Here is a 576,716-nt window from a genome sequence, read left to right on the forward strand (position 1 = left end):
TAGTACATTCATACATGTTTCTATCATCTTGAGATTTTTTATATATACAGTATATGATCTGTTTTTATAAATGTACAGCTCGAAAAAAGAGATCCTTCTTGTAATAGGTACAGCATTAAACACAAAAACCAACATGGGCCAGCCACATTCCAACTGAAGACCCAGAGAAAGCCTGGCCGGCAGCCCAGCCTCAGCCCCTGCAGCCCAGCAACGTGTAAACCAGCACCCACTGCACCTGCGGGCTCAGCGGGCCCTTGACATTTGCACGGGAAGTGCCTGCTCACGCCAAGCCCCACCTGCAGAGAGTGGGTCTTCCCTGAGGGAAGGTGGCCGAGGAATGTGTACATCAGGTAATGAAAAGAGGGATGAAAGAAATGTGCTCTTCAACTAAAGGCACTTGTCAGTGGCTGCGTACAGCCATTCCCTGGGCCTGGTGAGTGAGCAGGTGCTATTTTGTTATAACAAGAGTCAGCAAGGTCTGAGTGGACCTCACCTGTCCTCTCACCAGGTTTAAATAGAATAAATAAATCTGAGTGGGTGCTTGGTTTGCCCTCTGGGGTTCCTGTGAATAGGCTACCTTTTAGGATCATTTATGGAGTGACACTCCCTGTCCCCAGCCCAGCTTTTGGAAGTCCTCCATGGGCAAGATGCCAGAATAGCTCCAGGCCTTGCAGAAGCAATTGCTCGCTATGGATCAGAAGGAGAGCCCCCAAATGTCCCCTCCCCTGTCTGTGCCTGAAGTTCCTTCATCCTGTGCATCAGAGTCTGTGCGCCTCAGATCTTGGTCACGTAGTTGTTGGGGAACAGGCCCTGCTTGCCTCGTAGCCGCCCGGTCCACCAGCCAGAAGGATCTGCAGGGACACAGATGGTGGAGGTGACAGTGAGCAAGGCTTTCTGCCCAGGCCAGATGCACTCTGCTCGTGTGGGTGCATCCCACGGGCAAAGGGGATGTTCTTTCCCTTCTTAATTTTAATGAAAATTAGACATGCAGATGTGCCACTCAGGCCCCGTTCCAGAAGAACCCGCTGCCCAGATGTGAGGTTTTGCTGCCAGTCTCCAGCTCTCGGCCCTGTGGGATCTGCCCTGCCTTTGAGACATTGCTTCTCTCGGGGCCTAAGCCTTCCAGCCTCCCCTGCGAGCAGTCCCAGCTCTGGAGCAGCTGCTGGCCCAGCAGACTGTGAGGTCACCTTGTGGTAAGATGGCTCTAACCCTGCTTCCCCCCTTTTCTTTCACAGTGGCTATTCCCCCACTGCATCTTTCACACTCCTCACTCCACCTCACAGCCTTTCTGGGAGAAGTGATCTGCAACACTTCACCGTAATTACTTCCCAGCTTAATCCCAGTCCCTTCAGCAGTAATTTGGTATGTATTTTTCTGTGATTATAAACACACACATTCATTTTAAACAGGCCATTCTATACCTTACTATTCTGCATCTTGCTTTTCAGTACTCAGTAATCTTTCCATGACTCATTTTTTAAACAGCTGCACTGCATACCAAATTTTATATAACATTCCCTTATTGATGGACATTTGTTCCCCAATTTTTCATTGTTCATGCAAAAAATGTCTTTATGCCCACATGCAAGTAGTTCTATAGGATAGACTCTTGGATCAAAGAATATGCACCTTCTAGTATCCTTTGTAAGAAAATCTAATTTATTTTTTGTAATAGGTAATACTTTCATGTGTACTTGCAAAAGTACAAAAGGATGAACAGTGAAAACAGCTACCCAGATCCCTTCTTTGAGGGCAAGCAGTATTACCTATTTCTTGCACTTTCTTCCAGAGATATTTCATGTCTATAAAGGCATTTATTCAAACAAACAAAAAAACCTCTTTTGTATACAAGTGATAGCATCCTACATGTTCTGTACTTTTTAAACCTTAATAATACATACTACAGATCATTTCATATCTGTATATAAAGAGCTTCTGTATTCTATAGCTGCTTATATGCCACTGTTCATACCATTTGCCTATTTTTCTATTGGTTGCTGGTCTCTTATCTTGTTGAGTAGGAGTTCTTTATATACTAGTGAATCTGTCACATGAGTTACAAATACCCCTCTTCCAATTTTAATTAAATTTTTATGACGTTTTAATATTTGAGCAGTTGAATCAGATGATGATTTTACAGCTTCTTAGTTTTCTATCACTTTTAGAAATCCTTTCCCACACCGACAGTATTAAAAAAGAAAACTCTTCTATACTTACTTCTAGGACTTTTATGTTTCTTTTATGCATGTAAGTATTAATTTATTTGGGACTTATCTTGGGGGAAGGGGTTAATATATAAATCCAAAGTAATCATTTTGATATGGGAATTTTACAATTTTGATAAATACTGTTAAATTTCCTTCCCCAAAGTCTATTCCAGCAGTAGTGAAAGGAGGTACCTATTTCCCTGACTAACCAAAGATATTACACTCTACACTTTATTTGCAATGACAAAATCCAGAAAGTTCTGAAAATTAAGTTTTCTGTAACTCATTTCATGGGAAAACTTGACCTGAACTGACATGGGCTTGTTTATGATGTCTCTTTCCACTGCATGCTTAGGTTCCACAGCAGAAATACTGAGGCTGATCTAAGCTGTTCCCCTGGGACCCGCAAGGGGTGTTACATACTATAAAAAAGCTCCCATCTCTGATTTCTGAAACTCAGTTAGCTCGAAGGATTTGGATTAGGGAATGTGAACTCTCACTTTTTTTTTTTTTTTTTTTTTGGCCTCATCTTGCAGCTTGCAGGATCTTAGTTCCCAGACCAGGGATTGAACCTGGGGCCCGGGCAGTGAAAGCGCTGACTCCTAACCACTGGACCGCCAGGGAAGTCCCTCTCATATTTTAATCTTTGCTGATATCACAGGTGAAATGCTTTGCTTTGCACTTCCCTGATGGTTAAGGAGGCTCTGCTGTGCACTGATTGCCTCAATAGCCTTTGTCCACTTTTGGGCTGGATTATTTGTATTATTTACATAGAAGAGCTATTTATATATGTAAAACATTTTTGCCTAGTCTGTTTTCCATAATTTAACTTTGCTCCCAGTGCTATTCACCATATAGGTTTTAATTTAGCCTTTTTTTTTTTTTTTGCGGTACGTGGGCCTCTCGCTGTTGTGGTCTCTCCCATTGCGGAGCACAGGCTCCGGACGCGCAGGCTCAGCGGCCATGGCTCACGGGCCCAGCCGCTCCACGGCATGTGGGATCTTCCCGGACCGGGGCATGAACCTGTGTCCCCTGCATCGGCAGGTGGACTCTCAACCACTGCGCCACCAGGGAAGCCCAAATTAGCCTTTTTATGAGGTTAAATCCCGTATGGTTTTTGAGTTTGACATCTTCCATAGGAAGATTTTTCTCACCCAAAGATTAATATTCTACGTTTCCTTCTAAGACTTTTGTAATTTAATTATATAGTTTTAGATCTTTAATTTATCTGATATTTATTTTGTTTATGAGGCAGAGATCAAACTTTATTTTCCTTTCAAAATGGAAAGTAATTGTCTATCCTTTCCCCTGATTTCAAATGCCACATTTATCATCTATTAAATACCTATGCAAACAAGGGTCTGCTTCTGAATGCTATTCTATCCTTTGTATCTATGTCAATTCCTGCACTCACACCACACTGTTTAAATTACAGCAATAATTTATAGCATGTTTTGATAACTTTTAGGACTCTACATTTTACACAAATATATGTTTTAATTATATCCAGTACGTTATTTCTAGAAAATTTTGAAAATATTGAGAAGTGAAAAGAAAGTAATACTTAAAGTTCAACACTTAAGGAGACCACTTTAACATTTTCTATTTTTAAAAATGTCTTTTTAGAAAACATTTTTCTATTCCATGTGTTTTATATTTTTACAAAAATGAGACTAGTCCACAGTCGCTAACCTAACTTTTTCCTTTTCTCCATGAACATTTTTCCATTTCAATAATGTATATACTTTTGCATCATTATCTTTAACATAAAAATTTTTGCATCAAAGTTCACTGAAGGGATATAGCAAAGCTTATTAAACTAATCCCCATCACTGGATATTAGGTCACTTCCCATATTTTTGCTGAACAAAGCTGGTGATAAAAATCCTGTTTGTATTACTAAGAGTTTATTTCAATACTTTTTTTATTCCAACTTTTGAAGGATACTAAATGACTTAAAATATTAACACCTGTAGAAAACCAGATGGCTAAAGGAGATAAAAAGAGCACCCAGAGAACATTTAGAAGGAGGTTGGTCTGGGGACCTGGAATTCTCCTGGGAGTGAGCCCAGGTGATTCCTAGAACTGCCCTTGGCTACCTCTTCCCGAAAGCTAGCCCTGCCATGGACCACTGTCCACTCAGGTTGTCTTTGCTCTGCTCATACACCTTGGATGGCTCTACTCTCTCCTGACAACTTGTCTTGAGCCTGACACCCAGGGCCTCTAGGACCAGGCCACTCTGGCTTCATCTCATCCCCCATGACATCTCCTCAGGGGTTCTGCACCTGGGTTGAGTGTCGGCTCATTTTCCTAAAAGGACCCACTCTTTCTGGCCTCCATGGCTCCTCTCTCCGTCAGTCTTCCCATCCCTCACCGCAAACGCCATGTCATTCATGGGGCTTTTTCTAACATCCTAAATTAAGAGTCATCTTTGTTTTTTAATGCTTCCATAAGGAATAATGTTTGCTTATATGTATATTATATTCTAACTTATCTTTACCAAATTAATAAAGTATTCAGCCAAGCCCACAGACCACTTTTATAATAGATGTTACAAGTTGTCTCCCTAGCTTCCATTCCATCTACCTTCATTAGGAGGAAGCCATGAAATCTGGGTGGGAGAGGCCTAACTCCCGTTACCTCGGGCAGTCCCTGCCAGGTCTAACCCACTTGGGGTACAGCCTTTGCCTTGCTACAGAGATTGATTCAGGGATGGGCACATGACCAGTTTGGTCCAATCTGAGGGATAGCTGGGACTTTTGTCCAATGGCTAAGAGAAGTTTCAGAGGTAAAGCGGATTTCAGAGATGGTTTGATCTGTTGGCCTGGAACTGATGCAGCCTTTTTGCTACCATGAGGAAAAACAGCCTGAGGAGGGAACAGATACAAAGAAGAGGGCAGAGCTGAAAGAAGTGTTTTTTAAAAATGAAGCTGGAGTCTTGATCAGCCTGAAACCTGACCTACCTCTGCAAGTTTCAGTGAGAGGAGCCCATAAATTCCTTTCACATTTATACTAGATTTTATAGAAATATAACCATATGCTTTTTGGAGGCTGTCCCAGCCAGCCATGCACTTACCTTCTTTGATAATATCGATAATGTCATTGGCATTGAAGCTGAGTTCGTCTGTGTCCTGAGCATCATAGGCATACAGAGCCTTGCACTGTGGCACCTGAGGCTTGGGCTTGGGCTGGGGCTTGGGTCTGCCCCCTGCTGGGGGAGGCCGGCTGGTTGTTTGTCTCCGGACCCTGTGGAAAGAGTGGAGGCAGGTGAGAAGGGACCCAACAGGAGGCAGCAGCACCACATGGTAGTTTGGAGCATGGGGCCAGCACTGGCCAGCTCAAGTTCAAGTCCAGCCCTATCCTTAGATGGACATGTCACTTCCTAAACTTTCCCGGAGAGTAAAGCACCCTCCCTGACAAGGTCATTGCAAAAGCATGTAGCTAGCTCTTCATAAACATTAGCCTCTGTTGCTGTGTCCCCAGCATAGAAGGAAGTGTGAAAAAGACACATATTCCTACCAAAGTTTATAAAACATATTTATACATCTAAATGATAATAAATAGTCATGTACCTATCCCCCTCCCTCAACTGTGGAAACAGAACTTTACCATAGAAGCCTGCAGGTGCCTCTCCTCAACTGAAATCCCTCCCAGATTGCATTTTGTATTAATAATTCTGCTTTGCTTTGTAGTTTTACCACGCACATAAGTATCCCTAAACGATACTTCTAGTTTGTCTGTTTTTTAACTATATGAAATGAATCACATGCTACTATCACTTGCTCCATTTTTTTTTTCCAGCCGCACTGCGTGGCTCTTGGGATCTTAGTTCCCTGACTAGGGATTGAACCCGGGCCACGACACTGAAAGCACTGAGTCCTAACCACTGGACTGCCAGGGAATCCCCTCACTCACTCCATTTTTGAGATGAACACTGTTGATGCATGTAGTTTGATTCATTCATTCTCATTGCTTTACGCTTACTATTCCATTGCATGAATAGGTCACAATTTACTTATCCATTCCATTGTTGATGACCATTTGGGATGATTCCAATTTCATTACACAAAAATGCTGCTATGAATGTTCTTGTGCAAAAGTTTATCCAAAGTAATTTCTCAACATCAGCACTATGGACACTTTGGGCGGATAGATAATCCTTTGCTGCGGAGGCTGTCCTGTGCACTGTAGGGTGTTAAGCAACATCCCTCGCCTTTACCCCTGGGATGCCAGTAGCACCTCCTCTCCCTGGTCATGATCATCAAAAATATCTCCAACTTGAGACCCTAATCCAGGTCTTCTAGCTTTAAATGTATTCTTTCTACAACCTGTGTAACCTCCAGTCACCATTCATACATACATTGTCTCAAAGGCATGTAACTCTAGGTTGGTCCTAGTTACTGAGATCTTTAAACATATCTGGAACAACCATTTATTAAATATGTTCATGAAAAGCATTTAGAGAATGCATTTAGGAAATAGAAATATAGCAAACAGTCCCCCTCCCCCTTAGCTTAAGGACTAACCAAAGTGAAGCCTACATTCATTCGCTTACGAAAGAAACTTAAGATTTCTTCTAAGAGGGCCTGGGCTGAGCTCAACGTTGTGGGGCTGGCTGTTAGGTCTGGCTGGGCCTGTTAACACCTGTGGGAGGAGGGAGGAAAAGGGAGGGTATTTCCTGGGGCTTGAGTTCTGGAAGGAAAAAACACACCCAGTTTTGAGCTGTGCTCTGAAGAGGCCAGAGCCTCACTGTCCTTGCTGAGCTCCTGTGACAGCAGATGCTGCTGATGAGCAAGTCGGATCACGAGGGGGTTGGCTGGGGGTGAGGGGTTACTGGCTGTTAGCTGTCCCCAGCAGGGGTGGGGGGTTCCCTGAGTAGGAGGGAGCAAACCCCAAGGTAACTCAGGCTCCACTCTTCTCAGATCAACCCCGCCCCCACCTTCCCACCCCCACCAGATGCTTTCTTTCATCGAAGAGGAAAGGCATTGTATAGTTCATTAGCATGACATCATTTCCTTCCTAGTCTATTGGAAATCCCCATTCCCTGCTTGGGAAGTGCTTGCTTCTCTGAAAGCTGGCTGGACAAGCAGGTTTTTAATTAAGCAACCTATATATTAGGGATGTGTCAGCATTTGGTTAGTAAGAGCCATTAGCCTGGATACCAGAAGTCATCTATTTCCCAGTAACAAGGAATGGAGGAGGGGCTGGGGCTGGGGCTGTGGCGTGTGCATTAGAACACCCTGGGAGGGAGGAAGCCTCCACTCTGGCAGTTCCAGGGAACAGGGTTGGGAGGGTACGTGCACATATGCACACGTGTGTGTGCAGGCTTACGTGTGTGCACACACATACACTCACCAAATATTCACAGATGAAGAGTTGGCCTCTCTTATGTCCAGGGGAGAATACAGGTTGATGGGGTGTCTGGAGCCCAAGAGTGTTGGGACTTAGGTGCATTCTTCGGGCAGGGGGGCCTCTTAGCATGGAGGCAAAGCTGGATGACCCTCTGAAAACAAGGGCCATCCTGCCTGCAGCCTTCCCGGGAGTCTCCCCGCTCGCTCCTCTGCCCATCTGCCTCCATCTTTGATGGAGGTCACCCAGTTCCTCCCCCTTCATGTCTTTCCTGCCTTCCTTTCGAGGAAAGGAAGCAACGAAAGGAAGCAACGAAAGCAACTAAAGTTGCTTCCTTTCGAGGCTCCCTGAACATCACCCCAGCTCAGCATTTATTAGTTTACCTCACCCTCCACTGAAAATCCTTCTAACAGCTTCTCTCTGCTCTTGGCCTACAAAGTCCCTGTCAGGTGTGGCAGTGCTGGCTCCCAGCCTCCCATCCTGCTGCAGGCCACACTGGCATCTTCCTACCTGTCTTCATGGAAGTCTGACCCCTGGTTGGGGTTAGGACCCCGTCCACATACTCCTAGCCTACATCATATTTGCTGGTGACAAACATACTTTCCCCCTAAGATCAGGAACAAAACACAGGTGTTAGCTCACCACTTCTGTTCAATACCCACTGGAAGCTCTAGCCAGAGCCATTAGTCAAGGAAAATAAAAGTCATACAGATTAGAAGTAAAAATACCTCTATTTGCAGATGAGATGATCTTGCACATAGAAAATCCTAAGGAATACACTTTAAAAAAAAACTATTAGAATAAAAAGATTCAGCAAGATTACAGAACACAAGATCAATATATAAAAATTATCTGGCGACTTCCCTGGTGGCACGGTGGTTAAGAATCCTCCTGCCAATGCAGGGTACACGGGTTCAATCCCTGGTCCGAGAAGATCCCACATGCTGAGGAGAAACTAAGCCTGTGCGCCACAACTACTGAGCCCACACGCCACAACTACTGAAGTCCACGTGCTCTAGGGCCTGCATGCCACAACTACTGAGCCTGTGTGCTGCAACTACTGAAGCCTGCGCGCCTAGAGCCCATGCTCCGCAACAAGGAGAAGCCAGTGCAATGAGAAGCCCGCGCACCACAACCAAGAGTAGCCTCCACTCGCTCCAACTAGAGAAAGCCCATGTGCAGCAACGAAGACCCAACACAGCCAAAATATAAATGATAAAAAAAAACAGCTCTATTTCTAATGCACTAGCAATGAACAATTCAGCAATGCAATTGAGAAAACAATTTCATTTACGATACACAAAGAATATAATACTTAGGAGTAAAGTTAACAAAAGAAGGATGATCCTATTTATATGAAATGTCCAGAAAAGGCTTATCTATACTGACAGAAAGTAGATTAGTGGTTGCCTAGGGCTGGGGGATGGGGGAATGACTGCTAAGGGGAAGAAGGGTTCTTTTTGGGATAACGAAAATCTTCCTAAGTTAGATTATGATGATGGTTGCACAACTCTGTGACTATACTAAAAGCTGTCGAATTGTACTTTTTTTTGGCCGTGCCACCAGGCACGTGGGATCTTAGTTCCCCAACACGAGATCGAACTCGTGCCCCCTGCAGTGGAAGTGCAGGGCCTTAACCACTGGACCGCGAGGGAAGTCCCTGTTGAACCGTATTGTAATTTGAATGGGTTGATTTTATGGTATGTAAATTATATCTCAAAAAAGCTGCTTTAAAAAAAAGAAAGTAAATCGCATGGGCCTCTTTGGGCTCTGAAGTGCACTCCTGATACCCAGAGTGAGCTCAGCCAGCTTGTACGCAAGCAGCTGCTGAGTGTCCCACCCAGGATACGGGACATAGTGGAGGAGAGGATGGAGGTGAGGGGACCATTTAAACACCTGTGTGAACACAGCCGCTTCACGGTCTTTGATCCTAAGGCATCAGAGCCTACTTCCTCAGTAAAACCAATCAAAGTAAAACCTCAGGGATTACTGGGGGATTTGGGTTCCCATGTACAGTAAACTCTTGGCAACAGCTGGCTTGATTGTCCCTGGACAACTGCTACCATGCAGTGTAAAGTCATCTGGTCATTTATCCCTTGGCTGAATGGGGCTCAGAGCACTCCACAGTTGGGAGAGGGGAGATTCCAGGTAGCTTCGAGATGGGGCGTTGTTTGCTGGGGAGCAGAGTGTGGACTGGGGGACTGTGTTTGATGGGGAACGGACGTGGAGGTGGAGAACAGCTCTGCATTTTGCATCAGGAAAGGGGCTGCTTAGGCAATCCCGAGGTAACCACTGTCTGGCTTTTTCCTTTTTAAATGTCCTCTGTAACCAGGAAAGGGTACAACTGCTCCAGTAGGGCAGCACCTTCGCAAAGTGAGCCAGTTACAGCAAAGCCCTCCTTCTCACTGGTCACTCCTGCCTCATTCTCACATCCAAGCATGTCCTCTCTTCTTGTGAGTGTTGACAGAGGGGGCGTGGTCTGGGAACCCCTGCCTGGAGCTCTGCGCAAGGTACCGTGCTGGGCATTTTCAGATGTTGCCTCATTTAATCTCACAACAATTCCCGTGAAATGACTGACCTAGGTTCCTGGAATTTCTTGCTGGCTTCATCAGGGGATGGCACGATGCATACGCAGCAGGCTCCCAGAGCTCCAGCCACACTGACCTTTCTGGCCCCATGGTCCGGCCATGCTCCCCACCCCCTGACCACCGCTGCTAACTCCTGCTCAGCCTTTGGGTCTTGTTTCACCCCGGGCAGCATCCTCTGGTAGCCTGCACCTGCTAAGAGCAGGGGATCAATGCAGTGGGACAGGGGCCTGTACCAGCTGACTCCCTGGCAGGGCAGTAGATTCCATGCGGGCGGCTGTTCTCACCACTGTAGACCCTGGACCTGGCGCCAGGCCCAGGAAGACTGTGTGGCCTCAATCTGCATGTTCTGAGGGAGTAGCAGAAGGGACAGTGGCTTAAGAGTCAGAGTCAGTGCACTGGGTTTGAGGCCTAGTTCTGACACCGGCTGGCATGTGACTTGGGGCCATCACTTCACCTGTTTAGGGATCAGTGTCTTCACGGGGTAAAAAGAGGGAATTCCGGCAACGGCCCAGGCCCTTCTTCTAATTCTAAGAAGGCTTTACAGAGTGCTCTCAACAAGATCCCTACGGTCAGGTGTACCATGGGACACAGGAAGCCTGCCCCGATGGGGCGATCACTCTCTCCATTCACCATACTGTGGATCTGGAAAGCACCACAGGAATCGGTCTGCGAGAACAGCCATTTTCCCAGCTCTGTTCGACAGACTCAGCCTTCCTTCAACCCAGACAATCCCCTTCCACCACTAGGTGGCGATCCTGTGCAGTCAATAATGAGGAGAGAGGATGGCTTTCTACCAGCTGCCAGAAATTATCAAGGTCGTTTAGGTGCTGGTTGACTCCACTCAAAGCCATGAAAAAGGGATTGAGATTTTCTTACACAGCAAACAAGATCCCCGTGCCCAGGGAGCAGGAATTGGCTCAGCCCAGCCTGTGAGAGAGGGTTGTTAACGCTTTCAGGAGTTTTGTGGTCAGTTGTTAAACAGTCATTATTAAAGATGAAATTGAACGCATTTAACTGAATAAATTATATTAAAAGCAAAGGCAACAAATACTCATAATCTGACCCTACCTAATTATCTTACCACATTTTACATCTCTCCATGCTCTTGAAGTTATTAACATCTGCTGCCTACCTGTGGTGGGAACACAGGACAGTGGGAGACTGTACATCTCCCCCCAGCTCTGGGACCAGGGGTAGTCACCCTGGTAGCTTGAAATCGGCCACAGTGAGCAGAAACAGACAAATGTTACAGCTCCCGCCTTTTCATCCCCAGAGAGCTAGCCGTTCACAGCACACCACTTGCTGTCCCTCCACCACCTTCAGGATAACTCACTTTCACTCATCTAAAAGTGCTTTGCCTAGATTTATTTTGTAATGGATATGCAGGATTTAGATAATTTTGGTGGTGCTTACATTTTATGATATTTGTATTCCAAATAAACCTCACAAGATTGAAAACTGTTATAAAAACAACTATTTCATTGGGATAATGGGGGCAGGAGTAAGAATTTCAGACTCACAACGACAAAGTTATTTTTCCTACTGCCACTGGTATACAGTTATAAAACTCTGCATCACAGAGCAAATCCAGCTGTTTCATTATATGTAACTCTGGCACAGTGTAATTTAGTTTTCCTGTTACTATGTGACCCGTCGTTTTCAGGGTAATCTGTACAGTTGGCCCTTCACATCCATGGGTTCTGCATCCCAGATACAGATTTAACCAACTGAGATTGGAAAATATTCAGAAAAAGAATTCCAGAAAGCTCCAAAAAGCAAAAGTAGAATTTGCTGGGCAGGGCAACTGTTTACCTAACATTTACATTGTATTCAGTATTATAAGTAACCTAGAGATGATTTATAGTACACAGGAGGATGTGCATAGGTTATATGCAAATACTATGCCATATTATATAAGGGACTTGAGCATGAACGGATTTTTCTATCTGGCGTGTGTGTGTGTGTGTGTGAACCAATCCCCCGTGGATACCAAGGGACTGTACACATTTACCACTTTATTGTGTCTATTCTTCATTAAGAAGAGAAACGCATGAAGAAGCTCGGCTACAGCACCTTGCTTTTACAGCAGGTCTTTTTCTGAGTAGGGAATTAAACATCTAATGGCAGTCACATTATAACCCACACCACAAAGTTTCCTGAGTAATCAAGCACATTATACCCAGTTTGCTTTGTGAAAACCTGCACTGCTAGAAAAGCCCCGTTTTAGTGCCTGGGAAGACCAAGTGGTGCCTTCGCCCTGAGACATCGGGATGCCGACCGACCTCTGAGCCCTCGTGGACAGCTGCCTAGTCTCTCAAGAGGCCAGAAGCCCACAAGAACACAAAACGCCAAGTGACATCAATGACAACAAAGCGCTGTAAAGTCAGGTATTGTTCATTCGCTCTGTTCCTGGGATGTAGGTTGTTATAGTGATTGGAGCAAACGAGGTTTAACTAGAAAAAGACTGTGGAATAGTAAAGCAGGAGAAGGAGTTTTGGACTTTATTTAGTTATTGAAATGCAGCTAGTGTCTGTTGCAATATTACCTCTCAGCTCTCTGTTCTGCTGTTGCTCTGAGCCCACAGAGAGCAGGCATGGCTATTAGATGTGTGTGTGTCAGGGAAGCGGGACGGGGAGAGGGTGTCTCCCTGACTCGTCCCCTTGTCTTGGCTTCGCTAGGCTGCCCATTCCCCCCCGCCCCCCCATTAAAGCCAGCAATGCCTGAAGCTTAGCCCCTCATGGCGTCTAGAGCTCTATGCAGGCCAGAGGTTTGAGCTCTTGAGGGTAAAGCCACTGGGCCAGGGGACACCCACTTCTCAATCCTGGTAGAATATTAATATTTCCCTGCAAGACCAAACCACATGAATAACAGTCATAAAATAAATATAAATAAACTTTCAAGTTGCATTGTGCTTCATAGTTTACAAAGCCCTTATTTAACCTTCCTGACACCCCGATTGGGTTTTACATTTCTGATTATTAGCTCTATTATACAGTATAGGTGAGGAAACCAAGGTGTAGGAGGATTAAGTGACGTACACGAGGGTGTCAGCTGGTAATTAGTGAAACAATCCATGTGGCCGGCACGTGGCACACAGCAGGCACATGGTTCAGTAAATATTCAATGCATGAATCAATGAAGGAAGGAACAAATGACCCGGGACTCATACCCAGTCCTTGCAAGTGTGAATCTGTGCTCTCTGCACATGGCCAGGCCACCTTCTCCACCTTCTGTGAACTTCTCTGCAGTCTCCACACCTCTGGGACACCCGGGTATGCCTCATCTATGACAGGGTGAGCTGGGATTAAGCTTTCAAATATCATGTCTGTCTTTGTTCTGCAGATGTGAAATTTATGTCTTGAAATTCCAAGAAGGAAAATAATGGCATTTTATTTCACTGGCTCTTTAAAATGTGCTGTGTTCCAAAAGGTTGAATCTATAAACATGACTGGAAATTTGGGAACGGATGCCAGGAATTCCTAAGCTTCGTGTCTGCCTGGGCCAGGGTATGGCTGCTGCTCCTGCAGATTATGGGTTAAGAAATATTGCTGTTGGACACTTGTTGGAAATTTTAAGCTCCTTGAAAAATATGGCTCCATTAGGAGAATCCTGTCAAGAGACACACAGGCAGCATTTAAATTTTTCTATCGATCCTTCTTTTGTGGCATGGCCAGAAGCCCTACCGCTGAGCACTTTCAATATTTTTCTGTTTCTCCAACTTCTAGTTGGATTAATCTCTGGAGTACCTTGAAATTTCCTGAAGTTGTCCTCCCATGAAATGGACCACAGGATTAAAAAGGCCAACAGAAAAAAACATTTCCAGTCTGGGTTTTAATGCCTCCAGTAATGAACTGGAGGTAGATTACGTACATCTCAGTCATAGGAGGGAAAATATAAAGCACACTTGATTGGCAAATCAAGTGTTGCTGTGAAGCCAGAGCAAAGGCTGATGAGTGAACTATTTATACGGATTCTTGCTTTACCTGTTCTCTTTCCCTGAGACTCAGGAAGATCGTGAACCTGAATCAGACTGTTCAAAAGGTATGTTAAGGGACTACAAGATTATGATTCCTTCTACGTCTTAGTTTTCCTGGTCAATGGTAATAATGATGATGACAACAAACATGGCATGGCAAGGGTAAAGAATCCAGCTGGGGTGGTAATTAATTTAGTGAAGGCTTCATGTTCTCTCCAAAAGCAAACACAAAAAACCCAAAAAGCATAAAACCCAAACCGACTGAACCCGAAATAAACTGACAAAGACGTTCCTGAATTAACTTGAGGTGCTAATTACACCATTTGATTTTATCCACATTGCACGATCCAAAAGAGATGACTGCTTATGCTAAATATGTCTGTAAAGAAAAGTGCACTGAGGGTGGGAGAGGGAAAGATGAACCCAGGAGTTGAAAGTCCAAGGAGACTTGGTGGTAATCTCCCTTTTATAGGTTGGTAAATTCAAGGGCACTGTTTGGGACTGTAATGTAAACAGGAACTTCCGTCTCTGTGGAAAGGTACAAGCTCGGGACCCCAAAGGTCCCTGTTTGCTCCAGCAACGTCCCACGGAATAAATGCAATTCATGTTTTCTTGGCAAAGAAGAACCGTTGAATGTAGGTAACCACGAGGCCCCTGAAATGCTCGTCTAAAGTCTCTGGCCACATTAGAAATTATTTTAACTTTGACTTTATGTGTTTTAGAAAATAAATACAAAGAAAAAGCTCAGCCTTTTGATCAGAGTATGACTTCTTAAGGAATATCTGCATCACAGCAGATTTAAGTGTACAAAGAGGAGGCTGGCTGGGATTCTTGTAGCTACAGGACTCAGTGTGCCTCATACGAGTTTTACACACAAGTTTTACATACAGGAAGATCATACTGCCTAGTAGACGGTTGTGAAGGTTCCCTCTCCTTCCAGCCCCACAGCCACTGCCAAAATAGCACCACGTATGCCTGATCTTTAGGCCTAAAGGTGGCAAAGGGTGTGATAAGACTTAAATAGGGAACAGCGCAGCTGAGGGCTGGAAGGGAGCAGCCTCGGGTAAGACACAATGTTCCTAAATTGCCTGCCTTTTGGCTGACAGATGCTCCCAGCTGGCTGGTGTGCAAGTCTGTAACTTGCAAAGCAGGCTGGAAAGATGGTTTTGCTTGCCAAAACCAAAGCAAGTAGGAAGCTAGCAGACAGAGCTAAGAGATTTGGTGCATTTTGCTGACTGGTTTTAATCCCCTGCCTAGTTCGGGAAATCAGACTGGGCCCAGGAAGTCTTGTCTGATTATTTTAGTTTCTTCCGTCCATTTGAATAGTATAGGCCTGGGTTAGGGAGTAAGGCTCCAGTTGCCTCAACAGCACCCTTCCAATTCACCTTCATACAAAACTTCCCTGGTTTCATCAAAATGACTTGACAAGTGGTTTTCAAAATGTGCTCCCCGGGTCAGCAGCACCACCATCCTTTCAGAACTTGGTAGAAATGTAAATTCTTGGCCCCTACCCTGGTCCTACCGAATCAGAAATACTGGAAGTGGGCCAGGAGGTTCTCCAGGTGAGTCTGGTGTACATTAAAGTAGGAGAACTTCCTCTTTAGACCAAGCCAATCAGGTAAACCATGATCATTAAAACTGGTGGGACAGAGCTACTTATGCAAGAGTTGGGGGAGCACAGAGGGGATCTAATAGAAAGTGGCAGCCACTCTACTGATGCCATTTGTATAAAACCAAGGTGCTTTCCTCTCTGTAGCCCAAAGGAGGTAAGACTTGCTAGGGGAAAAGGAACACCAGGAAAGAACCTGGTGACGTCCGGAAAAGTTGCTAAGAGCTCTGCGGTCTTTGAGAAGGCCTGGAGGTGAGTGGGTGGCTGCCCACCCAGAGGAAGGAGCTGTTGCCTCTCACCCGGCACTGCCCTATTTTGTACACAAGTCTCCTGATCACCCTTGAAAGTTCTTTATTCTATAGATACGGTGAGAATAGAAAACGGAGGTGGGCAGGAGGGAGGGGAAGAGTGGGCTGCAGTAACCCCACGATCGGGTTAGGCAGAGAGAACTACTGAGAATCATGCAGAGTCGGAAGATTCCTCAAAAGTCACGAGCTCATCCACCACGAGATAACAATTGCTTCATCACCACCATCATCGTCATCGAGCTACAGCTGACTGAGTAGCCTCCTACATGCCTGGAACCATGGTAGGTGTCTTATGCAGATTTTCTCTAGTCGTCCCCCCACCCCCAGCAACCCTGCAAGCTTGGTGGCATTACCTCAGTGTACAGATAAACAAAATGAAACTCAAAGAGGGTTAGGAGCAGGTCCAATATTAGACAGGTAACAGGGGCTGAAACAGGATTCTCATCCTTATCTGGTATGTGACACCATCGCTCTATAATACTCCAGCCTGGTGATTTCCATCCAGCCTGTCCCTGAATACTTCCAGGGACAAGGTGCTCCTTACATCCTAGGGTAGTTCATCTTTGGGCTACTGGAATGTTCTTTTGTTTACTGGTGCCAAAATCTACCCCCCAGCAGAGTTCACTCACTTGTCTTGCAGTTGGCCCTAGTGATATGCCTGGTGACTCCACAGGACCCAGCAAACCCACTTCCTACACTGATAACTCTGAATATCTACACAGAGTTCCAGGAATCTTTACTTCCTTCAACTAAAAAGCCTTGGTTTCTTTTCTTCCCCTCTTCATTTTCTGTTATAGAAAGGCAGAGAGGGTCTCATTTTAAAGCCCTGAAGATTTGTCCTCATAACCAAACATCTGCCATCTATAGAATGCTGGGATGGTATTCTTTATGTATCTAATGACTCTTTGAGCTGTTGTGTTTACGCAACTTCAGGCACAGATATAAATCGAAACCCCCATTATTCCTCAACCATCCCAGAGAGCAAAAAAGGTCACAGAGCGATCAGATCTCAGGGTGGAAGGGGACCCCTCTTGTGATGTTTCCGAGATAAGGCCTCTCTGGGGAATGAAGTGTGTGGGATCAACTTGCCTGTACTTTTAGAAAATGGCAACCGAGGGCTTCACAGCCTTGGGGCTGGATGACAACACACGTGGGTGGAAAACCAACCTTGAGAATCATGCGTGGATGGCCCTCCAAATCCTTGAGCCTTGGTGTGGCTGGTGGAGATGGAGGTCGTGAGTTTCACCCATGGGAGGTGGGGCTCTTACCCTGCAGCACCCTGGTCTGGGACCTTGAGGAAATCCAAGCTCTCCGGCGTCTGTGACACTCGGTCTGAGCCAACGGACTGTTGTCGCGGTAAGGGTGGGCGAGCCATAGAAGGGCACAGGCTCCTCTGAGTGGACCTCTGGTTTCCAGCAGCGTGGGGATGCAGCACAAACTGGTTTTTAATGACTCCATTCTGATGGTAGCCTAGAAAGTGGGAAAGAGGAGAAAACAAAGCAGAAAATTTCTGATCCTATGCTAAAGGCTCTCCAAATTGTTTTCCACCCGTTAGCCAAGAGTGAGTTACTTAGCTTTGCCAGGCCTCAGTTTCCCCTTCTGAAATAAGGGAGGGCATGACTTCTCATATTTTGCGAGGCATAGAGCCCAAGACATTGTACACTGCCCGGCCAGTGCCTGCAACATAGCAGACGCTCATGCGTGCTTGTTGATCCTGACTTTAGAACCACCAAAAATGTTCCGGGGTTTCGAAGCCAACGGTCAAAGAAAGGTAAGCCTGCAGCTAGTTGGGAGGCACATTCTTGGGTCTAAAAAAAATGATGACGTTGTGATTCAGGAGGGCTGGCAGCCAGCTGTTTAAACAGCTGGACATCCATTTTCAAGGGGTCAGTCTGGGGTGTCCTCTGCAGGAGCTGTGGGAGGTGAAGGGAGCACCCCACACAGGCAGGGGAGATGTGGCCGTTGGTTGGATTAATCTGGAGAGAGCAAGCTGTCTTAGCCAAACTGTTCCTGGTCAAGATCGCATTATCTGGTAAATAACAGACTGGTGCTGGGCTCCAAACCGTGCGCCCTGGCTGAAAGCGGCACTGTCATTCCCAGCTATGTATGAAGAAGCCCTTATCTCTTCTCTCACTGACAGATTTGGGGAAGAGTGAAGGGGAACAAGGCTCCCCAAGGCACGCTTTTGGTAAAGCCACCGTAAAGCAAACCTCTTCCATGCGAATTAAGAGAAGAACTCTTTGGTACCAGTGGGATGACCCTTAGTTTATAAGGCAACTCGGGGTTCAGGTTTGGCTCTGCCTCTGATAGCTGTGTTGACCTTGAGCGAGATACTTGACCTTTCAGAGTGTCAATTTCTTCATGAAAGAGACAAGGAGCTTGCGGAGACCCCACATGCTGCCAAGGTTGCCAAGGACAGCAGAAGGGCATCCAGAGTGGGACGTGTTCCAGGGCCATGATACTCAAAAGGGGTCCCATAGATGGACTGCTCCGTGCCACTCGTGACCCACCCACCATCAATAAGCTCAGAAATTAAGAGCAAGCATTTAGAAACGTTCACAGCAGTTTCACAGACATATCTCATGTCTGTTGAATCTAGTAAGAAATTTTGGCTTACATTTTGAATGCTTTTAAAATTCCACTCTTCTAGTAACTTTTATTATATCTTACAAAAGAATAGTTCGTGATGGATTAAAAATTAAGTTAAAAACCCCCCAAAAACCCAAAACAAAACAAAACGAAACCCCAAGCCCTTGATCCTTCATCATAGATAGTATGAGAAGTACTGATGTAAGGGATTGGGGTCCAATCGCCTCCTTTTATTGGTGAAGGAACTGTCACACACAGAGGTTGGGAGCTGTGCTCAAGGTCAGGTATTTGGTCTGAGCCGACTGTGGCCAACACAGCTGAGGCAAATGAGCTTTCCAGGTGGTCTGGCCAGGATTTTGCACGGGCGGCTGGCGCATAAGTAGTAACAAAACACTACACTGGTTCTCTTAGGTTCTTTTGTGCTTGGATTTTCTTCAAGGATAAAGGCAGAGGGGAGGAAAGACAGCTGGGCCAGGCAGGATGGGGACTCCAAAAGAGATGAGAATTAGTTTCTCACTGATAGGCATGGTTGTCCATACTTCAGCACGCCAACTGTGAGACTCCAGAGCAGGAGACAAAAGAAATGCTTTTTACTGCTTATTTTGGACACTGCTACAAATTAGTTTCCTTGTCTGGGAGGATCTGAGTCAAGTGTGGTCCCAAGATGACCCTTTTCAGACCTACAATCCTAAACTTATTAACATCAAACACTCTGGGGACAGTTCCTCATGAACTGAATCGTGAGTGTTGGAAAAACATTTTGTGAGTTTTGAGAGTACTCTTCCAATACTAAACAGATTCTTTGAAGGGCAAAACCTCTTACATGTATTTGGGTTTGGATTTTGACTTGCATGCTCTATTTTTATCATTTAAAAAAATGAGAAAAATGAAACATACGATCTAAACATTTTTCTGAATCCATTTTGTATTCTCCCAGATATTACTTTATTTCTTGGAGCAGTTCTCGTAGATTCTATCTGATTAAGAATAGACTTTCTATTTATTCACTCAGCTGTTAACTAGTTGCAAAGTATTGTCATGGTATTGGGCTGGAGGTGAGTAGTGGTGGGGTTAGACCTTGCAAACTCCAATTTCCATAGAGGCAGTGTCCTACACCTTAAAAGCTGACGACATTCTGGTCGTCATGGACAAGGAGCTCCATTTCCTCTTACTGATGTACAAAGCCTTTCCTAAGGGAGGTAACACTGCCAGGTAAGGAAATGCAAACCGCTGACTCAGCCACCGTGCACTCTCAGGAGCTCATCCATGCCTCCCCTGGATTTTGGGGTCACAGGTAGGGCCACTGTGTTGGGAGGAGTACCTCTGGCAATGAAATGGCTCACGGCTGGCTAATATGTGGGCACTTACTGGCTAATGCGTTTCTTCCTCAAGGTATTTTACACATCTGGGTCTAGTCTATGGCCCATGCTTGGCTTACCTGGTGGCGGAGGGGCAGCTCTCATTGGGTAGTTGGCATTGTGAGTCCCGCTGGAATAACCTCTGCTTTGAACGGTGTTCCTTCGGGTAGGACCTGAAATAAACCAGCAAGACAAAGTTAAGATCGGCGGCTACTGGCTGGTTTTATGGCTCCCGATGGTCTTCTGCTTATGGAGAACTTTTGAGAAGTTTGGAACGCAGGTCTCCGTCGGATCTGCAGGAGGCTGGTTGCAGTGGAGACAGCTGTTTGAGGGAAGAATTGTCCTCGCAGCTATTGGATGGGAGGGGCTGGAGGACATGTGATGGAGGGAGGGATTTGAAATGTCAGAGCCAGTAGCTTTACAAAGAGGTGTTATTAATAAGCTTACAAAGGGGTTTCTATTGTTGTAGACTTTGCAAAGGGACAGAGGAGACGTCTGAATGTTCACACTCATGCTCTGACCACAGCACCGCAGAAGCCGAGGCTGTCTGCTGCACATCGTGGTCACTGACGTGAAGGACACCGCAGCTCCAGCACCTCTGCTTTAGTCCAGAGCCTTTCTCGCCAGAGTTTGCGTTCTACAGTCTTCTAAGTAAACACAGAGACCCTGAAGGGTAGAAGCAGACTGATACCCTGGACACAGACGTGCAAGTGTTAGAAAACAAGCAGGGCCAAATGGAGCTTCATGTGGGCCGGAATTAGGGCTGGGGCGGCCGGGCCACTGGGGGCCAGACGAGATCTCTGCAGAGACTATGTGTTGGAAAGGAACACAGTAAACAAGGTCTCGAGTGGGACATGAAGGAGCTTCAGGACATGAAGCTGATTAAACCAGCGGGAAGAGGGGTGCAGAGGGAATTCCTAGTAAAGAGAAGAGCAGGAAGTGATAAGGCATGACAGCATAACGCAGAGGAGCTGGGTCTCAGGTCCTGGGACAAGGGGAGGAGGCCAGGTTAGGGTGTCCCCCTTCCTGCCCCCTTTTCCCCATGAAGATATAATAAAACACCGTATTAGACAACGTTTCACTTTGAGGCCTGCTGAGAGCGTTGCTCATACACATCTTGCTGGTGTAGCTCTCCTTTGCCGTGCTCTCCTTTGCCGTGCTCTGTGCCCTGGGTTCTGAGCCCAATGGAGTGCTAGGCCTCTGCATTCCAGTTGGGTTTGGTCAGTGGGAGGCACCGGCAGGAGACTGGGGTGCCAGAGGAGAGAGCGGCTGGCGTATCTCTTCCTTTTTTTCCCCAGATTGAAGTATAGTTGATTTATGGTTTCTGGTGTACAGCAAAGTGACTCTGATATACATACATTCTTTTTCAGATTCTTTTCTGGGGTCTCCTCTACCTACATCCTTAGAGTAACAGTGGGATCCTGCTGTTCTCTGCCCGAGTCCCAACTTTGTTCCCTTAGCCCTGCCAACACCCCTGCAAAGAGTCCTTTTATGTAAAAGTCTCTTAAAAAAATCCCACCTAAATGTGCTGTCTTCTGCAAATACCAACTGATACACAGATATATACCAACCTTTTCTGAGTGGCTATTTCTCTGTACTGTATTAGTGAGTTACATAGTACGTGCCAATGTGCGCCTTGTAGACAGATGTCATAAAGGCCTATTTTATACCTGTCATACTCTTTTTTTTTTTTTTGGCCGTGTGGCTTGCGGGATCTTACTTCCCCAACCAGGGATCAAACCCAGGCCCCGGCAGTGAAAGCACCAAGTCCTAACCACTGGACCACCAGGGAATTCCCGACCTGGCATACTCTTCATCGACCGTACACATGGGCTGCATTCTGTAAAGATATCTACATTATATGAGTACATAGCATATGTAATTACTCTAAATTATAAATATAAATTATATATAATTTATATAAATTATATTTATATTTTAATATAAATATATTTTACTCTGCCTTATAAATATAATTTTATAAATATCATAAATAGAAAAAGAATCAAAGGCCAGTAAAGAAGTCAGACTGTGCTGTGAGTTACTGCATGTATGTCTTCTACTGAAGCAATTGACAGCGAAGGAGGGCGGTATTAAATGTGATGCACAGTAACAGAGCAAAACCGTGTAGGGAGCTGGTAAATATGGTCAGTTTCTTTCAAATTGACAGAAAAGGGCTTCCCTGGTGGTGCAGAGGTTAAGAATCTGCCTGCCAATGCAGGGGACACGGGTTCGAGCCCTGGTCTGGGAAGATCCCACATGCCACGGAGCAAGTAAGCCTGTGCGCCACAACTACTGAGCCCGCATGCCACAACTACTGAAGCCCACGCGCCTAGACCCTGTGCTCCGCAACAAGAGAAGCCACCACAATGAGAAGCCGGCGCACCGCAACAAAGAGTAGCCCCCACTCGCCGCAATTAGAGAAAAACCCTGCGTGCAGCAACGAAGACCCAATGCAGCCAAAAATAAATAAATAAATTTATTTAAAAAATAAATAAAATTGACAGAAAGGATGAGGTTTGTATTGTCGACAAGATCGGACTGGAAATGGCTGGGAAATGTAAAGCCAGCAAACTGATTTGTTTTAAACGCAATTCATGCTGTAATGCCAGGAATACTACATATAACTACAAAATCATTCAGAAAGGTTTAACCTGCCCATTTGCCTTGATGTTGGTTTAGTCTGAAATGTTTCAATCTGAAGCAAACCCCAGCCACAGGAAGCAGTCAAAGTACTGGTTCTTTGCCCTGCAGATCTGGGCAGTGTTACGAGCATTTGGTAGGAAAAGAGTTTGGCTCAGGGAAAGATGAGGGAGGGCCAGGCGGGAAGCCCAGAAGCCTAGCAGTGGTCCCGCCTGTGGGGCCCATGAACACTTACGGGAGTTCCTGGGCAGCCCGGGTCCGATGCTGACCTGCAGCACTTTGTTGCTGGGCTTGAGGATGGCCAGGTCACCGAAGCCTTGGTGGAATTGCACTTGCCGGGAGCCCCCTGCACTCCAGGGACCCCAGTTCTCCTTTTTCAACTTGATTTCAAGCCTGCGACAAGCATATTTGTTGGAATTAACAAGTCGGGATGGAGCAGTGAGAAAGTGCGGCTCATAGACCCCAGCATGGCGTTGTGCTGCTGGGCAAACGTGCTATAGAAACAAGGCAAGCCTGGATCATCGGAACAGGCACCGGGCCCGGCGGCCAGGCATGACAGTCCGTGGGTTTCCTCGACAGAGGCAGAGCATTCAGGGTCCAGCCCCTGGGAGACACCAGTTGGTGAGGGAGGTACCCCAGTACAGGCGCTTTGTCACTCTGTCAAGTGGATACAGGTGGGACTGCCCCAGGAACAGAAAGAAAGGCCAGTCACCAGGCCACACCCGCTGCGGTATGTCACTGTGTTTCTCTCTGATTGCCCAGGTCTGTGTTTGTGGAGGACCGAGAGATGCCAGACACAGAGAGCTCACATCTTTGCACAGAATGTGGCTGCTAGTTAAGTTCTATTCCTCCACCCTCACCCCTATCCCAGGGAGGAAAACGACAACATTTCCCTTCCCAAATAAAAGGGAAATTGACTCACAACTGCAGAACTCCTCAGCCAGTTTTCATTTTCCACATTGCCTATATGCCTACATAATGCAATTTCATAGTTTGCTTTTTTTTTACCTTATATTTTTTCATGTTGTAAGACAGAAAGATCATAATTGCAAGTAGCCGACTATTCTATCGAGTGGCTTGGCTATATTCTTCCTTTTTTTGAGTTATTCCCTTATCACAAATTCCCAGACAAAAATAATTGCCCCCCGTACTCATGGCCAAATTGTTCTTTGGAAAAGCTGTAATGAATTCATTCTGTTTCCAGTATCTGTTTCACTGTAACCACAGCAGCATGAGTTATGGAAAGGTCCCCTCCTTACGGGATTAAGGCTTTACTTTGGCCTCTTCCTTGTGAGTAGGAAGACTGGAGGATATCCCCATTTTATAGATGGGGAAATTATGAAGGAAGAAAAAGCCAAATAACTCACTCAGCAAACGTGAGATTAGAAGTTCAACACTCCGCCAGTGTCTGGTCCACGAGACAATATTATTAAAGCAAATGAAGGTGAGAGCCCAGACACAAGACACCAGCCATCCACAGCCCCCGAGTCTCCAAATGCCCCAGCAACACGCTGTATTACGCATTGATCTTGGGAACTTAAGTTCCACTCCAATCACTTTCTTCTGCTTCAGCCTTACACTACTTCTGCCTGCTCTGCTAAATAAAATATTCTTTTATTGGTGATATATAAAATCTGCCTTTTCCTGGCCTCACGTTGGTGACCTTTGTTCAGAGGATAAGATACACCATGCAATGAAGTCCTTATCTCACAGAAATGCAAAAGTGACGTTTTCAAAGCCTGTGGCAACCATCCAGACTGTCTTCTGCAGGCCCTAAGTGTCCACGGGGGAAGCCAAGACACCCAGGGCTCCTCAGAGGCACCCAAGCCAGTCAGACCCCATCCCCCCACCCCGTAGGCCTCCCCTCCTCTCAGCCTGGACCTCAACAGTGAGATCAAGGCCCCAGATCCCAACTTACGTGTTGCTAAATTTCAGAGGTAGTTGCTTCTGGGTTTTTTCCTCATAACGCTTTGCTAAGAGGCTCAAGAACTCAGTTTTAAAGACGGATTCAAGCAAACTGTCATATTCTTGCTCATGAAGAATAAAAAGGTCATCCTGCATAGTACTGCAAAGAGATTGGAAAGACTTAATGAAAGTTGTAGTTTTGTTTATTCCATGAATTTTTCCACTCCTTTTTTTTTTTTTTTTTTTTTGCGGTACGCGGGCCTCTCACTGTTGTGGCCTCTCCCGTGCGGAGCACAGGCTCCGGACGCGCAGGCTCAGCGGCCATGGCTCATGGGCCCAGCCGCTCCACGGCACGCGGGATCTTCCCGGACCGGGGCAGGAACCCGTGTCCCCTGCATCGGCAGGCGGACTCTCAACCACTGCGCCACCAGGGAAGCCCCTCCACTCCTTTTTTAATCCTGTAGAATAGCACTAAATTTCCACTGTCTTTCTCTCTGTAATAACTGAAAATCTTTAAAACAGAATGACGTGCAAAAATAAAGTCACTAAAATCTGCTTTTAAAAGAAGTTTATAGCCCACCAAAAGCATAAGTGAAATATTCTCTCACATGACTTTTAAAATCAGGAATTTAAGGACAATTTGTCTGTATATGTAAAAAAAAAGTTTGTTTTCAAACATCCCTACATCACAACCATGCTACCTGCACTAGGATTTGTCGTGATGAAGATCCTGACAACCAGTGGTTTAATCTCTGTCACTCAAGAGCATGTGTAAAAGCAATTCAGGGCCAACATGACAGTTCTACAGTGCCTGGGAGCCAGGCGTCTACTCCTCCTCTTTACAGGTACGACCAGGAAGTTGTACAAGTCATTTCTGCTCACACCCCATTGGCCAGCACTGTGTCACTTGGTTACACCTAGGTGAAGGGAGCCTGGGAAATGTAGTCTCTGGGTGGGCTGCCAGCTATTCACATGGAAAGGAGAGAATGGGCATTACAGGACAGCTCACAATCTCCACTATACCTCCTTGTTCACAAACTTTTCCAAACTTGGAATTGGAATCTTTTCTTAAAAGTGTGAGAATAATATACCTCAGAAGGTGTGGCCACAAAGCTCCTATCATCTGCCTGTTTCTAGGCAGATGAAAAGTCTGGAATTGTCTTAATCACTTCAGTGACAGCAATTCAAAACTCCAAAAGGCACTTCTGTAAAAGTTGCTCACAACAGCTCTGCCAAGTCATTTGAAATTAAAGAAATAAAGTCCCAGCATCTAAGAAGGTCTAGACCTTCTAAGCATCTAAGAAGGTTTAGACCATCTAAAGCAGAGGTCTAAGAAGACCTCTGCTTTAGGAAGGAGGGTGTACAACGGGGAAGAGGCAGAAAAGCAGCACCACTTTTTGGTGTGTGCGGTGGAGTGAAACTCCCATTTCAGCTGCCTGACTCATGTCTGGGCATGTCTGTTTGCCTGGCTGTACTTTAGGCGGTAGAGTGATTATTCAACAGGGTTATTAAATGAGTCCAACACAGGAAACCTTGAGTAGTTTAATGTGCTCAGATGTATTAGAAGTTTCATGATCATAAAGAAATAAAGCAAGCAGGGCAAAACATCAAGGTCAATTATCAGTGTGAGTCTGGAAATGAGAAGAGGCTGTTTGGATACTTTGACTTCAACCATCAGATTCAAAAACCCCTCCCTTTGGTGACCCGAGTCAGAGAGTTAGGAAATCATCTTTGCCCAGGCCAGAGTTTCAACTCATTCCCCTCTCCTCAGCCCAGGTTCCCAGATCTGAAAACAAAGCTTTTACATTTGTTTTTTTTCCTAAAAACTCAGACTTATGTTTGGACTTCACCCCCGTCTTATTCATATGCTCAACCTGCAATTCCTTACAGACGACTGGCATAGTAGGCCTTGTTGAAAGATGCTTTCCTAGTCCCTGGTTTGGCTGACTACTCCTTCTTTCTCCTCTCGCCTTTGTGGCTCACTGTTGTACTGCTGACAACACGAGAAAATCTTATTTCACTCCCTTAACCAAGATCTTCTTCACAAAAACATTAGTTACAAAACGCTGGGTAAACTCTTTTTTTTTTTTAAAGCTGAAAAGGCAGTTTCAGGTAGGACAGCCCCTGCCTTTATTTCAGCCTTTTAAAAAAATGTTTCCTGCTTATGAAATAGATGCTCCTTTTAGTAAACTGAAAACTACAAAGGTTAAAAAAAAAGAAGAAAATAAACCTTATCCGGAATTCTACCATCCAGAGACACCAGTGGCACCAGCCGGGGATCCTACATTAATCTCTCTGAGGAAGTGCAGATATACGTGGTGTCAGGCCTCCTGGGAGAAGCTTCACCCAACCCCAGGGGAAAGGCTCACTGCCATCTTTTGTGTCCCAGGAGTATCCCGGATAACAGTCTCTCAACACTTGTAAGCTGTGTGCCCCGTGTTTACTCAGGGCCCTGCTCCTCCTTCCAGGACGGGATGGAGCTCCTTAAGGCAGGGACTGTGTCTCGTTCACCTTCCGATCCAGAGCTGAACACAAGGTAGGTGATCAGTCCAAAAACAGAGAAATTCCAGGTTTCCAAAAGCTCAAAAGCCACAGCAAGGCAAGATTTCAGGAATGCGTCAGGTCAGCTGAACAAGAAGTGAAGCAGCCTGTTCTTCTCGCCAGAGGTTTAGGGCAATCAGGCGATGAAACAGTCTAGGTAAGAATGTCGTGCCCAGGGCAGCTGAAGCCTCTGTCTAAAGCCCCCTCTTCCAGGCTGATTTCCCCAGTATGTACAAGTACTGGAAAATCTACCGAACCAGACAGGCAGCCCCACAGCTCTCGGTCTTAGGTCTCTGGGGGTCAGCTGTCAGGACGAGGCGGATTAGAGGCTTCAGAGAGAACCCCACATAGGAGATTTTATAATTCCAATCTCATCACGTACAACGGGAAGGCAAAGAACATGGGCTATTGAAGTTTGTGGCCACCCTGCCAGCAAATTGAGTTTTTCAAGTAAGAGCAAGGCCAGGTCAGTATACGGTTCTTGGATAAGAAGCAGCTCTTGAAGGATCCTTCAAAAATGCATTCTGGGCCTTCTGTCAGCAGAATCCCCAAAGCCTTGGAAATCCGATGTCTCACCTGCATATCAGTGGGTCACCTCCTGATCGTCTCAACACGTCTTCAACCGAGGCAGAAATGCAGGTGTCAGTGTTTTGGTCTAACTTTTGTTTAGATAAGGATTTTCCTGGCCCTTTGAGTAACTGGAGTCTTTGTAGCTCTCTGAGCCATTGGGTCTAATCTATTTTTTTTCTTGTAAGTTAAAAAAACATTTTTCTTAAAATTTCAATTATAATTCAACTAGATATATTACCATTTATAAGAAGATAAAGACTTCTTGGGCTTTCCTGGTGGCACACTGGTTGGGAGTCCGCCTGCCAATGCACGGGACGAGGGTGCAAGCCCTGGTCCAGGAAGATCCCACATGCCGCGGAGCAACCAAACCTGTGCGCCACAACTACTGAGCCCGTGCGCCTAGAGCCTACGCTCCGCAACGAGAAGCCACTGCAATGAAAAGCCCACACACCGCAACAAAGAGTAGCCCCTGCTCTCCTCAACTACAGAAAGTCTGCATGCAGCAATGAAGGCCCAATGCAGCCAAAAAAAAAAAAAAAAAACACCAAAAAATCAAAAAGGTAAAGACTTCTAAAACTATGATGTCTATTGAAGGATTAGGAAAAACTTTTTATTATGAAAAATTTCAAATATCTAAAAAAGCAGAATGAACTTCCACATGTCAGGTTTCAACAATGATCAAGCCACAGACAATCAAATCTATCTACAGTCTCATTCCCCCCACTTCCACACACCAGCTAGGTTACTGTAGAGCAGAGTATAAATATTATTTTATCCTTAAATATTTCAGTCTGTATCTCTAAAAGATAAAGCTTCCTTAAATAAAAATAACCACAATACCATTATCACACATAAAGAAATGAACAATAAATCCTTCATATCAAATAGTTAGATATGTTCACAGTTCCCCAAATTGTCCTGTAAGTTTTTTTGTATGGTTGGTTTGTTTGAATAGGGAGCTGTGAGCCAATTTGGCTTTCCCAGTAGTTGTAAGAGTTAGGGACGGGCTGAAAGATGAAGCTTGTAGGACACTTTGATAGTCTGAACTAGAAGAATCCATTAGGTGGTCATTCCAGCCAACAGTCAAGAAGTAAGCCTCCTAAAGTGTTCAAAACACATTACAACTTTCTTCCCGAAGAGATAGACAACTGTTAAAATTTTTCTCTATGCCAATACTGAAATACATTGAGAACACACACACACACACACACACACACACACACACACACACACACACACACACACACACACACACACGTTCTCCTGGTACCACAATCCATTTCTACTCTGGATTCCATTTCACTACTCAATCCATTTCACACTCCACAACCCCATGTGGTTGCATTCCTAACTTGGTTTAGATGACTAGCCTAACCCAACGGCTGAAGGAAATGGGGGAACGGTATTAATCTTCGCAAGCTGGGGCTTAGTAACTATAACATGCAGATATAACAAGTTTAAATGACACAGGCTCTTTTTTTCGCCTAGATTCAGAACAAATTTCAGGCTAAGTACCTCATTTTATTCCATCCTCTAACAAGGAAAGGCCACAAGGAAGCAAATGTCCAGGATACTAAAGAGAAATGCAGAAATACTAAAGAAATAATAGTATTTCTCTTTAGAAATACTAAAGAAGCAGAAAAAGAATCTGATTTTACTATGAGACACTGTATCCCCAGAGGCTAAGAGAGGAGGAAAAAAAAAAAAAAAAAAAAGACAGAAGGAACAAACTTGAGTGTGAATAACCCAAACCTTGATAAGCCTCAAAGACTTGATCAATAAGATATTAAGTGTCAAAGTGCTCGATACAAATGTAGGCCTATGATGATCAGGCACTCCTTGATGGTATGAAGGCTGCAGACAGACGTGGGCAATAATAATACGAAGAACAACGATCATTCTCAGAGTAATCAGCACATGTGCCCCAAAGCTGTGACTCCTGGGCTTATAGCCACGGCTACTGCCAAGTGTGCACAGCACGTTTCAGCTCACCCAGCTTAGCCCAGGTATAGCTGGTCCCCATGCAAGAAAAAAAGAGAAGCTTCCAGTTGGGTTCCTTGGACCAGCAAAGGCAGCCTCAGGGCCCAGCTAGCCAGGAGACTGTGGCCAGCAGGTCGTGGCCCATGAGCTGAATTCTCAGAAAGACCCTCACCTGAGGGACACAGACAAGATTCTCAGAAAAACCCGACAGTGCCTAGGGTGTTTCCGTGAAATCCATGGCACTGAGACCCACCTGAGGTGGGGCTGCAAAAGGCTGCTGATGGACTCACCTGCTTAGTTCTACCACATTCTGAACTGAAGGGTTTACTCTTAACCTCACTGCACTGCCTGGCCCTTTATCAGGAAAATTGGGAACAGATAGAATCAGAAACCACAGTGACACAGGCCAGAATGGACACAACTTAAAATCTGCTTTGGATTATCACACTGGAGCCAGGATTTCTCACCTGGTAAATCAGACGCCTGAGCACACAAAACCCCTGCTTTTTCCTAAGAGCAGCAGTTCTGTCTTCTGTGTGGGATAAGTGTTCCAAATTCCAGGAAGACATGTTTGCAAGTAACCAGAACACCTCTGCTTTGAATGCAATGGCAGCCCGGGGCTTGCCCTGAGAGAGGCAGTGGTATCCTCAGGAGGGCCAGGGACGTGACTCAAGGAGGAAGCTACTGGGCTCAAAGGGGCCTTTCTTTCTCTTTTCTTAGCCTTCTGTGGACGGAGAGGATTTCCTCTCATCAGAGGGAACTTAGTCTGGGAGTTAGCAGGGGACTTAGGGACGTCTCAGCATGCATAGAAGCCCCTCTGCCAAAAGAAAGCCACAGTGCTGACAGGAAGAGCAAGGGCCCCTACCTGTGAACCTGGAGTTAAAGGGAGCATTTGGCAATGACTCCAGGGCTACAGATTATGGAGACCAATTTGTACCCCCCACCCCGGGTATTAATAGGCATAAAGGGCTCCAAGGAGTCCAAAGAAACTTCCCACCTAGGACAGTCAGAGGTCACAGCAAACTAAAACGCAGTACTGATGACCTAAGGCCCACCTGGCTTGGGCCTCTCCTGGTGAAACGGGTTAGGTCTTCAACAGGGGCGAGGTGGGCTTGGGGGCAGGGCTCGGAACACTGGCCCTACTTCGATAACAGCAGTTGTGCTGGTTGTTTCCCATACTACATTTATTTCTCAAATTTTATGGGAACAAAGGATCTGGGTATCCCTTGATCAGAGGAGCAGATCAGAAGGCAAATTTTCTCGTCATCTTGGGACTCCCTGAGAGCCATGAAGATGAGCTCTTCTTTGGGAAGAAGAGGAAACTGGGTTCGCTTCATCATGATTTTTACAACTGGGGAGCCTGACTGGGCCTTTCTCTAGGCTGTGTTTGGAACAGCGGTTGGTGATGTTGAGGAGGGACAGGGCTCCCCTGCCCCCAGTGCTGGCCACTCACCTGAGGGACACAGACAAGATCCTCTCCATCTCGATTCTCCGCTTCAGCACCTCCTTCACAAGGCCTTTGTCTGGACCCTGCTTGACCTTTTCTCGTCCAATTAAGTACAAGCATTTTGGAGTAAGAAGCAAGTCTCGCTTTACGCTCTGTAAGGAGAGGTGTTTGAAAAAGTGTCAGAGTGACAATAGTCCACACAAAGGGCATTTGTGACCAGGTGAAGGGACGCTGCTTTAGGTAGTGAACTTTCACTACCATCGGATGGCCATTCCATTTATCATCTAAGTCCCTCGAGAGCAAGAGGGGACACTGTTCACGATTCTTAGGTTGACATATGTAAAACTGCTGATACCTGACTCTCTTTGACTTACAAAAATGGCAGACCATCAGGTAACACCTAAGGTATCAGGGCTAACAAACACATAGGACCACCCTACCAATGATCTGCTACAGAATGTTTCTCTCTCAGGGATCCGTGCATATATAAATTTTGTGAGCCCATGAAATGTTTACTTTTTAAAATTGATAAATTTTCATTTCAATGACAATCCTTAAAAATCTAATATAAACATACTGTATTATACTCAAACACTACTTAGAGACGTAAGCACTCATGTTTGCATTCACATCTGCCACCAGAGCAGCTGGTACCATACTTGGGTTGTAAGGAATGATTGGGTTTTGGCAAAACAACATCATCCTTCTTGTGAAATTAATATTGTTGTTTTTTTTTTTTCCCTGACCAAAAAAACAAACAAGAACCAACACACATAACAAGCTCTTAAGGGGCCCATAAGCTATTGTGGCTTCATATTTCACTATTAGGGTCAAGATTTTATCAGGCAAAAGAAAATGTCTATGGAAAGAGGTAAAAAAAAAAAAAAAAAAAAAAATCAGCTGGCCCCCAGTGGCTCTGTGAAAGCCCTGCATAGTCATTTGCTCAGGGAAAATGGGAAAGAACACTTCACTTTATATTCTGAATCTTTGGATCCAATGAGCCTACTCCTATCAATTTATTCTAAAAGCATCAGAAGACAAATGCACAAAGACATGTGAAAGGATGCTCACTGCATCCTTTTATTTACCATGGTTTAAAAAAAAAAAAAGCCCACTGAGAACAGATTAATGAGAAACTGGTTAAAAATATAGTGAAGTGGGCTTCCCTGGTGGCACAGTGGTTGAGAGTCCGCCTGCTGATGCAGGGGACATGGGTTCGTGCCCCGGTCCGGGAAGATCCCACATGCCGCGGAGCGCGCTGGGCCCGTGAGCCACGGCCGCTGAGCCTGCGCGTCTGCAGCCTGTGCTCCGCAACGGGAGAGGCCACAACAGTGAGAGGCCCGCGTACCGCAAAACAACAACAACAACAACAACAAAAAATAGTGAAGCAACTGTTGAATGGGATACTACGCAGCTTAACAAAATAATTTATATTGACACATCTGTTAATATGGAAAGTTCTCCGTGGCATATTTTAAGAGCAAAACAACCTAGGACATAAACCAGCATGTAAGGTAGATCTCATTTTTGTAAAACTAAATATACAAATGTATGCCTGCAAAAAAAGTTCTAACGGATACACACAAAATGTTAACAGTGATTGTTTCTGGGTACAGGTGGCTACTTTTCTTTTGGCTTATCTGCATTTTCTAAATTTGTCTACGACGAGCATGTTGTTTTGGTAATCAGAAAAGCAAAATTACGAGTTATTTTTAAAACTAAGGAATCTGTTTGGTGACTCTCAGAGGTGGGCAGTCAGTGTGTACCTTGAACCTCCTGTCATACTTGGTCACCGTGTCTGCAAAATCAATCTTCTCTCTCTTGCCCACAAACTGCTGGAGTTCCGGGTGCTCTTCCATCCCTATGTAGTCCCCGATGAAGTTCCTGTTAATACTGTTTCTCCTCCTCTCCTTCTTGTTCAACAGGAGGTCAGAGGCTGCAATTCCCAAAAGGGCAGAGAAGGGGGAAGGATCAGTCCCCGAGAAGGAGGAAAATGCTCAGTGTGGAAAGACACAGAGGAACTCGAAACGAATGCAAGGTTTTAACACACGACATTATATGCAAAGTAAAATGAACTTGTAATTCGTCTAAGTTCAAAAGTATTCTTAGATTTGGTAAATTCATGAAACAAAATGACTACAGTACCCTCTTCTCTCATTTGGACATATTTCTTCCGGGCCACAAATTTCCTCCACGATTTCTGTATCACTCGAGCATACCCATCGTACTTTCGCTCTCTCATTTCTTCTAGAAGAAAGAGCTGTGAATATAGAGAAGACCGATGTGAGCCAATTCACAGGACCTGAACATCACTTTTTTGGGTATTTCAGGGACACTCCGTTTGGCCGAGGACATAATGGGGAGCAACTTCTCAGACTCATAAACAAAGGTGAAAAAATGTGTTTATGATCATTATAGCTTTTATATATACATAGTGTTTTAATATAATATATATTATAATACTATAATATATTCTCTTAACAAAAAACATAGTGGAAAATAGCTGGATCTGAGTGTATTCACTTGCACCTTAATGACGGTGTCTGCCCTGCCTTGTTCATAACCTCTGTGAGACTCAAATGAGTGATTCAGCACTTGTCTACTTATTTCCCACCTCGATCCAAAGAGGATATTAAGTGGCTTGATCAAATGAGTTCGTGGAGGCAGTTGTCTAGTGCTGCCTATAGCCTCTTACTAGAATTTTCCAGCTTTTGCAAGAGCAGAGGCTGTGCTGCAGTGGAAAGAGGGCTGCCCTCCTCTTGGGTCCACGGAAGTATAGACTTCCTGCCTCACAGAAATCTCCAACGAGTCACTGGGGCAGGGATAGCAACTAGTGACTGGAGCTGGACTTAAGATGTGTTAGCTAGGACTTAGATTCACCAAGAGGGGCTGGAGACTGTTTCAGTGAAGGGCTCATATCAGACACTGGCAGGTGTTGAGACTCAGGCCACCTTAACGATGAATACTGATTTCCGCACCCCACTCAACAAAGCTCTGGAATAATGAAGATGACAGCAAGCAGCTGTAATGAACCGAGTGCCCACTACAGGTCAGGAATCATTCTAGATGCTTTACACACATTCTTTCATTCAACCACTCAACAACTACATGAAACACATATTTGTGTTATCTCCATTTTACAGATGAGAACACTGGAACTAAGATTGGGTGGGGCTGGAAAGTGAACCAAGGTCTCTGGACGTACAAGTCTTTCTCTGTAAACCTGCATCTAATCAACTCGTAAAATGGTGGGAAACTCTCATTCACCTAGAAAGTGGTTTACATGACTCTCTAGGAACAAAAATAAAACGGACCAATAAAAACCCAAAGTAATGATGATGAATGTCATTGTTAAAATGTTCCAGAAATAAACAAGTGAACTTGGTTTGAAGGCAGCTGGGCTTGATTTATTGTCTCTTGTTTGTCTGGGTCTGTACCCTGGAGCCACATCGATCTCCCCCTGACATTCAGCTTCTCCTTCTCACATCCCCAGCTGTGTCAAAACCACATCTCAAACTCCAAATACCAAGAGAGGGGCACTTCATTCCACAGCCATCAGTGCCATATACAATATGCACAAGGAACATAGTTACAAAACAAAAGACTTTTAACAACTGGACAGAATGTTTAAAATCTGAGCCCCGCCGTCGGTCGCCTGGAAGATTATCTGTTGGTGTTTCTTATCTTGTGTGTTGGGTTGCTGGGTAAGTCTTGTTTTCTTCTTCTTTCCCAGAACTATTTTGGGAGTGTCATAGAAAATACACTTGTGACTCAGAAAGGATGAAGACGCAACCAGTTCCCAGCTTCCTATAGACTAGTTCAAAGATTATCTGGTTTTTAGGTTCTTTCCGAAAGCCATACGGGTTAGAAATCAGGGAGGTTCAAGAAGAAAAAGAGAGAGAGGGAGAGACAGAGAGGAAAAAAAAAAAGCAAAAATCATGGACACATGTAACAAATAAACTAAACCAAACCAAACCCTCTGGTGCCCGATGTCTAATGTGGGTTCTTAAAAGCAAATGGGTTACTTTGTAAATTCAGCACATTTACTATAAAAATCAAGGCGAGATCACAGGGTAGATTTTTTTTTTTTTTTTTTTTTTTTGGGGTATGTGGGCCTCTCACTGTTGTGGCCTCCCCCATCGCGGAGCACAGGCTCCGGACGCGCAGGCTCAGCGGCCATGGCTCACGGGCCCAGCCGCTCCGCGGCATGTGGGATCTTCCCGGACCGGGGCACGAACCCATGCCCCCTGCATCGGCAGGCAGACTCTCAACCACTGCGCCACCACGGAAGCCCCACAGGGTAGATTTTTAAAAACCATTTTTCTGTTTTTGGCCTCACCATGCAGCAGGCAGGATCTCAGTTCCCCAACTAGGGATCGAACCCGTGCCCCCTGCAGTGGAAGTGTGGAGTCTTCACCATTGGACCGCCAGGGAAGTCCCTAAAAACCAATTTTTGTAAAAGTATTTGCAATGTCAGGGCTAGATGTGGATGGATGAGTGATGGCGGTGGGGAGAGAGTAGTGATGATGGGATTTGTGTGCGTGTGTAAAAAGATGGGGGAGAGGACAGGCAAGCGATGGTAAAAAGCAATTGGGAGGAAGACACGGAGAAGAAAAACCAAAAATAAATCTTGATTTCTGAAGTAAAATCTCAAAGCTCAACTGAATCAGAAAAAAAAGTGTGAAAAATATTGAGGCTGTTTTTGTGAAAATTTAGCAAGTCAAAAAAGTAAAAGTGGGTATAAAACAACAGAAGAGTTCTCCATTGTACCAGTAAATCACTCCATCCTGTTTTAGAAAGAACAGGAACTGTTCTGTGGGTTGCTTAATGGTGTATGACACAACATTTTCATTTTATAATTGGAAATGAAATTACTGTGAAGCTACAAATAACTCAGAGTGGAAAATGCTACCACAAACTTTTCATAAATGGGTTCTATCGATGTGTGCCACTTATTTATTTAACACCCTTTCCGGTTCATAAAGCCATTCAGTCACAACCATTAGCATTTTTGATCTAGGGCTGATCCTGTGAGGCAGGCAGAACATCAATCAGCCATGGGGCCCGCTGTAAAGGAGAAAACTCGCTGCGAGACCAGAATTTGCCTAGAGTCAAGTGTTTCCATTATGACCAACGCTGCAAGTTCTCATGGTATTTCCCCTTGATATGGTGACTAATTTCGCCAAATTCACCAAAGACTCCTGAAATGGAGTCTTGTGATTATTACAGGAACCTCAAGAAATGGTGATGCCCAGCCTCGGTTAGTTCCAGCAGTTTATCCAACTTAAAAAGGAGTATCTGGGCTTCCCTGGTGGCGCAGCGGTTGACAGTCCGCCCGCCGATGCAGGGGACACAGGTTCGTGCCCCGGTCCGGGAGGATCCCACATGCCGCGGAGCGGCTGGGCCCGTGAGCCATGGCCGCTGAGCCTGCGCGTCCGGAGCCTGTGCTCCGCAACGGGAGAGGCCACAGCAGTGAGAGGTCCGCGTACCGAAAAGCATCTTGATTAGTTGCTAATAAAACTCTTTAAAAAAAAAAGGAGTATCTCTGGGACTTCCCTGGTGGTCCACTGGTGAGGACTCCATGCTTCCACCGCAGGGGGCACGGGTTTCACCCCTGGTCGGGGAACTAATAACCCGCATGCCACCCAATGCAGCCCCCCCAAAAAAAGTGTCTTCATTCCACAGCCCCAGAGCTATGGGGCAGAAGAACTGAGGGGCTGGGTTGGGTTCCTGTTCAAACTGAGGACTTCCTGTGGACGGACACTCATCAGGCTCAGAGTGACCACACCCTCATCAGGAAGATTAAGAAGTTCCACTAAATTAATCTGTGGAGGTCTGGTAAGTTTGCAAATTGTTAAACTTGTAGGTTTGAATTCCTTACTGGTAAATATCCCTGTCCTTTAAGCCCAGAGATTTCTCCTTCTACCTATTGGTCCCCTGAAAGTCCTTTCCTGGCTTCCTCATGGTCTTCAAAATACAGTTCTGGGAATTGTCCCTCCCAGGCTCTTCCCCCTTTAAGGAGGAAGCCTGGGCCTGTGTGACACAACCTGCTTGGTGTCACCCAGGTGAGGACGTAGGTTCACCCAAGCCTCCTTTGTGGGCAAAGAAGGACCTATTAGCTTAGGCACTACTGGACACTAAAAAGAACTACTGGGCTCTTCCTATGAGCCGCTTTCCTCATAAGGCTCTGACTGCACAAAAGCACACAAAACACTCCCTGACCTTAAGGTGATGACGTCTAGAGTGGGAGAGAGACTTTAAGTAAGAAAAGAAAACAGCTTTGTAACCATGCTGAGGGCTCTGGGGTGTGGAGAGTGGCCTATGCTTAGACTGGGAGCAGTGGAAAGCCTTCTCTGAAGAGCCCACATTTAAGGCATGAACAGCAGGATGAGGAAAAGAAGCCAGCCACGCCACGGGGAGGGGGCCGACAGGGGCTGCGGGGAGAGGGGTGGCCCTGAGGAAACTCACAGACTCGGGGGCTTTGACGAACACTTTGCTCTTCCCGAGCTGGAACTGGTCACTGTCCATGTTGACGGACTGCAGCAAGTGGAGGACACCTTGTTTCTCGTCCCCTCTCCACGAAGGCCAGGTGGCTTTGGTCAGAATGGCGTACCTGTAAGGACGATGAGGGAGAGGAAGATCAGACTCAGCCTGGACCACCCCCCAAAGGCACTCGGTGCTGCTAGGGTCCTGGCCATCCCCTCACCTCCCTTCCAGGGCTCAGGGATGGACCTCGACAACTGCAAAAATCCACTGGGTCCGGATTGCCCATTTCAGAGCTGCCTCCTAACTCCTTTCTTGTCTGACCATTTCCACGCCAAGGCCCTGGAGAAAATCTGCTTTTCCTTTCTACCACTGTCTAAAAATAGCATTCCTGAAGGTCACCAATGACACTTTTCCAGCGAAATCAAACAGTCTTTTCTCGATACCAATTTCCCCTGATTTCTCAGGAGTACTTAACAGTCAATGTGAAGAGTTTTACAAAGCTTCCCGTAAGCAGCTGTTATGATTACGGTGATCAACTTTCATCTTTGGAGCTCTCCGCATCTCGAGTCAGGAGGCCCTGGTGACCGGGTCCTTGGCTATTCTCCAATCTCATCTCCCTACCGTCCTCTGGCTCACCACATTCCTGGGAGGATGGCCTCTCCTTCATGCACATTCAACACTTTCCCTCCTCAGAGCCTTCACCCAGGCGGTTCCCTCTACCAGGTGTGCTGTTCTCCAAACTCCTCAGGTGGCCGGCTCCCACTCAGGGGGTGCTCCCCTTCAGTGACACTTCAAGAGAGGCCTTTGGGGTAGACCCAGGCGAAAATTGTCCCCCTGCTATTCTCTCTCATCGAAAATAATATTTTTCCTTAAGAGCAGGTATCATAATTCATAATGACAGTCATGTTTGCACCTATTTGGTTAATTTATGCCACCCCCATGGGGACAAGAGCTCTGTAAATGGGTGCTCACCCTGCACATCTGGCACCTCACACCATGCCAGGAACACGGCAGTAAGAACTAACATGAAGGGCTCCAACGCTATAGGGCGCGTTCTGCATCAGGTGCTCTTCTTGGTGTGTTAGATCCTTGATCTCATTCTATTCCTACAGCAACCTCATCCAGTTGGTCTTTCCATTTTGCAAAGCAGGAAACACAGGCAACTAGAGACCCACTCAAGGCTACTTAGCTAGTAGGTGTCACAGCTGGGATGTGAACCCCAAGCTGTTTCTTTCATGACGGCACTACATACAAGGCATGGATTGGTATACAGGGAAATATTCCCTTTGAAGATGATACAGTCTACTACCCATGTCTATGTTAGAAACATCATAATTACGTAAGAAGCTAATCTAATGGAGGAGACAGAAGCACATTACAAAATGTCAAATACGGAAGGTACCAAAGACTTGAGGTGGAAGGAAGGGAAAGAAGGATGGAGGGAGGGAGGGAGGAAGAAGGGGAAATCAGAGGAGAGTGTGGGTGAGAAATTGGAGGGCGTGGCCTATGGGCAGACACATCTCGAACACAGGCAATGAATGGGCCCCAGGCCTCTGAAGAAGCCAGCATCCTCCTTTGTTCCCAGAAGCTACTAAGAGCTCCTAGACTGATTTATGGCATCCAAGGGAGAAGGGAGGCGTGACAAGAAGAGTGGCTCTGCCTTCAGGGTCCAGGGCTCCCTAAGAGGACAGAGTCAGTGCTCATCACACCCTTAGGTCTAGCTGGCTGGGACTAAGGTGATTCTAGGGACCCTCTCTGGTCCTCCGAAATATCCACATCTTGCCTGATAACACAAATTTCCTGGAGAAGCAAATCCTCTTATTCACTAATTAGCGATGAAAAGCTTAAAAATGAAAATGCCTGGCTGAAGCCACACATTAGCAGGAATACATTACACATGTGGCATAATGAAGTCAGTTATACAAATTGAGTCACATAAAAATGACCGATAGCAGGGTTGCCATTGGGGGGGACGTGGTGAAGAGGTAGGAATGTACTGGCAATATAAATGGATGAGGGAGAAAGTTCATGCAGGGTATGGGTGAGAAAGAAAAGACCAGACTCCCAAGGTGACAAGTTTCTAAGAGTATGAGTTTGCCTGGCTTGATCTAATCAAATCAAAATTATAAACCAAAAGTATGCTTATTGTGCAACCTCAAATAGGTAGCTCTTTGCAATTCACATTTTCCCCCCTATTAAAATAATGCTGTATTCCTCAGTTGTTTTTTTGGGTTTTTTTCTTTTTTCTTTTTTTAATAGTAAGGAACTTGTTTTGAAGAGACTTTTTCTTCTTCCTTTTCCTGACAAGGCCGCTGAGAGTTTGGGTCTGGGTAAGACATGGGAATTGCCTGGCATTTCCAGAGCGCTTTGACAATGGACCACTTGTGGTAGTCCCCCTGGCTTTCAGGAAGCTTGATGGTATCCTCCTTACTTCCTATTGTACTTCACTGGAGAGACCAGGGCATAATTCTAGTACAATGTTCTCCCACTACGTAAGTACACCCAGTTCACTCGTCTTTCTCCAGGATATACTGGTGGGAATGGGTTGCACGAGGCAATGGTGCACTGCCTAATAGGTTGCCTGTGGTAATTCTGGAGAGATGAGGATAATAGCTTATACTCCCTTCATCAAGTATTTTCAGTTTAAGACCAAAATTTCATCTCAAGACCTTTGCACTGGCTGTTCTCTCTGCCTAGAACTCCCTTTCCTGCCCCTAGCCTGGAAGGCTCCTTGTAAGCCTTCTTACAGATGACCAATCCAATGGTTCCTTCTCAGACAAAACGCAGCCCAGCAGACCTCTAGCTGCCGGCACTTGGATTTAAGGATGTTTCTGACCCCCAAGGACACTAAAATCCTGGCAGCCAGCAGGACACTCGCTACACTCCATACCTGAGATAATAAAGGTATAAGATGTTTTAATTACTCACAGGGGATCACAGGATGAGACAGTGACTGGTAGATTCTGGACAAATCCTGTTACATCCCCAGACTCATACACCTTATGGAAAACAGCACTGTCTCTGGAAAAATATTCCTTGCCCATTGACAGATATATGGCCTTGTAGCCATTTTTGAGTGGGAGGCTAAACGTGTACTTTTTATCGAGAAACAAATTTTCCTTCCAAACTTCATTTTTATTATCCTCCCACAGTACTCTCAAATCAAAAGAAATAAGACAACATCAAAAGAGCCTCCTTTTTATAAGACAGGGCTGCCTGTTTGTCTCTTCTGAAGGGAAAAGCCCACAGCAGGAGAGCTAAGAAGGGAGGCATCCAAGGACAAAATCATTTCAGTGAAAGTCTCTCAACACAAAGGGCATAACAGATATGCAATAAGTGCTTACTCTGTGTAAGACACAGAAGAAAGTACCACCCGTGGAGCCATGCAGCTAGCCTGGCACTTGAGAGAGGTCCATATATTATAACCAGGTCATTTCACAGCTCATTTAAGGAGCTGCAGCAAACAAGTAACACAGCCCGCTCAGGGCACCCTGACATTCCTGCCGGGAGAGGAAAGCGTGGACTTCCCGCTCCCCCCAGTGCAGTAGAGCTCACAGTAATGCTTAAGGAAGTCAGGTTTGTCGGTTTGTTTTTCAATAATATGGAAGGAAGGAGGTCTTTCAGAACTGGTTTCTCAAAAACAAACAAAACAAGGTCAGATTAAAAAAAAATCTGATGAGTTTTCAATAGTAATGCCAATTAGAGAGAATCTGCAAATATCGCATAAAGAATTTTTAAGTACAGAAAAAATACTGAAGGAGGATAAAACTATAAACATTTTGGACTTGTTGAGGGCAGGCCTTTCTAAATTAGGGCGAGATGGAGGAAATACTTTTATTTCACTATTTTCTGAATTTAATTTTTTTTCCTCTTAATTAAAAAGGGGTATTTTCAAAGAAATGTAGTTTTACAAAAATTTTAATGATTATCTAAGCCATGGTTCTCAACTAGCTTTGCCCCCCGGGGGACATTAGGCAATGTCTGGATACAGTTTTGGGTGTCACAACTCGGGGAAGATGGGGATGGGGGTGGGATAAGGGGTTGGCACTACTGGCATCTAGCAGGTAGAGGCCAAGGAGGTTGCTAAACATCCTGCAGGGTACAGGACGGCTGTCACGATGAGGACTCATTCGGCCCAAAATATCAATAGCTGAGGTTGAGAAATCCTGTTCTAAACTAGTGTCACCCATCTGCTTAAAGAAGAGCAGAGTCTTTGATAATTAACATTTCAGTTGTTTGTCGGCAAATGGATGCGAGCGTTCCAAATTTACTTTCTCACTTTCCTAAAGACATCTTTTCCTATTGCTCTGCTTACGCTAGAGGTGTAGTGGGCCCTTTAATTCAGAGAGCTGTGTCAGTGAATTTTATTCCTAGTCTAATCAGCCTCCAAAATTATCAGCAATCTTGAATGTGTGAGGACAGAATCAGTGAAGCTTTATTGTATGGAAGGACCCACGCTTTTGCTAAGCCTCTTCTGACCTTCCACACGTGATGACCCACACTGATGAGCAGCAGGTCAGCCATCCCAATCGCATGGCAGAAGAAACAACATGCCCAAAGGGAAAGCTACTTCATTAGAAGTACTGGATTTCAAAGACAGCAATTAAGCTCTTCTCCATCCTACAGCCTCTTTGTTACATACAATTTGAATTAAATAAAAATTTCTTACATCCTGGTCCTGTACCATATACCAGGAAGACATAATTATTTTCTGATGAAAATACTAAATATGGCTTCCTTCTTTCATAAAGGAAATTAAATAGATGTAGAAAATCAGTGTAACTTCACTAATTTAGAGTCATTAGAGAAGTTCGAATCCTAATATTTTAAGGACATTAAATTTTATCCTTTTTAAAAGCAATGCAAAATAACAATTTAGTACAGATCCCGCCAAATGCACTTTAATGGAAATATAAAAATCAGTTTAACTTTATATTTGGACTGTACAAAAAATCTGAGGTTAAATACTTTAAGCTTGTAAACATTTTCCTAAAATTGTCTTCATACTATTAATTTGCTCAGTCAACTTAAATCTCAGTCCATCCCCATGTCACAATTACCATGAACTTCTGAACTGATCTGTCACTCTAAACAGACAGAATACTTGTGGCTACTGATTTACTTACAATAAATAATGCTAAAAAGAACTGTATTACAACTTAACACTAAAAAGACAAATAATTTAAAAATGACCAAAGGGGATGTAAAATGGTACAGCCACTCTGTAAAACAATCTAGCAGTCCGTCAAAAAGGTTAAGCATAGTTACCATTTGACCCAGCAATTCCATTTTTAGTTATGCCCCGAAGAGAAATAAAAACAAATGTCCACATAAAAACATGTACGTGAACACTGGTAGCAGCATTATTCGTCATTCAAGACAGTCAAAAGGTGATGTCCATCAGCTGATGGATGAATTAAGAAGAATGTGGTATATTGGAACATTGGCGCAAGGGAAAATTATTTGGCAACGAGGAGGAATGAAGTGCAGGTACATGCTACAGGATGATCCTTGAAAACATTATGTGAAGTAAAAGAAGCCAGAAACAAAAGACACATATTACATGATTCTATTTATAAGTCATGCTCAGAATAGGCAGAGAAAGAAGGGTCTGCTTAGGGCCAGGGGTGAGGGCCGAAGAGGGGGCTGATGACTCGGGAAGGGAGATTTTTCTTTTTGAAAATGTTCTGAAATTAATCGTGGTGATGAATGCACAACTCTGTAAATATATTAAAAGCCAATGAATTGTATACTTTAAATGGGTGAATTGTATGCTATGTGAATTATAGCTCAATAAACTTGTTTAAAACAAAAAAAGGGTCCAGAGTCACCCGTTCATTACCTCTGTAGGAATTTCTGGAAGACGCGCCGATAGGCATAGCCAGCTCTCCTCACTCGAATGTTCTCTTTTAGGCCCAGATACTCTACTTGATGCTTTACCCTGTAAAGGAGAGAATGGAGCCAGGACATTACTGGATAATCTTTTCACTCTGTTCTCCCACCCACCGTTCCCCCCAAACTCCCAATTCCACACTGCAGGGAAGCATATTAAAAAAAGATTATAATTTATAGTGTTCAGAGTCTAAGCTGGCCCTCAGGGTGTGTAATATTAATACGTATCTGGTTAACTGAAAGGGTAGAAATCTGATTCAAGAAAATAATTTTCCTTTCTCCCATCCTCCAAATCCCAAACTCACCACCAGCCTTTTCTCTACTAAGGAAAATATACATGAGGTTGCCAGTTAGAGATATCTGCTCATTTTAAGTATTTTTCACAAATACTGGCTTCACCCCAAGCTTTGAGGCAGGGAATGCATCACCCATTGATTCCTTTCCCGTGAATCACATGGAAAACAATGTGCCTCATGTGAAAACATTGTTTCATTCATTATAACTTCCATCACTAGGAAACCTTCTTATACAAATTTTTGTCAACAAGACAACTAGTTCAACATATTCTGTTATGTTGAAAATGTCATGCTTGGGACTTCCCTCGTGGTGCAATGGTTAAGAATCCGCCTGCCAATGCAGGGGACACGGGTTCGAGCCCTGGTCCGGGAGGATCCCACATGCTGCGGAGCAACTAAGCCCATGTGCCACAATTACTGAAGCCCTTGCGCCTAGAGCCTGTGCTCCGCAATAAGAGAAGCCACCACAGTGAGAAGCCCATGCACCGCAACGAAGAGTAGCTCCCACTCACTGCAACTAGAGAAAGCCTGTGCACAGCAACGAAGATCCAATGCAGCCAAGAATAAACAAACAAATAAATAAATGTCCTGCTTTTTGCATATTCTTGGAGTGCTGTCAACTCCTCAGTAAACATCAACCAGGCTGGAAATGCCCGCTGTTTCCCTGGGTATACCATCTCCTTCCCTCAGAAGGAGCCCTCTTTCAAGACTGTCCTCAGAAGGTCATGGCCTGAGAACTCTACTAGGACAGTTATTTAGAATCCAGGGCAGGCAACTTTGCCAAAGCCAAACAAAGACACATTTTCAACAGGAAAAGAAAAATAAACTACACGCCATAAACTTGTGGAATGAGTAACCCTGTCCACCAAGAACTTCAATTGACCCTGTGATCCCTGACAACGAAGCACACTGCCCTTTCATGGACCCCGACATTCCACGCTCACGGATGAAGTGAGACCATCTGTCACACAGTAAACCTGAACCGAGATGAGGGGGCAGATCCCAGGAAGCCATCCTACTAGAAATACAAATCAACACTTGACCAAGGAATACCTTAGACTTTGTAAAACCAGTTTACATGAGCTTATTTTAGGAAGTTCCTCACTGCAATTCAAATAAGGGGTGTAATTTAAAAAAAAAAAAAAAGGGAAAACACTCTGGGGGAAATTCTATGAAAATTTACTGAATAAAATGTAGCACTTTCTTCATTTCTCCAGCTTCTGATACTCCAGTGAATCAGTTTGGATTTTATGAGAAGGTAGCATCAGGGCTGAGGAACTTCCAACCAGTAGCTACTGCAAGATTTCCACATTAGAGTGACAATCAACAGAGCTGGATGCGTGGAGCAGGGGAGAGTGTGCCAGGGAGGTTTTGCATTTGGAGGCAAGCGAGATGTTTTCATTCACAATTATGTTTGCTGGGATGGGAAGCTGGAGAGAGTTTGAAGTAGGGGGAAGGGAAGCGGGAAAAAGTTTGAAGTAGGGGGAAGGGTGGGCTAAAGCACCCCTTAGCAATACCTCTGCTTCCTAGACTCTTGTAATTTATTATTATTTTTTTAATAAATTTATTTATTTATTTTTGGCTGCACTGGGTCTTCGTTGCTGCATGCGGGCTTTCTCTAGTTGCAGTGAGCGGGGGCTACTCTTCATTGTGGTGCACGGGCTTCTCATTGCGGTGGCTTCTCTTGCTGTGGAGCATGGGCTCTAGGCGTGCAGGCTCAGTAGTTGTGGCGCACGGGCTTAGTTGCTCCGCGGCATGTGGGATCTTCCCGGACCAGGGCTCGAACCCGTGTCCCCTCCATTAGCAGGCGGATTCTTAACCACTGTGCCACCAGGGAAGCCCTCGTAATTTATTTCTGACGTTGCCTGTGACACCACCCTTCCACTCTGTGTGTAAAACGAAAAAGAGTCCAGAGTCACCATGCACGAGATGTGAGTGTGGCGTGTGAGGGGGTGAGTGTAGGAGTGACGTAGAGACAGCCGGAGGCAACAGATGTGGGAGAGTTCATTCTGTCAGACTGAAGGAGTCCCACTCTGGATTGACCCTCTAATTTAAAGAGGAAGGAACTGAGGACTCAGGAGATTAAGCGTTTCACTCAAACTAGTTAGTGATAGGCCAGCATCAAGATACAGTTCTTCCAAATCCTAGTCTAGCCCTTTGCTCTAGATCAGCTGTTCTCCAACTATGGGGCCCAGACCATCATCACCAGCATCACTTGGAGGCCCAGAAACTGACTCAGGAACTCTGGGAATGGGACCCAGCGATAAGCCTTCCAGGGGATACTCTGACATTCAAGTTTGAGAACTAGTGTTGTAAGGTAAGAAGCCCCAGACATTTTCTGTCTGTTATCCTCTTGATATCAAAAGAGAAAGTGAGTGACACAGTTCAAAAAAGCAGAGGGCAATTTAAGCACATCCAGGGGAATGACCATGAAGGGGAAGTGTCGGATTCCACATCCAGCTCCTTCAGAGGGAATGGCTGGAGGAGCTGAGCGATGAGCCTGCCGAAGAGAAGATCCCAGGGAAACATGGTGACTGCCTTGAACTAGGAGAAAAGCGGTCACACGGGAAAGTCCCAAGAATGATTCTTATGGCCGATTAGAGGTGACAGTAAAACCGATTTAGAGAAGGACTGGAGAGCTTGCTAATGGCAAGAGGCAACCCAGTGTGAACTGGTGACTTAGGAGTGGGTTGATCAGAGTTTGAACATTATCAATGGATAATACTGTAAGAGGAATCTCAGACTCCCTTAAATGGAAACATTTGAGCAGTTCAATAGACAAGATGCCTTAGAAACACACATCTACTGATGAGACTAGTCAGAATATTGTGGAATGACCAAATGGAAGGCTGCTGCATCCCAACAGCACCTTAACCTGAGAAAAAAAGACTCAGGCTGCACCATAAGGTGTGAAGATGCAAAGAAGGACGTGCAGACAGCAAATGCTTGAGCTTGGGCATTTTCCTTCCTGTTTGTCTTTTCCTCCCCGTAAAGGATCAAGCATTGTCTGCCTGCCGTGGGTGAGAAAGGATCTTGCTGGTAGAATGGGAAGTGGACCCATCCATGTCTCTCAGAAGAGGTAATGGGCAGTTAGGAATTTTTTTAAAAAACAAATTTATTTATTTTTCTAGTCATTTATTTTTGGCTGTGTTGGGTCTTCCCTGCTGCACGCGGGCTTTCTCTAGTTGCAGCGAGCGGGGGCTACTCTTTGTTGCGGTGCGCGGGCTTCTCTTGTTGCTGAGCACGGCTCTAGGCACACTGGCTTCAGTAGTTGTGGCACGTGGGCTCATCAGTTGTGTCTTGCGGGCTCTAGAGCACACGCTCAGTAGTTGTGGCGCACAGGCTTAGTTGCTCCACAGCTTCACGGACCAGGATCTTCATGGACCAGGGATCGAACCCGTGTCCCCTGCATTGGCAGGTGGATTCTTTTTTTTTTTTTTTTTTTTGTGGTACGCGGGCCTCTCACTGTTGTGGCCTCTCCCGTTGCGGAGCACAGGCTCCGGACGCACAGGCTCAGCGGCCATGGCTTACGGGCCTAGCCACTCCGCGGCACGTGGGATCTTCCCAGACCGGGGCACGGACCCGTGTCCCCTGCACCAGCAGGTGGACTCTCAACCACTGCGCCACCAGGGAAGCCCCCGACAGATTGTTTTTAACCAGCTCTTTGGAACTTCACTTCAACCCTGAGCTAAGCATTCCAGGCCACATCCTGCGTGTGCTGATGAGCTGAGTGCATTAAAAATGTCTACACAGAGCCTCAAACTAATCTGAAAACCATCCTGACTCTGCTGTATTAAGGTTTGCTTTCTTTTTTCCATCTGTCCCCAGACTAGCCAAGATCAACATAAATCGCTAATTCTGAACTGAAGGGCACTGCTAACATTTCAGGAAAAAACAAGGAGGGGAAAAATATATCTACATAGGCTTCTTCCTGAAAAAGTTAAGACACAGAACACATTGGAAGGCAATTGAAACTGCTCCTGCCTCGGGCATAGGAGGGCCCAGCTTGAGCAGAGGGGAAAACGGGGTGGGACCATGCAGGTTGGCCTTGACCTCCTGTCTATGTCTTCACCATACCTGCTTTCCTCCCAGTCCTTGGGCTTCTTGGTTTCATTGGGTTTGATGCAGCGAATGTAGTGAGGTGTACATTTCATCAGGGTGCTCACAAGGTCATTGGCTTGTTTCTAGAAAGGAAGAGTAACATCATTTAGAAACATGGAACTTGCCCTAAAGCAGACCAACTTTCAAAGGAGACCTGTGTGCAGATGTACAGCTAGAAATTCATCCTCATGACAGTTTGTTCACTAGGCTTAACTCGGGCCTACTACACTTTCTTAAAGCTCTACTCACTGTTATGGTGATTTGAACACTCTCAAGTGGGTTTGAAATTAGATTTTTGAAAACGATGAGGTATTTTTAGTATAGTTAATAAAATAAGACAAAAAAACCCCACCCCCAAACCCAGTAAATCCTCCCATATAATTCTTTTTAGGAGAAACAGGGAAGCATGCCAACTGTTAACAAATTTAGTTAATTTTATATTGACTGACGGCCTTTGCAAATACATTTTTCTCATAAACTCTGAGGGGAAGGGAGGTGCACAAACGTATTTGCAAGGATAGATCATCAAAATCCCCTGTACTCTTTTCAGGCAATCTAACCAATGAAGAATCACCTTATTAACATGATGGAAATTCACAATTAAAAAGTGGGAGATACATAAAAATCTCAGAATTCATAAATCTTTTATAGGGCATTTCATTCACCTTCTTCCTCAGCATGTCCTTTTCCAAACCTGCTGACTCACAGCCCTTTCAGTGTGGCAGGAAACGTACTCTTTCACGAACTAAAATATTCAATGTAAAATCAGCTCTTACTACCTGTGCATCGGGTACCCACGATGGAACTGGGTTCAAGAAGAAAAAGCCACATAAATAAAGCTGAACTTGCTTATGAGGTATTTCAAATCATGAGTGCCACAAATGTTGTTTGAAGAAACAGGAGCAGAGCCCACATCAGCACTCCCAGCACCACACAGCTGAGCATACCCTATGGATCCAATCATGGGGCACACATGCAACCTCTCATTCTAAGCAAATCAGCACAAAGAGAGAAAACCTCTAAAAGAAAATAGAGGAAAGGGATCTCCAAAGCCAGAAAACCATTACAAAGTCAGCAGAAGGGATCTGCCTGCAGTAGTCAACCCTCTCTCAATTAGGACTTTTCTGTTTTCATGGGTTTGGGAAATCTGAAACCCTTGAGAAAAACTCTTGGGTATATTCAAAGCAAAAGTTCTCTGTTTAGATGTGCAGAATATGGCATTCTTTGCAATGCTTGGAAGTCAGGGCAAAGCTGCCGAGGCTGTATGATCAAAGCAAAGCTCTACGATAAAAATGTAAATTGACCCTCGTCTTCCTTGTTGATGAGAGAGAGATTGTACTTGAGAACAAATTTAATGATCTTTGCAACACGTAAGATGAAGCTGGGGAGGGACTGGTTATAATAAAGCTTTACTTTTTAAGTTCCCAAACTCTTAATTTTTATTTTTAATTTTTACGTATAACTTAGCAGACTCTTTAGTCCTAAGCATTTAGGAGCATACCTTTTCAACTTAGCATAAGAAAACACAGGGGGCAAGTTCGACTTAAGTTTATATGACACTTGACATACTTCTTTCTATTGAGCTATTCAATAGCTCAAAATAGTAACGGCTAACAAGTACTGAATATGCTTCATGGGCTAGACACATGGATTTTCTTATTTATGCCTCAGAATTTTAAGAGGTAGCTTCTTACAATTATCATTCCCATTTTTTAGATGAGAAAACAGGGCCTTAAACAAATAAAGTATTACTCAAGATGATATAACTAGTAAGCAGAAGTAAGGCTAGAACCCAAGTCTGTGAGCTACCAAGTTTTTTTCTTAACCACAATGCCATCCTCCTCCTTAAGGAAGATATGGGATAATTTAGTGTGATAACAAAAGGAATTAACTGGGTGAGTTAGGATTAGAGAGAAGCCTTTAGGTTTTGGAATAATCATTTTGAGCAAACAGGAATATATCTCAAAATGATCCTGTATTTAGCTATGGGTCAACTTTAAATGCCCCCTGAAGTGGTTGGGAAGCAGCAGGTTGGATTTACTCTGGCTCCAGACAAGAAGAGGCCATGAGTTAGAACAGAAAGCTACCAAAGGCACTTGCCCTACAAGGGCAGAGGCTTGCCTACAGAGGCTTGTCTACTTGCCTACAGTAGCAGGCATTAAAATATGCAGACAGGGGCTTCCCTGGTGGCGCAGTGGTTGAGAGTCCGCCTGCCGATGCAGGGGACACGGGCTTGTGCCCCGGTCCGGGAAGATCCCGTGTGCCACGGAGCGGCTGGGCCCATGAGCCATGGCCGCTGAGCCTGCGCATCCGGAGCCTGTGCTCCGCAACGGGAGAGGACACAACAGTGAGAGGCCCGCGTACCGCAAAAAAAAAAAAAAAGAAAAAAAAAAAAGTGCAGACAGGACAGTGAGAAAGGCTTAGGGTGACAGCTCCCCATTCTACCCTCCACATAGATTGTTAGCAAGCCTGAATTGGGATCCTGGCTCTGCTCTTTGCGAGCTATGTTGCAAATCACTAACTTTCTTTGGGCCCCAGTTTCCCCATCTGTAAACTAAGTAGGTTGAACTAGAAGACCTCTAATTTAATCTGAAGGGTGGAATAGATGTTCAATGTCTACGAGTCCAGTTACCTCACGGCACTCGCGTCTCTCATCATATCTGCTCCTGTAGAGGCCCAGTCTCACTTAGATACAGCTGTAGCCCCGTCCACTTTGCCAGCTCTGAGCTCCATTCCCTCAATCGTTGGCTCTAATTTCAAAACCGGTCCCTTTTAGCCACAACAATGTAGAATTTAGGAAAGCCTCAAAAATGACATGTTATTAAGGAAAGAATACTCTTATTTAAAAACAAAGATAGTGGGAGTTCTCACCAAGCAAATATTCTATTAATTAAATCCTACAGAACAGTTTTAAATTTTAAGGAATTAGAATACAATAAGATTCCCAACACTAAAACTACCTTGAACATAAATTTAATTTTTCTTCCAAGGAACTCAGGATCCCTTTAAACGTTTAACCTCAGGGATATCATTAAGATGATACTTAGTTACTATATATAAAATAACCAACAAGGTCCTACTGTATAGCACAGGAAACTATACTCAATATCTTGTAATCACCTATAATGGAAAAGAACTTAAAAAAGAATACATACATATATATGTATAACTGAATCATTTTGTTGGACACCTGAAACACATTGTAAGTCAACCATACTTCAATAAAAATTAAAAAAGAAAAAGATGATACTTAGCATCTGCAAAACATTGTAGACATGAAAGGTGTAAGAGATTGGGCCACGGCTATACATCTCTAAGAGGTGACTCGGGAGACATAAAACAGGGAGAATCTCATTCCTACATGGAGGCAGAGTGTCAGACAGGCAGAGGTCACACAGCTCACCAAGAGGATACCACTGGTGAGAATATGCACAGTACGGTCTCCCTAGATGAGCTGGCTGACTTCAGGCTGACCTCCCCAGACCATAGCAGTCCTGAACATTTTGAGTACACCCGGAAGGTGGCTATTTTGAGCATAATACTAGACGAGAATATGAAGGGGTCAAGTCTTCCAAGGAGGAGAAAAATGCTCCTAACACCACCCTGCTTTTTATAGGGAATAAGTTGGACTGAGAATCCAGACCACTTGAACGTGAGTCACTGCAGCCTTGAGGATCTGGGCCCCTTGGATCTGAATGTGACAGTCTTGTGACTAGATTTTCCAGCCTGGAGCTAATCCTGATCCAGGACCTAGAAGTTAAAGCTTGAGTCAGAGCTCCGTGCAGATGTCAATTATCTGGGGCCTCGTGAGAACTGCATCTCCTCCCTGCCGTCAACTCTCTGCCCCAGTGAACTCAATCCAGACACTGTCCCAGGACTACTGTAGGTCTCAAGTTCCTTGAACATGACAGTCCTTAACCCCAGAGGACTCTACCCTCCAACTCAAAACCCTACCCTCTAGCGTGCGCCTGACTTCCTGCACAAAACCTGAAGCTCCTCCGGATGGAAGCGTCTCGTGGCTGTGATGTTCCCTTTATTTCACGCAGGGCTTATGCCCTCAGAGGCTGGGAAGACAGGCTTCCATAGGTGCAGCACTCGGAGAAGAAAACGCTCGTGAACAAAACAGGCAGCAGCAACTGTGGTGTTCACGGGGCCGGGGTTATCGGAGGGCACTGTGAGAAGGACATGTAGGATCTGGACACACAGAGCCACACAGGGGGATGGACAGTCAGAACAAGCACATCAAGTGTCCACTGAGAATTAGGCAGAGATGAAGAAGCGTGGCAGAGAGGGAGGGGACAGACGGAGTAGTATGGAACAGGAAAGCATACACGGTTTGGGCTTATTATGTTTCAGGCAGTGTGTGCCTTAGAGGGACGATGGAAATTAATCACCACAGTACCCCCCTGAGATAGGTACTGAAATCTCTAAGGCAAAAGAGGCACTGAGAGTTTAGGTAACTTGCTGGCGATCACATGGTGAGGGATTTGAACACAGGTGACGAGCCCCAGAGCCCTACCTACTCTTAATCACTCAATGATTCCATTGATTATAAAGACAGGGTGGTATTTAATTGGTATGATTCTTTAAAAAACTGTATTTAATATACACTCTACTATATATAAAATAGATAATCAACAAGGACCTCCTGTATAGCACAGGGAACTCTACTCAGTACTCTGTAATAACCTACACAGGAAAAGAAACTGAAAAAGAATGGATATGTGTATATGTATAACTGAATCACTTTGCTGTACACCTGAAACGAACTCAACATTATAAATCAACTATAATATAAAATAAAAATTAAAAAAATATAATAAAAATATAAAATAAGAAACTGTTTTTAACTGGTATAATTAAATAAGAAAACGTTTAGTGACTGTTTTTCAAAAAATTACACGATGGAGTGTGTTTGACACAACCTCTAAATTCAGAGAGTAATCAGGGACAACCGATTTCACCACACCGTGCCTCCGATAATTCAATGCACTCTCCATGAGAGGCTCTCAAGAAACACTAAGAATTCCTCTGACTTTGAGACACTGTGAAGCCCAGATGCCTGTAATTCACAGAAAGGAGGGCCCACAAGACCCAGGGCGGAAGGTGCATGAATTCCCCATATAAGGCCCAGTAGAATTTCAGGTTCGTAAAGTTCCGTAATTGGCAAGTTCTGGGGTCTGGTCTGGAAAAGCATCATCAAAATCCAAAATGTGGCTCTTGATCATAAAATCTCTCTGACAGTTTAATGTGAATTCTCCTAGATTCAGTATAAAGCCACTTCCTCTTAGAAAGTAACTGATTATCATCTGCTGACTATTAAGCTATGAGGTACTTTAATACCCATTTGGGGTTTCAGTACAGCCAAGTCCAATTCACCTGCATCCTGTAACCCGTTCTCAAGCAGCAACGTTACTTCTGGCCATCGTCTGTAACGAATCTGTGACATCTCCCTGACCGCATCCCGGCCCGGGGGTGTAGTTCCTGACGCCTAGAAAACCCTACCTCTTAATAGGCATCCATAAATTTCCCTATTAAAATAGAACAAACCTTTATTTTGCTTCCAGCAGTAGTTGGGCGTCCTTTCTTGTCAGCCTGCAGATTTTCCGGAAATAAAGACTTTATAAAAGGTCTGGAAAAGGAGAAAGAGAATGCATTAGCAATCAGTAAGTACCTTGGGGGCTGGAAAGCCTGCTTCCATAGAGAATGGAGACAGTCGTCCAGAAGCACAGAACCTTGGATACAGAATGGCCATCTGACTCAAGCCATCAAGCTGTGACCCGGGAGAAAAAAAGCAGTGGACACAAGAAACGCAGAGAGAGAATTCTAAGACAGAAGCATCTTGGAGTCTAGACCTGAAAACTAAAATTTTAAACTCTGCCTTTCAAATTTCCCCACCCACTAGAACTGAGATACACCTTGGCAACAGGACACAACAGAGGGGGGTCAGTGTGGGTTTTCTGAGTTAAGTAAGATAGACCAGAATGCAGGGATTTCTATGAATTGTCCAGATCCAATGCAGATTCTGCTTTGCTCCAAAGCAGGGTTTCTCAGTCTCGGTGCTACTGATATTTGGGATTGGATAATTCTGTGCTGGGGCCTGGGGCTGCTTTACACACTCTAGGATGTTTCACAGATCAGTGGCCTCTGCCCACAAGATGTCAATAGGGCACTGTATCCACCCTCCCTTCCCTCAAGCAAAAAACCTAGACAAAATGTGTTTTGAGTATGAACAATTTTAAGTGCAGCTAATCCACTAATGCTTTGCCTGCTGAATATGCAACTTCATTAGTAGTTGTAACTGAGCTACAGCTGTTGACAGGCCTGCCTCAAAAGGCACAGGGCAGGGACAATGTCTTAGTCACCTTAGTGTCCCTGGTGTCTGGAACAGAGCCTAGTACACCGTAGGTGCTCAATAAATATTTGCGGATTGAATGAATGAATGAATGATGTGATCCATGTAAATTAGGAATCTGCCACTCAAAGGAAATTCCCCCTAAATGACTTATTGGGCATCACGGATTTTCTAGGAAGTCTCCACAGCATTCTACTTTCATAACCTCACCAGACACAATTATAGATTTTTTACAGCACATGTGTTTACCAAACAACAGACCATGTCTACATGACAGGAGTTTTACATGGAAGTGTCAATAGCTCTTGAATTTTGCAGTAATTTTAATAATTAAAAAAACCTCTGAAAGCATGCCCGCACCTGATTTTCATAAACTCCAAAAGCCAGGACTTGTGGCTTACCTGACTTTTTAAGAGCAAATAGATTTTACGTTTTGAGAGAAGAATCTCCGAAGTGAGGGGTGTGAGTGCCACGAAAGTGCAGGCCTGGGGAGATGAGGGCCAGGGAGGAGTGGAGGCTGGAGGGAGGGGAAGAGGGTTAAATGGAGCAGAACTTCGAACCACGGACCAAAAAGGAAACTCAGTTTTGCCTTCATTGAAGTCAGGCCTTTTCTAGAAAATTATCAGGCTTGCAGCTGTTGATCAAAGAAGTTAACCTTGATATTATGATAGTTGAAGTAACAGAGACTAAAATGGCAACTATTACTTGGAGACAGCTCTAAAACTTGTAAAATCTGGAAGACTGTGCAATGTTGTACTTGCCAGGCATGGACAGGCCTGATCATGTAAATGACATCTCACATCACTACCCAGGACCACGGGGGACCTTTGCACGGAAGAGGCAAGGAAAGGACATGGCGAAGCTGGCCCTGGGAGCTCCAGCAGCTTGCAAGGCGGATGCCCCCACCGCGCTATGCTTTTAGCTTAGTCAGGGTCTTGGGGGTTAAAATGGATCTCTGAGTGCCCCTCCCTGAGTTCTTGAGCCATTTCCCAAGGGCTTCAGCAATTCAGGTTAACTTCGGTTTAGCTAAGCTATTAGCATTTTCAAAAACAGAGGGAGAATTCTTGGGATGATGTCCCGAGGGCAAAGTGTCACAAAGCCAGACTGTCTCACTCTTAGACAGTCAGGCACAGCCATCCCAACCCAACTCCAGAATGGGCACTTCTCCCTGATAAAACCATTGAAAATGATGAAACTGGGGGCCCTGAAGGGCATGCAGATAGCACTTAGCATGTGGGGTGGGAAGTATCAGGGGTACAAGGGAGAGACTAAGACCGGGGGGGAAAGCTGTTTGGAGAAGCTGAATTGTCTAATGATAACCCAGACCCAACAGCACAAGGAAACATAACGCCGACCATTCGAATGTCACACGTTTGTTCTAATATTGAAAATCTGGTCAAACCTCTATCCCGTGTCGGATAAGGCAAACACACTTACAGCTCACTGCTCTGCATAAGCTCGATCAGATCCATAAACAGCACGTCACGGTTCCGCTCACAAAAGCCGTCCATGTCATAGGATACCTGGCCAAGAATGGAAAGATATCGAATTTTACCCTTTAAGTATTTCATTGAACAAAACGTCCAAGCTGGCATGGCTGTCCTCCAGAGAGTGTGTGTATTTCCAGATATAACAATTGGGCTTTCATCCCGATCTGTCACATTAAGGCTGTGCGTGTTTTAACTTGTTAGATGACTTCAGCTGGTGATGGCCTGGAGATGCTGACGGATGGTCTCTGGCTGCTTACACGATCCAAACGATACATGACCAGGACCCCAGCTCTCATGATTACATAGCCCTTCTTCGATGGGTCTATAGGGGTATGTAAATAATACACTTAATTCTTCCTCTAAATTTTAGGTAAGATGGAGTAATATAAAACTCTCTGTGCTCACTAACGGACTGCAGTGGGCCATGTCATCTGAGGCTTTGCGATCTCTCCTACAAATGGTGTCAGAGTTAGATCAGTTTAGTTGAAGTCTCATGCTCAAGGACCCTGCTTAGTTAATAAGAGACTTATTGGGATGAAGGGTGAGACCAATGAATTTCCACAGTACTAGGAAGTCCCCAGATATCATGACATCAATTTACTTATCTGTGTATCACCAGTACCCACACAAAGCTTGGTACCCAGTAGCACCCAGTAATCACGCATTTTATGAGAACCCCAAAGGGAGCCTCTGGTCCTTATGTATACTCCCAGGGAGGATGGGCAAGTAAAAAATGCAAGCTTGTGATTGCATGAGAGGTGAGAAAAAATCTCATTCCTTCAGCAGTTAATATGTAGGTTGGGGCTTCCCTGGTGGCGCAGTGGTTGAGAGTCCGCCTGCTAATGCAGGGGACACGGGTTCGAGCCCTGGTCTGGGAGAATCCCGCATGCCGCAGAGCAACTAAGCCCGTGAGTCATAACTACTGAGCCTGCGCTCTGCAACAAGACAGGCCGCAATAGTGAGAGGCCCGCGCACCGCGATGAAGAGTGGCCCCCGCTTGCCACAACTAGAGAAAGTCCTCGCACAGAAACGAAGACCCAACACAGCAAAAATAAATAAATTAATAAACTCCTACCCCCAACATCTTTTAAAAAAAAAATATATATACACACATATATATATATATAGGTTGATTCATGCTTATGTTATATTAAGGGTGATTCATGCTAAAAAATAACACAGTGGTGTATACGCACTATCTTTTGTTTGTCTCTCCAAATATTTCATGGGTCCCATGTTGTTGAATGAATGAATGATGGATGAATAAAACACACTGAGGCACATAAAACTCTATGGACATTGCTTTCAGTCGCCTCGTGAGAAAATAGATTACAGACCCAAAGGCTTAATACAGATAGACATTGAAAAGGATGGCTTCCCCTTTCCTGCTGAAGCCCTGCTCCCTGGCCATACCTTCCCAGCGTAATGGTGAATAATGAAGCCTTGGTTCCAGCTGTTGAAGTGCTCATGGTTCCCAATCTGCATCTGAAGTTTCTGGAGCAGCGTCTGATCCGCTCCCTCACCCACCGCGTGCATCGTGGCACATACATCATCCAGGATGCTCATGATCCCAGGGGGGTTCTGATGGGACCAAGAGAGCAAAGTCCCAACTCAGTGACTGTTTTAAAATATATACTGTTTATCAGGTCTTTCCTTAAGCAAGGAAACCGCTCCCTAGATTTAAGATACCATCTTGAAAGTCAATCTTTCCCTTTGAGGGAGAATGCTATTAATACTCCCAAATGGGAGTCACCACTTAGATCTAACGATGGGGGAAAGTCCATTTTCAAAAAAAAAAGAGAATAGTTTAACTCCCTGAAGTTTTATTCAAAGCCATAAACAGAAAGATCATTATCTGCTCACTCCTATTTGTACTAGGTTGATTTTTTAAACCCGAAAGATAAAAACATTTTCCTTGGACCCTAATTCATTTCTTAATGTTCGCTTTCAGCCTGTTACCCATATAGACATGGTTAATACAGCTACACACTGGACACATTCTATCATGTATTACTTTTTCTGCATAGCACTAGTTTATAAATAATCCTGCTGTTTTACACAGTCTTTATACTTATTATTTTGATGGCTATATTTCCCTACTCTTCTATGCTATCGTTTATTTAAGGACTGAGTTCTCTATGGATGTTTTCACTGTTTCCAGTTGGGACTTTTATAAAAAAAACAGAACACAACAGTACTGTACAGATCTCTCTCTATACCCTTTTATTTCCTTTTGAATCATTTCTAGGGCTAAAGTCCTAGAAGTTGTATAAATGGTCTAGGAGGCAGGGTCAAGTTTATATCTCTTCATATGCTATGCCATCAACATAAGTCATAACCGTCTTCTCTTAAGATTCAGTAACAACCTCCGTTCGTAAATTGGCAATGTACTCATACACATGTGCATATTAACTACAAGAGTAAAACTCTATTTTCACACATATACCCATAAGCAAAATAAATGTAATCGCTACAACTCTCTGCAAATCAGAGCCGTCACTTTGCTTATTCTAATACAATGACAGAGAGAACAAAAACTCACGTAGTGTAAACCTGTAAGCCGTGAAGAGACACACCAGACCGATACTTACAACTTTGTTCTCGATGAGGTCACACACGATTTTGTTATTAAAGTAATCGATGGGTGTCCATCTGATGCCTTCTTGAACATATTCTTCCTGTAGAACAGAAAGTGGGAATTCACAGTATTACCCAGTGGAGACCAGCTGGAGCTCTGCACATGATGGATACCACAGGCACAGGAATCATGAGGAAAGAAAAACCTGAATGCCCTTCAATAAAAACTTGCAATCTTAATTTTTTCTAAGAGGAAGAGGAAAGGGGCATTTCATTGCTTGGTCATTTTTATGTTTGGTTGGAACCATATGGAATTGATCCCATACAATTGTTTTTGACTTTGAAATGGCTTAACCTGTAGGTCCAGTTATAGAACAATCTTTTTGAACTCAACATGGAACAGAAGCACAGATTAGCATCTAGGTACTTAAAGGGAAGGCCCCTCATTGGCCCCTCATTCAGGTCTCATTACACTTGATGAACACCATCACACTCTCCTGGTTTTCCTCCTTCCTCAGCAGTCTGGCTTTGTTAGCTTCCTTTGCTGGCTCTTTCTTTTTATCCAGATCCTTATACTGATGGAGACTTTCAGGGCTCAATCTCCCAGCCTTGTTTCCTCCACTCTCGTTCTCTAGGTAATTCCAATCAACTCCCTGGCTTAAAATAACACCTATAGCCTAATGACACCTGAATTCATTTCTCTAGTCTAGACTTCCCCACTGAGTTCCAGATTCATATATTGATGTATTTCATATACTGGAATTTCCACCCAGAGGTATAACAGGCCTCTCAAACCTACCAGGTTCTGGCCCTCCATCCCTCCACTGTCTCCAACCAACTGCTCTCATCTTACCCTTCAGTAAACAGTCTCCCCATTGGCCCTGTTATTCAAGCTACAGAGGTAGGAATCATCCCTGACTCCTTTTCCCTTTGGTAATTATACTGAGCGACTCAGGCTGACTCACTCTCCAAAACATATGCCAGCTCTGACCACGTCACCACGGAACCACCTCTACTGCTGCCATCACTGTCTACTCACCCCCTTTCTTGCCCAGTCTCAGGCAGGAGGCTCCTAACCGGTTTTGAAACTTCCACTCCTGTTTGCCCTCCCCCTGCCCCACCCTACCTGTAGGTCTATAGAGCCAGAGCCACCTGGTCAAAAACAAACACAAATCAGCTCGCGTCACTCTCTAGTCAAAATTCTCCAATGGCTTCCCATCGTACTACTCTAAAATCTGCCACCCCCTACAAAGTTCCTCTGTGATCTAGCCTCCGCCTTCTTCTCCCACCTCAGTCCCTACCATGTCCTCCCTTAGGGTTTTGCTCTAGCTACACTGATGGGCTGGAAGAATCCCAGGGCAGAGGTTTCTGTGAAAACCATTGGTCACCGGGGTTCCTAAGCAGAGGCACGAACACGTCCACGAATAAACATTCCTCAAACAGCCCTTGATATGTGTAATGGGTTGAATGTGTCCCCCAAGATTTTGTGTCCACCTAGAACCTCAAAATGTGAGGAAATAGGATGTCTGTAGGTATAATTAGCTAGGAATCTCGTAAATAAAATTATCGTAGATTTAGGGTGATCCCTAAATCCAATGACTGGCGCCTTTATAAGAGAAAAGAATGAGATTTGGATGCAGACAGAAGGTCATGTGAAGACACAGGCAGAGATTGAAGTTATGCTGCCCCAAGACAAGGAATGCCAGGAGCCACCACAAGCTAGAAAAGGCAAGGAAGGATTTTCTCCTAGAGCCCTTGGAACGAGTGTTACCCTAGTGACAGTCTGATTTTGAATTCTGGCCTCCTGACCTGGGAGAGAAAAAAATTTTATTGTTTTAAGCAATCCAGTTTGTGGTACCTTATTACAGCGACCCAAGAAATCGACCAACAGTAGGTACCAGGATAAAAGGGAACCTGCCCTGGACTTTCAGAAGGTAGTATAAGCAACACAAGTTACCTCAAGTCCAAATTTAAATACCAGCTTTGTTAAAGACACATTTATTTTTATGTTAGGTTGGGAGCAGAGCAAATCTGAGAAAACCAAGTTTTCCTTTGGAACACAGTATATGCCACAGACAGCTGGGGTTGGAATAGGCTTCCATTTCTACTTGGTCAATGAGTCAGAGAGTAGTAAAAACAGCCAGTCCTAAGTCCAACTTCACAGCATCATTTACTTAAAGAAGAAAGAAAAGGTAGCAGATGGTGTTTATACTTCAGACTAAAATGTCACAGTGGCATATGGTATTTCTGCCTGACTCTATTAAGTACATTTCCTAATACAAGACTAAAATCTGAATCTATTACCAAAAGAGAGAAATCTATACCCTTTAAAACAAAACAAATTAGAAATAGAACAAGATGAAGGAAGGGGGACTGCTCACCTGTTCTGCCTTTAATGTGAGTTCAATAAAAATCTGCTGTAATTTTTCATTAACAAAATTGATACAAAACTGTTCAAAGCCATTTTTCTGGGGAAAAAAAAGGAAAATGTTACTTTCATGTAATTGTTTCTGCAAAATCATTTTAAAGTCATTTGTTGAGTGATTTAGTGAAAAGGCTTAACAGAAATGTTGGCGGCATCAGTAGAAAGCAGCGTAGTTTATATTTAGGAGAAACTAATTTGGTAAAAGTACATGAAGAACTCAGAGGCAAAAATGAGCCATGATGGTTTTTCTTCCATGGCCTAGAATTATTTCTTTCAAGCCAGGTAAAAAGTATCTCCCTTCGTAGTCTCCAACTACTCAAACTGGTCTTACCTGAAATATTTCAAAGCCATAGATGTCTAGGACACCAATGTTGTATTCCTCGTGGTCCTTCTCCATCGCTTTGTTGATGGACTAGAAGAAAGTAACCAGCATGGTAAGTAATTCCTTTTACATTCATATTAGAAATGGGCATGCATGGGGGGAAGGGAAGTAGCTACTCCCGGTTACTAGAAATAGAGGACGACAAAAAGACAGGTGAATTGCCCCTTAAAAAAAGGTCTCAGTGCAATGTCAAGTACTTTGGGAAACCACCAGAATCTAATAAAAACTAGTCTGGTAGGAAAAAAAAGTTTGCTTAATGATGAAAACCACTCATTTCTGGCAGAGCTAGTTTCTCTCAAGAAGTCTTAAGATTTAGAAGAAAATATCATCTTGGGTGATTGAAGTCAAACCTATTTCACAAAAAGAACCAATATTGCAAGATTTGTAAATATTATTTCCATTGACCCCATTCAGTACAGGCATACTTCAGAGATACTGCAGGTTTGCCTCCAGACCACTGCAATAAAGCAAATGTCACAAAAAAGTGAGTCACAGCATATCCCTGGGTTTCCCAGTGCATATAAAAATTATGTTTACACTATACTGCAGTCTATTAAGTGTGCAATAGCATTACATCTAAAAAAAAGTACATACTTTCATCGAAAAGTACTTTATTGCTAAAAAATGCTATCTTCTGAGCCTTTAGCAAGTCACAGTAGTAACATCAAAGATCACAGAACACCATCACAAATATAATAATGAAAAAGTTTGAAATATTGCGAGAGTTACCAAACCGTGACACAGAGACACGAAATGTTGTAGGAAAAATGGTACCGGCAGACTTGTTCAACAGAGTTGCCACAAACCTTCAATTTGTAAAAAAACACAGTATCTGCAAAGCGCAATAAAATGAGGGATGCCCTGCAGTCAATTAATGATCACCTAGCATAATACGGCAGGAATGTCAAGAAGACAGTCTCTATTCTCAGAGGCAACTATGGACAGTAATACCATAAATTAGTATTAAAGGGAAGGTAATAAAAGCAGCTTACACATATTCAACAATCACCTGTGCCAGGCTTCGCCAAGGGCTTCTCAAGTGCTGTTTCATTTAATTCTCACTACAATTCTCTTAACAACAGTGATAACATCATAAAGCATAAGATCACACTGGACAAGAGGAAGGGTCTGGAATTAAATTTAAGTAGTATGATGACTATATCTGTGTTCTTGACCACTGTGAGGAGAGACGTGTAATCAATGGAACAGACAATGATAGGAGGGTAGGTGGAGGTGAGAGGGGGTTGGTGAGGACTGCAGGGGAGGGAGGAATGTAGGAGGAAAATTCCTGGGGGTGGTGAACAACCGGATGAATTTTTAAGTACCAGAGGTGTTTTCCAGGTGAAGAAGAGGACACTCATCTTTTATGAGTCAATGGGTAATGATACACAGCACTTAGCTCAGTGCCTGGCAAACAGCCAGGGCTTAGTAAATGTCAGCTCCAATTAGTATCGCTTATCTATCTCATTATACCACACAAAAAATCAAGGGAGGACAGAAAGGAAATAAGGTGGGAAGGCCAGCACCGGAAGGTGCACTGAACAGAGACAAGAGCTGTGGGTTCTAATCCCAGTTCGGCACTACCCTCTTGCTGAATGGCCTTGGGTGAAACCACCAACACTCAGGGCTAAGATTCCCTTCTCAGTAAAAATGAGGGGCCTGGACAAGGTAAAAGAATGACTAATGTTTCGTTATGACCCTGACCTTCCCAAGCAATCTTACCCTTAAAATAACCACAAGTAGTACACAGAATAATTACCCTATCCTGCCCCGACTTACTCAAACCTAAACACACCAACCATACTTTAAGCCTTATAGATGTTGCTGCCTGGACTCAAACACAGACTTTTTGGATCTAATGGCCAGGCTGCTGTCCCTTGACTAGGGTCCCCCTGGGGTCCTTTCTGGCTTGAATATATAAAAGGCAGAGGAATGAAATAGCTGGAGCACTGCCGAATTACCTGGGCTCAATTCCTAGGTTTATCACTTAATAGTGGTGTGCCCTTGGGGAAGTTCCTTAACCTCTCTGTGCCTGTTAGCTTATCCGTAAGATAGAGAGAATAATACCTAAGTCACAGGGTTGTTGTAAAAAGTAAGTTATTTTTTTCTAAACTACTTAGAACAGGATCTGCCACATACTAAGTGCTATATAAGTGCTTGCTATTATTATTCTACCATTTAGAAGCTACAGTGATTAACAGACTGCCACTGGCAGTTCCACACTGCTGAGAGACTAATTTTCACAATCTATAAGTGGTACACATGTATAAATATGTATTTATATGAATATGTATAGATAATATCTATACGGTCATGCCATCATTTAAAAAATATATGGCAGTTTAAAAAATATATCCAAAAAGTCTCTGATACTCTTCCCCCCCCCCAAAAGTGGACCCTAATTCCCCTCTCCTTAACTGTGGACTGTACTTAGTCACTTGCTTCTAATGAACAGAAGATGGCACAGTGGCAATATCTGAGGACATTCAAAGCTTCGTGGCTTCCTCCTTGCTCTCTCTTAGACTATTCACTCTGGGGGAAACCAACTATCATGTTGGGAGGATACTCTAGCAGCCCAGAAAAGAGGCTCACGTAGCAAGGAACTGAGGCATCTTGCCCACAGCCATATGAGTGCACCATCTTGCAACCAGGTTCTCCACCCTTAGTCAAGCCTTGTAGTTTTTTCTTTTTATGGCTGCATTGGGTCTTCGTTGCTGTGCATGGGCTTTCTCTAGTTGCGGCGAACAGAAGCTACTCTTCACCGCGGTGTGCGGGCTTCTCATTGTGGTGGCTTCTCTTCTCTAGAGCACGGGTTCTAGGCAAGTGGGCTTCAGTAGTGGCTTGCGGGCTCTAGAGCGCAGGCTCAGTAGTTGTGGCGAATGGGCTTAGTGGCTCTGTGGCATATGGGATCTTCCCGGACCAGGAATCAAACCCGTGTCCCCTGCATCGGCAGGCGGACTCTCAACCACTGCGCCACCAGGGAAGTCCAAGCCTTGTAGTTCTAATCAGCATCTTGACTGCACTCTCATCCTTGAATCAGAACCACCAAACTAAGTCACTTCCAAATACCTGACCCACAGAAACTATGAAAGAATACATGCTTACTGTTTTAAGCCCCTAAGTTTGGGGTGAATTTGTAACATAGCAGTAGATGACAAGTACAACATTCTAAACCTTTAGACTCAAGGATTCATGACCATGGGTCTCCTCTTTTTCTGGCCTGTAGTCCTGGCTTTACTAAATATTTTGTCCACAAGAGGCTGTTACCATATTAGAGTCTTGCTGGACCATGCTAGAAGTAAAAGTGGAAAAGTAAAAAATGATCCCAGGGTGAGGATAAAAAGTGGAGGAGCAAAGTAACGGTTATAAGGAATGAGACGAAACACGGAAACAAAGCTCTGAGAAGTTTCACTCTTTACGTGATGCTAAAATACGAAGCATCAACAATGCCGAGCTGTGTTTACTTACATCTACCAAGAAATCAAAGACCCTGGAGTGCAGGGCCTTGGCGAGCGCGTCCCTGGTGTAACACGCCTGCTCCACATTGAGGGTCACGTGGATTGACTCCGACTTGCCTCCCCACTTGCTGTCCATCTGCCGGCTCGTTAGCTTTTCTTTCAACCGGTCCTGGTTGATCCCCAGGAGATAGGCAGGAAAAGCCAAAACTATACAAAACAAAATAAAACATGACTGTCTTTCAGAATTTTAACAAGTCATCTCACAAATACATGGAGACACGTGTGTGTGTGCACACACAGAAGACATCGTCGTTGGCCCCCAAGAACTTTCACTTAATGAACACTGCTTATCAGCATTCCCACACACATCCATCCACTTCGTTTTTCCCAATTGTTCTATTACATGAGTCAATTCCTATGATGACTGAGACTTCCAATAATACAAATCAGGATCCAAGAAGGGTGGCAAACCAATCCCCCCTATTGAGATCACTGCCACATGCCTAAAATGGACATCTTTCCAAGCTTGCAGCAAGACAGCCCGGAAGGAACTAAATCAAGAAACATTTCCTTGGCTCCATAAAATTGTTTTGCTTCCTTTTTGGTGCAGTGTTTTCATAGCATCATCATTCCCAAACAGCTTGAAGCACCTGACACCATCAAGCTCAGAAAGATAGCAAATCACATGGTTATTGAGTGCTCACCATGTGTAGGGTTACTAAAGAGAGAGGACAGGATATAAAGTATTTAAGAAATCTTAAAGACAATCTAGATGAGGCAAAGGTAGTTTAGCAAATAAAGAAGCCTACAGAAAGCTGAGTATGTGGCACAGACAGACAATAAAGTCCTGGAGGAATTTAGAACAGGAAGATATTACTGTTTGCCGGGATGGTCAAGGAAGATGTGGGATTTGGGGGGTGGCGGCTCAAAGGATGAACAGGACTTGTACAGATGCAGAGGAAGAAAGAAGAGGGAGACAGGGGAGTGGAATGTGCAAAGGCAAGGAGGCAAGAATGTGGGAGACACAGCTGAGGTGTGTAGCACTAGCTGGAGATGAAAGTCAAGGGAGGTGATTAAAAGATTAGGATGGGGCTTCCCTGGTGGCGCAATGGTTGAGAGTCCGCCTGCCGATGCAGGGAACACGGGTTCGTGTCCCGGTCCGGGAGGATCCCACATGCCGCGGAGCGGCTGGGCCCGTGAGCCATGGCCGCTGAGCCTGCACGTCCGGAGCCTGTGCTCCGCAACGGGAGAGGCCACAACAGTGAGAGGCCCGTGTACCGCAAAAAAAAAAAAAAAAAAAAAGATTAGGATGAATTCCAATGGTGGAGGGCCTGAATGGTAGGGGATATTTGGGTAGGAGTCAAAGGAGGCCTGGATGACTTCTAGAGAGGGGTGTTACCTGATTTCCCTGGGGTGGTGTACAGAGTGATGGAGGGGATCGGTGTTATTCATATCTCAGAACACCCATCCAATCCTAAGGACATGTAGTTGGCATAGTTTGCGGTCAGTTCGAATTGAAAAGGTGAGGTTCTCATGGGTCAGCAAATTGTTTCAGGTCAAGAAACTCACCAAGAGGGGGGCTAGTAATATAAACAGATTTTTCTTGACTTTTGGTCAAAATACTCTAATGTGAATAAATGACAAGAATGACATTCCTGCACATGAAAGAATGCTCAGATTTTTTTCCCAGTATGAATGGAAGATGTTCATGGACACAAATCAAAATTTTGAACTTGGATATGAGTTTTCTTTTTCTGCATAAAGCTGTACCAAAATTCTCTGATAAAGGGATTTTATTTATGAAAGACCTTATGATAATGCTCAAAAATCATAAGGCTCCCAATAAAGGATAATCTGTTTGAATTTCACAGACGGTGTTTGAATGTAACAGGCTGACATTTCTCAGTATATACCTTCCAATGAGATTACGTCAGTGAATGCATTCTGAAAAAGTGTAATGCCAGAACAAGGTATTTATTAACTATAGGACTCTTCCACAGAAACACTATGACAAGTAGAGGACTTCCTTTTTCAAAGGGCCTGTGAACAAAGTTAAATGCACTCATTTGCCAATGGCCATTTTTTTCACTTTAGTTTTACTGTTGACACATATGTTTAGGAATCTGGATGTGTCCTCTAACGAAAGAAAATCACCTTGCACAGAACGAGGACAGAAGACGCCCATAAATCACACTGGACATACGCAGCTCTGCAGCGAAACTCAAGAGACATTGATCAAAGTGTCTGACATCGAGGAGGCCTTCATTAAGGGGAAACTATAATGTTGGTTATTATCACTCTCACCAGGCAGATAGCACGTAGATTAAATATGGGCTTCTCCCAAGCCCCCAATCATGCTAAAGTAGGCATATGGTTAAAACGGTTGGTAGAAAAGTTTATGCTATTACCTTTATGACCACAGCTAAAGAAATAAAGCAATACAGACTAAGTTCTTGGGTCCTTGAGACAAAACAGACAGGGCTAACAAGGAAACATGATATTCCTTCCATGCCTCCTACCTCTTCTACAGAAAAGAAGACGGCACAAGTGAAGGATCACAGGCACTTGAAAAACAAGGCATGGAGTCTGGCCAAGAATCAGAGCCACAGGCTTAGAGAAACAGCTAAGAAGTCTAGAGAGGAAATCTAGTACCTGCTTTCCAAAAAATCCATGCCATGTCTTTCAGGTACTAGCTTTTATGTCCTCTTGTCTTCTTCAGTGACTGCCCTGGTGCTGAAATTATAGGGCTACTCATATTGACTTCCTTCGGGCTGTGAATTTCCACAAGAGTGTGTGCTAGGGTGGCTGGATAGGAGCGGCAGTATGGAAGGTCGGAGGCTGGGGGAGTGGCGTCAGGAGGAGGGCAAGGAGAAGGCGCTGATTAATTAAAAACGCTGATGTAACTCTGGTAGAGTTAAAGAGTTAAGCAGAACATAAAAGAACCTGCTAGAAAGTAATGTTTTAGCACATTTTGATAATGAGGATAGATTTCTATTACTGCACTCAAGTGTAAAGCAAAGTTGGATTTAATTTTTCCATTTAAGTATAGGGACGTATAGGGAAGATAGAGAAACCGAAAAGATGTAGCAAAGCAAAAGTCCCTGTTACAAATATAAAAGAAACGGCAAGGGGCTTCCCTGGTGGCGCAGTGGTTGAGAGTCCGCCTGCCGATGCAGAGGACACGGGTTCGTGCCCCGGTCCGGTAAGATCCTACATGCCACAGAGCAGCTGGGCCCGTGAGCCATGGCCGCTGAGCCTGCGCGCCCGGAGCCTGTGCTCCGCAACGGGAGAGGCCACAACAGTGAGAGGCCCGCGCACCACAAAGAAAAAAAAAAAAAAGAAACAGCAAGGTAAATGTGGTGTATCAGTCTTGGGTGTTGAGGTTCTGTGCTTTCTAACCCGTTAATAACGGGTCAATTTATTTATAGCACTGTCAATTTATTCCCGTGGTTATTTAAGTAGTATTTTTATTTCCTTCAACCAAGTTCTTAGGTTAATTTGTATTTAATATCTTGCTTCAGTAGGCCAGCTGTGATGGGAGTCTTAGCAATTTTTTCTACCATACAAGAGCTAAGGAAAGTCTGCTTTCTTCCTTTATAAAAACATAGGCTAGCCCTTCCCTCTATAAATCTATTCCGTATATAAACTCGAATATGAGAAAGACGACACAAACCAGGTTATTCATTTTAAGTAATTAGAAGTGCAAAAGATGTGAAACCATCTTTATGTCAATCGACAGATGATTGGTTCAATACATTGCAGTATAGCCCAGCAACAGAATGCTAATGCAGCTATAAGAAGGATGACGCTTCTTAATGAATTGATACAGAATAAGCTCCAAGATATAATGTGAAGTGAAAAAGCAACTGTAGAACGTGTTATACGCTCCCATTAACATACAAGAGTGGGGAAAAAAGAACAGACATGAGTAGTTTCTCAGGAACACAATATTCCCTTGAAAGGAGTACAAGAGATTGGAAACAGTGTTTCTCTCGGGGGAGGGAACTAAGTCGACTAGCAAAGGGGTAGATGTGATAACTCTGATCGTGTACCCCCGAACCGTGTTAAGGTATTACCAACTGAAAGAAAACAAAATGATTGGGAGGAGGCCACTTTTCTTTGTTAGACCTCTTTGGCTTCAAGCATAGTCTTTTCTGATCTCCGTCCCTGCACCACTTCCTATCAGGGGATTTCATAGTCAGTTGCCAATCCTGGGCTTTACCCAGTTGGCTGAGGAGGCTACTTCCTCTGGACACTCATGTGCAACGAACCACTTCGTGGCTCAAGCACCCAGGGAAATGCTTGCTGTGTCAGAGTCATGACATTTTTCTCCAGCCTACAGAGGCAGTAAAGGATGGCACGAACCAAGAAGGCAAGAGAATTCCAGTCTATGTCCACAGAAAACTACCCAGAAATTGGAGAGATCCATGTTGAAAGGCAAGTGTTCATCACCCTCCTGGACACATACATGCATTTGTTAAATGGGAAGGATAAGGTACATGAAGTCTAGAAACACAGTTATTATTATTATTAGGTTGTGTTTCTAGACCCTATGGACACCCTGTGTATTTATTGTTTTCCACCCCACTCCCTCCCCTGGTAAACATAATTCACGTTTCTCTTTATCAGACAGACATCAAAAGTTGGCAGAACTTCCCTCTTTTTTCACCAAAGAAAACAAAAATATAAAAAAGAACCTTATTTGGAATGGAAAGAGCCTTACTGCACTGTCAGCAATGAGTAGGATACTATTTATTACCAGGCATCTAAATTTACCATCTTTGAAGAATGCTGAGAAAGGAAGAAACGTCTCCCTGGGTGGTTAAAGGATGTGTGGGTTCTGAGAGCAGCCTGGAAAGCCAACTGATGCCTACGAGGCTAAAGTCACATGCCACGGCGGCTGTGGCACAGCGAAGCACACAGAACGAGTAACGTGCCTCTTTTGCACCTCATTTCTTCTCAAAGAGTAAAAGTGATCATTCAGGTCTTCAGGCTCTGACTGCTACAGAGAGGACATTAAAGGCCGTCACCAGCAATACCAACACAACAGTCAGGGTCCATTTTTTTTTTTTCTGTTTTCAGAAGCCCGGTCTAATGCAACCCATGGGGCAACTTATACACATGAGTTTTTCTTATTTATATATAGCCTGTGATGCTCTTTAGAACCTTTAGGTGAATATCAACCCTAAAGAGCAGTTACAGAAAAGATTTTTAGTAGGAGACAAATCTTACTAATCTTCATTGAAGTATCACTTTATTTTTAAACCTATATGTGAAGTTCTGCCAGACTTCCCCAAAGTTAATCATAAACTGAAACAATCTCATCAATGGTCCATAGTGTGAGTGTACAGAAGAGGCACAGACTCCCGTGAGGCCGTTAAGCTCTGCCACAGCAGGACACCTAAGGGTTCTCAGCCTCTCTCACCAAAAAACCCAGAGCAAAGGAAAGTGGTGTGTAACTTCTGATCGGAACTAAGCAACTGCGTCCCCTCATTTGGCAACTGGGTGCCCACACCACTCACACTCTTCACTCTCCACGGCCGCGTAGTTGCCAACTTCCTTGAAGCTGATGTTTCCCAGGTGGAGAATTCCCGCCACTATCTGCAGCACCAGCGTCTGCTCCTCCGCGAAGATCCCAATCACGTTCATCGCGTGCTGGAAAAGAAGAGAGAAGCGATCCAGACAAGTGTATCCCCAGCTATAGAAGCACATCAGAAAGACGCCAAACTGCGTGTGCAGTTACACTTGGCTTAGTCTGCGATGGCAGCAGGAAGCCCCTGACATTTTCACTGACCAACTCCCCCTCACACATTCAAGTCTCAACATGGTGCTGGAAAGGCAGTTTCGTCTTTACACAGAGAACGTGTAATCCTCCAGGAATAAGGGCGAGAGAGCTCTGGAGGAAACACACTCAGATGGAGCGGCAGCTGCACGGTCAACAAGTCTGTTTTCGTCCCTTAGTTTTCTCCTTGTTGCCACTCCTCTCCCTCCAAGGGCACCAGTGCCCCTTTTCCAGCCACTCTCAATACTCATAGATCTTCCTCTTCACTGGCAGGGCTGAGAATAAATTGTACTTGCAAAAGGATCGTGATGAAAAAATCTCCAGGAAGATCAAATAAAAGCATCATTAGAAAAGCCTTGTTTCTGAGGTCCATTAAATTCAATAAAAGGAGCTGAGATGCCTGAGTCTTAGATACCAATATCCTAAGAGAACTGTACTCTAGGACCAATGCAGGCCTATTTGCATTTTTTTCTCCCAGCTCCTCTGAGACCATGTGGCCCCTTGATGCCATCTTCCTCCCTGGCACCCGGGACACACGAGCACAAAGGTCAGCTTCCCCTCAACTGTACCTCCAACTGCCAGTTCTCCCACTTGGTTCTGGATCTGGGCTGAGGGATGAGGCAGGCTGGTACCCGACTCAAAGGGCAGTGGTGATGCAGTTCTTTGAGGCTAAATGGGTCAACAGCCCACCTTCAGAAAGTTCTAGATTGACTTAGTAAGTCGTTTCCCCAAGGATGTGAACCCTCAATAATCTACCTGGATTTATACCTTACACCATAAAACACATAAATTGTGAAAAGAATGGAGTAGAGGCTCTCCTTCTGACCTATAAATACAGAGGGGAAGAGAAAGCGGGTGGAGAAGAGACTGAAGGTGTTCTAAGATTTCTAAACCTGATTAAGGTCATAAGAGCAGTTTTTGCTTTGCCTTTGTAAGAAAACAGTTCAACAACTGTATAAGCTGTTGGCAAACAGGTATGGTAAATGCATTACCCACAATAGTTTTTATCTGTTAATCAGAGCACCTGCAGCAGGTAATGATGAATTTTTTTTTTTTTTTACCCATTTAAAACCATTAAGTAGTCCTCCAGCAACTGGGCACATGGCTATTTAAGGGTGTTTACAAGTGTGTTTCAGAAAATAGAGTGCTTCCAGCAGCATGAGGTGGGAATATCGGGCTGTTCTTTGCTTTGCTAACCTCCCCTGCCCTTTCTGCCATAGGCAATGCCCGGTCTGAAGAGCTGCCCCGCGCCAGCACTTACCAGAGTTTCCTGAAACTCCTTCCTGTCGTCAATGCCATCCACCGTGAAGGACCCCGAGAGGCTCAGGTAGTAATAATAATCCATGGTGGTGATGCCCAGGCCGTGCTTCTGCTCTGCGGAGGCGCCCTCGATGAGCTGGAGCAAGAGAAAGTGGCGTGTGCGTGGAGTGGCCCAGAAAGCAACCGAATGTACCGCACGGTTCCTGTCACCACCAGCCCCGGAGCCCAGGCGATGAGACTTTCTATCCCTGCTTCCCAAACGGATGGGTGGTCCGGTCGCAAAAATGTGGAGGGGCTTCAGCATATCTGCTCTCTGTGTAGTAGCCCCAAATCATCTTTGCAAATTCTAATTCTTAACTCTGATTAGACCTGCAAGAGCTGAGAATTTTCCCTTGTCCGATAACGGGAACTGCACGGTCACACTGGTGAGATCCCTTGGAAAAGTGGAAAGCAAGCCAGATTACAATGACTTTGTTCCTGCTCAACTTGCACATGGCTTTTTAAAGTGCAGCTGGACCCTCCCTGCTTCTCACTGCAGGGTGCATATTCAAGAACAGCCTCAGGTCCCCCATGCTGGTGCCCTGTCCCTTGGCTTTCTGGTCTATCTCTGGTATTTGCCTTAGCTGTGAGCAAGACCCTTTTAGGTGTGCTGGAAAATGTTCAACTACCCATTCTTGAGCTGGGGGTGGGGACTAGAGCTGTAGTTTGCTGACTTTCATGGTGTGAATCCTCCTACCATGACCAAACTACCAACAAATGTCCCTGAAGGGAGAGATGCGAACAGCCCATGCAAGCCAGTGCCAGCCACCACTGGCTCCCAGGTGGCAGGAGTTAGCCCCCATCCACACTCCTCCATCCTGGTCAAGTTCCTCATGTCATCCCGGCTCCACACCCTTAAAATAGGGAACCTCATCTCCATGACCGAGAAGCTCTAGGTCATTTGACGACATCAGGTTCCCTGAGCTTTTTCCCCTAAATCCTCAAAATCTTTTTGCACCACTCTCTTCCTTTCTTCCTTCTGGCTGTTTTTTTCTTTTTTGGGGGGGTGGGGGTGGGGGTGGGCGGGGTGTCTAAGGAAGAACTTCCCCCACCTCTTTCTCAGTCTCCTCCCCATAGTATGTAGCTCCCTGAATCTTCAAACACCCCTTTCTTTAATTCTCTGCCATCTACAAACACATGCTGCGCTTTGCCTCCTCTAGAAGCTTTTCCTTGCCCCTCTCCCTGAGCTCCTTCAAGCTACAGAACCTACCTCCTCATCTGGCTTCTTTCTTGCCATCGCCATTCTGATGAAATAACCCTCATGGCTACTTTCCAGTGGCTGAGGCCACCAGGCCTTTCTTGATTCCCAGGCCCTTGCCCCATCCTTCCCCGCAAAGCTCTGAACATGGGATCCTGGCCCACACTCCCCTCCACCGAGCTCCCTCTGGCTTTGGTGACACTGCACAATCTTGGCTTTCATCCTCTGACTACTTCCCTGGTTCCTCAATGCCTCCTCATCCTCTAGGTGGTCCCCAGGTCCCCAAGTCCTATATGGGCATGGTTTTCTCTCCACACTCACTCCCACAGGAGTCTCCCCTATTTCACAGCTTCGACTTTTACTTCTATGTCAGAATCTGGAACTCTGTCTTCCCCTGATCTCATCACATCCCCAGTCACTAACCGGGGGATTTCCAACCTGTAGGAAGAGGAATCTGGAGGGGCGTGGGGCTGCCATTTATTAAAAGGTGTCTGGGAAATAATTATGAACTTCTGTCTGGTGCTCAATAAATAATACAGTATGTGTGTAACGCATGAAATTACTTTTCAAACATCTGTACATGTTGCTTTGACTGATTTAATTAAAAACATTACTGAATTAACAGAAGCATTTGGTCATTTATGTACGCTTTCAACCAACAGATGCCAACCAGAAGAATTATTTGCCATCACCTAACATGTCTATGTAATTGAAAAGACTGAATGTGAGCTACCAACACAGCTTAACTGCCTTCCAATCCAATGAGCTTCGAATTATAACAAAAAATAAATTAAAAAACCACTGCAGGCCAACTCTTCAAAGAAAATCTAATGTGGATCCCGATATATGAAGTATTAATACATAAATCCATACATTAAAAAATTGTGTATGGGGGGGCTTCCCTGGTGGCGCAGTGGTTGAGAGTCCACCTGCCGATGCAGGGGACACAGGTTCGTGCCTCGGTCTGGGAAGATCCCACATGCTGCGGAGTGGCTGGGCCCGTGAGCCATGGCCACTGAGCCTGCGCGTCCGGAGCCTGTGCTCCGCAACGGGAGAGGCCACAGCAGTGAGAGGCCCGTGTACCGCAAAAAAAAAAAAAAAAAAAAAAAATTGTGTATGGTATCATTAAATTTTTTAAATACTTAAAAACATTTTAAAAATAGTCAAGGCAAATGACTGCTGAAGCCTGGAACACAAGTTCAAAGCAGCCGGCGTACTGTTCTAGCACCAAATTCTCCATGGCTTCTGAGAGTCTCAGCCAAAACTTTTTGACCTGGCATGAAAGAGCCCAAGTCTATTTCAAGCCTTTTGTCCAACAGTTCACCTTTTGGAGACCTCTGCCCTTGCAGACCAGCTGGGGCCTGATTCATACATTAGCCTACTCCTCCCCCGTCCCCCCTCTCCCTCCCACCCCTGCTTTGTTCAGGCCACCTGACTTGCCTGAGTCAATGTCCCCTTGATGCTATCCTGTGCCTCCTTAACGGCTCTCCTTACCATCCCAGCCAAGTCTCCCCTTGTGAATTCCTATTTGGCAAAGAATAAAACATTCCTACTTTTGTTCTGAAGTGTGCCGACACTTTCCTGATTATTTCACTCTAGGGAAATTTTTGTCTTCTCATCCCAACTAGAACTTATTGTCCTTGCAGGTAAGGGCATTCTCACAATTCTTTTGCACACGGACATACACAACCTACGGCAATAAAGACTCCTGGGCCTGCCAGACTAGACTGTCTAAACCTGAGGACTGAGAGAAGAAAATTTTAAATGTGGAGAAGGAATAAGGAAGTAGGCAAGAAATAATATAAAGGAAAACCTGGTAAAATATGTGAAAATTCCGCTCTCCGGGGTTCCTCATCACCACCCTAGATTTTTCCAGAAGGAAGTTGGAGATCTTTCCACCATCTGGTTCCCCACCGGGACTGAACTGGATTTCAAAGTATTTTCCCTGCAAGAAAATTAGGGATTTCCTTCAATGGTTGGTGAACAAAAACATGATGTTCCAAACAGGCTTTGGATATAGCATATAATTCAAGGAAATTCATTAATGAAAGATATGTGCTGAATTACTCCCAGTTCTGATCTAGACTTCCTCACCATTTCCTATCAGACAATACCCCATGCCTTTGTCCAATCACACAATCCTGTATTGAGAGAGAGAATCTATCATTCTAACCTGACTAAATAAGGATACGCTCACTATACCCCTTCCCATTTTCCCCCAGTAGGTGCTTGCCTGCTAAACCGGAAGCTGTGAAGAATAGGACAGAAAGTCACATGGTCCCCTTGATCTAACAAGAGTGAACTCTATCTGCCTCTTTCAGAGGAAGCAAATTTTCCCTTGGGCAGACTTACTTTAACGGCTTTGAGCAAAAGCAATCCCCTTTTACCTCTGGAGCATCTAATATGCTTACGTAAAATAAAAACACTTGGTTATAAGTCCTTTCCAGCTAGTTATGGGTGTGGGGCTTTTTGCTACTGTTGTTAATACCTCCTTTTAAATTACTGCTAATAGGGAACAAAAGAGAAAGAACCCTGGAGAGTAGCTGAAAAAGGTGTCCAGATTGTTAAGTAAATGATTTTTTTTCCCCCACTACAATCTAGTTTCTCTCCAGTCCTCAGAAAGGTCCAAGAGGGCAAGTATAAATGAAGAAAAAGATGAAAATGTGGGTTTTAGGGAGTGGTGTGGCCTAGGGTCAGACTGGAGAGCATGCCCAGCCTAACTGCATTCACATTTAATATTTTTAAAACGTGTATGCTGATGAAACCCCCCCATCTCAGGGCTGAAGCCTGCCAAGCAGCAAGTCTCCACCTAGAACCATAAACTCACTAAGGAGAAGAAAAGCCTGCTGCGTGTTTTTCCTGCTGCCGACAGCACCTAGTACCTGCTGTGTTCCTGCTAAGGTATTCGCCAATTCCAGGTATCAAAAAGGCTACAAAGGAAAGCCACCATCTAACTGTCTATCTGTTTTACTCTGCTGACTCCTTCCTCTCCCAAAAATAAACCCCAAAATAAACATCCAGAAGCACCACAAACCGCAGCTATCCCGAATTACGGTGGTTCACGAGAAAAGTCTGCTAACAAGACCCCTCTGCTTCCTACCGTGGCCGTCCTTCGCCATCTTTCCCTTTGGCCATGCTCTGAAGGGAATAATTCAGTGCCCATCTGTGTACAACCCTACCACCCCACTGTCATTCCCCGTCAACCTGGGGATGGAAATGAAACAAAACAGGACATCAAATCCAGGAAGGGCAGATGTGGTAAACGGCAAACTCTCAAGTCCTTCTGGAAATGGTTCACAACCTTGGCTACATGTTAGAAAGACCTGCGGAGCCTTTAAGAAATGCTGCCCTAGGGGAACTTCCCTGGTGGCGCAGCGGATAAGACTCTGCACTCCCAAAGCAGGGGGCCCGGGTCCGATCCTTGGTCAGGGAACTAGATCCCACATGCATGCCACAACTAAGAGTTCACATGCTGCAACTACGAGTTCGCATGCTACAACTAAGGAGCCCACGTACTGCAACTAAGGAGCCAGCAAGCCATGACTAAGGAGCCTGCCTGCCGCAACTAAGACCCAGCGCAACCAAATAAATAAATATTAAAATTAACTTAAATTTTAAAAAAGAAAGAAAGAAGTGCTTCCTGATGCCACCCCAGACAAGTAAGTCAGTCGCTAGGGACTGGCACCCAGACAGGAGTAGCTGTAAAAAGCCTGGGTGTTTTTTATATGTGGCCAAGTTTGAGAATCACTGTTCTAATGTAACAGAAATGCTTATACACAACTCAAAATTGTAATATAAAAGGCAAAATCCCTTAGGAGAGAGCAAAAAGTTTAGTTTTGTTGTAAAGCAGCCTGGGGGAAAGAGGAAACTGTATAAAGAAGGATATGATATTTCCATTACTAAATGAAAAGAAACCTCAACTCTTGGTAATGTTCTATTTCTTAAGTTAGGTACTGGGTACCCCAATGTTCATTGTATTATTTTAAAATAGTATTTGAAATATTTCATAATGTAGTTCTTAAAACTTGGAAAGATTTATAAGTGGAAATAGATGAATTTTTATAATTCACACTACATATCCATTTTAAGTGAAATTACCCATAATCCCACCCCGATGCCACTGCTACCTCCTACTAATCACTGCAATAGGATAGTCAAACGTGGATTTGCAGACACCTTAATTATGCTTTATATAAATGTGCATCTTAAAATAAATAGGACCATATTATAGATATTGTTTTGTAACCTTTTAAAAAAGATTTAACATTATGGATGTCTTTTAAAATAAATCATTATTAACAGGAAACGTGGATATTATACCCTAAAAGTATTGTTGGGTCAAAGACAATGAGTCTTTTAAACTTTGATAAGAATTGCCAAATCGCTCTCCTGGGAGGTGTCAGTCTTCAACCAATAGCGTCTTTTCTCCTTAATGTTTCATGATCTGAGAGACAGAAAATGATATATGGTTTTAATTTACATTTCTCTTATGATTAATGAGAACATCTTTTGATGCCCCACCAGACTCCACTACGTGTGTGCACGTGTGTACTTTCCGTACAGTTCTCCCATCTTTCCATCAGGGTTGTACGAAATTCTGTAATCAGGAAAATAATAAATGCTGGGTATTTTTGTTTCGCTTTACAAAAACTGACTGCTGTAGCCTCCTTGTCCAAGGATAAAAAATAATTTATATTGGAAATATCAAGGAAAATATTGATACGGTTATCTTCCTGCTCTCTAAGGAAGGCAAAAGAAGGGGGATGGGTAGCTAGAGAGTTCAATTTGGTCAAGTCCATCTTTCCAAGGCAGATTGAGATGGACAACTGGCATTGAGCAGAAACATGAGAGATGAACAGATGAGTAGTTTGCAAAATATTAAACAGCGAGGAAAGCGAGGATAATTCTGACAGATAAAACTCACCAGGGAGCTCAACAATTACTGCATGAGAACTGAGCAAGAATTCTCTTGGAAAGGGAAGCTTCCTTCCAAAACAGAAGGGTAAAAAAGAAACCGTTTTTCTCCAAAATTCTCACTTATTTATTTTAAAATGGTCCAGAATCCACCTCACAGATGGCTCCCTAAATGCTTTACTGCCAGACATAATCTATGGTTGAGATAAGATACAAAATCTACATAAATCAGAGCTACCGAGCACACATTCATTTCTTTGTAAATGTGGCTTTTTGTCAAGGGGCGTATATTCACGTTCGTCCTTGCCAGCCTTCTAATTTACCCTCTCGGGAGACACTCAGAAAAACGTCTCAATAGGCATGCAGGCATTCGCCTGATATTTTCATTCCCTTGGGTAAGTGGGCCCGTTAGGAGGAATCTGTAGGCTAAGTCCAGTCACTTTTAGATGTCATTATGTCCCATGAACATGCAAAAAACGCACACACAAAGCCAAGAGGGGTGGGGGAAGCGGTCGGCTCCCTTTGGCTGACAGGGAGGAGGAAGTTTCTTTCCAGGGTGCCGGATCAAAGTGCTTCCTTCAGGGTCCACAGACCAAGTTCTATGAAGCAAAGCAAGGCGACAAGACCTGGGATCTAGTCTCCTCAGTTCTTTGTCAGGGAAAGAAGGCTTTTTCTCCAGGGCCCAAAGCAATCTCCTCCAAGACCAAAGCGGACACTTCCATTTTCCTTAGGAAGGCACCTCAAATTGAGAACTGGTTTCAAAAATTATCCATCCCCAAGGCCCCAAAATAACTTGAGTCAAAGGGCAAATTGAAGCCTGGCAGCTCGCCGCTAGAGAAAATGAGGAAAAGATTGAAAAGGCGGCCTCCTGATGATCTGTGAAAACCCCCTATTTCCTCGGGACCACAGGACTTAAATCAGGAATGTCAACATCATCAATCAGGTGACATTCTCTATCACAGGAAAGAAACTCACAAATCGGCTGGAGTTGTTGTTCCGGACCGTCTTGGCATTCCCGAAGGCCTCCAGCAGCGGGTTGGACTGTAGGATGATGTCCTTGACGTGCTGTCACAGCAAAAAGACCACAGGTTAGGAAGATGCGAACACCTACTCCACGATGTAAAGCCAGACTTTCCGAAGGACCTGGTTTCTGAATGTGGTGAAGGTGAGAGGCCTCGAATCCAGGTCCCTGGGATTTCTGGAGGATTTACTCTTTCCTCTTGACAGAACTAACCCTGTTTTTGTGGTCATGCCTTCCAGCTCCCTTGTCTTGACGCAGGATTCTGTGGGGCCAGGGTGCCACCGTAAATCAGGATCTGCAAACGTTCCCAGACTGGGTTTCCAGATCGGATGCTGCACCTTCATCCCGTGCTCCCTGTGTACGGGGCACCAAGGCAGGACGGGGCATCTCCTTCGGTTCTGACTGGAGGCTTTACTGTCATTACTCCTGTTCTACTCAACTTCTCTCCCCACCTACTGCATCCCGCACTCCCTCTCTTCACTGCAAGTGAGAGGCACCTTGAGGGAAATGAAACAGTTTCTCCTCCCCAAACAAAGCTGCGGACACAGTCTTAAGCTTCCCGAACTTTCATGTGTGTGAATCACCTGGGAATCTCATTACAATGCAGATGCCGATTCAGTAGGTCTGAGGTGGGGCCCGAGAGTCTGCATTTCGAACCAGCTCCCCGGTGCTGCGGGTTTTGCCAGTTCTTTCCCACTTGAGCAACAAGGGCCGACACTGGATTGTGTGGAACAATTCCTGGCCTACTGGAGGGGAAGAATTTGGTTTTCATACACCCCAATTTGATGTCAGACTGAAAAGTACAGAACACCCCATGGGCAAAGACAGCTCAACAGATAGGAGTTGATGTTGGAGAGGATTTTGAACAAGTGAGTCATTCCTTGTACTTCTAATTATTCACATGCTATGGTTAAACATGTTCCAGAAATAACAAGTCTCTGGCTTGTGCTCTTTAGCTACTGACTAATTTCAAGCCAAGAGCTCTGTATCCTTGTCCTCATAGGAAAACAGGAAGAGAAAAATCAACATGAAACGTCTGCAGTCTGGCCACTAGGTCGTCGCCTGCAGCAAACAGGACTAGATGAAGGCACTAACTACTAACTATGTAACAGCCAAAGTGCTCCTCTGCCACCGCCTGGACATTGAGAAGAGGACTGAGAACTAGAATTCCATCAACCAGGCACACGTCGTTAGCAATGGAAGGAAGAGTAAATCATGGATGGTCCCACCATGAAGTTGGTTTCAAAGCTTAGAAAGATACTTCTAAGCATCCTTCTCCTTTAAAAACTCATGGATTTATACAAAATTTGCTTTTCTTTGAAAAATTAATTTTGACTTTGTGGGTCTTCATTAATCTTTCATACTTGTTGTCTGATGGCCAGGCCTGCCTACACCATTTATCAACACTCAACTTCTTGTAGGGACAGAACAAAAGAAAGACCCTTCCTTATCTCTTTCCTTCTTTACTTATTGTCTTTGTAACTGGGAATCTTTATGCATGTATCCATCCATCCCTCCATCAACTATCAAGATGTCCAACAGAATTCTGTGGCATGTGGTAAGCATATAGGGGGAAAAGAGAAAGAGTGAATTAAAGGAGCAGCCCATACACAAAAGAGCATCCTGGATTCCTGGCTCCATGTCCATCTTCTACGGATAGGGTATGGACTTCTACGGATAGGTGGACTGTACCATATCAACCTAAGTCCTAGGGCTGTACCCACTGTCCAACATGGAAGCTGCTGAGCCCATGCAACATGGCCAGTCCCAACCGAGATGTGCTGTAAGTGTAGAACACACACTGGATTCCAAAGATTTAGGACACAAAGGAATGTAAGATAGCTCATTAATTGATTAGTAATTAGATGCTGAAATAATATGGGGATATATTGGGTTAAATAAAATATATTTTAAAAGTGAATTTCATATGCTTTTACTTTTTTTTTTACTGTAACTATTCAATTTTAAATTATGCATGTGACATGCACCATCTTTCTACTGGATGGTGCTGCTCTAGCTCTTCCTTTCATTTGGTAGAGGAGGCCACTCTAAGGCCCTTTTACTCTGTGTAAGGAATACTGGCCTCCGCCTTAAGCTTTCTGATCCCCCAGGACAGGATGGAGCACTATTGATTTAGCAGACAGAGCCATAATAAACAATTTCGATGTGTCTTTTTTTTTTTTTTTTTTGCGGTACGCGGGCCTCCCACCGCCGCGGCCTCTCCCGCTGCGGAGCACAGGCTCCAGACGCGCAGGCTCCGCGGCACGTGGGATCCCCCCGGACCGGGGCACGAACCCATGTCCCCCGCATCGGCAGGCGGACTCCCAACCACTGCGCCAGCAGGGAAGCCCTCGATGTGTCTTTTTAAAGTCTACAGCTGACTATGGCAATAACATCACATTAAATGATTCTAACTAAAAACTTAATCTTTTGGGTGAACTCTACCTTGCATCATGATTTCTAATAATAATAATAATAAAAGTTCCCAGCAGTCTGTGCCAGTGATGAGCACTGGGAGTTTGGGCAGCCCCCTGTGGACCTTAGCCCCCATAGCCATCCTCCACTACTCTCTGGGGGTGGGGGTGGGGGGCTTCACCAGTCCTGCTGATGCTGATTCCTCTACCACAACGAGTAAAACTCAAGACAGAAAAGGCTGCATCTACTGCTTTCTTCATGCTGTCCTCTTGAACCTGCCCCTTCTCTGCCCATACTATAATCCCCCCCTTTTCTTTCTCCCTCTCCCGTGTCCTCGTTCTCTGGGTTTCCCCCCTTTCCTAATGTTTCCTGCTAATGCTCTAATCCTTCCTCCTTCCTTTCCTTTCTCCATTTTAAAATCTTTGTAAATTTTTTGAATTGGAGATTTATTCACATCGTTCAGAAAATGAAAGGTTCGCAGCCACTCTCACTTTCTAAGACAGACCGCATTCTGCCTATGGAATGTGTTCTCTCTCTAAATAAATCCATCTCTTACCTATCAAAAAATAAAGTAACATAAAAAATAAAAGGTTTGCGAGGTTCTACATGGACAGATGCCCCTCCCCCAGTCTCCCAGTTTCCTCCCCGGAGAAATCATTATTATCAATTTCTTATGTATCGCTCTAGAGCTATGCTATACACATGCAAACAAATGTAAATATTATAAATATATGTTCTCCTTTTTCTCAAATGGTAGTACATTATAGGCAATGTTCTGAACTTTGCTTTTTGCAATTCATGATATAGCTTGAAGATCAGTCCCCATCAGTACCTGAAGCTTCATTTTTTTATGGCTGTCTAATATTCTAGTCTATTATGAACCATAAATTATTTCCCCATAAATTATATCACCAACTGATGAGCATCTGCCTCCAGGCTTCTCCATCATCAAAAAATGTCACATCAAAGATCTTTACACATGTTATCATTTTGTATACATTTCAGGACACCTAAAGGTTAAATTCTCCCAAGCAGAATTGATGAGTCAAAGGGTGTATGCTTATAGATTTGAAAAATATTGCCGAAATGCCCTCCACAGCAGTGTACTAGTTCATGTTCCTACCGGTAATGTGTTAGAGAGTCTACGCCCCTATGTTTTTACCAGCAGTGTTTAAAATACTACAAAATTGTTGCCATTTTGACAGTTAAGAAATAGTTTTTCAATGTAATTTTAATTTGCATTTCTCTTATTATCACGGGGGTGTGCATATGTTCATGTTTTAAGAGTCATTTATATTTCCTTTTCTATGAGATGGCTCTCGTGCCCTTTGTCTGTTTTACTTCTGGATTTGTGACCTTTTCATCGATTGTATATAATACTCATTACATATTAGGCATCTCCAGCCCATAACATGCTGTTTCTCTGCATATTTCAAGTTTCTTGGTTATAAAACCAACGTCTTCCCTGTGGAAGAAAAATTCTTTTTTAAACAGCAAATGGAGCCTCTTACTTTCACACAGCGCAAAGTCTCACAATGGGCCCTAGCACCAGCTCACCTGGACTTTGGGGCCTCCTCCAGACACCCTGGAGATGTAGCTCATGATGTATTTGGCAGCCACGGTCTTTCCAGCACCACTTTCACCACTAAGGAAAGAAAGACAAAAATACCCACCTGTGAAGTGGCTCATGACCAGCTCCCTTTCCTCTGAAAAGACCCCCTCAAAACAAAACCCAAAACAAAAGGAAACAGGCAGAAAGGAATTCAGTAAAAAATGCACAATACTGGTTGAGAAAGTTAAATCACAGCAGGATCAGGTTACCTCCCTGACTTGTATGATCACTATTAACATGGTGTGTGGGCCAGTGTTCTGATAACCATCACTGTGTACGGGACAGACAATTCAGCATTCTAAATGCCCAATAATAGGAGGAAGCATGAACAGGAACATTACGGAACATCAGAAGGACAGACTAGACAGATTACAACTGACAGGAAGATTGTAAACACTGCGGGAGAAAAGCACACGAAGTAGTGTTATGTGAAATAGATCAGATTCAGATTATATGTAAAACAGGGTTAAAAAACTGTAAAGAAAAAAAAGCACATAAGAAAAATATTAGCAGAGGTTTTGGTAAAGGAAAAGATACTGTGGGAGACTTCTTTCCGTTCATTATTTTCCAAACTTTTAGTAATCACATGTCTCTTCTCTAATTAAAAAAAAGAAAAAGTAGGCACTCTCTGGTTTCAAACCAGCCTTGAACTGATGCAAGCAACTTTATTTTAGAAGTTCTAAAATTAAATGATGAGGTAATATTAATCACATCCTGCATAACAAAGACTACTTCCGTTTGGTGGCCTTACTGCATAGGGAAAGCCTTTTGTTAAAATACCGTATAGTCAGATCTTCAAAATTCCCGTTTCTTCCCCCAAAATCCCCTTGAACTGATGGCGACCTCAATTCAAAACATGCTTAAGTCAGTCAGATTTCTCATCTCTCTATTGGTAGCCTTTGTACTTCCATGATAGAATTAGATGAAAGGAATCCATTATCATGAAAAATCATGGTGAAATTTAACATGAAAAATTCAGGCTGCTGTGAGTTCCTAAGACACTATTTTTGTTTGCTATCGGTGATCAAGAATTTTGGGGTACAGAGCAAATATTCTGTGAACACCCAACCTAATGAACTGTTACCAATTGCTTAGGTACTCAAGAAAAGAGCAAACACTTGCTTAGGGTCCAACCAAGCCAGGTGGCCCCCATCCCCAAAAGGAAACTGAAATAAATTTGGAAATAATTTGCTCTTTCGAAACAAAACAAAACGAGGATTAGAGTCACCACCATAGCAAAAGTCAGAACTCTGTTGAATTTCTTTGAACTAATATGTTATATGCTTAATTAGAGAGATTATAGGGAAGAATGAGGGAACCATCCTCTGTGAGGACTTCTAAAGGTCTGACTCCATCTGTGCAACTCATTCAGCATCCTAGTACTCAGCTCCTGACTTCCAGGTCACACGAATACAGAAACCAAACTGGTATTTCATAAGATATGGCGGAAAGTAGAAAACTAATGAGCCTGGGATGACGTGTCACACTGATTACAGAGCCATGCTTTCTCACACGCACAAGTAGGTATAATAAATATTTCAGCTCCATGAGGAAGTTATCTGTTCAAATGGTCCATGTAATCAGAAGATTTATACCCTAGATCCAAGGTCAAAACATGCACTCTCACTCATTTGAAGCATAGGTTTGTTAACAATGAAACTCCATTTTATAATGTTGTAAATCACGTGAACATTCAAGAATACTGGAAAGTCCAAGAGTACAATGGTACAACCAGCCTATATAATATTACACAGACATTTAAAATAATTAGAAAACTATGTGGCAACATAAAAACAATGCAATTAAGGCTAAGTGGCAACATAAGCAGAAGACACTGTACCTATAACGTGATTACAACTATGTAAAAATAATGTATGGACAAGAACAGAAATGCAACAAGGAAAAAGAAACAGTTCTGACTTGTTGGGGGGCTGATATCTGGACGATTCTTGTTTCTTTTGATGTGATTTCTCTTAAGGTTTAAAGTTTTGAGAGAGACAATTACCCATATAGTTCATATTTTTAAAAAATATGGGACTTCCCTGGTGGTCCAGTGGTTAAGACTCTGTGCTTCCACGGCAGGGGGCATGTGTTCGATCCCTGGTTGGGGTAGTTCCACATGCTGTGCAGTGTGGCCAAGGAAAAAAATAAAAAAAGAGGAACAGAAAAAAAACAGAAAACAAAAAAGCCCCCAGCATTTCCAGAAAAAGTGGAATCGCACATCATAATGATAATCAACAGGATTAATTTCTTTAGATTATTACTATGTCATGAGTAAACAACTTTCGTATTTAGAATTCCTTAGAGAAAGCTGTGTGTAAAAGAGAAAAGGAAAAAAAACAATAAATCCTATTAGAATTACTAAATGAAAGTATAATAATGTCCCCACTGTGTCTTTGGTTAGTAGTATGATTAGACATAAAATATTTTGTGTCTTTTGTTGAAAGAAAAAAAAAGGAAGAATAATGGAAAGTAACTCATTTCATATATTAAAATAAGTATGCCAGGTACATTAATAGGACATCTACATTCTCAGTAACACTGATATTTTTCAGAAGATTTAAAATAATTAGCTATGGCTGAACTTTGATCGGAATTTTCATTTCTTGGATTCAATTTACAGATGCTTAAAAAGAAATTTTATCGATCAGAGGCCGGTAATTTGCTCAGAATACGGTACAAGAATGGAGTGCTCCGTAATTACTTGAAGCTTACAGTATACATAACCATAATTACATTGGCCCTTTCAGGGAAAAAACTGTTTCTTCCCCTGGACTAAAACCCATGTTAAAAGAATGTGAAGGTATCAGACAGATTATACAGCATATGTGAAATTATTTGCTTTGCATCTCACAGCAATTAGAGCAATTTGCTTTGTTTATGGTTATAAGGTCTTTCTTAAGTGCCTTCACTTGACTACTAAAGTGGACCAAAAAATACTCTAGAAATGTATGTGCCTTAAAATTAGAAAAATGTCCCAGTGGTCCCTAAGTCCAGCAGCCTATCAGAATCCTCAAAGTACTTAAAAAATGCCCATGTCTGGGCCTGTCTTCAGACCTGCTGAATCCTGGTCTCCAAGGACAGGGCCTAGAAATAAGGATTTCTAACAAACTCCCTAGTTCTCATATAGCTGGCTGGGAACCAGCTAAACGAATGTAAAACGCAGTCAAGACAGATTTCATAGGAAACGTCAATTCAAATAGGAAATAATGTAATGTTTCTGACTGCATTCACTATACAAATGGAAACATATGCTACAATTTCAAAGAAATGGAAAGAATGTTGGGGGGTGGGGTGGGGGTGGAGCTATTTACAATGATACATTAATAATTGGATTCAAAGACTATAATTGTTTTTCTTAGTCTGAAGGTTATTCCACACTTAAAAATCAATAGTGTTTTCAATTCAGTTCAACTGATTCTAGCAAATGTAAAAATATCTTAGTCGTATTTGGGGGTGGGTATCCCAGAGAATAGGTAGAATCGACCATTCCTCCTATCTCCCCCTTGCTAGTCTCAAAATCTCTCTGCTGGTTCTGACCACACTAGCTGTTGTTCCCTTGTAACTGTTCAAGTTAATGTAATTGAAATGCTGCTCTGCCTACTTTACATTTATTTGCACTTTAGAAAGGATAAAAATTTAAAACAAAAATTGTATGTGCATTTGCTTACCCAGCATGCACTGTCTAAGTGCCTCCTCGTGCCAAGGGCGAGGCTGGGATGAAATGTGTCTCCTGCCCTGGAGGGCATGTGCACCAACACTGTGATAACACCTTGGAGATATGGGTACAGTTTTAGGGATTCCTGAATTTGTATTAGGAAAAGATTCCTAAAGAAATGCACAAGCTAAGTCAAGTCACACTACTTACATTTCAACGAGACAGATAAAGTTAGCCAGGTAGGGGAATGAGGGTGTGTGCGTGTGTATGTGTGTGTGCGTGTGTACATGCACACGCACAGGCAAGCATCAGAGGGCGGCATTCCTGCCCAGAGTGAATGATTGATAAGACAATGAAGTTATGAAAATTCCCACTGGGTCCTACTCTCTTAGACCTGACTTTTTTCTTTTCTTATATAGGGACATATTCGTATTAAACTTGACTCTTATTTCAGAAGGTATAACCCAAGGGTAAAAAACACAGAGATTGTTTAAAAACTTTTTTCTAATTCTACAGTTATAAAAGATAAACATATTGGTGACTGAAAAAGAGTCCAGATGAGAAATAACATCAATTCCAAAGGAGATTTGAAAGCAAACTAAAATTTTGCAGATGTATTGACTGTAGCATGTGTCCGCTGGGTGGGTAAGGCATGTCAAGGACTGCTCTAAGGGCTTCAATCATGTGATCTGGATAATAGCCCTGTGAGGTAGGGACTATTCTTATTCCCATTATTTGATGAAAAAGGCTAAGCAGCTTGCTCAGGGACACAGAGCTAGTGAATGGCATCACGAGGAAAGGACCTGAGATAGTTTAAATCAGAAGCCTGAGCTATACTGCTTCAGATGAAGGTCTATATTTAGATAGTCAATTAAAATCAACAAAGTGTCCTAAAGAACTCCATGAATAGCACAGTTCATAGTATAATCAAACTTGTAGTTACTGAGTTTTTACTGATGCCCACCCCTTGAAGCAAGGCTTCTGCCAAAACACTTATTATCTCACACACAGTCGGAGCTAACAAGTAATAATAGCCTGCATCACTGTGCTCACAAGACAAGATGTAACCGGGAAGGAGAAACACATCAAACAAGATTCTGGACAGACTTCTCCAAAGACTCAATTCGCACACACCCTTCCTGGCAGCCCTACTGGATCTGGGAAAGAAATAAGTCTGAAGTGAAGCATCTCTGTTGCCCATCCGAAGGGTTCCAGGGCTGAGAGAAAGGGGTGATCTGTCAGAGCTTGTGATGACACTGAAAAGTAGAGCCTCAAGTACATGCAACGGCTGGAAAATACAAAATCAGACAGACATGCCAGCACCACTGAGTAAATGATAAAAATTCATTAACATAATGAGGAAAGTGAGATAAGACAACTGTTACTTCTTCCAAATCAATTAGTATTGTCAGGCAGACACAATTATCACCTATGGTCTGCCAAGAAAGTGGCCCCGGGGCAATGCTCACGTTGGCCCAGCCTGATGCAATAGGAAAAACCCAATGTTTAGTCTGAACACCAAGTTTCAGCCCCAGCTCAGCTACTTATTAGCTCTGCAATTCCTTTTACTGTTACTACCAGGTATTTTACATCACTCCTTAACAGTTAAAAACAATTTTTTATATGTATTTCCTCATTCAATAGCTTTCCTTTAAGGTATTAATCCCCATTTTGCAGATGAAGTGACCGAGGTTTGCAGAAGTCGCACACTTTCGACAGAACAGAATAACAAGTCTACCCCGTGACTCAACCCCAGAGATCTTTCCACTGTACCCCATGACCATGGGCAGTAACAGGTTACTAACCAGACAACCTGACACCTGCTGGCTCAAAGCAGCAGAGAAAAGTGGAGAGAGTGTACTAGGGGAGCCAGGCAGCCCTGGCTTGAGGCATGGCTTTGCCACATTTCAAATGTGAGACGTTTAACATGTTTCATTACCTCTCTGAGACTCGGTTCTCTGATCTGCAAAAAGGGGGGTTGTAATACCTAGTTTACTAGGTTGTAAATGATATAAGTAAAAGATGCTGAGATGCAAAGCAAATACTTAAAAAGGGGTTATTATTATGATTATAGATAATATATTAATTAGCTAATGAGTCAGGCTTCCTGAATAACACTCTTTGACGAAGCCTGGTCAGGGAACTTGGGGTAGAAGGGCACATTTGAGCCCCCAGCTCTTCAAATCCACAGCCAGAGGGCAGGCCTCATGCAGACCCCACCGTCAGGGGTGTGAGCTAACTGGGCCTCCCAAAGCCAGGCCAGAGGGACAGGGAGCCTCAAAGGATGCTGGTGCTGGGATAAACAAGAAATTGGGTGGACCGAAAGAAACAGAAAAGAGTTCCAATGCTAATAATAAAAGGCTCCTGAAATACATCAAAGACAGGAAGTCAGCTTGAGAATCCATGAGACACTTGACAGTGCTGAGGCAGAGAGCAGAGATAAGACATAAGCCAAATATTAGAAGTGATCTGATTTTTAACATTATTTAAATCTTTAATCTTTACTCCTGCAAATCTTAGGGATCCCAAACCCAAAATGTCTCTTGAAGAAGATAGTTCAGAAATCTTAGATCCAATAGTGACAACTATCTCCTTTTCCTCTATGAAAATTCTCATATTCACTCAGTCACCAAATCTTCTGATGCGCCTTCAAAAGATCTCTCACGTCTTTATCTCTAAAAAAAATATTTATTTGGCACATATTCAGGATACAACCTACCAAGACTTTGCAAATGTTGTATACACTAAGAACAGAACACCCTACTTTTCAGAAAAGCAACTGCTTAAGAATATTTCAAGCAAAAAAGATCAGAAACTGGATCAAATGTGATGCTCTCAAATCAACATCACGTTTTTTTAAACGCGCTAGGACAGCAAGAACGGATGCAGGCCAAAAGTGGAATTCACTTTTGATGGCAGCAATAAAACTGCCACATAAATGTTCTCTAAGACCCTGTAAGTCTTTCCAGAGGTCAGCTGGCAAGGGCTGCAGAAATGCCTCTGGCCACAGCGCCATGGTCCGGTCTGCTGATACAGAGATGGTAGAGAATATGAGAAAAACTTGCCGTTTCTCCTTCCCCTCTTACCACACCATGATTATTTTATTCAGTAAATTTACATAGATGTCTCTGATAGGTCCAAAGGTACCACATATGCAATTCTAAAACACAAATCCAAATTCTGGATTCTGGAGCACAGAAAACTATTGAGTTAAGCAGATCTGGGTTGCTCATTTACTGGGCTCATGGGTGGATACCTGTGTCTTCAGGTGCTCATCATTGTCAATGATACTAATGTAGCTACAACTGTTGTGTCTTTCTCTTGGCACTGCCTGGAGTCCACATTCACTTCTTATTCCTTTAATTCCTTCAGAGGCTTATGGAATGTCACACATCAGTTTCCTCTTTGCCTTTCCAACTCCGGTCAGGCCCTCAAAACCTCACTACATATCTGATTTGCTCAAGATCCCATCACTTTTCTACCCCTAGACTCGTCTTTGTGAACCAGCCTTCCGTGGTATCGTGTCTCTGCTCAGAGACCTGCAAGACATCACCAAGGCCTGAAGGTTTATCTGCAGATCACCCAGCCTGGGAATGAGGATTTCAGGAGGCTTAGTCTTGGTGCTCAACTAGAACAAATTGGGGGGCTTGAAAAAAGATATTGGATGCCCTGGGTCCACCATAAATCAGTTGAAAGAGAATTTTGAGAAGGGTAGCCTAGATGTCTTTATAGGCTCTGAGCGAACAGCGCAATTCAGGAATGGGAGATATTTATCCCTGGAAAGTTAAATTAGTGAACGCAAGGCACAGTGGATGAAATCGGCATCAACGGCAGCCACTCTCCCTGACCTGTCTGCCAGTGAGCTCTTGGGGAAGACTTGGGAAACATTAAGGCAAATCCTGGCTGTTTATTCCTGATAGAACTTAACTTACTGCATGGTAGGGGCTGACAGGACAAAGGGTAGGTTAATACAAAGGGGTTGGCCTACACGGAGTCAGGACAGGAAAAATCAACAGCAGACACGATGGGTTTTCCCCAAGTAAACAGACTACTGAGGGGCAGCCTACTGTCTCCAGATAAAAGTGGGGGCCATGACGTAACGACATTAGCCACTGTGATCATCCCTCGGCTCGGAATCCAACCCTCTAATGGTAATCCAGCAACCCTCACGGACTGTGTTCCAGGGAAATAATCAACAGAGCAGTCCACCACAAGCAGAATTCTCCTTATAAAATCATGAACTGGGGTCTAATTCACACTCACTTGTGAGTCTGGTTGGCCAGTCAGTCAACCTGAGGCTGCTCAACTCCAGCTATTTTGACAAATCAAGTCTGTACATGTTTGCAAAACTCAGGACCAACAACTGATCAACAACAAAGGAGGCAAGAATATACAATGGAGAAAGGACAGCCTCTTCAATAAGTGGTGCTGGGAAAACTGGACAGCTACATGTAAAAGGATGAAACTAGAACACTCCCTAACACCACACACAAAAATAAACTCAAAATGGATTAAAGACCTAAACTTAAGACCAGATACTATAAAACTCCCAGAGGAAAACATAGGCAGAACACTCTCTGACATAAATCGCAGCAATATTTTTTGGATCCGTCTCCTAAAGCAAAGGAAAGAAAAGCAAAAATAAACAAATGGGATCTAATTAAGCTTAAGAGCTTTTGCACAGCAAAGGAAACCGCTGACAAAATGAAAAGACAACCTACTGAATGGGAGAAAATATTTGCAAATGAAATGACCAATAAGGGGTTAATATCCAACATATATAAACAGCTCATAGAATTCAACATCAAAGAAATAAACAACCTGATAAAAAATGGGCAGAAGAACTGAACATTTTTCCAAAGAGGAAATGCAGATGGCCAACAGGCACATGAAAAGATGCTCAACATCACTAATTACCAGAGAAATGCAAATCAAAACCACAATGAGATATCCCCTCACACATGTCAGAATGGCCATCACCGAAAAGAACACAACTAACAAATGTTGGCGAGGATGTAGAGAAAAGGGAACCCTCATACACTGCTGGTGGGAATATAGATTGGTGCAACCACTGTGGAAAAAAGTATGGAAGTTTTTCAAAACACTAAAAATAGAACTACTCTAATAGAATGACCCAGCAATTTCACTCTTGGGTATATATCTGAAAAAAATAAAAACACCAATTGGAAAAGACACATGTACTCCAATGTTCATTGCAGCATTACTTACAATTGCCAAGACACGGAAGCAACCTAAGTGTCCATCAACAGATGAATGGATAAAGAAGATGTAGTATATATACACAATGCAATATTCTTCAGCCATAAAAAAGAAATTTTGCCTTTGCAGCAGCATGGATGGACTTGGAGGGCATTATGCTAAGTGACACAAGTCAGACAGAGAAATACAAATACAAATGACATCACTTATATGTGGAATCTAATAAATACAACAAACTAGTGAATGTAACATAAAAGAAACAGACTCACAGAGAGAACAAACTAGTGGTTATCAGTGGGAGGTGGGGAGGGGCAAGATAGTGGTGGGAGATTAAGGAGTACAAACTAATATGTATAAAGTAAGCTACAAGGATATATGGGACAACACAGGGAATATAGCCAATATTTTATAGTAACTATAAAGGGAGTATATACTTTAAAAATTGTGAATCATTATATTATACACCTGTGCATATTACCGTACATCAGCTATACTTCAATTAAAAAAACAAACTCAGGGCCAAGGCTTGGATGGAGGTCTGCACTTGAGAAAGCAGCTTGTCTTCCTCCTTGATTTCTTTCTTTTTAAATTCAATTTGTTACACTGATTTCTATCCAGAAATAATCAGCTGCCAGTCCATCCTGTCACTGTATCCACCTCTTCAGAAAACGTAAGATTGGGATGGAACTGATAAGATTGCTTCTATGTGCTGCATTATCCCATCTAAGCGTGCACATTTCATGGTCATCACTTCGTAATGTACAGCTATATCGAATCACTATGTTGTACATCTAGATCTAACATAGTCCTGTAGGTCAACCAAACTTCAATTTTAAAAAAACCATAAAATTTTTTTCTTATATTAATATAATTTTCTTTTTAAAAACTTCTTTAAATGTATTTGACCTTCATTTCAGTTTCTTCTATAGCATGATTTAAAATGCATAAAATATGTATTATCCTGGAAATCCCAAATATATTTCTCTCTAAAGCTAAATGCTTTAAACAAAAAATATTTATATACATTATTAATAAAATGTTTAACAAACCAGATACAAAAATTTAATAATTAATTTTAAAATTAAAAATAGATAAATAAAAGATAAACCATATGCATTTCATCATGTAGATGAGGTCATATACCAGGGAAAACAGAAAGTGAAAGTCTAGAAGAACACCAGAGGATTAGATCATCATTAATTTTTAATTTCCTAATTAAAGGATACTAAAAATTCCTAGTCTCTCCAGCTACGGCAGAAGCCCTTTGCACAAGGAGCAGACTTTTCTTCCAGCCCCCAGGAAAATTGGTATTGTTTGTTTTCTGTTCACAAGTGCATTCAGGTAGGCAGCACTGGACTCAGCCCTAGCTGAATGAGCACCCAGCTCTCCCATGTCAGTAGCTGCAAACTTGGGCTTCTCTACCCAGAACAGCATTTCCCTGCCTTCCCTTCCCTCAAGCACTATTTGGAAGAGTTCCAAAACCCCCAAAGCAGGCGAGACCTCAGAGGTCATCTGGTCAATCAGTTCACTCCTAAGTGAAGACACGAGGCCCAGATGAGTGTTAGGTTTGCTGCCCAGGATCACAGAGCTGGTGAGAGTGAACCACAGCACAGCAGAGATAGCAAATCTACTTTCTCAAAGCAGATGAAGCACAGCTCTTGGGTAGTAAAGAAATTTGTCTGGGGTCTTTGGGAACTGGCCAGTAATTTATGATTAAGAGCTTTGGAAAGCCGTGTCTAAGTTCTGACCCAGGGAGAAAATGGAGGCTACAGATATTGGACCAAATCTTCAGGACGGCTGGAGACTACTGGTCAGTCATGCAGGAAGTTTGTGATTGAGCCCAAATAAAATCTCTGGACAGCAAAGGCTTGGGTGAACTTCCTAGTTGGCAATACTGTCAACTCCCACACCACGAATGGAAGGAGGAAACACCATCCATGACTCCACGGGGAGAGGATGCCCAGAAGCATCACACGTGGACCTCTCCCAGACCTTGCCCTTGTGTCTCTACTCTTTTCTGGTCCTGCTTTGTATCCTTTTGCTCTAATAAAATGGTAACCATAGGGTACAGTGCTTTCATGAGGTTTGTGAGCCATTCTAGTAAATTACTGAAATTGAGGGGTTGGTGGGAACCCCGGAACTTGCAGCTGGTGTCTTGTGGAGGACTGTGCCTTTCACGTGTGAAGTCTGGCTTGACTTAGGGTGGTTAGTGTCAGAAGTCAAAGCAGCTCCCTGTTCCACCATCTCCTGTATTAAAGCACAGACACTGCAATAGAAATCCCTGGAGCGGGGCCTTCAAGTCTTTGCCGCCTGAACACTGGAAAAAAAGATTCTACAAGTGGGCATGTGTCCTGCTTCAGGGCAAGTGTACTGCTTCAGGGCAAGTGTACCCTGCACGACAGACTGAGGGGATCCAAGAGAGGGAAAGGGTTGGGCTACGAAATAAAGAAGTAGCTCCAAACGGGAGAAGCTCATGCAACAAGACCATTCCCTTCCTCCTCATCTCACTAGGGGCCCAGGAGGAAGGAAAAAGGGCAAGGGAATATGATAGAAAACTCATCCTATCCTCTCTCATTTAATTCAAGTCAAGAAAACACCTCCCACCTCTCTATTGGCCAGTGACCTCCACTTGGGGTCAAACAGAAGCATTTCCGATTCAGCAACCAAACTCAACACCCAATGTTCCTTCCAGAGGGCTTCACCTGCAGCTAATTAAATATTTAGATCTAACTTCCAATTTACAGAAAATTGAAGGCATTAGAGTAACGAGACCATGAGGAAGCAACTGGACCAATCTAAAAGGTGTCTATAGGAAAAGTGGGTTGGCCTCTTGAACCAAGTCAACGGAAAAAAAAAATAATGGGAGAGGGGAACTGTGGTAGGATTAAAAAGATGACTCATAACCAAATGCAGCCAGTGTTCCTTGATCTACATAAACTGGCAAGAAAGGACATGTGTGCCACAATCACAGAAATTTACATAGAGACTGCTTATCTTTAGATGATATTAAGTTAGTATTAATTATTTAGTTGTGATAATGGTATTGGGGCTAAGTTAGAAAACGTTATTTTCTACACATGCATAGAGAAACATTTAGAGGTAAGATGTCATGAAGTCTGTATCTCGAAATGCTTCAATGTTTTTGTTTTATAGTTTTGACATTGGAGCCCTGTAATGAGTTACACAATTATATAACAAAATTAAAATTTACAAAATTTAAACTCCTAAAACCCAAAATGAATCTAACTGTAGTTCAAGTTGGCATGTTAATGACACAGAAAAGAATTAATTTAAGGGACTTTTAAAACCCAATATTTTGACTGTACATCCTAAGGACCAGAAAGAACAAAAAAATTTTAAGTGAATTCAGTATTGCTACGAATAATGTTGGTATTGTCATCTTCAAGCATTAACAGAATTACTTTATTTGCTTTATCCCATTATTTACTATGTAATATATATTATTTATGTATAAGTATACGTATATATACTTATTTATAGTTTTATGCACCTACACATTATAGAGCAAGTAACTGTAATAATGTCATCAGAAATCGAGGTTTTCAACGTAAGAAAAATGCCGATACAAATATAAAAACCAAAGAAGTAAAAACCCTATCATCTTAAAAATGAACTGGGGGATTTCCCTGGCAGTCCAGTGGTTAAGACTCTGCAATTCCACTGCAGGGGGGAACAGGTTCGATCCCTGGTCTGGGAAACAAGATATCACATGCTGTGGGGCGAAAAAATTACAAAAAAAAAAAAAAAGAACTGGACATTATCAGTACGAACTCATGTTTCATTTTTTTCTTAAAAAGTTCATATTCCTTGCCTTTGTTCTCTGAAAAGAAGAAGCACTGTTAACAGAGCAGTGAGCACTCTTAGTGACTAGACTGATGGGCTCTAAATACTATTTCCCATTAAAATGAACCAGGGCTTTTTGATGAAATGGCTGGTTCCAAGGCTTGGCAGAAAAGGTACAAGATGAGCCTGGAACATCTTTTTTTTTAATTTTTTTATCATCTTTATTGCAGTATAATTGCTTTACAGTGGTCTGTTAGTTTCTGCTATATAACAAACAGAGTGAGCTATACATATATACGTATATGTAGAGTGAGTCAGCTATATGTATACATATATCCCCATTCGCCCTCGACTCGTGTCTCCCTCCCACCCCTCTAGGTGGCCACAAAGCACCGATCTGATCGTGCTGTGCTATGCGGCTGCTTCCCACTAGCTATCTATTTTACATTTCATAGTGTATATATGTCCATGCCAATCTCTCACTTCGTCCCAGCCACTCTCTCACTTCGTCCCAGCTTACCCTTCCCCCATCCCGTGTCCTCAAGTCCATTCTCTACGTGTGCCTTTATTCCTGTCCTGCCCCTAGGATCTTCAGAATCATTTTATTTTTTTAGACTCCATATATATGTGTTAACATACAGTATTTGTTTTTCCCTTTCTGACTTACTTCACTCTGTATGACAGTCTCTAGGTCCATCCACTTCACTACAAATAACTCAATTACGTTTCTTTTTATGGCTGAGTAATATTCCATTATATACATGTGCCACGTCTTCTTTATCCATTCATCTGTCGATGGGCACTTAAGTTGCTTCCATGTCCTGGCTATTGTAAACAGAGCTGCAATGAACATTGTGCTACGTGATACTTTTTGAATTATGGTTTTCTCAGGGTATATGCCCAGGAGTGGGATTGCTGGGTCATGTGGTAGTTCTCCTTTTAGTCTTTTAAGGAACCTCCATACTGTTCTCCATAGTGGCTGTATCAATTACATTCCCCCCAACAGTACAAGAGGGTTTCCTTTTCTCCACACCCTCTCCAGCATTTATTGTTTGTAGATTTTTTGAAGATGTCCATTCTGACTGCTGTGAGGTGATACTTCATTGTAGTTTTGATTTGCATTTCTCTAATGGTTAGTGATGTTGAGCATCCTTTCATGTGTTTGTTGGCAATCTGTATATCTTCTTTGGAGAAACGTCTATTTAGGTCTTCCGCCCATTGTTGGATTGGGTTGTTTGATTCACACTGAGCTGCTTGCACATTTTGGAGATTCATCCTTCGTCACTTGCTTTGTTTGCAAATATTTTCCCCAATTCTGAGAGTTGTCTTTTCGTCTTGCTTATGCTTTCTTTTGCTGTGTAAAGCTTTTAAGTTTCACTAAGTCCCATTTGTTTATTTTTGTTTTTACTTCGATTTCTCTAGGAGTTGGGTCAAAAAAGACCTTGCTTTGATTTATGTCAGAGTGTTCTTCCTATGTTTTCCTCTAAGAGATTTATAGTGTCTGGCCTTACATTTGGGTCTTTAATCCATTTTGAGTTTATTTTTGTGTATGGTGTTAGGGAGTGTTCTAATTTCATTATTTTACATGTAGCTGCCCAGTTTTCCCAGCACCATTTAATTGAAAAGGCTGTCTTTCCTCCACTGTATATTCTTGCCTACTTTATTAAACATAAGGTGACCATACGTGCGTAGATTTATCTCTGGGCTTTCTATCCTGTTCTATTGATCTATATTTCTGTTTTTGTGCCAGTACCATACTGTCTTTTTTTTTTTTTTTTTTGCAGTACGTGGGCCTCTCACTTTTGTGGCCTCTCCTGCCGCGGAGCACAGGCCCCAGATGCGCAGGCCCAACGGCCATGGCTCATGGGCCCAGTCGCTCCGCGGCACAAACCCATGTCCCCTGAATCGGCAGGTGGACTCTCAACCACTGGGCCACCAGGAAAGCCCCATACTGTCTTGATTACTGTAGCTTTGTAGTACAGTCTGAACTCAGGGAGCCTGATTCCTCCAGCTCTGTTTTTTTTTTTTCTCAACATTGCTTTGACTATTTGGGTGTCTTTTGTGAAAGATTGTGAAATTTTTTGTTCTAGTTCTGTGAAAAATACCATTGGTGGTTTGATAGGGATTGTATTGAATCTGTAGATTGCTTTGGGTAGTATAGTCATTTTCACAATGTTGATTCTTCCAATCCAAGAACATGGTATATCTCTCCATCTGTCTGTATCGTCTTTAATTTCTTTCATCAGTGTCTTATAGTTTTCTGCATACAGGTCTTTTGTCTCCTTAGGTAGGTTTATTCCTAGGTATTTTATTCTTTTTGTTGCAATGGTAAATGGGAGTGTTTCCTTAATTTCTCTTTCAGATTTTTCATCATTAGTGTATAGGAATGCAAGAAATTGCTGTGCGTTAATTTTGTATCCTGCTACTTTACCAAATTCACTAATTAGCTCTAGCAGTTTTCTGGTAGCATCTTTAGGATTCTCTATGTATAGTATCATGTCATCTGCAAACAGTGACAGCTTTACTTCTTCTTTTCCGATATGGATTCCTTTTATTTCTTTTTCTTCTCTGACTGCTGTAGCTAAAACTTCCAAAACATGTTGAATAAGAGTGGTGAGAGTGGGCAACCTTGTCTTGCTCCTGATCTTTGTGGAAATGTTTTCCGTTTTTCACCATTGAGAATGATGTTTGCTGTGGGTCTGTCACATATGTCCTTTACTATGTTGAGGTAAGTCCCCTCTATGCCTACATTCTGAAGGGTTATCATAAATGGGTGTTGAATTTTGTTGAAAGCTTCTTCTGCATCTATTGAGATGATCAAATGGTTTTTATCCTTCAATTTCTTAATATGGTATATCACATTGATTGATTTGCATATATTGAAGAATTCTTGCATTCCTGGGATAAACCCCACTTGATCACGGTTTGTGATCCTTTTAATGTGCTGTTGGATTCTGTTTGCCAGTATTCTGTTGAGGATTTTTGCATCTATGTTTATCAGTGACATCAGCCTGTAGTTTTCTTTTTGGGGGACATCTTTGTCTGGTTTTGGCATCAGGGTGATGGTGGCCTCATAGAATGAGTTTGGGAGTGTTCCTCCCTCTGCTATATTTTGGAAGAGTTTGAGAAGGGTAGGTGTTAGCCCCTCTCTAAATGTTAGAATTCACCTGTGAAACCATCTGGTCCTGGGCTTTTGCTTGTTGGAAGATTTTTAATCACAGTTTCAATTTCATTACTTGTGATTGGTCTGTTTATAGTTTCTATTTCTTCCTGGTTCAGGCTCGGAAGGTTGTGCTTTTCTAAGAACTTATCCATTTCTTCCAGGTTGTCCATTTTATTGTCATATAGTTGCTTGTAAGTAATCCCTCATGATCCTTTGTATTTCTGTAATGTCAGTTGTTACTTCTCCTTTTTCATTTTTAATTCTATTGAGTCTTCTCCCTTTTTTCCTTGATGAGTCTGGCTAATGGTTTATCAATTTTGTTTATCTTCTCAAAGAACCAGCTTTTAGTTTTATTGATCTTTGCTATTGATTCCTTCATTTCTTTTTCATTTATTTCTGATCTGATCTTTATGATTTCTTTCCTTCTGCTAACTTTGGGGTTCTTTTGCTCTTATTTCTCTAATTGCTTTAGGTGTAAGGTCAGGTTGTTTATTTGAGATGCTTCTTGTTTCTTGAGGTAGGAATTTATTGCTATAAACTTCCCTCTTAGAACTGCTTTTGCTGCATCCCATAGGCTTTGGGTTGTCGTGTTTTCATTGTCATTTATTTCTAGGTATTTTTTGATTTCCTCAGTGATCCCTTGGTTATTTAGTAGTGTATTGTTTAGCTTCCATGTGTATTTTTTACAGTTTTTTCCCCAGTAATTGATATCTAGTCTCATAGCATTGTAGTAGGAAAAGATACTTGACACAATTTCAATTTTCTTAAACTTACGAAGGCTTGATTTGTGACCCAAGATATGATCTATCCTGGTGAATGTTCCATGAGCACCTGAGATGAAAGTGTATTCTGTTGTTTTTGGATGGAATGACCTACAAATATTAATGAAGTCCCTCTTGTTTAATGTCATTTAAAGCTTGTGTTTCCCTATTTTTACTTTGGATGATCTGTCCATTGGTGAAAGTGGGGTGTTCAAGTCCCCTACTATGATTGTGTTACTGTCAATTTCCCCTTTTATGGCTGTTAGAATTTGCCTTATGTACTGAGGTGCTCCTATGTTGGGTGCATAAATATTTACAACTGTTATACCTTCTTCTTGGATTGATCCCTTGATCATTATGTAGTATCCTTCCTTGTCTCTTGTAATAGTCTTTATTTAAAAGTCTATTTTATCTGATATGAGAATTGCTACTTCAGCTTTCCTTTGATCTCCATTTGCATGGAATATCTTTTTCCATCCCCTCACTTTCAATCTGTACGTGTCCCTAGGTCTGAAGTGGGTCTCTTGTAGACAGCATATATACGGGTCTTGTTTTTGTATCCATTCAGCCAGTCTATGTCTTTCGGTTGGAGCATTTAATCCATTTACATTTAAGGTAGTTATCAATATGTATGTTCCTATTACCATTTTCTTAACTGTTTTGGGTTTGTTATTGTAGGTCTTTTCCTTCTCTTGTGTTTCCTGCCTAGAGAAGTTCCTTTAGCATTTGTTGTAAAGCTGGTTTAGTGGTGCTGAATTCTCTTAGCTTTTGCTTGTCTGTAAAGGGTTTAATTTTTCCGTCGAATCTGAATGAGATCCTTGCTGGGTAGAGTAATCTTGGTTGGAGGTTTTTCCCTTTCATAACTTTAAATATGTCCTGCCACTCCCTTCTGGCTTGCAGAGTTTCTGCTGAGAAATCAGCTGTTAACCATATGGGGATTCCCTTGTATGTTATTTGTTGCTTCTCCCTTGCTACTTTTAATATTTTTCATTGTATTTAATTTTTGATAGTTTGATTATTATGTGTCTTGGCTTGTTTCTCCTTCGATTTATCCTGTATGGGACTCTCTGCACTTCCTGGACTTGATTGACTATTTCCTTTCCCATATTAGGGAAGTTTCAACTATAATCTCTTCAAATATTTTCTCAGTCCCTTTTTTTTTTTTTTTTTTTTTTGGCGGTATGCAGGCTTCTCACTGTTGTGGCCTCTCCTGTTGCAGAGCACAGGCTCTGGACACGCAGGCCCGGTGGCCAAGGCTCACAGGTCCAACCGCTCCGCGGCATGTGGGATCTTCCCAGACCGGGGCACGAACCCATGTCCCCTGCATCGGCAGGTGGACTCTCAACCACTGTGCCACCAGGGAAGCCCTCAGTCCCTTTCTTTTACTTGTCTTCTTCTGGGACCCCTATAATTAGAATGTTGGTGCATTTAATGTTGTCCCAGAGGTCTCTGAGACTGTCCTTAATTCTTTTCATTCTTTTTTCTTTATTCTTCTCTGTGGTAGTTATTTCCACTTTTTTATCTTCCAGGTCACTTATCTGTTCTTCTGCCTCAGTTATTCTGCTATTAATTCCTTCTAGAGAATTTTTCATTTTATTTATTGTGTTGTTCATCGTTGTTTGTTTGCTCTTTAGTTCTTCTAGGTCCTTGTTAAATGTTTCTTGTGTTTTCTCCATTCTATTTCCGAGATTTTGGATCATTGTTACTATCATTACTCTGAATTCTTTTTCAGGTACACTGCCTATTTCCTCTTCATTTGTTTGGTCTGGTGGGGTTTTACCTTGCTCCTTTATCTGCTGTGTGTTTCTCTGTCTTCTCATTTTGCTTAACTTACTGTGTTTGGGGTCTCCTTTTCACAGGCTGCAGGTTCGTAGTTCCCTTTGTTTTTGGTGTCTTCTCCCAGTGCGTAATGTTGATTTAGTGGGTTGTGTAGGCTTCCTGGTGGAGGGGACTGGTGTCTGTGTTCTGGTGGATGAGGCTGGATCTTGTCTTTCTGGTGGACAGGACCACAACCGGTGGTGTATTTTGGGGTGTCTGTGAAGTTATTATGATTTTAGGCAGCCTCTCTGCTAATGGGTGGGGTTGTACTCCTGTCTTGCTAGTTGTTTGGCATGGGGTGTCCAGCACTGAAGCTTGCTGGTTGTTGGGTGGAGCTGAGTCTTAGCATTGAGAAGAAGATCTCTGGGAGAGCTCTCGCCAACTGATATTACGAGGGGCCAGGAGGTCTCTGGAGGAGTGATGTCCTAAACTCGGCTCTCCCACCTCAGAGGCTCAGGCCTGACACCCAGCAGGAGCACCAAGACCCTGTTAGCCACACGGCTTTTGGGAAGTCTGAGGTCTTCTGCCAGCGTTCAGTAGGTATTCTATAGGAGTTGTTCCACATGTAGATGTACTTCTGATGTATCTGTGGGGAGGAAGGTGATCTCCACATCTTATTCCTGTGCCATCTTGAAGGTCCTCCTGTTGCTCTACTTTTTATACTGTATTATTCACCTTTTATTTAGTCTTTTTATTTTTGAACAAATTTTGAACTGGATATTTTTAGATAATTTAAAAGTCATTAACATATCTGCATTGCCCATTATTCCTATCACAATCACATACAGGTACCATCTGTACCTATAAATGGAGTTATGTGTTTTTTAGCCTGATTTCCTTATCCCTACTTTATAGGAACATATTTCTTTATAAATCTTGTATATTCCAGATATAAGATATGAAAGGGTTTAACAAGGCTTCTTTGTAGATTTATTTCTTCAATTCCTTATCTAAAGCTTCATTTATTTACTTTTCTCTGGGCACATTTCCCAATGGCAAACGTCCTTTGAACAACACACTTCATCAATGCCCTGAGACAGCTTTAGCAGGTCCAGTCTCAGTCCTGTAGACGTTTCTGAATCCCAGGGTAATAGTCACTTGCAGCGTTCAGGTAGGGATCCTTGCCACGGCAGCCAGGAAAAGGCCCTGACCTTTGACCCGGCCTCCATTCAGGCTCTCTTACTCCCTCCTGGCTGCCCTGCCCCACTCCTCGGCTGGAGCCTGGAACATCTTAAATAAGGAAACTATCACAGACTACTGGAGTCATGTCAAAGGGACAAAGAAGCCAATACAAAGGGCCTTCACTGGCCAAAGGTAGGACTATTTGAGCCTAAATGAAAACTGCAGTGTTGTTCAACAGGTATTTAAAATCTACCAGTGTAGAATGATATTGAAAACAAAAACATTTTACTTTGCTGCTAGGGTATCAACTCATTGCTTGAAAAATTAGTAAATAAAGACAACAAATCAAGCTTTTTAATCTAATGTTCCCGTATAGATTGTATTTTATGGTAAACAAATAAAAATTCCAACTAATAAATTAATGTAGAAGGGATCATAGAATTAGAAAATGATTCGTTTTCAACCATCAAGTAAATGATGATTGTGAAATGAGAATTTATAATGGATTGACCCACTGGAAATCCGAACATCACACAAAGACAGACCAACAGGCATAACGTGCACAGCATCAATAATGGAGCATTTTTTTGCCAAATAATTGAACCTGAACCTGATCAAGCTGTTAGATCTGTCAATTTACAGGAATAGAGAGGACAGTGCAAAGTCACGGTATACAATTAGCTAACACCAGACTACAGAAAATTCTGCAGGACGAACCTTTTTCTTTAACAAATAAATACTAAGAAAATAAAAAGAACAAGAGAGAAGTGTTAACGACAGACTTGAGAGACACACAACCAGGACAAAGTGTGAGCGTTTGGAACCTAAATAAAAATGAATCAACTGTAGAAAAGAATTTATAAGACAGTCATGGAACTGGAACACTGATAATATTAGACGACATTGAAAGAATTATTCTTTTTTTTCAGGTGATAAGAATGATATTTTCGAGGTACACGCTAAATTATTGACAAATGAAATGATTTTCTCCCTAGGATTTGCTTTAAATAATCAAGTGGGCCAGGGTGGGAGGACTAGGTGAAACAGGATTGGCCACTATATTATTATATTGTACACTATTAATAGTTGTACAAGCTGGATGACAGATACACAGGTGCTTATTATAATTCTCTTTCTAATTTCGTGTTTGTAAATATCCATAAAACCTTTTTTTTTCATTTTTGAAAAATGAAGGACTAAAAAATTAAGTAACTAAAGAAGATGAACGCAAATATGACAAAATGTCAAAAACTGTCAAGTTCTAAGTGATGGAAATACAGACGCTTACGTTTTCTGTATGTTTGAAAATGTTCGTAATGGTAAACAAAATCGTAAAAGCACTTCAATCCAGCAAAGACTCAGCGCTAGGTCAGGTTACAAGGATTGCGAAGTGTAGTTACAGACACCCAATGCTGGCATTGACCAGTAATGCCCTCAGAAAATTAAAAGCAAATGATAAAAAACCAAAAATGTTCAAACTCGAACTATTGGACTGGCCAAAAAGTTCGTTCAGGATTTTCTGTGTTATGGAAAAACCCAAATGAACTTTCTGACCAAACCAATATTAAATTATTAAGGAAAAAGAAGGACCTAGAGGAAAATACTCCAGCTGACGAAACAGTGACACATGCTTACTATACTTGCAACGTAAAGGATCCCCAATTCAGAGTAAAGCCACAATACAATCAAATGGGAGAGGAGGTGTCTTATGATTTTATTTCAAGGCCTGATGACAATCAGAGAAAGATCCAGCTAGAACCATGTGCCCTAAGGCCTTAATACCTTAAGTGACAGGGGTATAAAAAGCAACCTCACAGAAGCTCAAACCTTTTATGAACTGTAGTTATAAAACAAACCAAGGCAAAGCTAACAGGCTGCTAGCTACTCGGATACATTAACCAGTCTCCGGAATGAGCAACTACGGCAAAAGCATTGCTCCGTGACAGAATCCTAAGTACAGCATGGTCTCATGTTCCCTGGACCTAAGAAGGCTCTTTTCCATACCTGATGATGACACACTGGTTCTCTCTGTCAATGATCATGTTTCTGTACATATTATCTGCAAGAGCATAGATATGTGGTGGGTTTTCATACTGTGCCTGGAAAAGAAGAAAAAAAAAAACCAAAAAAACCATGGTCAGTTAGAGCAACACATTACATTTCTTTTCTTGGCCTTGGAAATGAATACACCACTGTATAGTTCCAGCCTTAAAGGTTGCATAATACAAGAATCATAAACTTGCTAAGGTCATGAGGAGGTACACCTAAAGCAATGAAGATGGAATTTGGAAGGACTCTTCTGTAGGCCTATGTATGATTCAGCCTTCAGACATAACCATTGTCTTCAGAGACTCCGATACCACACCCTTCCACCCAGCACACCTCTGTAGACCACATTCCATTTCTAAGTGTTTCTGAAGACATTTGGGCAACAGGTCTTAAGAGGGCCTTACTAAAAACCTGGATCTGACTGGTATTAATTCAGAAATTCTAGTTTTTTTTTCTTCTAAGAGGTAAGTTGAAGATCCTGGGACCCCACAGGAAATTAAGTGAGACTATATGAAAATAAGGAAAAAACTTAAAAACTTTCCATTAGAAGAAGGCAGGAGGTGTGGTTCTTTAAAGAGATAAACAGATTTGACCAGTTTGTCCCATCTCAGTATGGAAAAACAAAAAATCCTACCACACCAAGATAGCGGGTTTGTGCTTTTATCTCATGGGATATCTTAGCTATGCATAAATATAAATCCACCAATAAATTCACTGCGTCAGGACGACTGCAGCCCTGCTTCCTTCAGTTTCTTGGCACCACTTCCACCACTTCCTCAAAAATCACTAAAAAGAATAATACTTCATATGGTGGAAAGCTGGAGGAAGAACACGCCTTAAATTTAAGACTATCTACCATAAAAGAGTGAAAAGAAAGCCAAGTCCAGAGGGAGAAGACATTCAGGCTCTGTCTTGCCCTTCTCTGGTTCGCATCTCTAGAGTGGGGATAATAACGTCCATGGTACACATCTCACAAGGTAACTGAGATGAAGGATGGGAAAGTAATTAGAAAACGTAAGTAAAATGCAGCGGTAAAGCAAAATCTACTTAATCCAGCTTTGAGCCTTGTTACACAACGAGTTACTACAGTGTAAGGGGCCTGGCCCAGAAATTGCCACTCACTGCAAGCCGTGGTGGATCAGAGTGGAGCGACAAGAGGTGAGAGACTGCTCGACGCCTGCACAAATGGTAAGCACGGGTGTTTCCAGTGCCCACGGCTCCCCACATGTGAGCGGGGGGCTCAGAAAGGAAACTGCTCATGAGGGTCTAGATTATTCCTGGGACTGATGGACTGAATAATTCTATACAGGGACAAAAATAATGTCATTCCTGCCTTCACCTCACAGTGAGAAGGGATGCGTAGACGGCACTGCAGGATCAGAGTCTTAAATTGTCTTCTTCCAGCCCAGACTGCTCAAATTATTATCTTTAATACCTCTTTGAAAACAGGGAAACAGGAAAAGAAAAGAGGATGAGGCACTTCTCTGGTGGTCCAGTGGTTAAGACTCCCAGCTTCCACTGCACTGGGCACGGGTTCAATCCCTGGTTGGGGAACTAAGATCCTTCATGCTGTGCTGCGTGGCCAGGAAAAAAAAAAAAAAAAAAGGATGGAAAATAGAAGGAAATGGAGTAGAGAGAAAGCTGTGAGCAGTGGAGGAAAAGGAGTGGGCAAGCCATTGCCCAATAAGGCTTCAAAGTCACTTAGCTAGTTATACTTGACCTCTGCACGTCACTTTTTAGTTTTCAAATTGGTTTCCCATCTATGGACTCATGGTACTTCTCAGCTACTGATGAGAATTATAGGGTAAGCATTTCCTCTACCTGATCTTCCCTTACGCTTGAAATAAAGTCACTGAGACCTGACTTCAACTCCCAGCTTCAACACTCAATATATTCAAGTACTTTACCTCTCTGAGCGCCAGTTTCCTCATCTGTGAAATGGGGATGAAGAGTAATCCGTAGTCAGCATACAGGGCTGATTTATTATGGTTGCAAGTGTAACACAGTACCTGGCACTAAGTAAATACCAATTTTACAACACTAGCAGTTAAAAATAAATATATATTAAAAACTCCTAGGGCATATCTTTAAAGAGAACTCTTCAAAAAGATGAATGGTCTGAAAGGGACTCACGTAGCAAGGCTTCACAGAGAAATGGGAAGAAACAACACGAATACACAGCACTTCCACCCACCCCGCTTTGGCTGTCATTGAGGACGCCAAGCCGGCTCCGTGCCTGCTGCCCCGGGGCCCTGCTGATCAGGGCGCCAGGGCAGGGCCCAGCCTCTACTGACAGTGTTTCCCTTGTGCTGGGCTTCCATAAAGGCAGCATTATCAAAGGTCTTTCGCGTGGCAGCCTCCTTCGGCTCCAGCTACCAGCACCATTCATCTGGCAACAACGGGGTGGGCTCTTGCTCTGGGTAAATTGCCTTCCACTTCAACTGATGAATTTGTGTGGGCTCCCTTTTGTTTGTTTTCCAGGGGTCAGGATTAATGAACGCTCTTGTGCTTCTGCTGGAAAGGAAAGAGGGAAGGAAAAAGATGCAGAGATGGGGAGGCCTGGGGAAGTGATGAGCCCTGGGATGAAATATATTAATTAGGATTATGGATTCTATTTTGATCACACAACTGAAATGGCTATGGAGCTCGGTCTGAATAGAGATCAGGGTCACATTAATAAATGAAGTAATAAAAGATTCATTTTTCATGTTCCACTCATAGCCACAGCTTAAGTGATTTGCAGAGAAAAGTTCCCGTTGTCCTATTTATTTTTTTTTTACCGAGTAGTGTTTTTTTTTAGTCCTTAGAATTTTGTGACATATGTGGAAGGAGGAAGATGCCTGAAGCTGTAAGTCTTACATCCTGTTTAACTAATTTTGTATATAATGTTCCAATAATAATACTCCTATGCTTTTTTGAGCTGTACTCTGAAGAGCAGCACATTATTAAAAATCAAACAATGTCACCTACTTGCGTTTCCCCAATAAATAATTCATAATAAGAAAATGCAAATGTATTGCAAACTTCAATTGCCCATGCATCATAAAAGCCCCCAAACACTACAGTAATTTAAGTGGCATGTAACTTACCGCTCCTTGGTACATTTCAATTTCCTTTTCCCCAAAATATGGCATCTGCTTGAAAGGGTTGACTGAGATTAATACAGATCCTATATATGTCTGAGTTTAAATCCAGTTAAGGTCTATCATTAATCTTCATAGCTACACATTTTTTGAATTAAGCAACCAGATGTTATCAAGAATTCATAATGATTGTCCCAAGGAAAAGCTCACGTTTGTCTTCTAAAAGATTACAAATAAAGACAAAAGCAATTACCAACTAGCTCGGGTTTTGTTCTCCAGGAAGAGTAATTAACTTAATTACCGAAGTGTTACTAAAAGAAATCGCTATTTTAAGTGAATTGAAGCACATTCTTTCAAGACTGATGACATGCACAGCTAGGAAAAAACGAAACAAGTGACCAAGGAGTAAAAAGAGCAAATATTTTTTCCTTGGAAATTTCATGTCTCTTAGGTACACTAAAAACATAGTCATTTACCTGTTTAACAAGTAGAGGGATATAAGATGAACTGAACAGTCCTGCTCTTTTTTTTTTTTTTTTAATTTATTTTTGGCTGCGTTGGGTCTTTGTTGCTACACACGGGCTTTCTCTAGTTGCGGCGAATGGGGGCTACTCTTCGTTGCAGTGCGTGGGCTTATTGCGGTGGCTTCTCTTGCTGCAGAGCATGGGCTCTAGGCACGCGGGCTTCAGTAGTTGTGGCACGTGGGCTCAGTAGCTGTGGCTCGCGGGCTCTAGAGCGCAGGCTCAGTAGTTGTGGTGCACGGGCTTCACTGCTCCGGGGCATGTGGGATCTTCCCGGACCAGGGAGTGAACCCATGTCCGCTGCATTGGCAGGCGGATTCTTAACCACTGCGCCACCAGGGAAGCCCCAGTCCTGCTCTTTCGAATCTCTGGAGAACTGAGTTGTTTCCATAAGTGGTATTCAGAGCAGAAAATTACAAACCCACATAGATCAGGTTTAGGGAAGAAGGTTTTATTTCTGTGTGGGAAATCCCAGAAGGCCCCGCAGAAGACAATGTGTTACATATGCCCCCAAAATGAAGTGTTATCATAACATACAAAATATTTCCATTTATCATTCAACAATCAACTAGTTTGAACTGGATGTCTACAACATGCCAGGCATTGTTACAGATGCAGAGATACAGCAGTGAACAAAATGGACAGAAGAGATAAAACTCCCTGCCTAGAGCCCGTGCTCCGCAACAAGAGAAGCCACCGCAATGAGAAGCACGTGCACTGCAACAAAGGGTGGCCCCCACTCGCCGCAACTAGAGAAAACCCATGCGCAGCAATGAAGACCCAATGCAGTGCAAAATAAATAAATTTAAAAAAAAAAGAAAGAATGTAAAGCTATGAGATTTCCTCCTCCAAGGGTACATTTATATATTCACATATTAGGACCTGAGTGTCAAATAGAGCAGCACAGGGAATCTGGTCAGATTGCCTAGCTCCCCACACCCAGTTCTATTCTACTCTGACCTTGAGTCACATCTCTAAGCGGTGGTTATTGGACGATGGGGTAAATAGGACCTACTTGATAGGCTTGTTATGAGAATTAAATGAAACAGTGTAAAATGCTCAGCACAATGTTTGATATGTAGTAGAGGCAATGTCCTTAATTCATACACTTCAGGATGCTCATTCTGTCACGTTAACATCTCTGGGATGCAGTGCTGGTATTATTATTGAACACAAATGAGCCAAGTGTGGAACGGATCATATAATATTTAAAAATTAATACTTATACATGAAAGTGAGAAGAGGGTATGACTGGGTTGCAATTTTGCTTGCTTTCTCACTGAACAGAAAGATCTTCAGAATTGAAAGGGCTGAACATGAAACAGTAGTAGACAAGATGGGGTCCATTTTCACTGCACATCCAGATACACCCAGCACTGCTCTGGGGTCAGGCCATGGCACTAAGAGAAAATGCAGATGAGACAGTGAATCATAACCGAAAATCACTACAGAGTCACAGACGAAGGGCCAAGAGCAAACGTATTTCCAAGTGCCAACGTCAGAGGAGGCCAACCACACGTCAGTGGGCTATTTTTTTTGAGGTAAAACTTAGAACAGATAAATTTACTGTTAGAATTATTAAGCAGGTCAGAAGTGTTCATAGTGTTACAGCCAAGACTAAGTGTTGATGATAAAAACACTGATCGAACACATACATGTATACATGGCACTAATCTAAGCTCCTAATGACAATCCTGTTACTATTTTTTTCTTTTTTTTTGCGGTACGCGGGCCTCTCACTGTTGTGGCCTCTCCCGTTGCGGAGCACAGGCTCCGGACGCGCAGGCTCAGCGGCCATGGCTCACGGGCCCGGCCGCTCCGCGGCATGTGGGATCTTCCCGGACCGGGGCACGAACCCGTGTCCCCTGCATCGGCAGGCGGACCCTCAACTGCTGTGCCACCAGGGAAGTCCCCTGTTACTATTTTAATCCTATTTTACTAGGAGGAAACTGAGGCATAGAGAAATCTTCAACATTCAAGAAGTACAGCACTGCTACGACTATATTCATTTCAGAAGTAGATGTCTATGCCTACATACATCCCCAAATAGGATCTTTCCATGGAGGATGGTGCTCCTTCCTTAGTTGTAAAGGGGCTGCTGTGAATGTCACCTGTCCTAGATAAACCAATCCCTGCAATCAGAGAATAAAGAGCTGCCAGAGGTCCCAAGCCAAAGGAATCACCAACCCAACCTTGTTCCCCAATAAATAAATCTAGATTGGGTTGCGTAAGAGCTCCTATAGGAACCAACATTTAAAAATATTTCTTTATTTATTTTCGGCTGTGTTGGGTCTTCGTTGCTGCACGTGGGTTTTCTCTAGTTGCAGCGAGCAGGGGCTTCTCTTGTTGCAGAGCATGGGCTCTAGGTGCACAGGCTTCAGTAGTTGTGGCTCACGGGCTCTAGAGCACAGGCTCAGTAGTTGTGGCGCACGGGCTTAGTTGCTCCGTGGCATGTGGGATCTTCCTGGACCAGGGCTCGAACCCGTGTCCCCTGCAATAGCAGGTGATTCTTAACCACTCTGCCACCTGGGATGGTCAGGAACCAACATTTTTTTTACTGTTAATAGTCTGCTATGTGAAAAGACATCTTGTAAAGTCTTGATTTTCAATAAGTAGTCTACATAAACTCTGGCAAGGAGACATTCAAAGAAAAAAACCTCTTTTGGAATATTCTAGGCCAATCCTGAATCCATGACTCAGATTGGAAGAGGGATCCAGTAAGGCTCTCGCGGGCGGTATTATTTGGGAGGACTCCTGAAAAATAAAGTTTGGTTTGAAATGAATAACGCTGTTCCTATCTAGCTACAAATTTACTTAAATCAGAATGGAGACAAGAGAATTTGATTTGGAAGTTAAAGGAAACAAATATGTTTTTCCCACCTGCTTGGGTCTGCAGAGACCTCAGCTACCTCCCTGACAGCACAGGTCATCTACTGGGTTGGGCCACTTCTCCAGGTAACTCTAATACTCACTCCCGCTCCCTGCTGCATAATTCAGGTGTGCCTTTGGAAACATCTGTTCCGTCATTGTCTCTACCCACACGACCTTTAGCTGGAAAGGTGTGGCCCAAGGTTAATTCTCAAATTGTATGCAGATACACAAGGTTATGATTAAAAATTAAAAAAAACCGGAAATAAGATAAATGCCATCTTATTTAACAGCATATGCAAGACAGAAGGCAGCTAATAGATCTTTCATTGATTGTTTCCCAATTACTACTCTGTGGATCCTTGTACTTTCATCAATCTGCAGCAAGAATGACAAAAAGAGAAACAGTGCCCTGAATTTTTTATAAAGCCCAATGTATTCAGTATAAAGGACCATCCTTTATTCTTACACTATTTCCTTTCTACTTTTTGGGTGTTAAAATAGTCTTTCTTTTATGAAATGTGATGGTAGTGCAGCTCCTGTAAATTTGTTTTTAATGGTCTTATAAGGCAAGGTTAAGAGTTTAATGTTTTTTTAAAAAAAAAAAAAAAATTTAAATAGCCAGTGAATTCCCCCAAACTGCCCACACTGATGTAGTCGACCTGCCCGGACTCATCACTGAGGTGGTGCAGGGAGGTGAGGTGATTTGCGTGAAGTCACATATGTGGAGACGACAGAGCTGGAACTTGAGCCCCTGGCTCCGGACACCAGACTCACGTTCATCTCACTGCAGTGGCTGCCCCCCAACATGAACTGATGGCCAAGGGTCAAACCTCATTCAAATCAATGGCGCTGCCCTGAGCTCCGGTTGCTCTGGCGCAAGTGTCTTAACTCCTAATTCAAGGGCTGAAAATGCCAAGCACACTTGAGCATGTGGTCTTTGAGGAAAAACAAGTTTGGAGAAAGTTGGACCAAATGAGCATGGAGTGCTTTGTACAGGAACTATTTTTGTCAGCCAAGTGGCTATAAATGATATCTCACCAAGCAGAGGGAAAATACTGCAAGGTTTCCCTCCTATATTTTAGAATGTAATTGTAAGAAGTGTGGAAACACTCAAGAAAAATAGATAGTAAATGAAACCTCCCTGGTCTTAGGATAAATAGCTGAAAAAAATGGGGTTTTGTTGGTTAACAGTGTTCGCATTTTCCAAGTAGATTTTTTTTCTAATGTGGAACAAAGAAATGTTCAGTCAGCCTGAATGCATTAACAATTGATTGTTCCAAATGCTGACCTTCAGTACGAAACAATGTGCTGCTATTAGATGTAGAATAGGTAAAATGACCATTTTTATAACTTAACCTAAAGGCGAATCTCTTCTCGTCTTAACTATTAAGCTTAGGAGAGAGAGGGGGAAAAACTCATTCAAAATAATGCTACTCTATCATAACATTCCCTTGGCATTGAACTTATAAAGGAGGCTTCTATCACTTATCAGAGGAAAAGATTCACAGTTAGACCCTTGGTATTATTTCGTAAACATCCAACAGAGCCATCAAGCTTCCTCAAAGCTGAAAGCTGCTCTGTGCTATTGCCGGAAAGCATGCTGATGCCGAGTTTCTCATATACTGAGTGGGCAGAGGTTTCTACAACACGAAGTCTATTAGTGGTCAACTAACTCATTTCCTTGGAAGAACACACGATTAGTCAGTCATTGATTCAAAGACATTAATTCAAAGGCTGGGAATCAGCCCCCTCTGTGTGAGTCACTTTAAAATTCTGCTGTCTGAATATAAAAAGCGAGTCATCATAGTCAACAAACTTTCAATGAACATCTACTATAATGCACCATTCCAAGAATTATGCAGGAAACTAAGAAATAAACAAGGCAGGATGATGCCACTTTTTGGCTAAAATTAACAAGAAAGCACATGTATGTATAGGTATGTTTATATGTGAGTAAACTGAAAAATATACAACAGGTTAATAGGAACAAACCTTATATGGTGGGATAGCAGGGGATTTTAATGTTCTCCTTTCTAGTTAACTGCATTTTGTAAATCGTGTTAAATGAACACATATTGCTTTAAAGTGCTTTTTAAACTTTGCTTTTTAAAAGGTATAGAAGACATAGTCCCTGTTCTTAGGAGTTTCTAGTGTTTTAGGGGTAAACGCGATCTGTACGGAGAAAAGTGAGTCTGTCTAGGTTGATGATGGGCTGGCTGCTGATAACCACTGACATATTTTTCTTTTCTTACCCAGATGATCAAAAACCATGCCTATAGGGCTTCCCTAGTGGTGCAGTAGTTAAGAATCTGCCTGCCAACGCAGGGGACACGAGTTCAAGCCCTGGGCCGGGAAGATCCCACATACTGTGGAGCAACTAAGCCCGTGCGCCACAACTACTGAGCCTGCGCTGTAGAGCCTGCGAGCCACAGCTACTGAGCCCGTGTGCCACAACTACTGAAGCCCGTGCACCTAGAGCCCGTGCTCCGCAGCAAGAGAAGCCACCGCGATGAGAAGCCCGTACACCGCAACGAAGAGTAGCTCCCGCTCGCTGCAACCAGAGAAAGCCCGCGTGTAGCAACGAAGATTCAACGCAGCCAAAATTAAATAAAATATAATTTTTTAAAAGAACAAACCATGCCTATGTAAATAATGTAATAAACTGAGTCCACGTTCTAAGAACATTCCAATGAATAATGAGTTCAACTACATCCACCGGAAATGAGTCTTCTATGGGCTTGTCAATAAACCAATCCTCCATTGAAAAGCTTCTATGGGGCTTCCCTGGTGGCGCAGTGGCTAAGAATCCGCCTGCCAATGCAGTGGACACGGGTTTGAGCCCTGGTCCGGGAAATTCCTACATGCCACAGAGCAGCTAAGCCCGTGCACCACAACTAATGAGCCTGTACTCTAGAGCTCTCGAGCCACAACTACTGAGCCTGAGTGCCACAACTACTGAAGCCCGTGCGCCTAGAGCCCGTGCTCCACAACAAGAGAAGCCACCACTGTGAGAAACCTGCGCACCGCAACGAAGAGTAGCCCCCACTCGCGGCAACTAGAGAAAAGCCTGTGTGCGGCAACGAAGACCCAACGCATCCAAAAATAAAATAAATAAAATAAAATTAATTAAAAATTAAGAAAAAATAAAATAAACAAATAAAAGCTTCTATGGTAAAATGCATTTGAATGTCCAATAAGCAACTTTATCATTGAAGTTTTGGAACATAATTCAGAAATACGGGAGGGGGTTTCCCTGGTGGCGCAGTGGTTGAGAGTCCGCCTGCCGATGCAGGGGACACGTGTTTGTGCCCCAGTCCGGGAAGATCCCACATGCCGCGGAGCGGCTGGGCCCGTGAGCCATGGCTGCTGAGCCTGCACGTCCGGAGCCTGTGCTCCGCAACAGGAGAGGCCACAACAGTGAGAGGCCCGTGTACTGCAAAAAAGAAAAGAAATATGGGAGGAACTTATACACTTGCCTTAGTGTACGATAATAATAACTAATGCTTACTTTGTACTCACTGCATTCATTATTTCATTTTACCCTACAACAGCCTCATGTGGGAGGTTTTATCATCACTCCCATTTTACAGGTGAGGAAATCAAGGAACACAGATCACAAAACTTGTGTAAGGTCACCAAGCTCACGCAGATTAAAGCTTGAAGCCAGTCTGTCCAGATTCATCCCAACTCTTCCTGATCCGTCATCGGCCAGTTTCCGTGTGCCTTAGGTCTTGCACATAAAAGTGATTAAAATCTTTTAATAGATGATAAGCCCAGATAAAGTGAGCATATTTCAATTTTTTGACCAAATAAAATGAGAACTTACAACCGAATAAAACTGCTTTCATACAATTAAAGGAAGCTCTGTGCAGGTATCTAGGAGTCAACAAATGTTTTCTGCAAAGGATGAGAGAATAGTCTAGGCTTTGCGCATCATAGGGTCTGTTGCAAATACTCAATTCTGCCACAGTAGCATAAAAGCAGCCACAGACGGTAAGTAACCCAACAAGCATGGCTACGTTCCAATAAAATCCTGTGGTGGGTGGGATTCTGTGTTTAGGCAGTGGGCTTCCACACCTGATCAAGATGCTATTATAACGTGGCTAATGAATCCAAATCTATCTATTAATGCTTAAAAGCAGAGGTTTAGGGATTTAACTACCCAGATATTTGGAAAAACTTCCTGTGGTAAACAAGAAACAGCACAGTATTGGTTAGAACCCTCCAAGTGCCTTGGAATAATGTCTATTAGTATTAACCCCTGGTGAGTTGAACTCCCTCCTCACCAATGATAGAATAGGCAGTCCCTGCAGAAGTACTGCTGCATTGCTATGGGTGCTTTTACCTAAGAGTCAAAGGAGTGGTGTAAATAATAAACAGAAGCTACGAATGGGAAAACTTTACCTTCCCAAGGTTTGGGGGTTAAAATCTAAAATGTATGTTATGATAGTTGCAAAGACTCCACGTTGAATGATCATCCAGAACGCCATACCTTCAGAAGCCACCAAGAGCATCACGGTTAAACTTTCTGGTACTACTACATAGATTTTCACAGACCCTTGCTTATCTATAACCAACTCCACAATAATTCTATTAAAAGAACTTTACATAGTTGCACCAAACAGAACTCCTGAATCCTGTAGGAACTTAAGCAACTATCACAGTTCTCTGTTTATAATGAAGTCAACACACATTTGAATCAAATTTCCATTCTGAATTTTTTAAAGTCCTACCAAAAAAAATGGTATCTGGCAAGCTAAAACTGAAACATAAAGAACTCAAGAATATCAGACATTTTCAACAGTTCATCTTCACTTCTCTCTCATGTTTCTTTTCATGAACATAAGAATGCAGAAAAACTGGCAAAATGGCATATTTTTTTGCATGAGGCAATCTTTTTTAAACCTTTTAAGTCCGGACTTAACTGTCTCTGCTTTGCAATCAGGGAGCGCTATCGACAGAATTCTGCAGACCAGGACATTCTCTAGGAAGAGCACAGGTTTTAGACACCACGTGCGTGGCTAGAGCACTTCAAAGGTACAGTGCCATTGACTGAAATAGAGGAATACTGGCTGCATCTTTTTTTTTTCTGGCCACACGGCGCGGCATGTGGGATCTTAGTTCCCTGACCAGGAATGGAACCCGTGCCCCCTGCAGTGGAAGCACGGAGTCTTAACCGCCAGGGAAGTCCCTGGCTCCATCCTGCTTTTGTGAAATGCCAGGGGAAAACTTTGGCACCATCTCTGCCCTTCCTACAGCCTGAACCAAGGGACAGAAAGTACAAAACCACATTCTGCAATGGTGAAAATGACTTGAGCATATAGTGTCAGTTCAGAATTTCAGATGGATCTCTTATACTAGGATGGACATGTCATCTCACTTAGAAATGTCCAAAGAAACCAATAAAGGATACAAAAATGTAGTCGTCCATGTATCTCTTCTTTAGATTCTCCACGATGGCATTCTCTGTGATCTTGGAGAGCAACACCATGTCATCCACGCCACTGTGCTTGACATTGTGGCTCTGCCAGTGGTACCGGTAGGCACCTTTGCTTCCCTGCAAACAGAGAACACACAATTATGAGGATGGTTTCTTTTCTCCTGGAGGAAAAAAAAAGTGTCACTGAGTTCCCAAATAGTCCTTATATCAAATGAGAATGAGCAAAGCAAACAAAGATCTTGCTATCAACAGATCTGGATTCAGATTTCCGCTTTGCCACCTAAGCGAAGTGGGGAAAAGTGATCTTAGCTTTTGTGTCACTTAGGCTTTTGTCTCTGTAAAGATGGGAGAAATAAGACCCAGTTCATAGAGTTGCGGTAAGGATTAAATAAAACGACATGTAAAGCACCAAGCGGTATCCAGAGTACAGCACAGTAAATGATCAACGGGCTTGGATAATTCCTTCAACCTTATTGTTTTGTAGAATTGACTGGTAAAATAAGCAATGAAACAGAAACGTTCTAGACTTGGCTTGCAAATTATATGACGGAACTCAGAAGTGGAAAGAATATGTATCCCACAATGGCTAGGTCCCACTGTCATTATTTCTCAAGCCATCTGAACTGCTTTCCATCCATGAACTTCCCACTGTCGATGTAATACTGGCCTTCCACATTCAAAAGATAAGCTACATTTTTTACCCTGATCACTGCTATATTAACAAGGAAATGGACAGGACGGCCTCAACACGCTCACAGAACACGCTACGCACAGAAGAACCTCGTCTGATCTCACAGCTTCCTTGGACAGGTAGAACCCTTGTCTGCTTACTGGATTTACAACTTAACACCACGGGTGGCCTCTGAGCATCCTGTGGCCCGCAGGGCTTCCTATCACTTGGCATTTCTGCAGTGGGATCCCCCATGGGTTGGACTACGTGCCAAGTTCTGGAGCTAAGGGCAGATGGGAGCCCCATTGTGGCTGCATTTGGGGAGCTCATGGTCTCCTGAAGGACGTGAGAGATAGCCACCAAATGATTCATCATTTGTGCGTCAGCAACAGTCAACACGTAAACGCAGGTAAAATGGGTGTTCCAGCAGTGGGTGGAGACTCCTTTGTCCCAGGAGAGACAGAAGTCACTTCCTGGAGAAGGTGCCATGTGAAGTGGACGTAAAATATTTTGAATTTGCCAGACAAGACTAGACAAGGAAGGATATTCATTATAATTTACACTCACGGTGCAAAAAAAAAAAAAAAGCCAATACACATGAAATAATGACAAATAATACATGGCAAGATATTAGAAGACTCTCCCTTCCCTTCAAGCTCTCCATGCATCCTACTGGACATGTCACACACTGGACAAGCATGGTGGGCATTGAATCAAGCAAGACTGGCTCCTCTCCCTCCTCAGGAGTTTACTTTTTTTTTTTTGCGGTACGCGGGCCTCTCACTGTTGTGGCCTCTCCCGTTGCGGAGCACAGGCTCCGGACGCGCAGGCTCAGCGGCCATGGCTCACGGGCCCAGCCACTCCGCGGCATGTGGGATCTTCCCAGACCGGGGCACGAACCCGTGTCCCCTGCATCGGCAGGCGGACTCTCAACCACTGTGCCACCAGGGAAGCCCAGGAGTTTACTTTTGAGAGGAGTTTGGATAAAGGAGAAAAAATTTCTGAATTAGGGTATCTAGAAAGGCCACCTGCTCAAACGTCAAAACTAGGATGAGAAAAGGCAATAGGCTCTTTGAGAGAAGGGGAAGGTGGAAGGAAACAAGATAAATAACATTTTAAATTTCACTTTAAAAAACTGTTTAATGCTTTCCCTGCAGGAGACACGTGCCCTTTGAAATGGCAAAATCTAAGAAGCTCTGGGAAAGCAATTATTAAAAAACCAGCCAAGGAAGGGGCCACCATTGGAAAAGCATAGTGCGATGGGTTCAACCTCCAGAAAGGAGCCACCCTTTCTGGAAAGCTTGCCACCCAGGCTGCCTTACAGAGGGAAACGGTTTATATGATAAATTGGACTTTCTCAGAACCACACGCAGCATCAGTTCCTCAATCAGTTCCAAAATTACCTCAAACCTCACCACTCCCTATTCTTGAGGCAAAGCAGAAAGCACTGGCCACAGCATGACTCACTGGATCTCAATGGAAGAGTTGGGAGATCTCAATCTCCACCTTCTATTTCCAACCAGATAAAGATTCCTGGAGACTCCTCCCCTCCTCCACCCTCCCTGCTTTCCCAGCTTGAATACTCTTTCTGGGCACCTGCAAAAATTACTCTGCATAGAAAACTAGGGTCCTGGAGTAACTAGCCAGTAGGTGTGTGCGTTTGTTTCTTTTTTACCCCAATAAATATCTACCTACTTAAAAGAGGGCAAAAATATTATTTTCTCTTTAAAAATGTAAGCAGTTGAACAAAACAGAAGGGCTACTAATAAGCTGTTATTTAACATGTGCAAAGGACAAGAAATGTAGGGGCTCCGTGTCATAGTGTATGTGTTTGTACTGATCCACAGAAATGCCTTCTCAAGGTAACCCAAGTCCATCTTGGTGCCCAATCCAACTGTCTTTTCTCTCTCTCACTGCAGTGTGATACATTACTGTCTGTCCCATCTCAAAGGTAGTGTCTTCTTCCTAACAGCAGTTACTCCCCAGTGCAACAGGGCTCCTCGTGGAGTGCATTGATTCTCATCGTCTCAAATATCCCTCTGCACAAAAAAGTCCCCGGCTGGGTCTCCAGACTTCTATCTACAAGAGGGTAAGGAACCAATAGGATACCTGACAGTTACTATAAGCAAGGCAATGAGCCATTTGATTTGAGGCAATTGCTTTTTTGCTCTTCCAAACAACCCTATGAGAGAGGGGTTAACATTCCCATGCTACATGCAAGGAAACAGACGCCCCAAGCAGTAAGTAGCAAAGGCAAGATGCGAACCAAAGTCTCTATGATTATGAACTCATTCAAACATCACGGGTTCTTCACACTTTCTCCCTAGTGACTTACTGGATATTTCCACATGTTATGTTTAAATGGCAACAGAATGCCATTTATCTGAATTCATCACTAAAAAGACAAACAGTTGGAGGGTCCTCCGTATCCACGGGTTCTGCATCCGCGGATTCCCAACCGTACATCGCAGATAAGAAGGGCTGACTGTATTGATGCCATTTTATATAAGGGACTTGAGCATCCAGGGATTTTGGTATCCACAGCGGTCCTGGAACCAATCCCCTGTGGATACAAAGGGAAGACTATACAATTTTTGTTAATGGCCACCTTCTCTTAGCATCAAAGACTAAAACACTGGAGCTATTTTTCACCTGACATATTTCCTATAACCAATTTGGTCACAAATCTCTCTCTCTCCCCCACTTCCTCCCAGGCTATTATAGTTATATATGGGAACTCATTCAATCTTCACAATCATCTCCTATACTATGTATTATCTCTATGTTACTGATTTAAAAAAAAAAAAAAGTAAATCGCCCAAGGTCTTCTAATTGCAGTTCTTGTCTTTAGTGACCCCCACCCTTACTATGCTTTTCTCCTCCCCCTTCTCCATCCCCCCTGCCCCGCCCCCCGAAATTCAAATGCAGTAAAGGGAAGGAGGGAAAATAGCTAGGGATGCTGGGAGCACCTTAGAGCCTTTCAGGGAAGGCTGACCCGTCCTTGGCAATCCACAGAACCCACCCATAGGCAGATGAAAGCTGGGACAGGGCTGGGCTGGGCAGTTCTAGCGGAGGGTGAGAACCGGATCCGGGAAGCTGGAAATGAAACAAGGATGCATAGGCTTTCATCCCAACCCACGGAAGCTTCGAAGTTCCCCACAGTGAAAAAGAACAACTGTTTAATGTTTTTCTATAGGGGACCACAGTGTTTGATCATAGTGTGACTTTCCCAGAAGCCTTCCTTGGAACATAGCCACTGACAGAGAATAAGTGGGGAACACAGTGGGAAACGGTTATCACCTTACAACCCTAGACCAGGGTCCCCAACCCCCGGGGGGGCAGCAGACCAGTAAGGGGTCGCACAGCAGGAGGTGAGCAGCAGGTGACCGAGCGAAGCTTCATATGCTGCTCCCCATGCTTGCATTACCACCTGACCCATCTCCCCCAGCATCCCCCTCCCCAGCATCCCCCACCCCTCCCCATCCCCTCCCCCATCTCCATCCCCCTCCCCGTCCCCTCCATCCCCACCCCCCCCACCCCTACCCTTCCCCATCCTCCCCCCCCCCTTGGAAAAATTGTCTTGCACGGAAACCGGTCCCTGGTGCCAAAAAGGTTGGGGACCGCTGCCCTAGACAATGTCCTCAGAAGCTGAAAGTTGCCTTCAGACCACAAACTACTGTCCTAGAATTGTGTGGACAAGAATGGTGTTCCTGGGGCAAATAACCTGGAATTCTTTGCTTCTTCCTCCTGCCCCTGACTGGGAGGGTAGGGGCAGGATGGGCTGCCACGCCTGCTGGGAAGACGACCCGAGGGACAGAGACTTCCCCATCTGTGTGAGGAGGTACATTTTCCTCAGATGACAGAAGTCCAGTTTACCAGGCTAGCACCTCAGTGAGACTCCACTTCCTTCTTTTCTGTGGGCTTTTTGGATGGGGTAACTCATTTTAGTTTCCCCACCAAAAAATGGTAACATTTTAAACAAGTAGGGGCACTCAGCGAGGTATTTCATTTCCCAACAGTTCTTGGTAAGTGAAGCGACGCCGTACAAAGGACGGAAAATGGCTGCTAATGTGCCAGCTAAGAAATGATAATAATAATAATAACAATGATAATGATGATGATGATAAAAAGTTACTCTTAGCCCTGACAATGATTACAAATTACGAAAGAGATACTTCTCACTAGGTAAACATTGAGTGCAGACTTTCTCTGGTCCACAGTTACCTCCTAATGATGAAACAGTTGATTAAAAAGCATGGATTCACGTGCAAGTTCTAAAACGTCGGGTATGCGCACATCCACTTAACGGCCCCGGTGTACCCCTCACAATGAAGGGGTGGCACCAAGACACAGGAGTACCTCACGCTGGGGAAGAACCCGGTCACTGATTTTATTTTATTTATTTATTTATTTATTTGCGACACGCGGGCCTCTCACTGTTGTGGCCTCTCCCGTGGCGGAGCACAGGCTCCGGACGCGCAGGCTCAGCGGCCATGGCTCACGGGCCCAGCCGCTCCGCGGCATGTGGGATCTTCCCGGACTGGGGCACGAACCCGTGTCCCCTGCATCGGCAGGCAGACTCTCAACCACTGCGCCACCAGGGAAGCCCCCGGTCACTGATTTTAAAAGCAGAAGCGTCATGAACTGGTGTGTGTTTAGCAGGGTGGGGACTAGGGTGAGCAAAGGGGAGTCAGCGCACGAAAGCAGGCACTGTTGTCTCCTGAAAGCCAACCTCCACTCCCACGGAGAGGGCCCCAGGGCAGTCCTGCCCACAGCCAGGGCTCTGCACATACTCTCACTAGTGTCTCTGAGCATTTTCCTTCCTTGGTTCATCCCGGAGAGAGGAGACGACCATATACTGGGTAACTACACTTCTTCATACGTCCTTCAGACGCCCAGGAAAGGGAGGCCATCAAATGTGCTGGGTAAACACAACAGGCTCAGTGTTGGGCAGGGCCTGGGGAAGGAGTGGCCATAAACGCCCTTACCCTCTTGTAGAAAGAATACACAGCACAGTATCTTTAGAGAGTCATGTGGAAATAGGGATCAAAACTTCAGTCACCAGGGCTTCCCTGGTGGCACAGTGGTTGAGAGTCCGCCTGCCGATGCAGGGGACACGGGTTTGTGCCCCGGTCCGGGGAGATCGCACATGCCGCGGAGCGGCTGGACCCATGAGCCATGGCCACTGAGCCTGCGCATCCGGAGCCTGTGCTCCGCAACGGGAGAGGCCACAAGTGAGAGGCCCGTGTACCGCAAAAAAAAAAAAAACAAAACACACTTCAGTCACAGGACTTCCCTGGTGGTCCAGTGGTTAAGACTCCGAGCTCCCAAGGCAGGGGGCCCAGGTTTGATTCCTGTTCAGGGAACTAGATCCCACATGCTGCAACTACGACCCTGCACAGCCAAATAAATAAATAAATAAATATTAAAAAAAAAAAAAAAAGAACTTCAGTCACACAGACCAATATGTAAACTGTTAACTAAACTAAATAAAAATAAAATGCATACCCTCCTTGATCCAGCCATTTTATTTTTAGGAATTTACCTCAAGATCTACCAAGGATGCCAAGATGTATGTAGAAGGTTGCTCACTGTAACAAAGTCTGTAATGAGGAAAACTGGACATATGGATTAGAGACCGATTAGAACATGGCACTCCCTGCAGGTGTTCCACACGGTCATTGAAAGCAATCTGCCTGTGCTGACTTGGAAGATCTTCAAGATCCCCAGTTTCATGAAAATAGCAGTCAATACGTGGATTTAGTATTCAAGGACTGCTCTTGCCTAAACTTTTTAAAACATATGTGCTGGGACTTCCCTGGCGGTCCAGTGGTTAAGACTTTGCCTTCCAATGCAGGGGGTGCGGGTTCGATCCCTGGTTGGGGAGCTAAGATCCCACATGCCTCGCGGCCAAAAAACCAAAACATAAAACAGAAGCAATATTGTAATAAATTCAATAAAAGACTTTAAAAAAAAAAAGGACATCAAAAAAAATCTTTAGGGCTTCCCTGGTGGCACAGTGGTTGAGAATCTGCCTGCCAATGCAGGGGACACGGGTTTGAGCCCTGGTCCAGGAAGATCCCACGTGCCGTGGAGCAACTAAGCCTGCGCACCACAACTACTGAGCCTGTGCTCTAGAGCCCGCGAGCCGCAACTACTGAGCCCACATGCCACAACTACTGAAGCCCGCCCGCCTAGAGCTCACGCTCCGCAGCAAGAGAAGCCACCGTAGTGAGAAGCCCAAGCACCGCAATAGAGAGTAGGCCCCGCTCGCCACAACTAGAGAAAGCAACGAAGACCCAAAGCAGCCAAAAATAAATAAATAAATTTTATTAAAAAAAAAAAAACTTTAAAAAAATTTAAAAAATAAAAGACGTGTTATAATTGTTTTCTTGAAAGATACACAAGGTTCCATTGGGGAGAAGGCCTGGGGTTTGGGGAGAAAGGTGACTTTTACTCTCCATTTTAAACTTTGCTGCACAGTTTACTTTTTTATTGCTGTTTTAAACCATATGAATGTGTTAGAAAAATTTAAAAATAAACAGAAATGTTGAATATGATGCCAATACTATCAAGCATTTTCTGGGGGTGATGATTTCCGGAAAACCTGGGACTCAAATGTCCTCAATGTTGTAAGCGTATCACCGCAAAAGGCAGATAGACCATATTCTTATTGTCAACAATGGACAATGGGCAATGCTCTGGCCTGACGAGCTGAGCTTGTTTTTTAATGGGATTTTCTGTCCCAGTGAGTCATAACAGGAAAGGCTTGGAACTATCTGTTAGACGTTCATCTTTTAATCGACAGTCTGGGTATTCTACCTTTCGCAGTTCTGCTGTTTGCCTGGAATGAAACACTTCCATTGCAAACGATGGGGAAAAAAAAAAAAAATCAACCATAAATATTTGTTTGTCTATGTGCCAGGCATAGTAAGCCAGCATTGGGCTTGCAATGTGTTTCAACTTTATGGAACTTAGACCCCCCGCTATTTTGGTGGTATGAAGATGGATGCCTGAAGCAAGCATTTGTGGGTGCTGAACTGCAGTGAACAGAGTGCAAGGAAGGGGTGTTTCTGGAAGAGGTGGAGGGTAGGAGTGGGAGTGGGCAGTCAGGAGCCCACAAACACCCCTATTCCCCTCAACCTTTAAGGTAAATGGAACTGACTTTTACTGAAACCATAAATATACACCGAAGCTTTACATCTCATTGAATTCTCACAACACCTGCAAGACATGAATATTACAATTGCAGTGTCACTATTTTACAAACGGGTAAAGTGAGGCCTGGGATTATACTGTACCAAGTTGCCTCTGCTCGGAGGGGCTGGGGATGGAAAAGTACATGGGGGGCTGGCACACGAAGTAGGAGCACAGGAGGCTCAGTGAATGTAGAGGATGCGTTTATTGGTCTCAGTCACGTAGGTACATATGACCTGATCAAAAGTTGAATATTTGTGTAGCATTTCCATATACATGGCCTCAGTTAATCCCTGGGACAAAGGGCCAGCGCCGAGACTTGTCATCAGGACTTCTGGCTTTCTTTTCTTTGCTCTTTCTGCTACAGCACAGCTCACTTCCAATACCATTATCAAGGCCAAGTGTAGACACTGGCTCCAGGATCACTAGATCCAGTGGTTTCTAAGCCAGGGTTGGCTAGAGTCACCCTTCCTGGAAGTGACTAGAGCAAACCTAATTTATCATCTAAACAGAGACACTCTGTGTGCAGAAGGGGATGTTGTGAATAATAAAGCTGGAACAAGAGGCATCAACTGGGACTGTCTCAGGCCACATGGTTGTATCTGTGACCAGCTTGATCCCAGAAAAGTTATGGGCAGCTCTCAAAGACCAGCCCTCCCAGCAAGATCCTCAGGGTCTCCCACAAATCACTCAGCTTCTCTGAGGCTCTCGGGGCTTCTCAGCAGCCTGCTCAGGAGAAGGAGGTTCCTGACATTACATTGCCCCCAGGGGACAATCATACCAACCCCCAATCCCTCTAGGGGTAGAGTTGGTTTTACATGATGACATGATGACATGATCTGGGGGCAAAGTGTGGATGGTACACACCAGGCTGGCAACACTGGCTGGACTAATTGACTGGGGGAAGGAAAAAAGGTTTGGGGGAAAAAAAAAAAAAAAACCAAGAGATGGTCAGGAGCCCAAATTTGGTTTTAATTGCATATGTGATATTATTTATATAAAACGATATCTCTATGTGACAATACAGTTGTTAAAATGATGCAGTTATTTATCTAAGTGTACTTTCTGTATGGTTTTATTTCTCTGCTGAGTAAATATTTATAAAATGCGCACACACATATACAGTTCTTTTCAGTGAAAAAGAAATTAGATCAAATACTTTGTACAATGAAATATATGTATAAATGACATTTTTCCCATATTCTCTTGTTATTCCATGTCAGCTTTGTTCACCCCAGTTTGCAGCTATAGTAAACTCTTCTTTAAATAACAAAGGGCCCCTAGCAGGAAAAGAAACTCCCTTTCTTTCACTTACTCTGACTGAAATGTGGCTCCCAAAAGGGTGGCTTTTTTATATCAATGAACAGTTCGAAGCTAAGATGTTATAAATGAACAGTTAACATACTCCATCAATTCTAAGATGCATTTTTTTCATACTTCTAACAATGTGAAACTAGGACATGTCTCACAACCAATGTTGTGTCACAGCTTAACTCATAACCAGTAGCATCTTAGGCTTGATAAATTGTGGCATGAAACACTTCCAAAGAGCCAGGCCCCCCTTCCACGCACTTTACAAATGTGAAGTCACTGGTTTAATATCATCAAAGATATTATAAAGCTTCAGTTATTCTGGAAGCATTGCACCATGTATTAATGTCACTTCACGAACTGTACAGTGGTTTTACTGGTGAGGTTGATGATTGCCCAGTTCTGGAGGCTTTGCTGTGATCATTTTTGTAGCTGTTGCTTCCACGCCCCCGTCCCAAACAGGATGAGGGTGAGTGTCCTGGCTGACAAGCAGCTCCCATCAAGCTGCCCACACCAGACCACAAGTTTGCAAAGCAAGGTAATCTCCTCTTCGATCTGTAAAGGCATGTTCCATTTGGACGTCTTTCAATCTAAAAATTCCTTCAGTATTAAGACCATTGAAGCAGGAGACCCCCTTCCCTCACTGCTGCCGCACAGGTGATACGTCCTCCCCAGTGGATTACACTGAGCTCTGGCCTTCATTTGCATACACTATACTCCCATGTTTCCTAAACCTCATTTTCAACAACTTTTACAACTCTTCTATATCCAAGTTGCACCATCCCTATGCGTCACATTTTTATATAAACTGTCCTTTTTAATTTGGCTAAAGCCTAAACAACTATCTCCATAAAATCACCAGTTTTATTTCTTCAGTGTGTTAAATAATGAAGATAGGGCTTCCCTGGTGGCGCAGTGGTTAAGAATCTGCCTGCCAATGCAGGAGACGTGGGTTTGAGCCCTGTTCCGGTAAGATCCCACGTGCCACGGAGCAATTAGGCCCATGCGCCACAACTACTGAGCCTGAGCTCTAGAGCCCACGAGCCACAACTACTGAAGCCCATACACCTAGAGCCTGTGCTCCGCAACAAGAGAAGCCACCGCAGTGAGAGGTCCGCGCACCGCAATGAAGAGTAGCCCCCCGCTCGCTGCAACTAGAGAAAGCCCGAGCACAGCAACAAAGACCCAAAGCAGCCAAAAATAAAATGAATAAATAAATTTATTTAAAAAAAAATAATAATGAAGATAAACGATTTAAAGTACACGACATGGTGTCAGACACACTGACCTTACCGTGCACCTTGCTGCCATATCCCACACGTGGGGACCCGCTACCCCTCTCTACTGGGCCCATTTCCACCAATTTCAAGTCTAGTCGTAGAGAATTTAAATGACTTCTATTTCCCAGACGTATTTTTCTCTGCCGTGGAAAAAACTCACCTGGCAAGACTAGATCCCCCTTTCGGTAGCAGATGAGAGGCTAGGTTTCGTTTTCACAAGTAGAAAGTACTCTGAATTCATGTCCCAAATCCCCTGCACTTTCCATCAGGGGTCCCCAGGGCCCTCCCTCTAGTCCTCTTGCCTCAGAAAACAGCCACACGTGGGACATTTTATCGGTCCCCTGGGTGAGGGCTTGTCCTGAGGCTGACGAGGAAACTCTCTCTTGGGCACCTGCAATTTATTCTTTCTCTCTAGGGAAGCACTTTCTGCAAGTATTATCAGCCCTGTTCTATCGTTCTTCCTCTCAATCTTTAGGAAATCTAGGGTAGTGGCTCTCTCCCCAGGGGAGAATATTCTTCTTGTACAACAGCTAATTCTCATTACATACCAGCAGTGTTTGCAACAGTTTTTTTTTTTTTTTTTTTTGCGGTGCGCGGGCCTCTCACTGCTGTGGCCTCTCCCATTGAGGAGCACAGGCTCCGGACGCGCAGGCTCAGCGGCCATGGCTCACGGGTCCGCGGCATGTGGGATCTCCCCGGACCGGGGCACAAACCCGTGTCCCCTGCATCGGCAGGCGGACTCTCAACCACTGCGCCACCAGGGAAGCCCTGTTCGCAACATTTTATACATGAAAATTTGTTTAATCCTCACAACCTTACCAGGCAGGAAAAATGAAGCACAGAGAAGTTAACTAACTTGCCCAACCCCAGAAGCTGGGCTTCAAATTGAGGCCGATTGGCTCTCAAATCTTTGCACTTAATCATTATACCCATTGCGTCTTGTGATAAGCAAGTGGATGTGGGAAACAGCAATAATGCTAGAGATAATAGTAATTGCTTTATTGCATGTTTAGTAATTGCCACGTATCAACTTTTTTTATCCGCACAACAGCGTGAAGCAGATACTTTTATTATTGGTACATAGGGTACCGTGTGCAAAGCCCAGCATCTAGGAGCCCACAGAGCAAGCAGTCTGGCCCTACATGGCCTTGGGAGCACATCTACTCCCTGCCGAGTCCCCAGCCTGCAGGGCAGTGTCTGGCCCACGGTCGTGGCTCAATCAGTACTGGTTGGGCCGATGAATTCCCAGTGGCTTTGGCTCATCTCAGAACCAGGTGTATGTCACTGTGACAGCTGTCAGTGGGGTAAATGGGGGTCCTGGGCCCAGAGTCTGCCCCAAGGAAAAAAAGAAGTTTCTAAAGCTTTCCTAATGCCCCCAGCCCAGAAGATCAAACGGAAGAGATGTTGCCCTGAAAGACAATTCTCCTTCTCTTCACTGTCCACTGTCAGACAGGTAAGGAAAACAGGCTAATTTTGACCACAGGGTGAGGACATTTCAAGCTACAAGATAAAATGAATCAAATGGTTGAAATCCCATTATATGACAAATGCTCATTTTACTTCTGCCTCTATTTATATTTTAATCAAACAAATGACGAAGAGTCACACTAACGTCAGCCTCTGTCTTTTCAGCTGCAGCTCTGCTAGTTTGACAACATGTCAAGCATTTATCAGTCCCTTCAGGGACCTCCCTGTCGTCACTCCTGTTTTCAAGTACAAAGGTTGGGGAACACCATTCTTCTTGCTAATCCAGCAGTTTATTACAATCAACAGACTTGGGTTCAAGTATAAGCTCTGTGACCTTGGCAAGGTCAGTTTCATGGAATTTAATTCTTCACAATTCAGGTAGTCTATTAAATTTATATGTAAATGTGATTTAGTTTTTTGCACCTCTACTGACAGGACTTTCATGAATAGATTCATAAACCAAGAAAACAAAATCCTATCAGACTATGTGTCATAATTTTTGGTTTGAAAAGTATAGTCCCTGAAGCAATGGTAGCTGTTCAGTAAATTTTTTTAATTGAATTAAGAAGCCAAAGTAATGATGCAGACCAGCTGGAAACACCGGGACTGATGGTTCTTATTCATGTTATTAACTGAAATGGAAAGAGAAACAGGGAGATAATAGAGCAATTCCTTGCCACTTAAAATGAACTATTCCTCTGTACTATGGAAGAAATTCTAATTTAAACACCGTTCTGTGGAAAAGAAAAATATGTAAAGACTTAGCAGACTGCAGCAGAATTGATATCAACCTAATTAAAAAGTCTTCCAGGACTATCATTCACAGCATCTTCCTGCACTGATTACAAAACGTGTATTATTTATGTCACGCAAAATGTTGGAGGTATGACAACACAAGAGAATCAACTCATTTGATGTTTTTTTAAGTTTAATTTTACTTTTTCTGAAAAATGAACTGTTTGGGCATATCTGAAGGAGAAAACTCAGGATGTGTGCTTCAGAATGTGATAGGTGGGGATAAGGGAGTGTGATCAGGGGTCTGATCAGGGGTGTCTTGGGGGAACGGGCAGCCTTTGTCGTGGATTAGCCATGGGGGATACTAAGTCCAGGATAGAAGCCGAGTGCAGGGGCGAGGGGCGTCCCCCAAGCACCACAGTCACTAGCCAACGACGAACAAAGAAATACAGAACTGAGAAATGCCTTCAGCACCTTCCCCTGGTTTGGGCATGGGCACAGCTAGACTCTTTGCTTGCTTGATCTGGCCTGAGCTGCAGCACAGTGACGCCACGTTCCTCTAGGGGCAAAATGCAGCCATAAGGCGTTTGTCCAGGAGCTTTTAGGGTACAAACCAGACATGTTCACCAGATCCAGAGAGATCTGGGGCCACAGAGAGGCTGGCTGTCAGGGAGGCAGAGAGGAGGGTTCTGTGGGCACATCTCAGGGGGAGAAGCCACCAGAGCACCCCTAAGTGGCACTGAGGGTCGGTGTCCCCAAGAGTCCTGCAGGCTCAGGACAGCTCCACGTGCGAAGATAAACACTGGGTCCAACCTCTCACCCCTTTTATCACCTGGTGGAGGACACAGGACCCACCGAGCCATTTCTTCTCATGACCCAAACCTTCACACTTCAGCAAGTATGTCTCCTGTTATCAGCTTCTCTCTCAGAAACCACAGCTGAACTGCGGAAGGCCAGTACCAACTAAAAAGGAAGCCTGAGGCTTCCCTGGTGGTGCAGTGGTTGAGAGTCCGCCTGCCGATGCAGGGGACGCGGGTTCATGCCCCGGTCCGGGAAGATCCCACGTGCCGCGGAGCGGCTTGGCCCGTGAGCCATGGCCGCTGAGCCTGCGTGTCTGGAGCCTGTGCGTCCGGAGCCTGTGCTCCACAACGGGAGAGCCCAGAGCAGTGAGAGGTCCGCGTATTGTAAGTAAGTAAGTAAAGTAAGTAAGTAAGTAAGTAAGTAAGTAAGTAAATAAATAAATAAATAAATAAATAAAATAAAAAGGAAGCCTGTCATGAACTACAGTAAGGACCACTTGAGTCACGGACTGATGCCTTACAGGCAAAAAAGGGAAGGGGTTGAAACAAACTACAAAGGAAGAGGGGTAAGGAAGGGGCATAATACTTCTACGTTTACATTCTGAATCCGAACATGTTATAGCTGGAAGGGGCCTTGCCTATTCATCAACCAGTCCAAAGCTCTTACTGTACAGATGCGGAGTCTGAGGCCCAGAGAAGCTGTACGTGTCCATGGTGCAAGCTACTTGGCAGCAGAACCAGGACTAGAACTCGAGTTTTCCAGCTCCCAGTCCAGCCCTGGGTGGCCCTCTACCGCCAGCCCCTCCCCAGCAAGCCTGTATGTAGCAAAGGTTTTGATCACCCACAAAAGTTCTGGGAAAAACAATCAAATGAGTCTAGGCATTTAAATATTTTAAATTATTCAAATAAACATTATCATTTGTGAACCACGACCTTCTGGCAATCAGACTGCATAAAGGCACTGGTGTCCATCCAAATAGTAAATATTTGAAGAGCTTAATTTCTCCCTAGGTTTTAATAGTAAGATAAATGTAGGGCTTCCCTGGCGGCGCAGTGGTTGAGAATCTGCCTGCCAATGCAGGGGACACGGGTTCGAGCCCTGGTCTGGGAAGATCCCACATGCCGCAGAGCAACTAGGCCCGTGAGCTACAACTACTGAGCCTGCGTGTCTGGAGCCTGTGCTCCGCAACAAGGGAGGCCGTGACAGTGAGAGGCTCGCGCACCGCGATGAAGAGTGGCCCCCGCTCGCCGCAACTAGAGAAAGCCCTCGCACAGAAACTAAGACCCAACACAGATAAAAATAAATAAATAAATAAATAAATTACATTAAAAAAAAAAGATAAATGTAAATAGAAGTTTTAATATCTGCTTTCTAGTGGGTTATCTTGTATGCAAAGGTGCATGGAGTCGGCACTTTGGGGACCACTTTCCTAATACCCCTTGCCTTCTACCCAAGATACAGGCCTCTGTTTAAGGAGGAAAGAAAAGTCAAAGCATTGGCTTAAAAATCGGAAACAAGTGGGTAAAGGAGAAAGGCAATCTCCAGAAAACGTGGGGAAATGCCTACAGAAATTGGAAAGCTGTAATCTAACTAGAGATCTCTGTAGAATTCCATGTGCTCCTTCCAGTAGTAACTTTCGTCTGCCAGAATCACTAAAATTGAAAACAAAACACAAGTTAACCATATCTGATGTGATTATGAGGCCAGGGTGGGTCACACCAGCTTAAAGTTCACAACTCCATAGAAAATCCAAGAAAAGTTTCTGTGATTGTTACCCACTGCTCATTGTGTTCTGTGAAATATAGTACAGCATCAAAAAGGCAACCCACGTCACCTAGAGGTGTGGCCCACAGTGGTCAGGGAACAAGGAACGAGCACTGCTTCTCCTGACACCTACTATGTGCCAAGCACTCTGTTAGGTGCTTTGTTTCATTTGTTTTAAAAGGAATTGTAGAATTGGGGAGGTACCATGATCCCCGTGTAACAGATGAAAAACTTGGCCAAAGAGAGTCATGGAGTCCAGATCTGTACTGGTGGGTTTGGAAACCCACAGCACCTTCCGTGAAGGCCATGGAAGACAAACAAAATGGACTCCCCACTCTGTGAAAGTGGGTCAAGGGAGCCGTTCTCTGATAGCAAGGTTCCAAATGCAGTGCCTGGAACTGCCTTTCAGGTCCCAGGTGGCAAGATGGATGAAGTATTAACCTCGGCTCGGCAACAGAGATTGCTGCTCTCAACAGGGGCGGTTTAGGCACAGGTAGGATTGACTCCTGCGAAGATAATGGGTGTCGTGAGAGGCCTCAGTGAAGTGGAGAGGCCAAAGGGTTGGAGCCACCCTGTGACACTGGGCCTCTGCCTTCAAAGGACTCAACGGCCAATTTCAAGGCCAGAGCCCCACACCCTGGTCTTCAGTAAGGGCAGGCTTCTCATTCAAAATTCTTTTGGGACCAGATAGATGATGGTTTTCCTTTGTGGCAAAGGTGCCTCTCAACACAATAAAGACACTCAGGTTAAAAATAACCTCACAGGGCTTCCCTGGTGGCGCAGTGGTTGAGAGTCTGCCTGCCGATGCAGGGGACATGGGTTCATGCCCCGGTCAGGGAGGATCCCACATGCCGCGGAGCGGGCTCGCTGAGCCTATGCTCTGCGATGGGAGAGGCCACAACAGTGAGAGGCCCACGTACTGCAAAAAAAATAATAATAACCTCACAGAAATTCTCGCTCAGCCAAAATGATCCCAGCTAGGGATCCGCTGGAGGAACCTGTTACAGAGCTTCCAAAGCCAAACCACAGCCGCTCCCAGCCCTGCAAAGAGCGGGTAACAAACTCTGGTCTTCCTTGTACTAGGGACGGGAATGAGCGTCAAGAGGGCTGGAATTGACACACAAATGATCCCAAAGCAGTAATAACAGAAATCACTTTATGCAAGAACCGAGACAAACCGAGGCTGCTCTCAGTGTTAGGTAGAGAAGAGTGTGCCCACCCAGTTAGATAGAAAACAGCGTGCTCACTTTGGGGCAGGACAGTGAATAGAAAATCAATGTCAACATCACTGCCTCACAAAGAGGGCTGTGCTCAAAACCTGCCAGCAAGACCACAAGTGGATTTGCAAAAACATTTGCATGGCTTCTGGTTGCAGAAATGCTGCAAGGATTCGTGCTACAGTCTGCTCCCAAGTGCACAGAAGTTCCTTTCTACCCGAACCCTGAGACCCAAAATATGAGGAAACGTAGCGCCAGCAGTTCTAATGTTCTCCCTGGCTGTGACCCCTTCTCTTCCTGGGAGTTGGGCCAAAAGCACAGTATTACTTACTGATCAAATAACCAACACCCAAAGATACCTGGGAGTGACCACGCATCAATTAAGGTTCACTGGAATCAAAAGCAAAATGGAGTCACCATTTGCTTGATGGAGGTTGGCTGGGTTTAAGGTACAGAAGTATCTTAGCTTTGCACTTAGAAGAAAAGCTCATTTCAATTTCTTTTTTTTTAAAATTGGGTGCAGCAAGAAGAGTACAAGGTTAGAAAAGAGACAAAGAGCTTGAGATCCTGAGAAAGATAAAAGGCAAATGATTTAAATTAAACATAGGGAAACATTAAAGAAGGGAAGGGCATGAAACAACCCTAGAGATATAAACATACAACAAAGAAAAGTTGTTTGATCATGGGGTAAGCCGTGTGAATAAATAAAATACCGTAAATGCACTAAAGGAAAAAAAAAATTAAAGAAGAAAAAAGTTTCTTTCCAACCTCCATTCTAAGGAAACCACAGTTCTTTTGCTTGGTACAACTACTGCTCACATGCTTAACAGCTAAATTCAGCTTTGAAAACCCTCTGTAACATTCTCTAGTTTTTTTTTTAAAAAATGTAAGTGAACCAGTCATTTACTATCAGAGGATAAATTCTGTTTAGTGGGTGGGTTTGTTTGAGTAGCTGTGAATAAGGGCAAGGGTGATTTTATTTTTTTTTCCTGTCATTTAAATTTTCTCCCTTAAAAAAAAAAAAAACAACTGTGGCTGTCTTACAGGCAAATCGATCGAAGAGTGGTTTGAATATTTTTGAACAAACCCCGTCTGTGTTTCCCTTGTCTCTAAATCAAAAGCCCATACCACCTTTTCTCAAAGGTATTTCTGTAGCACTTTCTGGCTGAGTTTGTACACCCCTATAGAATTGTTACTATTATTTAAACTTCCATGAAATACACTTCAACTGGCAGGCCTGTGCGTCGTGAAATTAAAAGTGTGTTACGGGAGAAACAAACCTTAAGTTGGGCACAAGGATGAACAACGATGTGCAATGCTACAGATGGCGGCGGGAGCCTGAAACAATGTATAGTTCCCTTCTATTCTGTTTTGCCCCATTGTGTTCTGAATAGACCAAATCACTGCCCAGCTTCGGGGCCCCACCACTGAAAGGCCCCATTGTAAGTGATATGCTTTCCAGAGCAGAGTGAAGGTTGCTGTAGTAACCTTCCCCATGAATTTCCTGACCAGGGTGATGAAAATCGCAACTGAATTGTGACAGGACTACAGTTACAGACAAGACGGCACATGAACAGGGGCCTCCCCATTTAGGGGGTCTTTTTTTAATCTGAACATAACCCACTACCTGCTGCTTAAATCATCCACATAGCCAAAGAAGGGACTGAATTTCTAGAAGCCAGAGCTTGAGGAGTGAACCTGTACAGTATCTTCCCCTAGACTGGGGGGGGGGGGGGGGGGTGGGTGGGAAAATGGGAGTTTGCAGACCAAGGGGAGTTTGGGGTCCCACAGTTCATGACTTGTTTCAGCCACCATGTTTGCTGAGTTGAGAATGCACTTTTCTAGAGTTGAGCAGGGGCTGCACGGGCACCCATGGTCCAAATAGCACAAGCAAAGAATAAACCCGCACACCGTTGGGAGAAAACAGTTCAGGATTCGGCATATAAAGAGTGCCCCTTTTATATGAAGAAAAGGCAGTCACCCCAATTTCCTAGATGGAACATTAAACCAGAATGAAAATCCCTGTCCAGTGAGCTCTACTGAGGGCTCACTATGTACCAAGCAACATTCTAAGGTCTTTACATGTATTAAATCATTTAATGGTGTCAGCAAACCTATAAGGCCAGCATTATTGTTAATCCCCATTTTAAGGACGAGGAAGCCCTGGCAGAAAGAAGTTACATCCTTTGCCCCAGATCAACACCAGTGAACAAATATTCTTGCTTCCAGAATCTACACTCGTAATCCCTTCTTTTTTGTACTTGTTGTTTGTTTTTGTTTTTTGTGGTACACGGGCCTCTCACTGTTGTGGCCTCTCCCGTTGCGGAGCACAGGCTCCGGACGCGCAGGCTCAGCGGCCACGGCTCAGGGGCCCAGTCGCTCCGCGGCATGTGGGATCTTCCCGGACCGGGGCACAAACCCGTGTCCCCTGCATCGGCAGGCGGACTCTCAGCCACCGCGCCACCAGGGAAGCCCCGTAATCCCTTCTTCATTGAGCTTTTTCCACATAGGCACTGGGCATTTGGATCTGGAGTTCTGGAGCTTAGCAGCAAGAAATGGGCCAGGAGTCCACCATTGGCTACTACAAGTTCTCATCACGGGCACGAGCAGGATTGTGCAGAACAGGGAGCCAACGGTAGGTAAGAAAACTGAGGATGGGAAGCATTTCATCTGTTTGTTCATTCATTCATTCATTCCAATAGTTATGTGCCTACCAGGAGTCAAGCGCTATTCTAAGCACTGGGGTATAATGCCTGCAGACCATACAGACAAGACTTTGGCTCTCATCAAGCTTACTTTCTCATTGGTGAGGCAGAAAACCAACAGATGGAACAGAGAGACAGGAAAAAGAGAGGCGGCCACAGGAAAGCCAGAAGGGCAAGCTGAGCACTTGGGACAAGAAACAGACAGCCAAGATGGACTGCCCATCAGAGGGCGCAGCCCAGGTCACACAGAAAAACTGTCCTTCTTCCAAAGGGCACGGGCCCAAACTACTTTAGTCAGATCCTCATCCAGTAAGAGAACCAACACCACCTCTTATTTGTATATTGCTTCCAGTGTCTCGCTACTTCGCCATTCATCATCCCATGTGAGCCCTAAAGCGACTCAGCAAGGCAGGCAGTGAGCAGGAATAATTATCTCCATTTTACAGTGTGGACAGGCTGCCAGAACTTCCCTGATACTTTAGAGGACCCCAAAGGAATGGTGGAGATGCGGGGAGGACTGAAAAGCTAATTTGTGGTTGCGCTCACAGCTTTGGGGAATGTCCCTCTGTTTATCTGTCTAGTATGATAATGGCTATGTCATTTATTGCTGGGTTATTATTAAGCCAGGCTGTGAGTCGCTCTGTGCGCTGGATCTCGCCTACTTAGAAAGAAAGAGGGGGCAGGAGGAGGGAACCAGAAGCAGAGGCAGAGCCAGGCTGCTTTTAACCGGGAGACAGCGGGGGTAGGGACAAACAGCTCTTTAAAAACACAATTTCTAAGCATACTTAAAGGTAGAAATTCCAGCCTAAGAGCCTCTTTGCTTGGTAACGCACCACCCTTAAGAAAGGGCAAAATTATCAAGACGTAGTAGAGCAGGAGACGTCAGGCTGCGGATGAAGGCCTACTCCGTGCCAACTTCTAAGTAAGACGAGGAATTACAGTAATTCAGCCCACAGCCACTTCCCATTTTAACTGATGTTTCCTGTTTTCTATGCTAGGCATCATAAGAATATTCAGAACCAGACCCAGAGTTCACAGGCCGTCTCTTCACTGGGGTACATTCTTTTCTGTTCACTCATCGCATTATGTGCGACTTTACAACCCAAAACAGATCTGTTTTCCTACTGACCTCAATTTGCGGCCACCATTACTGTTGCTGAGAGAATTCTTGGCTCTCTGGGGCTGAGATGCGGAGAAGAACAATCTCACCTAGCAGTTCCCTGGGCCTGTTGCCCTTGAAATAAGAGTCTGGATCTGTTGGTCGGTGTCTCTGCAGGAATCACCCACATCCGGCCATTTGACTTAGGAGTAAGGGTGAGGGGGCAGGAGGCGGCCAGAGGTCTCTTTCCAGCCCTTTCAGCTCATTGCTGACCCATCCCAGGGTAGATGAAACAACGGGGCATTTTGTTCAATTTGTTTTTGACGGTAGGATAATGAAAGGATGGTTTTAAAAAACCTTTTATTTTGAAATAATCTCAACATTTCAGAAAAGTTTTAAAAAATTCTTATACTCTACCAATTTGTAACATTTTGTCACATTCGCTTCCCCTCTGTCCCTCTCTCTGTCTCTGTGTCTGTGTGTGTATATATAGGTTTTTTTAAACCATTTAAACCATTTAAACCAACTACTGCTCACATGCTTAACAGCTAAATTCAGCTTTGAAAACCCTCTGTAACATTCTCTAGTTTTTTTTTTAAAAAATGTAAGTGAACCAGTCATTTACTATCAGAGGATAAATTCTGTTTAGTGGGTGGGTTTGTTTTGAGTAGCTGTGAATAAGGGCAAGGGTGATTTTATTTTTTTTTCCTGTCATTTAAATTTTCTCCCTTAAAAAAAAAAAAACAACTGTGGCTGTCTTACAGGCAAATCGATCGAACCATTTAAAATAGGTTGTATACATCATGCCCTTTTATTCCTTAATACTTCAGTATGTATTTCCTAAAAAGGGAATTTTCTTATATAACCAGAGTAAACAACTTCAGGAAATGTCACATTAATACTTTTTATCCAAGTCAATATTCCAATTTCATCAATTATCCCAATAACGTCCTTTGACAAGATTTTTTTTTTTCCTGGTGCAAGATCACATATTGCATTTAGTTTTTGTATTTGTTTAGTTTCCTTTAATTTCTAACAGCTTTTTAGCTTTCCTTTGTCTTTTACGATGTTGGCATTTTAAAGAATTCGGGCCAGTTATTTTATAGAATCTCTCTCAGTTTGGGTTTGTGTGAGGTTTCCTCATAATAGATTCAGCTTTTGCATGTTGGGCTAGAACTCGAGTCAAGTGATTTTGTGTCCTTCTCAGGGTATCACGTCTGGAGGTACATCATGTTTGTGGGTGGTATTCATTTTTATCATTTCATTAAGTACTGTCCCATTTCTCCACTACATAATTTCTGTTTTTTTATTCCTATTGTAACTGCTAAGCAATTTGTGGGGAGATAAAAATTTGAGACTATGTACCTATTCTGCACCTCATCAAACTCTGACAACCAGCTGTGACAGAATTAAAATTTTAAGCCCAGTTATTTGGCACTCAGGGAGAATGCATTATTCTCAGGAGCTGTGTGTTTCAGACAGACAAGGGCTTTGGAGCATCTCTGTGGGCTTCTCAGAGATGTGGTAGCTGGTTTCCTCACACCTGCTGGGTTCCAGATAGGCTGAGGGGGTAGGGGGCTGCCTTCCTCATCTGTGACACCAAGTTCCACCTCCACAGGGTGTGAAATAATGCACTCCTAGAAGTTGAACTGAAAACCAGAAGTATGAGTCAGGGTGATTCTTTTTTTTTCAGGGTGATTCTTAATGGCCCAGACAGCCCCGTAGAAAGATGCATACACGGAAATCAGGTCTGTCCGTATGCAAAGCTGTTATGTGTGGGACGTTTGTCTCTGGTTCCCTCCATCAAGGTGCCTGTGAGCCTCATTCCCCACGCCAATCTCGTCCCTCCTCTCTACTTTAGCTGCAGTGCTGCTGAATGAGTATCTATTTAAAAGGTGGACATGAAGTCGGTCCTTTTGGACCAGAGAGCTTAAAGCCAGGTGGGGACAAGTGGATCAAGGGCAAAGAACAACGTGGTGAAAAGGATGAAATCCAACTGAGCAGCTCAAAGAGGCTGCCCACAATTGTTCTTGAGCCACAAAGAGGGAAGACCTTCTTTATGCCCTACCTTCCATTCCAGCCATTCTCGTTCCCATGAGGGAGTCTGTCACCACCTGAGATCGCCAACATTTTCTTTTGGCTAAAAATGATTGTGTAAAAATATTACCTCATAGGACTTTATTATACAAGAGCTACCAGTAGATGGCCACTTCCACAACCAGAGTGGCTGGGACAGAACCTTAGAAAGAAGCCCGAACTGTCTCTACAGCAAATTAGCACAGAAAGGAAGACCAGGGAGCTTATTCGGCAACCGAAGATTCTCTTGCCCTGTCAATATTACACAAGCCTGGAGCCCCTTCCTGAAATATATTTGTAGGCTAGTGATTTTTTTTTTTTTTTTTTTTTTTTTTTGCGATACGCGGGCCTCTCACTGTTGTGGCTTCTCCCATTGCAGAGCACAGGCTCCAGACGCACAGGCTCAGTGAGCCCGCTCCGCGGCACGTGGGATCCTCCCGGACCGGGGCACGAACACGTGTCCCCTGCATCGGCAGGCGGACTCTCAACCACTGCGCCACCAGGGAAGCCCCTAGGCTAGTGATTTTTAATAACGACTGCTGAAACACCATTAGAAAAATTAAAGTTTTTAGGTAAAAAGTTTACATTTAAGAATTTTCTGGTAATTGGTAAACAGAAAGGTTTACCAATTAATTACCTAAATATGCAGTGGTAGTTCCAGTGTGAAGAATGAATTTTGTTGCCATAATGTTCAATTCTTTCATTACGTAAAAATACTGAATGCGCTGGTGACTACTAAAAAAAAGAATGCAAATGCACTTCACACCTAGTTGTGATATATTACCCCTGCCTGCCAGGTAAGCTGAGAAGACAGAAATCATTGATCTTCGCAGACAACTGAATTCTAACCTGATGACCCCATTTCCAGAACTCTGTAGTTAATTTCGTTTTAGAAACACCAGCCCAAACTCTGTCAGACAACAATCAGCTATAATCATCATTTATGCCATTTAAATGAAGTTGACTACATTTTCTCTAAAAATTGTTCTCTTCCACCTTAAACACTGCTTATAAAAAAATCTTAATGCCCAGCGGTAAGACTCAGCAATTTGGTGTGAGGTATACGATACTATCTCCCACCTGGCATAAGGTTTTAAATATCCTAACTGGAATCTCTAAATCTTTAATGTAAGAGCTTTGCCACATATACTTTGTTGCCACTGAGAAGCTGAAAAGGCATTTGAGCAACTGTTTCCTACAGATCAATTAGCTACAATATGATTTATCATCAAGTAAAGCCCAGGCATTAAATGCCTGGGCTTTGGGTCCCCTTGAATCTCTCCTAGATAATCTAGGGCAGCTCTTCCCAACCAGTAGGTCTGGACAAGGGTCCCCTTGAATCTCTCCTAGATAATCTAGGGCAGCTCTTCCCAACCAGTAGGTCTGACAAGACCAGTCCTTGGAGGAAGGCTGAGGGTGGACTGGGCTTTCCTGTTCTCAGGGCTCTGTCCGCCCTGCCCACACCGAAGGCCATCCTCTTTCCTAACTCTTTATGGGCAAAAGACACCACCAAAAGTTTAAACCATTTAACAGTCTCCACCACCACTCTCACTCACCCATCCTTCCCACCCACCCCTCTCTCTGACTTAATCACAGGAGGAAGTGAATCTATCTCTGATGCTGTCACAGTTTTTAAAATCTGGAAGTGGGTCACATGATGTAAAAGGAAGTTGACGCTGGTTGAAGACAATAAGGTAGCTGGCAGATCTAGAAACCCGTGATGGCTTACTAGCTATAAGCCTTCCAAGGTTCTAATTTAAAAAGAAATTCCAAAAATGCCCACCTTGGGTTGGAGGTATGGTTATGAAGAATGTGGGTAGGCTGTTTTGAAGGGCTCATAGACTAACTCTAAGGGAACATTCAAATGATAAAATCACAATCATAACAAGAGTAACAGAAATAACAAACTCTTTGAGAGGGCTTATTTTATACTTTTTTTTTCTCTTTACATTTTAGCAATGACGGCATATAAATCCTCAGAATTTGTTTAAAATGTCTCCTTGGGACTTCCCTGGAGGTCCAGTGCTTAAGACTCTGCACTTCCAATGCAGGGGGCGCAGGTTTGATCCCTGGTCGGGGAACTAAGAGATTCTACATGCCATGGACAGCGCGGCCAAATATATATATATATATACACACACACACATATATATGTATATATACACATATATATATACACATATATGTGTGTGTGTATATATGCATATATATATATATATATCCTCAATTAAGGACCTACATTAGTTAATGTACACAACAGCCCAGGAAGCATTCTCTTTGGAGGAGAATGTGGGCTCCAAATTACTATGTATATGGACATTTGAGCACTTAAAAATAAGTTCCCCATTTATATTATGACAACTTGGCAGTCACTAGAGTTTACCTTCTCTTTCCTCTGAAATGTCCTCGTTCCTAGGAAATCTTATCCCCCTCGGCTGCAATCTTGAAGGCTACCCTTCATTTGTGATGCACTCATGCCCCTCAGAGATTTAACAGGAGCCTGGAAATTGGGTGAAAGCACTTGGGACCCTCAGCGGTGTCTTCAGGGCTAATGCTGGAGGCTATCATTTATAACTGAGAAGATGCTCTTGGATGCTGGAAGGAATAAAGCGAGTAACGACCACTCTCAGCACTGGGGCCAACTGTATTATCACTGAGTCCATATTCTGCCGTGACTTGGCAGAGGGCAAAAGCCAGGACTGGGAGCTGGAAGAACGGACTCACATTTCCTCTTCGGCCACTTACTGGCTGGGTGGCCTGGGGGATTTACTTAAACTCCCTTGTTCCCACCCTCTCAGGGTTGTTAGTGAGGGATCAGTGAGATAAGAGAGAATCAGGGGTACCATTTAATCGATTAACTTCTCCCGAATTTACACCCTCACACTAATTATGAATACTTTGCAAAATGTACCTTCCCCCCATCCTCAAACCTGTTTCTAAAATAGTGCAAAGAACACCTAAAAAAAAAGGGTAATGCTTCCACTGGAGGGAATGAGGATGGGATGTGGCTCAAACCTCAGGCAGGTCCCGGGCAGGATGAGCATCGACGTGGGGAAAGGTGAAGCAGAAAAAGGTTAGAAACAGTACACCTTGAAGTGAACAGAAACCATCGGCCAATGAGGAGATCAGTTAGCTAGTGAAGTTAGATTTAGGAGGTATCCAGATAGCTAAGGTGCTTTGCTAAATGTCTGCAGAGAGCGGTCAACCCCAAATATAGCTTCTATATGATTAACAGAGACAGGCATCTGTCACCTTGATATGTCAGCATGCTACGAAAGCGCGCTGACAAGGCAAGAGCAGCGGGGTAGTGTGTAGGGGTAGAAAAGGCCAGTGCTTACAGGTCGGACCACTTGAGCTGGGCGACCACAGAAGCCACTTGGTCTCACTTTCCTCATCCACGAAAAGAGCGTCACAAGCAAACTCAAAGGACCATTAAGAGAAACGTGCTAAACCTGGGACCCATCTCGAGGGCTGGGTTTGACATGCTGTCTTGACATTAATTAGATGTAAATACAACTGATTCTCTGACTTGACTGTGAGTGCCATGTGGACGGGGAAATCTGTCCCCTTTTCTCTGCATCCCCAGAGTCCACCTAGCACAGTGCTTGGCACCCCTCAGGGCTTGGGCTTGACTGATCTTATTAAATTTATAATAGAACAATGAGATGTAAAGTGCATTATAAACTGCACATACAAGGTCTGTACATATGTAAAGATAAGGTATTGAAGGCAAATAAGACTTTTGGCAATTCAAATATAAAAATGGTGTGGGAAGGTAAGGACCGGTCAAGGTATCTCCACTTCTGCCCAAGAGAAAATGACACTGTGGCCAGGGCACCTATGACTTTAGTCTGCTACCCTAGAGCATCTCTAGGGTGGAGAAAGGAAATGCTCTCAGCAGTTGTCTGGTGAGACTAGCCCTTAGCATCACTCCAAGCTACCTACCATATTAACTGATTCGCACATAAAAGAAAATGTGACACCCTGGTTGGTTTTTCTAGAAACCAGCTTAACAGGTAAGCTCCGTGCTGCACAGAAAGCCTTCAATTTCAGATTCCAATCAAGTCTAAATCTGACTGGTAGAAGCAGCTGCCACCTTGATGAAATCCATTGTCCGAAACACAAAAGCGAGAGGCTACGGTGCCTTCTAGATTTCCCCTTGGAGTAAGCAGTGTAACCCACAGCTGGGTTATGTCTCCAAGTACTGACACCGAGGCACAAACGTCTCCTTTAATTTGGCCCTCTACAGACCTTGCAAGAGTGGTGGCACCATTTATCATACACGCAACTGGCACGAAGTCAGCACTCTAATGCAGCCTGTTATACGAAAGCAGCCCTGCAGGCTCTCTCCCAATAAAATACGACCACCAGGAATATAATGGTTCCCTTCCTGAATATATGGCACTGCGCAGCTAAGAGTTTTCACATACATTATCCTATTGGAGTGATGGCTGAAGTCCAGTCAGTCCTCCACATCCGCAGATTCCACATCCACAGATTCAACCAGCTGCAGACCAAAAATACTGGGGAAAAAAAATTCCAGAAAGTCCCAAAAAGCAAACTTGAATTTGCCACATGCTGGCCTCTATTTACATAGCATTTGCACTGTACTAGGTATTATAAGTAATCTAAAGATGATTTAAAGTACAGGGAGGATGTACTAGATTATATGCAAATACTGTGCTATTTTAAATAAAGGAACTTGAGCATCAGAGGATATTGGTATCTGCAGAGGTCCTGGAACCAGTCCCCCAAGAGACAACTGCAGTTGTAAGGCAAGCATCTCTATTTCCATTTTCTAAATGAGGAAAGTAATGGTCAGGTACTTGTCCAAGGTCACATATAAAGCAAAAGGCAGAGTGGATTCTTACTCCACTGCTTCAGGTAGCCTCTTTTCATCTCTTCACAAAACTGGGGTGACAGTGACCCTGAGAAATAGTGAGCTGAAATATTTCTTAGTTCTAGAGTTTTCCTTTAGACTTCTGAAGCCCAGTGAAAATTTTACAAGGGCTGTTAAGAGAAAGGGCTGGGACTTCCCTGGTGGCGCAGTGGTTAAGAATCCGCCTGCTAATGCAGGCGGATTTGAGCCCTGGTCCGGGAAGATCCCACATGCCGCGGAGCAACTAAGGCTGTGCGCCACAACTACTGAGCCTGCGAGCCACAACTACTGAGCCCACAGGCCACAACTACTGAAGCCTGCACACTTAGAGCCCGTGCTCCGCAACAAGAGAAGCCACCGCGATGAGAAGCCCGCACACTGCGACGAAGAGTAGCCCCCGCTCACCGCAACTAGAGAAAGCCCGCGCACGGCAGCGAAGACCCAACGCAGCCAAAAATAAATAATAAATTTTTTTAAAAAAGGGGCTCTCTTCTAACTACTCAGGTATGACACAAAATAAATCATAATGTGACTTTTGCCTTTTTCTTTTTCTCTACTCAAATGACAGTTGTTATCTTCTTTTCAGAAAAGATTTCCTCTCAAGAGGGCTCTGTTGAAACTGCCCTGGTTTGGGTAGAAATGGCCAGGGATCCAGCTCCCAGTCCGTAAGTACAGATAAGTGGCGACTATGAATGCAAAATTACTTACTCATGTAAATTAAGTTATAAACTGAGCTAATCACTGACCTTGGCTCAAATCGAATTTTAGAAAAATAGAATTCGTCATTAAATGCCTTCCTTAGATTTGTAATGTGCTCTGTAATTTTACAAAGCACCTTCACAGCCTTGTGAAGTTGATATTACTATCCTCAGTTTATAGATCAGGAAACTGAAGCTTTCAGAGGTTAAGAAACTGGCCCCAGGTTGCGGTCAAGTCTCCTTTAAACGAACACAGATTTTCCAAATGTACAGGACAGTATCACCCCTTCCACAGAACCTATTCCAGGATCCTCTTTGGTTGGGTGGTTTTTAGGGAGGTCTAAGGAAACAAGGGTTTGCTCTAGATTGGACGCTGTCAGAAAGCGTGGCAATTCTATGATTGAGTGTCTCAATAAATGTTATCTACAGGGAGCGCTGACTGGAGGACAGAGAGGACCATAAAATGGTAAAGAAGCAGCGGCTACTCCTACTAGCATGGGAGAAGATGTCTGGTGGGTATCGTGGGTTGTACGGGAACTGTTTTAGTCTGTGCTTAGACGAAATTCCGCTGCGGCCTTGCTTGGCCTCACTTGACCATGGTTTCAGAAGGAGCCTTGTTTGGGGCCAGGGGTGTGAGCACCAGGCCGGCTCCAACAGCACCGAGGTCTAGTTGTGTCAGGACAGAGGAGGTCAGCACTTGCTTCTTCATTCTCAAACAGCTGCCTCTGAGCAGCCTTCACATCGAACAGAAAGTCAAAAAGGTCATTCAATAATAATTTAATTCAAACGAAACCTTTTCTTAGTGAAACCAAAAATATCATCAGCACTAAACTGCCCCAGGAACTCCCTGACAGATTGGATAAGCCTTGAGTCACAATCTTCTTGCACTAACTTGTCTCTCTTCCTCCCTTACCATCAGCTCCTGGGCAGACAGGAAGCTGAACGGTGGGAGCACCTGCGCATTGCTCCCCAGCGTCTGTGCTTCCCTTCCTTGAGTGACACAATCTCTGGCTTTTAGTTGGGCACATAGCTACTCACAATAAAGAATTCATTCCCAGATTCTTGTGCGTCTAGGTGTGGCCGGGTGACGGAAGTGGAAGGGGTGTGTGCAAGTCTTAGGATGCGTCATAAAGAAGGGAGGGGGCGTGACCCCCTTACCCGCCTTGCTCCAAATTGGCAGGTGGTGGCCATAGCCCAGAAGGACCAGTGCCACACCCTGGGGGTGGCAGAGCAGAAATGGAAGGGAGCCTGCAACCCAGACAACTGCAGGGCTCCACACCAACCCTGCACTGTCTACATCCAGAATGTTAAATGGGAGAGAAATAAACACTCACACCTGTAACAAACAACAAAGCCCACTTGTAACTGCATCTGCATAGTCTCGGGTGGGACTGTTTTCCCCCCATTTAAATGTAATAAAATTAAACTTAATTCCAGAAGTTCTTCTAGAGCGCCAGGCTACAGAATCTGTTTATAATAATGGTGTATATTGGTATGCGTTTTTTGTTGTTGCTATGCTTACTAATTATTTTATCAGTGTATTTATGGCTTACCTAATTACACAGTATATTTCTTATTTTTACCTTTTTGTCTCACTCCCAATAAACCAGAGCCCTTTGATAGGGGCATAAAAGATACTGCACAAACATCTGGGGTTTTTTGTTTTGTTTTGTTTTGTTTTTGCGGTATGCGGGCCTCTCACTGTTGTGGCCTCTCCCGTTGCGGAGCACAGGCTCCGGACGCGCAGGCTCAGCGGCCATGGCTCACGGGCCCAGCCGCTCCGCGGCATGTGGGATCCTCCCGGACCTGGGCACGAACCCGTGTCCCCCGCATCGGCAGGCGGACTCTCAACCACTGCGCCACCAGGGAAGCCCCAAATATCTGTTCTAATGAATCTTTAAAGACTCTGTCACGTAATCTTATTTTAACTTCTACTACTTCATCTATTCACTTCTCATCCTCCTGGGAGATATTCACATTTATGGAGGGACGAAAATACATACACCTCAGTGAAACTGCAAACTGCTATGCAACTGCTCCCCAGGTTGGCAAAACCTCAAATATTAAATTTGTGAGTGGCAAGATTTTAAAGATATAAAAATGCCTTTGTTTGTAAAAGGCCTCAAAGGACTGTTTTCACTGTTGATTCATCATATCCCTCACATTTGTAAGACCATTTGCAATTTAGAAAGTGATTTCATACTCATCATCTCACAGTCCTCATAGGCAGGCTGGATATTAGTAATTTACATGTAACAAACAAGGAGCTAGAAGTTCTAAGAGGGTGAGTTACTTGCTGAAGAAACCATCCATCCAAAAATCCCTGTGGATGGCCCTTTGGGTGGCAGTAAGCTTTCTGGTACCTGTTATCTATGCACCTTGAGCTAACACCTCTGTGGGAGGGATTCTGACACGGAACCTCTGATCAGGGATTTGGGGATGGGATGTGAGCAAGTAGAAGGGCACTGGGGAAGCAATGCTGTCAGGGAAACACAGGAGAGCACAGAGACAGAAGGCTGAAGGGGCAGGCCTGACTAGATCAACGTTCCCAGTTTTATGTAGCTGGAAATGTAGGCCACTGCTTTCTAACTGCAGAGTGAAACTAAGTCCAAGTGGACGTTGCCCAGGGGCGCTGCCGGGATGACCTGGGTGGTGGCAGCGCTCCAGCACCCTGGGTAGCACTTGAGCCTGGTTAGCCAACCAGATCCGCCAGCAACTGCATTAATACCTTGGGTGCCAGAAGGATGAGGCTCTGCGGAGTTGTTTTCTATTGGAAGAACAAGCAGGTAACAGCAGCTGGGACTGACCACAGTGGGAAAGGGACAGAGATAGCAGCAGACTCTGTCTCTCAAATTCGATCTACGTTCATCCCGATTATAATTCTGACATTTCCTTCTCGCCTTCACCCTCAGGGTTTGCTTCGATTACTCCCAAACCCCTAATCTAGCCCTTCGGATGACAATGCAATTTATCGTTGATTCCAGTGAGTTTAAACAAACCCTCTACATGAATTTGTTTATAATTTCTCTATTTTTTAATTTATTTACGTTTTATTTCCAGTGGGATAGAATGGCAAAGAGCTCTGGCCCCAAGAGTCAGAAAACCTGGAAGAAGAAAAAGAAAGGAGATGGAAAAGGAGGGGAAAGGGAATGAATATGTATTGTGCACCAGCTGAGCCAGGCACTGTACACACATTGTCTGATGTTCATCCTCACAATGATCCTACAAGAACGGGGTTGTTGGTTCACTGCTGATGAGAAAACGGAGCTTTGAGAAATTGAGCGTCTTGTGCAAACGCTAACCCCCACTCCCAGAAAAAAATCCAAAAGGACTGAAATTCAGTTCTTCTGCCCTGTCACGGGATTTTCCATTGTTCCAAGGTTGTGAAAACCAGATCAGGTAAGAGATGCAAAAGCCAGCTACTAAAGGGTTAAGAGGACATTATGAGGATGATGCCAGGACCTGGCAGCTTATGTTCACAAAGAACATGTGAGTCTCCCTCGAGGTCAGCCAGTGGCCCAGTCTCAGCCTGGGGGCGGGGCGGGGCCTGGAATGGACCTGAATGAAGGGCCTGGAGGGCTGTGTCAGAAGTCCACTTAGGGCTTCCCTGATGGCGCAGTGGTTAAGAATCCGCCTGCCAACGCAGGAGACACAGGTTCGAGCCCTGGTCTGGCAGGATCCCACATGCCACGGAGCGACTAAGCCCGCGTGCCACAACTACCGAGCCTGCGCTCTAGAGCCCGCGAGCCAAAACTATTGAGCCCGCGTGCCACAACTACTGAAGCCCACACACCTAGAGCCCATGCTCAGCAACAAGAGAAGCCACTGCTATGAGAAGCCCGCACACCACAACAAAGAGTAGCCCCTGCTCAGCACAACTGGAGAAAGCCCGCGCGCAGCAACAAAGACCCAATGCAGCCAAAAATAAAAATAAATAAATTAAAAAAAAAAAAAAAAGAAGTCCACTTAGGTGAGTGGATGCCATGCCCTGAGACAACTACACACCGTTTAGAGGAAACTTCTCAGAAGGCTGTGGGCCAAAATTTTCTTTTTTCCTCATTTTTCCTTAAAAAATCTTTAATCCCCATGGATTTCCAAGGTTGCTCTTCACTTTCTTCCATATCATTTCCAGTTTATTATTCTCCTTTCCAGCACAATCAAGCATCTTTTGACTTAACTGATGAGAGACAAAGAAAGAAAAACTTGTCTCTAAGGCCTTGTTTATCCTACCCCCCAAAATAACACATACATATGTAATACACAGATAGATATTACATCCCTGTACACACACACTGACTCTCACATCTTCCAACAGGCTGGTAACAAGCCTTGAGTCCCTCCTCCCCCGACATCCAATCCTACTGGTTCTACCTCAGACCCGTTCCTCCACTCTGCCCACTGCTGTCTATTCTCACAGCCACAACTTACTCGAGGTCTCACTATTTCTCACCTGCAAGAGCACCCTAACTGCTCTTTTCGGTCAGTTCCCCACCTGCTGCTGCTTGGTCCTGTGCACCCACCCTGCATGATCACTTAAGTGAGCTGTTGGTATAACAGCAGTTTCCTAACCCTCCCCGAGAGCACATTACACAGGTGAGTTAACTAGTGGACCCATTCCAGCAGCAAGTCCACTGCTTCCTTGAGCCCTAAAGCAATAAGGTGCAGCAAATAAGTGTCTGCTGTGGGTTGAACTGTGTCCTCCTCCGAAAACAGCGTACGTTCAAGTCCTAAAACCCCCAGTACTTGTAATGTGACCTGACTTGGAAAAAGGGGTTTTGTAGATGTAATCAAGTTAAAAGGAGGTCACTAGGGGGGACTTAATCCAGTATGACTGATGTCCTTATAAGAAGAGGAGAAGAGACAGAGACACGGCGAGAAGGCCATGTGACGACAGAGGCAGAGATTGGAGTGATGGAACAGATCCTCCCCTAGAGCCTTCAGGAAGAGCGTGATCTGACCAAATTTGGATTCTCGCCCCCGAAAGTGGGAGAGTAAGCTTCTGTTGTCTTAGGCCACCCAGTTTTTGATAATCTGTTACAGCAGCCCTAGGAAACTAAAACAGTATCTAAAGAAAGGTGGGAAGAGTTGACCATCAAGAAAGAAGCCTTCAAATCAGAACAACTCTACTTCGCAAGTTTGCCCCTGCTAGTTTCTTACCTTCTCCATAAGAAGCCAGGGGCCCCCACATTATGGTTACAAAGAACAAACCTGATTACCTCATTCCCTTTCTTGTTAAAACACCCCTCCATTTTCTATATGACAAACTCCAAGCCCCTAATAGCCATGTAAAGGCTTCAGAATCTGGTCCCAACCCATTTCTCCAGCACATCACCAACATCCCCTCCTGTCGACAATCCTCCTAGCACGCTGACCTCCAGCCATCACACTGCCCTGGAGTCCAGGGACTGATTCTCATGCACACTTGACAACAGGCACAGTGATGACAACCGTCCTGGGTGCCCACCGGCCGGAACCAGCCCATAACATCCTTTCTCTGAAGACCGAAGTTCACGCAGTGCTGAATCAGGCAGAAGGATCTGTGGCTCTGAGGACAGAAATCACAGGGGTTACCATATCAGAAGCAAAATGTGGTGGGTTTATCAGGCAGTATCAGTTGGCCGTATATGCAGCATTCTATTTCCTCTGAATTCACGTTGAGCGTTCACCAATCAGTAAGTTACTGAGTCATCTACAATGTGCTTAGCCCTGTGCAAGTGCAAGGACACACTGAAGAGTATATGAGGCATAGTCGCATTCACTCATCAAATGTGTTCGGTCTCGATGGGGAAAGGACTACCGTGCAACATGCTCGTGATGCAGGCAGCAGAGTCGATTCTATGGCTTATTCCAGAAACTGGAAGAGTTCAGAGAAGGGAAGTGACAAGTGTGAAGCGAGTAGTCAGGAAAGAGTAGGTGAAGGAATGGGAACTTAGGCTGGGCCCGGCAGATGCACAGGACTTGGTTGGCCAATCGGAGGAAGGGGGCTTTCCAGGGACAGCACAAATAAGGTACGGAAGCAGAAGAAGCAAGTCATCACTACTGCTAGGGACAGCTAGTGCTCAAAGCACCATTCTTTTTTTTTTTTTAAGATACATTTTACCTTTGGAATTATTAATTGATCTGTAGGATGCTACTGTGATGCTTTTAATTTTTTTATTTATGTATTTTTTTGGCTGTACTGCGATGCTTGCGGGATCTTAGTTCCCTAACCAGGGATCGAACCCAGGCCCTCGGCAGTGAAAGGGCCAAGTTCCAACCACTGGACCACCAAGGAATTCCCCAAAGCACCATTCTTCCTCCCACTGGCTGTCAAGTAACCCTTTATTATTTTTCTTTGCAGTTCTTAACTAGCTGGGCATTCCACTGCACCACTGTTGATGTCATCTATGATGTCGTGAGGGTGGCGGCCATGGACACTGCAGCCCACAGACTGGGTGGTCCCCAGCATCTCTTTAATGGTGAGAGTTCTCTAGCTAAAGATCGATGCCGCATCTGTCAGGCAATGTTGATAATCTCATCAAAAGTGATGTTTCCACTGTGTTTAATGTTTTTCTGCTTCTTTTTGTCTCCTGACGGTTCCTTGAGGGCTTTGATGATCAGGGCAGAGGCAGAAGATACCACCCTCAATCTGGGCCTGTCTGTTCTGAATTGTCAGTTTCACTGTAATCCTCATACCCTTCCAATCACCAGTTGCCTTGGCGATGTCATCACCAATGTTGTTTGGAGACAGACCCAGGGGGCCGATCTTGGGGGCCAGGGTAGACGTGGCACCAACTTCCCCACCAGTGCACCTCAGCTACACGACTTTGATCTCATTGGGGTCAAACTTAGGTGGCACGGTAGAGACAGCTGGTGTCGGATGAACCCGGATTCGGGACGACCAAAGAAAGTCAAAGCACCATTCTTGATTAGTTTAGTTCACAGAAAGAGCCTCCAGACAGCAACATCGGCAACACCTGGAAACTTATTAGACATCAAAGTCCTGGCGCCACCCCAGACCTACTGAATGAGATGCTCTGGGGGTGAGAGTGGGACCGGCAATTGGTGTTTTTATGAATTCTCCAAGTGATGCTGATGCAGGCTAAAGTTTTTGAGAACCACTGCTCTAAGGAGAAGACATGTTACAAATAAGCTTATAATATCTGTTCCTACAGAAGAAACTTCCAAATCATCTCTAACTGGAATTCATTTCATTCTTGATATAAGCTCAATGGTGGTCCAGCAACACGTACCCAGCACCAAGGCAGAGACAGTGTGTGCACACGTGAGTGTGTGTGTACACACAGACCAAATCAGTTGTCCGTCGGGAAGTTACTGTTAATATAACATCTGAGAAAGATCTAAAAAAATTAATTATTTAAGGAAGCAACACAGGACTGACGTGACAGTCCTATGGGACAGGAAATTCTATATACTGAAGATAAAGAAAGTGATTTGACCGTGGTTACTTAGAACTCAGAAATAATAATAGGAATATACTAGATACAACTGCTTCCCTCGTCATCCCACCATCCTTCTGTGATCATCTGGTGATCAGTTCTCTTATTTCTGTACACTGGAGGTGAGATCTGCACACTCTTTTGTGTTTTAACCTTCTGTACTTCAGGGCCGCTGTCAATTCCCTATTTTCACCACTCCTGCCAAATGGAGATTGGGTTTGTTTTGATTTGTGTTGGGTCTACAGCTCCTCGTTAAGTAAACTAGGACTCCGTGTCTGGGCAATGCACTCAAGAAGAGAAAAATAGAAGGAATCAAAGTGAATTGTAGGGAGGGAAGGAGGGGGAAGTTCCCTGGAAGTCTAAAAGTAGGAAGCAAGGATGGTATTTTTGGCTTGGAACTTTCTGTACCACATGAAATTATGAGAATGACTTAATTGTTCCTGTGCATTTGAAACCGGAGAGACCATAATGGCTGGGTTACACCCAGACGGACTGGAACAGGACTTAGACAGGATGGCCTCCTGCCAACGAAACCTGCTCTGCAGACATGAGTGACTGAGTCGTTCATGTTTTCAGGGTTGAGCTGTCTGCTGACCGCTGGCTTTGCTCTTCTCCCTTAATCTCCCCGGAGTAGACAGGGTGCTGTGTTACAGAGGGCTGCTATTTCAGGGGTAACCGGAGGGGCAGTGGGCTCCAGAAAGCCTGGGTTCTATCTAGTGGCTTTGTGCACTGAGGCAACTACATTTACTTCTCTCTGTTTCCTCATTTGCTGAATTAGAAGGGCAAACTATGTGCCTTGGCTCTTTCATAGAACGCTGGAGGAGAGAATAAAATGAGGGAATAGGTACAAAGAACATCCTTTGGAAAGTTAAGATTGTTATGCTATTGAGAGTTACTCCTGGACTCTCTCTTTTTTTTTTTTACTTTTTTTAAAAAAAATCTTTATTGGGGTACAATTGCTTTACAATGGTGTGTCAGTCTCTGCTCTATAACAAAGTGAATCAGTTACACATATACATATGTTCCCATATCTCCTCCCTCTTGCGTCTGTCTCCCTCCCTCCCACCCTCCCTATCCCACCCCTCCAGGTGGTCACAAAGCACCGAGCTGATATCCCTGTGCTATGCGGCTGCTTCTCACTAGCTATCTACCTTACGTTTGATAGTGTATATATGCCTGGACTCTCTTGTTTTCACGTAGCATCTTTTGCAACCCTCTTCTTACGATGGACACCTATTGGGTTGCCTGTCCTGCTCCCTTTTCTGCAGGAGGTGGCAGTCATGATGGTCAATGCCACCTTGCCACCTGACCACAGGAAGAGACCCCTGAGCCAAGTGAGACCAATCAGATTCTCATGCCCAGAAATTGATAACAGAGACGCTTAGGGGTGGAGCTGCCATTGGCTCAGGCTCATTACACAAACCCAGTAGCTCTCATGAGGCCATTTCACTCCCCAGCGGGCACTGGGCAACCTCTGGATTCGTTTTTGCTTGTCACACTGAGGAAGGGATACTATTACCATGTAGTGGATGGAGCCCGGGGATGCTGCTAAACATTCCCCAACATGCAGGACAGCCCCTCACAACAAAGAATTATCTGGTCCAAAATATCAGCAGTATCAAGGACGAGAAACCCTGCACCAGAGGGGTGACTGCAAGGCAAATGCCTACAGGGTCCAGGCAGATAATAAAGGGCTGATGCAGGCAGTGCGGAAGCTGAGCTGACTGGAGCGTCTGAAGAAGAGGACAGCCCCTATGCCGCTCCAGCCAAATGTCACCCCAGGAAATGAGGACTCAAGGTTGCCAGATCCGATGTATCTAGTGAAGCTGGAAATTCAGATTTTCATGTGAAATCTGATTTTTAAACTCTGGTGTAATTTTTTTCTTTTTTTTTAATGTATGGGCCAAATAAACACATCTTCAGGTCCCATGGAGGCTAGGGGGTCAGCAGTTTGTAACCTCTGATCTGAAGGAAGATCCAAAGTCTCCCTCACAACTCCCTGAAGCTATACAGCTCCTCCCCTTACTTCCTTGGATGTTGTAAGGAAGGCCAGGATGTTACACGTATCCCCCCAAAGCTTTAACTAGTACACACCCCTGCACCTCTCTCTCCCTCCCTCACTTCTGCTACATTTTTGACCTGATGTGCCATTTCCACCCAGAGAAGAATTTACATCTCTCAGGGTTGAAAGGAACCTTAGGAAAAAATCTAGTCCTGACCTGCCAAGAAGAATATCTGGCCAGTTACTTAACCTCTTCATGCCTCAGTTTCCTCATCTGTCAAAGGCAGATGATAATGAAACTTCATTGGCTGTTAGGAAGATTGAATGACTTCATATATCGCCTCAGCCTCCTTGAATCCTTTGCCTGTGGAAATAATGCTCCAATGCTACTGCTGCTGTTAATAAAAGTAATAAAACTAGCACACCTTAGGTCAAGATTACATTTGTCTGAAGCTTAGCATAAAAACTCACACAGGGTGGAACTTGAGCATGAAATCAGACTTCCCCAGGACAAATAAGCCATGTCTCATCAGTTACTGAGACATTCTTGGAACACTGTGTGGACCCTAAAGAATATGTTTTATGTTGATGCATGGAGGGCCAACAAGTCCTAGGGTGATTTGGCTCATGGTGATTCTGAGAAGCGGCAAGAACACAAGAGGGAAAGTGAGCAAAGAGAGGGCAGCAACCTATCTAACCTGCACTAGCAAAAAAAGGAAAAACAAAAGTGTACAAGAAATTCTTGGGCTAGAGTGCAACAATCTCTCACTATCTGAAGAATTTAGTGAACGCAGGTTTATGGCAAATCTAACCTGTCACAGGGCTGTGGCATTCTTTGCAGCAGCCAAGTCATTGCGGCCTGAATGCTTTCCAAGGCTACTTGACCCTCATAAAAATCCCTGACAGTGGAGTGGGTACCATTTTTTCCCTCTGCCTGTGAAAAACTTCCTTGACAGCACCCATTACAAAGAGAACAGGGTCTGCTCTCCAGACTGGAGGCCAAAATGTTAATTAACTTATACCTGAGTCTGCCAAAAAAAAAAAAAAAAATGTGGGTAGTACTCTCTCTTTCCAGCAGTATTAGAGAAAGAAAGAAAGAAATGGAATGGAAGTGAATAAACTCCACAAAGAATTCTGATGTTAAAACCAAATGATTACATATGCTTTTTCACACTTGTCCGTCCTACTTTATTTCTGATCACTTTCTACCAAATAAACTGGTCTTTCAATGACGAAGTTCATTTCATCATGTGTAGATCGGATACCGGTTCTATTGCCTTCCATTGCACATTTCACAAAGGATTTATGAGTTTTTCTGGGTTCCTTATTTCTATGAAAGCACTGTGCTATGTAAGTAAGGTATCATACAAAGCAAATAATGCACATTAAAAATTGAAACTATGGGCTTCCCTGGTGGCGCAGCGGTTGGGCGTCTGCCTGCCGATGCAGGGGACACGGGTTCGTGCCCCGGTCCGGGAGGATCCCACATGCCGCGGAGCGGCTGGGCCCGTGAGCCATAGCCGCTGAGCCTGTGCGTCCGGAGCCTGTGCTCCGCAGGGGGGAGAGGCCACAACATTGAGAGGCCCGCGTACTGAAAAAAAAAAAAAAATTGAAACTATACTAGGAAAATAAATCTGGATTCAGTTCAAGCACTTGTGAAAGTTGATATTAAGAGATCACTCATATATGCTAATAACTAACTTCCCATGACTTTGTCAATAGCAAAACCCCCCAGATAACCTCAGTAGCCCGAGAGTATTCTACAGCATTGAGTTGCGTTCTTGCTAGGAGTGGTTTCCTCCACAGGCAGAGAAGAAAGTGCATCTGATATTTGCAATTTGGAAACGTCAAAAGGGGCATTATAGTTTCCAATCTTGCTCGCCATCCATCTATTCGATAAATATTTATTGAGTTCCTATTATGTGCCAGACACTTTGCTATGAGTTGGGAGATGGAGATGGACACGACAGGTACTTTTCTCTTCCTCTTGGGACTTACAGTCCAATGAGGCATAAAGACAGACTAACAAGCACTTCTAATAGTTTCATGAGAGTCATGTATGGTAAGACATATTCTTCTCATCTTCCTCCCTAAAGAAACCTGGAAGAAGGGGGATGAGAGAATTTAATCTGATATGAATCATGTAAACAGTCCAGGTTCTTGGGGCGAACTCTCAACTCGCCATCTCCAAGGTAAACCAACAGAGGAAATAATTTGTGAAGAGAGCAGCCACACAGACCTTCAAGAGAAGGGGAGACGGAAGTGAGGGACAGCTTTGGGAAAACAAATTGTCTGGCTTGTAAGGAGTCCAGGAGTGCAAAAGAAGAGTCATGAGAGAAGTACCAGGAAAGAAAGCTGGCGGGACACCAGGGAAGGCCTGGGACAAGTGGCGTCAGGGACCTTTCCAAGTCCTGTACGTGGGTAACTAACGCAATCTTTATGATAACCCTATGAGGTAGGTAACGTTATCATCACTCCCATTCTACAAATGAAGCAACTCGGAGGCAGAGGTCGCGAAATTTGCCCAAGGTTGTTAGTAAGTCCTGGAGCCAGGATTGAAGCACACCCAGCCTGGCCCGAGAACCTCTGTTCCATGTTCCATGTGTGCTGAAGACTTTAGACATGCCTTAGTAGGAACTGGGAAGTCACAGAGGGTTCTTAAGCAAGGTACTATGTGACTAAAGCACTGATTCAGGAATTCATGTAGTCACTGAACACGGAATGAACTGGGGGGGGGGGGGGGTGGGGGAGGGTAACTGGCATTTAATGAATGCCTCAGGTGTACCCAGACCTCCTCAGACTTATAATATTATCGAATTACCCAACCATCACTCTGGAAGAGACAGATGCCCATTTCACGGATACTGGACCTAAGTCTCAAAATGCCCATTCACTCCAATAGTGGTGGAATCAGATTTTGAACTCAAGTGAGGCTACCATGAAAGTCCCTGCGGTTACAACCACACTGTCCTACAAAGCTGAGGCAAGGAAACCAGGTGGTAGATTTTTATAATTGTCAAAATGAGTGGTCGTGAGAATTAGAGGAAGGGGTGGGTAGAAGACTTAATAACTAATTAGACACTGAAATCAAGGGAAAGACTGAAGAAAAAAAAAAAAGGAAATGACATCAGTATTTCAGGATTCTGAGACTGGAACACTTGTGGTACCATTCACAGAAATGAAGGAATTCAAAGTAGTAAGATGTTTCCGCTTTACTCCAGTTTGGGAGGTAGGGGATAGAAGAAGGAGCTGACCAGAAGAGTGACTGAGAATACTAACACTTATTGAGCACTTACTAATTACCAGGCACTGTACAACGGGAGTTACACGCACCAACTAATTTCTCACAAAACTCTGAGATAAAGTGCTGTGAGAAGTAAATTAGTTTATTATCCCCATTTTAAAGACGAGAAAAATTAACAAGCTACCCAAGATCACGCAGTAAACTGTAGAGCTGAACTTGCAACTGAACTTGAAATAAACCCATAAATTAACTTCATGTCTGACAGGAACTGGATACTTCCTATAAACCTCAGAGGAGCTAGAAGACATTATAATGGGTTAGAAAGACTTTCATGGCTGGGTAAATCTAGAGAAGCAGAACCAGTATGAATGGATAAATGTCACACACAAAAAATAAATTTTAGCTTGAACATCAAGTTTCTGTGGTAACCTGTATTTATTCTCATTTCAAAAGAAAATAAATGGATTATGTAAAATTCCTTTAAAAGAGAAAAACAAAAGAAACACAATTGCCCTGACATTTCTAATAAGTTTAGCTGTTGAGAAATAAGCAGGCTCCCTTCTGAGACATCATATATTCAAGAACACAGTCAGAAATTGTCAGAAGGATTTCTGGACAAGGGAAAGCTGGGACATAAGAGCACCAAGATAGATCTCTCTTAACGTCCTGCCTTTTTTCCTTCACTGGTCACTTCTCAATGTTACCCTTCTCCCTGGATGACGCTACTGGACTCCTCTGAGAAAAGGTGGCCTTAATGCCAGCTTTATAGCTTAAGAAACTGTCACAGTGAAGCTGTATTTCTTTAAATCTTTTCTTAAAAAATATTTATTTATTTATTCTGGCTGTGCTGGGTCTTAGTTGCGGCACACTGGATCTTCGTTGGGGCATGTGGGCTCTCAGTTGCAGCATGTGGGCTTTCAGTTGCGGCACGCATGTGGGATCTAGTTCCCCGATCGGGGATCGAACCCAGGCCCCCTGCATTGGGAGTGTGGTGTCTTACTCACTGGACCACCAGGGAAGTCCCAGTGAAGCTGTATCGATACCTACAAATGGTTTTGACAATTGTGACCTTACGAGCTATTTTTTAGTTTTGAAAAGTGAAATTAAAAGAAAAAAGAAACCCACAGCACTTTTAGACATAAAAGCCCAAGCCTTTTGTGGTTAAACAATCCCGACCATTTGAGAGAACAGTCAAATGTTTTTCAAGTTCAAAGTGCTTACCTAGCATGGTTTATAAGGAAGCCAAGAGAGTCGGTGATGGGCTGAAAGGAAAGTGTCCTGCTTACCTGGCTATTTTAACAACCTAAGTAGCTCTGTCAGAACGAAAGTGAAATCTAATCAAGTCCTGACCCAGATTTTATTGATTCTAAGAAGCACATTGGTGGGGAGGGGGGAGCAGGGGAAGCACAATGTTTTGTTTTTGTATTTTAACACAGCTGAAATCAGACTGTATCTTACAACTGATGACATGTCTCTTTTTACTTAACAGCATTTTTCTTTCCTAGATATACATTTTAAATGGTGCGTCTTAAAAATCAATGACAACAGGGGCTTCCCTGGTGGCGCAGTGGTTAAGAATCCGCCTGCCAATGCAGGGGACACGGGTTCGAGCCCTGGTCCGGGAAGATCCCACATGCCACGAAGCAACTAAGCCCGTGTGCCACAACTACTGAGCCTGCGCTCTAGAGCCCGTGAGCCACAACTACTGAACCCGCGTTTCAAGAGCCCGTGCTCCGCATCAAGAGAAGCCACCGCAATGAGAAGCCCGCGCGCCACAACGAAGACCCAACACGGCTAAAAAATAAATAAATAAATAGTTGTTTAAAAAAAAGAAAAAATATCAACGGCAACAGAAAATGGAAATAAGGTTGACAGAAAAGAAACATCAGTTTTTTAAAAAAATAAACAGATGGAGACTTAGTTTTGATGAAATGTGCTCATTTCTGAACACGATACATAAACAGTTTCAATTTGAGAATTTAAATTCCTACTGAAGAATTAAGGGTGAAAAAAGAAAAAAAAAAAGAATTAATGGTGATATGACGCAGGGCTGTGTGCACTGCAGCAGCACTGGTGTGGGCTGTGGGCCCTAGGTGGGGAGGGGGCCTTGAGGTTAAGGGAAAGTAGCAGACTTGGGGTCTGGCTGGCCCACAAGAGCATCTGGGGGTTGTCACCTTCTATTATTACTAAAGTTTTCAGGGCTCTGCTGTTCCGAGTTCGGAGCTACAAAGAGCCTTCTGTGTGCTCACGGAGACTTCTCTGACCCCAGGACCCCCTCCTTGCTGCCTGGAGACAGAGGAAACTTCCAAAAGCAGGATGAAAACAGAATCCTAGAGACATCTGAGGTTCAAGACCTAAAGGGGAGGAGGAGGGAATCTCCCCTTGTCTCACCTGTACATTTGCATGAAGTGGGGCATCCTTCCACGTGGCCTCGGTCCTAGAGGGCAGGACCCACTTTGGCCACAAATTATAAATAGAAGAAGGCTTAGATGGGAGATGGTGAGGTAACTAGATTTTCTGAGGTCAAAGAACATGGCACAAAGTCAGACAAGTACATATATCTATGGGGACAACGAGGCAGAGTATCTAACATCGAACTACTAGAAAACCCAGTCTTTACTAAGCAGTGTCCCTAGTCTGTGGACACACAAAAGGCAAGTGTTGGTCAAATCAGTTAAATCCTGAGTCGTATAAGACAGAATAGTTTGTTTTAGAAAATCAGGCTGTCTTGTTTGGGGAATTGGGCAGATTTGGGGGGGCGGTCAGGAGAGTTGGAGAATCTGGGTTGGTTCAAGGTGAGAAAAGTGGGGGAAGGAGCATCTCAGAGATGCTGATACACAGAGCTCCCCAAGTTCAAGGTGAATGTTCTTCTCCCTGAATCCCAGGTAGGAGAGAGCTGTGTCCTGTTTATTCCTATCTGAGTACCTCACACAGAGCAGAGCCTCAGAATTACTGGTTGAATGAATGCCTAAGTGCTACACCTACTTTGGTCAGACTGTTGAGTAAACTTTTGGAATAAGGAGTCTTACGTCCTAAAGATGTTAAAAGACTCCTAAGGGCCTTACTTCTATCAGGGAGTAAAGAAGGCCTTGAGGAGAATCTCAACTGCAAGTTACAAATTTAAAATAATAGTTGAATTTGTTTTTAGTTTTAGCATTCTAAGGCTTTTTGCAAAGATATGACCTTAACCTGGGGAACTATCTTCCCTTCAGCAGGGTTTCACAATCTAAACTAATTCAATTTTTCTTTTCTATTAGGGGAGAAAAAAAATCTCCAAATTACATAACCAGGGATTTTGTGGAAATGATCGAAGCTTGACAGAAGGCCTTAAATTCCTGTAGTGAGTCCCAGTCAGCAGGGTGTGAGATCAGCTGACCAGCACACAGCTCCGAGATAAATTGTTAGTGGAGATGATTTACCATTTCAACTCAGGATTTCCTAGAGTATGATAGTGCGATCTAATAATACATCCTTTAGAAAGTAAGAACTGGGATCTCCCTGGCGGTCCAGTGGTTAAGACTCTGCACTTCCAATGCAGGGGACGCGGGTTCGAACCCTGGTCAGGGAACTAAGATCCCACATGCCATGTGGCACAGGCAAAAAAACCAAAACAAAACAAAGCACTAAAATGTACATGTCCAAACACTTTGTAAGCTTTTTAAAATGAAAGCATATTAATAGTCATTTTTAAAAGTAATGTAGAATTTCCTCCTTATTTTTTGGTAAGTTAATTCAATTAGTTAAAATTAAACAAGTATTTGCTTCTTAAACAGATCAAGGCTGGGAAAAAGCTGCTGAGTGTGGAAGCTTGGTGCCTGTTTTCACTGCATCTGTCGTGACCCTATATTAGCTTAGGCAGGTCTTTGGACTCTGAGTATCTGGCCTTGATCTTCTCGTCTGTCAAATGGGGGACATGGATTGACCCTCACAGCCCTTTCCAGCTCTGACCTCTGTGACCAGGGCTGTCCAGCGAATCAGAATGTGGAGGCATCAAGAACCTTCTCAAAGCACAACAATCAGAACTTTCAAAGTAATGGGAAGAAAAGAGTCATCACACATTCTAAATGGTTTTGGATACTTTAAAGACCAAACTCTAATCAAACTCAAAGGTTTGGTTCCTCTTCTACTGGGTACATTTTTTTCATTATCAAGTGCTTATATGGAAAAAAGAAAAACCCAGACAGCTATGTATTTCTCTCAATACACAAATAATTCTCACTTCCTCTGGAAAATTGCACAGTAGGATTAGTTGGGTGGTCAGCCTGAACCCACCTTCCAATTTAAAATCACAAGATGTTTTTCAATGTCACATCAACTGGTGATATCTGTTGGTTTTTAAATAATACTCTGACTCCTACACAATGGGTTTACATTTTTATGGTTTTATCTTTCTGCTTTTGTCTATGGACCTTGCTTTTGTGTTAAAATATGCACTGCTGGGAATTCCCTAGTGGTCCAGTGGTTAGGACTCGGCTCTTTCACTGCCGAGGACTTGGGTTCAATCCCTGGTCAGGGAACTAAGATCCTGCAAGCCACATGGCGTGGCCAAGAAAAAAACAAACGAAAAAACTGATCAATAATAAGAAAAATATGCATTGCTACTTGCAATCTTTATAGCTATGCTTTAATTAAAGATGTGATCGCTACATAAACTCCTCCCTTTGTCAATAAAGTAGAAAGGACACTGGAAAATGACTCAAAAGCATCCAGTTCAGAGTCCAACTCTTACTGGCTGAGTGGCCCAGATCCCATCCACCACCCAGAGAAGTAAAAACGGTTTGTAAAACCGGAACTACCATGGCCATGATGGTGTCGTCTCCCTTTTGGGGGGAAGCTATTTTCCCACTTGACTCTTATCATGGAGCACACCGCTCTAAGCAGGAATCCCCATTCTGGTCCTCCACCTTGTAGGGGACAAGGCTCTGCCACTTGTCCCCAGGCACCCAATACAAGTGCAGTCCCAGGTCACCACTCGGCACTGCTAAACTCAATGCCTGTTTACCTATGCCATTTTGTACATTTTTTTAAGGAAAGCTAGTCTAAATACTACTTTATATATTGGCACATTGCAAGCATTATATAAATACTTGCATTTATCTACCTTAAAAACAGTACAGGGCTTCCCTGGTGGCGCAGTGGTTAAGAATCCGCCTGCCAATGCAGAGGACATGGGTTCGAGCCCTGGTCCGGGAAGATCCCACATGCCGCGGAGCAACTAAGCCCGTGCGCCACAACTACTGAGCCTGTGCTCTAGAGCCCGCGAGCCACAACTACACAGCCCGTGTGCCACAACTACTGAAGCCCGCACGCCTAGAGCCCGTGCTCCACAACAAGAGAAGCCACTGCAATGAGAAGAAGCCCGCGCACCACAATGAAGAGTAGCCCCCCGTCGCTGCAGCTAGAGAAAGCCCACGTGCAGCAACAAAGACCCAACTCAGCCAAAAATAAATAAATAAATTTATTAAAACCCCCCAAAGAACAGTACACTCTGTGGAGAGTTCAGGAGGGCAAGTATGGAGGCAGAGAGACCAATTAGGAATATTCTATACCATTCTAGGTGAGAAATGGTGGTCTATGAATTAGGGTGGCAGCTATGGAGTGATACAGAGCTGTCAGATTTGCTGTCTCTTTATAAGTAGAAGATGTGTTGATGGCTGGATGTCGGGGGTGAGGGAAAGAGTGAAGTCAGGGAAAAGCTGGGTTGGGCTTCCATTTCCAGATACATCCTGGGCCAGTGAGCAAAGGAATATTAGCCGCAGGGACAGCCCCTTCCCCGTCCCTCCCCAGCACTATGGGAGCTGTCTCGACAGAGAAGGAGGGGGGCCCAAGAGTACGGGTAGGAGTGCGGGAGCTCACCCCTTGCTGAAAGGAGACAGAGGAGAAGGCAAAGCCTCCCGGAGGTTCCTACCTCTGAAGGAGATGGAGAGGGGTGGTGGGGCTCAGGTGCTGGTGGGCTGGTACCAGCAGGAGCAGCTGCGATGATGACAGTTCTAATTCTAACGCACTACACCCAGCGGGCACAGGGCCAGGTGACAGAGGTAGCAACAGACAGGGTGAGAGAAAGTTCACCCATGGGTGTTAACCAGACACTAAAAGGCCTTGTGGAATTCGGCCTTTGCTCAAACCAAAGATAAGAAGTAGGAGCAGAGCGGTGCATTTTCTTGCATTGGGGAAGTGGCTTCAACTTGGATCGTGGCTACTTCCCGGAGTGTGGCGTGGAAGAGAGATTCTGTGGGAGGCAAGAGAACTTGATCCCATTCCCAGACTCAAACCGTCAAGACTTTAAGCTCTGGAACGCACCTGCACTGGGTTGGCGACTGACCAGACACTGAACCAAAGGAGTGTCGGGAAGGGTGTCAGAAACTTCATTTTACAACCTCTGTGAACCCCCAGATGTGGTGCTGTTTTTGGTATCTCTCCAATCCACAGAACATGAAGTAACATTACGGTTAGTATCTTATGAAGACAGATCATGGGAACTGAAAGGACACACACACGTTTCAGCTGTCCAGAGATCAGCCTGATCAAAACACAGATGTTTTGAACCATGTGGAGAGGAAATCTGACCACTTGACAAACCTTCTCAACATGGCGGTTCCCTGGCGAAAGGACTTCGCTAGACCTCCATACATTGGGCAATCCACAATGGACTCCAGCATGGAGTTTACAGCGCCTACAGGGTTAAGCAGTTAGGGTATGTGAATATCCAAGAAATGGGGAAAGGAGTAGATACCGGGGTTGCTTATGACTGTCTATTCTCAAAACAAAGGCAGAGCTATAGTACCCACTTAAATTCTGTAAGAGGGCACTATTATTACAGATGAAGAAACTAGCTCAGAGAGATTAAGCAACTTTGCACATAATTAACCAGGGCAGATCAGGATCTGAACCCAGCACTCTGCTGACACCACAGCTGCTTCATAAAGGTTCCTGTCATCAGCAGATGGTAAGGAGGGACTCAAAATGAAACGTTGAGTCTGAGGCTAACGTAAGTAATAATAAGTATGAGAATACTATCAATAATGACTGTCATAACTAACATTTACTGAGTGCTCAGTATTAATTTATTTATCAAATATTTATTGAGCTCCTACTGTGTGCCACGCACTGCTATGGGCACTGGAATACAGCTTCCCCAAGGAGCTTCCTCCACATTCTAGTGGAGGAAACCTCATGCCAGGTCCCACAAGTTATTCCTTTTCATCCTCAAGCAACACTGTGATGTACATACTGTCATAACCTCCATTCACAATGAGGGAACCAGAGAGGTTAAGTGACTTACCCACTGTTCCAAAGCTAGAAAGTGATGTGGAGCCAGGGGCAGAACTCCCTAGAATCTTAGGACCAACCCAGTTCATTAGATGTCCCAACAGCAAACCTAAACGTGCACTATTGGAAGAAAATGGACCAAAGAATATAAATATCTGGGGTAGCTCCAAACCAAAAGAGATTTTGACATCTGTTCAAAAGAGCTGCAGAAACACTTTGAAGGACATTCTAGGATGTCTGCAAATCAGAGGGAGGAGGAAGCCCACCCAAACTTTCCCACAATTTCGTGTTCCTTCCAAGTTCATGGCCTCACATGACTCAATATGGAAACTGCCAGCTATCAAACACTAGGCAGGCCTCCTTCCTTATAACCCAGGCTTTTTGATTCTCTCTTAAGGTCTTTAAAAGAGCAAACCACGGCCATTCCCACTTCCCAGAACGCTCTACTGATTACAGCGCGAGATCAAATCCAGCACAGACAGGGAGGACGGGCATTTCAAACATGTAACACTGGAACGCAGATTAATAATTTACTAATGACTCTAAACAAATATTGTTCATGGTGGGGAAAAACCCTCCCATTTAAACGGGAACTTGGTCAGAATACCTCAGTACTTTTAAAAAGAAAACTGTAAAATAACCGTCTTAGAATTCAATATTTATTAATGCTGATGGTTCGTTTTTGAAGAATTAATCATTCCCAGCTTCAATGTTCTGCTTCAGCAGAAAGTTCACTTTATTCTGCATGCGGATTCCTGTACTCTCTGCCCAAATAAATTAATACATATGCCAGAGTCTGGGGCTGCGATCAATGAAAAACCACAGTAAATTCCTAAGCAGTAACAGATATTCCACATGGCTTGAAATGGTTGAAGGAGAATTTTTTTTTAAGGTTAAGAATCAAAGTACTGTAATTGAAGATCTTACAAATTAAGCAGCGGTGGCTTCTTTCTCAAGGTATCTGATGTTGACTCCAAGGATCCTTTAAAGTGAACCTCCCCTCTTGCAGCCCTTCCTTGCTCTCCCTTTTACAAGTTTCTCACTGAACAGCATATAGTTGGCATTAGGTCCATGGCATTAATTTAAAATGACAATGCACTGTGAAATCTGCTAGACTAAGCGTGTAGAAAAGCAAATACTTGAGAAAGTATCTGAGAAAAAGTAAATGCTTGAAAAAAGTAAATATTCCTAAAGTCTGTGGCCAGGCCTTAGACATTTCAATCTACAGTGGACCCCTGAACAACTCGGGGGTTAGGGGTGCTGACCCCTGCACAGTCGAGATTCCACATATAACTTCTGACTCCCCCAAAACTTAACTGGGAATAGCCTACTGTTGAGTGGAAGCCTTACCTGTAATATAAATGGACTAACATTGGCTACAAAACTATTACAGTAGTGCAGCTTGTTCTACATTTAATTTTGTGCAGTTATGATTGAATAAGGCGCCTTTACCTTTCTCTCAAGGGCAAATGGCACAATGTATGGTCTGTAAGTGTCTGTGTGCATAAGTTTTGATAAATTTTAACTTTTTATAATAGATTTGTGTATATTTTACTGAAATAAATGATAAAATAGACTAGTATTTACATATATTTTATGCCTTCGTGACATACCTTTTTCTTAATTTTTTCAATATTTGTGGGCTGTGTGGCTAATCTGCAAATTTTTTCAAAATGTCAAAAATCTCCAAAAAATTTGCCAGTATATGTATTGAAACTATATGTATTTCACGTATAAGTGAAACCATGCAGTTCAAACCTGTGTTGTTCAAGGGTCAAATATACAGTGTGAAGAACTAAATATTGTGATAACACAGTCTTTTGTAGGTAAATTCCTAAACGAACTTTGAAAAATCTATCTTTGGGCTTCCCCGGTGGCGCAGTGGTTGAGAGTCCGCCTGCCGATGCAGGGGACACGGGTTCGTGTACCGGTCCGGGAAGATCCCACATGCCGCGGAGCGGCTGGGCCCGTGAGCCATGGCCGCTGAGCCTGCGCGTCCGGAGCCTGTGATCCGCAACGGGAGAGGCCACAACGGTGAGAGGCCCACGTACCGCAAAAAAAAAAATCTATCTTCAAGTTTAGGGTATTTACAAATTAATACCCCAAATTAATAAATGCGTTCATTTAATACTATAAGTGCATCTGTCCTATCTTTATGGGAATGATGTAGAACAGGGGTCAGCAAACTACAGCCTGTGGGTCAAATGGCCCACTGCTTGTTTTTGTAAATAAAGTTTTATTAGAACACAGCCACACACATTCATGTATGTATTCTCTATGGCTGATTTCATTACAATGGCAGAGCTGAGAAGCTGTGACAGAGGCCGTATGGTCCACTAAGATATTTACTAGCTGGCTCTTTACAGAAGTTTGTTGACTGATGTAGAAGGACGAACTGAAGAAAATGCCAAAAGGTATGAGTGCATCCTTGCATAGTCCACCGTTGTGTTCACTATATTGGAGAAGCGCTGTGAGGAGACTGAAATATCTGGAGAAGTGGCAAGCCTTTTACATCACAACCACCTTTCTTTTCATACTCCAATCTACAACTAATAGAAGCACATTCCTGAGCTAAAGGAAGAACACTGATATGCGTAATTAGAGGTCAGCAACATGTCAGAACGTTTTAGAACCCAGTAATCGCCCCATGTTTTAGGAAGAGATGGAGGAGGTGGTACAATATACACAAATGGCAAGAAAAAGATGGAACAGACTTCCTCTTCGTTGGATCGCAATCAATTTGATTGTCAATGTCAGCACCAAGTTGTTTCTTAATGGGAAACTGTAGAGACGCATCATTCCCCTATCCCCTAAACACTGAACTGAAAAGAAATTTGAGTCCCGAATTATCAACACGTCATATTTTTCACAATTTGAAATTCAGATTGTCAATAGCACATCCCTAAAAAATTTAAATAATCCCGTTAGAGCTATACCTGGTGGTCATTTTCATCTTGATGAGTTATTTTAATCCAAATGCTTTCCTCTTTACATGTAGCTAGTTCCAGATTTACAACTCTAATTTTACAGCCTGATTTCACTAGTTGCAGCTCCATTTTATTACTGAAGGATAGGGGTGATGCTCAAAAGAGGTGGAAGGAAACACAAAGGCTAATTTTAAAGTAAGGATAAAACAGGGCTAATTCACATGGAACGAAGCTAAAAGCTCTCTTTCTTAGCCTAGAATCTAAGCCCTTGATAAAAAACTGACTTATGAATACAAATTAATTTAAAATTAAAAAGTGCCCAGCAATTTTGCAGTACTTAAGCTTTTACCTCCTTTACCATTTTGAGCCCTCAAACAACCCTGTGACTGGAAGGAGACATTATTTCCATTTTGCAGATGAGGAACTGTGTTCTCAGACAGGTTAAATCAACTGCCTCAAAGTCACGGGTAAAGAATTCAAAGTCTCCTAATTGCTTCTACTTCTGCTGTGAGACAGAGTGTGTGATAGGATTACAATGTCCAAGAATGCAGCTAATTTAGTGGAAAGGAATTCTGGGCTTTTCTATAGCTCTTACAAACACATTTACCTTCTCAAAATTATAAGTAAACTCAAGGGGTTTCCCTGGTGGCGCAGTGGTTAAGACTCCGCGCTCCCAATACAGGGGGCCCGGGTTCGATCCCCGGTCAGGGAACTAGATCCCACACTCATGCCGCAACTAAGAGTTCACATGCCACAACTAAGGAGCCCACAAGCCACAACTAAGGAGCCCCCCTGCTGCAACTAAGATCCAGCACAACCAAATAAATAAATTTGGGGGGGGGGGGGGAAGTAAACTCAATCTTCCCATTATGACTCACAGTTAGACCCGAGTGAGTGAGCACATTGATCCAGGACTGCCATTATTTGGTCATCACTGGGGAGGTGATGTTCATCCTCATTAGGATACAGATGGACCTGAACGGCACCAGTAGTCTAGTTACAGGTATTTCTAGTTGTAGTAGTCCCTGTCCTGTAAATCCACAGCAGAACTGTCATTATCCTGTCTAATGATAAAGCCACATAAACTAAACTTCCCCATCACTTATGTTTTACCACAGAATGGAAGAGATTTCAGGAATTGACTTTGTCGGCATTCTACGGAATGCAGCCAATTTGATTGTCAAGAATAGCTCCATATTAATTTTTAATCCGGTATTTCCCATTATGTAGACAAACCTAACCATATCTCTCTACCCACCTCAGTTATACCCTAAAAAGGAGCTAAGCTGGGCAGAGATATGAGTCCCCATTTCTTCCTCCCTTTCCATGATGACTTGGTGGTCTTCTTTATCTGGACTGGCCATACATACTAACCTCAACAACCTAAGTACAAATCTACAAAGAAATGTCACATTTCTTTCAAATTCCGAAATCCTCTTTTCCTATTCCACCTTGCCTTACAAGTTTCTGCTTTAACGATCCAGTTGCATCACTATCTCCTTTCTAATATAGAGCATCCGTGTACCAATTTTCTACACTAAGACTTCCTGCTACCACCTCCACCCCACCACACACATTAGACCAACTGCCCATTGGTGGCGTGTCCTTCTTCCTCTGAGCAATCTGGTCTCCCACTTCCTTCTAGAGGTACTCTCTTCTTGTCTTAATGTCAGCCTCTAGTTTTCTTACTTTTTTTTTTCTTTATTCCTATAATGTTAGTAGCTGAAAGCTGAACCGCAAGAATGAGTTCAGTAAATACCTTTTGAGCTTCCACTGTGTATCTAAGTAAACACTTTGGAACCAGTATATCCTCATAGGAAAGGGTTACTTTTTCTTCCTCCAAAAGCCCCTGGATATATGCCTAAGGTAATGGGGAAAAGTATAAAAGGTAAGAGACTTCCTGACTCAAGAGATCAATTCTGTATAGTGGAAAATATAAAATATAAGGACTCTCTTGTCCTCAAAATTTTTGTGAGCTTACGAGCAGTTACTTTTTAGTTACTTGTAATTATCCTCCAATAAGTCCAAAATGTTACCTTATTTTCATAACTCTGTACTAGTTTATGCCCATGGTGAGCATGTAAGTTGGCAAAACCTTTCTAGAAGTCAATTATGGAGCTTCTAAAAAAAGTGTCATAGGCATGACTCAAAAAGTGTCAAATCCTGCCTCATAGAATCTATTTGACAGGAATACTAGCAGAAGTGTTTAACAAAAATGGAAATTATCCTAATGTCCACCAATACTGGGTACCTCTGAGGAGCAGAGAACAGCATCAACAAGGGGACAAAGTGGTGGCTGACGGTGACATCCAAGACACAACACAAGAGGTGCTAGGGTGGAGAAAGGATGCCCTCAGTCCATCCACATCATAAGTAAATGACAACCATGTAATAACTGGAGTCCGGTGAGATTTTCCCTATACTTTTCGGCCTTTGAAAACCAACGAATCAGAAAAAACTACACGAAATGCAATTGACTGTGTGAATTGCTTATTCTTGCAGCTGCTCCCAGAATGTCTTTCCTATGTGGTTTCCCCATTTATGCCATTCATTCATTTATTCAGTCAACAAACTCAGCTCCTACTCTACACCAGGCGCTGCACTAAGTTCTGGAGAAAAAAGCAGTAAACAAGACAGACCCTCTGCCTCCCTCGGGCCCATAGTGTGGCAGGACCGTAAGACCCAAATGGACGCCGGGGGCAAGGGGACCTCGACACACCCTCACACTGCTCCCTTCTGTTAGTTCCTCTTGCCCATTCTCCTGATGGACAATATCATTTCAAATTAGAATAAGTAATCAATGTCTCGGAGCCAAACCAACATCAATAGAATGCTTTGTTCTTCAAAGTATGACGTTTCAGATGATTTCTGAGATGCAACAGGAAACTGCTACCAACTGTCAACATTCTCCATTACGGTAACGGCATTTTTTTTCCATTGGTCACCAAGTGGCAAAGCTGCTTCAGGCCCAAAGCAGAATCAGATGGTAGCAATAAAACCGCCACCAACTTCATCCAAATATTCTCCAAAGCCCGTCGCATCTCTGTGAGTTGACTACACAGAAATCACTTCGCAGAGGCAGCAGCCCTTCTCACACTGCCAGGTCTTTCGGCCCAGTTGGCAGGGTCAAAAACAGTAGGGCATCTGAGAGAAACTTGCCAACTCTTTGACTTATCAGGTTGGCACAAATATCTCCATCACTTTGCTCCATCCACCCATACATATCATCTACAGGTGACACTTTCAGAAACCTGGAAGGAAATTACTAAGTGGACAAAGGAAGGTTATTTGCAAAAAAAAAAAACAAAAAAAAAACCCACAAAAAACACACACACATCCACCAACACTTCCTTGCTGTGAATATTGCTGCTGAGGATGTCTTAACACATTTATTAGTATAAAGACTTAACCATTTTTCATATCTCTTATAAGAAAAATGTAATACAGTCAAAGAGAATATTCACACCCAAACGGGTCAAAATATGAAAGGAAAAAAACAAAGGCATTCACGTGGGACACAAGCCTACCCAGAATAATCTTTATTCATTCCTTGCATGGCTCATGGCTTTATACTTCTGTTAATAAACAAAGTACAAATTTGATATTAAAATTAAAAAAGAAAGAAGAAGATGGGGCACAACTTGGTGGTTGTTTGTACTCTTCTCAATACGTACTAAGGGGGAAGACTGTCAAAGAGTCTGTTGAAATTATGGATACTTGAAACCATTTTCAGACACCTCACTGGCCAGCACAGGCTGCTGCAGGTTGAGATGAGATCTGCCCAAATACCACCAGAATACAAGATTTTAGGAATTGTGAAAGAAGCAAGTGATGATTCCATGGCCACATCAGGAGAGCATGTTTTTTGCATCAACAGATCTGCATTGCATATGAATAATTAAAAACCCACTTGGTTCTGCAAGTGGGCTGCTTTTCTACGGCAGTCCCATGCACATGCCACATGATGATAAGGGCTGGAAAAGTAGACGACACCTGGCCAGGATTGCTTCCGAATCTCTTTGAAGTCCAGCACCTGTTTTTCCTGGCTACTTAGAGGCTAGGATGGACTTGCACTTAAAACTGTATTACACTCCATGCCCCAGGGAACAACCACTGCTCAACAACCTGAGTATTTATTTACTCATAAACTTTGGCAGGTACGACGGGGGAAAAAACTAATAAATTTGAATAACTCCCCTTGAGAATGGTGGGAGAAAACTTTCATCATTTGAAACTGGGCGTGTCCTTAATTTATGTGGAGGAATGTTACAAGGGCCATTCAGAATATATGCAGTGCTGTCTGCTCGCATGCTTCCAATGTCTTCTCAGGTGATAATCTCCTAGTTCTGTGGTGTGTAAATCTCTCTGCGGACACAAAAGGATCAGTCTTGCAGTGACTCCTATTTACTACTCCTCTTCCCAACTACACCTAGCAAATACCAAAAGCAAAAGAAAATCTTGAAGCTTTTCCTGGATTAAAAAAAAAACAAAAAAACAATGTTTACTTAGGTCCTTTTTTAAAAATTTTATTTATTTTTGGCTGTGTTGGGTCTTCGTTGCTGCACGCGGACTTTCTCTAGTTGTGGCGAGCGGAGGCTACTCTCCGTTACGGTGCACGGGCTTCTCATTGCAGTGGCTTCTCTTGTTGCGGAGCACGGACTCTAGGCACACGGACTTCAGTAGTTGTGGCTCGCAGGCTTCCGTAGTTGTGGCGCATGGGCTCAGTAGTTGCGGCATATGGGCTTAGTTGCTCCGCGGCATGTGGGATCTTCCCAGACCAGGGATCAAACCCATGTCCCCCGCACTGGCAGGCACCAGGGAAGTCCCTACTTATGTCCTTTTAAATCTAGATGTAGGAATGTCATGACAAGTGCCTTTTATTATTAAAATATGTGTCTTTACTAGGACTTGAATTTTGGACACAAGTTTGGACCCTCTGGAAAATTCTCTGGTACCTCCAGTAATTAATATAGCATATTCCTAAGAACACTATTGTTTTAAAGCAAATCCATGCTTATAAAATCCTTACAATTATTAAATTTTTTACAGCTTATGATATACTTCCAGACACTTTGATTTGATTGTTATAACTCTAGGAAATGATTATTATGAATATTATGAACATTTCCACTTTACAGATGTGAAAACTGAGGAAATTCCTCTAAAATTACAAGAGCCAGGGTCCATACTACAAATTTCCACTGAATAGTTTTGAAGTGTAACCAAATCGAGTTTACTAGAGATATGAAAATAAAACAAAGGCAAGCAGTTATGATGAAACCAACTTCATTTGGCAAAGGGTTGTGTCACCCATACCTACAAATGGTGAGCTTGATTTTTCTAAACATGAACATCCATCAGATACAATTTTTATAATATAACGCACATGGTTTTATTCTGCTCTACTATTTCACATTTGGCAGAAAACAGAGCTTCAGCCTGCAGTACCAGACTTAAAAGAACATCAAACTACCATAATCTAAAATATCTTCCTCATAAAATTCTTAGAGAACAAGGTAAAACCTAAGCTTAGAAACATCTTCACTTAAGTAATGAGGCAAATAAATCACTTACAACACACTCCTTCCATTTCCCCATCCGTGATGTTTGTAATGTGGTTAGATTACGCTAGTTTTTTCCCTCCTACTCAACAGAGAAATGTCACCCAAGAGTGTAAATTAATCAAACAAAATCCTTCTGAAGGAAGTACAGCTTTGCGGTACTTGCAGATTCAGCTACTAGGTGTAGCTAAGGCGGCCTCATAGCAACAATTGCATTGTGAGACAAAGCAAATGGAATGAAGTTTGAAAAAACAAATTAATAGATGATTTAGGAGTTTGGTAGCCTCTTCTATTTACATCCGAATTTCTGTTTTCACTAACAGGGATACTTAACAGCAGCCACGTAAACTAGGTCAGTGTGGAAACTTTCCTTTTTCTTCAAAGAGGAGTTGAAACGTACTCGGCACACAGTACATTCCTGACTCCCAGATCTGGGCCAAGCAAACTTTTCCAACCTGTCCATCAGCGAGAGGACTGTATCATCAATCCATGAAGGCACACTGTCTGCTGAATTATGAAGTGGGAACTGGGAAACAGAAAATTGTTTCCTCTGTGTTTTCACAACGCCTCCCCCTAAGCTCATTCCATAAGACAGTGAGTCAACTCTGCTCCCCAAGTTGTGCTCAGCTCCCACCTGGCCTGCTGACCGGGGAAAGACAGTAGGGGAGTTTCAACCCCCTCTAACCTGTAATTACTTCCCACTGGTAGGAGGGGCAAGGTCCCCCCCAAAACCCTGTGGCTACAAATTTAGGATGCCAGGGGAAAAACCATGCATAGAGGACCAAAGCCAGGAGTGAAGCTATGAAAATCTCATCAACATTTTTTTTCCAGTTATCCTATTATTCAGCACTGTGCGGTTCTCCTTTATACTGTCTCTCTGTTGAAACTGTCACTATGTTCATCCGTTCTCCTCTGTGGGGTGATCATCTTTTATGATCGGTACCTTGAACTCTTTTTTTTTTTTTTTTTTTTTTGCGGTACGCGGGCCTCTCACTGCTGTGGCCTCTCCCGTTGCGGAGCACAGGCTCCAGAAGCGCAGGCTCAGCGGCCATGGCTCACGGGCCCAGCCGCTCCGCGGCATGTGGGATCCTCCCAGACTGGGGCACGAACCTGTGTCCCCTGCATCGGCAGGCGGACTCCCAACCACTGCGCCACCAGGGAAGCCCACCTTGAACTCTTAATTGGGTAGATAGATTGCTTATCTCCACTTCTGTCCAGTTCCTTTTCTGAGGTGTCATCTTGTCTCCTTGTCTGAAACATATTGCTGTCTCATTTTGCCCAGTTCTCGGTATTATTTCTCTGTGGTAGGTCAGTCAGCTGTGTTTCCTCATCTTGGAGAAGTGGCCTTATGTAGGAGACCTCCTCTGGGGCCCAGCAGCACACTCTCCTCTGGTCACCAGAGCCATATGCACTTGCAGTGCTCCCTGCTTGGACTGTGTGGGTCCTTCTGTTGTAGCAGAGCAACTACTGTGGGTGCACTGTTGGCAGGGCTGGCCCCTGGCCAGCTGGCTGCAAGGCCCTGGGATATGATTGGCCGGGGCGGGGTGGGGGGGGGGGGCGGCGGTCCTCAGGGCAACAACCACATTTTAAAATAGACACTTAAATAATAAAGACAGCACCCTACTTTTAAAATGCCAATGACATTATATACATCTTGAAGTAGCAATAATGAGTATTACACTCAACTTCCATTTTATCGCTTCTTGCTAGACTGAAATCTTTCAAGGTCTTCCTCCAGTGGGCCTAATGATTGGTTGTGAATTAACTGTGCTCCAAAGTAGATTTTATGTGTAATAAGAGACATTTGTTCCCCTGTGACTGATTCTCTAACCAAATGTTCAATTGACTTTCTGGTTCCCAAGTGGAGCCAGAGACAGAAAGTAACTTGGTTACTTGCGGTGGAAAATCTTTGACAAGACCCATTCTGTGCTGTGGATATTTCTCAAGTTGTCCAGCCTTCCTTTGACCTCCAGGCCAACGCCTCTCCCAGCAGACACTGAAGGGTGGGTCTAGGGACTTTAGGCTCCCTTCCCAGGCGTTCCTTATTTTGATTCATCTATTTTTCTCTTCGGCTCTCCAGGCAACTTCCTGGTCAATGTCCAGAGGTTTTTTTCCCCCCTAAATATGTTCACCTGGACAAAGCTGCAATTTGAATGTAGAGCAACCCAAATCAAAATATGCATAATGGAATTCAGTGTATGGAACTTACATTAGTTGAGTGGGAATAAATGTTTGGACTTGCAAAGTATCTTTCTTCAAAGGAAAAAGAGGTCATTGCTGTATTCTTTGGAATGAGGAGAGCTCCAAACTCAGCGCCAAGGATACACAGAGGTGAGCACAAAAGCCTGAGGTGCAAGGCGGAAGTACAGGGGTAGATGGACAGGGCAAAGCTGAAAGGTGAAAAAGGAGGCTTTCCCTGCCTTCACACCTCACTCATCAAAGGCTTTCTCTATTAAGAATTTTAAAAAATCTAGCCTAACATTGAAATTAAGGAAAGCAAATCTATCACATGAAACCTGTTTCAGTGAGGTGTTCCCTGAAATGCTATGTTCTTATTACATTTTCTCTAGATAGTTTAATTTCTGTGGACCTTTGGAGGGAAGAGGAAAATTGCCAAGATGGGAAAAGGTCAGGCTTGGGGTGGGTCTCTATGACCTCAACTCAATGCCTTTTTACTGTGTTGCATCAAATGACAGAGTGAATATCATATTTACAATCATCTTTGCAAATAACTGTCCTTTTCCTACTTCTTCTTCTAATTTACTTGGATATTTTAAATTAAAATTAAAACTAACTTTATGATGTTTAATTTTTATTTGGGGATAAAAATCAAGGTGGTATTTCAGAAAAGTCTTAAAAGAACATATTTAGATTCACTAAATACAAGCAGCCCTGAGAGTAGCCAGTTAATAGGCAAGAAGAATCAATGGACACTAAAGGACCAAGAACACAAACTAGAATGTCACTTCTATCAATTCATTTATTTTCATATTGAAGAGCTATGACCACAGCTTACAAAATAATTTGAAGCAATTTATTTGGGAGGAAAAAAGAAATTTCTAAAATGCCTAACTTTTTGTGACGAAAAGAAGGAAAATCAAGAAAACAGAGGCCTGACTGTACTACCACGGCAATCTACAGATTCAATGCAATTCCTATCAAAATACTACTGGCATTTTTCACAGAGCTAGAACAAATAATCTTAAACTTTGTATGGAAACCCAAAAGATTCTGAATAGCCAAAGCAATCTTGAGACAGAAGAGCAGAGTTGGGGGTATCATGCTCCCTGACTTCAGACTATATTACAAAGCTACAGTAATCAAGACAGTACAGTACTGGCACAAAAACAGAAACACAGATCAATGGAACAGGATAGAAAGCCCAGAGATAAACCCACACACATATGGTCACCTTATCTTTGATAAAGGAGGCAAGAATATACAATGGAAAAAAGACAGCCTCTTCAATAAGTGGTGCTGGGAAAACTGGACAGCAACATGTAAGAGTATAAAATTAGAACATTTTCTCACACCATATACAAACATAAACTCAAAATTGATTAAAGGCTTAAATGTAAGAACAGAAAATATAAAACTCCTAGAAGAAATTACAGGCAGAACACTCTGACATAAATCATAGAAAATTTTTTTTGGATCTGTTTCCTAAGGCAAAGGAAAAAGCAAAAATAAACAAATGGACTTGAGGACATGGGAAAAGGGAAGGGTAAGCTGGGACGAAGTGAGAGAGTAAGTAGCATGGACATATATACACTACCAAATGTAAAATAGATAGCTAGTGGGAAGCAGCTGCATAGCACAGGGAGATCAGCTCAGTGCTTTGTGTCCTCCTAGAGGGGTGGGATAGGGAGGGTGGGAGGGAGACACAAGAGGGAGGAGATATGGGGATATATGTATATGTATAGCTGAGTCACTTTGTTATACAGCAGAAATTAACACACCATCTTAAAGCAACTATACTCCAATAAAGATGTTAAAAAAAGACTAAAAAAATAAACAAATGGGCCCTAATTAAACTTAAAAGCTTTTGCACAGCAAAAAAAAAACTGTCAACAAAATGCAAAGACATCTTACTGAAAAGGAGGAAAAAATATTGGGTTGGCCAAAAAGTTCTTTCGGGTTTTTCTGTAAGATGTTACGGAAAAACCCGAAAGAACTTTTTGGCCAACCCAATATTTGCAAATGATATGACCAATAAGCGGTTAATATCCAAAATATAAACAGCTCATACAACTCAATACCGAAAGAGCAAGCAACGCGATTAAAAAATGGGAAGACGTGAATAGACATTTTTCCAAAGAAGATATACAGATGTCCAACAGGCACATGAAAAGATGCTCAACATTGCTAATTATCAGAGAAATGCAAATTAAAATCACAATGAGCTATCACCACACACCTGTCAGAATTGGCTATCACCAAAAAGACCACAAATAACAAATGTTAGAGAGGATGTGGAGAAAAAGGAACCCTAGTACACTGTTGGTGGGAATGTAAATTGGTGCAGCCACTATGGAAAACAGTACAGAGGGTCCTCAAAAAACAAAAAATAGTATGGAGGGTCCTCAAAAAAACAGAACTACCACATGATCCAGTAATTCTACTCCTGGGTATTTATCCCAAGAAAATGAACACATTAATTCAAAAAGATATATGCACCCCGATGTTCAGACAGCATTATTTACAATAGCCAAGATATGGAAGCAACCTAAGTGTCCATCAACAAATAAATAGGGACTTCCCTGGTGGCTCAGTGGTTAAGAATCCACCTGCCAATGCAGGGGACATGGGTTCGAGCCCTGGTCCAGGAAGATCCCACATGCCACAGAGCAACTAAGCCCGTGTGCCACAACTACTGAGCCTGCACTCTAGAGCCCACGCACCACAACTACTGAGCCCACATGCCACAACTACTGAAGCCTGTGCACCTGGAGCCCGTGCTCCACAACAAGAGAAGACACTGCAATGAGAAGCCTGGCGCACTGCAACAAAGAGTAGCCCCCACTCGCCGCAACTAGAGAAAGCCTGCACGCAGCAACGAAGACCCAACGCAGCCAAAAATAAACAAATAAAATAAATTTGGAAAAAAAAAGACAAAGAAGATGTGGTATATACATGGAATACTGCTCAGCCATAAAAAAAAAAAAAAAAAAGAATAAAATTTGTTCATTTGCAACAACATAGATGGACCTGGAGGGTATCATCCTTAGTCAGATAAATCAGAGAAAGACAAATACTGTATGTTATCACTTATATGTGGAATCTAAAAAATAAAAGAAATGAATGAATATAACAAAACAGACTCACAGACACAGAGAACAAACTAGTGGTTACCAGAGGAGAGAGGGAAGGGGGAGGGGCAAGTTAGGGGTAGGGGTCCAAGAGATACAAATTAACTATGTATAAAATAAGCAAGCTACCAGGATACATTGTACAGACAGGGAATATAGCCAATACTTTATAGTAACTTCAAATGGAGTATGATCTATAAAAATTTTGAATCACTATTTTTGTACACCTGAAACTAATATTATATTGTAAATCAACTATACCTCAATTAATTTTTTTTAATTCAAAAATTAAAAATAAATTTTTTTTAAAAGGCTTAATTAATCAAGTGGACAGAAGAGTCACTTCTCCCCCACGGAGAGGGGAGTTTAGAAGCCACAGTGTATTATTAAATGTGTTTTAGCCTATTGGAAGCGCTGTCCCTAAAGCAGTCAGGGAGTGGTGCACGGAATCATTGATCAAAAGTGCAGTATTTATTTGGACTTGAAAAAAAACCTAAGCAAAGCATAGAACTTTGCAAAAGAAAAGTAACATAAAAAAGCAAAAGTAAACAGAACGAGATTTGACCCTCAGCACACACTATGTAGTCTCCCTGGGCCCCAGCTTTCTCTTCTGAACAACCGAAACAATAGAATCTCCTTCAGATGACAGATGTGAGGGTTTGCTTTTTTTTTAATTTTACAGGACTATAGTTGATTAACAATGTTGTGTTAGTTTCAGGCGTACAGCAAAGTGATTCAATTATACATATATTCATTCTTTTTCAGATTCTTTTCTCACATAAAATGTGAAGTTAAAGAAGATAATCCACACAGAACCCCTGGTGGGCACAGGCACTCCCTCACCTACTGCTAATTCCCACCCTTCCTGAGAGGGGCACAATTCTGACTTCGCAGAGTCAAGAACAACCTTTCTTACAGGTGCACCAAACTGTGCCCTTAAATACGTAAAGCATCAGGCCACTCTTACCTGTTTTCTCACCTAAAAGATGGTAGGCCTGATCTAGATGTCTCCAAAGTCTCTTCCACCTCAAAAATTCTAAAGTGGATGGCATTTATATTCATGAGCAAAATGTCTCTAGTTTTCTTTAGTGCCATCCTTGTCCAGCGTTTTTAATTGAGATGTATTAACCCCACAGAAGAAAATTCAGAATCGTTTTCTCTGCTCTGAAACTTTCTTGGAAAAACTGTGTATCCCTTAAAATTGTTACAGAACTCACCAGTAAAACCATCTTGACACCTAAATTCACTTCAGTATAGACCCACAGTATAGAAATATACTCAAGGATAGAACCAAAGATCCTAAATAAAATATAAGTTCCAGGAATTCCTAGCCATTTCTATTTTAGGAAGTCTCTAATTGTTATTTTCTCCTCCCATTCATTTTCCCAGTAATAACAAACAGGTTGTCTGTTTCATGGACCAAATTTTATTTTTAATACATACATAGTTTTTGTAATGATTTCCTAACCTTTCCTTTTCTATTTTTAAATTCCTGAAATATATCCCAGCATTTAATCAATGATGTTTAAAATATATTTTCTATCCCTTACAATATTATAATATTATATTATATTAGCTTCAGGTGCACAACATAGTGATTCAGTATTTTTATAGATTATATTCTCCTAATCTTTTCTTTAAAAAGAAAATCAACATTCAAAAAAATCTCACATCTACTTATTTCATGGCAGCAGAATATAACGTAAAAATACGAAGATTAAAAAAGTAATTTTTTAGGTACACAGAATACTTATTCCATGTACATGAAACTCTTGATCCCACCAGTTGTTAGAATGCAATTGTTTAAGCATAAATCTTTAGCTTTTATTCTTAATATCAGAAAACAGGATTGCCGTTAACTACTTTTTATACCCCCTGCGATACAAGATATCGAGGAAAAACAGGGAACGGCAAAGAGAGAGGTACCAGGAATGGGACATTATTAATTATTAATAATGGGACGCTATTTTCCCATGCCCTCACTTGGGGAATGGAGGGGTATTTAGCCTGTGGATGCTAAGAACAGATAGCGCCATTCACCAAGTACCAGAATCCCAAGGCTTTCTATGTGTTATTCATGGTTCAGACAAATATCTGGATTAAACAGTGATCTTACAGCTTCCTCTTCTCTCACATAAAACTTCCTTTAAGGCCAAGACAACAATCTTGGGTTAGAAGGACCAGGTTTTTTCCAACAATGGCACTGTTTATTTTCTGGAAGTCTCTCAAATGTAGCTAAAACACATGGAGTTAGTACCTCCTAACACATCTGAGTATCACTTTATAGTTTGCAAAACATTTTTATATAGTTAGTTCTTAGAATTATTTGATTCCTGGAGTCACTCTTTTTTCCTACTGAGATTCTTAGCAAAAGCCTGGCTCCCACCTCTGAATCCCTCATTCTGCTAAGCAGAGTTACAACACTTCTCTCCTCTTTTCACTTTTAACTGTGCCTTCTAGACCTTTAAGAAGAGAAGGTGCATCACTGAACATCTGGCCACTCTCAGGGATCTATTGAGAAGTACACTGCACGGTGTGTCCTGCTACCAATACATCTGGTCCGGCTTCTTCTGCCCCTTCTGCACCCGTGGGCCACACATCTGCCATGAGTCTTCAGAATGATAACCTCAGGGTCCAAGTCACTCTATTCATGAAGAAACGAAACTAGGAAAAGAGTATACTAGGACATTGGTGGGCGGTATTTTCACTTTTTTTTAACCAAGAAAATGTACATTTATTAAAAAATGGAATAAACCAAATGCCACAATCCCTACATACTCAAGTAAATGAGATTCTTATTTTAATTCTGTGGGTTGTGACATGATAGCCATTAAATTATAAGAAAAAATATGAAAAAAATGATTAATATTTTCAAAAAACAAGGTTATAGAAAAGATACTATTCAAATTAGGAGCAAAAGTTACAAAATACCAGTAATATGCTTAATAAAAAATGTGAAAGAACCATGTATGAAAAAACGCAGGATTTATTGAAGGTCCTAAAAGAAGAACTGATGGAGATGGTCACTATGTAGATAAAAAGACATGGCTGTGGGCTTCCCTGGTGGCGCAGTGGTTGAGAGTCCGCCTGCCGATGCAGGGGACACGGGTTCGTGCCCCGGTCCAGGAAGATCCCACATGCCGCGGAGCGGCTGGGCCCGTGAGCCATGGCCGCTGAGCCTGTGCTCCGCAACTGGAGAGGCCACAACAGTGAGAGGCCCGCGTACCGCAAAAAAAAAAAAAAAAAGACATAGCTGTAAAAATGTTCACCTTCCCAAATTGCTCCATAGAGCCTATAAAACTGCTATCTAAGTTCTAAAGAGATTCTCTTTTGGAAATGTGACGTGTTGATCCTAAATTTTATCTGAAAGAGTAACTGAAGATGAATTGCCAAGAACTCATTTAAGAAGGAATATAATTAGGGAAGTCTTGCCCAAACAAATATAAAAACATACTCTAAAACTAGAGTAATTACACAGTCTAGTATTGGTAACTGGTTCAAGAATAGAGAAAAGCATCAAAGGAACGGAAGATGCCAGAAACAAAACACGCATGTGAATTTAACATAGGATAGAGGTGGCACTGTGGAACAGAGCGTGAAGATCGCATTACATAACAAATTTTTAGAACCATTAAATACCCATTTGGAAAAAGTTAGACTGGTGTCATCCCTCACACCAGAGAAATAAATTTCAGACGATAAAAGGAGCTCAACTTTGAAAATATAGAAACATTCTAGAGAAAATATGCACATGATTATATAATTTGGGGGTAAGAAAGACAATCTAGTAAAGAACTCCCCCCTCCCCACAAAAAAGACCCAGTGCTTATGATACCAGACCCCCAGCATTTTTCACAGAGCTGTAGATCAGCCACTGGGAAAGCGTGATCACCTGGAACCCCTGTGAAAACTAGATTCCTAACCCTCATCCCAAACCTGCTGAATTATCTCCCCAGGTGGATGGGATACCCCCCCCCTCCATGTGTCTGAGACCTCTGGTCTAGAGTACAACACCAAAGCAGGGAGGGGGCAGGAGGCCTCAGGTTACAAGGCATTCACCAGGCTGCCACAGCCTCACCATCCCTGAAGGCCCCCAGGTGCTGTGCACACAGCCATTCCTCTTTTGTAAAGTCCCCTGGGGGCTAGTTTTTTTTTTTTGTTTTTTTTTTTGACAGAAGTCAGCTGTATTAAACAAATACATCCCTCCCCCTTTCCCCACCGGAAAAAAAAAAAAAAAAACCAAATCTCGTAAGTTCAGTCGTTTGCTGCAAAAATACATCCTGGTCAGTTTGCTTTAGATGTTGCACCAATTTATGGCATAATCATCAATTCTTAAGTATCCACTCAGTGGCTCTCAACACTGGCTGCTTTACAGCCACCCAGGAAGCCTTGAAAAGTAATACAGTGTGTTTGAGTCCCACCTCCAGGAACCCCGATTTCAACTGGTCTAGGATTGACATGTTTTAAAAAGCTCCACAGGTGCTTCTAAACTAGACTGCGATCACTGGCCCAGAAACAACCCCTGCTCTCTGGAGTTCCACACCTTAATGAGACACAGAATCCTGACTGTTCTAACACAAGGTAAAACACGCTGCATGAGATAAGAGCATTCCAGACACGGTGCCATGGACTTACGGCAGAGGGGTGAGTCTGTCTGGGAAGGCTTGTTTAAGGGGATGGGATTTTGTTGAGACTAGACCTGGAAAGTTATCTAAGACCTGGGCATGGAGAGGGGGCACCCAGGCAGAGGAGGAAAAAAAGGATCATTAGAAGCTTTATTTTGGTTAGTAACTAATTACTTCATTTTCCCTCCATAACTTCTCATATGAACATCTAAATATATATACTATATATATATACATTTATGTACACATACACACATGTATATACATCTATATGCCTCCCTTATTTCTTGCAATTATTGATATAATCGTCCAACTAAGAAGATTTTGTCATGTGTACGAAATGGATATAATCGTATGTTCACCATGCTTCTAGACAAGGCTGTGCTTCCTCCATCTAGCCCAGGGATAAGGCAGAAAAGGATGTCTTTCCCCCACCCCAGTAATGCAACAATCCGCCATGTACAAAAGGGTAAACTGAACTCACTCTATTCAGGAAATTCAAATGCAGTAAGCCTACTTGAAATTACCCAGCCAATTACAGAGGAGGGTGATGACATTTTGCCAAGAATTTTTCAAACAGGCAAGCTGCCCTGTCCAAATTCAACAAATACGTTATTAATTCACTTCATTCTGTGATCTCTCTTCTCTACCATTCGTCCCTCCCCAAACCAGCAGATGTGAAAGTTTGAAGTTGGGCAGAGCAAGTAGAGATGTGTCTGTTTTCCTGAAACATTTCTAACCTTACTTAACTGATTCCAATTTGGACGTATTTCCTTAAAGGCAACGTGTAACTCAAAGACAATTTGTTAAGAGACTGGAGATAAATGGTATGGTTTCCCTAAATTTTAGTGAGCCAAGACTTGAACAGGTTTGTTAGAAAAATATTAAGGTACTAACTGTATTGGGGACAGTTGTCTCCAACTTTGGCGGGAGACAGGACAGTCAGGAGGAGGGGTATCTAGTATAGACCTGCAGCCTTGATAGGGTTGTGATACTTTACCTACTCTCAGTGACTGGACTCAAAGCATGTTATAATGTTGTTGGTGGTTTTTGTTTTTTTTTTAATTGAAGTATAGTTCATTTACAATATTGTGTTAGTTTCAGGTGTTACATATATACGTGTGTATCTACACTTTTTTCCAATTCATTATTGTTTATTACAAGATATTGAATATAGTTCCCTGCACTATACAGAACATCCTTATTTTATATATGGTAGTGTGCATCTGTTAATCCCATACTCCCAGTTTATCCCCCTGCAATGTTCTTATTAATACTCAATGTATCACCACTAGAAAAGAAGAATGAAAACTATTCTTACTTCCTTTTTAAAAAAATTAAATTGAAGTACAAAGAGTTAAATAATTTGTTCTACTCAGGGCCAGGAAACAACGCGGGGGGGGGGGGGGGGGGGGGGAGAAAAACCTCTTTCCTGATCGCCAGGCAGGCTCCTGCCTCCCTCTCAGGGTGGAACAAATCCACTGCGGCTGCCCGAGGTGTCTCCTGGGTCACCTTCACACCCTCACTGGAGGACACACTGAGACAAGGTGGCATTAAGTAGAATCACACTTGTAGAAGAATGGAAACTGGAGTTCTACGGACTGAGCAGAAGGAAAAGAAGGGAGATAAAATTCAAAAGGACAAAGTTTATAGCATCCGGAACTAGGCGAGATACAGTCCCTGCCCCCAGGGACTACAGGCATTCTGGGTGGGGGGAGGGAATGCCTGGTCCACAAGCAACAGTACTCAACACAAGTGCTGTGGAAAAGCTGTGAATGACCAGGGAATGAGGAGGGCAGACAGGAACATGGAGAGGCCGAAGGGAAAGATGGTAAATTCTGAGGAGTATAAAGCAATAGAAATCATTTCTGATCTCCAGGGGCTTATAGTCTCTCTGGGCGGTATGACTCATACACACAGATAGCAATGCAAGATTACATATAATTAAACACCAAATAAATAACTCCAAGACATGGGCTAGGTTGTGAAGAAGGAATGATCTTAGTGAGCTAAATCAAAGGTTTTCCAGGAAATGAGACTTTATTTGGGCCTCAGAGGATTTTGATAAATGACAAGAGAGGGAAGTCCATTCATGGCAGATGGCCTGACCAAGGAGTGTATTCTAGCCAGGCTATAAAATATGGACATGAGAATCAGCTCATCATTCATTCAATCAATCTTTACGAGCACCTACAGTATGCAGGCACTCGGCTAGGAGCTAATAGTGCAGACTAGGCATTCTGGCTGCCCTTATCGACTTGACATATTCCAGAAGCACTACTGGAAAATACGAGTTGGCCAGAGGCAGCCTGGAATAGATTTGGGACAGCACTGCATGTTGGGCTAAAGCCTAGTCTCAGTAAGAGCTGAGAATTTTTGAGTAAGAGCGACAGGTGCAAAGCTCTGTTTACCAGGAGGGTGATTCTGGCAATGTTGTTTATGTGAATTACGGGGGAACAGTGAAGACCGCTTAAGAGACTCTTGTGACGGTCCCAGAGTAAGACAATGCAGATTCAAACTAGGGCGACAGCTGTGAAAAGGCAGGCAGAGCAGTGTGAAGACGTACTTGGCGGGGCTTGGGAACCAACAGGAATCTGGGAGGCAGAAGGACAACAGACAAGGACCCTGATGTCTCCAGCCTAGACGTCTGGGGGAATTCTGAAAGTTAAACCAGTTAGGAGGCAAAGGTTAGGCGTTACTTTCTCCAGCCCCAGGATTGGAATGTTCTGGAGGCTGGGCTCTCTTCAACACGTTTCTCTTTTCGTGCTATCGATACTCCCCAGTCTGGATCTCTTTCTTTCTTCCCCAGCCTGATAAAATCTGCTCTCAAGCAGCTTTATTTTTTTTTTTGAATTTTATTTCATTTATTTTTTTATACAGCAGGTTCTTATTAGTCATCAATTTTATGCACATCAGCGTAGCCTTAGAAGACTGGGTAGTCTAGTTCACAGTGGCTTGTCATTCACAGACAAATGCAGTAGGTCAGAGGGATCAGTAAGGGTAGAAACCTCAGCATCAACGGCAGCTCCGGAGGAGACCGTTCTGGGTGGAGAGTTTTCCAGGCATGCAGTAGACAACCACCATCCCCATGCATCTACTTCAGGACAGCTGACTCTGGAACTGTCTAGGAGAAACCTTTCCCTCAATCCCACCCCTGAGCATTGCCCTGTCATTTTTGCTTCAGCAGGATAATTAGAGATGATTGACTACATTCCTGAAATCTCAGGGCGTTTAACTGCATCCCTGTCCTTGGAAAATGATATCCTGGAGGAAAACCATCAGAATTTCCCGGGGGGCGTGTTTAGAGTCATGTTACCTTGCTTGGGCTACAGTGTTCCCGTGCATTATTCCTTTGCAATCACCTAGAAATCTTGCTAAAATACAGATGCAGAATCAGTAGGTTGGGAGGCGGAGGGTGCTGAAGTTCTGCAGGGCTAATAATATCCCAGGTGATGCCCATGCTGCCAGCTCATGGACTCACAACTTGAGTATGTGTCTAGGAATAGACAGCTCCTCTCCAAAGCAGATCTTAGATTCAGGTGATCTTGAACTTAAATCCCTCCTCTGACACTTTTCAGATGGATGGCCTTTAGCAGGTTACCTCACTCATGTATTGTTTCCCCTTCTGTAAACCAAGAAAAATAACACCTACCTCAAAAGAGATACAAATGCTGGACGACCAGAACGGGTCCTCAACAATTGTTAATCCCAATAGCAGATTCCCTTCTCTTCAATGGTGGGGATAACTGTTAAATTCACAGAAGCATACCTACCCGCCCCCAAATGCTAAGGTCTCCAGAGGGAATTGCTGAGAATGCAAAGCACAAAACACCCTCAGAAACTCGAGAAGCCATAGAAAATTCTTTAAAAAAAAAAAAAATCTATTTATTTATTTACTTGGCTGCACCAGGTCTTAGTTGTGGCACGCGGGATCTTCATTGCCGCGTGTGGGATCTTTTGTTGTGGCATGTGAACTCTTAGTTATGGCATGTGGGATCTAGTTCCCTGACCAGGGATCGAACCCGGGTCCCCTGCATTCGGAGCGCAGAGTCTTAGCCACTGGACCACCAAGGAAGTCCCTAGAAAATTCTTTATCATCATGTAATCCTGCATAACTACAAACACGTCTCCAAATAGCATTATTTTGTATTTGTCCGAGTGATTTATAACATTAAGATCTATTACACGATTTCCCAGCTCTGAAATTCCCAAACCCCAGTTTGCAGGGAAAGAAAGCATTTCTTTTCTATGGAGGCCAGTTCACCTAGATTTAACCAACACCAGTGTATTTAAGCTTCTTCAACATTCAAATTTCCCTTTTCCAAAAGTCAGATTCCACCCAGCATGGACGATTACTCCCCTAATGCATTATAAAGCTGTTTGATCCAAAATGTCATTTACACCGAACTTAGAAAAATGCATTTACTACATGAACCAGTATAGTTTTACACTTGGAATTCTTTTTTCATAGGTGAAGAGGCAAACCTTCTCTACATTTCTACATTTTGGAAAGCAAACCACAGCTCTGTAAATGCATAGTTTTGTCAAGCTAAATATCAACATTCCCTTGCATGCATTAATCTTTTAACCCCAAAACTAAAGTATGCGAGCCAAGGGAACATAATTACATAAATACCAGGCTCCGAAATTATCTACAGTTTGTTGTACATATATAGCGTATAATTTTTTTTTTTTTAATCCTCTCCCTTTTTCTCACTTTCTCCACCCCACACCCAGAGAAACTCCTATTTAGAGAAAGCCACACCTATCGCTAGGGACTGACCAACCTTTTAAAAAAACATTGAGAGCAAACATTGAGCCATTCTAACCCCAAGGAAATGCCAAGGCCCTGGAATGAAGGCATTCTAACTCCTGATGCAAATGAGGCTACTGGAATTTGTGAGGAGCAAAACAAACAAAACAATTAAGCCATTAGCATGTCTCCTTGGAGACAATCTGGCCTTTGGAGGAAAGCAAAACCAGATCCCACTTAGGCAGGTGAGTGGTGAGTTTGATTATGGAAAAACGAAAGCATTATATACTGCTTTCAACCAGGACAGATGAAAACTTTGTCACGAAATTTTACATTCTGAAGGTCCACACAGCTGAACAGGAAAAACCTTCTCATCCTATCTGCTGATCTAGTAGTGATTTTTTACATCACCAAAACCTGCCCAACCTCTCCCCTGCCACAGTGAAGAGAAGTCCTAAACAGAGGTCACAGGTCACACCCCATTTGCGATGGTTCCATTTGGAGTTGGGAACCTTTCCTCAGAAAGGACCCTGGTGCATCTTGTTCCCATTTCTGCCTGCAAAGAGCTGCACCAGTCCTTGAGGAGACAAGTTGGGACTGGTTGTGTGGCCTTAGGCAATCACCTAGCCTCTTCTGATCTCAGTGGAAGGAAGGCTGGAATAAAGGGAGAGAGAGTCAGGTATAGAAGCCCTCCCAGCCCACCCAGCTTCCGGCTCAGTCTGGCTTCTGCAGGAGCAGAGCCCAACTAGTTAACAAACGGAAGCCCTACTGGTTTTATCTGAGGGGGGCTATTTTTATCTTTGAAAACGTTTCCAGTTTATAATTCATCAATCATCTACTTTAAATCACCGGTTCTCATCAATTCATTGGCGGCTGCGTTGATACAACCATTCGGCCCTCTGTACAATTTCCGTCTAGTGGGAAGTTTGGTTCAATTCAACAAATTTGCTGATTCTACCACGTGCCAGACGTCATGTCAGGTGATGGAAATACAAAAAATGAGCATGACGTAGTGGCCCCTTAAGGAGTTTACGGCCCAGCAGGACAGAACAATAAACATATTTATTGAAATAATATCACTCTAAAACATCCCGTTGGTATGAGGGCCCCAACTTACCTTGCCTGTCTCATCTCTGGCGTTCCTGGTCTACAAGCCACTCAAATCTCCTCACTCAAAATGCTCTAACTGGTGATCATACTACGTATCTTCCCAGACCCCATGAGTTACCTGGACTTCTCCCCTTCTTTCCCGCCTCACCTGGGAGGCCACTTCTTCTATACTCCGGAAAGCTTAGAATACCTCACCCGTCCACCTGGAGCTGAGCATAGAAAACGTATACACTCCACAAAGCTCAAAAGATGCCAATCTGCCCATTTTGTTAGCTGATGAGTTCCAGTACAAAGATTTCATTTGGACAGTTTGAATTTACCAGTATTTGGTTGCCCTGTGAGTTTTAAAACATATGAATTCAACCTGTCCTCCAAAACCACATGCAATTAAAAAAAGCGTACTGTCTGCTTCAAAATCCCATTTCAATTCTTTCTTCCATCTATTATCTCTGCCTATTCCTTAAACATCCACCCTTGGGAAAATCACTGGTAACCTATACAATAGATGCCATTTTCTGGGAGAACTATTTTCACAGACTCTGAAAGAGTTGCGGGGGAAGGCTGTCTCCCCTGTTTTCAACGTTATAGCTGGCTGACGAGTGAAGAAAGGCATGGTGATGGGCAAAATGACTCCCCTGCCTTCTGTGAACGAGCGGCTCGGCTTTCAGGTGCCCTTTGAAGCATCGCTATGCTTCTTCCCCTTTCCGTCTTCACCGTTCCATCTTCCAAAGGACATGCTGAGTGAAGTGAGGAGTGACACTTGCATCAGACAGCTTCAGTATTCCCACTAAAATCAAAGCTCCAGTGACATCTGAATCACAGGGCGCTTTCACAGATTCGCTCTTCCCCTGTTTCATTCCATTAGCTGAGCGACTAAGAGCCTGTTTACTGGCATGCATTTTAAGAGTGCTTCACTGCGTTGGCAGCTCTGCACTCTACTTTTGTCCCTCGAGATGAAGGCCTAGGGAGCATTAACGAATGTATAACTCACAGCAGAAGGAAATGCAAGCATTTCTCCTCTCATACTACGTTTAAAAACAGTACTGGATACATCTAGTATGGCAAGTCCCAAAATGGGGGTGGGACACAAAGATGAATACGAAACAACTCTACCTGAAAAGTAACTGATCAGAAGGGAAGATAAAAGGCCCGTAAACAATCAAGAGATCTTTGCAGATCAAGAGTTCCGAGGTTTTGAAGTTAACTTCCAACTAGGAGACTCAAGAAGGTGGAAGTGGGGCTTCCCTGGTGGCGCAGTGGTTGAGAGTCCGCCTGCCGATGCAGGGGACACGGGTTCGTGCCCCGGTCCGGGAAAATCCCACATGCCGCGGAGCGGCTGGGCCCGTGAGCCATGGCCGCTGAGCCTGCGCGTCCAGAGCCTGTGCTCCGCAATGGGAGAGGCCACAACAGTGAGAGGCCTGCGTAGCGCAAAAAAAAAAAAAAAAAAAAAAAAAAGAGGGTGGAAGTGGGGCCGACCTCAAAGGAGAATTGGATCATCCGGATGCGGAAGGGGAGGGAATTGACGGCTGCCAGACATCAGCCAAAGAAAGGTGAGATTATCCAAGCCTGCAAGGGGCACAGCAAGTAGTGGAACTTGGCCAGGTGACCTTGGCGAAAGACACGGCAAAAAAAGGCGGGTTGAAGCCCTGCTGCACGGGTGGAATCCACAGGACTCAGCAGGTGGTGGGATCTTGCTATTCATTACATCTTATATTTAGAGTATATAAAATATACCTTTGCCAACGGACGCTTAAATACAACTGCTGCAAAAACTGAAGACTCGGATTCACAGCCCCAAACAAAGATGACAGTGCCTTATTGTTGCTGTAGAGCAGACACTGCCCGACTCCCCACTGGTTGCAGAGGTGCCAAGCGGGGCTACTTGGAGGAGGAGAAAGAGGGTTCCAAGATGGGAGGAGAGTGCTCCCCTTCTTTTAGGAAGCCTTAATGATGCGTGCTCACTTGTAAGCAGGTGCAAACTATATATTTCCTGCCTTCTCCAACCCTCCTCCTCACCCCTCCCGAGTCTAGAAGGGCAAGAGCCTTGTAGGGGAGAGCAGGAGGCAGGACAGATGTAGAATCTGGTTGGGGGTTGGGGCTTGGGGGCAGGGGAGAAAAAGAGCTGGAAGGAAGAGGCTACCACTACACTACACTCCAAGCCCTAGTCCTACAGAATAGAAACAGAGCACAGAACTGTGATCCAGAGTCCAGTTATTAGAGTCCAGCAATTTCCTTATGTGTCCTCAATTAGTTATTAATTTTATAATGAATAATAATGAATCCTCATGAGAGAAATGAGTTTTCAATTATTTACATAAACGTCAAACCATTATGTCCTTGACTTATATTTGAAGTCTGCATTAGACGTATTTCTCTTCGTGATCACAGGACAATATAAAACTCTAATAAATGTGAGACCAATGCTGTGACTCTAGTTTTTTTTTGTTTTTTTTTTTTGCGGTACGCGGGCCTCTCACTGTTGTGGCCTCTCCCGCTGCAGAGCACAGGCTCCGGACGCGCAGGCTCAGCGGCCATGGCTCACAGGCCCAGCCACTCCGCGGCATGTGGGATCCTCCCGGACCGGGGCATGAACCCGTGTCCCCTGCATCGTCAGGCGGACTCTCAACCACTGCACCACCAGGGAAGCCCGTGACTCTAGTTTTATGCTTTATAACCATTCTGAAAAATTAAGTCAGTTGTCAACAATTAATACTGACCCTTGCCTCAAGGTAACTTGTATTGGTTTAGTATCTCTGGTAATCTTACAAAGAATTATTTTAACTCAGTACTTCCAACTTCCCTTCTCTCTAAAGCTTTATTATATTTGCTTTTCAAACATTTCCAGTAAAAGCAGGTTTAGGACCAGGTTAGGATCCCTGGACAAAAGACTTGTACTCTAAGGCCACTTCTCCTACTAATTTGCCAGGCGACCTTGGTCAGGCTACTTAAATTCTCTGGACCTTAGAGAGTCATCTGGGGAGGCCATGGACCACTTCAGGGAGTTAGGATTCTTCTCCCCAGGGAAAAATGCACACATGGACACAGACACAAACTTCAGCATATAATTTCATAGGCCACGCCCCCCCACCAAGTAGTCTCTGAGACATTTCTCATCTTGACATTCTATGTTTAAAGGTATCTGATCATTGAAAGAAACAAGTGTTATTTGCACAGCCATCACCATGATACAGGTATGTATGAGAAGGAATGAAGAGACAAATAAGCATGAACTGGCCCTGCCAATTATACCTAAAGAGAGTGCCTGAGTAGAGCTAGGACTGTAGGCTGGGGAGCCACCTCAGCCCTGCACACCAAAACTATGGGTGCCGAGATACTCCTGGGTATCACTGCCAGATACTCCTGTGGATGAGATCAGGCCAAGCTTTAAGGAGTCTCCCCAGTTACTGGAGATGTCTACCTTATTCTGTAAAAACAAAGCCTGTAATATTAAAAATCAAAGGGAAGCTACCTACTTTGGTTCTCTGAGATACACCCCTTCCTCCAACCCAAGAAGTAGACAGTGCCAAGAGCTGAGAGCTGAGTTTTGCTTTATTTAAATGCCAGTGTAGGGCTTCCCTGGTGACGCAGTGGTTAAGAATCCTCCTGCCAAGGCAGGGAACACAGGTTCGAGCCCTGGTCTGGGAAGATCTCACACACGCAGAGCAGCTAAGCCCGTGTGCCACAACTACTGAGCCTGCACTCTAGAGCGCGCAAGTCACAACTACTGAGCCCGCTGTGCCACAACTACTGAAGCCTGTGCACCTAGAGCCCATGCTCCGCAACAAGGGAAGCCACCGCAAGGAGAAGCCCGCACACCACAGTAAAGAGTTGCCCCGGCTCGCCGCAACTAGAGAAAGCCTGCACAGCAAAACAAAAACCCAATGTAGCCAAAAATAAATAAAATAAATAAATCTTAAAAAATTTATAAAAATAAATACCAATGTAATACAGAGATGGTTAGAATGAAATGATAGCTAGGATTTGCTTCAAAATAAACTAAGAGAAGGTGAGAATAGAAGAAACAAGATTGAAATAATTATATGCCAAAAAATTAAGAGAACCTAGGAGAAAGAGATGAATTCCTATAAATATACAACCTACCAAGATTGAATCATGAAGAAACAAAATTTGAACAGACCAATTACTAGTAAGGAGATTAAATCTGTAATCCAAAACCTCCTAACAAAGAAAAGTCCGAGACCAGATGGCTTTACTGGTGAATTCTACCAAATATTTAAGGAAGAATTAATACCAAACTTTCTCAAATTCTTCCCAAAAAGAGAAGAGGAAGGAACACGTCCACACTCATTTTATAAGGCTAGCATTACCCCAGCACCAAAACCAGACAAGGACACAACATGAGAAGAAAATTACAGGCCGATATCCCTGATGAACACAGACACAAGAATCCTCAACGAATACTAGCAAATTGAATTCAGTAATACATGAAAAGGGAATTCCCTGGCGGTCCAGTGGTTAGGACTCCACACTTTCACCATTCTGGGAACTAAGATCCTGCAAGCTGTGCGGCACAGCAAATAAATAAATAATGCACGAAAAGATCATACATCACGATCAATTGGGATTTATTCCAGGGATGCAAGGATGGTTCAACATCTGCAAATCAATGCTATACACCACACGAACAAAATGGAGAAAATAAGATTGGCCATGAGTTATCCATTGCTGAAGTCCAGCAGTGAGTTTTCTCCCCATTTGTGTAGTTTAAATTTTTCCATTTAAAAAGAGGAGAAAGAGAAAATCAAAGGGAAAGATCCACAGATGAATGAATTTTTTTTGAGACCTAGGCCCAAAGCTAGGTTAATCCTACTCTGTTCACATCCTGTTGAGGAGCCTGTGGCTCACAGAATATGGAAGTGACACCAGTATGGATTCTTCTGGGAACGATAATACAATCCACAACACATGACTTTCATTCAAGACAAAAAAAGTATTTTTGTGTGTGTGAAGAATGCCTTTCTCCACATGGACAGCTCAGGGCTGGCCAGAAAGGCAGAATTAGTCAGTGAACAGCACTGTCCTGACCTGTTCCAAACAGTATTGCTCCACTGTTATATCCAACAGGCCATCCAGTCCAGTCTGGTTTGGCATGATTCACTGCTCTGGAAGCTTGGACTTAATCGTGAAATGTTTATTTTTACAAACTCCCTTCAACAGAAAACAAAAGAGTTGTTTCTTCTTGTTTTTAGCTTCTGCTTTTACTTTTTTCCAGCAAAAATAGCAATTGAAAAATCATACTGAGGCTCCGTAATACAAAAGAACTACAAGTTTTAATTCCTCGTACTTTGGGAAAACAGCAGCAGATGTATCAGGAGCAGTGGGGGCTTCCGTCATACACAGGGGTTCAGAGGGCCATCCGGGAAAACTAGATTTGCGCTAAATCTATTCCTGCCTCAATGTATTCACCCAACTAGACACGATGAAAGAAAAGGTGGAGGGTAGGAACTGTATCTGAGCCCCAGGGCAGTCCTCGCCCACACTAACCCTGACGGTAGCTATGTGACTTGCTTTGGCCAATGAGACAGTATCAACCAGGATGCAAGCAGAGGTTAAAAAAATGCTTGTGCACTATGGCTTGCTTTCTCTTTTGCAGTTCTTGGGAACCCTGTGACCACTGCTGTGTTAACAAACCAGGACTAGCCTATTGTGAAAGCGATAGGTGGCCAAGCCATCTCCACTGCCCCAACTGAACCTGGGCCAACTAACCAGCACGTGAGTGAGGCCGTCTCAGCTCATCCATCCCCAGCCAAGCCACCCGCCAACCACAAGGACCTGACGAGCCAGCCCAGCCCAGAACTTCCCAGCCAATGCACAAAATCATGAAAAATAATAAAATCTTTACTATTTAAACCACCAAGTTTGGGGTGGTTAATTATATCAAAACTTAATAGTAAGGTAAGAAAAGGTAAGAAAGGAAAAGGTAAGAAAGATGCTTAACAGATGCTGAACATCCTGGGACATAATCCCTAACGGAACTTTACATAACTCAGTGGGACTTACTATTGATTTGATTGTATGTCAACTGTCACTAAAACAACCGGACAGGGACTTCCCTTGTGGCACAGTGGATAAGAATCCGCCTGCCAACGCAGGGGGCACGGGTTCGATCCCTGGACTGGGAAGATCCCACATACCACGGAGCAACTAAGCCTTTGCACCACAACTACTGAGCCTGTGCTCTAGAGCCCACCAGCCACAACTACTAAGCCCACACACCACAACTCCTGAAGCGCACGTGCCTAGAGCCCGTGCTCCGCAACGAGAAGCCACCTCAAGGAGGAGCCCGCGCACCGCAATGAAGAGTAGCCCCCGCTCTCCACAACTAGAGAAAGCCCACGAGCAGCAACAAAGACCCAACGCAACCAGAAATAAAATTAAATCTTAAAAAAAAAAAAAAAACCTGACATAGACCCAAAATTGCATACTCCTTAATATTCACCTCAAGACAAGGTTTGCTACAACTCTGCGAATGATGCTGTGTGGGCTTTGGAGGTTTATGAACCTCCTAAAATTAAATGAAGAATTGTGTTCATGTGGGGTTTTTTCTTCTTAATTGTAAAAAGATGTTAAAACTATGGGGGAATAATATAAATATTTATGCCCATACTGCCCAGAATTAATGATACTATTTTCTATATTTGCTTTAGATTTTAATAAAGCAAATAAAACATTCTTAATAATGTTACAGTTAGTCCACTGACCTCAGTCCTCTCCTTTCCTCCTTCCCCCTTCAGCAGCTTGAATTTGATATCTTTCTAGTCCATCATTTTTTTAAAAGGACATATACATAAATATATACATATATGAGTATATATATCCCCGAACAATACAGATAGCCTTGTTTTGTGTTTTGACATTTTTCTTAAATGACTTCACATGTATCTTTCTACAACTTACTTCTTCACCACATACTACCTTTGTGAGATCTATCCATATTGATTCCCTATTATCAATAAGTCACAGACATTTATGCATTTCTTTCCTAATGGACATTTAGATTGTTCCTGTCTTTCTGTTTGGTTTTCTTGTTTTCCTTGTTATTACAAACGCTGTCAGGAAACAGGTCAATAGCTTCAGAGGGCCTGGGGGCACCCCCAAATATTAGGAATCTCTGACAATCTGATGGGAGAAAGGAGAACTACCATCATTTTGCAGACATATTTCTGCATTTGAGCATTCCCAAATCTTGAAGGCGCCATCTTTCTCATACTATGAAGTAGCTTAATAGATGCTTCTACATTTAAATCCAAAATTTCCTGTAACAAAGGTCCGTATCTAATTGGGACACTAAAACAACCGTAATTTTTTTGTTATTGAAAATTTTTTAGAATCAGACAACGATACTGTCCAAATCGTTCTGTTACAAAGTAATGTTGTGCTAACTTGCCGTCAACATCAAAAGCTAGTCACACCAATTAAATTACTAAGAGACTAATGATATGCTATCCTAATTTTTGTTTGTTTTCTGTCATGTATATAAGGACTCGAGGGCTACATTTCTTGTAGTTATCTTGTTTCCCTTATTTTCTACTTTTTAAACTAACTAAGATCAGAGAGCTTTCTAGCATGACTTTCTTTTACTTTTATGCTTGATCCCAGTGTGATATCATCTAGTCCCCAAATGTTGTGACATGCAAACATCCCCAAACAAGGAAATTAAAAAGCCCAGACTTTAAACCAGATTAAAAAAAAAAAAAAAATCAACCTTGTTTTCCCTCAGCGGTATGTAAAATAATGAAGTGTTATACAGATATCTGGACCCAGAAATTTCAAATTCAGAAATAATGTACACAATTGCTTTTGAAAGAGCATAAAGTTAGCAGACCTGGTTCATTACATACAAGTTGTATGGCCCTGAACAATTCTCTTGCCCTCACTACACTTTGGTTTTCTTACCTATAAAATGGCAGCAAAAACCATCATTTGTACAAGAATGAGACGAAATCACCTATAAGAAAGCCCTTTGTTATTCCCTAGTCTGTGAGCACCTCATAAGCAGAGGCGGGGCTTAATTCATCTTTGATTTTCTAGCGGTTGCCACTGTATTTCGTAAGAATTCCTGCCTATCAGGCATGTACGCTAACCTCCTTGGCAACTGCCGTGTCTTCTCCACTTTGGGGTTCAGAGCTCCTCGTCTCCAACCATTTGGGTCCTCTGACAGGGGAACTCATCGTTGCCGAGCTGCAGTCAGAGGCCTGAGCACCCACTGTTGTCACACATTTGAGTTCCAGTGATCATGATCCTGGGAGAACACCAACATTACCCACCTCAGGTCAGGACCGGGGAGTGTGGAGTGTACACCAAGCCAGCCGGTCCTGGCTTCAGACTTTACACCAGAGACAGGGCTCCATGTATCAGCAGGACAGGAGGCTGAGCAGCCCAGCACTGCTGAGGGCAGTTCTAACGGGGGCAGGAAGGAACAGTCACTGGTGCATCTGGAGGACAGTTCTCCATACAGTTAGGACTCAAGTTGGGTAATCGGGTTACATGGGATGATCATACCACCACCAAAGTACGATAAATATGTTTACCAAGGAAAAGAGTTTACAAAATACATGGGGAAATACAGAACACAAATTGTATATTAGCCCCATAATTACAGCTACATAAAAATGATGTGCGTTTCGATAGTTTGGAAGGAAACCCAAAGACATGAAAAAAATTAGCACTACGGTAATGGTATTATGGTGAATTCCCCTAAATTTATTTTTTATAATCTTTTAAAGTTGATACAGTAACGCATCAAAAATAATTCACAACCTTCCATCTCCAAGCAGGCTTTTTTTTTTTTTTTTTTTTTCCCAAGCAGGCTTTTTTTGAAGGGCCCCAGAAAGAAAACTACCTGGGTCGTGCCTAGACTCTAACCCACCACCGTGGTTTGGTGGGAAAAGCCTTATTAAACTGGGATCAGAAAACCTGGATTCTGGCACCAGATCAGTCAAAACCTAGCTCTGAGACTTTCGAAGCCATTTAACCCCTCTAGATCTTTCTATGAAGTCAAGCCAAAGGATTTAGGATAGACTCTTAAATTCTCTTCTGGGCTTTCTACAATGTAGTGTATGTTTTACTTTCTACAATGCAGTGTATGATTTCAAAGTCCCATGAATGAATTTTTAACAAACACATCAGAACTCAAAACACCTAAGATAGGGTGGCCTCCTTCAGAGCAGTTCTTAGAGGACGGATTCCTGGAAGAACCACCTCCTTTTTGGTCCCCAGGGCCTAGGTTACACGATACTGCCCATGTTCAGGACCAATTTCTTCCCCCTTTGAGGCAGAATGTAACTTCAGGAAACAGCTGAGAGGGACCTTATACAAAGTCTGGTGAGTAAGATGGGTGATCAGCTGCACACTAGCATTTTAGGTCATAAAGGAAGTCAAAATATTTTCTTAAATGGCCATTCGTAAGTGCCCTGAACAACATTAATGACAGTGTTCCCATGGTGGCAATTCAGAAAGGAGGGCTGACTTCACCTGCATATACGGTGTCGAAGCCATTGTCCCTATTTTTAGGGACGACTCTTATAGTTTTACTTCTCTGAAGTAAAGCTGTCGTAAAGATATGTAAAAAAAAAAGACTTCACTAATATGCCTCCAAACCTTTCATCTCTGCCAAAATAAATTTTGAAGTTGAAATTCAAAACACAATTTGTTTACCATTGTTACAGAATGTGCTTACAAGGCCAAGCTGTTTATTTTTAATACCTTTGGCATTTAACCTTTAACCCCTTATTTGTTCTGTAAATATTAAGTCCCAGCACGGTAAAAAAAAAAAAATTAAAATCTCACCACAGAGAAACCCATTTTAATCACACACTGATAAAAACACAAGTTGCTGCATCTTTGTTTAAAAAATAGTAGATGACTCAAACTTGGAAAATTACGAATGTACGTAATTTCTCTAGGATCCATAATGAAGCTTTACATGTGTATAGAGGTTTCAAAATATTTCTGCTTTTTTGAAGCTGATGAAAAGAGCTTTCACAAGTTCTTACCAAGTAATGAGACCCAGTCCTCTCCTCATAGGAGAGAGGTCTCACATGAGCTCATAACATTAACACTGAAGGGCAAAAGGTTGTATTCCAAGTCATGTTTACAAAAAAGCTCATTATCTAGCCCCAAGGAGAACCCCTGAAACAGACCTCAAATTCATGAGATGCAACAGGGAAAGGAGTAATCAAAGAGGTCCACCAAAAAAAAAAAAAAAAAAAAAAAAGAGGTCCACCATACAATATGGAGGTTGGGGGAGAGGGGGAGTACCTTCCCACTGGAGGGAGTTAAAGGGTTAAGAAAAAGAGAAGTTCAAGCTGAAACTAACACACCATTGTAAAGCAATTATACTCCAATAAAGATGTTAAAAAAAAAAAAGAGAAGTTCAATTTACAGGCTCACCACTCCCAGCACTACCTGCACAGGTGTTGAGCTAGCTCCAAACGGTGGCAGCTGGATGCATACCGCCCCTGTTTAATAGCTTCGCAAGTCCATGGGCTGGAAACACCAGGCAACTCCCTCTCTTAAGGGAAACGCAGTGGGAAGGTGTGCATGTGTCAGTAAAAATCGAATGCCCTCACTGGGTATGTGGCTAAAGTTTAGACTTCCTGCTGGCGAGCGAATGCAAGGAAGCACAGTGGTTCGCAGGACACCACTTTGAGATTTACAACAGGGTCGCTGCAAACAGCTGACCTGTTTGGCCTCTCAGCGATGATCAGCACCCTTTTAAAAATTGGCAGCTCTGGCCTAAAAATCTAGATTTTCAGCTTCTCCTGAAAAAGCAGACAATTTGGTAATGTGGTCAATGTCATCACAGCCTAAGGTCAAGTAATGATGGCTCTTTTGATGGGCACATGTTCTATATTTACTCTCCAGAGGCCAGTCTCACCCCATCAAAAATTGTATCCTGGTCTCTGTAGACATTTGAGTTTGCAACCACTAACAAAGCTGAAATCCCCAGCAAAACTGAGGAGGAAGTGGCTTTCAGCTTCTGCAACTGTCTGCTTCCTCTGCTTCTCCATCCCCTCCATCCATGGCCCCACTGGGCTTCCCTCCTTGCCCTGGGCTGCCAAACATTTCCTACTAGGCAGGCCCACCCACAGTGGTCCCAAGACAATGCCCTGGATTCCACTCTTGCCCTAACCCTCTACCTCTATCAAAACTTTTCTGGACTTCATCCCATTCCTTTCTGTTTTGGTTCTGTGTTGTGTTGTTTTGGCCGGGAGACTACTCACTAGAAATCTGATAAACTAATCAGCGGGAATGGACTAGGTTACCTTCGCAGAAAACATGTTTGAAATGGATTCCAGACTTTCTAAATACGTGCCATGCCTTCACCCAAAGGAACTTACCTACCTCGTAGTCAGCTGCATCAGATTTCTAAGTTCGTAAGCCTATTCCTGTGTACTATCTGCAATTTACTCACAAGTAATATGCAAGTAAGGAGACGGGGACACCTCTTGAACATATTCTGAGGTGATGGTCAAGTCACATGTACTCAAATATGTCAGTATATCTCAGTCACAAAAGCCTTATGAATCATAGTTTCTAGCTCCAAAGTATACAGCAGAGCTATACACATGGGTTCCAGTCCATTAGACAGTCCAAACTGGTCACGGCCACAGAAGTAGAACTTCCTTTGTGGCTGATGATAAAGCCACGTTCTACAAAGGAAACCTTAGATGTGTATTATTATTGATTAAAGTCAAAGGAGATTGTTGTACCCTCCTGACCAATGTATACTAAATTATAGAGACAGGCAGAGATTTTTTTGGTGTTTTCCTTTCTTTTTCTTTTTTGGTCCTTCAAGTCTAAGAAAAAAAAGAAAGACATTGCTATTGCCTGGTAGTATTCTTGGTTCTCCAAAGACGGAGAAAAATGTCCCAAAGTGAGTTTTCAGGAGGAAATATAAGGTAAACTGTAAGCTGTACACTTTGTTCATGAGTCAGAAGATGGCAATCTTCCTTATGAATCACAAATGAGTGAGCCTTGGTAGGGCCTTTAGTACAGGTGGAGAGCCTTCCTAATCTGCTACCAGATTTCCTAAGATATCTCACAGAGAGCGAGAGACAGAGAAATCCACAGTACAGGTGCCAAGGGCCTGATGAATTATATTCTCCAGGCTAACCCTGAGCCACACCCACTGGAGGCATTGCCCCTTCTCTTCCTGTTCTAAGCAGCTGAGGGATGCAGCTGGGCAGACGCAGACAGATGTGAAACACAAAATGAAGCCTCATTTGGCTGGAAGGGGATCTTCCATAAATAGTAAATACTATAATAACTGAGATTTCTGACTATTTAAGCTGCTGATGCTCTGTTCTAAGGCAACTTCACACATCTAATGCACAGACTTAATTTTTCAAGCCAGCGAAGAAATGATTCATTTAATTTTTGCCAAATTACTCTAGATCCAGTAGATGGAGTGATGGCGCAGCTCCTATTTCAGGACAGCCAGCTGTTTCAACTTTTCTGTCAGGGAATCGGGGCCTCAGCAACTGTATCTGATGCACTGATAGTCTCCTGGAGGCCCACAATACGGCCATCTGTGCTGTTGGCAGGGAACATCGATAGGTAAGTCATACCCCTGTCCTTCAATAGACACCCTACACACTCTGGAAACAGCTCTTCCTTAGAACATGCCTCTTCTGCACCCACTTCACAAACCATCTACTTCAACAGCAATGGACCGAATTGAGCGTCCAGTTTCTGAGGTCCCCAGAAAAGTCATGCTACACTACTTTTTAGTCTCTCCAGCATGAAAAATGAGTGAACGAAGGGAAAGTTAATTTTCTCAAGGTACCACTCAACTATTTAAATTCAGCAAGATTTTTTAAACTCTTGACATACAACACATTTTTTTTTTTTAGAAATACTGAACCATGGGAAACAATTCTAGCAATTATAAAGTATTAAGATTCACATTGCTTAAGTTCAGGTAGCCAGTTAGGCAGTGGCCCCATTTAGGTAGCTCCACCCAAACACACAGTGTAAGTGAATGGTTCTCTTTAGGGGTTCCAAAAATAATATGGGGTGGACTGACTTCTTAAACCCTAAAACTGAAAGGGAAATTTTATTTACAGATAAAGTGTCCTCTTCGGTAGACACAAGGGTGACATAACTTTGGACTAGGTGAAAAGAAAAAGCTTTGGTCAAGGATGCCCTTTTAAAGATTTTGGCTTGTTTGTTTTTAATCATTCTTTTGAATAAACACAGCACTGGATCAAGGGCTGCTTTTGAGTTTTGTGTGTAGGTTCCTATGGGCCTTTCCTAATTTCCCTCAGACTCCTACAGGATAGAGATTTTTAAATTAGTGCTGTACCGGTTATCACTGTGACTTAGCACCCCTTTCACAGTCACTAAACAACAACAACAACCAATCAGAAGAGGACCAGTTCATCCACCTAAGCCGGATTATTTGAAAAGAATCAAGTGTGGAAACTATGAAGCCTTGTAGTAGAACTTTTCCCCCCCTCTGATGGACTGCCAATCTCTTCAAAATAGAGCCCTTGCTTTTGTGCTTAGGAAAGAAAAGTACACCACCCCAAAGCCCAAGGGATGCGGCTAAGGTTATTGGGGGCGGGGTAGCCGAGGCCGGGAGGTCGGGGTGGAGGAAAAGTCAGAAACGAGTCAGAGAGAGAGCCAGACACTTCCATCAATACCCAAAGCGCCAAAGGAAAAAGAACAAAAAACTCGACTTCCTCCCATGCGTACCGTTCGCTGTACACCCGGAAAGTGCCAGCCACCTCGCACTTGGGGCAAGTGGAGGAGGGTGGTGTTTACTCGGCCTTTTTGGTGCAAAGACCCTCCGGGCCGGCGCCCAGCGGAGCCCAGGCCGGCCTGGCTCCCGGCAGCCCCGGCTCCCGGCAGCCCCACGACACCCTCGCCCGCAGCCGCCAGTCCACCGCCAGGTGCTCGCCCTACCTGGCGCCCCACTGCCTTTGTGCGGCCGCGCCGCCCCCGCCGGCGCGCGGATGCCAGGGGGACAGCTGCGGCGCCGCCGGGCGGCCGGGGGAGGAGCAGTGGTCCGCGGCGCCGGTGCAGCGGGCGGGGAGCGCGCGCACTGAGGGGCGCAGGCGGCCGCTCCCACCTTCCCAGCGGGAGGGAATTGATACCCCCCGGCGGGCCGTGCCCCTGAACGCGGATCTCCCCGCACTCCGGCTTCCGACAGCTGGCAGCCATAGCCACCCCGGCCACGAAAAGTTCGGCGACGCCGAAAGTGACTTGAAAGAAAGTTTTCCTTGGCCCCTCACTCCGTCTCCCCCAGCCCCGGTTGAGCGAAAGCTGCAGGAAATAAGGGCTCGCGACGTGCCGACTCCCGCGTCCAGCTTCTCCACCCCTGGCCTCGGCAGCGCACCCAAGGTGGGTGCCCCGCGCCCGGGCTTCCCGCCCCATCCCTGGGTCAGGCGTCCCGGGACGCCGCGCGGCCAACTCACCATGGTGACTCGCGCCGCGGTCGCGCCTCTGCCGGGTCCGGCTGCCGGGGAGCTGGGGCTGGAACGCAGTCTCCTGGGCGAACTTCAAAAGTTGGTTCCCTTCGCCAAAAACAGGCTCTCGACACCCAAGCACTCACAGGAACCAATGGGAACCCTGGGGGGACTCCATCCAGGCGGGATCGGCGGCGGTAGGTGAGGGCGAGCAGGAGGCGGCTTAGCAGACGGGGCGCATATTGCGGAGGGCAGGGGTCCACCCGGACCGGGCGCTCGCCGCCCACCTAGGTGAGAGCAATGCTCTCCGCGCGTCCGACTAGCTGCCCTGCCTGGCTCCTCTTCCTTCGGCCACCTTCTCCGTTCTCCTCTGGCTGAGCCTCGGCTCGGGCAGGGCAATCTGTCCATAAATGGAGAATTCAGCTCAGGCCTGACCAATCAGGGTTTGTTTTCATAGCGTCACTCCTCAGGGAAACCGTAGTAGCCAACAAGCTTGGAGCTGCTGGAGTTTCCAAAGCCCTCTGGATCCTGTAGTCCTCCTCCACGCCAGCCTCCAAAGAGCGCTGCTGACCCAGCTAGCTCCCGGTGGCATGACTTGAACTGGTAAGAAGAAAACCACTCTGTGAAAGAGAGGTAAACTTCTAAATCTTTTTTCTTTTAAACGCGAAAGTTAGAGTAAGTGTAGCTGAAGTGGTATGATTTTTCCCATAACTTTTTTTTTTAAAGAAGGAAATATTTTATCAGCATAAAAGATCAGAGTCGTGGCAGCAGCCCAAAGGAAATCCTTTTTCTTTCCAACGTCTGGATTGTGAGGAAAGTCAAAAATATCGTTTCCCCCACCCTTTCTTTTACCTGAATTTCCTTGGAAAACAAAGGAAGGCTTTTTGAGGGGGAGGCGGGAAGGGGGAATTTTGATGGTGAAGAAGTTGCACGTGCAGCGAGGCCAAGGACGGGGGAGAGAGGCATGGGAAGAATGCGCCATCCAATCTCAGTCAACACAAATCTGTCGAGAGCAATTAGCATTACAATCAAGAAATCAGGTGGGCTGTGAGGAGAAGATTGGAGTGGGGGCGGGGAAGCAGAATCCTGAAATAAAGGTAGAGGGTCTGATATTATTGTTTTCAGAGTTCAGGAAGTAAACTTGGTTGGTTATAACAGGATGGTCCTCTCTGGATCTGTGGTAGGTAAGACTTGAAAACTTCAGGGCACAGAAAAACTATGAAGCATAATGATTTACTGTGATTTGCTTTATGGACTTTGGTGGTAGCCCTCCACTTGAATAAAGGATCCTGGAGTTGGAATGGATGTTAAAAATGCACTTGTCTAGGGCTTCCCTGGTGGCGCAGTGGTTGAGAATCTGCCTGCCGATGCAGGGGACACGGGTTCTGTGCCCCGGTCCGGGAAGATCCAACATGCCGCGGAGCGGCTGGGCCCGTGAGCCATGGCCGCTGAGCCTGCGCGTCTGGAGCCTGTGCTCCGCAACGCGAGAGACCACAACAATGAGAGGCCCGCTTACCGAAAAAAAAAAAAAAAAATGCTCTTGTCTAGAATGGGTAAACAAAATGTAGTGTATTCATAGAATGGAATATTATTCGGCCTTTAAAAAGGAAGGAAGTACTAACACATGCTACAACATGAACCTTGAAAATATTAAGTGAAAGAATCCAGAAAAAAAGATCCCATATTTTATGATTCCATTTATATGAAAATAGAGAATGGGGACATCCATAGAGACAGAAATTGGTAAATTATTGATTGCCAAGGGCTGGGGGAGGGGAGGATGGGAGTAGTTGCTAATAGGTGTGTGTTTTCTTATTGGTGAAAATAGTCTGGAATTAGATGGTGGTGATGGTTGCACAACTTTGTGAATATACTAAAAACCACTGAACTGTACATTTTAAAAGGGTGAATCTTACAGTATGTGAATTATATCTGCAACTTAAAAACTGAAAGAAAATCATGTTGACCAACTTTTTTTTAAAAAAAACATGTTGACCAAATTCTCGTAGTAATCATCCACCCAGTTAGGCAAATAAATGTAATTGATTGCCTACCATAGGTCATCATGGCCACTGTGAATACTGTGGTCTCTGCCTTCACCAAGCTTACAATTTTAGAAGGAGGGAAACAAAAGATAGATTTTAAAACAATAAATAATTACAGGAAAGATACACACACAATAAAAAGTAACAGTAGTTTTGTGCAGGGAACTGCCATATTTGGAGCTATAGGTGAGGTAATTCATCTGGTAGCATTCTGTAGCACAGACTGGACAGGAAACCATAAGACATCTGTTGAACACTCATTATGAACTAGGTCCACACAGGCGTGATCATTGGCTAAATACATTCAGCTGTGATACATTATTCTCAGGTGAGTCTGATTCCATGTCTCAGAGGTATGTCAGCTTCAAAATTCAATAGGCATTTTAAGAACTAGTGGAACAGGGAATTCCCTGGCGGTCCAATAGTTAGGACTTAGTGCTTTCACTGCCTGCACCAGGTTCAAGCCCTGGTGGAGGAACTAGGGTCACAGTGAAAGAAAAACAACTAATGAACAGATGTTACCAAAAGGGAAATCTGAGCTTACCAGTTACACGAAAAACACTGCTTAGGTTGGAATTGACACGTTGCTTCAACCACCATCCTGTCCATGCAACCCTGATTAGTAATCAGACTGAGATGGGCTTTGAGGGATACAAGCAAAGATGTAGCTGTTTTCCCCAAGGTTAACCTAAGGATATGCAACACTGAAAATCTCTTAATAATCCATCACCAACCTATCAGTCTTGGATTTATCTAAAACTACCTTGACACTCTCTGTCAGTTGTATTAGCATTTGAGATTTTTTTTTAAGTGCTTACTTTTATTTGCCCTAATAATCTCTTTCCAGTTTCCAGAAGTATTCCCAGCTCTAGTAGGTGGGACTTTGATGAAGATGTCTGCTTGTGTTCATTTTTCATGATTTTGTAATATTCCTTTCCAGATTAACTATAAATATATAGATTAAGGCCTACGTCTAGGCAGTACTTAAAATATGAGATTTCATGCACATAAACCTGAATTTGTAGCCTGGCTTTTCCACTTAACTGGCTGTAAGATCTTAATTTCTCTGAGTTTCAGTGCCCTTATCTATAAAATAGGTTGATGTAAGTCTGAAATGAAATGTGTGCAAAGATGGTCAACAAATTTTGGTTCCTTTTTCCTTTCCCTTCTGATTAGGGATTCAGACCTAGATCCCTGGGTGAGATCAGATGGTCCTTGGCCCTCTGAGTTGCATGCCAACTCCTGGAGGCTGTTTGTGTGTGCCCTTTTCTTCAGGGAGAGTTAATAGCTTTCATCAAATCCTCAAAGATTCGGTAACTGCCAGAACATTAGGACCCACAGCTCTTTTTTTTTTTTTTTTTTCTTTTTTGCAGTATGCGGGCCTCTCACTGTTGTGGCCTCTCCCGTTGCGGAGCACAGGCTCCGGACGCGCAGGCTCAGCGGCCATGGCTCACGGGCCCAGCCGCTCTGCGGCATGTGGGATCTTCCCGGACCGGGGCACAAACCCGTGTCCCCTGCATTGGCAGACGAACCCTCAACCACTGCGCCACCAGGGAAGCCCGGACCCACAGCTCTTGATCATATTAGTTATGCGTCTCTGGATCTTTGTCTCTATTATTGTGTTTTTCTTGAGTCATAGGGATTAGAACTGAGTCTGATACTAAAAGCACAGAAGTTCTTGGATTCTCAAAGCAAAACCCACTAATTCACAGTTTGAGCATAGAATACAGTGTGTGATGACGTGGAAGAGCCTATAATTTCATGAAGAATCCCTTCAAGCCCTCCCCTGCTCCATCCCCATCTTAGGAAGGTACCTTGTCAGTTTTCGCTGGGGTGACCATACCTCCTGGTCTGGTCAGGGGGAGCCCAGTTTATGCCTTTATCTCAATGAAATGATAAAGTGCACCCCTCTTGCATTCCCAACAGGCCTAGTTTGAACGATAAACCATGGTCACCATAGATTTTTGGCCAAGTTGCACCCCCTAAAAAAATCCTCACTTTTTAAAATGAAAGTTTTTCCAATTTTCTTGACTTCACCTATTTTGCAGAGGACTCAATATCTTACCAGATATTCTTATGATCTCAAGATCAGAGTAGCAATGAAGGGAAAGCAACTTTCAAAATTGTAAAACTCATTCTAGACACATGATGGAGCTAGTCAGATGAGACTTTATACAGAAGTTGGCATGATTAACTGCATTTTATCTGGGGCGGAATGAAAAGGAATGAAAGAAAAACTCAAGATGAATACAAAGCTCAAATCCCCATATGAATCCATCAGTGAAAAAAAAATCACTGCTCATGTATTTTGGAAAATAATTAGTAAGAAGATAATATAGGGCAATGAAACGAGTTTCCACGTCAGTACCATGAAAGAACATCAGAATGCGTTCACCACAGTACAATTAAAGAAAAATTTGTTAATGGAAAAATGAGGGCAGAAATCTTTAACGAGACACTAATGAAAGAGAGGCTGGCGTCACATCAATGTGAGATGTCCTGGGTAATCGCTGTTTCTACCATAACAGGCATCATTTATTAGGTTCAGTAGGTAACAGATACTGAGCTAAGTGCTTACTGTGCAATATCTTATTCCATCTTCCATACAACCCTATTAACTTTGTTTGCAGTTAAGAAACTAAGTTGAGAGAGTTTGAAGTAACTTGCCCAAGATAACACTCAGCTACCATGCATCAAATCTATATATTTGTCTGACTCTGAAGCCCAAGCTTTTACCCTCTAAGCAGTGACTCTGTAGTAGGAATGCCCATTAGAAAAAATTTCCCCTTATGCAGGCCCAGTATGAATGGGAGCACACCTTAGGAGCCTGTCCAAACCAGGATCCTGGAAAAATTCTTGCTATTTATTTAATTTTATAAAAAATTGGTGTATAGTTGATTTACAATGTTGTGTTAGTTTCTGGTGTACGGCAAAGTGATTCAGTTATATATATATATTCTTTTTCAGATCCTTTTCCATTATAGGTATGATAAGATACTGAATATAATTCCCTGTGCTATACAGTATGTCCTTGTGGTTTATCTATTTTATGTATAGTAGTGTGTATCTGTTCATCCCAAACTCCTAATTCATCCCTCCCTTCCTTTCCCCTCTGGTAACTATGAGTTTGTTTTCTAAAAAAATTCTTGCCTTTTTAAGAATTACTATGATGATAAATTATGAATTTGTATAGAGAGTTTAAGTCAACTTCAAACATTCTTTGTTCTTCTAATATGTTAATATACATTTGTGAAAAGGATATTGCTGAGAATTTCAACAGTGGGATAATGTGATATGATGCTACTTTTTTAATATAAATTAATTTATTTATTTATCTTTTTCTTTTTGGCTGCGTTGGGTCTTCGTTGCTGCGCACGGGCTTTCTCTAGTTACGGCAGCTTCACGTTGCGGAACGTGGGCTCTAGGCACGCGGGCTTCCTTAGCTGTGGAATGTGGACTCAGTAGTTGTAGCTCGCAGGGTCTAGAGCACAGGCTTAGTAGCTGTGGCGCACGGGCCCAGTTGCTCCACGGCATGTGGGATCTTCCCAGACCAGGGCTCGAACCCGTGTCCCCTGCATTGGCAGGTGGATTCTTAACCACTGCGCCACCAGAGAAGTCCCTGATGCTACTTCTGATTAATATAACTTTTTTGCTGTAACAATTATTTTACCAAAATAAAAGAATAGGAATCACTTAAACATATGTTTAGATTGACAGCTTACTAAGTGCACGTTTATATAAACTTATGATTATATTTTCTCTGATACAAGCCAATCTTTTTTTTTTTCTTTTCTTTTAAAATTTATTTATTTATTTTTGCTGTGTTGGGTCTTCGTTTCTGTGCGAGGGCTTTCTCTAGTTGTGGCAAGCGGGGGCCACTCTTCATCGCGGTGCGCGGGCCTCTCACTATCGCGGCCTCTCTTGTTGCGGAGCACACGCTCCAGACACGCAGGCTCAGTAGTTGTGGCTCACGGGCCTAGTTGCTCCGCGGCATGTGGGATCCTCCCAGACCAGGGCTCGAACCTGTGTCCCCTGCATTAGCAGGCAGATTCTCAACCACTGCGCCACCCAGGAAGCCCCAACCAATCTTTTCTTTCTTTCTTCCAGTGTCAATTTGATTTTTACATTCAGAAGATAAGCCCTGACCTTTCTCCAGATTTAAAAATGATTAAATAATGAGTAATACTAGCTATAGTGTCCCATGATCTATCAAGGAGTGAGGCAATCTACAGAAGGGAGCTTTGCTGATAACTGAATCTCCTGGATCAATAATGTGACCACAGCCTGGTTTTCTTTCTTCTTCCCCCTTACTGTCAACTTATGCTGTCTTATTGGATTTTGTGTATTCTTTTAAGTCATCTTTAATCTTTGCTGGAACAAGGCAAGGCATGTATGAATAAATATATACATTTAACAAACTAAAAAAATAACACATAACTGTGTGAGCCTTCCCTTGTTTAAGCACTGAAACTTTTTTTTTAACTTAGAGGAAAATTTTTCTCCATGCTTCATTGCCTTTTGAAAATATGCTGAACATCAAGCAGCCTGTGCTTGAAGACTCAAGGTCATCACTATAAATATCAATTATCGCACAGGGTTATACTGAACTGAGATCCTTGGGGACTATTGAATGGAACCACCATTTGCCACTATACTTTATGGCCCTGGACTGCTGTACTTGTACAGTTATACAATTTTTTTCTTTAGATTTTATGTCCTCCATTGTTAGAGACTTTTTTTCTCCTGCTATTCCAGTCTAGACTCCTTTAGTAATAAGGAGAAAAAAAAAAGAAAAAAGAACGCACATGGGTTGTTTTGTGAGAAAAATATTTTAAAGGTATGTATGCCCCAGAGCCCAGCGAAAAAAACAACACAAAGGAAGATAGGGCTATATACGCTCTCTGTCCTTTTCTGGCTTCCTGGCTTCTCTGCAAGGATGGATGTTCTTCTCTGTCTCTTCAAGCTTCTCTCACTTACTCATAGTTGCTCCTCCTTCCATAATTTCAGCTTGCAAAGTGTCTTTAGTTTGTCGTGGTCCTGACTCAGGCCCCCAAACCACCTTTTAGCTGTACTGCCCACAACTTACTGGAAACTTCCCCCTTAGTCTCTGGATTCAAGTCCCAGAGAAAGAAAGGGAGGGAAACGAAGAGAGAGTCTGACTCAACCAGCTCAACCTTTCAAACTATGCCACCAGGTCATAGGTCAGTGGAAAGCCTATGTAAGGCTCTGCTTGAACAAGGTATCTGTATAGTCACATTCCAAGCAAATGTTGTCACAAGGGTAGTGTTCTAGAGCTACTGCACTATTAACAGAAGATGGTAAATGGGGACAGTCTCTGAGGAGGGGATACTCCAACTTAGGGGTACGCAGCCATTTGCCAATGGCGACTGTCTGCTACTTTAATTTATACACAGTTGTCTTGGTGAGGCCAGGAGGGAAGTTTCATTCACCTCTTCAACAGAAAAAATTGCATAGGTTTTGCAACAATCATCATCATTTCAACTTTATTGTCATACACCTATAAATGTATTTATATACTTAAGATGTGACATATGTTTTGCATTTATTATCATGCACTTAGAAATGTGTGTTTATGGGCTTCCCTGGTGGTGCAGTGGTTGAGGGTCTGCCTGCCGATGCAGGGGACGCGGGTTCGTGCCCCGGTCTGGGAAGATCCCACATGCCGTGGAGCAGCTGGGCCCGTGAGCCATGGCCGCTGAGCCTGTGCATCCGGAGCCTGTGCTCCACAACGGGAGAGGCCACAACAGTGAGAGGCCCGCGTACAGCAAAAAAAAAAAAAAAAAAGAAATGTGTGTTTATGCATGCTTATAACTATTTGTATATACACATAGATGAGTGTGTGTTTAAGATGACATTTTTCAAGATATTGTTACAACTTGGGGGAATTTGTTTTTCTTAATAGACTTTATCTTTTAGAGTGGTTTTAGGGTCACAGCAAAATTGAGGGGAAAGTACAGACTTCCCATACACCTGCCCCCATCATGCATAGCCTCCCCCATTATCAACAGGGGGGTTTACTTTGAATAGAGTGCTTCTTGGTGTGGGTGTCTGCATGTTGCAGCATGGTTTCCAAACCACTATTCTTTTCACTCACCACCACAGCAAACGTTTGCTGAGCATTGTTGTAGGCGCTGGAGAACTGTAAGACAAGTCACCTGTCCCCCTGGGATTCACATCTTTCCAGGTACATCAAAAACATACACAACAATGGGAATTCCCTGCTGGTCCAGTGGTTAGGACTCTGTGCTTCCACCTCGCGGGGCACAGGTTCGATCCCTGGGCGGGGAACTAAGATCCTGCAAGTTGCATGGCACGGCCAAGAAAAAAAACAAACAAAAAAAACCATACACAACAACACAAGGGCTTCCTACTTCAATACACAACATACTCCCCAAAATACACACCATGTTAGATGTATCAAATTCAAAAACAGATTTGTGTTTTTTAAGGAGAGAGTTCTATTTCCAGAGAGCTAAAATACAGTCTAAAATTCCTAATTGTGCCTTTTCTCTTAGATACACTCTTAAGCTGCAATTCCAAAATTTGGTAGATGTTCTTTAAATTTGAGCTCTCCATCCCAGCTGAGCAGAGTTGACCAGTTAAAGTCTAAAGGCAGCTTTCCAATATGGGTCAGGCTGTTTACCTCCCTATGGATCGGGAATAGTTTTCTTTATCTGTAAAAACAGAAGTAATGACACCTCCACCATTTATTTCAACTAAGTCATGTGAAGTGATGAGAATGGTGACTAAGGCCTGTAGAGAGTTCTCAGTATGAGTCGTCATTATTGAGGCTAAAGATTTACCAGCTAATTATTTCCTTCTGTGTCTCAATTGTTCTAAGTTGATGAGAACTATACTTCTGTTGACTGGTGTTTGCATTGATATTTTCCCCGTATTTCACTAATTTTGATAAAGCAACAAGGCTAAATGCAACTTAGTAGGAACACAGTTGAATAAATGCTGTGAGACTGAGAAAGATGTTGGCACGGAAGGAACTGAACTGGGAGCTGAGCCTGAAGGAAGCAACCACATGAGATCCATCAAAATATTCCTTTGTTACCTGGCTTATTGCCTGGTGCCATATAGGAGAGATGGGTCAGGTACATTAATGTACAGTGTCCTTATTTGTGCAGAAGTGAATGGACAGAGGTCAAGGGCACCAGGAGATGGCCTTTCCCTTTTACTCTATTAAATTCCTGGAAATCCCAGAATAAAGCCAAATGTGTTAAAGTTGATGATAGCTTCCCATAAAAGGATGCTTCAGTAAGGTATTGGTAACAAATGAATTACATATTTGACCGAGAATGTGATTCTAAAAGCAGCTATGACCATTATAAAGCCTGTGTAATTTTAGCACAGTTTTGCTCCAAATGGTATAAAATGGATATAAACGTGCGCTTTTGTTATAGAAAGGACCTCAGTGGATTGAAAAGCATATTATAACACATGAAAATACCATGCAGCGATCATAAATTCTAGCTATATAAATTTGCCCTAAAATAGCATGCCAGCTCTAATAACTATTACTTAAACATTTCATTAGGAGTACTTTCTTAATTTCTTTCCAGTTTAAAAACTGGGAGTGGGTATAAGAGTGGTGCCAGGGAAGGGGATACTTAGGAATAATTTATAAAGTAATGGTTTTTTCTTGGTTAATTTCCTTATAAAGCTAAGTTATTTAAACTGTAAGCACCCGGCAGAAAAAAAGGGGGGGGGGGAAGCAGCTAACAGAATAAAAAGTGGTTGAATAGATAAATAAAAACCAAAAGAAAAATAACCAGACTCCCAATTTTTTTTGCAGTACATGATCATTGGTTTTAAATTACAAAAGAAATATACACTTCATATTATAAAATAAAGCATGTGAATTCAGAGTTTGTAAAATAAAAAGTGAAAGTCTACTCACCCACACTCTCTCCTACAAGATTTTAAATGTGAGAAAATGGTGATTCCATTGGTAGAAAATGAGGCTGCAGAAAATGGTGATTCCACTGGTAGTGGAGAGGAGGCTCCAGTGTCAGTGAATTCCAAGTTAGACATGTTCAGTTGGAGCTAACAGAGATCTCTGGGAGAGATCTCTAGGTATCTCTGAGAGAGACTGGTTGAACCTCAGGGGAGATGTCGGGTCTGACATTTTCTGTGCCTTTGCGGTCTTCATCTAATTGTCCTCTTGTTGCTTTTCATACCAAACCATTCTTTCCTAAACCTTCTCTCTCTGTTGGCACAGCTGTGGGGAAACAGGTTTCGTCTATATTTTTGATGAGAGTATAAACAGTTAGAAACCCTATGGAGAGCAACTTGGCACTATCTAGGAACATTACAAAATTGTCCAGTCTCCGACCCAGCCATTCTGCTTTTGGGAATTTATACAAAGATGTACATACCCAATGCAAATTAACATATGTCTACAAAGCATCCTTGGTGTAGCAAAAGATTGGAAACAACCCAAATGACCATCATTTGTGGAACTGGTGAAATATATTAGGAGACAACATGTAATAGATTTTTTAAAATTTTAAAAGGCTTTTAAAACGGGATGAGGAATTTCTCTCTGAACTGATATGGAATGATTTCCAAGACGCACTGATAAGTTACAATGAAAAGAGCAAAGTACAGAATAGTATGTATATCAAGAATCATATGTATATCAAGCTACCTTTTGTGTAAGAAAACAGGGATGGGGAAATAATAGGTTTGTGTTTATGTCTGCATGAAGAAACTGTGGAAAAAGCATGAGAAACTTACAGAAGTGTTTGTAAGATGTGGGAGCAGGGGCAGGGAAAAGACTGCTGGATACGATTTATATTGCTTGATTTGTTCGTTTCTTTTGGGGAGGGGTACATTTTGGTTTTTATTTTATTTTTATTTTTAAAACATTTTATTGAAGTATAGTTGAATTACAAAGTTGTGTTTATTTCTGCTGTACAGCAAAATGACTCAGTTATACATATATACAATCTTTTTCATCTTCTTTTTCACGATAGTTTATCACAGGATATTGAATATAGTTCCCTGTGCTATACAGTACAACCTTGCTGTTTATCCCTCCTATATATACTAGTTTGCATCTGCTAATCCCAAACTCCCAATGCTTCCTTCCTCCACCCCTGCCCTTGGTAACCACAAGTGTGTTCTCTATGTCTGTGAGTCTCTTTCTTTTTCATAGATATGTTCATTTGTGTCATATTTTAGATTCCACACGTCAGTGATATCATATGGTATTTGTGTTTCTCAATCTGACTTACTTCACTTAGCATGATAATCTCTAGGTCCATCCATGTTGCTGCAAACGGCATTATTTCATTCATTTTTATGGCTGAGTAATATTCCAGTGTGTGTGTATGCATGGGTGTGGAGATTATATATATATATATATATATCTCACATCTTCTTTATTCATTCATCTGTCAATGGACATTTAGGTTTTTTCCATATCTTGGCTGTTGTAAATAGTGCTGCTATGAACATAGGGGTGCATGTGTCTTTTTGAATTATAGTTTTGCCTGGATATATGCCCAGGAGTGGGATTGCTGGATCGTATGGCAACTCTATTTTTAGTTTTTTGAGGAATCTCCGTACTGTTTTCCATAATGGCTGCACCAATTTACATTCCCACTGACAGTGTGAGAGGGTTCCCTTTCCTTCACACCCTTGCTAACATTTATTATTTCTGGACCTTTTAATGCTGGCCTATATTGCTTGATTTTTGAACCGCTGTAAACATGTTACTCGGAAACGTTTTAAAATATTATCAAGCAAAATACATAGTTCCATATGGCAGAATAATACAAAGGCTAAATAGGGATCATGCAAACAAATATTTTGAAAATATAGAAGGGCTTCCTGGAGTGGTGACATTTCAGCTGGCTGCCCTTAAATATTGATTTCGAAAGATGGCGAATTAGCGTAGGATCTTCTTGGTTTTAGGATCTGCATAAGCAAAAGCCTAGGGGTATGAAAGTTTATAGAGTTGACTGGAAATGTTTCTCCCCAGGACATTTTCTCAAACTCATTGAGAAAATAATGAGCTGAGAGTCCATTTTTGTCTCTTTGGAACTGGGGCAAAATGAATTTGGATTCCCAGTCTTTGCTCAATGGAAAATGCAACTTACAATGCTTCTTATATACTGTTGATATCCCATCCTCAGATCTGTCAGATCTCATCCACTGCTCATCTTTGAGAAAAGTCACCAAGTAAATATGAAGTTACTTATGCCACAAAAATTGAATCCCAATCCATTTTATGGCGAGACTTAGCAGAAAATTCAAATGATTAAACGTGATTTTTAACCTCTTTAACCTTAATCATAAATAGGTCTCTTGTGATTAAGGGACTCAGGTTTGTGTAATAATTTAAGTGTTGAAGTCATAATAACATGTGCCTTAGTTGTGTTTCTTACCTTTACATCTCTTTGTTTGTATCTTGCTATCCTTTCCACTGAACATGGACCATGGAAGAGCAGCTGAAGATTAGAGTAGATGATTCCTGATGACAGGATAAAGGAAAATCAACTTTGTTTACACCAAACCTCATAAAGTTGCTCAGTAATCCTAAAATGACTCATTTTAGTACTTTAAAATCACATTAATCCAGTTGCCTTGAGTACAGTGCTTTAGGGAACTGGATCCAATTATGTTAAAATCAATCTCTCTCTATCGCACTCTTTCTCACTACCTTTCTCTCTCCCGCTCACTCGCCCGCCCCCGCTCCCCCCCACGGTCCTCCCTCTCTCTCTCTGTCACACACACACACACCACCTATACAAGGAACAAAAAATAAAGCCTTGAAGGAAATAGAACAAACGTTTACATTGATGGGATTCAGATGGCAGTACCATGGATGATTTTTCTTTTCCTTTAACTTTTTATATATTTCCCAAATTTTATTTCAGGAGCATTTTCACTTTCACTTGTATAGTGAAAACAGAAAAGAAAACAACCAAAGCACATACTTAAAAGCAGAGAGTGTGGTGGACCAGGGCCAAGCACACTGCTCAGCCCTCTCTTAGTTCATCTTCCAGGAAACCCTGAATGCGCCTGTGGCCACCGCCCTGGGTTCAGTCTCAGCTATATCGTCGTCACATAGGTCCTTTAAAGCCTTCACACAGTCAGCTCTGGGGAAAGAGAAATTTTTACTTAGTTAACCCGAATGGGCCCTCTGTAGCTCCTGTTGTCCCTCCAAGATCATCTTCAGGCCAGACTCGGCACTGGGTCCCCTCCCTCGGTCACCCTTCTCCAAAACAAAGAAACAAATCCAAATCCCTAAACAGTCTCGAATAATGGAGAGTTCACTGACTTTTCTTACGGAAAGTTAGGCAAGTTCCTCAGAACATATAGAAAATTTCCCTAAAAATACCTGTATATATACCTCTAATCTTTCTTCAAAATCTCTCTCCTAGGGACAGTGGTTAAGACTCCAAGCTTCCACTGCAGGGGGCACGGGTTTGATCCCTGGTCGGGGAACTAAGATCCCTCATGCCTTGTGGCACGGCCAAAACAAAAAACAAAAAAAAGTCTCTCTCCAGCAGTCAGTCGCTTCATCCCCTTTTCCCCCCAAGTTGCCTCCTGGGGCCTGCTGTGACGTTGTTCTCAGCCGGCACACGCGCTGCCTGGTAAAAAGAAAATAGGGTTGTCGTCCAAATATGGACACCTCATCTTTTTCAGGCATGTCTCCAAGGCTCCTGGTTCAGTTAGATTGATGTAATGGTCCCTAGAACTAGATAAAACATATACTCTTAATGCCCTAAGCAACACAAACATGGAAACTAATACAGGGTTTGTCCAAAACATGTGGCCATAAGGATGAATCCTTAACTCAATGGCCTGTATGATCTAACCACTAACCACTCTTAGGAGCTAAAATAGGGCAGTTTGAAGAGTAGGACAGATGCGAGGCTGTTTAGCATGTGGGTTCAGCTGGACCACTGAGCTGTGTGGGCTGTGAAGGCTTCTCTCCCAGAAGGTAGCCGGCTGGGGCGTGGGGTGTGGTAGGCCCCAAGACAAGAGCACAAATGGAGGCCCACAAACCATATGTCTAAATATTATAAATCAAGCGAACAAATCATTAAATAAAATATGTTCTGTCCTCCTACCTTGACAAAAATACCTCAGGCAACCTGGAAGTCCAGGTTTGAATTTAGAATTCTTGGACTCCTTAGAGTTCCTTGCCGGAATTCTGGGGTTCCATGTGTTTTTCAGAAAACGGGGTTGCCGAACAGTCCACTCATAACTGACAATCTTTTTACGTCCTCCCCTAGATGGTTTGGGGAAATTCAAGGTCAGGGTCACTATTAACTGCTAGTGCTGCTAGGGGGTAGGGAGTGGGTTTCATGACTTCTAAATGTTATTTGTGCCACCGCAGTCCCCTCTGCTGAACAGGGTATTGGGAGAGCTCAGTGGACCATGGTCCACCCTGACCCCTTGGTGCCCTTTGGCCAGCTTCTGACATGAAGCAAAGTGCCCCTCTGTTCCCTGCCGCTTTCTGCACTGTTGGGATGAGCACCAAGGGGAGGACCTTTAAAGGCAGAGCATTATCGGCAGGAATTGTTAGTTTCCCTGTTTGGTCACAGATAACCTTTCCTGATACCTAGGCTGGGAGGCAGAGGGGGAATATGAGGAGGGTAGTTAAAGATGACCAAGGACTGGAGAAGGGCCACCATGCCTTCTATCGCTGCACCTGTGGTTCAGATGCAGTCAGTTCTGTTGGGGGCGTGGGGACGAACTGTATCACCCTGCAGTCTTCTGACCCTCCTCAAGTGGTGTAGACCCAAACGTGAGACAGGGCAGCTCTGCAGGCCAGGAATTCAGAACTTCGGATCTGGAAGGGATGTGGGAGGGCCTTAGAAGCTGAGCTGATACCCTGGAGCCGGATGTGCTGTGTAGTCCCTTCTATCCCCCTGACGCAGGCTGGAGGGAGGCAGGTGTGCTATGAAACTGCAGAAGGTATTAAGCTTCTCTTCCCCCAGTTTAGCTACCAGGCTCTGAAAGACTCTGCCATGAAGGCTAGTTCCATGTGATCTTATCCAGGAATGGTGTAAGGACTGGACACAAAAATTCTAGAGAGGGGTTCATAAACACATAAGGCATTATATCAAGACCTACTCTGCAGGAGACAGTATTTTAGGGTAGGGCAGTTGGTGAGATGGAAAGTCCATAACATCTTACCTTTCTCTGAAGTTTATTCCTGTCATCCCCACCAAAAACCATACTTGGAAGTCAGTACACTATCCTGATTTTGAGCGAAATAGCATTAACTTGATACTTACTCTGCCACCTGCATTTTCATTTCAAAAGTACAGTTACTGGGAAATGCCATTGGGAGTTTGGAAAGAGAAATGATATAACTCCTGAATATTACGGGTTGACCAAAATGGAGCCCAGGAGGCCAGGTTTGCACCGGGTTCTCATAATACCATCATTAGGAAGCCTACCTTAAATCTGGCAAATTTTGTGTTTTCAGGCCTTGAAAATATATTTCTTCCAAGTTTCATCCAAATTACTCCCAGGAGCTGACACATAACCAGAAAAACAGCTTCAGCAAAAACTATCTCAATCTTACCTCCAGGAACACTTGGTTTTTGCTGAGCATAGTTTTAGAGAAACTTCCAGCCAGTCAAATAGGCAAGTCTGGCCTCACACCAATATGGCAAATCTGGTTTCTGTCCAGTGGTGCTGGTGCCACAGATCCTCTTGGGGAGATGCGCCAGCCACATTGCCTCCGTGCACGTTCAAGGTTGAGCGCGAAACTTCTACCCTTTCCCTTTCTCCTCATCAGCTATGGGAAAAGGAGAGCCCTGCTACATTGGTTATAGTGTGATCCCTGGAGCCAGGTAGGCGGAAGGTTGTTAAACAGAGTAATACAAGCACAATCAGTTGCAGGGGGAAAGAAGGTTTCATGTAACGGAAGGGAGAGAAGTCATTTTATTTGAGTTCCTGCGGCATTATTATTTTGATCTTCTTTTTTTTTTTTTCATGAATTTTCTGATGACTGTTCATAAACAGATATTGCCAAGTTGGACTCTCTGACCCCTGTGCTAGGGGCTAAACTTGCATGAATCCTCGTGGCCATCCTCTGGGGAGTGAGGCTACTTTGTGGAGGGAGTCCTTTGGCTGGAGCCCTGAACGAGAGATTCTTGATCCAAGCTGGAGCATGTGACTGTGCTTTTGGAGCTGGAAAAGGAGAATCAGATGGACTGTTATGTGGCAAATTAATTAGTCATTTAAATTAATGAACATGTGCCTTCGGATAAGAGTTATTGTTGAAGCTTCTGCTGGCTTAAGAAGGTCCAAAAATACAGCATAATGAGAACCTCAACCTATAAGATTATCACATTGGTCCAGACATTTGGACATTATTCTACTGATAATCTGCAATTATTTTTATTTCAGATTTCTAAGATAGTGTCCAGGTTTTGTACTTCTACCTAGCTCTTGGCCATTATTACTTTTGCTTATACTTTAAAGCCTTTATCAGTAACAGGTGAGCCAGTTAAAGCAGAAACCCTTGGTGTAACGGTGTGAAACACCATCACATTGTATTTGACCTCTGTAAGGCTCTGGGGGAAAAAGGTGAACTAATCAGTATAGCCTCACTGCCAGAGTCTGCTAAAGAGTATATCGCCAAATGCTTATTAATGGTGCTACAGATGAGCTGATCTACGCAGATACACTCACTCCGCTGATCTTACTGAAATCCATCCTGACAATCTGTTTCTGCAGCTAGTGATGGAGACACAAACGCTGGCTGTCAGGATTTTCCAGATTGCTTTCAATATTCCAAATGTCAAACCGTCAGAGTTTTTTAAATTACTTTTGATTTGCCAAGTACCACAACATCAGGACATGGAGAGTAGGAGATGCCAGTTATAAGACATTGTGTGTGTGCTTTTTGCCTTGGTGTCTCAGGTAGAAGGGGCTGTTCACTCTGGTGTGGAATTTTGTACTAGTAGTTTAGTGAGAAATTTCCTGCACCTGGAAGCCTGTTCTCTACACAGCCAGAATAATCTTCTATACATCACATCACCTGTCTCCCCTGTCCCCAAACACTCCAAATGGCTTCCCATCACATCTAGAATTAAATCCATGTTTCCTGTGGCCAGTGAGGCCAACAGGTGTGGGCCCTGACCACCACCCTGAACTCATCTCCTACCACCGTGACTTCCTCTCACTCCACTCTAGCTACACTGCTTTCTTTCTGCTTCTTGAACGCATAGAACTCACACCTGCCCCAGGGCCTTTGCACATTCTCTTTCTTCAGCCAGGAATGCCCTTCCTCCAGATCTTTGCTTCTTTGGGTCTCTCAAGCTTTTGCTAAATTGTCACTTCCTCAGAGAGGTCTTCCTGATCACCTGATCTAAACCAGCCACCTTGCCTCCTGCCTACCCTACCCTTGTTAGCACTCATGTATAGATCATTTCATTTCCTGCTCACCGTCTGTGTCTCCCACTAGAAGATAAGGTCTCTGAGGGCAAGAATCTTGTCTAGCATAGCCCCGAGCATATAGCAGGAGTTTGGTAGATGTATGTTGAATAAACAAATGAGCAGGTCAGCCTGCCAAGAACAGACTGAGAATGGGAAATGTGAAGGTGTGCGTTGTGCGACTATATGCCTCTCACGCAAGAATGACGACTACTTCATTCTGGTCATCCTTGTCCCTGGACACTTTAGAATAAAGTGTCCTCCACATGCAAGGAAAGAACAAGCCCTCCCAGCTGGTCTTGGAACCACGCACCTTCCTCCCACACTGCCTCTTTCTAGACGCAAATCCCAGTTATCCTATTTTGATCCCAGCGGTCAAATCAGATTTGACTTTTCTGGGGTCATCTAGGCATCTCTCAGGAGATAACGACCCTTGTGCACATCTTGTTGCCCAGATCACATCTCCCTTAGAGCATCTCAGGGCAGTCAGCTTGGGACAGTCACCAAGGATCCCAGAGCATCTGATCTATGTGCCTGGTGACAAATCTCATTCCTCTTCCTTTCACAACTTGACCCAGGACGAGGTGAAAGAATGTCCAGGGATGCCTGGAAAGGGAGTGTGCAACTGTGGAACCATTGGACACAGAGGCATTGGTGTGCCTAAGAGGCTGGAAACAGTGTTACAGCAGATCTTTCCAGATCACTCTCATTAAAATATCCAGGGTGAACTTCCCTCCAAAGTAAGAAGCGATTAACACTCACACCTCCCTGTAGGCTATCCCCACATTCCTAGTTCTGGAATAAAATATAATATTCAAGAAGCAGTGGCTTTGTGCCAGCTGTGGAGCTGAATGCTTTCTGCGAGTTATCCCATTTAATTGGTGTTCTGCTTTAGAGATATGCATTGTCATCTCCCATTTTACACGTGGGGAGATTGTGGCTGAGGGATGGGAAGTACTTTTCTCCAACTCACATGGTTTGCAAATAGCCAGGACTATAGTGTAGTTACTAACTAACCACTGTGTTATTTGGCACTCCAATTTACACCAGTTAGTTACCTACACTACCTTTTTTTTTAAACAGCTTTATTGAGGCATAATTTATGTATCATAAAATTCTGCCGTTGTAAGTTTGAGATTCAATGCAACCGTCACCACACTCCAGTTTCAGAACATTTCCACTGCCCCAGATATTTCCTCATGACCATTTTCAGGTAATCCCCCTCCTACCCTCAGCCCTAGACAGCTGCTGATCTATTTTCAGTCTCTACAAACTTGCTTTTCTAGATACTTTGTATAAATGAAATCATCCTGCGTTATCTTTTATGGAAAACTGCATTTGTTTTGTGAAGACTGTTTATTAGTTCTCAACATTCAGTTCAGAGGTGTGTTGTGGATGAACACAAGAAGGAAGGTATTGTACCTCCAGTTCTGCGGGAGGCCTGGAGGGAAAGTGTGTTTGTTAACTGTTCCTGGCTTCTGAGGAAACAGACCTGCTGGAAGCAGAAAACCAAAGTGGGGGAATCATACATGTTGATTTTTCTGTTCTTTTATTTCTAGAAACATGGGGAATCGATATTCATTCACGAACTTCTACTCAAAATAGTTTCAGGAATGGTTCTATTTTAAATAAAATACAGAGAGTGAAATGAAGCCCTACAAATCTCATTGAAAAAACGTAATCCAGACGGCGCACCAGCCCGGCTCCTACCCAGTGAGGAAGCTCCTCCCTGAAAGTGGAAGCGAGGAAGACAATAGCAGAGTTAACCCCTTTCATTCCCACCCCAAATCCACCCACTATGGCCATAGAAACTTGCAATATTTCTTCTTGCTCCAGACCCTGGGTCTCTCTAGGTATCTTGCTCTACTGCTTCTGGACTCTCCATCACTCCTGAGATGTCTTTCTCTGGGGCAAAGGCCTAAGTTCCTCTCCAAGGTGGAGAGACAGACGAGGGAGCTGAACCCCTTCTTTCCTCCTGTTCCTCTGAATGAAATTCCCATTCCACCCAGAGAGAGAACAAAGCCCCTGCTTCGCGACCATGCGGTCTGTTCCAACCCCTCTCATACCCATTTCTCTTCTCACTAGGAACAAATTCTCTCCACAGGTGGAAAGGCAGCACATGGGCTCATGAAGCCCCTGGGGTAAGGCTATATATATATACATATATATATATGTATATATATACTGACACATATATATATGGTATTCAACATCTTATAATAACCTATAATGGGAAAGAATCTGAAAAAGAATATATATATATATATATATACATGTTATAAGATATTGAATATAGTTTCCTGCACTAGACAGTAGGTCCTTGTTGTTTATCTATTTTATATATAGTAGGGTGTATCTGTTAATCCTGAACTCCTAATTTATCCCTCTCCCCCGCACCTGTCCCCTTCAGTAACCATAAGTTTGTCTTCTATGTCTGTGAGTCGATTTCTGTTCTGTAAATAAGTTCATTTGTATCATTTTTTTAGATTCCACATATAAGTGATAGATGGTGTTCGTCTTTCTCTGTCTGACTCACCTCACTTAGTATGATAATCCCTAGGTCCATCCATGGTGCAGCAAATAAGCAAGACAGTTTTAAGTTTTATTCATAGGCTTCTCTGGTGCAGGAGCTCTGGGGAGACTGGCTAGAAGCCTAACAACAACAACAATAACAATAATAATAGCTAGCATTTATTAAGCACCACTCTGTGTCATGCTCTGTATATCTCACCTGTTTTTTCTCATATAATGCTTAGAATAAGTCTCTTAGATCAGTAGTATTATTTGCCCCATTTTATGGAAAACTATTAGTATGATTAGTACAGATATTATTAGCATAGAAATTATACAGAATTATTATTATTAAATTATTAGTAGCACAGACTTATTATATGTGTATTATTAGTACAGAAATCATTAAAGTGTAGAAATTCTTAGTACAGAAAATAGTATCAGTACTATTATTATAGTGCTGAAATCATTAATTGTTACTGTAGGTGGGGGATTCCCTGGCAGTCCAGTGGTTAGGACTCGGCGCTTTCACTGCTGTGGCCCCAGGTTCAATCCCTGGTCAGGGAACTAAGATCCCACAAGACACACAGTGCGGCAAAAAAAAAAAAAAAAAAAAAAATTATTACTGTGGACATAAATTAGTGCAAAAATAATATCATACTATTATTAGTATAGAAATCATTAGTGCAGAAAATAGTATCAGGTACTATTATCATCAGCCCCATTGTTTTAGGTAACTGAGGCTTGGAGAGGTTAAGCAAACTGACCTAAGGTTACAGAGTTGGCAGTGGAGCTACCTGAATGCACTCAGCTCTTAACCGTAGCAATGCTCTCCCCCATTTCCAGCTCCCCGCCCAGGGAAGGGGGTGAGTGTGGGGAGGGCGGGGAGGATCTGAGCTGGGACTTCAAGAAACAATCACAGTGACTGAAGGAGAAAGAACTCCACGTACTTTCTGGTAACCCAGAAGCGGCTGTGAAATGGGTAACTAATTAACCTGAGAAATGTTCCCACATCTTGTGTTGGGAAGAAAGAAACCATTTTGAAAGTTAGAAATGAGTTGGAACAACGTTGCATTTAAACTAAGCTGAAGCAACAGGTGTTTCTTGAGTGTAGATCTTACACTGGGCTCTTCGTTTTGCTTTTGGGTTATGTTGAATTATAGGGGCTTCTAGGGCTCTGCTGCATGTGTGAGCCCAGATCTCAGCCCCACAGGTCAGAGAAGGGTGTGGACAGAGCACAGAACACTGGCTGGTATTTGCTTTGGGAAGAGTCACTGGGGCAGGGGACACATGGGGAGGGAGTGGTTCTTTCTATGTGAAGTTGTGGGGATCCCAGAGCTGGACTCGGAGACCTGGAAGGAGAAGCAGGATGAACCTCATCAGAAACAAAGTGTTATGTATGAATCTTCCCATAGAGACCACAGGCGTTCCCACTAAGAATTCAGCTGGAAGCAAGGCTAGGGGAAGGAAATTACTCTGAGTATTAATGAGAATTTCTATAGCAGTCCTCAAACAACAGATTCAACACAGCTGCACCACTTCTCCTTCAGAGCCGGGCAGAGACACAGGTGTAGACAAAGTTTACATCCCTCTACTTCCCTCCACCAGAAGAATAAAGTGCTTTGTCTGTATTTCTCCTAGGTCCATGTCTCTGGGTGGAATCTACTGCTGCCCTTGCTTGAGTGGGTAGGAGAAAAATGAGGGAGAAGAGACTATCCTGGGAAAGAGAAAGGGGGAGAATGGGACAGAGTGAGATAGGAGGGGAATGGTGAGGGGAAGGGCTTCCCATTCATGGGCTGGTTGCCCAGATGTGTACACGGATCCAGCTTTCTGCTCCCCCCGAGTGTGGAGACGATGCTGGAGAGAGTCAGGGCACATGAGTGGAAAGGGGACTGTGATTTGTAAGCTGCAGAGGAAAGGTTGGAAGTTTGGGACAGATGGTGTAGCATTTGCGATGGTGAAGGAAATTCAGGAGTTTTGTTGGGAACGGAAAGACTTGCTGGAGCATCATGGGTCTGAGAAGCAGTTTGAGGTCATTTGTTTTTGTTTTTTGTTTTTTTTCACATTGCCATACGCCCATTTATTTGAAATTCTAGAACAAGCAAAATTAACCCACGATGAGGGCAGGGATTGACTGGGAAGGGAGTGAGTACCCTTTCAGGCATGGTAGTAATATTCTATATCTTCATAGGGTTTGAATTATACTGATACATGCATTTGTCAAAACCTAGTGAACGTACACTTGAAAAAGTATATATTTCAATGTATGTAAATTATATACAAAAATCTATTAACAAATATTGGACTCTAGTTAATGACAGTCATCCTGAAGTGTTTCGGAGGAAGTTTACGGATGTCTGCAACTTACTTTGAGATGAATTAAGAATAAGATGGATTAATGGATGGATGGAGGGATGGATGGAAAGATAGATATGTGATACATCAAGTTTAGTAAAGTGTTAATGAATCAGTGTTGCTGTGCATTTGAAAATTTTCATAATAAAATGTTGGGAAAAATTAGCAAAAAAAAAAACCAGTAAGAAGCTATGTGTGAGCTTAACACACACATACCCCTGTAGGCTAGATCAGGCTCATGGGCACCACTTTCAAGACTTTTGCTCTGTCCCATCATGCGTCCCCATCACCACATTACACTTACTCTGCAAGTTGATTATAAGGGGATGGTTCCTGCAGTCAAGCTCTGTGTTCTGCTCTCCACCTTGCATGGGGCTTGATAGATCGGGCACGGTTCAGTGAGTGAAGGTATGAGAAAATCCATCACCTGATGACATCATTAACATTTCTTCAACATGACCTGCCTGAGATAGAAGTGAGCCTGGCCTCCTTCTCATCAATCAAGGGGAAAGTTATGGGTTATTTGTGAAGGGGAAGCTGTCTCTTGCAGTCAGAATTCCTGTTCCTACCCTGGAGGCTGGTTTCCGGACCAGTCAAAAGACAGTTCCCAAGGAACAGCTTTGCAGTCAGTACCCTTCCCTGCACTTTCTCTGCTGCCATCTGCTATGGAGCGGCCCGAGCAGGTCTCTTGGCATTAGGGGTGAGAGAATAGAGGGATGCCCTCAGCAGAGTTGCCTCAGGCCTTTCTGGACTTCCCTTTCTTGCATTAAAATTAGTCTTGAACCCATTGAGAAAGGTCTTTTCTGAACCTTTGGTGGAGAGAAAAATCAATCAAAAATTTTAAAGTGAGAAAAATCAATTGAACACACTTACCCTGTGTTTTAACCCTATTACCTTGAGTGAGGCCAGACGCGGATCGTGAAAGCAACCGGAAAGAGTGTTAAAGTTTTGTCATACTCGCAGCTCCTTGGGGAGAAACAGTGAGCCGTGCAGGGCCACTTGGGGGAAACACTGGGGCCAGTCCCAGGCAAAGGAGAAAGTGGAACCATGGGCAAGCACCTTAGTGTGGATTCTGTGAGAAGGAACAGGCAAAATGGGGTAGGAAGGCTTAGCACTGGCTGACTTGAGTAACTTCAGCAAGCTCTGGGCCATGGGGGCTGTGGTCCCTGGTTGTATGGTACCCGGTCCTGTAGTGACCAGTGTGATATACAGCAGCCTGGAGCATGAGAACCTGTTAGGGCATGTGGTTGGGGTGTGGGCTTAACTGACAGCTCGGGAAGGGGAAGTGACTGGGCTTTAGGCAGGCCCTCAAAACTGGGTTAAGTCAGCATGTGAATAAACTGTATTACATCCTGTGAACCTAGGAATGCAAACGTCGTTTCCTTATTTTAGGGGACGTATAAAGCTGGTAACATATAAAAGTCTCTCTACTTAAGCCTAAATTGGAAGAGTTCTAAGCCACTACCTGCTCTTCCTTATGTGCATTCAAGAGTTCTTGTTTAAGCCACTGATAGATGGCCGTCTTCATTTCTCAGGAAAGGGCCTGGAAACATACTGGCTTGGGAAGCCACAGCTACCTCCCAGGTGATCCTGTCATCCTTAGAGTCGGTTGACGGGAGTCAAGCTGTCCCGAGGCTCTGATAGGTAGAACAGTGGCTCTCCCAAAGACGTCTACATCTTGATCCCAGAACTTGCGGATGTGTTGCCTTACATGGCAAAGGACAATGAAGGTTGCAGGTGCAATTAAGGTAGCTAATCTTGAGATGGGGCCAATCTAATCACATGAGTCCTGAAAAGTGAAAGAGGGAGGCAGAGAGAAGACCAGAGAGATGCCATGTGAAAAAGACTCAACCCATTGTTGCTGGCTTTGAAGATGGAGGAAGGGGCCACAAGCCAAGGGATGCGGGCTGCCCCTAGAAGCTGGAAAAGTCAGGGAAGGGAGCCTTTTTCGAAAGCCTCCAAAAAGGAATGCAGCCCTGCCAGCACCTCGATTTGTGAAATCTATATTGGACCTCTGACCTAGGACTGTAAGATAATAATCGGTGCCGTGATAAGCCACCCAATTCATGGTAATTTTTTAATGGTAGCAACAGGAAAAGTAGAGAGACTGAGAGGGGTTTAGGTGTCCTTAACTGACAGAGTCACTACCCCTTCAGAACCACTCTCCTGTCCTTCTTGTTACTAAACACACTCGATACCAAAGACTTGTTTTCAAGCAGAAATAGACTTATAAAGGGACATTCCATAGCTTATAGAATCTCTAGGAGGGCCACAGAACAGGCTCTGGAGCGCACAGCCAGGAACAATGCCCAACCATACCATGGGGCTGCTTTTCTAAAACATATTTTAAAAATCTATTTATTTACTTTGAGTCAGAGAGAGAAAAACAAATACCATATGCTAACACATATATATGGAATCTAAAACAAAAAAAAATCGTTCTGAAGAACCTAGGGGCAGGACAGGAATAAAGACGCAGACGTAGAGAATGGACTTGAGGACACGGGGAGGGGGAAGGGTAAGCTGGGACGAAGTGAGAGAGTGGCATGGACATATATACACTACCAAATGGAAAATAGACAGCTAGTGGGAAGCAGCCGCATGGCACAGGGAGATCAGATCGGTGCTTTGTGACCACCTAGATGTGTAGGATAGGGAGGGTGGGAGGGAGACTATATGTATACATATATCCCCATATCTCTTCCCTCTAAGACAAGAGGGAGGAGATATGGGGATATATGTATACATATAGCTGATTCACTTTGTTATAAAGCAGAAACTAACACACCACTGTAAAGGAATTATACTCTAATAAAGAGGTCTAAAAAAAAAGTTAATTTGAACACATGGATGTGGCCTTTTGGAATTCCATACATTAAATCTGAAACGTAATTTTCTGATATAAGGTCAAGGTAAAAAGCTAATCAGACAGGGGCTTCCCCTGGTGGCGCAGTGGTTGAGAGTCCGCCTGCCGGTACAGGGGAAGCGGGATCGTGCCCTGGTCCGGGAGGATCCCATGTGCTGCGGAGCGGCTGGGCCCGTGAGCCTTGGCCGCTGAGCCTGCGCGTCCGGAGCCTGTGCTCAGCGGCAGGAGAGGCCACAGCAGTGAGAGGCCAGCGTACCGCAAAAAAAAAAAAAAAAAAAAAAAAAAAAAGCTAATCAGACAAACTGAAGGATTTTTTTAAAAATATAGCATACGTTTTCTTAAAAACAAAGTAAACCAACACATGAGCTATAAAAAAAAATCTATTTATTTACTTTGAAAAGACAGGTAAAGGAAAAACAGCAATAATGTGTGCTCTAATAAGACAGTGGGCCACCCGGGCTCAGTCCTGCTGGGGACCGTCTGGGAAATTGTATAACACGTTTCACAGTTGTCTCACCAGAGGACAGGGGGTGACTGGGGCTTTTTCCCACTGCCTCCTGTCTCCCATTTGTTGAGCGTTGACCCTGAGGAAGTCAATGGTTTCAGGTTCCAGACTGTGTCTAGGCATCAGTGTTAGTAAACTCCTTTGAGCTGGAGAGAGCTCTCCAGCAGGGAAGCAGAGCGGTACACCATTTGAGATGTAAGGTCTTCAGCACAGCAGAAACTATGACCCACAGGGGTGTGTGAACTCAAACATGGGCTGAGGAGATGCGGTGTGGGACATCAATATCACCTGCTACAACCCCTCCTAAGATTAACTGCTAACATCTTGCAACCCCTTTCCACCTTTCTATACGTACACACAAACAGCAAATACATACTGTTTATCGTGTGCAGGGCACTGTCATCTATTAAGTCCTCCGTCTTCATAATGACCCTGTCAGGTACATTTCAAAGAACTGTAGTGCTTAGAGGATATTGGAATCATTCCAAAGTGTGTTGGAACAGTTCAATTTTAAAATGTTATTGTGCCAGAAATTACATCTTTTGCAACGATTTGAATTTATGGTGAAAATTTTTAGATGTTAACTTTAAACTGTATATGGGGGTGCGTAGTTTTTCAAAATTCTTTCTGTGGGTTAGCAGCTGAAGAGTTTGTAAATCACTGTCCTAGACTTCTGCAGGTGTGTCTTCCCAGGTGATGTGCACAGAACCACTAAAATGGTTAATAGGGGCGGGGGGGTGTGTGGTGAAGCAGTTAGAGGAGCTTCTGTCATTACCCTTAAAGAATCCTGGAAAATAAAGGAAAATCAAAACTGGAGGCTATAGATAAAAAGTGAGTTCAGCTCGCTGCAGATCCAAAGGATGAATGCTGAGCTCTCCAGCATCCTGATTCAGTGCCCCTCCCCTCCCAGAGTCTGTGGATGCTGAGTCAGTGGCTCCAATGCCATCCCAACCTGTCATCTCCCCTTTCATATTGACTTGATTTTCTTAATGTCACCTCCTCAAGTTCTAAGTGTTAAACTTACTCTATGATCAACATAGCAATAGGAAAAAAAAAAAAAGACTCATTCTGCTTCACTAGGAAGGCATTAAGCCCTTCTATTCTAGGAACCAAATGAATATTCGAGTGTAAACTTCATGGCACATTGAAGATACAACACGAGCTGGGAGGTAGTTCTAAGACTGGGCTTATGGACCAGCTTCAGAGGTGAGGCAATGAACAGTGGCAACAGAAAACCTACCTGATGTAGGAAAGAGATGCCTTGTAACTTACCCAAACTGATTTGCACAACCAATCAAATTCATTAGCTGTAACTCAATGTTTCCCCTTTCAGAAAACAATATTCTCTAATTCACAGGGATAAGCACGGTAGTTCTATGGTCTCTCTGGAATCTAGTCTCTCCAAGAGTGAGTTAAGAAAGCTTAGAAAGGTTGTTAGAATTTAGTCTGATCAATAACCCAAAAGTGCTGCTCAAGACCGGTATAACAACCAGTTCAGTTCACTTTTTCAGCTATTTTTCCTCTCAGTCTTGTTCGTGCTAACAATAGGCATGGTAGGAAAAACTTGAATGAATAACTTCTTACTCTGATTCCTTTTTTAAACCTGGTAACGTAGGGGTAAGAGCTTGGGCTTTGAAGCCAGATGAGCATGAGTTTACATTTGGGCTCCATCACTTATTAGTTGTGAAGCTTGACTAGTGCAGAGTGGCAGTGATGTTTCCTCCTCACAGGGCTGGGGCAAGGAATCAGCAAGGCCATATGGGCAAGGAGCCCAAGACACTGGTGTACAGTAAACGGTGGCCAGTATTATCGGGATCATCACTCTCCTTTCGATTTGTAATTTGACTTCTGGATAGACTGACTGCAGGAAAAAACCTTACGTAGAAGACTGATACAACCCTTTTGGCTATTTTTTCTTCAGTTATAAAATCAGGAATTGATATTCTGATTTTAAATCACTACTGATAATTTGGTTACTGAAATCATTTCATCCGTTGGATTACTATTTGGATGTAAAACATTTACAAACACCATCTCATATAATTTGCCTAAAAACCTATGAGCCAACCAAAACGAATACTGTTATTCTTTTTCCCATTTAGGGAAGTAAAAAGTCAGATTAAGAGATATTAAATAACTCACCTTTACTCTCCTTTTTTCCTCTCTAGGAACTACTCTAATCCTACTTCTATATACTAAAATGCCACACATTCATCAGAGCCCATTTTAAGCTTTCCTTTCCTCTTTTCAGAGGAAAAGAACTCATTCTTTCCTGACCTTCTCTAGTGCTCAGAGTGTGAACTATATAATTTAGCACTATAATACTCTTTCATTTCTTCCCAATGGCTTCTTGGGTTTTTTGTTTGTTTGTGTGTGTGTAGGTTTGTTTGTTTGTTTTGGTATGTCTTTTTTATTTTAACTCTGGCCAGCAAGACAAGAAACCTCTCAAGGCTAGGAGTCATGCAACTTAAATATACTTTGGGTCTCACTCCCCAGTTCCCTTTCCCCTTCACACTCCCCAGCCCAGAGCTGGACTCAGAGCAAGTGCCTGATGTATCCTCGATTGATTCACAGAGAGTTTACCTGAAATGATGATCTAGAGAATCCATTGCAAGAGAAAAATGGAGAATCACTCCTTGGGGACTGCCATCTAAGAAGCAGGACAAAAATGTTTCTGCTGGGAAATTGAAATGCAAAAAGCAAATACACGCAGGACACACATCACTTCTCTGCAGCTTCTAGCGCTGATTCTAGCAATCCCCTTCATATCCCTCTAAGTTTATATGACCAGAACGTGCCTTTAGTCACAGTGTCCCCCAGTCATGGCACTGTGACCATGTGTAGGTGGGGTCGTCCTTCTGTGACTTTATGACACTCTGTTCTCCCTTCTGCAGTGATGATAATCAACTTCATTGTCTAGTAAAAAAATTAAACAACTCTTAACTGAGGGAAGCTAAATAGCAACTGATATTTTTGGAGACTCTCAAATTAGGACAGCTGAGTTTAATGGAAAAATAAACAAGTGTCGTACTGAATATCTGTTGCATATTGTTGCATGCTAAATGTCAGCCTAGAGAGAATTTTCCCATTTGTTTGTTCCTTTTTATCACGTCTTCCTGTTTGTTTATGAGTTGTTTTATAATCAAATAGATATTCCTTATAAATTCCAAATGGCAAGACATGACTAGGGTTCTTTTAGAAGACAAAATTCCAGATTTTTCCCAATGGTTCTAATGACCAGCCTTCCTACCTCCTGAACCAGGCTCTTGAAGTCTACCGGATTCTGGTGGGGTCATGTTCACCAGGCAAATGCTTCTCGCTACTTAAGGTTCATATGAATCAACTGGAAATCTTGTTAAAATGCAGATTCAGTTTCATAGATCTGCTGAGAGACCTGTGAATCTGCATTCGAACACAGAAGTGATGCTGGTGCGCCTGGTCCACAGACCACACTTTGGTTTTTTTGTTTGCTTTTGTTTTCACTTTTTTTTTTTTTTTTTTTTGCGTTACGCGGGCCTCTCACTGTTGTGGCCTCTCCCGTTGCGGAGCACAGGCTCCGGACGCGCAGGCTCAGCGGCCATGGCTCACGGGCCCAGCCGCTCCGCAGCATGTGGGATCCTCCCGGACCAGGGCACGAACCCATGTCCCCTGCATCGGCAGGCGGACTCTCAACCACTGCGCCACCAGGGAAGCCCCACTTTTTATTTTATATTGGAGTATAGCTGATTAACAATGTTGTGTTGGTTTCAGGTGTTCAACAAAGTGATTCAGTTATACATATACATGTATCTGTTCTTTTTCAAATTCTTTTCCCATTTAGGTTGTTACATAATATTGAGCTTCCCTGTGCTATATAGTAGTTCCTTGTTGATTATCCATTTTAAATATAGCAGTATGTACATGTCAATCGCAAACTCCCTATTCCTCCCCCACCACCTACCCCCCAGTAACTATGTTTGTTCTCTAAGTCAGTGAATCTGTTTTTGTTTTGTAAATAAGTTCATTTGTATTATTATTTTTTTTAGATTCTACATATACATGATGTCATATGATATTTCTATTCATTTGTCTGCCTTACTTCACTCAGTATGACAATCTGAAGGACAGACCACACTTTGGGTAGCAATGTTCTAGGTAGAACTGGGTCTCTTGAAAACTTGATCAAAGGTTCTTGTGTGGAAGCAGATGTGGTCCCTATCACTGGAGGTCAGAAAAGTCCTTAAGTTTTAGGTGATCCTACTTTGAAAGAAGAACAAGGTGAGGAAAACCTGAGTTTCTGAAGGAAAATGGTTAAATTCGGGACTTCCCTGGGGGTCCAGTGGTTAAGCCTTTGCTTTCCAATGCAGGAGGTGCAGGTTCCATCCCTGCTCAGGGAACTAAGGTCCCACATGCCTCGCGGCCAAAAAACCAAAACATAAAACAGAAACAATATTGTAACAAATTCAATAAAGACTTTAAAAAATGGTCCAGATCAAAAGAAGATCTTTTAAAAAAAAAAAAAGAAAATGGGTAGCTTCTTCTTAGGATATAGTAGGAAACGGCTACTGGCTGGGAGCTCTCCCTGGTGCTGCTTGAGACTTCTCCCAAGTCTCCTTTCCTCACAGGATCTCCTCCTGAATTTTAGCTCTTTTGTCTAAAATATCAATCTAAATCCTTGTTTGAAAACGTGCCCTTCTTGGACTTTGATGCTTGACTATCCCTCGTATTTATTTCTGGCCAATACCTGGAGCCTTTGGGCCTGCCTAGGAAAAAGTATTGAGGTCTTTAAGCTCTTTCCTTGAAGACATATTTTCTAAACCACCAAACCCTGATTATCTATCTCCTTTCTATCTATCTGTCTATCTATCTATCCATCCATCCATCCATCGATCTATCATCTATCTTTGCTTAAATTTGATGTTCTTGACCAAGAAAGGAAAAGAAAGTGCATTGTGGCCATAGTTTCATAAACAAAATAAGGTAGAGGCACACAGTATATGCCTTGCACATAGCAGATGTTCAATGCATACTTTTTATGCCTGTAAAATTCATGAAAATACAATTAAGCATTTTCAAGTATACAATTCCTGTATTAAAGTATACAGTATACATCTACATTCATGCTTTGTGCAAACACCAACTCTATCTAGTGCCCATAACATTTAATGCATACCTTTTGAAAGCTATATGAAAACAAAGATTATTTGGGTGATTCAGAAGAAATTTGTCATTTATTGAATTCATTAGGCAATTTATGGACTCTTAAAATTGTGAATATCTTAACTACATTAATATTTTTTCATTTTGGTTTCTATTCGTCTATGTGGTAATGATAATATCAGCTATTATTATGGAATGCCTACTCCATGCCAGATACTTTACGTATATTTTCTTATTTAAGCCTCAGAACAACTTAATGAAATAGGTATTATTATTAATAATATTGATTGAAAAGAACAGTAAAGCTCAGAGATTTTAATTAACCTGCCCAAGGCCATACAGCTACCAAGTGGCAGAGCTGAGGCTTAATCCAAGCCAGTCCGACTCAAGGACTTGATCTCTTAATCACAATGAAATGATACCTCATATGGACACAGACTTATTATCTATGACAAGTGTGGATTATGAAGAAAGTTAAAGTGTCAGCAAGCAAAAAACTAGATACATGTAAACTCAAGATTAAATGCTTGGAAACGAGGACTGAGAAAAAGCTAACGAAACAACAGAAATCTCATAGAACTGTTCAAAATTAGGGAGTTTTTGCCGGAAGTTTTTCATATAGTTTAAGTGACTTGTATTTAATTATTCAACTGTCAGGATTTTAAAATCATGATTCTCTTGCATCACTGGTTTCTCTCTATTTACTGGATCACTGCATCAGAAAGGAAACTTGTTCCAACGTCTTCTATTTTAAAAAACAAACTGAAAAACCTTTCTGGTTACCTTCCCATTTTTCTCCTCCTCTTTATGGCAGGACTCCTTGAAAGCATTGTCTACGGGCATCACTTCTTCATTCATTTCCCATCTTTTCGTCAACCTGCTCAAACAGATTCCATCCCCCCCCACTCCACTGAAACAGCCCTCATCAAGGTCACCAGTGGCCTCCATGTTGCCAAATCCATCGCTCTCTTTTGGGGCCTTAACTTCTGAAACTTCAGCAGCCTTTGACCCCACTGACCTCCTTGAAAGTCTTCTTTGCCTGCTGCCGCACCATACTCTCCTGACTCTTGTTCATCTGCATAGGCTCCCTTTCTGGGTTCTTTTTGTTTGTTTGTTTGTTTTTGTTTTTTTGCGGTACGCGGGCCTCTCACTGTTGTGGCCTCTCCCATTGCGGAGCACAGGCTCCTGACGCGCAGGCTCAGCGGCCATGGCTCACGGGCCCAGCCGCTCCGCGGCACGCGGGATCCTCCCGGACCGGGGCACGAACCCGTGTCCCCTGCGTCGGCAGGCGGACTCTCAACCACTGCGTTACCAGGGAAGCCCCCTTTCTGGGTTCTTGATTCTTGATTCCGGAATCTGGTTCCTTTTTCTCTGCCCCAGGGCTTGGTTCCAGGACGCACGCAATTCCCCATCTGCCCGTCTTCCCTAGATGATCTCATCCAGTCCCTTGAATTTAAGTACCTCCTATATGCTAATGCTAATCAAACAATATCTTCTGCTCAAACTCTCCCCCAGAGTTCAAACTCATAGTTCCAGCTGCCAGCTTGATAGTTCCTCTTAGAGGTCTAATAGACATCTCATACTTAACATGTCTAAAACTGAACTCTTCATTTCTGCCCCTAAACTTGATCCTCCCGAAGAATTCTCCACCTTATAAATGGCATCATAATTTACCCAGTTGCTCAGGTTGAAAAAACAGCAACCACCTTGATTTTTCTCTCCTCCATCCCTAACTAATTCATGACAAGTTTGCTTAACTCTACCTTTACATTATATCCAAAATCAGTCCAGTTCTATCCCTATCTCCCCTGCAACCATTGTAATCCAAGCCATAATCATACCAATTACGTCATCATTACAATACACCCAATAGCTTAAAACTAGTTTCTCTGCTTTCTCTTATGCCCTCCTGTAACTCATTTTCAGGACAGCCACCAGACCAAATCAGGTCAGGTTATTCCCCTGCTTAAAACTGTCTTTTGAGTCTCATCTCAAATAGAACCCAAGCTCTTTACTGCAGTTTTCAAGCTCCTAGGCACACTGCCCTCTGAGTCCATCTAGTACCCCACTCTCTTCCTCTCTTTCTGAGCTTAAGCCACACCAGCCTCCTCTTAGCCCCAAGTATGCCAAGCCCCTTCTCGACTGGCTGTTTCTTCTGCCTGAAATTCTCTTCCCCTAGATCTTTACATAGCTGACTTTAGATCATCTAGGTGTCAGTCAAACACCACCTTCTTATAGAAGTCCATGGTAGCCATCCTTTCTAAACTAGCCAACATGCTCCACATTGATCACTGTCCCATGGCTCTTTTTATTTTCTCCATGAGGATCATCACTATCTAAAATTGCTTTGCTTGCTCATTATCTCCCCACTTAAAATATAAGCTTCCGGGGCTTCCCTGGTGGCGCAGCGGTTGAGAATCTGCCTGCCAATGCAGGGGACACGGGTTCGAGCCCTGGTCTGGGAAGATCCCACATGCCGTGGGGCAACTGGGCGCGTGAGCCACAACTACCGAGCCTGCGCGTCTGGAGCTTGTGCTCTGCAACAAGAGAGGCCGCGACAGTGAGAGGCCCGCACACCACGATGAAGAGTGGCCCCCGCTTGCCACAGCTAGAGAAAGCCCTCGCACAGAAACGAAGACCCAACACAGCCAAAAATAAATAAAATTTAAAAAAATAATAAAAATTAAAAAATATATATATAAGCTTCGGGAATTCCCTGGCAGTCCAGTGGTTAGGACTCCGTGCTTCCACTGCATGGGGTGCAGGTTCGATCCCTGGTCTGGAACTAAGATCCAGCATGCCGTGTGGCATGGCCAAAAAAAAAAAAAAAAAAAAAGTTAAAAAAAATATAAGCTTCATGAGGGCATCGATTATGCATGACTACTGTATCCCCTATGCCCAAAATAGTGCCTTTCACAGTCTAGGTTCCCAATAGATGAGGAAATGGAGGCTGAAAAAAATTAAATGATGTGACCAAAATCATCCTGTTAGTAAGAGATGAAGCCAAAATTTGAACCCAAATCTGAAAATTTCGCTCTGAATCTTGAAGTCCTTCTGTTACATGATAATGCATGTAATATATGTTCAGCAGGCAATGATTTTCATTATCTGAGTAATGGAAAATAGTCCCCTGGCTTTTTGTTATTCATAAAGCTTATAAAAAGCTAACTAAAATAATTTTTTTCTTTTTCCTTGCTCTGAAACATTATTATATTTACACACACACACACCCCCCCATACCTTAAATGAATATTCTATGTATCTGGAAAATGATTTTGTATTAATCAAATAGGCCTTATCTTGACGGTTCTATTTTTTTTTTTTTTTGTGGTATGCGGCCCTCTCACTGTTGTGGCCTCTCCCATTGCGGAGCACAGGCTCCGGACACGCAGGCTCAGCGGCCATGGCTCACGGGCCCAGCCGCTCTGCGGCATGTGGGATCTACCGGACTGGGGCACGAACCCGTGCCCCCTGCATCGGCAGGCGGACTCTCAACCACTGCGCCACCAGGGAAGCCCAACTGTTCTATTTTTAATGGGCTAAAACTGATAGGAAAAGCCATATACTGATTTTTTTGTCAGAAAATTATTAACATAAATTTGGAACAATTGACTATGCAGTCAATGGGTTTATGCTCTTTTGAACAAAATTTGTTTTTAAATTAGAGTCTTACGTCCTCTATAAAAGGTTTCATAATGCCATTCTCAAAGGGAAGAATTGTGGTTTGCTAACAGCACATCTTGAAAGTACCTGAAATAGAAATACAGAAATTATGTCCTAGGAAGAAAGGCAGTAATAAGACTCTTAAGTAAATAAACTGAGGATTTTCAAAATAATAGGTACATATATTTTTTAAATACTCTATGATTTTCTCCTCATAACTCGAGTTTTCTTTTAATTTTTTTTGCATCAGAGAAATACATGTATCAATACTTAGTATATAAAGTCAAAGATGTTTATACTGATGTTTCTTGATCTTTCACTGTTAATTATTATCTATTGACTTTCTACTATGGAAGATGAGAATTTAGCTTTCTTAAATGCCTCAGTCTACCTTCTGCCACATACACTTTTCCTCCAATCTCCCCAATATGGTGAGGTAACAATTTTTGATTAAGCTGATAATCAATGTTTACATTATGTCTATTGTTCACAGCTGAGCTATGTATGATTGCAGACAACTTTTTTCTTTTCTTAGTATTAACGATTGCCTTTTTTGGCCATTGGTTTAGTTCTTTTTGTACCTCTCACTAATTCATCTACAGACATTTTTTTAAAAAAACACTTTAAAATTAATTAATTTTTGGCTACATTGGGTGTTCGTTGCTGCACACAGGCTTTCTCTAGTTGTGGCGAGCGGGGGCTCAGTAGTTGTGGCTTATGGGCTCTAGAGCACAGGCTCAGTAATTGTGGCACATGGGCTTAGTTGCTCCGCAGGATGTGGGATTTTCCCGGACTAGGACTCGAACCCGTGTCCCCTGCATTGGCAGGCGGATTCTTAACCACTGTGACACCAGGGAAGTCCCATCTACAGACTTTTTGATAGAAGTATAACTCCTTTCACTGTGGTACAAACATATTAGATAATCCGTTTCTCTCTCTCTTTTTTTCTCTCTAATTTCTTGGAAGTATCCTTCCTGTGGTGCTCTACTTCTTGCTTTAGTCTGTACTGGTTGCTCTCCATAAGACTTGTTGGACATCAGTCCTGGTATTACTTTTATCATATTCCTAAGAATTCTCTTTACTGTTATCTTGGAGTAGATCTTCCACTTCCTGGGTCCATGTCTCTTTCTTTTTAGCTTACTTTCTTATGCAGTTTACATTTCTCAGTAAAATCCTGAGAAAGTGTACATTTTTGGGAAGTAGAATATATAAAAATGTCTTTATTTTTTCCTCAGACTCAATGGATAGTTTAGCTGGATGTAGAATTCTATAATAGAAATAATCTCTCAGAATTTTACAGGTACTGATCTTGTTTCCAGTATTACTATTGAGAAGTCTGATGTCATTCTGACTCCTGATTCTTTGTCTGTGATATACTTACAGTCTGGAAGATTTTAGGATCTTCTCTTTATCTTTAGTGTTCAGAAATTTCAAAAAGAACTGCCTTGGTATGAGTTTTTTTTAATTCACTGTGCCAGGTACTTGGTGGTTCTATTCAATCTAGATCATCATGTCCTACAGTTATAAGAAATTTTCTTGTGTAGTTTCTGCAACGTTAGAGGGCTTACTATGGGCAGTCTTATTGGTTGGCGTGTCATCCAATACTGCTCATAAAAATGCTTGTGTTGAAGTTTTTTTAAAGCTTGATTTATAATTTTCTCTCTTTCAGTATAACAAAAGGCAAGCTGATATCTCTTGTGAAAAATTTTCTACAGATATTATTATTTTCTCCCCTTGGAAAAAGAGTAGACTCTTCCTTGGAAAAAGAAATGTCAAACTTATTGTGTTAAGATTAGATACTGTGTATGCTTGTGTTTTATTTTTTTTAATAAATGTATTGTTTGTTTATTTATTTATTTACTTTTGGCTGCATTGGGTCTTCGTTGCCGTGAGAGGGCTTTCTCTAGTTGCGGCAAATGGGGGCTACTCTTCGTTGTGGTGCGCAGGCTTCTCACTGTGGTGGCTTCTCTTGTTGCAGAGCACAGGCTCTAGGCGCACGGGCTTCAGTAGTTGTGGCGCACGGGCTTAGTTGCTCCGCGGCACGTGGGATCTTCCCGGACCATGGCTCGATCCCCTGTCCCCTGCATTGGCAGGCGGATTCTTAACCATTGCGCCACCAGGGAAGCCCCTTGTGTTTTAAATTTATAATGAATTAGCAAGACTTTTGTATTTGTCACTAAGACCTATCCAAAAAAGACCTATCCAACTTTTGAGTACTGAAATTACCGAAATAAAACAAAATAGTCAAACCAATATTCATTATTTGCTCACTCTTCTGACTGGATTTGGGAGAAAATAAGCCGGGAAAAGCTCAGCCCTGACTTCTGATGTAAGAGACTTGGGCAGAGATACTAGTCAGGAATGGGCCACATCTACTCCTGGTGCTAAGAACAGGGTAGGCAGGTGGAGGAAAGAATCTTAGAGGGCAGAACCCAGGTCAGGTGGTGGCAGGAGTAGGGAAGTAAAAGTCTTCCTTGTTCTGGTGATGCTTTGAAATCCCACCCTATGGTTCAGAAGAATAAACCAAACAGCTGAAAGCAGGGGCCAGATGACTGTCTGGTGTTGGTGGTGGCAGTGGTAATCATTGACTCCTCAGCCATCGCTGGCTATATTCCTCCTCAGAGATGTCCATGGGGAGCAGAATGACTTCAACTGGCAGTGGGAGGAAGGACGATGGGCTAGTGATGCCATCTGCACCTTTGCCACAGCACCAAGTATTATGCACAGGCCTCTTTCCCTTTTCAAGGGCCTGGGTGGGTGCTTAATTTGGCTGAATCATATAGGTGGAGCAGGAAGGATGCAGATAAATAAGGCAGAAGCAGTAGTGTGACAATCTCACTCGTTGTTCTTAGAGGAGAACTTGGAATTTGTGTTAGATGCAGCCAAAAATGATCGGGATATTAGGCGCTGTACATCCGTTTGACTAGGACATTGATAACTTCATGCAATGGAAAGAAATGGTTTGGGGTGTGGCTGACACCAAAAGGATACTCAGAATTGTTCCAAGACAAGCAACATCAGTAATTGTGTGAGGAGCAAGTCAACCAGATTAATTACCAACTTCTGTCTGCATATGTAAGATAAAATAGTCAAGCCAATATTCATTAGACCTTCACTCTTCTGATTGGGTCCTGGGAGAAAATAGTAATAATAAAATTTATATGATATGAGATATAATAAATAATATTACAATAGTAACTAAAGTGCCCTAAAGTTTTTTTTTACATGAGTTAGTGCCTTTGATCTCCATTAGAATCCAGTGAAGTAGGCACTACATTACTGCCATCTTACAGGTGATGCAACTGAGTCAAAGAGACGTTAAGTAACTGGCCTAAACACATACCAGTAGTGTTTAGGAACGTCACAGCGTGAATCCTCCTTAAAAAGAAAAAAAGAATGTGTCACATTTACAATTTATGATTCTAAGGGGAAGAGAAAGTTACCTCCTGAGTCTATCGTGATGAAAACCTATTACATGACTATGGGGGGGGTGGGAGGCGGCTACAGCTCCTGGTAGAAAGTCCTACAGCTCATTCACATGACCTTGGGAAATCTGCTATATGTACATGAAAACAATTAAAGTGTATCCAAATGCTGGAGAGGAAACAAAGAGGGTTACACTTGGTATTTCTCCTGTAAGAACAACTGCATGATATTAATTTTAAGTGCAGAATATGCATTGTCTATTAATCAGGACTTTAAAAAGTAGCACTCCGTATACCTTTTGCTAGCAAGCATGCACTCATAAAGCACTTGCTTCTGTTTCATTATTTAAGAAGATGCTCAAATCCCAAAATATTTTTGGCTCTGTGTATTTCAAACTAAAGATTCTTTTATCAGGTTCGTTTAGAAAATTATACTAAATCTTCACTCTTTGCCAATGTAGACTTGGGTGAAGGTGTAAGAAATCAGATAGAGTGTTAAAATTAATTTGTACTCCCCAAAATAAAATTGTTTGTATGTTACTCTTCATATTCTTTTTTTTTTTTTTTTTGCGGTATGCGGGCCTCCCACCGCTGCGGCCTCTCCCGCTGCGGAGCAACAGGCTCCAGACGCGCAGGCCCAGCATCCATGGCTCACGGGCCCAGCCGCTCCACGGCATGTGGGATCTTCCCAGACCAGGGCACGAACCCGTGTCCCCTGCATCGGCAGGCGGACGCCCAACCACTGCGCCACCAAGGAAGCCCTCTTCATATTCTTTGATATGTACAATACTTGGGGGAACAAAAGGGGAACTGAAGCAACGTCTATTCACATCTCACTATGCCACGCATATTATGTACTGAAGTTTACGATGCATTTTTTTTTTTTTTTTTTTGCGGTATGCGGGCCTCTCACTGTTGTGGCCTCTCCCGTTGTGGAGCACAGGCTCCGGACGCGCAGGCTCAGCAGCCATGGCTCACGGGCCCAGCCACTCCGCGGCATGTGGGATCTTACCGGACCGGGGCAGGACTCCGTGTCCCCTGCATCGGCAGGCGGACTCTCAACCACTGCGCCACCAGGGAAGCCCCTATGGTGCATTTTTCCTTCCTGGTCTGATGTGATCATTGGGAGGCCATCCAGCATCTGGTTAAAACACAGGCAGTGGCATCAGAAGTGCCCAGGTTCAAAGTCCACCACACCACAAAAATAGCACTTAAAATTTATACACTACATGTCACTATTATTCTTACATGAAATCTAACTATGGCCAATAACATGAAAGATCGATGTTGTATTTCAAATATAAGAATATCAAATACCAACATCTGAAAATCCCACCCACTAATCAAGATTATCAACCATTCATTTATTGATCTACCAGCCCTATCAAATATCTTCTCATGATGAAATTTCTACTCCCTCTTAGAAATCTGCTTAATATTGCAAATCCCAACAGGAGGCTTTCTAGCTATACACTATACATCAGACACAGTAACTGCCTCTTCATCTGTGACGCATATCTGTCAAGGTGTGAGCTACAGATAAATTATCTGAAACTTACATGCAAACAAAGCCTCCGTATTCTTTATCTGTGTATTCATTCTTTCTAGTGCCGTAAAGCTTCGGGACCTGGACAAGCCATAGCAATGTCTCTAAGCCTCAGTTTTACTCACGGATTTTTGCAAGGAATGCATTAAATACTATAGGTAAAGCATTTAGCCCAGGGCCTGACACGTAAACACTGGCTATTATAGCATCACGGCCAGGGCCCAGGTGAGGTAAGGCACGTAAGTGCAAAATTTAAGGGGGTGCCCAAAAATCTCAGTAATGAAGATAAATAATATTTTAATGCAATACTTTAAAAATTGAAATTAGTGTCAAAAATCCATGAAGAACAAAATATCAAAAATTTCAATAAGGACAGTACTGATAGTCCTGATTTTTCCTTTGCTTCACGTCAATGTGGCTTGGAATGGCACAGTATAATGTATCATGTATGTTGTGTGTATCGTTATTTAGTGGGTATTGTCATTTCTTTTTTGTGGTTGACAGAAGTGAAAGTTGTCTCTTAATTCTCGTACCTGTGAGGATCACCGTCCAATAATGTACTACTTGGCAGAGAAGCTAAAACAAGAGTGTCAGCTTACGTGGGGCTCTATTGTCTAAACTGTGGTGTCCCGACTGGTTAATACATGGTAAATAAACATGATTGTTTTCTCAGCTATACTGAACTGAGCTATTGTGGCATGAAACTTCAGAAGAGCTTAAAGACTATACAGTATATATATATACATTTTTTTTGGCCTATTTTCTGAAAATTGCTGGAAGGAAAATTTTTTCCAAAGTCAGTGTGCAGGAGTCTTAACGGCGCACGCACGTGAAGGAAGGAGGGAGCTAAAGTGATAGATTCCTGTGGCCTTTAAAATGATTGAATAACGATGGAAATGGATGCAAAGTGACTTCTCTACTGAAGCAGAAGATTCTTATTACCTTCCATTAACTCCGTTTAGTCTTCAGGAAGGGGCAGAGCGAGTGAAATACAGAAATCTGAAGAGAAGAAAACCTCACTTTGGAACTTTCTCCATGACTGTTCCTTAAGCCCTGTCTTTCTACTTGTTTTGATTTTGCTGTGAATTTATAAATAGTGAAGACCAAAGAAATAGAAGAAACATTTGAGAGCTTTATACCAAGAAATTTGCCTTGAGAGCTGCTACTCTTTTGAGGGAAAAAGCATATCAAGTTCCTGTCTGATTTTTTTTTTTAAACAAGATTTCTTATGTCCTTAGATTTTGAAGGATAAGTCATATATAAATACATACCTGCACACTAGTTTTAGCAGCTGTGTAAGAATAATGAGATTTATAAACTAAGGGCTTTGTAATGTGGATGTTTTGCTACTAGAGTTGACTGCTCAGAAGATCTTTTATAGCTCTTCAGTGTTTTATTTTTGATCTATCACTTCAATGACATTATTTGTCCAAACAAAAGTCCATCTGTCTTTCTAAGCTACGACTTTTTATGAACAGTGTTTGCATTCAATGTGCAAATGTCCATGTATTATCTATTTAAGCAACATCATAGGGCCATCACTCAAGGAAGTTGAATGAGGTGAACATTAATATAGCTCTTTCCCCTTTCCCCTATTTTTTAAGTGTAACAAATACTTTTTACGTTCCCCTCCCCCTTCCCTTTTCCTCTTTCCCCTTTTGGAAACATGTCAGGATCTAGATAGTTTAAGATGAGCAACTGAGGGGACTGAGAAATTGATCCACACAGAGCCTGGCTTCTTTGTGTTTCATCATAAGGTGTGCTGCCGGCCAGCCTAATTTTAAGTACCCTTTTAACAAGAGAACCTCGTGGAAATCCAGCTGGCAGACTCAAGGAGTTCAGGAAACAGGACCACAGAGGTTACACTCTGGGATCCTGGCCATGAGGTTGGATGCCTCACCTTGTTGAAAAGAGACACTGGACCTAAATGGTGCAGCATGACTTTGTTCCTGCTTGACTAAATTTCTCAGCACCACAGTCAGCTAAGTCACCTACAGCCACCTTTGAAAAACACGGAGAGCACCTACCCTGAGGAGGTGGTAGACTTGGAGTAAGCCGTCGTCGACCTAATTCCTCTGATGGCTTTTTTTAACAATGGACCTCTACGAACGACAGGAGATTCCTGGCACCAGCCCTCCCTATTCCGCCATGATTCCGTGGACTCTGGTGTCTCTAAGGGAGCATATGCTGGAATCACAGGGAACCTATCTGGTTGGCACGGCTCTTCCCGAGGTCACGACGGCATGAGCCAGCGTAGTGGGGTGGCACAGGGAACCATCACCACTGGAATGGCAGCTTCCACTCCCGGAAAGGCTGTGCCTTTCAGGAAAAGCCAGCTACAGAGATTAGGGCAGAGAAGAAAGATGATAAGGTGGAAGGGTTGCAGTTTGAAGAAGACGACTTTCCTTCTTTGAATCCAGAACCTGACAAACAGAGTCAGCCATGTAGACCTATGGGAACCCCTTCTGGACTGTGGGAAAACCCACCTAGTGCCAAGCAGCCCTCCAAAATGCTAGGCATCAAAAAAGTTTCCAAACAAGATCCTGCTGCTGCCTTCTCTGCTGCATTCACCTCACCAGGATCTCACCATGCAAATGGAAACAAATTGTCAACCGTGGTTCCAAGTGTCTATAAGAACCTGGTTCTTAATTATAAGGTTATTCTAGAACTTCTGGCCATAAACTCTTTGGATAAATCCTCCTTTATTCCAGATTTCACTCTCTAGTGGGTAGTATTATGTTAAGGCTCAGTTGTTTGCTGTTTCAACACAACTCAGGCTGCCTTCGCCCTGCTATGTACACCAGCAATTACCTAAGTTAAGACATAGATAACACCTCCTAAGTTAACACTACTACACTACTAGGAAGAGTCTTCCAATATTTTATGCTTCCCTGCTGGTTGTGCCCTAATTATAATTACTTTAAAAAAACCTTGTGAGATGGATAGATACCAACAAATCCATAAGCAAAACATAATATTTGAATTAGCTAACACATGAAGGGAAGTTATTAGCAAAAACAGATAAGTCAATTACAGTTTACTCAAAACATGTGAAAAATCCACTATTTTTACATATAAAAGAGGAAAACAAGGGATTTCCTTAATTCTAAGATGTTTCTATTATCAACAAAGAAAACCACCAAACAAAAGTCATAAAGAATAACACATATTTTATGAACTGATTATTAAGAGAATAATGTCCCACAGTCTGAACCCCACCTTTGTTCAATGTAAGATTTCTCTTATTTGATGAAAGATTTTTTAAAAGGAAATGGATATGGTGATGATGAAATTAGGGGCAGAATTTAGATTGAGTTAGTCAGTGCAAAATGATGTATTGTGCTCTCTGGTTCTTCATGACTCCAACAGCACATATAAATGCAAAGCATATTTTCTCCTATCTTGAAAATGTTTGCTTAGCACTAAAAACCTCTCTGTTGACCTTATTTCTCACCTTCCCTGCACTACCAAACTTCTCTAAAGAGTGACACACACCTCCTCCTGCATTTCTCTGGCAGCCAGTCTTTTCTTAACCCACAGCAGTCCAATAACTCAAAAATACGCATGAAAGGACTTCCCTGGTGGCGCAGTGGTTGAGAGTCCGCCTGCCGATGCAGGGGACACGGGTTCGTGCCCCGGTCTGGGAAGATCCCACATGCCGCGGAACGTCTGGGCCCGTGAGCCATGGCCGCTGAGCCTGCGTGTCCAGAGCCTGTGCTCCGCAATGGGAGAGTCCACAACAGTGAGAGGCCCACGTACAGCAAAAAAAAAAAAAAAAAAAAAAAAAAAATCCATTTCCTGTAATGAGTCACAATCAAACAATTCTGGAAAAACAGATAGTTCTTTGAAATTTATCCTACAGAAATAGTTTGAGTTGGAAAAAAATTAAGGTAGGCTTAAATCATTGTGCACTGTGTCTCCTCAGGATTCAAAACATGTCACCTGAACAGGGGGGAAGACAAGGTCAGAAGTGGGAAGCCGTGGCTCTACTATACTGTGAAACTTCAGGATTCCTACTGAGGAATTCAGAGTTTGCAAGAGCTACAATTCTTTGTCTTCTTACTAATGAATCTTTTAAAATTTTGGATTCTGTTTATGCTAATTGATATGATTTTTTAAAAGGAAATTAAAGTCAGCCAGAATAAAATGGTGTGTGTATACGTAGCAAGGGCCCTCATTTACCAGGTCCTCTTCTTCTCTACCCTTGAGAGTGATGGAGTCTTGTGGCAATTACAGCATAAAGTTATGCTTTGAAGGCCAGCAGAAGTACAGGAGGGAGTTTCCTCTGTTTTGCAGATGCTCCACTCTGAGGATTATAAGGATTGCTGCCATTCTCCTAGGAAGCCAGGAATGGGTGCCCTGCAGCTCTGAATCAAGGGGGAGTGGCAGAATGGAGCTGGGACCAGGGAAGAGAGTGGGATAGTAAGGGTGGGGGGTGGAAGAAATGAGGCAGAGGGGACTTTCATGTGCCCATCTGAGATGTACACCTTATACTCTGGAAGGCAACCCAATGGGGACAGGCAAGAAGCATTCTGAACCTTTCTTGGGACTCTTGATGGTGGGCTCTGGGTTTGAATGAGTACTTTCCCGTAAGACCTGCACGTCTTTCCAGACATAGCAGAGACTTATGTATGTTTCAAATATATTTTCAGTGGGAGAAAGTCAGTGGGAAACTGAGTGATACTGTTATCAGGATGACGTAGGATTCAATTCCATATACGTTTACTGAGTGCGTACCATGTGCCAGGCAGTGGGAATCAAAGGGAAAAAAGGAAAGAATAATCACTGAGCTAAAGGGATGCTCCTAGGTCAGATTTCCACACCATAGTTCTCCAGGTCATGCACTCTCCTTATCACAATGTCAGTTTCATGCTGTCTGTGGTTATTTGATTGATGTGTTTCCGGCTGTAAGCTCTATGAGAGCAGAGATTCCTGTCTCTTTTTCTTTTTCACCATTGTGTATGCACAGTTCCTAGAGTTTGACAAGCATCCAATAAGCATTGTTCACTGAATGTTATGGATGCATTAGCCCTTTGTGGGGATAGTATCCCGTTTTATAGGTATGGAAACAGAATATCCAAGACCACATAGAAGTAACTGCTGGAGAGAGGACTCCAGAACAACTCAGCCTGACTCCACAGCCCAGGGTCTTTCTACCAAATTCCCCCTTTCCCTGGGTCGGAGAGGCTGTGGCTGGTGGAGGAGACGGATAGGAACACCCTTCCTGGGTAAATACTAGCGACACGAAAGAGGTATGAATCGGAGGTGGGCGTAGGTGGGGGTCCCCAACTCTGCTTAAATCCCGCCCACTGAGAGGAAGCAAATTTCTGAGTGGATCGGCGTGTGCATCCTGCTCAGAATGCACATTGAGAGGAAGGTGCGAAGAGTTAGGACGCCCTAGGAGGCGGGCGAGGCAGAAGGGAGGAGGAAGGGATGTGAAGAAGAGGGGTGGTAGCACTTCTTTCTTGCGTCGTGCCTGCTGCTATGAGACCGGATCCTTGGTCCCAGTGGCCGGTGTCAAGGGGATTCATTAGATGACACTTGGCCGCCTCGAGGGTTAGTTAGTTCCGCTGCACAGGTGGGGCGTCAACGCGCAAGCTGTTTCCCAGACGGTGGCCTCATAAAATAACTTCTCCTCGATTTGGAAGGGGATGGGGGTAGATAATAACGCTTTCTGTGGGAAAGAGGTTTGGTAAATAACGGATGTTAGGGCTCTGAAGAGAATTACAGGGCAGGCACCATGGCTATTATCTTAATCAGGCACCATTTCAACACCCCTCTCTTCAAGTCAACCAGCCCTACAAGAGGACTTATTTTCCAATAAGCGAAATCCCCGCCCGCCGACTCCGAGCGGCTGGGCTGCGAGCTGGGTGGGAAACAGCAGCGGGAGGAGAGGCTATTTTGGGTGTGGGAAAGCGGAGGGAGGAGGGGCGGCGCCGCGGGGCTGGGCGCGGGCGCGGGGAAAGCCTCCAGCTCGGGCTGCCACGGCAACCGCGTCCAGGCAACGCGCCCGGAAGCCGCTCGGGCGGCGCGCGGCTGCTCGCGCCCCCCGGGAGCCGCGAACCCGGCCGGGCCGCGCGCCGGGCCAGGCGGCAGGCGCGCGCTGATTGGACGGCGCTCCCCGCGGCGCGGGCCCGCAGCCGGGCGCCTAGCACAGCCAGCGCCAGCGGCCGCCGCACCCAGCCGCGCCGGCGAGGACATGGGCAGCCGCGGCGCGCCCGCCCCCCGCGCCGGTGAGTGCCGCGCCCCGGGCCCCCGCCCTGCCGTCTCCCGTCGCCCGAGGCGGGAGCTCCCCGGGCCAGCCGGTGACCTTGGGGCGGCCGCCGGGGGGCCGGGCTCGGGGGAGAGAGAGCTGACGCTCATGTGACCTGCTGCCGGCCGGAGGGTTTAACTGCATGCTGACGCGAAGGGATGAAGTTGGGCACCGAGCGCGACTGGCGTTGCATTTTTGCGGGGGCCGGGGGAGGTTGCATGCTAGCAAGCCAGCAGAAGCCCCGAGGGACTGTTTGGGGGAGCTGGGGTGGAGCACGGATTGCCAGGGGGCAGTGCCAAGTCAGCCGTCCCGTTACTCAGAGCAGAGTGACCTTGGGCGGGTTCACCTCTCTGCCCCCTCCCCACCCCTTTCTCATCTTTAAAAGGAGGGGCTCGGGTTCTTTGAAGTTCCAGGGTGCTGTTGTGCCGTCTTACGGTGAGCTGAGGAGGGGCCCCCAAGTACTGCAGGTACAGGACATACGAGGCTTAGCCTTGTTTCTTCTACCAGGGGTTTCCATTAATTGGCTCTCAAAGTGGTAAGATATGTTACCGTTTTGTGAAAGATTATGGAGAGAAAGCAGTGGCTGATGAGAGAGTGGCTTCTCCTGATGCCCAGGTTAAAGCCTCTTGAGTGCTCTAAAGTCATGCCCAAAATCAGGGTTAAGACTCCTGAGTTCTTCCCTGTAGTTAATCTAATAGGAAACTTTGTATTTGAACAGGTAGAATCCAAACCCAATAGTGGCAGAGGCAGCAGCAAATGAAGTGAGTCATTTCTTCAATATGCACGAGGTTGTGTGTGTGCGCGCGCGTGCGTGTGTGCCTGGCTGCGCTCACGCCCTCATCTTAAAGTCTGTGTATGTCAGTGTTAGAAATTATTTCATCGGAGTAAGCAGATTTGAACCTACAGAAGTGCAGCTCTCTCAGAAGCAGGGGCGAACACTTGCAGCTTGCTCTTTAAATGAGTTGGGTTTGTGAAAGTAAATATGTTCTTTACTGAGAAACATCCCTAGCGTTTACCCATTGGGGGATGTGGGGGGCGGGTGAGGGTAGCAGTGCTCCTGAGACTCAGTCATCTGTGTCACCTCTTCTGTTCTTAACATTGGCTGGGGCCCCTTTCTGTATTCTCAGTTCATAAATTCCCCTCTTCCTGGGAGAGCGAAGGGAGGGAATGTCCTGTCCCTCTCACAGGTTTGGGGTTGCCCCATCTGTCTTTCTGCTCCAAAGCAAACCTTGATATTCCTTCCAGTCTGATTTCATCTGTATAAAAATGTGGGTTGGGAAGACAGATTTTTCAGTGTTAATGAATAAGCTTCTGCAAGCTTGTTTACCCAAAGGTTTAATAATCTGTAATGGTTTACATATTAGAAATCTGATAGCGTTCAGACAGAAAAATCCTTACTGCCCAAGAATCCAGCCACTAAGCCCTACAGACCCTTTAATGAATCACACCTCATTACACTTGGATCCCTTAATAACAAACTGTTCAGCCTCCTGTCCTGCAGGCTGCTAACCTGTGTGTCTCCAACCTGCCTTGCAGTCTCTTGTTTCTTACATCCTGCAGCCACATGCCTTTGTTTTCATTTTGCTGTAGCTGAGTCCATCACCTGTCCGTCCCCTAGCTCCAGAGCCTGAGTGAACAACTTCCCTCAGAACAGCCCTCTCCCATCTCAACAGGTGCAGGGACTGGGCTTCCCCTTGCTTCTCAGTGCTGCCTCCAGACCATTAACCCATCCCTAACAGAGTCTTCGCGCAACACGTCATGCTGTCTGCTTGTGCCCTATACCCTCCTTATCTTCTGAATCAGCGCTTGCCAAACCTGGTGGCTCCTCAGAATCACCTGGAGCACTTTGAAAAACGCAGCTCTTTAGACTCTCCTAAACATACCACATTAGAATCATCAGGTGGGCAAGACCTAAACATTTTTATTTTAAAAACAAACCCAAAAAGAAGGAAACAGAAGGGGAGGGAAGATGGGGAGGGAAAAGAGAGTTCACCAGGTAATTCTGATGTACGCCCAGGTTTGGGAATCACTTCACTTGATGCTACAAAAAAATTAACAAACAAAGAAACAAACATGAACAACTAACTTGGTTCTGTTCTCTACCTTGTCTCTTGCTGGTGACTTTGGCATCACTGTTGAGGCTCTATTAATTCACTGATCTTGAAGTTCATCAAGGTCCTCAACATCAACTTTTATGGCCTTGGTTTCTACTTTACTTCAGCCACTTACTTCTTGAACTTGTTTAGTCATGGGAAGTTTTTCCACCTTCAAGATCTGGAACTTGGATGTCAGTTTGCTTCGCCGATTCTTTCCACTTAACTGAACCAGACTAACCGTCACTGAAGACTCTGGTCCCGTAATCACTTACTGTTCCAATCCCTTTATGTCTCTGTTAATCTATTTGGAGTGTATACGTTCCAGCCATTTCGGTTTTGTCCAGAATCCGAGAATCCTTTGTCTTAACATGTTGGACTTCTCATATTCCAGTCCTCAATCCAAAATCACCCTCATCATCTGCTTTTCCTTCTCCCAGTCTGCCAAGTTATCGCAAAGACCTTTGCACTGGTTCCACTGTAAACTTATGCTAGCTCTAATTTCACCTAGGTCTTACTTTTCTGTGAAAAAAGAAATCCATCTTTTATGAACTCCCAGCTGCATTCCATTAGAGGTTATGCCAGACTTTTCCATTCCTTCAACTTCCAGTCAGTTTCCTTTCTGGAGACAGCCTTTTTTCATTCACAAGATTAAGGATGTTTATATTGGAGTTTACTGCCTTCTGCTTTAATGTTAGTTCCCACTGTACCCTCCTCACCACCCCAAGCATTCTTTTTTACCCATCTTTGTCCTTCTTTATTTCCTCCCTCTGAGGAAAGAAATGTCTATCAGTCCCTTACCCAAGATTAACTCACATGTGTTGCACACTTTGTCTGGACTTTTCCCCTTCCTCCTTGCCTCTTTTGGGAACTTGCTCCATTTGTTATTCCCTTTCTCTAATTTCTTTGGTCCCTCCTTACTCTGCCCCAGCCCTCACTCCACCCTATATTCAAATCATCTTCTCATAATAAAAGAAATTGTGCTAGAGTCCCAGCTCCATCCAAGAGAACTGTCTGCAGTGATGGAAATGTTTTGTATCTGTGCTGTCCAACGTGGTGGTCACTAGCCGTATTGTCACTAGTAGCCATATAGTCACCAGTAGTCAGATGTGACTGCTGAGCACGTGAAATGTGGCAAGTGTGACCGAGCAACTAAATTTCTGATTTTTGTAAAATTTCAATTAAATTCAGTTGAAATAGTCACCTGGGGCTGATGGCTGCTGGACTGGGCAGCGCAGTGCTGCACCCTGCTCCTCTGTTGAACTGTCCTCAGGTTTCCCCGCCTTGGACTGCCCACTTACTCCTTCTGGCCTCAGCCCCACCTTTCTGTTGAAACTGCTGTCGCATAGGGCTCCAGCAGAGGTGTCCCGGTTGCAGAGCTGAGGCCTGTACCCTGTCTCCCTGCTCCTTGGTCTCTGCCCCGCATCTGGTGCCAGCGGGTACCCTTTTTCCCAGCCTCTCTCTTTCCGCGTCTCCTTGTCACTGGCTCTTCAGGGGCAACTCAGACCTCACTTATCTCCTTTCTCTTCCTGACTTCTGAATGGGAAGTTCAGTGGGATCCTGTCCTGGGCCTTTTTCTTACCTGGCCTCCTCCCTTCTCCCAGCATCAACCCCATCTCAGGGCCAACATTAGTCGCTAATGGACAGTTACCTTGTGCCTCACGGGGCACCGTGGTTCTCTTGTTATCATGTCCTTCAATCCTCGCTCCACGTCTGTGAGGCAGATAGCCTTATCGTTGCTGTTATGGAGTGAAGAAATTGAAGCAGAGAGAAATGAGAATAACTTAAGCAATTGTTACTACTGCTGGTTGTTAAGGAGCGAACTGAGAGAGCAGCCCTGGCAATCTGCCTTCGAGCTCTGCTTTTAACCAGGTTTTACTCAGCCCCCCCAGACGCCTTCAAACCTCCATTTCCAGCTTTCTGAATCCCATTCAGAATTTAATACCCAGAAGCCCAGCTCTTTTGTCTCTAAACAGCTCTTCATCCTAGCTTCCTTAATCTTTTTTCCCCGTTAACTTTTTATTTTGAAATAATTCAGATTTACAGAAAAATTGCAAGAATCATTTAAATAATTTCTATATACTTTTCATCCAAATTCTATAGATAATAACTATTCACCACACTTGCTTTTTCTCTCTCACACATTCGCTGTCTTTTTCTACACACATACACAAGCACGCACACACACATACATGTGTTGTGATTTTTTTTGAACCTTCAGAGTAAGTTATGGACATGATGCCCCTTTACCTCCACCCTCAGATACTTTAGTGTATATTTCCTAAAAAATACAAGGGCATTTTCTTGCATAACGAACATCAAAATCAAAACATTGACATTGATTCTGTACTATTATCCAATCTACAGACCTTATTCAGGTGTCACCAAGAGTCCTAATAATGTTCTTTAGAGCGAAAGAAGGAAAAGAAATCTTAAAAAAAAAGCCTCTTCCTGGTCCAGGATCCAGGTCCAGGGTCTTGTACTCTGCTAGTTGTCTTGCCTCATTAACTTCCTTTATTCTGGGCAGTTCCTCAGTCATTCTTTGTCTTTCATAACCTTGCCACGTTGGCAGGGCGAGGCTGTTTATTTTGTAGAATACCCTTTAACTTGGGTTTGTCTGGAGTTTTCTCGGAGTAGGTCCAGGTTATCCATCATCAGAAAAGCATCCCACGGGGAGAGAGACATCACGTCCCTGTCGGTGCATCTGTCATGATTTTCGTGCTGTCATCATCCTCTCTGTGACCTGCTTTTGCTCTCTTGGGTTATTCTGACTTGTCTCCTCTTCACACTCCTACATCCAGTTGGCTGTTGAGTGTTGCGGCGCTCCCTGCGCAGCCTCCTTCAATTTGTCCCTTCCTTTCCATTCCTCCTGTCTCTCCTGTTGTGGATTCAAGGCCTCCGCGCATGGTCCTGGCAACTGTTGATCATGGCTTACCAGCAGGAATCCGTGTGTGCGGTAATTTTCACTGGTCAGTACTTCCTCTGCTCTGTCCTCCCCTCCACCCTCTCTCGAGCCATCCTGCATTTCCTTGACCCACCCCTTTGAATAGCCCACTCGAATGGCTGCTTCTCAAATGCATTTCCTGCTGGCCCAGTTCAAACTGATCCTGCCCCTGTCTGGAGGCCCTGCGTGGCTTGTGCCACCACTTGGCACCTACCAGCCTCTTCACTCTTGCATGGTGGCTCGTCTGTTCTAGTTCCCTATTGAATCGAAGCTCTTGAGTGCGGGAGCTGTGTCTTATTCAGCACTGCAGAGGCTCAGTGTATATTTGTCGACTGGACAAAATGACTTGATTAGAATCATTAAGCGAACGCGCAGGCTGACCTTAGAGTTGTCGGCTAGCGTGCCGTACGTGGTGGTAGGCGTGAGGCCCGTGCTTTACTCTGAGGGTCAGGTAGGTGTTGGTTCACAATAGGGCCTGTTAGCAAAACGATACGTAATTCAGAAAGGTATTTCCATGTTGTAAGTGGAATCAATGATTCCCCCCCCATGACATCTTAACTTTGTGTATATGTGTCAAGACAAAGAAAGGGCAGGTTGGATTTTTTTAAAAAAGAAGAGAGAGAAACCTAACAGCATATTAAAAAGTGGCCCATCTATTTCTTCACACTCCAAGTGAACAGCTGAATGTGTGAGGAGCAGTTTCTCAGGCTCACATCCTCCCTTCGAGCCCTCGAGCCACCTGTTCTCTCCTCTCCATTGTCACCCCGACTCTCTCTCTGCTCCCGTCAGCGCTGCCGCCCTTCCTCCATGCTCCCTTCACTGTTTCTCCTCTTCCTTGTTTCACTCTTTCTGCCTGTTCCTTTCTCTTAATAATTCTTCTATTTTCCTCCTTCTCCCTAGATTGATTCTTTTCTTTCTTGACTTCTTGGATGTGGTTTCATGTCCCACAGGTTTTTAACCTAAAAGCAGGTGAAAAAAGGATAAAACAATGGCTTTGTACTACTCGGTGGGCTTTTTTTTGATTCCCCGCCTCTCCCCGCCACCGAGGGTCAGTAGATCTTGGTATTGTAAAAACGTAGTCATCAGTGATAATAAAATGGTTTATGTGATTACCTTTCTGCTACAGCAAGAGAGTTCCTGGGAACATGCTGATAAACATCAAAAGGGCTGAAGTTTTCAGTCTGTTAAGGCAAAATTGGTGCTTGAGGTCAGCAATCCGACCGCAGGGTGGTGAGTTGTTGAGGTTACTGGAACAGGAGTATTCCTCCTTGAGGTGTGCCTGCACTTGCTGGCTACGGTCAGCCTTTTTTCTCTCCTGAGAACGCTTTTGTGCCAATAACATCTCTGGACAAAGTAGCTGCAGAAGTGAAGGCAGGAGATTCTGCTGCTCAGCTGAGTGGGGCTGAAATAACAAGCGTGTTTACGTGGGAGAGAATGAGGGGGGTTGCTTTTGCATTATGGAATTCTTAAAATTGTTTAACCGGGAAGATGTTATTCAGAAACCGCTGGTGCCTTCAGCTTGTTTTTTGTTTATTTCAGATTTCTTTTTTTTTTCCCCCGTTTTTAATTATCTCTAGAAGAGCTCAGGAGGCCTCCCCTGCCCTCTCTAAAATAGTTATAATATTAATGTGCTGAACTCAAGTCGTTACTCCAGACAAAAGAGTCTCTCACAGACTCCTGTGTTCGACGGGGAAGTCCAGGCCCCTCCCGCCATGTATGAGGAAAAGGGCAGAGACAGGAGGCTGGATCTTTCTTTCCAGTCCAAATGCTTAGCTTTTCAGCCAAAGACTGGTGTTGGGTATGAACCCAAAAGTCACGACTAGCATTGTGTCCGCGTGAGTATACAGAGTCATGCCTTCCCCTCCTCTGTACTATCCTGGATGCATCGGGGGTGTAGGTAGTTTGGGAGGGAGAGAGTTTACGCAGGCTTTTCATAATACTTTTTCTGTTCTAGCTGGTGCATTCGGCAGATTCCTTTTTTAACATGTGGTAATGTGTCTTCTCTAATGCTAGAAAGAAAAGTTGCCAAATATAGCTGTGGATCATAATAAAACACCCTAAAGGTAATACGAACACACTTCTGGTGTGGGTGCGGGCATGGGTGAGCGCCCGTGCTCACTGCAGGGCAGCCTGGAGCAGAGATCACGGCTGGAAGGCACCTTGAGTCAGCAATTGATATGTCATTTGGGCAGAGCCAGTCAGTAATTAAAATGATGGGCCTTACCAAAGTAGAACAAGCAAATGAACCAATGTTTACGAGCATCTGTGAAGGGGCACTGCACCCGTCTCAGGGGGGTTCCAGATCCACGTGGTGTGTAGTCCCTGCTGCCCGACCGCAGCTCAGCTGGGGAGACAGAACCCACGAAAAGTTCAAATTAACAATAGAAGATTTAAATAGCATTTCAAAATAGCTGTTATTAATAGATGGGAACAGAAACCAATCTGTTTTTGCAGGGATTCTCCTAAAAATGTTAGCATCGTTCCAAGCTGTGCAGAGTGGATTAGAGCAACATCGGTGGCCACTCCTTGAGTTCCAGGGGTCCCGATGATTTCAGTCCACTCGTGAATCCATCTGGACCTGTCGGAGGCCACGTGTATGTTGCAGATTTACAGGATCCCATCAGTGATGCAGCAGTCCCTGCCCTGACTGCAAGGCCACCGTAAATGATTTGAACATTTTGAAGTTCGTTTCCGTATGGGTCAGAAATACAGCCACCCTTCCCCTTTCTACCATCGACAGAGTTCCCCTGGTGAATGCACTCATGCGGAGCGGAAAGGACACAGGTCTTGCAAGGTGGATTGAAGGCCATTTCCACAAAAATGATTGGAAATAACTGCCTTGGGACCCTGTTGGTGGCGGGGTGGGGGAAGGACTCACTCTCCCTGGAGCCGAAGCTGTTTGGAATGCTGTGCTGGTGGTTCCCACTGATGGCAGCCCCGAGCCTGATAGAAGGGCAATCCAGGGCTCCACGGGGGCTTTAACGCGGGTCCTGGGCTCAAGCCTCCTTATGTACCCACAGGGAATGGGTACAAATTAGCAAACTGGGAGTTGTGCAGTCGATACAGAGTTTCAGTTTTGGAAGGTGAAAAAGTTCTGGAGATCTGTTGTACCACAATGTGCATGTAGTTAATACTATACTCTAAACTTAAAAATGTTTAAGGTGGTCCATTTTATGTTATATGTTTTTAACCACGGTAAAACAAAACTTAACAGCAAACTTACTTTAACTGAGCCATTGACTCTTTTACACCCAGAATCAGTCGTATCTCTTTGGTTTTGAGAGCTAGAAATGGGCAATTTCTGCATTTTCTGTTTGTTAGTGTGTCTTTTCTCATTGGTTCATTCTTTTATGCAAGAAGTTTTCACTTAAATTTTTGTCTTGAAAATAGCATACTCATTGAAAAGAAGGAAAAGTAGAATAGAAATGTACCCAGGGCCATTGTTTTATTTCTTTGCACTGTTTAAAAAAATATTATTATAATAGTACTTCTAGCACAGGAACCCCTGCCACACTGTCTCCAGGATGGCTGAGGGATTTCTGGGTTGCTGGGGTAATGTGCTATTGAAAAAATATATATATCAGACTGTGTCAGGTAAGCTTCATTTGCCGTTGACCTAATGCGTCCAGAGAGGGACGTTTTGTTGTGAAGATGCCCAACGTCGTAGAGGCCGTGTAAGGCCTTACAACATTCCTTCCTTTGGAGACTTACCCAAGATTTCCCTCAGATCCACCTCATAACCATAATGCCATCTACATCCCAAAGTATGCTAGCCCAATATATTTCTAGTAAGTGATCTCGGAGGGACAGCAGTGAGCGGTCCTGAGAGATCTTAGTTCCCTGCCCAGCAACTGAACCTGGGTAGCCTGGATGAAAACCAGGAATCCTAGGTGCGAGTCCACCAGGGGCTAGAGGCTAGAAGCAAATTGGCCCTAGCTCTTTACCCCGTTTGAAAGCAAGAATGTTTCAAGGAGGCAAAAACTGTAAAAACAGGGTTTCCCTGGTGGCGCAGTGGTTGGGGGTTCGCCTGCCGATGCAGGGGACACGGGTTTGTGCCCCGGTCCGGGAGGATCCCACATGCCGCGGAGCGGCTGGGCCCGTGAGCCACGGCCGCTGAGCCTGCGCGTCTGGAGCCTGTGCTCCACAACGGGAGAGGCCACAACAGTGAGATGCCCGCGTACCGCAAGAAAAAAAAAACTAAAAACAGGTACAAAGTGTATTATTAAAGACACAGTACAACGTATGGGAGCGCACACAGAGAAGCAGTTTGTTTATTTAAGACAGAAGCAAGGCAGAAATACACACCTGGAGGGGAGTGTGGGAGTCCCGGATGAGGAGCGCAGTGAAGAGGGGATTTAAGTCACTTACAGGGGACAGCCCTTCTGGTCTTTGTTTACATTTGGCCAATTATCTCGTTTCTTTTTTCACACCTGACTGGGCCTAGGACCCCCCCCCAAGATGTGTGCGCAACTTTTTGCTAAGATGGATCCCTCCGCAGAGGCCTGTGGGTGCATTCCACACTCACGATGGGGTGACACCCCCTCCCTTTTTGACCCCCAAGGCGCCTTCCTGCGCATGTGCAGACAGGGAAGTTTTCCTTGACCTCAGGAGTGGGCACCTTATCTCTTTACTTTAGCAGAACTCAGCTTCTGCCGCAAGCTTTGTCCTTGGAGTGTCTGGGTGAGAACAAAGCTTCAGTTTTACTCCACTTGACAGACACCAGCTGTCTGGCCCAGGGGCCCATCTATCTCCTGCCTCCTAAAGATGGCTCATCCCTTCTCCAAAATTCCGGCCAGATATAGGGAGAGGTGAACTGCCTCTTAAGAAGGAGACAGGGTGTGCTTATTTATGCTGTTTCATTTTCTTTGTACATAGTTAGGAGTCACTCCCCCAGTCTGAGCCCCGTTATTAATTTATGGAAAGTTCCTGCTATTACCAGTGGTCCTTCTTTGACCTTCTTATCAGTGCTTTGGCTTTTGAATTCGTCATCCCTGGCCTCAGTTGCACAGCCCTCTGCCTCCTCTTAGTACTGAAAACACATCATTTATGCAGATACCGGCTCTTCACACTATAAAACAATCTTAGCGATTTGACGCAAGGGTGGGGTAGGGAAGTAGCATAGAAGGTAGCCACAAGTCAAGGGAGCATGCGTTCCTGCAGAGAGGGGCCTCTGGCGGTCAGATGGGAGAAGGGTGAAGGCAGGTGAGGGTGGCCTATGCGCACAGAAGGGCTTGTCCTTGATAACTCATCCATCTCTGCTGGCCCAGGGTCGGGCAAGCTCCCCACCTTGGAGAGGAAGATGGCAGGGGTAGAACTTAAAAATTTGAAGGGTCCTCTAAGCTCATAAAATGTTTGCACCACCTAAATTGTGCCCCAGGGCAAAGCTCTGTTCCCAGGCCCTGGTTATGGTTCTATATAGTATGGAAAATCCAGTTTCAAACCTTGTTCTTAAAAATAAAAAAAAAAAAGATAACATTATAGCTAGTAAATATTTTCTATGTTATTTCATACTCTTTGTAACCATTATTTTAAAGAGCTATTGGTATCCTTTTGAGTGGATGTTCCATGTTTTAACTACTCTTTTGTTGTTGGACATTTAACCAATAACCATTTATAGAAAATGTTGACATCTAGATAAGGTCACATATTCAGTATGGAAAAAGGCGTGAAGAGTAGAGATTTGATGGACATTAGTTACTGTTGCCCTGTAATTCTAATTTGGTGGTCCTCAGAATGTACAGGGCAAGATTGAGTTCTGTGCATGTCCTGAGGGACTAACAGTTGGACTCCCTTCAAGCTCATGGTCTTTGCAGATTTGGGTTTTTTTTTTTTTTTTGCGGTACGCGGGCCTCTCACTGCTGTGGCCTCTCCCATTGCGGAGCACAGGCTCCGGACGTGCAGGCTCAGCGGCCATGGCTCACGGGCCCAGCCGCTCCGCGGCATGTGGGATCTTCCCGGACCAGGGCACGAACCTTTGTCTCCTGCATCCGCAGGCGGACTCTCAACCACTGCGCCACCAGGAAAGGCCAGATTTGGGTTTTTTTAAGTGAGGGCAGGAAGAAGTAATTTTCTTTCTTTTTTGATGATATAATGAAAAATAAATGGAAGAAGTTAAACAGTATGCATTTAGTTGAAGCCCCCTGTAGTCCTCTGTCTCCCACTCAGAGATGAATATGACGTTGATTTGGTGTTTGTCATTTCTACATTCGTCTTTAGATGTTATAGATTTGGCATATTATTTGGCATATTTTAAACTTTTATGAAAATGTCATCATAGTGTCCATACCCTTCTTCAGCTTGCTTTTTTACTTAATGTATTTGTGAGAGTGGTTCGTGTTGGGACTTGTCATTCTAATCCAGTTATTTCCACAACTGTTTGTTCTTTCACTGCATGAATATATCACAGTTTATCCATCCATTTGCCTAATGATGGGTGTTCAGTACCCCCTCTCTGCCCACTTTTTTGCTCTTAGAAAACAGTGCTGCCTTAAGTACTCTTCTAAAGGTCTGCTGTGGACATGTGTGAGAAGCTTTCTGGGTATTTCTTAGCAGTGGAATTATTGGGTCATGAGGTTTGTTCATCTTCAGCTTTACTAGATATTGAGGATTACTTTCCAAAGTGGTGGTACTTCCCATTCCCACCTGGTGTTCCCATTGTCCCACATGTGCTCCCGTCTATACTCAGTCTGCCAATCTGATGGGATAAATTGGTATCTCTTGTGTTTTTATCTCTTGCAGCAAGTTAGATTTATTTTATAATTTTCTTCCACGGGCCAGAACAGAGCCAGTGTTAGGAAAGAAACTGTTAAAGTTCTTATTCTTTCTATAATATCCTTTTTTAAAAATTTTTTATTTTTAAATTTTATTTTTGGCTGCGTTGGGTCTTTGTTGCTGCGTGCGGGCTTTCTCTAGTTGTGGTGAGCAGGGGTTGCTCTTCATTGCATTGTGCGGGCTTCTCATTGTGGTGGCTTCTCTTGTTGTGGAGCACGGGCTCTAGGCGTGCGGGCTTCAGTAATTGTCGCATGCAGGCTCAGTAGGTGTGGCTTGCGGGCTGTAGAGAGCAGGCTCAGTAGTTGTGGTGCACAGGCTTCGTTGCTCTGCGGCATGTGGGATCTTCCCGGACCGGGGCTCCAACCTGTGTCCCCTGCATTAGCAGGCAGATTCTTAACCCCTGTGCCACCAGGGAAGTCCTTCTACAATATCCTTTTGAGATTTTTCTAACACAACCATTTAGATATCTATTAAATGACTTAAAAGTTAGATTATGAAATAAATATTTTCTTCCCAGTAATCAGAAGTATACCCTATATAATTTGGTGTCAGAGTCCCAGCTGACTGCACCTACCGACGGGGTCCAGGTGACTGCCCCTTGGCTGGTCTCTGCTGTATTCTGTCGGTTAGGAGCAAGTCCCAGGTCCCACCACACTCAGGGGAGGGGTTTACCCAGGTATGAATTCCCGGAGGTTAGGAGCATGGGGGCCACCTCTGCAGGAATCTGGCCTTCACAATAGGTCCCATGTTTCAGTGTCATGGTTTAAATACTCAGCACTGTTAGGACAGTCAGAGACGTTCAGATTTCAGAAGACTGACTTACCCAAGTGCAGTTCTCATCAGAGGTGTCACGTCAAAGTACTAATTCATGATGAGAAGGGAAGCTGGCAGGTAGCCTGGGGCTCGAGTTTGCTGATTCCTGTGTTTTCTCCTTTTGTGCACATCCACATGGGAAGCTAAATGATGTGCTTGGTGAGTGCGGGCTCAGGCAAGAGGAGTGACAGGATCATCTGAGTGGCCAGTGTCATTGAGCCCTGACAGCTTCATGCATCCCTGTCCATAATTGGGTTCTTCCTGCTACCCCAGTTTCTTAGGTTCTTGGAAACACTGATCAACTTTGCCTCTCCATACTCTGCTTTTACTAGACATGCTGTGTGTCCCATCTCCCTTTCTGGTTGCCCATTAAGTCTCTAGTTGGAATATAATTCAGTTGATTAAATTCAGCATTTTGAAATGACTTCATTGTAGTCATCTCTCCTTGAGATTCATTCATCCAGCAAACACTTATTGATCAGCTATGTGCCAGGTGCTTGCGACTGTGCTGTGGACAGTACAACTCCTCATGGAGCTCACAGTATAGAGCCGAAGACTGACAGTGAGCCAGTGAGCACAGGCGTGATGACTGCCTTGTTTCTGCTGGGAGTATTGGCGGTATCTTGGGTTGTTCTTACAGATCTGCTGATTTCATCCCTCCTTGATTCTTTAGGTTTCATTGTCAGTGTCTCACCTTAACTTCAGTTTTGAAAGTAGCTTGCAATCTGCCCCACTGACTTTTTATACCACCTGTGTCATTTTGTAGAACAAAGGAAAGAAAAGGAAAACGAGACCAAAAAGTTGAACTAAACCTGGACTATAAATAGTATTTCAGTGTAGATATCCATCAGTCAGGGGCTGCCTAACGAGTATGATAGGTCCATTTAATGGAATATTATGCAGGCATTAAAAATTGTGATATGTATCTTTACATATTGACAGAAAGATGTTCAGGATATAGTGTTATTTAGGAAATGCAGGGTACACATAGTATAGAGTAGGATTTCATTTTTTTTCATAAAGGAAAATTATATGTATCCTGAAGAGAGATCTTAAAACAAGGTAAATTGATGTACATATCAACACTCTCTGAGTGGTGATTTTCAATTTATTCTTCATACCTTTATGTAGAGCCTAAATTTTTAAATTATATTACTTTATTAATCACAAAAAGCATTTTTCAGTTTAAGGAAAGGTGTTTTTTAAAATGTTCCAAATTTCTTCATACAAAGTATGTGTGTTGCAGTGTGTGTGTGTGTGTGTGTGTGTGTGTGTGTGTGTGTGTGTGTGTGTGTGTGTGTGTGTGTGTGTGTGTGTGTGTCTTGTGCTGCGAGGCTTGTGAGGTCTTAGTTCCATGATCAGGGATCAAACTCGGGCCCTCGGCAGTGAGAGTGCAGAGTCCTAACCAGTGGACCGCCAGGGTATTCCCACAAATTGTTTTTTTCATGTATGGGCTCTGGTTTCAAAAACACGAGTTACAGTAACATGGCTTCAGTCCAGCTGTAACCTCAGCACACATCGGTGCCGGAGGGACAGCTTTGGCCAAATGAAAAGGTAATAGCAAGTACCTAATGATTTCCCCACTAACCCACCACAGTAAACAATATAATAGGGCTTTAAACAAATGAATACTATATTTGCTGAACCTTTTACATAAAGTTTTACTTTAGAAAACAGATCTATTTTCTGTCAGATGTGATGAAAGGACATTAAGCAGGGAAGAGAAAGGAACAGCCCTTTTTGGAAGCATATCCAGTGCCCCGAGGCCAGACTCTGTTCTGGACACCCCACCACCTCTCTATGGGTGATGCCTGCTGATGAAAAGGCCGGGGCCCTAGGCTCAGATCCCTGATCTCTTCCTTCCTGTGACATCGGGCCAGTTGCTGAACATTTCTAGGTCTCTGTTTCCTCTGGTTAAATGGAGGTGATAAGATCAGACCCTTCACGAATGATCGTGAGGATGAATTCCCTTAATGCCCACAACCATGCTGCATGAATGGGGTCATGGGGTCAGCACTCCAAAGAGGGAGCGGCTGTTAGTTCTGTGGTCCCCAACCCGACAAGCCCACTAGGATCTTAGTTATTGGGGAAGCCGGGCTTCAAATAAGGACCTTCCTGACCCCACCACCCATGTCTCCCACGATGGAAAAGTATGTTGGACTGTAGCTGTGGGAAGGGAGAGCGCAAAGGAGGGAAAGGAGCGATGGTAGGGGGAAGGAAAATGGACTGTGGAAAGAGAAAGTTAAGAAGAGGGAAAGAGCAAAAGAAGATGAATGGAGAGGGGTGAGTGGGAGGAAAAGAGAAAATCAAGCGAGAGGAGGCAGTGAGAGGGGAGGGAGAAGAGCTGAATAGCAATGGAGAGAAAGGAGTAAAGAGGCTCTGAGGGAACCCTCAGCCCCTCTTCCCTCCTGGGCCCCATCCTGTCCCTCCCAGGAGGGATTCCTGGTCCAGCATCTGCCACTGCAACCTCTCCCCTATTCTGACATGCTCACGCCGCTGGCTGTTCACTGCCCTTGAGTTTCCCAACCCTGATCAGTCCTTGCTGCCCCAGGACAGAGTCCAAGCGTGAGCCTGGCCTCAGAGATCAGTTAAGGAACACTCCCACCTGTCTTCCTAGACACGCCTTCCACTGTTCTCCGCCCTCTCTCCTTTCACTCTATTTTTAACTATAAGGAAATCAGCTTTTTTTTTCCCCACCACCACATTACAACGACTTAATTCATAAATGCTTTGCCTATTTTTTAAATTCTGACACTCAGCAGAACACATCAGTGCTGTATTGTAATAGTAAACTGAAAAACTAAATTTTAATGTTTCCGTAAAAATTGTCATTTTAATTTGTTAAGTTCATGTATCATTTTACATTAAAATGATATACAGGTATTTCTATCCAGTGTCATCTTACTTACAAAAATAGAACAATTTATTGGGATTAATGTTTCCTTTTGTCATTAAATACTATATATGTATCTGAGAATATCTCAGAATCCTTATAATCAGAAATAAATGTTTTGGTTTAGATAATAGCATTTCCCTTTACTCTTCTTTTAACCTCCAAATTCTGTTGATGTATTGCATATTTTGGGCATTGTAATTTTACTTTCTCTTATTTCTTTCAATTCTTCTGTCTTTGCTCTACCTACCTGTCCCTTCCCCTGATTTCCCCAAGTTTTTAAACTCATAAACTGGAGATTGATATTATAACAGCAAAATATGGCACGATCAAAACAGTGTACGACCCAGACCTGCCTGATAGTGTTGCAGACCCACTTGTGGTGCTAGAGATGAGATTTATAAACATGCAAGAGCTGATGCCCTCAGGCAAGGGAGCCAGAATTAATAGGAAGATCTGGAAACAATTTTTGATAAGTCACTTAATCCAGTGACATTTATTTTTCATCCTTATTCATTAGGAATATAGATCCCTTTGTTCTGGCAAAGAATCATGATACTAACCGACCAAGAGACCTAACAGATAAACACTTGCCCACCCACCACACTCATGAAAAGGGCACCAATTCTGGACAGACGTCAGTGTGTGTTGTGGACTCATGCCACGTGACATTTTCTCTCGCAGAGTGGATAGTGCTTGGTTTGTTACAGGGAGGTGTGTTATTGAAAAGCAATCTCAGACAATGAGTGGTGGGTAGACTCCTTTTTCAGAAAGGGGATGTAGCTGGGCTTCTGTAGCTCAGGCAGGATAATTCCAGGTGGATGAAATGACTTTCAGAAGAAGGCATTGCAAAGGTCTCCATTCATTCCCAGGTATTATATTGAGTGACTAATGTTTGGGATTCGGTCTCCGTAGAGAACTATACTTTTAACTAAACCGTATTCTCTGATGCCTTTATTGCTGCAATTTCTGATACTGGAACGCTAATCATGCTCTCATTGTGTGGATTCTTTTTCTAAAAAAAATATTTATTTATTTATTTTTGGCTGTGTTGGGTCTTCGTTTCTGTGTGAGGGCTTTCTCTAGTTGCAGTGAGCGGGCCTTTCACTGTCGCGGCCTCTCTTGTTGCGGAGCACAGGCTCCAGACGCGGAGGCTCAGTAGTTGTGGCTCACGGGCCCAGTTGCTCCGCGGCATGTGGGATCTTCCCGGACCAGGACTCAAACCCGTGTCCCCTGCATTAGCAGGCAGATTCTCAACCACTGCGCCACCAGGGAAGTCCATTGTGTGGATTCGCGTAGGTCAGCTCTGTGTCCGTTAAGATTTGAAACGTGCCCTGAAGGAGCATATAAGTTAGTAGGGGAGACAGACTATTAAACACCTAAGAATAATAGGACATAGTAAGTAGTATAAAACACACAGAATAAAGAGCTAAAGGATACACACGAGGGAGCCATTTTATTGAATTGAAGGGCTGGTGGGGCCTTACAGGATTAGTACGAGTTTTCTCGGCAGGCAGAGGTGGGAAGAGCATTTCTGATAGAGCACACAGGCAAAGGTATGATGGCAGCAACGTGCTGCAGGACGGTGGTAGGTGGGGCGGCTTTGGGGAAGGTTAGAGTTAACTGGGCTCTGGTATGGAGTGGCCAGGGATGAGGCTGAAGAAGGGGTTAGGCTGGGGTGTGTTGAGAGTAAAGGAAGTAGAGGGAATCCCGGAGTGTGGCACAGAGAAAGTATGGCACGACCTCTCTGTTCACTACTTTGGGAACTCCTACTCATTCTCATCAGTCCTTCCCTGAGCTAGTTGCTACCCAGGAAAAAAACAAAGCCCTCTCCCTTTTTCCTCCCCATTTTTTTTTTTTTAATGTTAAAATTTTTTTTTCTACATTGAGGTATAATTGACATATAGCATTATATTAGTCTCAGGTATACAACATAACGACTCTGTATTTGTATATATTACAAAATGATCACCACCATAAGTCTGGTTGACGTCGGTCAGCACAATGGTTACAAAATTTTTTGTGTGTATGATGAGAACTTTTAATATTTACTTTCTTAGGCTCTTTCAAATATGCAATACAGTATTATTAACTATAGACATCATGCTGACATTACATTCCTATGGCTTATTTATTTTATAGCTGCAAGTCTGTTCCTTTGACCCCCTTCACCTATTTTGCCTACTTCCCAGTGCCTGGCTCTGGCAACGATCATTCCATTTTCTGTATCTATAAGTTTGGTGGGGTTTTTGTGTGTTTGTTTTGTTTTTTAAGATTTAAAGTAAGATCATACAGTTGCAAATGACAAGATTTTATTCTTTTTTCTGGCTGAATAGTATTCCACTGTGCATGTGTGTATGTATTTGCGTGTGCGTGGGTGTGTATCTGTGTGTACATCTCACATTATCTATTCATCACACTTAGGTAGTGTCCATATCTTGGCTATTTTAAATAATGCTGCAGTGGACATAAGGGTGAATACAACTTTTTGAGTTAGTGTTTTCTCCCCATGCGTTTCTGTTCATATGATTAGTTAGCCAGTTATCCCAGTGTTTCCTGGTTGGTGGGGATGTCTACCTTTCTCTGTAGGCTGTGAAGCCCTTGAGGGAGGGGATTTTTATCTTACCTGTTTAGGTTGTCTACATAATAGATGCAAAATGTCTCTTAGGTTGGGTTATTCTATAGATTAACACTCCAGCTAAGTTATTTTACAACTTCAGAATTGTAAAGATTCTGTGATTCTAAATATTAACATCTTTCACACTGGCTTAATTTTTGTAGTCTAAATGGCAAAAATTATTATCTTTAATACTGAAGAACTCCTTTGGCATTGTAGATTGTTTGGCCTGAATCACTTTTTTTCTTAAATGCATTTTGTTTAAATTCAAACTTCTTTGTCTAGAAAAGTAAATGTTCACATTTTGAAACTCTAAAAATAACATACTGGATAGATGATGCCAAAACAATGGTTTCAATCAGAAATGCTTTTTGAATCCAACATCTAAATGAGAACTAATTACTGAATCAGATCACAGTTACTAGGCATTGTTTTAAGGCAATTAACAACAGTATTGAGAAACCTAAGTAATGAAATTTTTTTGAATTTTATTTTATTTATTTTTATACAGCAGGTTCTTATTAGTTATCCATTTTATACACATCAGTGTATACATGTCAATCTGAATCTCCCAGTTCATCCTACCCCCCCATCGCCCCCGCTTTCCCCCCTTGGTGTCCATACATTTGTTCTCTACATCTGTGTCTCTATTTCTGCCTTACAAACTGGTTCATCTGTACCATTTTTCTAGATTCCACATAGATGTGTTAAATATACGGTATTTGTTTTTCTCTTTCTGACTTACTTCACTCTGTGTGACAGTCTCTGGGTCCATCCACGTCTCTACAAATGACCCAATTTCATTCCTTTTTATGGCTGAATAATATTTCATTGTATATATGTACCATATCTTCTTTATCCATTCGTCTGTTGATGGGCATTTAGGTTGCTTCCATGACCTGGCTATTGTAAATAGTGCTGCAGTGAACACTGGGGTGCATGTGTCTTTTTGAATTATGGTTTTTTCTGGGTATATGCCCAGGAGTGGGATTGCTGGGTCATATGGTAATTCTATTTTTAGTTTTTTAAGGAACCTCCATACTGCTCTCCATAATGGCTGTATCAATTTACATTCCCACCAACAGTGCAAGAGGGTTCCCTTTTCTCCACACCCTCTCCAGCATTTGTTTGTTGTCTGTAAATTTTCTGATGATGCCCATTCTAACCGGTGTGAGGTGATACCTCATTGTAGTTTTGATTTGCACTTCTCTAATAATTAGTGATGTTCAGCGTCTTTTCATGTACCTCTTGGCCATCTGTATGTCTTCTTTGGAGAATTGTCTACTTAGGTCTTCTGCCCATTTTTGGATTGGGTTGTTTGTTTTTTTAATATTGAGCTGCATGAGTTATTTATATATTTTGGAGATTAATCCTTTGTCCGTTGATTTGTTTGCAAATATTTTCTCCCATTTTGAGGGTTGTCTTTTCGTTTTGTTTATGGTTTCCATTGCTGTGCAAAAGCTTTTAAGTTTCATTAGGTCCCATTTGTTTATTTTTGTTTTTATTTCCATTACTCTAGCAGGTATGTCAAAAAAGATCTTGCTGTGATTTATGTCAAAGATTGTCCTTCCTATGTTTTCCTCTGAGAGTTTTATAGTGTCCCATCTTACATTTAGATTTCTAACCCATTTTGAGTTTATTTTTGTATATGGTGTTAGGGAGTGTTCTAATTTCATTCTTTTACATGTAGCTGTCCAGTTTTCCCAGCACCACTTATTGAAGAGACTGTCTTTTCTCTATTGTATATCCTTGCCTTCTTTGTCATAGATTAGTTCACCATAGGTGCGTGGGTTTGTCTCTGGGCTTTCTATACTGTTCCATTGATCTGTATTTCTGTTTTTGTGCCAGTACCATATTGTCTTGATTACTGTAGCTTTGTAGTATAGTCTGAAGTCGGGGAGTCTGGTTCCTCCAGCTCTGTTGTTTTCTCTCAAGATTGCTTTGGCTATTTGGGGTCTTTTGTGTCTCCATACAAATTTTATGATTTTTTGTTCTAGTTCTGTAAAATATGCCATTGGTAATTTGATAGGGATTGCATTGAATCTGTAGATTGCTTTGGGTAGTATAGTCATTTTCACAATATTGATTCTTGCAATCCAAGAACATGGTATTTCTCTCCATCTGTTTTGTGTCATCTTTGATTTCTTTCATCAGTGTCTTATGGTTTTCTGAGTACAGCTCTTTTACCTCCTTAATTATGTTTGTTCCTAGGTATTTTATTCTTTTTGTTGCAGTGGTGAATGGGATTGTTTCCTTAATTTCTCTTTCTGATCTTTCATCGTTAGTGTATAGGGATGCAAGAGATTTCTGTGCATTAATTTTGTGTCCCACAACTTTACCAAATTCATTGATTAACTCTAGCAGTTTTCTGGTGGCATCTTTAGGATTCTCTATGTATAGTATCATGTCGTCTGCAAACAGTGACAGTTTTACTTCTTCTTTTCCAATTTGTATTCTTTTTATTTCTTTTTCTTCTCTGATTGCTGTGGCTAGGACTTCCAAAACTATGTTGAGTAAGAGTGGTGAGAGTGGACATCCTTGTCTTGTTCCTGATCTTAGAGGAAATAGTTTAAGTTTTTCACCATTGAGAATGATGTTTCCTGTGGGTTTATCGTCTGTGGCCTTTGTTATGTTGAGGTAGGTTCCCTCTATGCCCACTTTCTGGAGAGTTTTTATCATAAATGGGTGTTGAATTTTGTCAAAAGTTTTTTCTGCATCTATTGAGATGACCATATGGTTTTTATCCTTCAGTTTGTTAAATGGTGTATCACATCGATTGATTTGCATATATTGAAGGATCCTTGCATCCCTGGGATAAATCCCACTTGATCATGGTGTATGATCCTTTTAATGTGTTGTTGGATTCTGTTTGCTAGTATTTTGTTGAGGATTTTTGCATCTATATTCATCAGTGATATTGGTCTGTAATTTTCTTTTTTTGTAGTACCTTTGTCTGGTTTTGGTATCAGGGTGATGGTGGCCCTGTAGAACGAGTTTGGGAGTGTTCCTTCCTGTGCAGTTTTTGGGAAGAGTTTGAGAAGGATGGGTGTTAGCGCTTCTCTAAATGTTTGATACAATTCACCTTTGAAGCTATCTGGTCCTGGACTTCTGTTTGCTGGAAGATTTTTTTTGTGTGTGTGTTTTTGTTTTTTTTTTTTTGTAGTATGCGGGCCTGTCACTGTTGTGGCCTCTACAGTTGCAGAGTATAGGCTCCAGACGCGCAGGCTCAGCGGCCATGGCTCATGGGCCTAGCCGCTCCGTGGCATGTGGGATCTTCCCGGACCGGGGCACGAACCCATGTCCCCTGCATCAGCAGGCGGACTGTCAACCACTGCACCACGAGGGAAGCCCTGTTGGACGATTTTTAATCACAATTTCAATTTCATTGTTTGTGATTGGTCTGTTTATATTTTCTGTTTCTTCCTGGTTCAGTCTTGGAAGGTTATACCTTTCTACGAATTTGTCCATTTCTTCCAGGTTGTCCATTTTATTGGCATAGAATTGCTTGTAGTAGTCTCTTTTGATGCTTTGTATTTCTGCGGTGTCTGTTGTAACTTCTCCTTTTTCATTTCTAATTTTATTGATTTGAGTCCTCTCCCTCTTTTTCTTGATGAGTTTGACTAAAGGTTTATCAATTTTGTTTATCTTCTCAAAGAACCAGCTTTTAGTCTTATTGATATTTGCTATTGTTTTCTTTGTTTCTATTTCATTTATTTCTGCTCTGATCTTTATGATTTCTTTTCTTCTGCTAACTTTGGGTTTTGTTTGTTCTTCTTTCTCTGGTTTCTTTAGGTGTAAGGTTAGATTTTTTATTTGAGATTTTTCTTGTTTCTTGAGATAGGATTGTATTGCTACAAACTCCCCTCTTAGAACTGCTTTCGCTGAATCCCATCAGTTTTAGATCGTTGTGTTTTCATTGTCATTTGCCTCTAGGTATTTTTTGATTTCCTCTTTGATTTCTTCAGTGATCTCTTGGTTATTTAGTAACGTATTGTTTAGCCTCCATGTGTTTGTGTTTTTTACATTTTTTCCCTGTAATTTATTTCTAATCTCATTGCATTGTGGTTGGAAAAGATATGATTGATATGATTTCAATCAAATCAAGGAAGTCATTGATATGATTTCAGTTTTCTTAAATTTACCAAGGCTTGATTTGTGACCCAAGATGTGATCTGTTCTGGAGAATGTTCTGTGTGCACTTGAGAAGAAAGTGTAATCTGCTGTTTTTGGGTGGAATGTCCTATAAATGTCAATTAAATGTATCTGGTCTATTGTGTCATTTAAAGCTTGTGTTTCCTTATTAATTTTCTGTTTGGATGATCTGTCCATTGGTGCCAGTGTGGTGTTAATGTCCCCCACTGTTACTGTGTTGCTGTCAATTTCTTCTTTTATAGCTGTTAGCATTTGCCTTATGTGTTGAGGTGCTCCTGTGTTGGGTGCATATATATTTATAATTGTTATATTTTCTTCTTGGATTGATCCCTTGATCATTATGTAGTGTCCTTCCTTGTTTCTTGTAACATGCTTTATTTTAAAGTCTATTTTATCTGGTATGAGTATTGCTACTCCAGCTCTCTTTTGATTTCCATTTGCATGGAATATCTTTTTCTGTCCCCTCACTTTCAGTCTGTATGTGTCCCTAGGTCTGAAGTCGGTCGCTTGTAGACAGCATATATATGGGTCTTGTTTTTGTATTGATTGAGCAAGCCTGTGTCTTTTGGTTGGAGCCTTTAATCCATTCACGTTTAAGGTAATTATCCATATGTATATTCCTATGACCATTTTCTTAATTGTTTTGGGTTTGTTTTTATAGGTTCTTTTCTTCTCTTGTGTTTCCCACTTAGAGAAGTTCCTTTAGCATTTGTTGTAGAGCTGGTTTTGTGGTGCTGAATTCTCTTAGCTTTTGCTTGTCTGTAAAGCTTTTGATTTCTCTGTCGAATCTGAATGAGATCCTTGCCGGGTAGAGTAATCTTGGTTGTAGGTTCTTCCCTTTTATCACTTTAAGTATATTGTGCCACTCCCTTCTGGCTTATAGAGTTTCTGCTGAGAAATCAGCTGTTAACCTTATTGGAGTTCCCTTGTATGTTATTTGTCATTTTTCCTTTGTTGCTTTTAATAATTTTTCTTTGTCTTTAGTTTTTGTCAATTTGATTACTATGTGTCTTGGCATGTTTCTCCTTGGGTTTATCCTGCCTGGGACTCTGTGCTTCCTGGACTTGGGTGGCTGTTTCCTTTCCCATGTTAGGCAAGTTTTCAACTATAATCTCTTCAGATATTTTCTCGTGTCCTTTCTCTCTCTCTTCTCCTTCTGGCACCCCTATAATGTGAATGTTGGTGTCTGCATTTCTTTTCATTCTTTTTTCTTATTCTGTTCTGCGGCAGTGAATTCTGTCATTCTGTCTTCCAGGTCACTTATCTGTTATTCTGCCTCAGTTATTCTGCTGTTGATTCCTTCTACTGTGTTTTTCATTTCAGTTATTGTATTGTTCATCTCTGTTTGTTTGTTCTTTAATTTTTCTTGGTGTTTGTTAAACATTTCTTGCATCTTCTTGATCTTTGCCTCCATTCTTTTTCCGAGGTCCTGGATCATCTTCACTGTCATTATTCTGAATTCTTTTTCTGGAAGGTCTCCTATCTCCACTTCATTTAGCTGTTTTTCTGGGGTTTTATCTTGCTCCTTCATCTGGTACATAGTCCTCTGCCTTTTCATTTTGTCTATTGTTCTGTGAATGTGGTTTTCTTTCCACAGGCTGCAGGACTGTAGTTCTTCTTGCTTCTGCTGTCTGCCCTCTGGTGGATGAGGCTATCTAAGAGGCCTGTGCAAGCTTCCTGATGGGAGGGACTGGTGGCGGGTAGAGCTGGGTGTTGCTCTGATGGGCAGAGCTCAGTAAAACTTTAATCCACTTGTCTGCTGATGGGTGGGGCTGAGTTCCCTCCCTGTTGGTTGTTTGGCCTGAGGCGACCCAGCACTGGAGCCTGCAGGCTCTTTGGTGGGGCTAATGGCGGACTCCAGGAGGGCTCACGCCAAGGAGTACTTCCCAGAACTTCTGCTGCCAGTGTCCTTGTCCCCGCGGTGAGCCACAGCCGCCCCCCGCCTCTGCAGGAGACCCTCCAACACTAGCAGGTAGGTCTGGTTCAGTCTCCTGTGGGGTCACTGCTCCTTCCCCCTGGGTCCTGTTGCGCACACTACTTTGTGTGTGACCTTCAAGAGTGGAGTCTGTTTCCCCCTGTCCTGTCAAAGCCCTGCAATCAAATCCCAGTCGCCTTCAAAGTCTGATTTTCTGGTAATTCCTCCTCCTGTTGCTGGACTCCCAGTTTGAGAAGCCTGTCGTGGGGCTCAGAACCTTCACTCCAGTTGGTGGACTTCTGTGGTATAAATGTTCTCCAGCCTGTGAGTCACCCACCCAGCGGTTATGGGATTTGATTTTACTGTGATTGCGCCTCTCCTACTGTCTCACTGCGGCTTCTCCTTTGTCTTTGGATGTGGGATATCTTTTTTGGTGAGTTCCAGTGTCTTCCTGTCGATGACTGTTCAGCAGTTAGTTGTGATTCTGGTGCTCTTGCAAGAGGGAGTGAGCGCACGTCCTTCTACTCCGCCATCTTGAACCAATCTCCAGTAATGAGAAATTTTTAAAACCATCCGATTTTGTTCAGATTTCTAATGCATTGTGATGATCAACTCTTCCTTATATATGCCTGATGTAATATGAATGATTATATCTTATAATACAGTTTCAAGGTTTTATTTATTTATTTTTTTTAATGTCTTTATTGGAGTATAATTGCTTTCACTTTGAAGGTTTTAATGAAGAGTATCAGTCTCATTCTCTTAGTGGATAGCTAAGTTCCCCCAAATCAGATCCCGTTGATCATGCATTGTTTTGTTAAGATTAATGTTTAAATAATGCTCTTCATTTGCTACGGAATTTGCTAAATTCGCTGAGATCAAATTTCCTAACGTAGTTTCCTGTACATTCCTGTGGAGAAGTACAGGACTGACTAAGCCTATTGAAGAAACTATGTTGTTTCTTTAAAAGTGGTTTCTCAAGCTTGAGATGCAGATACGGGGTGAGAAAACTTAAGGAAACTCCATTTGACAGTCCTTGTTGATCTATCTAGCAGAAGCATTTTGATGTTTGACTCTTTTCTCCTTATTTAGAGACATCTTCTGTTTCTATTGTATATAAGATATAAGGTATTTAATAATATAATTGATCAGCATGGCAGCATAATTTTTGATCCCCTTAGTAAATTAATAATAAGCTTTAGAGGTCATTTAAGTTGTAGATATAAACCGTTAAATAATTTAATGCTTATTTTTTCAACAGATGTGAACTATTAAAAAGAAAATGGCCCAACGGAGTACTGTATTTCCTTCTCTTGTCACCGAGGAAAGGTATAATATATGGAAAATATGCATCTAAGGTATACTTTTTCTTTCCACCAATTCCATGAGGGCTGTTAGTGGGTGTGATCATTATAAAAGAAGCCTTGTGGCTGTTACATTATCCAACAATGACTTTTTTCGAGGGCAAGAGTAGGATACTGTGGACTATTCAGTGACCCTGACAGGTGGAGACTTCACAGTAGCCCTTCAGTACAGTTGCACTTCTGGTCAACAGTGAAACGTACCTCTGGAGGTTTGGGGGCTGATACCCCTGCTCACCCTTTTATTTATTTATTAAAAAAAAATTTATTTGTTTGGTTGCACTGGGTCTCAGTTGCGGCCGGTGGGCTCGTTAGTTGAGGCACACGAACTCAGTTGCAGCATGCATGTGGGATTGAGTTCCCTGACCAGGGATTGAACTTGGGCCCCCTGCATTGGGAGCGCAGTCTTAACCACTGCGCCACTAGGGAAGTCCCCCTGCTAACCCTTTTATTTATTTTTATTTTTTAAAATAAATTTATTTATTTATTTATTTATGGCTGTGTTGGGTCTTCGTTCTGCTCATGGGCTTTCTCTAGTTGCGGCGAGCGGGGGCTACTCTTCGTTGCAGCGCGTGGGCTTCTCATTGTGGTGGCTTCTCTTGTTGTGGAGCACAGGCTCCAGGCGCGCGAGCTTCAGTAGCTCTGGCACGCAGGCTCAGTAGTTGTGGCTCGTGGGCTCTAGAGCGCAGGCTCAGTAGTTGTGTGACACAGGCTTAGTTGCTCCGTGGCAGGTGGGATCTTCCTGGACCATGGCTCACACCTGTGTCCCCTGCATTGGCAGGTGGAATCTTAACCACTGTGCCACCAGGGAAGTCCCTGCTAACCCTTTTAAATCAGAAGTGGCGTGTCCATAGGCCAGAATTGGCTCATAGAAGTACATTGTTTGGCCTGGATCATCTTAAATACTTTTTTAATGAATTGTTAACATTTTAAGAAATCAGGTGACTTCACATACAAGCCTACATTTCCTGCCTCTTGTTGAAATATCACATGACCTGGAAAAATGGATCTGCATTCCCAGATGGCCACTCATGGGTGGAGCAGAATCGTGGCTCCCTTTAGTTGAGGAACGCCCTGTCAGTTCTGCAAAGTCCCCACCACTCCCTAGTGTATTCTCTGTGGTATGCTTCCCTCATTTATGTCCCCTGCCTGACCCTTGTAAGCATTTGAGTTTGTAGCCACTGCTTTAGAGGGAGGGAGGAGAAGGGCAGGTCCAGCAATTTTGTTAATAAGCTTTGATCTTCCAGCCTCTTGCTTTGGGAGGTCATGGAGCCCGCTACCAGCGCACTTAACTCTCTGGGGACCATTGTTTAAAGTTGCTGCCTGGCTCACCAAGAAAACTCTTTGCGAGTAGAAACCCTGCCTCAAATCCCCTTTAGCTTGTAGGGATAGATAATTTGCCTCTCCTTTTCTGGGAAGTCTTGAAACTGGCTTGAAAAATGACTGTTTCCCAATTGACAACCCTAATAATGTGGGGCTCCCTTCCGTAGGCGAGTTAGAACGATGCCCCGACACAGCCAGTCCCTGACCATGGCACCCTACTCATCCGTAAGCCTAGTGGAGCAACTGGAAGACAGGATCCTCTGCCACGAGAAAACCACGGCCGCCCTCGTGGAGCATGCCTTCCGGATCAAAGACGACATCGTCAACAGCTTGCAGAAAATGCAAAACAAAGGGGGAGGCGACCGCTTGGCCAGGCTTTTCTTGGAGGAGCACATCAGAAACATAACTGCCATAGTGAAGCAACTGAATCGGGATATCGAGGTAAGGCGTGTGGAAGTCAGGTGGGCTGCGTTCCTTTCCACAGACCTGTTCCATGTCTGATGCCTTCCTCCCAAGCAGTACTGTGTTCACACTAAAGCTGTCTGTCTTGTCTAGTCTTAAGGATTGCCAAGGAAACAGCTTGAACAAATATATTAAATGTATTCCAGTATTGGATAGCGGTTACTGTCAGTGTTATTTGTGTTTAATCTCAATGTACCTTGCTGATTACTAAATCACTTTTGTTTTGTTCGGCTCTCAAGGGAAAGAGAGAGAACCAGTCAAATAGTTTCCCTGTAATACCCTTCGTGTAGCTGAAGACAGCTATTAAATCAATTACTAGGTCAGCCTTTGCTGCTTCAGAGTAAATGTTTCTAGGTCATAATGATTATAAATAATACAGTTTATTACTCAGACAATCTAGGGATGTGAATCGCTTCTCGGACTCCCTTTTATTGCTTTATTTTTCCCTAAAGTGAACCCAATAAAAAGCCAATATTGTCTATTTTTAGAGTTTGTAAATATACTGCTTTTTATTGAGCAGTCGCAGGGACCACAGAATTTAATTCAGAAAGCTTAAGATCATTTAGGGCCTGGGCTAACATCACTGAATAATGTCAGTATCCTACATGTGTAGTTTGAAAATGTATGAATAAAAGATATATGACTAGATTAAGGAAAATCTTTATTTCACATCATGGAGATTTTTTTTTTTTTTTTTTTTTTGGCTGTGCCACGCAGCTTGTGGGATGTTAGTTCCCCATCCAGGGATTGAACCCGCTCCCTCAGCAGTGAAAGCGTGGAGTCCTAACCACTGGACCACCAGAGAATTCCCTGGATGTTGTATTTTAGTTATGCTTCCTGAAATGAATTATTTCCAATGTCAGATTTGGAATTATTTCCAATGTCAGATTTGTATTTATTTATTTTAATAGCTTTATTGAGGTATAACTTAAAAGCCACAAAAATCCACCCATTGTAAGTGTACAATTTGTGCAACCATCAACACAGTTCAGTTGTAAAACCTTTCAATCACTCTGCAAATTTATATAAGCCTGTTTGCCGATAATCCCTCCTTCCACCCCAGACCCAGGCAACCACTAATCTGCCTTCTGTCTCTATAAGTAATTTGTCTTTTCTGAACATTTTTTATAAATGGAATCTTACAATCTGAAGTCTTTTGCATCCGGCTTCTTGCACTTAGCATGATATTTTTGAGGTTCAGCCATGTTCTGGCATGTATCAATATTTCATTTATATCTATGTCCCAGTAGTATCCTGTTGTGTGGATATGCAGCATTCCTTTTATCCATTTATTAGTTGATGGACATTTGGGTTGTTTCCAGTTTTTAGCTATTGTGAATAAAGCTGCTGTGAACATGTGTACATGTCTTTGTGTGGAGATATATTTTCATTTCTCTTGGGTAAATTGCTAGGCGTGGACTTGCTGAGTCTTGCAGTAAGCTTGTGTTTAACTTTTTAAAACATAGCCAAACAATTTTCCAAAGTGGCTATACCATTTTACAATCCTACCAGCAATGTGTGAGGGTTCCAGTTTCTCCACATCCTCACCAACACTTGCTGTTTTCTGTCTTTCTGATTATAGTCATTGTAGTGGATGTGTAGTGGTATTTCATTGCACTATTAATTTGCATTTCCCTAATGACTAATGATATTGAGCACTTTTTCATGTCCTTATCAGTCATTTGTGTGTCTTCTTTGGTGAAGTGTCTACTCGAGTCTTCTGCCCATTGTTAAAAATTATTTTTTTATTGTGTGTGAGATATTTATCACTTTAACCATTTTAAAGTGTGCAGTTCATTGACATTAATTACATTCACAGTGCTGTATGCAACCATCACCACTATCGGTTTTCAAAACTTTTCGATTGTCCCAAACAGAAACTCTGTTCCCACTAAACAATAATTCCCCATTCCACTCTCACCTCAAGCCCCAGGTGACCTCTGTTCTACTTTCTGTCTCTATGAATTTCCCTATTCTAGGTTTATCACATAAGTGCAATCACACAATATTTGCCCTTTTGTGTCTGGGTCATTTCACTTAGCATAATGTTTTCAAGATTTATCCATGTTGTAGCATGTGTCAGAATCCATTTTTTTTAATTTAGTAATTTATTTTTTATAAATTTATTTATTTAGTTTTGGCTGCGTTGGGTCTTCATTGCTGCACGCGGGTTTTCTCTAGTTGCGGTGAGCGGGGGCTACTCTTCGTTGCGGTGCGCGGGCTTCTCATTGTAGTGGCTTCTCTTGTTGCGGAGCATGGGCTCTAGGTGCACGGGCTTCAGTAGTTGTGGCACATGGGCTCAGTAGTTGTGGCTCACGGGCTCTAGAGCGCAGGCTCAGTAGTTGTGGTGCACGAGCTTAGTTGCTCCGCGGCATGTTGGGATCTTCCCAGACCAGGACTCGAACCCGTGTTCCCTGCATTAGCAGGTGGATTCTTAACCACTGTGCCACCAGGGAAGTCCCAGAATCCATTTTTAAATTAGGTTATTTGTCTTGTTATTGAGTTGTAAATTTTCTTTATATAGTCTAAATACAGGTCCCTTATCAGATATGTGATTTGCAAAATATTTTCTCCCATTCTTTGGCTTGTATTTTCATTCTTCCAATGCTGTCTTTTGAAGCACAAACTTTACAAATTTTAATGAAGTCCAGCTTATCAGGTTCTTTTATGGTTTATATTTTTGGTGTTGTGTCTTAAGAACTGTTTGCTTAACCCAAGGTCACAAGGCTTTTCTGCTCTGTTTACTTCAAAAGTTAATTTTAGTTTTTACCTTTAGGTTTATGATCCATTTTGAGTTAATTTTCATGTATGAAGTGAGATTAAAGATCTAAGTTAGATTTTCCTTGAATATCATATGAAAAAAATTTATCATTTTCCCATTTGTCCCTTTGTTAAAAAAGAATGGATCATAAAATTTAAGGGTTAATTTCTAAATTCCTTTGATCTTTATGGCTTTCCTATGGTAATACCACATTGCCTTAATTTCTAGCTTTAGAGAAATCATGATTTCAAATCATTTTGAAATCATGTAGTGTAAGTCCTCCAACTTTGCTCTTTTTTTCAAAATTGTTTCAGCTATTCTAGGTCCTTTGCATTTTCATATACATTTTAGGATTAGCTCGTCAGTTTCTATAAAAGCCTGCTGAGATTTTGACAGAGACTGCTTTGAATGAAATCAATTTGGGGAGAATTTCTATCTTAATTTTGAGTCTTTGATTGTTTCAAAGAATCAATTCTTGGTTTTATTATCTTTTCCTATTTGCTTTTTTGTTTTATATTTCATTGCTTTCAATTCTATATTGTTTCCTTTTTCTCTGCTTGCTTTAGTTTGTTTTTCTTTTTCTAGTTTCTTAACGTGGAAACTTAGGGAATTGGTTTGAGATCTTTCTTCTTTTCTGATAGTGGTGTTTAAAGCCATAATGTGTCCTCTAAGCACTGCTTTGGCTGCTTCCATGAGTTTTGGTATGTTGTGTTTTTGTTTTCATTCAGTTCAAAATATTAAAGTTTCCCTTGTGGTTTCCTTTTTTGGTGCATGTGTTACTTAGAAGTGTGTTATTTAATTTCCAGATGTTTGGGGTTTCCCCAAACTTATTTCTGTTGTGAATCTCTAATTTAATTTCACGTGGGCAGAGCACATACTTTGTATATTTTTAATCTCTTTAAATTTATTGAGACTCTTTTTCAGTTATTGAAATATCCAGTTTTTATTGTTGAATTGTCTATTGCTCCTTTCAGTTCTGTCAGTTACACTTCATGTATTTTGGGGCTTTGTTGTTACGTGTGTATACATTTATAATGTGTATATTTTCCTGAGGTAGTGATTCTTCTGTCATTATAAGATGTCTCTCTTTATCTCTAGTAATATTTCTTGTCTTAAAGTCTATTTTGTCTGATATTAATATAGCTATTCTGGCTCTTTTATGGCTGCTGTTTGCATAGTTGATTTCCTTTTTTGATGATTCTCACTCACCTTATACCTAAGTGAGGTCCTGGTGTACCACATGATTAACAGTTTTCACTGTCCTTTCAGATTACCGCATACACTTTACTAAGGACAGAGATTTACTCAGAGTTGTACTCTAGTTGAAGTACATTTGTCTTCAGGGTTCTAAAATTTCTGGTCTATCCTTCTTTTGATGTTTAAAGAAAAGGACCATATGTTTGTTATAAGGGGATGTCATGGATCTTTGTTGCTTTGGAGACTGATGGCATCCATTCCAATTTCTTTGGGTCATAGCAATTTTATTTCCCTTCGGAGCTTGAAATCTGTGCAGAGTGTTCCAATGACAGGAGTGCCATCCCTGCAGCTGTACCTGTAGGATGCTGGGCAGTGGTTCCTGCTGCCTGGACCCTAGGAAATACCTTTTCTTTTCTCTTTTTTTTTTTTTTTTTGATGTGGACCAATTTCAAAGTCTTTATTGAATTTGTTACAATATTTTATGTTTTGGTTTTTTTGGCCATGAGGCATGTGGGATCTTAGCTCCCCAACCAGGGATCAAACCCATACCCGCTGCATTGGAAGGCAAAGTCTTAACCACTGGACCGCCAGGGAAGTCCCAGAAATACCTTTCGTGTCTTTTTCTCAGTCTGGATCCCCAGCTACCCTGTTGATTGTGTGCACTTCTCCCCTATATCCTTCCAATAAATTCCAGATTTTCCAACTAAGTTAGCCAGAGTCAGGTTCAATTGCCGGCAGCCAAAGAACTCTAATGGTATCCAGGGGGCATAGAACGCTGAAGAGATTGCTGTAGATAATTTACTTGTTTTTGGAAGGTGGTGTCTATATTTAGAATGATCGTTCCAGTTTTATATTTGAGTGCTAAAGCAATTTTATCCCAGAGGCTGAATAACTTGGCAACCCCAAGTTGACACCTTCACAAAATTAAAAAAACCCAACTTAAACATTTCAGTTTTGAAAAGAGAGATATATTAGGGGGCTGATAGCCCTGCTGCACTCAAATCTAGAGAGGGCGATAGATAAAATCAAAGTGATTGGGGATAAATAATGATTCTCAGATTCCTGTTCCCTCCACCAGTGGCAAGAAATGGGTCACAAAAAAATGCAAACACCCCTATGTTTCATGTTAGAAGGTAGTGTGACCTCCCCATTTCTCTATGAGTACTCTGCTGGGTTCTGTTTGTTTATGTGGGTGGCGGACAGACCAGAGACTGGAGACGGTCTATTCCACATTACTGTCCTCAGGTCAAAGCAGAGAGTGTAACTCTACCCTTAGAAAGCTCTGGACTGAATTTTTTCTGTCCCCGTAAGAGGGGATAGTGCTTTAGCTGCAGCTGTGGGATCTGGGGAATAACTTTCCCTTTGTACTAATCCAACCATCAGAACCATTTAAAATATATAATTTACAACCTCAGCTGAGCCCTCAGAGCTGTTGAAAAGTTCCTTCATTCTAGGAAGCCCTCGCTACCAGTTCCCTCCCTGGCCCCAGTTCTTCTTCCCTTAATGTATCCTGGGCACCCAGCACTTGATGCTGTTACCGTAGTATTTACTGAATAGGACTGACATTGTTTCTTTGCAAGTCTGTATCCCCTGATAGAATGGGAGCCCTTCAAAAAAGAAAAGGGTGGGATAGGGAGGGTGGGAGGGAGACGCAAGAGGGAGGGGATATGGGGATATAGGTATACGTATAAGCTGATACACTTTGTTATACAGCAGAAACTAACACAACATTGTAAAGCAATCATACTCTAATAAAGATGTTTAAAAAAAAAAGAAAGGAGCTTTGTCTTACTCATCTTCACATTGTCCAGCACAATGTTTAGAGCAAAATGCCATGAATGCTTGTTAAGTGAATAAATGCCTATTTCAGACTGAAGCCCATTGCAGATCTTACGGTAGCAAAAGGAACTAGAAGAGACTCTGAGGTCATTTGTGCAAACTGCATCCTTTTCAGATGACGCATCCTAGGCCCAGGGAAGTGAAGAGACTTCTCTGAGATCTCAAGGCCAGTAAGTGGCAGTGCTGAGACAAAACCCAGACTGTTAAACTCCAGAGATAAGCTCCTTTCACTTTTCTGCTTTGCCTCTTGGAAGCTCCTCTAGAACCCCGATCTTAGGTAACCAACTCTCAAATGTGACAGGCAGTGCTTTTCAGTCATTCTTTGCTTTCTGAGTATTTCTACTCCCTCAGGAAGAATTTCTTCATGAAACTAGGTAATTAAAGCTTTAGTTCTCACTGAGTTCTCCCCTGCCCCCTCATTCCTTTGGTGTGAGTTCATTGAACTGCTTAGATAATTACAGTTAATAGCAAACATACCTAGGAATCCAAAGTCATTAGTCATTGAGGCTTTTGCTAATTATTTTTCTTTAAGATGTATTTTTAACACGATTTTTCAGTAATGTGTATTTAAGACGATTTTTAAATAATTTAAAATGCAGTGAGTTTTTCCATCTGAAACACATTTTATGTAATGATTATTCTTCCCTTAACCAGACAGCACTCTTCCATTTACATATATTTTTGGAGTGTGCAGTTTGCAAATGAATAGATGATTTCCGTTGTAGAGAGGGAAGTCTGAGTAAAATCTAATTCTGGAAAAAAATTTACTTTGCATATATGAGCATTTACTTTTTTGTAGCTGGTAATAATTATATATCATTATAAAGTAACAGAAGAAAGTTTGGAAATTTAATAGACTTTTTTATGAAACACTAATTACATAGTTTTATATGTATTGTGAGCCTAAGCATGTTTACCCAAACATAACCAAAATTAGGAAACCATTCTTGACAGGTACAGCTCAGTCGAGGCTCCTGATAGAGCTAGTCGAATTGGGATATGTTAATACTGTATCTTGGTAAATTTGCCTCAATAAGTCTTTATGGTTATCACGTGGCTCTGTACACGGTTATACACAGGAAGAAAAGTAAAATACGTTGTCAGACCACTAGCCTATGTGATCCTCAAGAACTAGAGCTGAGTCTTACTTTTTCCATTTCTAGCACCTACACAGTACAGTGTCTAGCACATTGTAGGAGCTCAAGACGTCTTTCATAATCAAAGGCTCTGGGGTCCTTGGTTCTTCGAGAATCCTGTAGTTATTGCCCATATTCTGTCAGCAGATTCCAGTGTCAAAACAGATGACTCTGTGGGCTAGTGTCTAGTAGGTGCTTGATAAATGTTGAATGAAAGAATCTATTGTTTTAATACATCCCGACTCATTGTCTCTATTGGCAGTTTGCCTTGCTATGTGGAGTATGTTATCAATTATTTATTCCTCAGAAACTTTCCACAGATTATCATCATCATTATAAATTCAAAAGAGGTGATGTAGTCAACTATGAATTATACACGTCTGGATTATCCATACCGCCTTTGATTTAAGCTCATATCAGCCCCTGGGAGCCGAATCCTGGTAAGCAGTCCATGGCTCTTTTGTGGGGTAAGCTTTCCCTTTCATGCCAGTTTGATGGCTTAGGGAAGTGGTTGGGACCCCCATGTCCCCTTGGGGCTTTCAGCATGTCTTTGGCCAGGGTCTGCTACCCGGCTGATTAGAATCTGCAGACCTACACTTGGTTTCCATGTGCTCAGGCTTCATGATGTCCGGCTGGCTTGGGGTGTTGGCTTTGACTTAGGTGGGAAATGGGAAAAATGTATCAAACCCTCATCTAATTGACTAGATTACACATAATTTCCTAGCTTAATAATTTGCAAATGGGCTACTGAAGAGTTTGCTGAACTCAAGTGATATGTGCAGAGTTGGGCCTTATTGGCAAGTCACAGCAGAGGTGTGGACCATAATGTTAATGTATAGTTGGACGGACAGACGGGACCTTGGTTCAGTGTGAATCTAGGCCTGTCAACGAGGAGAGAATCTTAGCTATTGGACCTCATATAGTTACCTGAAAAGGGAATTTCAGCCTGCAGCTGCATGATCTTGTCCCACTGGAACAGGTATATTAGCAGAGGGACTTCGATGATTATCGTGTGTATTAGTCCGAGACCGCCAAAGACATAGAACCAATAAATAGGATATATTTACTATAAGGTATTGGCTCACATGATTATGGAGACTGAGGAGTTCCACCATCTGCCATCTGCCATCTGGAGAACAGGAAAGCCGGTGGTGTAATTCCAAGGCCTGAGAGCCAGAGAACCAATAGTGTAGATTCCACTCCAGGTCTGAAGACCCGAGACCCAGGAGCGCTGAGGGCTGGAGAAGATCAGTGTCCCAGCTTAGTCAGGCAGAAAGCGAATTCCACCTTGCTTCCCCTTTTATTTTTTTTCTATTATGACACTCAGTGTATTGGATGATGCCTCCCCACATTGGGGAGGGCCTTCTGCTTTTAACTAAGTTCACCGATTCAAATGCTAATCTCTTCTGGAAACACTCTCACAGACACACCCAGGAATAATGTTTATCCAGCTGTCTGGGGATCCCATGGCCCAGTTAAGCTGACATATCATTAACTACGATTAATGATCCAATTTTTTTTTTTTTTTCTTTTAACTCTACCTGCTAGACTTGGCTTGTCATGTGGCTTGACTCTAGGGGGAGAAGGTAGTGAATGGAGTTTGAATATTTGTTTAGTTCTGAATATTTGATAGAAGTTTTCCCAAAGTAAATTAACAAGTTGGTGTTTAGGTGTCTGCCCTGTCTCTAATACATTTTAGCTTGTCTGACTCCATCTTTGAGGGCCTGAGAAGCTCCAGCCACCAGCTAGATAAGAGTCTCTGAGCCTTCAGTGTAGATGATCAAATCCTGGAACATGGAGCTAAAATAATTGACAAATTACTCAGCTACCTGCTGGGAGCCAGGCCTTATTTAGAGGCACTGGGGCTAAAGCAGCAACCCAGGCATGCAAGGCCCTTGCTTTCAGGCCTGCTGTACATTCTGGTGGGGCTTATAGGAGTAAACCCTAAGTAGCCGAGGTAATTTCAGCCTAAGTCCAGGGCTCTGGTGAGATAATACGATGGAGAGTGATCGTGGGGCTATTTTAGGAAGGGTGATGGGGGTCTAAGGTGACATGTGAACTGAGACTGGGGTGACAGAAGGACCAGCCAAGCCGAGGTGGTGGTGTCGGGGCAGGAGACACACAGAGAAGAGAACATACCAGAGAAAAGGCTCGGCAGCTTCCAAGGCCATAAGACAGAAGAAGCTCGGCCTGTTGGAGGAGCAGAAAGAGGACCAATGGAACTGTAGTGTCATTGGTGGTGGTGGGGGTGGGGGGTGATGGGAAGCCATTATTTAATTTTAAGCAAAAGAATTTAGAGAATTCCTTCATATGCTTGGTGCTGAGGATACACGAGTGAATAAACCAGATTAAAAACCCTTGCCCTCGCGTTGCTTATGGACTGATTTGTGTGTCAGAAAGATCACTCTGGCTGCTGCCTGGAGAAGGGAATGTAGGGAAGCAAGAACAGAGGCAGGGAGACAGGCTGGGGGTGTCCAGAGCGGCTTGGATTAGGGTGTCAGGGTGGAGATGGGGAAAGGTGGATCGATTCAGGATCTGTCTTGGAGGTCAAGCTGATAGGACTTCCTGCATGTTGGCGTTAGAGAGACTTCTGTTTAGGACTTGGCAAGCATTAGGGACCCATTGAATATCCAGGTGGAATGCCAAGAAGGCAGTTGATATATGAGGCTGGAACTCTGGGGCGTTTGAAGTGCTAGTGTGAAGACTAAAAATCTATGTAAGAAGATGCTGTCTTATAAGGCCCCCTGTCCTACTGTAATTGGGCCCTTCTCCATGTGATATTGGAGTCGCACTTTCATTTTCAAATCCTCACAAATCCAGGAAGAGTTGAAGAAGGAGAAGCATGGAGGGCTGTTTCTTCTTGGTCATCCCTAGGCACCCCTAGCCTGTCTGGGTGGTGAGGTCCCCGGGTGTGGGTCCTCATCACCTTTGCATAAACGGCATGATAGAATGCTATGAGGCTCACACAATGGTGCCATTTCCTGCTGCCTCTGGGAAGGAATCTTCCTTAAAGATAGGCCCTATATTAGAAAAAATAAATGAAGACCCGGGACATCACTTTTTCAAGGGGGCCGGCCTCTTCTCTCTGCTCATGTGGGTTTAGGCCACGCACTTTCCACCCTGTAGTCACAACTGCTGCAGCTGAGCTTCCTGAAGGCAGGCCTGGTGCACAGCACATAGTAGGCCTACAGAAAAGAGTTTCTTGAATTGAATTGGCAGTAATGGAGAGTTGATGATATACTTTGGGTTGTAACCTTTTTAAAGTAAACATATCATGATGATATATCGTCCCAAAATGACAAATTAGGAAATGTTTCTGGCTTTACAGAGGGATTGTTTTTCTAAGGCTTCATCATAGAATTCCTTTAATAGTAACCTCTCTGATCTCTCTGTGCTATATGTATAGCTGATTCACTTTGTTGTAAAGCAGAAATTAACACACCATTGTAAAGCAATTGTACTCCAATAAAGATGTTAAAAAATAAGTAAATAAAATAAAGTGACATCCTTCAGATTAAAAAAAAAAGTAACCTCTCTAATGCCTTCTCTTTTCACATAACTTTTCAGTAATGTGAATATTGTGTTAAGTTCAGACACAATTCTTTTCTGTATTACTCAAAGAAAGCACTTCTAATTTTATAGCTTATTCATCTCCATAAGAATTCTGAAAGATAAATGGGCTTTTCTTGTTTCTAAGCAGTAAAACACACATACATATGCATACTTTTTTTCTGGCTTTAAAAATAGTGTAAGCCCATTGTGGAAAATACAAAAAAGAGGAATCAACCATAATCTAACCCTAGAGATAAGCAAGTCATTAATATTCTAGTATTATTTTTTATGTACCTTATACAGAGCTGGGATCACGCTGTGTATTTATTTTGTACCCTTTCTTTTTGCTTACTATTAAATTGTACATATTTTCTCTTGTTTTTAAAAGCTCCTCATGAACCTCCTACTGGTGCATAATAATGTACCATGCAGATAGCTTGTAAAATACTTGGTATTGCATCACACTATGAAGGCATCTTTGTGCATTCATTTTTGTCATTCATCTTATTATTTGCTTTATGATTAATTTCAAGAACTAGAGTTACAGGGTCAAAGGTTATGAACATTATGAATATATTTTGAAGGATCATACTCTGGAAAAGTTGTATTGTGAAGGGCCAACTGTGCATTTTCAATTTTTGATATGCATTTTAATATTATAAATTTAAAGTATTTCCTTCTTTAATACATGGAAATGGTGTGATTTTAAAAGTTTTTTTGTCTAAATTTTTTAAAAATTATTTTATTTATTTTTGGCTGTGTTGGGTCTTCATTACTGCGTGCAGGCTTTCTCTAGTTGCGGCGAGCGGGGGCTACTGTTCATTGTGATGCGCAGGCTTCTCATTGCGGTGGCTTCTCATTGCGGAGCACAGGCTCTAGGCGTGTGGGCTTCAGTAGTTGTGGCACACGGGCTCAGTAGTTGTGGCTTGCGGGCTCTAGAGTGCAGACTCATTAGTTGTGGCACACGGGCTTAGTTGCTCTGCGGCATGTGGGATCTTCCCGGACCAGGGCTCGAACCCGTGTCTCCTGCATTGGCAGGTGGATTCTTAACCACTGCGCCGCCAGCAAGGACTAAAAGTTTTAATAATAGACTTTATTTGTTTAGAGCCTCTTTAGGTTCACAGCAAAACTGAGCAGAAAGAGCAGGGTTCCCATATACATACTCCCAGTCCCCACAAAGGTACAGCCTTCCCCACTATCCTTATCTGCAGCACAGTGGTGCATTATAATGGTATGGTTTTTATTTCCTGTTTCTTTGCTTGTAGAAAGGTTGAACATTTTTTAAAATTTTATCTTTTTTCAATGGTTATTTTCCACTTATCGTTTTATTTTTTTAATTTATGTATTTTTTGATATGGACCTTTTTTTTTTTTTTTTTTTTTTTTTTGCGGTACGGGGGCCTCTCACTGTTGTGGCCTTTCCCATTGCGGAGCACAGGCTCCAGATGCACAGGCTCAGCGGCCATGGCTCACGGGCCTAGCCACTCCGCAGCATGTGGGATCCTCCCGGACCGGGGCACGAACCCGTGTCTCCTGCATCGGCAGGCGGACTCTCAACCACTGCGCCACCAGGGAAGCCCCTGATGTGGACCATTTTTAAAGTCTTTATTGAATTTGTTACAATATTGCTTCTGTTTTTAATGTCTTTTTTTTTTTTTTTTTTTGGCTGCACTGGGTCTTTGTTGCTGCGTGCAGGCTTTCTCTAGTTGCGGTGAGCGGGGCTACTCTTTGTTGCAGTACACAGGCTTCTCATTGTGGTGGCTTCTTTTGTTGCGGAGCACAGGCTCTAGGCGCACGGCCTTCAATAGTTGTGGCTCGAGGGTTCTAGAGCGCAGGCTCAGTAGTTGTGGCGCACGGGCTTAGTTGCTCCATGGCATGTGGGGTCTTCCCGGGCCAGGGCTCGAACCTGTGTCCCCTGCATTGGCAGGCGGGTTCTTAACCACTGCCCCACCAGGGAAGTCCTATTGCTTCTGTTTTATGTTTTGGTTTTTTGGCCATGAGGCATGTGGGATATTAGCCAAACCTGACCAGGTGATCGAACCCACAACCTCTGCATTAGAAGGTGAAGTCTTAACCACTGAACCGCCAGGGAAGTCCCAGAAAGGTTGAACCTTCAAAAAAATGTGTTGTTTAATTATTTTTAGCACCTGTTTGGTGAATTGCTCTTCATGGTCTTTGCTTAGTGATTTTTTTGACTGAGAAACAACTCAGATGAAATGATTGGTTGGAGCCTTTGTCATTTCGCCAGTGTCTAATGCAGTGTTTCTCCAGGAGTGGTCTGTGGACCATGACCATCTGCATTTCTGGGCCCGTTCCCTCACTTTGATTCCCTGGGAGTAGGGCCCAGGAACCTGTGTGTTTAACAAGCCACTTGGGGATCCTTACACACCCCAAAGGTGGATGAGAACCCACGGTCTTAAGCCTTATTATAAACAAAGATTTGAAGCATTATGTATAAAAAAATAAGTATTACTTTCTATTAACTGTGACAAATAAGCGTTATTTCCTATTAAAAGAGAAAGAGCTCCCCTTTGCCTTCTCGTCAGTGGGAGTGTCAGAACCAGATTAGTCAGATCTCAAGTTTTCTTGCAAGAGTGTGTTCCAATGACTAACGTTTTATCATTCACAGGTGATTGTAACTGGTTTGCATTCTTCTATTCTGTTGAGCAGGTTCATTCAGAAAAAGCTGGAAACTACAGCAAATAACAGATAGGTCTAGCAGTTCCAAATTCCTTCCAGTGAAATTTTTTTACTGTCACTGTCAGTATCACTCCGTCAATGGTGACTCCAGCCAGGTTTCCAATAAGGAAAACACAGAATCCTCACATTCCTCATTTCTGCTTTTTACAAGGAAGTTTGAAAATCCTAAAAAACTGTATATAAGTGTACTATTCTGCATATATGTTATACTTAAAAAATAGTTGATAGTGGAACTTCCCTGGCCATCCAGTGGTTAAGACTCCACGCTTCCACTGCAGGGGGCACGGGTTCGATCCCTGGTTGGGGAACTAAGGTCCTACATGCTGCACAGCGTGGCCGATAAATAAATAAATAAAATTTAAAAATATAGTTGATAGAAGGGAGCACAAAAACGATTTATGCAAGCATAAATCTATCGTCTAATAGGGCTTCCCCATTCAATTGCAAATTGGACTGCAAATTGACAGTATACCGGAAATCATCAAACTTCTAGAAATCGTAACAAGTAGCTACACGTGAATGTATCTTTAAACCTCTAGATTGGTGCAGGAGGTGATAGGAAGGTAGTGGCTTAGTGTGCCTTCTTCCCTATTCCCAGTTCCAGTGCCAGCTTCCTGAACAGCTGGGATGGGCAGGCAGGAAGGCCTGGAGGAGCCAGCAGAGACCTTGCTGGGGAGAGCCTGGGAGACAGGTCCTTGATGCCATGGTTTAGGAGTAAGAGAGAGAAGGCCGGTCTCACTGGCCTTGTGCACCATGTGTCTGAGCTGGTCTCCTGTCCTTAACGAGGTGGAGGCAGGCGAGGAGGGGCTGTAGAGATGGGCTGTGTCCCTGCTGGCTCCAGGCTGGGAGGGCTGCAGAGAGAAGGACACAGAGATGCTTCCTCCCGGCACCTCACCTGGATCCTGGCTCTGTGCTCTCATCGGCTGCACCTCCAGCTCATAAGCTCCTTCCATTACACCTAGGACTACCTACTTAATCTCACTCCAATGAGCGGAGAACAAAAAGAAACATCACACTTAAGTGGGCCCAGAAGCCAGAGGGAGGAAGAATAAGCACAGCCCTTAGAACAGACCCAAATGAAATAGGAAACAGGTGGCCCTTGCATGAAAAATAATTAGGGTATGTTATGGCCTGAATGTTTGTGTCCCCTCCCCCAAATTCATGTTTGAAGCTCTAACCCACAGTGTGATGGTATTTAGAGGTGGGGCCTTTGGGTGGTGACTAGGTTTAGGATGAGGTCATGGGGGTGGGCCCTTATGATGGGATTAGTGCTCTTATAAGAAGAGAAAGAGAGACCAGAACTTCCTCTTTCTGGCACGTGAGGACATGGTGAGAAGGCAACAGTCTGCAAGCTAGGAAGAGAGCCCTCATAGGACACGACCATGCTGGCACCTGGATCTTAGAGTTCCTAGCCTTCAGAACTGCAAGAAAGAAACGTTTTTTGTTTATGAGTCACTCAGTCTGTGGTGTTTTGTTACAATAGCTCCAACTGAGTAATAAGACAGAGTGCTTAAGGAGATCCAGGTACAACGTAAAATTTCTTCCTTGAACTTAAATTTTTAAAAGTCAGTAGATGATCTAGAGGCAAGGATGGTTACTTTTATGAATTGAATTAGTTACCCACAAGACAAAGTAGAAGAAGTGCTGAAACATCAATGCCAGATACAAAGAGAGGGAAACCATGGGGGAAAAGATACAAGACTTAGAGGACAGACCAGGACACCCAGCGTGTGAATAATAGGAATTCCAGAAGGAGACAAAGAAACAGAGGGAAAAGAAAAACCAGTAATTACATAGAAGAAGAAAATTTACCCAAGTTGAAAATAAATCTGAGACTACAGTTTGAAGTGTTCAATGAGTTCTAGGTAGAATCGAATTTTTAAAAAAAAATCCACAATTAGGTACATTCTGATAAAAATCCTGAACTCTGAAGATGGAAAACAAGCATCTAGGCATAAGGAGCCAAGGTGCTTTCAGAGGAAAAAGCATCAGACTTCCTGTCAGCTTCAAAGTTCACTGGGAGAGAAGGCCTTTAGGTCAAGAATTTCATACCCTTTCAGTTTATCACCCACCCTTCAGAGCCAGGGAGGACGATATGAGACACGGCAGGGATCCAGAGAGTCTTTCATCCAAGTGCCTAGTCTGAGGAAAATGCTAGAGGAAGGACTCTAACCAACACACAGAGACTATGCACAGAGACCCTAAGATAGGGGAAAATGAAAAGGAGAAGCACAAAGGTAATTGGTGATCCTTAGAAAAAGACCTGTCATTTCATGTAAATGGATATAGATAAATGCCTGGGACTGGGTAACAGAGTGCTAAAAAAAGAAGAAGAAAAAGATAATTGAAAAAGAAGGCCCTTCTACAAGCAAAATTCTAATTGTATCCCAACTAGAAGTATTGAGTTATTTTAGCAACGCCTAGTTGGTGTGGGGAAAAGCAAGACGGGGAGAAAAGTAAAAATCCTTCCACATAAATCATCTGGGGTTGAAGGATGAAGGAGGGTGGGTGTGAACGTGCTAAATAACTGTCTCTTGTGGAGGAGAGGGGTGCTGTGCAGGGATAGAGCCTGGAGTAGGTGCATACATGGTTATAAATGTTGGGAAAGGGGAGGTAGCCATTCATGGACTAGCAATGGCCAGAACATTCCCCAGTTAACAAGGGGAGAAAAGGCAATGAACGGTAACCTGATTAAACCAGTCAAAATAGGGAAAAGGAGAAGGGAAACAACAACAAAAAGCACCGTAAATTGTAACTCTAAAGTGAGATGTAACAACAGCGTCCTACTGTGTAGCACAGGGAACTATATTCAATATTCTGTGACAAACCATAATGGGAAAGAATATGAAAAAGAATATATATTTCTATATATAAAGAATATATATATATCTATAGATACATATATAGATATATATAATGTATAGCTGAGTCACTTTGCTGCACAGAAGAAATTAACACAACATTGTAAATCAACAATACTTCAATAAAATTTAAAAAAAAGAAAGTGAGATGGAAGGATGAATGAAAATATAAGGCAGCATAATGTCATGGTTGAGAGCACAGTCTGTGGGGCCAAGCTCCTGGTGCAAATCCCAGCTCCCTCAGGCATTGCCTGTGGCTTTGGGCAAGTTACTTGATCACATAGAGATTTCACCACCTGTGAAATGGGGATAATAATAGTCCCTCCTTCATAGCGTTTTGTGAGAATTAAACCAGTTATCATACCTATAGCACTTAGAACAGTGTCTGGTGTATAGTTAGACCAAGCAGATATTTGCTTTATTATTTATAAAGTATAGTAGCAATGTTAATAGTAGGTACGATGAAACTTAATATTACAAGCACTAAATCAGATTAAAAAGTTATTATGTAATGGCTATGGCCACTTTGATCATAAATCTGTATGTCCAAATAAAATGGCAGGTAAATATGTAAAGTAAACAGCATTAAAAATGTAAGCAGACCTTGATGAAAGTATCTTACAGTGTAAGAATTCATAACACCTCTTCATCGTTGGAGTGATCTAGTAGACAAAAATAAATAAATAAGTCAGGGAACTCAATCTAATATGCAATATTGAACCTTGAATAGTTTTTTGCATGAAACTTTTGAAAAATCAGTCATGTGCCACAAAGCAAACCACAACACATTCAAAAAATTAAATATATTACAGATCGTATTTTCGATCATAAGCCAGTACAGTTAGAAATAAATAGTAAAAATGATAGAAAAAAATCTCCTTGAAAATGAAGAAATACAATTCTAAGTAATCTTTAGATACCTAGATATCCTTAGACCAAAGAGGAATTCAAAACTGAAATTAAAACAATAAAAAAGAAAACACTTCACACACAACCCGTGGACACAGAAAATACTGTACTAAAATGAAAATGTCGGGGCTTCCCTGGTGGCGCAGTGGTTGAGAGTCCGCCTGCCGATGCAGGGGACACGGGTTCGTGCCCCGGTCCGGGGAGATCCCACATGCCGCGGAGCGGCTGGGCCCGTGAGCCGTGGCCGCTGAGCCTGCACGTCCAGAGCCTGTGCTCCGCAACGGGAGAGGCCACAACAGTGAGAGGCCCGCGTACCGCAAAAAAGAAAAAGAAAAAAAAAAAAAGAGAAAATGTCTTCATTATTAAGGAAGAAATAGTTAAAGGAACTTGGTACTCATCTTTTAAAATAACAACAAAAAAAAACAAAACAAAGAAAGCAAAAGAGAATAGATACTCAAGTTGACATCAGGCAAATCGGAAATTTTTTTTAAAATGGCTGAAAGGGAAACCATACGAGAAATCAAAAGCTTTCTCTTTGAAAAGAAGGAGGAACTTCCCTGGTGGCGCAGTGGTTAAGAACCCACCTGCCAGTGCAGGGGACATGGATTCAAGCCCTGGTATGGGAAGATCCCACATGCCGTGGAGCAACTAAGCCTGTGCACCACAACTACTGAGCCTGTGTGCCACAACTGCTGAAGCCCGCACACCTAAAGCCCGTGCTCCACAACAAGAGAAGCCACCACACTGTTGGTGGGAAGAACCACATGGTGGCCTGCGTACTACAACGAAGAGTAGCCCCTACTCGCTGCAACTAGAGAAAGCCTGTGAGCAGCAACGAAGACCCAATGCGGCCAGATAAATAAATAAATACATTTATTTAAAAAAAAAAAGGAGAGAGTGTGGTAATGGGGTGGCAGGAGTGTGGAGGACAGAATACAGGGAGAGGAGGAGGGAGGGGGAAAGGAGGCGCTGAGCAAAAGGATAAGGAAATGTTCAAAGAAACGTCTGATGCGAACTTTTGCTTTTGAGGGGTCTCCTGTAACCTAGGACTTGGGTTTTCATATCTGTCTGTCTGTCCTTAGTGCTTCTGTCTCAGATTCTTTGCTGGTTTGGCAGGCAGCATTGCAGCATGGTTATGAGCTTGGATTCTCGAGCCAGGCTGCCTGGGTCAGTCCCAGCTAGCCACTTGCTCCCCAGGTGATGTTGGGTTTATCAGTTCAGCTGTCGGTGCCTCACTTCCTGGTCTATAGCACAGGTCTCCTGAGAGTACCTCCCTCACAGGGCGCTGTGTGGATTTGTGCATGTCAGCGTGTATCGCAGCCCTGGGCTCCTCCCAGGACATGCTCAATACACGCCACGGATGCCTTCTTCATCTCCATCTTTCCTTTGCAGACTTCCCAGGATGGATGCTCTACCAGTTCATGCTTTTGTGTTGGGTCATTCCATCTTCCAGTAGTTCTGCTTTCATTTAATGTCTTTTCTCTGAGACACATTCTACCATTCCAGTGCTGTATAAATGTTGTTACGAATAGGTACTAGAAAGAATCATTAGCATTTGCTGTATTTACCATGTACTAGGCATTGTGCTAAGTGCTTTGTATGCATTATCTTATGTAATGTTCCCATAAAGTGGCCTTAAGAGTATAATCACCATTACTATCAACAGATGAGGAAAAGGAAGCTCAGAAAACTTGAGACACTTTCCCAGGATCACACAGCTGGAGCGACTGGAATTTGGACCTCTTTGCCTGATGCCCCTCTTCCCCGCCTTTTTCTTGATTTATTATTTCACAGATTTAGGGATCGTTCGCCTAAAACAATGACTATTAAAAAGCACCCTGGCGCGGGGTAAGACCTCTGAACTGTGCTCCACGAGTCCAGGCTTCTAGTCTCAGCTTTGCCTCTTCCTGCAGCGGGACCTCCATCAAGTCACCTGACATCTGAGTCTCAGTGTTTTTACTGGTAAATGCAGGGCCTTGGTCCAAGTGTCATCTCTGAGGTCTCTCTTCTAAGCCCCTGGTTCTCCATGTATATCAGGTGACTATTACAAAGGAGCCTCTTCTGAAAGGAGTTGAACATTCTTGTTTTTACCAAAAGCATAACATGCTTCTGTGGCAGCATGTGAATTCCCGGATGACTCCGTTAGTGTTTTTGTGTGTTGCTCAGGTACTCCAGGAGCAGATCCGCGCCCGGGACAACATTAGCTATGGAACAAATTCTGCCTTAAAGACTCTGGAGATGCGGCAACTCTCCGGCCTGGGAGATCTCCGGGGACGAGTGGCCAGGTAGGTGGTCAGATGTTTGCACCTCTATGTATCAGGAGCGAGTTTTCATCAACTCCATTTTAGTGGGGAATATCTTCATGGAGCCCCAAAGCAAATCCTTTGCTTCTTCTAGTACATCCTCTCCTTTGCCCATAAAATGTAGCAGTGGCAGTTAGACCTTGTTTTGAGCAGCCCTGATTTCTTGCGCTTCTGTATTTGGAGCTGTGTGTGCAGGAGTCGATGAGGGGAGGGCTCAGTTGACCTGAGTAATTTGCTAGGTTAATGTTATGTTTACTGAGCCCAATAATACACAGTTGGGACGTATAGTTTGTGTGTCTTTTTAAAATTTCACTTTTCTTGTCATTCATTTTTATTTTATTTTCTGAAAGTATTGGTCCGTGGTAGATTGTACATTCGAAAAAGAGATCTTCCCCCTCAGGTAGGAGGAAGAGTGCTGTTCTAGGCACTCACTACTGAAAGGGTGCCCCATGGACCAGTAGCGTCCCTGTCACCTGGGAGCTTGCTGGAGGTGCACAATCTCCAAAGCGTTTGCAGGCCTCTTCTGCCCTCTCTTGCCGTCAAGGGTCAAGCAGGAGTGTACACAGGAGCTGTGGAGATAATACGGGGTTCAAATCATCCTGAGGCGAGAGTGAAAGTGGCCTGCAAAGGGTGGGAGGGGGAAAAGGGGACCACAGGATCCAAGGCCTCTTTGGGATGTTAGGGGGTATTTGTGCAGACAACACATGAAGAGCCCTGAATATTTGGCCTGTGTATTGGGGTCCACTGGATGAACATCTGTCTCACAGCAGAGGGCTCCTGCTTCTACTCTTGTGTGATTTTCTGTCCTCAGCTGGGTGAACTCCAGTCTCAGTATGGCCCTTGGTGAGAGATACCCCGTTGACCCCCTTACCTCTCTCTACCCTCGCACTGTACCTTTCAGCAGTAATCCACTGCTTGCTGTTCCCTGAATGGGCCATGCTCTCCTATATCTGTGCCTTTGCACATGCTGTTCTTGTACCTAGCATGCCTTTTCCCTTTCTTTTCTAACTTCTAGTCAGCCTTTAAAGTTCAGCCTCCTCCAGGAAGTCTTCCCAGGTACCCCACTCTCTGTTCTATTGAGTCTCTCTGTTGTCTTGGGGTGGAGTACCGCATCTTTTATTTTTGTACCTTCAGTGCATAGAACAGTCTCTGGAAAACAGTAGGTACTCAATAAATGTTTGTTTGGATGAATTAATGATTTGGAAAATCACTGTAATTAGACTCAGAAAACTTGAATCTTTTCTGTGGAGATCAGCTGAAACGAAACCCCAGCTCTGTTACACCTCTCAGAACTGTGAGGAGTTGAGGAGCTTCAGAGCTACAAGGCAGAGTAAGAACTTCAGGAGAACTTTGGAAATTTTCGTAGTCACTTGAGTTGCAGATGAAGATTAAGCGAGGCGATATATGTAAGAGGCTTAGTGTGTGCATGGGATGGAGTGAATATAGAGCAAATGGGACCTATTATTGTCTCAGGAGCAGCTGCAGTGAAATTATCCTCATAATACTGGTTCTAATTACAAAATTTTGAAATACTTTCAGGAATTTTACATTTTTCTTCTGCAGTTTCTTACTAACTTCTCTACCCAGCTTGTTCTTTCTCTGTAAACAAATGCTTTTACTCCGAAACAATTAAAAAAAACATGTTGGAAGCTCCACATATTTTTGCTTTGTTTTGTGGCTATATTCATCTTTTTCCTGGAACGCTAATGAGACTTTGTTGAAACAAACTCATGTGAAATAAAAATTCCTTGGCGAAGTTTCGGTTTTCTTGCATTGATTATATCATGGTGTTGAAAGGGTATGAACTTTTACAGTGATAGTCTGAAATGAGTAGGCTGCAATGTTATTTCAGGTTTTATCTTATAGTGTTCATGGATCCATTGGTGAAGTAATTGATAGGAAACAGGTCCTGATTCCTCCGTGGAGATCCAGCTGGAAAGGGCAAAGGCAAATTATCTATGGAGGTGACAGACACCCCTCCCCCTCTAAGCAGAACACACCCTAAACAGGACTGTCTCAGAGAGTTTCCTACGCCTCCCTAACGCAGAGCTCAGAGTTTAGCTTTCCTGTGCCTAACGAGACATTTGGTCCATTATTTGGCTTATCATCTTCATTTGTCCAAGACTCAGTGGCTTCATCCACTTTCCTCTATGAGGTCTGTTTGGATGGTGTCAGAGCCTTAGAGGAGAAATACCTGTGTACTGAGGCAGGTGTGCAAGTTCCCTCAGGGTAAGCAAGTCCCGGTGTAAAGAAAAAAATAGGTACATTGGATATCGTCAAGTTAAAAGTTTTTGGCCATGATAAATAATGCTGTTTTGAACATTCACGTACAAGTTTGTATGGTCATATGTTTTCATTTCTCTTGGATGTGTATTCCTAGGAGTATAGTTGTTGAGTAATATGGTAACCCTGTATTTTACCCTTTGAGGAACAGAACAGCCAGACTGTTTTCCAAAGTGGCTGCACCATTTTATGTTGCCAGCAGCAGCGTACGAGGCTCTGGTTTCTACACATCCTCTTCCACGCGTGTTATATGTCTTTTTGATTATAGCCAAGCTAGTGAGTGTGAAGTGGCATCTTACTGTGGTTTTGATTTGCATTTCCCTAATAACTAAAGGTGGTGAACATCATTTAATGTACTTATTGGTCATCTGTATATTTTCTTTGGAGAACTGTTTATTCAGATCCTTTGCCCCTTCTCAAATTGAGGGGTTTTTTTCCTTAATTATTGAGTTGTAGTAGTTCTTTATATAGTCTAGATACAATTCTCTTGTCAGATAGCTGATTTGAAAAAAATTTCCCCCATTCTAAGGGTTTTCTTTTTATGTTCTTGATTGGGTCTGCTTGGTTCTTTAAAAACAAAAATTCTGTCTCTTTATTGGTATTCTCTGCTTGATGAGACATTGTCAGTATCTCTTCCTTTACTTTTTTTTTTTTTTTTTTGGTGGTACGCGGGCCTCTCACTGCTGTGGCCTTTCCCGTCGCGGAGCACAGACTCCGGACGCGCAGGCTCAGCGGCCATGGCTCATGGGCCCAGCCGCTCCGCGGCATGTGGGATCCTCCTGGACCAGGGCACGAACCTGTGTCCCCTGCATCGGCAGGCGGACTCTCAACCACTGCGCCACCAGGGAAGCCCCTCTTCCTTTACTTTTTAAAGCAAGTTTCCTTCATTTCTTTAATCATCTATATTTATGATGGCTGCCTTGAAGTTTTTGTCTTTTAAATTTGACCTCTGTGCTCTCTCACAGGCAGTTTCTTTTGCCTGCTTTTTCCCCTATGTTTATTTCACATTTTCCTGTATCTTTGTATGTCTTACAACTTTTGTTGAAAACTGGATGTTTGAAAAATCTACAAACAATAAATGCTGGAGAGGGTGTGGAGAAAAGGGAACCCTCTTGCACTGTTGGTGGGAATGTAAATTACAGCCATTATGGAGAACAGTATGGAGGTTCCTTAAAAAACTAAAAATAGAACTACCATACGACCCAGCAATCCCACTACTGGGTATATACCCTGAGAAAACTGTAATTCAAAAAGAGTCATGTACCAAAATGTTCATTCCAGCTCTATTTACAATAGCCAGGACATGGAAGCAACCTAAGTGTCCATCAACAGATGAATGGTTAAAGAAGATGTGGCACATATATACAATGGAATATTACTCAGCCATAAAAAGAAATGAAATTGAGTTATTTGTAGTGAGGTGGATGGACCTAGAGACTGTCATACAGAGTGAAGTAAGTCAGAAAGAGAAAAACAAATACCGTATGCTAACACATATATATGGAATCTAAGGAAAAAAAAAAAAAAGGTCATGAAGAACCTAGGGGCAAGATGGGAATAAAGACACAGACCTACTAGAGAATGGAGTTCTCTAGTAGGTCTGTGTATCCCCAATATAATTCTTTTTTTAAAAATTGACGAATAGCTGATTTACAATATCATGCTACTTTTAGGTGTACAGTACAGTGATATATATATATATATAGATATAGATATATATATATATATATTCTTTTTCAGATTCTTTTTCCTTATAGGTTATTACAAAATATTCAGTATAATTCCCTGTGCTATATAGTAGGTCCTTGTTGGTTATCTCTTTTATATATAGTAGTGTGTATATGTCATGTTCTGCTGTTTTTGACAATGTCCTGGGATGTAAATTTCTATGTAGTCTGATTCAATTAAATTATTGCCAGCACTTAAGGGCTTCATGATGTATACATACAATAATTATATATATAATAATTATTATTATATGGAAGATGAGCAACTTAATGTTTTAAGTGTCATTGCCATTTTTTTTTCAATTTACATTAGCTTTATTGCTGTTGCTGGAAAGAGATCAAGCTGGAACTAGAGATATTTCCTACGAATGTCATTCACTACAATTTAATAACTAGCAGAAAGCAAAACAAAGAAACCCCCAAAACCCAAAGCACTCTATCAGTGGTTATGCAGGGATGGGCACCTAGGAATTTAAGTTGATATAGTTGTAAGATGTGTTTCTATATCATGGAACTTCTTGCTAATGCCAATATTTTGTTAGGCCGTGGATAACACCCATGTTGGAGGCTTAGCTTATGATACAGTAGTCCCAAGGGAATACATTCCAAGACTCCCAGTGGATGCCTGAAACCAAGGATAGCACTGAACCCTATATATACTATGTTTTTTCCTATACACACATCCCTATGATAAAGTTTAATTTATAAAGTAAGAGATTAACAATAATTAATAATAAAATAGAAAATTATAACAATTTACTATAACGAATGTTATGTGAATGTGGTCTCTCTCTCAAAATATCTTATTGTACTGTATTCACCTATGTAAGGTTGCAAGATTATAAAATGCCGATGTGAAGAGATAAAGTAAGGTGAATGACGTAGGCATTATGTAAGTGTCATTGCCTTTTCAGTGCCATACGCCACCATCTCATAAGCTGTAAGAGAAGATCTGCCTAAGCATGGTGCCCAAGTCATGTCTGTTGCTAGACCTTCGGGTCTCTGTTCTGGACTTCTGACCACCTCCCTGCCATTATTGATCAGATAGCCAAGTGATAGAGTCATTCTGCCACCTGATGGCCACAACCAAGAACTGTACCTGGGAGATAACAGCTGCCCAAAGACCCGAAAAGGGAAAATTTGCAATGAGTGCATTATTGGTTCATCTATAATATAACTTCAGGATGAAACAGGACAACTGGTCAGATTCATTGCAAATTCTTGTTTAACTAAAGCACCTGAGTCACACACGCAGCTATATTCGAGCCCCAAGGCTGCCTTTTATGAGTGTGTTTCTAGAAAAGAGAAGAATGATGTCTTTGATTCACTACTAGCTGAGAGAGTAATATTGCTTATCCTTTTTTCTTATATATATATATATATATTTGAAATAATTTTAAACTTATAGAAAACTTGCAAGATTTACCAATTGTTAGCATTTTACTTACTCTATCATTATTACAAGTAACTTACTCTATTATTCTTTTTAAAAGAAATTTTTTCCTGAAACATTTGAGAATACGTTGTTATTAACCTAAGAAAACCACAGTTGATTTCACTGTGTATATTTCCTGACGGGAGGCTTTGGTATCACACCCTGTGTCCCTCCCTGCATTCCCTGCCTACCCTGCCCTTGTACTTATAAAGGAACAGAAATGGTATATGCTTGTGATAAACAGTCAGAAATACTATGAAATACATGAAGTAGAAGAATGGAGGCTCACCAGCTCCTAGCTCTGTTTTACTTCTTAGAGGTAATTAATGTTAACAGTTTGGTATCTGTCCTTTTAGACTTTTCTCATACATAATTATAAGATAATTTATCACTACAGTAATGTAATGATTTGCGGTGTAATAATCACCTAACAGTGGGATTTTAATTTTACGAAGTATTCTACATGCTATTCTGCCACTTGTTAGTACATAACAATATACTGTGGGCTTCCTTCGAGTGTGCACACAAATCTGGCGTACTTTTTAATTGGATAGAGAGTATTCTGCTATATGTATGTACCATATTTGAACGTATTTAGCCACTCCTGTGTTAATGGAAATTTATGTAGTAGTATTTGTGTTTCCAAGTGAGACAAAATATGAAAGCCAAGCTATAGCTAGTGCACATGTGTGAGCCATGAGCTTCGGGATCCTTCTGAGACCTTTTCAAGTAACTTCTTCAAACACAGTCTGTCCCTCGAACAGCTTTGTAAAGATGGTGAACTGGTCTGATGTAGTGATACCTGACAGTTTCTAGCCAATAGTCTTCTATTTGGATTGGAAAATAATGCCTTTCTATAATGTGTTAAAACCTCAGATTTCCCCAAATACGATTTAAATAATGTTTTGCTTAAAACTTGTGAACTCAAAATTTAAAAGAAGGGTATTTGATGGTGTTTTTAACCAGCATTTGTGGAGTGGGGATGATTTGTGAGGAGTAAATGAACTAATATAGGTCATGTATCTTGTACAGTGCATGGTATGTAGTACTATTCCTTAGAGTCATTCATCTGCAAATATTTATTGAGCCCCTACTACATGCAAGGCACTGTGCTAGGCACTAGGGTTTTAGTGATGAAAAAAGCGGTTGTCCTTCTTCCTTAAATGCAGCTTATATTCTTTCTAGCAGGAGAGAGAGACATTAAATGAATTATTGCAAAATAATTATTTTATTTCACTTATGATTCTGATTTGTAGATTTGGGGGGGTTCTGTAGAAATGATATCATCTACAAATAATGACAATTTAATTTCTTCTTTTCTGATCCTCATATCCTTAGTCTCTTTTTCTTGTCATCTTGTACAGGCTAAAATGTTCAATACAGTTAAGTAGAAATTGTGGTCGTGGGCATCTTTCTCTGGTTTTCAGCTTTAATGAGAATACCTCCAGAGGTTTTCCACTTTTGGATGATAATCAAACATGGATTTATCAGATTCAGGATGTTTTCTTACATTCCAAATTTACTAAGAATCTTTATAATTTGCATTGAGTTTTCTCAAATGTTTTTTGCATCTGTTCAAGTCGTCAGATAATTTTTCTCTCTTAATCTGTTAATGTAAATTTAGCAAGGTGGCTATATATGTTAGTGTACAAAGGTCAGTTTCTTTACTGTAAACCAATAGCAAACAACTAGAAAACATACTTAAAATGAAGATTCCATTTAAAATAAAATCAGAGAATGTGTAATAACTAGGCATAGATCTAACAAAAATTATTCAAGACTTCTTGAAAAATTTTTTAAATTTGATTAAGAAATAATAAGAGGGGCTTCCCTGGTGGCACAGTGGTTGAGAATCTGCCTGACAATGCAGGGGACACAGGTTCGATCCCTGGTCTGGGAAGATCCCACATGCTGTGGAGCAACTAAGCCCGTGCGCCACAGCTACTGAACCTGCGTGGCACAGCTACTGAAGCCCACGCACCTAGAGCCCGTGCTCCGCAACAAGAGAAGCCACCACAGTGAGAAGCCCGCACACCGCAATGAAGAGTAGCCCCTGCGCGCCGCAACTAGAGAAAGCCTGTGTGCAGCAACAAAGACCCAACGCAGCCAAAAATAAATAAATAAATTTATTAAAGAAAAAGAAATAATAAGAAAACATTAGTAAATAGAAATGGGTATTATATTCAAGGGTAGGAAATCTTAATATCTTTAAAAGTATCAGTTTTCACAAATTAATCTTTAGAATCAATAGAATTCCAATTAGAATTCAGAGTTTTACAGAGAAACTTGATAAGATGATCCTAATGTTTATATGTCAGGGTTAAGAGTAAAAATTATCCAGGACACTTCTGAAGATGACCAAGGAGGGGAGAATTGCCCTACCAGATGATAGCAAGACTTGTTATGAAACTACAGTAATTAAGATGTTGTTGGCTTAGGGATAGAGAAACTGAACAATGGAATAGGATAGAAAGTCCAGAAATCGAACCACACATGTCTGGGACTTTGGTATATGTGATAGATGGCACAGCAGATCAGTGGAGAAAGGAGGGATTGTTCTGTAAATGGGGCTAGAAAATTTATTATCCTTATCAAAAAAGATCCTTTGTTTCCTGCCTCACACCAGATACAAAATCCACTCCAGATGAGTAAATGCTAAACATAAGACTTAAAACTTTTAATAGAAGTATATAGATGGATATATTTTAGGCCAGCAGTCCCCAACCTTTTTGGCACCAGGGACCAGTTTTGTGGAAGACAGTTTTTCCACGGACCGGGGCAGAGGGGATGCGGTTTGGGGATGATTCAAGCACATTACATTTATTGTGCACTTTATTTCTATTATTATTACATTGTAATGTATAATGAAATAATTATACAACTCACCATAATGCGGAATCAGTGGGAGCCCTGAGTTTGTTTTCCGGCAACTAGATGGTCCCATCTGGGGATGATGGGAGACAGTGACACCCGAAGTGTATTGCTTATGTCTAGTCTACTCCGTAATCTTGTTTCGGTTGCTGTCACTGCAGAAAACTCTGCAGGATGTTGGAAATGGAAGCAGGCTTTTCAGTGCTTTTGTGGCAATCTCAGGCTATTCCACTTTCACCTTAATCCAGATCATATGAAGTTGTCTCAGACATACTTTTAAGGCCACCGTCATTTGCAGTCTTAAGAAGTTGATCCTCTTCTAGCATGGACAAAGTCGCTTCACCTGGCTTATTCACAAATGGGTCGCGGATCCATTCCTTCCCAGTTTGGGGGTCTTTTGTGCTTGAGAGGTAATGCTCACACTCTTCTGAAAGCTGAGATAGGTGATCATGCACCAGCTGGGAGAAAGAAGGCCCTGGCTCAGTCTCTTTCAAAATCTCTGCTAATGTTTGAAACATGTCAAAAATCCTAACATTCACTCATCGCCCCCATAATTCCAGTTTGGCTTTGAATGCAGCCACCTTATCTGCCGACTTGAACACAGTTGTGGTTCTCCCCTGAAGTGACAGATTGAGTTCGCTGAGCAGGTTGAATATTTCTCGTAAGTAAGCAAGCTTTTTTTGTTTTTTGTGGGTTTTTTTTTTTTGCGGTACGCAGGCCTCTCACTGCTGTGGCCTCTCCCGTTGCGGAGCACAGGCTCCGGACGCGCAGGCTCAGCGGCCATGGCTCACGGGCACAGCCGCTCTGCGGCATGTGGGATCTTCCCAGACCGGGGCACGAACCCGTGTCCCCTGCATCGGGAGGCAGACTCTCAACCACTGTGCCACCAGGGAAGCCCACAAGTAAGCAAGTTTTGTGACCCATTCTGTGTCACTGAAATGTGCTGCCACTGGTGACTGTTTTTCTAAAATCTCTGGAGCGGCTCTCGTAACTCAAAAACTCTGGCCAGTGACCTACCTTTAGAAAGCCATCTCACTTCTGTGTATAAGAGAATACCTCTGTGCTCTACGTCCGTCTCCTCATGGAGCTGTGCGAACAGACGTGAGTTAAGGGCATGTATTTTAACGTGGTTGATAATTTTAATCACATCCTGCAAAACGTTGTTAAGTTCAGGTGACATTTTTTGGGTAGCCAGCATTTCTCTATGGGTGACACAGTGTGTGGACTCACATTCAGAAGCGACCTCTTTGACCTGAGTAGTGAAACCAGAAAGCTGTCCAGTCATGGCAGCCGCTCTGTCTGTGCATATACTGACACAAAATGACCAATTCAGTTTTCCTGATATGTAGTCATTCAAAGACCCTAATAGTTCTGCAGCTGTGGTGTTGGTTGGCAACAAAAGTGCACATAACATATCCTCATGCACATCCTCCTGAAAGATGTATCGCACAAAAACAAGCATTGTTGCCTTGTTGTCAACTTTGGTAGACTCGTCAACCTGGATTGCGTACCATGGTGACTCATTAATCCTCTCTAACAGTTGTGCCTTAGTATCCTCTGCTGTTTCATCAGTTCATCTAGTTATGGTGCTAGCCGAAAGAGGAACATGTGCCACCTTTTGAACTGCAGCCTCTCCTGAAAGTTCATGACAAATGTCCGTAGCAGCAGACAGGATCATCTCTTCACCAACAGTAAGGGGCTTCTTAGCTTTAGCAATGCAGACACATTTCATGCTCTCAGTGCAGACGCATTTGATGAAGTGGTGGCCTTCAATACTTGCTTCTGTTCTTCGTGTTCATGTGTTTTTCTTTTGAAAAACTCCAAAGCCTTGTCTTTTAATGCAGGGTGCTTGGTCTCCCCGTGGAGAAGCAGTTTTGAAGGTTTCGTGCCTTTGTTGGATAGCCGGTTGCCACATATTATACAAAGCGGGCTTAGAGAATGTGAATCACCTGTTGCGATGAACCCCTAATTTAAGTAGGACTCTTGGTATTTTCTTTTAAATGCAGCTTTCTTTTTGTTGGCAGTCTTAGAGGCTTCTGCTGTCTCATCATTGGGTCTTTTCAAAGAAGCTCTCCAGCAGCGTTTGTTTATTACTCGTTTTGGCTAGGGTTAGCTTGTGGGCTTACCCAAACTGTGACTGAGATAAGTGCACAGCGTGGGAAAGAGGCGTGGATGGAAGTGGTAAATAAAATAATGGGCGGGCCACGCATGGACTAAAATAAGTGTTGGATTCTGACTTAAAGCCTGCCACCAGATGCAGCTCTACAATTGAAGTACATCAACTCACTTGCCACTGTAAATCCTGCCACCAGATGCAGCTTAATTGTCACTTACCATTCAGTAATAGGGTTTTTTTTTTCATAAATTTATTTATTTTTGGCTGGGTTGGGTCTTCGTTGATGCGCGCAGGCTTCCTCTAGTTGCGGCGAGCGGGGGCTACTCTATTTGTCGTGCGTGGGCTTCTCATTGCTGTGGCTTCTCTTGTTGCGGAGCACAGGCTCTAGGCCCGCGGGCTCAGTAGTTGTGGCCCACGGGCTTAGTTGCTCCACATGGGCTTAGTTACTCTGGGACATGTAGGATCTTCCCGGACCACGGCTCGAACCCGTGTCACCTGCATTAGCAGGTGGACTCCTAACTGCTGCGCCACCAGGGAAGCCAGTAATAGGGTTTTTTTTTTTAACATCTTTATTGGAGTATAATTGCTTTACAATGGTGTGTTAGTTTCTGCTTAATAATAAAGTGAATCAGTTATACATATACATATGTCCCCACATCTCTTCCCTCTTGCGTCTCCCTCCCTCCCACCCTCCCTATCCCACCCCTCTAGGTGGTCACAAAGCACCGAGCTGATCTCCCTGTGTTATGCGGCTGCTTCCCACTAGCTATCTTTTTTACGTTTGGTAGTGTATATATGTCCACGCCTCTCTCTCACTTTGTCACAGCTCACCCTTCCCCCTCCCCATATCCTCAAGTCCATTCTCTAGTAGGTCTGTGTCTTTATTCCTGTCTTACCCCTAGTTCTTCGTGACATTTTTTTTTCTTAAATTCCATATATATGTGTTAGCATACGGTATTTGTCTCTGTCTTTCTGACTTACTTCACTCTGTATGACAGACTCTAGGTCTCTCCACCTCAAGTAATAGAGTTTTGATATGAGTCTGTAAGCAATTGATTTATTATGGTCTCTGTGCAGTCAAACCTCTCTGCTAATGATAAGCTGTATTTGCAGCCACTCCCCAGCATTAGCATCACCGCCTCAGCTCCATCTCAGATCATCAGGCATTAGATTCTCATAAGGAGTGCGCAGCCTAGATCCCTCCCATGCGCAGTTCACAGTAGGGTTGGCGCTCCTATGAGAATCTAATGCCGCTGCTGATCTGACAGGAGGCGGAGCTTAGGCAGTAATGCAAGCGATGCGGAGCGGCTGTAAATACAGATGAAGCTTCACTCGCTCGCCTGCCGCTCACCTCCTGCTGTGCAGCCCGGTTCCTAACAGGCCATGGACCGGTACTGGTCTGTGGCCCGGGGGTTGGGGGACCCCTGTTTTAGACCTTTAGGTAGCAGAGGATTTCTTCTTGATATAAAAGGCATTGATGGATTTGATTATTTTAAAAGTTAAAACGTTGCTCATCATTCTTAAAGAAGAAAATAAGAAGTTACAAATTGAGGAAGATATTGGATGGTAAAAGGTTAGTGTCAAGAATATATAAAGACCTCATACAAGTTAATAAGAATAATGCCAACAACCCAATATAACAGTGGGTAAGAGACATGAACTGATATCTTACCAAAGAAGAAACACATATGGCCGATAAACCTGTGAAGAGATTCAACATCACTGGTTAATGTTGAAATGAAAATTTAAAAACATAACAATGTATGCTTTTTTACACCCAGTTGATTGGCATCTGAAATATCTGACAATGCCAAGCATTAGAGAGGGTGTAGGTGCCTAGGATCTCTTACCCATTGCTCGTAGGAGTATAAATTAGTGGGGTCTGATAGTACCTCCCAGTGTTGAACATACACATAGTCTGTGATCCATCAGTTTCTGCCTGAGATACATGGTTGTACTTGTACCACAGGAGAGCATGTTCATAGCAGCATCGTTCACAATAGCAAAATCCCAGAATAACCCAAAGTGCCCAGCAGTGGGAGTATGGACAAATAAATCGTAACAAACAGTAGAATGTTATTCTGTAGTTAAAATGAAGAACTACAGTGGCGTGTAACAATATAGTTGAATCTTAGCAATAAGTGAAAACAATAAGTATCAAAATATTACATATGACATAATGGCTTTTTAAAAGTTGAATTCAACTAATGCACACATAACATACTTTCAAGAAATATATATATATGTATGTATATATGTATATATACACACACATGCATACGTGTGTGTATGTGTGCAATATAGTCTTAAAAGGAGAACAAGGGAATGATGACAGGATTCAGAATAGGAGCAGTTATTAAAAAGTAATTAACTGGGGCTTCCCTGGTGGCACAGTGGTTGAGAGTCCGCCTGCCGATGCAGGGGACGCGGGTTCATGCCCCGGTCTGGGAAGATCCCACATGCCGCGGAGCGGCTAGGCCTGTGAGCCATGGCCGCTGAGCCTGCGCGTCCGGAGCCTGTGCTCCGCGACGGGAGAGGCCACAACAGTGAGAGGCCCGCATACAGCAAATAATAATAATAATAATAATAATTAACTGAATGAAGTGAGCCATGCATGGACTAATGATGAGAACGTGTCATGAAACAAGGATTAAGAGATTAATGATAATAAATAGTAATAATAATAAATGTTTATTATAAGAAGTTCAGTAAAAGAGAAATATGGGGCATCCTGAAAGTGTGTACTTGCTGTACCCGATCTACTCTGGGGGCTCCAGGAAGGCTTCCATAAGGAAGTGACTTGTGTGCTTAGCTTGAGGGATGAATAGTAACTAAGCAGGTGAAAAGGGCAGGGAAGAACACTGCAGACGGAGAGAACAGCCTGCATCAAGGCCTTGAAGTGGGAAGGAGTGACATAAGTTCAAAGCCCTGAAGTGTAATCAGTGTGGCTGAGGGCAGAGGAAAAACGGGGACAGAATATAGGAGATGATGCAGGGAGGTAAGTGGGTTGGGACCAACTCTTTCTGAGCGTTTTAAAGGATTTTTGTTTTATCCTAAAACAGGAAATTGTTCAAGGAATTTATACAGAATTTAATTAGTTTGATTTTTCTTTGCTCACACTTTTGTTTCTTTGGGGTTAATTCCTAGATTGAAAGGTACATAGAAATATATTCATGTTTCAAGATTTGGGGTATATACTGCCAAGTTGCCCTCAAGAAAGCTTATAAAATATACTTTTCCACCTACAGTGTGTGATATAGCATGATTGTACAAATGCCAGCATTGAGCATTAAACATTAAAAAAGATTTCCAGTATAGAAGGATAGTGACATAATTGTTGCTTTGTGTCTATTTTATTATGAACATTAAAATTTAGAAAGTGCATATATGCAGTTTGTCAGATTGTGTTTTAAAATATTAAAAAATATTTTAGTCAATATTAAACATTTTTTTTTCCTAATACTTTTTTTTTCTGTTACTTCCAAAAAGGACTATAGCATTTTAGCCAAATGATTAAGCTAAACAAGAGAAAATGTGATTCAATACCAAGTAAGGACTCAAGAAGTTTGGAATAATTGAACTGGTAGCTTACTTTCTTCAGAGTCTACAAAACAATAAATTTTCCAAAAATTTTCTCAGTTTGCTCACTGTTGTTTCTTACATCCTACTCCTTCTCTCTGGGTGTTCTTTTCTTCGTACTGAAGTCTATTATTTAATGACTTTTTCAGTATGGCTGTGTGGGTGATACATTTTTTAATCTTTGTATGTCTAAAACTGTCTTTATTTTGTACTTATTCTTGCATGATAGGTTGTTTCCGCTCAATCCTTAGAAGCTGTTTCTCCAACATCTTATGATATTTTTTGTCTTCTGATATCTACTATGTTCTGATATCACTGTGTGCTGTCAATCTTACAGTCAGTCAAAAAAGTCATTTTGTCTTTAGTCTCTGGTAGGTTTTAAAATCTTTATCATGGGTTATCTGAATTTCACCATGCTCTATTTTTACTTATGCCACTTTGTATTCATTGAATACTTTAAAACACATGTCTTTTTTCAGTTTTAGAAAGTTGTCAGCACTCACACCTCAAATATTGCTTTTTTGCCATTCTCTCCATTTTTTCTTTTGGGACTTCTCAACCTCCCTTTGACTTACGTTAGCATCTCCTTATTTGTCCTCCATCTTTCTTAACTATTTTTTCATGTTTTGAATCTCTGTCTGTCTTTGCTGCATTCTGAGTGAGCTCCTTGCTACTATCTTCTAATTCACTGATTTTATCTTCAATCATGTCCAGTCATGTTTGTCAGCTCTATTAAGAAAACTGTTTAGCTTATTTCTAGGATTTCTCATTTTTTTCTCTTAACCCCTTATTCTTTTTTCATCTTTGCTTTTTAAAAATAGTTTAGAGTTCTCTTGATGGATGTGAATCTATCTTTGATTGTGGAGTACTTTAAACATTTGTATTTTAAGCTCATCTGATCCCAGGCCATACATGTGAGTTGAAGGAAACTGGCAGTAGGAAGAGTAGAGGCCACAGGAGTCTGGGCTCCTGTAATTTACTTATGCCTTTAGGACTGTTAAGCCTGACGTCTGTATATCCCTTTCCCTCCAAGACGGAGTGCTGCCCATATGCCCACTTCTATGGCTTGGTGTTCATGATGGGCTGCCCAGATTGCATGGTCACTCAGTGACTCCTGCTTAGGCATGCAGTCTCTACTGGAGCCCAGTAGCAAGCTGGCTGCTCCTTCTCAAAGCAGGAATGATTGTGTTGGAACAGGGCATGACTTTGCTCTCAATTCCTAGGGGGTCATTCTGTGACTCTGCTGTTAGCGTTTGACAGAGGCTTCATAACCCAGCTTATCTGCCGCAAATACTTTGGGCACCTTTGGAACTGCCAAGTTGTACGGCTCAAGGGCAGAGCAGCTGGGACCAGCTGTAGAGCCTTCTGCTCTGGACCACACTTAAAGCATACAGCCTTACAGGTGGTTTGGTAAAAGGTTAGGAATAGTACTTTCAAATGTGGTAGAAGTTGCCTCCAAAATCCAGAGGCCCCGAACCTGGGAGGGCGGAAGTGGTACTACAGAGCGACGGACCACGTCTGGCTCACTGTGTAAGCTTGTTGTAACTGGGCTCTCACTGCATATTCAGTTTTGTACTCGTGAGCCTTGCAGAGGCTTTGTTGCTTTGATGCTTACATCTCTAGTCTTATTAAGCAACATCCCTGTTGTTTAACTTAAAAACCGTAATGAGAGCAGCTCTCCGCATTCATTCAGAACTCTGTTAAAAGGCATGATTCATAGTGCAGTTTCTTCGAGTGCGGTCGTGCACTTTATAGTGTGTAAGGATGCTGTAGCGCGTGTTTGAAGACTTTGATAAGAATTATCTTTGTCGTTTGCCCGGATAGATGTGACGCCAGCATAGCCAGACTCTCTGCTGAGCACAAAACGACCTACGAGGGGCTCCAGCACTTGAACAAAGAGCAGCAGGCTGCCAAGCTGATCTTGGAAACGAAAATCAAAGATGCGGAGGGACAGGTATGACCTGTTTCAGGTACCTTTGTGAAAGTGAGTATTTGTTCTTATCGAAGAATAACGTGGTGTTGATTATTTCCTGCCTGAGAAACTAGGTAGGGCACCCAGCATAAGCATCCCTTTTCTTCTTCCTCCTTCTGTTTCACTGGAGTGGCCCTTTGTGAGTATGTGACCAAAATGCCAAGATTTTTCAGTACAGTCCTAATTTTAAAGATTCTTTCCCCTCCTTCTTCAAACAATTAACATGTTCCAAAACTTCTAAATTATATCTCCAAAACTATCTCTTACACAGGTAAGTGATCAAAGCATTGTTTTACAGGGCACTCATCCCAGTTGGGGCTCAGGAAATAGATACTTTATTCATGAGACTTATGGACTGCCTCATCACATAGTTTGTATGTGGGAAAAGATTAAAACAAAGCTAGAGAGTAGGCTGGCTAATAAATTTCAGAGTATTCCACCTTGCAATTCACAGATTAATTTCTCAAAGCAAAACTCTTGGCATTTCAGTTTTTTTTTGGCTTCTTAGAAGTTCCCCTTTGCCATAATGGGGCCTATCTTCTAGGACTTTCCCTACAGTGTCGGCCTTACTTGCTATTCTTCATTTAAAGAGAGACTGTTCAGTAAAATGGAGTATCTAGTCAATTTACTGGGTTAAACATACTTGTGTGCTAGCTACCTCTGATAAGGATCTAAAGCTACTTATGTAAAAAATAGTTATTATAAAACCTTGAAAAAAAGAATAAAATGAAATAAGTCCAATAATTTTCTCTAAAGAAATGTGAGGACAGAACTATTAGATCAGAAAATAGATGCTAAGGAAATACTAAGCTTTCTAGTAGCCAAACCGAGTAAAAAACATATAGAAATCCATAAAAAGAGACATAATTTTTCTTTGTTTCGGATCTGATAAATACCTATTCTGTGAATCTCGAATTAAGGAACATCGAACATCAGAATTTTTGCAAAAAATAAAGGCATTTCATAAAGGGCTAGTTTTATATTATTCAGTACATTTTAGTAAAAAGACAAGGAAAATGGATAGGTAGTGGGAGAAAGGAGTGAGAGGAGTTATAGTTTAAAAATTATATATTCTGGTAACTTAACTTGATACGTAGGTAAATCTGGGACCTTGATGGAATCTGTAAGTGATAAGAATTCCATTCTGTGATTAGCAACCACACTAATGGTAGAAATTCCAAGGTAAAAATGACTTACATTTTATGCCAGCAGGGGGAAGTAGTGCTCCTGGGCAGAAGCTGGGCTTGCTCATCAGAGACCTGTAGTTAAAGTGCTCAGTGCATGATGAATATTTTGGCAGTGCTACTGGTCTGATTTTTTTTTTTTTTTTTTGGCTGTGCCACGCAGCTTGTGGGATTTCAGTTCCCTGACCAGACAATGAAACTGGGCCACGGCAGTGAAAGCCCAGAATCCTAACCACTAGACCACCAGGGAACTCCTCTGGTCTTGATTTATTTATTTATTTATTTTCGGTATGCGGGCCTCTCACTGTTGTGGCCTCTCCCATTGCGGAGCACAGGCTCCGGATGCGCAGGCTCAGCGGCCATGGCTCATGGGCCCAGCCGCTCCGCGGCATGTGGGATCTTCCCGGACCAGGGCACGAACCCGTGTCCCCGGCATCGGCAGGTGGACTCTCAACCACTGCGCCACCAGGGAAGCCCCTGGTCTTGATTTTTGATGGGTGTGTATAAAAGAAAATGGAAGTGGAGAGATGAGGCGATCTCCTAAATGAATTTATGAAATTAGATTGAATTTAATGCCATTGACGAGAATACAGCTCACTAATGTTTTCTGAAATTACTTCTGAAAAGGTTTGATATGACATTTACAAGCGAAGTTTCTTTTCCAGATTTCTCAGCTTTTGAACAGAGTGGACTTGTCAATATCCGAGCAAAGCACCAAACTGAAGATGTCCCACAGAGACAGTAACCACCAGCTTCAGCTTTTGGACAATAAGTGAGTAATCAACTTAGAAACATCTGTTTTGGTTGAAGCTCTTCATGAGCTTACTCAATACTGTAATTTTTTCCCTTTTGGTTTTCATTTATTGCACAAGCAAAGTGAAAACCATAATGGAAGTTCACGGGAAAATTTCCTTGTAGCCTGTTGCCACTTTACCTTCCTAATTATTGTTTTTAGTGATTGGATAATAACCCATCTGTTTATCCAACATATATTTCTTGAATATGGCCTAGGTGCTGAGGATCCAGTAATGAAGAAAAACAGGCTCTGTTCTTATCCTTGCGGAGTTGATAGTCTAGCGAGCTGATGAGTATTAATCGAATAATGACCTAAATATAGCACACTAAATATGGTGCATGCTATATTATCACTAATGGTGATAAGTGCTTTGAAGGAAAGATACGTGCTTGTGGTACGCTGAATAATGGTTCCTCCAAATATCGCCACGTTCTAATCCCTGTGAATATTATATGGCAAACAGGGACTTTGCAAATGTGATTAGATTAAAGATCTTAAGATGAGTAGATGATACAATGTTATCTATGTAAACCCGATGTAATAGTCCCTAGAGTCCCTATAAGAGGGAGGCAGGAGTGTCGGAATCAGGAGAGAAGGCCATGTGACAACAGAAGCGGAGATTGGAGTGTGATGTGCTATGAAGGTGGGGGAGGGGGCCATCAGCCATGGAAGACAGGCGGCCACTAGGGGCTTAAAAAGGGAAGGAAACTGTTCTCCCCTCAGAGCCTCCAGAAGGGACCACCTCTGCTGCAGTGAAAACTGATTTCAGACTTCTGGCCTTCAGAACCAAAAAGGAATGACTGTGTTGTTTTAAGCCACCATGTGTGTGGTGACGTGTCACAGTAGCCGTGGGAAGCTAATAGGGTGGTGCTGTGAGAATGAGTAACAGAAGTCTGGTTGTGGGACCTTCCGGAGGAGGCGATGTTGGGAGTGAGAGCTGAAGCACGAATGGCATTCACGAGGAAAAGAGTGAGGTGAAGACACAGGAGATGGAATAGCCCGTCGCAGGAGGAATGTGACATGAGGCAAACTGCAGGGTGCAGAGGGGGCTGAACAGAGCATGCTGGTGGGGAATGAGGCTGGAGAGGAGGTGGGCCAGCATGCAGGGCCCTGTAGACCGTGTTCAGGACATCTTGTTTCTTTCCCTGGAGCAATAAGGAGCTGTTGGAGGATTTTAAGCAGATAGGGTGATATAGTCAGATGTCTATGTTAGTTTTTTAAAATGGCCTTGATCGCAGTTGGAAGATGGATCACAGGGGCTGAAGCAGAGATGGGGATGTCGGCTGTGGGGGGGCATTGTTGCAGGCATCTAGGTGAGAGAGGTCTGCACCTAGGGGCTGCTGAGCTGTCTAGTTACGGACCGTCTGATGTGTTATACTTTGCATTGTGTTTTAGTGACACTTTAAACTGGACTTGCCCCCACTGAAACTCATCTGCTGCTCTTCTGCTCAATCACAGAACCATACACTTTTCCCTGTCATGAATCTTCATGAGCTTGGCATTTTCCTGCCAAAGCAGAGCCAGTAGTGACCATAGATGTGTATGTGTGTGTGTGTTTGTGTATTTGACTTATTATATTTTTTTAAAGATGACTTCAGTATGGAACTTGTTAGAGGCTTGTGGAAGTTTTAAATTTATTATTCTCCTGGTTCTTGTATCTCATTCTCTCCATGCTTAATGCCATTTTAGGGTTATGGCTGATTTAACAGGAATTCTCTTGTGAAAACCATGTTTCCTTTCCTCTAATTATCTGTATTTATATCATTACTGAGTTATGTCACTCTTTCTCATACATTCTGCAGTCTTGCCAAGTACAGAAAGATCTCCCATCCCCTTCCTTCCATCGCACAGGAAGAAAATAAACATCTTAGTATTTTCTCTTCCTCAGTAGATATTATTAGCAGTCATGAACATCTTTCTTTTTCTTCCTACAATTTAAAGTCCAGAAGTCTAGACACAAAGGCTGTTCACAGAGGTAAGGGGACCAAGCCTGGGGCCTGTGTAAGGTAGAAGGACAGATTAGAGTCCCAAAAGGTAAAACCCTGGTTGGATGAACTAGGAGGAAAAAAAAAAATATTCCACAGAGACATCACAAGGAAACTTTCCTGTCGAAATCTTGATTCTGGGTAGAAGGGTAGAAGGCATTCCTTGAAAATTCAGGACCACAGTACAACTTCTACGTGGATTTAGAGCTAGAATTCACGTTACCCAAGCACCTTGAAGAAACCAGAGTAAGTAATTTATCTTAGAATGATCTTGACTTGGTAGTGGCCCGAGATGCCTGGCAGAAACAAATACAAATACTCAGTCTTCAAGTCTTCCCACAGACATGAAACTCTAAGGAACATGAATGTACAGTCAGAAACTGTAGGCCAGGGGAGCTAAGATCCCACATGTCTCGCGGCCAAAAAACCAAAACATAAAACAGAAGCCAAAATATTGCCAAATTCAGTAAAGACTTTAAAAATGGTCCACATAAAAAATTGTAGGCCAACACAAGGAAAAAAAATCACATAAGTAATAGAGTGAGAAGAAACAACAATAAGCAGAATCAGACTTCTAAATACTGCATATGTAGGAATTCTTGGATAAAGTGATGTGTGTGTATATACGTATGTATGTGTACGTGTGGGTATTCACACACATACACATTTTTGAAGGTACAACTAAGGAATAAAAGCTTACCAAAAATGAACAGTCAGGGGAATTCCCTGGCTGTCCAGTGGTTAGGGCTCTGTGCTCTCACTGCTGAGGGCCTGGGTTCAAGCCCTGGTCGGGGAACTAAAATCCCACCAGTGACATGGTGTGGCCAGAAAAAAACCCAACAGAATTGACCAACAGCCAAATTGAGCTTCTAGAAAATATAATCATTGAAAATAAAGTGTAACTTCTTGCCTCCCCTGACCAGGGAGCCTGAACAGTGACCCAGATGGCCTTGGAGTCCATCTTATAACCCCAGAAGTGGAGCCCAGCCCATGGCCCCCCTTGACTGCCGAGCAGAGCCTTGGGCTTTGCCCAAGCAAGGAACCCAACCAACAACCCCTCCTAAAAGCAGAACATACCCAGTGACCTTCCCTGACTAGGGAGCCCAGAGAGCAACCCCACTCAACCACAGAGCACAGCCTGCAGCTCCACCTGACTGCAGGGTACAGCGGGTGGCCCTGCCTGACCAGGGATCCCGGCCAGTGACCTTACTCATCAGGGGTGCACAACCAGCAGCCTGCCCAGTTGTGGAGCCTCAGGCCCCATCATGGAGTCATCAACCAGCACCAGCACTATGCTAGGGAACACAGTGACCCCACCAGACCAGAGGGAACTGCAGAGTCCAGCTGGTGGCTCCATTTGACTGTGCGACCCAGCTAGCAGCCCTGCCTTCCCTGGGAGCCCAGCCAGTAGGATCACCTGACCATAGAGCCCAGCCAGCAGTCCCCCACCACTCACACCTCAGCCCTTCCCAACTAGAGACCTAACAGACATATATAGAGCACTCCATCCAACAGCTGCAGAATATACATTCTTCTTAAGTGCACACAGAACATTCTCAGGATCATATGTTAGGTGACAAAACAAGTCTTAACAAATTAAAGAAGAGTGAAATCATGTTAAGTCCCTTTTCAAACCAAAATGGTATGAAACTAAAAATTAATGACAAGAGTAAATTTGGAAAATTCACACATATGTGAAAATTAAAGAACACACCCCTGAACAACCAGTGGGTCAAAGAAGATCAAAAGGGAAATTCGAAAAATCTTGAAACAAATGAAAATGGAAACACAACATACCAAAACTTATGGGATGCCACAAAGGCAGTTCTATGAAGAAAAAAGAAAGACCTTGAGTAAACAACCTACCTTTATACCTCAAGGAATTAGAAAAAGAAGAATAAACTAAGCCCAAAGATAGCAGAAGGAAGGAAATGATAAAGATTAGGCCAGAAATAAATGAAATAGAGAATAGGAAATAACAGAAAAACAACTGGGGGGAAAATCAGTAAAACTAATTGTTAGCCAAATAGACAAAACTTTAGCTAGACTAACCCAGACAAAAAGAAAGAGGACTCAAATAAATAAAATTATAAATGAAAGAGGAGATACTCTAACTGGTAACACAGAAATACAGAGGATCATAAGAGACTACTATGCACAATCATATGCCAACAAATTGGATAACTTAGAAGACATGAATAAATTCCTGAAACAACCTACTAAGACTGAATCATGAAGAAATAGAAAATCTGAACAGACCAATGATGAGAAAGAAGATCAAATCAGTAATCAAAAACCTCTCAACAAAGAAAAGTCCAGGACCAGATAGCTTTGTGAGTGAGTTCTAACAAACATTTAAAGAAGAATTAATGCCAGTCATCCTCAAACTCTTCCAAAAAGTTGGAGAGAACCCTTCCAAACTCATTGTATGAGACCAGCATTACTCTGATACCAAAACCAGATAGACATTACAAGAAAAGAAAATTACTGGCCAATATCCCTGATGAACATAGATGCAAAAATCTCAAAATGCTAAGAAACCAATTCAACAGCACATTAAAAGAATCATACACCATGATCAACTGGGATTTATCCCTGGGATGCAAGGATGTTTCAGTGTACACAAATCAATCAGTGTGATACATCACATTAACAGAATGAAGGATAAAAATCATTCGATCATCTCAATAGATGTGGAAAAAGCATTTGACAAAATTCAACATCATAATAAAGACTCTCGACAATTTGGGTATAGATAGAATGTATCTCAACATAATAAAGTCCACACATGACAAGCCCACAGCTAATCTAATACTCAACGATGAAATTTTGAAAGCTTTTTCTCTCAGATCAGAAACAAGACAAGGATGCCCACTCTCACCAGTTCTGTTCAACATAGTGCTGGAACTCTTGGCCAGAGCAATTAGGCAAGAAAAAGAAATGAAAGGCATTCAAATCAGAAAAGAAGAAGCAAAATTATCCCTGCTTGCAGATGATATGCTCTTATAGAGAAAACTCTAAGGACTCCATCAAAGAACTATTAGAATAAATGAATTCAGTAAAGCTGCTGTGCTCCATGGTCAGTCTCCCAGGTTAGGTGGGGCTCCATAGTTGGGCAGGACTGCTGGCTTGCCTTCCTGCCCAGGTAAGGCTGAGAAGCTTTGTTTTTGATGATATGACCAGGAAGTTTACTTATCACTTCCTCATGTGTCCCATTGCCTGGCTTAGCCATAGGGCCACACGTAGCTGCCAGGGAGACTGAGAAGTGTAGTTTTGACTAGGTAGCCGTGGATCCAGTTCACATTTGAGGGTTTCTTAATAGGGAAGAAGAGGAGAACAGATACTGCAGAGAACTGGGGGCTTCTACCACAGTGGGTGTTCATTTTATTATTATTATTAAGTCACATATATCCTTGTGTACTTTTATTACTTTCATAATAAAAATAAAAGGGGAGGCAGCAAATGTGGGGTGTTATTTTAAGGTATGTGGAAAGGGAGAGTTATATAGGAATAGAAGTTGGGGGTTGTTTTTTTTTTAATCTTCTGTTTGGTTTAAATTAAGAAATATATCTGTATGGGGCAAGAGCAATTTGGAGAACATTAGAGAGCTAGGGAGCCAGGCTCCAGTCCTGGGAGATAAGAGGGAGAAGCAGGAAGAGTCCAGGGCAAGAGGGGAGCCTGGAGGGGAGCCAGGCTACTGTGTCCTTTGAGCCAAGAGCACCCTGGAACCTCTGAACTGCAAAGATTAGTACGTAGCGTGGCTCTCTGTCACTGTGTGACACCTTGGTGTCCACACTGTCAGCTCTGTACGGGTGGGAGTATTATTAGGTGCTTTTCGGTTATATCCTCCTTCTCTCCTCCCTTCCCAATGTAGCGCTAAGTGCAATTCTAAGAAAAAGGTAAGCATGTAATTCTGAGTGAGCTGAATTTAAAGCTGATATATTTCTGAGAGATTTGATAGTCAGAGACTGAGACTGTTTGATGTCATATTAAAATGGTTTTATGACTAACTTGCTCACTTCCTTATTTTAGATTTAAAGGTACAATTGAGGAACTCAGTAACCAGATTTTATCTGCACGGAATTGGTTGCAACAGGAACAAGAGCGGATGGAAAAAGAACTTTTACAGAAAATCGATCAGCTTTCCTTTGTTGTTAAGGAAAACAGTGTAGGTGTTGATGTTCAGCCATAAACATAGTAAAGTTATTCGGTGGGACCTGCAATGTTTGAATAATACCTCGTAACTTATCATTGATTTATTTAGCACCACATTAAGCTGTTACAGTTGTCTCTTGCCTTAGAATCTCTTTCCATGGTTCATATTGACTCTTTGTGTTTGTTATAGAGAGACAGAGCACTTTGACTTGTTTTGGTTAACAAAGACCAAGTAGAAATTTTCAGTGCTTTCAGCTAAGACGAAGCCAAATCCAGACCTTCATGAACCAAATTGTCCAGCTGCATTTACAATTACATACTTCATTTAGTTTGTTTTAATTCTGCGATCTGGTAGAAACAGTGTTGACTAGATTTCTCCCTCCAGGCCCCTCCATCAAACTATAAACCCAGTATGAGGTGTCACAGTGCAAGATCTAAACAGAATCCAGTTTTCTTTTCCATGTTCCTTCTCATTTTACCCCGCTCTCCTGCAGAACTAAGGTTTGCAGAACTACTCAAAAATCATATCAAGGAAGCCTTGCATATATAGTATTCAATATCAGTACTTGGCAAGCAGTTGTTTTTTGGTTTCGTTATCTAGCCTGACCATCTCCCTCTCCCTTCTCTTTTCTTTCACTGCTTCCTCCCCTTGGACTTGGACGGAGCATAAGTGACTGGTGTAGATTGCATCTCTGGCTCTGCTCTCTCTCGATGCTGAGCTGTTGAATTGCAGACTGTGCACTGAACACGTCAAGAGAGTTTTGTTATGCTGTAGCCCCCTTACAGCTTGATGTTTGTAGTCTTGGCCTCTAAAGCTTGCCTGCAGACCCAGATTCTCATAAGAACCAAGCATAGTGGAGAGGAAAGGAAAGAAAATATTCTGTTTCAAATATTTCTTTACATGTCTCCATATTTTTATCAGATCTCCTGATTTACCTAGATTGGTAATAATACATTTGTAGGCTTCTAGGTCTTTGGAGCACTATTTTTACATCTAGATAGGCTTAATAACTAACAATAAACTCCAGGATAATGGTGACTTTAGTATGATAGAAGCTTATCTATCTTTCACATAAAAGAAGTCTGGGTGTAGGAATCACAGGGCTAATGTGGTAGCTTGTCAGTCCTCAGTGACCCATGATCTTTCTGGTTTAACTCTCTGCCAGTCCTAGAGAGTGACCCTTGTACTCATAGTTCAAGATGGCCGCTAGAGCTCCAGCCATCACCTCTTAGTTCCAAGAACAGAAGAAAGAAAGAAGAGGCAAGGATATGCCTCAGCTATTTTTTAACTTTTCCTGGAAGTTGCCACATACGTTTGTACTTATATCTCATTAGCCAGAACTCAATCATAGGGCCACAGCAAACTCAGGAGACAATAGAAAAGGTAGTCTTTACTCTGGGTGACCTTATAGCCAGCTGAAAATCAGGGCTCTGTTATGGAAGAGGGGGAGAATGGATACTGGGGTGAGCACCAAGCAACCTTTGCAATTCTGTTCCCTGCAGATTGTTCTTAAATGGTATTATGACTGATGCGAATGCATCGGACTCTTTGGAGTAATCGAGTGCCATTCTTATCGTGGATCTCAGGGAGCCAGTGAAAGGGACATGGAGAAGAAGCTCAGCCAGATGTCAGCCAGACTGGACAGAATAGAAGAGAGTCAAAAGAAGAATCTGGAGGTGCAGAGGACAAAACAAGAAGAGGAGAAGGTGCACGGGCGAATCAGCAAGCTTGAGTTACAGATGACCGAGGACATGAAGGAAATGAAAGCAGAAGTTGATGCGGGTAGGCCAAAAAGAAAACGGTTCTCTGGGTCATTTTCTGTTTGATCTAAAATCCAGTGAATTAATATTACCCTACAACTACCACCAACCTGGCTGATGAAGTGTCCTTAGGTGATTTTCTAAGTAGCTGTGGTATATTGAACGAAAATGTTGCTTCGTAGCCAAGGACGTGAAGACAGACCTCGAGAGACAGGCAAACAAGCCTAAAATCGCTTAGCTTGGAACTGATGTACATTTTCTTTAGTGCCACCTGCAGATTCTTTTCTGATCCAAGCCGAGGTCAATATGCCTCAGAAATAAGCATATATCTTTTTTTTTTAGGCTTAAATACTTTATTCTGTATTTACTAAATGTGTCTCCCATGCTTATTTGATCCATTATATAATCTAGCAACAAAGAACTAGAGAATATATAGGGAGTAAGACAAAATGAAATCTTAACAAAATTAAAGAGGATATTTTTATTCTTTAAGATTAAATACTATTAAAACTAAAATGCATTGTTTTCTTCTCTGTTAAAAGCATTTTATATGTATCTATATAAAGCATATATCTTTGAGGGGCCTTTGAAGGCCTATTTTATACGGCTGGCAATGTCCCACCATGGCAATGAATGATTCTCCTTTGCTCAAAAGTCCACAGGGCCCATTCCTCCACACTTGTTTAGAAGACAGTGTTAGAGATGATTTTAAGTTCTGAAGTGCTGCCAGGTAAAGGAGGGATTCGATTTATCCTCTGAACTCAGGAATACAGAACTGGGACCAATAACTGGAAGTTACCTGAAGACAGACTTTAACTCAGTATGAAGCAGAAGCATCTACAGTTAACGGTCCTAGAAAGACACGGGTGCTTTGTGAGTCTCAGAGCTCTTTACTGAAAGTATTTAAGTGAAGACTTGTTGACCATGGTCAGGAAAGAGAAGACAGACGGGTAGTGTGGGAAGGGGAACTATATTATCTCCTGATTCCTTCCAGTTTTCTGGTTCTGTGAATTTTCTTCATGGAATTGTTCTATTTTGGCCACATGGAAATAAAAGTAGTTAGTTATCCCAAGAATAATTTTGTTGTAACCACCACAAGGTTACTATTTTACTTAAGGAGAAGCTGCCATTAAATTTATGAATTTTAGAACTTGTGAAGATAAAAATGAATTTTCTTTCTTGGTCTTTTGGGTAGAATATGGTAGATGAATATTTTATTGATGGTTAACTTTGCATCATTTGCTGAGTGGATTTATTGTCAGCTATCCAACCTATCACTGAGGTTGTGAATAGTTAGTACCTAATAAGAAGCATAGGAGCCTTTTAAAAATCAAAAATATTGACTTTTTCTTGTTACAAAAACAAACTTCTTAGTGGAAAATCATAAAGCACAAAAAAACCCACAAAAAAACCCTCCTATTACCCAGAGTTCTTTTTTATGTATATTACCTTTCTATACATACAGGATATATATATATATATGCTTTTCCAAATACAGGCTCATGCAATACATGCTGAATTGTAACCTACTCTTTTATTTAGTAATATGTTGTATCTTTTCATTCAGTAAGGACATTATTTTTTTTAAAACTCGCTCATTTTTTATTATTAATATTATTATTATTATTATTATGGCTGCACCACGTGGCTTGCGGGATCTTTAGTTCCCTGACCAGGATTGAACCCAGGCCCTCGGCAGCGAAAGTACTGAATCCTAACCACTGGACCACCAGGGAATTCCCAACAAAATTATTTTTAATAAGGAGTTTTTATACTTCTTTTTCATGAATTGTTACATAAAGAAAATTTTCTGAGAGAAAACTCTAAATATGCTAATGAAGACAAGATGTTTTTGACACTTATTTTAAAAACCAATAGGGGACTACCCTGGTGGAGCAGTGGTTAAGAATCCACCTGCCAATGCAGGGGACATGGATGGGTTCGATTCCTGGTCCAGGAAGATCCCACATGCCGCGGAGCAACTAAGCCCGTGCGCCACAACTACTGAGCCTGCACTCTAGAGCCCGTAAGCCACAACTACTGAGCCCGTGAGCCACAACAACTGAAGCCCGTTGCACCTAGAGCCAATGCTCTGCAACAAGAGAAGCCATTGCAATGAGAAGCCTGTGCACCGCAACGAACAGTAGCCCCTGCTCACCGCAACTAGAGAAAGCCCATGCGCGGCAACGAAGACCCAAAGAAGCCAAAAATAAATAAATTAATTAATTTTTTAAAAACCAACACGAATATAGAATAATACAAAATTACCTTTTGATTGGGAATTTTTTCTATTTTTAGCTTTTTATTTTGAAATAATTTCAAATTTAGTAAAACCATTAAGACTAGTCCAAAAACTATACATCTTTCACTTAGATTCACCAATTGTTAACACTTTTGAAATTTGCTTAATGTGTGAGTGTGTGTATGAATATAATTTTTTTTCCTAAATCTTTTGGGAGTAAGGTGCAGAAGCCAGAATACCTTTTTACCCCTATATTATTTCAATGTATATACCCTAAGAACAAGGACATTCTCTTAAGTAACTATGGTACAGTGTAATATTGATGAAACATTTTTCTTTTCTTTTTTTTAAGGAATTTTGCCTTTTTAAAAAAAATTTTTATTATTTATTTATTTATTTTTGCTGCGTTGGGTCTTTGTTTCTGTGCAAGGGCTTTCTCTAGTTGCGGCAAGCAGGGGCCACTCCTCATTGCGGTGCGCGGGCCTCTCACTATCGCGGGCCTCTCACTATCGCGGCCTCTCTTGTTGTGGAGCAGAGGCTCCAGACGCGCAGGCTCAGTCGTTGTGGCTCACGGGGCTAGTTGCTCCGCGGCATGTGGGATCTTCCCAGACCGGGGCTCGAACCTGTGTCCCCTGCATCGGCAGGCAGATTCTCAACCACTGCGCCACCAGGGAAGCCCCGATGAAACATTTTTCAATACTCAATTTTCAAGTTTCACCATTGTTTCCTTTACAGCAGACCTTCCCCAATCCAGGTTCTAATCCAGAATCACATATCATATTTAGTTACCATGTTTCTTTATTTAGTCTCCTTTAATCTAGGTCAGTTCCACAGTAGTGTTGTCATCATTAAAGAGCACAAGCCAGCACTTTGTGGAGGGTCTCACAGTTTGGATCTGTTTCCTTCCTTTTAATGAGATTCAGGGTGTGCATTTTGAACAGAAATGCCACAGAAGTGATGTGTCCTTCCCAGGGTTTTCTTATCGAGGATACATGATGTTGGTTCCTCCCAGTGTTGGTGAAGTTAGCTTTGATCTCTTGGTTAAGGTGGTGTCTGTCAGATTTCTCCGCTGTAATATTTCCTTTTTCCCTTTGTATCTATCTGTAGGGAGATACTCTGAAACTAGGTAACTATCCTGTTTCCCATCAAACTATTATTCTAGTAGTTTTAGTATCTATTGATATCTTTTGCCCAGATCAATTATTACTATCTGCTGTAGATTTGATCCAGGCTTGTTTTTTAATATTGACTCCTATGAAATTTACCTCTTCTTAAAGGGTTTACAGCCATCTATGAAAGCATAGGATCCCTCAGGCAAGTTCTCGAAGCCAAGATGAAGCTGGACAAGGACCAGCTACAGAAGCAAATCCAACAGATGCAGAAGCCGGAAGCTCCAATGTGAAGGGACTTGGGACATGGACCTCAAAGGTGGTTTTGCCAGTGGGGCCGGGAACTGGATACCTCTGTAGCCAGGCTGTACCTGCATTCAGGATTGTTCTATTCATGGCGTGCATGTGCCGAGAAATGTGTTTTCATGGTTCTAAATGTTTACCTGGAGTCTTGAAAACACTCTCTTTAAAAGTATTACGTACCGTTTTTACCACTTTATTCCACTTCTCTAAATTCAATGGAATATCCTGCCCTCCCCGGATTTTGAAAGGCTTTTATCCCTTTCGTTTTATGAATGAGAAAAGACTTAACAATTTTCCTTCGATGCTTGATGCTCTAGCCAAGACTTTACTCTTGAAAAATGTCGTGGTGATTTTTTTAAATTAAGAAGATAATGAATTATCACAGGAATGTGTTGTTCCTCACCCTAAATTAAGAGAATGTCCTGATAGATTAGAATTCAACCCTTGAGTCCATATTTGGATTTTATTATTGTTGTCTGTGCATTTCTTATATTGGTATTTTCTTGTAAATCTGTCTTTTGTAGGGGGAGGGGATTTAACATTTGGAAAAAACCCTACCATTTATGCAGTGAAAATAGTTTAAAAATTGATAACTGCCATATAGATTACTAATTAAAATGGAAACTTACGACAATTATCTAGATAATGCAAGGCACAATTATCTCCATCGACCACCTAGTTATACCAGGTTTTAATATTGAAAACCTTTTTCAGTTATCCACCGCCTGTATAGTGATAGCCATATATTCAATAACGGAATGGCGGTTAATAGCCTGTTTATTACACAATTAGTTGTTCATTAATCGTAATGGGATGTGAAAATTTTTCAGGCTCTTTGATCTCCTCTCTAAATTTTTCCAAAATTGACACAAAGTGCTAGGGTTTATATACACTTATTGTAACTATATTCTTGTGCCTTGGTTTTATCACGTCAGTGCACTCTACCCTATAACAGTTTTGCGGACAAAATAGAAGGCACGATAATACATCAGAATTACGATGTAAAAATGGGATCCTATGTATTTTTTAAATGCTCTTAAGAATTTTATCACTGTTAAGATGTTAATCATTCACTATCAGTAACGGAACAGATATTCATACTTTTGTATGGCCAGAGAATCAAATTGGTATTGCATTTATAACAATGTTAAGAAACATTCATTTTGAGCAACTTCGTAGATGATGGGTGTTTTATTTTCAATCGCTATATTTGATTAGTCATTGAAAATGGGCGCCAGTGCTATTCGTTCACCTGTGTCTGTAAAAGCTAATAGTGAGACACACGCCATTCTAAACTACGAGGGTGGCCAGGAAAAAGAAAACAGGGATACTTTGAAAGATTGAAAAACTTTTTTTTTGTTTGCCTAGGACTCAGGAAAATTAAAGCATTTTCTATTTTAGAAGAAATCGTAACTGAAATCTCTAACTGGCTATTACTGTTCACCCATAGAAATTATGCTGCTGAAGTACATAATAGTTTACCCTCAATGGCTTGACAAATTTTTTTTTTAACTTGGACCAGAGAAGTCACGTAAGGAATATGTCATCCAACATATATTTCCTTATTTTGTCACCAATCTTTGCATCTCTATATAGGAAGACTATGTCCACTTAGTGAAAAAACAAAAAGGTTAATGCTCTTCCGCAATCAGAAAGTGAGTTTCTTTTTGTGATAGAGTAGCCGTGTTTAGTACAGTTCTCCTGGCTTCAGCACAAACCGCAGCACCGAGAGCCATGGCCCCTCCAGCGTCTCTCTCCTCTGCGGGCCCCGAGGAGGAAGAGTCAGCACGTGTCACACCTGGGAAGAGGGGGACAGAGGACACCAGCTGGACGCAGGTCAAGGGGTGACGTGAGTGGGTGATGCTTCTAATGCTGCCACCACCACGTCACGAGTTCTGGCGGGGGTTCTCCACCCTGGCTGCAAGTTGGAATCACCTGGGCAGTTCAAAAAGCTACCAGCGCCCAGACTGCGCCCCCAGACCAACTAAGTCAGAACCTCTGGGAGGGGATGCAGGCGGCCGCACACGTCAGAGGCCCCTGGGTGACTCACGTGTTGTGAACCCCGAGCTCCAACGTCCTCTTATCACCAAAGTTTAAATGAGAATCAGCTTCCCTGTAGTTTCCTTTATCAGAAATTTGCAATAAAAAGAATAAAACTTCCAAATCAGTGTGGCGTATGATTTTTAAACTTTTAGACTTTTAGTGTGAGGTGAAATTTAATTAGGTAAAATACCATAGGAAATCTCCTCTTACTTTTCTGGGGAAACCTTTTGGTGGTTGAAATAAAGTGCTCTGCGTCCTGGCAGACCTGCTGGTAAGTGGAAAGTCCTGGGGAGCTGCTCCATCCTTGGGTCTCCAGCTACGGGTGTCTTCTCGGCTCTGGAATAACCACAGCTAGCAGTTTCTAGCGTGTGCTGTGTGCCCACGCTATGACCTTGGTGGATGTTCACTCATTTCATTATAACAACAACGAGTTGAGTTAAATACTGTTTGTTTCCCCATTTTACAGATGAGAAAACTGAGTCATGTAAAGGTGAAGCAGCTTGCCCCAAATCCTGCAGCGGGTAAGTGGGAGGCATGATCAAACCTGGCAGCTTACTTCCACAGTCTGGGCACCTACCCTACCCTACCCTACCTCTAAAGATAACAGCCTTGCCTAACTTTTTTTTTTTTTTGGCCACGCCGTGCTGCATGCGGGATCTTAGTTCCCCGACCAGGGATCAAACCCGAGTCCCCTGCATTGGGAGCACAGAGTCCTAACCACTGGACCACCAGGGAAGTCCCCAGCCTTGCTTCCCACATAACTCGGACTTGCCAGGCCACTGACTCCAGCCCCATCTCTGCATGACCTTACGGTTCTGCCATCTGAGTCCCTGTGCATTTTAATGCCCCAATTCCAAATATCAAAGAGAGGCAATCTTATTAGCTTTGCTTGGGTCAGATGTCTTCCTCTGGTTGGATCAGTGAAGGTGAGGTAGTTGATGCCACAGGACTGTAGGATCGTAGGCATTTCATCCCCTGTCCTTGGCTGTCCGAGGTAGTGGACTGTGGCTCTGTGCATTGGGAGATGGGTTGTGTTGGGTGAGTACAGAGCAGAATAGAAAGACAGCGCCCTCTGAATTGTGGTCATCCCACTAGGCTTTCAGCCTGAAAAAAAAAAAAAATCACAAACCACTCAGGACATCCTGGAAACTCAATGGTAACTCTGTGGAGTTTTTCTGTCACTGCTGTGTGACCTTGGGTAGTTCTTAACCTCTCTGAGTGTCATTTTCTTATCTGCAGAATAGAGATTAAAATAATTTAAAAGAGGGAGCTGGTTCATCGTTTTCAAAATACTGAAGTAATTTATGCAATACGTATTAGGTATCAGATGGTGAAAAATGGGGCCTGGGGAGGGCAGAAAATATATGGGGGGTCCATGTTTCGGTCCAAAGTGTCCCAGTATCTGCGGGGACTGTGTATGGGCAGTGATTAACCTCCGAAGAAAGTGATAGCCCAGCCTGAGACAGAGAAGAGCAGTAGAGCCCGTATGAAGAAATAAGCAGATGGGACCATCATGGAGATAATCCCTGAATGAGGGGAAGGGCTGGGTAGATCCTCAAGCTAGTTGGTCTCATCTGTGGAGCAGGTGTGGCTTCCCCAGGAGCATTGAGAGGGTTGTGATGGGTGGGATCAGAGCTGGGGAAGGACAGACTCCACATCAGGAAGGGTAAAGATAGATACGGAGGTTGAGGATGCAGAGCCCGGAGCTCAAGTTGGGAATTGAGAGGCAGAACCGTGGGGGCTGAACCCAAATGGCTGGCTGGCATTTGAGGCCTTTTTATATATAGACTGGAAGACTCAGTGTGTGGCTGGGCTGGATGACAAAAGGTGTGCATCAGAAGCAGACAATCGTCAGCGCTGTGCTAAGGAAAAACTGCCAGGTGAATTCGGTATCCCTTCGAATAGCGGCAGTACCGTAGAATTACACGTAGGATAATGTGCAGAAGGTTGTGTTTCTCGTGCTGAATTTTGGGTCCAGTTAATGTCAAAAACATTTTTTGTCATCCGTAGAAATCGAGAGTTAAAGGACTTTTCTAGGTATCCTTTTATATAGGTACTTGCACTGCAGATCCACCTATTAGAGTCAGAATACTGGCTGTGGTAGGCAGTATGGAACATGTCTCCCAATGATCCCTGCCTGCTGGCATTCACCCCTTGTGCGATCCCCTCCCCTGGAGTATGGCCTGGACTTGTTAACGCACTTCTCATGAATAGAATATGGCAGACGTGGTGGCTTGTCACTCCTGAGATTAGGTTGTAAAAGGATTCCCCCCGACCCCCGTCTTACCCCTTGTGCTGTGGAGGCAAGCTGTCCTGTTGTAAGTAGCCTCGTGGACAGGGCCGTGTGGTATAGTCAAGAACTGAGGCCTTCAGTCCAATAGCCTGAAATGAACCGACACTTTCCAGCCATCATGTGAGTGAACGGAAGTGAATCCCCTCACCCCAAAGAAACGAAAGCAGGAACTTGGACAGTTGTATACCTGTGTTCATAGCAACATTGTTTACAACAGTCAAAAGGTGGAAGCAGCCCAAGTGTCCACTGATGGTTGAATAGATATGCAAAGCATTGTGTATGCATACAGTGGAATACTATTCAGCCATAAAAAGGAAGGCACTTCTGACACATGCTACTACATGGACCTTATGCTAAGTGCAGTAAACCAGTCACAAAAGGACAAATATTCTATGATCCCACTTGTATGAGGTACGTAGAGAAGTCAGATTCATAGGGACAGAGAGTAGCATGATAGTTGCCAGGGGCTGAGGGGTGCTGTGGGGAAGAGGGAGTTAATATCTAATCCACAGGGAGTTTCAAGTGGGGAAGGTGTAAAAGTTCTGGAGATGGATGGTGGTGACGGTTGCACAACAGTGTGCATGTACTGAATGCCGTAGAACTGTACATTTAAAAGTGGTTAAAATAGCAGATTTTACATATAGCTTACCACAATAATAATGTAGAAAAAAAGAACCAAAGAAGTGGAATTAATTAGGAGTGGATTATTTTTATTGATTAAAGTTAAGGTGGAAAAGCGGGGTTGTCCTAGCAGTGCGAAGAAAATAATGCAAGTCCTATTATCAGCTGGGAGGGACGTGGCAATTAAGAGTTATTTGCGGGCCTCAGGCGATGGTATAAGATAAGTTAGTGGTTTTGAGAATTAGGTCTTTAGAATAAAATCCAGTGAGGAATGGTATTCCTGTCAGTGCTAGGCTTCCAGTAATGAAGGCTGTTACAGTAGAAGGTACTGCTTTAAATAGGCCTTCTGTTTTTCAAGTGTCTTGTTCATCATTTAGGCTGTGAATAATAGAGCACCTAAAACAATATGGCCTTAAAAAAGGCGTGTGTGCAGATGTGGAGGAATGCTAGATAAGGCTGGTTAATACCAATTGTTGCCATTATAAGGCCTAACTGGCTTGAAGGAGAAAAAGCGACAGTTTTTGTTTGTTTGGTTTTGGTTTTTTTTTGTGGTACGCTGGGCCTCTCACTGTTGTGGCCTCTCCCGTTGCGGAGCACAGGCTCCGGACGTGCAGGCTTAGTGGCCATGGCTCAGGGGCCCAGCCGCTCCGCGGCATGTGGGATCCTCCCAGACCGGGGCACGAACCCGTGTCCCCTGCATCGGCAGGCGGACTCTCAACCACTGCGCCACCAGGGAAGCCCCGACAGTTTTTTTTAATATCATCTTGGGTAAGGGCGCATATTGCTGCAAATAGTGTCGTAACAGCCCCTAAGCATAATGCTATTGTTTGGATGAATTTATTATTTTCTGTTAAAGGGTAAAAGCGGATAAGTAGGAAAATACCTGCTACAACCATTGCACTTGAGTGGAGTAAGGCTGAAACGGGGGTAGGGCCCTCCCCTCTGCTGCTGAGGGAAGTCGTGGGTGAAGACCAAATTGGGCGGATTTTCCAGTTTCGGCTAACACGAGTCCTATTAGAGGTAGGTTTGAGTGGCCTAGGTCGAGTATGAAGATTTGTTGCAGATCTCATGCGTTTGAGTTAAATAGAAATCACGCTATTACTCTAATAAATCCAATGTCTCCGATAAGGTTACATAGAATTGCTTGGAGAGCAGCTGTATTTGCATCTGCTCACCCATACCATCATCCGATAAGAAGAAAAGATATAATTCCGACCCCTCTCATCCAATAAAAAGTTGAAAAGAAGTTGTTCACAGTGACGAGAATGAATATTGTGATAAGAAAGAGGAGTAAATATTTAAAGAATCGGTTAACATTAGAATCTGAGTGTATATATCATATTGAAAATTCTATAATAAACCATCTTCTAAATAATGCTACTGGTACAAATATTATTGAGAAATAGTCTGTTCTGAAGCTAAGTGATAATTTAAGGGTTTGGATGGTAATTCATCGTCCGTTTGAGATAATTATTTCTGGGCCTGTATGAATGAATATTATTGTTAGAATTAAGCTAGTAACAAAAGCATATGAGATAGGGGTTTTTACATATGGTGGGTATTTGTGGCTTTTGTAAATGTTGGTGTTTGTTATTATCATTGGTATTGTTAATATGAAGAGTGTGACTAACGTGAAAGAGGAGAATAAGTTTATTACTTTTATTTGGAGTTGCACCCACCCGAGTCAAGACTTCAGTTGAGACGGCAGCCCTGGCAGTTTTACCACAATCTCATGAGAGACGGTGAGCCAGAAATACCCAGCTAAGCCACATGCACATTTTTGACCCATAGAAACTGTGAGGTAATAAAATACATGTTGTTTGAAGTCACTACATTTGGGGGTAATTTGTTATATACAGTAATTAACACACCAGCACTGGGGAATCTTGACAGAATTTTTTTGTGGAAATGCCTGATGTTATGTTACAAATTACATTGTCCACTATATAATCCTATTTAATACACTTTCTGAGCAGGAAATGACCTTAAAAACATATCGAATGACATATATACCTTATCACATTTAATCTTTGTAATTACCCTATTTGGTATGTACTATTATTTCCATTTTGTGAGGGAGCAGATTATGGAAGGTCATACAGCTAATTTGTGGAGGAGCAGGGATGTGAATGCATATCTATCCTTCTCTAAAGCCCAGGCTGACATTTTGCTCCAAGATAAGCCAACACCAAGACATAACGTGATTGGTTTAATAATCCCAAAGCTGATTGGAATCAGAATCCTCTCTGGATCGGTGGTCTCAGCGTGTTCCCAGACCAGCAACATTGGCATCACCTGGGAAGTTGTTAGAACTATAAACTCTTGGGCCCCACCCCAGACCCACTGGATCAGAAACTCTGGAGATGGGCTCAGCAACCTACTTTAACAAGTCCTGCAGATGATTCCAATGCAAGTGGAATTTGAGAATCACTGAGCTAGAGCTGCACTATAATACAATAGCCATTGGTCACGTCGACCATTTAAATTTAAATTAATCCAAATTAAATAAATTTAAAAATTCAGTTGCTCAGTTGCACTAGCCATATTTCACATGCCCAATAGCCACATGTGGTTAGTGGCTACAGTATTGTCCTGTGCAGATGTAGAACATTTCTATTGTCACAGAAAGTTCTGTTAGACAGCCCTGATCTACAGCAATAATTTCCTCACCTTTTCAACTGACAGCTCTGTCCACAACTCTGTACCTTCGTGGTCAGCCTAGAACGAGATTTGGACCCGGAACTTTCCTCCAGCCTCACCCCTACAATGTTATGTCAGTTGTCCCTAACAGAGATGATTTCCCAGGTCCTTATAAGGTTTTGTCTCATCTGCCAGTCCTGATCAGTAGATATTGCTGCCTGGACTGAGTTGAGAAGGATTCGAAGGCTGGTGCCAGGCCCAAGGGGAGGGGCCAAGGTGTGTGAACCAAGGGCCAGCTGCAGATTCTCACCAGGACATCCCAGGCGTGGAGGATGCCCAGCAAGGGGTTGCCAGCCAGGGGACTTGAGTAATTCTTTTTTTTTTAAACATCTTTATTGGCGTATAATTGCTTTACAATGGTGTGTTAGTTTCTGCTTTATAACAAAGTGAATCAGTTATACATATACATATGTTCCCATATCTCTTCCCTCTTGTGTCTGCCTCCCTCCCACCCTCCCTATCCCACCCCTCTAGGTGGTCACAAAGCACCGAGCTGATCTCCCTGTGCTGTGCGGCTGCTTCCCACTAGCTGTCTATTTTACATTTGGTAGCGTATATATGACTTGAGTGATTCTGATGCCGCCTAGGGAGACGGATCCAGCAGGCCTGGATTAGAGTGAGCCCAAGTGGAAAATATAAAGGGACACCAAATACTCTGTAATTAAGATAAATAGTATGTCAATGCAGTACTTTTTAAAAATCAAAATTAATGCCACAAAATGCACAATGAACAAAATACCAAACCTCCACAAACCATGCTGTGTGGAGCTATTTTGGACCTGAGGCAAAAAGAAAAATGTGTGCCCTATATACATGTTTTATGTAATTTTATTTAAATTTTTGACATTTGTGCATCATGAGATTTTTTTGGTTAATTTAGATTTTTAGAAATATTGCACAAAAATACTATTTACTGGGCTTCCCTGGTGGCGCAGTGGTTGGGAGTCCGCCTGCCGATGCAGGGGATACAGGTTCGTGCCCCGGTCCGGGAGGATCCCACATGCCGCAGAGCAGCTGGGCCCGTGAGCCATGGCCGCTGAGCCTGTGTGTCCGGAGCCTGTGCTCCGCAGCGGGAGAGGCCACAACAGTGAGAGGCCCGCGTACCACAAAAGAAAACAAAAAAAAAACTCTTTATTTTGACGGCTGAGGGTTTTGGCTGCTCTTCTCTTTATACTTAGCATTTGAGATGAGAGCTCACTCACCTCATTCTAATCTCGGCCCTGCCCAGAGATCTAGAAATTTGGAGCTAAATCCAGTTCTCAATTATTGTTATTAGCTTATCTCAGGCATGTCTGATTGCTTTAGGTGGTTTCTGGTCTGTTTTTATCCCTAATTGTCATGCTTTGTTTAATCTTCAAACTTGTGACCCAGTGTTTCTTGGTGGTAGGTTGGGACACAAAGAAAACAAAGCTCTGACCTTTCTGAGACTCAGAGGAGGATGGCAGGGGAGCGGGATGGAGAGGAGTGAAAATGCTTGCATGGTCTCGTCACTCGCTGCTGTCATCATAGAGAGAGCTCTGCCGCGCCACTTGGCCAGCCCTTGGGATTCACTGTCCTTTGCTGCCCCTATGTGGAGGGAATAGAAACTTCTAGGGAATCTTTTTTAAAAAATTGTGGTACAGTTGATTTACAATATTATAGTAGTTTCAGGTGTACAATATAGTAATTCACAATTTTTAAAGATTATACTCCATTTATAGTTATAAAATATTGGCTATATTCCCCGTGCTGTACAATATATCCTTGTAGTTTATTTATTTTATACATAATAGTTTGTACTTCTTAATCCCCCACCCGAATCCTGCCCCTCTCCCCTGCCCCATAACCACTAGTTTGTTCTCTAAATCTGTGAGTCTGTTTCTGCTTTGTTATATTCACTAATCTGTTTTATTTTTTAGATTCCACATATAGGGAATATGTTTCAATAGGAAGAACCCAGAACGAAGGAATGCCTCTGTGGAAGAGCCCTTGGAGATCCTTGAACTCCACTCTCATTTTCTAGAACAGGAAACCAGAGAAATTAAAAGTGGGCTTTGCAGGTGAGGACGCGTGACAGTATGATAGACAAGCTGTACCCATAATAGTGACTTGGCACCAGCTGTGCACGGGCTGGGACGTGGCAATGAACAAAACAGACCAAAATGTCTGCCTTCATAATTTTTGGCTACGTTGGGTCTTTGTTGCTGAGCGCGGGCTTCTCTCTGGTAGTGGCCAGCAGCGGGGGCTACTCTTCGTTGCGTGCGCGGGTGTCTCATTGCGGTGGCTTCTCTTGTTGCGGAGCACGGGCTCTAGACGTGTGAGGTTCAGTAGTTGTGGCACACGGGCTTAGCTGCTTCGCGGCATGTGGGATCTTCCTGGACCAGGGCTCGAACCCGTGTCCCCTGCATTGGCAGGCGGATTCTTATCCACTGCGCCACCAGGGAAGCCCCTGGCTGCCTTTATAGAGTTTCAAGTCTAGTGTGAGGTGGGGGTAGGGAGAGAAAATCAACAGACAAGTAAATCTCAAGCCTGTCAGTTGATGGGAAGTGCTTGGGAAGAAAATAAAGCAGGGGCTGGGGGAAGGGAGGTGCCAGTCGCAGGAGGATGGCCAGGGAAGGCCTTGCTGAGATGTTAAGGTCTGATGGAGATAAGGGAGGAACCAGGCAGCTACCTGGGGGAAGAATTTACCTACATCTTCTCATTTTTATAAAATAACCCTATTTATAGTTCAGACATTCCATATCCATGGAGCTGCTAATATGTTGTCCTTTTGGCTAAACAGTTAGCAGCTTTTCTCCCCCTGCTTTTATGAGCTCCGGATGCCTCATTGTCCCCTATTTGGCTTCTCAGTTTCCACACCCTGGATGACCAATTCTCTGTAGTAAATTCCCTGTGTGAAATACCTAGGGAGGTTTCTGTCTTTCTGAATGGACCCCGGCTGACATAATGAGTAAATTGCACCTGGGATTATCACTTGCTCTGCCCCATCACACACATGCTTTTCCTCCAGTGCCGTGTAGATCTTTGTGATGGAAGGAATGTTCACATATTGAGGTATGGGTAAGTCATCCTGGCTTATACGTGATCTGGCTTGAATTCCTGTTAATGAGAGCGGCCTGTCTTTACGGCCTGTTTATCATGCATTGTGCATCTGCTTTAACCATTAAGAGAAGAATGCATTATCCCAAAGTAAAGTATGTCCATTGTGAAGATAGGGATAAATGCCTCTCCCCACCCCTTCATAGCCCCCAGCTAAGTACTCCTTCGAAGATAAGCTTCCCTTCCCAGATACCGAGGTCCTGCTGACTCGCTCTGTATGTGCTAATCTGCCTCATTTGAAAGCTTGATGGAATGTACCTCTGTCATATTTGACGTTCTTTGATTCTGACAAGATACAAAACTGTACTGAAAACCACGCTTCTCCAGAGGGCTTGCTTTCTTGGAAAGCAAGCTGCGCTCCCGGGCTGTAATCCTCCGTCTGGCTGGACGCAGCTGTCTTCTGTTCCTGTTATAGATCGTTGATTATTTGCACCGACATTTGGAATTCCCAGGTTTGTGCTTGCCGATAAGCCAACAGCACCTCTGTTAGCTAAGGTTTTGTGAGTGTGCCCCACGTTGTGCTAGGCACTGATCTCTGTATCTGCCAAGAAGTCTGCACAGAGCAGCCCCTTTACCCCTGCCCCAGGCCCCTGCTGGTCTATTAGCAGCTCCCAGACCCTCAGGCGCGCACTCTAGAGTCTGGCCAGGAACTCGTATGTCCAACAGCTGCCATGCTGCTGCCCAAACCGGGATGGACAGGGCCACACACTGAGTTTCTTAAGTAAGACCTCAGCTTGTCCACTCTCTGCACAATGTTCTTAGCATCCTCAAACCCATCTGGACATTTGGACCAGTTTTCCACCTCTGGGTTTCACCCCAAGAGGGAGAAAAGGGAGGGCATGTTTGTCAGCTGTCCTCTCTCCTCCTCATACCCCACTGGATGAAAGAGCAGGCTGGGTGTCCTATTTGTGCTTCCTGTCTGGACTGGCCTCCCACCCTGCCTTGTCCTCATTCCAAGCCCCTGCTGGTAGAAGGGGGTTCTTTCTGCACCATGGAGGCAGGTTTGGTTTATGACCAAGTCCATAGCTGTTGCTCCTACTAGGAAAAGAAATTTAGAAGGTTCTTTCCCTTGTGACAAAGCCTGGCTTTTGAGATGTGTCTAGTTGTGGACATGTATAGCTATTCTGGGTTTCAAAACTGAATGTGGACTACTTTCTCTTGGCATTCCTGCTGTCACCATCCCAGTTCCCTCTTCAGCAAACAGATACTTCCATAGAATAGGGGACAGGTGGAAGGCAAGGTATGCAAATGACACAATTAGTCAATTAGTTTATTTCAAAATATTATCCCATTACATATACCTGAATATCCACCTCCTAGACTGTGATCTACTTAAAGGCATGGTCACGTTTCCCCAAATATCTCAAAATGTCTAAGAGAAGGCAGGTGCTAACCATGAAAAGATGTATGCATTAACTACTGTTTCAGGTTTCCTTATGTTGTCTTCCATTATCACAGCTCCTTGCAGGGCAGCTTCCTGCCCCAGACTAGTTAGAAACTCCAATAAATAGTTCCAGATGGGCTAAGGTCTTTGATGAATGAAAAGTAAAATGAATGACCTGTTTAATTAATGCATGTTTAAAAAACTAATCTTTCTAAAGGGTCTGTGCTTGGGGTAAAATTCCAAAAGGAAGGTAAAAACATTGGGGACCACTGCATTAGTCATTCACTGAGCACATGCTCTATGGAAAGTGACATTTTGCACATTATCTCGTTTACCTGTTATTTCTGGACACTGTGAAAAATAAGTTTTATGGCAGACCTGTCTTAAACAGGCATTCCGAAAGCCAGACGGTAAATTTCTCTGGCTTTATAAGACTCAGGAAGAAGAAATCATTTCAGCTTAGCCTCATTTTGGCTCTTTTTCAACTATAGAAACTAGAGAGCTATGAAGTCTATCATTAGATGGAGCAATAAGGTATATTTTTAAGAAGCAACAAAAAAAACCCCGACACCCCACCACCACCACCCCAACTTTCAAAGGATGTGTGCCCTTGGATAAAAAATATACATTTGTAAAGAGCCCTGTGAATGCATGTATGTCGATGAACGATACATTAATAACAACACCTCTAGACGTCTGGGTTTCATCATTCAGTGTAGGTAGGAATCCTCGAGGCGCTTATTCTAAATGTGTTTTTTTCAGGATCCACCCCATAGAAAATCTGCTTTAGTAGTTGTGGAGTTTTATCCCCATCCCTCAGGTGTGTCTGACTCAGTCCACAGACCACAACTTGAAAAGCCCTGCTCTGGATGACCTGATACACGTATAGGACTTTGTAATTTACAAAACACTTTTGCCTAAAATACTTAGCCCTCATAACACCCCTGAGTTACTATTATTATTCTCATTCTTAGATAAAGAAACCAAAGTTACTAATTTTAATTAAACACCTCCTATGTGCCAGACACTTTAAAATTGCATATCTCATTTAATTTAGACAACAACACAATGAGTAAGAAATTACCTTTTAAATCTTACGAATAGGGAAACTAAATCTCAGAGGAGTTTGGTCAAGGTTCTATAACCAGCGAAGCAAGGCTGAGCACCCACATTCTTTGATACCAAGTCGAATGCATTTCCTACTACCACCTATTAGATCCCTCAAGCTTCTGGAAAGGAATTCCTATGTCAGAGCCTTCCTTTGCACAGGTCCACTTAGGCCTGCATCTCACAGACCTGTAAAGCTGCAGAGGGGGAGAAAGGAACATGAGAAAGAGTTACCATTATAGCATCAGTGTGTAAAACTCATTCGTTTCAGCCTGAAAAAAAAAATCCCTCTTCCGTTTTCTCACTCCTCCTTCTGCCTTTCTCAGGTGTTTTCATGACACGTCCTTTTAGTAGTTTTCTGCTGCCAGTTGTAGGTAGTTGTAGGTAGCTTGGCCTTGGGCCTTTGAATAAAGCCTTGTGGGTGTTCATTATTCTCAGATTGAAAATACTTGGTGGTGGTAAGAAGTTCTTTCTTTACATGGTCATCCCCTCCCCACTACAGCCCTGAATCCCTCTTAAAATATAAATGTATTCTAATGCCTAGAAAATAGACCAGTAGCTAATAGGTAGTTAATAAGTATGGTTGAATGAATGATTATTACTGAACACGTATTGAAATGTAAGAGTGGATGGTGTTGTTTCTGTTTGAAGCGTCACCAAATAACACTGAATGTATGGAACACTCATTATCATAAACTTTACATTCAGGAGTCCTTCTGTGGCTCGGCCACCTTCTAAATTATTCTAGAAATGTCGGTTTGGGTGACTGCCCACAACTCTTTAAATGAAATGGTTCTGCACACTATCTTTTGCCCAGATGGCTTATGCCCCTGGTCACAGCTGATTGGACCAAGGTAGACACCCTATCAAAGACAGCCAATCGGAGGTGAGCTGTTGACTTCTAATATGATTTGGCGCAAAAGGCTGAGTTGGGTCTATAGTTATTTAAACTTGCATGCAATCCCTTCTGCCTGCTAGGGGATGAGGTGGTGAAGGAGGGTTGACATAAATTAGCTAATATCTGGGTTATGTGGATATTCATCCTACAGCTGCTTAGTGTACATTCTATCTCTTGGAAGGGGCAGGGAGAGACACTTACAGAGATGGAGTGAGATACAGAGGCCCCTCGTCTTCTAGGAAAGTGACAAGGCTCTCTGGTGTCAAGCAGGTGACTGTGCTTCAGGCTTTGGCCCCGAGGCTTCCGCAGACAAAAGCGAGGCAGCTGATACACTGGGGAAGGAGCAAAAGGCAAGGAGTTGGAAGGTCTGTGTTTGTATCCTCACTACTGATTACAGGATGTGTGCCCTTGGATAAAACATATACATTTGTAAAGAGCCCTGTGAATACATGTCTGTCGATGAACGATACATTAATAACAACACCTCTAGACGTCTGGGTTTCATCATTTAGTGTAGGTAGGAATCCTCGAGGCGCTTATTCTAAATGTGTGTTTTTCAGGATCCACCCCATAGAAAATCTGCTTTAGTAGTTGTGGAGTCTTATCCCCCATCCCTCAGGTGTGTCTGACTCAGTCCACAGACCACAACTTGAAAAGCCCTGCTCTGGATGAAGGAACTAAAAGCAGGAGACAAGTCCATCTCAGTCAGTGAGCCTCCTTCTGGCTGCTCAGTCGACCATGGCCGCACTGCCTGGGTGCTGGAGCGTCTGTGTATTTCAGAGCCCCGTCACTTAAGGCACAAACGCCAGATTGAGATCGGGAAGGGTCTTCTCGCCTTCCTGAGCATTGCGTCTAGGTGGGAGAGAACGAACCTAGGAAGGAATACGCCAACCAAACAGGAGAGGAGTTGGGTATTTCTCCAGAAACCAGACAGGGTTTTCTCTCCATGGATGTGGTGTGGAGGCTTTATAGTTTGGGGGCTTAGCTGGCAAATGTGGGGGAAAAGGGGCCCAGGTGTCCGAAGGAGTATCTGCTGAAAGTGCAGAGGGGCAGAGAAGCAGCCCCAGGGCAGAGGGCTATGAGAGAGCCCTACAGCCTGAGCAGAGAGCTGGTTAGGGTTAGAGCTATGGAGAGAATTCACTCTCACTCAGAGATGGCTAAAGGAGGTTCAGTGCCAACCTAAGAAATTCCCTGTTTCATTCTACACGGTCCTGCCATCTGTCCCAAGATGGCCAACAATTTTTTTTTTTTTTTTTTTTGAGAACAGGCTATCCCATGACATTTGCAATTGACCAGGCACTGAAAGAATTGCAGTATAGGAGTAGGGTCCAAATATGTGATCAGTTGAGATGATGGGCTGAATTTAACAGAATAATATGCAATAGAAAAGAAGCACATAAAATGATGGTTAACATCATTAGTCATCAAAATGTTTATAAAATCCACAATGAAATACTTCAATCCTACTAATATGGCTAGAATAAAAATGACAGACAATAACAAGTGTTGGTGAGGATGTGAAGAAATTTGGAACTCTTTTACACTGCTGGTGGGAACGTAAAATGGTGCAGCTGCTGTGGAAAACAGTCTGGCAGTTCCTCAAACGGTTAAATATAGAGTTACCACGTGACCCAGCAGTTCTACTTCTAGGTATAGATCCAAAAATATTGAAAACGCATGTTCACACAAAAATGTGTACAAGAATATCTATAGCAGGATTATTCATAATAGCCAAAAGGTGGAAACAGCCCAAATGTCCATCCACTGATGAATGGATATCCATACAATGGAATATTGTTTGGCCATAAAAAAGAATGGAATTTTGACACACAAAAGGACAAATAATATGATTCCACTTATATGAAATGGCCAGAGTAGGCAAATTTGTAGAGCTAGCAAGTAGATTGGTGGTTGTCAGGGGCTTGGGTGTGGGGAGAAGGAATGAGGTGTGATGGCCAATGGGAATGGGGTTTCTTTTTGGGGTGGTGAAATGTTCTGGAATTTGATGCTGGTGATACTCGGTAAATATATTTAAAAACTTAACTGAATTGTACACTTTAAAAGAGTGGAGTAAGCTGGGACAAAGTGAGAGAGTGGTAGTATATATATGGACATATACACATATACACATATTTTTACCAGATGTAAAATAGATAGCTAGTGGGAAGCAGCCGCATAGCACAGGGAGATCAGCTGGGTGCTTTGTGACCACCTAGAGGGGTGGGATAAGGAGGGCGGGAGGGAGGGAGACACAAGAGGGAAGAGATATGGGGATATATGTATATGTATAACTGATTCACTTTGTTATAAAGCAGAAACTAACACACCACTGTAAAGCAATTATACTCCAATAAAAATGTTAAAATAAAATAAAATAAAAAATAAAAGAGTGGTAGAGTAGATCTCAATAAAGCTGTCATTAAAAAAACACTCAAAGAAGAAATAAAAACTTCCTTCTGAAAAAGTAATAAGAATAAATGCATGGTCCTGCCTTTGGGTCCAAGAATTAAAGGGGCTGAAGTGGACGTCTCCTTTTGTCTGGCCAGCCTCTGCCTTCTTTAGGTGACAGTCTCTGATTTCTCTGGAGAATTAGCTTCCTTCTGATGGTTCTGTTGGGAGCATAAGTTACAGGGCCCCTGACCTGCCACGCAGGGAGCAAGTAACCCTGGCTGAACCAGATCAGACTGTGGCTTGTAAGTCTGAACCCTGAGCCGAGTGGCTCATGGAAGCTATTGGGACTGAATCCTTCCCAGGACGCCACCTGAAAGTTTCCCGCTGAGATCCCTGGGGCTGGTTCCATTCCTGTGCTTAGTTTTGGGCACGTCTCCTGAGACACTTCTTTTCTGCCTAGCTTAGCCAGAATTGGTTAAACTGGAGTTGCTTGTGAAGGGAAACCTCAGCAGATACGTTGAATCAATGTGGCATAGCAGCTGCACATGCAAAGTATCAGGAGTTTTAGCTTCAGTGTTAATAACTGCAATTAACCATGATCGGTCACTTGGTGGAGCTGGCACCGTGCTAAGAACTGTGCCTGCTTTTCATTTACTTCAACCCTCTCAACGACTTCACTTGGTAGGTACTGTCTTGGCTCCATTTTACCCACGGGGGAACGAGGCACAGAGAAATTAGGTACATTTTCTGAGATCACGCAGCTGATTAATGTTGGACTCTGGATTCGAATCCAGCTCTACCTGACTCCAGAATAGTGCTCGTAACCGCTGCTCTGTACTGCCTCAAAAGGCATCGGCATTGTTGTTACCGAAAGTGGGGTCCGGCTGCTCGCCGCTCAGAAGCCAATACCCGAGAGGCAAGGTTGTTGGAAAGAAAAGTTTGCTTTATTTCAGACGCCAGCAAATGGGGGGGAAGGCAGACTCATGTCCAAAGGCCAACTGCCCCCTGACAATCCCCCTTGGGCAAGGGCTTTTAAAGGGGAGTCTCAGGGGTGTATAGGTGGAGGGAGGGGGTCCATGCAGAAACAGCACAGTCAGCTCTGACAGTCATCTTGAAATTAGTCATGCAGTGGTCTGATCAGCGTCATCTTGATTGTTTTAAGTATAGCTACTCTTTAGTTCCAGGGTCAGTTTGTTCCCATTTCCTTGAAGCCAGTTCTTGGAATTGTGGCAGCTTAAGTCATGGCTACAGTTTGGCTGTCATGTAGTTAACTTCTTCCACCTGGTGTGGGTTTCAGTATCTACAAAACAGCTCAAAGTATATGGCTCAGAATAGTATCTATAGTGCTTGAGGCAGAACTAAAGGCGCTTGACTTTTCTTAATGATTAAACTATTATTATTTGGTCTTGTTTGACTGTTTTCCTTTGCTTCTGCATTTTCTCACTTCTCTGATTAAATTTATTTATTTATTCATTTTTTGCGGTTCGCGGGCCTCTCACTGTTGTGGCCTCTCCCGTTGCGAAGCACAGGCTCCGGACGCGCAGGCTCAGCGGCCATGGCTCACGGGCCCAGCCGCTCCGCGGCATGTGGGATCCTCCCGGACCGGGGCACGAACCCGCGGCCCCTGCGTCGGCAGGCGGACTCTCAACCACTGCGCCACCAGGGAAGCCCTTAAATTTATTTTTTCACTAAAGTTTTTGTATAGACAAAAGACAGGCAGGGGACACGGCGGTGGGGAGGACCATAGGGGTCCTGCTCTGTTTCACTGTGGAGGGTTGCCCTGAGCAAATGGAACCTCCGGCTGTGACCTGAGAAGTTCAAGGTGGCAGAGTACATCCTGCCTTTCCCTGTCAGTGGTCTCAAAGGTAGGGCCTGTGCCTTAAGACACTTGATGGCAGAGTTATCAACCCTCACTGCACATTACAACCACCCAGGAAGGTTTAAAACCGCTGATGCCTGGATCCCACCCTCTTGATGTAATTGGTCTGCGGGGCTGCTGGGCCATGGGATTGTTTTCCAGTTTCTCAGATCATTCTAATATGCAGCCATGGTTGCCAGCTTCTATTTTTTGAAAACTTGAAAGGCATACTATACACCTGTGGATCTTGTTAAAATGCAGATTCTGATTCTGGATGGGACCCAGGAGTCATATCTCTAACAAGCGCCAGGTGATTCCCAGTAGAAATGCCATCCCAGGTGGAAGTCTTCATACTCAAAGTGGTGACCAGCAACAACAGCACCACCTGGAGCTTTTTAGTAATTTAGACTCCTGGGCCCCGCCCAGACCTATGGAACCCAAGCAGGAATGCCAGGGAGAGCCCAGGTGATTTTCATGCACATTAAGGTGTGAGAAGCACGCTGGGCCCGGGGTGTATTTAAAGAAGAGCGAGGAGGCTAATGATGAGATTCAGAACTGAGGCGTCCAGGCAGGCGTGAATGGCATTGAGGATGTGTAGCCAGGAGGAGAGAAGAAAGAAGAGAAGGAGGCAGGTAGGTGTTTTGACCCTCGTAGAGGCTGTTTCAGGATGGAGGAGGGGACTGAGGGATGTGTCATCCAGAGGAAGACCTAGGAGGTCAGGGGGACTCATTCTGTCCAGCGGGGTTGGTTGGTTCGTTGGTTGGCTGCCCCTGGGGCTCTGGGGGTGACGCTTCTTGTCAAGGAGGTCACACTCGATTAATGATGGCGGAAGGAATTCAAGCGTTGTAAAGATTTGATGATTTCTAAGCTGTCTTGCTACTCTGAAATTGTGTCTGTGGAGTTGAAGAGGTTGGATTTGTCGGGTCACCTGGGGACCTAGTACCTGTGGAGCTGAGGTGAGATGTGTCAGAACTTGAGTTTGGGGTCCGGGTGAATGCAGTATTTCGGGGTGAAACTGATAAAAACCAACCTACTGTGAGGAGATGCCTACAAAACGGTGTCAGGGAGGAAGACATTTTCCTTTACCCCCAGGGTGCTTCAGGCTGGTCTAAGAATTAAATTGACATCGGGGAGATTAACGGGAGAAAGATCAAACAAAAGCTTAGTAGTGTGTGTATGTGGGAGAGACTCAGGAAAATTGAGTAGCTCGCCAAAATGGCTGAAACCCTCACCTTAAATACCATCTTCAGCTGAAGACACAAGAGGATGTTAAAGCTGGGGAGACTCAGTTATGGGCGGTGACCAGGAAAAGCACAGTAAACCAGGGTAAGGTTACTGTGTGGATTGAAGTCAGTGCCTCTCCACTGATAAATTTCTAGAGATTAGGTCATCCTTTTCTTCCTGGTACAGAGAGGGAGTCGCCTGTAAAAATGGGGATTTCCCTTACGACTCTGTTTCTTGCAAAGGGGCAACTCCTATTTGGTTTTCAGAGCCCTTCCCACATTTGCTGTTTTTCAGAAAATGACCAGCTTAAAACAATATGCCAAAGAGACATACTTTAGGGTGGCAAATTCTGCTCCCCTACAGGGGAGACGTATTTTATACAAGAGCATGTGGGAGGAGACTCTGGACACCTCCAAATCCAGCAGGGGTGACCCCAAAGTCCTGAGGCCCCGTCTTGCTGTGCTCTGGTCTCTGAGGTCATGACGTGTGACCAGAAGACATGGGCTGGGAGGTGGGACCAGGGGTTGGGTTCACGTTGGAGGGGTGTTTATCTTGCACCAGCCAGAGAAGAGGATCTCAGATTGGGGTGGCCTGGTGCTTTAGGTAGAAACAGCTCTAGAAGGGAGAGGGGGAACCATGACGTCCTCGGGTGGAAGGACCGGACTCCCGTGGTTTCAAGCAGTGTGGGTTCACTGTGCCTGTGAATTGAGGACGAGAAGCCGAGCGGGGGCCACGCAGGGAGACCTGGGAAGGAGAGGTCTGGGCCCCCGGGCGGCTTCACAGGTGTTGGCAACTTGGCTTTCTGGATCTTATTTCTCGCGCTCTGTCTTTCCAATGGTTCAGTTCCCCTCTCTGCCCCAGTGTGTGCCTCGTGTCTGCCAGTGGGATCCGCAGCCTCTCTGTGGCTTCCACAACCTCGGGAGGCAGCTGGGAGAGAGGCCAAGAGCCCCAAAGGACAGAGGCTACAGAGGGTGGGGATCCTGTGTCCAGGCGCTTGTGGCCTGAGCCCTCGCTCTTCGCTCACCTGGACGAGACTTGAGGGCACTTTGCTTGCGTGTGAAACACCCAGGAAGACTCTCCTCTCCCACAGAGGAACTTCCTTTATCTTTCTCGAAACCCGGAGCCCTCTTAGGCAAGCTTGCATTTTGTCTGTATTTGGTAGAGAGTGAGATTCAGAGAAACACTTACGCTAAGTGTGCAGGCCCCGGGGCGTTCTGTGTGTGGCGCTTTCCTGCCCTTCCTCAGGGCTTTCTCCTTGGTTGCAGGTATGCTGGGCAAGGGCAGTGCGTGGGGCGCCAGGTTGGGGGACATCCTGTGTGGTGATGGGGGTGGTGAAGGCCAGGGTCGCAGCAGGAACGTGCCGAGGACCTGCTTGGTCTTCCTTAGGAGCAAACCCATCAAGCCTCTGGTGGGTTTCTCGGGCCTTCCTCTCAGACGGGGGAGCTTCAGACTTCTGTAGCCAGCACTTGGGAAAGGCAGGTCAGACGGAAAAGCAGTCAGGTGCTGGGGGCCCTGCCTGGGACCCCGCCTTGGTCATCCTGGATCAGGGGGAGGCAAAGGGAACCTACAAACTGAGTGAGTCCCCATTCTGATCTGTGCCGTTCCTCCCGGTTAGAATCTCGTGGAATCCTCCTAAAACTCTCCATCTGGAGATGACACACTGCATCTCAGAGACATGCCTTGCCCGAGGTTCCCCACTACGAGGTGCAGCCCTGGGACGCCTGGGGGTCTTGTCCATCGCACACAGGTGCTCACAGAGGCTTGGGCCACCTCAGGCGGGGGAGGGGCTCTCCCTGCTCAGGTGTCTTAACTGCTAGGACACGTGGAAACCCTTTCAGACCAGAAGAAAGGGCTATTGTTCTCCAGGCCCTTATCCTACCTTCAGGAGCTCTCGCTTTTAATCACGTTTTAACTGATTATTATGATTCCAGGAAGCCAGCGTTAGATTTCATTTACCTTCCTGTTTGGGCCCACCAGGAAGTAACCTTTGCTCAGAGCTGAGTGTTCCCTGGGCACCCCATCTTAGGAGGAAGTTGATGAAAGTTTTGTTGCATCTGCTGCTTGAATAGTTTCCACCCAACAGTTGGAGCCCCACTCCAGGGGGGTATTAGTCACCCTGTCTTGAGCTGAATCAGATTTTCTGTGGGCTTTGTCAGCTCACCTCTGTGAGGGGAGGAGTGGCTGTCTCCTTAGGTACCCATATTGGTCGGGCTCTGAAGTTCATGCTCTCAGCCCTGCTGACTATTAAATCCCGTGGTTTGTCCTGAGCTAGCAACATGTCGGCTCTTTGCCAGAGATACCACCATAAAGTCTGCAAGAAACTGTACTTACGAGAAACTTCTTGAATAGACAGTTATTCAATTTTTCGAATTCAGGGGATGATTGCAATGGTCTGATCTTCTACTGCGTCCAGCATACAAAGCAGTCCTTCTCATACTTAAGTTAGGTAATGTCATTTTTCCACTCAAAACCCTCCAATGGCTTTTTCTGAAGTACCTACTGTGATCTACCAAGCCCTATGTTACTCGCCTTGCCTGCCTACCAACCATTTCTTCCCTCCCTTGAGGGCTTCTTGACTCACCCTGACTTTTTGCTCTGGTCACATTACCTTGTGTGCTGTTCATCCTACTATTTCCTCCCTACCTCAGGGCCTTTGCACTTGCTGTTCCCCTAGGTATCCACATAGCTTCCTCACTTCTTGCAGGTCATTACTCAAATGTGACCTTCTCACTGAGACCTTTCCTGGCTACTCCCTAGACTCTTCCTCCCTCCAGCACTCCCTTTGATATACCCATCTGATATACCGTATACTTTTACTTTATTGTGTATTGCCCATTCCTTTACTCTAGGATTTAAGCTTTCTGAGGCAGGATGTTATTTGTGCCTGCTTGCTTGCAGAGAACAGTATCAGGCAGTAAGGTGCTCAAATACCTGAGTGAGTAGAGGAATGACCATCTCCAACACAATGCCTTTAGAGGCCAGTTATGTAACAAAAGTATGAAACGACTGGAATAAAAACAAAGGTGGGTGGAGAGTTGAGACATGCACATCCCTGCTAACAGCATTAACTTAAACAACAGCAGTAACAATCACAAAACAGTTCCAGCGAGCTTCCCTGGTGGCGCAGTGGTTGAGAGTCCGCCTGCCGATGCAGGGGACACAGGTTCGTGCCCTGGTCCGGGAAGATCCCACATGCCACGGAGCGGCTGGGCCCGTGAGCCGTGGCCGCTGAGCCTGCGCGTCCGGAGCCTGTGCTCTGCAATGGGAGAGGCCACAACAGTGAGAGGCCTGCGGACCGCAAAAAAAAACCCCACAAAAAACAAAAAAACAGTCCCAGTTACACCAAGCCCATGTGTGTGCCGCTAGTTTGTGACTATGTCAGATGGGCTGGACTTCCCTAGAATTGCTGTCGGTGAATAGCCCTGAGGAGAGGTGCCCATGGTTTTCCTTGAGGGATCTTCTAAGAAGTAGTTTTGTGAAACTGTCATTTTGAACATTCTAAAGATAACGATGCATTGTTCATTACATTGTATCTGTAGAAGGAACTTTTTTTCTCCTATTGCTATCAGGTCAGGTATGTGTTTCTCAAACCATTTTATTTTTGAATCGGATAGACCCTAGGACTCATGTTACTGATAGTTGTTTTTCCAGGTAGAAAATTTAGAATTGAAACTGTAACCCTCTTAAAGGTGTGAGACGTCCTGACATACATTTTGTATCAGCCACGTTCCTGATTCCATATTATGTCCTGTCCCTTTTGTGCCTTTGCCTCATCTTTCTTTTCTTTTTTTTTTTTTTTTTTTTTTTTTTTTTTTTTGCCGTACGCGGGCCTCTCACTGTGTGGCCTCTCCCGCTGCAGAGCACAGGCTCCGGACGCTCAGGCTCAGCGGCCATGGCTCACGGGCCCAGCCGCTCCGCGGCATGTGGGATCTTCCCGGACCGGGGCACGAACCCATGTCCCCTGCGTCGGCAGGTGGACTCTCAACCACTGCGCCACCAGGGAAGCCCTGCCTCATCTTTCTTACTCAATCCTAATCCAATAAGAGAAGAAGTGAACTGAATACTTGCTCAGGCTTCTAGGAATAAACAACATCCAGAATAAGTAGAACAGTTTCCCTTTGTTTTCTTACTAATACCCTCTAACTCAAAGGTGTCACGTGCTATGATAGTCACTGGAAAGTGGGAGAGAAATACAACTGAGGGAGGGAAGGACAGGAGATGGAAGAGGCTTCAGAGAAGGTTGGAAATAAGTGGTGAGAGGAGCAGAATTCTCCAAGAATTAGATCGTCCCTCTTACTATACAAGATCAGACCTCGTGAAACACAAAGAACATTCCCACAGTGGCCTGGCCAGCAATAGGTGCTTCGCACAGGTATATTGAAGGAAGTGCAGCTTCTTCTATTGGGAGGTTTGGGAATATCTAATGGTCTTGTCTCACATTCAGGTTGTGGACCCCTCTGGTTTCCTCATGACTCACAAGAGTGGGGGTCCCACCCGGCTGTGACTGACTATACCATCCCAAGAAGACTGTCACTCATTGACTTTTAGAGGTCCTCCCTTTGTTCATTTCTCAGAAACTTCATATTTGTGATCAGGACAAATAAAACTCCCATGCCTGAGCCTCTAGCTGGGTGAGCACAGCTATGAAACTGACAGCAATCCTGACACTAGGGATACTACCCCCGTGACATGGTCAGAGGAGAGGTCATGATTGCTTTTTATCTGACTTTATCCAGGAAATGCCCCAGTATCTCCCAACCTCTGATGCGCTAATGCGTTTACTGTGAGTGCAGAGTAAGTGTTTAACTTTGCCTGTTTTTTCATTAGTATCATTATTCTAATAATTGTGTTGATTCTGTTCATATGTTGCGAGAATGTTTCCTCATTTTCCTCCAGGAGGACTGTGCTCTGAATATTGCCTGATATCTGGAAGCCCTTTATGATGCTTAGCAACTGCATGACTCATGGCTGCCCATCAGCTGTTGTCAGTTTAAGAGAATGGTTCTATTATCTCCTCTAGCCAGTTTTCTTCCTGCTTTCATCACACACACACACACACCCTTCCAATTTTAAAAGACTCCCCAAAGGTGAGTGTCCCACCTATCTACTCAAGTTCCTCTTTTCTTCTGGCAGGAAGCTCAACTCATTATTTGATCTTCCCATGGCCAGAATTAAGTAAAACATGATTTATCAAGCACCTTCTACGTGTCACATACTGTTCTAGGGAGCGGGGAGGTAGCAGTGAACAAAACAAACTCTCCTTCCTTCCTGGAGCGAACTTCGTGGTGAGGGGAGAGAGGCAGTAAATGAAATAGGTAAAAGACGTGACGGTAAGCATTAGGGAGGTAAATAAACCAGGAAAGGGGGTCAGGGCATGTGTGTGCCCACGTGGAGGGACGTAACTTGGAAGTGAGGGTTCAGCGAAGCTTGTCCTCGGAAGGTGGCATTTGAGTCATGACTTGCAGGAGTGAGCCATCCAGGTAACCAGGGACAAGAGTATAGGTACTAGAAAACAAGGAAGAATGGAGCCCCTGAGGAAGGGAGGTATTGGCAGGCCAGGAGCAGCGAAGAGACCCGCGGCTGGAACCGTGGCCAGAGGTGTGGGAGGACTGGTCTGAAAACCTGAAGGGGTGCAGCCGATAACGAAGGGCGTAGTGAGGAATCTGGCTTTGGCTGATGTGAGAGCCATTAAAAGGTCGTGAGCAGAGCCGTGACATAATCTGGCTTGAGTTTTAGCTGTTCCTTATAACAGCTATGCGGAGAAGGGCAAGGGTCAAGGAAGCAGGGAGCCTGGTTAGATGGCGTCATGGCCTCAGGATGGTGACCTGGCGGGGGGGGTGGATAAACCCTCAGCGGCTCACATAGCACCCTAAGATGGTGACTGGTCTCCTGTCTAAAACCATCAAAGTTCTAAAAGTTCTAAATCAGGTGATTCCTATTTAATCGTAGAACAGTGTTCAATAAATGGATATTTGGTTCTATTAAGAAGGATAAAAGGGGTATTGGAGGGCTTCCCTGGTGGTGCAGTGGTTAAGAATCCGCCTGCCAGTGCAGGGGACACGGGTTCGAGCCCTGGCCCGGGCAGATCCCACATGCCGCGGAGCAGCTAAGCCCGTGAGCCACAACTACTGAGCCTGCGCTTTAGAGCCCGTGAGCCACAGCTACTGAAGCCCGCGCACCATGCTCCGCAATAAGAGAAGCCCATGCACCGCAACGAAGACGCAACGCAGCCAAAAATAAAAATAAAATTAATTTATTTAAAAAAAATGATAGTGGTGAGTTGTTTAAACTTTACAGAAAAGTTTTATACACACAGCTTCATTTAGTCTTTTTAACTAGCTCATGTGCCTTTTAAACTAGATACAATTGTCTATTTTAATTTAAATCATAAGAAAATTAGTACAAGATAAAATTCAGACAGAGCCCGATGGTTTGAAAATGAAAAATAAAGGCTTCCTTGCTCATGTCAGCCCTGTCTCCCTCAGACCATCTCAGCTTTTCAAGAGCCTAGAGAGGAATCATCTGGCACATAAAAGCAGGGAATTTATATCTCCCACCCAAACCAGATCAACCCAGCACAGTTTTCTGTGCCTTGAGTTTTTTCACTTAATAATCCATCTTCATGCCCTTTGCACATTCACACAGGGGATCTATCCCCGGTCTTAATGTCTGCGTAGGTTAGGTTCAGACCTTGGAGTTCTATTTTAAATAACGTGACAGGAAAATCTTGAGAGATGAGCAGAGTTAGTCGTTTTGTAAAACAGGAAACTCTGGTTCAGGGAGAGAAGGTGACTGGCCCCTTGTTTTGCAATGAGTGACAGAACTAAGCCTCAGGTGTTGGGTCAGTTCCTTGTGATTCCCACCGGCACCGAGAAAGCGTCCTCAGGAGTGAGAGGAATAGAAAGCAAATTGGCCTGTTAGAAATGGTGTGGGAGGGGCTCTTGGACTGTTCAGGAGCCACACAGGACAATCTCCTGCAGCCCTCTCCTCCTGCCCTCAGGTTCCTGTCAGTAAAGAATGGCTTTGATCCTTTGATGCAGCTGCTAAGGGCTTAATGGGGAAGCTCTTAAATCAGGGAAGCAATTAAGCTGTCAGGTGGGAGATCACCTAGTAGAGTAATTGCCACAGTCTCAGTGCTGAGCCACTTGCCTGTTTGCATTTCTCTCTGTGTCATTTCCTCTGCTGGGTGGGACGTATGCCTGTCAAAGAAGTTCTCTCCTGTTTTTATACCTTTTATATTTTCTTAAATTTATTTTATATTGGAGTATCATTGATTCACAGTGTTGTGTTAGTTTCAGGTGTATACCCGAAGTGATTCAGATATACGTATACAAGTATCTATTCTTCAAATTCTTCTCCCATTTAGCTTATTACAGAATATTGAGCAGAGTTCCCTTTGCTATACAGTTGGTCCTTGTTGGTTATCTGTTTTAAATGTAGCAGTGCGTACATGTCAATCCCAAACTTCCAATCTATCCCTGCCCCCCTTCCCCACCCAGTAATTCTAAGTTTGTTCTAAGTCTGTGAGTCTGTTTCTCTTTTGTAAATAAGTTCATTTGTATCATTTTTAAAGATTCTGCATATAAGTGATATTACATGATATTTGTCTTTCTTTGTCTAACTTACTTCACTTAGTATGATAATCTCTAGGCCCATCCATGTTGCTGCAAATGGCATTTCATTCTTTTTAAAGGCTGAGTAATATTCCATTGCTTCCATGTCTTGGCTATTGTAAACAGTGCTGCAGTGAACATTGGGGTGTGTGTATCCTTTCAAACCATGGTTTTCTCCAGATATATGCGCAGGGGTGGGGTTGCTGGATCACATGATAGCTCTGTTTTTAGTCTTTTAAGGAACCTCAATACTGTTCTCCATAGTGGTTGTACCAATTTACATTCTCACCAATAGTGTAGGAGGGTTCCCTTCTCTTCACCGTCTCCAGCATTGTTTGTAGACTTTTTGCTGATGGCCATTCTGACTGGTGTGAGGTGATACCTCATTGTAGTTTTGATTTGCACTTCTCTAATAATTAGCGATGTTGAGCGTGTTTCCATGTGCATCTTGGCCATCTGTATGCCTTCTTTGGAGAAATGTCTATTTAGGTCTTCTGCCCATTTTTTGATTGGGTTGTTTTTTTGATATTGAGCTGCATGAGTTGTTTGTATATTTTGGAGGTTAATCCCTGTCGGTTGCATTGTTTGCAAATATTTTCTCCGATTCTGTGGGTTCTTTTTTTTTGTTTGGTTTGTGGTTTCCTTTGCTGTGCAAAAGTTTTTGAGTTTAACTGGGTCCCATTTGTTTATTTTGTTTTTATTTCCATTACTCTCAGAGACAAATTGAAAGATACTGCTGTGATTTATGTCAAATAGTGTTCTGCCTGTGTTTTCCTCTAAGAATTTTATAGTACCCAGTCTTGCATTTAGGTCTTTAATCCATTTTGAGTTTAATGGTATTAGAGAATGTTCTAATTCATTTTTTTTTAATAAATTTATTTTAATTTTTGGCTGCATTGGGTAATTGTTGCTGCATGCGGGCTTTCTCTAGTTGCGATGAGCGGGGGCTACTCTTCGTTGTGGTGCACAGGCTTCTTACTGGGGTGGCTTCTCTTGTGGAGCATGGGCTCTAGGCACATGGGCTTCAATAGTTGTGGCCCACAGGCTCTATCTAGAGCACAGGCTCAGTAGTTGTGGCACACAGGCTTGGTTGCTTTGTGGCATGTGGGATCTTCCTGGACCAGGGCTCAAACCCATGTCCCCTGCATTGGCAGGTGGATTCTTAACCACTGCAACACCAGGGAAGTCCTCTAATTTCATTTTTTACATGTAGCTGTCCAGTTTTCCCAGCAGCATTTATTGAAGAGACTGTCTTTCCTCCATTGTATAGTGTTGCCTCCTTTGTCGTAGATTAAGTGACTGTAGGTGTGTGGGTTTATTTCTGGACTTTCTATCCTGTTTCATTGATCTATATTTCTGTTTTTGTGCCGGTACCATACTGTCTTGATGACTATAGTCTGAAGTCAGGGAGCCTGATTCCTCCAGCTGTTTTTTGTTGTTGTTGTTTCTTTGTTTGTTTTTCCCTCAAAATTGCTTTGCCTGTTTGGGGTCATTTGTGTCTCCATACAAATTTTAAGATTTTTACATTTTATATTTTCAAAATGGATGGATCCTTATTTCTTCTGATTATAAAGTTAGTGAATGTTCATTATAAAACACACACATACTACATATGAACATAAAATAGGAAAAATTTCCATGTAATTCTCCCAGTGCAGCAAAACACCGTTAATAATTTAGGTCAGTTTCTAATGCAGGTGTTTGGTGTGTGCCTGCATACATGTGTGTAAGTGAGTGTGTATGCTTCCTTTTTATGCAGATGAATTGTTACTCATATTCCCCTACACTTGTTTTCATTGACAACCTGTCCTGGCTCTTTTCCCATGTATCTCATTCCTTCTATGCTCTAAACCATTTTTTAAAGATTCCAAATGACTCTATTAAAATGGTTTAATGACTTCATAAGCTTTTATAGTCAAGAAGTACCATAAAGTATTCTTATTTTGGTGGCTTTCAATTTTTTACTCTTACAAATAGAATCCCAATACACATACACACATTTTAAATGCTCAGTTATTCAACTCATCAATAGTGAAAAAAACAGATCAGGCTTGTTGGCTAGAAGTGAGGTGAGCCAGGCTTCCTTTCTGGCTCCGCTATCTTGGAAGTATCCTTGATCTGCTGTGTAATGTTAGGCCAATCCCGTCCCTTCTCTGGATCCTTTTTTCTCCCCCAACTCCACAAAAAATTTCAAACTCAAAAGCAGAAAGTGTTTGTTGTGGAGCCCTTGCTACGTGTGTGGAGGCGTATCACTGAGCGCTCTGGGGAAACTGAGAAGAACAGAACATGGACCTAGTCCCCCACAGCATTACAGCCTGGTGACACGGCACATGCATGTGGTGGGTCAGGTGAATCGGGATCCTTCCCACCATCCTCCTACATTAAAGAAAGGCAGGGTCTTGATAACAATGGGGAAGGGGTGGCGATTCAGGAATAGCATAAACCAAACCACGGAGGTGGGGAAGTGGCAGGAACATGTGGGGACAGTGGGGAGCACAGTGGGCTGAGAAGTTCAGGTGGTTTAGTGATGAACTAGAAGGGCAGTTTGGTGATGGTAGGGCTTTGGATGTTAAGAAGAGGTATTTGGACTTGACTTGATCTAAAGCAATGAGCAGTCCTAGAAGATGAGGGGGGGCGGTGTTGGGAATTCATACAATTGCAAAGCCCATTTTGTGGCCAAGTAAAAGGAGTGTGTGTGTGTGTGTGTGTGTGTGTGTGTTGGCCCTGGGATCACACCTTAGAATGTAATTGCTAGATTGGCATGTAGCCCAACTCTTTGGTGTGAAAAGATAACAAAGACCCAGAGGGTGTGAGGGTCTTGCTCCAGGGTACACTGTTAGTGACAGGTGCAGGTGTGGACACAAGCCTGGGCTGTGTGACTGAGTGATGCTCCAGCCTCACTGTCAACCTGCTAAAGGCTTGTAACATAACGGCTTGGAAAAAAGCACTGCGCTTGGCATCTGGAGTTCAGGGTTCCGGTTCCAGCTCTGCCCTGGCTGTCTAGACCCTCCTAGATTGGCAGTTTATATGTAGTTAAATTGAATCACTGGATTAGGGCATAAAGCTTTGTTCTTCTCCACCCACACAGTCTAAATCATAATTCTGTGTTTTGAAAAGCCCTTTTGTACATATTACCTTATTTAACTCTCTTTACATTATTTATTTATTTATTTATTTTGGGCCGCGTTGGGTCTTCGTTGCTGTGTACAGGCTTTCTCTAGTTGCGGTGAGCAAGGGCTACTCTTCATTGCGGTGTGCGGACTTCTTATTGTGGTGTCTTCTTCTGTTGTGGAGCATGGGCTCTAAGCGTGTAGACTTCAGTAGTTGTGGCCTGTGGGTTCTGGAGCGCAGGCTCAGTAGTTGTGGCGCACGGGCTTAGTTGCTCTGCAGCATGTGGGATCTTCCCGGACCAGGGCTCAAACCCATGTCCCCTGCACTGGCAGGCGGATTCTTAACCACTGCGCCACCAGGGAAGTCCTACATATCTTTTTGTAATGAGCTGCTTTGCCCGTTTTGTTAGGTTCATGTTGTACGTAGCTATAGTTTGTTCACTTTTACTGCTGGGTGCACTATTCCACTATGTAAATATGCTACAGTTTATATATTCTACTCTTGGTGAACATTTGGGTTGTTTCCTGTTTAGGGCTGTGATATTGTGGTATATAAGAAATACATTTTTGGTGTTTGTCTGTGGTTCCTGGCTCATTGTTCCCCAAATCCTTGAAATTTCCTGAGCGATAAGAGCAATGGGAACGATGTTTTGTTCTAATGATTGGTCTCTTGTCCTTAGTACCTTCTCCAAAGGCAGAATGGGTGTCTTGTTATTCATAACAAGCCCCTTTCTACCACAACTGGTTTTATGTAAATGAGGTGACTTTTGGAAAGCACCTTAAGAATAGGGGCTGGTTGCCAGGCAACTAATCATATATTGAAAGGGTTGGAATCTTCAGTCCCCCTTCCACTTCCCCTGTCCCATGACCTCCAAGGAGGGGTGAGAGGCTGAAGGTTGAATCAGTCACTAAAGGCCAATGACTTACTCAACAGTGACAACGTAGTGAAGCCTTCATAAAAACACAAAGTGAGGGGGTTTGGAGCTTCCAGGTTAGGAAACCAGAGAGTTTCCACGTGCCACCGTGCAGGGTTTAAAATTTCATGAGGACAGAAACTCCTTTGTTCAGGACTTCACTCTATGTACCTCTTCGTATGGCTGTTGATTTATATCCTTTAATATCCTTGGTAATAAACCAGTAATCTAGCGAGTAAACAGGTTTCCTGAGTTCTGTGAGCCCATATATAAATTGAACCCAAGGAAGGGGTTGTGGGAACTTCTGATGTATAGCCAGTTGGTCAGAAGCTAACCTGGGTTTGTGAGTGTCATATGCAGTAGCGGGCTGTCTTGTGGCACTCAGTCCTTAACCTGTGGAATCAGTTGCTCTCCCTGGGTAGACTGTGTCAGAATTGAGTTGAATGGTAGGACACCCAGCTGGGGTCAGGGAATTGCTTGCTGGTGTGAGGAAAACCCTCCCCAAGCATTGAAATTGAGTGTGCAGAACTTACAGGGGCTATTGAAGGAAAGACTCCTGAGAATATTTTTGTATCTGTATCTGGTGAACAGGTACACACATTTCTGATGGTTATATACTTAGGAGTAGAATTGCTGAGTCAGAGTGTGAATATCTTCAACTTCAGTAGATACTACCAAATTGTCTTCATAGTGGCTGTACCAGCTTATACTCCAACCAGCAGTGTAGGAAAGTTTGTTACTTCACATCCTCACTGACACTTGGTCTTGTGAGTCTTTAAAACTTAAAGCCAATCAGCAGGTCTGTAATGCTATTTAATGGTGGTTTTAATTGGTATTTTCCTGTCACTCGTGAAGCTCAGCACGTTTTCCTGTTTATTGGCCATTTGGATGTCCTCGCTTGTAAATACCTGGTCTCTTACCATTTTCTTCCTCTTAGTTTCTTGTCTTTTCTCATGGTGCAAAGAAATGTTTTGTAACATTGCAAATGTTATCTTCACCTTTGTGGCTAAGTCTTTACACTCTCAAGCCTGCTTTTTTCACTTGGTAACATATGCATATTGTTCCACACCTTGCCCTTGAAAAATACGGTTGACCCTTGAACATCACAGGGATTAGGGATTCCTCCCTCCCCAATCAAAAATCAACGTGCTGCTATCTGCCTCAGAAACGAAGGAATTGATAAATGATTCACTCAAGGGCAGGAAGCTGAAACAGTTTGGTTAGAATCGGGATTCAAACTCTAGTTCTTGTGATTCCACATGCTGCGATCTCTAATCAAACAAACTTTGCCCCACACTCAGTTGACTTGTGTGTTCATCTGTAAAAGGAAAATACAGGTATTATATTTATTGAAAAAAATTCACCTGTAAGTGGACCTGTGCAGTTCAAACTCATGTTGTCCAAGGGTCACTGTGTATCCTGAGGATCTTTCCATTCTCAGAACATAAAAAACTCCCTCCTGCTTTTTATAGCTATAGTGTGTTCTTACAGTAATTTACCATAGTTGATTTCAGTTAACTTTAATTAGACCCTATTGATGGACACAGAAGTGTTTCTACTACTTGGCAACAATTTACTGCAAAAAATGCTTCAATAGGTCTTATCCTAATATATCTTTATGCATGCTGAAGTACTTCTGTAGGATAAGTTCCTAGAAGTAGCACTGCAGGTCAGAGTCGTTGCATTTTTTATGTTGATAATTAGTGTCACATGGCTCTCTGTAGAGAGAACTCCTTAGCTTCTGCACAGTCTTATCTGTGTGGTTCTGTCATATTTTAAGTTTTTCAAATCTAATAGGGAACAAATGGTGCCTTAATGTAGTTTTAAAAAAAAACTTTATTGTGCTATGACTGACCTAAAATACGGTGCAAATATTTAAAGTGTACAATTTAAGTTTTGCCAACATTTGTGAAACCATCACAACAATCAAGTGAATGAGTATGTCCATCATGCCCTAAACTTGTCTCCTGTCCCTTTTGTATACCCTTCCCTTTCCCTCCCCACTCCTCCCCTCCCTAAGCAATCAAAGATCGGTTTTCTGTCGCTACAGATGGGCTGGCATTTTCTAATTTGTCCATTTACCTGTTGGACATAGGAGTTGTTTGCAGTTTATTTTTTTATTATTACAAAAACTATTGGGTTGGCCAAAAAGTTTGTTCAGGGTTTTCCGAAACAGCGTACGGAAAACCCCGAAGGAACTTTTTGGCCAACCCGATATCATAAGCACTTGTGTACAAGTCATTGTATGGACATGTATTTCCCTTTCTTCTGGGTAAATACATAGGAGTGAAATAGGTGGATTACATCATAGGCGTATAACTCTTTAAAGAAGCTGCCAATTGTTTTCTGAAGTACTTGTACTAAATATTTTTTCATTATCACCAGTTGTACTGTTTTTCATTCCTGTTGGGACTTCCAGTTTTTCCACGTTCTTAACAACACTTGATAGGACAAATCTTTTTAATTTTGGCCACTTTAATAGGAATGTAGTGGTATCTTGTGGTTTTAATCTACATTTTCCTAATGATTAAGCATCTTAATGTGCTTTTTTGGTGAAGTGTCTGAATCTTTAGCCTATTTTTAAAGTAGGTGGTTTTCTTATTGCTGAGCTGAGAATTATTTTTTTCTAATGTTTTCTGATTACAAGTCCTTTCAAAATATCTTCGTAAATATTTCTCTCCATCCTATGGCTTGCCTTTTCATTCTCTTAACAGTGTCTTGCAGGGAGCAGGAGTATTTAATTTTGAAGTCCAATTTATCATTTTTCTTTTATATATTGTGCTTTCAGTGTCCTACTGAAGAAATTTTTGCCTAACCCAAGGTCACAAAGATTTCCTATGATTTCCTCTAGACAGGATAGTTCTAGACTTTATATGATTTTGAGTTAGAGGTATGTGTCCAAACTCCTCCCCCCTCCTCCCCCTCCTCCCCCTCCTCCCCCTCCTCCCCCCCTCCCCCCTCACCCCCTCCCCCCTCCTCCCCCTCCTCCCCCTCCTCCCCCTCCTCCCCCTCCTCCTCCTCCTCCCCCTCCTCCCCCTCCTCCCCCTCCTCCCCCTCCTCCCCCCTCCTCCCCCCTCCTCCCCCCTCCTTCCTCTTTTTTTTTTTGTATATGGATATTCAATTGTTGGAAAGACTATCCTTCCCCAATGCACTGACTTTGCATATGTTGTTGTTGTCTTAAAGCAGTTCATATGTACATGGGTTTTTCTATTCTGTTCCATTGATCTATTTTTCTATCTTTATACTAATATTAAGCTGTTTTCAACACTGTAGCTTCATGATAAGTCTTGAAATCAGAGTGTTAAGCTCTTCAGTTTTTGTTCTTTTTCAAAGTTGTTTTGGCTAATTTGAGTCCTTTGCATGAATTTTAGAATCAACTTGATACTTTCTACCAAAAAGGCTGAGATTTAGATTGGGATTGATTGCAGTAAATCTATATATCAATTTGGAAAGCTAGTGTTAATTGTGCTTTTACCTTATTGCTGATAATCTTAGGACCTTTAAGATACTTTGAGTCCATTTACATCCCATCTGACTTATATGCTATTTTTAAAATAAATTTATTTATTTATTTATGACTGCATTGGGTCTTCATTGCTGCGTGCGGGCTTTCTCTAGTTGTGGCGACTGGGGGCTACTCTTTGTTGTGGTGCACGGGCCTCTCACTGTGGTGGCTTCTCTTGTTGCAGAGCATGCGCTCTAGGTGCACAGGCTTCAGTAGTTGTGGCTCGTGAGCTCTAGAGCACAGGCTCAGTAGGTGTGGTGCACAGGCTTAGTTGCTCTGCGGCATGTGGGATCTTCCTGGGCCAGGGCTCAAACCCGTGTCCCCTGCATTGGCAGGCGGGTTCTTAACCACTGCGCCACCAGGGAAGCCCTTATATACTATTTTTGTCAAATATTTAAGTTCTAATTCATTTAAGACCCCACAAGACATAGCTGTTACCATTTTATATTCATTTATATATAGATTATATTCATTTAGATTTTATATTCATTTTGTTTATTGTTTTTGTTTTTCCTTGCTCCAGTCTTCATTTCTTTGCTTCTACCTGGGGCTGAATTCTCCAGCCTCAAGATGATTCTTTAATGTTTCCTTTAGAGCAGTGAGCCAGTAACATTCTTAGTGTTGGTCTAAAAACTTTTTTCCTTTCATTCTTTTTTTTTAAAAACTAAATTTATTTATTTTTGGCTGCTTGGTTCTTTATTGCTGTGCATGGCTTTCTCTATTTGCAGCGAGTGGGGGTTATTCTTCAGTGCGGTGTGTGGGCTTCTCATTGCGGCAGCTTCTCTTGTTGTGGAGCATGGGCTCTAGGCACGTGGGCTCAGTAGTTGTGGCTTGCGGGCTCTAGAGCTCAGGCTCAGTAGTTGTGGCGCATGGGCTTAGTTGCTCTGTGGCATGTGGGAGCCTCCCGGGCCAGGGCTCGAACTCATGTCCCCTGCATTGGCAGGCAGATTCTTAACCACTGCATCACCAGGGAAGCCCTTCCTTTCATTCTTGAAGTATAATTTTACTGGTTATAGAATTTTAGGTTGGCAAATATTTTCTTTCAGAACCTTGGTGATATCTTTCCATTATTTCCTGGTTTCTATCACTTAGGTTCTATTGTGTTAGCTCTTAGTCTAATGGTTTGGAAAACAATAAGCTTTTTGTCTGTGGCTGCTTCTAGATATTAGGATTTTCTCTTTGCCTTTGGTTCTCAGCAGTATTCCTACCACACGTCTAGGAAAGGGTTTTTTAAATTTTACTCTTCTAGTGGTTAATAAGGCTTCTTACATCTGTGGATTAATGTCTTCTATCAGGTTTGGAGGACTCTCAGGTAATACCTTGTTGAAGATCATTTCTATCCCTCTCCTTCTGCAACTACAATTAAACCTGAGAACTTTACACTGTATCCTTTATCTCTCTTACCTCTCACCTGCATTTTCTATCCTTTGACTCTGTGCTTCAATTTAGATACTTTCTTCAGAATGTGGGTGGTGGTCTGGAACCTGCATATACCAGCTTACAAGAACCTATTGTTAAATTTTGTATGAAGGAAATTTGTGAACTGGTTGGTAAACTATTGATAACTTGAAATGGGACATGATAGGTGTACTGATACCATGGAAATTGGCAAAAACTGTAAATTAGGTATTCCCTTATTAAGTTCTACTTGATTTCATAGCATTGTTAGTACACAAATCTGTTTATCAAAAAGGTGAGGAAATCAGATGTGGCCTGGTTTACTGAAAATTCTATTTTTATTTTTTTATTTTTTTTAGAAGATGTTGGGGATAGGAGTTTATTTATTTATTTATTTTTGCTGTGTTGGGTCATCATTTCTGTGCGAGGGCTTTCTCTAGTTGTGGCAAGCGGGGGCCAGTCTTCATCGCAGTATGCGGGTCTCTCACTGTCACGGCCTCTTGTTGCAGAGCACAGGCTCCAGACGCGCAGGCTCAGTAGTTGTGGCTCATGGGCCTAGTTGCTCCGTGGCATGTGGGATCCTCCCAGACCAGGGCTCGAACCTGTGTCCCCTGCATCAGCAGGCAGACTCAACCACTGTGCCACCAGGGAAGCCCTGAAAATTCTATGTAATGGAGACTTTCTATGTTTATTACACATGGGTAATCTGTTTTTAAACAGTGAACCCAGAACTACAGAATGACATTATACTAAAATTAATGGCACATAATTTATTTTGCTTTCAGCTTGATTATGCCTCATAATGCTGATTAACAGCAGCTATTGTACAACCTATAGCTGAAAATGGTGTGGGAGATTGGGCTGAATGAGTTCTGACCTAATGAGATGCCTGAATTAAAAAAAAAAAAAACTATAGAAAAGTCCCTATTTCACCTTCTCATTTGTTGTATCTTACAAGAACAGAGGACATAGTTTGGCTGGGTGGGGGGTGTGTGAGAAGGAATGTCACCTTTTATTTTCAATAAATGAAAATATGCCATGATACCCACATCATTGATACCAGATGAACTCCAGATTTCATAATAATAAACCTTGAACTCAGCAATTTCCTGTAACTTGGAAAATAACCATTGTTTTCTGTATTGGAAACATTTTAAATGAATATCTTAGGGTGGTAACTTTTCCTGATTCAATGAAGACAGACATGGGATTTTTTCTACCACTTTTTTTCCCTCTAAGGATTCTGTCAGTTGTCAGTTGACTTAGGAAAAAGTGCCAACCTTATATAATACTATTTGTTAATGTATAAAAATCATTCTAATGTCACATGCCATTGTGCCATTATACGGTTCTGGGTTTTTTTGTTGTTTTTTTTTTTAACTCTTTAGACATATGTGTGTACATAAGTACATTGGTATTCTTTTGTGGGTAAAAGTGTTTGCATGTCAAATGTACTAATTCTAAATTAATGGACAGTCACATATGATTATTCACCTAATGACAATTATTTTAAGTATCAAAAAGTCTAAGATGTTGAAACTGGTGGAGCCTTAAGATAGTTCTGAATCACTTTCAGCTACTAAGATAAGAACTCCGGTTGTCACGCCCAGCCCTCACCCGTGCTTGTAATCTCAATTTCTTTAGCACCTTTGTGAATTGAAAATATACTTTTAAGGGTATATTCCTTGAAATGTGTATACTTTCAAGGATAGTGAAAAGCATGGAGAGAGGGGTTACCCGCATTTTCTATTTAAAAACTCATAGATTTTGGTTTCATTAATTGACTTATATATAATGCTAGAAATTAAATGGCTTCTTTTGAAACTCACCTGGATCCTTAACATGGATGTTCAGTCCTGACTGACCATCTTTCAAAATCTTTCCAACTCAGCTAGTCTGAAAAGAACAGGCAATTTTTAGGGCGTCCCTGGTGGCGCAGTGGTTGAGAGTCCGCCTGCCGATGCAGGGGACACGGGTTCGTGCCCCGGTCCGCGAAGATCCCACATGCCGTGGAGCGGCTGGGCCCGTGAGCCATGGCCGCTGAGCCTGCACATCCGGAGCCTGTGCTCCGCAACGGGAGAGGCCACAACAGTGAGAGCCCCGCGTACCGCAAAAAAAAAAAAAGCAATTTTTAATGTTTGCATTGCTAAGCAGTCGTCTGTGTACTTAACAGATTTTTGTTTTAAAACTATCATGACCATAAAGAACGCCTCACTTTGTGGCTTTCCTAACACAAGCGGGTAATGTGAATCCAGCCATGAGAAACATCAGACAAACACAAGGTGAGGGATATTCTGCAAAATAACTAGCTCACATTCTTCCAACATATCAGTGTCGTTAAATACGAAGACTGAGGAAATGTTCAAGATGAAAGGAGATGAAAGAGCTGTGACAATAAAAGTCGGTGCATGATCCAGATTTTTTTTTGCTGAGGACTTAGGACTATTGGCAAAGTGTGAGTCAGGCCTATAGATTAGGTAACAGCGTTGGATCAGTGTTAATCTTCAGATTTTGGTCATTGCATTGGGGTACTTTAAGAGAATGTTCTTATTTTTTAGCGGTAAAAGGCACCATCTCACCAGTCACGTAACTGACTTTGAAATGGTTCAGGAAGCAAACAAAATATTAAATTTGGGGAATCTCATGAAGGGTGTAAGGGAGTTCTTTGTACTAAATTTTTTCAGTTTTTCTGTAAGTGAATTGTGTCAAAAGTTAAAAGAACACCTGCATAATATCAGTATAATGCCTTTGGAAGTTATTTTAGGACAGAATGAAGAGTCCACTTAATTCTATTGTGAGGTGTCCCACAAATGTGGTGAGACATGTCGCAACAGCTGTGCTGCACAGCCAAGTCTACACGTGCAGAGCAGTGACAGTTATCAGTGACACAACCTCAGTGACACAACCCACCCCCTTGCCTAATGCCTATTTGATGTAGGTTGTGAGAAAACAGTAAATACTGAACACTTTTGTTAAGCAATTTCTCTGTTACCCCATTTAATCTTCACGACACTTCTGCTTCTAGGAATATCTCAGTGTTCCTCATGGGTAGCATTGAGAGGACCTGGTGATACATTGGTATGAGGAAAAAGTGGATGCCAAGAATGACTCTTGGGTTTCTCTTAAAAGCCATGGGTACCCTTTACTGATGGGAGACCTGGAAGAGAGGCTGCTTTGGTTGAGAGAGGAGCTTGTAAATGGAGGGGAAATCAAGATGCTAATTTGAGACATTTTTAGAGTACGGTGAGACACCTGAGGGGAGAGGAATGCACAGATTGGAATTCCAAAGGAGAGGGCTGGGAGTTGAAGAAATTTGCCCCTCACCCAGTCACAGAACTTTTGGGTTGGATATAGGTGTGTGTCATGAAACAATGAGAAACCCTGGTAAATTTCAGTTCCACATGATGTGGGTTTTCAGGGATTCGGCACGAGGACTGAGGTTCTGGAGTGGCTGTGTGTGCTTACCTTGCATCCTTGGCTCTGTACTGAGGTGTATGATGCCTGTGGGGGACTTGAAGGGAGACCGCAGGGGCAAGACTTACTGCTCAGCAAGTTCCCAGCGTTGCCATTTTTCTGGACCTTGAATGCTGGAGTTACGAGTCATACACGGCAGGATCTTGGTCTATATCAGAAACAGAGGTCACTGAATATTGTCCCATAGTAAAGAACTGCTGAAAGATTTATCAGAAAGGATTAAAATCCTCAAAACGATTATGACTCTTAAGACCAATAAACAGCAATGATCTCTGCTCTCATCTCCTATTCTTGGTGCCTCTAATAAGTCAGTCAATACACTTGATAATTGAGCCTGGAATTTCCCAGGGGAAGATGGGACTGTGATGCATACACACACCCCCAATGGAAGACATGAAATATCAAAAATATTTTACTTAATTTGGATTAAATATCAAACAACTAAAAATAAGTAGAGCAAAAACTAAAGTGAAAAAGAGCTGACGTATTCCTCACTCCCAGGTGTCATCCTTTAGAGCAAACCAAGTTTTACTTCCCCCCTGGAGGTTTCAGGAGATCATGCATTTGCATTGTAATTCCAGATCTCATCTCCTGGGGGTGCGTTATTAAGAAAGGTCGTTCCTGTCTCCATTCTAAGAAACATGCAAGGCCGTATTACATGATGTGTTCCCCAACATTTCCCAGCCCCATCTTGGTAGGTAGTGCCATGTAACTGGTTGTGACCAATGAACTAATAAAGTAGTGGTTGAAGCATTTATGAACTGGTGTGGGACCCTACAGCTCTCCCTTCTCTGCCACAGAAATATCAACTTGATCTAACAGGTGATGATAGAATACTCTTCCCAATGACAGCATACTACACTGTTTAAGTACACATGGATTATTTAGTAAGATAGACCATATTCTGGACCACACATAAAACAGCTCTCTATAAAAATTCAAGTATTACAAAGTGTGTTTTCTGGGCACAGTGAAATTGACCTAGAAGTCAATAATAGGGGGCTTCCCTGGTGGCGCAGTGGTTAAGAATCTGCCTGCCAATGCAGGGGAGATGGGTTCGATCCCTGGTCTGGGAAGATCCCACATGCCGCGGAGCAACTAAGCCCATGCACCACAACTACGGAGCCTGTGCTCTAGAACCTGCGAGCCACGACTACTGAGCCCACGTGCCCCAACTACTGAAGCCCGCACGCCTAGAGCTCGTGCTCCTCAACAAGAGAAGCCACTGCAGTGAGAAGCCCATGCACCACAATGAAGAGTAGCCCCTGCTCACCGCAAGTAGAGAAAGCCCACGTGCAGCAATGAAGACCCAACACAGCCAAAAATAAATTAATTTTAAAAAGATCAATTTCGCCACAACCTCATAGTCCCTGCATTGCTGGAACCAGGAGGACAGCACCACCTCTGTGCTCTCCATTTCTGCTTTCAGACAGTGATTTGAGCACCCCTCTTAAGACACCACCAGTCAGCCGTTATTGCCTGCTGCTCATACTTCCAGGTCGCCTCCAGATGCCTTGAGCATCTTGGCCCTGGATCTCGGGCATGCCCGGTACTCAGTCCCTGATGGCCATCCGGGGTGTCCCCAGTGTCCAGATGAGTGACTCATCCATCTAGCGTGTGGCCCAATGTGTTTCTTCCTCTCCATGTTAGCAGCCTGCTTGGACAGGTCCCTTTGCAGAATCTCAAATCACAAACCCTGAAGCTGCTTTCTCTGAAGGTGACCTTTTACCTTTTCTGCATCCTCCTTCCCCCTAGACCTGCTCTGCAATAGCATTTCAACTTCTGGCTCCTCAGTGCTTCCTTTTTCTCCCAATGCCTGAGCCCCTGCTGGCTTAGTTTATTTCCCTATCGAGGGTGGACCTAGTGTTCATTTTTCTGCTCTCATGAACTTCCTCTTTTCTTCTTAACCTTTTTTATTTAATACATTTATTTTATTTTATTTATTTTTGGCTGCGTTAGGTCTTTGTTGCTGTGTGCGGGCTTTCTCTAGTTGTGGCGAGCGGGGGCAACCTTTCATTGCAGTGTACGTGCTTCTCATTGCAGTGGCTTCTCTTGTTGCAGAGCACAGGCTCTAGGCGTGCGGGCTTCAGTAGTTGTGGCACGCGGGCTCAGTAGTCGTGGCTCATGGGCTCTAGAGTGCAGGCTCAGTAGTTGTGGCACACGGGCTTAGCTGCTCGGCAGCATGCGGGATCTTCCCGGACCAGGGCTCGAACCCGTGTCCCCTGCATTGGCAGGCGGATTCTTAACCACTGCGCCACCAGGGAAGTCCCTTTTCTCACCCTTTAACTTTCTTTTTGCGAACCTAGTCAATTTCTCACCACAGGTAAGCCTAGTTGCAAATTTCCTGTGCGTGTGCACACAAGCTGATGAGAGAGTGCTGGCGAAAAAAAAAACCCAAAAACAGAGAACCATGTTGCCTGACTTCACTACAGAGTCAGGTGATCACTCTTTAGCTGGCCCCCGAATGCTGTTTGGTTCTTTTCTTTACCCTTAGTTACTCTCTCTCATTCCCCCCTGGTGCTTGGAATATTCTCACTTGCAGCCTCATTCTTCCTTGTGCCGTCACTCACTGAGTGACCTAGCCTTCTACTTCTCTGAAAAGACTGTGTCATGAACCTTCCTGACCTTCAGTAAGAGGTCCCCACATCCCCATGCATTCTTTTCAACTCATGCCTTCATGTCTCAGAGGAGGAAATCATCCTTCCTCTTGCCCGAGACCGTCCTGTCCACCTGAGCACTCATGATCATCATCTGCTTCACCAATAATCATCCCTTCTTTATTGTATCTTAAATCCTAGTTCCCCGACCAGGGGTCTAAGCCCCCTTCCCCCAACAGTGGAAGCGTGGAGTCCTAACCACCGGACCGCCAGGGAAGTGCTCCCACACCCTTGAGTCTAACTTTAACTCAAGCGCCCCCATCCTTAAACACAAAACCTCTCTTTCTCTCCTTTCCCCCTCAGGGTACCTTTTCCCAGCACGGTGCTTGGACCTCTCTTTAGCATGTATTTCATGCCGACTTTCATTGTACTAAGCTGCTTCCTGGTTTCATAACTTGAATCTCCTATTTTAATTTCTCGAGAACAAGTATTTTAAACAACTTTGTATATTTTATTTACCCCCTGCCCTGGACTAGATGATGGAAGTAGCATTTATCTTTCTCCAAGAATCGCTGGCCCATTAAGCGTGGTCCTGATGTAAAACACTCAGGTCACTGTGCCCTGCTGGGACCTGCTAGGGCTTGTTGTGAGACCTGGTCATGGTGTGACAGCAGGTAAGCACAGGGATAGGGGCAGGATAGCTTCATGTGTTGGTGGGAATTATTGCCGGAAATGGCAATCAAGTGCCACTTTAACCTGGAATCATCACAGGGCAGGAATGCTGTGAGGTGACCTGCTAACAGGTGGCAAACTGTTGGAATTTCTATACTGACTGCTTTCTATCATCAACTGGAGGAAAGAAGAATGAGTCATATTGTAGTAGTATTCGTTACAATGTTGGCGTCACGAGAGTTGTTTAGACAGCAGAATCTCTGTAGTGGGAATAATTCACGTTGGCACATTTGGCCTTTACATGCTTCAGGGAGGCAGGTGTGTTGAGCTGGAAGGATATAAAAGAAAAAAACAGAAAAACTGGGCATGTATTGCGTTCAAATCAAGAAATGTAAATGTCCTGGATAAACAGATCTTTTTATTGTGAAAATCAAATGAAACAATCCTGGTTCAACAGATGTTTATTTGAGTTCCTGTTACAGGCAGTGCACTGCTTTAGGCACTGGGGACACAGCAGAAGCAAAACAGGGTCCCTGCCCTTGTGGTCAGAGAAGGCCTGACTGAGGAGGGGACATTTGAGGAGAGACGTAAATGAAATGACAGATGTAGCAAGAGAGTATGTGGGACAAGGGTATCCAAAGAAAGGAATTGTATATGCAAAGGTCCTGAGACAGGAGGTGCTAGAACGTTTGTGGAATAGCAAGGAGGCTAGTGAGTGAGGAATAGAATGAGGAAGAGGAGAAATGTTGCAGATACAGCCAGAGATGGGCCAGCTGTGCCTATCGACCTGGCTAAGGACAACATGTGTGTTAAAGCACTTTAAAAGTCCCGGTTGCTGCTAAAAAGATTTAAGTAGAATTAACTTACTGAAGTGTTTAATAAATTAATTAAAATAGAATTGATTTATTCTGTTTATGTTCCATATCCCCTGAAGTAAGACCGTTGCCCCACACCCTGTGTACCCACTGTGGGCTGGTCACAAGACACACCCTGGCAAATTTCAGCAGGACGTGGCAACCTCTAATTGTCATGTAGAAGAAGTCATTTATTATGGATGTTAATTGAACATATTCTCCCTGAGCTACTGTTGGTCACTTGACTTTGGTGTCTTGCCATACTGAGATGTTTAACTTCTAGGCTGTTAAACTCAGGAATTTAAAATTTTATTCACAGCTTCTGTTACCTGTCTTTTCTTTTAAAAAAGAAAATCACCTTTCCCTTTAAGCAATACCAATATTATCCTTTGTTTTTCTAACATATTTCTATTGAAACTAAGTTTTAATCGATTTGGATTTATTTTGTATATGGAATGAGGGATGGATCTAACTTTGTCTTCCAGATGGATGGCTAATTACTCCAGAGCTATTTATTAAATAAGTGTCTTGCTGGATATATTGACATGTATTATTCATAAGTGAAAAGTAGTGAAGTCTAGGTTTTCTTAAAGGTCAAGCTCGCTGCACACTAATAAATTAATTACTCCAGAGATACTTTGGAGAGCTTGCTAAATGCAAGGCCCTGAATGGTACAAACAGGGATAAGGCATGCTTCCCTCTGCTGAAGATGGGATACACACACTGAAGTGCCCCTTCCTCCTCACCTTCTTGGCTGATGGGGGCAATTTACTTGAGAACTCCAAGCCTCTATTTTCTCATCTGTAAAATGGGAATGACAACAACAGCACGTTCATAGGATTGCTATGGAAATAAATGAGTAAAACATTTAGCTATGTCTAAGCCATAAAAAGCACTAAACAAGCGTTAGGTAGGTAACATTTAGAGCGGGTTTTATTAGCAAAGTAGTAGTCCCCGCAATACCCCTCCATATTTTCAAATTCTGAGAGCGCTCGGCACTCAATAATTTGTGGAATGAACAAATGAACCGTGGTTTCTCTGGAACCGCGTTTTACCCACTGCTGCTTCTCTAGCATCAGACCTTTCTTCAAAGGGAAGGAAAGAGTTGACTTAGATCTCAAAAAAAGAATCTGATTAATAGTAACCAACATCTATAGAGCATTTCTTTGTGTCCAGGTACTGGTTGTACTGCTCTTACGGTTTTACATATATTCATTTTTTATTGTAACTCTGTGAAGTAGAACTCATTTTTGATGAGGGAAACCAAGGCACAGAGAAGTTATATGACACTTCCAAGTAAGTCATACTGCTGAGAAGTAGCAAAATTGGGATTTGAACCCAGGCATTCTGCACCTGTATCGGTGCCTGTAATTCAGCATTGGGCAAGCAGGGCATGCACTGCAGTGGCCCCTGTGTGGCGAGGTCTCTGAAACTCCCACAGTTGCTGCATCAGAAGCAGTGGCTCTTTCCTCACTGGATTTAGTTACTCCTAATACCAGACCTTCAGATGGTGTGTGAGTGGCTTCTTAGTGGTCCAGTGCCTTTATCTCAGCTTTGTAAGGCCACATACTGAAACTAACATGTGGCAGGAAATGTCAATCTCCTTCACTTGGGGATATCAAGATCACTTCCATGTGGGAACACTTCCTTATCACCATCTTTACTCTTTTGGCAGAAGTAAATGTAATTTCAGATACCTGAAACGATACGAGTAAGTAACATGCTTCCCGTTTTATAGATTAAGAAGCTGAAGCTCAGATAAATTGCTCCCCAACAGTTGATTAAATCCTATGACATTTTAGCCAGGGGAAAAATTACATTGGCAGGGCTTGAACTTGGACTTCGGAGGAAGGTTACAACGTGGACAGGAAGGGTAGCCCAGCAGGTCCAAGGCCGAGTATTGGGGTCCTTAGGCTGAATGACTTAGCATGGTCTAGTCTATTTTGGGGGGTGGGAGGGCGGGGATGGGGAAGAATTCCTGCAGCGTTGTGTGTGGGTAGCATCTGGGTGGGTGTTCTATAATTTATTATTTGACCGGGAGATGCCTGTACGTCTTACTCTTTCCTCTTGGACAACAGAAGGATGTTAGACCTATTACCCTATTTGCTCAAGGCTGTGAAGTGCAGCACCTTAGTTTGTCCAAAACTCTCAGCCAGACCTAAGCCCATGGGAGCTTAAACAAATAATTATTGTCTCAGAAACCTAGAAAATAGAAAAAAATAGAGACATTGTAATCTGTGAATGATCAAACTTAGCGTTTCCCTGCTGGTTGATTTTTTTTTTTATTGCTTTAACACAATAAAATTCAAGAACAGCCAAAGAAAAATTGTATTTTGGAGGACAACGCCCCCATTCCTCTTAGCTACAAGCCCCTGGTCTCCACCTGACTATACAGACAAGCAGATGGCAAATACTCTCTGCCCAATAGGGACCCTTTGATTGAGGAAATGGGCTACAGGATGTCCTTGGGCTGGGACCTCATGCTGCCATTCAAATAATGTTTACAGAAAGGTCTTCATGGCGTGAGTAACTGCCTGGCATAAAAAACTAAGTGAAAAGAGCAGACTCCATGGCTGTATGCGTACAGTGACTTTTTTGCATTAAAAAGAAGACTGGAGGTAGAGCAGTATGATTCTGTGTTGGGAGATGAAGGATGAAATTTTTGTCCTTAACTGACCTTTCCAAGTTGTTACAATGAGTAGCTCTCTCCCTCCCCCTTTCCCCCTGCCACAACCCATCTATCTATATTTAGATATATTACCACACAGACTGGAGTTCTTGGACATTGAGTCTATCCCCAACCCTCACTGTAAAAGTTTAAGAATGTCATCCAAACCAGTCTAGCCTCCATGATCTTTAATTTGACTGTTTCCTTTTTTTTCTCTTTTTATTTAATACAATCCAAATTGGAGAAACTGCTCATTTTTCCTGGAGTGTTTTGGTGTGCAACTTGTAAGTGAATTTCTAAAGGCTGCGTTGCAACCTAAAACTCATAAGTGATTCCTCGTACCCCTCAGCCTCCCGATCTCCAGAGCAGAACATTTATCTTGAATAATGTGAAGGACGCTTTCTCCACAAACCCGTTTGAAGTTCTCTCTTGAAAGAGAAAGCTATCTATGAAACGAGATTAACTTACATGCTAAATATTATAATTCCACTTTATACGGAAGGTAACATTTCAAAGCTACTTGCTTGAGAAGAAAGCAAAAGAAATCTTTTAAGTTGTGGAACAGAAACTAACACAGCATGAGAAACCTGCATAATCTTGGGCAGAACATCAAAGAGATTTGTGAAGTGCTCTATTACCACCCCCCTCCTCCAGATAAAATAGGAACCACCACATGGCAAATTCCTTCCCTCTGTACTGAACCCACCTGAGTCACCCCCTCCATACTCCCTCCTGTCATGAGGTAGGAGCTGCTCGGGTCGTCAGAGTCAAAAAAACAGCAAAAGCAAAATCCCTCCTCAAGGGACATTTCGCTCCCCTCTCCACTTCCCAGCCAAGCTTTTTTACGGAGTTGTCTACACACACTCTCTCTATTTTTCTACCTTGCTTGGACCCCTTAACCCACTCCCAGTTAATCCACTGCTTCTGCTCTTCCTGAGATATCCCATAAACCTTTCAGACTTTTGTGACTTTCCAGCAGCATTTGGAATGCCCTCCTTGAAATGTCCACAGATGTGGACCATCTTCTGTGCACCTTTGCTCAGTAAGAGGCATTACCTTCCATCCAGATACCCAAGCTAGAAACTTGGGAGTCATTCTTGACTCTTCCCCCTCTCATACCTCATCGACCACAAAGTCCTGTCAATTCTGCCTCCTAACAAGCATCTCTAGAATCTGTTGTCCATTTTTTCCCCATCTTCAGGTGAGGACAGGTCATGGTTGAGAGCATTGGTGGACTCTGGCTCTGTCCTCGCTGCTCTGCAGCCCAGGGGAAATGGCTCAGCTGCTCTCTGCCTCATTTCAAATGTAAAATGGAAATACTAGTAATAGCGCTTTCCTCATGGGCTTGCTGCGGAGGTAAGTGATCGATTTAATGTGTAACGTGCTTGGCGCCATGCCCAGCTCTGCGAGTGTGTTAGGCAAGTTCTCATAGTGTTGCTTTCCCAGGCGGTTTTGTTTCACTGCCAGCTGGGCTAACATGCTCCTCCCTGGTCCTCCTGCTTCTAGTCTTACCCCGGTTTATACCCACCGCACCAACAGGTAGATGTTTCTACGGCTTGTACTGTGTCCCTCTCCCCTAGCTGCACCCCACAGTGGGGGAGGGGGCCGGAGGGGGGGAGGTAAAATTCTTACCTTAGCTTAAATGATTTTTCATGAGCAAGCCGCTTACTCACATTGTCAGCCTCACCTGCTGCTGTTGTCCCAAATTGATATCCGCAGCCTCCTACCATCTGTCCTCTTGGAAGCTCCCCTCTGTCTTCTCACCTTCAGAGATTTCTATGTGCTGTCCCTCTGTCTAGCAGACCCTTTCCTCCTTTCCATGGTCAACGCTTGGTTTCCAATGTCTCACCTAGGTCATTTCCCCTGGGAAAGCTTCCCAGACCTCCCCATTCTTCCAGGCGAAAGTCAGCTGGCCTATACAGCTCGTATGGGGAACCAGGTTCCTTGTCCCTCCAGGGAATGCCACCATCTCACCCCTGGACCATGTTACACCTGAAAGGATGAGGATAGAACAGATGTGTCCTGGACAGCTACTTTAGGGGTGATTTTGACCTTCTGGCTCTGTTTTTGTTGTCTTTTCATTTTTTGTACAACTTCTCAACAGGGCCAGATTATTTCTTTGCAATTAACTGGGTACTCCTTGGGGACCCACTCTTTTAGGAGAGGCTGTTTGGGATTCCCTCCCAGGCAGACATGCAGCAGCCAAGCCCATTTCTTGGTCTTGTGCTGCTGCAGAGGGTCCATTCACCAGCTGGCTTGGTGGTCAAGTCCGGGGCTGAAGCTCAGACAGCCTGGGGTTGTCTCTTTCTTCTGTCAGTTTCTTCAGCCCAAATCTCAGCTTGCCCTCAGGGTCGTCCTAGTCTAGCCCTTCCAGGTATTGGGGCAGATCTACTCAGCTGAGGTGGATTCCCTTTTCCATCCCTGAGTTAGAGTTTGTGTGCATTGGCTCAGTTGATGGAGGCCAGGCAGGGGGAAACTCAGGGCAGCCAAATGTAGATTTCAAGTCCAAGAGCTGTAATGGGGTCCATGCCACTCTATTTCAGAGTACCCTAGAACCACAGGGCCTGAAGCAGGTGCTCAGCCTCTGACGTGGTTAGGAGGCAACGTTGAGCACTGGAAGCAGCATTGGCAATGTCCCTGAGTCTCTGCTTGCTCTGAGGGCAGCACTCCCAGCTCAGAGCAGGCACGTTTATGATAGTCGCTGTGGAAAACAGGACAAGAGCATGGATCTGCTGATGCAAAAAGAGAGTGGGCTAGGACTTCCCTGGTGGCACAGTGGTTAAGAATCCGTCTACCAATGCAGGGGACACGGGTTCAAGCCCTGGTCTGGGAAGATCCCACATGCCGTGGAGCAACTAAACCCGTGCGCCACAACTACTGAACCTGAGCTCTAGAGCCCACGCACCACAACTACTGAAGCCCACGTGCCTAGAGCCTATGCTCCGCAACAAGAGAAGCCACCGCAATGAGAAGCCTGCACACCGCAACGAAGAGTAGCCCCTGCTCGCTGCAACTAGAGAAAGCCCGTGCGCAGCAACAAAGACCCAGTGCAGCCAAAAATAAATAAATAAATGTATAAAAAAAAAGAGAGAGAGTGGGCAAGTAGGCGTCTCCTGGCCTGGTCCATTCCTTCTGAGGGTTGGGCCAGTACCCACTGGGGTTCGGGCTGGCAGCTGCAAGCACTATGGACAGGTCTCAGAGATGTTTCCAAGGAAGGAGGAGCAGCCAGAGTCAGGGCCCAGCCATGCTCTCTGCCCATCTCACTGCCACGCCCCTCCTCAGTCAAGTAGCTAAATTAGGTAAAAATGTAAAACTTAACTGCTTTGCAGAAAGGTGTCCCCATTTATTCTATTGCCACGTAGTGCTTAAGAGTTTAACTTTCAAGGTGTGGCTACAAGCTATTTGGTTTATCAAAAGATTAACTCTTCAGTTATTGGCCCTTCTTTTAATAGGAAGAGAGAGAGCAAACAGCTTTATTGTTGCTTTTTCCCACCCCCAGTCTTAGAAAAGCTATTGGTGCTACTTAATCCTGCTTTATGGAGCTGAACACTTAACATAAGTTCTTGTCAGATCCAGTGACATGTAGAAATTTTCTTTTAATCAAGAGATCATTGACATATAACATTATATTAGTTTCAGGTGTACAACATGGATTCAATATATGTAATATTGAAAAATGATCATCACAGTCATCTAGTTGGCATCTCTTACCACACATAGTTATACAATTTTTCTTCTTGTGATGAGAACTTACAAGATTTATTCTCTTAGCGACTTTCAAATACACAATTCAGTATTATTAACTATAGCCACCATGCTGTACATGGCATCCCCAGGCCTTATTTATTTCGTAGTTGGCGCCCCTTCATCCATTTTTTGCACACCCCCCACTCCGTGTTTCTGATAACCACCAATCTGTTCTCTGTGTCTTTGGGTTTGGTTTTTGTTTGTTTTTAGATTCCACATGTAAGTGAGATCATACAGTATTTGTCTTTCTCAGTTTGCCAGTTTCAGTTAGCATAAATGCCTTCAAGGTCCATCCGTGTTGTCATAAATGCAAGATTTTCTTTTTATGGCTAAATAATATTCCATTGTGTGTATATCTCCGTTCATCCATCAGTGGACGTTTCGGTTGTTTGCCTGTCTTGTCTCTTGTAAATACTGCAGTAACATGGGATTGAAGTTGTCTTTTAAAGTTAGTGTTTCCTTTGGATGAATACCCAGAAGTGGAATTGCTGGATCCTATAGTGGATCTATTTTTAAATTTTTGAGGAACTTCCATACTGTTTTCCATAGTGGCTGCACCAATTGATATTCCCACCAACAAATGCACAAGGGTTCTCTTTTCTCTACATCCTCCCCAGTATTTGTTATTTGTAGATGTTGTTTTTAATTTTTATTTTTATTTATATTTTTGGCTGCCTTGGGTGTTTGTTGCTGCACACGGGCTATTCTTCGTTGCGGTTCCCAGGCTTTTCATTGTGGTGGCTTCTCTTGTTGCAGAGCACGGGCTCTAGGCGCACGGGCTTCAGTAGTTGTGGCACTCGGGCTCAGTAGTTGTGGCACTCGGGCTCAGTAGTTGTGGCTCGCGGGCTCTAGAGCGCAGGCTCAGTAGTTGTGGTGCATGGGCTTAGTTGCTCCACGGCATGTGGGATCTTCCTGGACCAGGGCTCAAACCCGTGTCCCCTGCACTGGCAGGCGGATTCTTAACCACTGTGCCACCAGCGAAGTCCCTGGATATTTTGATAATAGTCATTCTCACAGGTTTGAGCTGATATCTCACTGTTGCTTTGATTTGCATTTCTCTAATAATTAGCAGTGTTGAGCATCTTTTTGTGTACTTGTTAGCCATCTTTATTTCTTCTTCAGAAAAATGTCTATTTGGAACTACTGCCTGATTTTAATCAGACTTACTTTTTGCTATTAAGTTGCATGAGTTCTTTATAATAATGGATATTAACACTTTTCAGATATATGATTTGTAAATATTTTCTCCCATTCTGTAGGCTGCTTTTTCATTTTCTTGGTTTCCCTTGATGTGCAGAAGCTTTTTAGTCTGATGTAGTCCTACTTTTAAATGATTGCTCTTGTTGCCTTTGCTTTTGGTGTTAAATCCAAAACATCACTGCCAAGATCAATGTCAAGGACCTTACTCCCTATGTTTTCTTCTAGAAGTTTTATTGTTTTAGGTCTTATGGTCAAGTCTTTAATCCATTTTGAGTTGATTTTTGTGTATGGTGTAAGACAGTGGTCCAGCGGCAGCAGGGGGAAAGCATGGAAACTTTCTTCATGCATGTACAAAGGGTGTGATATTAACCAAAGGTGACGGTGAAATTTCTCTGTGTGCTCACTCTGGGTGAGGGTGGTCTGTGGTGAAACCTGGAAGTGAATTCCTGAATTCTGGTGCCCAGAATGGGCCCACCATGGGCCAGGAGGTGTGTTAGGGAGGGAGGAACTTGTCCCTTCCCTGGCAGTTGTACCTCACCCAGAGACATTTGGGAAAAAAGTTGCCTGGTCCCCAGTCCTTGGTCCCCGATCTCCAGTCCCCAGTCTCAGTCATGGCCCCAGGAGAGGGATGCACCCCAGGAGGATCAGGAGCAAGGCTGCGTGCCTGGGGGTCCGGCAACGGGTCCCCATCAACCCTGATCTCAATATATGTAATACTGAAAAATGATCATCACAGTCATCTCGTTGACATCTCTTACCACACACAGTTACACACTTTTTCTTTGCGTCCTGCTGACCCTACTGCTGGTTGTCATGTCTTCTTCTTCAGTTTCTTTCATCAACCTTATAATTTTCAGTGTGCAAGTTTTTCACCTCCTTGGTTAAATTTATTCTTAGGTATTTCATTCCTTTTGATGGAATTGTAAATGGGATTTAAAAAAATTTCTTTTTCCGATAGTTCGTTATTAGTATATAGAAATGCAGCTGATTTTTGTATAGTGATTTTGTATCCTGCAACTTTACTGAATTTGTTTATTCTAACAGTTTTTTGGTGGTGTCTTTAGAGTTTTCTCATATATTATAATGTCACCTGCAAAGAGAGAAAGTTTTACTTTCTTTTTGATTTGGTACCTTTTATTTCTTTTTCTTGTCTAATTGCTCTTGCTAGGACTACTAATACCGTATCAAATAAGTGGTGAGAGTTGGCATCTTTGTCTTGTTCCTGATCTTAGAGGAAAAGCTTTGAGCTTTTCCCTGTTGAGTGTGACGTTAGCCATTGGCTTGTCATACGTGGCCTTTATTATGTTGCAGTACATTCCTTCTATACCCAATTTATTGAGAGTTTTTTAAAATCATAAATGAATGCTGAATGTTGTCAAATGCCTTTCCTGCATCTGTTGAGATGATCATGTGATTTTTATCCTTTTGTTAGTGTGGTGTACCACATTGATTGTTTTGTGGATGTTGAACCATACTTGCATCCCTGGAATAAATCCCACTTGATTACAGTGTATGATCCTTTTAAAGTATTGTGAAATTTGGTTGATTAATATTTTGTTGATGATTTTGCATCTGTGTTAATCAGGGATATTGGCCTGTAATTTTCTTTTCTTCTAGTGACCTTATCAGATTTTGGTATACGGGTAATGCTGGCCTCGTAAAATGAGTTTGGGAGTGTTCCTTCCTCATGTATTTTTCGAAGAGTTTGGGAAGAACTGGTGTTAGTTCTTCTTTGACTGTTTGGTAGAGTTCACCAGTGAAGTCATGTGGTCCTGGATCACATGACTGTTGGGAGGTTTTGGATTACTGATTCACTCTCCTTACTGGTAATTGGTCTGTTCAGATTTTCTATTTCTTCATGATTTAGTCTTGGTAGTTTGTATGTTTTTAGAAATTTATCCATTTGTTCTAGGTTGTCCAATTTGTTGGTGTATAATATAGTAGTCTTTTAGGATCCTTTGTACTTCTCTGGTGTCAGTTGTAATGTCTCCTCTCACAGTAATCCTTTTATTACTTTCAATGCTGTGGGCAGAAGTATTTCATCTTGGTGGAAATGGACATGAAAAATTTAACAGAATATCTAGAAAAAGAATCTTGTGAAACTTTGACTTACTTGCCATTGCTCTGGAGGTCACTCCTCAATTTGTTTGGCAGATTTTATGTCATGGGAAAAACAAGGGCAGTAGGGCCAGAAATCCCAAGACAGATGACAGGCGCCAGCCTCGAAAGCAGCATATCTGAGTTGGGTAAAACACAAGTAACCCAGATGTCTCAAACTTCTCCAGCTGGTAGGGGTCACCTTCCCTTTTTACCCAAATAACACACTTCTTACCTCCATAACGGAGATAGAATTTCTCCTGGGTTCTCCTCCATGAGTATTTCAGAGACTGCCCAGATGCTACGAGCTTCTCTCCCTCTCTGTCCTGAGGTCGTGCTTGTGTCAGCCATGATTCTTGCTTCAGACACTCCCTGGGATACTCTAGCCATCACTAAATAGCCTTTCCAAGCAGTTGCCATCCCTGCCCCCAAGCAAGGACATAGGCTTTTCCCCTGATAAACAAAGCCTTGGGGATAACAGGAAGGGTCATTTGAAGGCTCATGCTCTCCCTTGACTCCTACTGGCTGTCTGGCTGCAGGAGCCTACTTGCTTTCTTTGATCCAGCCCCTTATCTTTCCTTTGCCCGGTAATGGTTCTGATACCAATTTCCAATGTGTGTGTTTTCCCTCACACCACCAAGAAGTTTTCAAACACCAGCTGGGTGTCCTACAATTGAACTCAATTTGACACTATCTGCCCGGAGATACAGTCATATCCCACAGGTTAAGGACTCAGTCTTACAAGATTTTCTCCCCTACATCGCCCCTCCACTTCAGACACCAATTGCAAGTCTAGGTTATCACCTGTGCTTCTGACCAACTGGCTTTAGATGGGAGATTCCAATGACCCACTTCTTGAGTTTAATTAATTTTCTAGAGTAGCTCACAGAACTCAAACATCTTACTTACTAGATTACTGGTTTATTATATAAGGATGGAACTCAGAAAGAGCGAGATGGAAGAGATGCATAGGGCAAGATACGGGGAAAGGGTTCCGAGCTTCCATGCCCTCTTCAGGTGTGCCATTTTCCCCAAATCTCCAGGTGTTCACCAACCCAGAAGCTCTCCGAACCCTGTCCTTCTGGGATTTTATGGAGGCTTTACTACATGGGCATGATTTGATTAACTCGTTGGCCACTGACAATCAATTCAGCCTCCACCTCCTCTCCCCTCCCCCAGAGGTCATGGCTGTGGGACTGAAAGTTCCAACTCTCTAATCTTATGGTTGGTGTTTCTGGCACCCAGCCCCCAACCTTCCAAAAGTCACTCCATTAACATAACAAGACACCTTTGCTGCTCTCAAAACTTAGAAAATGCTAAGGGTTTTAGGAGCCCAGTGCCAGAAAAGGCGATAAAGACCCAAGTATATATTTCTTATTATAAATCACAATCTCACCCCCAGGAAGGAGGAAATCCTCCCCTTCTGTCCTCAGCACCCCTTTGGATTTGTGGCTCTGTCTTCAAGGATGACACCCCTTCAGATTCAAGCCTCCTATTCTTGGGCAGGATCTGGCTGTTTCCTTTGCAGCTCCGAAATAGCCACGAAGTATTGCAGAATAAATGATTAACTTTAGCCCCAAAGTTTGCATGCTGCCTCTCCTTTAAACATAAGACTCCTGGCATTTTCGGCACAGTGGTCTCCCTGGCTTCTACCTATCAGACTGCCAGAATCGTTGGGTGCATCCGTCACCGTGTGGGTGCCTTGGGAGCTTGAGTCCTCTGGCGGAGGGTCACCGTAAGTTCACTTGCATGAGGCTGAGGAGATGGGCTGACGGGAGTTCACCCAAGGAAAGAGAAGTTCAAGTACAGGGCTGTGGCTGGACATGGGGTAAGAGGAGGAGTGTGGCAGTTGAGAGTACAGCAGCGGTACGCTGTGCCCGGGTCCAGTGCAGAGGATGAGGGAAAGAAACAACAACAGCAACGGTAACAACCAAACCAGAAGAGCTTATTCTTTTGGTTAGGCACACAGTCTCGAAGAGGCTGAGCTTGTATTAAGCCCAGTTTAATGCGGTGGGGCACATGGGTGAAGGAAGCAATGAATTCTTCGGGCTGTATCTTCAAGACCGTCTCAGAGTGTCAACAGGATCAGCTCTGTGACCTGTGCCATCGCCCAGGGCCCTGCACTGAGAAGGGCCCTGTGCTTTTGGTTTAATGCTCTCTGTCACTATTTTGAAATTCTTATTACTTTTTTTTTTCTTGGCAAGGGGCTCTGTCTTATCTAGGCCATGCAAATTATGTAGCCAGTCCTGGGTGTCAGTAAGATGAGAGATGGTGCCGGCACCGTTACACTCCATTTGCCAGCTGTAGCTAAAATGAGCTGTCTTGGTGGAACGTTGGAGGCTCTGGCCTCAGACATCACCACAGGGTCCCCTGGCAGTCCTGGCTCAGCATATTGTCAGCTCAGCACTATCTTAAAGACATCCGCGACCTTCAAGGCGCAAGTAGCTTTAGGGGCGGTGAGCGACAGGAACTTGGCATGGGCAACAGTGCCATTAACAGGGGACACCAGCTACAATGGAAGCCATGAGGTTCTTGCAGGTAGCTCTTCAGCCAGGGTACGGTTCAAAAGAGCGGTTGAAGAAAGGAGAATATGGCATCCCAGTGAGCACAGGACACACTGTCAGGGATGACTTTAAAGGGCAAAGGGCGGTGGTCCTGGTCCCCAAAGCTTGTGGGATTTGGAGCCAGAGACAGACTTCTAAAAATTTCATTTTTACCTCAAGACTGGTGCAGCCTGGGGAAACTGGTGTGATACATGAAAAGTGTAGATTCCAATATAGATCTGTTCACCAAATTCTGCAACTGATCCTTACCAGACCCTAGAAAAGGGGAAACCTCCAACCCATTGCTCTATTTGTAGTGGGGATAAACATAGTTCCAGACTCTAGGCCAAAACGAAGGAGTAATGACAGTAATATCAGTTTATGCTCACGTGCCATTATTGTTTCAAAGTGTTTTCATAAACTTTGGCATAAATGAGCAAGAGAACAAGCCTATGAGGCAGGTCAGGTAGAGATGATGCCCACCGAGGCTGAAAACACCTGATGTGCACACTCTGACCCTGCAGGTAGAATGTGGGTGAGTCTGTGTTGTCGCCTCTCCAGACTGGCTAGGGAAGTGCTTTCTTTATTCAGGCAACCTGGAACCTGGAATAGAAACTGGGGTACAAAGAAGACATTGAGTAAATCCTTGCCAATTTCACTGAACTTGAAGTGAAATGATAACGTGTGGAATCTAGTCCCTAATTTTCTGGTTGAGACTTGATACAAAGAACTGTAGTGCTTCCTGGTTGTTGGGGAGTGAGGTCTTATTAAGAAAAACTATGTGAAACTGAGAAATGAGGCAAAGAGTGCTGCACGCCCTTTCAAAATCATATGAGTCACTAAAGCACTGTCTAACACACTTGCTAAGTCATCTGATTCTAAGAGATGAGAGTTTAGCCTGTTATTTGTGACTGATGAGGGCCCAGAGTCCATGAAATTAACGTTAACTTGTGGAGTTTTGTCTTGATTAGATGCAAATGATTTTGTCTGTTAGAAAAGATAACCTGAAAGCTTCCAGTTGATATATCTTGTACGACGTTAACCAGAAGGTTTATTTTGGCGTTCTGTTTTCCCTTAATTATGTATTTACCAATCCTATCCTCCTTGGAACCAGCTGTACTATCCTGCTGATTCCCTTATTAATGAGTTAAGTATGTCTTTGACCTGTACTCACTATTAATTTATGTCATGGCTAAACTTCTTGAAATTTATACTTTGATAGTTCAAACCCATATTACTAAAATTTCACTTGGACTAACTTACATTTTGAATTTTTTTTATATTTTGGATTTTTTAAAATGCAACTACCTTAAAAGTATCAGATTTGGGCTTCCCTGGTGGCGCAGTGGTTGAGAGTCTGCCTGCCGATGCGGGGGACACGGGTTCGTGCCCCGGTCCGGGAGGATCCCACATGCCGCGGAGCGGCTGGGCCCGTGAGCCGTGGCCGCTGAGCCTGCACGTCCGGAGCCTGTGCTCCGCAACGGGAGAGGCCACAACAGTGAGAGGCCCGTGTACAGCAAAAAAAAAAAAAAAAGTATCAGACTTGTCCATTACTATTCTATTCTTTGGTACATATAATTATAAATTCCAAGAAATAGTTGTTGAGAATTGTAATCACATCAGCATTGCATCAATAACATTGGATTTCATCATTTTTTGATAGTAAATGTACTCTAAAAAACCTTCATTATGAAGGATTTTGAGGACACAAAATGTGGACAGAATAGTGAAATGAACCTCCATGAACCCATCATACAACTTCAGTATTTGTTAACCCATTGTCCAGTCTTGTCCTATTCATACCTCCAGTCACTATTAATTTGAAGCATTCCCAGATATGACAGCATCTTATCTGTAAATATATTCTTAAATTAGGACATAAAAGCAAGACACAGTTTACTTATTTGAGTCGTTGTTTTGGGCTACCTCTATTGAAATTGCTTGTCAATAGATCAAATCTCAAATAATCACATACTAGGTTGGCTCAGATAAAGCTAAATGTCTTTCAGTTGACATAACATGAAAATATTTCTCTCACTGTCATTAGAAAACATTGCCTAGGAAAAATTTACTAATAGATGGATCTGATTTTGAAACTATACACATTATATATATATGTAACATGATCAAACGTGGTCATGTTGATTTAAATATTTTTGTTTTAAATTTTTAGGTAATAATAAGGGTAATAGTAGGAAAAAAACAAAACAAAAAGAGGAACTTATCTGTAGTTTCTTAACTTACGAGATAGACTAGAGTAGTATAAGGGAACTACTCTAGTAATACAGTTGACCTTTGAAAAACATGGGTTTGAACTGTGGGGTTGCACTTATACTTTTTCACTAAGTATATTGGAAAATTTTTTGGAGATGAGCAACAATTTGAAAAAGCTAGCAGGTGAATAGTGTAGCTTTCTCTTTCCCTTGGAGAAACAGTATGTCAGCCTGTCATCAAACGTAAATGGTTTTTTAAAAACAAGTAACACTCTTTCCAATACTGTTTTATGAATATCACGGTAATGCAGTGTGCCATAAAAATTGTATAATGATTTGTTTATTAGGGTGTAGGCTAGGCTATAGTGAAACAAGTGTACTGATTCTACTAGGCTACCATTAAGCAACCATACCGCTGCTGCTGTGTTATCAGTGCACCTGTAAGTAAATATGCATTTCTTTTTCACATTAGCTTTTCACTTTCGAGGTCTCATGTTAGTAATACGTATAACATCTACCGTATTTTGTATCATATGAGGCAATATTGACGTAGGTACTGACAAACAGACGATTCATCTTGTAAACAGACAATGTAAACTTACATTATGGTACTGTAATTTTTGATACTGAATTTTCTCTTCCTTATGATTTTCTTTTTTTTTTTTTTTTTTTTTTTTTTTGTACGCGGGCTTCTCACTGCTGTGGCCTCTCCCGTTGCGGAGCACAGGCTCCGGACACGCAGGCTCAACGGCCACGGCTCATGGGCCCAGCCGCTCTGCGGCATGTGGGATCTTCCCAGACCGGGGCACGAACCCGTGTCCCCTGCGTCAGCAGGCGGACTCCCAACCACTGCGCCACCAGGGAAGTCCCCTTACGATTTTCTTAATATTTTCTTTTCACTAGTTTACTTTCTTGTAAGAATATACAAAATATATGTTAATTGTTTATATTATCAGTAAAGCTTCTGGTCAACAGTACGCTATTAGTAGTTAACTTTCGGGGGAGTCAAAAGTTATACGCAAATTTTCAACCACGAGGGTAGTAGCACTCCTAAACCCCGTATTGTTCGAGGGTCAACAATGTAAGAGTAGTAAAGGAGTATCAGGGAGATACAGAACCAGATGGCATGGGGTCAAGTCCTGGTCCCACCACTAAGCAGCTGTGTAGCCTTTAACAATTTAACCTCTCTGGGTCCTCAGCCACAAAGCAGGGAAATGGTAGTACCTACCTTGTTAGGAGGTTGTTAAGAGGATTGAGTTATATTTCTAAAGCTCTTAGCCCAGGGCCTAGCGTGTGGCAAGCACCGAGTAAATATTAATAACAAAAGAGAGTGATGCTCATTTTTTCAGTTTCTCTTCCAGACCTCAGCCAGACATGCAATTTACATTCTCATGATTATAGTGTGTGTACAGTTTTGTAATCTGTATTTTTTTCTATCTGTACTCTGTCTTTATTTTCTAATAACTATCATATGCACTACCCTATGTGTCTAATGAACTCTCACAATAATAATGTTAAGTAGTTTAATATTGCATGATGATGTGGCCTGCTTTATTAACCTCTTCCTCCAGTATAGGTATTTAGGTTATTTCCAGTGTCTTGCCATTGTACAAAGGTTAGATCTTTGTGTAGGAGTGACAGAGAAAAATGAGGAGTTCCAGGAATGGGTAGGGGAAACCAAAAAGGAGGAAAAGGTTGTTGTTGGGGAATGTGGGAGAAGTGCTCCTAAGCTCCCATCCTCACCTCTGTAAAAATAGAAAAAGTTAGGTGCTCCAGAGATAGTAACAGAGGTCGATATGGCTAACAGGGGCCTTAGCGGCCACAGCCACTGAACCTGGAGCCGGAAGATCCGTCTGAGTGCTGGGACCCCAGGCCACCAACGGTGTAGTACTCAGCCCCTCTGCATCCTGGTGGTCTCACCTCAGCCCAGGGATCCCAACCTGCCCCACAGGATTATGGGAACCTGGAGAGCAGCCAAAACACTGAACATGTGGAAGGGATTGTTCTCACCGTTGAAGCTGCCGTCTAGGTGGGGATGATAAATGACTTCAGGAACCATTGCATCGCTCCCGGGAGCAGTGGGGTGACAGGAGAGAGACAGGGATTGTGCCACCCCTGGAGTAATAGAGAACTGAAGCAGGGAGGCCCACGGCCAGCTCCTCTGACCCCTGACCCAGAGAGGCCCAGCTCCGTGGCTTTACCTGAGGCTGGCCAGGACCTGTGTCCCAACTCTGTCTACGAAACTACCTTTGGCATAAATTCTAGAAATGGCAAATCCCTGCTCCGAAACCTTTGGTTCCAGTCGTCCACTGTATGCACTGGCCTTGCCACACTCTGCGTGTTCTCGAATCAGGGAAGTGAGGTTGGTCAACCCTGGGGGTTCCCAGCCTGGACAAAAGAAGCCCTCACTGAGTATCACATTTTTTTCAAGCAGTGAAGGTTTTGTAGAAATTTGTGCAGAGTTCATATAACTCCGTAAGTGACTCCCTTTTCTCTTTCTATAGAAAATCATCTTGATACCATCAAATCAAACTCATGTGACGCTTCACCTTTGCCCTGGCCTGCTACCACGCACAGGAGAGAGACCTGGGGGAGGGAGGGGGAGGGTCTCGTGCCATTTCCCCCCTTCTGTTTCTCTCCCTCCTCCTCCTCTGCTTTTCTGTCCTCTTGGTAGAATCCTTACTGGGTTTTAAAAACTTTTTAGATTGTAATGAAAATACATTCAAACTGCTTTTCTTTTTTAATAAAAAAAATATGTTCAGACTAACAAAAGTTGTAAAAATAGTACCAAAAAATCCCATATGTTTCACTCAATTTCCCTAAATGTTAACATTTCACTACTTTTGCTTTATTGTTTTTTCTCTCTGTCTCCCTCCCTTTCCCCAACTCCCTGGACACAAGAATACACTGTTTTTTGGTGTTCTTTTTTTTCTGTGCATAATTTGAGAGTAGGTTACATACTCATACCCCTGATCCCTATCCCTTAAGACTTACTTCACTGTGGTGGTTTTTTTTTTTTTTTTTTTTCCCCCGGTACGCGGGCCTCTCACCGTTGTGGCCTCTCCCGTTGCGGAGCACATGCTCTGGACGCGCAGGCTCAGCGGCCATGGCTCACGGGCCCAGCCGCTCCGCGGCATGTGGGATCCTCCCGGACCGGGACACGAACCCGTGTCCCCTGCATCGGCAGGCGGACTCTCAACCACTGCGCCACCAGGGAAGCCCCACTGTGTATTTTGTAATAAGAATATCCTCTTCCATGACCACAGCACAGGTAGCAAGTTCAGGAAATCTGACCTCCATACTGTAGTTTTATCTAATCTATAGTCCATACTCTAATTTTGTCAGTTTTTCCATTAGTGTTCTTTACAGAACATTTTTATTTATAGTGCATTTTTCTATGCAGTATTTTTCCTGTCCCAGTGCAGGATCATGTGTTACATTTTGCTGTCCAATCTCTTTAGGCTCCTTTAGTCTGGAATGCTTGCTCAGCCTTTCTTTAGCTTTCAAAACATTGACTTTTTTTTTTTAAATGCAGGCTATTTATATTACAGAATGTTTCTCAATTTGGGAATGCCTGATGTTTCCTCCTCACTATAGTCAAGTCTGACTGGAACATTATGTAAGAGAGTGTGTGTCCTTCCCAGGATGTTGCATCTGGAAGCAAGTTATGTCTCTTTGCCCCTCACTGGTGGTGATAATTATCACCAGGTCCGGGTGTCAAGGTGTTGTCCGGTTTCTCCACCGTGTTAATATGTTACCCCTTGCAATCGATAAATAATCTGTGTGGGCACTTTAAGATCCTGCAGATATCCAGTTCCTCTTCAAACTTTCTACCCTGTATTTAGAATCTGCCCTATATTTAGAATCCATTGATGATCCCTGCATAGATGAACCTTTAACATAATAGTTGCAAAATGATGATTTTCCCACTCTCCCACTCCCTGCACATTTATCAGCTGGTATTCTACTGTAGGGAAGGGTACTCCCTCCTCTCTCATTTGCCTGCTTGCCTGTGTGTCTGTCCATCCACCCATCCATCTACCCATCATCTGTTGATCTATTTTGTGAATATGAACCTATGGATTCCTATTTTATTCAATTTGTTATACTCTTACCGTTTATATATATATATATATATATATATATAAAATATTATTTGGCTACAATGGGTTTTAGTTGCAGCATGTGGGATCTTTCGTTGCGGCGTGCGGGCTTCTCTCTTGTTGTGGGGCATGGGCTCTAGAGCGTGGAGGCGCTCTAGTTGCAGCACGCAGGCTCAGTAGTTGTGGCGTGTAGGCTTACTTGCCCTGTGGCATGTGGGATCTTAGTTCCCTGACCCGGAATCGAACCTGCATCCCCTGCATTGGAAGGCGAATTCTTAACCACTGGATCACCAGGAAAATCCCTGTTCTAATATATTTTAATGCTCAATTGTTTGAGATAACTCCCTTCAAGTTGACTCCCGTATCCTTTTAACACACTTCCATTATGCTTTGCGCACTCTCTTACTTTCTGGCACAATAAGATACTCCAGTCTTATGTTGTGCCTTCCTTAACCCAGCCCTAGACTCATCCACTTCTCCAAGGAGCCCTGATTCCTTTTAGGGGAGAGTAACGTTTAGAAGCCAAGATCTGGGCACTAGGTGTGTTCATGGTTTGGGGGGTATCATTATTCCCAGACTCTGTCAGTGGATTGAGCTAAGGAAAATATATATATACATAGTGTTTGATTCATGATTTCTAAAATTACACAGATTCTAGAAACCGTGAGTTCACTTTGGTACTTTGAATTTTACCCCACGAGGGTTCTTCTTTTCCTTTTTTCATTCCACATTTATATTTCCCTTCTTCCACAGTGGGAACGCTGGCTGCCAACAGTGTCAACATATTTTTCATGTTGCTTATTTGCTCAGTCCTACAGTGTGCATAAAATAATTTTAGATTTTCACGCTCAACCACTGTGTAAAACAAGCTTCCTAGAAATAATTCAAGATCTGTTTGTAGTTCCTTTGTCTTTAGCCTAAAGGTACATAGTCAAAGTACTGCATTCAAAGTCATTTGGATCAGTTCTCCTCACCATCTTCATTGGTTATGTTACTCATTTGAAATACAATGGGGTTTATTTATTTCTATTTGTCTTTATTTTATTCCCCCCACCCTCATCTATTTAATTTTATTTTTTGAACATATGGAACATTATCATACTTCCAACAGTCAAAACTGTTCAAAAATACACACTCAGAGAAGTGTCCCTTTCTCCCATATACTTTCCGTCTTTTTCCTCTTCTGCCTTTCCTTTCAGGCTAGCCAATTTCATTACTTCTTCTATATTAAAAAAAAAAATTAGATACATATATTTTTCCCTTTCCCTTTTTTTCTTACAAAGAAAAGGTAGTATTCAATATATGCTTTTTGTACATAGCTTTTTTCACTTGACTGTATATCCTGGAAATCATTCTATATTAGTTGAGGGAGGTCTTCCTCATTCCTTTTTACAGCTGCAGAATATTCCTTGTGTTGATGTACCACAGTACAAACATCTCCTATATTTGGCCACTTACATAGTAATTTGCAATTATAAATAATACGGTACTAAATAACTTTGTACATTTGTATTTTCAAATTATTGGGTATATAACTTCAGGGCAAATTCCTAATAGTGAAAATTGTTACATCAAAAGATAAATGTATATGTAATTTTGTTCGATACTGTCAAATTCCTCTCTCAAACAGATTACACCATTTTACATTCCCACCAGAAATATTTGAGAGGGTCTGTTTCCCCGTAGACTCATCAACATATGTGTTATCAAGGTCTGGAGTTGTTAACTAGTATACTTCTGATGAGTGAAGTCAAATATCTTTTCACATATTTAAGGGCCATTTTTATAGCATTTGATTTTTCTGTTTGTGTCTTTTATCTTTCTATAAAATGTTTGGTCTCTTTTCCTTCTATTTAAAAATTTATATATTATGGATATTAGTCCTTTAATTGTGATATCTGTTGCAACTATTTCCTGCCAATTTATTTTTTTACCTTGCTTTTCGTCTACTTTTTCTATGCAAAGCTTTTTATATTTATGTAGTTAAATGTATCAGTCTTTTATGGCGCATGGGTTTTGAGTCATTCATAGAAAGTCTTTCCCTATACCCAGATTATATAGGAATTTATTTATCTTCTACCATCTGAAAAGTTTCTTTACGATTAGATCTCATATTTTAAAATATTTTTATTGAGGTATAATTGATATATAGTAAACGGCTCATTCTTACATGTATCATTCTGTCAGGTTTGATGAATGGATATCAAGGCACAGAACACTTCCGTTGCCCTCTCTCTCTTCAAAGATGTCAGACCTGCTTTGTGGTCCAAAGGCTCTCCCTACCCAGTCTGCTTCCTTCCCCTTTATCCGTCACAGGCATTTCCCCCAACAAAGCTTATAGATATCTAATCTTGAATTGTTTCTGTTTCTTGGAGGAGTTGCACTGACAGAAATGACCAGTCCCAAAGGGGGACTTTGTGCTTGCATCCTCACAGCTCTGGGTCCTGCGGGGCTGGAGGTTCTGGTTCCTATTAGGGATGGACTCTTTTTGGGAGAAAAAGCCTATAATCTATACCAGTCACCAAGACCCTCTGAAGACCCTCTGAACTACTCGAGTTCAAGGACAGTAGGTGAGAAGAGGAGTCATCATCTTAGCAGGAGTGTTGACCCTGATCATTAGAAAGAGTCAAGGCTGCTTTACACAATAGGGGCAGGTAGAAATATGTATAGAGACTGGGTGCTTCCCTTCCTTCATTGTAACATGAACCAACATAAGAAGGGTCTGATTACCAGAAGTGCAGACCCTAGAAAGTGAAGGTTTGTGTCACATCACCAATAAGACACCAAGGACTCTGAGGTCCTTGGTAGATAGATGAAGGTGAAGGAAATTTAGAGTAGACTGTAGATAAAGGACTGAGTGAGTACGAGGTCCATTGCTGAGATGGACCAAAGGGGGTCTAATTCATCCCGCCAATCTTCTCCTTTAAGTTTCCTCTCAGGAAGAGAGGCCCACAGGAACCTTGGAAGCTCGCTTCCTGAACAAGTTTGAGAAGTGGCTATGTATTGGCCAAGGAGCACCCCACTCAGATCACCTGTTAAGAGAAGCTGCCGGGAAGCATGGTTGCCGGCAGCCCCAGATGCTGCCTCGTGAATGTCGAAGCTGCACTTCTCCAAGGCTGCTCCAACCTGTGGGCTGCACACAGTGGGGGTATGTGTGCCCACAAATTCCTTCCAAGTACGGGACTCCTCCATCAGGCAACTTTGACTCCCCATCATCCTTGCCAAAAGTTTCTCAGAACCGTACTGTGGGCTGACGCTCTTCCTACATAATCCTTCCTTCTCTCTCCCTTTGACAATAGGACCTAGATTGCTGTTTGAAAGCACCCCCGTCCCCTTTATTCTTCACAGGCAACTTCCCCAATAATGATTGTCTTGCATGTACAATTCCATTTTAGTGTCAGCAGCTCAAAGGACCTGAACCAACACTTTGAGGTTCCTGAAACTGAGCAGTTGATTCTCTTCTGTATTTAAAATTTCCCCTCCCTAAGGGGATGTGGGGATATATGTATACGTATAGCTGATTCACTCTGTTATAAAGCAGAAACTAACACAACATTGTAAAGCAATTATACTCCAATAAAGATGTTTAAAAAAAAAATTCCCCTCCCTAGGGCTTGGAGGCGATATCATTTTTCATGTACTTTCTTTCCAAAGCATAGTTGTCCCTCTCTCCAATCTCCAAGAGGGTAATTATCTTCCTTCTGTGGTCTCTTCTATGATTCAGACAGAATCCTGGCCCATCCTTCTCACCTGTCCTCTAGACAAGCCCAAACAGGGCAGCAGCCCAGAGCTCACACAGAGACCACACACAAAGCAGTCATCTTATACCAGTCACGGAAACCACCTCGGAGGGCTCGGCTACTGAGTGGAAGGCTCACACTCATACACAGTTTGAAACATAAGCTCAGGAAAGCTGGTGTTCCCTAGAAATTAGGGTTCCTACATTATTCTTTCAGGAATCATTGAATTATACAGACTTCAGGGTCTATCTACCCCAGGTCTGTATACTTTGATTTACAAAGGGCCTACATTCTTGAACAGCTCTACAATATTATATATATATATATACACACAAATAAATACTTACACACAAATATATATAATGGTTATATATGTAACTTATGTATAATTTACATAATTGCATAGAAAATATACACCCTGTATACAGTATACAATTACATCTTTATAGAAGTTTCACAAACATCCCTTTTCTCTTTTTTCTCTTTGTATCCTAACAGGACAGTATCAAAAACTTCGAAGTACAGTAATATGGTCTGTTCAAATCATGTATAACTAGAATAATAAAATAATCTTCCTTTATCTCTGCCCACAAACACATCTTCAGAAAGCATAAAGATATTGCACTAAAAATGTAATCACATTTTTATGGTCAAAATCTGAAAGTTTGGACTTTGAGGTTTTCAGGTGGAGGACATTATCCTAAATGAATTATGCCCATTTTGGAAAGCAAGGATCAAAGGAAAAGAACTAAAGCTGCTTTGTGTAATCGTGAGCTATTGGCTATATCTTGAGAGGAAGTTACCTTGCAAAGAATGAGTCAGCTGGGAGATGGATTCTCTTCCTCCTTTGGGATTTATACTCTATTGTCTCAGAACTATTATTTCTCCATGTTGTTCTGTGCTGGACTGCTGAGAGAGGAGAGTGGACTGTCTGAAAATGAAAACTGGAGAGTCTATTCTGAAGGGTTGGAGGTGATAATTGCCTTCACTGAAGTCCTGCTGAGCCACGAACCCCGTGAATCACACACACTGACTTGTGATTCCAGATTGAGACTCTGGAAAATGCAAGTGGAGGGCAGGGGATACTGGAGTAAAAACCAATCCGTACAGATAGGGGGCCTGGTTATTTTGGACAAAAGGCAGAGGCAATATGAGGTGCAAGAGATCCAAATTAGGACTTGGGGAGTGCTTTGAGAGAATTTTAACTTCCTGGATGCAAAGTTAGAATTACACCACTTATAGATTGAATTCCTTTGAGTTTCTTCCAAATCTTTCAGGAAAGCTGGATACACTCGGACAGTATTGTGTGGTGGTTGTTTCTTGGGGGACAGTGAAGTCAGCCTCCTTCCTGGTGCCTGAGGACGGGGAGTGCCATCTTCTCATGGAAAGTAAAGCTCTAGGCAGTGGCTGTGGGGACTGTCCACAGCAGAGCCAGGAGCAGGGCTGAAGAACCACTCACAGTTGGGGCGCTGCTCATGAGAGACACCAGGTGGAAACTCTGACTCTGATATTTACCAGGAAACAAGAGAACCCAATCTGGAGGCCATCATTAATGGTCTCCACAGGGTCAGAAACACCCATATGAGGCACATCAGCCTGTGTGAGCAAAAGAACGGCACTCTTCTCTTTTCTTTTTTTTGCGGTACGCGGGCCTCTCACTGTTGGGCCTCTCCCGTTGCGGAGCACAGGCTCCGGACGCGCAGGCCCAGCGGCCATGGCTCACGGGCCCAGCCGCTCCGCGACACGCGGGATCCTCCCGGACCGGGGCACGAACCCATGTCCCCTGCATCGGCAGGCGGACTCTCAACCACTGCGCCACCAGGGAAGCCCAAGAACGGCACTCTTTTTTTTTTTTTTTTTTTTAAGAACGGCACTCTTGACCGTAGTACTCTGCACGACTTTGGGTGACAAAAAGTAGGTCAGCCTGTTCCATGGTTTGCTGTGGGACAGAAAGACTACAAACTCAATGTCACAGTACTCTGAGATTGCTTCTAAGAACTGCATGGTGGGAAGAATGGAGAGGAGTGATCATATACTTGGGCAACCACCACAGACTGGTTTCTTACCACATCAAAGTGACAGAACTTATTTTATTGACGATTATGACCTAAGATCCCTTCTGAGTGTTGTCTTGTGTCTGCAGAGAAGATCACATGACATCAAGGCAAGACAAAGGGACTTTGTGATACACGTTAAGGAAGGGAAAAGTGGATCCTGTAAGTCTAACTTTGGAAACTTCATAAGGGCTCTTTGAAAAAGCAGTTAACGTGTATTTGAAAAAGATTCCAGTGTTAGCCAAATACGTCATTAAGAATCAATTACGTTTTTAAAAGTTTATCTTGCTTTCTCTAGCCACTTACCACTCTGTGTTATTGTAGAGAGGCTGATTTCTTCAAAAAATAACAGAATGGGGCTTCCCTGGTGGCGCAGTGGTTGAGAGTCCGCCTGCCGATGCAGGAGACACGGGCTCGTGCCCCCGTCCGGGAAGATCCCACATGCCGCAGAGCAGCTGGGCCCGTGAGCCATGGCCTCTGGGCCTGCGCGTCCGGAGCCTGTGCTCCGCGACGGGAGAGGCCGCAACAGTGAGAGGCCCGCGTACCGCAAAATAAATAAATTAATTAAAAAAAATAAAAATAACAGAATGTATACTGTATTTATCTAGTATTAAGCATCAGAAATTAAAGGCAGAAACACATATCCTGAAGCTGTCAGTAACTCTTTGTGGTACTGAATTGAAAAACTAATCAAAATTTTAGGTAAAGTGAAGCTGTTAGTATAAGATTTTGTCCTTGGAATGTTAACAAATTGTCAGTTTTTTCATTTGACTGACGTGAATTAAATGCACACTGGACGAAAGAAACTGAGCCAGGTCTTGCAGGAATATGTGAAATAGTTGGCGGTTAACAGGTCTTTCACACAAGACATATTAACCAGTGAACTTTAAAAAATCATATTTCATTCATTCTAAGATGCACATTCATTCCCAGTTTGAGATCTCTTACCGTCAGCAGTGTCTGTTGATCCTCGTTGGCCTGGCTGCAGTCCTGATGTAGTTGTCATTGCTTACATATGCCTGCAAATATGGGCATCTCTATTCCAATGGTCCCTTCAACTGAGTTAGGTACATTGTTGGAATGAAATGAGTTGAAAAAATTGGCCATTTTAACCATTTTTAAGTGTACAGTTCAGTGGCATTAGGTACATTCAAATTGTGTCAAAATGATCACCATCTATCTCAGAACTTTTCATCATCCCAAACTGAAACTTTATCCATTAAACAATATACTCCCATTCTCTACTCCTTCCAGCCTCTGGTAGCCACTGTTCTACTGTCCATCTCTGTGAATTTGAGTATTCTAGGGACTTCATGTAAATAGAATCATATAATATTTGCTCTTTTTTGACTAACTTATTTCACTTACCATAGTTCTTTTTTTTTTTTTTTTTTTTTGTGGTACGCGGGCCTCTCACTGTTGTGGCCTCTCCCGTTGCGGAGCACAGGCTCCGGACGCGCAGGCTCAGCGGCCATGGCTCACGGGCCCAGCCGCTCCGCGGCATGTGGAATCCTCCCGGACCGGGGCACGAACCCGTGTCCCTTGCATCGGCAGGCAGACTCTCAACCACTGTGCCACCAGGGAAGCCCTACCATAGTTCTTTAAGGTTCATCCTTGTAGCATGTGTCATCATTTTCTTCTTTTTAAGGTTGAATAATATTACATTATAAGTACACCACATTTTGTTTTTATTTTTATTGAAGTATAATTGACACATTGTTACTTTCAGGTATACAACATAATGATTCCATATTTGTATATGCAATCACCATGATAAGTCTAGTTAACATCTGTCACCATACATAGTTTAAAAAAATTTTATGTGTGATGAAAACCTGCAAGGTTTACTCTTTCAGCAACTTTCAAATATGCAATACAATGTTATTAACTGTAGTCATCATGCTGTACATTACATGACTTATTTAGTTCATATCTGGAAGTTTGTACCTTTTAACCTCCTTTATCCATTTTGCCCACTCTCCATCTCCAGCCTCTGGCAAACACCAATCTCTTCTCTGTATCTATGAGGTCAGTTTTTTGTTTTCTGGGGGGTGTTTTTTAGATTCTACATAAAAGTGAGATCATATTATATTTTCATATGGTATTTGTCTTTCTTTGTCTGACATTTCATTTAGCATAACGCTTTCAAGATCTCTCCATGTTGTTGTAAATGGCAAGATTTCATTCCTTTTTATGGCTGAATAATATTCCAGATTTTCTTTATCCATTTGTCCATCGATGAACACTGAGGTGGTTTCCATGTCTTCACTATTTTTAAATAATGCTGCAAAAAACATGACGGTGTAGGTATTTTTTGAGTGTTTTTGTTTCCTTTGGATAAATACCCAGAAGTGAAATTGCTAGATCATATGGCAGTTCTATTTTTAAGTTTTCTGAGTAACCTCAAAAACTCTTTTTCCATAGTGGCTGTAGCAGTTTACATTCCCACCAACAGTGCACAAATGTTCCCTTTTTTTCCACATTGTTGCCAACAGTTGTTATTTCTTGTCCTCTTGATATAGCTATTCTAACAGGTGTGGTTCTGATTTGCACTTCCCTGATGATAAGTGATGTTAAACATCTCTTCATGTACCTGTTGGCCATCAGTATGTCTTTTCATATGTATGGAAAAATTTCTGTTCAGATCCTCTGCTTTTTTTTTTTAATTGGAGTATAGTTGCTTTACAATGTTGTGTTAGTTTCTGCTGTACAGCAAAGTGAATCAGCTATAATGTGTCATCTGCAAATATTGATCATTTTACATTTTCCTTTTCAATTGGAATGCATTTTATTTCTTTTTCTTGCCTAATTGCTCTGTCTAGAAAATCCAATGCTGTGTTGAATATAGGTAGTCAAAGTGGGCATACTTGCCTTGTTCCTGATCTTAGAGGAAACGCTTTCAGCTTTTCACCCTTAGGTATGATGACAGCTGTGGGCTTGTCATATATGGCTTTTATCATGAGTTGATACGAGTTCTGTTCCCTCTATACCCACTTTGTTGAGAGTTTTTTTTTTTTTTTTTTGGTGGTTTTGTGTTTCAGTAATCTTTTTTTTTGAATTTTATTTTATTTTTATACAGCAGGTTCTTATTAGTCATCAATTTTATACACATCAATCTCAATCACCCAATTCAGCACACCACCACCACCACCACCCCCGTGCAGCTTTCCCCCCTTGGTGTCCATATGTTTGTTCTCTGTATCTGTGTCTCAATTTCTGCCCTGCAAACCAGTTCATCTGTACCATTTTTCTAGGTTCCACATATATGCGTTAACATACGATATTTGTTTTTCTCTTTCTGACTTACTTCACTCTGTACGACAGTCTCTAGATCCATCCACGTCTCAACAAATGACCCAATTTCGATCCTTTTATGGCTGAGTAATATTCCATTGTATATATGTACCACATCTTCTTTATCCATTTGTCTGTTGATGGGCATTTAGGTTGCTTCCATGACCTGGCTATTGTAAATAGTGCTGCAGTGAACATTGGGGTGCATGTGTCTTTTTGAATTATGGTTTTCTCTGGGTATATGCCCACTAGTGGGATTGCTGGATCATATGGTAATTCTATTTTTAGTTTTTTAAGGAACCTCCATACTGTTCACCATAGTGGATGTATCAATTTACATTCCCACCAACAGTGCAAGAGGGTTCCCTTTTCTCCACACCCTCTCCAGCATTTGTTGTTGGTACATTTTCTGAGGATGCCCATTCTAACTGATGTGAGGTGATACCTCATTGTACTTTTGATTTTCATTTCTCTAATAATTAGTGATGTTGAGCAGCTTTTCATGTGCTTCTTGGCCATCTGTATGTCTTCTTTGGAGAAATGTCTATTTAGGGGTTCTGCCCATTTGGGGATTAGGTTGTTTGTTTTTTTAATATTGAGCTGCATGAGCTGTTTATATATTTTGGAGATTAATCCTTTGTACGTTGATTCATTTGCAAATATTTTTTCCCATTCTGAGGGTTGTCTTTTCATCTTGTTGATGGTTTCCTTTGCTGTGCAAAAGCTTTGACATTTCTTTAGGTCCCATTTGTTTATTTTTGTTTTTATTTCCATTACTCTAGGAGGTGGATCAAAAAAGATCTTGCTGTGGTTTATGTCAAAGAGTGTTCTGCCTATGTTTTCCTTTAACAGTTTTATAGTGTCTGGTCTTACATTTAGGTCTCTAATCCATTGTGAGTTTATTTTTGTGTATGGTGTTAGGGAGTGTTCTAATTTCATTCTTTTACAGGTAGCTGTCCAGTTTTCCCAGCACCACTTATTGAAGAGACTGTCTTTTCTCCATTGTATATCCTTGCCTCCTTTGTCATAGATTACTTGGCCATAGGTGTGTGGGGTTTATCTCTGGGCTTTCTATCTTGTTCCATTGTTCTATGTTTCTGTTTCTGTGCCAGTACCATATTGTCTTGATTACTATAGCTTTGTAGTATAGTCTGAAGTCACGGGGTCTTATTCCTCCAGCTCCGTTTTGTTCCCTCAAGACTGCTTTGGCTATTCGGAGTCTTTTGTGTCTCCATACAAATTTTAAGATTTTTTATTCTAGTTTTGTAAAAAATGCCATTGGTAATTTGATAGGGGTTGCATTGAATCTGTAGATTGCTTTGGGTAGTATAGTCATTTTCACAATATTGATTCTTCCACTCCAAGAACATGGTATATCTCTCCATCTGTTGGTATAATCTTTAATTTCTTTCATCAGTGTCTTATAGTTTTCTGCATACAGGTCTTTTGTCTCTCTAGGTAGGTTTATTCCTAGGTATATTATTCTTTTTGTTGCAGTGGTAAATGAGAGTGTTTCCTTAATTTCTCTCTCAGATTTTTCATCATTAGTATATAGGAATTCAAGAGATTTCTGTGCATTAATTTTGTATCCTGCAACTTTACCAAATTTATTGATTAGCTCTATTAGTTTTCTGGTGGCATCTTTAGGATTTTCTATGTATAGTATCAGGTCATCTGCAGACAGTGACAGTTTCACTTCTTCTTTTCCAATTTGTGTTCCTTTTATTTCTTTTTCTTCTCTGATTGCCAGGGCTAGGACTTCCAAAACTATGTTGAATAATAGTGGTGAGAGTAGACATCCTTGTCTCGTTCCTGATCTTAGAGGAAATGCTTTCAGTTTTTCATCATTGAGAATGATGTTTGCTGTGGGTTTGTCATATATGGCCTTTATTATGTTGAGGTCGGTTCCCTCTGTGCCCACTATCTGGAGAGTTTTTATCATAAATGGGTGTTGAATTTTGTCAAAAGCTTTTTCTGTATCTATTGAGATGATCATATGGTTTTTATTCTTCAATATGTTAATATGGTATATCATATTGATTGATTCACATGTATTGAAGAATCCTTGCATCCCTGGCATAAATCCCACTTGATCATGGTGTATGATCGTTTTAATGTGTTGTTGGATTCTGTTTGCTAGAATTTTGTTGAGGATTTTGGCATCTATATTCATCAGTGATATTGGTCTGTAATTTTCTTTTTTTTTTTTGTAGTATGTTTGTCTGGTTTTGGTATCAGGGTGATGGTGGCCTCATAGAATGAGTTTGGGAGTGTTCCTTTCTCTGCAATTTTTTGGGAGTTCGAGAATGATGGGTGTTAGCTCTTCTCTAAATGTTTGATAGAATTCATCTGTGAAGCCATCTAATCCTGGACTTTTGGTTGTTGGAAGATATAATCACAGTTTCAATTTCACTACTTGTGATTGATCTGTTCATATTTTCTATTTCTTCCTGGTTCAGTCTTGAAAGGTTATAACTTTCTAAAAATTTGTCCATTTCTTCCAGGTTGTCCATTTTATTGGCATAGAGTTGCTTGTAGTAGTCTCTTAGGATGTTTTGTATTTCCGCAGCGTCTGTTGTAACTTCTCCTTTTTCATTTCTAATTTTATTGATTTGAGCCCTCTCCCTCTTTTTCTTGATGAGTCTGGTTAATGGTTTATCAATTTTGTTTATCTTGTCAAAGAACCAGCTTTTAGTTTTATTGATCTTTGTTATTGTTTTCTTTGTTTCTATTTCATTTATTTCTGCTCTGATCGTTATGATTTCTTTCCTTCTGCTAACTTTGGGTTTTGTTTGCTCTTCTTTCTCTAGTTCCTTTAGGTTAAAGGTTAAATTGTTTGAGATTTTTCTTGTTTCTTGAGGTAGGCTTGTGTAGCTGTAAACTTCCCTCTTAGAACTGCTTTTGCTGTATCCCATAGGTTTTGGATTGTTGTGTTTTCATTGTCATGTGTCTCTAGGTATTTTTTGATTTCCTCTTTGATTTCTTCAGTGATTTCTTGATTATTTAGTAACGTATTGTTTAGCCTCCATGTGTTTGTGTTTCTAACGTTTTTTTCCCTGTAATTCATTTCTACTCTCATAGCATTGTGGTCCGAAAAGATGCTTGATATGATTTCAATTTTCTTAAATTTACTGAGGCTTGATTTGTGACCCAAGATGTGATCTATCCTGGAGAATGTTCTGTGCGCACTTGAGTAGAAAGTGTAATCTGCTGTTTTTGGATGGAATGTCCTATGAATATCAATTAAATTTATCTGGTCTGTTGTGTCATTTAAAGCTTCTGTTTCCCTATTTATTTTCATTTTGGATGATCTGTCCATTGGTGTAAGTGAGGTGTTAAAGTCCTCTACTATAATTGTGTTACTGTTGATTTCCTCTTTTATAGCTGTTAGCAGTTGCCTTATATATATTGAGGTGCTCCTGTGTTGGGTGCATATATATTTATAATTGTTATATTTTCTTCTTGGATTGATCCCTTGATCACTATGTAGTGTCCTTGTCTCCTGTAACATTCTTTATTTTAAAGTCTATTTTACCTGATATGAGTATTGCTACTCCAGCTTTCTTTTGATTTCCATTTGCATGGAGTATCTTTTTCCATCCCCTCACTTTCAGTCTGTATGTGTCCCTGGGGCTGAAGTGGGTCTCTTGTATACAGCATATATATGGGTCTTGTTTTTGTATCGATTGAGCAAGCCTGTGTCCTTTGGTTGGAGCATTTAATCCATTCACTTTTAAGGTAATTATCAATATGTATGTTCCTATGACCAATTTCTTTCTTTCTTTCTTTTTTTTGTGGTACGCAGGCCTCTCCCGTTGCGGAGCACAGGCTCTGGACGTGCAGGCTCAGTGGCCATGGCTCACGGGCCTAGCCGCTCCGTGGCACGTGGGATCTTCCTAGACCAGGGCACGAACCCATGTCCCCTGCATAGGTAGGCAGACTCTCAACCACTGCGCCACCAGGGAAGCCCTGACCATTTTCTTAATTGTTTTGGGTTTGTTTTTGTAGGTTCTTTTCTTCTCTTGTCTTTCCCACTTAGAGAAGTTCCTTTAGCGTTTGTTGTAGAGCTGGTTTGGTGGTGCTGAATTCTCTTAGCCTTTGCTTGTCTGTAAAGCTTTTGATTTCTCCATCGAATCTGAATGAGATCCTTGACAGGTAGAGTAATCTTGGTTGTAGGTTCTTCCCTTTTATCACTTTATCATGCCACTCCCTTCTGGCTTGTAGAGTTTCTGCTGAGAAATCAGCTTTTAACCTTATGGGAGTTCCCTTGTATGTTATTTGTTGTTTTTCCCCTGCTGCTTTCAATAATTTTTCTTTGTTTTTAATTTTTGCCAATTTGATTATTATGTGTCTTGGCATGTTTCTGCTTGAATTTATCTTGCATGGGATTTGCTGCAATTCCTGGACTTGGGTGGCTATTTCCTTTCCCATGTTAGGGAAGTTTTCGACTATATTCTCTTCAAAAATTTTCTCAGGTCTCTTCTCTCTCTTTTCTCCTTCTGGGACCCCTCTAATGCGAGTGTTGTTGCATTTAATGTTGTCCCAGAGGTCTTTTAGGCTGTCTTCATTTCTTTTCATTCTTTTTTTCTTTATTTTATTCCACAGCAGTGAATTCCACCATACTGTCTTCCAGGTCATTTATCCGTTCTTCTGCCTCAGTTATTCTGCTATTGATTTCTTCTAGTGTAGTTTTCATTTCAGTTATTGTGTTGTTCATCTCTGTTTGTTTGTTCTTTAATTCTTCTAGGTCTTTGTTAAACATTTCTTGCATCTTCTTGATCTTTGCCTCCATTCTTTTCCCGAGGTCCTGGATCCTCTTCACTATCATTATTCTGAATTCTTTTTGTGGAAGGTTGCCTATCTCCACTTCATTTAGTTGTTTTTCTGGGATTTTACCTTGTTCCCTCATCTGGTACATAGCCCTCTGCCTTTTTATCTTGTCTATCTTTCTGTGAATGTGTTTTTTGTTCCACAGGCTGCAGGATTGTAGTTCTTCTTGCTTCTGCTGTCTGCCCTCTGGTGGATGAGGCTATCTAAGAGGCTTGTGCAAGTTGCCTAATGGGAGGGACTGGTGGTGGGTAGAGCTGACCGTTGCTCTGGTGGGCAGAGCTCAGTAAAACTTTAATCCACTTGACTGCTAATGGGTGGAGCTGGGTTCCCTCCCTGTTGGTTATTAGGCCTGAGGCAACCCAACACTGGAGCCTACTGGGGCTCTTTGGTGGGGCTAGTGGCAGACTCTGGCAGGGCTCAAGCCAAGGAGTACTTCCCAGAACTTCTGCCAGTGTCCTTGTCCCCACAGTGAGCCAGTGCCACCCCCTGCCTCTGCAGGAGACTCACCAACACTAGCAGGTAAGTCTTGTTCAGTCTCCCCTGGGGTCACTGCTCCTTCCCCTGGGTCCCAGTGCACACACTACTTTGTGTGTGCCTTCCAAGAGTGGAGTCTGGGTTTCCCCCAGTCCTGTCAGAGTCCTGCAATCAAATCCCACTAGCCTTCAAAGTCTAATTCTGTAGGAATTCCTCCTCCCATTGCTGGACCCCCAGGTTGGGAAGCCTGATGGGCTCAGCATCTTCACTCCAGTGGGTGGACTTCTGTGGTATAAGTGGTCTCCAGTCTGTGAGTCACCCACCCAACAGTTATGAGATTTGATTTTACTGTGATTGCGCCCCTCCTACTGTCTTATTGTGGCTTCTCCTTTGTCTTTGGATGTGGTTTATCTTTTTCGGTGAGTTCCAGTGTCTTCCTGTTGTTGATTGTCCAGCAGCTAGTTGTGATTCTGGTGTTCCCACAAGAGGGAGTGAGAGCATGTCCTTCTACTCTGCCATCTTCTCAGAGTTTTTGTCATAAATTGATGTTGAATTTTGTCAAATGCCTTTTCTGTGTCTGTTGAGATGATCGTATGATTTTTATCTTTCATTTGTTAATGTGATTTATCACCCTGATTACTCTGTGAATGTTGAACAATCCTTGCATCCCTGGAATTAATCCCGCTTGATCATGGTGTATGATTGTTTTATTTTATTTTAATTTATTTTTTATTTTATATTGGGGTATAGTTGATTTACCATGTTGTGTTAGTTTCAGGTATATAGCAGAGTGGGTTCATTTATACATATACATATATCCATTCTTTTTCAGATTCTTTTTCCATATAGGTTATTACAGAATATTGAGTAGAGTTGCCTGTGCTATACAGTAAGTCCTTGTTGATTATCTATTTTCTATATAGTAGTGGGTGTATGTTAATCCCAAACTCCTAATTTATCCCTCCCCCCAACCTTTCCCCTTTGGTAACCATAAGTTTGTTTTCGAAGTCTGTGAGTCTGATTCTGTTTTGTATATAAGTTCATTTGTATCATCCTTTTAGATTCGAAATATAAGTGATACCATATGATATTTGTCTTTCTTTGCCTGACTTACTTCACTCAGTATGATAATCTCTGGATCCATCCATGTTGCTGCAAATAGCATTATTTCATTCTTTTTTTATGACTGAGTAATATTCCATTGTATATATGTAGCACATCTTCTTTATCCATTCATCTGTCAATGGACATTTAGGTTGCTTCCACGTCTTGGCTACTGTAAATAGCACTGCAATGAACATTGTGATGCTTGTATCCTTTCGAACCATGGTTTTCTCTGGATATATGCCCAGGAATGGGATTGCTGGATAAAATGGTAGTTCTATTTTTAGCTTTTTAAGGAACCTCCATACTGTTCTCCATAGTGTCTGTACCAATTTACATTCCCACCAACAGTGTAGGAGGGTTCCCTTTTCTCCACACTCTCTCCAGTATTTATTGTTTGTAGACTTTTTGCTGATGGTTGTTCTGACTGGTATGAGGTGATTTCTCATTGTAGGTTTGATTTGCGTTTCTCTAATAATTAGCCGTGTTGAACATCTTTTCATGTGCCTCTTGGCCATCTGTATGTCGTCTTTGGAGAAATGTCTATTTAGGTCTTCTGCCCATTATTTGATTAGGTTGTTTTTTTAAATATATGTATATATTATTTATTTATTTCTGGCTGCGTTGGGTCTTCGTTGCTGCACGTGGACTTTCTCTAGTTGCGGCGAGCAGGGGCTACTCTTTGTTGCATTGCACAGGCTTCTCATTGCGGTGGTTTCTCTTGTTGCAAAGCATGGGCTCTAGGTGTGTGGGCTTCGGTAGTTGTGCAGGCTCTAGAGCACAGGCTTAGTAGTTGTGGCACATGGGCTTAGTTGCCCTGTGGCATGTGAGATCTTCCTGGATCAGGGATTGAACCCATGTCCCATGCATTGGCAGGCAGATTCTTAATCACTGCACCACCAGGGAAGTCCTGGTTGTTTGGTTTTTTGATATTGAGCTGCATGACCTCTTTGTATATTTTGGAGATTAATCCCTTATCAGTCTCATGGTTTGCAAATGTTTTCTCCTATTCTGAGGGTTGTCTTTTCATTTTGTTTATGGTTTCCTTTGCTGTGCAAAAGTTTTGAGTTTAATTAGTTCCATTTATTTAGTTTTGTTTTCCTTTTCATTACTCTAGGAGGTGGATCCAAAAAGATATTGCTGTGATTTATGTCAGAGTGTCCTGCCTATGTTTTCCTCTAAGAGTTTTATAGTATCTGGTCTTACATTTAGGTCTTTAATCCATTTTGAGTTTATTTTTGTGTGTGGTGTTAGAGAATGTTCTAATTTCATTATTTTACATGTAGCTGTCCAGTTTTCCCAGCACCACTTATTGAAGAGACTGTCTCTTCTCCATTGTATATTCTTGCTTCCTTTGTCATAGATTAATTGACCTTAGGTGCATGGGTTTATTTCTGGGCTTTCTGTCCTGTGCCATTGATCTATATTTCTGTTTCTGTGCCAGTACCATACTGTTTTGATTACTGTACCTTTGTACAATGGTTTGAAGTGAAGTAGCCTTATTCCTTCAGCTTCATTTTTCTTTATCAGGATTGCTTTGGCTATTTGGAGTCTTTTGTGTTTCCATACAAATGTTAAGATTTTTTGTTCTAGTTCTATGAAAAATGCCATTGGTAATTTGATAGGTATTGCATTGAATCTGTTGATTTCTTTGGATAGTATAGTCATTTTGATGATATTGATTCTTCCAGTCCAGGAACATGGTATATCTTTCCATCTGTTTGTATCATTTTCATATATATATATATAAATTTATTTTATTTTTGGTTGCATTGGGTCTTCATTGCTGTGTGCAGGCTTTCTCTAGTTGTGGAGAGTGGGGGCTACTTGTCATTGCAGTGAGAGGGCTTCTCATTGTGGTGGCTTCTCTTGTTGCAGAGCATGGGCTCTAGGTATGTGGGTTCAGTAGCTGTGGCGCACAGGCTCAGTAGTTGTGGCACATGGGATTCGCTGCTCCGTGGCATGTGGGATCTTTGTGGTCCAGGGTTTGAACCCGTGTCCCTTCCATTTGCAGGTGGATTCTTAACCACTGTGCCACCAGGGAAGCCCTTGTTTGTGTCATTTTCGAATTCTTTCATCAGCGTCTTATAGTTTTCAGAGTACAGGTCTTTTGCCTCCTTAGGTAGGTTTATTCCTAGGTATTTTATTCTTTTTGATTTGAGGGTAAATGGAGTTTTTTCCTTAATTTTGCTTTCTGATCTTTCATTGTTAGTGTATAGAAATGTAAACAGAGTTCTGTGTATTAATTTTGTATCCTGCAACCTTACCGAATTCATTGATGAGCACTAATAGTTTCCTGGTAGTATCTTTAGTACTTTCTATGTGTAGTATCATGTCATCTACAAACAGTGACAGTTTTACTTTTTCTTTTCCAATTTGGATTCCTTTTATTTGTTTTTCTTCTCTCATTGCTGTGGCTAGGACTCCCAAAACTATGTTGAATAAAAGTGGTGAGAGTGGACATCCTTTTCTTGTTCCTGATTTTAGAGGAAATGCTTTCAGCTTTTCACCATTGAGTATGATGTTAGCTGTGGGTTTGTCACGTCTGGCCTTTGTCGAGCTAGGTTCCTTCTATGCCCACTATCTGGAGAGTTTTTATCATACATGGGTGTTGAATTTTGTCAAAAGCTTTTTCTGCATCTATTGAGATGATCATATGGTTTTTATTGTTTAATTTGTTGATGTGATGTATCACACTGATTTATTTGTGGATACTGAAAAATCCTTGCATTCCTGGGATAAATCCCACTCAATCGTGGTGTATGATCTTTTTACTTTATTGTTGGATTCTCTTTGCTAGTATTTTCTTGAGGATTTTTGCATCTATATTCGTCAGTGATATTGGCCTGTAATTTTATTTTGTGGTATCTTTATCTGGTTTTGGTATCCGCATGATGGTGGCCTCATAGAATGAGTTTGGGAGTGTTCATTCCTGTGCAGTTTTTTGGAGTAGTTTCAGAAGGATAGGTGTTAACTCTTCTCTAAATGTTTGAGAATTTACCTGTGAAGTCATCTGGTCCTGAACTTTTGTTTGTTCGGAGTTTTTTTAATCACAGTGTCAATTTCAATACTTGTGATTGGTCTGTTCATATTTTCTGTTTCTTCCTGGTTCAGTCTTGGGAGATTTTACCTCTCTAAGAATTTGCCCATTTCTTCTAGGTTGTCCATTTTTTGACATATACTTGCTTATAGTAGTCTCCTATGATCCTTTGTTTTTCTGTGGTGTCCATTGTAACTTCTTGTTTTTCATTTCTAATTTTATTGATTTGAGCCCTCTCCCTTTTTTTCTTGATGAATCTCGCTAAAGGTTTATCAGCTGTATCTTTTCAAAGAACCAGCTTTAATTTCATTGATCTTTTCTGTCATTTTTTCCATCTCTATTTCATTTACTTATGCTCTGATCTTTATGATTTCTTTCCTTCTACTGACTTTGAGCTTTGTTTGTTCTTCTTTCTCTAGTTGCTTTAGGTGTAAGGTTAGGTTGTTTATTTGAGATTTTTCTTGTTTCCTGAGGTAAGATTTTATTGCTGTAAACTTCCCTCTTAGAACTGCTTTTGCTGCATGCCATAGGTTTTGGATCATCATGTTTTCATTTTCAGTTGTCTTTATGTATTTTTTTAATTTCCTCTGTGATTTCTTCAGTGATCTTTTGGTTATTTAGTAGTACACTATCTAGCCTCCATGTTTTTGTGTTTTTTACAGTTTTTTTTTCCTGTAATTGATCTCTAACCTCATAGCATTGTGGTCAGAAAACATGCTTGATATGATTTCAGTTTTCTTTAGTTTTCTGAGTCTTGATTTGTGACCCAAGATGTGATCTATCCTGGAGAATGTTCCGTGTGCACTTGAGAAGAAAGTGTGTTCTGCCACCTTCAGGTGGAATGTCCTATAAATATCAATTATATCTATCTGGTCTATTGTGTCACTTAAAGCTTGTGTTTCCTTATTTATTTTCTGTTTGGATGATCTGTCCATTGGTGTAAGTGGGGTGTTAAGGTCCCCTACTGTTATTGTGTTACTGTCAATTTCCCCTTTTATGGTTGTTAGCATTTGCCTTATGTATTGATGTGCTCCTATGTTGGGTGCATAAATATTTATAATTGTCATGTTTTCTTCTTGGATTGATCTCTTGATCATTATGTAGTGTCCTTCCTTATCTCTTGTAACAGTCTTTATTGTAAAGTCTATTTTATCTGATACCAGTACTGCTACTCCAGCTTTCTTCTGATTTCCATTTGCATGGAATATCTTTTTCCAACCCTTCACTTTCAGTCTGTATGTGTCCCTAGGTCTGAAGTGAGTCTCTTGTAGACAGCATATATATGGGTCTTGTTTTTGTATCCATTCAGCCAGTCTTTGTCTTTTGGTTGGAGCATTTAATCCATTTACATTCAAGGTAATTATCTTTATGTATGTTCCTATTACCATTTTCTTAATTGTTTTGGGTTTGTTTTTGTGAGTCATTTTCTTCTCTTGTGTTTCCCGCTTAGAGAAGTTCCTTTAGCGTTTGTTGTAGAGTTGGTTTCATGGTGCTGTATTCTCTTAGCTTTTGCTTGTCTGTAAGGCTTTTGATTTCTCCATCTAATCTGAATGAGATCCTTGCTGGGCAATCTTGATTGTACATTTTTCTCTTTCATCACTTTAACTATATCCTGCCACTCCCTTCCTGCCTGCAGAGTTTCTGCTGAAAAAATCAGCTGATAACTTTATGGGGATTCCCTTATATGTTATTTTTTTCTTTTCTCTTGCTGGTTTTAATATTTTTTGTTTGAATTTAATTTTTGTTAGTTTGATTGATATGTGTCTTGGTGTGTTTCTCCTAGGGTTTATCCTGTATGGGACTCTCTGTGCTTCCTGGTCTTGGGTGGGTATTTCCTTTCCCATGTTAGGGAAATCTTTGACTATAATCTCTTCAAATATTTTCTCAGACTCTTTCTTTTTCTCTTCTTCTTCTGGGACCCCTATAATTCGAATGTTGGTGCATTTAGTGTTGTCCCAGAGGTCTCTGAGATTGTTTTCAATTCTTTTCATTCTTTTTTCTTTATTCTGTACCTTGGCAGTTATTTCCACCATTCTGTCTTCCAGCTCACTTGTTTGTTCTTCTGCCTCCGTTATTCTGTTATTGAATCCTTCTAGTGTATTGTTCATTTCAGTTATTGTGTTGTTCATCTCTGTTTGTTTGTTCTTTAGTTCTTCTAGATCTTCATTAAACATTTCTTGTATTTTCTCAATCCACGCCTGCATTCTATTTCTGAGATTCTGGATCATCTTTACTATCATTACTCTGAATTCTTCTTCAGGTAGGTTGCCTAGTTCCTCTTCATTTATTTGGTCTTGTAGGTTTTTACCTTGCTTCTCTATCTGTAACATATATTTTTGTCATCTCATTTTTTTTTTTTTTTTGATGGAATTGTGTTCCTGTCTTACTGGTTGTTTGGCCTGAGGCTTCCAGCACTAGAGTTTGTAGGCTGTTGGGTAGAGCTGGGTCTTGGTGCTGAGATGAGGACCTTCGGGAGAGCTCACTCCGATGAATACTCCCTCGGGTCTCAGTTTCTCTGTTAGTCCAGTGGTTCGAATTCAGAGCTCCCACCACAGGAGCTCAGGCCTGACCACTGGCTTGTGACCCAAGATCCCACAAGCCATGCAGGGGTGGCGCAAAAAAAAAAAAAAGAGAAAGGAGCAGAACAACAACAAAGAATGAAAAATAAAATAAGATTAGAAAACTAATGGATATGTTAGAAAAAATAAAAACATAGATGAAACAACAACTGAAAGTTAAGACAGAACCACAATAGCAAAAAAGAGGGGAAAAAAACCCAGAAAAAGGCCTTGGCTATGGGGAGCTGGGCTTAGGCAGGGGCGAGATTTAGACAGTGGGTGGGGTCAAAAAGGCTCTAGGGGGCGGGGCTTAGGCCCAGAGCAGACTGGAGGGACCCAGCAGTGCCTTTGGCCTCAGGCCAGAGGACCAGGTCTGGGAGCCCAGCAGGCTCCCTGGGCCCAAGTGGGTGGGGGAAATGCTACATGAGTTCCTGCAATCCTCTGATCCTAGAGGGTCCCTCCCCATTCACCTCTCCTCTTGTTCCCTGCTCCCTCCCTCCTATGCCCCTAGGACCCACTTGGTCAGAGGGGGCCCTGGAAGGCTGGGGAACAGGCTTGGAAGCCCAACAGGCTTGCTGGGGACCAAGCCTGGAAACCCAACAGGCTTCCTGGGGCCTGAGTGGTCAGGGGAAACTAGCCACATCTCCCCTGATCCTCCAATCCCTGAGAGTTCCTGAGAGTCCCCCCACCACTGTCTGCCTCTCCTCCTCTTCCCCCCCGCCTCTCTCCCTCCCACACCCCTAGTACCCACATGGCCTGAGGGGGCCTTGTAGTGCAGAGGACGAAGCCTCTTTAATTACATTTAAAGTAATTATTTTTAGGTATTTACTTATTCCATCTTGTTAATTATTTTCTTGCTGTTTTAGTTTCTCTCTGTTCCTTTCTTCTCTTGCCCTCTTCCTTTGTGTTTTTTTTTTTTCCTTTGTGTTTTGATGACCTTCTGTAGTAATATGCTTAGATTCCATTTTCTTTACCTTTTGATTATCTAGTATGGGTTTTTGCTTTATGATTACCATAAGGCTTATATAAAACAACTTATATTTATAACAGTCTATTTTAGGTTGATAGCAACTTAAGTTTGAACGCATTTAAAAACCCACATCTTTATTCCCCCCACAATGTTTTATATTTTTGATGTCACAGTTTTACATATTTTTATCTTGTTTATTCCTTAACTAATTATTGTAGCTAGTTGTTTTTAATCTTCATGCTAACTTTAAAAGTGATTAATCCCCTACCTTTACTATTTATTTGTCTTTACGCTTCAGATGTTTCCTTGTTCTTAATTAGCACCTTTGCTTTTCTGCTTAAACAACTTCCTTTACTATTTCTTGGAAAGCCAATTTAGTGGTTATGAACATCTTTAGCTTTTGCTTGTTTGGAAAGCTCTTTATTTCTCCTTCAATTCTGAATGATAACTTTGCCAGGTAGTGTATTCTTGTTTTTTTGTCTTTTCAGCACTTTAAATATATAGTGCCATTCCTTTCCGGTTGGAAAATTCCTGATAATATTCTCACAGGGAATCCTTTGTATGTAATGAGTTGGTTTTTTTTTCTTGCCACATTTAAGATTCATTCCTTGTCTTTAACTTTAGACATTTTGATTATAATGTGCCTCAGTGTGGGTTTCTTTGGGTTCCTAATATTTGGAATTTTCTGGCTTCCTGGATCTGAATGCCTGTTTCCTTCTTCAGGTTAGAGAAGTTTTCAGCCATTATTTCTTCAAATAAGTTCTCCGCTATTTTTTTCCCCCTCTCTTCCTCCTGGGAGCCCTGTAATGCAAATGTCAGTCCACTTGATGTTCTCACATAAGTCACTTAAGCTATCTTCATTTTTATTTTCATTCTTTTCTCTTTTTGCTGCTCTCATGGGATGAGTTCCAGTGCCCTCTTTTGAGTTCACTTATCCTTCTGTTTCATCTAGTCTGCTGTTGAATCCCTCTAGTGTATTTTTTGATACAATTATTGTATTCTTCAGCTCTCTGACTTCTATTTGGTACTTTATTATATTTCCTATCTCTTTGTTGAAGTTCTCGCTGTGTCATCCATTTTTCTCCCAAGTTCGGGAGCATATTTATGACCATTACTTTGGACCCTTTATCAGGTAAATTACTTTTCTCTGTTACAGTAAGGGTTTTTTCCCCTGAGGTTTATCTTTTTCTTTCATTTGGAACATAGTCCTCTGTTTCTTCATTTTGCTTGACTCTCTGTGTTGGTTTCTATGCAGTAGATAAAGCAGCCATCTGTCCCACTCTTAAATAAGGGGCCTCATGTAGCAGATGAAGCCTTGTTATTTAACCCTGCCCTAGCTCTGGGTTGTCTCTCAAACCTTTGTGATTGTCCAAGCAGCTTATTTTATTTATTTTATTTTATTTTTTATTGCGGTACGTGGGCCTCTCACTGCCACGGCCTCTCCCGCCGCGGAGCACAGGCTCTGGACACGCAGGGCCAGCGGCCATGGCTCATGGGCCCAGCCACTCTGCGGCACGCGGGATCCTCCCTGACCGGGGCACAAAGCCGTGTCCCCTGCACCGTCAGGTGGACCCTCAACCACTGCGTCACCAGGGAAGCCCTTATTTTATTTTTTAATCGCTGCCAGTAGTTGAGGCTATGCCCAGACCTGTCAGTGTCTCAAAGGGGAGGATCTCAGTCAGCACCTAGATTCAGGATGATTAGAAGCCAGACCCTCAGGCAGCAGTTTTTAAAGTAGGCAAATAAATGGAGCCCTGTGGGACTGTAAGCGTAAGCCTCCCTGTCCACCAGAGCCTGGCAATTTGGAGGTGTCCTGTGGGAAGCAGTTGAAAAATCAGGGCTCCAGACAAGTGTATAAGTTACTTTCTGGGAGATACCAAAATGCTGTAGTGAGGCAAAGGGAGGATGCAGAGATGGTGTCCACCAGCCTATGTTCTCTGAGTGCACTTCCACCAGCCTCTAGTTGTGAGTCAAACCTGAAACTGCCCCTCAGGCCAAAGCTCCAGGACAAGTAAATAGGCCTCTTTCACAGAAAAACAAGGGTGTGTTTCAGTCTGCTCTGTGCCATGCCCTAGGGGTGTTAACTTGTCAAGGACTGTCCCCAGAATTGTTAGTTTCCAGGGACCTAGGAATGCAAGCCTCCCTGGCCACCAGAGCCAGGGGATCCAGCATCATCCCCTGGGCAGCGGACGTAAAACCCCGGCACCAGATGAGTATAAGAGCTGACTACGTGCTGTAGATGTATCAGAATTTCCTTCCTTCTTTAGGCTGAATTATATATATATATATATATATATATATATATATATATAAAATTATATATATAATTATATTATTATTATATATATATACCACGTATTGTTTTATCCATTCACCTATTGATGATTTACAATGCTTTTTAAAAACAGCTTGACTGAGGTATAATCGACATACAGTAAACTGCACATATTTCAAGTCTACTCTCTCTCTCTAATACAGGCAGACCTCATTTTACTGTGCTTTGCTTTATTGTGCTCAGCAGATACTGCATTTTCTTTTTCTTTTTTAACGAATTGAAGGTTTGAACCTAAGTGTCCATCAACAGATGAATGGATAAAGAAGATGTGGCATATATATACAATGGAGTATTACTCAGCCATAAAAAGAAACAAAATTGAGTTATTTGTAGTGAGGTGGATGGACCTAGAGTCTGTCATACAGAGTGAAGTAAGTCAGAAAGAGAAAAACAAATACCGTATGCTAACACATATATGGAATCAAAAAAAAAAAAAAAGTCATGAAGAACCTAGGGGCAAGACAGGAATAAAGACACAGACCTACTAGAGAATGGACTTGAGGATACAGGGAGGGGGAAGGGTAAGCTGGGACAAAGTGAGAGAGTGGCATGGACATATATACACTACCAAACGTAAAATAGATAGCTAGTGGGAAACAGCCGCATAGCACAGGGAGATCAGCTCGGTGCTTTGTGACCACCTAGAGGGGTGGGATAGGGAGTGTGGGAGGGAGGGAGACGCAAGAGGGAAGAGATATGATGACATATGTATATGTATAACTGATTCACTTTGTTATACAGCAGAAACTAACACACCATTGTAAAGCAATTATACTCCAATAAAGATGTTTAAATAAAAAATTGAAGGTTTGTGGCAACTCTACATCAAGTAAGTCTGTTGGCGTCATTTTTCCAACAGTATTTGCTCACTTCGTGTCTCTGTGGCACATTTTGTTAATTCTCGTGATATTTCAAACCCTCCAACAGCCAAAAGACAACATGCTGAAGGCTCAGATGATAGTTAGCATTTTTTAGTGATAAAGTAATAATGATGGTATGTACATTTTTTTCAGACACAATGCTATTGCACACTTATTAGACCACGGTATAGTGTAAACATAACTTTTACATGAACTGGGAAACGAAAAATTTTGCATGACTTGCTTTACTGTGATATTTGGTTTATTGTGGTAGTCTGGAACCGAACCTGCAATATCTCCAAGGCATATCTGTAGGGATATATATATATATATCCATAAAATCATCATCTCAATAAAAAAAGATTACTTTATGCTACAGCATTAAAACAAAAAGTCAAAGTACAAAAGAGGCATAGATTATATATTAGAGAAGCACATGTTCATTGTTGGAGGAATAATCACAATCCAATATTTTCTTGCCAACATCAGCAAAGTATGTTATGAGAGATAACAAAGAAGTTTAGCTCTAAGGTCATAAAAACTTGTATTTTATTACTGATACTAGGCCAAGCACTGTACCTGAAGTTAGGAAGAATCGACACATTCCTTGAAACAAATTTCAAAGGCCATGACACGTCAACGTGATGTGCATCACAGTGAACTATGATTAAGGAGTTGATCGTTAATCGTTGGGAGCTTCCTGCTGAGTTTGAACAGAAGCTGCTCAAAATCCAGAGACAGATGATTCAGTGGAGCCAAAACCCAAACTACAAATGTAGCCAAATATAAAATGCTGACTAAACCCCAGGGCTCTTCATCCTCAAAATTACAATGTAAATGCTCAAAGTTAGAGCACAGGTTACAGGTCATTTGTGTTCAAATATGTTCAAACAGGAAGGAGCTCTTTCTGTAAGCATAAGGTAAACATTCTAAATGACCAGAAAGCACCACAACTACTGAGCCTGCGCTCTAGAGCCCACGAGCCACAACCACTGAGCCTGTGTGCCACAACTACTGAAGCCCGTGTGCTTAGAGCCCGTGCTCCGCAACAAGAGAAGCCACCGCAATGAGAAGCCCGCACACTGCAACGAAGAGTAGCCCCTGCTTGCCGCAACTAGAGAAAGCCCGTGTGCAGCAATGAAGACCCAATGCAGCCAAAAATAAATAAAAATAAATTTATTAAAAAAATAAAAATAAGTAAGGTGTTTACAGGAAGGTTCTACTAGCAACAGCCCTAGTCATGTTTACAAGACATTTCTTTCAACAGCATGAACAAATCTGAGTGGAAAACAAGCTTGTCTAAGGGTCACACTGATTGTCAAGAAATCACAAGCAGGGAAAGAGGAGGAAAATTAATTCAAGGAATTTCTACCAAACCTTTATAGGTAGTAATAATAACAATATGACCTCAAAGAGGTTGAAATGAATCAAGAAGATTATTGAGGAAGATACTTTGGTGTTGCTGTGCTAGGTGGACTTACCAAAGGCTATTTCTCTATTCAAACAATGGGGTTTTGTGTTGTTGTTCTGTTTGTTTTAATTTTTATTGGAGTATAGTTGATTTACAATGTTGTGTCAGTTTCAGGTGTACAGCAATCAAAGAATGGGTTTGGATAGGAAAAGAGAAATTGAGAGAACAGCAAAACAGAAAACATAATAGAGGGTATATGTAGATTGTCTCTAAACTCTTCCAGGTTCTAAAATTCAAACAAACCTTCTATTGACCAAATTTACTTTACCATGTAAAGTAGTCCATCCAGGATGGGCATTCCAGCTAAGGCAAAGCAATCTGTTTCTATTTAATATAACAATCCTTGTCATGTAAGAGTTAGATTAATAATGTGAATTTGTACAACATTGCTGCTTCTTTGTTTCTTATCCCATTGAATAAAATGTGTTGTGTTTATTATTAGCGTAACTCAAAAGAATTGTTTTCTGCTGAATTAAAATATGTTATTTGTTAAAATACCTGGCTATAGCTGAAAAGATTCTAAGTTTTTTGAACTAGTAATAGTCTAGAAACACAACAAAGTCACTTTTTATTATTCAGTTTATACTCAAATTCCAACAGTTAAATTATTTTTTAATGATATATGGTAAGCATTACTCACCAGTGTCTCCCTACAGAAATAATGTTGTCTTGTTTTCCTGATATGAAATTCAAACATTTATGTGAAATTATGGAGACAATTTTGATTCTTAACTATCACTGACCAAGGCACAGCCTTTTTGATTACAAAAGGAGAGCTTGCCTGAAATAATTTATTCATTTAGTTGGCTGTACAACTACTCAGTCTTTTCCAGTCACATTTATTGTATTTTGTACAAATTTGCTTGATTCTTGGAATATTTGCATTATTTATGAAAACAAACAACAAAACAAAAAACAGTTCATTGTTTTGATGTACATATAAGCATTTTGAATTGGATGTTAATTAACTACTCCCCATCTTGTACCTGTTGCTTGTCCTATTATTATTTTTTCTATTATTCTTTATCCTGATTATTTTATTTTTTAACATCTTTGTTGGAGTATAATTGCTTTACAGTGGTGTGTTAGTTTCTGCTTTATAACAAAGTGAATCAGTTATACATATACATATGTTCCCATATCTCTTCCCTCTTGCGTCTCCCTCCCTCCCACCCTCCCTATCCCACCCCTCTAGGTGATCACAGAGCACCGAGCTGATCTCCCTGTGCTATGCGGCTGCTTCCCACTAGCTATCTATTTTACGTTTGGTAGTGTATATATGTCCATGCCACTCTCTCACTTTGCCCCAGCTTACCCTTCCCCCTCCTTGTGTCCTCAAGTCCATTCTCCACATCTGCGTCTTTATTCTTGTCTTGCCCCTAGGTTCTTCAGAACCATGTTTTTCTTTAGATTCCATATATATATGTTAGCACTAATGTATTATTTACCCTTGGAATATAGAACAAGCAGTCAGTATGACTGAATCTCACTGAGCATTTTGTAATTGAACTGAGAGATTTTTAAAATTCCCTGGAGTATGAGAAGTATGTTCATTAAGAGAGCTAAGTGCTCTGTGATTGTGTTATGAATTAAAATTTAAAAATTACCTTTATTTTCACATCACTAAAATGTGATATGAAAATAAATAAATAAATGACCAAAAAGCTTCGTGTCCAGCTTTATTTGTTGTGGCATTTGTTCTTCCTCAGTGGCTCATAAAAAAACGATGTATCTTTTAATCAACGGAATCTTATATGAAGAAAGGCGGTGCTTAGGAAAAGATGAAAGGGAGTTTCAAGCTTCCACGTGAGACGTTTCTGCTTGTCACTTCCTTCTTGAGGTGCCTTTGTGTCCTCCACCCTAGGTCTTAGGGGCAGCTTGGGTACAAGCAGCACAGGATGGGATCCCACCTGGTCTGACGATTCACCTGGTCAACCACACCTAGACAGTCCTTTTTATGTATTATTACTAGTCCAATCTGAAACATTTCACATGCATTCAAACTACAGTTGACCCTTGGACAACACAAGGGTTAGAGGCGCTGACCCCCATGCAGTCAAAAATCCAAGTACATATAACTTTACAGTCAGCCCTCCGTATCTGCACTTCCACGTCCATGGATTCAGCCAACCACAGATCGTGGAGTACTGTAGTTTGTATTTACTGAAAAAAAAAGTCCACGGAGAAGCGGACCTGTGCAGTTCAAACCTGTGTTGTTCAAAGGTCAGCCGGATAACTTCAAACTCAGCTAGTTTTCCCTGAAATGAGAGAGGTATGGTTAAATGCCCAGCCCTGCATACCTTTCAACTGCTGTGTGAGTTCAGCCTCTCACACACCAATAAATATTTACTGCCTCCTTGTTCATTTCTGGGATTCATACGTAGCACTTGAGAAAGAGAAGGTAGATATGTAGGTTTATTTAACCAGTCTCCATTCTGGGCCAGCTGTGCTATAGAGTGTTTTAAGTGGCAATTGCCTGTGGAAGGGTTGGCTTGGTAAGTTCACTTCAGTGGAGAAAAGGGAAGTCAATGCAATGATTGGACTGAATGGATCTCATTCTTTTTAATTGAAGTATAGCAGATTTATGATGTTTCCGGTGTACAGCAAAGCGATTCAGTTATATATATATATATATATATATACACACACACACACACATATACATATATATACACACACACGCATTCCTTTTCAGATTCTTTTCCATTATAGGTGAATCAATCACTTATTAATTGAATTTGTTCACCAATATAACCACATGATTTCATTTTCCATTCCAGTCTGTTCCAACAACATTTGTTTGGCACAAATACTAGCCACAATCCTAGGTCCTGGGGATACAAAATGAGTAAGATGCAATCTTTATCTGCAACAAGGTGACAGGCCAAAGGAGTGAGGTAGTGGGGTGCAAGGCCAGAGATTAAATGACTCTCTGTGCTGCATTGTGACAAGTGCTAAAAGAGGTTCAGGTTTTGAACTGGACAATCCAGTCTTAATTAGCTTTCTGCTTATAAAACAAAATGAAAAAAATTAAAAGAAACAAACATTAGGTCTCAGCCTAGAAGTGACCTCTTTCACGAGTCCTCTCTGACCCACATACTTGTTTCCAAAGCGCATTATCTGATCACCTAACTCATGGTCTAATATCTGCCTGTATTCTCTAGAAGTCTGTTATGTCTTGAGATAAGCCCACATTTGGTCCACCAAGAACACCCTTGTATGCAATATTGAAATGATAAATGTTCTTTGTGAAAATTTCCTAACGAGAATTTTAGGAACTTGCTTCCCTTGATGAATCTTTTTTCCAGAGAATTTACTCCTCATGTTTAGGCTTTTAAAACTCTACCTTTGAATCTTTTAAAGTAGCAACATTTATTTTTTTTAATGAAAAATCTTTTAAAATGTGTTGTTAACCTACAGACATGCTGTAGATGATCATAAATTGTCTTCTCACACTAGGAATATTTATTTGGGGGCCGGCAAGTATTTATCTAGCATGACAGATACGTTAATTGGTACATTTTGATAACCTGCGGATGAGGGAATTGACAAAAATGAGGATGCAGAAAGAAAGGCATGGGTGTGGGAAAGCCTGCCATCTGTCCTGGGAGCCATGAATGCTGCTTTTGGCAGTAGTGTCTGAGCAAGGTGGGTTAAGTATGAAGGAACCTGGTTGCTGTGCAAAGGTGTCTGGATTTTATTCTTTGAGCCCATTCCCTGAGCAAAGGGAAGTTCAAAGTTGTTTTTGGCAGGGGAGCTGTACGGGCAGAGCTGTGTTTCAAGGTGATAATCTGAAAACAGGAGAGGCTAGGCTCGGGCAGGGGAATAATTTAAGAGGCTGCAGCTACAGAGCTTAAAGGCAAGAAAGGAGGGTGGTGAGAATGGAGAGTTAATCAAGGAAGAATCCGAGGGCCTTGGCGATCTGCTGCAAGACCGTTGTGCCTACTGCTCTGTATATACTTGGTGCCTGGGAGTCATTGCTCCATTCATAAATGCCTTACTGAATGAGCGAATTCCTGTAGATGGGAGGGAAAGAAGAGGAAGCTGAGGCATCATCGCAAAGTCTGGCCTGGGTACCTGGGTAGACGGTAGAGTTGGCCAAGGTTTGGAACAATGGGGCTGGAGCAGGAACAGAGAGGAAGGAGATGTGTCCCAGCTGGGACAGCGGAGGGGTCATCAGCCTCTGTCTTTTCCCAGCTGTACTTCCTGTGACTATGCTTCTGCCCTGCTGCCAACTTCTCCCGGTGATATCAGCACATCTTTTTGGTTGTTGCTTTTCTGGGGGGTTGGATATTCTTGTTTTGAAGAAACTTCCAGGCGTTTGCATGCTCCCTGGAAAAATCCCATAGTCTTTGGACAGCAACTGTAGTAAGATCTTAATAAGACAAAAGGCTCAGTAACTGGGAAGGGGTGTGCTGTTTAACTGAATTTTTCTGATGTCCTTCAGGTAAATTAGAAACCTTTTTAACATACTCAGGTGAAATATTCGTAAAAAGAAGTCTACTTTCCTTTAAAGGCAGATGGTTGACGATTACTATTAAGAAAGATTATTTAGAACTTGGAAATAAGAAAAAGAGGGGGGCAGCATATCTTTGCACAAAGGTATTCTTTTTTTTTTTTTGGCCATGCTGCACGGCATGCGGGATCTTAGTTCCCTGACCAGGGATCGAACCCGTGCCCCCTGCGGTGGAAGCACAGAGTCCTAACCACTGGACCACCAGGGAAGTCCCACACAAGGGCATTCTTTGAGAAGCTTACCTGCAGGCTCGTTCATTATCTGGGGCAGGACTTCTTACCTTCACTCTACTGACCTTTTGGGCAGGATACTTCTTTGCGTGGGGCTTGGCCTGTGTGCTGTGGCGTGTCCAGCAGCATCACTGGCCTCTTCTTACTAGATGCCATCCCTCTCCCCACTCCCTATTCCTGGCTGAGTTGTGGCCAAAAGTGTCTCCAGATAATGCCAAATGTCCCCTGGGAGGCAAAATTGCCCCTGTTTGAGAACCACAGATGTAGAAGAATGAACATTTGTTATTTGCTATTGAACATTTGCTGTTTGCTGTTAAGGGCTCACAGTCAGTCAAGTTACTTCTCAATTTGCAGATCTTACTCTGTTGAGAAGCAAATAATTTTTCCCCAGTAGAAGGGAGATTCCAAATGGTATGGTTTTGTATTATCTTGTAGGGCGTTAACCAGTAGTACATCTACACTAGAAACTTGACTCTAACCTTCCTGTATAAGTGCGTACAAATAGTCAGTTTCGCAAAATGCTCTTGGAACCAGATTTACCATCTTACTGCGTCCATTAAGTAGTGAGCTGAGCATTTGATGCACGTTCAGTGTATATTTGGGGAGCGTGGTTTTTTAACTTTAGGGAAAGTTATGCTTCAGCATGGTTACTTTTCCTGGCAGTCCTATGATCTGGGGTTGCCACTGTGCACTTTGGGCCAGAAGGCTCCTAGCTTTCAGATTGGGTTCCCAAGCCTTCTCAGATGTCTCTCTCTGGTGCTTTTACGTTCTTCCTGTCCCTCACAGCCCTCTCCTCTTGCTCTCCACATCGACCAGCCACCCACCTGCTTGGACCCTCATCATATCCACTTGACCACTGTAATATCTGCCCCCCACAGGCTTCCTCACTGCCAGTCTTCTGCCCCTTCCTTCCATCCCTGGTAAGATCCACCTCCAAATAAGGATTTTTGAACTGTGGCTCTGACATGATGTCTGTAGGACAAAGACAAACAGGCAGCAGGAACACAGAATTTCTTTTTTTCTTTTTCTTTTTTTAAATTTTATTGAAGTATACTTGATTTACAATATTGTGTCAATTTCTGGTGTACAGAAAAGTGACTCATTTATACATATATATATTTTTTCATATTCTTTTCCATTATGGTTTGTCATAGGATGTTGAATATAGGTCCCTGTGCTATGCAGTGGACCTTGTTTATCCATCTTGTATACAATAGTTTGCATCTGCTAATCCCAAACTCCCACTCCTTCCCTCCCCCACCCCCTTCCCCTTCCCCCTTGGCAACCACAGTCTGTTCTTTATGTCCGTGAGTCTGTTTTTTTCACAGATATGTTGATTTGTATTGTATTTTAGATTTCACATATATGTGACGTCATATGGTATTTGTCTTTCTCTTTCTGACTGATTTCACTTAGTATGATAATCTCCAAGTCCATCCATGTTGCTGCAAACAGGATTATTTCATTCTTTTTGATTGCTGAGTGATATTCCATTATGTATATGTACTACATCTTCTTTATCAATTCACCTGTCCATGGACATTTAGGTTGTGTTTCCATGTCTTGGATATTGTAGATAGTGCTGCTGTGAAAAAGCTGGTCTTTCAGATTCAGGGTTAGGGGTTAGGGTTCCCACACAGTGAGGAAACAGAGACCCAGTTAAAGTCACACAGGGAGGGAGGGGAATCATTTTGAAGAGGTTAGTAATCAGGTTGAACGTGCTGGGACAGTCTCTGGAAACTGGCTTTGTGCATAAATCCCAGCTATTCCCTGTTCCCCCGTCACTTCCATTGCAAAGTACAGGGCAGAAAGTATTTCCATTAATGGGCATGGAGAAGGGAGTGCCAATTAATCCAAGCTTTTCTGGCTTCAGTCAGCACCTCCCAGAGCCGTCCTGACCCGTTTCCTTTGGCTTTAGTATCTTGCCCACTTTTACAAGTGGGCAAGATCCGCCACTGGATCTTTTACAAGTGGGCAAGATCCGCCACTGGATCTTTTACAAGTGGGCAAGATCCGCCACTGGATCATTGGATCATGTGGCTGGTTTATCCTGATACTCCCATAATTAATTGGTTTTTTTTGCCTCCCACGGTCTGTTTCTGCTTTCTTCCAGCCCTCTGGCCTCCCAGTGCTACTTCTCTCTTCCTCCACGAATACCACCTTCTAACCTCTCCTTTTTGTGGTTCTCCCACAGGGAACCAGTAAGTGAGTTAGTCCCTTAAACTTTTCCCCTACAACTATAATTGAGTCAGCTTTGTGTTACATGCCGTTTATCTTTGCGCGATTGCCTAGATCGCAGTACACATCATATCCACTTTCTTGCAATCGGGGTCATGATTAGAGCCCACAAGAATATTTAAATAACACCTGAGTTATCTGGGCTCTGCCACTCAGGATGTAGCCAAGATTAGATGGTCCCTAATAGAGGTAATACAGTCCCATGTGTAATACCAGCTACGATTTAGTTTGTTTGCTCTCTCTTTCTTTAGCCAGGTTCTGATTTCCCCTCCAAAATCGCCAGCATTGTGTGGTTTTTTCAAAATCACTGACTGGTGTTTACATAATCAAAATAGAATGCATTTTTGGAACTTAGTGACGCCTCCCCTTCAAGCCAGCACTGTGTCCTTAGGTCCCCATGCCCGCTCCTCCCTCCATTCATTGGTGTTTGGCTTTTTCCTGAAGTGCCAAGCCAAAAGGTTCATAGCTTGTTTTCAAAGCATAGCTGTTCGGTCCTAGCATAATCATTGCCTTGACTATTTCATTCCATACATCAAAATATATTCCAGATGGATCCAAAGTTTAACTGTAGCCAATCGCAGAACATTTTTTAAAAGAAAGTGTGGGTGAACATTTGTATGACCCTGGAGTGGAATTGGGCTTTCCAAGGATTATATGAATTTTGGAAGCCAAAGGGAAAAGATAGATAAATTTAACTACATAAAGTAACCGCAAAACTTCTACGTATCAAATGTTGTGCCTTGGAAAGAACCCCATAAAACATAATCAAAGTCAAACAACACACTGGGGTGAAACACCTCCAAAACCAGAACAAAGGATAATTAACTGATAAATTCAAAGAGCTCTCACAAATGAATAAGAAAAACTAACAATCCAATAGAAAAATGGTTAGAAAAAATCAACAGGAAAGAAATTTGAAAAGAAATGTAGGGAATTCCTTGGTGGTCCAGTGGTTAGGACTTGATGGTTTCACTGCTGGGGCCTGGGTTCAATCCCTGGTTGGGGAACTAAGACCCTGCAAGCCACAAGGCATGGCCAAAAAAAAAAAAAGAAATGCAAATGGCCAAAAACATGAAAAGAAGCCCAAGCTTACTAATAATCAAAGAAAAGTAGACGAAAATCATAGTAGGCTATCATTTGTCATCTATTGATTGTGGAAAAGACAAAAAAATGAAAGATAATACCAGGTGATGATGAGGGGAACAGGTACTTTTATGGTTAAAGTGGGTGAAACCTTTTGGGTAGTGCCAATTAAACAATTTTAAATCTGCATCTTTGACCTAGAAATTATTCTTCTAATACATTATTAGGAGTTATTTTTATAGAATAAATTATTCTATAAAAATAACAAATGTACAAAACTATAATTTTTAATGGAGCAATTTTTCTTTTTTTTTTTTTTTTTTTTTGTGGTACGCGGGCCTCTCATTGTGTAGCCTCTCCCGTTGCGGAGCACAGGCTCCGGATGCGCAGGCTCAGCGGCCATGGCTCACGGGCCCAGCCGCTCCGCAGCATGTGGGATCTTCCCGGACCGGGGCACGAACCCGTGTCCCCTGCATCAGCAGGCGGCCTCTCAACCACTGCGCCACCAGGGAAGCCCTAATGGAGCAATTTTTATAATTGAAAATGTGTTGGAAATAACTTCATTTACATAGATAAAAATGTACTGACATTGAATGACTTTCAATGTGTATTGTAAAGAGAAAAAGCAAGATTCAAAAGGGCAGGTAAAACAATCCAGTTTTTTGCATCATCATTAGAATAATATATTTTGACTGCTGTTGATATGCATTCTTCTAGAAGATTCCTACAAAGATACCATGAGTCAATAATTAGGTTGCTGGATTAATAGCTCTTAATAGGTTCAGTGATCCTCCGTCCCTTCAGAGAGGGTCAGGGTTCAGCCACTCAATCACCTGCTCACTCACTAATTGCACAAATTTTCGTTGTGCACCTGAGGCAGTGAGTGAGGTTAAGTAAAGTGACTCTGAAATGGGATTGCCTAAGTGTGAACCCATCACATGGCGCTCTTCTCGGGCAGGTTAATTTCTTCCCTTACACATGATCCACTCTACCTTCCATCATGGGTGGCGAAACTGAGGCCCAGTGAAGGTACAGGCTGCATCCTAGGTGGCTTCCCAGTTAGGGAGAGGCAGAGGCTGAGCTAGAACTATCCCAGGAGAGGCAGCCTGGCTAGGAATTGTATTCCTAGTGTGGGCAGCTGACGTGCAGAGGTGATAAGGGGGTGGGAGCCGGGCCAGACATCAGGGTACAAATTCTGGCCCTGCCACCTACTAGTTGTGTAGTCTCGGGTAAGTTATTCAGTGTCTCTGTGCCTTACAGGATTTGTTGTGAGAGTTAAATGTAAAGTGCTTAAGATGGTGCCCGGCACACAATATGTCTCAGTCTATGCTGATGATTATTATTTGCAAGGTACTAGGGATTAAAAGGTGGACCAGAAAGCACAGTCCTTGTAACTGAAGGCATTTATGACACAGTGGAGAATAGAGTGTGGGAAATACTATGATGAGGTAATGTTTCAGGATGTTAAGAGAGCAAGGATGGGGGGCCCTCCAACCCAGGCTTGGAGGGTCAGGGGAGGCTGCCCGGGGAAGCCACAGCCAAGCTGAGACCTAGAGGAGGCAGAGGTGGTCATTCCCTCTGGGTGGACAGAACAGCCGGGGTCAAAGTCCAGAGCTGAGATTGAGCCTTGTTATTTCCAGGAATTGAAAGTAAAGCAGGAGAAATCCCTGAGCACAGGTATCATGATTTTGAGGATAAGGCGACTAAGGTGGACCTTCAGCCTGGCTGTTTCCTCTACCCCTACTATTTGCCTGACTGATCTCTTTACCCATCAAGTATTAGCCTAAATGCCACCTCCTCCAGGATGTCTTCCAGGGATCCCACTTTCCCACAGAGCTTTATGTCTACTTGGTACGAGTACCCTTGGTACTTTGCAAACTTTATTGTCCCTGCTTGTTGATTGCTCTTCCTACCAAACTGGGAGCTCCTCCATGGTGATATTTGCATGGCACTTGTTTACCAATGCATACCTGTTAGTATGGATGAGCTAACAGAGGCCAGGAGAGGGTCCAGGAGCTTCCCAAGGATAAAGGGAGATAGAATTTTCGCTCGAGTTCTTAAATTCCACAACCGTTACGCCATGGACTCACATCCACTACCAACTACGGGAAGCAGGTACATACCCAGGCCAGATGTGGGCTGCAGCCGAGCTTTGCTGGTCAGGGCAAAGACAAAGCTCGTTATGTAATATTTTGTAATAACCTATAAGGGAAAAGAATCTGAAAAGGAATAGACATATATGTACACATACATGCATCTATATATAAAACCGAATCACTGTGCTGTGCACCTGAAATTAACACAACATTGTAAATCAACTAGACTTCAATTTAAGAAAAAAAGGTAAAAAGAAAAAAAGACAAAGCTCATCTCTGATGAGCTGGAACTACAGTATTTGAGGGCTTGAGAGGTACCGAGGACCAAGTTCAGTCTCTTTGGCCTCTCAGTTGCTCAGGAATCCGTTCTGCCTTCCTGACTGGTAGGTGTGGGTTGGAGAGAAGTCCTAGACGCCACTGGTTCCTACAGGCCTGCACTCCCCCCCTCACCTTTCCATCTGCTCCCCACCCAAGAAGGGAGATTCTCTCTGCCTGGGGCCCAGTATGTTGTCTCAATGGTCTATGCCTGAAAGATGGCAATGACCATAACCACACACGTGAAACCTTCTAGGGGTCCAGAGTGTACACAGATGATGGGACCTTATGGGCTAAGACAGCCTAGAGAGGGCCCTACCCTAGAAATACTTTCTTCACGTGCTATCCAAAAGGATGGCATGAAGAGCAGGTAGTTTCCTTATTTCTATTCTGTTTTTTAAGACCAAGAAAATAGAACTAAGATGTACCGTGTGTTGTTTTGTCATTTAATACATTTTTATATTTTCATATTAGTTGGCATGGCGGTCACTTTCCTTTAAAAGATCATATGAGTAAGTGAAGTGGCATTCTGTGAGTGTGAGGTGGTGCAAGTATTTCAATTATCTTGTTTAAGTTGCTCTCATTATAAAAACTTCCAGTTTTGCATTCATTAAAAAGGTACTTCTATTAGTATCCAGCTAGACATAAATACATGCACATACATACATATACACATGCACACGATCCTACTTTCTCCCCCAAAATAAAGACTAGATCTGTTCACATAGACCTGAAAAGAGGTAAAATCATGGTTGACTTCTGCAATCAAAGACAGCATGATTTTTTTTTATTGAAGAATAGTTGATTTACAACGTTACATTAGTTTCTGGTATACAGCAGTGATTCAGTATATATATACGTGATATGTCACATATATATAATACGATTCATATATGTATATATATATTTTTTTCATTTTTAAATTATGGTTTATTATAGGATACAGAATATAGTTCCCTTTGCTATACAGTAGGACCTTGTTGTTTATCTATTTTATATATAGTTGATTGTATCTGCTAATCCCAAACTCCTAATTTATCTCTCCCCCACCCCGTTTGCCCTTTGGTAACCATAAGTTTGTTTTCTATGTCTGTGAGTCTGTTTCTGTTTTGTAAATAAGTTCACTTGTACCATATTGTAGATTCCACATATAAGTGATATCATATAGTATTTATCTTTCTCTTTCTGACTGACTTCACTTGGTATGATAATCTCTAGGTCCATCCATGTTGCTGCAAATGGCATTATTTCATCCTTTCTTTATGGCTGAGTAGTATTCCATTGTATAAATATATACCACATCTTTTTTATCCATTCCTCTGTCAATGGACATTTAGGTTGCTTCCATGTCTTGGCTATTGTAAATAGTGGAAGGCATTATTTTGTTTTGCTTCCTAAGATGATTCTAAAATAGCTTTTTTTTAAAAAATTAAAAAATATATAATACCTGTGCATTCTAGAAACTGATGAGACAAAAAAAAGGAAACGGAAAACCAGTAGCAATCACACAACCCAGAATACCGTGCTTAATATTTTAGTGCCTTCCTTTCCAGACTTTTTCCTGAAATGTGTTTTTAAATAAGACACAAACAGTGGTGGTGGTGGTATGGGGATGGGAGAAGTGGTGGTAGAGAGAATGGGAATTAGATCTCCTCTTCTGTACTCTGCAGGCGTCAGACTAACTTCTTTTTACTTCCCTGAAACCTATGCCTTTTTCATACCTATGTGTCTAAATGTCCCTGAATTAGGAAACAGCTTCTGCATGGGTTAAGAATTTGTGACTCATGTAAGAGACCTGAAAAAGTAGTGGCTGTATAAGGCAGAAATTTGTTTCTTTCTTATATAAATGAAACCCAGAAGTAGGCAGTCTAGAACTGGTGAAGTGGCTGTATGGTATGACTGTCTTTCAGCTCATGACTTCCTTTCTCATTGTTGCCTCCAGGTCCTAGATAGCTGCTGGAGCTCCAACCATTACATCTGCATTCATGATAGTAAAAGAAGGAAGGGAAGAAGGGCTTAGCCTCTCCCTTTTAAGGAGCTTTCCCAGAAGTCCCCTTTTTATACTTTTAATTGTAATTTTATTTATGGTTTCTTCATAGTCAAATCTATTTCTTTTTTGTTTATAATTTTCAGGTTTTGGTGTAATAGTAAAAATATCTTCCCAACCTAGTATCATTAAAGTATTCTGTACATTTTCTGGGATTTTAGAACTGTTTTTTTCTTTTTAGTTTTAATCTGAAATTTATTTATGTTTATAGCGTGGGGTAGAGATCTAACATTCTTTTTCCAAATGGCTGCCGTAAAGGGACATTTTCTTTAACCCACAATATCTGTTCCTCTTGTAGCCATTAGCCAAGATCCTTCCCTAGACAGTACAAGAGGCACCCAGACAAATTCTTAATCTTTTTTTCCTAGGTTTCATTCAGACCTACACTCATTTGTTCGCACTTGTATTGCTAACCATTCCCTTTTTAGTTTTAACCTCTGGACCTCCATTGTATCCAACACGTGTCTTTTTTTGCACTCATACATGGCATTATAATCCATATGCAAACATTTCTCCCACACAGGACTGTGAGCACCTTGAGAGTAGGGACTGTCTTAATCCACTTGGTATCTCTAACATTGAAAATTTAGCAGCTTCCTCAATCAATGTTAAACTGACTGAACGAATGAAAGAGTGTCATGTTACATGCCATTTGTTACTAGTTCCCTTTAAAAGGTTACTTTCTAATGACTCAGTAGGAGGTACCTTAATCTCTTAGTTAAATCTCATTTTTGGGAGGTTACTTCTGAGGAAGTTTCTTCAACAAAATTAATCCCATTAACGCTGTTTGGATTTCAATTGGTTTCAGCTCCGTGGCATTGTACTTTTGTGGACAATTGGAGGGCACCTCCATACATCAATTCCAGTAACTATTAGTAAGCCAGGGTTTCAAGACTCCAGTACTTAGAGGACCTCTCAGGGACCCTGGGGAAGCTGTTCGTTCAGGAAACATTCCTGGTGCATCTGTCACTTGGAAGTTCTCATGCTAGCTGCTCTAAGGAGGCAGAGCTGAGTTAGAAATGGCCTTTGCCCTTGGGATCAGGACACCACAATGAGGATGAGTGAGGTTTGTTTTTTTTTTTGTGGTACGCGGGCCTCTCACTGCTGTGGCCTCTCCCGCTGCGTAGCACAGGCTCCGGACGCGCAGGCTCAGCGGCCATGCCCCGAAGATCCCACATGCCGTGGAGCGGCTGGGCCCGTGAGCCATGGCTGCTGAGCCTGCGCGTCCGGAGCCTGTGCTCTGCAACGGGAGAGGCCGCAACAGTGAGAGGCCCGCGTACCACAAAAAAAAAAAAAAAAAAAAAAAAGGTCGGATCCCTGTTGCCTGGGCCTTCCTCTGACCCTCTTGTTGGGATTGCAGGGTCCCCTGTACCTCCATCGATGTTAACACCAAACTCCACTGGATTCTTTCAGATCCACCCTGATGAGCCTGGCTTAGTCTCCCCATTATTGGAACGCTTAGACCATTTCACAGACATACAGGGATTTACAGTTCAAAATAGCAGAAGGAGGCAAAACTATCTGCCCAATAATCAGACTAAACTCATGATTAGGAGAAAAGGATTGAGGGGTCTGAGCGGGAAAAGTCTGCTATTTCAGGAACGACACCATAGCAGTACTCATTGTGGGAACTCTGGACTGTGTTAGGCTTATACTTATTATCGGGTTTAATGTTGCTTTTATTCTTAGTACTTGAGGGAGCTGAGTGCCCTCATCATTTTCAGTGCTTGGGACTTGTAAGTATCTTCATGTAATCCTGGACCCTTGGACACATTTGCCCCCAGGCTCACCTGGCGCTGTTGGGCCTCAGCAGGGCTAAAAGAAACCCTCATGAAGGGATTCATTCCTTAGGTCTGGGCTCCTAGACCTTGAAACTTGCCTGGTCCCCACCTTGTCTTTATGGCCAGCATGGAGTTAAGGTGTGGAATCTGCTGCTTTGTGATCTCTGCGGCTTACCTGGCTCCTGATCTTCCTGTGCCTCTCTCCAGCTATTCTGTTTCCTCTCTTGCACTTCCCTGGGGTCAGCTGCAGCTCACCTCTCCCCTCTGCACTGCTAACACTGACCACTTAAACTGAGCCTCTTTCCAGAGCACAGAGAAGGGGACAATTCCAGGTCTCTTCCCGTATCTACCCACATCACCAGCATCAATACTTTTCCTTGATCCAGAATTAACACTATTTGTACCCTCCTTGAGCTATTCTGTGAGCAAAATGGCCTCTGTGGGCTGGTACTGGAGACTACTTAACAGTAGTTAAGGGCCAGGGCCTGCATATGCCAGGTTTTAAGTCTCCTATATGTGTTACCTTTTTTTTTTTTTTTTTTTTTTTTTGCGGTATGCGGGCCTCTCCCGTTGCGGAGCACAGGCTCCGGACGCGCAGGCTCAGCGGCCACGGCTCACGGGACCAGCTGCTCCGCGGCGTGTGGGATCTTCCCGGACCGGGGCATGAACCTGTGTCCCCTGCATCGGCAGGCGGACTCTCAACCACTTCGCCACGAGGGAAGCCCCAATATGTGTTATCTTGTTTAATCTTCACAGCAATCCTATAAAATAGCTATTTAGTATTAGCCCCAGTTATACCAAGGAAATCACTGAAGCACAGAGGGATTACAGAATTTTCCCATGGTCACACAGCTAGAAAGTAGCAGTGCTAGGATTCAGACCCAGCTCTCTCCTGCCAAAGCCTAGGTGTGCCCATAACTACTAGCCATTTGGTGTTACTCATATGTAGATTATCTTAACAAAATATATCCACAATTTGTTAATGTTACATTAGCATATATTTAGCAAATAAAAGTGGATACCTGTTTTGGTTACCTTAAAAATCAAACATTTAAATTATTTTCTCTCTATTGAGAGATTCTTTGATTTTTTTTATGGGAAAGAAGGTGGGACTTTGAGGTGGCCAGCAAAGAGAAGTAAGATATAAACAAATTGGAAAGATTTTGCTAGATTCCGATACTGGAGCAAGTGTTTATCCTTTAATCGTTTTTGCCCCGGAGTGACCAAAGCTGACAGAAGACAGAGCCGGTGGAGCGGGGTCAATAAAAGAGCGGGCGCACATGACTCCATATGGCTCTGTGCCATTGGTCTGTCTTCATCTACAGTCAGAAACAGGCAGAGGAGGTCCAAAAAAAGAAAAGACCTAAATTCCCGGTGCTTTGTTGCGGGCTGCATAAACAATTCTTGCAGGAGGAAGGCAACGCTAACTCATCTTCGTTATTAAGCTGTTGTCTTCAGATGAAGCCTGCCCTCCTGGACTCAGCTTTGTGATGCTGGATGAGGGAAGTCTGCAAATCACGTTTGTGCTTTGCCAGCTGGCCCTTATTAGGCTCTGCCAATAGGGGGCGGTGGAGGAAGACAGACTGGAGGCGGGACTTCCTGTTGGCTTCGTACATATTTCCTGCTTCTGTGAGCGTCACTATGTCAACGCCCTTTTCCTTCGCAGTTGTGGTCTCTCTATGTAGCTGCACTGAATCTAGTTTACAGTAACGGAGCACAGAGACACCAGGCTCCTCAGGAGAGGTCTGGATCTCAGCCTAGGAGGCCCTCCTCTGAGCTCAGAGACCCCAGCACCAACCAGAGGTCTGAGTTTCCGCTTGTTGGCATCCCCTTACCAAATTCTCAATAATCCCCCAATATTTTCCTCCTTCTTCCAGCCTAGGGGTGGTAGCTACTTACAGCAATTGTTACTTCCTTAATAATTTAGCATCATCTACCCCTCCCCCAGCTTTCCGTTATCTACTTAACTTGATACCTGGTTAAGTTCTTTATGTAAAATTATTAAATTTGTTATTTCAAATATTTGGCCAGGAATGCTGCATATTTGGAGGGGTGCTTTGGGGGTGATGGGGAGAGGCAAACAGTGGCAAACAATGGCAGCAGTTTTGAAGAAGTAAGTTTTCACACTGTATTGCCAAAACCACCCATGGGGTGCTCACTGAAGTCCAACCACCCTTAGTGTTAGCCTTGTTCAGACTGTCAGGAACCCTAGACTCACAGACATTAGTGATGGAGATCTACAGTCTGGAGCCCCGAGGATATTTCTCCAACTTACAAATTATTAACAGTCATGGAAAGACAGACAAATTAATTTTTTTTTGAGTAGTTGCCATGGAAGAGCAAAGTCTGTTTTTCACTGACTTTTCCTTTAAAGTAAAAGAACAAAAAAAATAATCCTTGAAGGTCATTTTTATTGCTTCACTCTTCAGTGAAATTCAGGGAGTATTCAGGGAACATAAGAGGAGAGATATTTGAACTCCAGGCCAAAAGAAGATAGGGGCATACCTGTGTGTTTCCACGGTTCCTTGTTAAGGGGGCAAAAAGCTTTCAAGTTCTTGTATGAGTATTGACAAGTTTTTATGAATGGTTTTGTGGCAGGAGAACATGAGTACAAACTGGGCTATTCTGGATGAAATAGCTGCTTGCCTTCTTACGCATTGCCAGCATGTTTTTCCTGCTTGCTCACCTCCCTGAATGACTTGTTCTTGAGAATATGCTCCTGAATGATATATCTGAGCTGGCTCTCTTATCTGAGAGCAGGAAGCTAGAAGGTCAGTGACAGAGCCACCTGCTGCTCTTTACTTTGCAGAGATTAAGGAGTCTGACACAGTTTCTTGGACATCCTATGAATGTTAGAAAATATGTTTTGGAGAGGCTGAAGAAAGAAGAGACATGGTGTTCACATTTGCTTCCATGGAACCCAACAGATCTTCCCTTGGGAAAAAGATCTTCCCTAAATAAGAAGGAAGCTATTAAAGGTGAGAGTTTTCTTTAGTTTTCATTTTTTCATCCTCTTAGATTCCCATAAGTTATTACTAAAGAGGATACAGTCTTATGCTTTGAACAAGATTGCGATAAGGGAAAACAATTATTGCCGGAAGGATATGTCACATTTTGTTCCTCTTTTTCTCCTTTTGGGGATTATTTTTTCCCCTATACTATCTGGTTTTCTTTGTTGGTACTAAGTACCCTTAGTGATTCAGATATACATACTTCTTCATATTCTTTTCCATTATGGTTTATCACAGGATATTGAATATAGTTCCCTGTGCTATATAGTAGGACTTTGTTGTTTATCTGTTTTTTACATAGTAGTTTTAGGTACCCTGTATTGTATTTAAAAGGTAGCTGTGGTTTGGAGGAACAAGTATTAGGCTTACAGACACACGCCCCCTCCCAAAAAAAAGATTGGGGGGAAGAGGGAGTATGGAAGAGTCCCAGATTTGCTTCCTATAATGTATATGACATTTGGCAAGTTATTTAGCTTCCGTTTTCCTCTCTATAAAAGAGGCCTAATATTACTATGTTTTAGGCATGTTGTAAAGATTCAATGGGAAAATGTAAAGAAATTTCTGGCTCAAAGAAAGTTCTCATTAAATATTGCATATGCATAGCTTTGTGTGTCTCTGTGTGGATATATTTTAAATTTGGATAGACTGAGAGTTATCTGTATGATTACAATGTATTTTTGGAATTACATCCAATTTTTTGTACTTGTTTAAGAACATTTTCTTTAAAGCGTGGCTAGATGCCACAGCTAACCAATGAATTATATGTGGTGAAAGCATCCTAAAATATGAACTGCCAAATAAGAGCAAGAACTGTACTTTATCTTTTTTTTTTTTTTTTTGTGGTACGCGGGCCTCTCACTGTTGTGGCCTCTCCCGTTGCGGAGCACAGGCTCCGGACGCGCAGGCTCAGCGGCCATGGCTCACGGGCCCAGCCGCTCCGCGGCATGTGGGATCTTCCCGGACCAGGGCACGAACCCGTGTCCCCTGCATCGGCAGGCGGACTCTCAACCACTGCGCCACCAGGGAAGCCCTACTTTATCTTTTAAAAGGACATTTCTAGAACTGAAGCTGAGAGTTTGAATTTCATGGATTTTCTCTCTAGACCGATCAGAAATTCTATCCCCCAGTTAAGAGCTATGTTAGAAACAGGGTGGTAAGGTTTGGGGGGAAGAAGGAAAAAGGAAGGGTGGGGAGTTCCTCTTATTAATTACAGCTCTACAGCAACAGGTACTTAGCTCTCTGCTTCCCTTACTCTCTCGTGAGGTGGAGGTGGACCCAGATCCTGATTCCAGTGCCAGCATGATCAGCTGGTTTGTAGTGTCAGGCTATAGACCTCCATCAGTGAGCTGGGTGCATGAAGTTCCTAGGCAGGACTTGACTGAGGGTATTTGTCTAGAGAAGAAACCTGTTTTTGCCATCACTTTGGAGTTGAACTTGATGTTCCTTGAGCATGTTCCAGGTTAGTTTGTAACTGAAGGCATTTTGTTCTGTCCAAGGATTTCATCCTCCTCCTTCCCTGTGCCCAAACTCTACCGATCTCCCATTCCATGAAGATGATTGGGTGGAAGAAGAAACTCTGCAGGGGGCATCACCTGTGGGCCCTGGGCTGCTATATGCTGCTGGCCGTTGTTGCTCTGAGACTTTCTCTCAGGTTAAAATGTGACATAGATTCCCTGGATCTGGAATCCAGGGACTTTCGAAGCCAGCGCTGTAGGGACATCTTGTACAAGTCCCTGAAGCTGCCAGCAAAGAGATCCATCAACTGTTCTGGGGTCACCCGAGGGGACCAGGAAGCAGTGGTCAAGGCTCTCCTGGACAATCTGGAGGTCAAGAAGAAGCGGGAGCCTTTCACAGACACCGATTACCTCAACATGACCAGAGATTGTGAGCAGTTTAAGTCCCAAAGGAAGTTCATACAGTTCCCACTGAGCAAAGAAGAGTTAGACTTCCCCATCGCATACTCTGTGGTGGTCCATGAGAAGATTGAAAACTTTGAACGGCTGCTGCGAGCTGTGTATGCCCCTCAGAACATATACTGCGTCCATGTGGATGAGAAGTCCCCAGAAACTTTCAAAGAGGCAGTCAGGGCCATTATTTCCTGCTTCCCAAATGTCTTCATGGCCAGTAAGTTGGTCCGAGTGGTTTACGCCTCCTGGTCCAGGGTGCAGGCTGACCTGAACTGTATGGAAGACTTGCTCCAGAGCTCGGTGCCTTGGAAATACTTACTGAATACATGTGGGACAGATTTTCCTATAAAGACCAATGCTGAGATGGTCCTGGCCCTCAAGATGTTGAATGGGAAGAACAGTATGGAGTCCGAGATACCTACTGAGTACAAAAAGTCTCGCTGGAAATACCACTATGAGGTGACAGACACGTTGCACCTAACCAGCAAGATGAAGGACCCTCCCCCTGATAACTTACCCGTGTTCACAGGGAATGCCTATTTTGTGGCTTCTCGAGCCTTTGTCCAACATGTCTTAGAGAACCCCAAATCCCAACGACTGATCGAATGGGCAAAAGACACCTATAGCCCTGATGAACACCTCTGGGCCACCCTTCAGCGTGCACCGTGGATGCCTGGCTCTGTCCCCTACCACCCGAAGTTTCACATCTCAGACATGACCGCCATTGCCAGGCTGGTCAAATGGCAGTTCCACGAGGGAGACATCAGTATGGGGGCGCCTTATGCACCTTGCTCTGGAATCCACCAGCGGGGTATCTGCATTTATGGGGCTGGGGACCTGCACTGGATTCTTCAGAGTCATCACCTCTTGGCGAACAAGTTTGACCCAAAGGTGGATGATAATGTTCTGCAGTGTTTAGAAGAGTATTTACGTTATAAGGCCATCTATGGGACTGAACTCTGAGATACACCGTGAGAGGATTGCTACCCAGGGGGCAGGAACATGTACAAACGTGCCCAGAACATGCTGGGACAGTGTGGGGTGGGAGAGCAGGGCTCTGGAATCCGTGGCATCTCCCTGGGTCAGGGGGCTGCTCTTGGAGTGTGATGAGTAGATTTGTTGCCTCGCAAATTGCTGCCCTGGGTGAACACTGTTGTGTCCTCACCTCACTTCGAATAGCTTCTCCACTGACTTTCCCACCGAGTTGGGAATAAGAACCAGCTCTTTGGATGAATAAGGGAGGGAAGTGTGGCAGGAGACCCTGGATTTTAGTTCAATTCTTGGTATTGGCTTTTTCACTCTTTGGAGATGCCACTCCAATTCCACTCTTTGGAGATGCTTGGTAGTAGGGAGGGGACTTTGAGGGAAAAAAGGCCTTGTATTTTGTACTACTTGCTTCAAAATAAAGAGCTTCTGATTCAAATCCCTGACTCTACTCTTTGTCTAGTAAGCCAGAGATAAGATAAAACTCTGAGACGTTTTCTCATAACTATCGGTGACATTTAAAATCCCTGGTGGCTAGCAAGAGAATCCCCATTGTTCCGGAATGATCATGGCAAGCTGTATAAATGGCAGATGCAAAAGAATATAGAGGAACACAGCTGACTCTTTCATTATTGAAAGCCCTCCTCACTTTGTTAACATCGCCAGATTCATGACTTTTCTGTAAGGGAAAAGGCAGGGTGATTTAACCAATATGACCCTCCATACCCTTATGGGAAAATTACAGCACTAATTTTGCAAGCTTCACAACCAAAGCTTAACGTTCCATGAGAAAGATGGTAGTTGCCATTAAGTAAGGTCACCGTATAATTTATTGTCAAAACTGGAACACATTTTATTTGGGGGTGGGTGGGTGCTGTAATATTAATAATTATGTTAGATAACAAGAATAAACTAGGTCTGGTTATTCTATCTTTATGCGTCTTGAGTCAAAACTCTTATTTAAGTATGTGAATGGAATGGTCACTGTTCATAGTTCTGTGGCTTATACATTTCCATGTGGGGAGACAGTTGTGTGTGTTTGTGTGTGTGTACATGTGTTCTCTGCCCCACACTTCCATCCGCCTGCCTAACAAATGTTACCTGGCGAAATAGTTTCCTTTCTAAAGCTAGAGATAATTGTCAGGTAATTGGAAGGCAATTAGCTGTTATATTCTTCTGTGATGGGAAAAGGATACCTCATAAACAGATAAGCATATCTTGTATATGGTAGAGCTGGTCTTCTGCATACAATCTGCTCTGCAAAAGTGATCTATATTCCAGTTAATTTGTGACATTTGAATGATGTTCCCATTAATATGTCGTGATGTCATTAGTGTGTTTCTTTCCTGATCTTGATTCAGTTAATCAAGTGTTCTCTCACAACCAACTTTCCCTGCAACCCATGTACTCTGACATAGCTCTCACTGTGTCTGGTACAGTGACTTTTCTAAGTTAGTGATTGCTTTTTGTAAGGTTGTACTCCTTTGGTAATGGGCATTGCCACCACCAACTTACCTGCACTGTCACATTGAGTCCTCTTCACTTTGCTCTCAGCCCCATCATGGGGATGACTAATGAACAGCTGGTGCTCCACAGATGAGCCCTGTAAGGTCTGTCCCTAGCAGTGGTGGTTGTGAACCTCTCCACCTGCTAGCCTTTGTGACTGTCCTTGGTCCTCCTCTGAGAGGGCTGCAAGGGGGCAGAAAAGTTTCCGAGTGCATGTGTTCTGAGAAAAGAACGTGGGTTTTTGGCTTCATAGTCAACTTCCTCTTTAAATTTTCACGTGAAATAAATAAGGTTTTATATAAATACGTTAAAAAGATTAAAATGTGAACTTGTCATTTTGGGGGAACAGGTTCTCCAAGCATTGAAATTTCCTCTAGAAATACATTCAAAGGTGAATAGGAAGTGCTCTTTATTTAATAAAAAAACCTAAGGTCTTCTTATCAGAAGGGTCAATTTTCTCCCTCATTTGGTGAGTGTATTTTAGAAACCGTACAATTAAACCAACACATCTGTTGATTTTTCCTTCCCTCTGAGTCATATCTGTTTCTGTACCCTTTCTCTAGAAAGGAAAAATCTCATTAAAGAATTGAGCAACTATGTTTATATTCTCAAGGTTTGAGTTTCCTCTTTATTTTTGATTTGTGGCCTGTTGGTGAATGATTTTTTTTTATTTTTAATTTCGACTGTGTTGGGTCTTAGTTGCGGCACACAGGATCATTCATTGTGGTGTGCAGGCTCTTTGTTGAGGTGTGCGGGCTTTTTTCTAGTTGTGGCGTGCGGGTTTTCTCTTCTCTAGTTGTGGCACACAGGCTCCAGGGCGCATGGGCTCTGTAGTTGTGGCGTGCGGGTTCCAGAGTGCGTGGGCTCTGTAGTTTGCTGCACGCAGGCTCTCCAGTTGAGGTGCGCGAGCTCAGTAGCTGTGGCACGCCGGCCTAGCTGCCTCACGGCATGTGGGATCCTAGTTCCCGGACCAGGGATTGAACCCGCATCCCCTGCATTGCAAGGTGGATTCTTTACCACTGGACCACCAGGGAAGTCCCGATAAGTGTTGTTTTAATAACTATAGTTTTTGTTGCACACTCTGCCTATTGTAATCTTTGCTCTTTTCTTGACTGAGCGAAAAGTTAAGAAAGGAAGAACAGTTAACCCTGTCTGGCAACAGAAGATATAATTTATTTGAGGAGAAGAAGTATTTCAGTTAAAAAATGGAAAGAATAATTAAATCCATTGCCTGCCTTAAGTCCTTCAATTGAACTGAATACCTATTCTTACTTCTTCCCCTTAGTCGGTCCGTCATCACAAAGATTGTTCCCACCTCTGTGACGCTTGAGTGTATGATGAGCGATGAAATAACTTTCATTCACTCCACAGATATTAAGTAAGCTCTAACTATTTACCAGGTATTGCTTTTGACACTGGGGATAGTGCAGTCAACAAAACAGGAATCCCCATGCTCATGTTGGTATGTGCATACCAGTGGGAAAACAACTACAAACAGATAAGTAATGTATATGTATATTAGGAGGAGACGAGTGCTGGAGAGAAATTGAAGGAAGTGAATGAGACCTTAGGAGAGTGGAGTGGGGAGGAAAATCTTAAATAGTGTGGTCAGGGAGGCCCTTAATGAAAAGGTGACATTTGAGTCAACATTTGAAGGAGATGAAGGAATGATCCGTGAGGATAAATGCGGGAAGAGCATTCTAGGCCAAGAGGAAAGACTTGCTCAGCACTGAAGCACGACCACACCTGCCACGTTTGAGGAACAGCAAGGAAGCTGGTGTAAACGGAGCAGAGTAAAGGACGGGGAAAAGACCTAAGAATACAGGGGAGGAGGATATATTGTAAAGACCTTTGTGCCCCATTACATGGACTTTGTCTTCTCTGAGAGATATTATAGGCCCCTGGCAGGTTTTGAGCAGCGGGCTGACGTGATCTGACTAACATTTTAATGCTGCGTTGAGGACAGACTTGTTGGGAGGTAGGGGTGGGAGCAGGGAGGCTCGTTAGGAGGCTATGGTACTAATCTCAGCACGAGCAGTAGAAATGGTGAAAGTGGTCAGATTCTGGAAATGTTTTGAAGGTTCAGTCTGAGAGTTTGCTGACAGATTGAATTTGTTTATGAGAGCAATGGAGGAGTCAAGAATGACTCCAGGGCTTTTGTTCTGATGATAAGTTAGAAGGACAGAGTTACCGTTAACCAAGAGAGGAACACTGTGAAAGAGTGGTTTCTTAGGGGAAGATCAGGGGGTTGATTTTGAACATGTTAAATTGGAGATGCCTATTAGACATCTGAGTAGAGATGTTGAGGAGATGAATGTGACAGGAATCTGGGTTCAGGAGAGAGGTCTAGACTGGAGACACTTATATGGTATTCATCAGCTTATATGTAAACCCATGAAACTGGATGAGAGTCCCAAAGGAGTGGCAGAAATAGAAAAAAAAGAGCCTCCCAAATGAGTTCTGAGGGCTCTCCAAAATGCAGAGGATGGTGGAGTCAAGATGGCGGACTAGGAGGATGCAGAATTCGCATCTCTGTACAACTAGGGCACCTGCCAGGCACCAGTGGGGGACCACGGACACCTAAGGGGTCAGGAGGAATCCACAGTGACCAGGTAGGACATGGGGCGTGGGGGGGAGTGAGGGGGGAGGAGAAGTGGAGGCGGTACAGGACTGGCGCCCCTGAGGGGCGGCTGGGGGACACGAAGGGATCCCATGCCCGAAGGGGGAAATTGGGGGACCACTGGGAGGGCAGAGGATCAAAAGGGAGTGTGGACAGGTTTCCCCTGCCCACTTGGGCCCCCGGGAGCCTGCTGAGATACCGGGCCTGATCCTCTGCCCACCGAGGCCCCCTCCAGCCGCGGGTCCTGAGGGAGTGGGAGGGAGGGAAGGGGGAGCAAAAGTAAAAGCCGGACCTCCCGGACCGGCATCCCTGAGGGGCGGCTGGGGGAGGGGAGGAGTTCCTACACCCAGCGGGACCCACCCACGGTTAGGGGTCTAGCGGTGGCAATGGGGGAGACCCTTGGCTGGGGTGGTGGGGGGAGCAGAGAAACGGAAGGGAACGCAGCCAGCTCTTTCCCTGTCCACTTAGGCACCAGGGAGCCTACTGGGCTCCTGGGCCTAATCCTGCCCTCGGAGCCTCCCTCCTGACACGCAGACCCCAAGCCCCGCCCCTACACCCCCACCCAGGGCCCCACCTCTACGCTCGGAGACCCCCTCCCTCCAGCGTGCTGGGCCTAAACTCCACCCACAAACCCTCACTCAAGGGCCCTACCGCCAAACCCTGGAAGTCCACACTCCAGAGGCCCCACCCCATGCTTGAACGTCGCCCCACCTAGGCACTGTCCCCAAGGCCTTTTCCAGCTGCACCGGCCCTGAGCCTAGGCCCTGCCACATGCTCAAACATCACCCTGCTGCCTGCCTAGGTCCTGCCCCACCCTAAACCCCGCCCCTAAGTTCCACCCCCGCCTAAACTCCACCCCCGTAGCCAAGGCCTTTTTTTTCTTCTTTTAGGTTGGGGTTTCTATTTTACCTTGTTGTTGTTGATTCATTTATATATATTTTTTTCTAATCTTTTATTTTTCTATTCTCCTTTTGGCTTGTCTTCCCCTTTTTTTTTCATTTTTTTGTTGTGGTTTTGTTTTACCTTGTTGCCATTGTTTCAATTATATTTATATTTTTCCTAATATATTTTTTATCTTTCTAATTTTATTTTATTTTTTATTCTTTGTTATTGTACTGCCCTTATTTTCCTTTGTTTTTTGGGGTTTTTTTTTGCTGTGCCATGCGGCTTGCAGGATCTTTGTTCCCAGGCTGGAGGTTGGGCCCGAGCTCCTGTTTTGGGAGCACTGAGTCCAAACTTATGGACTAACAGAGACCTCAAACCCCAAGGAATATTAATTGGAGTGAGGCCTCCCAGAGGTCTTCATTTTGGCACCAAGACCCAGCTCTACCCAACTGCCTGCAAACTCCAGTGCTGGATGCCTCAGGCCAAACAACCAGTAAGCCAGGAATACAGCCCCACCTATCAAAAGAAAAGAAAAAAAAAGGCGCAGATGAAGAAGCAAGGTAAAAACCTACAAGACCAAATAAATGAAGATGAAATAGGCAACCTACCTGAAAAAGAATTCACAGTAATGATAGTAAAGATGATCCAAAATCTCAGAAACAGAATGGAGAAAATACAAGAAACGCTTAACAAGGGTCTAGAAGAATGAAAGAGAAAAGTGATGAACAACACAGTAACTGAAATTAAAAATACTCTAGAAGGAATCAATAGCAGAATAACTGAAGCAGAAGAACGGATAAGTGAGCTGGAAGATAAAATGGTGGAAATAACTGCCGGGGAGCAGAATAAAGAAAAAAGAATGAAAAGAATTGAGGACAGTCTCAGAGACCTCTGGGAAAACATTAAACGCACCAACATTCGAATTATAGGGGTCCCAGAAGAAGAACAGAAAGAGAAAGGGTCTGAGAAAATATTTGAAGAGATTATAGTAGAAAACTTCCGTAACATGGGAAAGGAAATAATCAAGGCCAGGAAGTGCAGAGAGTCCCATACAGGATAAACCCAAAGAGAAACACACCAAGACATATATTAATCAAATTATCAAAAATTAAATACAAAGAAAATATATTAAAAGCAGCAAAGGAAAAGCAACAAATAACATACAAGGGAATCCCCATAAGGTTAACAGCTGATCTTTCAGCAGAAACTCTGCAAGCCAGAAGTAAGTGGCAGGACATACTTAAAATGATGAAAGGGAAAAAGCTACCCAGCAAGGATCTCATTCAGGCTTGACGGAGAAATCAAAAGCTTTACAGACAAGCAAAGGCTACAAGAATTCAGCACCACCAAACCAGCTTTACAAGAAATGCTAAAGGAACTTCTCTAAGCGGGAAACACAAGAAGAAAAAGATGCACAAGAACAAACCCAAATCAATTAAGAACATGGTAATAGGAACATACATTCAAGATAGTCACCTTGAATGTAAATGGATTAAATGCTCCAGCCAAAAGACACAGACTGGCTGAATGGATACAAAAAGAAGACCCTTATATATGCTGTCTATAAGAAACCCACTTCAGACCTAGTGACACATACAGACTGGAAGTGAAGGGATGGAAGAAGATATTCCATCAAATGGAAATCAAAAGAAAGCTGGAGTAGCAATACTCATATCAGATGAAATAGACTTTAAAATAATGAGTGTTACAAGAGATACGGAAGGACACTACATAATGATTAAGGGATCAGTCCAAGAAGAAAACAACAATTATAAATATTTATGCACCCAACATAGGAGCACCTCAATACATAAGGCAAATGCTAACAGCCATAAAAGGAGAAATCAACAGTAACACAATAGTAGTGGGGGACTTTAAAACCCCACTTACACCAATGGACAGATCATCTAGACAGAAAATAAATAAGGAAACACAAGCTTTAAATGACACAATAGAGCAGATAGAGTTAATTGATATTTTTAGGATATTCTGCTGGAAAGAGGAAGAATACACTTTCTTCTCAAGTGCACATGGAACCTTCTCCAGAATAGATCACATCTTGGGTCACAAATCAAGCCTTGGAAAATTTAAGAAAACTGAAATCATATCAAGAATCTTTTCCAACGACAAATGCTATGAGATTTGAAATTAATTACAGGAAAAACCCCACAAATACATGGAGGCTAAACAGTGCGCTGATAAATAACCAAGAGATCACTGAAGAAATCAAAGAAGAAATTCAAAAAAACCTAGAAACAAATGACAACAAAAACACCATGATCTTGCTGATCCAAAACCTATGGGACACAGCAAAAGCAGTTCTAAGAGGGAAGTTCATAGCAATTGAAACTCACCTCAATTTTCTCACCTTTTATTTGAGAAAAATCTCAAATAAACAACCTAACCTTACATTTAGAGCAACAAGAAAAAGAAGAACAAAGAAAACCCAAAGTTAATAGAAGGAAAGAAAGCATAAGGATCAGAGGAGAGATAATGAAATAGAAACGAAGAAAACAGTAGCAAAGATCAATAAAACTAAAAGTTGGTTCTTTGAGAAGATAAACAAAATTGATAAACCTTTAGCCAGACTCATCAAGAAAAAAAGGGAGAGGGCTCAAATCAATAAAATTAGAAATGAAAAATGAGAAGTTACAATGGATACCACAGAAATATACAAAGGATCATAAGAGACTACTACAAGCCACTATATGCCAATAAAATGGACAACCTGTAAGAAATGGACAAATTCTTGGAAAAGTACAACCTTCCAAGATTGAACCAGGAAGAATTAGAAAATATAAGCAGACAAATCACAGGTAATGAAAATGAAACTGTAGTTAAAAATCTTCCAACAAAGTCCAGGACCAGATGGCTTCACAGGTTAATTCTATCAAACATTTAGAGAAGAGTTAACACCTATCCTCAAACTCTTCCAAAAAATTGCAGAGGGAGGAACACCCCCAAACTCATTCTACAAGGCCACCATAACCCTGGTAGCAAAACCAGAGAAAGATAACACAAAAAGGAAAATTATAGTCCAATATTACTGATGAACATAAACACAAAAATCCTCAACAAAATACTAGCAAACAGAATCCAACAACACATTAAAAGGATCATACACCATGATCAAGTGGGATTTATCCCAGGGGTGCAAGGATTCTTCAATATATGCAAAACAATCAATGTGATACACCACATCGACAAACTGAATAAAAACCATATGATCATCTCAATAGATGCAGAAAAAGCTTTTGACAAAATTCAACACCCATTTATGATAAAAACTCTCCAGATAGTGGGCATAGAAGGAACCTACCTCAACATAACAAAAGCCATATATGACAAATCCACAGCCAACATCATTCTCAATGGTGAAAAACTGAAAGCATTTCCTCTAAGATCAGGAACATGACAAGGATGTCCACTCTCACTACTATTATTCAACATATTATTGGAAGTCCTAGCCACAGCAATCAGGGAAGAAAAAGAAATAAAAGGAATACAAATTGGAAAAGAAGAAGTAAAACTGTCACTGTTTGCTGGTGACATGATACTATGCATAGAAAATCGTAAAGATGCCACCAGAAAACTACTAGAACTAATCAATGAATTTGGTAATGTTGCAGGATACAAAATTAATGTACAGAAATCTTTTGCATTCCTATACACTAACAATGAAAGATCAGAAAGAGAAATTAAGGAAACACTTCCATTTACCATTGCAACAAAAAAAATAAAATACCTAGAATAAACCTAAGGAGGCAAAAGACCTGTACTCAGAAAACTATAAAACACTGGTAAAAGAAATCAAAGATAACATAAACAGATGGAGAGATACACCATACTCCTGGATTGGAAGAATCAATATTGTGAAAATGACTCTACTACCCAAAGCAATCTACAGGTTCAGTGCAATCCCTATCAAATTACCAGTGGCGTTTTTCACAGAACTAGAACAAGAAATTTTACAATTTGCATGGAAACAGAAAAGACCCCGAATAGCCAAAGCAATCTTAAGAAAGATAAATAGAGCTGGAGGAATCAGGCTCCCTGACTTCAGACTATACTACAAAGCTACAGTCATCAAGACAGTATGGTACTGGCACAAAAACAGAAATATAGATCAATGGAACAGGATAGAAAGCCCAGGGATAAACCCATGCACATACGGTCACCTTATCTTTGACAAAGGAGGCAAAAACATACAATGGAGAAGATAGCCTCTTCAACAAGTCGTGCTGGAAAAAATGGATAGATACATGTAAAAGAATGAAATTAGAACACACCCTAATACCATACACAAAAATAAACTCAAAATGGATTAAAGGCCTAAATGTGAGGCCAGCCACTATAAAACACTTAGAGGAAAACATAGGCAGAACACTCTATGACATAAATCACCACAAGATCCTTTCTGACCCACCTCCTAGAGGAAGGGAAATAAAAGTAAACAAATGGGACCTAATTAAAGTTAAAAGCTTTTTCACAGCAAAGGAATCTATAAACAAGACAAAAAGACAATCCTCAGAATGGGAGAAAATGTTTTCAAGTGAAACAACAGACAAAGGATTAATCTGCAAAATATACAAGCAGCTCATGCAGCTCAATATCACACACAAAAAACAACCCAATCCAAAAATGGGCAGAAGACCTAAACAGACATTTCCCCAAAGAAGACATCCAGTTGGCCAACAAATACATGAAAAGATGCTCAACATTGCTAATCATCCGAGAAATGCAAGTCAAAACCACAATGAGGTATCACCTCACACCGATCAGAATGGCCATCATCAAAAAATCTAGAAACAATAAATGCTGGAGAGGGTGTGGAGAAAAGGGAACCCTCTTGCACTGTTGGTGGGAATGTAAATTGATACAGCCACTATGGAGAACAGTAAGGAGGTTCCTTAAAAAACTAAAAACAGAACTACCATGTGACCCAGCAACCCCATTACTGGGCATATACCCTGAGAAAACCATAATTCAAAAAGATACATGTGGGACTTCCCTGGTGGCACAGTGGTTAAGAATCCACCTGCCAATGCAGGGGACATGGGTTCGATCCCTGTCCGGGAAGATCGCACATGCTGCGGAGCAACTAAGCCCATATGCCACAACTACTGAGCTGGTGTGCTAGGTGAAGCCCATGCACCTAGAGCCCATGCTCTGCAACAAGAGAAGCCACTGCAATGAGAAGCCCACCCACCACAATGAAGAGTAGCCCCTGCTCGCCACAACTAGAGAAAACCCACGCACAGCAACGAAGACCCAATGCAGCCAAAAATTAATTAATTAAAAATAAAAAGATACATGTACCACAATGTTCATTGTAGCACTATTTACAATAGCCAGGACATGGAAGCAACTTAAATGTCCATTAATAGATGAATGGGTAAAGAAGATGTGGCACATATATACAATGGAATATTACTCAGCCATAAAAAGGAACAAAATTTGAGTTATTTGTAGTGAGATGGATGGACCTAGGATCTGTCATACATAGTGAAGTAAGTCAGAAAGAGAAAAATATTGTATGCTAATGCATATATATGGAATTTTAAAAAGTGGTACTGATGAACCTAGTGGCAAGGCAGGAATAAAGACGCAGACGTATAGAATGGGTCTGAGGGCACGGCGGGAAGGGGGATGCTGGGGTGAAGTGAGAGAGTAGCATTGACATGTATACACTACCAAATGTAAAATGGATGGCTAGTGGGAAGCTGCTGCATAGCACAAGGAGATCAACTTGATGCTTTGTGATGACCTAAGAGGGGTGGGATAGGGAGAGTGGGAGGGAGGCTCAAGAGGGAGGGGATATGGGGGTATATGTATACATATGGCTGATTCACTTTGTGGTACAGCAGAAACTAACAGATTGTAAAGCACTTATGCTCCAATAAAGATGTGAAAAAAAAATGCAGAGGTTACAGAGGTAAAGAGGAACCAACAAGAGAGAGTTGGAAAGGAGCAGCTAGTGTAGTAAATAGAAGGAAAACCGGAATAATATTCCGGAAGTGTAAAGGGGAGGGTGATTCAGGAAAGAGGAAGTTGATGACTATGCCCAAAACTGGTTAATCAGGTAAGGTGAGAATGAAGAAGTGACTGTTGGATTTAACAATGTGGAGGTGACCTTGATAAGATCAGTTTTTGTGGAGTGGAGGTGAGAACATGATTGGAGGTGGTTCAAGGAGAATGTTAGAACAAATCTGGATTCAGCAAGCATAGATGAATTGTTTGAGTCTTGCTTTAAGGCAAGAGAAGGAGAATAAAAGTAATGGAAGGTTAAGAGCAGTTTGTCCTAAAAATTAGGAAAGTGATAGCATGTTTGTAGGTTGACGGGAAAGATCTAGTCAAGAAGAGAAGATGTAGGAATGAGATGGGATACCTGCCAGGGTGACATCCTTGTGAAGAAGAGGGTAGTTATGTGGTGCACAGGAGAAAGGGCCTGTCTCTGATAGAAGCATGAACAACAGTTCACCCACAGTAACAGGAGTGCTGACAGGGTAGTTGGGCTCAGATGTTCATAGATGGGTCAATGTGGTGGTTTGTGAAATTTGTGGAGTTCTATTTTTCTATTCTTTAATAATTTATTTTAGGTATAATATCCATCTAGAAAAGTACAAAAATCCCAAATATATAGCTTGTAATTTTTACAAAGTGAACAAACCTGTGTTAACTAGAACCCAGATAAAGAAACAGAACATTACCAGCAACCCAGAGGGCTCCTGTGTCCCTTTCCAGTTACTACCCAAGCTGCAGCAAGGATAACCACTGTCCTGACACTGAAACTGAGCAGGACCCTGCAGGGCGCTCCTGGGTGCAAGCCCTTCTGTGTCTCCAGTTCTGGTTTGTAGAAAAAGCTTTCCTTTCCTAGGCCTTCCTGAAGTTTTGAATAGCAGACTCAAATTAATGATTAGAGAAGTAGAAAATGTGAAACAAAGGGCTTGAACAATAGAGTCAGAGGACTCCTAGTTCCTCCTGAAGGGATATAGATAACAGTCTGATGCGTATCTTTGAGTTGTTCTGCAGAAACTAAGATTCCCATCTGGTGGAGTGTGTTGACTACATGTGGATCACAAGATCATAGACCCTAGACTGGTAGGAACCAGAAGATTAATGATTAATATTCCTGAAACTTCACCCTGTTACCTCACCACCAACAAATCAGAAGAATGTCCGCAAGCTGATCATGCATCCTGCAACCCTCACCCCTAAAGTTGCCTTTAAAAACCAAAAGCCATTGGGAAGTTTGGGTCTTTTGAGCATTAGCTGCTAATTCTCCTTGCTTGGTGCCTTGCAAATAAATGCAGTACTTTCCTTTATTACAGCCTGGTGTTCGATTGGCTTTGCTGCGTGTCAGGTGAGTGGACCCAAGTTGCGTTCAGTAACAACACCGTAGGTTTTTTGGCCTGTTTTTGAATTTTTTTATAAATACTATGTTCTTTTTTGTTAAGGGCTCCTTAAACTCAAAATTGAGGTTCACCTATGTTGTTGTGTGTAGCCATAGCTCAATGATTTTTACTACCGTGTAATATTCCCTATATGAATATACCATACTTTATTCTATTGCTGCTGAACATTTGGGTTGTTTTCAGCTTTTATCTATATATTATGAATTGTGCTCTATGAACCTCTTGAAATGTTTTGTAGGGAACATATGCATACATTTCAATTGAGTAGGTACGTAGGAGTGAAATTGCTGGGCCATAAGGTATACATATGTTTACCTTTGGTAAATACTGTCATATAGTTTTTACAACATGATCTACCAATTTAACTCTTACCAGCAAGGTGTGAGAGGTGTATTTGCTTCACTTCCTTGCTAATATTATTAATCTGTCTTGGTCATTCTGGTGGGTGTTGGTGGTATCAGATGGTGGTTTTAATTTGCATTTCCCTAATGACTGATGATGTTAAGTATCAGTTTGGCCAAAAAGTTCTTTCGGGCTTTTCCGTAAGATGGCACAGAAAAACCCGAACGAAATTTTTGGCCAACCCAGTAGCTTTTCATATGCTTATTGCCATTTGGTTATCCTGGAAATTCTCTTTTGATTACCTTTGTTTTGTTCAGTGAAATAAAGATGACTTTATGAGATGTGTATGGGGGAAGAGATATTGGAGGTTTAGAAAAGAGGAAAATGTATTAAATGATTATTTCAGGTTGGAAACTGGAAAAGAAGCCAGATTAAGAGGGAAAAAATGATGCCTGGCAGTATTAAGAACCCAATGACATTAGGGAAAGTGAGTTTGAAAAGAAATCAGCCACTCATTCACATTCAGCTGCAAGAGTACAGGCATACAGTAGGCAGAGGGTAGCATTTACTCAGGTTTGTGATTTATCCTAGCAAGTATGAGAGAGAGGCAAAGGAGTTGAGGTTACGTTAACGGGAGTGATCATAATGATGGACCATAGAATTTTATCTGAGTAACGTGGGGAGGGGAGGGGATGATGATGGGATGATATAAGGGGTGTACTGGAGTGTCATGTCCATGATGTGTTGGGATTGCTTTGAAGAGAGGGATTAATCCTACTTCAAGGAGTCTATTGAAGTGAGGGAGTAGTCCTATTTCAAGGAGTCTATTAAAGATTTTTAGAAACAGTGACACTTGAACTAGGTCTTGGAGTTCACCAAATGATGAAAGTAATGAAGGGTTTTCCAGGTAAGCAAATGGGATTACCAAATGCACGAAAATACAGGGTACGTTCAGGGAAATAAATGTAGCTCTTTATAGGTAAAGAGGAGGTAGCTGGGAATGAGGCCAGGTGAAGATGAGCCTAGAAGGTGGCCAGATTACAGAAAACCTCGTGTTCTGCTTCTGTCAAGTAGTTTGGACTTTATCTGTAAGCAATGAGGATCTGTAGAAGATACTTTTAAAAGAAATCTTTAATATGGAAATCTTCAAGCATATACATAAATAGAGAGAATAGCATAATGAAACTCCCAAGTACCCATCATCCAGTTTCAAAAATTATCAACTCCTGACCAACCTTGTTTTATCTACCCTTGGCCTAAATTTCCAACCCCAACTGAGCTATTTTGAAGTAAAGCCCAAATATGTTTTTCCATTCATTCTTTAGTATGTATATCACAATTGAGATAAGTAATAAACATTTAAAAAACTCAACCAACTATATCATACCTAAAGTAGTAATAGTAATTCCTTAATTTAATGAGATACCAAGTGTTTTTAAATTTCCCCCACTGTGTCATAATTATGTTTTACAGTGGGTTATTTGAATTAAGACACGGTGGGTTGATACATCTCTTAAATCTCTTTTAATTGTAGATTCCTCCCTCTACCTTTATTGTATTGGCAGTTTATTTGTTGAACAAACTCGGTCTTTTTCCTCAACAGTTCCGCATATTTTGGATTCTGCTGATAGGATCTCAGCAATATTATTTAATATATTCCTGTCCCTAGTATTTCTGGTATTTAGATTTAGAAGCTTGAAGGGATTCAGGTTTGAATTTTTGTCAAGAAAATTTCATTTTGGTATTTTGTATTTCCTATTCCATCACATCAGGAGGTACATATGTCTGTTTGGTCTGTGTTTTCTTCTTCTTCTTCTTTTTTAATGTTGGGATTGAACTGTGGGGTTTGGAAGTTGTCAGCCCAATTATACATTTCCCATAACCTTTTTACCTAATCGTTTTAGTAGCCATTGATGATCATTGTTTAGTTCTTTTATTTCATAACAAATTGCAAAATGGTGGTATCCTCATTCTACAAATCCTTTTTTTTTTTTTTTTTTTTCAGTACACGGGCCTCTCACTGTTGTGGCCTCTCCTGTTGCGGAGCACAGGCTCCTGACGCGCAGGCTCAGCAGCCGTGGCTCACGGGCCCAGCCGCTCCGTGGCACATGGGATCTTCCCGGACCAGGGCATGAACCCGTGTCCCCTGCATCGGCAGGTGGACTCTCAACCACTGCGCCACCAGGGAAGCCCTACAAATCCTTTTTTATTTAAAATTTTTTATAAAGCAAAACTTTTCCTTATCAACAGTATTGCTACTCTGAAGAACAATTATTTCTTGTTACCGGTTTTCAGAACAATGAATTGGTTACCTAATGACAAACAAATTTATGTGTATTCATTTAGCACTCAAGAATTGTTAAAAAACAAAACACAAAACACCACATACTTCATATGCTGTGATTCACTGCAATTATTTGATGAAGCTCAAAATGCTCCATCTTTGGCTAGTGTATTTTCCTATGGCTACAGTACCAAATTATCACAAACATAGTGGCTTAAAACCATAGAAACTTATTGTTTCACAGTTCTGGATGCCAAAAGTTCAAAATCGGTTTCACTGGGCCAAGTCAAGGTGTTGGCGTGGCCACACTCCCTTTGGAGGCTTTAGGGGAGAATCTGTTCCTTGTCTCTTCCAGCTTCTGGTGGTTGCCAGCATTCCTTGGCTTGTAGCCACATCACTCTAATCTCTACCTCCATGGTCATATTGCTTTCTTTTCTCCTGTATGTCAAATCTCCTTCTGCATCTCTCTTGTAAAAATACATGTGATTACACTTAGGACCTATCCTGATTATCCTATACTCTCCCCACCTCAAGATCCTTAGTAACATTTGCAAACTTTTTACCATATAAGGAAACATTTACACATTCTAGGGATTAGGAGGACCTGATATCTTGGGGGACCATTATTCAGCACATGAAAACTAGTGAGAATCCTTTAAAGATGGCTCCTGTTTCCTTGTGACATGACTCCAGTAATTTTGGTTAACTTCCTTATTTTCTCTTACAAGAAGACTTTCGAAGCTTATTATATTTCCTATCCCTTACCTTTCATCAGCCGTTCTCATAGTTTTTTTTTTTTAAAGTGTGAATGGTATTTATAAACCACAATTCGTGCATTAGGGATGCTCTCTGCTAATGGGTTGTCATTGAATCAAAAGGTCCAGGAATCAAGGGGGTAAGTGAGAATGACACTTGGCAATGTTACATCTAATAACCCACTCAAAGAATTTTTGCTTCCTGTACCTGTAATTTTGGGCTCTGCTGGTTGGGTCCCAAAGGAAGAACACATCCACTAGGAAACCAACAATGCTCCCAGTGAACTGGAAATTGAGACTCCCATTTGAGCATTTAGGGTTCTTGTGCCACTGGACCAATGGGAAAAGAAGGGGGTTATTATATTGACGGGGGTGCTTGATCCTAATTATCAAGGAACATATGGCTGCTGCTAAACAATGTGACTCTCTGGAGTGCCTCCTTAGTGTCCCCATATTCAGTTGTAAAAGTTAAGGCTATAGCAATTCACTAAAGGAAAATTCACTAAGAACTTAAATACTTCAGGAATGAAGTTTAGGGTCTCCCCACCAGGTGAAGAACCCCAGTCAGCTAAGGTGCTGACTGAAGGCAACTGGAAAATGATATGGGCTATGAAAAGAAAGATCAGTCTGATGGCTATTTAATTTATAAAAATGAGGACTATGCTGTCTGTTCCGTGTGTGTGTGTGTGTGTGTGTGTGTATGTGTATAAACATTACATGTTAATCATTTCCCTCTCTCTTGTGTTGTTATGTACAAAAGTTTCAGTGGCGACTAATTTTTATAACTTAGTCTTAACAGTACAAAATATCTGGGGAGTGGGTATGTGTGTTGAATTAACTAGGAAAGGAATTAACATCTCTAGCAGATGTTCATAGTGGTAGGAATTTGTGTCTTTCTTGTGGGGGAAAGATTAAGCATATTTTGTAGAAGAGATAGTTTGTTGTTGTATGTAAATCTCAAAACAGGCAAAAGGATGGGAATATGTACTGAATATATATATATCCAGCACCTCTCAAAGGAGGGTGCTGGATATTCTCTTTTCTTTCAGATGCATATCAACTCTTCTGTATTTCCCTTTGCACTGCTGTGGCAGGAGGAGATCCACAAGCTACATTTCCCAGACTCCCTGCAGCTGGATTTCTGTTTAGTTCTGCCTTTGAGAGGCACTACTGGGATACTGGCAGGTGAGAAGAAGGGAGAAACTACCTTTCTTAGACATTCTGGTAGTGTCACAAGCAACGGCAGTGATAGCAGAAGTGACAGTAGATGCAGTGGAAGCTGTGGCTGGTTAGCGTAGGACAATTAGTTTCTGATCAGGCACATGGTTCAACAGTAGCAGCCTCAGTGGCATAGTGACTGTGGGCTCCGAGTCATACTGTTTTCCTCTTTGCTTCCTCCAACACTGGGGATGTTAGCTGCTTCCTCAGTTCCTATTCTTTAGACACACTTACGTTTCATCTGTTGCTCAAGCTGTTTGAACACCTTTGTAACAAACTCCTTGTATTAAATTCCTTCCGTTTGAAATACTTAATGTGGTTTCTTTTTCCGAGTGGACAATGACTGATACATTTCCTCTAAAGTAGGCACAGGCTTCCCTGGTGGCGCAGTGGTTGAGAATCTGCCTGCCAATGCAGGGGACACGGGTTCGAGACCTGGTCCGGGAAGATCCCACATGCTGCAGAGCAGCTGAGCCTGTGCCTCACAACTACTGAGCCTGGGCTCTAGAGCCCATGAGCCACAACTACTGAAGCCCACGCATCTAGAGCCGCAACGAAGAGTAGCCCCCGCTCACTGCAACTAGAGAAAACCCACACGCAGCAACGAAAGATTCAACACAGCCAAAAATAATAAATAAATTTATTAAAAAAATAAAGTAGGCACTAGAGGGGCCCCCAAACAAGCTGAAGACTTGGCCTTTTTCAAGGCTCCTACAGGTTAAGTTTCAAGACAGGTAGATTACATAGCACTATGTATGGTGGTCTGGGAGTTCAGGAAAGGTTAAGAAATGTGTGAAGCAGAATGGTGAGGAAATCTTAGAAGTGGTGAGGCTTGAGTAGAGCAAACAGATCTGTGATAGGCAGGGAGAAGACAGATTTTTCCCTCAGCATTTTTTATAAGTTTAATAACAGTTGTAAAATAGACACAAAATTTACCATCTTAATCATTTTTACGTGTACAGTTCATTCTTGTTGTTGAGCAACCAATCTCCAGAACTTTTTCATTTTGCAAAACCAAAACTTTACACCCATTAAACAACTCAATCCTCCAGCCCTCAGAGCCTGACAACCACCATTCTTTCTTTCTCTAATTTGACTGCTCTCTATATAAGTGGAATTATATAATGTTTATCTTTTTTTGATTGGCTTATTTCATTTAGCATAATGTCCTCAAGGTCCATCCATTTCAGCATGTGTCAGGATTTCTTTTTAAGGCCGAATGATATTTCATTGTATATGTATATACGATTTTATTTATCCATTCAATTGTTGATAGACACTTGGGTTGCTTCCACCTTTTGGCTATTGTGAATAGTGCTGCTATGAACATGGGTGTACAGATATTTCTGAGTCTTTGCTTTTACTTCTTTTCGGTATAAATGCAGAAGTAGAGTTGCTGGATTAGATCAAAATTCTATTTTTAACTTGTTTAGGAACTGCCATACTGTTTTCCATAGCAGCTGCAACATTTTACATTCACACCAACGGTGTACAAAAGTTCGAAGTTCTCTACATCCTCACCAACACATATTTTGTGTTTCTGTTTTTGATAGTGGCCATTTTAATGGATGTGAGGTGGCCCTTTTTAAGCACTTCTAAGATTTTGTTGTATTGTTTTCTAAGTACATAGTTTTTAACAAGAAACCCATGGGTTTGTTATCTTTGTCTCTGTGGTTACAAAGTGACTTTTACCTCTGATTACTTAAAAAAATTTTCTCTTTATCACTGGTTTTTAGCAATGATATTATGAGGTATGTGGTTATCCTGTTTAGAGTTTATTAAGGCTTCTTTTCTCTGTTGATTTATCATTTTCATCAAATTTGGAAACATTTGACTATTTCCTAAAAATTGTTCCTTTCCTTCTTGGGGGGGGGGGGCGTTGGCACACAATATGTAGAAATCTCCACTTGATATGATCCTGCACGTCACTGAGGCTCTTCATTTTCTCCAGTCTTTTTGTCTCTGCTGTATTTTTTTTTAATTGGAGTATAATTGCTTTACAATGTTGTGTTAGCTTCTGCTGTACAATGCAGTGAATCAGCTATATGTATACCTATATTCCCTCCCTCTTGGACCTCCCTCCTACCCACCCCCCCCCCCCCCCCCCACCGCATCCCACCCATCTAGGTCGTCACAGAGCACCGAGCTGAGCTTCCTGTACTTTATAGCTTGTTCCCACTAGCTATCTATTTTACTCATGGTAGTGTATATATGTCCATCCTAATCTCCCAATTCATCCCACCCTGCTCTTCCCTCCCCCGCAACCCCGTGTCCACATGTCCATTCTCTACATCTATGTCTCTATTCCTGCCCTGTTCATTTGTACCATTTTTTTCTCGGTTCCACATATATGCATTAATATATGATATTTGTTTTTCTTTCTGGCCCACTTCACTCTGTATGACAGACTCTAGGTCCACCCACATCTCTACAAATGACCGTTTCATTCCTTTTTATGGCTGAGTAATATTCCATTGTATATACGTACCACACCTTTATCCATTCATCTGTCGTTGGACATTTAGGTTCTCCATAGCAGCTGTATCAATTTACATTCCCACCAACAGTACAAAAGGGTTCCCTTTTCTCCACACCCTCTCCAGCATTTATTGTTTGTAAATTTTTTGATGATGGCCATTCTGACTTGCGTGAGTTGATACCTCATTGTACTTTTGACTTGCATTTCTCTAATAATTAGTGATGTTGAGCATCTTTTCACGTGCCTCTTGGCCACCTGTATGTCTTCTTTGGAGAAACGTCTGTTTAGGTCTTCTGCCCATTTTTGGCTTGGGTTGTTTGCTTTTCTGATATTGAGTTCCATGAGCTGTTTGCATATTTTGGAGATTAATCCTTTGTCGCTTCATTTGCAAATATTTTCTCCTATTCTGAGGGTTGTCTTTTCGTCTTGTTTATGGTTTCCTTTGCTGTGCAAAAGCTTTTAAGTTTAATTAGGTCCCATTTGTTTATTTTTGTTCCTATTTTCATTATTCTAGGAGGTGGGTCAAAAAAAAAGCTTGCTGTGGTTTATGTCAAAGAGTATTTTTCCTGTTTTCCTCTAAGAGTTTTAGAGTGTCTAGTCTTACATTTAGGCCTTTAATCCACCTGGAGTTTATTTTTGTGTATGGTGTTAGGTAGTGTTCTAATTTCATTTCTACATGTAGCTGTCCAGTTTTCCCAGCACCACTTATCAAAGAGGCTGTCTTTTCTCCATTGTATGTTCTTGCCTCCTTTGTCATAGATTAGGTGACCATATATGCGTGGGTTTATCTCTGGGCATTCTGTCCTGTAGCATTGATCTATATTTCTGTTTTTGTGCCAGTACCATACTGCCTTGGTTTACTGTAGTTCTGTAGTATGGTTTGAAGTTGGGGAGCCTGATTCCCCAAGCTCCATTTTTCTTTCTCAAGATAGCTTTGGCTATTCAGGGTCTTTTGTGTTCCCACACAAATTGTGAAATTTTTTGTCCTAATTCTGTGAAAAATGCTATATATATAAATGTTTTGACAATTATTTATTAATCAGTTTGATCCCCTCAAGTCCTGTTTTTCACCTTAGCTAGGGTGGTTCTAAGCTAGAGTAGCTTTTACTCCATTTTAGCCTACTATTGAGGCATGACCCTCTGGGGTCTCACTCTATTTGATGCCTTAGGTGACTACTGAGAACAGTTTACTCTGGTTCCCCACCCTATGTGAGCTTTGGGAATTGCTGTTTATAACTAACTCCCTAGCTACTCTTTGCTTGGGTTTGTAAGGCGTCATTCTACTTATGTGCAACCAAGCACACAGCAAACACTCTAGGGGACCACTGTTTTGATTCCTTTCTAGAATGCTGCATCTTTCAATCACCTCAGCTTTCCTAAACTCTGATCTCAGTGTCTTCTCAACTCAGCAAGGTTGTCAGGCTCTGTTTAGGTTACCCTCTCCCTGTGTCTATAGTCTGGGTATTTAAAAAAAAATATATATATATATATTTATTTATTTGGCTGCATCAGGTCTTAGTTGTGGCAATGCAGGATCTTCGTTGCGGCATGTGGGATCTTTAGTTGTGGCATGCAGACTCTTAGTTGCGGCATGTGGGACCTAGTTCCCTGACTAGGGGTTGAACCTGGGCCCCTGTACTGGGACCCAGTCTTAGCCACTGAACCACCAGGGAAGTTCCTATAGTCTGGGTATTGCCTCTATGCAGTGAGATGGAAGGTTGTAGACCTCAACTATTTCTTTGCCCCCTTTCTCAGAGATTACAGCCTTGTGCTGCCTGTTTTCCAATGTCTGGAAAACACTTTCATATATTTTGTCTACTTTTCTAGTTGTTTTTGGAAGGAAGTTAAGTCCTGTCCTTGTTATTCTGGAATGACTAGAAGTCTCTGAAGATGGGAACTTAAAAAAAAAAAAATGAGATTAAAATTGACATATAACGTTAGTTTTAGGTGTACAAAATGGTGATTTTATATACATGTATACTGCAAAATGATTACCATAATGTTAATATCCATCACCATACAGTTAGAAATCTTTTTTCTTATGATGAGAACTTCTAAGATCTACTCTCAGCAACTTTTAAATATACACAGTTGACCCTTGAACAAGGAGGGGGTTAGGGTTGCTGATCCTCTGCAGTTGAAAATCCATGTATAACTTATAGTTGGCCTTCTGTGTATGTGGTTCTTTTGCATCTGTGGTTCCACGTTTGTGGATTCAACCTACTGTGGATCGTGTAGCATTGTAGTATTTACTGTTAAAAAAATTCCTGTATAAGTGGACTCACACAGTTCAAACTGGTGGTGTACAACACAGTATTGTTAACTATAGTCACTGTGCTGTACATTACATTCCCTGGATTCATTTATAACTGCAAGTTTGTATCTTATGAGCACTTTCACTCATTTTGCTCACCCTGTCACCATCTGCCTCTGGCAACAACCAATCTGTTCTCTGTATCCATGAGTGCAATTTATTTGAGATTCCACATATGAGGTCATACAGTATCTTTCTCTAACTTATTTCACTTGGCATAATGCCCTCAGGATCCATCTGTTTTGTTGCAAATGACAGGATTTCCTTTTTTTAATGGCTGAATGATCTGGTCCTTGTGGGCCATAGATGACACATTTTCTTTATGCATTCATCCATCAATGGACATGTATTTTCCTGTCTTGGCTATTGTAAATAATGCTGCTTTGAACATAGATGCAGATATCTTTTCAAGATAGTGATTTCATTCCCTTCACATAAATACCCAGAAGTGGAATTGCTGGATCATAAGGTAAATTTATTTTTAATTTTCTGAGGAATCTCCATACTTTTCCATACTGGTTGTACTAATTTACATTCTTCCCAGCAGTGCACGAGGGTTCCCTTTTCTCATCTTCACCAATGCTTGTTGTTTTTTGCCGGTAGCCATTCTAACAGGTGTGAGGTGATGTCTTACTGTGGTTTTGATTTGCATTTCCCTGGTTAATGATGAGCATAGTTTCATGTACCTGTTGGCTGTATTTATGTCTTCTTTGGGAAAATGTCTATTCAGAACTGTTTTTTAGCTATTGTCTGAATTCTTTATATTTTGGATATAAATCTATCAGGCATATAATTTGCAAATATTTTCTCCTCTTCTGTAGGCTGCCTGCTCATTTTATTGATGGTTTTTCCTTTGCTGTGCAGAGCTTTTTAGTTTGGTGTAGTTCCACTTAATTTTACTTTTGTTGCCTTCGCTTTTGGTATCAAATACAAAAAATTCACTGCCAAGACTGATGTCAGGGAGCTTTACACATGTTTTCTTCTAGTTTTATGGCTTCAGGTCTTAGGTTCAAGTCTAATTTAGTCCATTTTGGTTAATTTTTTGTGTGTAGTGTTAAGAGAGTGGTCCAGTTTTCCCAACACCATTTATGGACAAGACTGTCCTTTCCCCATTGTACATTCTTGCCTCCTTTGTCATAAATTAATTGACCATATATGTGTGGCTTTATTTCTGGGCTCTCTATTCTGTTCCACTGATCTATGTGTCTGTTTTTATGCCAATATTATCATGCTGTTTTGATTACTATATATTTGTAATATAGTCAGAAAGCAGGAAGTGTCATGTCTTCAGCTTTGTTCTTGCTTTAGCTATTCAAGGTGTTTTGTGGCTCACTTTGGTAAACAGAATGCGTAAAAGCAGAGGAAGAAAGTATCAGAGAATAAGAGTTGGGACATCCACGAGAGAATACTGTTGACAGTTTTCTAGCACAATGCTCTCTTGAACTAATGCTGCTAAATCTTTTGCTGTATGTTGCAAAGTTCTTATACCTCTTACAAGGTAGAATGCCTTGCCCCAAACCCCAAGCACATTCTATCTACCTATGTACTAGAAAAATAAGATTCTATTATTACTACAGCATATAAAAAAATAGCTGGATGAATTTTCACCAAATTAGGGGGCAGTTTTAGAATGGATTGACAGAACCAATGTTGCAGATTCTTATGGAGAATTTGCACTTTCCCTTACCATGCATTGTTTTATTGATTCCAAATTTTATAACTATGCTACAAATAATTGCTTCTCCAGTTGAGTGAAAACACACACATACATTCCAATATATGTATGTATTTTACATATTTTACTATTAGTGATTCAATTATGACCCACTCAAAACTGACGATAACATACCTTAAGACACTGGGATTGATGTCAACCAAGAGATAAAATACTTTTTTCCCCCTTAACATCAGCTGAAGACAGATCACTATAAACAAACCAAACAATGACCAGTCAGGCATCAAACCCAAAGAAGCTATTCTTTGTCCACTATTTGGGTGTTAAAGTAGTACTCAGTAATACACTGAGACAGGACCAACTGTACGTTACCACACAAAGTCCAGATTTTACAGTTAGTTCTACTAATAGATGAATTAATGGACTTTTTTTCTTCTTCCACATTAACAGGCAAGTAAGCTTATTATCACTGGAGTCTGCGGCCAGGTGGGAGAGCTTATACCAAAGTGGTGTAAGCTCTGGCCGTGTCTCTCCTGTAATTTCCAGTGAAGTCCAAGTGCTGCTGTGGGAAGATTAGAACACCTATATCACTATGCAGATGTTAGCCATGGGTATGCAAGTAATTAGAACTGAGAGGAGGAAATGTCAGGCTATGACTTCTGTACTCCTGCCCAGGCGAAAAGAGAGGTGTGTATGTGGTGGCTGTCTAAGTACAAGAATTGGTTTCAACTGGTGGAATGTGGTATAATCCTAGGGTTTACACCTAGGGACACTATAAACCCTAGGTATTCCACACCAGTTACCTGGATGAGTATGAGTGAGTACTGAGAGTGATGTAAGTTCTTCCTGTCCTTTGCTGTGTTTTCTCATGACTCCTTTGTTAAGCGCTCACAAGGGAAGAGCTCAATATGGGTTGTACTCAGATACAAGTGTGTTTAAGTTTTGAATGATGGATAGGATCTTGATTCTGAAAGGAAAGTCATGAGAAATGAAGGAAACAGCATAACCAAGACAAAAGAGAAATCTGACTTGTTTCTTTCTCAAATTTAATTGGAGCAGACTATGTGCTCATTGGTAGGGAAGGTCACAAAGAGAACACTGGAATAGACTGTGCAGAATGGGCTACAAGGATGAAAGTTAGTTTTAATTTAAGAATCAAGGACTACACTGACGTGCTGAGGTAATACTAGGAGCACGAAGGCATTAGTCCAATTAGTAGGTCGTGGCAGTCAACCATTTCCTGTAAGAAACTCATCATCTAGGTCATGTTACTTTTGTATGTTTGAAAGCATAATCTAGTGACATCATTTATAGGATCTAAAATCCCCCAAAGTATACACCTCCAGCCCTGTACTTTTCTTAAGATCGCAGTGACTGTTAATAACATGAAAAAAGTTTAAACCATAATTTACTCCTTAAGGAACAGAAATTTCTACAACCATTGTAAGTTTACTATCAATATAACCTGTCTCCTAACCATTATGTGGAACCTGCAAAATAAAAAGGTATTGATCTTGACCCACTGCAATTAAGAAAAATCCTAATTAGGTAACCTTTGGTAACTAAGCTTCTAAATCTGTAAAAAGGGTAACAAAGTTCTTCCAGGGCTGTTGTGAGGATTATCCAGAAGAATATATGTAACACAGCACTGATAATGAAGTTAGTGATGTTGGCCATTATCTTACATAGATCAGACCTGAGCACTGATTACTTAAAAATGATGAAACCTATTATATAACATGCTTCTACAACTAAAAAAATAGGGGGACGGTGTGCAATATAAAGGTCTTTTTTAGTACTTTAATAGGTTTATGAAAAGCTATTTTGCTGACGATTACTGCCAACTCCATTATCTCTCAGCAGAGTGAGAGTGGAAGGACGGCTTCACATTGAAAAGGGTTGAACTGGGAATGACCGCAGGATGGGGCTGTAAAAGCCTACTTCTACTAAATGATAAACATTCTCCCTCTGTGACATTTTAGAAATGCCACTTTCTTCATCATATATTCCTAGATTGACAAAGGAAACTGTTTCCTTCAAGTACACAAAGATATGGGATACATTTAATAGGACTTTTTTTTTTTTTTTTTGCAGTACGTGGGCCTCTTACTGTTGCGGCCTCTCCCATTGCGAAGCACAGGCTCCGGAAGCGCAGGCTCAGCGGCCATGGCTCACGGGCCCAGCCGCTCCGCAGCATGTGGGATCTGTTCAGACTGGGGCATGAACCCGTGTCCCCTGCATCGGCAGGTGGACTCTCAACCACTGCGCCACCAGGGAAGCCCTTAATAGGACTTTTTATTGAAAGTCTAATAACTGGTAAGATGTAGAATATTCTAAAAATGAAACCTGACTCATATGGACAATTTAAGAAATAATTTACATGTAAAGACTACATGTTGTTGTTTAATTTTTCCTAGTTGAGTTCTACTTAGATTTTTCACACCAATAATTACCCTTGGTTTTGTACTTAAAAAAAAATTTTTGTAAGGAAAGTTCTAGTCTGGAATTTTGGTCTTGCCCCTGCTAATGCTTTCATCAGTTAAACTAACAAACAATTGATAAAAACTAACTTTACTGAAATGAATGCATTTTCTAATTTCCTTTGCAAGGAACACGGTGCTCTGTCAAAATGCTTATCTAATATCTCCATATTGCTCAGTAGCTCTAGCAGTTATTACTCACATTGAGTTTTAAAATGAATTTATTAAAGAATGGTCTTAGGAAGGCCACAATGTTTGATTTGTCATTAAAAAAAAGTTCTGTTTCTTCATGCTGTATAATAAGGTAATGTAACAAGGTACAGAATTATAAGCTTCTTTCTACTGGAATTCTCTGATAGTACGGCACAGTGTAGTCATTTCTGCAATGCTAGAATAAATTAAAAAAAAAGTCTCTTCTATGCTTCTCTTCAAAAAGCGATGAACAATAACAGGATGGCATTAAAAAGCCATTTTTTTCCTATTCATTCTGTAGTATTGGAGCCAGTATCTAGGAAACAGAGGAGAGACACAGTAAATTCAAGCAGCAACTTAAATTTAAATATGTTGAGAAAAATCTTTCTTTCAAAAGTAAAACAGGAAGTAATGGTGGTGAAGAAGGGGAGACAAGGGTGGAAAAGAAAAGCTGACCACAGTAATATCTTGTGCACGTAAATGTCTTTTTACCTCTGCCTTAAAAGGCAAGTTAACGCTTAGTCTCCACATTTATGTTAAGAGAAATCAAGTTATACTACATTTGGTTCATACAGCTGCTATACTTTTTTTCCAGTCCTCTACTGTCCACAAATTTAAGACCACAAAGGACTATAACATAGAACAGAATAGTTTTAATTCCTGGCGAGAAAAAGACCAAAATTCTAGCCACTATCAATCACTTTCTCTGCTTCTCTATTTGGAATTGAACTTTACTTCAGAAAGCTGACTTTTAGAAGAAATGGGCTTATTTCGCAGTAGTACTGCATTTATCTGGTTACTAAGGAATGGTATTAATTATTACTTAAGCTTCTACCTCTAAATGCACAACTATTTATACTTTAATGATTGATTGTATTTTCTGCTGACACGAGTGCATGGAACACAATCTAAGCTTTTCTTGAATACGCAACAATCGTTTCTTTGAAGAACGATGACTGTACTGTGCTGTAAGTGGGGCAAGTTCCTCAGAAGCCACTGCAGTAGGTAAGGCTGATTTGTACTTTATATACACTGAGGTGTGAAAAAACAGACAATCTTATATCTTTAAGAAGCAAGAGAAATACACTCTAAAGACTACCTCTAAGTAAAATACATATGTTTACATGGACTCTTTGATATTATTAAGCTTGCTGAGGGGGCCTTCACTGACTTTTTGGTTCTTAGCTGTTTCAAATGATTGATCGATTGACACTCTACTAGTCTACATCTGTGCTGTCCAATGTGGTAGCTACTGGCTAACCACATATGGCTATTTAAAGTTAAGAAAATTAAATAAAAATTAAAACATTAAATTTCTCACTTGCCCTAACCCATTTCAAGTGCTTAACAGTCAGATGTGGCTATTGGAGAGTACAGACAGGAAACATTTCCATCAGCATGCAAGTTTTATGAACAGTACTGATCCATATCATTATTAACTCATTTTGATAGTGGTCTAGAAATTATACATTAATGCTTAAATTCTATAGTCTAGTAAAAATCTGAAAACCTAAGGGTTATAAGGGTACTATTAGCCTAAATTATAAGAAAGACATGAAAAAAAGTATACATTATCTGACATACAGAAATGTTATCTGTGATCCAGGAACTATAAAATTATAAACATAGATTTTTTGTTGTTGTTACAGCAAAGAACAAGCTATTTGGTAATTATATAAAAAAGTCATCTTAAAGTTCTTAGAATGATTATCCCTAGTTAACCTTCCGAAATGAAATGTATGAGCCACTGTAACATTGCTAGTTTCAGAGACTCTGACATCTGGAAGATATGATTTCTTTAAAAAGGGATAACGGTATATAATTCTAGGCAGCTATCAAAAATCAGGTTTAAGAGAACAGTTAATGACTTATGTGTAAAAAATGATATATTTGCAAATGAGTACGTGCATACATAATTACTGTAAAGATATGTATAAATAAAGACTAGAAGGTTACACATTAAAATATTAAGTGATATGTTATCTCCAGATGACGTTACAAATGATGTTTTTCTTCTGTGTGGTTTTCTGTCTTTATAGCTTTTCAGTGATAGGGCATTTCTTTGAAACCCAAAACATAAAAACAAAAAAACCTAACCTACAACCTGAGAAACGGAGGGTCCTGCTTTCTACATTTCTCTTTCTCTTGCTTTTCAAAATTCCCCTTCTTGGAAAGTGACAGTATTCTCTATTTAATTTCAGGAATAGCTGCTTTAAACACAAATTGTTCAGATTACAAAGTAAAAGTAAGTATAATTTATATATTTAAAATTCAATTAGTAAAAAGAAAATAATCATGGAACAGAAAGCAGAGATGTATAGTTTTTGAAACATTTAAGGACCTGAAGAAGTTCTTAGGTCTGCTGTAAAAATATCTGCATGTAACAGATCAGAGGACTAGATATTTACCATTATGACTGATAAGGCTCTTATGGTTATTTAAAGTCTTTTAAATAATCATTTTTAAAATGTATAGGTCTCCAACAAAACAGAAACCATAGGATAAAACTGTTGAAATTAAACACTTCCTTAAAGAAAAAGAAAAGCTTTAGAAACACTTCAACTGAAATAGGGAAGAAAAGCTTATTAATATGTTCCCCCCCCCCCCCCCACCGACCCTGCACACAAAGTCAAGCTGTGGAAGTAGTCTATGTGTCATATGAAATGTTTATACCTAAAGTTAGTAAGAGGACTATGTGAGATCTGGAATCCAGAATCTAGCTGAGAAAGAAGCCTGGTCTCTCTATCTGGGAGTGGATCACTGGCCATTTTCTCCCTAAATGTCAGATGAAAGTTTTCTAAAGACTCATGAAAACAAGATTTCAAGTAGCTTTGCTTTCACAGTAATTAGGGCAAACACTTACTTTTACCATCACAGGCTACAATTTTCACTTTATCCACTTTAATAAGTTCTGTCACCTCTCTGAATTCAACATCATTCAATACAAAAGTCCACACATTATCGCAGAATCTGTATGTATTTAGAGAGCCCTTTAAAACAAAACATTTAGACAAACCATGAAAAGTCATTTTTTCCCCCTCACATTTTTCTCCAGACAATTTAAGAAAACCTAGCTACAAGTACATAATTCTCAAAATAGGATGAAAATTAAGGAAAATCTTAAGCAAGCAATCTTAAGTGTTAATCACTTAAAGAAAAAAATTGTAGATAAATTTGCTAAGGGAAGAGTTAAAAAATATTTTAGTTAGCAGACTACTTTCAGCACTGGAAAAGCCTGCAAATTACTTACCTGAAATCTTAAGAAAAATTGAATGGAAATCTGAATCTGTATTTCTACTGCCCTCATGTGGCTAAATTATGAAAATGCATTTGAATTTTTTTATATAAATACTTAAAAAAAATACTTTTTAAAAGCAACCGATTTTACTGTGTATGTTGATTCTCTGAATTTGTACAAAAGGAAACATTCATTTTCATCCTGTGACTTATAGCTCAGATGAATTACTGTATTAGCCACTAAAATTACATTATTGTCCTCTGCAACTCACATTCTTATAATTAATATCTATTCCTCCTAAAAAAATTTTATCTGAACATTAAAAGGAACTTTTTGCAAGGGTGGACACCAACAGAATATAATCAAAACCTGAGAGAGATATACATGCACAAGTATTTACATATGAAATTTAGTATTCAATGAGACATTTATATGCCTTCAGAAAAAAAAATTCAGCACAAAACTGTTCCCTGCAGTGTTACTTGTAATATCAAAAACTGAGTTCTCATTAATGGCTTAAGTTAGAATGATTATGGGAATTTGAATAATTACTATTTGTTAGACTATACTAGGCACTGAGAATACAACGGTAAGCAATACACATATGATCCCTGTCACCCAAGAAGGTTAGCAGGGGAGATCACTAAAACAAGTAAATACATAGTGTAACAGTGCTATGAAAGATTGTCACTGGGTACAATGGGAGTACGGTAGAGGCAGCCAAGTAGGACAGAGAAAGCTTGAGTCCCAAAGAATGAAAAAGAGTCAACGGAAAGGTGGGACAGCAGAAAGGAAGACAAACACTTGGAATGGGATAGTAAGTTCCTGAAAGGAGAATATGACAGGAGGTCCTAAGGTGAAAGAGATCATGGAGAACCTTGGGAAAGCTCTTCCCTATTGTGAGGGCATTAGGACGTCAATGAAGGATTTCAAGCAGAGGAGTAACATGATGAGATTTCCATTTTTGGTGATAACATGAACAAACTAGAGGGGAGTCTGACTGAAGGAAGGAGAGACGCTAAGAAGCCGATAGCTTTTAGCTGGCTGAATCAGACAGGTGAAAGTGGCTGGGCGATAACAGAGGCAACGGGGGTCCCGGGAAGTGGAGAGATTTTAAAAGGTAGATCTGTCAACGCTTGCTAACCAACTGGATACGGTAGGGTGGGCAACAGAGAAATCTTTGATATTCCCAAGTTTCTGGCTTGTGTAACAACGCATTCATAGAAAAAACTGGTTTGGGAGGAAAGTTAAATTTGAGTTTCAGCTACATCTTACCATATCCAATAAGCAGCTGGAGTGTAGAAGCAAGCATGGGAGCATATCAATTTTAAAGCCAAGGACTGGATGAGATCATTCAAGGAGAATATGTGGAGCCCTAGATAACCCTTAAGGAAAACCAGCAATTAAGTGATACAAAGTAGCCTGAGAAGAGGGGCCAGAGAATAGAAGAAAAAAGCCAAAATAGTAAGATTTCAAGGGAAGTATGCGTTTCAAAAGAGACTAATCAATAGTATCACTAATTATGCATTAGATTTAGCAATAAATAACTTGGCAAGAGAAGTTTCAGTGGAGAGGTGGGAGTAATGCATAGAAAATCACTCAGGACATATTAAAAAGATGCAGTTGTAAATGTAAAAAAAAAATTTTTTTTTAATTAGATCTCTTCCTTGAGTATAGTTTGAGCCGTTGGAAGGCTGAACAACCAAATGCCAACCTCAATGTTCATTTCTGGCTTGTGTATAATCAGAGATCTTATAAGTGTGTGGGTTACTGTCATATCCAGTTAGTGGCAGATATGTCAATGACTTGAACCAGGCAAGTCACTGCTATTTATGATTAGCATGTGAACATTCAACTATGCTGAAATTCTGTTCTTTATATTAAAAATTTCCTTCTATATGATAGATAACATGTGGCTAAACTGTATCTTTAATGCACCACTAATAAATACATATATTTTTTACATATATCTACTGAATAACACTTTTTTACAGTTAATTTACCTTTAGCTAAGGACATCCAAACTAGAAACCTACAATAATACAACTAGAAGACCACTCAGGCCTTGTGAACCCTACGACTCTGATAAGTAGTCAAACAAATTTTCTACATGGGCAAGTACGTATCAACATGGATCAATTTAGAATTAAAGGATCAGGTTCTGAATGACAAAGTAGGCACATTTGTATGTATGGTTGTACAAAAAGGAAGCTTTGCCAGCATTATTACTGTTAAAAATTCAAGAATCCACTGATAAAATTTTATAAAGCCACGTTTTACTCCAGATAATTGTTAGGCATGTGAAAATCATGTGACTTATTTATATGAACATAAAATACATGCAGATTTTACCCCGTCACTAAAATAAGTCAAACGGGGCCTGTCTTCTTTTGCCCTGTATACCCAATATCCAGAACAATGCCTCGTATTTAATAGGCATTGAAATGTTCGTTGAATAAATGATAAATTTTTCTTTTGTGCTTTTCATCACAAACTAAAACCAAAAACCCCAAACACTGATGTTCTCTTAAATGCAAATTAACATCTATATTCTTTTCATTTGTTGATTTTCATATCTTGTAATCTGAATTTACCATCGAATTGAGAAAGACAGTTTTGTTCAGTTTGGGATTACTGTTCAAAGTACAAATGATTCAAATGAGACCAAGCTACCAGAAGAGACCATTATCTGCCAACAGGTCAGGTCTTTATAAGCCATGTTATCTAAGAGTAGGTGGGCAGCAACGTGAAGTTTCTAGAAATAACTCTGAACTTCCCTGGTCAGAGTTTAAAAAACATAACTGATCCTTAGAGATTACTCTCACTTACCTTCAATCCTGCAGATAATGTTTCAGACATTTGAAATCTCAGTAACTCTTCAGGGAAGGTAGCCAAACATACATAGGCTGATTTGTGAAAAACAATGGAATAAGAATCTAAAAACAACTCTGTATCTAACATTAAGTGGATGAACTTAATATACAGATTTAAACATCAAGCAGGATTTAGTTGTTATCAAACAAGGTCCAAAGTTTGATTAAGCCATCTCTTTTTATGATTAATAAATATGTAGGTGTCCTAAAAAGCACTATTGTAACAACCATGGTGCAGCTTCTAGATTTAAGAAAATATCCTTACCCTGAAATTGACTCGGTTCCTGACCCTCTGTGCCAACGCTGAATTTATAGCCTTATCAAACTGAAGTAGAACTTGAAGGGCAAGCTGGGGGGTAATCTGTTGAGACTGAGAAAAAATAAAGGTCATGAATCTTCTTAGAGAAGAATATTAAAGAAAAAATAAAACAAAAATACATGAATTATAGGGCTTCCCTGGTGGCACAGTGGTTGAGAATCTGCCTGCCAATGCAGGGGACACGGGTTCGAGCCCTGGTCTGGGAAGATTCCGAGCCCTGTCTGGGAAGATCCCACATGCCGCAGAGCAACCAAGCCCGTGAGCCACAACTACTGAGCCTGCGCGTCTGGAGCTTCTGCTCCACAACAAGAGAGGCCGCGACAGTGAGAGGCCCGCACACCGCGATGAAGAGCGGCCCCTGCTCGCCACAACTAGAGAAAGCCCTCGCATAGAAACGAAGACCCAACACACCCAAAAATAAAATAAAATTTTTTAAAAAGCTAAAAAAACAAAAAATCATGAATTATCATCTAAAATTTAACTGAGGTTGACCAGAGCCTCTAAACTAGAATCCCTTAAACTAGAATCCCTTATTCTTTTTGCCATAACTGACAACTAAGAAGCAAAGGCTGACAATATTTTCTTGCATTATCTTGACACAAACATAATTTTGAAAAGAAAACATGCAGTGATGTTACAACACCAGGACAAAACTTTGTCTACCACTCCTTCACAGTATCTGGAAAGAAGTGTTCGATAAATTGAAGGAACCAAGTTTCTTTTAAATAAAAAACTTGGGACCAATAATACGTTAAAAAAAAAAAAGTCTAATTTTATCAAAGCTCAAAATATATGAAAATAAATGGAAAAATGTAATATGTTCTTGGATGAGAGGTTTACATAAAAAGGTTAATTTTCCTAAAATTAAAATATAAATTCAAAATTCTAATTTAAATCTCAAGACTTGTATTAACTTATCCAAAGTTATCTTAAAGCTATGTAGACTATGCCATTCTCATAAGTATGAGAACAAGAATTATTATAGATCCATCTAAATAAAAATGTTGATTTTTTACTCCCTCACCTGTATAAGCTCATCGAGGCTCTCCTGAAGACTGTTTCCCAAAGTGGTATTTCTGTACAACTGATATGCCATGGCTTAGGAGGGAGAAATTCTTTTTCTTATTCAGGCTTGCATTGATATCCTAAAAATTTAATATGAAAGTATTAAAAAATTATAAATTACATATGTAACATAGTCTACTTCATATTTTCTAATATATACTATTAGCATACTATATAATAACTGAGGAATTGCAAGGAATAGTTAAAAATAGTTTTTCTATATACTTTTTCTATTATTTCGACGTAGGCATTTATACTCCTTTGTACAAAGTACAGATATATATATTAAAATGTACATCTTTACCATTTCTTTCAAATATCTACCTTTTGACCTAGTCTAGAATTTACCATGTACCATTCTTTTCTACTTACTGTCAAGTCACTGATCCAGACAATCTTCAGCTCACATTTGAATGCCTTCCCCTTCATTTTCCTGTTCTCTTAAAATTCAGTATTTAGAGTGCCTACCCAGAAGATAGCACTGTGACAGGTACCATGGAGAGGAAGATAAAGATACACTTCTGACCCTAAAAAATTTATACTTTAGAAAACGTAACAGACACATAAAAAAGTTAGAGAATAAGAACTGTGATAGAGATTATATACAGTTATTATGGAGGCTGCCTGTGGACTGAATGAGTTGGCTCACAAAAGCTTCCTGATTCTTCAAGCTAGACTTTAGCCAAGCAAAGGAGGAAAGTCATCTTAGGCTGAAAAAATAAATAGAATGAGTAAAGCCATAGAAGGATGAAATAATACAGTCTGTAGACAGAACTATAAATTGTTCCATATTAGGGTATAGGTATGAATAGGAAGTGGTAGGAGATGAGGCTGAAAAAGATGACATGGATGGATTTGTCAGGAGAGGTGCCAGGATTTTATAATGCAGGTAATGGGGAGCCCCTGAAGCTTTCTAGACAGGAAAGGTCAGACAGATGGGCAGCAATGTAAACAATGTACTCAAGTGCAAGATTAGAAAGAGATGAGGGCTCGAAGAAGGTGCCAGTAGCACATATTCAGCAAATACCGAGCTTTACTACATGTCACGTATTAGATACCTGACCTCATGGCACTTTCAGTTTGAAGATGGACAGAAGGAGACAGGTGTATTCAGGAGTAAACATCAGGGAAAACTCAGCAAAAATAATAGTTATCAGTCTTCACATTACACACCTAGTGAGCATTTGATACACTTGATCATGTCTGCCTTCTTGAAGTCTTTTCCTTGGCTTCTGGGACCCCACACTCAGTGTTCTCCTCCCACCTCACTGGATAGTACTGTTTCTTGTTTCCTTCTGTTGGTTGCTCCTCAGCAATCTAACTTCTAACTAACTACTTGAGTGCCCCAAAGCTTCTCATGTCTTCTCTATATGCTTTACTCCCTTAGTTACCTCATCTAGGCTTATGGCTTTTTAAATATGTTCTATTTATCTGCTGATGATGTGCAAACTTACATTGCCACTCCTGACCTTTTATATGCCCGTGTTGCCATGTATAAAACTGCCTGCTTGACACACTGGATGGAAACATAAAGTGGTAGATCAAATTAAATTTGTTACAAACCAAATTCTGGATACTCCTCCAAACCTTTTCTGCCCTCGGTTTGTCCACCTCAATTAACAGTAAATCTAGTCTTCCAGTAAGACAGCCCCAAAACCTTATAAGTCAAATTTTCTCTCACCCTGCGTGCAATCTGTCAGCCAATCCTTTCAGTTCTTCCTTCTGAATATAACCAGAATCCAACAACTTTGACCATCACCACTGCTAGCACTAAGTCACCATCAACCTGTCACTAAGATTTATGGTGATAGCCAAGTAAGGCGTATCCTTCTTTCTACCCTTGTCTATCCCACCCCTGCCCCCAGAGAAGCCACGCTGAGCCTTTTAAAACACAAATAAAATCACATCACTCATCTGTTCAAAACCTCCCAAGGCAGCATCCTATCTCAGAGTAAAAACCAAGGTCCTCCTAATGGTTTATAAGGCCTGCATGATCTGGGCCCCCCTCCCACCACTACCTCTCTGAACTTGACTTCTTCCACCTACTCCCTCATTCACTCTGCTTCAGCCATACTAGTCCCTTGCTCCAATATGGCAAGATGTTCTTGCTTTAGGGCCTTTGCACTGGCTGTTCTTGCTGTTTCAAATGTACTGCGCAGACACCTGCAGGGTTTACCTCTCATCCGATTCAGATCTCTTCTCAGATGTCACTTCATCAGAAGTGACTTTTGTGACCAACCTATAAGAAAGAACTACCTCCCTTCCCCTTTACACTGCTTTATTTTCATTTATATCATTAATCGAAGCTGACATATATATGCTTATTCTATTTCCATCCACTAAAACAGACGTTCCCTCAAGATAGGACTTTTGCTCAGTTATATATTTACCATCTAGAACAATGCCTAGTATGAATTCAATAAGTATTTGTTAGTGAATAAATAACCTGGTGATATGTCAAAATGCGAATATCAAACTGTATTGCACTTAGATACATTTAGAATAGGTTTTCTACTTTACTGAGGAAAGTGAAGCAATGAAAACTTCAACTCTCAAAACTACATCTAACCACCTACCAATATCTACACCCACATACTCTGCCTGTCACTATAGTCAAACTATCCATGCTGTTACCTAAATACAATCCTTCTAACTGTGGATCTGGTCCTATCCCCCCTGTTACAGACAGGGTATTTTTCCAACAATTCAATTATTCCTTCTATCCCTATCAAATTTCCCATCTCTACAGATCCTTCCCATCAGCAAACAAACAGGCAGCACTTCTCCCATCTTAAAAAAAATAGTCTCAACTCGCTTCTCTGGCCAGCTACACTCTATTTCTCTATTCCTCTTTGCAGCAAAAACTCCTGAGTTGTCTGTACTCACTGTCTCTCTTTCCTTTTCTCACATTTTCTCTTAAACTCACTCCTTATACATTTGCCTCAAGCACTCAAATGAAACATGGTGAAAGTCACCGGTGGCAATGCTAAAACTAATAATCCTCAATTCTTAGTTCTCACCAGACTTAATCATTTGACATGGCTGATTACTCCCTCCTCTTTGATAAAGGATCTTGGCTTAGCTTCTGGGACAGTACACTTTTTGGGTTGTTCTCTTAAACGCACTGGTTCATCCTTCTCAATATTGTTTGTTGGTTGAGGCTCTTCTCCCTTAACTCTTAAAGTCACAAGACACCGCTTTGGTTCTCTGCTTTCCGTCTACACTTGTTCCTTGGTGATATTGCTTTGTGTCATGGTTTTACATACCATTGCTGATGATTCCCAAATTCGTATACTAGAACCGACCTTGCCCTGAACTCTCACTCCTGGATCCAACTGCCTACTCAACATCTCTATGTGCTGTCCTTCCCATCTCCGCTGATGTAACTCCATACCTCTATGGGCTTAGGCAAAAACCTTCGAAGTTATTCCCGACCACCCCTCCCTACCCCCAGTCTGGCCATCTTACCTCCACATCCAATCCCTAGCATAACCTGTAAACTCTACCTTCAATATGGATTCAGAATCCAACCATTCCTCACCATGTCCATTGTTATCACCCTGGTATGTGCCACCATCACCTGTCATTGGGATTCCTGAAATGCTTCCTAACTGCTTTCCCTGCTTCCATGCTTGCCCCCGAGATTCTAATCCCAATTCAGCAGTCAGGTGATCTTTTAAAACACAGGTTAGAACATATCTCTTCTCTGTGCAAACCTCCCATGGTTTCCATTTCATTCAGTCCTTATAATAATCTGGCTACCCATTATCTCACTGACCTCATTTGCCATCTCCCCCTTGTTCTTGCCCTTCTCCAGACACACTGGCTTCTCCTTGTTTTTCTTAGAACATGACAGACATGTTCCTGCCTATGTAAGCCTTTGTAAAGACTGTCCTTTTCACCCGGAATGCTCTTCTCCCAGATATCCTCTTGTTTTTCTTAATTCCTTCAAGTATAGCACATACTTAATGAGGCCTAAACAGACCACCACATTTAAAACCCCAACTCCCACCTCCACTCTGGAACTGCCCAATCCCCCTCACCCTGCTATGTTTCTTTGATGGCACCATCACCTTCTAACATGTTATACAGTTTCCTTAGTTTATGTTTATTTTCTGCATCCTTCAACAGACTGTACGACCTTACCAGGACAGGGACTTTTGTCTGTTTTTGTTCACTGAAGTAAACCAGGCGTCTAGAACAAACACTACGTGAGACGTTAATAGGAGACAATGAAATATTTGTTCAATAAATAAATGAACACAAAAAAATCAGTTAGTAAAATGTATGTGGGTAGCTGAGGGGGGATAAAAAGGGCAAGAAGGGGTCCCAGTAAGAAGATATAAACTTGACAAAGTGAGAGTACAGAATCTTGTGTCCTGCCCATTTAACAAAAGTCTTAGAGTTACCAGAAAATAACTATAAGTTAATAATGAATTATCAGAAAGAGAAATAAGCCCATTTACGATTGCATCAAAAAGAACAAGATACTTAGAAATAAATTTAGCCAAAGAGAAATAAATTTAGCCAAAGAGATGAAAGACCTGGACATTGAAAACTATATGACAATGATGAAAGAAACTGAATATGACACAAATGAACAGAAAGAAATTCCATGCACGTGGACTTGAAGAATCAGTATTATTAAAATATCCATACTACCTAGAGCAATCTACAGTTTCAACACAATTCCTATCAAAATTCCAATGGCATTTTTCAAACAAATAGAACAAACAGTCCTAAAATATATATGAATCCACAAAGACGCCAAAATGCCAAAGCAATCTTGAGAAAGAAGGACAAAGCTCGAGGCATCATGTTTGCTGATATCTAATTCTATCACAAAGCTATAGTAATCAAAACAGTACATTACTGCCATAAAAACAGATGTTAGATGAATGGAATACAATAAAGAGCCCAGAAATAAACTTACACATGTACGGTCAAGTAATTAACAACAAAGGAGGCGAGAATGTACAATTGGGAGAGCTTCCCTGATGGTGCAGTGGTTAAGAATCTGCCTGCCAATGCAGGGGAATGGGTTCAAGTCCTGGTCTGGGAAGATCCCACATGCCGCGGAGCAACTAAGCCCATGCGCCACAGCTACTGAGCCTGCGCTCTAGATAGAGCCCCCCGCGCCACAACTACTGAGCCTGCGTGCCGCAACTACTGAAGCCTGTGCGCCTAGAGCCTGTACTCTGCAACAAGAGAACCCACTGCAATGAGACGCCCGTGCACCGCAATGAAAAAGTAGCCCCTGCTCGCTGCAACTAGAGAAAGACCGCGTGCAGCAACAAAGACCCAACACAGGGAGGGAGGGAGGGAGGGAGGGAGGGAGGGAGGAAGGAAGGAAGGAAGGAAGGAAGGAAGGAAGGAAGGAAGGAAGGACAATGGGGAAAGGACAGTCTCTTCAATAAAGGGTGCTAGGAAAACTGGGCATCCACATCCAAGAAAAAAGACACTGGACCATTATCATACACCATACACAAAACTGAACTCAAAATGGATTAAAGGCTTGAAATGTAAGACCTAATACCATAAAACCCCTAAAACTCCTAGAAGAAAACATAGGTGGTAAGCTCCTTGACACAGGTCTTGGTGATGATTTTTTGAATCTGACACCAAAAGCAATAAAAGCAAAAATAAATAAATGGGACAGGATAATACTAAAAAGCTTATGCACAGCAAAGGAAACCATAAAAAAAATAGGCTACCTACTGAATGGGGAAAAATATTTGCAAATCATGTATCTCATATAGGCCTGATATCCAAAATATATAAAGAATACATAAAACTCAATAGTAAAAAAACAAACAATCCAATTAAAAATTGGACAGAACATTTGCAGCAACATGGATGGACCTAGAGATGATCATATTAAGTGAAGTCAGACAGAGTAAGACAAAATATCATACGATATCACTTACATGCGGAATCTAAAAAATGATATAAATAAACTTATATACAAAACAGAAATCAACTCACAGACAGAAAACAAACTTATGGTTACCAAAGGAATTGGGGAGGGGAGGGAGCAGGGGATGAATTAGGAGTTTGGGATTAACATATACACAATACTACATATAAAATAGGTAAGCAACAAGGACCTACTGTATAGCAAAGAAAATTATACTCAACATCTTGTAATAACCTATAAGGGAAAAGAACTTGAAAATACATATATATTTATAATATATGTATAACTGAATCACTTTGCTGTACACTTGAAACTAACACAATGTTGTAAATTAACTATACTTCTATAAAAAAAAATTGGGCAAAGGATGTGAACACTTTTCCAAAGAACATATACAGATGGCCAACAGGTACATGAAAAGCTGCTCAACATCACTAATTACCAGGGAAATGCAAATCAAAACCACAGTGAAATATCACCTCACACCTGTTAAAATAACTATTATCAAAATGACAATTAATAGCAAGTGTTGGTGAAGATGTGGATTAAAGGGAACCCTTGTGCATTGTTGGTAGGCATGCAAAATGTGGTGCAGCCACTATGGAAAAGTATGGACGTTTCTCAAAAAAGTAAAAGAGAACTCCCATATGATCCAACAATTCCACTTTGGAGTACTTATCCGAAGAAAAAGAAAACACTAACTGGAAAAGATATATGCACCCACATGTTCACTGTAGCACTATTCACAATAGCCAAGATATGAAAACAACTTAAGTGTCCATCAAAGGATGAATGGATAAAGAAACTGTGGGATGGGAGACAAGATGGCAGAGTAGAAGGACATGGGTTCACCTCCTCTCACAAAAACACTGAAATCACAACTAACTGCTGAACAACTATTGACAAAAAAAGACTGGAACCTACCGAAAAAGATATCCTATATCCAAAGACAAAGAAGAAGCCACACTGAGATGGCAGGATGGGCACAATCGCAATAAAATCAAATCCCATACCCAATGGGTGGGCGATCCACAAACTGGAAAATAATGATTACCACAGAGGTTATCTCATAGGAGTCAAAGTTCTGAGCCCCACATCAGGCTCCCCAGCCTGGGGGTCTGGCAATGGGAGGAGGAGCCCCCAGAGCATCTGGCTTTGAGCGTCTGTGGCGTTTGACTGCAGGAATTCCACAGGACTGGGGGAGACAGAAACTCCACTCTTAGCACACACAAGGTCTTGTGCACACCAGGACCCAGGAGAAAAAGCAGTGAACTCACGGGATCCTGGGCCAGACCTACCTGCTAGTATTGGAGGGTCTCCTGTAGAGGCAGGGAGCAGCTGTGGCTCACTGCAGGTACAAAAACAGAGGTGGAGGTAGTTCTGGGGAGTACTCATTGGTATGGGCCCTCCTACAGGCCGCCATTTTCTCACCAACAGTTGGCCCCACCCAACACCCTCTAGGCTCTAGTGCGGGGACACCTCCGGCCAAAGAACTGACAGGGTGGGAACACATCCCACCCATCAGCAGACAGGCTGCCAAAAGTCATCCTGAGCCCACAGCTGCCTGCTAAACACACCTCTTTTTTTTTTTTTTTTTTTTTGTGGTATGCAGGCCTCTCACTGTTGTGGCCTCTTCCGTTGCGGAGCACAGGCTCCGGACGCGCGGGCTCAGCAGCCATGGCTCAAGGGCCTAGCCGCTCCGTGGCATGTGGGATCTTCCCTGACTGGGGCACGAACCCGCGTCCCCTGCATCGGCAGGCGGACTCTCAACCACTGCGCCACGAAGGAAGCCCTAAACACACCTCTTGACACAGCCCTGCCCACCAGAGGGACAAGACCCAGCTGCACCCATCACTGGGCAGGAACCAGTCCCTCCCACCAGGAAACGTGCAAAAGCCTCTTAGATCAGCCTCATCCACAAGGGGGCAGAAGCAGAAGCAAGAAGAACTACAACTCTGCAGCCTGTGGAACAGGCCCACAATACAGAAAGTTAGACAAAATGCAATATTGGAGAAATATGTCCCAGACGAAAAAACAAAATAAAGCCCCAGAAGAACAACTAAATGAAGTGGAGATAGGCAATCTACCCAAAAAAGAATTCAGAGTAACTATGGTGAAGACGATCCAAGATCTCGGAAAAAGAATGGAAGCACAGACCTAAAAGATGCAAGAAATGTTTAAGAGCAAGCTAGAAGATCTAAAGAAGAAACAAACAGAAATGAACAATAAAATAACTGAAATGAAACTACACTGGAAGGAATAAATAGCAGAATAAACGAGGCAGAAGAACTGATAAGGGAGCTGGAAGAAGGAATGGCGGAAATGACTGCCACAGAACAGAGAAAAAAGAATGAAAAAAAAATAGGACAGTTTAAGAGACCTCTGAGACTTTGTTAGATGCACCAACATTCACATTATATGAGTGCCAGAAGGATAAGAGACAGAAGACACCTGAGAAAATATTTGAAGAGATTAATAGCTGAAAAATTCCCTAACATGGGAAAGGAAAAAGTCACCCAAGTCCAGGAAGCACAGAGTCCCATAAAGGATTAAACCCAAGGAGGAACACGCCAAGACACATAGTAATGAAACTGACAAAAATTAAACACACAAAAAATATTAAAAGCAACAAGGGAAAAGCAACAAATAACATACAAGAGAATTCCCATAAGGTTATCAGTTAATTTTTCAGCAAAAACTGCAGACTAGAAGGGAGTGGCAAAATATATTTAAAGTGATGAAAGGTAAGAACCTACAACCAAGAATACTCTACCCAGCAAGGCTCTCATTCAGATTCGACAACAAAATCAAAAGCTTCACACAGGCAACAGCTAAGAGAATTCAGCACCACCAGACCAGCTTTGCAAAAAATGCTAAAGAAAGTTCTCTAGGTAGACAAGAAAAGGCCTCAATGAGAAACAGGAAAATTACAAATGGAAAAGCTCACTGTTAAAGGCAAACATACAGTAAAGGTAGGAAATCATCCACACACAAATATGATATCGAAATCAGCAATTCGATATATCAAAAATATGATATCGAAATCAGCACAAATACAGGATATGGGAAATACATTTGAAATTAAGACCAGCAACAGAAAACAATCTTGTTTATATATAGACTGCTATATCAAAGCCTCATGGTAATCACAAACTGAAAATCTACAATAGATACACACACAAAAAAGAAAAAAGGATCCAAACACAACACTAAAGTTAGTCATCAAAAGAGAAGAGAACAAAAGAGGAATGGGAGAAAAAAGACCTAAAAAAAAAAAATCCAAAACAATTAAGAAAATGCCAATAGAACATACATAAAGATAATTACCTTAAATGTAAATGGATTAAATGCTCCAACCAAAACACAAAGACTGGATGAATGAATACAAAAACAAGACCCCATATACACACAGTCTACAAGAGATCCACTTCAGACCTAGGGACACATACAGACAGAAAGTGAAGGGATGGAAAAAGATACTCCATGCAAATGGAAATTAAAAGAAATCTGGAGTAGCAATACTCATATCAGATAAAACAGACTTTAAAATAAAGAATGTTACAAGAGACAAGGAAGGACACTACATAATGATCAAGGGATCAATCCAAGATATGACAATTGTAAATACATATGCACCCAACACAGGAGCTCCTCAATATATGAGGCAAATGCTAACAGGCATAAAAGGGGAAATCAATAGAAACACAATAATAGTGGGGGACTTTAACACTCCAGATTCATCAATGAACAGATCATCCAGACAGAAACTCAATGAGGAAACACAGGCCTTAAATAACACATTAGACTTAATTGATATTTATAGAGCATTCCATCCAAAAGCAGCAGCATATGCATTCTTTTCAAGTGCACATGGTACGCTGTCCAGGATTGATCACATCTTGGGCCACAAAGTGAACCTCAGTAAATTTAGGAAAACTGAAATCATATCAAGCATCTTTTCTGACAACGCTATGAGATTAGAAATCAACTCTAAGAAAAAAACTATAAAAAACACAAACACATGGAGGCTAAACAATATGCTACTAAACAACCAATGGATCACTGAAGAAATCAAAGAGGAAATCAAAAAATACCTAGAGACAACTGAAAGTGAAAGCACGACGATCCAAAACCTATGGCACGTAGCAAAAGCAGTTCTAAGAGGGGAGTTTATAGCACTACAATTTTACCTCAGGAAATAAGAAACATCTCAAACACCTAAAGCAACTAGAGAAAGAAGAACAAACAAAACTGCAAGTCAGTATAAGGAAAGAAATAAAGATGAGAGCATAAGTAAGTGAAATACAGATGAAGAAAATGACAGAAAAGATCAATGAAACTAAAAGCTGGTTCTCTGAAAAGATGAACCTGATAAACCTTTAGCCAGACTCATCAAGAAAAAAAGGGAGAGGGCTCAAATCAATAAAATTAGAAATGGACATAGTGAGAGAATGGCATGGACATATATACACTATCAAACGTAAAATAGACAGCTAGTGGGAAGCAGCCGCATAGCACAGGGAGATTATCTCGATGCTTTGTGACCACCTAGAGGGGTAGGATAGGGAGGGTGGGAGGGACGGAGACGCAAGAGGGAAGAGATATGGGAACATATGTATATGTGTAACTGATTCACTTTGTTATAAAGCAGAAACTAACACACCATTGTAAAGCAATTACACTCCAATAAAGATGTTAAAAAAAAAATGAAAACTGAGAAGTTACAATGGACACCACAGAAATACAAAGGATTGTAAGAGACTACTACAAGCAACTATATGCCAATAAACTGGACAAATTCTTGGTAAGGTACAACTTTCCAAGACTGAACCAGGAAGAATTAGAAAATATAAACAGACCAATCACAAGTAGTGAAATTGAAACTGTAATTAAAAACTTCTAACAAACAAAAGTCCAAGACCAGATGGCTTCAGAGGCAAATTCTATCAACCACTTAGAGAAGAGTTAACACCTATCCTTCTGAAACTATTCCCCAAAATTGCAGAGGAACACTCCCAAACACATTCTATGAGGCCACCATCACCCTGATACCCAAACCAGATAAAGATACCACAAAAAAAGAAAATTACAGGCCGATATGACAGATGAACATAGATACAAAATTCCTCAAGAAAACACTAGCAAACCAAATCCAACAACACATTAAAAGGATCATACATCATGATCAAGTGGGATTTATGCCAGGGATGCAAGGATTCTTCAATATCCACAAATCAATCAGTGTGATACACCACACCAATAAATTGAAGCATAAAAACCATATGATCATCTCAACAGATGCAGAAAACACTTAACAAAATTCAACACCCATTTATGATAAGAACTCTCCAGAAAGTGGGCATAGAGGGAACCTACCTCAACATAATAAAGGCCATCTATAACAAACCTACAGTTAACATCATACTGAATGGTGAAAAGCTGAAAGCATTTCCTCTAAGATAGGAACAAGACAAGGCTGTCCACTCTCACCACTTTTTTTTTTTTTTTTTTTTTTTTTTGCAGTACGCGGGCCTCTCACTGTCACGGCCTCTCCCGTTGCGGAGCACAGGCTCTGGACGCGCAGGCTCAGTGGCCATGGCTCACGGGCCCAGCCGCTCCGTGGCATGTGAGATCCTCCCGGGCCAGGGCACGAACCCGTGTCCCCTGCATCGGCAGGCAGACTCTCAACCACTGCGCCACCAGGGAAGCCCTCTCACCACTTTTATTCAACATAGTTTTGGAAGTCCTAGCCATGGCAATCAGAGAAGAAAAAGAAATAAAAGGAATCCAAATTGGAAAAGAAAAAAAAATAAAACTGTCACTGTTTGCAGATGACATGATACTATACATAGAAAATCCTAAAGATGCTACCAGAAAACTGCTAGAGCTCATCAATGAATCTGGTAAAATTGTAGCACGCAAAATTAATACACAGAAATCTGATGCGTTTCTATACACTAACAACGAAAGAGCAGAAGGAGAAATTAAAGAAACAATCCCATTTACCATCGCATCAAAAAGAATAAAATATCTAGGAATAAATCTGCCTGAGGCAAAAGACCTGTACTCTGAAAACTATAAAACGCTGATGAAAGAACTTGAAGATGACACAAACACATGGAGAGATATAACATGTTCTTGGATTGGAAGAATCAACATTGTCCAAATGACTATACTAACTGGGACAATCTACAGATTCAATGCAATCCCTATCAAATTATCAATGACATTTTTCACAGAACTAGAAAAAAAATTTCACAATTTGTATGGAAACACAAAAGACCCCGAATAGCCAAAGCAATCTTGAGAAAGAAAAATGGAGCTGTGGGAATCGGGCTCCCTGACTTCAAAGTGTGCTGCAAAGCTGTAGTAATCAGAACAGTATAGTACTGGCAAAAAACCAGAAATATACATCAATGGAACAGGATGGAAAGTCCAGAAATAAACCCATGCACCCATGGTCAACTAGTCTATGACAAAGGAGGCAAGAATATACAATGGAGAAAAGACTGTCTCTTCAGTAAGTGGTGTTGGGAAAACTGGACAGCTACATGTAAAAGAATGAAATTACAACACTCTCTAACAGCAGACACAAAAATAAACTTGACATGGATTAAAGACCTGCATGTAAGACCGGATATTATAAAACTCTTAGAGGAAAACATAGGCAGAACACTCTCTGACATAAATCACAGCAGTATCTTTTTTGACCCACCTTTTAGAGTAATGAAAATAAAGACAAAAATGAACAGGTGGGACCTAATTAAACTTAAAAGCTTTTGCACAGCAAAGGAAACCATAAACAAAACGAAAATAACCCAGAGAATAGGAGAAAATATTTGCAAACGAGGCGATCTACAAAGGATTAATCTCCAAAATATCCAAACAGCTCATGCAGCTCAATATACAAAACAAAGAAAACAATCAAACAATGGGCAGAAGATCAAAATGGATGTTTCTTCAAAGAGGACATACAGATTGCCAAGAAGCACATGAAAAGATGCTCAAGATCACTGGTTATTGGAGAAATGCAGATCAAAGCTGCAATAAGGTATCACCTCACACCGGTCAGAATGGGCATCATCAAAAAAATCTACAAACAACAAATGCTGGAGAGGGTGTGGAGAAAAGGGAACCCTCCTACACTGATGGTGCACCCATTATGGAGAACAGTGTGGAGGTTCCTTAAAAAACTGAATATATTGGGCTTCCCTGGTGGCACAGTGGTTGCGAATCTGCTTGCCGATGCAGGGTACACGGGTTCGTGCCCCGGTCCGGGAAGATCCCACATGCTGCGAAGCGGCTGGGCCCATGAGCCATGGCCACTGAGCCTGCGCGTCCAGAGCCTGTGCTCTGCAACGGAAGACGCCACAACAGTGAGAGGCCCGTGTACTGCAAAACAAAACGAAAGTGAATATAGAGCTGCCACATGATCCAGCAATCCCACTCCTGGTCATATAATTGGAGAAAACTGTAATTCAAAAAGATACATGCACCCCAGTGTTCATTACAGAATTATTTACAATAGCCAGGACACAGAAGCAACCTAAACGTCCACTGACAGAGGAGTGGATAAAAAAGATATGGCATATATACAATGGAATATTACTCAGCCACAAAAATAGAATGAAATAGGGAGAGAGGGGGAAGATGGCGAAAGAGTAAGACACGGAGATCACCTTCCTCCCCACAGACACATGAGAAACACATCTACACGTGGAACAACTCCTACAGAACACCTACTGAATGATGGCAGAAGACCTCAGACCTCCCAAAAAGCTAGAAACTCCCCCACGTACCTGAGTAGGGCAAAAGAAAAAAGAATAGAGACAAAACAATAGGGACAGGACCTGCACCAGTGGGAGGGAGCCATGAAGGAGGAAAGGTTTCCACACACTAGAAGCCCCTTCACGGGCGGAGACTGCGGGTGGCGGATGGGGGGAGCTTTGGGGTCGCGGAGGAGAGCGCAGCAACAGGGGTGCAGAGGGCAAAGCGGAGAGATTTCCGCACAGAGAATCGGTGCCGACCAGCACTCATCAGCCCGAGAGGCTTGTCTGCTCACCTGCCAGGATGGGCGGGGCTGGGAGCTGAGGCTCGGGCTTTGGTCGGAGCACAGGGAGAGGACTGGGGTTGGCGGCGTGAACGCAGCCTGCATGGGGTTAGTGCGCCACAGCTAGCCGGGAGGGAGTCCGGGAAAAAGTCTGGACCTGCCGAAGAGGCAAGAGCCTTTTTCTTCCCTCTTTGTTTCCTGGTGCTCGAGGAGAGGGGATTAAGAGCACTGCTTAAAGGAGCTCCAGAGACGGGAGCCAGCCGCGGCTAAAAGCGCGGACCCCAGAGACGGGCAGGAGACGCTAAGGCTGCTGCTGCCGCCACCAAGAAGCCTGTGTGCGAGCACAGGTCACTATCCACACCCCCCTTCCGGGGAGCCTGTGCAGCCCGCCACTGCCAGGGTCCCGGGATCCAGGGACAACTTCCCTGGTAAAACGCACGGCGCGCTTCAGGCTGCTGCTGCATCACGCCGGCCTCTGACGCTGCAGGCTCACCCCGCGCTCCGTACCCCTCCCTCCCCCGAGCCTGAGTGAGCCAGAGCCCCCGAATCAGCGTCTCCTTTAACCCCATCCTGTCTGAGCGAAGAAGAGACGCCCTCCGGCGACCTACACGCAGAGACGGGGCCAAATCCAAAGCTGAACCCTGGGAGCTGTGCGAACAAAGAAGAGAAAGGGAAATCTCTCCTGGCAGCCTCAGGAGCAGCAGATTAAATCTCCACAATCAACTTGATGTACCCTGCATCTGTGGAATACATGAACAGACAACGAATCATCCCAAATTGAGGAGGTGGAATTTGAGAGCAAGATTTATTATTTTTTCCCCTTTTCCTCTTTTTGTGAGTGTGTATGTGTATGCTTCTGTGTGAGAGTTTGTCTGTATAGCTTTGCTTTCACCATTTGTCCTAGGGTTCTATCCATCCATTTTTTTTTACTTAAAAAACTTTTTTTCTTAATATTTTTTATTTTAATAACTTTATTTTACCTTATTTTATTTTCTTTTATCCTTTCTTTCTTTCTCTCTCTCTCTCTCTCTCTCCCTCCCTCCCTCTCTTTCTTTCTTTCTTTCTTTCTTTCTACTCTTTCTCCCTTTTATTCTGAGCCGTGTGGATGAAAGGCTCTTGGTGCTGCAACCAGGAGTCAGTGCTGTGCCTCTGAGGTGGGAGAACCAATTTCAAGACACTGGTCCACAAGAGACCTCCCAGCTCCATGTAATATCAAACGGCGAAAATCTCCCAGAGATCTCCATCTCAACACCGGCACCCAGCTTCACTCAATGACCGGCAAGCTACAGTGCTGGACACCCTATGCCAAACAACTAGCAAGACAGGAACACAACCCCACCCATTAGCAGAGAGGCTGCCTAAAATCATAATAAGTCCACAGACACCCCAAAACACACCGCCAGACGTGGACCTGCCCACCAGAAAGGCAAGATCCAGCCTCATCCACCAGAACACAGGCACGAGTCCCCTCCACAAGGAAGCCTACACAACCCACTGAACCAACTTTAGCCACTGGGGACAGACACCAAAAACAACAAGAACTACGAACCTGCAGCCTGCAAAAAGGAGACCCCAAACACAGTAAGATAAGCAAAATGAGAAGACAGAAAAACACACAGCAGATGAAGGAGCAAGATAAAAACCCACCAGACCTAACAAATGAAGAGGAAATAGGCAGTCTACCTGAAAAAGAATTCAGAATAATGATAGTAAAGATGATCCAAAATCTTGGAACTAGAATAGACAAAATGCAAGAACATTTAACAAGGACCTAGAAGAACTAAACATGAAACAACCAATGATGAACAACACAATAAATGAAATTAAAAATACTCTAGATGGGATCAATAGCAGAATAACTGAGGCAGAAGAACGGATAAGTGACCTGGAAGATAAAATAGTGGAAATAACTACAGCAGAGCAGAATAAAGAAAAAAGAATGAAAAGAACTGAGGACAGTCTCAGAGACCTCTGGGACAACATTAAACGCACCAACATTTGAATTATAGGGGTCCCAGAAGAAGAAGAGAAAAAGAAAGGGACTGAGAAAATATTTGAAGAGATTATAGTTGAAAACTTCCCTAATATGGGAAAAGAAATAGTTAATCAAGTCCAGGAAGCACAGAGAGTCCCATACAGGATAAATCCAAGGAGAAACACGCCAAGACACATATTAATCAAACTGTCAAAAATTAAATACAAAGAAAACATATTAAAAGCAGCAAGGGAAAAACAACAAATAACACACAAGGGAATCCCCATAAGGTTAACAGCTGATCTTTCAGCAGAAACTCTGCAAGCCAGAAGAGAGTGGCAGGACGTATTTAAAGTGATGAAGGAGAAAAACCTACAACCAAGATTATTCTACCCAGTAAGGATCTCATTCAGATTTGACAGAGAAATTAAAACCTTTACAGACAAGCAAAAACTGAGAGTTCAGCACCACCAAACCAGCTTTACAACAAATGCTAAAGGATCTTCTCTAAGAAAGAAACACAAGAGAAGGAAAAGACCTATAATAACAAACCAAAAACAATTAAGAAAATGGGAATAGGAACATACATATCAATAATTATGTTAATTGTAAATGGATTAAATGCTCCCACCAAAAGACACAGATTGGCTGAATGGATACAAAAACAAGACCCATATATATGCTGTCTACAAAAGACCCACTTCAGACCTAGAGACACATACAGACTGAAAGTGAGGGGCTGGGAAAAGATATTCCATGCAAATGGAAACCAAAAGAAAGCTGGAGTAGCAAATGTCATATCAGACAAAATAGACTTTAAAATAAAGACTATTAGAAGAGACAAAGAAGGACACTACATAATGATCAAGGGATCGATCCAAGAAGAAGATGTAACAATTGTAAATGTTTATGCACCCAACGTAGGAGCACCTCAATACATAAGGCAAATACTAACAGCCATAAAAGGGGAAATCGACAGTAACACATTCATAGTAGGGGACTTCAACACCCCACTTTCACCAATGGACAGATCATCCAAAATGAAAATAAATAAGGAAACACAAGCTTTAAACGATACATTAAACAAGACAGACTTAATATTTATAGGACATTCCATCCAAAAACAACAGAATACACATTTTTCTCAAGTACTCATGGAACATTCTCCAGGACAGATCATATCTTGGGTCACAAATCAAGCCTTGGTAAATTTAAGAAATTTGAAATTGCATCAAGTATCTTTCCCGACCACAATGCTATGAGACTAGATATCAATTACAGGAAAAGATCTGTAAAAAATACAAACACATGGAGGCTAAACAATACACTACTTAATAACGAAGGGATCACTGAAGAAATCAAAGAGGAAATAAAAAAATACCTAGAAACAAATGACAATGGAGACACGACAACCCAAAACCTATGGGATGCAGCAAAAGCAGTTCTAACAGGAAAGTTTACAGCAATACAATCCTACCTTAATAAACAGGAAACATCTCGAATAAACAACCTAAGCTTGCACCTAAAGCAATTAGAGAAAGGAGAACAAAAAACCCCCAAAGTTAGCAGAAGGAAAGAAATCATAAAGATCAGATCATAAATAAATGAAAAAGAAATGAAGGAAATGATACCAAAGATCAATAAAAAAGCTGGTTCTTTGAGAAGATAAACAAAATTGATAAACCATTAGCCAAACTCATCAAGAAAAAAAGGGAGAAGACTCAAATCAATAGAATTAGAAATGAAAAAGGAGAAGTAACAACTGACACTGCTGAAATACAAAAGATCATGAGAGATTACTACAAGCAACTCTATGCCAATAAAATGGACAACCTGGAAGAAATGGACAAATTCTTAGAAATGCACAACCTTCTGAGCTGAACCAGGAAGAAATAGAAAATATAAACAGACCAATCACAAGCACTGAAATTGAGACTGTGATTAAAAATCTTCCAACAAACAAAAGCCCAGAACCAGATTGCTTCAGAGGCGAATTCTATCAAACATTTAGAGAAGAGCGAACACCTAGCCTTCTCAAACTCTTCCAAAATATAGCAGAGGGAGGAACACTCCCAAATTCATTCTACGAGGCCACCATCACCCTGATACCAACACCAGACAAGGATGTCACAAAGAAAGAAAACTACAGGCCAATATCACTGATAAACATAGATGCAAAAATACTCAACAAAATACTAGCAGCCAGAATCCAACAGCACATTAAAAGGATCATACACCATGATCAAGTGGCGTTTATTCCAGGAATGCAAGGATTCTTCAATATACGCAAATCAATCAATGTGATACACCATATTAACAAACTGAAGGAGAAAAACCATATGGTCATCTCAATAGATGCAGAGAAAACTTTTGACAAAATTCAACACCCATTTATGATAAAAACCCTCCAGAAAGGAGGCATACAGGGAACTTTCCTCAACATAATAAAGGCCATATATGACAAATCCACAGCCAACATCATCTTCAATGGTGATAAACTGAAAGCATTTCCACTAAGATCAGGAAGAAGACAAGGTTGCCCACTCTCACCACTCTTATTCAACATAGTTTTGGAAGTTTTCCCCACAGCAATCAGAGAAAAAAAGGAAATAAAAGGATTCCAAATCGGAAAAGAAGAAGTAAAGCTGTCACTGTTTGCAGATGACATGATACTATACATAGAGAATCCTAAAGATGCTACCAGAAAACTACTAGAGCTAATCAATGAATTTGATAAAGTAGCAGGATACAAAATTAATGCACAGAAATCTCTGGCATTCCTATACACTAATGATGAAAAATCTGAAAGTGAAATCAAGAAAACACTCCCTTTTATCACTGCAACAAAAAGAATAAAACATCTAGGAATAAACCTACTTAAGGAGACAAAAGACCTGTATGCAGAAAATTATAAGACACTGATGAAAGAAATTAAAGATGATACAAATAGATGGAGATATATACCATGTGCTTGGATTGGAAGAATCAACATTGTGAAAATGACTCTACTACCCAGAGCAATCTACTGATTCAATGCAATCCCTATCAAACTACCACTGACATTTTTCACAGAACTAGAACAAAAAATTTCACAATTTGTATGGAAACACAAAAGACCACGAATAGCCAAAGCAATCTTGAGAACGAAAAACGGAGCTGGAGGAATCAGGCTCCCTGACTTCAGACTATACTACAAAGCTACAGTAATCAAGACAGTATGGTACTGGCACAAAAACAGAAAGATCAATGGAACAGGATAGAAAGCCCAGAGATAAACCCACGCACATATGGTCACCTTATCTTTGATAAAGGAGGCAGGAATGTACAGTGGAGAAAGGACAGCCTCTTCAATACGTGGTGCTGGGAAAACTGGACAAGTACATGTACAAGTTTGAGATTAGATCACTCCCTAACACCATAGACAAAAATAAGCTCAAAATGGATTAAAGACCTAAATGTAAGGCCAGACACTATCAAACTCTTAGAGAAAAACATAGGCAGAACACTCTATGACATAAATCATGGCAAGATCCTTTTTGACCCACCTCCTAGAGAAATGGAAATAAAAACAAAAATAAACAAATTGGACCTAATGCAACTTCAAAGCTTTTGCACAGCGAAGGAAACCATAAACAAAACCAAAAGACAACCCTCAGAATGGAAGAAAATATTTGCAAATGAAGCAACTGACAAAGGATTAATCTCCAAAATTTACAAGTAGCTCCTGCAGCTCAATAACAGAAAAACAAACAACTCAATCCAAAAACAGGCAGAAGACCTAAATAGACATTTCTCCAAAGAAGATATACAGACTGCCAACAAACACAAGAAAGAATGTTCAGCATCATTAATCATTAGAGAAATGCAAATCAAAACTACAGTGAGATATTATCTCACACCGGGCAGAATGGCCATCATCAAAAAATCTACACCAAAAAAAAAAAAAAAAAAAAAAAATCTACAAACAGGGCTTCCTGGTGGCGCAGTGGCTGAGAGTCCACCTGCCGATGCGGCGGACACGGGTTCGTGCCCCGGTCCGGGAAGATCCCACATGCCGTGGAGCGGCTGGGCCCGTGAGCCATGGCCGCTGGGCCTGCGCGTCCGGAACCTGTGCTCTGCAACGGGAGAGGCCACAACAGTGAGAGGCCCGCGTACCGCAAAAAAAAAAAATAATAATCTAGAAACAATAAATGCTGGAGAGGGTGTGGAGAAAAGGGAACACTCTTGCACTGCTGGTGGGAATGTGAATTGGTACAGCCACTATGGAGAACAGTATGGAGGTTCCTTAAAAAACTAAAAATAGAACTACCATACAACCCAGCAATCCCACTACTAGGCATATACCCTGAGAAAACCATAATTCAAAAAGAGTCATGTACCAAAATGTTCACTGCAGCTCTATTTACAATAGCCCGGAGATGGAAACAGCCTAAGTGTCCATCATCGGATGAATGGATAAAGAAGATGTGGCACATATATACAATGGAATATTACTCAGCCATAAAAAGAAACGAAATTGAGCTATTTGTAATGAGGTGGATGGACCTAGAGTGTGTCATAGAGAGTGAAGTAAGTCAGAAAGAGAAAGACAAATACCGTATGCTAACACGTGTGTATGGAATTTAAGAAAAAAAAAGGTCATGAAGAACCTAGGGGTAAGACAGGAATAAAGACACAGACCTACCAGAGAATGGACTTGAGGATATGGGGAGGGGGAAGGGTAATCTTGGACAAAGTGAGAGAGTGGCATGGACATATATACACTACCAAACGTAAAACAGATAGCTAGTGGGAAGCAGCCGCATAGCACAGGGAGATCAACTAGGTGCTTTGTGACCGCCTGGAGGGGTGGGATAGGGAGGGTGGGAGACGCAAGAGGGAAGAGACGTGGGAACATATGTATATGTATAACTGATTCACTTTGTTATAAAGCAGAAACTAACACACCATTGTAAAGTATGGATGGACCCAGAGATTGTCATACCGAGTGAAGCAAGTCAGACAACGACAAACATCATATTGTATCACTTATATGTGGAATCTCCAAAAATGGTACAAATGAACTTATTTACAAAACAGAAACAGTCACAGATGTAGAAAACAAATTTATGGTTACCAGGGGGAAAAGCGGGAGGATAAATTGGGACATTGGGATTGACATATACATATTACTATATATAAAACAGATAACTAGTAAGGACCTACTGTAAAGTACAGGGAACTCTACTCAATACTCTGTAATGACCTATATGGGAAAAGAATCTTAAAAAAAAAAGAAGTGGATATACGTATAACTGATTCACTTTGCTGTACACCTAAAACTAACATAACATTGTAAATCAACTATATCCCCCCCCGCAAAAAAACCCCAAGAAGATACATGCACTTTTCTTTCACTGCAGCATTATTTACAATAGCCAAGATACACAAACAATCAAAGTGTCCATCCAGGGATGAATGGATAAAAACAATGCGGAATATAGAATGGAATATTATTCAGACATTTAGAAAAATGTAATCCTGCCATTTGGGACAATGTGAATGGGCTTTGAGGTCATTACACCAAGTGAAGTCAGTCAGAGAAAAAAACACCATATGATCTCACTTACATGTGGAAACTAAAAAAAAAGAAGAAAATTAAGCTCATAGATAGAAAATTGAGGGTTGGGGAAAAGGATGGGTGAAACTACAAACTTGCAATTATAAAATAAGTAAGTCATGGGGATATAATGTACAGGATGGCGACCAGAGTTACTAATACTGCATTGCATATTTGAAAGTTGCTAAGAGAGTAGATCTTAAAAGTCCTCATCACATGAAAAAAAAATTTTTTGCAACTATGTTTGGTGACGGATGTTAACTAGACTTATTGTGGTGATCTTTTCACAATGTATACAAACATTGAATCATTATGCTGTACACCTGAAAGTAATGTAGTTAAGTTATATGTCAATTATACCTCAATAAAAAATAATTTTAGAAATAGCTATGTTATTTAAATGTTTGTTTAAATTACTTGCTTTAATTAATCTCAGATTTCTAAAAATTCCTTGTGAAATGTTTAATTCTTTCAGATGTGGTATGAGCCACGTAAATTTAGTACTACTCCATTTTGCAGTTTAGAAAATTAAAGTAGAAGGCTCCACATTCGGAAGTAACCTCACAGTCCTAGTCTTTCTTGAGCAAACCATCCAGTTTAAATTCATTCCGGTACGAGTTCACATGAGGTTGGAAAGCGGACTTCAAGCACCGAAGACACACAAGAATGAGACACTTAAGAAACGGGCCGCCCCCCACCCCCCGCAAGCCCGCCCCGATACTGTGGGGAAAAATCACCATGTAAGCTTTAAGACTTTCACCTGGCTAAAAATACGGTGCTGGGCTGAGGACCCCTGCCCCCCAACCCCCCACCCTCCGGACTGTTCACATGGCGCCCCGAGTACAACAAGCCTCCCGGCCGCCTCCTTTTCCTTCCCTTCCCACCCCGGGAAGCGCCGCGAGGCCATTCCGGCAGCGAAGTCGGTAACGGGCCGAACCCAGGCCGAAAAGGCCCTCGCAGAAGACCCAACGGACGCAATGCCTGCTCTGAATGGTGGCAGGGAGCGCGGGCAGGCTCACCAAGTACCTGTGGAAAAGGCGCTTCCCGCGTCGGAGGCAACAGAAGTGGTTCGGCCAGGAAACCAGTAAGAGACACCTACTTCGCCAGAGTACCTCTCGTTCCGCCGCAGATAAAGCGGCGCTGGGGCGGCGTCCCGGAAGCACTCGCAGAAGCTGGAAATGACGTAGGCCCGTGAGCCCCGCCCATTCCTGCTCCCGCCAGCCACTCAAGTCTTGCGAGAGGGGAGGGATGTGGAGAGAGGAGCGTGGGGCCGCAGCTTTGAAGCCTCAGACCGCTAAACAGGTGTAGCTCCCAAGTAATTCACCAGGTTCAGTAAATCGTTAATGAGAGAATTACAATTTTACAGACTCTTCTCCACTGTTACACGCACAATTAGAAAACGTAAGGCAGTCACATTTTATGCCGCTAGTGTGTTCAGCGTAATACTGTTGAAGACCCAGTAATACAGAATTGAAGCCAAATTCTGAAAAGTTTATAGCCAAGTATTTAACGAAACAGTGCGGCAATTCATTTAACTCTGCAAGCGTTTAGTTTGTGAATCACAGAATTTCAATTCGGGAGAATCTGTATTTAAAATTTATGCTTAATGCAAGACAAATACTTCAGTTTGTATTTGCGTTTACGTAATCCCAAACGGTATTCTAACTGGATTAAAGGCAGCAGTAATGTGCGCAGCTGTTTGCCGTTAAGCAGTTGAACAGTGATTAAGGAGTAAATGCAAAACAACTGCAACCAACTTGAACCTCTGCGCAGGTCCATAGAGTAAACAGGTTATTTTTTATGCCATGTTTTCAGCCACTTATTGAACTGATTTCATTGGTGGATTCCCCATAACTAAAATAATTCTAAACTATGAAATACAAAGTGTGCTTATAGTTAAGATAATGTTTAAAATTGAAGCAGGATGAACTCTTCACCCCCTTGAATAGGAAGCAGCACCCAAACTACAGAAACAAAAGGTTTAAAACTATTTGAAAAGCTTACAAGATAAACTTTGTAAAAATTCAGTAGTGAAATGGGAGACAGAAAAATGTGACAAATGAGTCAAAACCAAAACTTTCCAATTAATTTATTTCAATTCATTAACGTTGCAAAAATACGATGTGCAACAAATCAGGACACAAGTTATTGTATTCCTAACAAGTCAGAGAAAAAGAAAATGTTACATCTTCTTAGTAAATCAAGACCAACCTTAGTATTTCTTACAGGGACCACATCAACATCTTGCACACACAGTCTTCAGAACTGAATTTCTCTCACTGTAAAAGGAGAGCACTAGGCTATGCAACATTATCTGAACAGTGATAAAATGATCACAGTACATTAACTGTGTCTAAATGACAGCATGTGAATTTATGGTAAGAAAAATGTATTAATCTTTGAAATATATATCAAAGTGCATTAGTGTCTAACGAACTCTGAATTGTGTTCCATGTGCCCCAAGGGCTGTGCAAGTCAGTGCCCTGAACACCACAAATATTTACTAGCTAGTTTATGTATATAAGCTGTTTAAGGGACATAACTTCAGAAAATTCAAATACAAAAAGTGCAGTAGAGTAGCTAATTAACATTATTTTCCAAGTTCCTCCTTAGCTACACTGAATGTGAAAACGCATAAAAGTTTCAAAATGCAAATGTTTTAACCTCTTGTAGAATGTCTTATAAAATAGAATTAGACAGATATTATAATAATTCTTTAGTAAATGAAAGCATTAAACTTTGATTTTCTTCTGGTGTTTGATGTGTTATATTAAGTGCTTCATGTAAACTTTTCATAAAAGTAGTTCTCAAAACATAAGAAATTAAGTAGATCTATCATATATAGCTGCAACAAAGTAACAGTTCTGTTCAAATTTTTGTGTCACTCCTTGCTGGTCAACACATTATTTTCAATTACCATTAAGAATTTTAAAGGATCACATTACTGGGACTCACCACTGATATGATTCTAACTCATTCAGAATCTTGGGATGGGAAGAGGGGGATGAAAGACTCTCCAGGTAATTCTTCCTTACTATTAGAACACTGAGAATCTCCCACTTCTCTTACCAGCTGACCTTCTCATGCAAGTCTAAGTCCTTAACTCTTTCTCCCAGCAACTCAAATTACGCAATCCCTGTTCCTACAAGATAAACTCTAACAGAATAGTTGGTCTAACTTTTAAGTACATTAATTCCTCTAGCTATCCCACCCTTCTGACATTTGTGATCCACTTCTCAAATAGCTATACAGGATGAGAAAAAATAGGCATGAAAACAAAACAGAATGTGGTAGCCATAACTACCTATTTTCAGTCTATTTCCTCCTCCTCCTGTAGGAGCAATGTTAGCAATTTTCCACGTATCACATGGGGAAAAGGATGAAGCTGCTGTCACCTTATATACAACTTTACCAATCTCATTAGGAAACTGGACATATCCTAAAGCTAATTTTTAACTATCAATTGAAGAAATCTAAAAAGCCCCTTCTTCTTTAATTCAAACACTTTCAAATTCCCTGAGCAATCACGTAAAAACAGCCAGAGTAACACAGTCATTTAAAAGAAGACTCTCAAAAAAGCAGATTCCTTACCTTTTTAAATTCTGGAATTGCAGTTGAAGAAAGTCTAGCAACCTATATATACCTGTCAATCAGCAAATTTCAGTATTCAGTATAGTTACTAAAGAGTGATGTCCATTTTGGAACAATACATTAAATGTTTACCAGCTATGTCAAAAGTAACGTAACCCTACACTTCAATCTGAGCATTGTAATTGCTGACCCCCCCTGTTTAAACTTGCTTTTGTATGAAGAGACAAAGCAGAGGAAAATATGAATTTTCATTGTAAGTATTACCAGCCTTTGCCCCCTTCACTCCACAGTCTTATTCACATATTCTGTATGTAGCCTGCAGGTCTTCCTGATTGATACAAGAAATGGTACCAACTGCTGCCATATACAGCACTCCCCTTAACAAGGACACATTCAGTGGAATCTTAGCTAACTCATTATCCCTTTATAGTTTTCTTTCTCTTACTTCCTTGTTTTGTTATCTTCCTTTCCAGGTCCTGCCAGGCCCTACTTGGAATCATATTTCTTTATACTCCCCCCACCCCCAGTTAAAGACTATTAAGCTTAAACTGTGGGATCAATATAGTATCTTCCCTTGGTGCTAATAAGGAATATGACCAAGGAGAACACAATCAGATTACTTTGTAAGAGAAACTTTTGACTAAGAAGAGGCACTCAGAACCTAAACACAACAAAAAATAGTGGCATAAGCATCAAATTAAACAAGTTAGAACCATGATCCCAGCAGAAAGATAAAATAACACAATTTTATGTACTTTCACCTCAATCACTAATGGAAAATTAAAACTGAATGATATGGGGAAAATGTCACATAGCTAGTAATTACAAATAACCAGTTTAATAAATGCTTTTCCTCTGACCTACTTGTTATGATCTTAAGTCTCACAGCTATGAAACATTACGGGGCATGTCCCTATACCAGATTTCATCAAGGTATAGGTTAGAACAGGTATTCTTTTAAATCTAGTGATTCACAGCACATCCCTTTGGTTATATCCCAAATGGTATCACTGTTCCCTCTAAATTTTAATGTTCTGATAGAATATAGGCTATCTCTACTTTAAAAAAATATGTAGGAAAATGCACCACTTTTGCAACGAGTTGTATCTATAATCAGGGACGATGCTTGCAAATGCAAAAGTCAATAAACAGTGACGTGTTGCAACTGAAGAACTGGGTACTTAATGTGGAGGAAAGCCACCTATTTAAAAAGCTCAGCCAGGTTTGACTGAGACACAAATTTATAGATGAAAGACTACTTTTACTGATGAAAGGTCACTTAAAGCACTCTACAAATATAGACTCTAATCACAATTAAATTCAATATGATCTTTTATTCGTAAATTCAGAAGGAATGCCTAAACTGTTACTGTTAATTTGCTTTTTGAACACAAAGTATTTCTAAGATCTGAGCAAGCAATAATGGTTTTAGCTTTATTGACTATAGTGACATTAGTTCAGGATCTGCCTACAGCAGCTGGATCCAAGTGAAGTCAGGAGGCTGCTAAAGAAAGTCTCATCCTGGGAATCCTCCAGCATCTGCCATAATTGGACTTGGGTTACTGTGTCAAGTTTATGACTGAGGAGGACAAAAAGTAAAGGAAATTCTCTTTTGTGATAGAAAACTTTACACTAAAAACAGCAATGATAAAAGCCAGTCTAGGATAAAATAAATCCTAGAGGTTTAGCTCCTGCACTTCAATTTTACTACTCTTTTGTAAATTACCTTATAAGAAGGGCTGGAGTGTGGTGTGACCCTTAAATCAGGCAGGTACTAAGTTTACCAAATGTGTAAGTCACACAAGTATATGATACAGTATTAGACCAACCTGTTGTTTTCAAATGATTTTGTGGGTAATTAAGTTCTATCTGGGGCATAAATACAATTTCAATGCAGAGTCAAGGTACTTACCAAATTAAACAAGGAGTTCATATGCTTACACCAAACGCAAAACACCATAATATGATGATGCTCTAAGACTTACAAAATAACTTAATTTACAGTACTGTTAACATAATTCTACAGAAAATGGGAAAACACACCTTATCTGACTGGGTCAAACACCTGATATGAAAGTATTTTGGTAAAGTGCCCACATTGAAAGTAGTTAAAAAAGCAGCCCCTATTTTCTAAAGAAAAGTAGTGACAGTGAATAACTCATCACATTCTCTGAATATTACACTGCACTCACACCAATTCAGGAGAGTGATACCCTGGACACACAGCTTATTTCACATTAGTGAACAAACCTACAATTTTTATGAAGTTCTGACTTTTGGCCAGAAGATAAAATGTCTGATATATACATATACACAAGCCCCAATTCTTAACCTCTTAAATTCTCTAATTCTAAAAATGGCTTTTTGACTTGTCTTTATGTTTAAAAAAAAAAGTGTGCAATACACTTGTATTTGTGTCTGAATTAAGAAATAAATGTTAAGTGAGAAAAAAACTCAGAACGGTACTAATCTACTTAGATTATGTATATGACCTTTGGGTATTCATGAGAACCAGTTTAACTGTCCCTCACCTTATGAGCGTATTTTCTAAGTGACCCAGGAAGTGTATTTAACCATTTACAAAAACAAATATTTTAACATGCATTTTACAAAATCATGGTCTTATTTACCTGCATATTCTTCCATAAGAAAGGTATACATTAAAAAATACTGCTCAAAAACATAAAAATATATATTATCTCTTTCCTTTTCCATTTAGGCATATAAATATTTTACTGAAGAAAATGCATCATTTAATAAACAAATGCAAAAACTGCTTTATATAAAGTGTGGTTCTCTGCTATTTAGCAATATAAAATATAAAATGATTACAATATAATTAGCTAGTAAAGAGCTAAATTCAAGAGATCTGCAAACCAGTACAGCAGTGAACAGTCCCTTATACAAAAGTCCATTAAGAAAAAGTCAAGTCAGTTTTGTTAACAGGTTACATAAAAATCAGGACCAATAAATGCATTATAAATGCAAAAAAGCACTGCTTCATCAGCACATTCTTCAGTGTTTGGACTAGATGCCAAACTTACTGTTCACTTTTCGGTTCATCTTGTTTTCCATTAAGCTCTTGATCAACTCTATTTAATGAAAAACAATATAGATAATAAGATATCAGCAAATGAACAATTCTCTTTCTAAAAATAATGGCTGATTTTACCATAGATTATTATTCTGTTATAAACAAAGCTTTGCAAAGAAGCAGACATAGTAAAAAGGTTACCAAACATTTTCCCAACCAGGAAAGATAATTTTTAAAGGCAAGAGGACACTGGCAAGAATGTGATTATTGTTTTTTTTTTTAAGATTGTAAGATACTTTATATACAAATGCATATAAACTTTATTAAAAGTTCAAATTACAACAGGCATATTAAAATGTTGAACTGTAGCATGGCTGAGGCAGGGAGCTAAGTGATCTGAGTGGCAGGAAAAATAATTCCCTCAAAAATGATGTTGTTAACTGAAATATTTAAATGCCACTAATGCCATCAACTGATCAACTTTTAAGTTCAGTGGTAAAAGTACATATTTATGGATGCCATAATTATTCTCCAAAATTTATTGGTACACTTAGAATGTGAATACTTTTTATTTATCTTGATAGTAAGAAGCCACAGAATTTAATAATCAGAAGTATCTAGATGTAGATTAAAAATATGATTGGATCAGGAGTGGGATGCATAGAGATCACATCAAAATTTAGGCAAGTGGGGATTAGAAGAATTATGTAATTACCACACAAAAATTATAGACAACCCTTCACAGATAATGTACAACAATCTCTTACTATTATACTTGTATATTTATATTTGTAGTAGTTTGAATCACTGATGGAGGAGAGTTTAAAACAACTTGGTATGATATATGAAGATACTTTTCACACTTGTTTCCATTACTACAATCACCTGAACATTAGTGAGTCAGACCTAAAAGCCTTGGCCTGTGGTAAAGCCAGATTAACAACATTTTAAAATATTTTTTATATTGGTAACAAAAATCTGAAAGGTACATATTCTTGATAAGGCATGCAAAACACATCAATCTTTTCAACATGTGAAATATCGGTATGAACTAATTTCATAATCACTTTATTTTTAAACTCTGTTCAAATATTTTAACAATCAACATCTACCTGGCTACACTTGCACTGAGTTATTTGAAACAAACATCTAAAACATTTAAAACTGCTATATTTCAGCACACTCAGTTTTGAACCCTTATCACCAGTACTCATAGAAATTTCACCTTGGGTAATAAGCTCCCCCATGCAGTTTCTGTTAACTTGGTTTTAAAAACATGCCCTTCTATTTTTAAAACTTGAGTGTTACCCTTTTCAAGCTGACAAGGATTTATTATTTTTCAAGGCTAAAGAAACTCTGTACAAAAACTCAGAAGTGCCTAAAAGATATATGTAATGATTCTATTTAAGATTAAATGAAACGAAAGTAAAAAAAAAAAAAATCAAGATAAAATAATATTGGTAGGTTTCAAACAATACATTTAAATAAGAAGTACAATTCTACTTTTTTTCTGATGCCTAAGTTACTTAACTAAGAATTTTGTAAAAAGGCACAACATAGCAGATTTCATCAACAAAGGCAATTCATTTTGAAATCCATGAAGCAGCTGGCTTCAAAATACTCTACAATTATAGACTACATTTTAAACTTCAGCCTCTTGTCTGGCAAATTCACACCAATGTCTTGAGAGGAACGAGAAATTAGCAAGATTTAAAATCACTGTCCTTATCTCTATCTTAAAATGTTTAGCTGTAAAGTGTCACATAGAAATGTAAAGCTATGACTCTATCACATGGTCAACTGAATTCTTGCTCATCAACAGAGCCAAAATGTGTTCAAAGTTAAGAATATTCCAGCTCCAGTTCCTTACAATGGTCCAAATGATAACTACATACAAATCTCTCACCTTAACTCTTATGAGACTGTATCAATCTGTTTTGCTAATTTAGTTGTTAATATTTTAAAAATCCATTAACAAGTTAGATCTAAATCCTATAATTTTCTAAATTACTATATAAAATGGTAACTATTTTATACACTTGCCTTTCATCTTCTATGCCAAGATATTAACAGATGACAGTTTGTTATGCTCAAAGCAGAAGTATTCAAAATTAAATTAAAGATGGAAAGCAGAGTGTTTTAACTATTAAATGGTACATTGAACTTTTAGGTATTTTATCACATGTAGAATTTGACTAGTTAGCAGGCCATTTAAGCATACAAGAAAATCAATGTTGGTTAGCCAAAGAACATGTGCATTGCAAATATAATCATCAACCCCAGGGGGGAAAACTGATACATTAAAAAAGTGCACAAATATTTCAAAAGCGCAACTTAGAGATTTAAAGTATGGTGAAACTGGTAAGGTATTATAAATAATTGGTTTTCCAAACAGTATTCTTAGGAATTTACTGTCAGTATTTATACCAAAAGCAGGGAGGAGGAGGTGTGGTCTTTATTTTGTAACTGAGATTATTATGGTGTTAAAACAGAGTGAATCCAAGCCATACTCAGCATCAGGAACTTTGGATTCACTCTACATTTGAATCCTGGGGTATATTTATATTTACAAATGCTATTATCTTTGTCTACGAGCTAACCAACCAATAAGGAAGAGTTAGTCTGTGCAATGCAAATGGACTAGTCTAGATGCAACCCAGTCAAGGTGTGCATATACCTTTTCTGTTTCTTTTTAAACTTTTCTTCTTCATACCTTGGTAGGGAAGAGTTATTTTAGTAAACATACATGTTATGAAGATGAACAAAAACTCAAAAAAAGGCACTAAAAATAAACTCAAAAGTTTGCAGGCAAACCCAAAAATATTTAACATACTATACAGGAAGTCAGAACTGACTTAAGAAATGTGGTTTTGACACATTCAACAGACTAAAACATCACATTAATAGAACAAAGAAACATTTTTCTATATTATAGCACTGTGATACTCAAGTATTTATGTTAACAGTCTTCTACCAATTCCTTTTAGAAGTTAGATAAGTGAATTTGGTAAACAGAACAAACTCCAGCCACTGGAAAGTATTAAGATTAGACAGATATAAATATTTTACTTCCCTAATAATATTATTTGATGCCATGACAAGCTTACTCAAATTTGGAGACCAGCATGTTCAAGTCTGGAGAATGTTCCTTAGTACTAACCAATCAAGAGACCATCTCTTAAGACTGTAACTATCTTTAAAAATATAAATGAACCAAACCAGAAACAATTCCTCCTACTCAACTGATAGCCTGAAGAAAATGGTGACTTATGGGGAAAGTGTTGGAAAGTGTCTTCTTTCCCCTTTTCTTTGTTATAAAAACAAGAGCAGTTATAAAATAATTATAATATATGAAGGGAGAAAGAATGGGTACTGAAATATTTACCTCTTGCACATCAAAATATAAAGATCCAATACAATTAAAAAAATGAAACAAAACATACTGTTTTATGCATTCTGGTATTCCAACATATTCCATGGGGACAAGTTCCGCTAGTTCTGCCAAATTAAAGACGTATCTAATTTTTTGGCTGAATTTTGAGCTATGGAAAGAAATAAAGATAATTACCTTAATATTTCTGACCAACAGAACTGACAAGAAATTCATACAAGGAGTCTGTGGGGGTTTCTTTAAGAGTCAATGGTTCTCAGAAAATTACCTAATAAATGGTCTTGTAACAGCCAGAAGTGTTCTGATAAACCAAGAGGGATGTACAATAATGAGAGACTTTAGGTTTTTCCGTAACCTGGAGTTTAAAAGAAAAAGAAAAATTTTAAAGTTCTACAAATTCTAATGCTAGAAGAAAAGCTAAGACATCAGTAAGTATGTGCAAATTTATACAAAAAATTGAAAAAATCCTCATTCAAGAGCTGTCATTTGGATATGATATTCCTAAAGACAACAAAAGATAACAAACAAAAGAAAATGCACTCCTGAATTCCAATGGTCCTTCCCACTGCCACAAAATGAACTCTACTTCATTTACCTAAATTTATGTTCACAGTGTAGCCTGTTATTAAATGTCTCCTAATATACATTCACTTGTCTTCAAGACTGTCAACCAGGGGTAGAAGCCAATACTGAATATAAAAGTAAGCTCTTTTCATTTTTCAGGATGGAGGGGAAACTGTTTTTAATTTCTTCAACACCATGAAAGGCACTGGGCAGGCAGAAAGGTGAGAGGAGAGATCACCACAGGAACAGGCAACATGAATCAGATCTAATGTATTCTTATGGAGTCTAAAATTTTTATTGAAAGTTAAAAGCATTATCCTAGGGCTTCCCGGGTGGTGCAGTGGTTGAGAGTCCGCCTGCTGATGCAGGGGACATGGGTTCGTGCCCTGGTCCGGGAAAATCCCACATGCCGCGGAGCGGCTGGGCCCATGAGCCATGGCCGCTGAGCCTGCGCATCCAGAGCCTGTGCTCCGCAACGGGAGAGGCCGCAACAGTGAGAGGCCCGCGTACCGCAAAAATAAATAAATAAATAAATAAATAAATAAATAAATAAATTTAAAAAAAGCATTATCTTAGACAACTTAAAATGATGAAATAAAAACTGCTGTTTTTATCATCATATTTCACACTTACAGTGATGACTAAGTATTAAAAAAAAAAAACAATCACAAGAACCAGCCAATGTCATGTTCAGGTATGAAGAGAAACCTGTTACTGGATCTGAGTTGATTAAACCTAGTTTGAATTAGCTGTGGTCAAATCAAACCAAATAGAGGATCAAAATTCCTTTCATTAGCATGGATGACTAACTCCCAGGAGAATACATTTCTAGAACTCATTCCAAAGAAAGATTACAGCTAAATAAGCATCTTAACTAACAAAATATACTAAGCACTATAAATGAGGCAAAATCCAGAATGTAATAAAATAGGAAATGTACTAAATTCTCCATCCTTTCCCAAAATGTAAATTATAGGAAAATGTTTGATGTGGTACAAAGGAGAAATAAAGAGCTATTTTATAAGTTTGAAAATAGAAACTTGTTATGAAATTAATAAATGTAATTTCTGAAGAAATACATGGTGACTTTAAGTGGCAACAGAAATAAAGTTTAATCTAATAAGGACATAATAAACATTATTCAGACTAGCTTTCCACTTGCATTTACAATACCTTCTATCAATTTGTTGATAGCATTTCCTGAGCCATCCCAGACTGGGCATTTTTCTTCGAGTTGTTGCACCATTTAAATAAACGATCATGTAGTTTTCTGCTACTAACAGCTCCAAAGTGCCAATAACGTACCTGTACAAATAAAGTCTTAGAAACATTGCTATGCAGAACCAAACCAGCTTATCCAAATAACACAATTCCCTTCCCTCCCCTTCAGTGAGAGCAAAAATTTAAAACAGCATTAGATGGTATTATGGTTATTTAAAGAAAAAAAGTTCTTTTCTTTTAGAAATACATCTTAAAATGTTTATAAATGATATGATGTCTGGGATTTGCTTCAAAATTATGCCATGGGGAGGTATTTGTGGGAATAAAGTATAAACTGATAATTGTGGAACTGGGTGATTGTTACACAAAGATTTAATATACTTCTCTCTGCCTTTGTATATGTTTGAAATTTTCCCCAATAAAGCACTTAATGTGTCCTCAAGTGTAAAATGAAGTTGGAACACATAATCTGTAATATCTCTTCCAGTTTTAAAATGACAATTCTTCTGTTGAGTTGGAAAATGGATAGTTTTTATAATGCCAAGGGATAGACGTAAGGAATCAGAACTAGGATTATTTATATTGGGTTGGCCAAAAAGTTCCCTCAGGTTTTTCTGTAACATCTTACGGAAAAACCCGAATGAACTTTTTGGCCAATGCAATAATTTCTACCCAGCTAAATAAAGTTCTCTTCCTTAAACTGGAGATCTAATGTACTCAATTCTGTCCAAACATTTTTGTGATGATCTACTTACTTAAAGAGATTGTCCATCAGGTATCTATAGTTAGGTTGACCACTTTCAGGCATAAAACAGACAGCAAACACAACAATAGCATTTAATCCATCCCCATAATATCCTGAAAAAGAAACCAGCATGATTATACTCTGAAGATGTTTCAGGGGATATCATTTATGGTTGATAAATTATAGTGGTGCATGTTCCACACATTTCTGAATCAAAAAGTATGTTTTTTTTTGTTCTGACCCTGTATAGTCTTACAGAGCTCTTTAAATCCTCTCTTCTCAAAAAGAGAACAATAAAATTTAAAGAGGAAAGAGTGGGCATAAAAACCAGAAACCCACTTAAATTAGCATACTCAGAAAGCTGCCTTATTTTAGCAAGTAGATAATAATCCAACCAGATACAACATCTGCAATAAAACATTCTTATGCAACTTCTGCTTAAAGTAGTTGCTCTTTAAAAAATAGTTTTACATTCAATGATGTCTAGCATTTTGTAGCTTTTAGGGTATTAAAAAGAAAAGATTATGTCTGACCTAAGTCTAAGTGAAGAAAAACAGCACTAAAATATACGTTTTAATTACAATCTCTAAAACATAAATGTTTTAATTCTCATATAGATATTAAGCTGTAACCAGCAACAAATACTTCCGCTTTAATTTTCATTCCTATTGTTTACAAACATGCACTAAAAAGGAACATTTCAAGTACATTAGAATATTCACTACCTTTCTTAATCCCTTAGTCACAAAACACCTTGTGGTAACTCAGTAGGATAAAATGGCCCTAATTATGTTCTCCTAAAAAAATAAAGTGCTATTTCTCAAAAATGTTAGGTTTAAACAATGAGGCAGGTCTCACAACTTGCTTCCAATGAACTAGATGAATTAATACATGTCTGTGGACTTCGTGATCCATATTATCCTGTTTTCTTCACTGAGTAAGACTAAATTAGGCAGAATAATGTAACTGCAAATATTCAAGAGATTTGCTTTCAGATGAATGAAGACTACAGAAATAAACAGAATGCATTTGGCAGAGAGTAAATTAAGCAGAAACGACTATGTGAAAAACCCAATCTGCTTGACCTATGTGGCCCCCTGTCCTGAATTAGGATTTCAGGTAGTATGACATGCTCTATAGAGTTGTATTTTGACTACCACTAACACTCTGGTGCTATTTACACAGTGACTATGTAAACTTCTACATACAAGACAGTCAGACTGATAGATGTTATAACTGCACTTCATAGCTTTTCCTATTTGACTTGTAAATTTCTTAAGGAACAAAGCCTTATTTTTATATATTCCATAAATATGCAAAGTGGGTGTTCCAAAAAAAAATGTGGAATGAACTAACTGTCTACTTTGTGGTAAAGCTAAATGATTTGTTCAGGGTTTTAAGGCAAATTAAGATTCATATTTTAAAGGGCCAGGTTGTATTTATAAGCGCAAAAGAGTATAAGAACGTTCACAGGGGACTTCCCTGGTGGTGCAGTGGTTAAGAATCCGTCTGCCAATGCAGGGGACACGGGTTTGATCCCTGGTCCTGGAAGATCCCACATGCTGCAGAGCAACTAAGCCCGTGTGCCACAACTACTGAGCCTGCGCTCTAGAGCCTGCGAGCCGCAACTACTGAAGCCCCCGTGCCTAGAGCCCGTACTCCACAACAAGAGAAGCCACCACAGCGAAAAGCCTGTGCACTGTAACGAAGAGTAGCCCCCACTCGCTGCAACTAGAGAAAGCCTGAGCGCAGCAACGAAAGAAACCTGTGTGCAGCCCAACACAGCTCCCCCCCCAAGCCAAAAGCAAATGAATGGCAAAGACAAAAAATAAAGTGTTCACAGCAGTTTTAATCATAATAGCTCAAACTAGAAAATAACTCACAAGGCCATCAAAATAGTGATGGATAAGCAAACCGGCAGTAACAAGGAATGAACTATGGATACATGCAACAACATGGATAAATGTCAAAATCATTAGGCTGAGTGAAAGTAGACAGAGTGTAAACTATGATTCCAGTTACATGAAATTCTTTAACAAGCAAAACTAATCACGGGGTAGGCATTAGAATAGTGGTTATTGGAGAGAGGGTATTCATTGAGAGGGAGAACCAGAGAATTTTCTGGGGCAATGAAAATGTTCTGTATGTCTGGGGGTGTAGATTTTAAGTGTATATAGTTCTATGGGCATTCATCAAAATTCAGTGAACTGTACACATAAGATTAGAGCATTTCTTGTGAAATAAGTCAGACAGAAGAATGACAAATACTGTATGTCACTTGTATCTGAAATCTAAAACAGCTAAACTCACAGAAACCGAGACTAAAATGGTGGTTACCAGGGGCCGGGGGTAAAGGGGAGATGTTGATCAAAGTAAAAACTTCGAGTTAGAAGATGCATAATTTCTGGGGATTAATGTACCACATAGTGACTATAGTTAACAATACTGTATTATGTACTTGAAAGTTGCTAAAAGAGTAGACTAGACCTTAAATGTTCCCACCACAAAAAAGAAATGGTAATTATGTGATGTGATACAGGTGTTAGCAAATGCTATCGTAGCAATCACTTGCAGTATATAATGTGTCAAGGACTTTCCTGATGGTCCACTGGTTAAGAATCCGCCTTCCAGGGACTTCCCTGGTGGTCCAGTGGTAAAGAATCCGCCTTACAATTCAGGGGACTCGGGTTTGATCCCTGGTCAGTGAACTAGGATCCCACATGCTGCGGGGCAATCCGCGTGCCTCAACTAGAGAGCCTGCATGCCGCAAACTACAGAGCCCATGTGCTCTGGAACCTGTGTGCCACAACTACAGAGCCCAGGCGCCCTGGAGCCTGCTCACCAAAACTAGAGAAGAGAAAACCTGCACGCCACTGCTAGAGAGAAGCCCACACACTGCAACGAATGATCCCGTGTGCCACAACTAAGACCCAATGCAGCCAAAAATAAACAAAATAAATAATAAAACTTTTTTTAAAAAAAAGAAAGCAAAAGAAAAAAAAGAATCCACCTTCCAATGCAGGGGACGCATTTTCGATCCTTGGTTGGGGAATTAAGATCCCACATGCCGAGGGGCAACTAAGCCTGCGCGCTCTAAAGCCCACATGCCACAACTGAGCCCGAGGGCCACAACTAAAGAGAAGCCCACATTGCAACGAAAGAGCCCACGTACTGCAACAAAAGATCCCACATGCCGCAAGTAAGACACGAGGTAGCCAAATAACTAAATATTAAAATTAAAAGAAAATATATATATAACGTATCAAATCAACATATTTTACACCTTAAACTTACACACTTTGTCAGTTTTATCTCAATGAAGGTGGAAAAAAAGGGAATATACAAATGCTACAAAAAAAGGATTACAGTAGCTCACTGTATATAAATTATAAATGGATAAAAAAGGGAGAAAGTCCCAGTTTAGGGGTGTCTAGGGATAAGGGTGGAAGGAGACAGTTTTCACCGTACACTCTTACACCTTTTGAACTTACTGTATGCACATGTTAACAATTTTTAAATGTTGGCTTTAGCCTTTTACTTCAAACCTGTTACATTTCTAAAAGGACATGATGTTTATTATGCTTTCAAAATTATGTAATACCTCAAAGGAAAGATTCTCTTAAATATTCAGATTTCTGATATTGTATTAAAAAATCTGAAAAATCTTTGGTAACCATTACCTCCATGGCTAATAACTTTTTTATAGGGTTCAATTGCTTTCATATCAACCCTGTGGTCCTGTTCTCCAATTCTGAACATACGCCAGCGTCGTCCATCTTCTTTTTCCTCTGCTGCTGTATATTCAGTAATTGAGCCTTTCCTAATAACTTCAGTAGTCTTGGGTTTCGGAAGATCATCTGTCAAAATAAAAGGTTTTTGAATCACAGATTGTTATTTATAAAATAAAAATCAAATTACATGTTAACCACTTTACTATCGAATTAGATTGTTCAGAGAATTTTTTTATTATACCTTCTGTGGAATTTTATTTATTTTTTAACTTTTTATTTTATATTGGAGTATAGTTGATTAACAATGTTGCGATAGTTTCAGGTGTACAGCAAAGTGACTCTTTTCCCATTTAGGTTGTTACATAATACTGAGCAGAGTTCCCTGTGTGTGGAATTTTAAATATTTCTTCTGTAATAGAGGAAAAGGCTTATTCTTGATATAAGGCCATTTTGTTTTTTGGAAATCATGGTTAACTTGTTTTGAATTGCTTAATTCAGAAAGGACCTAATCGCAGTACAACGTACATCCACAAATTCAGAAACGTTAATTCACACAGCCATCAAAATCTTAGTACACTGGCCCTACAATGCCTTTCCAGATTCTAGTTACAACACTGTCCTTGACAGACAGTTACCACTATAGGTTACTTAAAGCAACTCTCTGGGAGCCAATGTTTTTTGTTGTTGAGCACATAAATTATTCCCCAAACATTATAATACCAGATAGAAAGTGGTTAACGAGTCAATGATTATTTCTCATTTGATCAGTCTTATAAAGCAGAAAATTACTGATAATATTCTGAAGTGTACATGCAAAAGTCTATTTTAAATTGACATTAGTCAAAGCACAAGCACCAATGATTAGGTATAATTTACATTTTAAGATTGCACTTTAGCTGATTTTTAATGAAGCAATGATTTTCGAAATTTTAGTATCATAGTCCTTACCAAAAGATGGGGGAAGGGGAAACCTACTGTATGTTAGTTGTTTGTTCCCAAGACAAAGCTGTTAACGGAAAATATCCTTCCAGGAAATGACTACAGCAGCATTAAAGAAAGAAGAGACAAAACACATAGGCAGAAAACTATTTCAGTATCTTTATAAAATATTGCTTATTACCGGATTGCATATTGAACCAGTGAAACAGGGAAGAAAAAAGGAACAGAAGATAACAGCACATTAAGGATCTTACTCTTTACTGCAGATAACATACCTAGTGATAAACACTGCTTTGAAATAAAAATCACTTTAAAGATGAACTAAACATATATAAATTATTAACAACTATAAAGATACTGTAGACAGCAATTATCTAATTAAAGAAAGCATGCAAAGCAAAACACATGCCAATTCCTTTCAATTCCAAATAACTAATGATAAAGAATATAAGGGTGGAGGCTAAGAGAATACATTAATTCAAGGTAGTTGTTTACAAAGTGCAGCACTATCCGGCAAACCTATTTAAAAAAAAAACACCTTCAAAAAAAAACCACTCCCTTCAGAACTCCCTCTCTGCAAATTCTTAACTACTTTTAGCACATTCCCTAAAGCATAAGTTTCTTCAAAGCTTTTCTTCTTAGTTATCTACTGAATAAAAGAACATGCCATAATTATCAAGCAATATTGGGAGCAACATGGAAAAGCGTACGTTTACAGCATTGGGCAATTAAGAAAAAAATAGAGCCACATGTGTAATCTACTATAAACGGTTTTGAAAGCCATCGTATTCAGTGTTTAGCCGAATTTCATATCTTTGCAACAAATATATGAACTTTAGAAAGTATAACATTTCAACAAAATCCCTTAGCCACTGATTTTTTCAACAAAATCCCTTAGCTGGTTCATGATCAAGTTTTAAGTTTTTCCAATTATCCTAATAGGAAAATGCTACTATGTATGTATATAAACACGAACATTCATTAATAAAAGTCAGGTAAAAATAATGAAACACTTACCTTCCCACTCAAATTCATTACTGTCCTCTGATGGTGTATCTAAGTCATCTAAGTCAATCTCCCCACTTTCATCCAAATCATCTGACCACACAGAGCCATCACTAGGATCCAGGGTTAGACTAATGTCAGGAGCCATTAGTTTCTTTCTCACTTTATTGCCATTAACTTCTAGTGAGCCTGGAATGGGTTAAAAAAAAAAAAAAAAGTGAAAGATATATTTAGAAAAAATGCTTAGATGTATAAACTGAATAAGAGAAAAACTTTAATCACTTTATTCTTGAGAAAATAACATTAATTAAACACAATTCCAAAGCACTTATTTACAAACTTTGGAGTTTGATCACTATTGCTTCTGTATCACAGCAAGATGACACATCTCAGCAAGGATATGCCTTTTTAAATAACAGCAGCAGACCTTATAGTCACCTTTTACTATTAAAAACGATCTCCTCTCACCCCTTTATGGTTGAAATTTCTAAAACCCAAAGGTATGTTTCTGAAAAGTATTCCAAAGCAATCCAAAAACGCTTTCCTAAACATTCAAATTACCCTTTGGCACCCTATGATGGAATAAAAACTGAGTATATTTTTTATCTTGACAAAGAAATGTGTTCAAAAAATAGCACAGTTAAAGTCTATCACTAAGTGTCAAGTTCTTACCAGGCTGACTCTCTGGTCCAGTTACAGCTAATATATCTGCTTCAATACTATCATCTTCCGGTAAAGGTCTAGAACACACAGACACAATTTTTAACCCAGAAATTAAAAAAAAATTTTTTGAAGTTCAAAGATCTATTAAAATAGCTTATAGAAACAATTATGTGGAAAACTGAATAAACCAATGTTTCTTAAGGTTTAGTAATTTACAAACCACTGTCAAAGAAAATTTTCAGACTGTCTGAATTGACTTACATATTTACATAAGCAACACATAAAAGTAGATATATATATTCCTTATGTAACTGCTCTTAAATACAACTACAAAACAAATTAAAAAATCATTAATCTACAAAACAAATATATTTCAAATGCATGAATTTAATGTGATGCATGATACAATGTACAATGAAGCTGAATTGTCACTCACAATGGGAATATGGTAATGATGATTACATATTTTGAGCTCTGCATTTCTTTATTACTATTATCATGCTATGCTATGCAATGACTCAGTACTCTCACCAGCTGTCCATATTCCAACTGCTAAGGAACCTTCTTTGCACTGGGATGGTCTTCTGACCAAGATGGCATGGAAGCATCACTTAAAGATAAAGTCTGCCTTTGCTCTTTTTCTCTTAACCCAACTGGTGCCAATACAATTGTAAACACAAATGCAAATGTGTCAAGGTAGCTCGCCAGATAACCTAGAAAGCTCTTCCTTGGTTACTTAACAAGCTTTTTCTCAAAATAAAAGCATACAACTTAACAATTCTTATAGACTTCTAAAGACCATCTTCCCCTAGAAACCCCTCAGACTCTTATTACCAGTATTAAATGAATACTTTGCAACACTGGGTTTCTTTAAGAAGCCTGATATTCATTTAGTAAGTCAGCAATCCCCAACCTTTTCGGCACCAGGGACCGGTTTCGTGGAAGACAATTCTTCCACAGACAGAGGGGCAGTGGGGGGATGGTTCAGGCGGGAATGCGAGTGATGGAGCGGCACTGAAGCGGCAGATGAAGCTTCACTCACTCGCCCTCCGCTCACCTCCTGCTGTGTGGCCGGGTTCCTAACAGGCCACAGACCAGTAGTGGTCCGTGGCCTGGGGGTTGGGGACCCCTGTAGTAAGTGACATCTCAATAAAGAAACTGTGAAGTTTTGTTTACTTGTTTTCATTTAAAAGCATTGCTTACATTGGAAAATCTTCATCTTGCCATTCTTCCTTAAGTTCAACACCTTCCATCCTCAGCCTGGACTCAATGTCAACTACAAGCTCCTGATAACCCAGAGAGCCAAGGTCCTGTAAAAAACGAAAAAAAAATTTATAGGCTTATTTTTCACTTTATCTGCTGAAAAGATGCAATAATCTTATACCTTAGTTCATACTTCCACCCTGATCATGAAATAAATTTAGTTGGTTGCAACTACAACTTTTTTCCCCCAAGAATTAGAACAGAAAACAGAGTGTATATATTCCAGTAATTACTGTTTGTAATAAGGGTATTGTGCAGTGAAGTACCTGCTTCCATTTGCATATATGCATGTGTGCCCCAGGACACGATTTAAAATTTATTAGGTACTGTAAATTATGTAAAAGCAATTTGCGGGATGGGGGGCACAAATAATAAAAGTAAATAAATATATGCTCTATTCTACACCCATAATTAAATTTTCTGTCCTTTGAAGAGAGGTTAATTCTAGAAATTGAACACTAGGTAAATAGCATTTACACTCACTTGATTCAGCAGAGTCCAAGTGGTGTGCTCTTATATTACTTCTCTATAGTTCCAATGACATAATTCCTGAGCCACTTAAAGAAGGCTATTCAGTACCTGTCCAGTAAAAGAATTATGCTACGTTCTGATTTGCTTCATATCTATAACAAGCTTTTCTCATGTAGTTTAGCATGAGTTTTCAGACACTGAATTTGGTGAATATTTCTATTCACGCAACTCCATGTTTTAACTTAGTTTCAGTTTTTCCAAGAAAGGATGTGGGTGTTACTATCCGCAGTTTACAAAATGAAGGATCTAGAGTTTGGTATCATTGATGGAATAAGAAATACAGGTTTAAGTATATTATTTAAGAAGTCATTAAGATCAACTGGTTAACAGTGCAACAAAAATCGTGACAACTTTAGGGGGCAAGAGGTATAAACGGAATATTTAGTTCACTTACATTAGAGTAAGTCAATAGATGTCTAAAGTTATCTTTTAAAAAAGAAGTAAAACATAGATGTCTTAAGAGATAGAAAGTATTACTAGTTATCACTAGCAGTTTTAAAACAAAGTTAAAAGTGGTTGACACCAGTGGAAGAAGAAATAAGGTGGGAGGGGGAGAAGATGCTATTCATGGTAAATCCTTCTAAATTATTTAACTTTTAAAACCATGTATGTATAACTTGTGGTCATATTTTATGGTTGCCTTATCTGCTGTGTCATTACAACATTCAAAAGATACACAAAGTTGTACCAAAAAACCATTATGTTCCAGAACAACAACAACAAAATTACATTGGAAATTTTCTAAAGTGTTAGATTTCACATAATAAACTACATTCATATCTCTGCCAAGACTGGGAGGCTCTTTTCCCAGTTTGAATTCTTACTTATGCTCAAGAGATTTCAAACATTCTCAAAAGGTCTAAATTGTTGAGGAACCACTTGCAAATAGAAAAAAGCCAATGCTGTCTTTTCTTCACCAACATGTTTGCTGGGAAAAGTCAGTTAATTTACACATAGGAGTAAGGCATTTTTAATTCTCCGGGAAAAACTGAGCCAGGCAATTTTGAGAAATGAATGGAAAACACACTTAAAATATAATAATCTTGACTTATTTAGCAGTTTCTCTGTTTCTGATACATAACCTATAAAGTAATCTGACACACCTTCAAGGACCACTTCATAGACTGTTCTCTGACAGCAACTCTTACTCTCTGTAGAGAGGAAAACAAACAAAAAAGGGATACCTACTTTAACAAATAATTTTCTATTTAGAACACAGAATTATTGGAAAAGACCCCCAAATTATGATCAATAAAACCCAAATACTTAATACTTATTACTCTAGAATTCATGTTCAAGTGAGAGTGCAGCATTCTATTACTTAAGGTTGAAAACTGACAGTCTATTCCAACTTTTATAACTTTTTTTCTTTTTTGGCTGCATTGGGTCTTCATTCCTGCGCACGGGCTTTCTCCAGTTGCAGTGAGCAGGGGCTACTCTTCGTTGAGGTGTGCGGGCTTCTCATTGCAGTGGCTTTTCTTGTTGCAGAGCATGGGCTTCAGGAGTTGTGGCTCACGGGCTCTAGAGCGCAGGCTCAGTACTTGCGGCACACGGGCTTGGTTACTCCGCGGCATGTGGGATCTTCCCAGAGCAGGGATCGAACCCATGTCCCCTGCACTGGCAGGCGGATTCTTAACCACTGTGCCACCAGGGAAGTCCCTCAACTTTTAAATTCATTACACTTCTCAGTGTTTTTTCAAATCTTTGATACTCACTATGAAGTGAATTAATGTTTTTTCCTAGATTTAATAATCAGAGCTTTCATTACTTAGTTTCACATTTTTACTGGGTGTTGGAAAAATAATAGGATGTTCTGAGTGGTTTTTTCAAATACCCCACATACTCAGAAAAACATTTAATATTTCAAAAATATAAGCGGTGACTGGAAGTTGCTACCACTATACTCCCAACATCTAGCACAGTGTCCGGCACATAATGGGTCTTTAAACATTAGTTAAATTTAAAAATAAACATTTAATTGTAAGGTTTAACATTGAATAGTAACCATTTGTTTTGCTCAACCTGTTAAGTTTTTTTTTCTAATTAAACTACATAAATAGTCTCCCTGTTTAGTTTTACCCCTCAAAAAGAGCAGTGAAAATATTTGGGGCAACCTACATACAAGCAGTGTCTATTTCTGTTGGTAAAATTATTCCTTGTTTGTAAGAGAAAATACATACCTTGTGAAATTCTAAAAGATAAACCATGTCTTTTAGCTGCTTTACCACTTGAGCAAGTCAACCACGTGAAAATACTTCTCTAGACACAGGCAGCCAGAGTCTCTCAGCTCATTTAGCTGATTCATTCAACTTTTACTTTAATATCATTGAGTCATGTGATGTTAATACACCCCAGCATATGGACATGGATATTTAGTTTGGGGATAATTAATTAAGCTAGTTAAACGAAACCTAGGAGGAGAGAGAAATACAGATTCACTCTTAACCATTTCATCACCAATTTTAGGGGAGAAGTACACTAGGTAAAGTTTAAATGACAGAGAGAGGACTGCTCTTAGAAGCACATTATCAGCAGCTGTAAGAACAGGAAACAAGACAGGAGCAATATAAGCACAACTACTCTGAAGGAAATCAGGATGCTGCTGATTCACAAGTTAATCGTGGCTGTTTCCCGTTTTTTGTTCATTGATTTGGTAAATCAGAATGGGGAAGTAATACTTTAAGATGCCAACTGTTAAAATAACCAAATGCAACAGGAATACCCTGATTTCTCAACAAATGTGTGGTAGTGGTGGTACATCATTACTTATGCCAGTTAGCAGTGGAGGTCACAGAGACAAATTCAAAAACAGTAGCTGACCTCAGTGAGGTGTGGTGGTAAATTCAACCAAGATGAAAACAGGGATTTCCCCATGCAGCCTAACAATATAACAAACAACAAACAACAATATAAGCAAAAATTGAATATTAAGATCATATTTCCCCATGCAGCCTAACAATATAACAAACAACAAACAACAATATAAGCAGAAATTGAATATTAAGATCATATTTAGAACTGCCTGAATTATCACTTACAATTTTACATGACAACTTTACTATTATGTAGTTTAACCTAGATGTAGGTGCTAATAACCAACATGTATGCTGAAATCAATCTGGCAAAAGGAAATGCTTAGGCAAGGCTTTCACATCCCCATTTAAAGGAAAGGGCTTCATTCTAAATATTTATGTTCACTTTTTCCTGTGAAGCTGGCAATGCTGGTAGCACTACAAGAAAATACTTTAGGCCCAGCCTATGTGTTTAGGAACGTCACCAAAACACCTGTAAAAATCCTATATGCTTGTCATTGTTTCCTTGAGAGCAGAGTCATGCAGGTTTTTAAGAATGAAATGACACAAAGATATCATATCGCCTCACACTTTAGGACGGCTATTATCAAAAAGACCAGAAATAACAAATGTTAGCGAGGATGAGGAGAAAAGGGGATCCTTGATGGGAATGTAAACTGGTGCAGCCACTACGGAAAACAGTAAGGAGGTTCCTCAAAAAATTAAAAACGGAACTCCCATATGATCCAGCAATTCCACTTTTGGGTATTTATCGGAAGAAAATGAAAACGTTAACTGGAAAAGATATCTGTACCCTCACATTCACAGCAGCATTATTTACAATAACCAACAATATGCAAGCAACCTAAGTGTCCATCGATGAATACACACACACACACACACATACACACACGCACACAAAGGAATATTATTCAGCTATTTAAAAAAAACTCTGCCATTTGCAACAACACGGATGGACCCTGAGGGCATTATGCTAAGTAACGTAAGTCAGACAGAGAAAGGCAACACCATATGATCTCACTTATGTGTAGAATCTTTAAAAAAAACCCCAAAAAACAAAAAAACAGAAAAAAACCCAACCCCCCCGAAACCAAGCTCATAGATACAGAGAACATACTGGTGGTTGCCAGAGGTCGTGGGGTGGGAGGTGGGTAAAATGGATGAAGGGGGTCAAAACGTACAAACTTCCAGCTATAAAATAAGTCAGTCCTGGAAATACAATGTATAGCATAGTGACTATAATTAATAAAACTGTATTAGATATATACAAGCTGCTAAGAGAGTAAATATTAGTCCTCATCACAAGAAAAAAAATTTGTAACTAAGTGTGGATGTTAAGTAGACGTATTGTGGTGATCATTTTGCAATATATTCAAATATCGAATCATGATGTTGTACACCTGAAACTAAAAAACTATCATGTCAATTATATATCTCAATTAAATGTGACACCCTATCAGAAATATTAACACAAAATTCAAGAGAAATTACAATAGTGCTGTTTCTCAAAATTGTGACGATAAAGCACAGGGTAATTATGCCAACTATACAAGGTACATTATATTATCAGTATGCAGAACGTACTGGAAATGCGCTGAGACCTTTAAGAAGATTAAAGTCTAAAAACTGATCTGTAACACTTTTCTGTGGAGTTACAAATATTGGATGTAACATAAAATTATAACTTTGGAATATTATTATCATCACATTATACTAGCACTCTGCTTTATAGGATGCAAACTTCACATGGCATTTTTTGATCCACTATCAGCCAGGGTTAAATTATCGGATCTGGCTACACATATACTTCCTTTTTTAGATGCCTTTCTCCACTACTGCTCCTTCTACGAGCATTACACCAGAAGGAAGAGAACTACTTTCCTAAAGAGTGCTTTTCCCCTTTACTAACCACTTGTACATCCATCATCCCATGCGTCCCACCCAAAAACTTTGTGTCGTATAAAACACTGATGTTATTACACCCATTTTATCTTATATATGAGGCAAATAACACTACATTCTGGTTTCCAGATTAGACCTAGACTGTTTCTAATACAGTACACCGCCTCCAGTTCACTGGCAACTTTCTACAGAATAAGCCTGCAATGCCAGATATGGCTACACTTAGCTTCAAAGGTCCTGTAATGCCTAAAGACTACAATAGCACAGACTTATGATGATCTAGTTCAAGCCCCATGTTTGCAGAAGTGGACCTGTCATACTTCCTGTCTAAACCCAACAATATTAGGCTGCAATAGAGGAGACCATGAAAATCAAAAAGATTGTGTGGAGAAAATGTAAAATGATAAGAACTAAGGAGAAGATATGCAAAATCATAAGAAAATAGTCTGTAGGGTAACTAGACACGGTAACTTCAGTTATAATTTTGAGGAAACAACACCCATTTACAAATGGCAGAAATTCTTGTATAATTTTAAAGAAAAAATACGTTTAATTTTAAAAATTAAGTAATTAAGCATTAGGAGAAATAGCCTTTTTTTAAAACTCCGAAAAAAAAAAACCACCACCAAAACACAATCACACTTCTTTAAACTAACTACATGCAAGGCGCTACGACTACCTAGATGACAAAAGCCGTGCTCTCAAAGAGCTGCCCAGAACAGGGAAGACCAAGAGGGTTTCAAAGCAACGTATCAGACCCAAATACATTTCTGATTTAATAGGAGTTGCTCTAGTAGATCTCCAGGGGCATCAAGAAACTCAAACCACTTTTGCCAGGTACGGAAGTAAAAGGCAGTGTCTGAATCCACGCAGGAACTGGGCTTTCCACATATCAAGGTCCCTTAAAGCCCTGATTACAGATGCCGCTTCCGTGTCTATATTCCCGGAGGGTGTGGAGCACATTAGACATCCAAGTTTCTTTGTTCTGCACCAGGACCAACGCTGGTGACAAACAAGGGACCAACGTGCCCCCAGAGTGGGGGATGTGCAGAGGGGCAGAGAAGAGAGCACCACCCCTACAAACGGAAAAGGGGTGGGAGAAGGGGGGACGCAAGGGTGGCAAAAAGCAATCAGAAGCCTGGCCAAGGGCGGGGGCCTAAGCGGGGCGGGGATCCGGGAAGTGCCTCCGGGCAGTTTCCGCGGCGCCTCCTACAGCGGATACCGCTCTGGGCTTCCCTTGTCGGGCGGTCCGGGATACGCGCCCCTCGGACGTCCCCCCGTCCACTCCAGGACTGTTCCCAGCTCAGACCCGCCGTGCCCAGCCTTCCCGAGTCGCACTGACCCCGGAGGAACCCTTGGCCTCCTCGTCTTCTTCGCCCCTCCAGGCCGGCGACGCAGGGCTGACGGCCAGGTCGCAGAAGGTAGCGCCGAGCGGAGCCCGCTCCCTTCCGACGGTGAGACCCGGGCCCAGTCCCTCAGCCACAGCGGCAACAGCCGACCCGGATGCAGAGAGCTGCTCCGGAGGAAGTGACAACATCCCGACCTTCTCCAGACGCCGCAGCTGGCGGAAGCCGAGGCGGAGCCGTGGCGTCTTCGGGAAGCCTCAGGGCTCTTTCTCCCGACCACACCCTCAGCCGTTGGGTGGAAGGAAGGGAGGGAGGAGCTAATGCCTGCGCGCAGGCGCCCGCGACTTGGCCCGCGGGGCTGTCAAGTGTTTCTGTCCGGCAGGCGACCTGTTACACAACCCCTGCGGCCCTTGAGAGGCTGCAGGCGCTTCCTCGCCCGGCGCAGGACCGCCGCCCTCGAGTCTCAAGGAGCCATTTTTATATTCTTTATGTTTGCTGTACTGATCATTATGATAGCGCTATATAATAAAATAGATGCAAAAAGAGGAGGAAAAATATCAGATGTCTCACTGGGGAAGTTAACCTCAGAAGAAATCCTTAGAGTCTGGTAAACTTATCCCGGGCGAACAGCTTTATAACAGTGCTTTTCAAATTGTTACCAGAAAATTGGGTTCACCTCTTAGAGGGAGCTGAGCCAAAAGACAACCAAGGTAAAGATCAGGAGAAGGAAGTATTTATTACTGGCACCAAATAAGGAGGAAGCTGGGGAATCTCTCCCAAAGCAGTGTCTGCCAAGCAGAGAACTTAGGGAAGTTTTAAGCTAAGGGTTCATGCACAGTCATGAAGGGGCTTGAGCAGAGGAGACTGCGGCATAGAATTGGGGTAAAGGTTGACGGAGTCCAAGCTTTAGTTGATTGAAGTCACTTGAGGCTGAGAAAAGGTCAACATCATCATCTCTTAGGTTCCAGTTGATCTGGTGGTCGAGTGCTTCCGGCTAACCTTCACCATTGAAACGGAGCTGGGAGTCTTCACAACTGATGTATTATCTTTGCTATTGTTTCTTCTCTTGCCAGATAACAGTCATTTGTTCTTTTGTTCCTTTAAGATCCTTATTACTGACACCTGTTCAATGGCAAGCATTGTGGCCAGGCTTGGATCACAAAATGGCTTAGGCCTAAAATGGCTTCTCTTATGTCAAAAAAGCTGGATCTAGTTCTTTTTCTTCGGGGACCCGCTACCGTATCTGCTTACAAAAGTATATGTAGAGAACGATCAACTTATTATTTTTACAAATTTCCAATTAATTGTGGACCATGCTTTGGTAAGATAAAAAATTAGAAACATTTTATCATTAGAGTCAACAGCCATAAAATTACCTGCAAAATCGCCGTAAAGTTTCCTAAACACTTATTCTCAATTTCTGTACTACGTATCTCGCCGTGGACCAGTAACAAACAGTTCTCTGAAGGGCTCAGATCAATGGGCCATATTCTGAGTAGCAACACTGCTCTACACCTTCAAGGAACTAAGATTAATTTGGAGAATGTAATGATCCCTCTTAAATCCCAAACACTAAATCCTTGCAAAGGCCCAGCAGTCAACCCTTTGGGTAAGGCATTATGGAATGGTGGGGTTTGAGGGAACTGAAAAGCTCAAAAATTTAAATCATTGACCTAAAATGCAGCTCGCGGGTTTACATTGCTTTGGCAACATTTACCGCTAGCAGGGGGTTAAACTCTCTGTGTCTCATCTATAAAATGGGGAAAAAGTAATACCTACTTCATAGGATCTTTGTGAGATAAAGTCCTATGTATATTGGAACAGTGAACGGCTTTGGAATTATATATGTGTTAGGTATTATTATTTTCCTCCTATCAATTTTGTTAAGTAGCTGGCACAGTGAACAAACAAAACTGATCAACTAATAAACAGAGGGCTTTTTAAAATAAGTGTATTTATTTAATTTATTTTTGGACGCGTTGGGTCTTCGCTGTGCACGGGCTTTCTCTAGTTGTGGCGAGCGGGGGCTACTCTTCGCTGAGGTGCGCGGGCTTCTCATTGCGGTGGCTTCTCTTGTTTCGGAGCAGGGCTTTAGGCGTGCGGGCTTCAGTAGTTGTAGCATGCGGGCTCAGTAGTTGTGGCTTGCGGGCTCTAGAGCGCAGACTAAGTAGTTGTGGCGCATGGGCTTAGATGCTCTGTGGCACGTAGGATCTTCCTGGACCAGGGCTTGAACCCGTGTCCCCTACACTGGCAAACAGATTCGTAACCACTGCACCACCAGGGAAGCCCTGGTAAACCGACCTTTAAACAACTTCTTGGGCCATGCCCCTAGACAAGAATTTCATCTTCAGTTAGATTTTTCATACTTCCATGTCCTGCAATGAGTAGTATTCTCCACAGGGTGGCAGAAAATGATTTGAAATCGTATACAGTTATGTGGTTTTGCAATCTTTAGTTTCTTTTTCATTTCACTAACTTTATTGTTTAAATAAGTTTGGTCAGTATTTGCTTTGTTTTTGAGTAAGCCATTCTACTATTTGACTTTTTAATCCCCATCTCATGAATTATCTATTCTTATTGCTGAAACATTAGAAACTCAGATAAGGCAAGAAGGGTAGTCACTATTATCACATTTATGTATATCCTTTCAGATTTTTGTATACATATAACTATAAAAATAGCATATATTTTATAAAAATAAAATACCTAACAGTTTATAATCTCATATTTTCTTTTCATTTAAAAATATATCCTGGGGACTTCCCTGGTGGTCCAGTGGTTAAGAATCCCCCTGCCAATGCAGGGGACACAGGTTCAAGCCATGGTCTGGGAAGATACCACATGCCACGGAGCAACTAAGCCCGTGTGCCACAACTACTGAGCCTGTGCTCTAGAGCCCGCGAGCCACAGCTACTGAGCCCGTGTGTCACAACTACTGAAACTCGCATGCCTAGAGCCCATGCTCCACAACAAAGAGAAGCCACTGCAATGAGAAGCCCGTGCACCGCAATGAAGAGTAGCCCCCGCTCACCGCAACTAGAGAAAGCCCGCGTGCAGCAATGAAGACCCAACACAGCCAAAAATAAATAAATTAAAAAAAAAAAAAAGAATCTGGCTTGCAATGCAGGGGACACCTGTTTGATCCCTGGTCAGGGAACTAAGATCCCACATGCCACAAGGCAACTAAGCCCGTGCGCTGCAACTACTGAGCCTGTGCTCCACAACTAGAAAGAAGCCCTGCACCGCAACAAAAGACCCTGCATGCCACAACAAAGACCCAATGCAGCCAAAAAATAAACAAATAAATATTTTAAAAATATGTCCTGAATTCCTTTTCAGGTCAATACGTATATTTCAACACCATAATTTTTATTATGGATAATTTATGTACTAACAAGTCCTTATTGAACATTTAGGTTGCTCAATTTTGGATACTCTATGCACTGTTAAAGCCAACACTGCATGGAGTATCCAAAAGGTCAGAAACATAGGACTCACTTATTTTCAAACAATATACTAGTTATATTTTCAAATAATACGCTCAATATATTTTCCTTCAACTTTTAGGTGAAATACCTTGAAGCAATGGGTTCAATTATTAATCTGAAAAAAGAATAATAGACACTATTCTCCCTGTGTTTCCAAAATTTTGGACAACCTTTAGTGTATTGTTACAATCACTTGTTTTTCCTATGTGGCTCCTTGAATAGGCAGATATTTAGACTCTTAACAATTGGAAAATCAGAGGTGCCAACTAAAGAATGTTGCTAGCCATGTGGTCCTACAAGGATTGAGTCATTAGCCATTACAGTTGCTGACTTTTAACACACTCTGAAAGGAGTTCAGGGCAGAGATCAGGAATGAGGCACTCTGTGCTAAAAAAAACTAGCAGAACAGGCCTTTAGATAATTAGATTATTTTCAGGAGAAATTTTTTATGAACGTGGATTGTTGCATCTGCCTATACTTAGAAAAGCACTAAAACCTTTAAGATGTGTGTTCCTCATGATTAGCAGCAAACTTCTCCCAAGATGTGTGCTTGGTTGCACATACCCCCTTTGCCAAAGTCACATGTATACTGACCTCCCCCTTTATCTCTTTGGAGCAGTTTCTCAGAGCTATCTGAAAGGCCGTCTCCCAGGCTACAGTCTTCAGGAAGACACTGAATAAACTCTACTAGCAACTTTTACATTGTGAGTTTTTTTAAGTCCACAAAGGAAGAAAGTGTGTCTTCCAGACCCTAAGCAGAAAGTGATACATTTGGAAAGTGATACATTAGCTCAGAGCCACCATCAATCTTTTCCTTTGTGGTTTCTGGTTTTGGTGCTATGTTTAAATAGGCCCTCCTCACCCTAAAATTATACAAGTAGTCATAGTTGTTTAGAGTTCATCTTTTTAAAAAATACGAACATTAAATCCAATTGGAATTTTGTACATATGCTTATGATATGAGGTAGGGAATCTGATTTTTACTTTACTGACAAAATATTCCACCTAACATCATTTATTAAATAATCCAGTAATTTTTTAAACTTGACTAGGACTCAATCAAGTGAATGTTTACCTTCAAAGTTATCATCTAAGGCAATGGTCCCCAGCCTTTTTGGCACCAGGGACTGGTTTCATCAAAGACAATTTTTCCACAGACCGGGGTGGGGCAGGGATAGTTCAGGCGGTAATGCGAGCAATGGGGGGTGGCAGATGAAGCTTCGCTTGTCGGTCATTCACCTCCTGCTGTGTGGCCCGGTTCCTAACAGGCCGTGGACCAGTACCGGTCTGCAGCCCAGGGGTTGGGGACCCCTGATCTAAGGTTACCCAACTAGTTCAAGTATCCATTCACAAACATTTTGACAAACCTTTGTATCCATTCACAAACCATCACTGGACAAACCTTTATTGGACAATATTGTGAGTCCTGAGGGTTGGGCCCTGAGGGTACAGATGAAAAAGACACAATGTTTGTCTTCAAGAAACTCATAGACTAGTCAGGGAGAAGGGCAAATGAAGACCATAAACAATTTGGTGGATTGAGGTGATGTTGGTACTTCCAAGGTGCAGCTAAATAGAAGGGAGCTAAACAGATTGGGGGTGGGGGAGTAGAAGGTAGGGTCAGGAAAGGAAGACTTTCTGAAAGAAATGATATTGACCTTAAGAATAAAAGGAGGATCTTCCAAGCAGAGGGAATGGCATATGCAAATGCATGGAGTCTTCTAGGAAGTGCCCACTGTTCATCATGACTAGAGAACAAGCAGTGAGATAAGCAGGTATGAATGACTAGTAACAATAATAAGTAATTAAAGGCCAGATTAAAAAGGGACTTTTTGGACTTCCCTGGTGGTCCAGAAGTTAAGACTCCACCCTTCCAATGCAGGGAGCACGGGTTTGATCCCTGGTCAGGGAAGTTCCGCATGCCGCAGGGTGTGGCCATAAATAAATAAGTAAATTTTTTAAAAAGGGATTTTTTCCTAAAAAAAGGAATATCATATGATCCTGCAATCTTACATCTGGGTGTATATCTGAAGAAGAACATAATTCGAAAAGATACATGCACCCCCATGTTCATAGCAGCACTATTTACAATAGCCAAGACGTGGAAGCAACCTAAATGTCCATCGACAGAGAAATGGATAAAGAATATGTGGCACATATATACAATGGAATATTACCCAGCCATTAAAAAGAATGAAATAGTGCTATTTGCAGCAACATGGATTACCATACTAAGTGAAGTAAGCCAGACAAAGACAAATATCATATGATATCACTTATATGTGGAATCTAAAAAAATGATGCAAGTGAACTTATTTATAAAACAGAAACAAACTCACAGACATAGAAAACGAACTTACGGTTACCAAAGGGGAGAGGGGGAAGGATAAATTAGGAGTTTGGGATTAAAATATACACACTACTATATGTAAAATAGATAACCAACAAGGACCTACTGTATAGCACAGGAAATTATACTCAACATCTTGTAATACCCTATAATGTAAAAAAAAGATATATATGTATAAAAAACTGAATCACTTTGCTGCACACCTGAAACTAACACAACATTGTGAATCAACTATATTTCAATAAAATTTTTTTTAAAGTAAAAAGGGATTTTTTTAATACGAAGGATTTATTCAAGCCAATATAATGAACGACATAGAAAAGCAATCAATTATCACTTTATAATTACCCTCCAAAAGAAGAAATTGAAACATGTCCTACACGATGGCAGCCTCGTTAGGATAAGTCCTAAGAGAACAACTCTGAGAGGGATAACACTCATTGGAATATATACTTTAGTATATGTGTTACTTTGTCATACTTCATACATCAAAACAAAAGCACTCAGTCAAGATGGACTTGAGAGGTGCTGTCCCTGTTCCACCCCCACCCCAACCTTGGACCACAGGTCAGATGAGGGGTGATGAAGAAGAAGACATCTGAGACAATGCTAAGAAAATGCTTGTGTAAATTCAAATTTCAGAAGACATAATGTACATTAAACAAAATTCTTGAAGGCTGCTGCACTCTCCACTGTATAATTTTATAGACAGATTGTTATTCTTGCTTATGAGCATATAAATTCAATGATGTTTGGCAGCTCACTCATAATTTTGAAAAAAAAAATGAAGTATCCTTTTTACATGGGCTGAAGATGTCTTTGCTGGTTAAGCTTGAGGGTAAAACTGGATACAATTATATATTCAGTTAATTATTCATAACTTGAGTCTGAAATGAATGTGTATATATCTTTCACTTATTCACTTTATAAAATTCAAAACTAAACCCAGCAGCAGTTTTGTCTTTGGCATGGTGACAAGTTTCTTTTCTACAGTGAATCAGTAAAAGAAATTGTTCCAGAGAGAATTTCTGCTTCCCTATTTCAGAAAATTCAAACTGGACTGCATACATATATTACACCTCACTCTTGAGAGATGCTTCCACATCCCACAGGATAGGTACAGGGACGCAGCAGCACACATTCCTACGAAATATTTTCACACGAAGAGTTAGGTTAAGGCCATGTTAGAGGAAAACTAGGCTTATTTACCGGACAATTTTAGTCCGCAGGATTTTAAGGATTCAACTCATACAGGGAAATAGCTAGGTTATGGGTTAAAGTCATGTGAGAATAAGAGTTCAGATCTACAGCTTGGTGCTTTGTGACCACCTGGAGGGGTGGGATAGGGAGGGTGGGAGGGAGGCAGACACAAGAGGGAAGAGATATGGGGACATATGTATATGTATAACTGATGCACTTTGTCATAAAGCAGAAACTAACACAACATTGTAAAGCAATTATACTCCAATAAAGATGTTAAAAAAAAAAGTTGAGATCTAGACATGGTCATGTTTGTTGGGGATGATAGGAGATGTGCATTTCATCCAGCAGAAGTTAGGAAAGACTAGTACTACCTCAGATTACTGATCAAAACTAATAGTGTGAACAAAGCTTCAAGTCCATATTCAAGTCCTCTGTGAAGATGTTAATGCAGTGTCATAAAAGAAATGGCAAATATGAGTTAAAAACTATCTGACAGGATACATTTTATAATACAATATAAAAGCACAAAATTTGGCAAAATCATGGCAACAAATAGATTGGAGATCGTGATTCACATTTGGAAAGAAGATGATGGACAGAGATCCACCTACCCTGAGATGTTACCAAAAAATCACTCCACTTATTAATTAATGCTCTTGCAAAAGTATGAGACATAGTATTACCATGCTTGGTTTATTACTAAAATAAACATTAATTTTGAATAGGGAAGTTGATTTTACTCTTCCTTCTCTCCTTTAAGATATGAAATGTTAATAGCAGTATGACCATCTATAATTAGAAACATACAAAAAAGTAATAGCCTCCAATTACAAAAAGCAGAGTTTGACTGATGATGATGGTGATGATGTTCATTTCTACCAATGACAATGCTTTTCTAATTCTTTATGGGCTGGGTAAAGAAAAGTGAGAATTGATAACTAAAGTGAACTGTCCCACAGCCAATTACAGTTCCTGCATCCAGATTAGCACAAAATTAGATATAGCATTGTCATTCAACAAAGCATTAACAATTTGTTCTGCACCTTTAGAATCAAAGTACAATTTTACTTGTTTCAAGAAGACAAGTAAGTGCATTTTAAAATACACAAACAATTACTGGGTCAACTGGGAATTTCATTCTATTTAACAAAATGAGGCGCTAACATGGCTCTATGTAAGGCAAATGCACTTTTTTTTAATTTTTAAATTTTATTTTTTTATACACCAGGTTCTTATTAGTCATCAATTTTATACACATCAGTGTATACATGCCAATCCCAGTCGCCCAATTCATCACACCACCACCCCTACCCCCCAGTGGCGTTCCCCCTTGGTGTCTATACGTTTGATCTCTACAACTGTGTCTCAATTTCTGCCCTGCAAACCGGTTCATCTGTACAATTTTTCTAGGTTCCACATATATGCGTTAATATACGATATTTGTTTTTCTCTTTCTGACTTACTTTACTCTGTATGACAGTCTCTAGATCCATCCACGTCTCAACAAATGACTCAATTTCGTTCCTTTTTATGGCTGAGTAATATTCCATTGTGTATATGTACCACATATTCTTTGTCCATTCGTCTGTCGATGGGCATTTAGGTTGCTTCCATGACCTGGCTATTGTAAATAGTGCTGCAATGAACATTGGGGTGCATGTGTCATTTTGAATTATGGTTTTCTCTGGGTATATGCCCAGGAGTGGGATTGCTGGGTCATATGGTAATTCTGTTTTTAGTTTTTTAAGGAACCTCCATACTGTTCTCCATAGTGCTCTTTCAATTTACATTCCCACCAACAGTGCAAGAGGGTTCCCTTTTCTCCACATCCTCTCCAGCATTTGTTGTTTGTAGATTTTCTGATGATGCCCATTCTAACTGGTGTGAGGTGATACCTCATTGTACTTTTGATTTGCATTTCTCTAATAATTAGTGATGTTGAGCAGCTTTTCATGTGCTTCTTGGCCATCTGTATGTCTTCTTTGGAGAAATGTCTATTTAGGTCTTCTGCCCATTTTTGCATTGGGTTGTTTGTTTTTCTAATATTGACCTGCATGAGCTGTTTATATATTTTGGAGATTAATCCTTTGTCTGTTGATTCGTTTGCAAATATTTTCTCCCATTCTGAGGGTTGTCTTTTCATCTTGTTTATGGTTTCCTTTGCTGTGCAAAAGCTCTGAAGTTTTATTAGGTCCCATTTGTTTATTATTGTTTTTATTTCCATTACTCTAGGAGGTGGATCAAAAAAGATCTTGCTGTGATATATGTCGAAGAGTGTTCTTCCTATGTTTTCCTCTAAGAGTTTTATAGTGTCTGGTCTGACATTTAGGTCTCTAATCCTTTTTGAGTTTATTTTTGTGTATGGTGTTAGGGAGTGTTCTAATTTCATTCTTTTCCATGTAGCTGTCCAGTTTTCCCAGCACCACTTATTGAAGAGACTGTCTTTTCTCCATTGTATATCTTTGCCTCCTTTGTCATAGATTAGTTGACCATAGGTGCGTGGGTTTATCTCTGGGCTTTCTATCTTGTTCCATTGATCTGTTTCTGTTTTTGTGCCAGTACCATACTGTTTTGATTACTGTACCTTTGTAGAAGAGTCTGAAGTCAGAGGGTCTGATTCCTCCAGCTCTGTTTTTTTCCCTCAAGACTGCTTTGGCTATTCGGGGTCTTTTGTGTCTCCATACAAATTTTAGGAGTTTTTGTCCTAGTTCTGTAAAAAATGCCATTGGTAATTTGATAGGGGTTGCATTGAATCTGTAGATTGCTTTGGGTAGTACAGTCATTTTCACAATATTGATTCTTCCACTCCAAGAACATGGTATATCTCTCCATCTGTTGGTATCATCTTTAATTTCTTTCATCAGTGTCTTAGAGTTTTCTGCATACAGGTCTCTTGTCTCCTTAGGTAGGTTTATTCCTAGGTATTTTATTCTTTTTGTTGCAATGGTAAATGGGAGTGTTTCCTTAATTTCTCTTTCAGATTTTTCATCATTATTGTATAGGAATGCCAGAGATTTCTGCATTAATTTTGTATCCTGCAACTTTACCAAATTCATTGATTAGCTCTAGTAGTTTTCTGGTGTCATCTTTAGGATTCTCTATGTATAGTATCAGGTCATCTGCAAACAGTGACAGTTTTACTTCTTCTTTACCAATTTGTATTCCTTTTATTTCTTTTTCTTCTCTGATTGCCATGGCTAGGACTTCCAAAACTATGTTGAATAATAGTGGTGAGAGTAGACATCCTTGTCTCGTTCCTGATCTTAGAGGAAATGCTTTCAGCTTTTCACCATTAAGAATGATGTTTGCTGTGGGTTTGTTGTATATGGCCTTTATTACGTTGAGGTCCGTTCCCTCTATGCCCACTTTCTGGAGAGTTTTTATCATAAATCGGTGTTGAATTTTGTCAAAAGCGTTTTCTGCATCTATTGAGATTATCATATGGCTTTTCTTCTTCAATTTGTTGATGTGGTGTATCACATTGATTGTTTTGCATATATTGAAGAATCCTTGCACCCCTGGGATAAATCCCACTTGATCATGGTATAAGATCCCTTTAATGTGTTGTTGGATTCTGTCTGCTAGTATTTTGTTGAGGATTTTAGCATCTATATTCATCAGTGATATTGGTCTGTAATTTTCTTTTTTTGTAGTATCTTTGTCTGGTTTTGGAATCAGGGTGATGGTGGCCTCATAGAATGAGTTTGGGAGTGTGCCTTCCTCTGCAAGTTTTTGGAAGAGTTTGAGAAGGATGGGTGTTAGCGCTTCTCTATATGTTTGATAGAATTCACCTGTGAAGCCATCTGGTCCTGGACTTTTGTTTGACGGAAATTTTTAATGACAGTTTCAATTTCATTACTTGTGATTGGTCTGTTCATATTTTCTATTTCTTCCTGGTTCAGTCTTGGAAGGTTATACCTTTCTAAGAATTTGTCCATTTCTTCCAGGTTGTCCATTTTATTAGCATAGAGTTGCTTGTAGTAGTCTTTTAGGATGCTTTGTATTTCTGCGGTGTCTGTTGTAACTTCTCCTTTTTCATTTCTAATTTTATTGATTTGAGTCCTCTCCCTCTTTTTCCTGATGTGTCTGGTTAATGGTTTATCAATTTTGTTTATCTTCTCAAAGAACCAGCTTTTAGTTTTATTGATCTTTGCTATTGTTTTCTTTGTTTCTATTTCATTTATTTCTGCTCTGATCTTTATGATTTCTTTCCTTCTGCTAACTTTGGGTTTTGTTTGTTTTTCTTTCTCTAGTTCCTTTAGGTGTAAGATTAGATTGTTTGAGATTTTTCTTGTTTCTTGAGGTAGGCTTGTATTGCTATAAACTTCCCTCTTAGAACTGCTTTTGCTGCATCCCATAGGTTTTGGATCATTGTGTTTTCATTGTCATTTGTCTCTAGGTATTTTTTCATTTCCTCTTTGCTTTCTTCAGTGAACTCTTGGTTATTTAGTAACATATTGTTTAGCCTCCATGTGTTTGCGTTTTTTACGTTTTTTCCCCTGTAATAGATTTCTAATCTCATAGCGCTGTGGTCCAAAACGATGCTTGATATGACTTCAATTTTCTTAAATTTACTGAGGGTTGATTTGTGACCCAAGATGTGATCTATCCTGGAGAATATTCTGTGCGCAGTTGAGAAGTATAATCTGCTGGTCTTGGATGGAATGTCCTATAAATATCAATTAAATCTATCTGGTCTATTGTGTCATTTAAAGCTTGTGTTTCCTTATTAATTTTCATATTGGATGATGTCCATTTGTGTAAGTGAGGTGTTAAAGTCCCCTACTATTATTGTGTTACTGTCAATTTCCTCCTTTATAGCTGTTAGCAGTTGCCTTATATATTGAGGTGCTCCTATGTTGGATGCATATATAATTGTTATATCTTCTTCTTGGATTGATCCCTTGATCACTATGTAGTGTCCTTCCTTGTTTCCTGTAACATTCTTTATTTTAAAGTCTATTTTATCAGATATGAGTATTGCTACTCCAGCTTTCTTTTGATTTACATTTGCATGGAATATCTTCTTCCATCCCCCCACTTTCAGTCTGTATGTGTCCCTAGGTCTGAAGTGGGTCTCTTGTAGACAGCATATAGATGGGTCTTGTTTTTGTATCCATTCAGCGAGCCTGTGTCTTTTGGCTGGAGCATTTAATCCATTCACGTTTAAGGTAATTATCCATATGTATGTTCCTATGACCATTTTCTTAATTGTTTTGGGTTTGTTTTTGTAGGTCCTTTTCTTCTCTTGTGTTTCTTGCCTAGAGAAGTTCCTTTAGCATTTGTTGTAGAGCTGGTTTGGTAGTGCTGAATTCTCTTAGCTTTTGCTTGTCTGTAAAGCTTTTGATTTCTCCATTGAATCTGAATGAGACCCTTGCTGGTAGAGTAATCTTGCTTGTAGGTTCTTCCCTTTCAGCACTTTAAGTAGGTCATGCCACTCCCTTCTGGCTTGTAGAGTTTCTGCTGAGAAATCAGCTGTTAACCTTATAGGAGTTCCCTTGTATGTTATTTGTCATTTTTCCCTTGCTGCTTTCAATAATTTTTCCTTGTCTTTAATTTTTTGCCAGTTTGATTACTATGTGTCTCAGCACGTTTCTCCTTGGGTTTATCCTGTATGGGACTCTCTGTGCTTCCCAGACTTGGGTGGCTATTTCCTTTCCCATGTTAGGAAAGTTTTTGACTATAATCTCTTCAACTATTTTCTCTGGTCCTTTCTCTCTCTCTTCTCCTTCTGGGACCCCTCTAATGCGAATGTTGCTGTGCTTAATGTTGTCCCAAAGGTCTCTTAGGCTGTCTTCATTTCTTTTCATTCTTTTTTCTTTATTCTGTTCCGCAGTAGTGAATTCCACCATTCTGTCTTCCAGGTCACTTATCCGTTCGTCTGGCTCAGTTATTCTGCTATTGATTTCTTCCAGTGTAGTTTTCATTTCAGTTATTGTATTGTTCATCTCTGTTTGTTTGTTCTTTAATTCTTCTAGGTCTTTGTTAAACATTTCTTGCATCTTCTTGTTTTGCCTCCATTGTTTTTCCGAGGTCCTGGATCATCTTCACTATCATTATTCTGAATTCTTTTTGTGGAAGGTTGCCTATCTCCACTTCATTTAGTTGTTTTTATGGGGTTTTACCATGTTCCTTCATCTGGTACATAGCCCTCTCCCTTTTTATCTTGTCTATCTTTCTGTGAATGTGGTTTTTGTTTCACAGTCTGCAGGACTGTTGTTCTTCTTGCTTCTGCTGTCTTCCCTCTGGTGGATGAGGCTATCTAGGCAGATGCATTTTTATTTCATACAAATATAAACATGAAAAGGCTGTATTATCTAACTCACTATTGTGATGTGCTAAGTGTTCTGGAAACATATTTCCCAAAATACTTTACCTCCTAAAAGTACCTCAACTGAGGGAATCTAGGTGATTATATTCTGAAACATTGGAACTCTGTAAATAAGTAAAATGTACTAACTCAATTTTTTAAATGAATTTCAGTAAAACCGAGGAGACAATATTAATATTTTAACATTCTTTTTCACTTACACAGTTCCCTTATACTTAAAGACAAATGCCTTTCTTCTCATATAATTACTAAAGCACCAAATTAAGAAAAAGAACACTTTCTAAGATGGACCTAGAGTCTGTGACACAGAGTGAAGTAAGTCAGAAAGAGAAAAACAAATACCGTATGCTAACACATATATATGGAATTTAAAAAAAATATAAAGGTTCTGAAGAACCTAGGGGCAGGACAGGAATAAAGACGCAGATGTAGAGAATGGACTTGAGGACACGGGGAGGGGCAAGGGTAAGCTGGGACAAAGTGAGAGAGTGGCATGGACATATATACACTACCAAATGTAAAATAGATAGCTAGTGGGAAGCAGCTGCATAGCACAGGGAGATCAGCTCGGTGCTCTGTGACCACCTAGAGGGGTGGGATAGGGAGGGTGGGAGGGAGATGCAAAAGGGAGGAGATATGGGGATATATGTACATGTATAGCTGATTCACTTTGTTATAAAGCAGAAACTAACACACCATTGTAAAGCAATTATACCCCAATAAAAATTTTTTTAAAAAGAACACTTTGTAGTTTCAGGTATTTATAGAATGGGGAGAGATGAAATGACAGAAGTTTAGCATGAATTATCATCTTTAAAAGATCTTTAATCTCTAAAATTCTAGAGTATTAACCCTTCAGCAGATTACCCATTAATATGAGGACCTTTACATATATATATACATATATATATATGTGTGTATATATATATATATATATATATATATGAGGTGCTATTCCATCTGACAATGACCTTACCCAGGCACTATGTACAAATACTGTATCTAATATGCCTTGTGTGTAGTCTGGGATATGAGAGAGTGCAGGGGTGAATTTGAATCAATATGATGACTAATGCCTGAAATTGCATTATTAGTCTTTCCTTAATTAGCTAATGGCACTGATTCATGTTAGAATGCAATTATTTTTCATAGAATGGCTTAATACATAAAACTTATGCTAAAATGGAAGGCTAGGACTGGATTGGGATTAGGAGAGGCATTTTAGTCCTTATTCCAGTACAGTCTCTGTGACCTTGGGCAAGTTACCTATGTCCCCTAGAACTTCAGTTTCCTTGTCAGTAATTTATGAGGTACCAGAGACTCATTTTTACCTAATTCAGCATTTTGTCTGAAGCTGGGCTTATCATTTCATTAAATTTTAGGAATTCACTAAAATGTTAAGTGGATATTTCAGTACAAACATCTGAAAATGACACGCCTTACATGTTATCATCTATCTTTTCTAAAAATGGCATAAAAAAAGAAGACAATCCAAATACATACATAAAATCCATGCCAGGTGATAGGAAAGATACTGTAAAGAATCTGAATATTTACCAGGGATATCGGTATTTACAGTTTGCAGGTTTGCACAATACAGTAGACAGAGCCTTGAACTCAGAATCAGCAAATTTCCATTGAAATTCCAACTTGACCATTGAATTTGTAAGTCTCCCCCCTTCCCTACCCACCCCGCCCCATGTAATATGCATTCTCTAAGACTAGGAAACAGGTAACAGCAAATGAAGAAATAGATGGTAGTCTCAGGGAGTCTTAGGAATTGCCTTGAATTGATATTTATTGTTTAAGGACCATTCTGAAAATGAGGAGTTGCTTCAAAGTTTAGTTTATAGGCATGCCTCTTCTTATAATAGTTTTTGCTTCAGTTCTTTATTTGATTGGAGGTACAGAAAACACATGCTGCAATGAAACCACTTGAAACTTGTTTCTCTTTTTGATCTTAATAATTCGCTCTGTGTTTTGACTACTAAAAAAGCCGTTCTCTAGCAAACCAATATCATGGCATAGCTATCTATTTTAAAAGTATTAATAAAAATGTATATATTTTTAGGTTCTTATAGCTAGGGTATATTTTCTAAAGGTGTCCCAGGGGCCTCCTCAAGAAGGGATCTTTTTGTTAAATTAATAAATCTATCCAAAAATAAGATTCTCATTTCAATCTATTTTAGAAAAAACAAAAAACTCACAGGTTGAGGTCTTTACTGCCCATCTTCCCTCACATCCTCATAAATTGGTTTGGTGTTTAATTTTTGATCTAGGAAAGAATAATTCATTTTTATCTTCATTTAATTTAAGTAGTCAAGGAGTAGTCTACAGAGATTGAATAAATTTAATCCTTCTGCAGTTAGTGTCAAATTAATTCATTCTGGATGTGGATAACTAAAGAAATACAGACCCTCCCACACACTGACAGAAACCTTTATCAGGTTTAATGTTTTATGGAAATGATACTACTTGAAAGGAAGCTCGTCGTGTTTCTCCCTCTTCCCTTTCTGTCCTTGTTAATTGTTTATTTTTAAACTAAACTTTCTTTTTCAGCGTCCTCTGAGGACTGTAGTCTTCACTGGATCAACTGTGTGATCTTACAAGGATAATATTCTGCCACTGATTTGGCTCCTTTGGGTAGAGAAATTAAATTTTCTCCCCTAATAAAGTTCAAAGCTACATAACTTCTGTGGGATGCTCCAGCGAGGATGACCTCACGAGGACGATCTGGCTATGTCTTGTGTGCAGCAAGCAGATAGGGTCATTGTAAAGAGCCACTGGTTTCACCGGACACGATCCATCTGGCTCATTCCAGGCTTGTCGCAAGGGATGATTTCTGAGGACTCTTGTCCTTCCTATCGAGAAGTCCAGACACAAAAAGCTACCAGGTAGGTCAGCATCCAAAACATTTAAAACACCCTTTCTTCTTTCTTTCCTTTAAGATTAGCATTTGGGGTTATATGGTTGATGTCCATATAGGTTTTATAATTAACCATCTTAATAGATGAAGACTATAACAATTTAATACACTTCTTTTAATTACTCGTACAGCTATAAGTGCATAGTGGCGATTGCTAAACATGACTCTTCAAGATTTCTTTTAAAAAGATAATTTAGTTATCTCTTGTCAAGTCACTATTTAATGTTACTTTCTATATTTGCTGTGATAAGCATTAAAATCTGTATATTGGTTGATAAATCATTGTTTAGGAGTGTCTAAAGGGTAGAGCAAATGGTATGAAATTGCCATAGTGTAATAAATGGTTATTTGATAATGAATGAAATTGTTTGAAAATACTGTTAAAATGTCAGGTTTAAACATATACATCATTACTCAAAAGGAAGGCAAACATGGAAACCACAGTGACATCATAAATATACTGCAATAAACACATTTATTTATACTGGGCAAGTTGTAGGTACTTTGTATAAATGTGTACAAATTGATATATGAAGTTAATTTCAATCTGTAAAAGTAATTGCATTGGTTTAACTTATTTAACTCTCCTTACAATAATATTTATTGCAGAAAGAGAAGGTAAAGAAATAAATGATGATAAATAGATAAAATACATAGGAAATGGGAATTGTTTTACAATTTAATTACACTGTCACATAAAATTATCACACAAATACACCAACCTGACAGCAGAAATACATTAAAATTCTATTATCTAATGCAGAGAACAGTTTTTTGTTGGCTGTTATTTCACTTGCACATTTAAAATACTTTTATTTTTTTCCACCAACATGAAATGTCAAACGATCTCAAAAGCAAAAAGGGTAAGCTGGGAACAAAAACTGTCTAAAAGAAATGTTCTGCTTTGTCCCATATTGTGAAGATTGATACACAGTCTAAGGAAAGGGCAACAAAAGCACCCCGTCCCTCATGATTGGTATATGGAAGCAATGTAAACTCAGAAACTCACAATAGAAAATGAAGTTAATCGATTTGTTAGACTTGTGCAGAACTCACAGGATGTGCAAATAACTTAGTCGCTGTACATCTTAAATAGCATAACATTTCATTTTGGGATAAATAAATATACACGGCAAAAGATTAATTGGTCTTATAAAACCAACTTGGGCTTCCCTGTGGCGCAGTGGTTGGGAGTCTGCCTGCCAATGCAGGGGATGAGGGTTCAAGCCCTGGTTTGGGAGGATCCCACATGCCGCGGAGCAACTAAGCCCGTTCACCACAACTACTGAGCCTGCACTCTAGAGCCCGCAGGCCGCAACTACCAAGCCCATGTGCCACAACTACTGAAGCCCGCGCGCCAAGAGCCCGTGCTCCACAAGAGAAACCACTGCAATGACAAGCCCACACACCACAACAACGAGCAGACTCTGCTCACTGCAACTAGAGAAAGTCCACGTGCAGCAACAAAGACCCAACACAGCCAAACTAATAATAATAATAATATTAATAAATAAGTTAATTAATTAATTAAAAAAAGTAAAACCAACTCAAACATTTATTTCCTAATACTTTCTAGGTATACGCTAGATGCTGGGGCATTATTTTGACTCTGTCTTTAAAAACTAACCATCTAATAAGGGAGATGAGACATGTTCATATGAAATAAGGCATTTATGTCAGTGTTGGTTATTTATTTGTTGATCTGTATATGTATTGAGTTATTTTGCTCTAAGTTTCTAAGCCATAAGTTGCGACCAGAATATAGTGTCAAAAAACTTTCCATTAAAAATCTTCAACCTTGTCACAATTTCTGTCTCTGATATCTAATCCTAAAAATTCTGCAACACACTTAATAATATCTAATCTTGTAACGTATTTAGGTCATTAGGCCAAGAATAATGTTATCTAGTTTATGGAAATACAAAATTTATAAAGGAAAGTACAAAATTTAGTTTGAGAAAAGTGAACATGATAATTAAAGTACTCAAAGGGAAAAAGTAATTGAAGGAATGGGTGAGAATTAAAAATAATTATGGGAGTGAAAAAGGTTTAATGCAATTAATAATATAAAGTGATTCAAAAGCATATCATGCAATTTCTTCATGAGCATCAAATATTTAACCATGGCCAATAAACTAACTTTTTAGATGATATTTACCATTTATGAAACAAAGCCATATTTCTCTTTCTCTTTCATTTCTCTTAATATCCATTCAAATAGAAGGCAAATGGGTGGATCTTTTATAGTCTGGGGGGTTAAATAAGACACTGCAAACACGATACTTGGATCTGAACAAATTGGACTTCTGATTTGTTATAAAATGACTAATGGGGAAACACAAGTGATGAATGAAAAAGAAGAAGACAGTTTTCATGGACTTAACTGGCCAGTCAGGCCTTATCTAAATACAGACCCTCCCACACACTGACAGACTTCTTCTTTCCTAAAGAAATCTCTGATAATTCTCTTATCACTGTATTTGAAGCATTTTTAATAGCAGAAGTTTTACGGAGTCATTTTACAGTTTTGTCTGCTGATATGCATATGTATATACAGTCATTCTATGTATATTTATTTATGTATAGGTTCTATCACATGTACATTTTCAATGGTGACATTTTTTTCTTCAGTAAAACAAGCAGAGGGAATGACGAAAATAGAGTTGCAACAGCATCCAAATAGTTTTAAAATTTTAAAATAATAAAATAAGAATACAAATTTTTAATGTCACTTCCATTTTTATTGCTGTTAAAAGATTATTTTTAATAAGTCAGATTTAATGATGAGATAAATGTAAACATAATGCTTATTAGAGAGGGAGATATATTTGATTTTTCTTAATGGCATGATATATGATAATTAAAGTGTGTTTTAAATCTTAAGGGTTTCTAGGCTCATTTTGGCTTCAACTGGTGAATTCATTTATAAAAGAAAAGAAGTAGACAGTGAAATAGGTAAAATACAATAATAAAAGTAATTCAGACATGATAATGGAAAGTGGAGATGCTTAAAAAGAAAATTTAGAGTATCAGATATCGATGAGAGTAGAATCATAAAATGTTATTCCTAGAATGGTTTTCATATTCCTATAAATTAAATAAATTGACTCACTTCTGAACATTAGGTCTTCAAAAGGATATGTATATACTGAAAATATGATCTTTTTTTTTTAATTGGCTATTGCTATAGAAAGGGTCATAAGTAATGCCAGCCATTATTAGAATTTAGAAGACATCATTTATTATACTTCAGAATGGCCTGTTAAATACAATCATTATCTAAGAAAATATTGAACATGGGTTGTAGTTAACTTTTAACATATTGGAAATACTGTTAATATTAAATTCAAATTCCTCTATTCTCAAAGGGTACAGTATTTAACCATTGTAAAAATGTATACCCCATCTTAAATTTAAAGACACAACTCAAGAAAGATAACCAATGTAGTAAAACCGAAATGCCTACAACTCTCTGACCACATAAGATGCTATCATGCTAACACAGAACTCTTTTGCCTTTCTTTTCTAATGTCATCCCAGCATTAATGCTTTCACTAATCCTAGTACACCACTTTCTCATTTGACACACTTTCCTAAACTGTGTCATTTGGGTGCCTGTTTTATGTGATTGTGTATGAAACTGCAAGAAGAGAATAGGGAAATAGGAGAAATTCTCCTCCTCTTCCCTAAGATTAGAGGTGGTCTTATAATACTCCACTCCCCCTGTTTACACAGAAATTACATTCAAGTCAGGTCAGATAAAAATAGAAAATTACCAGTTGTGTCTGCCTATTACGTCAGTAGAAGTATGAACTCTGAAATGCTGCACAAACCTTCCTAAGACTTGACCTGTCATAGATGCCTGTGAAAGTCTATAGGCAGAGACTTCTCTAAGATGTGGAAAGTAGGGGTTAAAAAATTGCCCAGAGTCCTATGTCTGGAGTGCTTCTAAACTCTTTCAGGATTTAAGCAGCTGTTGCTACATGGTGCCAAAGAAAGTAGAGGATGGAGGAGGCTACCAATTGGTGCTAAAAATAGACTAAAAGTCCAGGTACACATTTGATTGATATGCTGTCCCAGCTTGGCAGGCCTTCCTTGCTTTCAGACCTCTTCCTCACCTTCAATATGACCTGTGGAAATATTTTATTTTCTTCCTTCCCCCCTTAGTATATCCATTGTTGTTTCTGTCAATTTCTCTGTGTAAAAATAAATTATTTTACTTAATTTAATACATATATATTTCTTGCCGAGGTTGAAGGGTAGAGCTAGGAAGAGGATATTACATATGTCAATGAAAAATTAATCAGTTGATCTAAGAAAGAAGCTCTCAGCCCAAAATTTTTAAATTTTGCCTTTAAAAACTCTTCCCTGAAAACCATCAGGGAGTTTGGGTCTTTTGAGCTTGAGCTGCCTGTCCTCCTTGCTTGGCCCCCACAATAAACCTTTCTCTGCTCCAAACTCTAATACTTTTGTTTGTTTGGCCTCACTATGTGCTGGGCACATGAATTTGGGTTCAGTAACAGCTGTACCATTTTTCATTCCCCCTGCAATGCATGTCAGTTACAGTTGCTCTGCATCCTTGTCAGCACTTGACATTGTCAGCTCCTTCTGATCTGAGCCAGTCTAACAGACATGTGGTAAAATATGTTGTAATTTAATTAAACCATTTCATACCTATGACATTTGTTTCCATGGGGGAATTCAGTAAAGTTTAAACAATCCTGTCCACAAGGAGCTTGTCTTCTAGTTGAGAAGCTAATACAAACACACAAAAATTAAATGGAATAGTAGTCCAATATAATAGCATGGTTACCCAAAAACTGGGTTCACCTCTTGGTTGGTGTTGAGCCAAAAGACACAATCAAGCCAAAGATTTGGAGAAGGAAGGACTTATCACTTGCAGCAAGTAAGGAAAACACTGGGATCTTTCCCAAAGCAGTGTCTCCCTGCAAAATTGGGGAATTTTTAAGCTAAGGGTATATGCATATTCATGGAGGGTGTCAACAGAGTCCAACCTTTAGTTGACTGAAGTCACTGAAGGTCAGAAAAGGTCAGTCAACATCACCATCCCTTAGGTTCCAGTTGATCAGGCGGTTGAGGTGTCAGGCTAATCTTTACCATTGAAACAGAACAGGGAATCTTCACAACTGATTTATTATCATTTCTATTGTTACTTCTCTTGCCTGATAACAGAATTTGTTCCTGAATTCTTTTGTTCCATTGAGATCATTAATTACTGAGACATGTTCAAGGGCAAGCACTGTGGTCAGGCTTAGGTCACATAATGGCTTAGGCCAAAAATAACCTCTCTTCTGTCAAGAAAGCCACGCCTGGTTCTCTTTCTCTGGGGACCTTCTACCCTATCTTCTTACAGCAGGAAAGCCATCAAAAGAAAGTTCATGATTGACTCCAATGAATTCTTTGATTAATCATTGCTATAGTAGTTAACTATCCCTGAATGTTTTTGAGGACACCAAGTCTAAAGGACTCTTCCTTCACAATGTTTCTAGTTTTTTCTTTCTGGTATCATCTCATCCTAGATTACTACAGCAATTTCTAACCTGTTTTGTTTCCTTGAGATTCTTTCTACTACAGTCCTAACTTAGCCATTGAACTAATGGCTAAAACTAACTGTTTTAGGTAAAACAGTTTTCTATTGCTGCCTAACAAATTACCACAAATTTAGTGGCTGAAAACAATACTCTTTTAAATGTTCACAGTTCTGTGGGTCAGGAGTCTGGACATAGTGTGACTGGGTTCTCTGCTTAGGGTCTCACAAAGCTAAAATCAAGTTGTTGGCTGGGCTGCATTCCCATCTGGAACTGGGGCCCTCTTCCAAGCTTATGTGGAAAGTTCAGTTCTTGTGGTTGTAGGACTCAGGTTCCCATTTCTTACTGGCTAACAACTGGGAGATGCTTTCAGTTCCTTAAGGCCATTCTCATTCTCTGATAGGTGACCCTCTTTATCTTCAAAGAGCAATCTTCCATCAAATTCTTCTCATACTTCAAGTATTTCTCTCTAAGTACTGATCAATCCCATTTAAGGGCTCATTGGATTAGGTCAGGTCCACCCAGGATAATCTACTTTCCTTAGAATCAACTATTCTATACAACATAACCTAATCATGGTTGTGATGTCCCATTCACACTCAAGGATAGGAAGTAGACTAGGGAGAGGGAATCTTGCGGCCATCTTAAAATTCTATCTACCGTATACAGTAAACAGCTATTTAAACTTAGCAACATTAAAAACAAACCTAATTTCAATGCTCACTGTTTATTGCATCTTACTTCTTTCCTCTGGGTTCACTTTTCTCTTTGACAAGATTATTTATGATTTGACATTGATTATATTATTATTTGACAAGATTCTTTAGTGATTATTTTATTGAGGGTCAGTAACAGGTAAACAATTTTAGTTGCCAGAAAATGTCTTCATTTTATTCCCACTCTTAAATTACAGTTCAGACTTGTGTGGAATTCTAATTGACATTTACAGCTACTTCTCCATTGCCTTCTGGCATCTGAAGACTGAAGTTGGATATTAGTTTAATTGTACTTCCTTTGTCACTAATGTTTTCCCCTCCTTGATAGCATTTAAAAGTTTTTAACAGTGATATTTTCCAGTTCCACTAGAAGAAGTCTAAGTGTGTACTTATTTATTTTCCTCTTGGTTTCTAGAGTACATTTTCAGTTTAAGGATGCCTGTCTCTCTCAAATTTTGCGAAATTCTTTATTTTTTTCAAATATTGCTATTCCCGTATTCTTTTCATCTTTTTTCCAGGAACTCTTAATAGAATTATATCCCAAACAATTTATTCTCCATGTACATTAACTGTTCTTTCATATTTTTATTTCTTTGTATCTAAGTACTGCATACTCAGAGAATCCCCCAGTGTTGTCTTCCAGTTCAGTAATTCTCTCTTCAACTCTTATCCAGAGTTTGTCCCTTCTACTGATTTTTTTTTAAAAAGTCCAGTCAGTATAATACTCCATTTGAACACTTTCTAATTAGTTTGCTTTATTAGCCATGAATTTTATTTTTTTAACCTATTCTATACTTAAAAAAAATTTGTATTTCTTTGCAGAAACAAACTATATTTGTTAGATTTTTAAAAAATTACTTTCTTTTGTCTCAGGTAAATTTGCTTTTTGACCATAGTTTTGTTTGGCTCCCCTTCTTAGAATTAGTTTCCTTCTTATGTTTTAGAATTTAGGTTTTCAGATTCTGGGGTGGGAGGTTTTTATTTTTCTCTCTTTTTTTTTGTGCTTACCTCCTGCTGTCTAGTGATTTTACAGTTGCCTTCACAGGATCTCCCCTAGAGGCCTTAGGTGAGAACTCAGTGTAGTGGCAGCTGTTCCCAGCTCCCATCCTAGGGGATATTATTAATATACAAGGCAATATTGGATCAGGTCCAGGTAAAGAGGATGTGTCTGTGTCCTTTCACCTCTCTAGATGCTGATTTTCTCATAAATCATATTCCTTGGCCAAAGCATCCTTGAACTTGACAGAGGAGCTCCACCCCTAGTCATGGCTTCAAGCAGTGAGAGGGGCTTAATTCCTCAACTCTTCATGAGCACTTTACTCCCTGTTATCCCACAGAAGCTGATCTGCTGACCTCCTCTATATGCTTCCAGACCCAGAACATGTTCCACAGCTTCAGTCCTACACATCTGCTCAAGATTTTCAGCAGAGGACTGACATAATATCATGCACATTTTAAAGAATTATACCAGCTTCTGCATTGAGAATAGGCTTTGGGGATCAGTGGTGTGGCTGAGGGGAGCAAGAATGGAGGCAGAGAGGCTAGTGAGGAGGCTGTTGCAATGATCAGAGATGATGGTGGCTCAGACCGACACAAGGGAAAGCAAAGAATCAAGGATGACTGCTAGAGTTCTGCTTGGGGCAGCTGGGTGGATGCAATGGTCTTCACTGAAATAGGGAAAAAATTAGATCTTTTCCCAAATAAGTGAGGTGGTTGTCCAAACCCAGATGATTAGGGTTTGTTGCAGGCCCCTCCAGATGTGAAGCCAAGAGTCAGAGGAAATTTTGTCTCCAACATAAAGGTCAGACATCTATTGGACCAAAGGATCAGAGATCCCAAAAGGATCAGCCCCTCTAAAATTGGGATGGGTCACCCTGATAAAGGAGCTCTTTGGTATTGACAGTTAATGGCTAATTTACCCTAGACCCAGCTTAGCTTCTGTTTCTGTATATTCACTGCCACCTACTTGCCTGAAACAGCCTGTGTCCAGTCTGATTTTTGGGAGTGGGGCTATCTTCTTTCTCTGTGATACCTCAGGTTTAATCCTGTTACCCTGGCAGTTAGCCTTGGCATCCATACCACCAATGAGAAATCAAAAGATAATTTAGATTCATTACCAAAGTATCATTTAGGGTATGTCTCTGTGTGTAGATAGTGAAGTCAAATGTTGAGGCATTATGAGAATTATTCAGGCAAAGACATTTCTTCCTCCCTTATATGGATATTGCATGAAAATTTTCTAGGCTTGTCATTAACTAGCTCATTACCTTAATTAACCAGTTCATTATGTAATTGTAGACACAGCCTTAAAATTATTTGTACTGTTTCTTTCTGTGTGTAAATAACTGTGAAGTAAAAATATTAATTTATGAATGTAATTGTGTAGGTGATCACTCCACATTTACTCAGAATTAGCAATTAGTGCATGCAAATCAGCTAAGACAAAAGTCTCTCAGATCCTGTTCAGAATACAGGAAGACTTAATTTGCAAGGACGCCTGCTTCTGGCCCATCTAATTCTCAAAAGTCACGTTCTTGCTTCTGAAAATCAGAAACCGACCATATTTGTTGTGAGCTTTATGATCAGTGTTAATGCCCTTGCAAACACAAGAAATAAAATGCTAACAAATCATCATCCATTACCTAATTATATTTACCTAGACAGATAAAGTTGGAGGGAAAAGAGTGGATCATATTTTTTTTAAAGGCGTTTCTCATTTTGCAAACAAAGATGAAATTTATAGCTTAATTATTCCTCATAGTACCATACAGAGCCTTTGCTGTTAATCATACCCAAGTCCTGAGATTTTGCTCCCAAAGAAGTATAAAAGGTGTACTGACTCCCAATTAAATCAATTCTCCCTCCAGTGTGGGTAGTAGTGCTAATGGGATTTAATGTTCCTGAGGTTTCACTGGGGTCCACAGTAGGAAAAACTCTGATGTAGATGGAGTATCATTCCTTCAGCAACACAAATATCAACTAACACAGAATAGTACATCTGTCTCTGACACCTTGAATTGTGGAAGTTATAAGAATTAGTCATCTTCATTAAAAATCATGCTTGTGGATATCGTAGGGAAGATGGCGGAAGAGTAAGACGCGGAGATCACCTTCCTCCCCACAGATACACCAGAAATACATCTACACATGGAACAACTCCTACAGAACACCTACTGAACGCTGGCAGAAGATCTCTGACCTCCAAAAAGGCAAGAAACTTCCCACGTACCTGGGTAGGGCAAAAGATAAAAGAATAAACAGAGACAAAAGGATAGGGACGGGACCTGCACCAGTGGGACGGAGCTGTGAAGGAGGAAAGGTTTCCACACATTAGAAACCCCTTCGCGGGCAGAGACTGCGGGTGGCGGGGGGGGGAAGCTTCGGAGCCGCGGAGGAGAGCACAGCAACAGGGGTGCGGAGAGCAAAGCGGAGAGATTTCCGGACAGAGGATCGGTGCCAACCAGCACTCACCAGCCCGAGAGGCTTGTCTGCTCACCCACCGGGGCGGGCGGGGCTGGGAGCTGTGGCTCGGGCTTTGGTCGGAGCGCAGGGAGAGCACTGGGGTTGGCGGCGTGAACACAGGCTGAAGGGGCTAGTGCGCCACGGCTAGCCGGGAGGGAGTCTGGGGAAAAGTCTGGACCTGCCAAAGAGGCAAGAGACTTTTTCTTCCCTCTGTTTCCTGGTGCTCAAGGAGAGGAGATTAAGAGCGCTGCTTAAAGGAGCTCCAGAGACAGGCGCCAGCCACGGCTAAAAGCCTGGACCCCAGAGATGGGCATGAGATGCTAAGGCTGCTGCCGCCACCACCAAGAAGCCTGTGTGCGAGCACAGGTCACTCTCCACATCCCTCTTCCGGGGAGCCTGTGCAGCCCGCCACTGCCAGGGTCCCGGGATCCAGGGACAACTACCCCGGGAGAACCCACAGCGTGCCTCAGGCTGGTGCAACGTCACGGCGGCCCCTGCCGCCCCAGGCCTGCCCTGCACTCCGTACTCCTCCCTACCCCCTGCCTGAGTGAGCCAGAGTCCCCGAAGCAGCTGCTCCTTTAACCCCGTCCTGTCTGAGCGAAGTACAGACACCCTCCAGCGACCTACACGCAGAGGTGGGGCCAAATCCAAAGCTAAGCCCCGGGAACTGTGAGAACAAAGAAGAGAAATGGAAATCTCTCCCAGCAGCCTCAGAAGCAGCGGATTAAAGCTCCACAATCAACTTGATGTACCCTGCATCTGTGGAATACATGAATAGACAACGAATCATCCCAAATTGAGGAGATGGACTTTGAGAGCAAGATTTATGATTTTTTCCCCTTTTCCTCTTTTTGTGAGTGTGTATGTGTATGCTTCTGTGTGAGATTTTGTCTGTATAGCTTTGCTTCCACCATTTGTCCTAGGGTTCTATCCGTCCATTTTTCTTTTGTTGTTGTTTTTCTTAAAAAAATTTTTTTTCTTAATAATTATTTTTTATTTTAATAACTATTTATTTTATCTTACTTTTTTTATTTTACTTTTTCTTTCTTTCTTTGCTTCCTTCCTTCCCTCCTTCCTCCCTCCCTCCCTCCTTTTTCTTTCTTTCTTTCTTACTTATTTACTTACTTACTTACTTACTTACTACTTTTTCTCCCTTTTATTCTGAGCCGTGTGGATGACAGGCTCTTGATGCTGCAACCAGGAGTCAGTGCTGTGCCTCTGAGGTGGGAGAGCCAACTTCAGGACACTGGTCCACAAGAGACCTCCCAGCTCCACGTAATATCAAACGGCGAAAATCTCCCAGAGATCTCCATCTCAACACCAGCACCCAACTTCACTCAATGACCAGCAAGCTACAGTGCTGGACACCCTATGCCAAACAACTAGCAAGACAGGAACACAACCCCACCCATTAGCAGAGAGGCTGCCTAAAATCATAATAAGTCCACGGGCACCCCAAAACACACGACCAGACGTGGACCTGCCCACCAGAAAGACAAGATCCAGCCTCATCCACCAGAACACAGGCACTAGTCCCCTCCACAAGGAAGCCTACACAACCCACTGAACCAACTTTAGCCACTGGGGACAGACACCAAAAACAACGGGAACTACGAACCTGCAGCCTGCAAAAAGGAGACCCCAAACACAGTAAGATAAGCAAAATGAGAAGACAGAAAAACACACAGCAGATGAAGGAGCAAGATAAAAACCCACCAGACCTAACAAATGAAGAGGAAATAGGCAGTCTACCTGAAAAAGAATTCAGAATGATAGTAAAGATGATTCAAAATCTTGGAAATAGACAAAATGCAAGAAACATTTAACAAGGACCTAGAAGAACTAAACATGAAACAAACAACGATGAACACCACAATAAATGAAATTAAAAATACTCTATATGGGATCAATAGCAGAATAACTGAGGCAGAAGAACGGATAAGTGACCTGGAAGATAAAATAGTGAAAATAACTACTGCAGAGCAGAATAAAGAAAAAAGAATGAAAAGAACTGAGGACACTCTCAGAGACCTTTGGGACAACATTAAACGCGCCAACCTTCGAATCATAGGGGTTCCAGAAGAAGAAGAGAAAAAGAAAGGGACTGAGAAAATATTTGAAGAGTTTATAGTTGAAAACTTCCCTAATATGGGAAAGGAAATAGTTAATCAAGTCCAGGAAGCACAGAGAGTCCCATACAGGATAAATCCAAGGAGAATTACGCCAAGACATATTCATCACACTGTCAAAAATTAAATACAAAGAAAACATATTAAAAGCAGCAAGGGAAAAACAACAAATAACACACAAGGGAATCCCCATAAGGTTAACAGCTGATCTTTCAGCAGAAACTCTGCAAGCCAGAAGGGACTGGCAGGACATATTTAAAGTGATGAAGGAGAAAAACCTGCAACAGATTACTCTACCCAGCAAGGATCTCATTCAGATTTGATGGAGAAATTAAAACCTTTACAGAGAAGCAAAAGCTGAGAGAGTTCAGCACCACCAAACCAGCTTTACAACAAATGCTACAGGAACTTCTCTAGGCAAGAAACACAAGAGAAGGAAAGGACCTACACTAACGAACCCAAAACAATTAAGAAAATGGGAATAGGAACATACATATCGATAATTACCTTAAATGTAAATGGACTAAATGCTCCCACTAAAAGACACAGATTGGCTGAATGGATACAAAAACAAGACCCATATATATGCTGTCTACAAGAGACCCACTTCAGACCTAGAGACACATACAGACTGAAAGTAAGGGTATGGAAAAAGATATTACATGCAAATGGAAACCAAAAGAAAGCTGGAGTAGCAATTCTCATATCAGAAAAAATAGGCTTTAAAATAAAGACTATTAGAAGAGACAAAGAAGGACACTACATAATGATCAAGGGATCGATCCAAGGAAGTTTATAGCAATACAATCATACCTTAAGAAATAGGAAACATCTCGAATAAACAACCTAACCTTGCACCTAAAGTAATTAGAGAAAGAAGAACAAAAAAACCCCAAAGTTAGCAGAAGGAAAGAAATCATGAAAATCAGATCAGAAATAAATGAAAAAGAAATGAAGGAAACGATAGCAGAGATCAATAAAACTAAAAGCTGGTTCTTTGAGAAGATAAACAAAATTGATAAACCGTTAGCCAGACTCATCAAGAAAAAAAGGGAGAAGACTCAAATGAATAGAATTAGAAATGAAAAAAGAGAAGTAACAACTGACACTGCAGAAATACAAAAGATCATGAGAGAGTACTACAAGCAACTCTATGCCAATAAAATGGACAACCTGGAAGAAATGGACAAATTCTTAGAAATGCACAACCGGCCAAGACTGAATCAGGAAGAGATAGAAAATATGAACAGACCAATCAGAAGCACTGAAATTGAAACTGTGATTAAAAATCTTCTAACAAACAAAAGTCCAGGACCAGATGGCTTCACAGGAGAATTCTTTCAAACATTTAGAGAAGAGCTAACACCTATCCTTCTCAAACTCTTCCAAAATATAGCAGAGGGAGGAACACTCCCAAACTCATTCTAAGAGGCCACCATCACCTTGATACTAAAACCAGACAAGGATGTCACAAAGAAAGAAACTACAGGCCAATATCACTGATGAACATAGATGCAAAAATACTCAACAAAATACTAGCAAACAGAATCCAACAGCACAGTAAAAGGATCATACACCATGATCAAGTGGGGTTTATCCCAGGAATGCAAGGATTCTTCAATATACGCAAATCAATCAACGTGTTACACCATATTAACAAACTGAAGGATAAAAACCATATGATCATCTCAATAGATGCAGAAAAAGCTTTTGACAAAATTCAACACCCATTTATGATAAAAACCCTCCAGAAAGGAGGCATAGAGGGAACCGTCCTCAACATAATAAAGACCATATATGACAAACCCACAGCCAACATCGTCCTCAATGGTGAAAAACTGAAAGCATTTCCACTAAGATCAGGAACAAGACAAGGTTGCCCACTCTCACCACTCTTACTCAACACAGTTTTGGAAGTTTTCCCCACAGCAGTCAGAGAAGAAAAGGAAATAAAAGGAATCCAAATCGGAAAAGAAGAAGTAAAATTGTCACTGTTTGCAGATGACATGATACTATACATAGAGAATCCTAAAGATGCTACCAGAAAACTATTAGAGCTAATCAATGAATTTGGTAAAGTAGCAGGATACAAAATTAATGCACAGAAATCTCTGGCATTCCTATATACTAATGATGAAAAATCTGAAAGTGAAATCAAGAAAACACTCCCATTTACCACTACAACAAAAAGAATAAAATATCTAGGAATAAACATACTTAAGGAGACAAAAGACCTGTATGCAGAAAATTATAAGACAGTGATGAAAGAAATTAAAGATGATATAAATAGATTGAGAGATATACCATGTTCTTGGATTGGAAGAATCAACATCGTGAAAATGACTCTACTACCCAAAGCAATCTACAGATTCAGTGCAATCCCTATCAAACTACCACTGGCATTTTTCACAGAACTAGAACAAAAAAACTTCACAATTTGTATGGAAACACAAAAGACCCCGAATAGCCAAAGCAATCTTGAGAACGAAAAATGGAGCTGGAGGAATCAGGCTCCCTGATGTCAGACTATACTACAAAGCTACAGTAATCAAGACAGTATGGTACTGGCACAAAAACAGAAAGATAGATCAATGGAACAGGATAGAAAGCCCAGAGATGAACCCATGCACATATGGTCACCTTATCTTTGATAAAGGAGGCAGGAATGTACAGTGGAGAAAGGACAGCCTCTTCAATAAGTGGTGCTGGGAAAACTGGACAGGTACATGTAAAAGTATGAGATTAGATCACTCCCTAACACCATAGACAAAAATAAGCTCAAAATGGATTAAAGACCTAAATGTAAGGCCAGACACCATAAAACTCTTAGAGGAAAACATAGGCAGAACACTCTATGACATAAATCACAGCAAGATCCTTTCTGACCCACCTTCTAGAGAAATGGAAAAAAAAACAAAAATAAACAAATTGGACCTAATGAAAGTTCAAAGCTTTTGCATAGCAAAGGAAACCATAAACAAGACCAAAAGACAACCCTCAGAATGGGAGAAAATATTTGCAAATGAAGCAACTGACAAAGGATTAATCTCCAAAATTTACAAGCAGCTCATGCAGCTCAATATCAATAAAAAACAAACAACCCAATCCAAAAATGGGCAGAAGACCTAAATAGACATTTCTCCAAAGAAGATAGACAGACTGCCAACAAACACATGAAAGAATGCTCAACATCATTAATCATTAGAGAAATGCAAATCAAAACTACAATGAGATATCATCTCGCACCAGTCAGAATGGCCATCATCAAAAAATCTCGAAACAATAAATGCTGGAGAGGGTGTGGAGAACAGGGAACACTCTTGCACTGCTGGTGGGAATGTGAATTGGTTCAGCCACTATGGAGAACAGTATGGAGGTTCCTTAAAAAACTAAAAATAGAACTACCATATGATCCAGCAATCCCACTACTGGGCATATACCCTGAGAAAACCATAATACAAAAAGAGTCATGTACCAAAATGTTCACTGCAGCTCTATATACAATAGCCCGGAGATGGAAACAACCTAAGTGCCCATCATCAGATGAATGGATAAAGAAGATGTGGCACATATATACAATGGAATATTACTCAGCCATAAAAAGAAATGAAATTGAGCTACTTGTAATGAGGTGGATAGACCTAGAGTCTGTCATACAAAGTGAAGTAAGTCAGAAAGAGAAAGACAAATACCGTATGCTAACACATATATATGGAATTTAAGAAAAAAAATGTCATGAAGAACCTAGGGGTAAGACAGGAATAAAGACACAGACCTACTAGAGAACGGACTTGAGGATATGGGGAGGGGGAAGGGTGAGCTGTGACAAAGCGAGAGAGAGGCATGGACATATACACACTACCAAACGTAAGGTAGATAGCTAGTGGGAAGCAACTGCATAGCACAGGGAGATCACCTCGGTGCTTTGTGACCGCCTGGAGGGGTGGGATAGGGAGGGTGGGAGGAAGGGAGATGTAAGAGGGAAGAGATATGGGAACATATATATATGTATAACTGATTCACTCTGTTATAAAGCAGAAACTAACACACCATTGTAAAGCAATTATACTCCAATAAAGATGTAAAACAAAATTACTTGCTAATTTCAAGAGTAAAAACTTTATGCCATTTATACTTAAAAAAATCATGCTTGTGGGTGAATAATAGCAGTTGAGTTGCCTCAATTATTGGACGATATTTGGACACATTTCTAGGTTATCTATTTACAAATATACTGTCCCTGAAATGGAGCAGGACCCTATGGGGCCTTCCCAAGACAGACACCCTCCATGTCCTCTGCCTGTCTTTTGTCTGTAGAAAAACTTTAGTCAAAAATAAATTTAATCAGAGAAATGAGAAAATGCAGAAACAAAGAAAAAGCAGTCAAACAGGACAAAATAATAATAGTATAGTCATTAAGCAAAGTCAAAGACTTTTAGCTCCTTATCGAGGGCTATAGATAACGTTCTGAGCCATATTCTCTGAGCTGTTTTGTAGATACTGAAACCCCCACCAGGTGGAAGACATTAACTACATGATGACCAAACTGTAGCCATGACATAAGCTGCCATAATTCCAAGAACTGGCCTCAAGGAAATGGGAACAAACCGACCCTGAACTGAAAATTAACGGTAGTTAAAACAATCAAACATGATGTTGATCAAACCACCGCATGACTAATTTCAAGACGATCATCAGAGCAGACTATGCTGTTCTACATGTAGCCACCTCTCTCCATCTATACACCCCTGAAACTCTCCTTTAAAAGCTCTTGCCCACTGGCCGGCAGCGGGAAATTGGTCTTTGGACATGAGTCCACATTCTCTCCCAGTTGCCAGCCTCAAAAATAAAGCAAATTTTCCTTTCGACCAACACCTGCCTCTTGAGTATTGGTTTTCGAGCAGTGAACAGCCGGACCTGAGTTTGGTAACATCCCAAAGTTTTATAAGATGCATCCACAGGTCTGTGTAAACCGAGCTACATGTGCTGGCCACTGTGATCACATATATTCTTCTTTTTAAAATACGGAATGCTTCAGGAATTTGCATGTCATCCTTGTGCAGGGGCCATACTAACCTTCTCTGTATTGTTCCAATTTTAGTATATGTGCTGCCGAAGCGAGCACATCACGTATATTCTTAACTCTTCATGTACCTTGGGGAGGCTGTCAGGTGCCAGACTCCCTAAGTTGAGAGCTACCTTGAAAATGCATGGACTGGAGTGGTTAGGGAAAATGAAGGTAGGTATCCAATCCATTTCTCATTTACTCATGAATTTGATGTTCCAACTTTTATTCTCCCGCTTAGTGCAACTCACTGGTATCACCACCAGAGGGAACAAGGTTAATGTTTGGAGAGAAAAGCAAGTAGACTTACATCACTACTCACAGCAGTGATAGATAACTTGCCTATCAGAGGCTGATATCTAAATGTCAGCCACATGCTAGGTATTTTACAACATTATTTCTTTATTTTTAATGCCTTAAGTTTAAATTATATTATCTCTTTTTAAATAGAAAATATATTTACAAGTTTAAAAAATTTTAAAGTCCAAGAGAGTATAATGTGAAAACTCTCCCCTGCCACCTTTGTCCCTCAGCCTCTCAGCTACCTTTCCCACAGGCAACTAATGTTAGCAGTTTCCTGTGATATTTCACTTCATGGGTATGTAATGTTATCTGTTTCTTTAGAGCTAACTTATGCATATATATATAAATGAATACATTCTTTCCCTACCCTTTAAAAGATAAATGGTAGTATGCTATACACACAAATGTGCATTTAATGATATATCTTAGAGACTGTTCCATATCAATACAAAAAGAGCTTCCCCAATCTTTTTTTATGATGTCATTATATGCATATGCTATAATTTATTCAATCAGTTCTTTATTTTTATTTTTTAAAAATTATTTATTTATTTTATTTTTGGTTGCATTGGGTCTTTGTTGCTGCACACGGGCTTGCTGTAGTTGTGTTGAGTGTGGGCTACTCTTTGTTGTGGTGTGCAGACTTCTCACTGCAGTGGCTTCTCTTGTTGCGGAGCACGGGCTCTAGGTGTGTGGGCTTCAGTAGTTGTGGCACATGGGCTTAGTTGCTCCGTGGCATGTGGGATCTTCCTGGACCAGGGATCGAACCCATGTCCCCTGCATTGGCAAGCGGATTCTTAACCACTGCCCCACTAGGGAAGTCCCAATCAGTTCTTTATTGATGGGCATTTAGGTTACTTAAAATCTTCTGTGATTACAAACAATGCTACAATGAATAAACCTGTAAATATACTATTTCTTAATAATGCAAGTTTACCTTCTGGAAAGAGTTGTCAGCAGTAACTTCATTTTGTACCTTAGAACTCCATCTTGTTAAACTGGGAACTCTGCTGACCTGAGTCTGCTGACTTAAAAAAAAAAAAGGAAGCTATTTGCTGAGAAAGTAATCCCTGAGAACTGCGTAGAAATGTGCCTTTACTGAAACATCCTTGACAAGCCAATAAATTCTTACAGGAAAAAAAAAAAAAAAAAAAAAAAAATATATATATATATATATATATATATATGCCATCCAATCATAGTTCTTGGCAAAAAACTTATGTAAACTAAATGTACTTCTCTATTTTCCTTTTAAGACCCCTATTTTTTGCTCCCCAGACAGGACATTTCATTATTCTGGTTGCTGTCAGAATCTGTGCTTCCACATTGCAATTCTAAGACCCCAAATAAATGCATTTCTTTGTTTACAGTCTACCTCTTTTTCTGAGATGACAACCTGTAGGATACATTCTTAGAACCGGAGTAACTGGGGCAAAGAGTATACACACCCATAGGCTGTTTCCAACCACATCACCATTTCACACACAGCAGGGCTCAGAGAAGTGACTCACTCAAGGACACACAGTTATTAAACACTGGAGCCAGAATTCAAACGTGTTTTTTCCATATCTCCACATTGCTCTTTTACTGGCTGATAAGATTTTTCCTCAACAATAAATAATAACTGAGTATGTATATGTACAATGTGTGTGGTAAGTGCTTTGTAGGATACAAAGGAGTAAAGACATGGATACTGTCCTCAAGGAGGTTATGATCGGGTAGTTTTAATAAAAAATTGGAAGGAAGGAAGTGGATGAAGCTATGGAATATATACACCCCCCACACCTATACTACACACACACACACACACACACACACACACACATAGACACACACACACGTAAATGTATATGTATTGGGTTAGCCAAACATTTCCTTTGGGTTTTTAAGTAAAAATAAAAGACATATTTTTCATTTTCACCAAGAACTTTACTGAACAACGTATTCACCATTTTGTTCCACTACCTTCTGCCATTTTTCAGGCAACTTCATAATTCCATCTTCCCAAAACTTTTTAACTTTTTGAGCAAAGAACTGTTCCAGGCGTCTTTTACAGTCTTCCAGGGAATTGAATTTTTTTCCATTAAGAGAATTTTGTAAAGACCGAAAGAAATGGAAATCCGAAGGTGCAATGTCTGGTGAATACAGCGGATGAATCAGAACTTCCCAGCCAAGCTGTAACAGTTTTTGCCTGGCCATCAAAGAAACATGCAGTCTTGCATTATCCTGATGGAAGATTATGAGTTTTCTGCTGACTAATTCCAGACGCTTTTCATCGAGTGCTGCTTTCAGTTGGTCTAATTGGGAGCCGTACTTGTCAGAATTAATTGTTTGGTTTTCTGGAAGGAGCTCGTAACAGAGGACTCCCTTCCAATCCCACCATATACACAACATCACCTTCTTTGGATGAAGACCAGCCTTTGGTGTCGTTGGTGGTGGTTCATTTCACTTGCCCCACGATCTCTTCCATTGCACATTAGGGTACAGCATCCATTGTTTTAAAACCGGAACGTTTTTGTTACATTTCAGTAGAGGATCACATGTGGAAATACGGTCAAGAAGGTTTTTTTTCCCGCTTAACTTATGTGGAAACCAAACATCAAAGCGATGAACATAACCAAGCTGCTGCAAATGATTTTCAATGCTTGATTTGGATATTTTGAGTATGTCTGCTATCTCCCGCGTGGAATACGTTGACTGTTCTCAATTAATGTCTTGATTTGATCGCTATCAACTTCAACAGGTCTACCTGACGACCATGGAGCATCATCCAGTGAGAAATCTCCAGCACAAAACTGCACAAACCACTTTTTTTTTTTTTTTTTTTTTTTTGCGGTACGCACGCCTCTCACTGTTGTGGCCTCTCCCGTTGCGAAGCAGACTGTGGACGCGCAGGCTTAGCGGCCATGGCTCACGGGCCCAGCCACTCCGCGGCATGTGGGATCTTCCCGGACCGGAGCTCGAACCCGTGTCCCCTGCATCGGCAGGCGGACTCTCAACCACTGCGCTACCAGGGAAGCCCACAAACCACTTTTGACACATTCGATCAGTCACAACACCTTCTCCATACACTGCACAAATCTTTTTTGTGTTTCAGTTGCATTTTTACTTTTCTTGAAATAATAAAGCATAATATGCCAAAAATGTTGCTTTTTTCTTCCATCTTCAATATTAAAATGGCTACACAAAAATTCACCAATTTTGATAAGTTTTTTTTTTAATGCATGCTGATGTGACAGCTGTCACAGTACAATCTAACAAAATTGTTTCAAATGAAGTTAAAGACAACTAAGCGCCACTAGAGCCACCTTACGGAAAAAACAGAATGAACCTTTTGGCCAACCCAATATATACCTATATATTTACACACATATACATACCTATGTAATTTAAAGTAAATACTAATAATGGATGTGACTATTTAAGCAGTTATTAAATCACCTCTGCTACAAGTCTGCTTAATAAATAAATAAATATTATTCATTTAATAAATAAATGAATAAATCTCATTTATTCATTCCTTCATCAAAATGTATTGAGAACTTGCTGGATTTTTCTGTATACTCCTGAGTCTTAGGTCTTATTTGTAGATTTCTACCTTGGTCCTGATTCCCAGATCCTCATCTGCTAACCTCCTATTAGAGATGTTTCCCTTCAGACTAAAGTGTCATCTTGTCGTTGGCCTTCCTCGCATGAGACCGGAGCTCTGTTCTGAGCACTAGGCCACTGGCTGGAGCCCAGCTGTTTGTTGACAATGTTTCCAGAGGCTGAAACTTAAGTGTCCAGTCTCTGGCTTTCACCTAGTCCAGATCTGGAGTGCCAGGTCTAGAGCTTTCCTATTGTCCTGGCTCATTTTAAAAAAATGGACACAGCCTTTATATGGATAGTAAGGTTTGAAAGATATATGAATAGGAAGTTTCTCCAATTACAAAGCGTTATACAAATGCTAATTTTTATCATGAAAGGATAGGGCCCCAGGTGTAAATTTAGGATGTTATCAGCACAGAGGTGCTGGAACGTGGCTATGTATGTTGAGCCCAGTGAAAACACAGGAGACCACTAACAAACATCCACCTCATACGTGCAAAGTTAAAGAGAAACAAGGGCTCATAAATGCACCATATTCAAAAGCATATGAATACATCTGACAGGTGTACTTAAAGCTTACTTGAAGCTTTCTAAAAAGTTTTTTTTAAAGTAAAGAAAAGAAAAAAGCAAAACTCTGACCAGAAGACACATAGTATAGTAGACACTATTGGCTGCCTACCCAACGGCCCTTCCAACTTCCCCTATTTCTTGCTGGCAGAGCTGATTCTCATTTCAGAGGCTTAAATGTCAGAAAGGTAGTTTCCCAGCTTTCTTGCAGCTAGGGCATTGGCATGGGACCCAGGAAGTCTTGGCCAATGGACCTGAGGGGAGGTCTGCTGGTGAAGTTCTGTGAAGTTTTCCTCCCTGATCAAAAGAGAAACATTACCCTTTCTGCCTTTGAACATGGTTACTAACTTGATGTCTGGAGTAGCAGCAGCCACCTTGCTACAACGAGGGAATGAGCGTGAGGACGACAGACAACACATGGAAGAGAACTGAGCATTAAGACGGAAAGAGCCTGAGTCATGGATGTCACTGTTGAGGGATGTCCCTGTAGCCTCCCTGCAGCCTTACCTTTAGACACGTTTTATGTGAAATGGTAACTGATCTTTCATTTAAGCCACTTTCAGTTAGGTTTTCTACGCTTGCAGCTAAAATAATCCTATTTTTAAACATAATCTTTACATTAACTATCTTAATTTGTTATTGTCCTGGGTATTTGTAAGACCAGTTTCATTCACCTACCATCTTTCTCTGATTGAGACTTTGGCTTGAGGAATAGCTACAGTGTAGTAGAGGTGTTAGCAGGTAATGAGATTATGTATATTATAGACCTTAATTTTTACAAGCCAAGTTCAGCTGGTTCTCCCACTGCACAAGGTAATATTGATTCTGTTTTACAGATCTGGTAAGTAAGGTAGAGTGTGCTGTAGACACCTGCCCAGAGAGAGGGTGTTAAAATTGATATAGAGAAATGTATGTCTCTGATTTGGTTCTGCTGTTAAAATTTCTGATTTATGTAGTTAAAATTACCTGCCAAAATACAATGACATGATTAAAGAATGTCCTCTCCACTCAAAGCATGCTGCGAATTTTGTTTCAGTTAATTGGAGATACGTGTGTACGTCCAGGGTTTGCAAAGCCCCACTATTTATTTTCTTTTCACCTAAACTGACCCAGGAGATGTTTCTTTCAAGCTTTCATGCAAAAAGGTGAATTTAGTGTACATTTTCAGTGTTGTGTTCTATACGTTAAGCGCACAATGACCGTAACTGCAAATTTATTCAAAATCTGATGAAGAATCTCATTTTTTAGATACCTGCAAGGCTCTTCTTCTGTGACCTCAGGCCCATCCTACTAAGGGCTTTGCCTTTGCAAATGATAACAATGTTGAACACATTTCATTTCAATGAATGCAATTCAACATGAAGCTCAAATTCTTTTAGTAAGAAGCCCTAAGACTAATCTATTTTAAAAGTTCTATTGTAGAAATTAGAATGGAAGTGATTCAATTATAGTAGACTATTTTTCAGGAATATGATCAATGAGCAACAGGTAATGTATTAAAGAGAAAAGATAAACAGCATTTCCCAAATATGACTATTTCCCACATTTCAGAAGTAAAATGTAATCTTGCAGTGACTTGGAAGTACAAAACTAGATACTGTGGAAGCTAATTGAATTATAAACGAAGCAATTATGCTTTATAATATAATCTTACCAGTTTAAGGCTGGAAATTACCAAAGTGCACAAATACACATTAAAAAACAAAAATTGGGCTTCCCTGGTGGCGCAGTGGTTGAGAGTCCGCCTGCCGATGCAGGGGACACGGGTTCGTGCCCCGGTCCGGGGAGATCCCACATGCCGCAGAGCGGCTAGGCCCGTGAGCCATGGCCGCTGAGCCTGCGCGTCCGGAGCCTGTGCTCCGCAACGGGAGAGGCCACAGCAGTGACAGGCCCGTGTACCGCAAAAAAAATAAATAAATAAAAATAAATAAATAAAATAATAATTTTTTGCATTGCAACGATTATATTCATTTTTAACAATTATAAAATACAGATAAAAAACAGATAAAAATATAAATAAATAGTCCCATTACTCAGAGATTACAATGTTTTGATATATATTCTTTGACCTCTCTCTTTGTGTCATGTATATTATGATATACAGCTTCTAAAAAATGCGATATTATAGCTTACATATTGTATTATATCCTGATTTTTTAGCTTGAAATGATTTCAAACTTAAAAAATTTTGAAAGTGCAATACAAAGAACTCCCTAAACCCACCATCCAAAGATCCTATTCAAGTTTTAGCAACTGTATGAATAAATGTTCTTTATACAAAAGGACCTAATCCAGAAATAGACACTGCTCTTAACTGTCAAGTCTTTTTAATATCCTTCATTGTGGGACAGTTCCTCAGTCCTAACTTGACTTTTATGACCTTGACATATGTGAAGATTACAGGTTAGTTGTTTTGTCAACTGTCCCTCTATTTGGTTTTGTCTGATGTCTCCTCATGATTAGATTCAGTTTATGAATCTTTGGCAGGAATATCACAAAGGAATGTTGTGCTCTCTCACTGCGTTTTATAAGACGGCATACTATTTGATTTCTCCACTACTGGTGACGTTAACTTTTGTCACTGGTAATGTATGGCAGGTTTTTCCCTATAAAATTACTTGTTTTTCCTTTGTAAGTAGTAAATATTTTGCATGGAGATACTCCGAGATGATATATATATCCCATTTTCCAACTAAATCTCTTCCACTAGTTTTAGCATTTCTTGATGTTTCTTAACTGAATTTATTATTACTATGATAGCTACCAAATGGTGATTTTCTAAATCCATTATTTCTTCTACACTTGTTAGTTGACATTCTATTATAAAGAAGAGATTTTTCTTCATTCATTTATATCAGTGTGGATTCATGGATTTCTACTGTTTCCTATTACTATCTATTTCTATTACTGCCATTAATTATTCTGACCATGAAATTGTCCCATATTTAGCCAATGGGAATCCCTGAAAGCTAGCTTCCATGTCCTAGTGACATGTCCATACTGTTCTCTGAGCACTGCCTTACTTTCTGGTACAAGATGTTCCAGGCATATTGTGTACTTCCCTGCTCTAGCCCTGAAATCAGCCATTTCTCCAAGAAGCCCTACTTCTTCTTTGTGGAGGTTCTTTTTAATGGAGAGGTCTTTTAAGACTTAGGAAGTGGTGTGCTTATTGCTACCGGAAGGTTGATGCTCCCAGACACTCAGGGAAAGATACATTCTGTATAATACATATACATTTACATTTATATTTGGTTTTATGTTTATGCATACTGAAAGCCATAAATTCACAATATCGCCAATTCCAGTCCAATACTGCAGAGTTCATTCTAACCTTCCCTCTTTTCATATTTGTAACTCTCTTTTCTGACGGTGAGAAACCTTTCTCTTAATCCATCGCTCAATCTGCCAACCTCTGGCGGGTCAACTTGAGCCTTATTTTTAAAAGAATCTTAATATATTATTATCTTTCCAAGTCACTAAATAATTATCTACAAGGCCATTTTTAAAGGCTAAATGTTATTCCACTAAAGGTATACTTGACCATTTAGGGTGCTTCCCAGTAATGAATATTCTTTTATCTGAATCTTTATATAATCCATTATTATTTACTATTTCTAAAAGAGAAATTACTGGGTGAAAGGTAAACATATTTTCAAGGCTCTCAATTTACAGTGCCTCATTTTATTTTATTAAATATATATTTTTTGGCTGCCCCATGCAGCACGTGGGATCCTAGCTCCCCGACTAGGGATGAAACCCATGTCCCCTGTGTTGGAAGCGTGGAGTCTTAACCACTGGTCTGCCAGGGAAGTCCCATAGTGCCACATTTTGAAGTTGAGTAAAACTGTGTGAAGTTGGATCCCACTTATCTGGAATTTATAATCACTCTTTCATGGGTTGGACTAAAACTGAACTCTGCAGTGGCTAAAAAAAAGTGGCAATTACCTCATAAAATGAAAAATATGGAAGAAATATTTACTCAAGAGAGCAAATGGTTCTCAAACCCCTTACAAGCATCTATTTAGTAGCTACTTCCCGAATGTCAGATGTGTTCAAGCCACTTGCTGAGCACTACAGGTTACATAACGTTGCGTTAGATGCCAATTCCTTCCTTCAGAAGTGGCAAGGAAACCATTAAATTAGTGAATTAAAAATCCTTAATTTATTCATCAAAAGAAGGCCCTCTAGGACCTCTGTTTGGCAGGACTTCATTAAGGATTAATTTTCATTATTTAAAAAAATCTTTTAAAGGGCATTTAAAAAAAGTCTATAGTTGTGACTAATTCAGAACAGAATTTTCCTTTATATCCTGTAGTACATTTTTCTTATTAGAACATCATAGAGTACATTTTTATTATCCCTATCCTTCAAACCCCCCTCACGTCCGACTTAAATCCTATGCTCTACTTGCCTATAAGTCCATGCCAAACCCCCCATACAACACAAAAACATATAAATACATACATAAATTTTAATTAATCTATCCAACAAAGCATGAACATTTCAGTGCTCAAAGTAAGACAGACCTAGAAAATAAACCCTAATTATACCAATGAATTACTTAGGTATATACCACTTATACAGACAGACGTCTCCCTAGATCTACTGGCCATTTTTATTAAAATTTTAACACTAAATCTAACATAAATCACACAAAACTATATATACGTTACTTTACTATATAAACACAACCTGCTAATGGAGCTTAAAACCTTAAGCAACGCACTGAAAATGCCTAGATGAGTTTATTCACTCTATAACCTTTCTATTAGTGTGTAATAAGATTACACACTCAAGTGTGCACCCCAGTGAGAATACCCTCTAAATCATTAAGATTAAAAGGCGCAGGTATCAAGCACAGTAACAGTAGTAGCTCAAAATGCCATGATTAACCACACCCCGACGGGAAACAGCAGTGATAAAAAATTAAGCCATAAGCGAAAGTTTCACTAAGTTATACTATCTAGGGTTGGTAAGTTTCGTGCCAGCCACCTCAGTCATACGATTGACCCAAATTAATAGGAAACCTGGGTAAAGCATGTTAAAGAGTAATAAAAAATAAAGTTAAATTCTAACTGAGCCGTAAAAAGCCACAACTAAAATAAAAATAAATTACAAAAGTGACTTTAGTATTTCCCAATTACATGACAGCTAAGACCAACACTGGGATTAGATACCCCACTATGCTTAGCCCTAAACCCAAATAATTACAATAACAAAATTATTCACCAGAGTATTTACTAGCAGCAGCTTAAAACTTAAAGGACTTGGCGACGCTTCACACCCCTCAAGAGGAGCCTGTTCTATAATCGATAAACCCCGATGAACCTCACCAACCCTTGCTAATTCAGTCTATATACCGCCATCTTCAGCAAACCCTAAGAAGGAATAAAAGTAAGCATAAATATTACACATAAAAACTCTAGGGCAAGGGGTAACCTATGGGATGGGAAGAATATATTCTATTTCAAGAATATATTCCTCACACACGAAAGTTTCTATGAAAACTAAAAACCAAAGGAGGATTTAGTAGTAACTTAAGAATAGAGTGCTTACTTGAACAAGGCCATGAAGCATGCGCACACTGTCCGTCACCCTCCTCAGGTATTATAACAACTTTCTATAACCTGTTAACAAACACCAACTCTATGAGAGGAGACAAGTCGTAACAAGGTAAGCATACTGGAAAGTGTGCTTGGATCAATCAAAGCATAGCTTAAATAAAAGCACCTCGTTTACACCTAGGGAATTTCCTAATCTATGAATACTTTGAACAAATCTAGCTGAAACCTCCACAAATTTTACTAACACAAGCAAATTAAATAAATCATTCATTCAACATTTAAAGTACAGGAGACAGAAATTTAAAACCACCTTTGGGGCTTCCCTGGTGGCACAGTGGTTGAGAGCCCGCCTGCCGATGCAGGGGACACGGGTTCGCGCCCCAGTCCAGGAAGATCCCACATACTGCGGAGCGGCTGGGCCCGTGAGCCATGGCCGCTGAGCCTGCGTGTCCGGAGCCTGTGCTCCGCAATGGGAGAGGCCACAACAGTGAGAGGCCCGCGTACCACAACAAACAAAAAAAAACCCACTTTTGGCGCTATAGAGAAAGCACCATAAGGGAATGATGAAAGAAGCATTACAAGTAATAAAAAGCAAAGTTTACCCCTTTTACCTTTTGCATAATGATTTAACTAGTAAACATTTAACAAAAAGAACTTATGCTAAATATCCCGAAACCAAATGAGCTACTTACGAACAGTTTGTAGAACAAACTCATCTATGTAGCAAAGCAGTGTGAAGGTTTATAAGCAGAGGTGACAAACCTAACGAGCCTGGTGACAGCTGGTTGTCCAAGAAAAGAATCTTAGTTCAACTTTAAAAATTAGCAAAAAATATTATAAACTTTAATGTATTTTTAAATGTTAATTTAAAAAGGTACACCATTTGGGACTTCCCTGGTGGCGCAGTGGTTAAGAATCCGCCTGCCAGTGCAAGGGAGTCAGGTTCGAGCCCTGGTCTGGGAGGATCCCACATGCCGTGGAGCAACTAACCCCATGCACCACAACTACTGAGCCTGCACTCTAGAGCCCACGAGTCACAACTACTGAGCCCGCGTGCTGCAACTACTGAGGCCCACGCTCCTGGAGCCCGCGCTCTGCAGCAAGAGAAGCCACCGCAATGAGAAGCCCGCACACCGCAACGAAGAGTAGGCCTGCTCGCCGCAACTAGAGAAACCCCGCGTGCAGCAAGGAAGAGGCGATGCAGCCAAAAATAAATAAATAAGTAAATTTATATATTTAAAAAAATGTATACCTTTTTAGAAATGGATACAACCTTATCTAGAGAGTAAAAATAAACACCATATTGGCTTAAAAGCAGCCACCAACTAAGAAAGCATTCAAGCTCAGCAATGACTTTATCTTAATACCAACAATAAGCAAATCATCTCCTAGCTGGACTGGACTCATCTATTAACCAAGAGAAGCAATTATTTTAGTATGAGTAACAAGAACTGTTTCTCCTTGCATAAGCTTACATCAGTAACTGATATTATACTGCTAGTTAACAGCCAATAAACACAACTCAACATTAAATTATTAAGTATGCTGTTAACCCAACACAGGCATGCACCCAAGGGAAGATTAAAAAAAGGAAAAGGAACTTGGCAAACATAAACCCCACGTGTTTACCAAAAACATCACCTCTAGCATAACTAGTATTAGAGGGACTGCCTGCCCAGTGACAACTGTTAAACAGCCACTGTATCCTGACTGTGCAGAGGTAGCATAATCATTTGTTCTCTAAATAAGGACTTGTATGAATGGGCACATGAGGGTTTTACTGTCTCTTACTTTTGGGGGGGGGTCTGCACTGCCCAGCATGTGGGATCCTAGTTCCCTGACCAGGGACTGAACCCCAAGCCAGGGATTGAACCCAGGTCCTCGGCAGTGAGACTGTATACAGAGTCCTAACCACTGGACGGCCAGGGAATTCTTACTTTCAGTCAGTGAGACTGACCTTCTTGTGAAGAGGTGGGAATAATAAGATAAGACGAGAAGACCCTATGGAGCTTTAATTAATTAACCCCAGAAACCTAACTAAACCACCAAAGGATAATAAAATTTTCACATGGGTTAACAATTTTGGTTGGGGTGACCTCGGAAAACAAAAAAGCCTCTGAATGATTACAGTCTAGACTTACTAGTCAAAATACACTATCACTTATTGATCCAAAAAATTGATCAACGGAACAAGTTATCCTAGGGATAACAGCGCAATCCTATTTTAGAGTTCATATCGACAATAGGGTTTACGACCTTGGTGTTGGATCAGCACGTCTCTGTGGTATAACCACTATTAAAGGTTCGTTTGTTCAATGATTAAAGTCCTACATGATCTGTGTTCAGACCAGAGCAATCCAGGTTGGTTTCTATCTATTATATATTTCTCCCAGTATGAAAGAACAGGAGAAATGAGGCCTATTTTTAAAAAGTGCCTTAAAACCAATTAATGATATAACATTAACTTAATTAACAGAAAATCCAGCAAGTTTTGTTAGGGGGGCAAAGTCTGGTATTGCATAAAACTTAAACCTTTGTAACCAGAGTTTCAAATCCTCTCCCTAACAAAATGTTTATAATTAGCATCTTAATACTCATTATTCCTATTCTTTTAGCCATGTGTTTACAGAATAATTGTGAATTCTTCTGTGCTTACAGAATTGTGAATCAAAATACCAAAAACCGATTTTTCAAATTCCAGGACAGTCTAGTCACTTGGTTTTTTTAGGGAACATGAACTGAGTACAGATACTTTCTTTGGCCTAGATGCAGAAATTGGCCTACATAAGGTACACTACACTAAAAATTCAGAGAGCAGACTCTGAAAGGGAGGTGCTGAATGATGTATTCACAGTTTTTACTGGACTGGGTACTCGCTACCCCTGGGACGCTGAGATACGTGGGCAACACCCTGCCCTCAAGAAAGTGGAACACAAGAAGGTGAACAAGTTAATAAAACAAAGACCTACTCTCCCTGAATTAAGAAAATGAGAAATTATTTTTTTATTCCCAAGTAGGCTCTCAGTCATACTGTCTGAGGAATCCAGTCTGATAAATGAGGCAGTAGGCCAGGGAGATGAGAAAAGTCCCATGTTCTACCGCAGGTCTTCCCAGGGCTGAAGTCACTGGCGAAGGGTTGGTTTCTTTACTTATATTTGCCACAACATAAGCATGCAGTCACTCTGAGGTTAACATTCTTCTAGTACTTTTCTTTCCCTTCCCCTCCTTCATACTTTCTAAGAGTTTCTAATGAAGTATAGCTCTTAGATGCTCTTGTAGGCACATGACTCGGATCCTTAAATCTCACTGACTCTTGGACCAGGGATAAGAAGATCCAATCCTTTGCAAAAGTCTTCTCATTTCTCCAATGAACAGCACTGTGTCCTGTTTCGGCTGGGATTCAGTCATCATTCCCCCCAAAAATCTCTCGCAGACGCTATCATATTCTCTGTTTCTCATGGGCTCTAATACTGGAACCACCCTCTCATCGTCCTTTGGGAAACTTAGAGGACTCGTATTTCTTTGAACGTTTAAAGGCAGATTCCTAGATTTTAAAGACTTAGTGGGATGGTGGCAAACTCATTTTAATCTGAGTGCCTGTAATGTTAGATTGAGGTTCTGAGCTTCATCTGAGCTCCATGGCAAAAGGGTACTGTGTCTGATTGCTCACATGTGACAGACTTGGCAGAGAGTGGCTGCCCTCGTGCCATGTATTTCCCATCCACGACTTGGTAACCCCTTAATGCTGCTTCCAACCTTTTCTGGACTAAAGATAGGGCATCAACAATTCAATGTAACAGCCAGTGGCTCTAATTCTTTCTCTGATTCCTGTGTCACTCTGACCACCGCAGGATAGAGCTATGGTATGCTCAGTCCCCTGGAGAGCTCCTTCAACCAAACTCCCGCTTTCAAGTTCCATCTTAGGGAATCTCTCAGATTGTTCCTGAGGTCTCTTTTTCTGCAGGTGGACTTCACACAGTGGGGGCTGGAAGAGTGGGGAGGCGAGGATATCTACTTTCACATGATCTACACCAGACATTAACAGAGGAAAAATGTCCCATCACTGTCAATGGAATGAATATTCTATCAAAATGGCTCTTTCATTCTCCAGGATTGAGATTAACTTTACCTGCTGAACGTGGTAAAATTTATTTCAGTGGCCTATGACCACCATCTATCAGCATCTGACCCCCATCTATAAAAAACAATAAGCATGATCTTAAGGTGCTCTTAGGGGCTGTCTAAGAGATGTATATTTGCTGACATACAACCTGACTGAAGCCAAACACCATTACCCCTGTGACTGATTGGAGGGCGGCTGTAACTGAACAGTTTTATTTCCCTCCAGCAGCTGAGCTCCCTGACCAGGCGAGCTGAGCTGACACGGCATTTCAAGTCCTGTTACCAGCTCAATGGTTCTCTTGTAAAAAAAAAAAAAAAAAAAGCACCTCTTCATTTAGCCTCTCCATCTTGATCATTGCTGATGGGCTATCAATAATTTCAAGTTGGTTGAGCAGTTGGCTGAAGGTTAAATAAATTCTGCCGGCTGTTTGTATGATTGTACCCGAGTGGAAGGATTCCAATTTGAAGCAGTTTTCTTGCAAGTGCTCCTTGGAAATGTTTCTAGAGTCAAAAAAATTAAGAAATTCCATATCGAAGGCCCCCATGCACTTGAAATGGAAACACAGTTAGGAGACACAAGAATGCAGACATGAACGAAATGGGTTTTTCTCTATTTCAGATTTTCCTCAGAGTAATCTAGAAGCCAAAGAACGCATGGAATTAATTATTAGCAGGGAAAATTCTCAGAACCCTAAAGTCCTTTTCTGGATACTGGTATTTGTTTTTTTAAAAAGGAACCAAATTATATTTTCAAAAGTTTGGGCAATAGCAGTAAGTGGAGGAAGGTGTATCATGAACTGTAGTCTTACTATATAAGGTTTTCAATTGCTAAACAGTAAACTTTTAAAATACTTTATTCACATTCAGGACATGTTTTTTTAAAGTAAAATTTGGTTCTGTTCCCCCACCCCCCATATTACAAAAATAATATGCATTGATTATGGCATATGACAAAGTATAGTTAAGCAAAAAAAAAAAAAAATCACCATTGGAGTTAACTTCTCAACATTTTATTGTGTATCTTTCTAGCTTTTTCCATATATACTTATAATTTCTTTTTTTACTAAAATGTGATTTTACTGACTATAAAATATTGCAGCTGTTTTATATATCTAATTTAAAAAAAGCATGTAGATGCTGTTAAGGATATATTTTTAGCTCCTGGAAATTATTTAAACTGTTTATTTGGTGAAAGTTTATGCTGTGAGAACCTCACAATAGGTTCCCCAAGAAACTCTCAACTTCTGGGGTCTTTTCTATGATACCACATTTCTTGATCTGTAATTTTCTAATTTCTGACAATAAAAGTGCATCTTGTTTGCCTAAGTCATAACTATTTGATTTTAGATAAGCTTATGCAAATTTCCAAAGAATTTTTTAAAGTTACGATATTTGGGGCATTGCTTTACAAATAATAAAACCCTTCACTTCCTTTTGAGTAGTTTAGAAAGCACTTTTATGGACGTTTCATGTGATTCTCACACCCTGTGAGGTCTCCAGGATGATAGCACCCCCATTTGACACTTCTGTGGGCTTTACACTGCCCCTTCTGCCTGTCACATATGAGGCTCTTCTACATAATGTGACTTACACTATTTCCTATTCTCTGGAAATTCTGACATGGTAGAACTCAACTGTGATAAAACTTGGTCTTTCCACACTTTTCCTAGCTCTGTTAGGCACTTATCATTCCCTTACATTTGTAGCCATTGCCATGGCAAAAGATGAAGGTTAAGTTGTCTAGAGAAAGTAAAGACTACACAGTGTATTATCTTGATTCCTATGGCTTTGCTCTGCCTTGTGAGTAACTCACCAAGTTTTGCTGAGTGACAGGGGGAGATAATAATAAAGCGGAAATGGACATGAGTTTTAGTGATTTAGAGAGCTGCTACTCAACGTGTGCTCTGTAGGCCAACAGTATTGGCATCATTTGGGAGCCTGTAAGAAATGCAACAATATCAGGAACCATCCCGACCTACTGACTCAGAATCTTCACTTTAACAAGAGTCCCTGGTCATTTGCATATACATTAAAGTTTGAGAGGTGTCTTTCTAGAATAGATTTCACAGGAAGAGTTAAAATGCTGAAGCTCAGTCATTTGTCACTGAGCATTTAAGTGATGTAATCTGACACAAAGACATTGAAGTTATTTTGATTTCTTTTAAAACAATCATCTCAAGGTATGGTACTGGCTTTTAAATTGTAGAAAGTGGCTTCTGGATGAATGCATAAAGAAGAGGTGGTATACACATACACACATACACACACACACACACACACACACACACACAATGGAATATTACTCAGCCATAGAAAAGAATGAAATAATGCCATTTGCAGCAACATGGGTGGACCTAGAGATTATCATACTAAGTGAAGTAAGCCAGACAAACACAAATATCGTATGATATCGCTTATATGTGGAATCTAAAAAAAAATGGTACAAATGAACTTATTTACAAAACAGAAACAGACCCATAGACATAGAAAACAAACTTATAGTTACTGAAGGGGAAAGGGGTAGGGGAGGGATAAATTAGGAGGTTGGGATTAACATATACATACTACTATATATAAAATAGACAACCAACAAGGACCTACTGTATAGCACAGGGAACTATACTCAATATTCTGTAATAACCTAAAAGGGAAAGAAATCTGTAAAAGAATATATATACACACACACATATATATGTGTGTATATATATGTGTGTAACTGAATCACTGTGTTGCACACCTGAAACTAATACATTTTAAATCAACTGTACTTCAATTAAAAAAAACAAAATGAAACAAACAAAAAAACAAGTCAAAATGATAATGTTTTGGAGATATCAGGTAAAATAAAATGATTTAAAAAAATAGTAGCTGTGGTCTGTTCCCTTAGCTTGTTCACTGATGTTGATCTCTCATGAGTTGGTTTAGGGTGCACCCTGAATGGATTTAGAAAGATGAATCAGATGACTTATCAAAGTCTCTTGAAGTTTAATAATACTAATAGAAAAGCAATAACAAAAAACTTCTAGATGACTTACTCTGTGCCAGGCACTGGTCTAAGCGTTTTATTTGCAGTAACTCACTTCATCCTCACAACAATCCATTATGATAGGTACCAGTAGTGCCCCATTTTACAGATGAGAAAACTGAGACTTGGAAGTGTTGAGTAATTGGTCCAAAACGATTCAGAGAGTAAGTAGCAGAGCTGGGAATTGACTACAGGCTAACTAGCTCCAAAAGTACATCCTCTTAATCACTCACTCTGCATATGACTATATAAAAACACAACACTTTCACCTTTTCTGTGAATTTGAAATATACTAATTTGAAATCATAGAGTATAAAAATATAAGTTGACGCTCTCCTCTGTACAAAATTTTAAACTATGTACGTAATCTCAAATGAAAAAAAAAACTGTCAAGTGTCTCACTTTGAAGTGGCCTGGCTGAGGGACTTGTAAACTGCGCTTATGCTATTGCCACATGGTGGCGTCACTCCAACTGGCAAGAAATACAAGCTATCCTTTGTCAGCCCTAAAGGAAAATCAGCCTTGAATTATGCTAGGCCTTTGGGAGTAACCCTCAAACACAATGTAACTCCCACAAATTTGACTGACTTACTGTAGGTCTGGTTCAGACTGTCTGGGTTAATTTCAAATGAAAACTTTCAGCTCTGTATATTATTTTCACTGTCACTTTGAGTTGTCACATTAATTTCAAAGTTCACCTCTCAGAAAGACAGTGAATTTGGGAAGAAAGGGCTGGAAAAGATTGTAACTCAGCAGTAACTCACCACTTTTTGTTTCTACCACCATATCTTAGCCAGACTTTGCCTGTGTAATACATGCATAAAAAACATGGCTCACGTGGCGTCTTCTTTGGGGGAATGATGCAAATTGTTTCAAATTAGACAGCAGACCATCCAACTACTTTTTGTTGTTATGAAATTCACATTATTTTATTAATATCCTGTTTCACTATAAAATGTTCTATATGCCTTTTATTAACAATTAAAGAGAATTCAAATTAACTTTGCTTAATAAAAGTTTGTTTACTATATATTTATATTTTAACACCTTCTTTATGATACTGGAAAATACTGTGGAGGTTTGGATATTACTAATACAGGAAACCAGCAGATCCCCAGTGAATATTTTTCTGCTTGAAAAGTTTATGACCATGATGGCAACTGTCCTACTTCCTAGAGCATGAGAATAACCAGAGAGACTCGTCCAAAGTAGGATTTCATCAAGAAATAAAATCTATAGACAGTTTTTCTATTGCTAAGGTGATCATAAGAACATTGGAGTCATACTTTACTGAACTAATCATCATTTTACTCTAAGTTCAAGGCACAAGTGAATTCCCCATAAGAAAACAAGTTATCTTGTGTCATCTTAAAACTGTCAGTTTATTCACAGGCCAGTCATTAATATATGTACCCATATACTAGAAATATAGACCTAATAAAACTGGAGGTTATGGTAAGTCATTAATTAAGACTGGCAGCTTTGGCAAACTGTCTCGATCAGACTCATGTCAAAAGTGTTCTATAGTAGTTGGAAGGGTTTCTTTCAAAAGACAGCTCACAAAATTAAAAAAATTTTATTGACCAAAAACTACATATACATATAAAAATACGTATATTTATATTTCTTCACTGAAGGCCCACAACCTGCGTTGTTGACACCATTTCACACACTGTAAATGGAAGGTGAATACCCACTAAAGAGAAAAAATGAAAAGAGGGTGCTACTTGTTCTCCTCCCTGACCTCCAGCAGGTGTGACAAGGGACATAGATGATGGCATGACACTAAAAAGGCAGCTCAGTTATTGAGAGACAAGAGAGAGCACTCAGAGGTTGGCTCTGTGCCAACTTTTACTGAGAACTTACCATGAACTGCATACTGGACCCAGTGCCCAACACAGGAAACTTAACAGAATAGCTTTAAGCACAAATGCTGGAGCCAGACTGCTTGGGGCTTTTATCCTGCCTCTACCACTTATTTGCTGTGTGACCTAGGACAGGTTACTTAACCTCTCTGGGCCTCAGTTCCCTCATCTATAAAATAGGGAGACTATTAGTACTGACCTCAGAAGCTTGTTATGAGGATTAAATGAGTTGATGTTTGTAAAGACACTTAGAACAGTATTTGGCACACTCTATTTATAGATTTTTTAAAAAAAGCTTTATCTCTGTCTTCTCCAGTTCCCTTAAAGCCTGCAGTGAAGTCCACCTCATGACTCTACATGTGTGAACTTATCTTTTAAAACCACAAGTGACCTTTAGTCACCCTCACTGCCTTCTGGATTGCATTCACACTCCTTGGTGAAGTACAGAGACCTTATACAATCTTTCTCTCCAGTTTCTGAACCTTATTTCCAGTCATCCCCTATATTCCAGATACACCAAACTATTTGCTCTTCCCCAAATCTGGCAAGTTCCATGCTTCCAAACTTTGCTTATACTGGTCCTTCTACATGAAATCCCTTTCCTCTTTATCTAGCTGGTGAACACTGTAAGGCTTAGCTCAACAGTTCCTTCCTGTAATAAGCCTTCCTGGGCCCCTCCTCTTTGCCTGTCCCTCCTCCCCCAGCATCAGCCCCCAACATGAATTACTCATTATTACATCCACCCTCCCCCTGAAACTGTTAGATGTCATTACGTTAGCTGTCACTCTAGAGTATACATTTCTAGAGGTCATCTGTTTCCCCAAACATCTGGTAAATAACTATTTGTCATAGGAAGGTTGATGATAATTCCTTACTATATGGTATTGCCTTTCAATGCAGCCCCACCTTCCATCTTTGACTCTTCCTGTCCTGGGTTTTGATCTTCCAGAGAAACCTAGTTTTTCTAGTTCAGTCTCTTCTCTGCGATCACCTGAATTGGCCTAAGCACCCACCTCTGGAGCCAGCCCACATAACTCCTTCTAGATAATCGGGGAGGTTGTTGAGTTTGTGCTGGGTTCCAGCCCTATCGCTCCTGGCCTGGGCACTTATGTGCAGTGTACAGACCACTGTACTTTATGCTCCTGCAACCACTTCTGATTTGAAGAAGGCTATCTGCCTGTTATAGACTTTATCTCCCTGGAAACAAAAGGAATAAGCACAAAGTACTGTATTTTGGATTTAAATATTATATTTAAGAAATATATTTAATACAGAACATGAGAGCTGTCCCAGACACCTGTATTAGTCACTACCTCTAATTCCTTCTCTCTGTCTTAGGCAAATGTTGTAGAAATCCTTCCTTTTCCACACTCAGTACTGAGGTTAGTCATGAAACAAGCACCTGAATCATAGCGGCTGGCTTCCCTTTTAACTCACTAACCGGCCACTACTGTGTTACATTGTATGGCAATACGTGTTTAGGTATCAACATCAATATTTTTTCATGTTTTAAAGGTTTTTCCAGGGGGAAATTGCTAATCATGAGTACTTTGCTGTGAACAGAATCCAAGTTCTTAAGCGAGATTTCTTTTCTGTTCCATATTCTTATTTTTCTGGCTTTCATGAAACATGATACTGGCACAGTAGAGTCGTAAGAATGTAACGTGTACTCAGAATGAATAGGGTTTTTCGTTTTTTGAATCTCTGTAACATTTGGAAGCTAATCAACTGTCTCCAGTCAGCAGAGACCCTGAGTAGCCAAAAAAGAAAAATTATTAGATGATATGTTTCTTAGACATGGAGATAGAAACTAATGAAGTACCATGGGTAATTAATGTGTTTTGAACTTACAAGTAAGCACTACTTCTTTGGAAGGTAAATAAATGAGAGACTGACGTATTTTGATCTCACTTTATGTTGTTAGGAATGACGTGTAGGACCACAGACATCATTATGAACAGCAAGGACAGAAGAGAGAAATCTAAGGTGCCTCAATGATCATTAACATGAAAACATGAAGATGCCCATGACTTATTTTTAGTAAAGGGGGGGTCAGTGAGTCAACCCATTTGGCCTGTTCCCAGAAAACGGGTCAAGATACTATCCTAGTATTTGCAAACCATACGACTGACAAGGGTTTAATTTCCAAAATATACAAACAGCTCATACAACTCAACAATAAAAACCCAAACAACTCAATTGAAAAATGCGCAGGAAACCTAAATAGACATTTCCCCAAAGAAGATATATAGATGGCCAACAGGCACATGAAAAGAGAAATGCAAATCAAACTACATCACTAATCATTAGAGAAATGCAAATCAAAACTACAATGAGGTACCACCTCACACAGACCAGAATGGCCATCATTTAAAAAGTCTACAAATAGGGACTTCCCTGGCGGTCCAGTGGTTAAGACTTTGCCTTCCAATGCAGGGGATGAGGGTTCGATCCCTGGTCAGGGAGCTAAGAACCCATATGCCTCGTGGCCAAACAAAACAAAACAAAACCCAAAACATAAAAAAACAGAAGCAATACTGAAACAAATTCAATTAACACTTTAAAAATGGTCCACATCAAAAAAAAATCTTAATAAAAAGTCTACGAATAACAAATGTTGGAGAGGGTGTGGAGAAAAGGGAACCTTCCTCCACTGTTGGTGGAAATGCAAACTGGTGCAGCCACTATGGAAAACAGTATGGAGGTTCTTCAAAAAACTAAAAATAGAGTTGCCATATGATCCAGCAGTCCCACTCCTGGGCATATATCCAGAGGAAACTCTAGTTCAAAGAGACACATACACCCCTATGTTCAGAGCAGCACTATTTACAAGAGTCAAGACATGGAAACAATCTAAATGTCCATCAACAGATGAATGGATAAAGATGTGGTACATATATACAATGGAGTACTACTCAGCCATAAAAAAGAATGAAATACTGCCACTTGTAGCTATGTGGATGGAACTAGAGATTATCACACTAAGTGAGGTAAGTCAGAAAGAGAAAGACAAAGACCATATGGTATCACTTACATGTGGAATCTAAAATAGGACACAAATGAACCTATCTACAAAACAGAAACAGACTCACAGACACAGAGAACAGACTTGTGGTTGCCAAGGGGGGTGGGGGGTTGGGGGGTGAGGGGTGGGGGGTGGGGGAGGGATGGAGTGGGAGTTTGGGGTTAGCAGATGCAAACTATTATACACAGAATGGATAAACAACAAGGTCCTACCATATACCACAGAGAACTATATTCAATGTCCTGTGATAAACCACAATGGGAAAGAATATTTAAAAAGAATGTATATCTATATTATGTAATATATATATAAACTGAATCACTTTTCTGTACAGCAGACATTAACACAACATTGTAAACCAACTATACTTCAAAAAAATAAAGTAAAATACTATCCTACATGAAAGTATTGAGGTCAGTGCTCAATGTTGCCAGTTCTGAATGACTTTTTGTCTTAGGGTACATTCAACGTGAACCTTATCAGATAAATTGTGTTTGGTTTACGTTAAACATAATGTGTGCTTTCAAAACTTTCTATAGTCATCACCATTCCTGGAGCAGTGAAAAGGAAATGACCAACTGGGTCATTCTGCCTCTATTCACCCTATTTCCTAGCCTGCCCTACAAATTTTCTTTTAGCTGTAAAACAGTTTTGTTGTGGATAAATGTTGGTGTTAGAATTAGTTTGCTTTTAAATCTTATTTAACACACTTAATTTTTTTTCCAGTTGTGCTCTGAAAAGAAAGGTGGCAGGAAACAATCACTTATGGTGCGTGCTGTTTTGTGAGATGTACTTTCTCATACAAGCCTTCGAGGGAGGTGTTATTCTTTGCATTTTTCACACAAGGAAACCAAGTCTTGCAGTGGTATACATCTCTATGCAGTTGATCGAGGACTCTAACTCTCATCTGACTCTTCCCCAAAGCCCAGGTTTCTTCTGTCACATCAGGGGTTGGCAAGCTATGACTCTGGGTTTGTTTGTTTTTTTAAAATTTTATTTATTTATTTTTGGCTGTGTTGGGTCTTCGTTGCTGCACGCGGGCTTTCTCTAGTTGCGGTGAGTGGGGGCTACTCTTTGTTGCGGTGCGCGGGCTTCTCATTGAGGTGGCTTCTCTTGTTGCGGAGCACAGGCTCTAGGAGCACGGGCCTCAGTAGTTGTGGCACGCGGGCTCAGTAGTTGTGGCTCGTGGGTTCTAGAGCACAGGCTCAGTAGTTGTGGCGCACAGGCTTAATTGCTCCGCGGCATGTGGGATATTCCCGGCTCAGGGCTTGAACCTGTGTCCCCTGCCTTGGCAGGTGGATTCTTAACCACTGCGCCACCAGGGAAGCCCTGTTTTTTTTTTTTTAATTTAGGTAAGATTAGTTTGTAACATTAAGTTTCATGTGTACAGCATTATAATTTGATTTCTGTATACACTACAAAGTGGTCACCACCAAAGGTCTAGTTCCCATCCATCACCATACAATTGTCCCACTTCACTCATTTCACCCTCCCCCCACCTCCCCTTCCCCTCTGGTAACCACCTATCTGTTCTCTGTATCTATGTGTTTGTTTTTGTTCTATTTGTTCATTTATTTTTTAAAAAATAATTCCACATATGAGTGAAATCATACAATACTTGTCTTTCTCCATTTGACTAATTTCACTTTGCATAACCACCTCAAGGTCCATCCATGTGTTTATATATATATATATATATATATATATATATATATATATATATATATATATATATAAAAACACGTCTTCTTTACTCATTCATCCATTGATGGGCACTTAGGTACCTTCCATATTTTGGCTACTGTAAATAATGCTGCAAAAAATATAGGGGTGCACATATCTTTTTGAATTAGTGTTTTTGTATTCTTCAGATAAATACTCAGAAGTAGAAATGCTGGATCAAATGGTAGTTCTGTCCTTAATTTTTTGAAGAATCTCTATACTGTTTTCCATAGAGGCTGCACCAATTTACATTCCCACCAACACTGCACAAGTGTTCTCTTTTCTCCACATCCTCTTCAACACTTGTGATTTCTTCACTTTTGGATAATGGCTATTCTGACAGGTATGAGGTAATATCTCATCGTAGTTTTGACTTGCATTTCCCTAATAATTAGTGATGTTGAACATCTTTTCATGTGCCTATTAGCCATCTGTATGTCTTCTTTGGAAAAGTGTTTATTCACCTCGTCCGCACATTTTTCAGTTGGGTTGTTTGTGTTTTCATTGTTTAGTTGTGTGAGTTCTTTGTGTATTTTGGATGTTAACCCACTATCAGATATATAATTTGCAACTATCTTCTCCAGTTTGGTAGGCTGCCTTTTCGTTTTGTTGCCATGCAGTAACTTTTTAGTTTAATGTAGTCCCATTTGTTTATTTTTGCTTTCGTTTCCCTTGCCTGAGGAGACAGATCCAAAAAGATATTGCTAAGACCAATGTCAAAGAGCATACTGTCTATGTTTTCCTGTAGGAGTTTTATGGTTCCAGGTCTTACGCTCAAGTCTTCAATCCATTCTTAGTTAATGTTTGTGTATGGTGTAAGATAGTGGTATGACTTCTGTTTTTGGAAAGTTTTATTGGGACACAGTCAAGTACATTCATTTACCTGTCATCTGTGATTGCTTTGTGCTATAATGGCAAAGTTGAATGGTCACAAAATCAATGTATGGTACACAAGCCTAAAATATTTGATAACTAGTCCTTTACAGAAAAAGTTTGATAATTTTTGATAGTTCACTATTCCCAAGGAGCTTTCATGTGTACATCTTCTGAACAATAAATGTATGGGAACAAGAAATTAGTGAGGTTGTTTCCTCCAAAATTGCCCTTTTTTCTGATTTCAATATTAGTGTAAACTCTCCCTAAAAATTTCATAACACTATAAAGTAACAAAGGAGAAAATAATGACCATTTATAATTCTGCTATTTGGAGAACAGCTGTGGCTGTTCTTCAAGACTTTTTCTATATGTACATGTGCACATGTGATTTTTTTCAAAAATGAAATATTATATATCCTGCTTTGTTATTTGATTTTTCACTCGATATATCTGGACATTTTTTTCATGCCAACAAACGTGCATTCATAACATTTTAATGGCTGCATAGTATTTGCTTTTATGATTTCACTATAATTCATTTAGCTGATGAATTTTTGTTTATTTGCAGAAAGGAGAAACAATAAATTGCTTACTGCTAGAATAAGTTATGACACAAAGAACACTCTCCAAAATTATAAAGATTTCTTAATTACAGTAAAATTATAGATTTGCAATTTAATCTAGTATTGGGCTCATCTAAATGCAGACAAATCTTGAGATATGTACAGTACTTCACCCTGTACTCTAGAATCCGTGAGGGTTATTTGAGCCTTTTCCAGTGACCCATGTTCAAGTGAGCATTTTACATTTGAGACCAGCGCTGTTGATACATCGCTGGTTCCACGCCTGGATGTTTTACTTCCCTTGTTATGTTAAAAGGGAGGCAAGCATGCTGTTTGATAACATGGCATAATTAGACTGTTATACCAAATAATAGCCACATCTACAATAGTGTTTTGGCCTGGAGTGTAAAACAGTACACATTGTGGCATAGGGGAAGGCTAGTGATCGTTAAATACAAACTCTTCATTTTATAAATGAGGAAATGGAGCTCAGGGAGCTGACTTGGAGAACGGCGCTCTTTTCATTATTAAGTGTTTCTGTGAAGCTTTAAAAATAGCCCGTTGTCCCTTTGAATGAACTCTCACTGGGAGCACCGGTCCATAATGCGGATAAAGGAGAGGTGTTCCAGCTGAAGCAGGGTGGAGGGCTGCAGTGCCTACTTGACCTTCTCGTCTCCAGATGGGGGCCCCCCTGAGTTCAAGACCATCAACACTATATCCGGATAGTCATCTGGGTCTTGAACCCTAAATTGGGTTCATTTCACCTTCGTGCTCTCCTTCCCTCCCCTTTGCTATGTTAAGAAGAGATTTCTAGCCAAAAGGGAAATTTGATTGGGAGTTACTTCTCTCTCGTCCATCAACTGTGTCTCACCAGAAGGGGAGGACTAATATTTGGGATTAAATACATAAAAGTGTTTGTTTCATGCAGACTTAGTCTTAAAGGTCAGAAAAAAAAGACACTTTCCTTTGACATTGTTCCAACTTCAGAGCAGTTTCTGGTGATGAATATTATGTTATTAATGGTCAAATATATTGGATGAAACATTCATTTTTGCTATTCAGTGGCACTTTGCCACAGGAGTGATCACAAAAATTTACTATAATTTTGAGGACATTTTTATTCCAACGTTTTATGAAAGGTAAACCATTCTATTACCTACTCCAGTGGCATAAATAAGAATTATTAAAAGCCATCTAGAGTATTACTTTATTGACGTTTCTCACCTGCACATCCTATAATATACTATGTTTACCTTGGAATGACAATACCTCGCAGCACAGAAAGAAAACTGAAAACCAGATCTTCTCTAAGAGAAAAGCAAGATCATTATGTAAACAGCAGCCGGGTCTCATCCAGAATATGTCACATAAATATCGCACCATCAAACAAGAAATGTAAATTATTGTACATACACAGTAATTGAAAATTGTATTATACATTAGTGGAGTTGCCCATTTATCTAATCACAATCAGTTCCCATAAAATCTCATTTAGGAAAGTTGAGCGCAACTCAGGGGAGGTGGCTATGGGAATTTCAATCACGGAAATCTAAGTCCGGATTGAGATCTCATCACGTTCTGCAAATCAGTTTTTGCCGCTCCTCAGGCATACATTTCAAATCTCTCAACTTATCTATATCTGAACTGACCAGCCCGTTCTCTCACTGGGGAGAAGACAAAAGATCAGACAGCATTCATGACCTTGTTTCTAAATCCCCGTTCAAAGACAATGTTCACGGCGCCACCTAAATGTTCTCTTGGCTTTCTCACCCTTCTCTGAGCTCTCTATGGGCCACACCTCTCTGTGGTCACTTACATTCATTCATTGCCTAGGCTTTGCACTATCAGCTGAGGATGCAAAAGGGTTGAAGCATTCTCCCTGCCTTCAAGGTGCTGCCAGTTTAGTGGGGTTAATAGAAGTCATCAAACAATTGCACCAACATATGTGTAATTTCAAGCTGTGATGGATGTGAAAGAGGAAAGATAAAGGGTGCTATGAGAATGTAGAACAGATCTAGCTTTGTGGGGAGCATTTACCCAGGAGTAGGTACAGGTGGGGAAGGAACCAATACCAGGCAGAGAGGATACCACATGTAAAGGCTTGGAGGGGAGAAGAAGCTCGGAGCAAAAAAAAAATACTGAATCGAGGCTGGTGTAGCTGGAGCCCAGTGGACAAAGGAGAGAGACTGCCAGATGAGGCTGGAAGCTGATGATGACGGGAGGGGCCTACAAAGCCAGATAGGCCAGAGTTAAGGATTTTGGATTGCAATTGGAAACCACTGAAAAAAACTTTAGAACGTGGAGGTGCGGAGATGAGATCAGCAGAACCTGACTGGCATTTAAAAAGATCCCTCAGGCTACAGAGTAAGAAAG

General features: G+C 41.8%; 5 protein-coding genes, 1 long non-coding RNA gene, 3 other non-coding genes and 1 pseudogene across 25 annotated transcripts; 4 read left to right on the forward strand and 6 right to left on the reverse strand.

Moving 5' to 3' along the window:
• Positions 1 to 464: 464 nt before the first annotated feature.
• On the reverse strand, positions 465 to 203,233 carry MYO1E (myosin IE). Of its 3 annotated transcripts, none has more exons than XM_019947371.3 (28): positions 202,866 to 203,233; positions 116,257 to 116,400; positions 107,458 to 107,547; positions 104,324 to 104,418; positions 82,719 to 82,806; positions 78,701 to 78,790; positions 74,625 to 74,756; positions 71,576 to 71,710; positions 70,055 to 70,187; positions 64,543 to 64,739; positions 61,024 to 61,104; positions 60,649 to 60,735; positions 58,282 to 58,368; positions 57,104 to 57,271; positions 55,638 to 55,723; positions 53,396 to 53,477; positions 47,822 to 47,928; positions 43,399 to 43,497; positions 37,539 to 37,683; positions 33,216 to 33,330; positions 32,837 to 33,006; positions 31,077 to 31,222; positions 24,546 to 24,692; positions 22,863 to 23,020; positions 20,065 to 20,157; positions 17,306 to 17,507; positions 5,284 to 5,453; positions 465 to 851 (listed from the first exon to the last, which is right to left on the reverse strand). In XM_019947371.3, the coding sequence occupies exons 1-28, from the start codon at positions 202,866 to 202,868 to the stop codon at positions 775 to 777; spliced, it is 3,327 nt and encodes a 1,108-aa protein (XP_019802930.2). In that variant the 5' UTR covers positions 202,869 to 203,233; the 3' UTR covers positions 465 to 774. The 3 variants fall into 3 exon arrangements, with proteins under 3 accessions (XP_019802930.2, XP_033707636.1, XP_033707637.1); XM_033851745.2 differs by lacking the exon at positions 202,866 to 203,233 and adding an exon at positions 119,923 to 119,994; XM_033851746.2 differs by lacking the exon at positions 202,866 to 203,233 and adding an exon at positions 119,289 to 119,318.
• Positions 186,560 to 186,632, reverse strand: TRNAR-CCG (transfer RNA arginine (anticodon CCG)). Its single transcript has one exon. It is a non-coding gene; the product is annotated as a tRNA-Arg (tRNA).
• A 237-nt stretch (positions 203,234 to 203,470) lies between the features above and the next one.
• Positions 203,471 to 326,889, forward strand: FAM81A (family with sequence similarity 81 member A). 2 transcript variants are annotated; one of them, XM_073801098.1, is made up of 9 exons: positions 203,471 to 203,489; positions 274,062 to 274,158; positions 275,652 to 275,925; positions 295,067 to 295,185; positions 311,039 to 311,168; positions 313,036 to 313,142; positions 319,184 to 319,319; positions 320,894 to 321,089; positions 324,587 to 326,889. In XM_073801098.1, the coding sequence occupies exons 2-9, from the start codon at positions 274,139 to 274,141 to the stop codon at positions 324,709 to 324,711; spliced, it is 1,107 nt and encodes a 368-aa protein (XP_073657199.1). In that variant the 5' UTR covers positions 203,471 to 203,489; positions 274,062 to 274,138; the 3' UTR covers positions 324,712 to 326,889. The 2 variants fall into 2 exon arrangements, with proteins under 2 accessions (XP_073657199.1, XP_004322350.1); XM_004322302.4 differs by lacking the exon at positions 203,471 to 203,489 and adding an exon at positions 248,508 to 248,582.
• LOC109552652 (vasculin-like protein 1 pseudogene) lies at positions 242,861 to 245,571 on the forward strand (annotated as a pseudogene).
• A 284-nt stretch (positions 326,890 to 327,173) lies between the features above and the next one.
• On the forward strand, positions 327,174 to 434,403 carry GCNT3 (glucosaminyl (N-acetyl) transferase 3, mucin type). Of its 5 annotated transcripts, XM_073801086.1 has the most exons (4): positions 327,174 to 327,285; positions 334,277 to 334,417; positions 430,872 to 431,040; positions 432,570 to 434,403. In XM_073801086.1, exon 4 carries the CDS (start codon positions 432,621 to 432,623, stop codon positions 433,941 to 433,943), a length of 1,323 nt encoding a protein of 440 aa, XP_073657187.1. In that variant the 5' UTR covers positions 327,174 to 327,285; positions 334,277 to 334,417; positions 430,872 to 431,040; positions 432,570 to 432,620; the 3' UTR covers positions 433,944 to 434,403. The 5 variants fall into 5 exon arrangements, with proteins under 5 accessions (XP_073657187.1, XP_073657189.1, XP_033707638.1 ...); XM_073801088.1 differs by lacking the exon at positions 334,277 to 334,417 and having other exon boundaries at positions 327,265 to 327,285; XM_033851747.2 differs by lacking the exons at positions 327,174 to 327,285; positions 334,277 to 334,417 and adding an exon at positions 345,468 to 345,583.
• Positions 418,408 to 418,480, reverse strand: TRNAG-UCC (transfer RNA glycine (anticodon UCC)). Its single transcript has one exon. It is a non-coding gene; the product is annotated as a tRNA-Gly (tRNA).
• Positions 434,404 to 449,909: 15,506 nt separating the features above from the next.
• Positions 449,910 to 467,590, forward strand: LOC141278030 (uncharacterized). Its single transcript, XR_012330155.1, has 3 exons — positions 449,910 to 450,956; positions 459,552 to 462,374; positions 466,690 to 467,590. It is a non-coding gene; the product is annotated as an uncharacterized lncRNA (long non-coding RNA).
• Positions 460,141 to 467,704, reverse strand: GTF2A2 (general transcription factor IIA subunit 2). The gene is made up of 4 exons (XM_019947435.3): positions 467,584 to 467,704; positions 466,506 to 466,610; positions 462,993 to 463,119; positions 460,141 to 460,445 (listed from the first exon to the last, which is right to left on the reverse strand). Exons 1-4 carry the CDS (start codon positions 467,653 to 467,655, stop codon positions 460,420 to 460,422), a joined length of 330 nt encoding a protein of 109 aa, XP_019802994.1. The 5' UTR covers positions 467,656 to 467,704; the 3' UTR covers positions 460,141 to 460,419.
• Positions 467,705 to 491,229: 23,525 nt separating this feature from the next.
• On the reverse strand, positions 491,230 to 516,119 carry BNIP2 (BCL2 interacting protein 2). Of its 10 annotated transcripts, XM_073801091.1 has the most exons (14): positions 515,901 to 516,119; positions 510,947 to 510,994; positions 509,253 to 509,359; positions 508,059 to 508,126; positions 507,399 to 507,575; positions 505,392 to 505,568; positions 501,722 to 501,824; positions 500,919 to 501,065; positions 499,450 to 499,536; positions 499,234 to 499,332; positions 498,468 to 498,503; positions 495,801 to 495,848; positions 492,757 to 492,808; positions 491,230 to 491,444 (listed from the first exon to the last, which is right to left on the reverse strand). In XM_073801091.1, the coding sequence occupies exons 1-13, from the start codon at positions 516,093 to 516,095 to the stop codon at positions 492,799 to 492,801; spliced, it is 1,302 nt and encodes a 433-aa protein (XP_073657192.1). In that variant the 5' UTR covers positions 516,096 to 516,119; the 3' UTR covers positions 491,230 to 491,444; positions 492,757 to 492,798. The 10 variants fall into 10 exon arrangements, 9 of the variants coding, with proteins under 9 accessions (XP_073657192.1, XP_073657191.1, XP_073657196.1 ...); XR_012330154.1 differs by having other exon boundaries at positions 492,757 to 495,848; XM_073801090.1 differs by having other exon boundaries at positions 491,230 to 492,808.
• A 32,957-nt stretch (positions 516,120 to 549,076) lies between these two features.
• On the reverse strand, positions 549,077 to 549,183 carry LOC117311250 (U6 spliceosomal RNA). Its single transcript, XR_004525475.1, has one exon. It is a non-coding gene; the product is annotated as a U6 spliceosomal RNA (small nuclear RNA).
• Positions 549,184 to 576,716: the final 27,533 nt, after the last annotated feature.

The sequence above is a fragment of the Tursiops truncatus genome, chromosome 2 (assembly GCF_011762595.2).
Source record: "Tursiops truncatus isolate mTurTru1 chromosome 2, mTurTru1.mat.Y, whole genome shotgun sequence".
Taxonomy (NCBI): domain Eukaryota; kingdom Metazoa; phylum Chordata; class Mammalia; order Artiodactyla; family Delphinidae; genus Tursiops; species Tursiops truncatus.

Bases quoted from the DNA above. Each gene is read 5' to 3' on its own strand.
- GTF2A2 (XM_019947435.3), bottom strand. From the start codon at position 467,655: ATGGCATATCAGTTGTACAGAAATACCACTTTGGGAAACAGTCTTCAG. The intron at 463,120-466,505 runs GTAAGGATATTT...TTTGTTTTAAAG, and splicing joins GGAACCGAGTCAATTTCAGG to GGCTCTCTAAATACATACAG. The intron at 460,446-462,992 runs GTAAGTGTTTGC...TCTGTTTCCTAG, and splicing joins TGTAGCCTGTGATGGTAAAA to ATACTGGCTCCAATACTACA.
- BNIP2 (XM_073801091.1), bottom strand. From the start codon at position 516,095: ATGTTGTCACTTCCTCCGGAGCAGCTCTCTGCATCCGGGTCGGCTGTT. The intron at 507,576-508,058 runs GTAAGAACTTGA...AACCCATTCCAG, and splicing joins TGGACCAGAGAGTCAGCCTG to GCTCACTAGAAGTTAATGGC. The intron at 505,569-507,398 runs GTAAGTGTTTCA...TTATTTTGACAG, and splicing joins TAATGAATTTGAGTGGGAAG to ATGATCTTCCGAAACCCAAG.
- GCNT3 (XM_073801086.1), top strand. From the start codon at position 432,621: ATGAAGATGATTGGGTGGAAGAAGAAACTCTGCAGGGGGCATCACCTG.
- FAM81A (XM_073801098.1), top strand. From the start codon at position 274,139: ATGGAAAATATGCATCTAAG. The intron at 274,159-275,651 runs GTATACTTTTTC...TCCCTTCCGTAG, and splicing joins ATGGAAAATATGCATCTAAG to GCGAGTTAGAACGATGCCCC. The intron at 311,169-313,035 runs GTATGACCTGTT...TTTCTTTTCCAG, and splicing joins TCAAAGATGCGGAGGGACAG to ATTTCTCAGCTTTTGAACAG.
- MYO1E (XM_033851745.2), bottom strand. From the start codon at position 119,979: ATGGGTGGGTTCTGTGGATTGCCAAGGACGGGTCAGCCTTCCCTGAAA. The intron at 47,929-53,395 runs GTTTGTTCTATT...CTTCCTTTCTAG, and splicing joins CTGCTGGAAGCAAAATAAAG to AAACAAGCCAATGACCTTGT. The intron at 31,223-32,836 runs GTACACACTGAC...CTCTCCTTACAG, and splicing joins AGTATGACAGGAGGTTCAAG to AGCGTAAAGCGAGACTTGCT.